The sequence below is a fragment of the Lepidochelys kempii genome, chromosome 5, assembly GCF_965140285.1.
Source record: "Lepidochelys kempii isolate rLepKem1 chromosome 5, rLepKem1.hap1, whole genome shotgun sequence".
Classification (NCBI taxonomy): Eukaryota; Metazoa; Chordata; order Testudines; family Cheloniidae; genus Lepidochelys; species Lepidochelys kempii.
This window is the reverse complement of record NC_136384.1, coordinates 39,784,051-40,360,766: the sequence shown is the minus strand read 5'-3', so window position 1 is coordinate 40,360,766 and position 576,716 is coordinate 39,784,051. Positions and strand designations below refer to the sequence as shown.

Here is a 576,716-nt window from a genome sequence, read left to right as displayed (position 1 = left end):
GGCGATTTGGCTGTATTGTGGTACAAATTGTCTGTAATAACTGGCCAAGCCAAAGAAGGATTGAACCTGTTTCTTTGACTTTGGGTGGCACTTTTGGATGGCATCCACTTTTGGATGGCATCCACTTTGGCCTGTAGGGGGCTGATAGTTCCTTGACCCACCTGGTGTCCAAGGTAAGTCGCTCAGTTTAGGCCTATTTGGCACTTCTTAGCCTTAACAGTTAGTCCTGCCTCCCTTATGCGCTCAAGGACTTTTTGTAGATGTTCCAGGTGGTCTGCCCAGGAATCTGAAAATATGGCCACATCATCAAGGTAGGCGACTGCATATTCTCCTAATCCCGCTAGGAGACCATCTACAAGTCTTTGGAAGGTGGTGGGTGCATTTCGTAGCCCGAAAGGGAATACATTAAATTCATACAGCCCGAGATGTGTGGTGAAGGCTGACCTTTCCTTGGCAGATTCATCTAGCGGTACCTGCCAGTACCCCTTGGTTAAGTCCAAGGTAGAGATGAACTGGGCCCATCCCAGTTTCTCTAATAGTTCATCTGTGCGTGGCATTGGATAGTTGTCTGGGCAACAACATTTACAGCATTTAGCTTACGGTAGTCCACGCAAAAACGTATTTCCCCATCTGGTTTGGGAACTAGAACCACTGGAGATGCCCATGCACTTCCAGAGGGGCGGATTACACCCATCTGTAACATATCCTGGATCTCCCGTTCTATAGCAGTTTTAGCTTGAGGAGACACCCGGTAAGGTTGGACTTTAATTGGGTGAGCATTACCTGTGTCAATGGAGTGGTATGCCCGTTCAGTCAGTCCTGGGGTGGCTGAGAACGTTGGCGCATACCTAGTGCACAGCTCCTTGATCTGCTGTCACTGCATACGCCCAAGGGTCATGGAGAGGTTCACCTCTTCCACACCACCAGCATTTTTCCCTTCATAGTAGGCACCTTCAGGCCACTCAGCGTCGTCTCCTCCCTGGGCTGTAAACTGACAAACCTTTAATTCTCTGGAATAAAAGGGCTTTAGAGAATTAATATGGTACACCTTAGGCTTTCGGTTGGAGGTGGGGAATGCTATGAGATAATTAACAGCTCCCAGGTGCTCCTGGACCGTGAATGGCCCTTCCCATGATGCTTCCATTTTATGGGCCTGGAGCGCCTTTAAGACCATGACCTGGTCCCCTACTTTGAAGGAACGCTCTCTGGCATGTTTATCATACCAGGTTTTTTGCTCTTTTTGAGCATCCTGTAAGTTTTCTTTAGCAAGGGCTAAAGAGGTTCGGAGGGTGTTTTGTAGGTTGGTTACAAAATCCAGAATGTTAGTTCCTGGAAAAGGTGTAAATCCCTCCCATTGCCGCTTCACCAACTGTAATGGCACCTTAATCTCACAGCCACATACAAGTTCAAATGGGGAAAACCCTAAACTGGGATGTGGTACAGCTCTGTAGACAAAGAGGCTTTCATCTGCTTCCTGTTCGGTCTGGAACTGTTCCCTTGATGCTGGAGACATCAGTTCCTCATTGGACTGTGGACCTATGCTTGGTCCCTCTGGAAGCGATGTAGGGGATGGGGCTGTTTCCATTGACTGTGAACTGCTTTTCGCTGGTGCACTATGTTGGGATTCAGGCTCAGGCTGAGCCTCTTGTGTAGGGCTATCGGCTGCTGCCGGTTCAAGTTCGGTGGTGCCCTCTGGTGTTGAGGTTGCAAGTACTGGATTCAGTGCTGGCAATGGGTCTGGTGTTGGTTGTTCGGCTGGTTCCGGTTCTGGGATTGCTTCCGTCTGGGTCTCTGGGACTGGATCCACTACTGCTGTTGCAGACATTGGCCTGGGGTCCAGGTCCATCACCTCTGACTGGGTCCTGATAGAAGTTTCCGGAACAGAGCTAGGCCTCACGGCTTGTTTAGCCTAGCTACGGGTGACCATTCCCACCCTCTTGGCCCGTTTCACATGATTGGTCAAGTCTTCCCCCAACAGCATGGGGATGGGATAATCATCATAGACTGCAAAAGTCCATGTTCCTGACCAGCCCTGGTACTGGACAGGCAACTTGGCTGTAGGCAAATTGAAAGACTTGGACTTGAAGGGTTGAATCGTCACTTGGATCTCTGGGTTGATTAAATTGGGGTCCACTAAGGACGCATGGATAGCTGACACTTGTGCTCCAGTGTCCCTCCACGCGGTGACCTTCTTCCCGCCCACACTCACAGTTTCCCTCCACTCCAAGGGTATCTGGGAGGTATCTGGGCCTGCGGACCTCTGGTGTGATCCCAGTGCAATGAACTGTAATCTGTTGGGGTTCTTGGGGCAGTTGGTCTTTACATGCCCCAGCTCGTTACATTTAAAACATCGTCCAGCTGACGGGTCACTGGGGCGAGGTGCGTTGCTGGACAATGGGGTGGTGGGACGATAAGGGGTCTGGAGGGTTCTTTGGGAGGTAGGTGGGGCTTTGGGCAGCCCCCGGTAATAGGGTGTGGTCTGGGGTTGTCCCTTCTGGTCTCTGCTCCAACTGCGACCAGTTTTCTTCTTCTCTGCCACCTCCACCCATCTGGCTCCAATCTCCCCTGCCTCGATTACAGTTTTGGGCTTCCCATCTAGGATGTATCTTTCTATTTCCTCAGGAACACCCTCTAAGAATTGTTCCATTTGCATTAGGAAGGGCAAGTTTACTGGAGATTCAACACTTGCTCCTGATATCCAGGCATCCCAATGTTTCACAATGTGGTAGGTATGTCGGGTAAATGACACTTCTGGTTTCCACCTTAGGGCTCTGAACCTCCAACGAGACTGCTCGGGTGTTATCCCCATTCTGACTCTCGCCTTGGATTTAAACAGTTCATACTTGTTCATGTGTTCTTTAGGCATTTCAGCTGCCACCTCAGCTAAGGGTCCACTGAGCTGAGGCCTCAGCTCTACCATGTATTGGTCAGTAGAGATGTTGTACCCAAGGCAGGCCCTTTCGAAGTTTTCTAAGAAGGCCTCAGTATCATCGCCTGCCTTGTAGGTGGGGAACTTTCTGGGATGGGGAGTGGTACCTGGAGAAGGATTGCTAGGGTTTGTTGGTATATTCTGCTGAGCCTTTACCTTCTCCATCTCCAGTGCATGCTTCCTCTCTTTTTCCCTCTCCTCCTCCACATGCTTCCTCTCTTTTTCCTTCTCCTCCTTCTCCAGCTGCATGAGTTCTATCTGTCTTTCATTTTCCCTTTGTTTTTCCTTAGCCTGAAATCTGGCTAATTCCAGCTTTTGTCGAGCCGTGGATTTTGTCGTCCTAACCTCTCTGTTTTTAACTAACTTTACACCCGAGGTTTAGAAATAAACAAACAAAACTTGGCTGTAAAATTTTGCTGTGCTGGAATAGAATACCTATTCTCTGATAGTGATTGTCAGCCTACAGAAAAGGCAATTCCCTTTGTCTCTGCTCTGGCCCCAAATCAAAGCAAAAAACCTCCAACTACTTGGAAACCTGCTTACCACCAGCCCAAAGGAAAAAAAAATTCCTTTTCAAACTTGTGCTCCTTGTAAAAAAAAATCAAAATCCTAAAAAAAAAAAGCCCCTGCCACTTTTGTCTCCAGGCAAATGGGTAGAACACCTCCTGGCTTTTTTTTTTAAAAGGCTGCTGACTCAGAGCAGTTGCCCGGGCTCAAAGCACAATCAATCACTCTCAGCCCACCTGGAACAAAGCACTCCCAATTCACACTTTTCAAACAAACAAACACAGGGTCAAACAGTCCCTGCAACTAGCACTAGTCAAATAAATGGTCACAGCAGACAGACATTCAGATATTCACCCCACCAGCTCACAACACAGACCCCCCCAATGCAGCACTCACCATAGCTCCTCTCAGACCATTCCCAGGCAAACTCCCTCTGTTGGCTTTTCCTCTGATTGCAGCTCATTTGGTTTCTTTTTTTAAAAAAGGAAATAAATCTAAAAAGACTTAAAATGAAACTGATGACACTGTAATACTATAGAAAAACAGCACATTGCTGTAAACAGTGTCAGAGGAAATATGGTTATATGTAACATATGTCCAAGTAATTTACTCATTGGCTTCAGGTGGCAATCCTTGCAGGGGTGGAGACTAAAAAAGTGTACATGCAAGAAGGACTTCACACCCGGAGATGGATTCCACACCAGATGCAAGCGGAGAGAACATTCTAAGTAGGCTGGCATTGCCCAGTGGAGTGATTTGTAGATCCAGTGGCCAGCAACCCCCCCTCAAAATTCCTGTCCACTCACCCACCCAAAACCTCCTTCCTTAACTTATGCCACTTTCTTTCCTTACCCCAGTGGAACCCACCCACTCTCAGTTGCTTAGTCCATTAATGCTTGTCCCTTCTGCTTACCCTTACTTAATGACCTTCTTATCTTTCTGAGAATCTCAAGCCCTCCATCAAAAGACCCCCTTTACAGTCTCATACCCTCCAAACATACATACCCACACACAATCCCGTGTCACATGTATCTTCTTCTTCCTCTGGGGAACTGTTGTCATTATTCAAAAGTCCTGTCATGGTATATTTGACTATGGATTATTGAGGAGAGAAACTGAACTGATCTGAGTTATGCTTCTGTTCTTTGGAAAAAGATACAAAGCTTATTCAAGCCGTTCGAGGGGGAACTAGGCCAATTTACTCTCACTACAAATCCTTTCCTCACTACATGCTCTTGTCTTCTTCCTGGGGTGGGCCAGAGCCTTCTATTTCCCTCTGTTGCTTGCAAGGTTTGGCAAGGGGGCTAATGGAAGGCCTGCTCTAACCATTATGGAATCCAGGTTTCATTCACAAAAGTCCATTTAATCATTACAATCACTTCCCAAGAATGAAATGGGGCATTGTGAAATATCCAGTCCCATTTGCTGGGCTCCTGGTTGGCCTGGAGGGAGGTTACATAGCAGGCCACCAGGCTTCCCACAAACAAACACACATGACTAGAGATGGGTGAAATTTTTAGATGAATAGTTTCTTCACTGAAAAATGCAGTTTGGGCGGACTTGAAACTATTTGCAAATTTAACATGAATTTAGTGAATAGTTTCAGTCAGAAACATTTTTTTTTGGGTGGGGGGCAACCTAGATTCACAAAACAGTCAGAGAAGGTGGTGTCTATCTTACAACTTATAGCCCCATGGTGAGGGCATTCATTTGTTATGTGGGAAACCCAAGTCTCCCACCTCTGAAGGAAGTGCTCTAATCATCAGGCTATTGGCTATTCTGAGAACAGACTCTCATTCTCTCCTATTGAAATTGTTCCACTTGGTATAAGTAATCATATTCATTGGAACAGGTTCTTGGGGCTTCCCCCTCTCAGGTAAGTATCCTAACCAATAGGCTAGTGAGTCATTTTCATACACATGCTCTCTTTCTTTCTGGCTCAATGACTAGTCACGTATTTTATTGAAAGTGGAACAACTTCAACAGGAGAAAGTTGGAACTGCCAGCACACCAAAAAATCAGTTATTCACCTAGCTCTGCACCTGACAAGAAGCCTTGCCACAGTGGGTAAGCAGAAAAAGCTGAAGATAGGAGAGTGAATGATAGATGGGACATGGCTGTTCAGGGACAGCTGTGTATTCTGCAACTGCAGGAAGACCCTAGCTCCCAGGTCCCTTTAATGGAACTAGGGCCAGTACTGTATACTAATTCTCTTTTTATTTTCCTTCAATGTCACTAACTGAAATAAGACCAAAGTCATATCTCTTTATCGGGAAATAAATAAATGGCAAACAAATATAACTGATGTATTAACTCACACTGACTTCTTTTAATCTAATGCAGTTGTTTTCATCCTTTTTTCATTTGCAGACCCCCTAAAAAATTTCAAATGGAGGTGTGGACCCCTTTGGAAATTCAACCTGTGCTCCGTGGACTCCTACCATAGAAGTCAGACTGAAAACTGACTGAACAGAATTCACCTATAAATGTTGCACGTGCTCAGTATGGCATTTGACGCAGAGTGAGAAAGTCAACAAGGAGTCCGGTGGCACCTTAAAGACTAACAGATTAATTTGAGCATAGGCTTTCGTGGGTAAAAAACAACTTATTCAGATGCATGGAGCGAAAATTACAGATGCAGGCATTATATACTGACACATGAAGAGAAGGGAGTTACCTCACAAGTGGAAAACCAGTGCTGATAGGGCCAATTCGATCAGAGTGGATGTAGTCCACTCCAAAGACTGAGAAAGGGTACTAAACTGTGGGCTTCTATGGTAACGACAACACTTCTGGGTTTTTGACCTGTAGGTGGGGGTATTCACATACTTTTGATTGATCAGAAAAACAGAATGCCTTTTCTGGAATCTGAAACTTTATTTTCATAGTTACCTGTTGTGGATCCCTTATAATAGTCTGTGAACCCGAGGGATCCACAGACTACAGGTGGAAAACCATTGATCTAATGCCATGACATCACAAGGAGCACCCTAAAGGTCTTCCCAGCCCGGGCTATATCAAACATCTGCAGATAAACCCTCGTCATTTCAATTTCTTTTGTATTTTCTGCTGTGCGAAAATAAAATGAAAAAGATAAACTCACTAAAGAGGGAAGTGGTCATGCCTTCTTATCAGTAGCAGCCTTAAATACTTTTTAGGTTCCTCTTGAAGTTAGAATGGTGGATGCTACAACCATCCTATTGATTCTCTCTGGTTTTGCCATTCTTTATCCGCAGAAGAAGGCCTCAGCCCAGATTCTCAAAGATATCATAATCAGTAGAAATTAGGAGCCTAAATACCACTCCGGGAGCTGCACAGAGATCTGGGACCTTCTGAATAGTAACTTATCATCAGTGCCAGCAGGAGGACACTAGATATATTATTGAACAACACCAAGGACCATTAAGCAAACTGTTGAAAGACCAAGAGGCATGTACAGACGAGGGTACCAGATACTATGTATCACTTTTTCTCATCTAACTCAAGCCAAAACAATGTTGTACCCCAGCTAGGGTTGCCAACTTTCTAATCGCACAAAACCGAACACCCTTGCTCTGCCCCTTTCCCAGCCCCCTCCCCGAGGCTCCACCCCTATCCCACTGGAGCCAAGAATTTCGGAGTGCGGGAGTGGGCTCAGGGCTGGGGCAAAGGGTTGGGATGTGGGAGGGGTTGTAGGCTCTGGCTGGGGGTGTGGGGTGGGGCCAGGGATGAGGGGGCTGGTGTGCAGGAAGGGGCTTAGGGCTGGGGCAAGTGGTTGGGGGTGGGAGGAGGTGTGGGATGTGGGCTCCAAGAGGAGTTTGGGTGTGGGAGGGGGACTTGGGGCTGCGGTGCAGGAGGGGGTGCGGGCTCAGGGCTGGGGCAGGGAGTAGGGGTGTGGGCTCCGGGAGGGCGTTTGGGTGCAGGAGGGGGATCATGGCTGGGGCTGGGGTGTGGGAGGGGGTTCCGACCAGGAGCAGGGGGTTGGAGTGCAGGAGTGGGTTCAGGATGCAGGCTCCAGCTGGGCAATGCTTACATCAGGCAGCTCCCGGTCTATGGCACAGCTGGGCTAAGGCAGGCTCCCTGCGGCCCTGGCTCTGTACAGGGGCCGGCATGTCCAGCTCCTATGCGGAGGGGCCAGGGGGCTCTGCGCACTGCCTGTGCCTGCAGGTCCCATTGGCCAGAGCTGCGGAGGCAGTGCCTACAGGCATGGGCAGCACACAGAGCCGCCTGGCCGCCTCTGTGCCTAGAAGCCAGACATGTCGGGAGCTGCATGGAGCCAGGAAAGACAAGGATTCTGCTTTAGCCCTGCTGCACCACTGACTGGACTTTTAACAGCCCGGTCAGTGGCGCTGAACAGAGCCACCAGGGTCCCTTTTCGACTGGGCATTCCGGTCAAATACCGGACACTTGGCAACCCTAACCCAGCTATGAAGGAAAGTGAATCTGACAGCAACTTTGAGATGAAAAGGGCAGTGAGAGTAATGGCCCTGCCTTCAGCACTCAACGTATTATGGAGGAATAGTCATGCAAATGTAACATGCTTTTCACACTTCCTCTCTTTGTGGTGCCAATACTTAGTACTATAGCACTTTAAAAGTTCAGTTGTAATCAATTCAGTTGAGTTGCATTGTAAGAACATTGTTCTTAATGAATTCGTTTAGCATTCATGTAATTAGTTCATCCTGTAGGTATTGCCTAGTAAATTACCACTGAGCAATGGACTTGTGAAGCATTACTTTTGTGTACAAGGAATGGGATTAGAGTTATTGTTATTGAGCTATGGTAGAGCAAATAAGCAATAGATACCTTATTTAATTTTAGCATATTTTCCATCCCTTGTTTTTCACTTACTGTATTAAATTTGCCTTTCTACCCTCCACTGGTCCTGTTTGTTCTCATTAACAAACATGTAGTGCTTTTCAAATTAAACAGCCTGGCAATTTTGTACTTCACCAACTCAAATAATTACCTATCAAGTCAATAGGCTCAGCTGGTATTACACTGGAGTCCCATGCAAGATGTTGACACATCTGATTTTTTTACATTTTCAGTGGTCCAGTTGAGTGATTATCAGGACCATAGCTTTGAATTTAAGGGTCTCATTTCCTCCACTCACACATACTACCTTGATGGTGCAACCCAGACCTTGATAGACTTACCCTGTTCTGCCGCTGACCTTTTTTATTTGAAAATCCAATTCACATCCCCCTCATGACAGCAGATTGTATTTACTTTGGACCATCAGATCAATCCTATCCGTGGAGATATTTTTATTTATTTATTTATTCATTTATTGCAATTTATATGTGAATGAAATGTCTATTTGGGAACCCTCATTTATGGGGTTGTCTGTTGTCCTAATCCTGTACAGTAAGTGGCCAGTCATTATTAATTTAATCTGCATCCATTGTAATGCTATTAATCATGACATACTAATTTGATACCGATGTGGCTATTATAAATAATATATAATATCTCCACAAAACATAACTAGCTACTTCACTTGTGCATTAAAAACTGTTTGCCTCAGATATTTTATTAAATTTTGTGTCCCTGTTGCCAGCAGCATTCCGTAGGGAAGGCGAGCAGAAATCCTTTCCTTCATAGTGACTTAATGACCTTGTATTATGTATAAATTGTTCAGTGTTTGTGAACTTAAAGTTTAGGTGGATAGAATTTATAATATTAAGCGTGCTTGTGGGTGGCTAAATGCTTTTATTTAAGACTGATAACCCCCTCCTAAAACTTCTTGCAGCACTCCAGAAATTGCACTCCATGTGTGGCTGATAGCTATAAAGCATTTCTGAACAAGTTAAAGTAATTTGATATCTTGAACTCAAGCACAATACAAAATCTTAACTGGGAGGAACAATTATCTCTCTTGATCCTAGAAAACACAGCAGACTTAACTGCATGCATTTGGCAAAATAGTATGCAAATTGTATTTCTTCCATAGCACACAGCTTCTATGTGACCACATATACTCTCTGTAATACAGTTTTTAAGACCATACATGTATTCATGCATACAGTTACACTTCTGGAATATAAGAGCATCATGTTTTTATTTACAAGGGTAAATTTTCATGTACCTTTTAAAGTTATTTTAATATCATTGCTGAATAATTTGATGTTTGCCAAACGCCAGATCTGTTATAGCCTAGATCAAAATACTAATGAAGAAAATATGTTAAAATATTAGTGCACGAGGGATTCTTTTTTCCACATTGATGCATTTGTTTTTTCTCAAAATACAGACATTAGGACTCTGATAGGTACAATACATCTAAAAGTATGCCAGCCCTGCAGTGTGTTTTTCGCCTGAGCCAAATGTCATTTTCCCATCAGGACAGTTAAACTCAGCATGAAATAGGCAGGCTACACTTTTAAGCTACTCTATATGTAGTGTGTGTGTGTGTATTGTAGGTAGCTAGAGCTTTTTCAGAGTTCTGTTCTTGAAATAAAGTCAACTGCTGTATCCTTCTGTGAGTTTTCATTTACCAGAAGCAGGAATTACCCTGAAGCTGCGTTTTAGAAGTGGAGAAAAATTAAGTTTTTTTAATAGGTCTCTGTTCCACTGGGCTGGGCCATAAAGGGCCATGAAGCCTATGGGCATGGTCGCTCTGATTTGGAGGACCCTGAAACATAAAGGAGAATCTCAGCTTTCATTTTTAAAACAGAATTTGCTAGCCTTTTTCCTTGTGAAGATAGTTTTGAAAACATAAACCAATGCAATAGATTGCTAGGGATGAAAGGAAAAGACAACTGAGCTCTACTTCTGCAGTAGGAGGTTGAGGGGGAATCTGAAAATACAAATATGTTCTAAATTTAAGTTTAAATAAAAGCATATCCCAAACAATAATCTCACTAACCATCCCCCAAATCCAATGCCAGCCCTGTCCATGTGATTATAGAGGACAGAAGTCAGTTGCATCTGAAGGAAAGGGAAGCAAAAATGTGTTTTATTGTGCCTGTCCCAAAATGCTAAGTCTGCCCTGCTGTTCTGTCTGTTAGCTGTGGCAAGACACTTGTGTGGTTTCATTCCTTAAGGGAAGTTTCTTCTGGTGGTGTATTGTGTGTTAAGACCCTGAGCGAGCTGCATTGTTAGGTTAAGTATCTGTGACTATCCCCATGTTCCAGCTGATTTCACAGAGCCGGCTGATAGCATGTACTGTATCATAGCTAGCCGTCTGTATGCTGCATTAAGCTCACAGCTTTTATAAATCTTTTCATTGCCATATTTGTGAAATAAATATTCTTAAGGACAACAAGCTGGTATGATTACCAGAGCTTGTTGCTTGCTCTCTTTATTTGCAGAAGGATGGTATCTCAGCCATCTGCCCTTACCGCTTGTTATTTTTCAGTCAGAGAAAGAACAAACTCTTTAGGGTCTAGTGGGCCTCTCTTTGAATCATAGGCCAGAAGCAAGTTTTATGGTAACACACTATGGCAGCTTAGCAGACTTAACTAATTAGTGAAGTCAACCATGCAATGTCTGGACATGCTGGGTATTCCACATATGGCTGCAAGAGAGATTCAAAACACGACTCTGTCCAAAGCCTGGTGCTCTACAAGGGAGCCCAAAGGGAATCTTTTGTTCTGACCAAACCAGTTAGAGCTTGTATTAGCTGAAGGTCAAGTCATTCTTTTCATATCTGACACACTCTACCAAGAACATGCTCTCTCATGGCATGTAAGCAGACTGCCCAATAACCCTTAAAGAAGAGGGTCAAAACAGTTACATACAAAATCTGTAGCAATCGTTTTTCAAGAAACAGAACTCCAGCTATGAGACTTCCTTCTGCAAGAGGCACCCTCTACCTTATGGGAATGAGAGATATTGTAAATCCTTGGGACTAATTCTCCTCTCACATACAGAAATACCTCTGTTGAAGTCAATGGGGTTGCGGTAGTGTAGATGAGAAGGTAAACATTTTTATTTATTAAGGCCTTGTCTACAATAAAGCGAAAAGTCGATCTAAGCTACGCAATTTGAGTTACATGAATAGCGTAACTCAAATCGACGTAGCTTAGATCTACTTACCACGGGGTCCACACTATGTGATGTTGACAGGAGACGCTCTCACATCGACTCCCCTTACTCTTCTCAATCCGGTGGAGTATAGAAGTCAACAGGAGAGCGATCGGCAGTCAATTTAGTGGGTCTTCACTAAACCTGCTAAATCAACTGCCAATGCATCGATCACCACAACGTCGATCCTCCAGTAAGTATAGACAAGCCCTAAGAAATAATTCAGCATAAGCAATTATATAACCATAATCCATGAAAGTTACAGGGGCAATATTTCTTTATTCTTGAACCTTTTTAGGCATGTGAAAAATTTTCAAAGCCAAGAATTTCTTAAGTGAAATTTAAAAAATTCCTCAAGATGAGAACTCCTCATGCCAACATAAAATGCTCTGATGGATTAGCCTCTCTATACTGTAAGATTTCTTAAATAGTGAAATCACCCCCCAAACACTGAATTTCAGAAGGAACTAGTTCAATGATATGGAGCCTTGGAGATGAAGAAAAGTATGTATTTTTAATTTGTAAATGTAGCTAATATATATATAAGGAAATATTTCCACGTTCATCATGAGCAAGGTTCATATTGACTTTCTCGGGAAATTCTAAATTGCATGTACACATTTGTTACTTATAGCATCAATAAAAGTATCCCATCTCTGTTACTGAAACAAAATGTTTAATGTTGCACAAAAGCCCACAGGTAAACATGGAGACCTGGGAGAAGGGTTGGAATCGGGGGGAGGGTGGGGAGCATGGGCCATTATAGCAGGGATAAGAGGGACAAGAGAGAACACAGAGGGGAAATCAGTATCTTAGATGTCTGTATACCAATGCAAGAAGAATGGGGAATAAGCAGGAAGAACTTGAAATTCTAGTTAATAAACACAACTATGACATAGTTGGCATCACAGAGACTAGGTGGGATAATATGCATGACTGAAATATTGGTATAGAAGGGTACTGCTCGTTCAGAAAAGAGAGGCAGGGAAAAAAGGGAGGAGGTGTTGCCTTATATATTAAAAATATATACACTTGGATCGAAGTTAAGACGGAAAAAGAAGACAGACTTGTTGAACGTGTCTAGGTAAGGATTAAAGGGGTAAAAAACAAGGGTGATGTCATGGTAGGGGTCTACTACAGACCACTTAACCAGGAAGAAGAGGTGGATGAGGCCTTTTTTAAACAACTAACAAAATCATCCAAAGCACAGGACTTGCTGGTGATGCGTGACTTCAACTACCCAGACATCTGTTGGAAAAATAATACGGCAGGGCACAGATTATCCAACAAGTTCTTGGAATGTATTGGACACAATTTTTTAGTTCAGAAGGTGGAGAAAGTTACTAGGGGAGAGGCTGTTCTAGGTTTGATTTTGACAAATAGGGAGGAACTGGCTGAGAATTTGAAAGTGGAAGGTAGCTTGGGTGCAAGTGATCATGAAATGGTAGAGTTCATGACTCTAAGGAATAGTAGGAGGGAAAACAGCACAATAAAGATAATGGATTTCAAGAAGGCTGACACCAGCAAACTCAGAGAGTTGGCAGATAAGATCCCATAGGAAGCAAGACTAAGGGGAAAAACTGTTCAAGAGAGCTAATGATTTTTCAAAGAGACACTATTAAGGGCACAAGAGCAAACTATCCCATTGCATAGGAAAAATAGGAAGAATGGCAAGAGACCACCCTGGCTTAACCAGAAGATCTTCAATGGTCTAAAACTCAAAAAAAAGTTCTACAAAAAGGGGAAAGTAGGTCAAACTACAAAGGATGACTATAAACAAATAGAAAAGGAGTACTTGTGGCACCTTAGAGACTAACCAATTTATTTGAGCATGAGCTTTCGTGAGCTACAGCTCATTTCATCGGATGCATACCGTGGAAACTACAGCACAAATCCAGGTTTTCTCAGCCCCCCCACCCCCTGGATTTGTGCTGGAAATGGCCCACCTTGATTATCATGCACATTGTAGGGAGAGTGGTCACTTTGGATGAGCTATTACCAGCAGGAGAGTGAGTTTGTGTGTGTGGTTTTTGGAGGGGTGTGAGGGGGTGAGAGAACCTGGATTTGTGCAGGAAATGGCCCACCTTGATTATCATGCACATTGTGTAGAGAGTTGTCACTTTGGATGGGCTACTACCAGCAGGAGAGTGAGTTTGTGTGTGGGGGGGTGGAGGGTGAGAAAACCTGGATTTGTGCTAGAAATGGCCCAACTTGATGATCACTTTAGAAAAGCTATTACCAGCAGGACAGTGGGGTGGGAGGAGGTATTGTTTCATGATCTCTGTGTGTATATAAAGTCTGCTGCAGTTTCCACGGTATGCATCCGATGAAGTGAGCTGTAGCTCACGAAAGCTCATGCTCAAATAAATTGGTTAGTCTTTAAGGTGCCACAAGTACTCCTTTTCTTTTTGCGAATACAGACTAACACGGCTGTTACTCTGAAACCTATAAACAAATAATACAAGTATGTAGGGACAAAATTAGAAAGGCCAAGTCACAAAATGAGATTAAACTAGCAAAAGACATAAAGGATAACAAGAAATGTTCTATAAATACATTAGAAGCAAGAGGAAGACAAAGGACAGGATAGGCCCATAAGTCAATGAGGGCGGGAATAACAACAGAAAATGTGGAAATGGCAAAAGTGTTAAATTACCTTTTTCTTTCAGTTTTCACCAAAAAGGTTTGTAGCGATTTTAGGTCTAACATAGTGAATGCCTGTGAAAATGAGGTAGGATCAGAGGCTAAAATAGGGGAGGGGGGAAACAAGTGACAAATTATTTAGACAAGTCACCAGGACCTGACAAAATCCATCCTAGAATACTCAAGGAGGTAACTGAAGAGATATCTGAGCCATTAGCAATTATCTTAGAAAAGTCATGGAAGACGGGAGAGATTCTAGAGGACTGGAAAGGGGAAAATTCAGTGCCCATCTATAAAAAAGTGAAGTAAAGACAACCAGGGGAGTTACGGACCAGTCACTTAACTTCAGTACCCAGAAAGATAATGGAGCAAACAATTAAGCAATCAATTTGCAAACACTTAAGTAACAGTCAGCATGTATTTGTCAAGAACAAATCATGTCAAACCAACCTAATAGCTTTGTTTGACAGGATAACAAGCCGTGTGGATAGGGGGAAGCAGTAGATGTGGTATATCTTGACTTTAGTAAGACTTTTGACATTTGACCTTCTTATAAACAAACTAGGGAAATACAACCTAGGTGCAGATACGATAAGGTGGGTGCAATACTGTTGAAAACTGTTCCCAGATAATAGTTATCAGTGGTTCACAGTCAAGCTGGAAGGGCACATTGAGTGGGGTCTCACAGGGATCCAGTTCTATTCAATATATTGGAATTGGAAAATGTTCAGAAAAGGGCAACAAAAATGATTAGGGGTATGGAATGGCTGTCATATAAGAAGGGAAAACAGCACAATAAAGATAATGGATTTCAATAAGGCAGACTTCAGCAAATTCAGGGAGTTGGTAGATAAGATCCCATGGGACCTTTCAGCTTGGAAAAGAGACAACTAAGGGGGGATATGATTGAGGTCTATAAAATCATGACTGGTGTGGAGAAAGTAAATAAGGAAGTGTTATTTACTCCTTCTCATAACATGAGAACTAGGGGTCACCAAATGTAATTAATAGTCAGCAGGTTTAAAACAAACAAAAGGAGTTGGTTCACACAGCACACAGTCAACCTGTGGAATTCCTTGAGAGGATGTTGTGAAGGCCAAGACTATAACAGGGTTCAAAAAAGAACTAGATAAATTCATGGAGGATAGGTCCATCAATGGGTATAAGCCAGGATGGGCAGGGATGCTATCCCTAGGCTCTGTTTGCCAGAAACTGGGAATGGGCAACAGGGGATGGATCACTTGATGATTACCTCTTCTGTTCATTCCCTCTGAAGCACCTGCCATTGGCCACTGCTGGAAGACAGACCAAAGGTCCATCTAGCCCAGTATCCTAACCCAGTATGGCCGTTCTTATGTTATTTATATCAACCCCTTAGATAGTGGCATAGAGAGTACATTTATAAACTTTGCAGACAATACCAAGCTAGGAGGGGTTACAAATACTTTGGAGGATAGGATTAGAAATCAGCATGATCTAGACCAGCGATTCTCAACCAGGGGCTGTGGCCTCAGGGGGGCCGCGGGGCCCTGTGGTTGAAACCAGGTGCCCCGAGCCCCAGCGCTGAAGCTGTCAGCCACACTGGGAGCCCCCGCCCATTTTAACACAGCCCCTAGCTACTCTCTATCTACACCCTGAGCTTCTCCCCTCACTTCACACAGCCCCTAGCTACCCCCTTCCTGCACCCTGAGCAGTTTTCAAACTTTTTGAACTGAGTCCCCCCTTCAAGCTATATTTTTTGTTTGCAGGCTGGGTGGCCCCTTAGTGAGTTAGGGGGTGGAGGTGGTGCTCCCTCTCTGGACCCCACTGAGTGGAGCTGGCTTGAGCCCCACCACACCTTGCCCCTCCAAAATAGAAGTAAAACTATGCCTATGCCCAAGGGTACCCACCCCTGGCCTGAAAATGGGAAATGCCTGATTAGTAAGGAGTACTGCAGAAAGGGATCTGGGGGTCAGAGTGGATCAGACAAGGTAGATAGGCAAGGAGCCAGAATTAAGGTTGCACTTTCATCCTTAATTTTGCCTTCCTGACTTTTGAGTGCTTGAGTTTTCCACCTCAAGTTGCACATCCTAACTTCTGAAAGCTTTATTCCCGAATATTAATACCATATTCCCCATGAGTGGCAGAGAGGTCAACCCAAACATGTGTAACTACATGTCAATAAATTAAACTAAAACCACAGTGGAATCACACTTCAGTAGGTTTATCTGTTTTTAAGTCACTAATTAAATTTTCATAGATGATACATTTGTTAGTGCATGGTTCATATCCTTTGAGATCCAGACTTTATTCTGGAGTGTTGTATTGCATAGAACACACAACATGAGAGAAGAATCATGGCTTTTTAGGATTTTTCTTATAATTTTGAATCCTAAATATCATCAAGTGTTCTCCCTTCATGCATAGGAACAACAAATCGAATAGGGCATAATGAGTACATTAGATTTATTTACTGATAACCAAACAAACAATTGATGAGTGCTCAAATCTGTCTTTTCACATTTAAGTTCTTGTGACTAACTGCATAATAGTTTTATCTGCAAATACTTGCAGTTTGTCCATACATACATTATATATTATAGAAAGTACAGGCTTTGTGATTACCACAGATATTTTACTGATATTTTCACATATCCCACAAGTTAAAAAGGAAAAAAAAGATGACTGCAGAAAATTCCACTAGAAGCCTTTATGCTCATAAGCATTCTGAGCAAAACATCTTTTAGGAGGTTCAGATCTTTAAGAAAGAGGTGAAAAACATTGGGCCTCCAGGTCAGATCAGGCCTGCATGATGCATGTATCAGACATGCATCACAGATTCAGGTTCTGCAGAATTCAGAGAAAATAGTCATGACCAACCTCCAATAACACATGACATCAGCCAACATCCTGGATATCTCTAACAGTGCTAAAGACAATCCCCTCTTGACCAAGGACACAGGTAAGATTTCCAAGCTCATACAGCTGGACCTCTCCGCAGCCTTTGATACAATAGAATCCGTGGTGGATTACCATATGGGCCGACGGGGCCCATGCCTGGGGGCCCCGCAGGAGCACTGTCATGCTGATCCTGCCCCCTGCTGCTCTTCCACCCTCCCTGTCCCGCCCCTCAGCTCATGTTCGCTTCCCTGCTCCTCCTTCCGAATGGCTCGGCAGCAGTTCTGCAGAAAAGGACCTAGGGGTGACAGTGGATGAGAAGCTGGATATGAGTCAACAGTGTGCCGTTGTTGCCAAGAAGGCCAATGGCATTTTGGGATGTATAAGTAGGGGCATTGCCAGCAGATTGAGGGACGTGATCGTTCCCCTCTATTCGACATTGGTGAGGCCTCATCTGGAGTACTGTGTCCAGTTTTGGGCCCCACACTAGAAGAAGGATGTGGAAAAATTGGAAAGAGTCCAGCGGAGGGCAACAAAAATGATTAGGGGTCTGGAACACATGAGTTATGAGGAGAAGCTGAGGGAACTGGGGATGTTTAGTCTACGGAAGAGAAGAATGAGGGGGGATTTGATAGCTGCTTTCAACTACCTGAAAGGGAGTTCCAAAGAAGATGGCTCTAGACTGTTCTCAGTGGTAGCATATGACAGAACAAGGAGTAATGGTCTCAAGTTGCGGTGGGGGAGATTTAGGTTGGATATTAGGAAAAACTTTTTCACTAGAAGGGTGGTGAAACACTGGAATGCGTTGCCTAAGGAGATGGTGGAATCTCCTTCCTTAGAAGTTTTTAAGGTCAGGCTTGACAAAAGTCAGGCTGGGATGATTTAATTGGGGATTGGTCCTGCTTTGAGCAGTGGGTTGGACTAGATGACCTCCTGAGGTCCCTTCCAACCCTGATATTCTATGATTCTATGACACTAAGCTGGGGGGAGAGGGAGATACGCTGGAGGGCAGGGATAGGGTCCAGAGTGACCTAGACAAATTGGAGGATTGGGCCAAAAGAGGCCCAACATGGACAAGTGGTCCATGAGGTTCAACATGGACAAGTGCAGAGTCCTGCACTTAGGACGGAAGAATCCCATGCACCGCTACAGGCTGGGGACCGAATAGCTAAACAGCAGTTCTGCAGAAAAGGACTTGGGGATTACAGTGGATGAGAAGCTGGATATGAGTCAGCAGTGTGCCCTTGTTGTTAAGAAGGAGAATCACATATTGGGCTGTATTAGTAGGAGCATTGCCAACAGATCGAGGGAAGTGATTATGCCCCTCTTTTCGGCACTGGTGAAGCCACACCTGGAGTATTGCGTCCAGTTTTGGTCCCCCCACTACAGAAGGGATGTGGACAAATTGGAGAGAGTCTAGCAGAGGGCAACAAAAATTATTAGGGGGCTGGGGACATGATTTACAAGGAAAGACTGAAGGAACTGGGGTTATTTAGTCTGCAGAAAAGAAGAGTGAGAGGGGATTTGATAACAGCCTTCAACTACCTGAAGGGGGCTCCCAAAGAGGATGGAGCTAGGCTGTTCTCAATGGTGGCAGATGACAGAACAAGAAGCAATGGTCTCAAGTTGCAGTGGGGGAGGTCTAGGGTTGGATATTAGGAAACAGTATTTCACTAGGAGGGTGGTGAAGCACTGGAATGGGTTACCTAGGGAGGTGGTGGAATCTCTATCCTTAGAGATGTTTAAGGCCTGGCTTGACAAAGCCCTGATTGGGATGATTTAGTTGGTGTTGCTCCTGTTTTGAGCAGGGGATTGGACTAGATGACCTCCTGAGGTCTCTTCCAACCCTAATATTCTATGATTCTATAAGACAGACAGCCTGTGTAGATGCGGCAGGTAAACAACTGGTCTGACCCGCCAGAGGCTTTCCCTAAACAAGCAGCAGACCGGCTTTGAGAACCACTGGAGTAGATGACCTCTCCAGGTCCCTTCCAGTCCTACAATTCTATGACAATTCATTGTACCTGAAGCTGAATGTGAATATGATGCACAGGCTCCAGCTGGTACAGGAAGTGGCTGCACCACCATCGGGCTTGTCTCATGTCCCTTCACTGGCTCTGAGTCAAGTTCTGATGCCAGTTTAAGGCCTTAGTTTTAATCTTCAAAAAAATTAATAAATCAAGACTCACTACATCAGAGACCATGTTTCAATCTGTGAACCGCAACAACAGCTGCATTCCTCAGTGACAATGCAGATCAGAAAGCCCAGGACAAAACTCATAAGAACTGGGCAAAAAGCATTCTCAGTGAAGGGGACCTAGCGATGGAACAAATTGCCAGAGGCAATAAGGCAAATCCAGAGTCCGGCCATCTTTAGGAAACATATCTTTCTCTTTCGCAAAGTCTTTCTACCATAAGTCTACCTCACGATTCAAAGCACTCCTTTCCCCCCCAAGCTCCTCCCAACCCTCCCCCACAAAAAAACAAAAACAAAAACCCTACCTCAAGCAGAGTTCTGACCCCTTAAAAGAGAAGTGCCAAAGATTTCAGGCAGTCCACTAGGAATTTCATTATTGCTATTGATTATATATGGAAGGTGCTCAGATACTACAGAGGTGGGTGGCAGTATAAGAATCGACAGATAGATAGCAAACAAACTTCAATTTAAAAAAAAAGTAAGATTTTGGTTTTAGTAGGTGCGAAGAAAACCTTCTGAAAGGAGGGCTAGAAGGACCCATGTAGCAGCAAAATCTAGTGTCCTTCCCCATCCATGTCCTAATACCTGTTCACTACTTGTGTGCAAGGGACCTATGCAGCACAGGTGGTACACGCTGCTAGCGTGCTCTCTCCCCCCGACATTTTCAGGACCCTGAGTTCACACAGCTGAAATGCTCAAGTGTCACTACAAAGAGCCACTGAAGAAGGGGTTTGATTTGTCCTTTAATATGAATCTGTTACTGTTGCCCTCAGGCAACTACATCATAGTGCTTGGAACAAAATTCTTGCTAATACTGTTAATATAACGGACTAGAAATTCACAAAGCCAAAATCTTTTGACAATTTGTCATTTTTTAAAAAAGGAAAAGCATAACAGTGATACATGTACAAAATGTAAGGTGATTCCCAAGAAATGTTGGCATGCTGTGTGGGATTGCTGGACTATGGATTTCATTCATTTTGGACCAAGCTCTTGGAATTTCTTGAAAACCCCTGGAAATTCAAAACACATCAGCAATGACTTACCATCTTTCCCTAAAATTTAGATACAAAACTAAATTTTTAAGCCGGGTGGTGTTCATTTCTAGGATCTGTTTATGAGACTCTGCCAAAAAGGTTGTATTATTTTGTGGATGAATGACTGAAATTTATAGAAGACAGCAGGGTGGCCTCCCCCACAGATGCTCATTCTCCTCCTGGCTGCAGGGTCTGTGCTCTACTATTTGAAATTTCACATTAGCCAAATCCCTTCCTTGTCCCCCCAGTGTGAGATACATGCTACAGAAGGCATTTATCTCAGGCATCTCATGCTGAGGGACAAGGAAGGGATTTGGCTAATGTGGAGGTTCAGATAACATGGTTTTGGGTAAATGGAAATATACTGCACATACTCAAATGTTATAACAGTGGATCTATAACTAGGCTATTAGTCATTTTCCCAGGTACCAAGACAAGTCCAACTGTTTGTATAATAGATCCAATGATCCTTTGTAAAGCATTTTCAGATCTATAGATGAATTATTGTAAATAAGTCTGGGGATATTTTTAATGATTTCTTATTTCGATGTTTAGGTACTTTTCTTCCTTCAAGGCCTTTCAACTCAAATATAGTATGGGCTTTGGCATACTTCCAAAAGGTATATGGAATGGGACAAAAGGATTAATTATTCCATCGCTGGGAAGCCCAAAATGATGTTCTGGCTCTTGTTTTATTGACTAAAGGCAAAAAAAAGTAGCAGCAGCTAGTGCTCCATTGTGCAAAGCACTTCATTGATTAACCATGTTTGTATCTGAAAACGGTTTGAGGCAGGAGGCATGTGTTTGCTTTCACCAGGATTAAAAAGATGACACAAGATAATATCTGTAAGGCAAACAGACGCTGTCCCAATAGGACAACTGCTCCTTAATGCCTCCCAAAATAACCGACATACTGCAAAGTCATTTCTATCTTTCCGGACAAGATGACAAAATTTATAAGAATACATCAACACTTCATAACATAAGGCTCAATCTGTACATGTTCCTTCCCTGATTCTCAAAGCCATATATGCAGCAGTGTTTACAGCTAATATTACAGGATCTTCCCATGCTCTTAAGAAGTGAAAGGATTGTTGCTTCATCTGTCATCCTATATCCATTTACTATTAATATTAAATACTAGGTTTTTTTTCTTTCAATAAAGTCTCAGTCCATTCTTTCCCCTAATGGGAGAATAAAAATCAAATATTGAAGTGGATCCTCACCCACTCCACGGGGCTTGTTCCCAAAGGTTATTCCCTCTGTCACGTTATTCTTGCTATCTAAGGGGCAAATCCTGCCCCATGTTTATGCAGAAGTAAAAGCCATGTAAATCTATTACTCCTGCATATGTCAGCTGTGCACTAGCTGGACCAAGCCTTGATAGGTCAAATTAGTGTGAAGTCCAACAACCTTTGTAACCTCAATGAAGCTGCTGCAGAGAGAGAGAGAGAGAAAGAGAGAGACAGAAAGGAGTATGAGCAGACTCCTGAGCTGGAATGTTCCAGCCGGCCCAGCCACGTCACGTCACGCCATGCCACACCACACTTCACCCCACATAAACTTTGTATCTTTTCAGAAGGAAGGATGCAAAAACTCTTTACCAAAGCAAGTCCCCATTAGCCTGATACATTTAAAACAATCTTAAAATGGGCTTTTGAAAGCCCCTAAACATCAGGGAGAGGTTCAGATCCAGGGTTAGGGCAAAGGTATGTGTTACTGTATCCTTAAAGTCATAAAATTCCTTGTTCAATGTTATAAGATATTGACTCTTTCTGGATTCCTTACCTTTGTCACATTTCGGTTTCAATCAGCCCAGTACAAAGAGAAGGGGTATATATAAAATTTGCATCCCGTTTCATATGTGCTAAAATACCCTTTTCCCTACCCTTGAAACAGACACATGTTTAATCATTACAATGTCCATTATAGGATTAATAAATGCATGCAAACCTTACTGGGACAGTATTCTCCAGTTTGATCATCTGACGAGACAAAATGATCATTATAGATGGTGGCTTCAACTGAAAATGGGCACCTTGTTTTTGTAGAACTGAAAACTAGGAGAGGTGATTACAAAACACCTTGGTAACCCTTACAATCCTCAATGTGTCTCATTGGAGAAGCTTGCAATTATATTACACACGTGGGATTTTCTGTCAGGCACTGCATGTAAGAGGCAATGTAACAGGTATTTGCTTTTTCAGAGAAATGACATTATTTAAGCTTCATTGATCAATCCAAAAAGGAAAAAAAAGCCATGTTATATTTTAAAAGTGTATGCTGAAAAAGTGGAACAAGATTCCTTCACCTAAATTTGAATCAAAAGATACTTTAGCAGGGGCACTCATCTCTCCTGATAGCAAAAAGAGCAAGAGGCTTAGCTCTGACATACCTACTGAAGTTTTATGAAAATTGTGAAAATATGAAAATATTCTCCCCACAAAAAGAAAAGGAGTACTTGTGGCACCTTAGAGACTAACAAATTTATTTGAGCATAAGCTTTTGTGAGCTACAGCTCACTTCATCGCATGACTGTAGCTCACGAAAGCTCATGCTGAAATAAATTGGTTAGTCTCTAAGGTGCCACAAGTACTCCTTTTCTTTTTGCGAATACAGACTAACACGGCTGCTACTCTGAAACCTGAATTCTCCCCACAGTGTACATGTCATTTGTGATCTTTTGAATTGCTGTTTGCAAAATTCCTTGGTCTGGTGTATGTGCTTTTTTAACCTAAGTAACTCTGAATATTAAATTTACTTCTCAGAGATTTCAAAGATTACACTTCAGAGATAAAGAAAAAATTGTACGTGAGCATATAGATTTCAAAGGGCTGAAGTGAGTCTTAAGTGCTGAACAGGCTTTTTGCTGGCCTTCTGCACAGAGTTGAATTTCATCCATATTAAATAGTGAAATAAAATTGTTTTGAGCACTTTGAGCTGAACTTTAGAGCCCTTGTTTGAAGCTTATTCCAAATATACCTAGTCCAAAATCCACAAAGAAAGAAAGCATTCAGAGCTGATTTAAAAAGCCAATTTCATTCTTATCACTTTTTTATGTTGAACTGCTCAAAGTATTTTTTCCACTTCCCCTGTACAGCAGAAGGCAAAAGAATGCTTTCAGGGGATGTTTTATTTTAAGTCTTCCTCCTCTCCATTTCCCCCCCTTCTTTAGATGATACAGACACATTTCAAATGGATAATTTCAATCTAGAAATTCTTCAAAACCATTACAAATTCAGTCTGAACCTCCCCATCTATAACCTTCCCCATGGGAGGGGAGAGGGAAATAGGCTTTGTAGTGTACCTTGGAGACTGTATTAATTTCTAACTCCTCAAAATAATGATGAAGCACATTGGCAGGGCACCGAAGCAAAGATAGCACTACGTTTTTCTGTGCTCCACACCATTTATCAACAGAAGGCTTCACTCTCCAATGCCATCTAGCTACCATGTTTTTATCTTTTTTGGTATGGAAAGTAAATTATTGTGTACAGGGAAGAGGGTTTAGAGTACATCAAAGCCTTCAACCTGAGTTGTTACAATGTGTTCTGTATTTGTTAGTACAGGTTCTTCACTACTCATGCAATGTGTCCATTCTAGTAGTTATTAGCTGTTATCCCAAATGTTCTTTGGGGTAAGGTAACTCAGCAGCTGACAGCTAAGGTATTTTAACAGTGAGCACTATCGGATGAGAATACCCTCTGTGCTGAGGTTTATTGTAATCTTTACATAAATATTATTATAGCGACACCCGCTGGTGCTCAAGTGATAACAGTCCATAGACATTTCCAGGGATTTAGAGCTTAGCTCTGAAAGTTTGGGCTGAAGTTTAGCATTAAGGCCTTCAGTCCAGGAGCAATACTTCTGAACAAATTGTGAGAGACAGAGAGAATTTTATACAATTGTGTAGTGAAACTTTTTAGAATGTATTCTACCACCCTTTTGCATGGGGACTACTTGCAGTACTACTTGATGTAAGTGCAGGTGGTAGAATTGAGTCCTTATTGAATTTTTCTTAAAAAGAAAAATATAATAGGAAGTGAAACATTACAATGAGAGTTGCACATACATACATGTGTGTGTGTTGATTACTGAATTAAAAAAATGTCATTTTTGAAATTTAATTTTCAGGAAACTGAATCCATAATGTGAATAGTTTCCTATTATTCTTCTCTAAGATAATATAAGTGATCAAGGAACTGAGCTTTAAAATTGTAGTAAGATGATCACAGAAATCAAAGATTTAGAGACACATAATCTATACTAGTGACAAAGGCCATTTTCCTGCCCATGCAGGATTGTTCCCTTATTAGTAGTGCTAATTATTTATATGTTTTATAGCATAGGGTTGGAGACCTGTTATACTAGGTGCTGTACACAGTTATAACAAGATATGTTCTTTCCTGCAAAGAATCTACAGACTAATTTAAGACAAGACACTGTAAAGTCTTGGATGGAATGAAGAAAAGAAAGGAAATGGGAAGGGGAGTATGAGGATAACAGTGATACTTGTAAGTGCATTGTCCAAACTAATTTTGATCATCCAAAGCAATGGAGTTATTGTTACGTGGTTCAGGGATGGAGCTGTACCTTTGCCCAGGCTCTTCTTCCAAGCAACACCTGCATTCTCTCAGAGTGGAATCCCATGAGTCACCCGACATTTACAGTGGATTTACCAGGCTACAGCACCCCTGTTTACCAACCATATTACTTCAGCAGGCCTCAGTGGATTTGGACCCTGCTATAAGTGTGATAAGTACGAAACTGCAGTCACTAAGGACAGCCTCTTTAAAACCAGTACTATATATTTATTCACAGCAACATTAAGAGAGAGGAAAGGGTTAAAACAAAAGCCGAAATGCATATCATCCCACCCAAACTCAACCTATCCTTGCCAGTTTATGTAGGTCTGATTTAGCTTTGGGCCTTGGAACCCAGGTGCAGCCATTGTTTCTGCAGACCATCTGTATCTCTTGACTCACTGGAGGTTCAGCTTTTAAATTTCTTTCAAGGTATTTGTTTGAGAGTTCCTGCCTAAAAGCCTCTGAGGTTTCCCTACTGGAGTCTTCAATTCATACTAAATTACAAATTACTTTCAGAGAAACAAACAAAAGCTGAATAGCTTACACCCCTTGAAAGCTCTCTGACCACTTTATTCTATCTGTCTGTATCACTTGCTCCCTGGACAGCAACTCCCTGCTGTGAAGAGATCTCTCTTACCAAGCCCTGCTCCTGTGCTTGCTGATTCTGAGCAGCTATCCCTGCTTTCCAAACAGTTTTCTCCAGAAACCTAAACACACAATGGGGTCTGGCAAACAGTTTCAGTCCCCATCATCCAGGAGACGGTCTACTGAGGAAGATAAATCTTACCTATGATTACCAGGCTCAGACAACACCTTTCACAGCCCATCATAGCTGGCTCTAGCCAGTTTCAGTCAAGCCTAGTGGTAAGCCCCACTCAGGAGGGTTTTTTTCCTTTTGTCATGACCTGTGGATTATGGACAGAGGCCCAGACTCTCTGTCACACTTGGTGTTTGGCCAGGCTATATAAACTTAATACTTTTAGCATTAGCTCTGAAGTCTCTTTCCAGGCCCTTAACAGTTTTGATTATTTTCCCTGAACTTCTTCAAGTTAACATCTCTCTGCTAATGAATTTAGAAGAGTTGTAGTCTGAAAATTAAATAAAAGTCTTCAAGATTTTGAATTAACACCCATAATGCACCAAGAAAAATACAAATTAAAGCCTTTATCCTGCGGTAAGATCCAATAGCATGGACTCTGGCAGCTCTGCAGAGTCCCATTAAAGGCCAAAACAGCAAATTTCATCACAGAATTGAGGCTTTGGACTTATCTACAGAAGGAAATTTCCCAGTATAATTATACTGATATAACTTCCTGTGTAGCACTCTTATTCTGGTATAAGTGTGTCCACACTGGAGTTATACTGGTATAACTACAGTGATATAATCAGGCCAGTAAATTTCCCTTTATAGACAAGTCTTTAGTTTCATTTAAGGAATCTGCTAAAGACCAAACATACTGACTGTACATATTGATTATTCAAACTTTCACAAGCTGATAGGGAGCTCTGTATTCATAATCTTCTTAACCATTCCACACTGTAGAATTGAATTTGATCCAGTTTGTAGTGAAGCAGCATCAGCATAAAAATCAGCTGTCTTTTTTAGGGTTGTTAATAACCAAAGGGAATAGTTTAAATCAAAAAAGAAACATACAACTATAGTTGTTACAACAAACCAGTACTTTACTTCTGCACTTCCTAGCATTTTCATAGGTTAGCAACAACTGCAGTTGTGACATAAGATGTCCAAATTCTAAATATAAACAAAAGTGCCAGTCACATACTGGAGAGCACAGTTATCTGCTGCCATTTAGAGTTCTAAGAGCAACAATAATGAGATTAATATGACCACAATGAGACACAATAGCTTAGGCTGCTATAATTCTTCTTCCTGATAACACATCAGTCTAACAACCAAAACAGTGGCGCTGTAATTCCAAGGTTCAGAAATAGTGCATATTATCATTTCATGAAAGAAAAGCCTTTGAGTTTTGGCACTCTTTGTGCTCTTGTCTCTGTAACTGAATTAATTAATGCAACTGACACTAGATACAAATTGATCTTTTGTGTTCTCATTATAGTACCAAATCTGCTACAGTTAAGGTTAAGAACTCCTTTCTGTTTAAAGGACAATTCTTCTACGTGCTCTAAAATACTGAGACTTAGTTGGATTGTCTTGAAATTTTCTTTGTTGCATGGGGAGTGCAGGATAGCATTAGTGATCCAAATTTGGGGTAATTTCAGCCAGAAGTTCCCAACATACAGACATCGGGGGGGGAGGGGGAGAAATAGCATTTTCATAAAGTCAACAGACTCTACCCTTTTTTGCACACATCTGGGACTCCAACAATGGGTCCCAAAGCTGATCTCAGTCACTTGACATTTAGTTCAGCTTGTACATGGCACCCACTGCCCCTTTCAGAAAAGAATATTGCAGATTGCAACGCACATATGCAGAAAGACTAGCTAAGAGGATTTCAACTATGAACTTTATGGCACAAGGGAACATGTTGTGGCTATTGAACCTATGCTACAAGTAGTTACTGTAAGTTCAAACCCTACCCCGATAGAGATCTGAGAAAGAGCTATAGGCAAATTACTATTATCACCTTTGTCAATGGGGCTTTTTAGTTTGAGGGAATATAATCTGGATACAACAGATAATTCAGAAGTAGTTCAAACTATTTACAGAATGAAAATGGATTACATGTGTGAATGCTTGCTGCATGGTGTCAGGGGTGGGAAAGCGCAGAGAGATGAGAGAGGGTGATGTATTAATTTAGAGGGAATAAATGGGCCCAAAGAGCCAAAGTCTGTTTAACCAAAGTTCACAGTCTGTTAAATGGTATTAACGATGCTAATAACTGGCCTTTTTTAGGGAAAAAAGAAGTTGGTTGAGACGGGCTGGAGATGCTGTTGTTGTTAAAGGCCAATCCCAGTTCCTAAAAAAAAGACAAGACAAGACAAGACAAACACCCACAAGAGGGAAGAGAGAAGAACAGCAAAGATAGCAAATGCACTTTCTGCCTCTGGTGTCGATTTTTACTTGCAGTCTCATTGTTGGAAAAACCCAGGCCCAGCACATAGTCTTATTAGCCGCTCCGAGACCTGGCAAACTTGTACCAGCATCAGGCCGTGTAGGGCATTGGCTTTAGCTGCCTTTCTGGTCACAGGGTTTCAGCAGTGCTGAAAATATTGTCTTGGCTGGCTGGACTAGACTCTTATTAGACAGAAGCAAAAGCAAAGAGATAGGAAAGAGAAGAAACAAGCGGGGAGGAAAAGGACACAGGGGGAGGGATGGGTATGTGTGACAAAGTCTGATATCCGAGGTGGTGTTTGGGATTTAGCCAGAGCCAGTGGAGACGACAATGTCATCGGGGTCTCTCTCTCTGGTCAAGTCTGATCAGGATGAAGGCACAATGTTGTCATGCTGAGTCCTGGGGTCCCAGAAGATGGTGAAGGCAGCAGCCATGATGGTGATGCTTGCTCCTTCCCCTACCTTCAGTCAGCCAGCGTCACAGTACCCAGCTTCCCTCTCCCCCCAACCTCGCACACACACAAATGCTCTAATGCTCTTCTTTCAATGACCCTGTGATGGGGAGAGCTCCCCACATTAGCCCTGCAAGAGCTGGGTCCGGATGGGCATGCCCAATCATCTAATTAGGCTGCAAACAGGGAAGCTTTAGGCTGGAGACAGCTGATTGAAGAGAACAAGAATGACCTATAAAGCCAGGTAGCAGGCTACAGACTGGGAGGCTGAGAAAGGGCAGTCATTCCCTGGGAAGAAGGAAGCATGTTTGGGGGTGCTAGGAAAGGCTACAGGAAGCCAGGCAACAGACACTCCCTGGGAAGAGGGAGGAAGATTTGGAGCTGGTATGCCCAGAGAAAGGAGGGGAACCGGAAGTGTGGGAAGAAGCAGTGAAGACAGAGAGAGGAAGCCCAGAACTGCTGAGCGTCTCTGGATGGAACCTGGAGAAGAAGACAGGCCCAGGTTCCCCTACCTGCCACCGAGAGCATGGTGTAGACCTGAGGCAGTGAATGGGAAGACTGCCTAGGACCAGTGATGGACTGAACCCCTCTGAAGCGGGAACACTGAGGGCTAGGTCACAAAAGAGGCACTGAGGGTCCTGGTGCAAAAGGAGCTGCAGACCAGAGTTAGAGTGATGGCATGCAAACCACGGATGGGTGTGTCTACCTCAGGAGCTAATGCCCAGAGTGATCAGGAGGAGGTGCCAGGGCAGCAGTGAATGGAGAACCCCATGATAGACCCCAAAAAGGAGTGATGCATGGAATAGCTCATCCCCTCATTATTTTGTTCACCAGTTAGGCTTACTTTCCAACCCATCAACTTTGGTACATTCATTTCCAGTCCCACACTTCTCTTGTTTACCAGGCATGATCTTAACACAGTCCTCAAGTTATATCAGTAGGCCTTTTTCTAATTCAGCCTATCGTCCTTTTACACCTTTTCCCATCAACATGTGTTTAGGTTACTGTGATATGTTATAAACTTTCACTCCCTTTTTACATTTGAGCTCACAATTAGGCTAAATTTATAGGCTTACTCATCACAACATAAAGGAGCATGGGGGATAGTGTTGAGATTCCCTCTAAAACCTCTTTCCACTTGGCTTCCCAAGAACTGAGTTCAACTCCAGCCTTCATCACTCAGGTATCTTTATTTGGCATACAGCAGTGCTAAACTGTGTTGATCACACTCAAATGCAGAAGTGATGGATGCAGTGTATGTCACAGCTCCAAAGTTACACAGAAACTTCTCCCTTTATACAGGTTCCACATCTCACTGCATTTACTATACATTGCATCACACATGTTTGGATTGGATTGGTTACTTTGCAGGAACAAAACCCTGTGCAGCATGCGCTATCTATGCACTGTCCATGTTTCGACTTCCTCTTTACTTGATCTCTACATTCCTAATTTATTTTGTCCCTACTTATCTAGTTCATAGTAAATAGTTTCCTGAGTGTTTTGCCTCTTATCTTAGCTGGCTCAGACATTTTGTCTTCTTAGCCTACTGACCTATTTACTTATCTTATTTAACACAAACATTCTGTTTTCAACCTAATAATTTATTTCCTTCACAAATCCTATCTTCCCTAATCCTATCCTATTTCCTTCCCTAATCCTATATTACTCGTGTCAGTTCAGGCCTCAGCTACAGATAGGGAAAAAGGGGGTTGGGTCTGCATTTGGGGGTAGGATAAAGGGAATGGAGGAGGGGAGAAGGGTTGACAATTAGGAGGAATGGGGGGAATTAGGAGTGGGAGCACCTGTCAGCCTTACTTTCTTCCTTTCTCTGTGTGCCATGATCTGGGGGCCCTCCCACTCAGGAGGGGGGAATATTTGAGTCCCTCTCCCAAGTGCCCCAGTATCTGGGGGATCCCTGCTCCTCTAAGTGGTCAAAGCTCATCTCCCTGCCTCTTGTGCATGCTGGGATCTGGGGGCTCTGACCCTCTCAGGGTGTGTGAGACCCTTTCCCTGACTTCCTCCCCCTCATGTGGGAGCCAGGATCTAGGGAGAACTTGCCCCGCTGGGGCAGGTCTGAGTCTCTCTCCTTGTCCCCCACGATGCGAGCCAGGATCTGGAAAAGCTCTGAGGTTACACAAATTTTATACCTCTGAAAATGAATACCAAGTTAAGGTACACATCGCCCCTGTGGAAGGTAAGGAGGGTTGGCTGGATGTGTCAGAGGCACAGTTGAGAGTCTATGTGAAGAAGGGGTGGGGAGACCAATTGCGAGGCACAGTGGGGTATGGGGCCCAGTTCTGTATACAGCTCAGGCTATATAACCAAGAAAGTGGGCAACCTCCCAGTAAGCTGCTGCCTGTGATATGTGTAAGCAGCAGCAGAGGGTTCCAGACCACGAGGAGCAACTTTTCACATGCTAACAGCTTCTACAGTGCTAATGGCTCAATGAGATGGAAAGGGGAGGGTCAGCAGGAAATATTGGCAGGGGGGCTATATTGCAGGGGGATGGCGGGAACACAGGTGAAGAGAAACACAAGTGTCTTCTCTCGCATGCTTAAAGTTACTGTAACCACCAAATAATAAAACTGTCAACATTTTGGGACATAGACCACATCTATGATATCTCTCCCTGCCCTATCAGCAACTCCACCCTCCAGACATTATCACTATAATGAAGTATACAGAAGGGGGGAGGACCACTTAGGAATCACACAGCATCCTTTACCTTTAGCTAGCTACAGTAGCACTTCAACTGCAATCCTACGGGATATTACATCTGCCTAAATTAACACTAACTCCTACAAAAAACATTTCTCTTTCTGTTTTAAAAAAAACCCTAGGAAATACACTGACAAAGACTTTTGTTAACACAGAGTTGAAGCTGCCTAGTGGTATCTTGTGCTCTCCCGGAACAGTGAGTTCAGTGAAATTCATGCTTCTGCAAATCGCAGGGAGTTGGGGGAAGAAAGAGTTAATGCTCATAACACACATACTCATGCTCTGACTTTGCAGACAGTGCAGGACACTCAAGTAATAGAGCATGTGATTACTGCAGGTTAGAGTCTACTGCTTTCTCTTTGCTATAGCAGAACCTGCTTAGGTGCTCTACACTCAAACTCTTTGCCTGCTAAATGTTATAGCCCTTTCACCCCTTTTACAGCTCCTTCATCCATACACACAGGATGCTATTTAACACTATAGGTTCACTCACCCATCATTAAACACACAGATCACTCTCATATCCCACCTTACTGTTGATAATCCCCATGGCAAAAAGACCCCTGTTCCCTATTACTGATAGCTTACACAACACAGTGCTGAAATGATGCACAGTGGGTCTCTCATGGTACACATGCATGTAGGGAGAGAGAATCGCTCAGACACCTCCCACAAAAGGGCAGAGCTCCTCATATCACAATCATGACTCTGCCAAACTGCTCCAACTAATTCCTCCACCATTCAATACAGCTCCACCTAATACAGTGAATGAAGCTGAAATGCATAGAGATAATTCCCAGTGGCTATTGCCAGCCCCAGGGAGGCAGAGTTAAGCTTGTATGGGTGTGTACCATAACTCTATTTCCTGGTTTCCAGGGATCTGAGTTTTCCTAAACTTGATGTTCTGGAAGGGCACAAGATCCCACCGGGCAACCTTAACTGTGCATTAATGATGATTTTGGGCAATTACTAATACCTCCAGTTCATACACTTACCACTTTGTCAGTAATTTCCAAGCTCCCTTTTTTTAAAGCCACTCAAAAATGTGGCATCTTTTCTTGCAGTAAATTAAAGCAAATGTACAGAAAAAGTTTTGCCAATGTTTTCATAGGCAAATAAAAGGGTGTAATATTGGGAGATTCCAAGTACCTTTCCCTTTTCACTCCATGGATTTATACAAGGAACAAACAAAATCTAGTTCTAGTATAGTATGTGGCCTATTGTTCTTTCCATCAGTGAAAGGTTAGGATAGAAAAGTACTATTCTTTTATATTCCCATATCATATCCCACTGAGAGCTGTGCAGGGTTAGCAGAGATTCAGTTTAAATAAAAGCAATTAAGTTAATTAAAGTACATACAAAACTTGCAGCACGAGAAAGTTGAGTATAATATTTATCATCTAGCTACGTTAGCTACAGTGGGAATAACTACAATGTACATTTCTTACAGTTTCTCACTTACTTCAGCTTGGCTAGACTATTAGTGCAGGTAACCTATGACCAATAGTCATAGGTGATTCAATCTCCTTTTTGAATCAATCCTGTCAGGAGATAGTTATAGCAAGTGTTCATTTTCATTTATTGTAAATAAGTATTAATCATCAGCCAATTAGTTATTTATATTCTCTAATTTTCCTCAAAAAAAAAAGAGTCACTAAGTCCTGTTCTCACAGCCCTTAGAAAGCAAAAGTGCTGGCTTGGTTTTAGTTTAAACACTTCCCTGACAGAAAAACAATAGAGTAAAAATCAACTGGCCATTCAGCCTTCATGCTGGGATTCGGCTGTTCTGTTCGTGGGTTCATATAAAGTTAAAGAGGAAATAAATACTTGAAAGGCTAGCCGGAATACAAATGAGGTTGATGTGCACAGAACCATTTGTGTGTACAGTTTGGAAAAGTTCACCTTGAAAATTTGACCCATATTTGTAATATGCTTTCAAGGGTAAAATTTTCAAAAGTGTCTATGTGACCTAGTAGCCTAAGTCTCATTTTCAAAAGTGACTCAGGCACTTAGCAGTTTTAGTCCCATTGACTTCAATGAGACTTAGCTCTGGTCTACACTAGGAGTTGAGGTCGAATTTAGCAGCGTTAAATCGATTTAACCCTGCACCCGTCCACACGACAAAGCCCTTTTTTTCGACTTAAAGGGCTCTTAAAATCAATTTCCTTACTCCACCCCCGACAAGGGGATTAGCGCTGAAATTGGCCCTGCTGGGTTGAATTTCGGGTACTGTGGACGCAATTAGACAGTATTGGCCTCCGGGAGCTATCCCAGAGTGCTCCATTATGACCGCTCTGGACAGCACTCTCAACTCAGATGCACTAGCCAGGTAGACAGGAAAAGGCCCCTGAACTTTTGAATTTCATTTCCTGTTTGACCAGCGTGGCAAGCTGCAGGTGAGTGCAGAGCTCATCAGCAGAGGTGACCAAGCAGAGATCATCAGCAGAGGTGACCATGATGGAGTCCCAGAATCACAAAAGAGCTCCAGCATAGACCGAACGGGAGGTACGGGATCTGATCGCTGTATGGGAAGAGGAATCCGTGCTATCAGAACTATGTTCCAGTTTTCGAAATGCCAAAACATTTGTCAAAATCTCCCAGGGCATGAAGGACAGAGGCCAGGGACCTGAAGCAGTGCCGCGTGAAATTTAAGGAGCTGAGGCCAAAAAATCAGAGAGGCAAATGGCCGCTCTGAGTCAGAGCCCAAAACATGGTGCTTCTATAATGAGCGGCATGCCATTTTAGGGGGTTCAGCCACCACTACCCCAACTGTGTTGTTTGACTCCTTCAATGGAGATGGAGGCAACACGGAACAGGTTTTGGGGATGAGGAAGATGATGATGAGGAAGTTGTAGATAGCTCACAGCAAGCAAGTGGAGAAACCGGTTTTCCTGAGAGCCAGGAACTGTTTCTCACCTGGGACCTGGAGCCAGTACCCCCCGAACCCACCCAAGGCTGCCTCCCAGATGCGCCAGGCGGAGAAGGGACTTCTGGTGAGTGTACCTTTTTAAATAGTATACATGGTTTAAAAGCAAGCATGTTAAATGATTAATTTGCCCTGGCATTTGCGGCCAGTACAGCTACTGGAAAAGTCTGTTAACGTGTCTGGGGATGGAGCAGAAATCCTCCAGGGACATCTCCATAAAGCTCTCCTGGATGTACTCCAAAGCCTTTGCAAAAGGTTTCTGGGGAGGGCAGCCTTATTCTGTCCACCATGGTAGGACACTTTACCATGCCAGGCCAGTAGCACATAGTCGGGAATCACTGCAGAACAAAGCATTGCAGTGTATGTTTGCTGGCGTTCAAACAACATCCGTTCTTTATCTTTCTGTGTTATCCTCAGGAAAGCGATATCATTCATGGTCACCTGGTTGAAATAGGGTGCTTTTCTTAAGGGGACATTCAGAGGTGGCCATTCCTGCTAGGCTGTTTGCCTGTGGCTGAACAGAAATGTTCCCCACTGTTAGCCACGGGGATGGGGGAGGGGTTAGCCACCTGGTGGGGGGGGAGGCAAAATGCGACCTTGGAACGAAAGCACATGTGCTATGTATGTAATGTTAACAGCAAGATTTATCATGAAAGAGAGTGTACCCATTGTTCTCTAAAATGTGTCTTTTTAAATACCACTGTCCCTTTTTTTTCTTCACCAGCTTCATGTTTTTCAAGGATCACAGGATCTTCTCCTTCCCAGAGGCTAGCGAAGATTAGAAGGCGAAAAAAAACATACTTGTGATGAAATGTTCTCTGAGCTCATGCTGTCCTCCCACACTGACAGAGCACAGACGAATGCATGGAGGCAGACAATGTCAGAGTGCAGAAAAACACAAAATGACCGGGAGGAGAGGTGGCATGCTAAAGAGAGTATGTGGCGGGCTGAAGAGAGGGCTGAAGCTGAAAGGTGGCAGCAGCGTAATGAGAGGAGGCAGGATTCAATGCTGAGGCTGCTGGAGGATCAAACTAATATGCTCCAGCATATGGTTGAGCTGCAGGAAAGGCAGCAGGAGCACAGACCACTGCTGCAGCCCCTGTGTAACCAACCGCCCTCCTCCCCAAGTTCCATAGCCTCCTCACCCAGACGCCCAAGAATGCGGTGGGGGGACCTCTGGCCACCCAGCCACTCCACCCCAGAAGTTTACCCAAGCAACAGAAGGCTGGCATTCAATAAGTTTTAAAGTTTTAAACTTTTAAAGTGCTGTGTTGCCTTGTACTTCCCTCCTCCATCACCCCTTCTGGGCTACCTTGGCAGTTATCCCCCTATTTGTGTGATGAATTAATAAAGAATGCATGAATGTGAAACAACAATGACTTTATTGCCTCTGCAAGCGGTGATCGAAGGGAGGAGGGGAGGGTGGTTAGCTTAGAGGGAAGTAGAGTGAACCAAGGCGGTGGGGGGGGGTTCATCAAGGAGAAACAAACAGAACTTTCACACCGTAGCCTGGCCAGTCATGAAACTGGTTTTCAAAGCTTCTCTGATGCTTACCGCGCCCTCCTGTGCTCTTCTAACTGCCCTGGTGTCTGGATGTGCGTAATCAGCGGCTAGGCGATTTGCCTCAACCTCTCACCCCGCCATAAGCGTCTCCCCATGACTCTCACAGATATTGTGGCGCACACAGCAAGCAGTAATAACAGTGGGAATATTGGTTTAGCTGAGGTCTAACCGAGTCAGTAAACTGCGCCAGCGCGCCTTTAAACGTCCAAATGCACATTCTACCACCATTCTGCACTTGCTCAGCCTGTAGTTGAACAGCTCCTGACTACTGTCCAGGCTGCCTGTGTATGGCCTCATGAGCCATGGCATTAAGGGGTAGGCTGGGTCCCCAAGGATAACTATAGGCATTTCAACATCCCCAATGGTTATTTTCTGGTCTGGGAATAAAGTCCCTTCCTGCAGCTTTTGAAACAGACCAAAGTTCCTGAAGATGCGATCATCATGTATCTTTCCTGGCCATCCCACATTGATGTTGGTGAAATGAACTTTGTGATCCACCAGTGCTTGCAGCACTATTGAAAAGTACCCCTTGCGGTTTATGTCCTCGCTGGCTTGGTGCTCCAGTGCCAAGATAGGGATATGGGTTCCATCTATGGCCTCACCACAGTTAGGGAATCCCATTGCAGCAAAGCCATCCACTATGACCTGCACATTTCCCAGGGTCACTACCCTTGATATCAGCAGATCTTTGATTGCATTGGCTACTTGCATCACAGCAGTCCCCACAGTAGATTTGCCCACTCCAAATTGATTCCCTAGTGAAAAGGTAGCTGTCTGGCGTTGCAAGCTTCCACAGGGCTATTACCACTCGCTTCTCAACTGTGAGGGCTGCTCTCATCTTGGTATTCTTGCGCTTCAGGGCAGGGGAAAGCAAGTCACAAAGTTCCATGAAAGTGCCCTTACGCATGAGAAAGTTTCACAGCCACTGGGAATCATCCCAGACCTGCAACACTGTGCGGTCCCATCAATCTGTGCTTGTTTCCCAGGCCCAGAATTGGTGTTCCACCACATGAACCTGCCCCATTAGCACCATGATGCCCACATTGCCAGGGCCTGTGCTTTGAGAGAAGTCTGTGTCTATGTCCTCATCACTCTCGTCACCGCGCTCATGTCGCCTACTCGCCCGGTTTCACTTTGCCAGGTTCTGGTACTGCATATACTGCTGGATAATGTGCGTGGTGTTTAATGTGCTCCTAATTGCCAAAGTAATCTGAGCGGGCTCCATGCTTGCCGTGGTATGGCGTCTGCACAGAAAAAAGGTGCGGAACGATTGTCTGCCGTTGCTCCGAGGGATGGAGGGGCAACTGACGACATGGCTTACAGGGAATTAAAATCAACGAAGGGGGTGGCTTTACATCAAGGAGAAACAAAAACAACTGTCACACAGAATGGCCCCCTCAAGGATTGAACTCAAAACTCTGGGTTTAGCAGGCCAATGCTCAACCCAATGCTCAACCCTCTGAGTTATCCCTCCCCCCAGTATTTCAGGCAGGACTGAATCTCCATTAAACTTTTCAAGGTGCCCCTGACAGACCTCACCGAAATGATTGTTGGCCATTGATTTCATGGAGGGAGGGAGGGGGAAGCAAATGAATACAGAACAAATCTGGTGTATTTCTTGTTTTGATCCACTCCATCTACCTTTGACATCTTTGGCTGGCAGCAGACGGCAGTAGGACTGCTAGCCATCCTCATCTCCTGGCTGCTCGACAGAACACAGTACAATAGGACTGCTGGCAGGACTAAAGAGAATGACCTGGCCGAGTCATTCCTATTTTAGTCCCTGCGTCCATGTCTGCCCAGGCACTCCTGACTGACCTTACCGAGGCGGCCAGGAGCACCTCGGACATGATGATGATGGTTATCAGGCCTATTGCACCGTCTGCTGCCACAAGGCAATGGGTTGCTCTGTGTAGCAATGCAGTACCGTGTCTGCCAGCATCTAAGAGACGTACAGTGACAGTGAGCTGAGCGGGCTTCATGCTTGCCGTGGTATGGCGTCTGCACAGGTAACTCAGGAAAAAAGGAGGGAAATGATTGTCTGCCATTGCTTTTATGGAGGGAGGGAGGGCCTGACGACATGTACCCAGAACCACCTGCGACAATGTTTTTGCCCCATTAGGCACTGGGATCTCAACCCAGAATTCCAATAGGCGGCAGAGACTGCGGGAACTGTAGGATAGCTACCCACAGTGCAATGCTCCGGAAGTCGACGCTAGCCTTGGTACTGTGGAAGCACTCCGCAGCGTTAATGCATTTGAGCATTTTGTATGGGGACACACACAATCAACTATATAAAAAAAAATTCTAAAAAACTGACTTCTATACATTTGACCAAATTTTGTAGTGTAGACATACCCTTAGGTTTCTAAATCATTTTTTGAGTATGGGACTTAGGTACTTTTGCCAGGATAATTAGAAACATGTCTTAGAACAATTTCATGAATATAATTATTTGTAGTCCAAACATTGCCATGCTGTGTGAGTACATGGGAACCAGAAAGCAAAATTGACTAGAAACAAAAGTGAAGTTAAGTCATCTAGTTCCATTACATAAGATGAGTAAGAGGCAAAAAGGTAAACAAACAGCAACATGAGAAAAGGAAACAGGACTTTTAGAATTCTTTCATTTGTAATAAGTTAAGATGATATTGATGATACAGGAGAGGAAACATGTAGGGTTCTCTCCACCGCCATCCAGCCCCCATCCTGCAAACGCTTATTACTGACTTCTCACAGCAGAAAGCACTATGTCTGCTAGTACAGTCAGGGCCTGATTTTTAAAGGTGCTGAGGACTCACAACTCCAGCTCAAGAGAATGGGAGCTGCAAGTGCTCAGCACCTCTGCAAATCAGGCCTTAAGTGTTTGCAGGATCAAACCCATAATGTTTAGCCTGAGAGTGTTCCCGTAAGTATCTAGCTCTGGGTTTTATGAAACTCATATGGTAGCTTTTCAGTTCTCCTTTTTGGAGAAAACTAAACTCTCTCTATATCTTCCCTGAAAAGATTATTAAATTTTTGATACGCAGAAGTAAACATCCTCTGGTTTATAGAGTTTGATCCTGTAAGATGCTGAGGCACCTCCCCACAAGGTGCTGAGTGCCCTGAACTCCCATTGAAGTCAGTGGGAGATCTGTGGGCTCAGAGTCTCTCAGGAAGGTGGGATCAAATACTTTGTCTGTGTTAGGGTTTAGTGTAGGTAATGTACTTATGTAAAACTGGAAAACTGTATTTTCTGCCCTTTAACTAGCTAAAGGTCATGTACTGTCAAAAGCTTTTAAAAAAACTGTTCTTTTCTTCCTCCCATTATTAGGATAATCTTCTTTAACACAGTCAGCTCCAATATATGCATGACCTCTATTAAGAGCAATGGCCCATGACAAAACTTAAAGAGATTTGTAATATATTATTAAGCACATAGATCATAGGACTTAATGAACTGTCGAAGATAATTTTTCAAGGCAGCCAAATGTCTTTATAAATGGCAACCAAACAAAGTTGTATACGGAGTGTGATATTTTCACAACCTTATTTTGAAGGCCATTTACATTCACCTCTTCCCCATCTTTCTCAACCAGGCAAACCCTGACCTCACTAAGGGTATGTCTACACTCAAGCTAGCGATGTAACTTCCAGCTTGGTTGGCATTCCTGGACCAGCTTAGATCAAGCCAGTGCACTAAAAGAAAAGTGTAGCTGCAATGGCAGGTCTGGCGGAATGAGCCAGCTGCCCAAAGTACAATCCCACCAAGGACCCTAAGTAGTTACTCAGGCAGCAAGCCCATCCTGCCATCGACATTGCCATGGCCATGCTATTTTTAGCGGTATAGCATGCATACATCAACCAGAACTGAAAACTATACCTCCAGCACTACCTCCAGTAGACATACCCTGGAGGAATGCTATGTAAAACCAGCTGGAGCTCTGCAGTTCTGGCTCACTTCTGTGAGGTGCTAAGCAGTCTGGCCCGAAACCAGAAAGACTCGTAAGCATCAGCTTAACTTTAAGTATGTGAGTTGTCCAATGTAAATCAATCAGACTACTCATGCATTTAAAGAGAAGCAGATGTGTAAAAGTTTTGCTTGGACTAAGACCACCATTCTCAGAACCCTGCAGGATCAAGCCCTGATTTCCACATGCAGTTGCAATAACTGCAGGTATAAAAAATGTGCACATGCGTGTGAATGGATCTCTTCTCTTCTTCATAAAATGTGTTACTATGGACCTAACTGTGCCCTCAGTCTATAGGATTTACACCTGTGAAGTTGTGGCCAGAATCAAGCCCTGGCAAACTTAAAGCAATCAAATGCTGGGCCTGTGCAGGAGTTACATGCATGCCAATGCCTTCACATTACAAATGAAAAATTAAACAAATAGTTTAAATCATTAATTTTCTAAAGTTTAATTAACTTTTACCAACTTTCCCTTTCTCCTAAAGAGAGCTGTTCTTTTGAAGAACTTGTCTTGGCACAAAATATAATTTCTAAAGTTAAAGGTGATCTGCAAAGGATATATAAATTGGGTTTGTGACCTTTTTTGTTTTTAGTTCCTGAACCTGCACAGATTTACACTGTATGGTACCCCACTGATTTTAGTGGGACTGTGAATGTATGCAAGAGTCCTCATTAGCAGATCATAGAATCATAGAAGATTAGGGTTGGAAAAGACCTCAGGAAGTCATCTAGTCCAACCGCTGCTCAAAGCAGGACCAACACCAACTAAAGCAACTAAGATCTTGTTGCAGGATTGAGCAGGACCAACACCAACTAAAGCAACTAAGATCTTGTTGCAGGATTGTGCCCAACAACAAAGAAAGGTCTACAGCAGGGATCATCAGCCTTTGGAATGTAGCCCATCAGGGAAAGCCACAGGCAGGCCAGGATGGTTTGTTTACCTGCAGCATCCACAGGTTTGGCCAATTGCAGTTCAACAGTTGGCAGAACCTGTGGACTGGTCGTGGTTCACCGTTCTAGGCCAATGGGGGTTGTGGGATTTCCCTGATGGGCCACGTGCCAAAGGTTGCCGATCCCTGCTGTAGACCTTTCTTTGTTGTAGGGCCAATCCCTAGTCTACAGGGTTGTCAGTGAAGGTTGTTTATCACCATACCCCCCCACCCCAGAAAACCTGGGGTATCTTAGAAAAATCAGGAACATGAATTCCAGATTTCCCTGGCTTTGGTGGAGGACTTTGAGAGACTTTTCTGTGACATTTATTGGGAGATTTCACACATTAATAGAAAGGAAGGGACTGCTGATTTTTGTTAACTTCCTTTTCTTCCAAGCATTCATTTGAGTCAAATGGTAACATTTTAACTATATCTATTGATTCTCCATAAAGACCCACAGTTTACATTCCGTTGTAACTTGCCTTTTATTCATCCTTTGGCTTTAGCAATGGAGAACTTGAGACTCCATGCATTTCCCCAGTCAGAGGTCTCTTGTAATGTTTTGTTGATTCTCTTTTCTGCCACCTCAATATTACTGCTCCTAACCCACAGAGCACAGTCATCTGTGAATACAGTAAGACCTACCCTGGCACTTATTTGTTTTGGGAGATCATTTATCATAATATTAAATAAGGTTGGTGTGATAACACTTCCCTGTCATGTACCATTTTTAATTTTATTTATATATGTATATACACACACATCCATTCATTATATACCCATTCATTCTTCCCCTTATCCTTAGAGCACCTACTCCATACAACGCGCCTTCCCGCCACTGAATGTCATAAGCCCTTTCGATATTTAGAAAGACAGCTATCGCTAAACCTTTTGTGCCACATACATTTTGTATTTCATTTTCTAGTTTAACAACATATTCAATGGTGCATCTTCCTCTCCTAAAATCACTCTGCACCTTATTTGTACTGCCATTGTTTTCAAGATAGGCAACCAATCTTTCATCCATCATTCTCTCCATAATGTTACCCAGACAGGAAATATGGGCAATTGGACAGGATGTGGTGGCATCCACTTTTATGGATAGTTTGCCTGGTTTTCCCATTGGAACTTCCACCCTTTCTTTAGCACTCCTTTTTCCCATATAGTGTTGTACAATTCCAAGAGACCCCTCAAACTGCTTTCAGAGAGAGATTAAACTTTATGGTATACATCTTATATTTACCTAGGGATGTATTCTTGCTGTTATCTATAGCCTTCTCAAGTTCCCACATACTAAACCATTAACTCAGTACAGTATCTTCCCGGTTACCCCAACTATATAATAGATCATGACTCTCCTCAATTAATTGTCTTTTATTCTGGGATGACTGATCAGGCTTAAGCAGTAACATCACAATTTCTTGGATCTCTTAGAAGGATTTTGCCAGCCTGTGTCACAATATTTCCTAGCGCTCCCCCAGGGGCACTGCGTCTCCACACTATTCTCAGTGAAGGCCAGTGCTTCAAAGGAAAATGGCTAGTGGTTAGATCACAGGACTGGGAGTAAGAAGAGCTAGGTTCTATTCCTGACTCTCTCTGTTACCTTAACCAAGGCATTTAACTTCCCTGTGCATCAATTTTAGAGCTGGTCAAAAGAATGGGAAAACATTTTCTGCAAAAAATTTTTATTGAAATTTTGTGTCTTCCATTGACATTTAGAAACGATTTGAAATTTTCCAGCCAGCTCCCCTAACTGGGAAATAGGGATAACAACACTTATTCATTTTGTAAAGCGTTTTGTACTCTTCAGATGAGCAGCACTATGTAACTAATCAAAAACCCATGTGCTCGTAAGCGGTTTAGATTTTTCTCTACACACACACACACACACACACACACACACACAGAGCGACATGGATTTTCCTTTTGCTGTATGTTTGTACATTGTCTAGTACAATGGAGCCCTGATCCCTTGTTGGAACCTAGAGGACCCATCTCAGTACAAATAAATTAATAATAAATAACAATAATGATGATGATGGAATGCTGAGTTGCCAATGTTATAATTTGAATTTGTGATTCCAGACACTCTTTGTGCTTCAAGCCAGTTCCTGTACCACTGAGTTATTCCCTTAGCTAACCCCCAAAAGAAGACAGACAACCGCATACCAGCATGGAAGGACATAAGCAAGAAAATTGTTTGTTAAAGGTATCTTGACTGTCAAGATGTAACATTAAACGGGAAACGTGCTCTGGGTTGTGATGTGATTATTAGGAACTTGAAGCAAGATCATTTTATTCCACAGAAAGCATGGAGAACATGCAGCTGAGAAGATGCTATAAATCCGTTTGGAAAAATGTGATTTCCCCACCAGAAAATGCTGCCAGAACAGGGTACAATAACTGGAGATTTGTATTCAGCTTAAGATACATATAAGCTCTCTCCCTCTCTCTCTAAAACTCTAGCTTAAGATTTTTTTTTTGCTAAGTTCATTTTGAAATCATGGTCTTAAGCTAGAGTTTATATATATATATATATATATATATATATATATATATATATATATATATATATATATATATATGTGTGTGTGTGTGTGTGTGTGTGTGTGTGTGTGTGTATATATATATATATAACCACAAGAAAGATCAAAAGTGTAGCTTAAGACCATGATTTCAAAATTAACTAAACAAAATAATTTCAAAAAGATGGGGGCACTCCTTCAGCCCAGCTACAGCCTCAAGGAAAATAAAAAACAGACATACCAAATACACCACTGACCAATCCCCTAATGCCTTGTCCCATTTTAAAAGGTTGAATGGGATGATCTGGGCAATCAAAGGCCTGTCAGCCTGACACTGATCTTGGTCAAACTAATGGAATAGCGGCACATATAGGCACATGACTAATAAAGAACTAAAGTAGGGTAATAGAAATAATTTCAAACAACACAGGTTTATAGAAAATAGATCTTGTCAAACTAACTTGGTAACTTTTTTGATGAGATTACAAGTTTGGTTGATAAAGGTAATAGTGTTGACATAATAGACTTCAGTCAGGCATTTAACCTGATAACCACATGACATTTTCATTACACTAGAATGTCACAAAATCAGTTACATGGATTAAAAAAATAAGGGATCATCATCAATTGGTTGTGTTTCTAGTGGGGTCTCACAGGAATCAGTTCTCAATGCTGTGCTATTTAACAATGTTACCAATGAGCTGGAAGAAAACAGAAAATCACTACTTAAATTTGCAGCTGACACAAAGATTGGGGGAGAGAGAAATTCTGAAGAGAATAGGTCATTGATACTGAACAATTGCTTAGTTAAGTCAGTCACAAGTGAATAAGATATTGATCTAATATGCCCAAATGTAAAGTCAAGCATACATGGAAAGCAGCGATTGAAAAGGAATTGGGAGTAGTGCCCATTGAAACTCAGGATTTCTGGTTTGCAAGACATTTGGGCATTTTGAAGTGTCTTGCGAACCAGAAATCTTCCAAAAAAATTGCTTTGGAAACACGAACACAGTGTTTCTGAAATGAAATTTGCTTCCCAGGACCTGCAGCTGCTGAATGAAATTGACATTCTTGTCTGTCTTGTCTGACCAGCTCTACTTGGGAGTAATGACAGGTTTCAGAGTAGCAGCTGTGTTAGTCTGTATTCGCAAAAAGAAAAGGAGTACTTGTGGCACCTAGAGACTAACCAATTTATTTGAGCATAAGCTTTGTTTTTTCTCCCCCCCCCCACTGTTCCTCAGACGTTCTTGTTAAACCCTGGATTTGTGCTGGAAATGGCCCACCTTGATTATCATACACATTGTAAGGAGAGCGATCACTTTAGATAAGCTATTACCAGCAGGAGAGTGGGGTGGAGGGAGAGAAAACCTTTCGAAGTGATAAACACCCAGTTTTTCATGGTCTGTGTGTATAAAACATCCTCACTGCATTTTCCACTTTATGCATCCAATGAAGTGAGCTGTAGCTCACGAAAGCTTATGCTCAAATAAATTGGTTAGTCTCTAAGGTGCCACAAGTACTCCTTTTCTTTTTGGGAGTAATGGTGGCTTATCAGCTGAACATGAGCTCCCCTGCAACAATGTAGCCAAAAGGGCTAATGCAATCCTTGGCTACATAAACAGTGGAATAGCAAATAGGAGTAGAGAGATCATATTACCTCCATTGGATTCTGTGTCTAGTTCTGGTGTCCACAATCCAAGAAGCATGTTGATTAAATTGGAGAGGATTCAGAGAAGAGCCACAAGAATGAGTAAAGGACTGAAAAATATGCCTTCTCGTGAAAGACTCACAGAGCTCCATCCGTTTCTTTAATGAAGAGAAGGTTAAGGAGTGAAGTGATCAGTCTATAAGTAGTTACAGGGAGAACAAATATTTGATGACAGAACACTTTTCACTCTAGCAGACAAAGGTATAACAAGATCCAGTGGTTGGAAGATGAAGCTAGACAAATGTAGACTGGAAATACATCTTAACTGTGAGGGTAATTAACCACTGGAACATCTTTCCAAGGCTTCTGATGGTTCTCTACCACCGGCAATTTTTAACTCAAGATTGGATGCTTTTCTAAAAGATATGCTGTTGTTCAAACAGGAATTAATTCAGAGGAATCCTATTGCCAGTGTAATACAGGGGCTTGAACTAGATGGGTACAATGGTCCCTGTTCCTACTGGTTTCATAAGCACGCTGGCAGAATTTGATCTTTTTTTCTAATTTCAATAATTTTTATCAGTTTTCATTTTTAAGATTTTTCCTCTATTTTTATTTTTACATTTGTGGAGAGAAGGGTTGGTGTCAGAATTAGGGCAGCGCTGGTGGGAAAGAGCAGAGATCCCAGAGCTGGTGAGTGAGAGAGCTGGTCCATGACAGCAGAGCTGCAGAGGGCTCCTTGCATGGCCACAGAAGCCTTTCAGCAGTGGGGTGGCCTCTCCCACAGGCAAGGGCTTGTCGTCCTCCTCCTCCTTGCAGTCCTGGCCAGGAGTCTCTGCTCTGCCCCACCAAAACCACAGCCTCCCCACTCCCCACTCACCCCACACCTTATGCCTTCGGGGCTTGGGTATCACCAGCCCTGAGGCAACACAGGGATCCATCTGCAGATCTGCTGTCACGGACATGCTCACTCAATCCCATGTCAGGAGGGCTGCAGAGGGCTCCTTGCATGGCAGCAGAACCAGCGACAACTGATCCCTTCAGGCACCCCGGCTGTTACTGATTGATTCTGGGGGGTGGGTGATTGCAGTGCGTCAGCTGAAATCAACATTTACTGACAGTTACCAATTAAAATTGAATCCTGCCAAGCCTATTATAACCATGCATTTATGAATTTGCAAAGTGGAGAAATACATTATAGATCAATGCGCTAAGACCACTCAATATATATTCACTCAAAGACTGTACTGAATCTCGGCTGGGCTACACCTCTTATGTAGAATATCAAAAGCTATATGTTAGCGATGAGGTGCTGATAAAGCTATATTCTTACAGACAGTATGATACTGCTGCTCCTTTGGGCAATGAAATAGAGTTTTTCATCTTAGAAGATTTCAATCCTTCCCATAATTTATATAAATTGAACAACAGACCATTTCCAATTATGTGCATTGTGACGTCTGAGCAAGTGGTTAGCAAAATAACAGTAATGAAATCTGGATTCCAATACGTAATTGAGATCCCTCCCCAGAGGGAAGGGGTCAGAATCTGGCCCCTAGTGAAGAGATTACTAATAAGGAACTAGAATGAGTAAGACTATAATTTTGGTAATCCATCTGTCAGAAGTCACAGTGCCCAAAGGACTCAAAAGCATGGATATACAGCATTATTAAATACAAAGAAAGCCAGCTACATGTTTTTCCAGCAGACCTGATGAAGTTAATGTAATTAATCTTCTTCAAACTGAAGTGGAAACCTAATAAATATGGTTACATTATCTTACATTGAGACTTAGATTTATTCTTATTTTCCTTTTCCCCATTTGCCTAAGGATATCAATTTTTTTAAACATAACTTTTAAGGTCTGAAAGAAAACTGGCCTAATCCTAAAGCTTGAAATAGCCCTGTTGCTGTACATTCTGCTTGATAATATCTGCCTTTTGGAGCTTTAACAGCTCATTTTTTCTGCAGTGAAGGTCATTACATGCCTACAAATAACTTGAGAATGGTCAGGCTGCTGGAACCGCTGCCTAACCCACAGCCCATCACCCTTACCAATACTGTCTTATTGTTTACTTGTACTCCCCCATCTGTTTGTATTCAGCTGTTGTCTCTTGTCTTATACTTGGATTTCAAGCTCCTTAGAGCATGGACTGTCATTTTGTTCTGTGTTGGTACAGCACCTAGCACATTGGGGGTCCGTGTTTATGACTATGGCTCCTAGGTGCTATGGTTATAGAACTAAATACATTAATAATAATAAATATCAATGTATTTGAATGTTTCACAGAAAGACATGTTCGTATTCATCTTAAGGTACCTAAGTGTTAAACAGAGCTGATAAGTGCTCTTCTATAAAGCAAGTATAAGTAAGTCCAACTCCTATGATTCTTTCTAAGTGAGTAGCCAAATAAGAACTATTATAAGTATTTTGTGATAGACTCTATCAGTACACTACATTATGGTTACCTAGCTGAGATTTCAACCTCATGGGAATTCCACAAAGACTTAACTAAATAATCATATCTCTATTCTTTGAGCATTTGATTATCTAGTGCCATCACTTCTCCTTCACACATCAATCCATCAGGCAAATTAAGCCAGCATTACTTGACATGAAATTAGAAATACTGTGCATATGCTCTAGATGAAAGTTTACAGCACCATCAAGCATTACAGCACTACTAACACACTCATTTATGTATTCATTTTGCAGGATTAAATGGGACCTGAACGGTGCACAGGCCTTGGCTGAACCCTCCAGATATACACAGATGTCACAGTCATTGATAAAAGGAAAATTCTACCTTAGCATGAAAAATCTCAGTAATATCGCCAGAGACTGAGGATCACAGCCAAATGCTGCAGCAATGGTGCTGCAGTGTAACATGTCAACCACACAAAGCACAAAGACAACTAGTAGAAAATGAGATTTTGACTATCACCTTTTGAAAATAAATTAATTTGGCTGTAAAGCAACACTGAAGCTCTGTAGCCTACCCTTTTGATGATAACTCTAACTAGCCTAATAAATAATTTTGAAATGTTTCTTTGAAAGCAGATAGTCAAGTAGGAAAACTGGTTTTTGCCAGATGGTCAGAAGGCAGGTCAAAATATTAACTACAGCCACTATTTTCAATCTTGGGTTCCTAAAGTTAGGCACCTACATCCATATTTAGGAATCTAAATAAGTAGCCTCATTTTCAGAAGTGCTGAGCACCCAGCAGCACATACTGATTTAGCATTGCAGAACTTGGGGGAGCTAAGCTTCTTGGTAAATATGACCATATCTCTATGGATGCACATGCCTAATTTTAGCTTTAAATGTTGGCCTATGGCATCAAATGGTTCTCTCTTTACCAAAGTGGAGGTGCTAATTTACAAAGCAGTAAACAACACTCACAAAGAAATAGTTTTTTTAAAAGTAACTAGTGATTTCTATTTTTTATAAACTCGAACTTTTTGTATCAAGCATGTGGAATAGGAAGTGAAGTAGAAAAGAACACTTGCGCTCCAAAGCGGGAAAATAACAGCATAATGGCATCTGAGTGAAAACAAAACAAAATGAAATAAAGTAAAATAAAATAAAATAAAATAAAAGGAGAAAAAACTGGGGGCAATTGTAGGCTCTACAATAAGCTACCAAATAAGAAGGAGAAGGTGGATAAGGTATTTTTAGAACAAACAACAGAATTATCCAAAGCACAGGACCTGATGTTAACAGAGGACTTTAACTACCCAGATATCTGTTGGAAAAACAATATAGCAAGACACATACTGTCCAACAAGTTCTTAGAACATAGAGGAGTTAAGCAACTAGCCAAAGCAATCTTCAAGAACTCATGGAGGATAGGTGATATCCCAGACGACCGGAGAAGGGCAAACATAATACCTATCCTCAAAAAGGGGAAAAAGGAGGACCTCAGGAAATATAAACCAGTCAGCCTAACTTTGATATCTGGAAAGACACTGGAACAAATTATGAAACAACCAAATTTTTCAAACCTAGATGATTATAAGGTGATAAGCAACAGTCAACGTTGATAACCAATGATTAACCTTATCATCATTAAGGATGATAAGCAACAGTCAACAAGAGAAAATAATGCCAAACCAACCAAGGATGATTAACCTTATCATCATTAAGGTGATAAGCTACAGTCAACAAGAGAAAATAATGCCAAACCAACCTAATTTCCCTCTTTGACGGGGTAACCATAGTAGTGGATGGGGGAAACAGTAGACAGCATATATCTGGACATTAGTAAAGCTTTTGACACAATCCCACGTGACATTCTAATAAGCAAACTAGAAAAATATGGTCTAAATGAAATTACTATAAAGCAGGTGCATAAATGCATGAAAGACCGTACTCAAAGAGTAGTTATCAATGCTTCACTATCAGATTTGGAGGACATATCAAATGGGGTCTTGCAGGGATCTGTGACTAACCCAGTACTATTCAATATTTTCATTAATTACTTGGACAATGGAATGGACAGTATTCTTATAAAATCTGCAGATGTCTACAAGCTGGGAGGGATTGCAAGCTCTTTGGAGGACAGGATTAGAATTCAAAATGTTCTTGATAAACTGGAAATTTTGTCTGAAATCAACAAGATGAAATTCAATAAAGACAAGGGCAAAGAACTACTTGAAAGAAAAATCAAATGCACAACTACAAAATGGGTAACAACTGAATAGGCAGCAGTACTGCTGGAATGGATCTGGAGGTTATAGTGGATCAGACACTGAACATAAGCCAACAAAGTGATGCTGTTGTGAAAAAGGAAATGTTGTTCTGGAATGTATTAGCAGGAGTGCCATATGTAAGGTCATGTCTAGATGGTGAGTTAGTGTGTGGCAAGCTGGGGTGTAAATCTATAGTGCATACGCGTGCTGCACACTAACTGTCTGTGTGTAGCCTGCTGCCAGGTGCTGAACATTCCCTAGTGTGCTTTGAACCCATTAACATAAGTTGATTTTATAGCACACTAGGGAACATTTAGTGCATGGCAGTAGGATTCACATGGATAGTTAATGGGTGGCATGCTACGGCACTCTAGATTTATATCCCAGCTTGCTGTGCAGTAACTCACCATGTGACAAGCCCTCAGACATGGGAAATAATTGTTCCACTTTACTTGGCACTGGTGAGGCTTCAGCTGGTGAATTATCTCCAGTTTTGAGCACCACACTTTAAGAAAGAGGTAAACAAATAGGAGAGACCAGAGAAGAGCAACAAAAATTTTAAGGGATTTAGAAAACATTACCAGAAGGAAAGGTTGAAAGAATTGGGCATGTTTACTCTGGAGAGGAAAACGCCAAAGGGGGACATGACAACAGCCTTCAAATATATTCAAATATAAGGGCTGTTATAAAGAAGACAGTGATCAATTGTTTTCCTTGTTTACTAAGGGTAGGACAAGACATAATTGACTTAGTTTGCAGCAAGGGAGATTTAGGTTAAATATTAGGAAAAACTTTCTAACTGTCAGCTTAGTTCAGCTCTGGAAAAAGCTTTAAATGGAGGTTTTGAAATCCTCATCATTGGAGGTTTTTAAGAACAGGTAAGACAAACACCTGTCAGGGATGGGCTGGGTATATTTAATCCTACTTCAGCACAGACGGATGGATTACATGATCTCTTGAGATCCCTTCCAGTTCTACATCTCTATGATTTTCTGATCTGACAGAAACACCTCTGTAAACACTACAGTCTGGTACTTTTGACAAGAATATAATGGCTTAGTAGAAGTGACTCATTTCTAACAGAGAAGATTGAAGCAACACTTAAGGTGACAGCATGAGTAATTGAAAAGGGCTATCTGGGTGTATTGAGAGATTGGACATTGGCATGAATTGTAACTCGTTGATTCTGAGGATTTATATAACCTGCTGAGAGATTACACAATGATGAAAGCATTTAAAGTTTTTCTGAATATTAGGTATAACCCATTAATCCTGAGCTGTTACCTGACTTAATGATCTTTTCTTCAGGAAATCTCTTTGGTTTGAATTTTTTAGGTCAGTTCTTCAGGACTGTAATTTAAGTTTATTGGCTTCCTTCCTGCACTGAAATGGAAGTCTCTCTTTTCTTTTAAATTCAGATGGGCCAGATATCAAGAGAAGAGATCTCAGTGGACAAGAAAGGCATCTATATTTCTGGCAAAACAGAAAACAAGAATCAATAAACCTTTCTCTTTGTGCACAATCCCCTTCTCATCACTACTAACCTCTGAACACTTGTTTTAAGGATCTCTGCAGATTTGTACTCTCTGGGCAGAGACTCTACTGAGACCTGACTAAAAGTGACCTTACAAGCAGTACAGCTGTGCAGCTTTACTTATTTTCCAATCAAATCAAACCTCCTTCAGCTGGATTCCTGGACATATGGCACAACCATTTTTAATAAGAAGTTTTCCCCAATATAATGACTGGGATGGAAGAGTTTGAGTCTGGCAATAAATGGGCAAATTGACATGAATTATTTAGTAGCCCTGTTAAAAGTACAGTATTCATAATTCAAATGGTTGCTGTAGAGTCCTCTGCAGGGGATGTGGAAAAAGCTCATGAACAAAACAGCTCTGGTGTAACAGTAAATGGAAATCACTACATCGGATATCAAATCTTTTTTCTTTTTTCCACTTTACCTTTGGACTACCCAGAAACTTTCCCTTTGTGCTAATGGTAGTGAGAGGAAAAAAAATATCTCAGAAGACTTCATGTCTGCCTCTGAATTTAGCCTCAAGAAAAAAAATGAATGAATGAAACCTCTCACCATTGTAGGCCACTAGCTAGTGCTCCCACTTCAAAAAGCCAGTGGAATATTACATCTAACTTATAAGATCCTCTCATAGCCTTAGTGCGCCAGTCTGGTTATAATATGTTCTGTTACTCTGCTTAAACCAAGAAGTTCTTCCATCCCAAGTAAAAAACAACAACGGTTACTTGCCTTTTTATAACTGTTGTTCTTTGAGATGTGTTGCTCATGTCCATTCCATTCTAGGTGTGTGTGTGCCCACGTGTGTGGTCATCAGAGATTTTTGCCTTAGAGGTATCCATAGGGCCAGCTGTGGCGCCCTCTTGAGTGCCGCGCTCATGCATCGCTATATCACATGCCACTGGACCTACACCCGCTCAGTTCCTTCTTGCCGGCAACTCCAACAGAAGGGCAGGAGGGCAGGTAATGAAATGGACACAAGCAACGCATCTCGAAGAACAGTTACGAAAAGGTAGGTAACCGTTTTTCTTCTTCGAGTGCTTATTCATGTTGATTCTATTCTAGGTGACTCACAAGCAGTGTCCATGGAGGTGGGCTCGGAGTTCACAGTCTTGCAGCATTGCTCTGCCAAAGCCAGCATCGTCTCGAGCTTGCTGGGTAAGCGCATAATGAGATGTGAACGCGTGGACAGATGACCAGGTAGCGGCCCTACAGATCTCTTGGATTGGCACCTGTGCCAGGAAGGCCGCTGATGATACTTGTGCCCTAGTTGAGTGTGCCATCATGATTACCAGAGGAGGCACCTTTGCCAGCTCATAGCAGTGGCAGATGCAAGCCGAGACCCAGGAAGAAATCCTCTGAGCAGGGGGCAACCTTTTGTTGTGTCTGCCACCACAATGAACATCTGCACTGACTTACAGAACAGCTTTGTTCAATCTACGTAAAAGGCCAGCACTCTCCTGATGTCCACGGTGTGTAGCTTGCACTCCTTATCTGACATATAAGGCTTTGGAAAGAAGACTGGTAAGTAGATGTCCGAGCCAGCATGAAACTGGGAAACAACCTTGGGCAGTAATACTGGGTGCAGTCACAACTGGACCTTATCCTTGTAGAAGACCATATAGGGCAGTGCTGAAGTAAGCTTCCTGATCTCAGACACCCTGTGGGCCGACATTACCACGACCAAGAATGAAACTTTCGAGGAGAGAAGCAGGAAAGAGCAGGAAGCCAGAGGCTCAAAGGGAGGCCCCATGAGCCTCAACAGCATGAGATTCACGTCCCAGGGAGGGACGGGATCCTGGATGTGCAGGTAGAGACGCTCCAGACTTTTCAAAAACCTTGCTGTCATGTCATGAGCAAAGATCGACGTGACTTTGAATGGAGGAGATAGCGAGATAGGAGAAAGCCGAGATAGTGGCTAGGTGGACCTTGATCGATGACAGGGACAAACCTTGGAGTTTGAGGTGCATCAGATAATCCAGGATTTCCAGCAGTGGGGCCTGCTTAGCCCAGATATGCCGTTCCAAGGCCCATCACATGAACCTTTTCCATTTGGCCAGGTAAGTCGCTCTGGCAGAGGGTTTCCTGCTACCCCAGCAACACCTGCTGAACATGGGCTGAATATGCCCATTCATCCGCGTTTAGCCATGCAGTAGCCAAGCTGTCAAGTGTAGCACTGCCAGGTTTAGTGCAAAAGGCTGCATGGTTCTGGGACAGCAGATCCAGCCAGAGGGGCAGCTGCAGCGGGTTGGCTACTGAAAGGCTCAACAGTGTGACGAACCAGTGCTGGCAAGGCCAAGTGGGGGCTATTAGGATAATTCTCACCTTGTCTTGCTTGATCTTCACAAGGACCCTGTGAATCAACAGCACTGGGGGAAGGCATACATCAGCGCCCCCGTCCACAGAATGAGAAAGGTGTCTGATAGGGGGCCCCGGTCCACCCCCCAGAGTGAACAGAACACTTGGCATTTTCTGTTCTGCCTGGACACAAACAGGTCCACCTGGGGAGTCCCGCACCTCTGGAAGATTATGCTGACCGCCTCCAGATGGAGTGACCGCTTGTGGTGAGACAAGACAGTCCTGCTGAGGTGGTCTGCTAAGATTTTCCTGGTTCAGGGCAGGTGCGTGGCTATCAGATGAATGGCATGCCGCACACAAAAATCCCAAAGGTGGAGAGCTTCTTGACAAAGGGCTGAAGACCTGGCGCTGCCCTGCCTGCTGATGTAATACATCGCAGCGCTATTGTCCATCAGGATCTCCACCACCTTGCCCTTCAAGTGGGGTAAGAAAGCCTGACAGGCCAGACAAACCGCTCTGAGCTCCCTGACGTTGATGTGGAGGGACAGACTGGCCTGCAACCAGCAGCCCTGGGTGCTCAGCTTGCCCAGGTGGGCTCCCCCGCCCAGGTCTGAAGCATCAGAGACCAGGGTCAGTGACAGGGAACACCCTCCAACACCAACCTGGGGTCCAACCACCAATCCAGGGATGACCTGATATGATCCGATACCCTGACTACCCAGTCTAGGTCATGCCTGTTGGGGATGTAGACCAATGCAGAGGCTGGAGATGGAGCTGAGCATGGCTGACTGCATATGTACACGCAGCCATGTGGCCCAACAACCACAGCCAGGCATGAGCCCTGGTGAGCAGGTGGCTCTTTGCATGGGAGATCAGGTCCTACATGGCCTGAAAACACTCTTCCGGAAGGAAGGCTCTGGCTCGCGTGGAGTCGAGAACTGCCCCAATGAACTCTATTCACTGGACTGGTGATAAGGTGGATTTTTTCTCATTTATTAACAGGCCCAGGTTGTGGCAGGTGGAATGGACCAGATCGAGGCTCCTCTGCACTTGCTCCTGAGACTTACTCTTAATGAGCCAGTCCTCAAGACACGGGAAGACCTGAACACCTCGACATCTCAGGTAAGCAGCTACTGGCGCCATACATTTTGTGAACATACTCGGGGGCCAATGAGAGGCCAAAGGGCAGTGCCATTAATTGAAAATGGCATTCGCCCATCATGAAACAGAAGAAACATCCGTGACCTTGGAATATGGAAATATAGAAATAAGCATCCTCAAAGTCAAAGGTGGCATGCCAGATCCGTGGCACTCCACTGCCCCGTTATGGATCTTAGCGGCTGGCTTGCCCTCGTAGGGAAACTTTGCTACTTCCTGCGGCATGTGCAGTGCCAGTGGCATGGACGGAAGTGTCTGCTCTCTCAGCACCGGGGGAGCTTGGGAAGGCTTCAATGCTGACAGAAGTTTGGGTCCCCTACTGCTCCTGGGAGTCGTGGTAGAACCTTTAAGGGGCTAAGGGCCCCAAACTGGGATGCATGTCCATGTGGCTCTGGAGTGGTAGCACGGCCGAAACTGATGCCCCATGGCTTTTCTTGCCAGGTGCCAGGGAGCCGTGCTTCTTCATTTTCTTTCTGGGCACCGGTGATGGAGAGCGGTGCCGGGCAGAGCCCAGTGCTAGGAGTGTGCTGTGCACTGAGGCCAAGGTACTAGGTGAGTCATGGAGGGATGGCTTGGAAGCCGGATGAAGGGCCACCTCCATGAGGAGAGCCCGCAAATGAATCCCGCTCTTTCTGAATCCGCGGTCAAAATTTTTTACAAATACGGCACTTGTCCTTCACATGTGACTCTCCAAAGCACTTGGGGCAGCTGCTGTGGGGGTCACTTACAGGCATAGGACTGTGACAGTATGCACAGGACTTAAACCTTGGAGACTGGGGCATGCTCCACCTGGGGCAAAGTCCCTGCTGGGACTCTAACTTTTAACTCCTAACTACACTTAACAATAACAACTATAAACAACTATTTACAAGGCCCTAAGGCTCAAAGTCAGGAGAGACAAAACTGCTAGACCTTGCAATGCAAAGATAGGTGCTCCGACTAACCACCATGGGCAGTAGGAAGGAATTGAGAGGGCTAGGGCCGGTGATGCCTGATACACTGACGCATGAGTGTGGCCCTCAAGGGGGTGCCACAGCTGGCCCTATGGATACCACTAAGGCAAAAATCTCCAACAATCTCGCACATGGGCGCACGCACAGCTAGAATGGAATCAACATGAGCAAGCACTCAGAGAAGAACTAGAGAACATGTGACAGTCCCTGGGCTATTTGGACTAGAGAATACAACTAAAATAATAGACTTACAAACAGAAATATGAAGTTGTGAGGACGCATATTTAGAAACATGAACCAAACTTTTTTGTCCCCTTGTGCATAAGAAATTACTGCTGTGATTAACAGCACTAACAATCCTCTTAAATATATCCCTTTGGCAGCTTAGTTTGGTCTATGAAGAAACACTGAACTATCTGCTACAGCAAGATCAAATCTCAAGGACAGACAGGCCCAGTTTAGTCTGAGGCTTTCTTAAGTGGGATATCACAGAGTAAGTAAACCTTCCCATTTCCAATCATTAGTAATGGTTTCCACTTTGTGACTATAGTATGGAGGGTACTCGTGATTATGTTTTGTACTAACATAAGCTAAGAGGAAAATCTGTAAAGGGATGGAATTGTTACTGGATATAATTACGCTATAGTGGTACCTCAATAAGGCCCTAGTTCAGCAAAACACTTATGTCCAGAAGTGAAAGTAAGTAGGTACAGGCCAGTACGGCGTACCAGTAAGAAAGTGGCCGCTGATACGGGCCGGTACGCAGCCGATGTGGTCTGATTTAAGGACGATACCGGCATGGCTGCTGATGGGGGGTGGGGCAAAAGGGGCAGCTGCCCTGTGGCCTGGCAATTTAAAAGGGCCTGGGGCTCCCAGCAGAGGTTGGCGTCACGGGCAGTTTAAATCGCCACCAGAGTACTGAGCAGCACAGGCTGGGCAGTGCAGTGATAAAGGGCTGGCTAAGGGAGTCTGGACCCAGCCCTGCCCCTTCCGCCTGAGGCTCCATCCCATTCAGGGGCCCAGAGCCGCCCCCCCCCACCTTGCCCAGGAGCCCGGACACCCTGCATACCAATTAGTCCTTTAAGTTACTTTCACCCCTGCTTATGTCCCATTTAAGTCAATGGGATTTAGGCCTGAGCATAAATATAAGCATGGGTTTATGTGCTTTGCTGATTCACAAACCGGGAAGAATTAGCAGAAGCAAAAATGGATGGGAACCTGGGAGGCAGTGACCATGAGATGGTCAAGTTCAGGATCCTGACACAAGAAAGAAAGGAGAGCAGCAGAATACAGACCCTGGACTTCAGAAAAGCAGACTTTGACTCCCTCAGGGAACTGATGGGCAGGATCCCCTGGGAGAATAACATGAGGGGGGAAGGAGTCCAGGAGAGTTGGCTGTATTTTAAAGAATCCTTATTGAGGTTACAGGGACAAACCATCCCGATGTGTAGAAAGAATAGTAAATATAGCAGGCGACCAGCTTGGCTTAACAGTGAAATCCTTGCTGATCTTGAACACAAAAAAGAAGCTTACAAGAAGTGGAAGATTGGACAAATGACCAGGGAAGAGTATAAAAATATTGCTCGGGCATGCAGGAGTGAAATCAGGAAGGCCAAATCACACCTGGAGTTGCAGCTAGCAAGAGATATCAAGAGTAACAAGAAGGGTTTCTTCAGGTATGTTAGCAACAAGAAGAACGTCAAGGAAAGTGTGGGCCCCTTACTGAATGACGGAGGCAACCTAGTGACAGAGGATGTGTAAAAAGCTAATGTACTCAATGCTTTTTCTGCCTCTGTCTTCGCGAACAAAGGTCTGCTCCCAGACTGCTGCACTGGGCAGCACAGCATGGGGAGGAGGTGACCAGCCCTCTGTGGAGAAAGAAGTGGTTCGGGACTATTTAGAAAAGCTGGACGAGCACAAGTCCATGGGGCTGGATGTGCTGCATCTAAGAGTGCTAAAGGAGTTGGCGGATGTGAATGCAGAGCCATTGGCCATTATCTTTGAAAACTCATGGCGATCGGGAGAGATCCCAGATGACTGGAAAAAGGATAATGTAGTGCCCATCTTTAAAAAAGGGAAAGAGGAGGATCCAGGGAACTACAGTCCAGTCAGCCTCACCTCAGTCCCTGGAAAAATCATGGAGGAGGTCCTCAAGGAATCAATTCTGAAGCACTTAGAGAAGAGGAAAGTGATCAGGAACAGTCAGCATGGATTCACCAAGGGCAAGTCATGCCTGACTAATCTAATTGCCTTCTATGACGAGATAACTGACTCTGTGGATGAGGGGAAAGCAGTGGACGCGTTGTTCCTTGACTTTAGCAAAGCTTTTGATACAGTCTCCCAGAGTATTGTTGCCAGCAAGTTAAAGAAGTATGGGCTGGATGAATGGACTCTAAGGTGGATAGAAAGCTGGCTAGATTGTCGGGCTCAATGGGTAGTGATCAATGGCTCCATGTCTAGTTGGCAGCCAGTATCAAGTGGAGTGCCCCAAGGGTCGGTCCTCAGGCCGGTTTTGTTCAATATCTTCATTATTGATCTGGAGGAGGCGTGGATTGCACCCTCAGCAAGTTTCCAGATGACACTAAACTGGGAGGAGAGGTAGATATGCTGGAGGGTAGGGATAGGATACAGAGGGACCTAGACAAATTTGAGGATTGGGCCAAAAGAAATTGGATGAGGTTCAACAAGGACAAGTGCAGAGTCCTGCACTTAGGACAGAAGAATCCCATGCACCGCTACAGACTAGGGACCGAATGGCTCGGCAGCAGTTCTGCAAAAAAGGATCTAGGGGTTACAGTGGACGAGAAGCTGGATATGAGTCAACAGTTTGCCCTTGTTGCCAAGAAGGCCAATGGCATTTTGGGCTGTATAAGTAGGGGCATTGGCAGCAGATCAAGGGACGTGATCATTCCCCTCTATTCAACATTGGTGAGGCCTGATCTGGAGTACTGTGTCCAGTTTTGGGCCCCATGCTACAAGAAGGATGTGAAAAAATTGGAAAACGTCAAGCGGAGGGCAACAAAAATGATTAGGGGGCTGGAACACATGACTTATGAGGAGAGGCTGAGGGAACTGGTATTGTGTAGTCTAGGAGATTCCAAAGAGGATGGATCTAGACTGTTCTCAGTGGTGGCAGATGACAGAACAAGGAGTAATGGTCTCAACTTGCAGTGGGGGAGGTTTAGGTTGGATATTAGGAAAAACGTTTTCACTAGGAGGGTGGTGAAGCACTGGAATGTGTTACCTAGGGAGGTGGTTGAATCTCCTTCCTTTAAAGTTTTTAAGGTCAGGTTTGACAAAGCCCTGGCTGGGATAATTTAGTTGGGGATTGGTCCTGCTTTGAGCATGGGGTTGGGCTAGATGACCTCCTGAGGTCTCTTCCAACCCTGATATTCTATAATTCTATGACTCTAGGTTAGACTCTCTCCGCAGAAGAGACTGTACTGTACTGTATTGGGCTATTACTTTCAGAAAAACATTAACAAACTCATCCGAGGGCGAGGCATATCAGAGAGTGAGATTTTACAAGATGAGAACTAATCAAAGAGCAGTAGTGATGTTGGGAACTTCTCAGGGTAGTTCGAGCTGCGGTGGTAGTAGGGGTAGTTGTAGAGCGAAGGAGCAACGAGGTAAAGAGCCATTAAGAAGATACAGCTGTCTCTCCAATGAAATGCCTGGATATTCCTAGTAACATAGGAACACTCCTGCTGAAAGCTTTCCTGTGCCTTTTCTTTGTTAAACTGAACCATCAAAACTCAAATTCTAAAGCACTTATTAGAAAGATGGCAATGCGTCAGTCAGTGTGACTCTGATCCCCGGTAGCGTTCTGGGTTCTGCTAGCCTTTGTAATTTTTGCCAGTCACTTTTCAGCTCATTGAGAATTCTAATAGATAAATTTTCATTCCTTTCTCTGCAGAATATCTGACCTTGAGTTTTCCAGAGAAGAACAGGCTCAATAATCTCACTACTAAAAGAAGTTTTGATTGGGGTAAACTTGGACTTGAGGTTGTTAGGTGACCTGCCACTGATCTGTCAGTGATATTCTTTAAAAGGAGAGGTTAAAGACTCAGTAGTAAGATACTGGTGTCCAAAGTTGACTTTTGAGTAGAGGCCTGACTATAAATTGTTTGACTATAGGTTTCTGGCAGTTCAGGATCAAAGGACGTGGATGTGAACTATACACCAACCTTTGCACACACGTCTTCTGCTGATCTACGCTTTTGTCTCCTCACCCATATCCAAGAATCCGGCTGAATATTTCTAATAGAATTGTAAACGGAAAATAATCTGTTCCATAGATTATTTAAAACTCAATATGTTAAAGTCTGTTACATTTCCAGAATACACTTTTCACAGCTCTATTTTTATGACATTAATATGCAAATGCTTTGACTGCCAAAACTAGCCTTATATAGTTATAATTAATGTAATACAAACATTATTAAAGTTTTATGACACATTGACACATGTAAAAGAATAGTTATTTTCCGTATGTGCAAAGAAATGTAATTCATTCTCTTCAACAAACTTTTAATAACAGTTTCCTGACACACTGTACCACAAACCTAGGAGATCCAACTTCTGAAAATAGCGATGAATTGCCTAGGGGAACTGATATTACCCAGCAGATAAGTAATGAGGAGGGCAGCAAAAGTTAGCACGTACACCATCAAGAGAAGTGTTCAAGAACTTCCACGATATACCCTTAATACCACAAACACAGAACTTTCTGAACTCTATTTTTCTTCTTCTGTTAGGGTCCTTGTTCATCTCAAAGGGAAATGAAACTCCACATTTCCAGTAAGCATATTTTAAAAATGTAAATATGTGTAATTAGTCTCACTTTAAACCAGGGGCAGAGAGTTCTTTGGGCCTGTGGTGCCCAGGCTCCATCAATGTTCGGTGCCGGATCTCTCCCCCAGCCCCGCCTGCCACCCCCATGCATGTCCCCCGGAGCATCTTGGCCCTTCCTGCTGCCCCAGGACAATTTAAAAGGCCCAGGGTCCCCCATCCACCACCACTGGCAGTGCAGAGGGGCTAAGGCGGCTTCCTGCCTGCCCGCTCCGTGCTGCATCTGGAAGTGGCTGGCACGTCCCTGAGGCCCCGGGGGGTGGGTGGGTGTCTCTGCGCGCTGCCCCCGCCCCAAGCTGCTGCCAGACTGGTGTGCAGGTCACTTTCAGGAGCCAACACCAGCCAAGCTAAGCGATGACCCCCGCACCCTCTCCTGCATCCCAACCCCCTACCCCAGGGGGGCGGGACTTGGACCCTTTCTGGCCACCACCAAAAATTATCCAAACCTGCCGCTAATGCTTTAAACAGCAATACCTCACTTTTGTTTGCAGCATTGCTTGGAAGAATAGAAGGATGGTCTTTTGAAGAGCTGAAGTCCCCAGGAGAACCAAGTCTGAAAACAAGTCATGTCATATCACTCACTCAAGTTAATTGGGAGATTCTGTTATGAAAGGCAGTAAGTCTTAAGCAAAGGAAATAACTAATATCCACAATGGATCTGGATATTACAGAAACAAAATATCACTGCAAAACAAAGAACATAGCTATCTCATACATCACACAACAGACTCCAGCTCGGAAAGTCATAGGATTTGAAAAGAAACATAGACAGAAAGCCAATGACAGCCAGCTTATAATTTTGAATATTGAATACAAACAAATGTCTGTATAGAATCATAGAATACCAGGGTTGGAAGCAATCTATAGACCAATAATTATTTACAAAAATTATTTGGCCAATAATTTAAAACAACATGCAAATGTAAGAAAAACACAATCTTTTTGCAGTCAATATGTGATCCAAAAAGAAAAAAAAAGAAGGCAAAAAACTCAAGATGTCACCAATCCAGATCCCCAGCTTCCACAACATTTAGGAGTTCAGCAACCTTCCCTCACAACTGCCATTCCTCTGATTGTCTGGTCACCAGTCAACTTTCCAGTATGGTTTCACTCCTTTTAAAGGGCATTTCCTACTCAAGTTGAATAGTACCCTTACTCTACAAATAGCCATATTGAAATCAGTAGGGACACTAAGGGTATAGGGAACTATTCCTCATAAGCGGAATATGTGGTCCAATGCAAATTAGGGGCTTCATTTATAGACACTTCCTAATGCACTATATTATCTCAGCATAATTCCTCAGAAGATTTGGCTTCAAAATAGCCTGAAAGCCTCTTTTCACTGGAGCCAACTTAATCTTGCCTTCCTCCTCTTTACACTCCCCTTGAGATCCAGAAATTTCAGTTTTAACTATTACAGCAGTGTCTAATTCTGAATACTTAAGGGAAAGCTGCCATACAGTTCTAAAGATTTTTCATTATGGTATTTCATATTCCTTTCTGAACTATACTTCACTGTGGGATATGCATTTACACAGAGACCATGAAATGAAAGCCTTCCCTAGGGGTCAGAATGCTTCCTTTCCCCTGCAAAGCTTTACTGAAGGGGAGCATATCAATCTACAGTCATATGGCCTCCTACCCAACCATCTGGAAAAGAGGGGTGTAGGGAAAGAATGTATCTGGTAGGTTGTGAACCATAGGGAATGGCAAGGTATATTTCATCGGCCTCTGGCTACATGTGGGGGTCTCCCGTTCTCCTTATTCGGGCGTTCCTTCCACCCACACACCAAAAATGGGAAAACAGCTTGCACATGTACCATACTGCAATGGCTAAACCCCTTTGCTGCCTATATCTCTCTCCTTGGTAGGCAAAAGCCACAAAAAGTGAGCTGGTGTTGCTTGGAGGAACAGTAATTTCAGTGTATTTTGCATCATAATTTATACTGTCCTGTGAGGGGAGAGAACTGTTGTTTCCCAACTCCTCCTGCCCTCCTTAGCCACACACCCAGTTAGACAAATCTGAGAACTCTCCACAGCAGCTGCAGCTAGGAAAGAGAAAACTACCTAGTTGGGAGTCAAGAGTGACTCTTTCTCCCTTCTGCACAGACCTTCCCCCTCAACTCCTTCCCAAGTATTACTTACGATTTCACCCTGTCCCATCACTCAGAAAAAGATTGCAAATGAAGCATTAAGAACTAATGAAAGTCCTTTTGTTTGACATCTGCTGTAGGTTAACTTATTTCCACATGTGGAAGTTGTGAGACATTTTAAGTATGACATACATTTCAGTAACACACACACAAAATACAGGTGCATCAAGTTGGTTTTATAGGGGTGCCAACAACCTGCCAATCTGAAGATTCCAACAGGGGGCTCCACACAGGACCAAGGGCCCACCCACACACTACCAATGACATTAAAGTGACCAAACAGCACCTTCCTGCAACCTTTTGGTTTTATTTTCAATTGCTTTGAATTTTTTTTAAATTGATATTGGTGACTTCTATTTACAGAACCTCCTTTCTTTTAAAGTTCTTCTGCTGCCTCATAAAAACCTTGTAAACAGTCTCTAGAGAGACAGCCTGCGTACTTACATATGTTTATACACTGTGTGTTAATATATGGCATTTCTGATTTTATTTTCCCTTGTTTTTTATTAGCATGGACCTTTGCACGGTCATTTTTTCCCTTATCAGATCACCTGCCTCCTGGCTTATTCCTCCCTAATTGGTAACTCTAGTAGTAATTTAAATCCCTCTGAAAGACTTGATTTTCATGCAAACTTCACAAACATGAAAAAGGAGGAAGGAAATGAAAATATTAATAATTTACATATATCCAATTTTTATATTTATATATATAGTTTACATACATATTTTATATGTATTAATAATAAATACAAATATAAATAAGTAATAAAATATATCTAAGTTTATTCCCTGCTGTGAGTCTGCTAGTGCGTCCTGTCTTCTAGGCTACTGCTCTGCTATAAACATGCTTAACTTTATGAATTGTGCATCTTTCCATTGAGGTGTGGGCCTACTCACAGTGCATAAAGCTAAGCCCTTTTGTAAGTCTTTACAAGACCTGGGAAGGCTTTAGACTGTACTTTCTTTGGTGGCAAGTCATCTTTATTTTTGGGTCTTGTGCTAGGGTGACCAGATATCCCATTTTTAAAGGGACAGTCCTGTATTTAAGCTCTCCTGCAGATGTCATGACTTTTTCTTAAAAATGGGCAAATTGTCCCATATTTTCTCTCCTCCCCCCACACATCAATACTGGTGGGCCCTGATGCTGTCTGGATCCCTGCTCACCAGCCACCCACCCACCAGCAGTGAGTGGAGGGGTCCAGTGGCTCACAATGGGGGTCGGGGTGCAAGGCTGGTGGCGGGCCAAAGCTGCAGCGTGCGGGACTGACCGCTCCCCCTGCTGGTGCGTCAGCAGGGCCCCACCCCGTCCCGTTTCCAGCTGTCACTGGCTGCGCACTGCGAGCTGCACTGGCTGGTGAGTGCGGGCAGGTACCAGGCAGCGGCTAGTTACATGTCGCCTCTGCTGCCCACTCATCAGCCTTTTACATGCTCCCCTCTTGCTGTCCTCTCCCTGCTTTGCCCCTTCACCCCCCACCCCAGCCCTGCTGCTCCTCCATATCCCCCCGGCAGGGCACATCCTGCTCCCAACGCTGTGCAGAGAACCAGCCCCTGGCAGGAGCGCTCAACTCACCAAGAGCCTGACCGGCAGGCTCCTCCCTTCCCCCACTGCCTCTGGCTGGGCCGGAGCCCTGGAAAAGCCCAAGACCCTCCGGTCTGGGGTGCTGTCCAAGAGGAGCCGAGCCCTGCGTGTGCCAAAGCCTTGCACCGCTATGGCAGGGGGAAGCCTCTCTGCCCCTCAGCTAAGCTCTGGAGTGGTGGGGGGAAGTGATTTCCAGCATGTTCATGCCCCAACCTTGCCGGCTCCACAGCAACCCCCCCGGGCAGGGGCTTAGCACCCCCTTTGCCACTGCCCTGGGTCCTGCCCCCTGGGAGAATGGAGCTGCTCCATCCCATAGGCACCCTCCCCTCCTGAGCCACCTCTCGCCAAAGCCTCTGCATCCTTAGGGCTTAACCCCTTCCTGCCCGTGCGGTAGCCAGGTGACAGGAAGTGGCTGGGTTATGCCGGTGGCCAGTAGCAGCCTGGAGGTGTTAGCTGCCTTTTGACACTGTGCAGGCAGGAAGGGACAAGTTGCTTCCAGCCACAGGGGAGTGCAGGAGGGGGGGTGGGGGGGGAAGAGATGACCTCTGCAAACACATGGGCCAGGTCATTCCTTCCCCCGCTTGTCCTTCCCTGTGGCTGGAAGCAGCTCACGTCCCTTCCCTCCTGCACAGTGCCGAAAGCCTGCTGCTGGCCACATTCTGGTGTGAACCTTGGCAGAAATCTGGGGAGGATGGGCATGTGACTTTGTGTGCCCCGCTCCCCCATGTGTTGCCTCGGGAAGACATGGCAACAGGTACCAGGAGAGGAGAGTCCATCCTGGGGATGCAGCCAGGCATGGAGGGCGGAGAGCACCAGGCAGGGAGGGGTAGGTCAATCAGTCACACACACACCCGTGTGAGAGAGGTGTACAGTTGTGGGGGGGGGTGTCACCTTTCCCCGTGTGAATCCTAAAGCCTTAAGGATAAGAAGGTAAATAAAAAGAATCCACCTACACAGTATTTCTTTTCAACAGTGGTTCAGTCAACTTGATGTTAATTTGAACGTTTGTACTGCATAGTTCTGATTGATTGCCATTGAACTCACTTGAATAGGAGTAATTTTACCAGGTGTCCCGTATTCAGCATAGGGAAATATGGTCTCCCTATCTTGTACAGAAATGAGCACAGCACTGGAGCTTACAAATATCAAACAATTATTTGGAGATGATTAGATCACAAAGAGGAGTATAACTTCCAGTGACAAACAGAAAGAGCAAATGAAATTCTATGGAACAAAAATCCCATTTCCAAAGAAATGTTCCCACAGAGAACAAAAGAAACATGAAGTAGACTGTTGTTCTGAGTTTTTCAGAAGCTTATTTACCAGTATTTACCTGCAAATAGATTTTGCTGCAACTCTCAAGAAAGGGGAAAAAAACGTAATTCTCCCTGACCTCCCAAAAAAGCAGATAAGTGTTCATGATTTTACCCTTCAGGGGACTTGGGTAGTACAAAGTAGAAGTCATTACCACATTGTGCATGCAGACATTACAGTGGCTCTGCCTCAAGCACCAAGGCTGTTGTGGAGGAAGATTATTGCCAATGGACTAATTTCACTTGTTTTTGCACAAACGTGGGTGGTCCTCCCAAAATCTATGACTACAGACGCAGAGTCAAACACCATTTGTGCCAGAAATGAACCCCTGTCTGAAGTGCAGAACATTCCACATGCTGTAAGTTGTTCCAGCAGGAATACAAGCTATTGGAGAAAATATCTACAGTAACTTTAAAACTAAATTCCTATACAGCTGTAAACCTGGAAAATATTCCCTGGGGGGAAAAACAACTTTGTCATCAATCAGATTTTTGGTATGTATCTTAAACCTGTCAATTACCAATGAAATGTGATAAGGTACTTTCTAAATGCGCTCTGTCCTGAAGTGCTCCAGACAAACATGGTATGTCCACATCTCTCCCCAGCCTTGGGATTTCTAAAGCTGGAAGTTGATGTCACTTCTTTATGCCTCAGTTCCCTACCTGAAAAATGTGGTTGGTAGTACTCATTCACACACCCGCTTCCTTTGACTGCTTGGTATATTTAAACTGACATCTCTTGAAGGCAAGGACTCTCCCTTACTATAAGTTTGTATAGCATCTAGTGCAATGAGGCCAAATTCTCAGCTACAGGACGTCCTGCAATCAATCAATCAATCAGTTTCCCCACACAGGATCTTTTTAATACTGAACAAGAGTTTGTACTATGGAAGTATACTTTTTAGAAAGTATATTTCCTGGCCCTTGTTGGTATTGCCTTGCAATACCACCTTAGTGCATTTATTATGCCCTCAGAAATGCTGCTTATGTATTAAGATGTAAAACTAGTAATCTTAAACACTGATTTCCTTGCTGATGCTCTTTGACTAACTGAAACAGTCTTTCTTTTAAAAAAATATAAATAAAAGGAGCAATATATATTCTTAACACTCAGAAAGTGAAATTCAATTATAAGTCTAAATGTTAAATATTATTTTTTTTCCAGCTGAATTCAAAACGCAACTTTCAGACTCCTGGAGACTTATTTAAATTACCTCTCCCAACTGCTCTAGTGTTAGTGAAATAACAAACAACTCTAGGAGACAGTGAAATATGTGGCAGAAATAAGGATCCAACCAGGGATTTCTGTAATGAGGAGGGATGCCGATCCCAAAGGACATACCAAACCACAGTCTCCCTATGAATTTCTTTGATGCTAGAAGGAATAACTTCTTCCCAGAGATTCCCAGTGCCAAGCTATAGAGGGACCTTAATTCAAAGTTTCATGCTGCCAAAGTGAGAACCAAGCCAGCAATGGCCTGTCCATGAAGATCTCTGCTATTGTACTCCAAAGACCCCAGCTGCCAGTGGGAGTAGAAGGGCCTCCAGAGTCATACATCACCTTTAGCACATGGTAGCTTGTTCCCTTTGTGTGGAAAGGCAACATATGGAAGCATACAGCTTGGCATAGCCATTTCTCTTTTTTCACATCAACCTTTCTACCAACTGATCATTTCCAAAGTAAAGTTGGATAACATTAATAGCTACAGAAGACTGATCCTATCTAGAATGGAATTCTTGTCAGAGCTGACTCACTTGGCTGCTCCTGATTTCTTGTTACAGAAAGGCACCCGGTTGAAATGGGCAATAGTGAATTAAAATGAGTTGCATAACGAGACTAGACTTTATTTAATCTACATGAGTTTCTGTTTCATAAAGCATCTTTAATGTAGCATTATGAGCACCATCTGGTGTCTATCGCAGCTGAACTGTAAGCAGGGAAGATGGTAGGAGGCAGGTGGACTGTACAGAGCAGGAAAATAGTAGCTTACTATTAAACTGTATAATGAAATAGCCTATCTATTGTGTTAACTGCAGTAACTATTGTAATGCCAGCCCTCCTGGGGTAAATGCCATTATGATTGCCAATTCTGTAAATAATTTGGCCAAAGTATAATAAAATACCTGACCTGGAAAAAATGCAATAGTTTTACTAAGGAGTTGTAGAAATAATTGTCATGATTAAAAGAGAAAAAGTGAATCTGTGATTTCCCACAAGCACTAGTATAAAAAGGTGGGAGGATATAACCCAGCACATTAAGATAAACCAAGTGTCAGGCCAAATTTCTGTTTGTCACTGTAGCAGCTTAAGCTGAAGGCCAACTACCAATGAAAAAAAATCAGCCCTTGGCAAAGACATTTTCTTAACAGGTCTTTGTCATAATGCCTGAGAGAGCAGATCTGGACGCTTGGGAAGCGTCCATGGGGCGCTGTTGCCAAGTCCATGAGCATGCCGAACCAATGCTGGTGCGATCATGATGACCCTGTCCTTTTCCCTCTTGATCTTCAGGAGGGCCCTGCTGATGAGTGGGATCGGCGGGAAGGCGTACATCAGGTCATCTGTCCAAGACAGGAGAAAAGCATCGGAAAGCGATCCGCTGTTGAGCCCTTGAAGGGAGCAGAACCGGTGGCACTTTCTGTTTTGCCTGGTGGCAAACAGGTCTGCTTGGGGAGTTCCCCACCTCTGGAAGATCATTTTGACGACCTCCGAGTGGAAGGACACACGTGCCACTTTCCGCAGGTCCCACTGGCCATGAACAGCAAACCACGGCCAATGGGAGCAGTAGGCGGTCGTGCCTGCAGATGGTCAATGTAAACAAACCATCTCATGGCTTGCCAGTGGATTACCTTGACGTAGAGCAGTGGTTCCCAAACTTGTGAACCCCGCCGCTTGTGCAGGGAAAGCCCCTGGCGGGACGGGATGGTTTCTTTACTTGCCGTGTCCAAACGTTTGGCTGATTGTGGCTCCTAGTGGCTGCAGTTCGCTGCTCCGGGCCAATGGGAGCTGCAGAAAGTGGCTCGAGCTGAGGGACGTACTGGCCGCCGCTTCCAGCAGTTCCCATTGGCCCAGAGCAGCGAACGGCGGCCACTGGGAGCCGCGATCAGCCAAACCTGCGGATGCAGCAGGTAAACAAACCAGCCCAGCCCACCAGGGGCTTTACCTGCATAAGCGGCGGAACAAGTTTGAGAACCACTGATGTAGAGGTTAAATGTCTAGCCTGAGATCACATAGCCAGAATTGAAAACGGGTCCTCAGACTCTCAGCCCCATGTTCTAACCTATATTATTAATACAAAGAACTGACATAGAATCATAGAATCATAGAATATCAGGGTTGGAAGGGACCCCAGAAGGTCATCTAGTCCAACCCCCTGCTCAAAGCAGGACCAATTCCCAGTTAAATCATCCCAGCCAGGGCTTTGTCAAGCCTGACCTTAAAAACCTCTAAGGAAGGAGATTCTACCACCTCCCTAGGTAACGCATTCCAGTGTTTCACCACCCTCTTAGTGAAAAAGTTTTTCCTAATATCCAACCTAAACCTCCCCCACTGCAACTTGAGACCATTACTCCTCGTTCTGTCATCTGCTACCATTGAGAACAGTCTAGAGCCATCCTCTTTGGAACCCCCTTTCAGGTAGTTGAAAGCAGCTATCAAATCCCCCCTCATTCTTCTCTTCTGCAGGCTAAACAATCCCAGCTCCCTCAGTCTCTCCTCATAACTCATGTGTTCCAGTCCCCTAATCATTTTTGTTGCCCTTCGCTGGACTCTCTCCAATTTATCCACATCCTTCTTGAAGTGTGGGGCCCAAAACTGGACACAGTACTCCAGATGAGGCCTCACCAATGTCGAATAGAGGGGAACGATCACGTCCCTCGATCTGCTCGCTATGCCCCTACTTATACATCCCAAAATGCCATTGGCCTTCTTGGCAACAAGGGCACACTGCTGACTCATATCCAGCTTCTCGTCCACTGTCACCCCTAGGTCCTTTTCCGCAGAACTGCTGCCTAGCCATTCGGTCCCTAGTCTGTAGCTGTGCATTGGGTTCTTCCGTCCTAAGTGCAGGACCCTGCACTTATCCTTATTGAACCTCATCAGATTCCTTTTGGCCCAATCTTCCAATTGGTCTAGGTCCTTCTGTATCCTATCCCTCCCCTCCAGCGTATCTACCACTCCTCCCAGTTTAGTATCATCCGCAAATTTGCTGAGAGTGCAATCCACACCATCCTCCAGATCATTTATGAAGATATTGAATAAAACCGGCCCCAGGACCAACCCTTGGGGCACTCCACTTGACACCGGCTGCCAACTAGACATGGAGCCATTGATCACTACCCGTTGAGCCCGACAATCTAGCCAGCTTTCTACCCACCTTATAGTGCATTCATCCAGCCCATACTTCCTTAACTTGCTGACAAGAATACTATGGGAGACCGTGTCAAAAGCTTTGCTAAAGTCAAGAAACAATACATCCACTGCTTTCCCTTCATCCACAGAACCAGTAATCTCATCATAAAAGGCGATTAGATTAGTCAGGCATGACCTTCCCTTGGTGAATCCATGCTGGCTGTTCCTGATCACTTTCCTCTCATGCAAGTGCTTCAGGATTGATTCTTTGAGGACCTGCTCCATGATTTTTCCAGGGACTGAGGTGAGGCTGACTGGCCTGTAGTTCCCAGGATCTTCCTTCTTCCCTTTTTTAAAGATTGGCACTACATTAGCCTTTTTCCAGTCATCCGGGACTTCCCCGGTTCGCCACGAGTTTTCAAAGATAATGGCCAGTGGCTCTGCAATCACAGCCGCCAATTCCTTCAGCACTCTCGGATGCAACTCGTCCGGCCCCATGGACTTGTGCACGTCCAGCTTTTCTAAATAGTCCCTAACCGCCTCTATCTCCACAGAGGGCTGGCCATCTCTTCCGCATTTTGTGATGCCCAGCGCAGCAGTCTGGGAGCTGACCTTGTTAGTGAAGACAGAGGCAAAAAAAGCATTGAGTACATTAGCTTTTTCCACATCCTCTGTCACTAGGTTGCCTCCCTCATTCAGTAAGGGGCCCGCACATTCCTTGGCTTTCTTCTTGTTGCCAACATACCTGAAGAAACCCTTCTTGTTACTCTTGACATCTCTGGCTAGCTGCAGCTCCAGGTGCGATTTGGCCCTCCTGATTTCATTCCTACATGCCCCAGCAATATTTTTATACTCTTCCCTGGTCATATGTCCAACCTTCCACTTCTTGTAAGCTTCTTTTTTATGTTTAAGATCCGCTAGGATTTCACCATTAAGCCAAGCTGGTCGCCTGCCATATTTACTATTCTTTCGACTCATCGGGATGGTTTGTCCCTGTAACCTCAACAGGGATTCCTTGAAATACAGCCAGCTCTCCTGGACTCCTTTCCCCTTCAAGTTAGTCCCCCAGGGGATCCTGGCCATCTGTTCCCTGAGGAAGTCGAAGTCTGCTTTCCTGAAGTCCAGGGTCCGTATCCTGCTGCTTACCTTTCTTCCCTGCGTCAGGATCCTGAACTCAACCAACTCATGGTCACTGCCTCCCAGATTCCCATCCACTTTTGCTTCCCCCACTAATTCTACCCGGTTTGTGAGCAGCAGGTCAAGAAAAGCGCCCCCCCTAGTTGGCTCCTCTAGCACTTGCGCCAGGAAATTGTCCCCTACGCTTTCCAAAAACTTCCTGGATTGTCTATGCACCGCTGTATTGCTCTCCCAGCAGATATCAGGAAAATTAAAGTCACCCATGAGAATCAGGGCATGCGATCTAGTAGCTTCCGTGAGCTGCCGGAAGAAAGCCTCATCCACCTCATCCCCCTGGTCCGGTGGTCTATAGCAGAGTCCCACCACTACATCACTCTTGTTGCACACACTTCTAAACTTAATCCAGAGACACTCAGGTTTTTCTGCAGTTTCATACCGGAGCTCTGAGCAGTCATACTGCTCCCTTACATACAGTGCTACTCCCCCACCTTTTCTGCCCTGCCTGTCCTTCCTGAACAGTTTATAACCATCCATGACAGTACTCCAGTCATGTGAGTTATCCCACCAAGTCTCTGTTATTCCGATCACGTCATAGTTCCTTGACATCACCAGGACCTCCAGTTCTCCCTGCTTGTTTCCAAGGCTTTGTGCATTTGTATATCAGCACTTGAGATAACCTGTTGATCGCCCCTCATTGCCAGTATGAGGCAGGAGCCCTCCCCTCACAGACATTCCTGCCTGTGCTTCCTCCCGGTATCCCGCTTTCCCACTTACCTCAGGGCTTTGGTCTCCTTCCCCCGGTGAACCTAGTTTAAAGCCCTCCTCACTAGGTTAGCCAGCCTGCTGGCAAAGATGCTCTTCCCTCTCTTCGTAAGATGGAGCCCGTCTCTGCCCAGCACTCCTCCTTCATGGAACACCATCCCATGGTCAAAGAAACCAAAGCCTTCTCTCCGACACCACCTGCGTAGCCATTCGTTGACTTCCACGATTCGACGCTCCCTACCTAGGCCTTTTCCTTCCACGGGGAGGATGGACGAGAACACCACTTGCGCCTCCAACTCCTTTATCCTTCTTCCTAGAGCCACATAGTCCACAGTGATCCGCTCAAGGTCATTCTTGGCAGTATCATTGGTGCCCACGTGGAGAAGCAGGAAGGGGTAGCGATCCGAGGGCTTGATGAGTCTCGGCAGTCTCTCCGTCACATCGTGAATCTTAGCCCCTGGCAAGCAGCAGACTTCTCGGTTTTCCCGGTCAGGGCGGCAGATAGATGACTCAGTCCCCCGGAGGAGAGAGTCCCCGACCACCACCACCCGCCTTCTCCTCTTGGGAGTGGTGGTCGTGGAACCCCCAACCTCAGGACAGCGCATCTCATGCCTTCCAACCAGCGGAGTCTCCTTCTGCTTTCTCGCCCCAGACATATCATCTGGTCCACTCTCTGCAAAGATACCTGTGGAGAGAACATGAAAGCGGTTAGTTACCTGTGTCTGTGTTACTGGAACCCGGACATTCCGCTTACCTCTTCTGGAGGTCACATGTTGCCAAGCTTCTTCACTGGCCTCTTGGCTCCTCTGTGCAACCTGCTCTATATCTGTAGAGCTTTGTGCCCCTAGAAGCCTATCCTGAGTTTCGTCCAGGAAATCCTCAGTTTCCCGTATGCAACGCAGGGTCGTTATCTGTTGCTCCAGACCTTCAATCTTCTCTTCCAATATGGAGACCAGCTTGCACTTTGTACAGACAAAGTCGCTTCTGTCCTGTGGAAGAAAGACAAACATGGCACATCCAGTGCAGGTCACAACAGCTGAACCCCCCCCTTCCATATCACCTTCCTACTACGAGCTTCCTCAGAGCAGTTTGCAAGACGTAAGCCTCACTGGGCTCACTCCAGGCGAACTCCCAGGCAAACTCCTGCTGTGAGCTGCTCTGCTGTCCCCGCTGCTCAGCTGGTTCTCCGCCGCTCAGCTGGTTCGCGAAGCTCTGGCTATTTTTAAACAGCCAGGCTTCCCTGTCGCAAACAAACAGACACATAGATATGAAGCACCAAGCTGTGAAAGAACTGTGTATTTCTGAAGCGCTTAGAGGAGAGGAAAGTGATCAGGAACAGTCAGCATGGATTCACCAAGGGCAAGTCATGCCTGACTAATCTAATTGCCTTCTATGACGAGATCACTGGCTCTGTGGATGAGGGGAAAGCAGTGGACATGTTGTTCCTTGACTTTAGCAAAGCTTTTGACACGTTCTCCCACAGTATTCTTGCCAGTAAGTTAAAGAAGTATGGGCTGAACGAATGCACTATAAGGTGGATAGATAGTTGGCTAGATTGTCGGGCTCAACGGGTAGTGATCAATGGCTCCATGTCTAGTTGGCAGCCAGTATCAAGTGGAGTGCCGCAAGGGTCGGTCCTGGGGCCGGTTTTGTTCAATATCTTCATTAATGATCTGGAGGATGGTATGGATTGCACCCTCAGCAAGTTTGCAGATGACACTAAACTGGGAGGAGAGGTAGATATGCTGGAGGGTAGGGATAGGATACAGAGGGACCTAGACAAATTCGAGGATTGGGCCAAAAGAAATCTGATGAGGTTCAACAAGGACAAGTGCAGAGTCCTGCACTTAGGACGGAAGAATCCCATGCACCGCTACAGACTAGGGACCGAATGGCTTGGCAGCAGTTCTGCAGAAAAGGACCTAGGGGTTACAGTGGACGAGAAGCTGGATATGAGTCAGCAGTGTGCCCTTGTTGCCAAGAAGGCCAATGGCATTTTGGGCTGTATAAGTAGGGGCATTGCCAGCAGATCAAGGGACGTGATCATTCCCCTCTATTCAACATTGGTGAGGCCTCATCTGGAGTACTGTGTTCAGTTTTGGGCCCCACACTACAAGAAGGATGTGAAAAAATTGGAAAACGTCCAGCAGAGGGCAAAAAAATGATTAGGGGGCTGGAACACATGACTTATGAGGAGAGGCTGAGGGAACTGGGATTGTTTAGTCTGCAGAAGAGAAGACTGAGGGGGGATTTGATAGGTGCTTTCAACTACCTGAAAGGGTGTTCCAAAGAGGATGGCTCTAGACTGTTCTCAGTAGTAGCAGATGACAGAACAAGGAGTAATGGCCTCAAGTTGCAGTGAGGGAGGTTTAGGTTGGATATTAGAAAAAAACTTTTTCACTAGGAGGGTGGTGAAACACTGGAATGCATTACCTAGGGAGGTGGTGGAATCTCCTTCCTTAGAAGTTTTTAAGGTCAGGCTTGACAAAGCCCTGGCTGGGATTATTTAGTTGGGGACTGGTCCTGCTTTGAGAAGGGGGTTGGACTAGATGACCTCCTGAGGTCCTTTCCAACCCTGATATTCTATAATTCTATGATTTCAAACACTTGCAGAATTATCTCTAGTCAGTTACTATAATACTATAGAATTATGAGTGAGAATAACAGACTATTCAGAAGCAGTGATTAACCTCCACACTGTACAATTATATAAATGTACTGTTAGTTTTTGATTCCCATCTATCAGCTCAGCAGTAACAATGGGACCTAATGAAGTCTTTCCACCACTTTCGGTCCTGTACCAGCCGCACAGCTTTGTTCATCTTTAAGCATTTTTGTTCTATGTCATTCTTCACTGTATCTATCCAAAGCACCTTGGTCTTCCTCTATTTCTAGTTCCTCGCACTCTGGTACATATTGCCATGTATGATATCTGTGGCAGAGCTCCGACCTTGTCCCCATGGGTCCCGCACTTCCAGGCGGTTTATGCTAGCTTCAGAGGCTCACTGCAACCCTCCACATAGCCCTTCTCTCTCTAGGGCCAGGGATATAGTCTACTGAGCCCTTTTCATCCTCAGCCATCAAGGAGGTTGATGAGAGAATTCCCATAGTCTCTGTTGCTCCTATGACCTCATACCAAAACAGTTTAGCCTCCTGTCCTGACAGGGGCCTGTTTTTCCCTCCCAGAAGGTGTTTCTGTACTGGTGAGTTGGGGGGAACCTGCCCCCCCCCTCTACTCCAGGTTCCGGCCCAGGCACCCTAATGGTAGCAGCTGTTGGCAGCCAACCTTTCACTGCTAGAGTTGCTACATTTCCCTGGGCCACTTCCCCACAGCCCTCCTGCTTATCCCTTCTTCATCCTTACCTTAGGGCTCCCTTACTAATGACTTGAGGGTGTCTTCATTAACCAGCCCTTCAGCCACACTTCCTCTCCTCTGGCTCTCTCTGCCTGACTGGAGTGAGCCCTTTTATAGTATCAGAGGGGCCTTAATTAGAATCAGGTGGTCACATTAGCTTAATGGCCTCACCTGACTCTTTGCAGGTTAATTGGAGTCAGGCGTTCTCATTAGCCTGGAGCAGCCCCTGCTCTGGTCAGTCAGGGAACAGAAAACTTAATCCAGTGGCCAGTATATCTGCCTTTTGCTACTCTGCCGTACCCAACTGGCCTGGGTCTATCACATATCCTTTTGGGGTCCATTCTTAATATGTGTCCAGATCATCACAGTCATCTTTCTGGAATATTAAGTACAGCATTGTTTCATTCCCTGGCCATTATCTTATCACTTCATTTTTTTATTTTCTGCAGTCTTGAAACTGTCAGTAATCTCCACTCAGCCAGTTCACTTCTGCAGTCAGCTTTCCTCATACTCCAACATTCTGACCCATACTGCAGTATTGACTTGACAACTAATGTTCTAATGTACAGTGATTTTCATTTTTATCAAAATGTCTTTAGCTTTCCAGATCTTGCAGTTTTCCCAAATGCAATAGTAGCAGGTTCAATTCTCCCTTTTATGTTATGTTCACAGTTCCATTCTATGATACTAGTCCTTCAAGATACTCACATTTTTCCACTTGTTCTAGTTCTTTGACTTCAACTTTGATCTTTACCTTTTCCTCTTATCTTCCAGGTGCCATAGATTTTGTCTTCTCCATGCTGCTCTTCAGTCAGAATTTCTGCTTTCCCAGTCTTCCTTGTCAATTATTCTCTATAAATCCTCCTTGGTCAATGTATGAGGTCAATATCATCTGGGAACATAAGGTTATTCACTATCCTCTATTTTAATATGACACCTCTCATTTAATTTTTTAGTACTACTGCCATTACTGCTTCCAGTACAAAGTTGAACAAAACTGGCAAAAGCGTGCATCTTTGGTCATCCTGAACCACACTACCAGCTTCTTGCCTACTTTCACCATGCCCATTGACTTGATGTAGGTATGTTCTATCAGCTTGATCAATTTCTTGGAGATACCAAACATTCTGAAGACTTGTCATAACCCTTTCTGACAAATGCTGTCAAATGCCTGTTTCAAGTCTATAAGTTTGTTGTAACCATTATGCTGTGTTCTGTGTACTTCTCAGATATCTGTTTTATCACAAATAGCTGACCTACTTGTACTTTGTCTTAGTATAAATCCAGTCCCCATTTCTCTGCAAGCGCAGCTTCCACGTACCTCTCCATTCTCCTCTGCAATATCTTGCTGTTTTTACTACAGAAAACCTGAAGTAATCAAACAAATTATAACAAATTTTCCTACTAAACTTCTGACAATTAAAAAAAAATCAGTTCCTGACACATCTAATATAACTTTCTACTTGTAACTTCAAGAAGCCTGGGGAAGTGTGAGAACTGAAATTCCAAAATTTCAGAAGCCCACACATCCTTAATAACAAAGATACACCTTAGTTGTCTGAAATGTGTATCTTTGATCTGATGCGTATTCTGTTCGGTTTTAATGGATGTCTTATTTCACTTCCTTGATTGTTCACAGGATCTTCCTTTCCTAAACTGGAGTTAATGCAACCAAACAAGCTGCAAGTCTTACATTCCTTTTCATGTCTTTATGAGCACTCCCCAGGTCATGCTTGTTTTATTCCATCATTATTCAAATTCCTGTAATGTTATCACACTGAATGCAAGTCCAAGAGCAGAAATTGTATTCCACCTCCCATAGATCAATTTTCATATTGTGAAAAAAATCTCACAATACCTCCTCTGTGGAACATGCATGTAATCAGCCAGGCTCCTGTACATAAGTTGTTTCTTTCTCCCTCTCAAGATTGCAAACCAGGTAAAGAAGGAGATGCAAGACAAGGAAACAGAAGAGAAAGAATGAAGTGAGATGGGCACAAACACCCAAGTGAAAATGTAATAGAGTTTGGAAAAGTTGCTGGATTCCAGACAGCTTTATTTTGTTTAAATTTTGTATCGTGCCCTATCAAGATTCAGACCAAAGGTTTTCAAGAGTGGGTGCCTAAAATTAGGCACCTACATTTCTATTTAGACACCTTAACAGTGTCTTGTGTTTCAAAGGTGCAGACTACCAAGTGATCCTAGAGAGAGACATAATCAGAGCAGCATCTAGTGAAGACTAGTTTGGCTGAGACATCTTGAATGCAAGGAAGTGGGGTGGGTGTAAGGTAGGGCAGAGAGAATGAGGTGGGAGAAACCTAAATGAAGATATTGATGGTAGAAATAGCAAAGAAAGGATGGATTTATAGAGATGTGATAGGATTTAGCAATGACCTAAATGTGTGGTCTCCTATGGTGAGGAGGCTGCTGTCTCAGGGTACGTCTACACTAGGTCGAATTTATAGAAGTTAGGTCGAATTTATAGAAGTTGGTTTTGTAGAAAGCGTTTTTATACAGTTGATTGTGTGTGTCCCCACACAAATGCTCTAAGTGCATGTAGTCGGCAGAGTGCGTCCACAGTACCGAGGTAACCATCGACTTCTGGAGGGTTGCACTATGGGTAGTTATCCCACAGTTCCCGCAGTCTCCGCTACCCATTTGAATTCTGGGTAGAAATTTCAGTGCCTGATGGGGCTAAAACATTGTCGCAGGTGGTTCTGGGTACATATCGTCAGGCCCCCCTTCCTTCCCTCCATCCCTCTGTGAAAGCAAGGGCAGAAAATCATTTTGCGCCTTTTTTCTTGAGTTACCTGTGCAGACACCATACCACGGCAAGCATGGAGCCTGCTCAGCTAACTGTCACCGTATGTCTCCTGGGTGCTGGCAGACGCGGTACTGCATTGCTACACAGCAATAGTTTATTGCCTTTTGGCAGCAGACAGTGCAATATGACTGGTAGCCGTCGTCGACGTAGTCCAGGGTTCTCTTTTAACCAACCTCGATGAGGTCAGGGGCGCCTGGGCAAACATGGGAGTGATTCAGCCAAGTCATTTCCCTTTCAAGTTTCGTTTCATGGTGATTCAGTCCTTCCTGCAGTACACTGTCTTTTAATCTGCAGCCAGCAGAAGACGATGGCCAGCAGTCATACTGCACCGTCTTCTGCTGAGCACCCAGGAGATGACGATGGCTAGCGGTTAACTGCACAGTCTGCTGCCAGTAAGATGTATAAAGATAGATGAAGTGGATCAGAACAAGAAATAGACCAGATTTGTTTTGTATTCATTTTCTCCTCCCTCCCCCCGTGAAATCAACGGCCTGCTAAACCCAGTTTTGAGTTCTATCCTTGAGGGGACCATTCTGTTTCTCGCAAAGCCACCCCCTTTGTTGATTTTAATTCCCTTTAAGCCAACCCTGTAAGCCATGTCGTCAGTCGCCCCTCCCTCCGTCAGAGCAACAGCAGACAATCGTTCCGCGCCTTTTTTCTGTCCCCTTAAGAAAAGCACCCTATTTCAACCTGGTGACCATGAATGATATCACTCTCCTGAGGATAACACAGAGAGATAAAGAACGGATGTTGTTTGAACGCCAGCAAACATACACTGCAATCCTTTGTTCTACAATGATTCCCGAGTACCTGCTACTGGCCTGGAGTGGTAAAGTGTCCTACCATGGTGGACGGAATAAGACTGCCTTCCCCAGAAACCTTTTGCAAAGGCTTTGGGAGTACATCCAGGAGAGCTGCGAATGCCAGGGCAAATTAAACATTAAACATGCTTGCTTTTAAACCATGTATAGTATTTTAAAAGGTACACTCACCAGAAGTCCCTTCTCTGCCTGGCAGGACTGGGAGGCAGCCTTGGGTGGGTTCGGGGGGTACTGGCTCCAGGTCCAGGGTGAGAAACAGTTCCTGGCTGTCGGGAAAACCGGTTTCTCCGCTTGCTTGGTGTGAGCTATCTACAACCTCCTCATCATCATCTTCCTCGTCCCCAAAACCTGCTTCCGTGTTGCCTCCATCTCCACTGAAGGGAGTCAAACATCATGGTTGGGGTAGTGGTGGCTGAACCCCCTAAAATGGCATGCAGCTCATCATAGAAGCGGCATGTTTGGGGCTCTGACCCGGAGTGGCTGTTCACCTCTCTGGTTTTCTGGTAGGCTTGCCTCAGCTCCTTAAGTTTCACGCGGCATTGCTTCAGGTCCCTGTTATGGCCTCTGTCCTTCATGCCCTGGGAGACTCTGACAAATGTTTTGGCATTTCGAAAACTGGAATGTAGTTCTGATAGCACGGATTCCTCTCCTGATACAGCGATCAGATCCCGCACCTCCCAGCATGGGCCGAACGGAGCCCTTTTGCGATTCTGGGACTCCATCATGGTCACCTCTGCTGATGAGCTCTGCATGGTCACCTGCAGCTTGCCACGCTGGCCAAACAGTAAATTGAAATTCAAAAGTTCGGGGGCCTTTTCCTTTCTACCTGGCCAGTGCATCTGAGTTGAGAGTGCTGTCCAGAGCGGTCACAATGGAGCACTCTGGGATAGCTCCCGGAGGCCAATACCATCTAATTGTGTCCACAGTACCCCAAATTCGAGCCAGCAAGGACCATTTCAGCACTAATCCCCTTGTCGGGGGCGGAGTAAGGAAATCGATTTTAAGAGCCCTTTAAGTTGAAAAAAAGGGCTTTGTCATGTGGACAGGTGCAGGGTTAAATGGATTTAACGCTGCTAAATTCAACCTCAACTCCTAGTGTAGACCAAGGCTCAGTGTTTGGGTGATTTATTCCTCTGGGCAATACAACATTCATCTTTGCCATGGTACTGAAGGTCAATAGGGCATAGGATTGTGTTTCAGTTCCAAGCAATTTTATGGAATAACCCTTCAAGGCTCAAGAGAAATAAAGCTATTAGGGGTGTTTAACAGCCATGCACAGCAATGGAGTTACATGGAACAAGAGGAATATCAATTTCCCTCATGCTGCCATGTGGTTTGGACCCTACTTCTTCAACATAATCTCTGACATGGAAGACACAAATGCTAGCACATGTTTAGCTGTCTGACCACACTACAAATCAAATGAAGATGTGTAAGTAAAGAATTTGCACCTGTAATTAACCATAAGTGAAAAATTGCACCCATAAAATTGGAGGCCAAACTAAGGACCTTTACAAAATCAGGACCTTCTGAAGTCAACAGGAACTAAGGTTACTCAGCATCTCTGACAAATCAGACCAACAGTATCCTCCTTGACCCTGGTTCATAGCAGTTCATTGGCACTGGGAGCAGAGGATGTGAGTGAGAGCAGTTTTCCTGGCTTCAGGAGGCGGCAGCATCTGAAGTACCCCAAGTGTAGGCTGCTCCAGTACATTCTATGCTCTATATTGTGAAAACAAATAGTTTGTATACACTAATCCTGATGAAGTTTGACTCTGCATGGAGTGCAAAGTTTGGGTTTGATATAGTTTCTATGTATGGCCCTGTTTGAAATCCACTCAAGTATTGCCTGAGGTTGGCCAAATGCTTCACAATTGCTGGTATCCCGAAATATGTTAAAAGAAAGTGGTTCTTTTGGTTGAATATGGTGGATTTGTTGAATTTATGAAGGAAACATAAATTACTTTAAAGGTATTTGATGACAAGTCACATAGTTCTAAAACTGTACCAAAATATGCAATATTTGTACCAGGTTCGCTACAGTGAAGATTTGCTAGAGATACAGAGCAACCCTCTCCTTCCCCAGCATGTACTCCAACACAATCCATTATGAATTTATAATTGCACTTCTCCCTACCAGAAAAAGCCTAAGATTTTTGTTTATAGTCCCTCACTTAATAAACAATATCGCTCTGATCAGTGACAGGGCTCTATTGAACAGATGTCTAGCCTTTATCAATAAGACTGCACAATGACAAACAGATCTCTCTTGAACATCACAAAGTTTAAAGAATGCCCATAATATCCTGTGGAATAGCTATCGTGTATTTTCATGTTATTGCTTTTAAGTAGTAGTCCACACAATTATCTGGAAAAACCTCAGTTCACATTGCCTAATGCAGTCCTTTCAGTAAACACTTTCTCCATAGCAATGACAAGTATCCTACTGCTGACCACCATTACTCTGACATTTACTTCAAACACGTCACCAAGATCATCAGAATTCTTTATTCTTGCTCCACCAACTGCTTAGCTAATTAGCACTCATTTGACTGATTTTGGCACACAATTTAGGACTAACTTTTTCATTTTGAATCTGAAACCCCCTCTTGTGCTACTGTGGCTACTACAGAGTATAAACCATATATTTTATAGTTATTCACACAATGTGAAGTTAAACTGTGGAAGTCAGAGAGACAACAAAATTCAAAAAGGGATTGGATACTTATGCGGATACCAAGAATATCCAGAGCTATCATAATTATAATGATACATTTTGTGGAAGGAGTTCAGGGTTTAAGGTAATTTCTATTCGAGATCAGGATGAGACCTGTGTGTGACACATATTATCCCATATCTGCCTGCTGTGGGGGTTCTTGCACCTTTCTCTGACATATCTGGTATCAGTCACTGTCTGAGAACATAAGGACGGCCATACTGGGTCAGACCAAAGGTCCATCTAGCCCAGTATCCTGTCTTCTGACAGTGGCCAATGTCAGGTGCCCCAGAGGGAATGAACAGAACAGGTAACCATCAAGTGATCCATCCCCCGAGACAGAACATGGGACTCGATGGACCTCAGGTACGATCCCGTATGGCAATACCTATGTTCCTAACTTTGTTTTGGCATTATTATTATTTTAATAATTCATTCCCCTTACAAATGTTCAGCTAAATGTCTGTGTGCAATTACAGATAGAGATATGTTATTATTAAGATGTTAATATCATGAGTGTGGGATAATTGCATTACTCAGAACTAACAAAGGCAGTTATTCAGGCCATCCCAAACAAGTACCAAGAAAACATTTATACCAGACCGCATTGGGTGTTCTATGTATGTCACATATTTTACAGAAAAACTGTTTTAGAGCATTTATTGCGACTTTTTAAAAATATCCTCCAACTGTAACACCAGCTGCACTAGTCACCATTTGCCTCAGACGGAGCCAAAAGCCCTATAAAAGTGACCTAAAATTGCTTTTCTAGATGCATTTAAAAAGTCAGCCTTCCTTTGTAGCATGGGGCCTGGGTCACATGCAGGTTTATATGAGTGTAAATGGTGAATTCTCTGTAACTTGAAGTCTTTAAACCATGATTTGAGGTTTAGTAACTCAGCCAGAGGTTAGCGGTCTATTTCAGAAGTGGTGGGTGAGGTTCTGTGGCCTGCAATGTGAGGAAGTCAGACGAGATGATCACAAAAGTCTCTTCTGATCTTAGAGTCTATGAGTGTTAAGGCCCAATGCTGCTGAATCTTTCAAAGCTAGAAGCAAGTGTGCGGCTCTGCTGGAAATTTGGGACTGTCCCCAATAAAATAAAGCCCTGACAGGTCAAGGTTACCCTTAAGCCCTCCATTGGTGCAGACCTAAATATTCCCTACCCTGGGCCACGGGCTGATATAATTTGGGGGGAAATTCCACATTGTGGTGAAAAAAGCAAATGTTTCTCTGACAGGTTGGTTTTCTGTTTGAAGTCATGCCTGTTTGTAGCTGCTCAAAAGTTTGGAATATTAGACAGTCCCAGATAGATGGAGTAGAGGGCAGAGTTCAGATGAACCAGTCAAGATTCATGATAAATACAATTTGTTACATGGTAGTGTATATTAAAGATATACATATGTTACAAGGATATATATACAATACACTGAAGAACTGTATAATTAATTGCCCCCTGCATCCTTCCCACCCCCAAAGAACTGAGCAATTTTTCTGCCACCCCAAATTACTCTAGTCTGAGGCCCTCTTCAGGACTCACTAGATTCAGTCTTGAACCAAATCCAATGTCTCATGAATTATTTGGGCTAGAAGTAGAAGAATATTGACTTTCTTGTGGGACATACAACATATGCTACTAGCACTGGAAGGCTCCAAGATATCAGTCCTTAAAGCCACAATATTATTAGAGAGAGAAAATATTGTAGAAGAAACTTTACAAATTACATTCTATTTCTCTCCCTTCATCATGTACAGTTAAGGTCATGGTAACTAACGCACATGGCTTTGTGGGCAGAAGGATACACCTGATAATGTTTCAAACTCTCACACATCTCTAAAATATACATTTTGCATGTTGGTGGTGTGCTGCACAAAGATTCTATTAGTATTTGTTTTAACTGAGCAATTTCATTACTCATGAGTAATGGAGTCGTCCCAAACTCATGCCCATAAAGTCTTCCTGAGACAATTTGTTGTGTCACTGTTTCACAGCTAAAAATTTTGTAATATGGAATTTTTTTAAAAGTAGCAGAACATAAGTACTATTTAGTCTCTATTTTAATAGAAGAGAAAAGAGGCAGTACAATACAGTACCAAGGCGAGATGACTCCAAGGGTGAATGGACAGTGCCATTCACCTCGAGAGAAGAACTTGAGTTCTGGCTGTGCAAGAAATCAGGGCCCACAGAAGAGCCAGTCTCCAGGCAACCTATCAAGTGCAGCTGGCATGTAGTGGCTACACCTCCTGTCTGGTGGGAAGTCAGCAGACAAGCTCTTAAGTTCAGCAGCTGTGCAATGGCTGCTCAAAGCATTTGCCCATGGCTGTGACAGCTCCTGCCTTGCCCCCTGAACCACTCCCCGTTACTCAGCTCTGACCCTTGGCTCCAATTCCTGACTTCAGCTGTGACCCTTGGCTCTGGCATCTGGCCCCTGACTTTGGTTCTGACCTTCTGCTCCAATTCCTGACCTCTGACTCCGGTTCTGACCTTTGGCTCTAGCAGCTGATTCCTGCTCCAACCACTAAGCACAGCTGCCCACATCCTAGTCTCTGACAGGCTAAAGGTTCTAGTGTGAGTGTAGACCCTTTTGTGAACATAACAAAACCAATGAAGCATATGTTATAGTAATTGTCAATCCCTATTCAAGAATACCCCATACTACACAAAGTGCTATCATTTATCAGGATAGAGAAACATTACTGCATATTTTGGGTAGCTGAACTTCTGTTACAACTAATTACAGTGAATGTATTATTTTTTCCTTCCCCATGAGTACTCTCACCTAGCAAATCCTATAAGCATCTCACTTACACTGCTTCTCTCCTTCACCATTTTGGTAGCCAAGACAGCAGTCTTTACACAAGAAAAAACTCCCTCTATTTTTAGCGGGAGTTTTGCCTGTTTGTGAATAGCAACTTTAGGCCCACAATGTCAATCTCTTTCTAATCAATTTTGGTTATTGCTGTAGTATTTATGAGATGTTTTGTGATACGTCACAAGACAAATATAGATATGTCACACACAATGACCCAGACACACCTACCGTGTTCTATACTTAACTCAATTATATTGATGTAACTGAGAGTGGAACTGGTCTCTGTATTTCAGATATTTGCAGTGGACACACTGGTGATACTTTGTTATATTGTGACATAATACGTAGGAATTCATAGGTTAACATGTGCCTCACGCTATTTCTCTTATCCCACAATGTCATGTTCCCACTGCACCATCTGAACCTCTTTCTACACAGGGATAAAATACCCACACAGCTGGCACAGGTCAGCTGACTTGGGCTCGGGCTTTGGTGCTGAAAAATCACTGTGTAGATGCTCGGACTGGAGCCCAAGCTCTGGGACCTGATTTTTAGCCCCACAGCCCGAGCCCTGCGAGCCTGAGTCATCTGTCTCTGGACAGCCATGGCCCTGCTGTGGAATCTTTTATCCCTCTATAGACATATCCTATGTCACATCACTCTCTCTCTTGCTCCCATGGGGCCTGGTAAACAACTAATCTTCTTTAGAGGCAGTGTTAGTGCTTGGAGGCATTAGGTCTTTGAAATGCATAATACCCCCTAAGTCCTGAGGGGCAGGAGTGTTGAGAGATGTGTAATATATGTAGCCAGAGCTCTGCCTGGAGCTGACAGGAAGCCTGGGGCAGGGTTATGATCCTGCTGCTGTCTAAATAACCTTCCCGACCACTTTCTGGTGTCCCTTATGCTGTTGGCAGCAACAGCCAGTCACACCCCCCCCTTACACACCCAAGGCCAGCAGGTAAATGATGGCTGAATCCTGTAACCTCTCACCATCTCATTTGTTCTTGCTGAAGCTGCCATAATTTGGCCCTAAACATTTTTTTAATTTAAAAGTACTAAAGATTATAAAGGAGACCAGGAGAGGTAGGTTGAGATAAATATAAAGGACTAACATGTATGACATGGCATTTTCCTCCTCAGCAATTCTTTGTCGTACAAATCCTCTGACTCCTAAATATCTATGCATTACCAAGTTTCTCATATCTTACACCACAAGCTAGAGAACAAACAGAAAAGGATACCTCAAAGTCGTACAGTATTTTGTTTGGTTATGTCTGCCAATACTTCTTCCAGTGATAGTGTGTTTCAGCTACAATATGATTGGTTACATAATGCCATAACCTTTATATTTTACACTGCACCCCAAGACAGAATAGATTTTTGTTTGGACTAAGCTATCATATTTATGGGCATTCACTTGTAGTTTTAATAGTATAGTCCCCAGCTTTATTGGAAAACCAAGATGAGTTAGCACTTCAATTTGACTAGGAAACTGCACACAAAGAGAGCATCCTATACTAACATGGACATGTTTGAACTATTTGAGTTATGTAAGTTTTTATTACTGAAATATTTTATTGACATTTTCAAGTATAAACACAACTACTTGCAGTGGAAAGTAGCTCAGATTTTTAGATTAATATGGGATTTTTCAGTAAAAAAAGACAGTGTAAAGTAACATACAAAAATTAAATTCAATTAAAAAACTTAAAGGTGATGGACTGACAGCTCTAGAGATTAAAGTTCCACCACCCAGTCTCTGTGTTTAAAAGAAAAAAAAAGAAAAGGATAATAATTTATATTGTCCCAGAACGGATCAGTTCTTGGTCTGGTTCTCTTCAATATCTTCATCAATGATTTAGATAATGGCATAGAGAGAAAACTTATAAAGTTTGCAGACAATATCAAGATGGGAAGGATTCCAAGTGCTTTGGAGGATCAGATTCAAATTCAAAATGATCTGGACAAACTGGAGAAATGGGCTGAAGTAGATAGGATGAAATTCAATAAGGACAAATGTAAAGTATTCCTCTTAGGAAGGGACAATCAGTTGAACACACAGAAAATGGGAAATAACTGCCAATGAAGGAGCAAGGGATCTGGGGACCATAGTGCATCACAAGCTAAATATGAGTCAACAGTGTAACACGTACAAAAGAAACAAACATCATTCTGGGATGTATTAGCAGGAATGTTGTGAGCAAGACACAAGTAGTAATTCTTCTGCTCTACTCTAAGCTGATTAGGCCTCAACTGGAGTATTGTGTCCAGTTCTGGATACCACATTTCAGGAAAGATGTGGACAAATTGGAGAAAGTCCAGAGAAGAGCAACAAAAATGATTAAAGGTCTAGAAAACATGACCTATGAGGGAAGACTGAAAAAAATGGGGTTTCTTTAGCATGGAGAAGTGAAGACTGAGAGGAGACCTGATAATAGTTTTCAAGTACATAAAAGGTTGTTACAAGGAGGAGGGAGAAAAATTGTTCTCCTTAAACTCTGAGGATAGGACAATAAGCAATGGGCTTAAATTGCAGCAAGGGCAGTTTAGGTTGGACATTAGGAAAAATTTCCTGTCAGGATGGTTAAGTATTGGAATTAATTGCTTAGGGAAGTTGTGGAATCTCCATCATTGGAGATTTTTAAGAGTGGGTTAAACAAACACCTCTCAGGGATGGTCTAGATAATACTTAGTCCTGCCATGAGTGCAGGGGACTGGACTAGATGACGTCTCGAGGTCCCTTTCAGTCCTATGATTCTATTCTAATAATTGACTGTTTTTGATTTGAATAAAGCTTGCAGATCAAGTCCAAGTTTTTCAAACTGGGTGCCTAAAGTAAGGCTTCCATATTTAGGCACCTATATAATGCTCTGGTTTTCATAACACCTGAACACCCAGAAGTTCCCAGTGACTTCTGAAAACCAGATCACTCATTTAGGTGCTTAAATATGGACCCAGAAGCTTACGTTGCCAACCAGCTTTGAAAATCTTGGTCTATATCCTTGACACCTGTCCCTGAAACAAAGACAAACAAGTATAAACATGTATTAAACACGTCTTACCAAATTTATGTAGTTAGTCTCTGTCTTTTCTTGCACCTCACCCTTTTGTGTTTCTTTTCATCTTTTCTGTATCTCAATTTTCATTCTTTTCTTGTCTGTGTTCAAATTCCCTTTTCCCTTCTTTCCATCAGTTTGCTTGTTCCCTCTTTTCGTTTGCCCCCTCTTATTTATTTCTCCAGGGCCCACATACTCTATATTTTCCCCACTTTCCTCAGTCCATTTCCTCAAATTCCTACTCAGGAAGCCCTTGTGCTGGCTGCATTTACTTTCTGAAAGGGGGAGCACTCAAACTGCCCAAACACTAGCTACACAGTAAAACCACTCATCTGAGAACAAAGATTTTTTGTTTTGGAAATGCAGTGTCTAATGTGCAATTCTATGCTGAGAATTGACTCTGTAAAAGTGGCATTGTGGGGTCCCTGCTTATTGTCCGGATTTCCAACAAAATGTGTTTTGTTTACAAGTAAAACACAAACATTCACCATTGATTCCAATGGGACCTGAGAGCTAGAAATATATTGGAAGCTTTTGAAAGTCCCATCCTCTGTTTCTAACTGCCAACCCTACAACCTGCCCTGGGGATCTGAGGCTGAAGTGGGTTCTTTCCTTCTGGAGCATCAGCACTAATAAGAATTCTACAAGCTACACTAGACCCTCAGTGACAACTAGTATGCAATTGTCTTCAAATTATGGCCCCCAGAATAAGCCCATTGTCTTCAGTGGGTTCTCATAACTTTAATTAATTGGAATTTAGTAAACTACTGTGCGAATGATGCACAAGAAGGAAGAGAACACAGTTTACTCTCTTAGCAGATTTCACTGGGACTACTCATGCAGTCGCTTGCTAGCCAATGGGAGGTTCACAGTCTGACTGTGCCCATCACCGACACAAGCTTAAGCTCTAATCGTATCATAAGTGTCAAAAGAAGCGAGTTTGGAAGTTTCAGCTAAATTCTCACAAAACTACTGCATATCATCCAGAACTGGAGAAGCAGGGATATTATAAATTAGGGCTGAGGTGTACAGGCAGAGCCATATCGGGAAGCTTGCACAGTTTTCAGAGTAGTCAAGTCACACCATTAAAAATTTTTTTTTTCCTTTTTTTTTAGTAAACAGTGTTTGATTTCTCTTGTGATGGTCCAAGTAAATAATGAATATTCCTGTCTTTGTAGCCATTTTCTGTTAGCTCCATTGAGTTGGATCTTGGCAAAACATGTCTTTATTTGTGGCACATTCTGTTTTTTCTTGCTACCTCAGTTAACAGAGATGACTGTATAGAATATTGACATTGTATTCTATGCACCCTCAGACTCACGTGGATTTCAGGTACAGATTAACAAGTTTGGTTTGGTTGATTCTTTAGATGAATTATGTAAATTATTCTTTATACTATAACTTTCACGGGTAATTAATGATACGTGTAACACTGGCTTAAAAACTGTACATGGAAAGGTAGAAGTATTGCAAAATTAATGAATGTCTTAAACCTTCTGAATATGGCAAGCAGCGAAATACTAGTTTAACACAGTGCAGGAATCAGAAACAGCATCCTGAAATACATTACAGTAAATGATGAAAGAAGTTCAGAATAAAATATTAAAACAAAATACTCTGATATGCTCTGCTACTTTTAAATGTTCTATAAAACTTTAATGGAACGTAAGAATGCTAATAAAAAGACTGGAATAACATAAGTCTGATTTTAAAGCTATTTTCTGTCATTTTACCTCTTACTATTTATAACTGATTTACACAGTGTAAATTAAACCAGATTACTTTTGTTGATCCTTTATTGGTAATAACGTATTATGTTCTAATTTAGTGAGTGACTTTTAGTGCTTACGAAAATAAGGAGCTCATACACGAGGTATAGTGGGAGTAGATGCTGTGAACACATTCCCATGAAACTCTGCCAATGCCCATACATCAAAGCATGCCCAGAAGCCCTTCCGCTATTCTATGTGTGGGCATATTCTGAACTAAAACAGTTAGTTTTGTGCTTTTTTGCCATGTGAGTAATCTAAGAACTCAGGCAAAGACCATTACATGCATTTCATCAGTGAAATGAATTAATATTTGAACCCAGAGGCAGTGCCTTAAACCCTTAGCCACAACTGTGTCATTTGTTGCAAACATAGGCCTTGCTCCTGCAAAGATTTAAGTAGTCCCATTGAAGTCAGTGGGATGACTCACAGTGTGCAAAGATAAGCACATGCATAAATCTTTGAGGATCAGGGTCATAGAGTCTGAACCTTCCTAGGAAACACTGTTCAAAAAGGGCTCAGTTGTGCCTGGTCTTGCAGCGAGGTCTAAGTAGAAGAGGGCTAAAGGAGCCTACCTTTCTCCCCTATGTCTCTGTCTATGAGCACCGTTGCAGTTCCTACATACAGAGTGGCTACAGTTAATTTAGAATCCGTACATCTATATAGAGTAAATCCAAACACTCTCTCCTGCAGTAGATAGCTGTGTGGGTGTAGTTCACCTCTCCATCAGCTATGTGGCCATGCCTCAATTTCCTTGAGGAAGCCTGTCTTTTCCAGGCTGGTGGGGTGACTTGGCCCTCTGGCCAGATCAAATCGCCTCTTCTGGGGTAAATAAAAAGCCAAAACCAAAATAACAGTCCATCATTCCTTGGTTGATGCAGGGGCTCCACCAACAGAACCTCGCCTTCTCTGGGCAAAGCAGTCCCTTTCCCTTTACTGGACATTGCTCTCTTCTCTGGGTCCACATAACCTTCCTGTCTTGTTTAGTCTAGGGGTAGCTATAGTCCTTTTTTGTTTTACCAGGGCTGAAATATCTTCACCCTACCATCACAGGGTTTCAACAGCACCTCTAGTTATCAGAGTTGGCTCATGCCCCTCACTTTACTAGGAATCTGGCTCTGGGACCCTAAACCACGGAGCAGTTCTTTGTCCTAACCCCAAAACTGCCCTGTTTCATTGCTCCCCATGGCCACGTCTTAGGAGGCAGTCTCCTTCAAGCCCTTCCCTCAGGCCTCATCAATCGATCTCTGTTCCCAGCTCCCTCTCCACAGAGAACTGAGGGAGAGGCTGAGGGAGCTGGGATTGTTTAGCCTGCAGAAGAGAAGAATGAGGGGGGATTTGATAGCTGCTTTCAACTACCTGAAAGGGGGTTCCAAAGAGGATGGCTCTAGACTGTTCTCAATGGCAGCAGATGACAGAACGAGGAGTAATGGTCTCAAGTTGCAGTGGGGGAGGTTTAGATTGGATATTAGGAAAAACTTTTTCACTAAGAGGGTGGTGAACCACTGGAATGCGTTACCTAGGGAGGTGGTAGAATCTCCTTCCTTAGAGGTTTTTAAGGTCAGGCTTGACAAAGCCCTGGCTGGGATGATTTAACTGGGAATTGGTCCTGCTTCGAGCAGGGGGTTGGACTAGATGACCTTCAGGGGTCCCTTCCAACCTGATATTCTATGATTCTATGAACTATGTCAGCCCTAGAAGGACTTTTCCAACCCACCATTAGTCAGGGCTCTGTCCCCACACCCCTGACAATAGAAAGCTTCTCTCCCTGACCAGCAGGTCTTTCTCTGTCTCAGCAACTTGATCTCTGGGCTACAAATATGCAAGGAAAATTAGGCACAGGTGAGGCCTTGATTTCAACTCCTTTGAAAGGCCTCACTTACCTGTAACACGAGCATTTTCCAACGCTCAGTTTCATGTACCATTGTGCAGCCTATTCACCTAACTTGGTTAAGACTCTTGAAAGTTCCTATGACGTTTGCAAATTTTGCCACCTCACTGTTCATCCTCTTTTCCAAATTATTAATGAAGATATTAAACACTGATCCTGATACAGAATCTTGAGGCACCCCTCTATTAGTCTTTTATCATGTTAAAAACTGACCACTTATTCTGTCTTTGTTTTCTGTCTTTGCCTCTTAGTTAGCTTCTAACTAGGGCTGTCAAGCAATAAAAAAAATTAATCACGATTAATCACACTGTTAAACAAAAATGGAATACCATTTATTTAAATATTTTTGGATGTTCTACATTTTCAAATATATTGATTTCAACTACAACACAGAATACAAAGTGTACAGTGCTCACTTTTTATTTATTTTTTATTACAAATATTTGCACTGTAAAAAAAGAAATAGTATATTTCAATTCACCTAATACAAGTGCTCTTTATAATGAAAGTTGAACTTACAAATGTAGAATTACGCACAAAAAATAACTGCATTCAAAAATAAAAGAATGTAAAACTTCAGAACCTACAAGTCCACTCAGTCCTACTTCAGCCAATCGCTCAGACAAACAAGTTTGGTTACAATTTGCAGGAGATAATGCTGCCCGCTTCTTGTTTACAATGTCACCTGAAAGTGAGAACAGGCGTTCGCATGGCACTGTTGTAGCTGGCATCGCAAGATATTTACGTGCCAGATGCGCTAAAACTTCATATGTCCCTTCATGCTTCAACCACCATTTCAGAATATATGCGTCCATGCTGATGACGGGTTCTGCTCAATAACGATCCAAAGCAGAGCTGACCGACGCACGTTCATTTTCATCATCTGAGTCAGATGCCACCAGCAGAAGGTTGATTTTCTTTTTTGGTTGTTCGGGTTCTATAGTTTCCACACTGGAGTGTTGCTCTTTTAAGACATCTGAAAGCATGCGCCACACCTCATCCCTTTCAGATTTTGGAAGGCATTTCAGATTTTTAAACCTTGGATCAAGTGCTGTATCTGTCCTTAGAAATCTCACATTGGTACCTTCTTTGTGTTTTGCCAAATCTGCTGTGAAAATGTTTTTAAAACGTACATGTGCTGGGTCATCATCTGAGACTGCTATAACATGAAATATATGGCAGAATGCCGGTAAAACAGAACGGGAGACATACAATTCTCCCCCAAGGAGTTCAGTCACAAATTTAATTAATACATTATTTTTTAATGAGCATGGAAGCATGTCCTCTAGAATGGTGGCCAAAGCATGAAGGGGCATATGAATGTTTAGCATATCTGGCATGTAAATATCTTGCAACACCGGCTACAAAAGTTTAAATTATGTCAAGTGTTTTCTCTTTATCTGCTAGTTTGCTGACATGCTCAAAGAACCCTAACAGAGTAGAGAGGCACTGTTTTCCTTTAGTCATTTCCAAAACCGGATTGCCAAATGTACTTGTTGATTATTACATTGATATTCTATGGGGAGCTGCTCCGACTAATAATGGCAATAGCCCTGCTGCTCCAGGATAGATGGATGCTGGCTGCTGTGCTAGATGCTTGGCTTCTAGAGTGAGCAACTATGAAGCAGTGCACTTCAAGAACTGTAAGCGAATGGGGATCATAGCGGCAAGGAGCCAAAGAGCTTTATTGCATTCAAAGGAGCAGGATACTCCTGTGTGATTTCCAGAGCATTCAAAGCTCACCTGGGATCCTCCAGTTTGTGGGAGACGCTGTCTTACAGGCTCTATCCAGAAACTATGGAGGGTGGCTTCTGATGGGATCAAGCTATTACTTGATACCAAAAAAGTACTTAAACTGCAGATGACTTCAGCAAGGTTCGTTTCACAGTGGGCAGGCCCTAATGGTGAGGAACTAGAGATGACAGTTCTTTACTACAGAGAGAATTTATGTTTGCAGTGTTATTGCAGCCTGTTGGTCCTAGCATATGAGAGAGAAAAGGTAGTTGAGGTAATATCTTTTATTGGACCAACTTCTGGTGGTAAAAAAGACAAGCTTTTGAGCTACACTGAAGAAGAACTCTGTTTAGATCGAAAGCTTGTCTCTTTTACCAACAGAAATTGGTCCAAGAAGAGATATTACCTCATCCACCCTGTCCCTCTAAAAAAAATTTCTGGCATTTCTCCATCTAAATTTATACAAAGTAGCCCATGTGATATGGGTAAAAAGAAGTAGGATGAGGCCGAAGAGTTTGTATTCAGGCTTCTCTATTGTTATAGTTGTAGAAATCTGTTTTTTAACATTTTGTGCAATTCCATGATTAACAATCACATGAAAATACACACATGTACATGGCTAGAAAGCTCTGTAGGAATACTACTATGATGTGATGGGTCTCACTAGAGTGTTTTATAAGTTAGAATATGTGTGGAATTTTCTGGAGTCTCATTTATGAATTAAACACCATCTTTTCTTTAATATAGCAGACAGGCAGAGCTAACTGGGAAATAAAGTGGCAAATTTTGGAGGAGTGGAGAGGGGGGACCCACTTGTTAAATTTATATTTCAGATTGCTTTGGTGATCTGATGCGGCTGATCCATCTCCTTAAGAGGTATGCTTCTAAAAATATTTGCCAAAGCTGGTTCATTCTCTGCTCCCTTTAGCATTCTGGGGTGGAACTTTGAATCTTTTGATAGTTTCAGATGTCACTCACCTCTACACTTCTTATCTGTCCCCATAATTGCTTATTTCAAAAAATTGAGTTATCTCTGATCTTCCTTTCAAGGAAGGAGGTAACACCTTTATTTTCATTGTCTTGATCCTCTAACTCCCTGTCAAATTTTACAGAGCAACTTCCCTTAAATTGTGCTTCTGGGTATTATAAAGTTCTGTTTTGTCCATTGCTTTTTAAATCTCAATTTCAGGTCTCTCGTTTCCTAGAGGCAGTATGGATTTGTTATTTATCCTTAATATTGTTCTGTATTTCCATATTTCAATTCTTTCAAAAAGCCAGTGGCTTATTAAAACAGTATCTCAAGGCTGGCATCACTGGCAGACAGGAGGAAACAAAGTTTGAGCCTTTAATTATACATGTGTATCTAGTGTTGTTGTAGCCATGTTGGTTCCAGGATATGAGAGAGTCAAGGTAGGTGAGGTAATATCTTTTATTGGGCCAACTTCTGCTGGAGGAAAGGACAAGCTTTCGAGCTTCACAGAGCTCTTCTTAAGGTCTAGAGAAGAAAACTAGAGTCTCCAAATTAACTATAAGCTCATTACCTTGTGACATAATGACATTACCTATAACTAAAGAAAAACCCATTTGTGCTGAAAACGTTGCAGATGTAAGGATTGGCAGGACTTGAGCCCCGGCCTGCAGGGCAACCAACTTAACCAGTTGGCAGCAGCTGTAATGTGGGCACCCCTTGTGACCCACAATCCACAGAGATTGCATTCCACAGGAAGTCCCACCTTGACTGATCTGAAAGACAGCTACCATAGTGATCCCCGATTGGCTCCTTGATCATATATAAGACCATGGAGTGTATCAGGAAGTTTTGAATCATAAAAGTTACATATACCTCTTTCTCACTTTCCTTTGGCAAGCACGCAGCATAGCCAAACCACTAAACATGGTGAGTTTGGCTGGGATTGGGGGAGGTGCAAAATGGTACAAAGGATCTGGGTGGTATCAGAAGGGGATCACCTACAAGTGCCTAGGGACACTATTCTGAATACTGGCACCATTTTCTACAGGCAGGGGTGATCAAAGCTGATATCTCACTACTGAGGGTAACCAAGGATACATCTCCTGCACGCATGCAGCTTCAGACTGGGTCCATATGCTGTTTGCCTGTGTGCTCCTTTGGTTTCTGCAGAAGTAATTGCCAATTAACATGGCAAAGTTTCCTACAATAGGGGAAGAAACAAAGCAGCTCTGTCAAGGAACCTCCAGCAGAGGATTGCAGGGTACCTTCAGGAAAGTTTCCTAGCGATCTCTATGGAGGATTTCCAGGAGATTCCAGTGTGCATTAAACTTTTCTGCGTGGCCCCCACTGTGTAACTCCAGAGGGGAATGAGAAGCAGATGCAAACATTAACTAGAGTGTTGTTAATGTCTACCCCTTCTCCCACTTGCACCATGTATCAAAATAAAGGCCACCTCTGCCTCATGTCACTGTACAGCATCAAAGCAAAATAAGTACTTACCAGAACTCCTCTCTCCTGCTTCAGGCACACCAGAGCCGGAGTACTGGGATTGGCCAGTCCCCTCTGGAGTCAAAAAGAGATCCTGGTTCGTCACGCCACCAGACAACCCTGTCACCTGTCTCACATCCTCCTCCAACTCGACCTCCTTGTCTATCACTTCATTCTTGGGGTTGACTCTGCTGGCCATTGTCTCCAGTCCCCGCAAAGTATCCATAGGGCTGTTGGTGGTGGCGTCACTGCCGAGGACAGCATGCAGCTCTTTGGAGAAGTGGCACATCTTCAGTGCCGCACCAGAGTAATGGTTGCCCTTCCTTGCCTTCTGGTATGGCAAGCCTCAGCTCCTTGATCTTAGCATGGCACTGCTGCTTGTTCTTTTGTGCTCTTTCTTCTCCAGGTCATGTGCAAGCTGCGCATAGGTAGCAAAGTTCCTACGGCTGGATTGGAGCTGCGACTCCACAGCCTCCTCTCCCCACAGACCCAATAGATCCAACAACTCCAGTGTACTCCAGGCGTGAGCATGTTTTCTGCGGAAAGTCGGCATGGTGAGCTGGGAAGATGCTATGTGAACTCTCCAAGCCGATCAAATAGTGGAAGTGGAAGTTTAAAAATTTCCATGGTTTTAAATGGGGAGGGGCACATGCCTCTGTACCTGGCTGCAGGGCAGCGGAGTTGAAAGTGCTGACCAGAGCAGTCACAATGGGCATTGTGGGACACCTTCTGGAGGCAACTTAGGACAACATAAGCAAGCACAGTGTCTACACGGACACTGCCTCACTCTAACTTTGTCTCAAAAAGCTCTTTGCAGCTCATCAAGGTGGTTTTATTATGTTGGCATAGCAGGAGAGTTAAATCAGTGGGAGGAGCATTGCAGTGTGTATATCTCCACTGTTTTGTCAACAAAAGTTGACTTTTCTTGACAAATCTGTATAGTGTAGACAAGGCCTATATCTTGAGAGATTGTTTTAGTCTTTTAGATGTATATTTTCACTTTTATTTGCTTGTAACCATTTCTACCTTTATCCCTTTTACTTATTCCATGGAACATGGATTAATCACTTAGTCCATGTTCTTTTATTAATAAGCTTGTTTTGCTTTCATTTTATAAATCGTCAGTGCTGTGTAAGTTCAGTAAAGCGTGTTCATCTAGAAAGCTAAAAAGTTGGAGTGTTTTATTGTCTCTGTAAAGGCAGTAAAGGTCCAGTGAGAGAGACTGGTCCCTGCAGTAAGACGATTTTAGGGAGAATTTGAGGCTTAGTGTACAGCCTGCAAGGAGTAAACAAGTTGGGCAAAGCCAGGGTGAACTTTGTGGGCTGCTAGAAGGCTATTGGGGTTACAGTTCTAGACCAAAGCTGTACAGCCACAAGACACCCAGGTTTACAAGGCAGATAGCGACCAAACCCTTTACTGACCTGGGTGAACCACAAAACATCATATAGGCACACAGTCATCCTAACAATGGTAGACTGACTAAAAAAAATGGCCCTCATGGCACATGTGCCCTCCACAGACCAGCTCCTGGTGATACACATTATCTGTCTCCACAGCCTCCCTCAATGGATTATGTATGACGAAGAACCACAATTCATATCATGGTTTTGGTGCGAAAATACTGTTGCTCAAGGTCCATGCTCATATGTCCTCCACAGACTAATGGCCTCTCTCATCAGGTTTTGGAGCAATACCTGCGATGCTTTATGAGTTATGAAAATGACTGGTCAGTTCTTCTGCCCATAGCAGGTGCGTACAACAACACTTACCATGTCTCCACTAGCCAGAGTCCTTTCTACATGAACTTCAAGTTCCATCCCCATCTCTACTTGACTGTACTTACCACCTCTACAAACCCCACAGCCCAGTGCTTAATTTGTAATGAAAGAATTGCGGGGCTTAAGCAATTCGGTGCTGGTGCTCAAGCAATATTTTTACATTCAAAACTGATGCAGCAAGCCCAGAGGTTACAGGGAAATGAACTGCCAAGCCTCAAGGTGCTGGGGTTCAGCCCTGGCACAAATTAAGCACTGCCACAGCCGCACACTGGGTCTGGCAGGTCCAGGAGGAGCTTAAATCGCATCTTGGGAATGCAAAGGACTACAAGTGACATGCTGACTGCATCAGGAAGGCTCAGTGTTTGCTGTGGGACAGAAGGTGTGGCTTTCAGCACAACACCCCCATGGGGACCATCCCTATTACAAACTGGATCACCAGTACCTTGGCCCATACTTGATTAGCCAGGTGATCAACTCTGTGACTGTCTGTCTCTGACTACACAGATCTTTCATGGGTCACTCAATGTTTCATGTATCTTTAATGAAGCCATACACCAACAACCTCTTTGCACATTGAATACAACCACCTCCCCTGCCAAGTTCAGGTCCAGGATCATGACAAATATGTGGTCAACAAAATACAGGCTCCCTCTGGTATCTCACTGTGGGAGCCAGCATCCCAGGTCCATGCACCCGACCTAGTGGTAGCCTTCCATACAGTCCATCCAGACAAACCTTGTTGCCCCGACTATGCACCTCCAGGCATGGGGTGGGGGTGGGGTGATGTAGGGATCAGTGGGACTTGAACATGGGCCTGAAGGGCTACCTGGCAACCAACATCCCCAGCTGTATCCCAGACACTGCCTGTGACCCACAATCCACAGAGGTAGCACACCACAGAAAGTCCCATCTTGAGTGATCCGACAGATATTTGTCTTACCAATCTCTGATTGGATCCTTGATTTGCTACAAACCCCTGGGGCATACCAGGAAGTGTCCAGACAACAAAGCAGATCCCTAACTAGCTGCCACGACCACCCAGCTTCCGAACTCCTGTCTCTGACTTGGATTCTGGTTCCTGGAACCCGAACACCAATCCCAATACCTGGTATTGATCCTGAGCCTTATTCCTGACTCCATCTCTGGCTCTGACCCTTGGCTTGTGTGATGGGGTGTCTACCCCACATTGAATTGAGCAGGGTAAAGGTGGCCAGGTATTTACTCCACAGGCTACAGCTAGCGGGCTACAGACTGGGCTGCTGTGGGAAAGGGAAGTCACTCCCTGGGAAGAGGGAGAATGGTTTGGGCTATAGAGGTGTGCAGGCTGCAGTCACTCCCTGGGAAAAGGGTTTGGAGCTGTACTCCCAGACAGAGGAGAACCAGAGTGGTAGGAAGGAGTTCAGGGAAGTAGCAGTGAGGATTGAGAGAGGAAAGCCCAGAACTGCTGGGTTGAGGGTTCTTGGACTGGAACCTGGAGTAGAGGATGGGCCTGGGTTCCCCTACCAGCCACTAAGTGCATGTCACAGACCCGAGGCAATGAATGGGAAGACTGCCTGGGACTGGTGATGGATTGTACACTGAAAGGGAGAACGCTGAGTGACCTGACTGGAGGACTGAGTCATCAGGAGGATGCTGTGGGTCCTGAAGCGAGAGAAGCTGCAGAGCAGAGAGAGAGAGTCAGAGCAACGGCGTGCAAACCATGGAAGGGGGCGTCGGCCTTGAGAGCTAATCTCCAGAATGACCAGGAGGAGGCACCAGACAAGCAGTGAGTGGAGCACCCTGAGACAGCTTGACTCTGGCACTGACCATGACCCCCGGGCTTTGGTTCCTGGCACTCAAACTCCTGCCACTAGTTCTGCCTACCTTTACCCAGGATCCTGACATGTTGTATTATGAGGCACTGCCACTGAGAAAATAATTAGTACTGTAATTATCCTAAAAAATTAGGGTTTTTTTTTGTTTGTGATCTATGAGCAACATAAGTTATATTCAAATTTAAACATTATTTGAAATTATTTGTCAAATGTGTGTAACTAATTCTTGCCCAGCAGATTATTCACAAGTAGGTCACTGTCAATATTTGATGTTAGGGACATATTCATTAGTTCTGAACTGACACACAGGCTACGTGGTATAATTTCTGTTCTTGACTAAGTAAAACTGTGAGAATCGTTTTTATAGTGCAAACCCTGGAAAACTGATTCTAAGTTTCTGATTTCAATATAAAAATTATATAAAAAGTTGCTTTGGACATATTTGCTTTCCCCCCTGCTTCTTTCCTCCCTTCTTTTGCACTTGGTGTAAGTTTCCCATTTTATAACCAAAAATCCATATTTCATAGTATCAGTTTTAAGGACATTTGAAAGGAAATTCTTGCACTAAATAATTTTTCTTAAACACAAATTATGTGCTAACTGCAGTAAAGCACAGCAGAATCTTAGATAGTGAGTGGGAATTTAGAGGTGATAGGCTGTATCATTGTCCTCTAACTGCCCCAAACAGCTTCAACAATAGATTTTTGAACAAAAGTTAATTGTAGTCAGTTTTCTTCCTTTCATTTTGCATTCCCCAAGAGTCAGCAAAATCCAGTATGTACGTGCAACTACTGTACCTTAGAAAGTTTCTTCTGAAGCAGTTGAAGCTGATTATATGATGATTACTCATCATTATTAATTATAGCTAGGAAGTAAGATGGAAGTTGAGAACTTTGAAGAATTAGCAATTAATCATTTACTTTCTGAAGCAGCAGCATTCAAGCAAGACAAGTAAATGAGTCTGGAAAGCCCTCAAAATGTGCACCTTAATTATAAATATGCTGTATTTGCTAACTCAAGACATAGTAAGTTCAGTTGTTCAAATCTCCTTAAAATCTCTAAATTAAGCATTATAAAGAGTTTGGAAATAAACAATCGAAAATTTTTTTTTATTAAACTATAGCTAATACCATTCAGTAAAGATCTGACAATGGATTTGTGATTATCTTGTGAACTATAAATGGAATTTTATAATTGTTGAGCTGTCAAAGAAAATGAAACATTGGTTATGCATATAGGTGATGAGTCATGTCCATGACTTTAACTTGTCTGTCATTCAGTAGTCTTATCATAAAAGAATCTAAATATCCATGAAAAAACAGATTTTTGATGGACAGCTAAGCTACAGGAATAGACTCCATAAAGTAGACAATTTTCAAACAGTCAGGATGGCCTGGCCATGGTTAGAATCAATAGGATTTGTTTTTTTAACTTAACTGGTGGGCTGTTTACAACTTTTATTCTAGATTTATTTTCTTCACATTATAATTTAAATTCTATCCAGATTAAATGCTCTTTAAAGCAATGCCAATATGAAAATGCTAGTCTGGTTGTGGGTATGTAATAGAATTTAATTATCAATGGAATTGCAGCGTGCTATACATGGCTGTCTATTATTCTATTTACACTCATACAGCAATGATCCCACAATTACTCCTAGACTGCAAGCACTTTGAGGCACAGTGCCTAGCCCAACCGGGTACTGATCAATGAGTAGGGCTGCTAGGTGCTATAGTAATAAATAAATAAATTAATAATAAAATAATGTAACTTGAAGATGGCAATACAGCACAATCATGATGAAATATTTAGCACCTGTACAGATCACACCCTATTAGCAAACCAGTGGATGCCCTGAAATGAGAACTTAGCACACTTCCAACTGTCTCAAGGTAGAATATTCCTGCTGAGCAAATGGTATTGGGTGGAAATCATGCTACCATTGAAAAAGTATGGTTTTTGGTAAACGACTCTTAGTATGCACACTATATCAACGCTTTTGTGAACATGGCAGTTATGAAAAGCAGGTCTCTTGGCACTGGTCATACCATCTCAGGCTGTGAGCCTGACCAATCAGAAGTTAAACAGGATCCAGTCTGATCAATACTTAGGAAGCTTCCAATGAAAAGTCAAGCGCCATAGAAAGAGGTGGTGTCAATTCAATACCTATAACAAAACCTAGGTCAGTACCAAGTCAAAATCAAAAACAGGATTTACTTTTAGGGAACAGTGACATAAGCTGGTGCTTGGGTGATAAGTAGAACCAAGAGTCTGGCCCCGGGCCATTAATGATCCAATAGCATATTTTGTAAGAACAAGGGTACTAGCCTTAGTGTCCTGGCCAAATTCCTTCTGTAGTTTCATTGGACATGCTTGTATCTCCAATTTCAAACAAATAATTGTGTGGAGTGTTGCTATGCACTGTTAAATAGTTTTACCCCAGAGTTGGCTGTACTTTATTGATGGCTAAAATAATTACTGAATAAACAGCATTTGGGGCCTAATCATTCATGAGCAACCCGAGGTGCACATTAGGTTAGAAATGGAGTACTTCCACAGCTTTTCACTGTGTTGATGGTCAATGCAACAGAGATCTGTACAAAACAAAACCAAAACCATTTGTTCCCCCCCACAACAACTATATCTCAAGATTCCAATTTAAAAACCAACAACAAAACTCACATATTTACTTCGCTACATGCTAAACTTATTTAATCACACTGCTTTCACGGCTTCCCATTACCATTCAGATTATAAACTCTTTTGGTCAGAACCTTGTCTTCACATCTGTATGCAGTGTCCAGCACAATGGTCCCCAAACTGTGGGGCATGCCAGCTTAGCAGGGCATGGAGGAACATTTGGGAGGGCGTGGCGGGGCTGGGCTAGCCCCTATGGGGGGTGGGGGTGGAGTGCCACCCAGCCCTGCTCTGTTCTGGCCCCAGGTCTACTCCCGGCCCCACCCCAGCTGTGGTCCCAGCATCAGCCCCTGGCTCCTGGCCGGGCCACAGCTCTGCACCTGGCTGTGGCCTCAGCTGGTGGCCCTGACCTGGCCACAGCTCCACTCCCGGCCGCAGCCTCAGCTCTGCCCCCCCAGCCTCAGCCCCAACTTGGCCGTGGCTTCACTCCTGGCCCAGACACACCCCTAGCCTTGGCCCCTAGATCCCATCTGCTGTGGCCCCATTCCCAGCCCCAGCTCTCGGGGGAGGAGGGGGTATGGGCAGAGGTAAGGGGGAGCGTAATGTAAAAAGTTTGGGGACCATTGGTCTAGCACATTGTTGGTATGTATCAGTTGAATAATTTTGCCCAAAAATTGGGGTTGGGAGGAGACAGATACATTCCTTTGCAGCCCTGCAAGACCAGTCTTCCTCAGTGCCAGAATGAGAAATTTCTAGCTGATTTTTTCCCCTCATTCATAACTAATGTAGAAATTGGAGATGGTCAATATTATTGCTGGAGGGTCTGGACTAAACCCCGTTCTTCCATCAAGACCACCAAACAAGTTTTTCCAAAACTGGAGAAACACTCCAGCCACCAACTGTTAGCATTAAGATAAAAACTTGACATTATATTGACAAACCTTAAGGCAATTATATGTTTAAGTTTCCCTTTAAAGAAAAAGTTCTAATTGTTATTGTATTCTGGGTCATTACCAGACTATCAATGGGTTGAAGGAGGAAAGAAACTGCCAGAAGAAAGTAAATTATCAACAGGTAAGAAATTTCTCATTTTGCTGCATAGCATCTCTCCTGACTCACCACAAATAGGAAGTAGTGAGAAGCGATTCCCCCAAGTAGGGAGGGAGAAGGATAAAGCAAAATTTTAATGATAATAGTAGAATAATATGAGCAAGATGAAATTCCCCCCACATAAAGCAAAAGCTTAGTAATTGAAAAAAGTATTTGCGAAATAATCCAGTAACCTCTAGCACATTTGGTCCCCATCCTGGTCTTCCTCGAGGGCACCCACATAAAGGTTTCAGGCTTCCTAGCTGTCAGCTCACTCAAGTGGAGACCAATGTCTCTCGCTCTCCAGACTAGAGGTTTAGGCTTGCAATTCCTCTGAACTTCACTGTGACTTCCGCAGGAGGTCTGACTAGGGTCTAGTGCCTGTGGTTAAACGTTCTCCAGAGGCCATAAGAATGTATACCAGTTACCAACCAGTCTTCAGAAAGAAAAACACATTTATTCTTAGGGTAAAAGCATTACAGAGAAAACATATAAAAAGAATAAAAATTTCTATGCACATGTTAAAAGCTTACCAGCGGTCTCCCATCGGTTTTATGGGGTCCAGTAAGCCAACATCCTTTCACAAGGGTTGCGGTCCTCCCTTCGGCAGAGGATCCTGTCCATTTGCTGAATGAAAAGGCCTTTGTTAGTCTAAACTCAGCCATTTTATACCAAAAGCCTTTTCTTTATCTGTTGGTCTCTGGAAAACCCAGTTTGAACTAGTACATGCAAACCTCCCCAAGGGGTTGTACATCTAGAGGGGGCGGGGGGGGGGAAGAGGGGTGTTACAACCTGAGTGAATCACTTTAATCATTCCCCATTATTTTTAGTCCTTGGAGGAGCTGTGGTAACCCCCTGCCCCCAGAGTTGCATACAATCCCTGGCTTACAGTGATATATAAACCATTTATAAACTTAATACAATGTGGTCCCCAAAGATACTGTGTACAATTGCATCTTTCTACCAAAGGATGCCGCTGCAGAGGAACAGAAACTTACTTTGCCATTCTTTCTCAGATGAGGCAGAGACGCACACTTCACACAGTATAACTAAGGACTGTGGAGAGGGATCATTGATTCCCATCTTTGAATGGCTTCCCAGATGCATAACATGCCAGCGAGTACAAGACTAACATCTACAGAGAGAGAGAGCTAGCATGCAAGCACTGCCAGCAGCAGCTTTGCCCCATGGCAAGTGGGCAGACAACCAGAGGGCACCAATTCGCTAGAGGGCTAGAACTTCTGGCTCCACCCCAGCTAAAATCACATCAGGGATGGGGGGAATTGGAAGAGCTGACAAAGCTCTAGATGCTTACAAGACTTCCCTACTGTTGTTAAAGGAGGAGAGGGAGCTTGTTGGAGTGGTGCTGAACAAAAGGCTGCTCCTGCAGGTGATTCCTCAGTTGAGGACTAGGAGAGAGGGGCTAGGAGCTTAAATGGAGTCGCTAATGCACAAAGATGAATAAAAATGAAAGTCATAAAACTTGTTACACTGCCAGAGGCAGAATTTCTGGTGGACTGAATTGAAGGGCACGGATTAGTCCTGGAGCCTCCAGCAATAATATTAAACCACCTCCAAACTTCCCAAGTGGAGGGGCCGGGGTGTTACGCATTTGTTATGAACCAGAAGTTGTGCAGCAGAAATATGTTCTAACACAAGCTACTTTCTTCCCCTTCAATAAAAACATATAAACAAGCCTCTAGCACTTACTTTGGCCTCTGCCCATCTCTCCTATGATACCTTCCTGGACAGGCTCCCATCCCGCGCTGCAGCAGTCTTCAGACAGCATGCCATATTTCCACCCCCACCAGAATTCCCCCGTAGGTGTCTCTCCATTTGAAAGCTCACTTGGTTCACCTACTTCTCACAAACGCCTCCAATATGTTCTCCCTCTTCCCTCCTCACAAACATCAGTCTCTCCTCTACCAGCCCCTTCCCCACATGCTCTCCCTTTTCCCAAACTTACCTCATTCTTGCCCCAGCATACTTCATTCTGTCCTCTCTCTGAAGTTCCCCCAGTCTGTCGTTAGGACAGTTTCTTTCCCCTCTCCACAATCCCTCCAACCTCTATTCCCATTCCTCAGAATTTCCTTCTTCTTTCCCCAAACCAACCTCACTCTCTTCATTGCTCCTCCACTTGTGATTGTCTCCTCCTCCCTCTCCCCCCAACCCCCCAGCTAATCCCTGTCCTCCATGACTGTCCTTTAAGAGGAAGGAAGGAAGAAACTGCACTTCCTGTAGGACCTGCCTGCTGTACAGGCACTGAACCAGCAGGGCAGGGGCCCAGGCAAGGCACTGAGCCAGGGCAGGCAGAAGCGAAAGCAGCAGTCTCCCGCTTGCCTTGCTGAATGTGGAGCAGGGAAGGGGACAGAAAGAAACAGAGACCCTTTCCTGCCTTTCAGAGTCTGAGCCCCTATTCATGGCACAGCACGGTTTCTGGTGATGCTCAGAGGGCACAATTCCCATTCCGCTGCTGCCTCAAATCTGAACCACTTTCCTGGCAGAGCGAGGGTCCGTGGGCTGAAAGCCAGGCAGCCACAATTCCCATGAGGCTGCAGTCTGAGGCAGGGCTACTACACTGGAGGGACAAAGAAGCTTCTCTGCCTGCCTAGACATGCTGGAGGGTGGGGGAGGAGCGGTAAGCATGCTACAGAGCACAGCAAGACTCTGTGTGCAGGAGAAAAGCCCCAGCAAACACTCCCTCAGCAGGAGGGCGAAAGAGAATGGGCGCCCCCGTGCCCCGACCTGCTCGGTGCTCCTGCCGGGGAGCAGGGTCAGGATGTGGGGGCTTGCCCCGCTCTGCCCACCTGGTGCTCCTGCTGGGCAGTGGAGTTGGGGTGTGGAGGCTTGCCCTGCTCCACTGGCCCGGCGTTCCTGTGGGGAGTGGGAGAAGCCCCCATGCCCGACCTGCTCCCCAGCAGGAGTGCTGGGAGGGGCGGGGGAGGGGCAAAATGCAGGCACAGTGGGGAGGGCCCCCTTCTTGCTCTGGCCCAGGGCCCCACAAAACCGTAATCCGCCTCTGTCCACTAGTAATGAATGAGAATCCGTAACATAAAAGTACCTAGTGAGATTTTCAAAAGCACCCAGGTGCCTACCTGCATCTTCAGTCACCTAAATACTTTTGAAAATCTGGGCCTAAGGGTTAATCTTACTCTCACTGAAGTAAATGGCAAAGCTCCCATTGGATTTAATAGTTCAGGGCTAAAATATGAAATCCCCCAAAATGAAGAACAATCTTTTTTTTAATTATTATTTAGAGTAATTGATTAACAATAACAGTGTTGTGAAAGTCTATTACATTTTTAATTGCAACAGTCATTTAACATTAACAACTAGTCTGTTAATTAGCCAAGGGTGGATCAAGTCTCTAATATGAAAAACAATGACATGCAGAAAACAGAAATGTTCCCTGTCATTCCTGCATTTGTTTAGGTAATTAATAAATAATAATAATAATTAATTAATGTTATTTCAAGCTGTCTTTGTGTCTAAGGCTTACAGATAATTATTTGAATTGTTTTTATCTCAGCTGGGCTTTTCAATGGGAATTATGAGGAAGACAAAGACTAATTACATTTTGAATGAACGGGCAAGATCCTGGTGCTGTCCTCTGATGAATAACCAATGACCTGAGGTACTGGATTACAGCATTTTATGAAATCAGTCATAAGAGACTGTTAATTTAAATTAATTACTCAACATAGAGGGAAAGAGATACCATAGATTTAGCCAAGGGAGAGAAAAACAAAAACTAAACACAAGAACATTTTCCTGATTATAGTAAGAATTTTGCTAATAGGGTTAGAATTTTTGATCTCTAAGAAGTCACTCTCAGCTCTGCAAACATAGTTCAAGAAGTACCAAAATCCTGTAAGAAAGAGTCTGTTCCATTTATTTCCAGACCAGTGGAAATCAAGGTTAGCATAGCTCTCTTAAGAAAATGAAAGTTACTTACCTGTAACTGGAGTTTTTTGAGACGAGTGTCTGCATGGTGGGATCAAGGCACCCATGCCATCGGCTTCCAGAACCTTCTGGAATGCTGTGTCCATTGGGACCCTTTGCCCCTCCCATCATGGAGGGTTGAAAGGATACAAAAGGAGGAATGGCCCCAACCACCCTTGAGTTCCTGTTCCTTTCTAATCCATAGCAACCAAATCTCACAACTTTCTAGGATTTGCCTATCACACATTTCTTTTGAGGGATGATTGGGTATGTTCCATATGCAGAACAAGAGTTAATGGACATACAATTACAAAACTACCAAAAAAGCAGTGTTAAGCATGTATTGCTGGAATCAATTACAGACTAGTACACACTCCCTCAAGACATCTCTGTCATACAGCTCCAGAACTATCCATTTATAACACAGCATTGTATGACATGCAAAAAAACTTTGTTTCGAAGCTCATTCTCCTGGAAAGTGGGCACATTAGGAATCAGCGAGGTATTGTTTTGACATTAAAGACCACATATTTTTCAAAATAACTTTTTGTTAATTTTGTGATTGCATTTTAACAAAAATACTCTTAGAACTTAGGGTGTTTTTGGCGCTTTGAATTAAAAGCTATATTTTTATCGAGGGATTTAAATAAAGTAATAGTTAACATAGCTATTTTAGTAAATCTGCTGTATCAATACCTAAACTGAAAACCCATCAGGAGGTGGAAAGATGTGCATTCTGTGAGAAATCATGCTAAGTAGCTTTTAGCCTGAATCATCAAGCACAAAAGTTAAATCTTTAGTGAAGAATTCAGAACCATAATATTGCCATTTACAATTCACAGCACTGTTATACCTTATAGGTACAATAAGACTCTTGAAGGATGTATGAATCTCTAAACTATTGAGAGTGTTTTGAATACTTAAGAATAAAAGCATACAGATTAAGACAGTCAGAGGTGAGATATCTTTGGAAAGTTTAATTGAAACTTTACTGTTTTTGTCTTTTTGGAAGAATCAACATTTCCAGCACATTTTCAGTTCTATAAGATTACAAAGGGGCAGTAGGTTCTCCAGTTACATACTGTACCCAGGTTTCTATACAAAATTCATACTGTACATTTTGCTACTATGTTTTCAACAGTTTCCTTTAAAAAAAAAACAACCAAAATACAACAATCCACAACTAAAAAGGGTTTGACAATAGAGGGCAGATGGGAAATGTAAAGCACCCCCAAACCCTCAAAAAACCAAACCACCCAAAAACAAAACAAAAACCACATTTTTTCTCTCCTGGGGATGAGGACAGGAAAGAGGGATGGACAGAAACTTTCCTTTGTGTCACTGACAGAGCTCTGAACATTCCTTCCTCCATCTTTCTTAATTTACCATTCTCATCACCATTCATCGTGTCTGAGCCGAAGTTAAAGCTCACTGAAGTCAAAGGGCTACGTATCAGATCCTTAATCTTCTGAAGAGGGCACTATGCAGCAACACAGAGCATACCTTTCACCCCAACTTCTTGCAAGGCCGGTAGTATATACCCACAATACACTCAGCTCCCACCAGCCTGAGAGAAAGAGACTAGGAACAGAAAATGAACTTGGGTCTCTGATACAGGACAGAAGTGCATTACCCCAACATCTTTGGGTTCTTACACTACATATTTAAGTAGAAAACATGTCTGCAGAAAATAAAATAAGACAATTTCCCTTTTCGAACAAGTTTACCCATACGTGGATCAGTATCATGAAAATAAAACATTTGGCTGATAAATCTGTTTTCTTTTCAAACTGGTGTTTATCTCCCCAAGCATGAAAATCTTACGAATATGTATGTATATGGATGTATGTAATATATAATATTAAAATCCAATTAAAGACAATGTCTTTTAGTCTCCTGCTGCAATAATTTCACTTGTTTAAATGGCTGAGCAGAATTGGGTTTTTTTTATTATGGTGTAATAAACAATTAAAAAAAGGCAGCCAAACTGAGCTGTTGTTACACAAAATATCTCCAACATTAGCCCTCACTTTTCCTCAAAGTGTTAAACACACATGATTATCAGATAATGAAAACATTTCTTTTTCTATTAACAGTAAATTAAGCAGTTGTTTTCATTGTACACATTACCCCATGCTATTCCTCATATATATAAAATTACACTCTTGTGAAACAGGTTTGTAAACTCTAGTTAGGAGCCAATTTACGTTTATTGTGTCAATCCTTCAGAAAGAAAAAAAATCAGTTTCACTGTCTCCGCTTCTTTATTTTTTACACAAGTTATTTTTAGCTTTTAAGCAGGTTTTTGCATGTAAGATGGAAGGCTACGTGTTTTTCCCTATTTTTGAACTGGAGAGTTAGAGATACAAAATCTTGTTTCTGACTCTTTAGAAGCCTTGCAAGAATTCTTGTAGTTGTGTGACTATTTCTGTATCCACTGTTTCCATAAGTGCCTGAAAGGCTTGTTCTCCCAGTAATTCTTGCTGTGCCTTTAGCTTCTCATAGACGAATTGCTGCAGCGACACAGTGTGTACAGGGTCCTTCAGTGCAAGCTGTGGAAAACAGATAAACGCAAAAATATAGTAATGCAGGCAAGAGGCAGTCCCAACACACCAGTGACTCATACATCTATTTTATAATCTGAGCTGGGAGTAATAAAAAGCTTTTGCTTTCCTTTGTACTTGTGCTGAGAAATGGTCTCACTGAGTCAAATTCTTCCAAGGAGAACTCAGTTACCTCCACAATGAAAATTAATCTGTAGTTTCAAACTAGTTAAATGACCATTCTCAACCCATGGACTCAAATTGCTAAAATACTTTGCACTTCTATAACTTCTTCCAACTACTCTTATACTTTCAATCCCAACTTCTTTTCAGTGATCTCTGTATAGCAAATGTTTTCGCACCTGTGTACATTAGTTTCCATATTATGCAAATTGAAACACATTAGTTATTTCTAATGTGTAGTAATTTCACGTGTCTAGCAGTTTTTGTAATGTATATGCTAAGATAACACCATCAAGTCTTATTCATTAATATATATTAATAATGTTTAGATATGTACAGTAGAAACTCAAGAGTTATGAACACCTCCGGAATGGAGGTCGTTCATAACTCTGAACAAAACATTATGGTTGTCCTTTCAAAAGTTTTCAACTGAACATTGACTTAATACAGCTTTTAAACTATACTATGCAGAAGAAAAACGCTGCTTTTAACCATCTTAATTTAAATGAAAAGCACAGAAACAGTTTCCTTGCCTTGTCCATTCTTTTTTTTAAAAAAAACTTTCCCTTTAATTTTTTAGTGATTTACGTTTAACACAGTACTGTACTGTATTTTTTTTTTTGTGTGTGGGGGGGTGTCTCTGCAGCTGACTGATTGCTTACTTCCAGTTCCAAATGAGGTGTGTGGTTGACTTTTCAGGTCATAACTTTGGTGTTCGTAACTCTGAGGTTCTACTGTATGCAAAAAAGCAAATTCTATACTACACCCATTACCGCCAAGGTAACTTTTGTTCTCTGAGGGTATTGCTTTTGAAGATCTATATTGGTAGAGTGCATGCATTGCCACACAGTAACAGAACCCATTTCAAAGCAATTAGCCCTTCTGGATGGGAGTGCATGACCCTATGTTCCAACGCTCTGGAATCAAGAGTATAAAGCCCTTAACCCCAGCTGTCCCTCTGTTCCTCTCTGATATGTCTGCTAGATTGGAGGATGGAGTTTTCTGTGATTGTCAACCATATGGAAAATTTGAGTAGTCTACTATTTTGTTATTTAGATCTTTCAGCCTTAGAAAAGGTGAGATGGCACTGAATTTCTCAAATGTCATGTTTTTAATTAATTTTAATTAATTAATTTTAATTAATTAACAAAGTTGCTTGTAAATACTCATAAAAATCATTCTGAACTCAAATAGCAAGTGCTAAAAGTTTGGGGCAGATACACTGTATTCTTCATACATAACAAGGAGTTCAAATCCCCGCTTTAGGTACAAAGCGCAACTGAACTTTAAACACTGGATGCACATGTATAATAATAAATGCATTCTATGGAGTGACATTAGACGTTTTCAGAATCCACTGAATACTATATCTAATATTATTGATTTATACAATATTTAATGTTACTAAAGTGATTAATCATGAAAAAAAACCAACGTGAGGAATCTCACAAACCTAAAAGTACCAGACAATCCAAAGTGACTCTTAATCTACCCACTCTGCCTAGAAGAGTGGTCCCCAAACTGTGGGGTACCCCGCCCCGGGCGAGGAGGGGCACAGATGAACGTTCGCGGGGGGGAGGGGAGCATGCAGTGGGCCCAGGCCAGCCCCCATGACGGGTGGGGAGGGAGCATCATTCTTTCAGCCCCACTCCGCCCCCAGACCAGCTCTGCCCCCAGCCTCGCTCCTCCCCCACCACCATTCAGGCCCCATTCCTGCTCTGCCTCCAGGCCCGGGCTAGCCCCCATAGGGGGCAGTGAAGGAGCACCATGCTTCCAGTCCCACTTTGCCCCCAGACCAGCTCCACCACAGTCCTGCTCTGCCCCCTGGTCCACTCCACCCCATGCTCCACCCCCAGCTCAGCTCTGCCCTCATTCCCTCTCTGTCCCCAGACCAGCTCTGTCTCTGCCCCCAGATCTGCTTTCAGCCCAAGCTCCGCTGGTGAGGAAGCCTTGGCTGTCCAGTAATGGGCTGGGGGGAGTTGCACACAGATTCTGTTACTGGTAAACGGGGCATGACTGGAACAATTTATGAACCACCGATCTAATATCTCAAGGCCAAAAATGACCTTCAGTACTCCAATGAATGCTTCTTATGTTTGAGCTACAGTCTTTTGCTTTTAAAGATTTACAGCTTGGAGTACTACATTTGATTTCATTAAAACATACATGCTCCAAATAGGTATGTTTGTTTTTTGTAAATTTAAAAAACCTCCACAGTGGGAGTTGATGTGCTTTAAGCATGTTACAGTATTGTCCAATATACATTAGGATTTTTTGTACCTGATATCCAGAATCAATCTGAAAATTGAATTTTTAAAGCTCTTTTCAAGGATTTCTAGACAAAGCCCATCAGAAATCATAACTAATATATGATTATAATGATTGCCAAAACAAATCACATGGGCACCAATGCAGATCTCCAGTGTAATCAATGAGATTCCACAAATTGGAACACACTAGCTATTTCTAATGTGTACTAGAGGCACAGTGGTACTTCTTTGTGGATCCTTTTTCAGGGTCATAGAATCATAGAATATCAGGGATGGAAGGGACCTCAGGAGGTCATCTAGTCCAACCCCCTGCTCAAAGCAGGACCAATCCCCTTGACACTAGTAATGGGGGAGGGAGGTTAATAACTACTTCTCAGGTATTATCTTTATAAACCAGATTAGTACCTGGCTTGAGGGAGAAATCCGAAATCTACTTTACACCATTCTCTTATATCTGAAGAAAATGTCCTTCCTTATGGAACTAAAGTTTTGATCCCACTAGGTTCTGAGCATTTTGGCTTTGAACCAGCAAAGCATTTAAGCATGAGTAGTCTCACTGGCTACTTAGGTTGTAAGGGGCAGGGTGCAACTTTTCCTTGTGTGTGTGGTTATAGTACCTAATACAATGGGGCTCTGATCCCAGATACAGGTGTTCCTGAATGTGAGCAGAGTGGAAAACATGTACTTTCCAATTTTTTTTTTTAAAAGCACTACCTTTTTTCAACATCTTTATTACCGAAATAGGTGAGTGATAGGATTGACAAGTGCTGGCTTCTTTCTTGTCAGTCCTACAAACCCACTGCTATCCTTTGAGTCCCTGATGAAAGTTTCTTTGTTCCCTTGTCACTCCATGGGTGACAAATTCCACCATTCAGAGCCACTGTTTACTTCTTCAGGGAGATTTAACATGTCACGAATGTAGACTTACCTATAGGGTGACCATATTTCCCTATGCTGAATATGGAACACCTGGTAAAAGTACTCGTATTCAAGCGAGTTCAACGGCAATCAGTCAGAACTATGCAGTACAAACATTCAAATTAACATCAAGTTGACTGAGCCCCTGTTAAAAAGAAATTCTGCATAGTTGGATTCTTTTTATTTATCTTCTTATCTTTAAGGCTTTAGGGTTCACACGGGCAGGGGTGACACCCCCCTACCCCACCACACATGGGGAGAGATGACACACACACACTCCAGTACACCTCTTTCACACGGGGTGGCTGGTGGTGTGACCAATCCACCCGACCCTCCCTGCCCGGTGCTCTCCGCACTCTATGCCTAGCTGGGCCTCTGGGACAGACCTGCCTCTCCTGGTACCTAGCATCGCGGCTTCCCAAAGCAACAAGTGGGGGGCACACAGGGTCACATGCCCCCTCCCCCCAGATTTCTGCCAGGGTTCACACCAGAATGTGGCCAGCAGCAGCCTTGCGGGAGGGAAGAGATGGGAGTTACTTCCAGGTGCAGGGAAGGAAGAGCGGGGGAAGGGATGACCTGGCCCCTGTCTTTGTAGAGCTCATCTCTTCTCCCCTCCCCACCCCTACCCCATGTGGCCGGAAGCAGCTCGTCCCTTCCTGCCCACACAGTGTCAAAAGGCAGCTAACACCTGCAGGCTGCTGCTGGCCACCGACATAACCCAGCTGCTTCCAGCTTCAGTGCGGGCAGGAAGGAGTTAAACCCTAAAGATGCATTGTGCACCAGGGCCCATGGAACCAGACTGCAGGGGCTTCAACAAACCTGTCCAGAGATACAAACTTAGATACAAACTAAAGGCTGCAAATCAGCAAAGCACTTATGTGCATGCTTTAATTTTAACAGTGAGGTGGCTCAGCTGGGGAGGGTGCCTAGGGGACGAAGCATCCCCGCACTCCCTTTGGGCAGGAGCAGGAACAGGCTGGAAATTGCTTCCCACCCCACTCCAGAGCTTAGCTGAGGGGTGGAGAGGCTTCCCCATGCCAGCGCTGTGCAGGGCTCTGGCACATGCAGGGCTCAGCTCCTCCTGGCCAGTGCCCCAGGCTGGAGGGTGGTGGGCTTGGACTTTCCAGAGGCAGTGGAGGAAGGAAGGAGCCTGCTGGCCAGGCTGGTGGTGAGCTGAGCGCTCTGTCCAGGGGCTGGTTCTCCACACAGCACTGGGAATGTGACGTACCCCACCTGGGGGGATATGGAAGGGTAGTGGGACTGGGGAGGGTGAAGAGGTAAAGCAGGGAGAAACTAGCGAGAACAGGAGCACACAAAGGGCCAATGGGTGCGCAGCAGACTCAAAACACCTTCTGAGTCATCCAACATTTCCCTGACAAATGCTGGAACTACATGAGCACCTCCTCCCTGCTCACACCATTTAACAAATGAAAAAAGTTTTAGCACACTCAGGGCCTCAAACACTAGATTCAAGCTGTGTAGAGCAAGGCGAATCACTTACTAGCAAGCATTTGATCTCCAGTACAAGCTGCATACACCTCAGAATCAATAAGAAGGACTTGCAATGTGATTTGTCTAGGTGAAAAGCACCCTGACAAATCAAACTGGTACCAAGTTCATTTGGGGGAGTCCATGTCTCTTGCTGAGCAACAGCACAGAGCTGCTGATCTATGGTCTGAATGGCATGTAGCTGTCCAACAGCTGCTGACATTTCCTTACGTTTCAGCATTCTGGCATAGACTGTGGCCATGACAGCTGATTGGACATCCACAATAAGTGCATATGCAACTGCTGTGTAGGTGCTATTCTTTGTTGCAAGCTTGTGGTTTAAATCAACCCAAAATAGAATCACCTGAGTGTTAACAATATCACCATCATTTTGCTATTGGTCGGAGGTAGTACTGTTAAAAGTCACCAAAAGCGAGCTCAAATGGTGTTTATTTGTAGGTGACAAGAGTTTATTTTCTCAAGTACTTTTTCAACTTTTCCTTGGTTCTGGACGTGTTCTAGGTTCTCAAATGCTGCACACTGTATAAAAGACTTGGGTTGCCCAGTAAGAGTAGGTGACTCCCTTCCCACCTTCCATGATATTTCTTGTGACGCTGGACTATCTGCAGACTGTTCTTGAATTACTATTCTAGACGATGAATGGAAGGTGCTTGTTCCATTACTGGCCTCTGTAGTGATGTCTATACTATCACCTTCTTTATGGATGAGATTACAACCAACACAAAGTGGTATAATTCAATTTGGAATTAACAAATCTACCTGGAGTCTTTCTATTTCAGTTTTTACAGGATTAGTGATTAACCGACTCACCTCATCATCACTGATAAAAAAAAAATCCATGGAAGTGTAGTATCTCTATTAAATTCATGGTGTAGCTGTGCAGCAAGGCTTATGTGCAGTGGTGTCATAATTTTGGACCAGTTAAATACTATGTACTCTACAATTTGAATGTCTTCTGAATGAGGATACTCATTGCTAGCTGAATTATATGGCTCTTTATCTATCAACCAAAGGACAAACTTTTGCTCCAAGTGGGGCATAAAAGTAGCTGACCTCTATTAACTACAATCACCTGGCTTTAGATAATACGGAGTCTTTCCTTCTGCCTATTTCAGAGTGAAGGATTGAAGCAGAATTATATAAAACCACTTGTTCATTTGAAAGCTTCTCATCAGGCTCACTCGCCAGAAGAACATTCACAAAATGTGAATTTAAATTCCTGTTTCAGATTACTAGCAGTTTGGATAGCATCAGTTAATGTTATTGAACTGCATAGAACAAGGGTAGACTTGCTTTGTCCATGCTGTGCATGGAATGAAATTGCAGAACATAGTGTCTTCCTAATTTTGCCTGTAATTTGCTACTGGAATAGCTTGCACTTTCTACATCTGAGGGAAGTAGGGCTTTATATCTTTGTAGCAGCTTGGAGAGAGACGAGCCTTGTTGTACATGAGACCATTGTCTAGCTCTTCCATCACCTGATAAAATGCAATGTCATCAGGTGAATATATTGTTGCAGTGTAACTGGATGGTTTTGCTTTATGATTTGTTTTACAGACCTAGGAAGAAAGGTACGTTGAGTGATAAGCTGCATTCTTAGCAATCAAGTCTTCCTCAGATATTCTGCACTTATGTCATCATATTTTCTTTGAAGTGCTCCCTCCCTTTGATTGGTTATTCTGAACTGAATATCCTTACAAAATCTGGACCCTCTTTTCAAGCTGAATTAAATTGTTAGCAACCGTGGTACTAGGTTTGCTTACCTCCATGTCAGCTTCATGCACATGAATTGTGCTCACCTGGAAGTCTAATATACTAGTGAAGCTTAATTTTAAGGTTCAACTTTCCCTGGGATGTAAGGCAGCTAGGTAGGCCAATCTGTAGGAGATCCACCAATAACTCAGTTACTAGGAATCTTTGGATGAGAAATTTAAAATGACAAGAATGCTAAGATTGGTTAAACTAATCTCTCTGACAGAATAACTGATAATTTCTCATTATTGCCTAGAGAGCTGAGATACTATTAATAAGTTACCAGTTACCGTACATGGTAAAGTGTGAATGAGTTGTTCCTTACAGGTCTCTGTTCAGATGACAGTTATATGAAAGGCACTTAATATTATTTTTGTAAAGCATTTTAATATTTTGTATAGCAAACTGACAGATTTGAACAATTTGCATATATTTAAACTACACCGTCTTCTAAAATATTGTGATTTTGTATCAAGAATTTTTTTTTCTTAAAGTTTGTATTGAAATTGAAGTTTAGTTAGGGATCTTTGTTTAAATTTTTTGTTGTGATTTTATTGAAATTATTGCATTATATGAATGGAAACTTTTCTACATGATCACAAAATAACAAGCTTGGTAATGTATATACACCTGACAAGACTCTTTGTCTTCCTCTGCACATGAATCAGGAAAACTCCCCATGGGAAAAATAAATTTGACATGTAATTCAGATCGAGTATCTGGTTTCTATTTCTAGTTCTTCCACAGACCTCCTGTGTAATCCTGGGCACTTAATTTCTGTGCCTCATTTCCCACACGGGGATAAACGTGGGGAATAATACTATTTAATTCTAACTAACATGTGTTGTGTTTGGAGATCTTCATAAGGTAGGCCCTACAGAAATACATATTATTATTGTTATAATTGGTCTACTAAATTGAATTAGGATATTCTTAATAAGGACAGCAACTTAAGTGAGACATTTTCCTGAAAATTGAACTAGCCTAATTATAATGTACGGCATTGATTGTTACTTAATTGGGACAGCATTAGCAAAAATTCTGCTCAGTGAGGATTCAGTCAGTGTCAAGGGGTTAAGTAATATTTACATTTGAAATGCTTAGCCTTCGAATTCAGAAATGGCCAAGGAAGGATTAAAAGAAGAAATGTACTGAATATCAGCTCAGTATCAGCCTTTTTATTCAGTTCAGTGTTAACTCTCATTATAAAGCTTTTCAGACTGTTTATGAAAAAAAGATTATCAGAACAACTGCTTAATCACGATGACAGACACTCAGTAAAGGTTTCCCAATAAAGCAGATACCATTGTAGTTGGCATATGAAACACTGCTGCATAGCTTTCTAACAGGCTGATAAATAGTACTTTTAATGTTGAAACAAGTAATCTTTGTCTAGGTATTTATCGGGCTACCATCAATGTAGTATCTAAGTACCTCAAAGCAGTTACTAATTTATGATGATGCCACTACTCTGAGGTCAGAACTGACTCAGAAGTGTGCACTGGAATCAAGTCACTGAATCTGCTATAGCTCTCATTTCCCAGTTATTTATATTATGAAAGCATCCAGAGGTCATGATCAGGATTGGGTGCTGTACAAATATAGAAGTATAGAATATAGAAGTCCCTTTCCCAATGAGCAGAGACAGAGGGTGAGGTTCTGAACTGAGCCTCTTAGAGACCTAGCACAGAACTTGCAGCACACAGGGAGAAAGGTTAATGTGGCTTTAAGCTTGAAAAGAGATAAAATTCATGGGGTTTTTTTAAGCTTAAGCAATGAGGGTTCAACGCCAGTAGAACTTTGAAGATGTTAAAGAGAAATAATCCACAGTTTCGTTGATTACCACCAAATTGTTCTCATGCTATCAACAATACTGTTGCACTGTATGGGAAACAATATTTTACTGTGTGCATTGTACTGCAAACAAGCTAATAAAAAAACAAATAAACCTATTTATAATTAGTACTGTACCAATATTTTTCTTATTGATTTCTGTATACTTTTTATAAATCTATATTTGTGTGTGATGCACTATATTATGTACAAAAAATCCCAATAAAAATCATTTTCCAGCAAGATGGCTGCAACAAGGAAGGTCTCTCATGGGTTCCTTATTGTGAGAATGGCTCTTTATTTTACAAACTTTCAGCCAACATGCCTATGCAAACTGGATTCTGTTTTCCTTTAAGTATCTTGAGCTATCTACAGTCTCATCAGAAAAATGGCATTGCATGACTTCCCCAGGGATGAACTTATCTCACAGGAAGGATCAGACAAATACTTTAATTCAAGATCAGGCAGGGATGAGTCAAATGCAGCCTAATCCTCAGAGTTAGATTTACAATATAATAAGAGAGACAAATCAATAGTCTCTTTATAATCACAGTGGTTAACTTTTTTTTTTTTATTATAAGCAGTGAACAAGTACAATTTCTCACAGTTTATTTTATATATATATATATATATATATATATATATATATATGTTATTTTCTCAGCAAATTATAAGAAATACTAGGCAAGAGAATTAAAAAAAAGTTCCAAATACATACCCATATGAAAGTAATCTAACTTCAACCAAAAAATCATTTACTTCAATATAAAGTTAAGTATTCTCAGACCTCTAGTATGCAGGTTGCAGAGTAGCAGCCGTGTTAGTCTGTATCCGCAAAAAGAAAAAGAGGACTTGTGGCACCTTAGAGACTAAGAAATTTATTTGAGCATAAGCTTTCGAGAGCTACAGCTCACTTCATCGGATGCATGTATTGGAAAATACAGTGGGGAGATTTTATATACAAAGAGAACATGAAAAATGGGTGTTACCATACACACTGTAACAAGAGTGATCAAGTAAGGTGAGCTATTACCAGCAGGAGAGTGAGGGTGGCCGGTGAGGTGCTAACCTTTTGTAGTGATAATCAAGGTGGGCCATTTCCAGCAGTTATCAAGAATGTCTGAGGAACAGTAAGGGGGGGAAATAAACATGGGGAAATAGTTTTACTTTGTGTAATGACCCATCCACTCCCAGTCTTTATTCAAGCCTAAGTTAATTGTATCCAGTTTGCAAATTAATTCCAATTCAGCAGTCTCTCGTTGGAGTCTGTTTCTGAAGTTTTTTTGTTGAAGAATTGCCACTTTTAGGTCTGTAATTGAGTGACCAGAAAGATTGAAGTGTTCTCCGACTGGTTTTTGAATGTTATAATTCTTGATGTCTGATTTGTGTCCATTGATTCTTTTACGTAGAGACTGTCCAGTTTGGCCAATGTACATGGCAGAGGGGCATTGCTGGCAAATGATGGCATATATCATATTGGTAGATGTGCAGGTGAATGAGCCTCTGATAGTGTGGCTGATGTGATTAGGCCCTATGATGGTGTCCCCTGAATAGATATGTGGACACAGCTGGCAACAGGCTTTGTTGCAAGGATAGATTCCTGGGTTAGTGTTTTTGTTGTGTGGTGTGCAATTGCTTGTGAGCATTTGCTTCAGGTTGGGGGGCTGTTTGTAAGCAAGGACTGACCTGTCTCCCAAGATCTGTGAGAGTGATGGGTCGTCCTTCAGGATAGGTTGTAGATCCTTGATGATTACCTGGAGAGGTTTTAGTTGGGGGCTGAAGGTGATGGCTAGTGGCTTTCTGTTATTTTCTTTGTCGGTCCTGTCCTGTAGTAGGTGACTTCTGGGTACTCTTCTGGCTCTGTCAATCTGTTTCTTCACTTCAACAGGTGGGTATTGTAGTTGTAAGAACGCTAGATAGAGATCTTGTATGTGTTTGTCTCTGTCTGAGGGGTTGAAGCAAATGCGGTTGTACCGTAGAGCTTGGCTGTAGACAACGGATCGTGTGGTATCTGGGAGTGGATGTGTCATTACACAAAGTAAAACTATTTCCCCATGTTTATCTCCCCCCCTATTGTTCCTCACGTGTTCTTGTCAACTGCTGGAAATGGCCCACCTTGATTATCACTACAAAAGGTTCCCCCCTACCGCTCTCCTGCTGGTAATAGCTCACCTTACCTGATCATTCTTGTGTATGGTAACACCCATTGTTTCATGTTCTTTGTGTATATAAAATCTCCCCACTGTATTTTCCACTACATGGATCCGATGAAGTGAGCTGTAGCTCACAAAAGCTTATGCTCAAATAAATTTCTTAGTCTCTAAGGTGCCACAAGTCCTCCTTTTCTTTTTCCCTAGTATGCAGTGCACACTGTTATTTCACTTTAAAAATGTTTCAGTTATGTTGTGATACTCATTATCAGAAGAAATCTGTCTCTAAAACTATAAAGCAATGAATTAACATTCTATTCCAAGATAAACCCCAGTGGTGTTTAAATTAAATAATCCTTAACTGACCAGAAAGTATTATTTAAACCTCACTTTACAGAGACTTTTTCCATTGTGTTCCCAATATCTCATGGGTCATGGGACTACTGTTTGAATTCAGACCATTTATTGCAAAATGGATTAAGTGCAGCTGAGAGTCTGGCCCTAGATTTATAGTTAATGGAGCATGATGTACTTTAGAAAAACTTTTAACTGCTGTACTGAAACACTCTTAAATATAGAGAGAACAACACTCTAGTAACTAACTTGCTATACTCTTATAAAACTACATTTACAAATAAAGTATCTCTCCATAATGCATGAAAAAATAATATAGTAGATTTCTGACAGGTTGCACTGTCAATCATTCAAAAGTAAAAAACAGTTACCTACCTTTCATAACTGTTGTTCTTCAAGATGTGTTGCTCATGTCCATTCCATTCTAGATGTGCACGCACCCACGTGCGTGGTCATTGGAGATTTTTGCCTTAGCGGTATCCATAGGGGCAGCTCTGGCACCCCTTTGAGTGCTGCGTTTATGTGTCGGTATATCAAGCGCCACCAGCCCTACGCCCTCTCAGTTCCTTCTTGCCGACAACCCCGACAAAGGGGTCGGAGGGCGGGTAATGGAATGGACATGAGCAACACATCTCGAAGAACAACAGGTACGAAAAGATAGGTAACCGTTTTTTCTTCTTTGCATGCTTGCTCATGTCGATTCCATTCTAGGAGACTCACAAGCTCGTGTCCTTCTCCCTTCTCCTTGCATACCCTTGACGAGGCTGCCAAGGTCTTGGTGGCAGGGGTGGCCATAACTTCTTCCATGCAGACTGGGGCATATGCATGCCCAGCGAGCGAAGGGTGGCCCGAGTGTCCTTTTACCAATGCAGTGTCGCATCAGTTTGCTCTGAAAAGAGACCATTCCCATCGAATGGGAGGTCCTGGATAGAGGTCTGCATCTCTTGGGACAGGCTGGGAGTCTGAAGCCAGGAGCTGCACCTCATGACCACCCCGATGCGACCACCCTAGCTGCCGAGTCTGCCACATCCCTCGCCATCTGGCTGTCGTGGTGTCCTCCTCCACCAGGGTACCAAATTCCTGGGCTAGATCCTGAGGGAGGGTCGCCTTGAACTTATGGAGGGAGTCCCATGAGTTAAAACTGTACCTGCCCAAGAGGGCCTGATGGTTCACCATCTGGAATTGCAGGCTGGCTGTTGAATACATTTTTCTCTCCAAAATGTCCAGTCTTTTGGCCTCTTTATTTTTGGCAGTTGAACTAGATTGCCCATGCTTGTCCTTTTCATTGGCCACAGAGACAACCAGCAAGTCTGGATGTGGGCAGGTATAAAGGTACTCAAACCCTTTGGCCGGGATGAAGTACTTCTTTTCGGCCCTTTTGGAGGTGGGAGGGATGGGTGACGGGGTTTACCAGAGGGCCATGGCAATTTTCAGGACCCCATCATGCACCAGTACTGCAACACATGCCGGAGTAGAGGCTGAGATGACACTGAACAAGATGTCCACCTGCTCAGCCATCTCCTCCACTGGCAGTGCATTACCAGCATGACCCATGCACTCTTTTAAGGCCACTGCGCTGGCCACTGGCTGTGCTACCAAGGCGGCCGTAGATGTCGACGCGGCCTTAGGTGACCATTTGCGCTGGTGGGGTCTTGGCCAGGGGCTGAACTGCCCTTCCGTGCCAGAGGAATCCCCTTCTGGTGACCACGGCAGGGCCACTGACCCCTGTGTCTGCCTGCTGACCGTCGCTGCCGGAGACCGGTGTTTGGAGTGGGAGGACCTGTGCTGGTATCAAGGGGGCCAGGGGGACTGGAATTACGACAGGGCAGGCAACCGAGAGCTGGGCTGAGGATGACCGGTGGAGGATGAACGGTGCACCAGTGCAACGGAGACTGGCGCCTTCCCTGAGGCGATCTGCATTGAGATGGTGGAGATCATGATTGTGGTGCCAGTGACCGACGGTGAGCCCCAGAAGATCTGGGCTGTGCTGCCGGAGATCTGTGGCATGGAAATAGAGAATGCTGCCTGTCTTGGGCTTCTTCATTTTCTTTCTGGGTGATGGGGAGAGGTGCTGGGCGGAGCCTGGTGCCAGGGGTGTGCTGTGCACTGAGGCCGAGGTACTAGGCGAGTCTTGGCAGGAAGGCTCGGAAGTCAGACAAAGGGCCACCTCCATGACGAAAGCCCGCAAACCAATATCCCGCTCTTTCTGAATCCGGGGTCGAAAATTTTTACAAATATGGCACATGTCTTTCACATGTGACTCCCCCAAAGTACTTGAGGCGGCAGTTGTGGGGGTCACTTAGTTTGTGACAGTCCGCACAGGGCTTAAACCCTGGAGACTGGGGCATGCTTCACCTGGGGCAAAGTCCCCGCTGGGACTCTAACTTCTAACTCCTAACTACATTTAACTAACTACTACTAACAACTATTTACAAGGCCCTAAGGCTCGAAGTCAGAAGAGATGAAACCACTAGCCCTTGCTATGCAAAGACAGGTGCTCCGACTAACCACCACAGGCAGTAAGAGGGAACTGAGAGAGCATAGAGCAAGTGGCACCTGACATACCGACGCATGAGTGCAGCACTGGAAATGGCGCCACAGCTGGCTCTACGAATACCACTAACTTCACGAACCTCAGTGGTGTTTAAATTAAATAATCCAGGCAAAAATCTCTGACGACCGCACACGTGGGCGCGCGCATACCTAGAATGGAATCGACATGAGAAAACACTTGAAGAAGAACCATTCATTCTTAGAAGTCAGCTGATGAAACAATGCAGACAAAAGAAGAAATGCACATGCTTAATATGATGATGTCATTTTCAAAAACTGATTTTTGGCGTACCAGATGCAGCCCTTTTATCTAAATGTTCTGTTACTCAAAGAAATATTTTGTTTAATGAAATAACAAAATTACACTAGGGAGATTTTACATTCCCTCTCACTGACAAATTTGCTTTCGGTGGCTCAGTTGCAGAAGTGCAGATCCTGGATTTCTCCTTGTCACTTACTGTGACTACTAGGATGACGACCAGTTACCACTGAAGAAGATTTCCCTGTTATCTAGGATTCCCTCCTCTGTTTCTCCACATTACTTCCTTCTGACCTGAAAGAAATATGTTAAGCTACTCTACCTCCCGATATAAGATGGTGGATTTCTTGTAAACACCAGTGCTTGGAAAGCCTGGTTGGTAGTGAGTCTGCATTGTCTCAAATGAGACACACAAAGTAAATTAAAAGGTGAATGCCATACAATGTCATTCTGTGGCTTGGTCTATGACAGTTCAGATGACGGGTTCTGTATATCAGTACCCTATCAGGAAAAAAAAAAACCTAGGGAGGAAGAACAAAAATTCAAGCTTGGACTAAAAGACAACGACTAAGGTGAAGGGAAGAAGTGGATTGTTTTGTGCAACAGCAAATATATCCTGAATTAGCATTGTTGGGTCTGGGTACCTGCTGCCAAAAAGGGAGCACTTAGCATAGAATTTTATTGCAAACAGGTCTTCAAAACAATTTACAAGCATTGCATTCTTACTGAACTTGGCTCTATTAAAGCAACCAAACCACTATCATTATAAAAGGATACAATAAACCTGCTATGTATCAGTAGGATAATATTTTTGTGGATTGTGAAACTGTTTTATTATTTCTTTTAATGAATATGTTCTAATTAACTTAAACTATGGAAGTTTAGAATTAAAAATACAAAATTAAAAACAGCTGAATGGGATTATTGTAATTAGGGATACTGCAATCTTAATGAAAAGTGGATTTAGCTAGATTAATATGCAGAGTTGACCTAAAACATTAATCGGCTCTACTTAAAATTAGCCTGAAATTTAAAAAAGGAGGACTTGTGGCACCTTAGAGACGTCTTGATGTCTGATTTGTCTGATCTGGTGAAGTGAAGAAACAGATTGACAGAGCCAGAAGAGTACCCATAAGTTACCTATTACAGGACAGGACCAACAAAGAAAATAACAGAACGCCACTAGCCATCACCTTCAGCCCCCAACTAAAACCTCTCCAGGGCATCAACAAGGATATACAACCTATCCTGAAGGAGACCCATCACTCTCATAGATCTTGGAAGACAGGCTAGTCCTTGCTTACAGTAAGACAGCCCCCCAACCTGAAGCAAATACTCACCAGCAACCGCACACCACACAACAAAAACACTAACCCAGGAACCTATCCTTGCAACAAAGCCTGTTGCCAACTGTGTCCACATATTTATTCAGGGGACACCATCATAGGGCCTAATCACATCAGCCACACTATCAGAGGCTCGTTCACCTGCACATCTACCAATGTGATATATGCCATCATGTGCCAGCAATGCCCCTCTGCCATGTACATTGGCCACACTGGACAGTCTCTACGTAAAAGAATCAATGGACACAAATCAGATGTCAAGAATTATAACATTCAAAAACCAGTTGGAGAACACTTCAATCTCTCTGGTCATTCAATTACAGACCTACAAGTGGCAATTCTTCAACAAAAAAACTCCAGAAACAGACTCCAACGAGAGACTGCTGAATTGGAATTAATTTGCAAACTGGATATAATTAACTTAGGCTTGAATAAAGACTGGGAGTGGATGTGTCATTACACAAAGTAAAACTATTTCCCCATGTTTATTTCCCCCCTTTACTGTTCCTCACACGTTCTTGTCAACTGCTGGAAATGGCCCACCTTGATTATCACCAGAAAAGGTCCCCCCGCCCCGCTCTCCTGCTGGTAATAGCTCACCTTACCTGATCACTCTTGTTACAGTGTGTATGGTAACACCCATTGTTTCATGTTCTCTGTGTATATAAATCTCCCCACTGTATTTTCGACTACATGCATCCGATGAAGTGAGCTGCAGCTCACGAAAGCTTATGCTCAAATAAATTTCTTAGTCTCTAAAGTGCCACAAGTCTTCCTTTTCTTTTTGCGGATACAGACTAACACGGCTGCTACTCTGAAACCTTTCATACAATTTAAGGAAATTAAGAACCACCTGAGAAAACTGCCAACTATATACCAAAGAACATGAAAGCCAAATGTTTATATAAGATGTTGGCTTCCTACCAAAGAAAGAATGAAATATGACTTAAACAAATCGTTACAGATATGTACTGTCACTTCTGTTCTAGAGGATAGAAAATGTTTCAAGTTTCTAACTATTATTCTGTGCTTATACTTTTTTTTTTCCTGCAAGAAAGGCTAAATTTTTGGAAATTCTTAGTAATGTTCCTGTTTGAGACATAGGCAAAAACTGGAAGACATATTGAGCGATTTTTTTTCTCCTCCCCCCCATCACTTCTTGGCAGCATTTCTTTAAGAATATAAGAACAACCATACTGGGTCAGATCAAAGTTCCATCTAGCCCAGTATCCTGTCTTCCGACAGTGGCCAGTGCCAGTTGCCCCAGAGGGAATGAACAGAACAGGTAATCATTAAGTGATCCATCCCCTGTCACCCATTCCCAGCTTCTGGCAAACAGAGGCTAGGGACACCGTCCCTGCCCATCCTGACTAATAGCCATTGATGCATCTATCCTCCATGAATTTATCTAGTTCTTTTTTTGAACCCTGTTGTAGTCTTGGCCTTCACAACCTCCTCTGGCAAGAAGTTCCACAGGTTGACTGTGTTGTGTGAAAAAATACTTCTTTTTGTTTATTTTAAACCTGCTGCCTATTAATTTCATTTGTTGACCCCTAGTTCTTGTGTTAAGAGAAGGAGTAAATAACACTTCCTTATTTACTTTCTTCACATCAGTCATGATTTTGTAGACCTCAATCATATCCACCCTTAGTCATTTCTTTTCCAAGCTGAAAAGTCCCAGTTTTATTAACCTCTCCTCAAATGGTAGCTGTTCCATACCCCTAACCATTTTTGTTGTCCTTTTCTGAACCTCTTCCAATTCCAATATATCTTTTTTGAGATGGGGCGACCACATCTGCACGCAGTATTCAAGATGTGGGCATACCATGGATTTATATAGAGGCAATATGATATTTTCTGTCTTATTATCTATCCCTTTCTTAATTATTCCCAACATTCTGTTCGCTTTTTTGACTGCTGCTGCACATTGAGTGTATGTTTTCACAGAACTATCCACCATGACTCCAAGATCTCTTTCTTGAGTGGTAACAGCTAATTTAGACCCCATCATTTTATATGTATAGTTGGGATTATGTTTTCTGATGTGCATTACTTTGCATTTATCAACACTGAATTTCATCTGCCATTTTGTTGCCCAGTCACCAAGTTTTGAGAGAGCCTTTTATAGCTCTTCACAGTCTGCCTGGGACTTAACTATCTTGAGTAGTTTCGTATCATCTTCAAATTTTGCCACCTCACTGTTTATCCCCTTTTCCAGATCATTTATGAATATGTTAAATAGGACTGAGCCCAGTACAGATCCCTGGGGGACACCACTATTTACCTCTCTCCATTCTGAAAACTGACCATTTATTCCTACCCTTTGTTTCCGATCTTTTAACCAGTTACCAATCCATGAGAGAACCTTCCTTCTTATCCCACGACTGCTTACTTTGCTTAAGTGCCTTTGGTGAGGGACCTTGTCAAAGGCTTTCTGAAAATCTAAATACACTATATGCACTGGATCCCCCTTGTCCACATGCTTGTTGACCCCCTTAAAGAATTCTAGTAGCTTGGGGAGGTATGATTTCCCTTTACAAAAAACGTGTTGACTATTCCCCAACAAATTAGGTTCTGCTATGTGTCTGACTATTTTGTTCTTTACTAGACTTTAGAGTCTGAAAAAAATGCAAAAGTATAATTGTCTATTCTATGCAATTTGTTCTAAAGGTTCCTGACCTCTCAGATTGGGAGTAGAGTTTTTAAAGCGTACTATAAATGACAACAATGGATGAACCAAATCCAGTGGCAAAGACTTAAGGTTGACTACTGTATTAAATTATAACTCCAAACATTTAACTAAAGATATAAAGAGCTTACCGTCTTCTTCCTTTTGTCCTGTTCTGTAGGAGGTTCCTCATCTTCTGTCATTTTGGGCTCCTCAAAATGAGACATCAACATGCAGCTAAGAACAGGAATACAGATATTGTAAATTCACACTAAGAATTAAAACACTCAAGAAATAAATGGCAGACTAGGTCTTCAAGATAATGGAAAAATATTTATAAGTTGTTTAAAAACTAGCATTGCTTTTTAACAGTAGCCACCTCAACAGGATTATCAACAGATAACATAAAGGGTCCCATGTCACTCAAGAGGTTTAGCGGTACCTATTTTATTGTAAAGGGGTGCTTCCACTGTTAGAGGCAATAGTGTCCTTTTTAAATTGCCAACCTGCTTAGACAACTTGTTTTCAGCTAGAATATATTGAGCCAGTTTTTAAAACATGTATTCCTACAGCATATGTAAAACCAAGTCCCGTTTTTTTCAGTTTGTTTGCTACACTAAATAGACATATGGATTTAGAAGTTACTGTGGTTACAAAGAGGGCTCAAATGTTTTTCTATTGAAGTCTCTGGTTTAAGTCAGGTTTTGAAGTTTAAAAATTTCAGATGCTGAGGGATTGGTTCTGCTTTATAAGAACTGTGCATTTGCCAAGGCTGCAAAGTAAGCCTACTGTTGAATGCTGCTTACTAATAAAGTTGTCTCTACTTTTGTGCTCTGTGGTGGTTTAACTTATTCTTTCATTAAGGTTTTTCAAGGTTCAGTTTAATAACAGTGCTATATAATCCCAGTATTTCACGTCACAAATGCTTGGTGCACTTTAAAAATGGCTCTCAGAGGTTTGTTTTATTACAGTAAAAAGTGATTAGGGTCTTCAGTAAAAGTGAATTGGTGAATAAGAAATTTATTTTCAAAAGGAGATGTGTGTTCCATAATTTGATGCAGATCGGTAGAAATGAAAGGAAAGGCACACATATGGATGTGGGGCTGCAAATTTCTGACCCCAAAGTTATGATGAGCCAATAAATAATGTAATAAGCCCCCTGTGGTGAAGATGCTGCAGTCCAAGTGCTCCTCAATGAGCTAATGAAGGTGTCAGTTCCCTTTGTTTCAAGACTGTTCTCTCTTAGGACATATCTATACTTGGGAAATGTATCACAAGACTCGCATCAGTTCTGACACTAGTTAGTTCACAGATCCTTTCTCTCCCCTTTGCAAGTCAACAGCATACTACAAAACTATATATATTAGCAACGTGAAAGAGAAGTTTGTGTTTGAATAGCAACCACAGAACCCAAGGGTTTCCCTTGTTTTATGTTTAAGATAAGCCATGGAGTCTGCACCATTGTAGTGTAAACCCAAGTTGCCAATGAAGGTTCCAGGCTGCATTATAATTGAAGTCTAAGATTTTTGAGTATTTTTTCACTGGGGATAGTAAATAAACTGTCTCCGGGAAGGGGGGAACAAAAACAAAAACTGCCCTTGACAAAACATTAATACAACCCTATCCCAGTTCCTTTAGTGTCTAAATGAACACCGGGAAAGGCAATTACAGAGAGATTCTTAACCAGTAACAAACTACCAACCATAAAATAACCAGATCCACAGAGCTCTTTGCAAAAGCCTATGGTAAGGAGGTGGTAGTATTATGGACCATCTGGCAGTTAACAAAATCAGACTTTGCAACTTACAGCTGAAATAATACTTTCCGAAGTTACACAAAATGAAGAGGCAGAAAATGTTACTAAGTTCTAACCACACAAAAACTTGCTCTGATAATGACACATGAATCAGTAGAACAGAAATTGGATTTGATTCATACCTCAGCACGGAGTTTAGGTGACTTACACAAACCAGTACAGCAAGTAAACTTGCTTCTTTATATGAACAAACTGAGACTTTAATTTAGGACAATGAATCTCCGAGAAGCAGAGTGGAACAAAGAATATTCCATGAAATTTAAAAGTAATATATAAAATCTGACAAAGGAAAATACTCTTTTTACACAGCACATACTTAACCTGTACAACTCATTGTCACAAGGATTACACACTTGGATGAAAAATGGGAACATCCACAGTTACATACATAGGGTAAAAAAACTTTTTGTACCAGATATAAAGACCTCCTGCTTTAGGGCATAAACCAATTAAAACATACAAACAAAGCGATTAGAAAGAATTGTCCCCTATCAGGCAGTTTATCCTTATTTATCTACTATGGAGTTTATTGCAACCTTCCTCTGAAGTATGTTGCATTGGTCATTATCAGCGACAGGATATCAGGCTACACAGATTACTGGTTTGATGTGGTGTTCAGATATGCTGTGTTGCACTGGAAAAACAAAATATTCAATCAATTTATATTTTGTACATTTCTCTTCCATACTGACAGTTACTTAATTAACAAACCCCTCAATGTGTTTAAATTATATCTAAGAGATGCTTGAAATTAAAGGAACGCTCCTCTCCTATAGTAAGACCTTTTTGATTCCTGCATTATAAAGCTTAAGCTCCATGCTCTCTTCACAGGTACAAGAGGGATCTGTTGACAATGGATAATCCATATTTTGAACCAATGTCAGCTATGACATCACACTCTGCTTTCATTGTGATATCTGTTTTTTTGTCAGATTGACACTGAATTTTGGAGCTGATGAGATAAAGAAATTATGTGTTATCTCTGAGTTTTAAAGTTCTGTTTTTTCTTGTAGGGATGTGTTTGATGTAGTTCAAAGGGAACACTTTTTAATTTTTTTAGCAGGGGGTTAAAATATATAGCGGAATTTAACTTCTTCCTGTTTAATATCCCTGTTGCTGCCAAATTAAACAGAGGAACAGTGTATATTATTTATGAGCTTGAACAACACTGGTTTTTTGCAATATAAAGTTGTAAACTGAATTCAAATTATTTTTCAGCTAAAACATCCTCTAACTTGACAGAAGATAAACATGCTGGAGAAAATCTCAATGACGACACTCTTGCTTTCTAGAATACATTGTATTTTGATATCCTTAGAACCATAGCATTAGAGAACAGATTTTTCCCCTTCATACATATGTGTGAGTGTTATCAATAGAAAGATATTTATATGCAAAATCCTGCTTTCTCTCTCTTGTAGCTGATATGGTCTCTGCTTGGGGAATAAAATATGATGGCGGCTTATATTGATGTGTTATTGCTAGTCTTTGTTTTTTCCATTAACAAAAAGGTTTACTCTTCACGATTGTTCATTTTATTTTATTTATTTTTATATTTCATTGTAAATGTTTAAGGAGGATTAAGGCATAAAGGAATTGGATGTGTGAAAGCAGTACCTACATTTGTTTTTTTACACTCCGAAATACCTCTGTAATTTACGTTGTTTTAATGCATTTAGGCAGAGCAGCACATTCAGAATTACAAAGGCTCTACCTGACCATAAATACATTGTGACTTAGAAGTACTTCTAAGGTTGTTAAGGAATCCTTTGTAAGTCCGAAAACACCTGAGTCACAGTGCTTATGACCTCTGTAGAAGGAGAATTTCTTACCAATGACTAGACTTCTCAGAATATATAACCTCTGCAGAGACACACTGGCCTTGCAATTTCACAACCATTCTAACATATTTTAAACATGGGGGGGAGGGGGATTTCCATCTGTGGACCCAAGAACCAGGCCTCGTCACATAAGTATTCATTTCTCTACTTCGTCTAAAGTAGCTGCAGTACTCCCAAGGAGCAAGGAAGGAGGATGGATAAATGTGGATCTGCAGCAACAATATATTTTGGGAGCTCCAGTTACTGATTAATAACGTTCCTTTCTCTCTCAAGAAACTGCATCATCAGATATGCCTTGCAGAAGATTAGCACACAGTAATTCTCATGAAGAGGGATGAGGATCTTTTAAATAAAGACTTTTACATCTAAGATGCAGATACTATTACGTAGACAAGCTGTGGAGGAAGGGTTACTCTTGTAGAATGGGCTCCCAGTCTCTCCAGTGCTGTAAGTTGGGTACCAGATTTCATCCAGTCTTGATTTTCTCCCCAAACACTAGAAACAGAATATCTTGCAAAAACACATGGTTCATTTTAAGCAATAAATCAAGGTCATTTTATTTCCATTTTATACAATTTAGTCTCAACAGGCAAGCTTTGTTGCTTTGGGAACAAGCCTGAAAAACTTATGCTTTTATTGATACACCTCTACCCTGATATAATGCGACCTGATATAACACGAATTCAGATAGAACGCGGTAAAGCAGCGCTCGGGGAGGGGGGGGGAGGGGAATGCTTCAGTGGATCAAAGCAAGTTCAATATAACGCAGTTTCACCTATAATATGGTAAGATTTTTTGGCTCCTGAGGACAGCGTTATATCAGGGTAGAGGTGTACCACCTTAGGAGAAACACTGAATGAAGTACATATAATTTATAAAACAAATGCTCTTTAATATATACATAGGGGTGTAAGTGTACACATGCTCATGAAAAGCCATGCAATAAAGAGATCAAGTTAATAAAGCTGTCAAGCGCTTAAAAAAATTAACTGTGATTAATCGCACTGTTAAACAATAATAGAATACCATTTATTTAAATATTGTCCTCTGGAAAGGTGGCCTGTGTATGAAGGGGCATATGAATGTTTAGCATATCTGGCATGTAAATACCTTGCAATGCCGGCTACAAAAGTGCCATGCAAATGCCTGTTCTCACTTTCTGGTGACATTGTAAATAAGAGGGCAGCATTATCTCCTCTAAATGTAAACAAACTTGTTTGTCTTAGTGATTGGCGGAATAAGTAGGAGGACTTAGTGGACCTGTAGGCTCTGAAGTTTTACATTGTTTTGTTTTTGAGCGCATTTAGGTAACCGAAAAAAATCTACAGTACTTGTATGATGTGAATTGAAAAATGCTATTTCTTTTATAATTTTTACAGTGCAAATATTTGTAATAAAAAATAATATACACTTTGATTTCAGTTACAACACAGAATACAATATATAAAAATGTAGAAAAATGTCCAAAATATTTAATACATTTAAATTAGTATTCTACTGTTTAACAGTGAAATTAAAACTGTGATTAATCACTATTTTTTTAATTACAATTTTTTGAGTTAATCGCGTGAGTTAACTGCGATTAATCGACAGCCTTACAAATTAGGCATTGCCTCATACATTTACCTACCACAATATCTTACAAATCGGAGCGCGCACACGCAAGAACACGCACAATTTGTAAAACCATGTGGTAGGTGAATTTATTAGCCAAAGTCTAATTTAGTCTACTCCCACTTCAAGCTTGTTACAAAATTACAAAACTTTTCTCATGCTTCAATACTCCCATGAAACCCCATACAAAAAAAATCTACTATTGTGAAAACAGACTTCTTCAGAACATGCAACTGTCTCAACTCCCCAAAGCAGTTTTTCCAGGGAGAGGGAGAGCGAGAGCACAAATCTTAAACTGCTAGTACTATTCAGCACACATGGGTTAATTAGATTTTCCACTTACTCTTTGTATGTTCTTGTTTCAGGATCTTCAGTCATAACATCATGCAGCCCTTCCACAGAAATGTTAATGATGCCACAGAATTTATCTTGGATAACACTGGAAAAAAAACAGGAAAATGTTTTAGCTGGACTAGCTAAACAGGAAATTTGCTTGATAAGCATAGGGCACACCTATATTACAACGTTTTCATTATTTAATGCTCAGCTGAACACATTGTCAAGTAGCTTTTCAAAACTTTTAAAATAAATTACACAAACAGCTAAGAAGCAACTGGCAAAACAAGTGACCAAAAGTATCTAAGAGGTAAATAACTAGAAATGTAGAGTTTTTTTTTTTTCCCTTTAGAAGAATGAGACTGCACTATACGTCTACCAATAACTTATACCATACAACTTTGTAGACAGTTACAAAACTGGACAAAAATTGAAGTATCTTAAATAAGGGGAAAACATTTATCATTACTATATGAGTGCAATTCATCTTTAAATTTGGAGGATAGGATTAAAACTCAAAATGATGTGCACAAACTGGAGAAATGGTCTGAAGTAAATAGGACGAAATTCAGTAAGAACAAATGCAAAGTACTCCACTTAGGAAAGAATAATCAGTTGCACACATAGAAAATGGGAATTGATTGCCTAGGAAGGAGTACTCTGGAAAGGGAGCTGGGGGTCATAGTGGATCACGAGCTAAATATAAGTCAATAGTGAAACACTGTTGCAAAAAAAGAGAACATCAATCTGGGATGTATTAGCAGGAGTGTTGTAAATAAGACACAAGAAGTAATTCTTCTGCTCTACTCCACGCTGATTAGGCTTCAACTAGAGTTCTAGGCACCACATTTCAGAAAAGATGTGGACAAATTGGAAAAAGTCCAGAGAAGAGCAACAAAAATTATTAAAGGTTTAGAAAACATGACCTGTGAGGAAGATTGAAAAAATTGGGTTTGTTTAGTCTGAAGACGAGAAGACTGAGCGGTGTGACATGGTAACAGTTTCCAGTACATAAAAGGTTGTTACAAGGAGGAGGGAGAATGTATTTTGCTCTTTTAAAAAAAGACTATGTAATCCTAAGGAAGATTAAAAATATGGGAGAAAGAGTGATACTGGGACTGATTCTAAGAAGCATGATTTCTAATAGCAATAATATATTTCACAGAATTGTACACCTGGAAGGGACCTTGAGAGGTCTTCTAGTGCAGTCCACTGCACTCAAGGCAGGACTAAGTATTACCTAGACCATACCTGATAGATGTTTGTCTAACCTACTCTTGAAATCTTCAATGACAGAGATTCCACAACCTCCCTGGGCAATTTATTCCAGTGCTTAACCACCCTGACAGGAAATTTTTCTTTATGCCCAACCTAAACCATCCTTGCTGCAATTTAAGCCCATTGCTTCTTGTCCTATCCTCAGAGGTTAAGGAGAACAATTTTTCTTAAACAACTTCTAAAATTTGCTATTACAGCAGGAGCATATCAACATTGTCTTTATGAAAGATGGCTTTGTACTAAAATACTGTATATAATACTTGTATATAAGAACAAATTGTGGCTACCCCAAAAATGCTTTCCTTCTTGAATAACAAAATTACTTAAATTTAATTTTTTAATTCAACAGTCATGTGAGAAATGAAATTCAAGAAAAATCTTGGATTTGAATGAATGAATGAATACCCTTACCAGCAATAGCCTGTTTTTACATCAAGGCCAGTAAGGACCAATATGATCTTGTTTTGACTTACTGTGTAACACAGGGCACAGAATTTCACCCAGCACATCTTTTAGAGCATCATCCAATTCTGATTTAAAGACTTTAAGTGATTGAGAATCCACAACATCCTGATAGTTAATTATCATCACTCTTAAAAAACTGTGCCTTAAATCTAGCCTGAATTTATCTAGCTTCAGCTTCCAGTCATTGTATCTTTTTATGCCTTTGTCTGCTAGATTGAAGAGCCCTCTACTAAAAGTTTAATTTTTCAAAGTTTTAGTTTGAATGAAACAGCTAAGGGAAACAAGACCTTGTACCTAGCTTTGAAGACAGCTATAAAACAGTCTTTTATACTTCATTGTGACAGGTTGATGGTAGTGACTCTCTTGTTCTATTTTAAGGCCCATTTCATCCTTTCATAGCTTGCAAATGGATTTGTTGAACTGGCCTCATAACTTTGGGAAGGGCGATATTTTGGGAAGGGCGATATTGGAAGCACGTAATACTTTATGAAACATTTTTGTCTGATACAGATACTGCAGTGCTTGCTTAGTCTCATGAAGGCACTAGAATGCTCCTATCGACTCTGCTGGAGCATCCAACCTCTTAACAAGCCACTTTAACAGCACATGGCCTACATATATACTATTCTGTTCTATACAGGTTCTTATACCGCACCTTTAACCATAATATCTGAGTACCCTCCAGTAATGCATTAAGCAATGTGACGAACATCTGTTGCTCGTTTGTTCTGTCATCTCCTCCGCAGGGGAAGATTGTGTGCAGTGGAATGTTTTACTTTGGATTTAAAAAATATATATTTACACACACATACACACAGAGCTATATGTTTATATGAGAAAAGGAAAGGCCAAAGAAATATGACTTGCTCTTAGAGTGGAAAGTAGTGAGGTTTGTGATGGTTATTAGTTCTTGTGGGAGTTCATTCTTTTGTCTTGGGCCAGTTCCCAAGAAAGGGCTATCATTATTGTAGAAAGTTCCACTGTGCCAGAAGAGCAAAGTTCACAGCCTTGGACTTTATCTTCAAACTGGGGTGGATCTTTTAGATAATCTGGGCCTCAGCCATTGAGCACCTTTAAGATAGTATGAAGACCTTGAACTTGATTCGAAATTCCATGGGAAGTCAGTGTATAGAGCGGAGGACAGGTGTGATGTGTTTGCGGTAGCCTCTGTTGCTGAGGAGACTTACCCCAGTGTTTTATACTAGCTGGAGTTTCCTAACTGTTGAATGCTTCATGCCCAGGTATATTGCAGTTGGCTTACCTCAGTTCTATCTTCTAAATATTCTATTTTATAAAGTAAAACTGTATTTAAGTGGTGGTAAAAATAATCTAAAATTGTTTTTTTTTAATTGAAGTTCTACTTTTTAATTCTTGTCAGGTTCTCATTTTACTTTCATATTTAGGATGAGAATTGCTTATAAAAGATGATAAAATGCAGCTTTCAGATTACTTATAGTTATTTGAATATGTTCTCTTTTCATCCAAAAAAGGAAGAAAATATACTACATACCTAGGAAAAATAGACACACTGCATCTAGCACTAGGATGTTTCATGTCTTTGTTTCTGAAGTTTTATAGTGAATACGTGAAAAGTTTTTAAAAACCTACTTTGATATTACTTTATTTAATCTATGATTAAATAACCATCCCGACATCAAAAGCTTTTGTCCCATCTTTCACTCAAGTCTAGAACATGTCCTCTAGGAAATGAACTTGTAACTTGGTGTTAAAACATCTAACACCAAAAATCCACATCAGTTATCAAATGCTTCAGTATGAAGCGTAGAATAGTCTAATTGTACACAAAAGGATGCAACAAGGGGACACAAGCAGGACACAGTATAGCAGATATGGCACATGGCCCAAGCATGCAAAGAACATACAGGGCTGGTTTCAACGAGTTCCTGCATTTGAATAGCTCTGGGATTCTGGAGGTGTAGACTATACCCTTTGAGCATATGACGCTCAATCAAAAGCACAAGCCATCTGGCATATATTTTCTACTGCTCTCAAGATGCATGATTCTGGGACCATTGTTGGGGTTTTGGTATCTATATATCAACAAGGGCTGGTCTATGGAAAGTACAGTTCTGCAGGACAGGCAATGGCCAACTGTAATCCACTTGATCAGGAGTCTCTTGAATGGATTATCTTAAGTGGCCAGAGTGCAAACTACATTGGGCAGCTCTCTTATTCACATTTTTGGGGGGTTTCAGTGTTTACAAAATTGGTGGCAAAAGCTCATAGGAAGGCCCACCTGAACACCTAAGCTTCAAAGGATCTGTGATTCTCCAAAACATATCAGAGAAGATTGACCATTGGGAACCTGAGATCCTGTCATCTGGAGCTAGGGTGGAAGCAAGAAGCAAGGAGTGGTATAGAGCTTTGTGGTAACATTGTTTGGTTGGAACATTCTGAAAGGGAGGAATCTGGATTATAAATTTGTTTCATCATCGTTTTCTTCCTCTTATCTGGGAGCGGAGAAAGGATCTTTCTATTACATTTATATATAAGAGAAATTATCATTTTTATTCTTTGTGCTTGCAGGATCTGGTAAAAAGATTAAAAAATGTAGACTATTGCAAAGTTGAGAGTCAGGAAATGCAGAACACTTGCCAAAAGTGGGTAAAAATTATAGTGCTCAGTAAAGATGTGTGTGACTTTTCAGCCATGGAACAAAAGGAACAAAGTTTCTTTTTCCAACTATGCCAAAACCCTTACCAAATATCAAATAATTAAACAGTTCAATTTTTTTAGAATACAAGACACATATTGAAAAAAAAACAAGTCTATGCATGGTTACCATTGTCTAAAAACAAACCTACATTAAAGATCAAGGGCAATATAAAATGTGTTATGTCTTACTCTCACTTATTCTCAAGTAAACCTCCTGCAAATCAATGTAACAAAATAAAGGATTTCCAAAATTAGCCAGTGTCTGTTCCTAGAAAGGTACTGGCAAATCAAAGTGGAAGGCCGATTCAAGACAGCACTAGGGACACTGTGTTTAAATGAGGGGTGGGCAAACTACGGCCTGCAGGCTGGATCCGGCCCCTCAGGGCTTTGGATCCAGCCCGTGGGCTTGCCACCTCTGTGCCGTTCCGGGAAATGGCTGGCACCACGTCCCTGCGGCCCTGGGGGAGGGGGGAAGAGGGCTCTGCGCAGGAATGGGGAACTGTGGTCAATGGGAGCTTCAGGGGAGGTACCCACAGGCAAGGGCAGCTTGTGGAGACCTCGGCCCACCGTCCCCCAGGGGCCACAGTGACGTGGTGCTGGCTGCTTCCCAGAGTGGTGTGGGGCCGAGGCCAGCGCGGGCAGGCAGGCAGAGAGCCTTCCCTGGACCTGCTGCGTGCTGCTGCCACCCTGGAGCTGCTCCAGGTAAGCAGTGCTGGGCCGGAGACCGCACCCTGAACCCCTCCTGCAACCCAACCCCGAGCCCCCTGCTGCACCCCGCACTCCCTCCTGCACCCAAACCCCCTGCCTTGAGCCCCCTGCCACACCCCACCTGCACCCCAACCTCCTGCCCTGAGCCCCCGCCGCATTCTGCCTTCACCTCTCCTGCACCCCAACCCCCTTCCCTGAGCCCCCTCGTACATCCCACCCCCCTCCTCTGCCCCAACCCCTTGCCCTGAGCCCCTTCCTGAACACCGCACCCCCTGCCCCAGCCCTACATTTATGGCCCTGCATGCAATTTCCCCACGCCAATGTGGCCCTCGGGCCAAAAAGTTTGCTCACCCCTGGTTTAAATGAACTTTTCTTTCAAAATTAAACAATTAATATTGTCTATAGTAGGATTTTAATACAGAAAAAAGTAAGCATCTAGGCCAGACCCTTCTCCTCTTATTCCATATAGTTCTATTTCAGCCAATAAAAATACTTTTATTACTAGCCGGTGGTGCTTTCATGATAATCGCATTTCCCTCATTATTCAGAGCACAACTTTTCTCTGGAATCCTGTGAAAAAGACTTAGGATCCAGCACTGCTGGTTTATATCTCCTGTTAGTAAGGACTGTAGGACCCAGCTCCAACGCTCCATAAACACTATTTTAATTGGTGGAAGGGCCTGTCTGCAAGTAAAAATTTATGCTATAATTAAAATTACACCAGGATGTAGTATGTGTACTTGTGACATGTTTAGGTTTACAGCTCTTGTTTTAACATATATTTACTTTCTCAGAATAAAAATGGAAGTGAGATGTAGCATCCAAATGGTGTGGGTTCCAGGGAAAATATTATAAATGTTTGCCCTTTCTCTACTCCACCAACCAAGCTATTCACAATTTTTTATTATTCTAATAAGTTTGTGCAAAAATTCAGCTTCACCATATCAACAACATACCAAACTACTGTAGACAAAATTCTGCCACCATCGTTTTAATAAAACACATACCCCGAAGAATCAAAAAGTGGGTACTCAACCACATTGCCCCTGCCCCTAAAGTGTATATCCTGTTAGTCTGTCAGAAAGGGAGTTGTCAGATCACCACCTTGGTGGGGGGGAGGGGGGAAGGAGGAGGGAGAGGGACGAGATGGATTGGGAAACTGGAATCTTTGCTTCCCTTTCTTGAAGATCAGGAGGAAAAGTACAGAGGTGAAATCTTCAGTGCTCTTCCACAACGGCCCAGAGGATCGATGTAGGAACTGATAAGTCAATGGGGAAGAACATTCAGATTACTTCCCTATTGGCCAAGGGTAGCAGAGGTGGCAAGGGTAGATTAAAACATCACTCTTTTTCTCCATGGGCTAGGAGGATGGGAATAACTCCAGAAATACACCACAATGAATATAATTCTTTTCATTTACTAAAATAGCATTTGAATTAAAAAATATTAAATGTGAATATTGGAAAATTAATGCATGCTTCCTTTAATAAAAAAATACACCCACCCCCACCCCCAGCCTGATTCCAAACCTCATATCAACATTGGCAGGATTTTTGGGTGCTCAGCACTTCGAAAAATCAGACCAATGGTATTTTTCATTTGACAATGGAATTTTTTTCTCAAAACTGCTTCCATATCAACACCATCTTTGTAGTATCTTTAAGAAAATGTAATGAAGAATTTCACTAACTGTGGTCAGTGGAATGCTTATGGTCCACAAAGCACTTGTTGGTCACATGGAACTGGTTTCTCCTCATTTCCAACTAATAAATCACATAGAGAAACAGCCTAAAATTACATTAAATAATTACCTAATATCACTTGTGCATGTAAGCAATGGCTGTAGCTGCCTCAGGAATGTTACGCAATCAAAAATGAGAGGGCAGTCTGATTTTCAGGGGTTGCTGTATTAAAATGTAACCTATACTCTGAAACAGTGGGAACCCCTGATCTAAGGAACAAATGTATAAAAACTGAAAAGCATGGTCCATATGATCCCTTCTGTTATAAGAAAAGCCACATGAATTTCTCTAACCTAGGACATTATATTGATCCTTTACTATTAAGTACAGACATATAAAATGTTACAGACTGTTTAGGAAGACGGAAATTTTTTAAAAAATCCACTCATTTCATATTCTGTAATTGTTACCAACCCCACAAGAAAACCTACCACCACCAGATCAGTGAATTCTATATAAGAACCAGAATGCGACAATAAGCACAATGGGGCAAGAAGAAAGCTAAGATGTTAGATAGCTCTGTTTCAGCTTCAATGACCATGATATATAAATCTCATTTTAAATCTGAATCCAAGGCAGTAAGCATTTTCCATGCTTTCCTCCTCTCTAAATACATGTGCATATTATGCTTAACATCTCTATAGCACACAGAGTTGTAAAAGTATCCTTCTAATGCCAAATAAGCCAATTGGTTGAAACAAGGTCATGTGACCCATAGTAGCTGTTGCCTTAGTAGCATATCAGTGATTCATTTTTAAACTTAAAATAGATGACCTAAAATAGAGAAGTCTCATTAAAGGATGCTGATGCTGCACCACATTTAATACAAAGAAATCATGGGTCAGACACTCAGCTATAGCAATGAGTATATAGTGCAGCGTAGGTTGAGAGCACAGGTTTGAAGGTAGTGGAAAGCTTGTTTTTGCACTGGGGCTGTTGTGAACAGGAGCAGTCCTCAATAGCAGCTTAGAGTAACCTGAGAAGCTGAAACTGCAGCTGGGGATCAATCTAACATAGAGGAATCTCAGACATGTGCCCTATGCTGCCAGCAGGAAAGTGGGATGATACAGGAGCCCTTTGGTGGTTCTATGCCTTTATAGCAGTGGTTTTCAAACTTTTTTTCTGGGGACCCGGTTGAAGAAAATTTTTGATGCCTGCGACCCAATGGACCTGGGGTTGAGGGGTTTGAGGTGCAGGAGGGGCTCTGGGTTTGGGGGGATCTCAAGGCTGGGGCAAGGGGTTGAGGTGCAGGAGGGAGTCAGGGCTTTGGGCTGGGGGTGCAGGCTCTGGGGTGGGGCTGGGGATGAGGGGTTGGGGCTGCAGGAAGGGGTTCCAGGTTTGGGGGGGTGGAGAGGGCTCAGGGCTGGGGCAGGGGCGTGGGGTTGGGGTGTGGACTTACCTCTGGTGGCTCCTGGTCAGCGGCACAGTCAGGATGCAGAGGCAGGCTTCCTGCCTGTCCTGGCACCGCAGACTGTGCTGTGCCCCAGAAACAGCCAGCAGCAGGTCTGGCTCCTAAGCAGAGACATGCAAAAGTGGCTCCGCACAGCTCTCGCCCACAGCACCGTCCCTGCCAGCTCCCATTGGCTGGGAGTGCAGAGCCAGTGCTTGGGGCGCGGCAGCGCGCGAAGCCAGACCCCCTGCTGGCCGCTTCTGGGGAGCGGCGCGATGTCGGAACAGGTAGGCACTAGCCTGCCTTAGCTGGGCAACACTGCCGACGGCACTTTTAACATCCCGGTCGGCGGTGCTCACCAGAACCACTCAGGTCCCTGGGTGCTGAGCAAGGTGACCCAGTGCCTTACATGCCACGACCCAGTACTGAGTCGCGACCCGAACTCTGAAAAACACTGCTTTAGAGGATGCCCTTTGCACTTTGTGGTGATCGTCCCATGGCAGACTGACCAGAATCTACTGGCAGCATGATGAAAAAGGGATGTGCAACACTAAAGGATCTTAAAAAGAAAAGGAGTACTTGTGGCACCTTAGAGACTAACAAATTTATTTGAGCATAAGCTTTCGTGAGCTACAGCTCACTTCATCGAATGCAAGCTCACAAAAGCTTATGCTCTAATAAATTTGTTAGTCTCTAAGGTGCCACAAGTACTCCTTTTCTTTTTGAGAATACAGACTAACACGGCTGGTACTCTGAAAATAAAGGATCTGGCTCTATAGTTGAACAACATGAATTCATTTCACATTTGGGAACACATTTTCAAACACTGGTCTCCATTTTTACTGGCGCAAAACTATAGGCACAAATATTGTGCTTGTAGATTTGGTTGCTTCGATACATAAATGATCTACATTTCTGGGCACATACCTATGGATGCAAAACTGCACTTACAAAAATGGAGACCCAGTTTAGGGTTGGCTGAAAATCTGACCCTAAATTAGTAGTTGTGAAACTTTTATACCTACCTTTTTTAGTGCTATCATTCACATTGTTTGGGGAAGAAAACATCAAATAAATATAGCCCCAAAATAAAAGAAAATTAAAACAGTTTAAAACACACCCCAGGCTACCAGCAGACATAATCAAACAATATGCTGAGTAAAAATAAATAGCTAAAACAGATGCAAGGTACGAATTAAAAACTAATTTACATTTATTCAAGATGAATCCTGATCTTAAGAGTTAGATCTCTGGTACTGGCTGAGACAAAGTCATTTCACCTTGTGATTCAAAACGGACCACTCAGCCAAGGCTATCTAATAATACGGCACTTTTAATTAAAAAAATCTTAAATGGGATGATGTATGATACATAAACTGGCATTTACAAGTTTATAGGAAAAAAATATTAACCTTGGGATGAAAAAATACCTCCTACTAAGCAATAATTATCTAGGCCTCTGATGCTGGATATTATGAAGTCCTTTTTTCAACGTACAGGAAAATTTATTTCTCTATATACCCTATTTTCCAGTTAGTGTGATATGCAGAGAGAAGATATATACATACATGAACAAAGAATATACAGTTCACTTCTGTTTATTCACATGGCCTGGGAGGATGGTGATATATTTGGGGCGCAGGGGGAAGGGGAGGATGACCACGGGCATAGCCACACGTAAGCTTATGTGGGTGCAGCTTGTGTCCATGTGGGAGCAGAGAAGAGGCAGGAAGTGGTAAGACCCTGCGTGCCAGGTCACAATGCCACTCAAACATGGCCTGGCCACCGCTCCGTTATGACAACAGGGTAGTGGTTCTACCATTCCACTATACAGCTCTGGTTACTGCTTCCCCATTGGCTGAAGCGTGCCTCAACCCATCCATGGCCCTGGGTGGGTGGCAGATGTTGGCTACAATCAGATTAGCTATGGGAGATGGGAGCCCATGGGAAAGGAGTAACCAGAGCTAGGTACTAAGGGGCAGAGTCCCTCTTTTGCATGAGTGTGAGAGAAGTGGTTGCACCAAGGAGTGGTCTTGAGACCTGGTAAACAGGCTCGTGCTGCCAGTCCCAGGCTTTGTTCCATTCCCCATCAATACAAGCTCCATCTCTAGCCAATGCCACCCAGCTTAGGTTACCTCCTTTCCTATTGCTGGAGGCCCTGCCCTCATCCATTGCTGGGTGGGCACCCTGGACAAAACTTGATTGGCTTTCAGCTTCCAAACAATCAGAGCCTGTGTTGATCAGGAAGCAGAGATGTGTAGAATGATATGAGGTGGCAGCATTTCTACTAGAAGACTATGCCCCTTGGCAACCTGGCTCAATCTTAAAAAAATAAAATAAAAAATCTAGGGCTGAGACCCCTCCATAACTGCCATCACTTTAAGAACTGTGGCTGGTGCTCAGATTTGGGTGGGCCTGGGTGCTAAGACCCACCCAACCCACTCGTGACTATACCACAGAGGCAGAGATAGATTTAGGGAGGCTGAGCACCCTCTAGTCTTAGCCACCTGCTGCCTATGCCTGGGGGACAGCCAAAACTTTTGGATAACTGGGCATTTGGATAAATGGAAATGTTATTAACTAACATAGGGGGACATACTGTGGATTCGGATAACTATGATTTTTGGATAGAGAATTTGGATAATTAATTATACTGTATATATTGTTTTAATATACATACTATACACACTGTAACAATTACTCCGAATATTAGCAACGTATATTTTGTATTTAAATACAAATAATGTATAGTTTATTTTGCCTGTTTCTCAGAAGATTTAACCTAATCCAAGTTAAATGAAAAGGAATGCTCATCCCTTTTGTTTTCTGCTCCATTTCAGATAGTCATTTTGAATTACTAGTCACATATTAAGAGACTATCTTCCTAAGAGAACCATTTTCTCACACAAATATTTCAGTTTCATGATGCTGACAACAACAATCACCATCAGTTTTGCTTACTCATTTACAAGCTATTTTATGTTGCTTCTATTAAAAATAATAAATATTTGAAAAGAACAAAACCTTTTAAAAGCATAGTTTTAGCTTCTCACACAGGGTGAACACTCATTTTTAGCTACAGGAGTTATGAATGAAGGATTCCCTCATATGGGGACAGAGTAGAATGAGATTTGTCCATGACACAGATTTAAGATTCAAATGACCATATAGCTATTAAAAGTTAAGAAATTTTGTGACATTTGGAGTAAGAATCATGATATCAGTTCCAAATTATAGCATTTTCTACAAAGCCATCAATCAGTTAACTGAACAGAGAAATTTCAACTATTTTTAAGAGAATTTAATACACTTGATTTCTTGACATTTCAAACCATAATAGATTCAACATCAAAAGTCTAGCTGAGTAAGTTACAATACCGAATGTTCAAACAAGATGACTTGTGCCTGACTTTCAGGCATTGTTCGTTTGATAAGCCTAATTTGGTCCAATTCTGAACTTCTCACTGGATTTTGAGGTAGGGACTGAACTGGGTCAGTTACATTGTATCTACCAGCCTCATAAAAACTGCAGTACTCTATTCCCTTTTCCACTGAGTCTCCCAGCATCTTCAGCTTCTGTCTAAACTGGACGATTTTATAGATTAGAAAAAGGATCACAGCACAAGCCAAAATGAAAAAGGCTAATAAAATGTCAAATGCCTGATTCAGTTTCTCCATCTGCTGTGTACAGATTAGAGATGTTTTTAAGGATACAGATGCAGCATCTGGAGGAAATACACTTTTCTGTTCCATGGTCAAGTTAACTGGCACAATCTGTGCAGCTGTTTGCACTGGTAATACTGATAACACTGTTGTTGCTTCTGATGGATTCCCAGCAGCATATTCTTCATAAAGAAATTGACTGGCAGATGTGGTTGGAGCTCTTCCCCAGAAAGTAACATGTTTAGTTCCAGCGTTTTCCAAACGTACAAGTGTATCATATTTGGTTACCATATGCCATGCCATCACTAAAGTGGTGGTGCTATGATGGATACCTACAGATGCTACACTCCAGGAGGTTTCTGGATTAGTGGTAGTGATAGCACAATTTGTAAATTCGGTCCATTTAACATAATGTAAAGGTCTACCACGCAATCTTGAGGGATTTTGACAATGGATTTTGACAGAGATTGACGAGGATGCTAGCCAATTACGTAGCTCAAGCAGTGTGCAGCTACAGTTCCAAGGGTTGTTATTTGCCTGTAGATGAGTTAGTGAAACCAAAGGCTTGAGCACTTTCGGCTGCAAATAGGTAAGGTTATTATATGCTAGATTTAGAATCTTCAAAGAAGATCCCATTTTTTCAAATGTATTATCACCAATACTAACTATTTTATTCTTGTCTAGTTGCAGGTACATTAAATTATGCAACAAAGTAAAAGTGTTGGAATTTACATGTTCTAAATCATTATGGCTTAAAATTAACTTTTTAAGGTTATCTAATCCAGCAAATCCATTCATGACAATACTTTTTATTTTTGCACTTTTCAAAGACAGATATTCAAGCCTGACAAGTCCTTTAAATGCAAATGGATGTATTGACCCCACAGGGTTGTGAGACAAGAAAAGTCTTTCTAGATTTTTAAGTATTCCAATGGCCTTTGATGGCACGTGTGTTAAATTATTACCTTCAAGGTACAAATACACAAGGTTTCCAAGGTGATGAAATGCTGTATCTGATATCCGTGAAATCTTATTGTTGGCTAGGTTAAGCGTTTGAAGACTAATCATTCCCAAGAAAGTGCCACTTCCAAGGATACTGAGGCGATTTCTTTTAAGTGTTAAGTATCGAACTGAAATAAGACCACTAAATAATCCTCTAGGAACAAAAGATATTTGATTATTCTGAAGGTATAAACAATGAAGATCTGAAAGCCCTTCAAATATTCCTGGATCCAAACGTTTTATGTGATTATTATTTAGATGTAAGTAGCACAGTTCACTAAGTTCAACAAAAGCCTTTGGATGCACATATGAAATGCTGGAATTATCCAAATAGAGCACAGCAAGCTTCTGAAGGCCTGTTAATTCATTTGGAATTACATGCGATATATTATTTCCACTGAGGTATACAAGTACTGTACTTTTTGGAAAGTTCTTTGGAATGCTTGAAAGACCTAAGTTACGACAGTTAACTTGTTTCCCAGTACAGAGCTGGCAGATGGATGGACAGCCAAGTACCTCTTTCTGGAGCAGCAACAAAAGAAAACAGTTAAGGATATGGAGGAATACTCGTGTGCAGGGTACAGAACTTTGAAGTCCACACACATCCCTGTCTTTGGCTTTTCCAGTCATCTCTGACTTAGCTATTAGAGATAAAAAAAATCAAATTTGTAAATATTGCTCATTTAAAGTTCTAAGATTCTATTCGTATAATTTTAAAAAACAGATGCAACTCTTTGTGATATTTTTAATATTCTCAGACAATATGCCATATAAATGAACAAACAGTACTTTTAAATACTGTATTCTACATCTTCTCTCTTTGGACACTAAATAGTTAAACATCATAAAGATTATACTGCTTCTTAGGCAATTACCCTATATTAGAAGGGCACTAAAATAGAGTAAAAGAATGGTAAAATGAATACGCTTGCCAAGCTAGTTGAAATATATTTAATCAGTTATCATTTCAAAGATTTAAAAGCAACTAATTCTGTCATAACAATGGTTTACAGTAAATTCAACACATTGCAAATTCTTTCCCTTATTTTTATATATTTGAAAATGCCTAGTTTTAAAGCTTTACTGGCATTCATAAAGAAATACTTACTGACTTATTTTATACATTGAAACAAGTTTCTTTTCATCCATAACCTTTCATTCCCGTTTTGAATTTTACTTTCAAGTGAGCCCAGTTAAGGTCAAAATATATACAAAAAAAAAAAAAAGTCTTACCGCAAACCACAACTTCATATTATCGGTTGGCTTGTGAGGCAGTTCATTTGATTTACTTACAAGTTTACTTTTTAGACTTGCTATAAGACTTTTGTTAGCAACATTCCGGTTTATCAGAGCACTCACTTTTTGCCCTAGGATTTGCAACTGTTCACTCAGGAAACAGTCTTCCTATAGGCTCTTCCACAGTGAGTGGTTAAAAAGAGGTTACCATGGATACAGGAAATAGTGAGACAGGAAGTCATTTTATCTGTGCTTCTAAAGTATTGTTGGAAAGGAAATCTCAGCTATTTATTTCTAGAAAACCCAGAAATAAATTTACTTGTTGTAGTACATAGCCGTTACAGTTCATACATGCTTACTTTTTAAAAACTGGTGGTGCACAATAAGAGTTGCATGTCAGATGGCTAGGTAGATTTAAATATTACAGAGTAAAACTTATCTATTGTGATAACACACATCGTAATCGTAAAAGTTATTTTCACAAACAGAAAACAAATCATTTTAAGCATTTACACAGTTCACTGACTACAGAGAAAAGTTGTTCCTAATGCAAACAACATAATTAATGTACTCTTACCAAGTAAGAAAGTACTGTCTATAAAAGGGGACTTGGGCTGTGATCTCATCAGGTGTCACAAATTAAGCAAAATCAGGTCTGGTCAGTATTTGGATGGAAGAACAACGAAATCTTAGATTGTGTAGGAAATGGTGTGGTGAGACAATAGAAAGCAATATTTTATCTAAGTCATTTTTTGAACTTGATCCAGCATATCATAACATGCCATTATGTTGCTGGGGGTGTCCGATGCAATTTTCAAAAGCACGCAAGTGACTTTCAATGAGATATGTGCTACTAAATCACTTAGGTGCTTCTGAAAATACTACGCATCATCTTTGGGAGGTATACAAACGGAAGTTGTGAAATCTTGCGATAATTAAAAGATCTTGTGATAATTACTGTTAAACTGGAAATCTCTGCATCCATGTTCCAGCCAAAATTAATGAGACTGCCTAAAATTCTCCCTGCAGCTTCAACTGGAGAAGTTATTCTTGTCCCCTCTTAAAACATAGTTTTGTAGTTATGTATGTAGAATTCATGACATATCTCACATATAACTTTTTATGTTTCAGCAGCAATTCAGTCATCCCTATGATAAGCAGGGCTGGTAGCACCGCCCGATATTAAGGTTGCCTGACACTTCCCACATGATTCAGTTGCTTAAAGCTTTCCCAAACTGCAGTGTTATGGCTGAAATTTTCCATGCTGCATATCTGCCTGACGCTGAACTTTTTTGGGGGAAAAATTCAGTTAAAACAGTTCTGCTATTTCCATGAATGAGGTTAGGGATAAACGCATTGCTTTGTCCATATTAAAACACGCTGGTAACTTTTTCTTTGAGGATATCTAATGTCCCCTTGCTTTGGAACAGGGACTTAAAGTTGGCTGGGGAGGGAGGGCTTTGGCTCAGAGATGTGTGTGTTTGCCATCGCTGTGAAAATCCACTCAAATTTGGCCAAATAATAAATAAGCCTCTGAAAAATATCACTTCACACATGATCTCTGAAGAGTCTGTCCTTATTGAGAATGCATATTACATACAAAAACACTGTGCTAATAACATTAAGGCTGCAAAGTCAAACACTCAAAAGTCAGAAAACTGCCAAAATTAGGTTGCTTGTTGAACCTTAATTTGCTCCTCTGTCAATGTGCATTAAGATAATCTTTATTTACATGATTGTGCGCTATTTTTCTATAGGACTTTGCCTCATTTAGTGCACAAGATGGATAATATTCTCTGAATGGATATCTAGTCACTATTCCATTTTATCCGCCTCATTCAATGTATGTCCCCATGTCTTATTTACTGCATAGTATTTAAAACCTGCACTGAATAAAAAATTATTAAATTTCCTCAGAGGCTTTTCTATGACACCCAGAACCATTCACAAACATTAATGAATTTATCTTTACAACACCTCTCCAATGTAAGATATTATCCCCACTTTACAGATAAGAAATTGAACCATAGGAAGATTAAGAACAAATTTTTCAAGCATCCATTAACTTTGGGAGCCCAACTTGAGAGGCCTAAGGGCCTGATTTTTCAACGCATGCAACATTTTATAAGCATTTTATTCACCTAGAACCATATTGACCCAACATGGGTCATCAGCAGAAATAGGAACTTTAGATCCACAGACCTTTACCATTTGAGCTAACAAGTAGCAGTAGTAAGTTATCTTCTATGTGGCTCAGCTACCAAAGGTGGCTTTGACAGTAAGTTTCACAGCTATTTGCTAAACAGCACCAGAATCAACTCAAGTCAATTGCAGATTCTGGATGTTAGCATGCTCTAGCTATTATAGATCCTTCTGCCTGTTTCTGGCCTCAGACTGCTCCTATCCCTTCCCTGGTTCCTACTTCTTTCCCCCCCTTGACTCCTCACTCCTTTGCATTCTAGTCAGGCTGCTTTCTCCTTTTCCTCCTTGCAGCTAGGAGGGGAGAATTTATAGCATGGAAGAGAGAGTCTCCCTGCTTTCAGTTCTGGCATGTGGCACCACAACTGCTCTTGGCAGCTAGAATGAGCAATTCCAGGAAAAGTCCTGCCCAGTCCCTGAATCTCCAGAACAGACTACACAGTCCCTCTGTGGGGATGTCCTGTCTGCACTCCGGTTATCACACAAAAGTTGTGTGGCAATGGAGGATTCTCAGTGCAGATGAGTCTTTGGAATATAATGCTGCCTACCTCTAACAAACCTCTACAGTGGATGGGCAAACTGTAATTTTTCAGCAAAAACAACAAGGAGTACTTGTAGCACCTTAGAGACTAACAAATTTATTTGGGCATAAGCTTTTGTGGGTTAAAACCCATTTCATCAGATGCATGGAGTGGAAAATACAGTAGGCAGGTATATATACACAGTACCTGAAAAGATGGGAGTTGCCTTACCAAGTGGGGGGTCAGTGCTAATGAGACAATTCAATTAAAGTGGAAGTGGGCTATTCTCAACAGTAGAATACCAAGGGAGGAAAAATCACTTTTGTAGTGGTAATGAGGCCAATGTAATCAGGGTAGTCCATTTCAAACAGCTGACAAGAAGGTGTGAGTAACAGTAGGGGGAAATTAGTATGGGGAAATTAATTTTGGGTAGATTTTCATGGGGACAGCAAAGGGCAAATGCTCAATATCATGGTGAAACCCCCAGACAAATTTCAAGTTTCTGCTCCAATACCTGGATGCACTAAAGCCTCTCAATGAAATGGTTGTTAAAAAAATCAACCAACCAACCAAGCAACCAACCACAACCAAACACAGGCAAAACAACATACTTTTCCCTAACTTTGTTCTCAGAAACCACTGAACCGTCTTTGCTAAAACTTTACAAAAAATCATCCCAAGGCACACATCTGGCAGGGAAAATTTAAGCCCTAAATTTGGCAAGGTTGTAAGCAATTGAACATAATGTCTTATAATGGAAACACCTTAACTACAGGTGTCATAAATATAAAGGGAAGGGTAAACCCCTTTGAAATCCCTCCTGGCCAGGGGAAAGCTCCTCTCACCTGTAAAGGGTTAAGAAGCTAAAGGTAACCTCGCTGGCACCTGACCAAAATGACCAATGAGGAGACAAGATACTTTCAAAAGCTGGGAGGAGGGAGAGAAACAAAGGGTCTGTGTCTGTCTGTAGTCGTCTTGGCCAGGGACAGAACAGGAATGGAGTCTTAGAACTTTTAGTAAGTAATCTAGCTAGGTATGTGTTAGATTATGATTTCTTTAAATGGCTGAGAAAAGAATTGTGCTGAATAGAATAACTATTTCTGTCTGTGTAACTTTTTTGTAACTTAAGGTTTTGCCTAGAGGGGTTCTCTATGTTTTTGAATCTAATTACCCTGTAAGATATCTACCATCCTGATTTTACAGGGGGGATTTCTTTATTTCTATTTACTTCTATTTTTTTATTAAAAGTCTTCTTGTGAAACACTGAATGCTTTTTCATTGTTCTCAGATCCAAGGGTTTGGGTCTGTGGTCACCTATGCAAATTGGTGAGGCTTTTTATCCAACATTTCCCAGGAAAGGGGGAGTGCAAGTGTTGGGAGGATTGTTCATTGTTCTTAAGATCCAAGGGTCTGGGTCTGTAGTCACCTAGGCAAATTGGTGAGGCTTTTTACCAAACCTTGTCCAGGAAGTGGGGTGCAAGGTTTTGGGAAGTATTTTGGGGGGAAGGACGCGTCCAAACAGCTCTTCCCCAGTAACCAGTATTAGTTTGGTGGTGGTAGCGGCCAGTCCAAGGATAACGGGTGTAATATTTTGTACCTTGGGGAAGTTTTGACCTAAGCTGGTAAAGATAAGCTTAGGAGGTTTTTCATGCAGGTCCCCACATCTGTACCCTAGAGTTCAGAGTGGGGGAGGAACCGTGACAACAGGTGTTGCTACCAGCCTCGCCTATAAAAAAAAGGTATTTTTGGCACAAAAATGCTGACATGGAGATAACTTCCAGCCACTTTAAACTCTGCTCCAAACTGCATTATTCATCTCAGTAAGGTTATGCTAAGTATATGTATAGTCAATGTATATACAAGCTTAAAGGGTTGATTTATCATCTTTCCTACATGTTTGCTTCATAAAATTATGGACGTTTCTTTGCAGAAGGTAAATTGGTACAAATTCTTTGTAGAAGGCCAAATTATTTCCATTACTTTAACAGAGTAACATCCTCAGAGATTTTTAACCTGGGATTTTCAACAATCCTTCCCCTCTGTATGAAATTTTGGTTTCCTAAGGTTTGTCACCCTTTTAAATAATCCCAACACTGCAAATGGAACAGATGAAACAGCATTCCAGCTGCACAGAATGTTGCTGACAGATCCTTAGTATGCCCAATCAGTGGGCATTTGTATAGAAGCTTTTGTAGAGTACATAGTAAACACTGAATAACAATGAAGTGGGTTTTAGCCCACGAAAGCTTATGAGCAAATACATTTGTTAGTCTCTAAGGTGCCACAAGTACTCCTCGTTTTTTAATGATTTCTTATGTTTCTTGTCCCTTCAGTGAGCATATAGATCTTTTGCAGCAATTTGTAGTAGTAATGTAGTTTGCCATTTTAGTACAAATTGTCTTTTGTGCTTAATTTCACAGCTGTTGTAACTAAACAACCAGTAGTACCAAAAGTTAATTTCAAACTATTTTTTGGAGAGGATTCAAAAAGTAACTGTCACTTTTTTTGAAACACGGCAATTCCAACATAAATGGAATGTACATGAAAAAGAAGTTAGAATGTCTTGTTAATTCATGGACAGAGCACTGCAAATGTCATGTACACACCAACTGAGTAGTCTGCAAATGATAGTGTGTGGTTGCAACAGCTTGCTCATACACTGTCATTTGCAAGATCTGGGTTTAAAACAACACTACCTATAAAAATAGCCAAAGGCCTACATTTTTCATTTTCACCTTATAAAAGCAGTAATGGCCTTGTAACAGAGTATCTCTTGGACAAATAAATGGCTGGAGCAAACAGGCTGAGGCAAAATGAACTATGCCCACCTAGCCTTTTATCCCAACTAAATGCACCATGGTTTGGTCATTATTGCTGAAGTAATTACTCTGATTTTGCAATCTGTATTTTGGATTTTTTTTCCAGATTTATTTCTCAATTTAGCAAATATTATTTATATAGTGCCATAAATATGCATGATATGTTACTGACAAAAAGTACAATACTTGCCCTGAAAATCTTTCAATCTTGAGTGTTAGTTCTGCAAGCTGTTTTGTAATGACAGATGCTAACACAAATTTCTAGGGAAGCAAAAATTAGAATGTCCAAATCTAGTAGAATAGCGGCAAGGCCATATTCATAAAATGCATGCTGTGCTTCTTTTGTACATTAGAAGCAAACACTGTCTTGTTGTCTTTAAAAGAAAACCATAAATTACTGTCTGAAATTATCTTGTTGTGCATAGGCATAACAATAATTCTATTTTAACATTACAGGTAAAACATAGCTCCTTTTGGGTTTTACTTTCCAAATTCCACTTAAGCACATTGCAGAATTCCCCATCAGAGAGTATAAAGAGTGGGGCAACCCCAACTGTCTCGCAGTTCCTTTGCCTATTACAGAATCCAGGTTTTAAAGGACTTCACAGTAGTGGGAAAGGATGCTGGGTCATTGAATATTTATGGAAAATGCATCTTGAAAAACAGTAATTACTTTAAGGCAATTAACCGTTTCTTCTTTAAGTGCTTGTCCGTATGTATTCCACTCTTGGTAACGCACAAGTAATAACCTAATTTTTAAGAAGGGGGTGCTCAGACTCTAGCGAAATAGTGATTATAAGACAGCTCTGCCAAAGTGGGAATCAGATCTTATTGCCTCTATTAAGGAGTAAAGTTTTGTAAATGTACGTACCAAACCACATATTGCTGTCCTACAGATTTCTAACTTTGCAAAGTTTCAGAGTAGCAGCTGTGTTAGTCTGTATCCGCAAAAGGAAAAGGAGTACTTGTGGCAGCTTAGAGGCTAACAAATTTATTTTAGCATAAGCTTTCGTGAGTGAAGTGAGCTGTAGCTCACGAAAGCTTATGCTCAAATAAATTTGTTAGTTTCTGAGGTGCCACAAGTACTCCTTTTCTTTTTAAGACTGCAAAGTTTCTCAAAGAAGATGGCAAAGCTGCCAAATCCCTGATGGAAAGGGCTGTAATTCTTCATGGTGGGTCTAAGCTAGTTAAATCACAGCATGTCTTAATGCGTGTAGAAATCCAATTAGATAATTTCTGGGTCAGTATAACCTGACTTTTTAACCTATCTGTGTAAACGACAAAGTTCCCAGGGGAGGGAAGCACCCTAAAAGGCCTAGTCCAGTCTACATAAAAAGACAGTGTCTGAAAGGGTGTGCAGTCTGGCTTCCCCCCTTTTGCTGGAATGAGGTTTATGGAAGATGACAAGTAGGTGTAGCAATTGGTTGAGAAGGAAGTCACAACCTACCTTTGGTAAAAATTTTGAATGAGGTGTCAAGTACATAGAGAGGTCCTAATGAAACACAGTGTAGAGAGGTCCTGTGATAAGTGCTTTTATTTCTCCTACCCTTCCAGCAGATGTTATTGTTACTAGGAAATCTGTTTTGATGGATAGGCAGAAAAGGAAATTTGTAGCTAGGAGCTCAGATGGTGAACGCATCAATCTGGTCAGCATTAATATCTCAAGGAAGGGGTGGCTGCCCAAGACTTCATATGCATAAGGCATTTCAGGAATCTAACAAGTGTAGGGTGTGAAAATACTCAATTGCAGGATAGTTAGCTGTATTGCTGCCACGTGGTCCTTTAAGAAGCTCATAACTAGTCCGGAATTGAATAGGTAGTCCTCAATAGCAGGTATTGGAGCCTCAGTCAGAGATAACTGATGTTAGAATTACCAAAATTTATAATGTCAATGAGACCAAAAGAGCTGCTGGAGCAGCTTCATGAACCCTGATGGGATAGAAACCAATTAAGGGAAAGAGACAATATGGAGGCAAAACCCCCTGAAACATGTAATAGAGATTACACAAAGACTGTGGTTTTGAAGGCACTGGAGAGCTATTTAGCACAGACCATAACAGTAGGCAGTGCTGTAATTCAAAGAGCCTAGGATCTCAGGAGTGGGAGATTTAGAAACCTGGGATCAATAACGTCCTGCCATCCATGATTTCATGAAGCTGTGCTCCTCATCTCTTGATTTTTCTCTACAATCCAGGAGAAAAAGAAGGTGGACATTTGTGAATTCTCTCCAAACCATGACAGGAATCAGCTTCTATGCTTCCTGAAACAGGAAGTAAGAAACAGAGATAAGTCCTGAATTGTTCAAAATTTTTGGGAAATATGGGAGGGCACACTGGAACTCAGACTTATCTCTAGTGAAATGGTTTGATCAGAAATGGGGAAGTGCTAAACTTGCACGTAGGAGAATTAGAATTAGTTTCCTCCTATTTCCTACTGGAAATGCCATATTCCAGTATAGTATTTGGATTACCCTGTTTTTCCTGTTTATGGATTGGTGTAGAAGAGACAAAAAATTATGCTTATTAAATTGATATTACTGATTCTTAATACAAAATATCCATGGGTGTAACTGTAAATAAAGAGATCAGTGTTACCAAAAAAGAGTCTTTAAATGTATTATTCCAAAGGAAAAATTTTAGCAACATGCAAAGAAGATTCCAAAAAAATTTCAAAAATGCCTACATGACAGCTTCTCAAGTCCCATTTTCAAAAGCAATTTAGGGCTTGTCTACACAAACATATAGTTTGTGGCAAGATGGGGTGTAAATCAACCCTGCACTGGCCTGCCATGCACTAACTGTCCATGTGGACCTTGCTGATGTACACTAACAGTTCCTTAATATGCTTTAATCTATCCCACTTGGCAATGGGGTAGTAGACATCAGCAAGGTCTACACAGACAGTCAGTGTGCAGCAGGTTAGTATGAAGTAGATTCCCATCCCAGCTTGGCGTGAACTAAGTGTTCATGTAGACAAGCCCTTAGGCATTTAGGAGTCTAAGTCTCATTAAAAGTTAGTGAAATGCCTATAAAAGCCTTCAATATCTTCAGTCTCATTTTATTTTAAAAAATGTATAACATATCTGCAGCATCACAAGAAAAAAAACAACCCTGAAATAATAACCAAGAAGTCACTGAATTATGGTTTTGTGGTTAAGGTGTTGAACTGAGATTCTGGAGATCTGGGTTCAAATCCTGTCTCTGCCACAGGCACCACTGTGGCCCCGAGTAAACCACTTACATCACTCTGTCTCTGTTCCCCATCTGCAAAATGGGGACAATAATGCTTCCTTTCTCTCACCATTTGTTTTGTCTTGTCCATTTACATCGTAAGATCTTTGGGACAAAGACTGTCTTTCACTTTGTACATTCAGCACTGAACACCGTAGGCCCCTGATCTTGGTTGGGACCTCTAGGTGCTACCACAACAGTTATTGTACTGCAATAGTATTTGATGATAATTAATTCCTTAGGAAAGAAGGTGCAAGCGGGGAGAGAACAAAAATGTACCCACCATGAGGTTGGTACACAACTGAAATAGCTGCTTCTCAAAATCTTAGGTCCCTCTCAAGAAACAACATTCATAAATGGCTGAAAACCACACTTTGGTAAATTAAAAAAAAAAATCACAACTTTTAAAAGAATTATCCCAAATAATGTGGCGCTAGATCACTGCATTTCAACTTATTACTGATCTTGTTCTCCAATGGTAATGGAAATGTCAAGTCTTATACGTTAATAAATAACATTTATTTTCAATGCTGTGGTGACTTCCATCTAAATATGCTCACATTACAACTGGATAAAAATTACTAATGTCATTGAATTTTACATGTTAAAAATTAATGTCAGAAGGCATAAACAATGCATATAAATTACTACAATACCTGTTTCAGAGTAGCAGCATTGTTAGTCTGTATCTGCAAAAAGAAAAGGAGTACTTGTGGCACCTTAGAGACTAACCAATTTATTTGAGCATAAGCTTTCGTGAGCTACAGCTCACCTCATCCGATACATGCAGTGGAAAATACAGTGGGGAGATTTTATATACACAGAGAACATGAAACAATGCGTGTTACCATACTCACTATAACAAGAGTGATCAGGTAAGGTGAGCTATTACCATCAGGAGGAAAAAAATACAAAAACAAAAAAAACCCCTTTTGTAGTGATAATCAAGGTGGGCCATTTCCAGCAGTTGACAAGAACATGCACAGGTTCTTGTCAGCTGCTGGAAATGGCTCACCTTGATTATCACTACAAAAGGTTGTTTTTTTTTCTCTCCTGCTGGTAATAGCTCACTTTACCTGATCACTCTTGTTACAGTGTGCATGGTAACACCCTTTGTTTCATGTTCTCTGTGTATATATAATCTCCCCTCTAAGAAAAGGAGGACTTGTGGCACCTTAGAGACTAACCAATTTATTAGAGCATAAGCTTTCGTGAGCTACAGCTCACTTCCTCAGATGCATATCGTGGAAACTGCAGCAGGCTTTATATATACACAGAGAATATGAAACAATACCTATTCCCACCCCACTGTCCTGCTGGTAATAGCTTATCTAAAGTGATTTCCAGCACAAATCCAGGTTTTCTCACCCTCCACCCCCCCACACAAATTCACTCTCCTGCTGGTGATAGCCCATCCAAAGTGACAACTCTTTACACAATGTGCATGACAATCAAGCTGGGCTATTTCCTGCATAAATCCAGGTTCTCACATCCCCCCCACCCCCATACACACACAAACTCACTCTCCTGCTGGTAATAGCTCATCCAAACTGACCACTCTTCAAGTTAAAATCCAAGTTAAACCAGAACATCTGGGGGGGGGGGGGGTTGTAGGAAAAAACAAGAGGAAACAGGCTACCTTGCATAATGACTTAGCCACTCCAAGTCTCTATTTAAGCCTAAATTGATAGTATCCAATTTGCAAATGAATTCCAATTCAGCAGTTTCTCGCTGGAGTCTGGATTTGAAGTTTTTTTGTTTTAAGATAGCGACCTTCATGTCTGGGATCGCGTGACCAGAGAGATTGAAGTGTTCTTCGACTGGTTTATGAATGTTATAATTCTTGACATAAGATATGCATCTGAGGAAGTGAGCTGTAGCTCACGAAAGCTTATGCTCTAATAAATTGGTTAGTCTCTAAGGTGCCACAAGTCCTCCTTTTCTTTTTGCGAATACAGACTAACACGGCTTGTACTCTGAAATCTCCCCACTGTATTTTCTACTGCAAGCATCCGATGAAGTGAGCTGTAGCTCACGAAAGCTTATGCTCAAATAAAGTGTTAGTCTCTAAGGTGCAACAAGTACTCCTTTTATAATACTTGTAAATATTTATACTAAGTCTCAGAGACAGTAATTTGTCAGATTTAAATGAAAAGATTGGTCTACAGATGCAGGCTGTGAATACACAATTGTTGCATCAACTGTAATCTTTCCAAGCCACCTGTATCTTATCTCTACCCGCCAACCTGTGTTAGATTAAAGCTAATATAATTCAGGCTATGAATTTTAACCAATTCAGAGTATCAATTTATGCATAGCAGGAAATTATGCAGTAAATTCAAAACAAGAACTAAATTGATCCACCTCTACCTTATTCAGAAAATAACAACATTAAAGATGGTATCAAAGTGGATTTTAACAGAGAAAGCCAAACCTATAATTATTACAAATTACACTAAACTGCACACAATAGATGAAAAACAATTCATATCGCCACAATTATTCTTTTGAACTTGCAAATTCTGTACTGATCTTTTCCCCTTTGTAAATTTAAGTATGCTAGACAGGAAAAATCACAGTGAAGCTCCTTAACTTGCAGAGCCAACTTTGCTTATGGCAGTGTTTATTTTTCATAAAAGGTAAGAAAAAAGTATGTAACAATGTAAAAATAGTATACAATTGTGGTTTCAGCTGCAATACACTGTCAAGATCTCAGTATAAAATTTAGGGTCAAATTTCAGGGTCTCTATACCATCTTCAATCTCCTGGACCTCTCTGCTGTTGCCACGATCAATCACAACCTCCAAAAAATATTGTCCTTCCTTGGCTTTTGTGACTTAAATCCTCCTACTACTCTGATGATTTGTTCAATGCTTCTTTCAAGATTTTTTTCCCCCTACTCTCCAGGGGATTGCCAGAGAGATCTCATCAACTCACACAAATTCAACCGCCATCCATCTATATCTGGGGCGGGCAAACTTTTTGGCCTGAGGGCCACATCGGGATATGGAAATTGTCTGGCGGGCCATGAATGCTCATGAAACTGCGGATAGGGGTGTGGGGGGGTGTGAGGGCTCCAGCTAGGGGTTCGGGCTTTGAGGTGGGGTCAGAAATGAGCATTCAGGGTGCGCGACGGGACTCCGGGTTGACCAGGAGGTGAGGGCTCTGGGGTGGGGTTGGGGATGAGGGGTTTAGGGTGGAAGAGAGAGATCAGGGCTGGGGCAGGGGATTGGGGTATGGGGGAGGGGTGTGAGGGCTCCAGCTGGGGGTGCGGTCTCAGGGGTGGGCCAGGGATGAGGAGTTTGGGGTGCAGGAAGGTGCTCCAGGCTGGGACCAATGGGTTTGGAGGGCAGGAGGGGGATCAGGGATGGGGCAGGCTTGTGGGGCGTGGGGTGTGTGAGGGCACTGGCTGGGAGTGCGGGCTCTGGGGATGAGAGGCTTGGGGTAGAAAAGGGGGCTCTGGGCTGGGATTGAGGGGTTCAGAGGGCGGGAGGGAGATCAGGGCTGTGGCGGGGATTGGGTCGTGGGGGGAGAGGGCCCTCAGGGGTGCAGGCTCCGGGCAGCGCCTACTGCAAGCAGCTCCCGGAAGCATGTCCCCTCTCCAGCTCCAAGGTGCGGGCAGGCAGCTCTGCGCGCTGCCCCGTCCACAGGCATCACCCCAGCAGCTCCCATTGGCTGGGACTACGGTAAATGGGAGCTGTGGGGGTGGCAACTGCGGACAGGGCGGTGCGCATGGCCACCTGGCCCTGTCTCCACGTACAACGTAGGAGCACGAGGGGGGGGTCGAGTCAAATCCTGGGAGCCGCATCGAGTGGAGCAAGCTCCCGATCCCACTCCCCAGCTGGGGCTGAGGGCTCTATTAAATGGTCTCTCCCATGAAAAACCCTTCCCACGCAAAATAATTCCAATAATGTATGCGCTCAATCAATTGCAAGAATTTCTGATAATGAACTGAAAAATCTAAAGAAACTGTCACTTTAATTGAGCCAATTTATTTCCAAAAATGCCTCCAAAATCTCGAGACAGTATACTCTAGTGAACAGAGCACGGGATTGGGAGTAAACAGATCTCGTTCTATTCCTGGCTCTATTACTGATCTGCTGCACTCTTGGGGAAGCCACTGCACCCCTCTGTACCTCTGTTTCCCCTCCCTGCCCTTCATTTGTCTGTTCAGACAACAGACTCTTTGAACCTGGAACTGTTGCCTACTATGTAACTGTACAGAGCACAGCCCAATCCTGATTTTGGAGCCTCTAGGTACTGTTGTAACATAAAATAAGCAGCATCCCCTGGAACATTTCCAAATCAACTTTCAATTGGCATATCAGCTCCCCAAATAAAAATATTTCTTCCCATAAATGAAATAAACATTTCTGTACGATATTGGAATATTTGGATTCTTCTATTTATATAATAATAATAATGTTAATTTTTGTGAGATGGACACTCTCACACCATCTCACTGAAAATATAGGACATGAAACAGCTTATGGATAATTTATTTATCATCACTAGCAAACAGTGATTAATCCAAATGGCAAAAAAAAAAAAATAATCTCAACAGTTCTCAGACTTTTTAACAATATTTATATCCAGTTAACAACCTTTCAGAAACTAAAACCACTAGTTAAAAACACAGCAACACTACTAACTGATATTTTTATCCAACATCATAAAATCCATTGCAAAATTATGATGCTATCCTATTAGTTTAATAGAAAATAGTAAATTCCAATTGTAAAAGGAAACCCATAAAAGTAAACCTGTCATTCAAACATGCTAGAAACAATCATAATCACTACTATATACTCTACATGCAGTAACTGTGGAATTAATACACATTTTTTTCCTCCCAAGTAGCAAAATGAACAAGCTCTATCTTCTCAAGCCTTTTTCAAATTTAATCCTAAATCAAATGAACTCACCGAAAGCATCCAAGAAAATGTAAGATTTCGTCACCAGAATCATTAATTAGCAAGGCTCTAAGGTGACTTGGCAAAGTTTGTACCCCAAATTATAATAGCTGTGTACAAAATATCAATTTTTACTAGAAAGTTCTAGCAAGCAATAGTTGCCAAGCAAACTGAGCAGAACAAAACAAGCAGTTATATACAGTAGAATCATAGAATCATAGAATATCAGGGTTGGAAGGGACCCCAGAAGGTCATCTAGTCCAACTCCCTGCTCGAAGCAGGACCAATTCCCAGTTAAATCATCCCAGCCAGGGCTTTGTCAAGCCTGACCTTAAAAACCTCTAAGGAAGGAGATTCTACCACCTCCCTAGGTAACGCATTCCAGTGTTTCACCACCCTCCTAGTGAAAAAGTTTTTTCTAATATCCAATCTAAACCTCCCCCACTGCAACTTGAGACCATTACTCCTCGTTCTGTCATCTGCTACCATTGAGAACAGTCTAGAGCCATCCTCTTTGGAACCCCCTTTCAGGAAGTTGAAAGCAGCTATCAAATCCCCCCTCATTCTTCTCTTCTGCAGGCTAAACAATCCCAGCTCCCTCAGCCTCTCCTCATAACTCATGTGTTCCAGTCCCCTAATAATTTTTGTTGCCCTTCGCTGGACTCTCTCCAAAGTAAATATATAACATACTGTAAATATATAACATACTGCATTTAAATAAAGCAGGACATATGGCATCAAGAAATGTTACTCACTAGTTTAGTGAGCAGCTGTGGCACACTAAAACAGAATACACTTAAATAAAATCATCAAATTCAGTTCAAACCACAAATGGGAAAATCTAATAAATGTATCTAAACAGTAACACAAATGTCTTCTGAAAAAATTATAACATGTCTACAATACTGGAAAGATCCTGTCATTATTACATTACCACCTAATTCTTTATAATACTATTGAACATCTGGCTTCCTTGATGCTGAGTTCCAATTGCACAATGACAAATGATGGCAAGTTAAATTCAAAATGACAGATTTAAGTATATTGAAGCTAATGTCTACCTTTAAATCATAATAATTTAACAGGTCTTCTGGGATTGGACTAAAAACTGAAACAATTGAACTTTCAGCTTTCAGCAACACTTCACTGCCTGATGGCTCAGGAGACAGCACTGATATGTAGAGCCCTGTGTGGATACAAAATTTGTAACCACATTCAATCCATGCTCTGCAAATGTGGTCCACACATATCCGTGGATATAAAGCGGATATCCGCAGATTTGCAAGGCTTTAGATATAAAATTTGGATCTGCATCCATCTGCAATCTGCAAACATGATTTGCGGATATCCGCAGATATAAAACAGATATCCGCAGATTTGCAGGGCTCTACTGATATGCTGTCATCACAAGTAGCTGTGAACGTCTCAAGAGCCAGGTAATTACACAAAACAGAGGAAGCATAAAAAGCTTAGCAGACTTCCTGAAAATTGAAGACAATACAAACTTTCCATAACTAGTAATATATTGTACAGTTTTTCTGAAAAATCAAAATGTTAACTATTTCAGTGTTACTAGATATTGGGAAGTTCCTGAATATTAACTCATGCAGTACACAATCTCTTGCAAGTCATAGTCTGTCTAAACACAAAAGATTCTTTCATAGGACCAGACTAACTAGTATTTCAAGAAATGAGACACATCAATAAGTGTTGGTGAACCCTTGCAATTTTATTGAGAGTCTTGTGATATTTGGTGATTTTTTTAAAGTTCCAGATGCTAGAAGAAAGAAATACTCATGAAATCACTCTCTCTCTCTCTCCTTTTTTTTAGTTTCTAGTCTGTACGGTTGTGGAAATAAAGCTTGCAGACATGAAGTGAGTGCACCCTAACAGCTCACAGAAGGCAAGACAAATAAAAAATACCCCAACTTTATTATTTTTTAAAAATCCAGTTTTTTTACCCAATCTCTTGATTTTAAGGGGCTTAACTCATGAGTTTTAACTCCTGAAGTTAGCAAAAGTGCAACAGTTTCTCTGCAAACATGTCAGCAATGAGTAAATTCCGTAGCACAGAAAAGGCTTTAAGTGACCATTCAACTGGCAATCCCTGATCAAGAAACATGAACAAGTGCCAATAGAGGGGTAGCTGCATACATACATACATAGAGAGCTATATAAGAAAGTTTGCATAGTGTCTGCCCATTGTATATATGTCCACAATTCAAGAAGGATGTTGATATAAATTGGAGAGACTACAGAGAAGAGCCACAAGAATGATCAAAGAACTAGAAAATGTGCCTTGTAGTGACAGAGTCAAAGAGCTCAATTTATTTACCTTTAACAAAGAGAAGATTAAGGAGGGACCCAATTACAGTCCATAAACACCTACTTGGTGAACAAATATTTGATAATGGGCTCTTCAGTCTAGCAAAGAAAGATATAACATGATTCAATGGTTGGAAGTTGAAGCTAGAAAAATTCAGACTGGACATTAGGCATAAATTAACCATTGGAACAATTTACAAAGGGTAGTGGTGGATTCTCTATCACTGACAATTTTAAAATCCAGATTGGACATTTTTCTAAAAGACATGCTCTAGGAATTATTTGTGGGAAATTCTGTGGACTGTGTTATACAGCAGATGATTACCACAGTCCCTTCTGGCCTTTAAATCTATGTCTCCTGCCAGTGCCATTAGAGAAAACACTCACCATGCTGAAGAGTCTTTGCTTAGGACACTCAAGTAGATGCAGAAATAAAACACATTGGTAACTAGACTAAAGGCTGAGGCCATAATTCTTACTGAAGTAATTCAAACTGTCCCATTATCTGCCAGTCAACATGTCCACCAGTGCACATAATTACAAGGGCAAAGGGTATTCATCTTTTGCCACAGACATTACAGAGATGTGTCCCCACCTATGCCACAACTCCCCAAATGTACCAATATCAGAGGGGAACATTTCTGCTAGTGGGGTGAGTGAGTGTGGGTGGGTGGGAGGGGTAAGGGATGTATGCTAAAATTATTTATTCTTGTGCCTGTGAAGTAACAAGCCTGTTATGTAAGTACCTTGGGGGGCATACACAATTTTATAAAGCAGTTTTTATCCTTTTCTTAAATTGTATATAAAACCTCTTGTGGTGAAATTTTATTTTCATAATTTAAGCTGACATTACCAAGTGGCAGAGGGAAGCAAAACTACATAATAATTAACTGTAATTACCTAATGAGGATTTATAATTGCACACTATAAATACATATACTTGCAGTGTACCAATTATGTGATTGGCAGTACTCAAATTGTAAAACTAAAAGTATGGGGATGTTACTCTCGACTTTGGGAGCAGGCTTCTGTTTACAGCAGAAGCTGTCATGAGCAGAACAACCTAGGGACCCACTTCTCATACTGGTGGTGGGAGTTAAGTGCCAAACAGCCTACATCACTTCACTTTAAATACTGAAATTGAGATGTGTAAATTATGTTGCAAACAAGTCTGTCCATGCAAAAATAAATAAATAAATAAATAAATAAATTGGAGAACTTCATATGCATGCAGACTATAATAAACAAATAATAAAGATGTGAATAAATATAGCCTGAAAATCTTCTCACTTCAAGATAATTCAGTAAATTTGTGGCTTTTAAAAAATTCTGTTTTACATAAAAAACCTCCAGGATTTCACCTGAAATTTTCTCATTAGGAAAAGTCAGTTTTTGCTAAAACCATCTTTTTCTCTTGGTTAATATTGCATACATGTAAGTTTTCCTTCCTAACACTGCATAAATAAAATTAAAAAACTAGGCAAAAACTGTTCCAAATACAACCCCAAAGATCTTTTAATATTGAGCATGTGGAGAATGACTTCACCAGGATGGGAAAACGTTTTTATAAGACAATAGGATCATTAAGGTGGAACTCTCTCATCTTCTTGTAGAGGAATTTTGGATGTTTCTGAAGCCCTGACATATCCTGGTAAAATTTAGATAAGTTTGATAAAAGTCACCAGGACTTGAAATTTGCTCACTCTGCAAGCTGTCTCTAGGAAAATCATCTTTTATGTAAGGCTATTGACATAGACCCACATGACAGTCTCATAAATAAACAAGGGAAGGGTAGTCTAGATGAAATTACTATCAGATGGGTGCACAACTGTTTGACACACCATACACAAAGTGCAGTTATCTATGATTCGTTGTCAGACACGGAGGGTGTATCTAGTGGAGTCTCACAGGGGTCAGTCTTCGGTCTGGAAATATTCAATATTTTCATGAATTACTTGGATAAGAACATAAGATAATGGATTAGAAAGTCTGTTTATAAAATATGCAACTGATACCAAGCTGGGAGGGGTTGCAAGCACTTTGTGAGACAGGATTAGAATTCAAAATGACTGAGACAAATTGGAGATTTGATCTGAATTCAACAGGATGAAATTCAACAAGAACAAGTGCACAGTGTTTCACTGAGGAAGAAAAAATCAAAAGCACAACTACAAAATGGGAAATAGCAGGCTAAGTGGTAGTCCTGCTGAAAAGAATCTGAGGTTATAGTAGATCATGAATTGAATATGAGTCAACAATGTGATGCAGTTGCAAAAAAGGCTAATATCATTTTGGGGGCTATCTGCAAGAGTGTCGTATGAAAGACATGGGAGGTGACTGTCCCACTCTACTTGATGAGGCCTCAGCTGGAGTACTGTGTCCAAATCTAGACACTATACTTTAGGAAAGATGTGGGCAAACTGGAGAGAGTCCAGAGGACAGCAACAAAAATGATGAAAGATTTAGAAAAGCTGACCAATGAGGAAAGGTTAAAACTAACATGGCTAGTCTTCAGAAAAGAAGATTTTACAGGATCTGAGTGGTTCAAAAGAACCGTTCATCAGTTTTATCACGCCCACATTAACATCCCACATCTCAAGGGACTTTTTAGTTGTTGATAATTACTTATTTTTATTGTTGTTATAGCATTTGGGATCACTAGTTACCAGGATCCCATTGTGCTAGGTGCTGTACAAAAAGAGAACAAAAAGACAGTCTTCTGCCCTGAAGAGCTTACAGTGTAAGTATAAAGCAATAGATAACAGATGGATAGAGACACAGATGTGGGGATACAAGGAAACAGTGGGTCTCACCACACTAGCAGCCTAGCTTTTGTCAGATTTTTTGTAGGCATCCTGGCACAGAGCTTTATGGCGCGATCTGAAGGAGGATAATGAGGTAATTTTGCAGATTTTTACAGGAAGCTCCTCCCAAGCATGAGCAGCAGCATGGGAGAAAGCATGAAGGTGCCTGGTTGAAGATTTATCAAGTGAGTGACAAATGTTGGTATCAAAAGCCAACTGGAGGCAGGAGTCGACACCTCATTGAGTAGGGTGGGGATAGTCTGTGAGAGGCCTTGAAAGTGAATACAAGTAGGTTATAATATATGTGATAGAGAGTGGACGCCAGTGGAGGATGCAAATAGAGGAGTGACATGGTCAAAGAGATGGGTAGAAGACTGATCTTTGCAGCAGCATTCTGAATGGATATGAGCAGGCAAGGCTACAATTGTCAAGGCCCCAAGAAGGATGCTGCAGTAATCCTGATGCAAGATAAGTACCTGGAGAAGAGTTTTAGTTGTGTGGATGGATATCAAAGGTTTTATCTTAGCGATGTTATGCAGAAAGAATCTGCAAGATTTAGACACAGCCTGGATGTGAAAATCTAGAGGGGTTTGAGTCAAAGGTCACACCCAGATTACAGGCCCTTTGTGTCAAGGCAGGATGGTGGTGTTGTCCACACTGACTGAGACAGGAATTAGCAGGAAGGGCTTAGGGGGAGTTATATTAAGAGCTCTGTTTTAGCCACATTGGGCTTGATATGACAGCTAGACCTTCACAAGGAGATGTCAGAGAGACAGGTCAAGGTTTTAGTTTGAATAGAAGAGCAAAGAGGCAGACTGGTGAGTTGGCAGCACAGAGAAGGTAGTTGAATTTATGTTTGCAGGTGATATTACAGAAATAAGGTGCAGAGGGGGAAGAGAAGTGGACAGAGCCCCGTGGAACTCTCACAGAAAGTTGAAGGGGGATGAGGAAGAACACTAGAGGACACACTGAATGAGCAATTAGATAAGTAAGAGGAGAACCAGGAGTGGACAGAATTATGGACACTAAAGAAGGAAATGCCAAAGCTGGCTGACAGGCCAAGGATCATGAAGGTGGTATATTAGTTCTGTGCTTTAGCAAAGAATAGGTTACTAGATATTTTGGTGAAAGTAGTTTCAATTGAGTGCACATTGTAATCAGTGTGTTTAAACAGCTGAGATGAAAGGGAGATGGGGTAGTATTTGGATAAACAGTGGAGTCAAAGGTGGGTTTTTTAAATCTGGGAAAGACTAAAGCATGCTTATGTTTTGAGGGGAAAGAAGTTCAGGCAAAGAGTAGGGAAGGCATGACAGTGGGCACAAGGGATATCAGGGGAGGGCATGGGGTTCACTGATGCAAGTAGAGGGGTTAGAAGAGGAGAGCAGATTACAAGCTTGTGTGTCTCATGCTGGAGGAGGTGTCACAACCCAAGGGCCCCCTCCCTTAGGGGGTCCCCTGGGGAGGCAAATCAGCATTGTATGTTGCTAATGCTGTGAAAGCATTACAAGGCATGTTGGGGAAGGTTTAAAGGTGTGAGTGTGGAATGGAAGATTCTTTTGCTGGTTGCGAGAGGCCTAAAGCGGGGGGGAAGGAGAAAGGAATGGGTTAACTTGATGATCCAGGTCCGAAGATAAGACGCGGGCTCCCGCCCAAGGCCACAGCACACAGCCGTGGCTGGGCTGCCTGACCAGAAAGATAGGGGCCTGGATTCCCCCACCCCCGACCACGAGAAAGAAAGATTCAGCTGCACAAACCTGCAGGGGCTGTAAAACCCAGCGAGAAAGTGAAGGCTGGTGAAGGGGTAAAACAACCCCTTCAGTGTCCCTGAAGCTGATGTGTTTTGGGAAAGCTGAAGAAGCCAATAAGGCCGGTTTGGACTGGTAGAACCAGCATGGGGAACAAAGGGCCCTAAACGAGACGCCCCCAAGAGACCCCAGGACTTAAAAGCCCTCCTGGGAGCTGAGGCAAATCGGAGATCAACGGTGGACCCTGGACGACCTGTGAACAGGGCAGAACTCCCGTTCACCCTTCCCCCTCTTCTTCGTACGTTACACCCAGGCTTGGCCAGCCTCGGGTAGTGTGGGTGTGAGTATGAATGTGGGTTAGGGCTTGGGGCACTAACGCTTTCTTCCTTCCTTTGAGTGACCTGGGGAACCCACTCCCCAGCACTCTCCCCTGTTATTATTTTATCAATAAAGCTTTAAAACTCAGTTACTTGGTGTGCTCCGTCATCTCCTCCCCCAACGATCCTGCGGTCTCAGCCTGATCACCTGACACCTCAGGCAGATTGGTAAAGGAAATCTGTCACAGAGGAGAGAGTGTAGGAAGGGAAGGCCTTGTTGTATTTTGTCATTTTTCTTTTGGAAGAAATTGACAAGATCCTGCACAGAGAGACAAGTGGAGGCAGAAGGAGGAGACGGTTTTGAGACATGAGACAAAGGTGTCAAAAAGGCAGCTGGGATTGTGGGTGTGGGATTCAATTCAATTTGTGAAGCACAGTTGCTTAGCAAGGAAGATGGCAGAATTGAAGAAAGAGAAATTAATCTGTAGTGAAGAAAGTCAGTCTAGTCACAGGATTTCTGTCAGAGATGCTCTGAAATATGAGAGCAGAAGCATTAGAAGTGGATGTTGGAGATGAGCCAGGGATGGGGGCTGGCGGGGCAGACTTTGCAATGGGAGAGAGGTCAAAAGAGTTAAGGATGGGAGAGAGTGAATCCTGGAGAGAATCAACAGCCACATCAAAGGCAGAAAGGGAAGAGAGGATAGGGAGGAGATGAGAAACCACTGATGGACTGGAAGTCATGGAAAGGCGAAGTCACCGGATGGGAGTTAAAGTCAGGCTACACTTTGTACCTGCAGCAGGAATTCAGCCACTTTGATACGAAAAATAAAGTGAAGCGTTGCAGAGCACAGAGCTAGCTTGCTACTACCTATACTTCAGGGCTCACCAATCTAATATATAGATTTTGTATAGCATGCGTAGTAAGCATTGCTGGAGACTAGGAGTAGTGAATACCCTCAATGGCTCCTGGTAAGCTTGGACGCCTGGGTACTGGGCTTCATTTAGTGGGCTTGCAAGATCAGCAGCTTTACAACAATCTGCTGACCTTCTGCTATTGACGACTTGACAAAACTGCTCTTCTCCTCCCTATCTTAAACAAGAGTAGATAAAGTACTGCTCTAACTAGCACCAACAAAACTGGCCTCAAGGGACCAAGATTGCCAGAGTACATCATATACTCTGACCCTGACCCTTCTCACCCCATAATCCTCCCCATATTGTTGTTGGTGGGTGCTGGAATTTATTCAGTCCACTTTATGATTATATAGATAAAAACTTGAGGTGGTATGTTTATTGTAGGATCAGTATACTTTGGCTCAAATGTTTATCAGTCTAGGACTAGGCAGGTTATTATCAAGCTAAAAGGGAGCATCCTCATGCCTTTGAATCCTGCAACTGTTAACACACATGCTACCTAGAAAGGATTAGCCACCACTCCCACAAGGAATTCACTTTTTAAAAAACAATTTACTAATACACAAACTATGTGTTGCATATTATTCAAAGCTGTTCTGCAATGCACATACTTTTCTACAAAGATGATGTCTTTCACTAAAGTAGCCAATGCTTTGTCAAAGAGCCTCTTCCATAAGGCCCCACAACTGTCCCCAGACTAGAAAATCCACTCCTTCCACTGTTTTAGGATAGAGGGGGCATTATTGAAGGGCTTCTGGCAATAGACAATATATTGGTGAAGTGAAGAAACAGACTGACGGAGCCAGAAGGGTACCCAAAAGTCACCTACTACAAGACAGGCCCAACAAAGAAAGTAACAGAATGCCATTAGCTGTCACCTACAGTCCCCAGCTAAAACCTCTCCAGCGCATCATCAAGGATCTACAACCCATCCTGAAGGATGATCCCTCACTCTCACAGACCTTGTGGGACAGGCCAGTCCTCGCTTACAGACAGCCCCCCAACCTGAAGCAGATACTCACCAGCAACTACACACCAAAAACACTAACCCCAGGAACCAAACCCTACAACAAACCGTGGTGCCAACTATGTCCGCATATCTATTCAAGGGACACCATCATAGGACCTAACCACATCAGCCACATCATCAGGGGCTTGTTCACCTGCACATCTATCAATGTGATATATGCCATCATGTGCCAGCAATGCCCCTCTGCCATGTACATTGGCAAAACAGGATAGTCTCTACACAAAAGAATAAATGGACACAAATCTGACATCAGGAATTATAACATTCAAAAACCAGTAGGAGAATACTTCAATCTCCCTGGTCACCCAATAACAGATTTAAAAGTGGCAGTTCTTCAACAAAAAAAAAAAAAACAGACTCCAACGAGAAACTGCAGAATTGGAATTAATTTGCAAACTGGACACCATCAAATTAGGGCTGAATAGAGACTGCGAGTGGATGGGTCACTACAGAAACTAAATAAATTTGATAGTTTCTAAGGTGCCACAAGTACTCCTCATTGTTTTAACAAAAACTAATTTTCCCTTGCTAAATACTCAAACCTTCTTGTCAATTGTTTGAAATGAGCTACCTTGTTTACATTGGCCTCATTAACACTACAAAAGTGATTTCCACTCCTTCTTGTCAAGTGTTGAAAATTGCCTACTTCCAACTTAAATTGAATTGGCTCATTAGCACTGAACCCCCACTTGGTAAGGCAACTCCCATCTTTTCATAGGCTGTGTATTTATATCTCCCTACTGTATGTTCCACTCCATGCATCTGATGAAGTGGCGTTTAGCTCACGAAAGCTTATGCCCAAATAAATGTGTTAGGCGCTGGGGGGAGGCAGAAGGAGCGAGGGCGCAGCATGCTTGGGGGAGGGGGTGGAACTGGGCAGGAAAGAGGCTGGGGGGGGGCGTAAAAAGCAGCGCGGGGGTAGGGCTTTGCAGGAAGGGGCAGGGCACCGCCTGGGAGATAGGCACCTGGTTTGTATGCAGATAATAAATGCGTAGACTGCTCTTGTATCCCAGCTTGCTACTGACCATATCCTTTGTAATAATCTGTGCCCTGCTAATTATATAACATACACAATTCTGCATTGAAATGATGTACACTGGCTCCTGAAGGTACATAGCTCTTCCCTCTGTTCTTACACATCTGAGGATGCAAAACACAGATCTCCTCATATAATAATAATCACCACTCTATCACACACCTTAAAGTAATCCACACATATTCTCACATCACCAACACACCTTTATCAAGCAGGCCCAACAACTGCCTCCACCTTTTAGTGCATGTACACCTAACATGCTGACTGCACCTGGAATGTATTGAAATAATTCCAGTTGACTTCTGCCAGCTCTAGGGGAACAGAGGGAAGGTGAGACTTCCTTTTTGTCCTTTAATAGTGTTAGATGGAATCCTGTGGGTGAGAGTGAATGGGATGTAAAAGGAGGTGAAGAACTTGTACATTTCAGCAACTCTAGTAGTGACAGAGTGAGGGTATGTGTGTGAATGTGGTGTATTGGGGCATTGCTGAAAGAGGGCAGAGTTAAGGTTGCATTGACAACCTTAACACTGCATTTCCTAGTTTTCAGAAATTTGACGGTTTGCTCAACTCAGCTTTCTGCAAGGGGATGACAAACCACCAAGCAACCTTAACTCTGCATTCACGTAGTTTTTTGTCATTTCATTTCCTAGTCTTTTTTTAACAGGAAAAGATATGCTGCTGTTAGGAGTTAGTAGTCATTTAGGCAGTTGTACATACATGTCCCACAGTTAGCATACTGAGTCAGCTGCCCCCTGCCAGACATATCAGCCCTGCTTTGGCACACCTCCCCAGCCATGGCTCAACCCATTCACTGCATTTCCCCTCCCCACGACTGTACCTAGGCCTCCCCCATCACAAACAAGGAATGCATCTCCCTGAAGTCTTTACTTGATATAAAAACATTGTACTGCAATTACTTCCTGCCTCCTAAAACCTGACTCTCATGTTGTGCCTGACCAAAGGACAACTGTTACAATAGAATAGTGTTGGGGTGCGGTGGTGGGGGGGTGTCCACTGGCAGAGCTGTGGGATGCAGGGAGTTTGCGTTGCAGGAAAGTAGGGGTGCACTGGCAGAGTGGTGGTGTGCCGGAAGGCGGGGGGCACTGGCATAGCTGGGGGTGAAGGGGAGCTAGGATGCACTGGCAGAGCTGGGATGCAGGAAAGTAGGGGTGCACTGGAAGAGCTAAGGCTGCAGGGGGGTTGGGGTGCACTGGTAGAACTGGAGGGTTCACAGGAGCTGAGATGCACTGTCCGAACTCAGGCTTCCAGGAGTTTGGGTGAAGGAAGCAGGGATACACTGGCAGAGTTGTTAAGTGCAGAAAGGTTATGGTTCAGGTTGATTGGGGTGCAGTGGCAGAGCAGGGGCTGCAGAGGGCTAGGGTGCAGAAGAATGGGGTGCACTGTCAGCTGTGGGGTGCAGGAAGGTTCGGGTGCGGGAGGAGGAGTGCTGGGTGGTAGTGGCAGAGTTGGGCGATGTCACACTTCCCTCATCTGAGCCCCAAAGCACTCTCCCCTCCCTTACCATCTATCATTTATTTCCCTCTCCATAATCCTCCTCCCCTAGTGGCAGCCCCCAAACGCTTCTCCCGCTGTTGCTCCACTCCTCTGCCTCCTAATACCTTTCTCCTCCCAGGAAGCATTCACATGTACAGAAGGAGTACAAAAGAATAGTATAAACATTTAGGAACAAAATCAGAAAGGCAAAGACACAGAATGAGTTACTCCAAGCAAGGGACATAAAAGACAAGAAGAGGTTCTTGCTCCTATATTAGGAACAAGAGAAATACAATGGTAAGTATAGGCCCTCTGCTTAGTAGGGAAGGACTGCTAATAACTGATGACATCAAGACAGCTGAGGGGTTTAATGGCTAATTTGCTTTAGTCTCCACTAAAAATGGTTAATGGTGACCAGATACTCAACACAATAACAACAAGAGGGAAGGAATGCAAGCCAAAAAAAAAGGGGGGAAAGAACGGGTTAAAGAATATATAGATACATTAAATGTATTCAGGTTATCAGGGCCTCATCCTCGGGTACTTAAGGAACTAGTTGAAGCAATCTCAGAACTGTTAGCAGTTATCTCTGAGAACTCATGGAGGACAGGTGAGGTCCCCAATGACTGGAGAAGGGCAGACATAGCACCCATCTTTTAAAAGGGGAACAAAGAGCACCTGAGGAATTATAGACCAGTCAACTTAACTTTAATACCTGGAAATGTAATGCTACAAATTATTAAACAGTCAGTTTGTAAGCATCTAGAGGATGATAGGGTTTAAGGAATAGTCAGTATGGATTTGTCAGGAACAAATCATGCCAATCTAGCCTAATTTCCTTCTTTGACAGGGTTACTGGCCAGGTAGATGGGTAGGAAGCAGTAGACATGATGTTTCTTGATTTAAGTAAGGATTTTGACACCATATTCTCAGAAGCAAACTAAGGAAATGTGGTCTAGATGAAACTACTGGTTGAAAGATCGTACTCAAAGAATAGTTATGGTTCGCTGCCAAACTGGGAGGGCATATCTAGTAGGGTCCCATTGGGGTCAGTCCAGGGTCTGGAAATATTCAGCATTTTCATTAATGACTTGGATAATGGAGTGGAAAATCTGCTTATGAATTTGAAGATGATGCCAAGCTGGGAAGGGCTGCAAGCACTTTAAAGGACAGGAATAGAATTCAAAACAACCTTGACAAATTGGAGAATTGGTCTGAATTCAGCAAGATGAAATTCAATAAAAACTATTGAAAAATATTTAATTTAGGAAGGAAAAATCAAATGCACAACCGAAAAATGGGAAATAACAGGCTAGGTGGTAGTACTGCTGAAAAGAATCTGGGGATTATAGTGTATCACAAATTGAATATGAGTCAACAACGTGATGCAGTTGCGAAAAAGGCTAATACCATTCTAGTGTGTATTAACAGGAGTGTTGTATGTAAAACACAAGAGATAATTGTCCCAGTTTACTTGGCACTGGTGAGGCTTCTGATGGAGTACTGTGTCCAATTCTAGATGTCACACTTTAGAAAGATGTGGACAAACTGGAGAGAGTCCAGAGGAGAGCAACACAATTATAAAAGATTTCAAAAACCTGACCAATGAGGAAAGGTTAAAAAAACTGTGCATGATTAATCTTGAAAAAGGAAGATGGAGGGGAGACCTGATCATATGCTTCATATATGTTAAGTCCTGTTCTAAAGAGGACAGTGATTGATTGTTCTCCATGTCCACTGAAGGTGTGGGACAAAACGTAATGGGCTTCATCTGTAGTAAGGGAGATTTAGGTTGGATACTAGGAAAAACTTTCTAACGATAAGGAAAGTTGGCATCTGGAATTGCCTTGCAAGGGAGGTTGTGGAATCCCCATCATTGAAAGTTTTTAAGTATAGGTTAGACAAACACCTTTCATAAATTATCTAGGTTTACTTGATCCTTGCTCAATCCAGGGTGTCTGCACTTGATGATTTCTCGAGAGCCCTTTGAGCCTTACATTTCTATGATTCTATGTCTAATTCTCTCCCTCTGAAGACATTGATTAGATTTCCACCAAAGTAAAAATGCAACCCTTGACTCACTTCCAGCCACTTAGTCCAAAACTTTTGTCTTAGGTGGGGAGTTGTGATTAACTTATCTTTACATGTTAGTTGAAGGGCAAGTTCACAACCATCAAGAGGTCTGTGATTCATGCAGTCATTAGTATCTCTGTTTAACAGTAAAACGCAGCAGAAGGAAAACTTTTTATGGAAGCTATAACTCAGGAACCCCTTGGTCAAATGACCCCAATGGGGATCATTAACACTACCTCACATTCCCATGTGTAACACCAAATTTCAAGTATTTTGATTAACCACTTGGATTTCAGAGAATAAAGATGGTGGGAATAGAAATCCTTTCACTGCTTTTCTGTATTAGTGAATGTGTAAAAAATTAACATTTTTGTAAATGCTGTTCTCAGTTTGGGTCCTCCAAATATTTAGTGGGTGCCACACACTGCCTTGGGTAAAACTCGACAGATTGGGACCATTTTGATGTGCATCATATCAATAATTTGTTCTCTAACACTGGGCAAACCCCCCTCCACCCTCCAAACCTGGAAACTTTTTGAAAAATGGCTAAGGGGTGGGGGGTAGGGGGAGGTTGTGTCTCCAAAACCTCTGGCTCAAATAAGTGTAAATTTGCGTCACTAACTCTAACCTGCACCCTTCTGAGGCATACCAAATTCCAAAGACATCTGATGAAGCATGTTGAATTTAGAGGACTTAGAAAGGTCAACCTTTCAACAGATGTCACGACGAAAGCTCAATTAGAGGGGCACTGCCACACCGTTGTAATACAATGAGAAAATATTGTAGAACTTTGAATACAGACATAATATAGTTCAGACTCTTCTTTTCATTTAGAATAGGAACTTGTGATTACTTTGATAAAGTAATTGTAGCAGAAAGGCTTACTGAACAAAAGATTGGTGTTTAAGTTGCGGTTTTTCACACTGCTAAATCTTTGACTTTGTCATTTTTCTCTGTCCAACAGAAAGACTTGAGTTACAAAGGAAACTTTTAATGATGAGTAGGCTAAGCCTCTGGCAAGCCTATTTACAACAAAAGAAAATGTGCATTTTCATTTTCATTGAGATAATTGTTATAATTTGCTCTCTGTTGGCTCATGAGGATAGTTGAAGGACAGGTAAAGTAACAAAAATTGTTAGTGATATTCATCATAATTGAAAACTTAGGTACCACAGATAGCCTTCTGTTCTCTGATGTAACATTTGAACAACTTGCAAACACTGTGAGAGGGAAATAATAATCAGGTTTCAGAGTGGTAGCCGTGTTAGTCTGTATCAGCAAAAACAATGAGGAGTCCTTGTGACACTTTAGAGTGATTGTTTCAGGCAGATCTCTCTCAGGGCAATACATGACCATATACAATTTGGGGGGGGGGGGGGGAAGAGAGAGAAAGTGTGATGTTACTGTGAAAAGTGACTGTAAACACGGCACTGTAGTATTCCAGGTTTAATGTCTCACTGACTTCCATGCCAAATGTGCCAGGTTTACAAGTACATGTATGTTTTACTTCACTGCCAGCTCTATGCAAATATTTTAAATTTCTTGAGGGAGAGTGGGAGGCCTTTGTTTGATTTAGATGTAGGTCCCATTAAGTTTTACTCCACCTCAGGTGGTCTCAGTGCCATAGTTCAGATGCCCCAGAACATTCTAAGATGGATTAGTTGCATTTAACAACTCCTGTTCCCTGAGGCGTGGTACATGACTAAGAGGGGGATCTGCACAAGCAATACTCAAGAAGGAGAATGGAAGATTTCTTAAGTGAGTTCTAAAGAGGTTAGTTTTCTAGGATCAGTAACCAACTACAGACACAGAACCCCTCAAACCACTTTTATGAAGCCCTCAGGGGAGTGCGCAGATGTATTTGTTCAAGATTCCTGAGATTATAGTTCAACGTACCTTCATTCAGTGCTGACTTGCTTTGTTGGCACTGCCAGTGCTAATCATAGCACTCACAATAGCACGTTTATTTCCAAGTTGGGAACCTGGACCTGATAATGTAAACTCAGAATCACAAGCCTAAGGTTTGCACAAGTAGCCGGTGTCGCCCTTCCTACTATAAAAACTGGCCATCAGAATTTAAGACAAAAAAAAAATTAAAAGTCAAACCATAAAAATGCAAATAAATTAGATCTAGGCTATATGCAAACATGTATTGATTTAACTAAAATGGGGTTCCTAAAACCAGCTAAGTTATTTCAATATCAGTTAGGGTTTGGGCACACTTTCTTACCAACGTTAGCTAAATTGACATTAGCCAGTTTTATTCCAAAAATAAGATTGTCCACACAAAGACTTGGGCCAAAATAACTAAATCACTTTTAGTTTACACTATTTGCTATTTTGGTTTGTGTGTGTGTGTAGACCGGCCTTCAAACTAGGTCCGACAGAGACATAATATGATATTAAACTCCTAATTAATAATATGGCATATTACAGTCCACACAGAAATGTCGTGAAATTTCTGCAATATATTTAAATGATCATGAAACAGTGAAAACAAATAAAAGCAATTGCATATTTCTCATTAACACCTTACATAATATTAAGAATTAAAAGTCAACGGCTATTCCAAATTAAGGTACATCTCACTAGAGAGTTTAATTGAAATGTAAGTGTTAACAGGTCTGTTCGTGAAAATGCTTCTATTCAGAGAGAGGACAATTTTAAAAGAGTTTATGGATTAATAAATTTTAAGGCCAGAATAGACCATAATGATAATCTAGTCTGACCTCCTGCATAACAAAAGCCAAAGAACCTCACTCAATGATTTCTCTATCAAGATCATAACTTCTGGCTGAACTACAGCATATCTTTTAAAACAATATCCAATCTCAATTTCAAGACTTCAAGTGATGTAGAATTTACCACAATCCCAAAATAAATTGTCCAAAGGTTATTTTTCCTGGCTGCTAAAAATGTCCATCTTATTTCTTATCTGATTTTGTCTAACTTCAGCTTCTCACCACTGGATCTTACTATGCTTTTTTCCGCTGGACTGAAGAGATGTCTACTATCAGAAGACTCTTCTCTATTTAATAATAATAAAAATACCACCTAGGTCTTATAGGTACTTGTAGACTGTGATCAAGTCTCCTTTCAACCTCTTGGATCAATAAACAGATGGAACTTCTACAGTTTCCCAATATAAGGAATGTTTTCCAGACCTCAAATGGTCTCCCTGCTAGCTGGAGTGCATCTTTGATGGGGCTCAGAACAGTGAAGACTCCCTCAGGTGAGTGAGGGGTAGGGGATCTCAACCAGGAGCAATTAAGGCAGTGCTTCACATGTGCCTTTTAATTCCTTCTCACCCTCCCACTTGCCTTCAGTTTGTATGTGGAGCTGCTTCTCTTTCCCTTTTCCTTGTGCTGCAGAATGTGCGGTAGGGTGCTGCTTGCTGCATCTGACTTGTCCATTACTGTTGCCACGGATAGTGGGGGTGGTGATGGAGTCCATGGCTCCTGTCGGGAGACGCTGGAGTGGAGGGAGATTGTTTGGTTTACTGTCGAGGCAAGTTGCCATTTCAGGCTCCATCCTTTTCATCCTTTAATTAGTTGCTGATCACACAGGAGGCCAGGGGTCTACACTGATCACCAGTTTTGGGATCTGTAAGAGATATTTCCCATATGGCAAAACTGGCTAACTGCTGTATGGCTTTTCACCTTCAATCCAGCATCCGGGAGGTCGGGTTTGGGGGTGAAGGTGTTAAATTACAACTGTTCCAACTTTGGCAGGTTCTAGTGTGGTTAGTGAGTTTAAAGGAGGTCCAGTTTGAGGTCACTGTAACCCAATGTGATGCCTGGGCACTGGTCCAGAGCACAGCAATGCACAGTGAGGGGTTATGTCTCCATGTCTTGTGCAGCATTTGTCCACATCCTTTTTGAAGGACACAGTATTCCAGTAATGGTCTGACTAATGCCATATACAAAAGTAATACCACCTTTCTACTCCTAATCAATATTCCTCTGTTTATGTATCTAAGGACTGTGCTTTCCTCCTTCGCTACAGAATCACACTGGAAATTTATAATCAACTAGTTATCAACCGTGACCCCTAAGTCCTTTTAGAGTCACTGCTTTCCAGGATACAGTTCCCCATCTTATCAGTGAGCCCTGAATTCTTTGTTCCCAGATACATGACATTGCATTTGTCTGTGTTAAAACTCATGTTGTTCAAATAAGCCCACCTTACCAAGTTGTCTAGATCAGTCTGTGTAACTAACCTGTCTCCACCATCATTTATCACTCCATCAATTTTTCTGTAATCTGCAAATAGTATCACAATGATTTTATATTTTCTTACGGAGAATATACACCTAATTTGTTTTAATCACCTACAATTGCCCTGAAACATGCCATATGATCAATTCAGCCACTAACTGTCACTTCTTTATCATGTTTTTTATTTATTCATTTAGCAAAATTTCCACTCTATTACTTTCAATATAAAGAGGGCAGGTATTAAGACACATGGCTCAGATGTTACTTTTTCATTAGAATAGTACAAAAATGGGCATTACACCACTACAAGCACAATAGAAATACAAAATGAACAGCTTTGTATTTCTTTTATTTATAAGAATTTATTTTAATTCATTTTCAAATTAGATGTTTACATAGCACTATGAAGCTGTAAAATTCTGCATGATTTCTGAGTATTTACATCTCAACAGATTCAATTTTAACTTTTAAAATGGTCCTCAATTCTACCATTAGAACACCAAAAAAACCCAACAAAAAACCAAACACCACAATAAGGATCAAAAGACTTCTAGAAGAACTACTTAAAGAACTAATGGTGATGTTAAGAATAATGAAAGCAGAAATGGAGTGCTGTTTCCATCTCTTTGCTTTCGAATGCAGAAAGACATGTTGCATGTTCAATCTTTAACAATTTGAAATTTAAAAAAAAAACATTTTGGTGTAACTTTCCCATCTATGAAATTGCAATGATGGCTTTGAAGAGATAGAAATTGAATAAGGAATCACAATCACTAATACAAGAAACTGCATTTTGCTGAAATGCAAGTCCCTTTTAAAAGATGAACTTTGTCTAAAACAATTAATACTGGGTGCTAAAGTTGAAATGTCATAGTATAGAGGTGCCTTCCGACCACAAAGCAACAGAACAAAGAATTCTGAATCTGGAGGAAAGGCCTAGTCTCAAAGAGAACTTTAATCTTATGATGAAAGTGCAAGATGTCAAAAAAATTATGGCTTTGAAGACAAAGATGAATAATTTGGTTCAGAGAAATGTTTCTGAAAGAAATCTATATTTACAACTGGAACCAAAGGCATGCTTTTATGATTATCTGTCAATTTCTATGCAATTATCTTTGAAAAAACCTTAAAAAGATACGTAAAGAAACAAACAAGATATAATTTCCACATAAAAGAAAATTTAACTGAAGAAAACACATTATCTTTGTTTATATGAATAATATCAAATTGTATTGACAAAAACTCTCACAGTTGTATCAATGCATGTGTGTATTTTTGAAACCATCTCAATCACTCAAACAAGCTCCAAGCCGTTGTAGCTAAAACACAAACATCAAGATGAACAGATACCTAAGCGTGAAAGGAATATTTCATTCTTAACAGTAATATTTTAATCAGTAAATCTAACAAATGTAGAATCATGGATCAACTTAAACGTAGTGCACTATGGGGAGGGTGGAGGTGGAAAGGGGCAGTTTTAAATGGTTGAGCACCAAATAATTTTATTCCCAAATTAGTAGAAATATCTAGTCTAGAGAAACCAGAAATGGTAGGGCAGCTCTTAATTATTTTTTTTACCGGCAACTCAACACTGTGTCTCCCCCTATTTTAATCATAGGGGTTCCATCGACCTATCTACCACCTCTCAGGGAGGTGGATTACCTACACTGACAGGAGAATTCCTCCTGTTGATGTAGGTAGTGTCTAAGGTGAAGGACTATAGCAGTGCAGCTGCAGCGGTACCACTGTAGCATAACTAGTGTAGACAAGCCCTGAATAACTGATTAAACCATTTTCTTTGATATCATAGGATTTAATTAAGGTTGTTTACTTTGGCCAATTAGATATTGTTTAGGTTATCGAGGATATATCAAACAGGACTCAGCTGTCCTTAAACAAAATTCTTTTGATCCATTTATATATGGTTTTAGTTATCGGTGATATATTAAGACTAAATGCAAAATAATTTTGAGAAATAATACCTTGGTTTTAATTTATCAAGAGAAGAATGCTCCGGAGGCAGGTCTCTCTCAAAGTTGTAATCTCTGTTGAAAGCTCTCCATAGAGAGGAATACATCAGAGACTGTACCAGAATGGGCCAGAAACCATTGTTTATCGTTTGTGTTCTGTTTTGTGGTGTTTTATATGAGCCTTAGTCAGGAGGTGGGGCTATCAAGAAGGCCAGGGCTTTATAAAGCAGTGAGCAACTGACCAGGGAGCTTTGCAAACAGGGGCCACTAACAGGGAGTTTCAAGAGGGAGTTTGGAAGGGGAGTGAAAAGGGGGCGAGGTACACTTGCCATTCTTTAAAATCTTTAAACTAAACTACAATCAAAACTTCTTGATTTTAACAAAAACCCTATCATTAACCTAGGTAGCTGTAGGAGAGAATTCAGGCAGAAGCCCAGCAGTAAAGTAGGGGCTATCCTGTTTATCACACTCAGTGTACCATGTATGATTACCTGCCCTGTGGGTGGGTGGTATATGTGTGCATTCAGTGCAAGGAGCTCCTGGCCCTCAGAGACCACTTACGGGCTTTGGAGGCCAGGGTGGCGGAACTGGAGGAGCTAAGGGAGGCAGAGAGGTATGTTGATGAAGCTTTCCGGGACACTGTAGATTTGTCCCACCTCCGGTCAGACAGCCCCTGAGCTGTTGAAGAGGATGAAAGGCCCAGAGAAGGAGAGCAGTCAACAGGAGCAGAGAGAAACCTTCCCATAGTTGGGACCCTCTCTTCCAGATGATGTTGGGGTATCCTCTCGCACTGAGGTTACCTCTCTGGGGGAGGGAACTCCAGTCACTAGGAAAAGTCAGGTGTTAGTAATGGGAGATTCGATCATTAGAAACATAGATAACTGGGTTTGTGAGGACCAGGAGAACCGTATGGTGACTTCCCTGCCTGGTGCGAAGGTTGCGGATCTCTCGAGGCATCTAGATAGACTTATGTGTAGTGCTGGGGAGGAGTTGATGGTCGTGGTACATGTAGGTACCAATGACACAGGGAAGGGTAGGAGAGACATCCTGGAGGCCAAATTTAGGCTGCTAGGAAAGAGACTGAAATCCAGGACCTCTATGGTGGCATTCTCAGAAATGCTTCCAGTTCCATGTGCAACGGCATGTAGGCAGGCAGAGTTTCAGAGTCTCAATGACGATGATGAGACGATGGTGTAGAGAGGAGGGGTTTAGATTTATTAGGAACTGGGGAAACTTTTGGGAAAGGGGGAGCCTATACAGGAAGGATGGGCTCCACCTAAACCAAAGTGGATCCAGACTGCTGGCACTTAACATTAAAAAAATTACAGAGCAGTTTTTAAACTAAGAGATGGGGGAAAGCTGATTGCTGCAGAGGAGCCTGTGGATTGGACAGAGACTTCTCTTAGAGGAGAGTCTATTGATAGAGATTTTCTAGGTTTTATTCAGGAGGAGGGGATGGAAGAGGATAAAGTATTGGCCAGATCAGATGAGAAACAGTCACATAAAAAAGAATCTGACACATCATAAAAGGGCAGACAAATAAACAGTGACAAGTTTTTAAAGTGCTTGTACACAAATGCTAGAAGTCTAAATAATAAGATGGGTGAACTAGAGTGCCTCATGTTAAAGGAGGATATTGATATAACAGGCATCACAGAAACCTGGTGGAGTGAGGACAATGAATGGGACACAATCATTTGGGGTACAAAATATATTGAAAGGACAGAACAGGTTGTGCAGGGAGTGGGGGGGAGTGGCACTATATGTGAAAGAAAATGTAGAATCAAAGGAAATAAAAATCTTAAATGAATCCACATGTTCCATAGAATCTCTATGGATAGTAATTCCATGCTCTAATAGGAATATAACAGTAGGGATGTATTATCAACCACCTGACCAGGAGTGATAGTGACGATGAAATGCTAAGGGAGATTATAGAGGCTATCAAAATAAAGAACTCAATAATAGAGGGGGATTTCAATTATCCTCATATTGACAGGGTACATGTCACCTCAGGACGAAATGCAGACACAAAATTTCTCGATACTTTAAATGACTGCTTCTTGGAGCAGCTGGTACAGGAACCCACAAGGCGAGAGGCAATTCTCAATTTAGTCCTGAGTGGAGCGCAGGATCTGGTCCAAAAGGTAACTATAACAGGACCGCTTGGAAATAGTGACCATAATATAACAACATTTAACATTCCTGTAGTGGGAAGATCACCTCAACAGCCCAACACAGTGGCATTTAATTTCAGAAAGGGGAACTACGCAAAAATGAGGAGGTTAGTTAAACAGAAATTAAAAGGTACAGTGACTACAGTGAAATCCCTGCAAGCTGCATGGACACTTTTTAAAGACACCATAATAGAGGCTCAACTTAAATGTATACCCCAAATTAAAAAACACCATAAAAGAACTAAAAAAGAGCCACCATGGCTTAACAACTATGTAAAAGAAGCAGTGTTATATAAAAAGGTATAAAAAGGAATCTTTTAAAAAGTGGAAATCAAATCCTAGTGAGGTAAACAGAAAGGAGCATAAACACTGCCAAATTAAGTGTAAAAATGTAATAAGAAAAGCCAAAAAGGAGTTTGAAGAACAGCTAGCCAAAAACTCAAAAGATAATAACAAAATGTCTTTTCAGTACATTAGAAGCAGGAAGCCTGCTAAACAATCAGTGGGGCTCCTGGACAATCAAGATACTAAAGGAGCACTTAAAGACGATAAAGTCATTGCAAAGAAACTAAATGAATTCTTTGCTTCAGTCTTCATGACTGAGGATATTAGGGAGATTCCCCAACCTGAGCTGTCTTTTGTAGGTGACAAATCTGAGGAATTGTCCCAGACTGAAGTGTCACTAGAGGAGGTTTTGGAATTAATTGAGAAACTTAACAGTAACAAGTCATTGGGACCAGATGGCATTCACCCAAGAGTTCTGAAAGAATTCAAATGTGAAATTGCAGAACAATTAACTATGGTTTGTAACCTGTCCTTTAAATCAGCTTCTGTACCCAATGACTGGAAGATAGCTAATGTAACACCAATATTTAAAAAGGGCTTTAGAGGTGATCCCAGTAATTACAGACCGGTAAGTCTAACATCAGTCACAGGCAAATTATTTGAAATAATAATAAAGAATAAAATTGTCAGACACATAGAAGAACAAATTGTTGAGCAAAAGTCAACATGGTTTCTGTAAATGGAAATCATGTCTTACTAATCTATTAGAGTTCTCTGAAGGGATCGACACACATGGGGACAAGGGGATCCAGTGGACATAGTGTACTTAGATTTCCAGAAAGCCTTTGACAAGGTCCCTCACCAAAGGCTCTTATGTAAATTAAGTTGTCATGGGATAAGAGGGAAGATCCTTTCATGGACTGAGAACTGGTTAAAAGACAGGGAACAAAGGGTAGGAATAAACTGTAAATTTTCAGAATGGAAAGGGGTAACTAGGCTCTTACGTAAATTAAGTTGTCATCTGGATGGGAAGGAGGCAAAGTCTGCAGCAAGCACAACCAAAATGGTGACTTTAAATCTGCAGCTGCTAGTCTCTGTTAGATTAAAAGGGCCACAGACTAGAAGAGCATACTAGGAAAAACACACTAGGAAACGCATCTACAAAAAGCCAAAGCAAAACTAAGCAGTTCAGAAGGCAGGAAGGGGAAGGAAACAAAAGTCAGGCTGTTTTCACCATCTCTACTGTGCCATTCCTCTCCTTCAGTCCCTCCTCCTCATTCTGGATTAACCTGGTGTTCTCCACAGTAAGAAACACAAAGACAGATCAAACCCACCTTGTCACATGGCTGAAGCATCAAGTCAACTGAATGGGAAATCTTTAGGGGAAAAACTTACTCACTTTTTCTGTGTATGCATGTGCTTGGATAACTCAAAAGAGTTTTGTTTAAAAATTTCCAACTTAACTTGTGCTTGAATGACTAATGAATTCGGAAGGCCTTTCTTTTAATGCAAGTTACAGACCTGTGTACTGAGTACATGAAGTATAAGTTCCTGGAACTGCAGAAGATGTACAGGACTATAATCTTCAATAGTGGCAGGGCAGTTATTTGATCGGTGATTTTCATAGCCCAACTGATTCTCTTTGAGAGGGTATTTTGGACCTGGCAATCTTACTAGGTGTCATATAGGAAAATTGTGAAATTTTATGATGATCTGATTTTGTACATGTGACATAAATTAAATAAATATGCTTGCTAACGACTGAAGTTTTACTCAAGGATAGAATTCCTCAGCATCTTCTTCTTGCAACAATGACTTGGAAACTGCACAAAAAGAACTTGTAATTTGCTCACTACATTTATAAGATTTTAAAGTTAATGGTGTAATAAACTCAAATGTTATAGCTAGTATATCCTGAAATGAATACATTATGGGAATCACAAATATGTTATTGCAGAAAGTTGAAAGAGCATTGCTTGCTGGCATGAATACTGTGTGCCTCACCACATTAATATCATCCTGCAAGCCCATCCTTACTTGAATGAATAATCCTATTGATTTAAATGGTGTTATTCATATGAATAAGTCTTTTCAGGTATAGGCCCAATATTTTCAATTTAAGTAGGGCTGGTCCCCATTAATATTTGGAAGGAAGACTTCTAGTGGAAAACAAGACTATGTGCAAACCACATATACTTTCCATACCATAATGTTGCAACTAGGTCTCAGGTAAGGTAAACAACTGAAAATGAAAATGTTAACTTAAGAAGTAGCCCAACTTTTGGAGATGGAGAGAAAAAAAATGGGAAAGTATTCCCCAAAAGTAAAGAGCATCCTTCACTTGAGGTTTACTCAGATTCTTTTATATTTTGTGCAATTTTCCCATCTTCAATAACAAGCAGCTTAATAGTTTTCAAAAATACGCTTAAGTTCATCTGTCCCATGGTCACAAACAATACTACAGTCTGGAATCCTCATCATTTAATCAGACTATACATTTTTTCCCCCTTTTAGATAACGCACCTCTTCTCCTCAAACAACATTCAGCACAGAACATGTTATGGTGTATAAAACCCACATACTGTCAACACACAATCAGTATGATATAATGTAAAACACGCATTTCAAAAATACATTTTGTCTGTCTTCAGTTATATGAAGACCCAACATTAAATGATCATATAACGAAAAGCACATTTTATAGTAAACCATCACACCTGTGACAGGCAAGGTCAGCTGAAAGGGACTACACTGTGTTGATATGTACTACTGCACTCATATCTCTTTTTCTGAATGTTGGATCTGAAGAGAAGTTTGAGTCAGCATCTTAATGCCTATGGAAAATGTACCAAGTCAGACTAAGAAACGTTACTACAACTGAAACAGAACTACCATATGTTCAAGAAGGCCTCTGGCAGAGTGTGAGCTCACAGCAAGGAGTGAAATGACCCCCTTTAGCCTAATAACATTGCTTGATGCAAGATTGTATCCCATTAGCTAAGGATGACTGACTTTTTGGCAATTCTTAAGACATTAGATTACACATAAGGGAATCAGATTTCTTGAGTTCTGCTGAAAGACAAAACTTTAAAGCTCTAAGTAAATCCAATGAATGTCAACTTTATGACATTTCATTTCAATTGAAATTATCACTGTTGGAATTCATAATTATCATATATACGATAACTATGAATTCCAACAGTGATAATTTCAATGCCAGCTATTACACTGTTCATCATTTTAGCAAAAAAACAGAACAAAAAACCCCATCCAGTTTATGTACTTATCTATCACTGGTGGATGTAGTAGGGCACACTGAGGAAGGGGCAATGATGTAGCTGGTTGCTAGTGTGGTCTTCAGGGGGAGGAATTCATATTTTTCCATTTTTTTGTTCATTAACAATATATTAGATATTCAACACCCCATCCCTCCCTAAAGATAAATCAACTATGTCCTGCTCATCAAAGGAGAATGGAAGAGGAAGAACATTCACTCCCTAATGGCAAAAGCTTTGCACACCTACCAGATGTTCAAACCTTAAATAATCTCCCAACTCCTACCTGATGCTGAAAGTCCAAATGCTCCCTAACCAGCTGCCAAAATCTCCAGCTTTCCACATAGCAACTTCTATACAACTACATGTTGTAAATGCACATTCTTTGGCACTAGCCCAGTATCCTATCTTTGGACAGTGGCCAGTGCCAGATGCTTCAGAGGGAGTGAACAGAACGGAGATTGAGAGATCTGTCCTGTTGTCCAGGATCCATATTGTGGTATGTAACCCATGACTTAAATCAGCTTCTGTATCAGATGACTGGAGGATAGCTAATGTGATAATTTTTTTTAAAAGACTCCAGAGGCGATCCTAGCAATTAGAAGCCAGTAAGCCTAACTTTTGTACCAGGCAAACTGGTTGAAACTATAGAAAAGAACAGAATTATAAGACACGTAGATTAATGCGATATGTTGGGGAAGAGTCAACATGGCTTTTGTAAAGGGAAATCATGCTGCACCAGTCTATCTGATTTCTTTGAGTGGGATCAACAAACATGTAGACAAGGGTGATCTGGTGAATATAGTGTACTTGGACTTTCAGAAAGCCTTTGACAAGGTCTCTCACCAAAGGCTCTTAACCAGACCAAGAAGTCATGGGATAAGAGGGAACTGGTTAAAAGACAGGAAACAACGGGCAGGAACAAATGGTCAGTTTCAGAATGGAGAGCGATAAACACTGGTGTCCTCCAGGGATCTGTACTGGGACCAGTGCTGTTCAACATATTCAAAAATGATTTGGAAAAAGGGGTAAACAGTGAGGTAGCAAAGTCTGCAGACGATACAAAATTACTTAAACTAGTAAAGTCCAAAGCAGCCTGCAAAGACTTAAAAAAGGGATCTCACAAAACTGGGTGACTGGGCAATAAAATGGCAGAGGAAATTCAGTGTTGATAAAGGCAAAGTAATGGGAAAATATTGGAAAACACAATCCTAACTATACATACAAAATGATGGGGGTCTAAATTAACTGTTACCATTCAAGAAAGAGATCTTGGACCCACTGTGGTTAGTTCTCTGAGAACATCCACTCACTCTACAGCAGCAGCAGACAAAAAAGCTTAGCAGAATGTTAGGAACCATTAGGAAAGATGTAATAAGAAGACAGTAAATATTATAATGTCACTATATAAATCCATGGAATGCCCACACCTTGAATACTACATGTAGTTCTGGTCTCCCCATCTCAAAAAAAAGATATATAAAAAATGGAAAAAATACAGAGAAGGGCAACAAAAATGATTAGGGGTATGGAACAGCTTCCACATGATAAGAGATTAAATAGACTGGGACTGTTCATTTTAGAAAATAGACAACCGAGTGAGAATATGATCGCAGTCTATAAAATCATGAATGCTGTGGAGAAGTGAATAAGGAAGTGTTATTTACCCCTTCACATAACACAAGAACCAGGTGGTCACCCAATGAAATTAATAGGCAGCAGGTTTAAAAGAAACCTAAGGAAGTACTTCTTTACACAACATACAGTCAACCAGAGGAACTCATTGCCAGAGGATGTTGTGAAGGCCAAAAGTATAACTGAGTTCAAAAAAGAATTAGGGTGGTAATAACTACAAACCTTGGATGGAGGGGCACAGTTGTTATTCTCTATATACAGGAATAGCTGAATCAGATTTGGACCCATGTTCTCAAACTGAGTCCTAGGCTCAGAGTCCATGGAAGATCATGTGGTGGTGGCGGCGGCAATGCCTCCATACACACAGACAAAGCTTATTTAGAATGCCTTATTTCTCCATGATAGGTCCCAAGAGTAAAAGGAGCAAAATAAAATAAGCTGCACCTATTGGGTTCACATACATCTACACATGCAGCTTTCCTCCCCCCCATTGTCATGCTGAAAAAGATCCTATAGCAGACAGATCTGCTCTGATATGAAATAAGACCAAACAAAAACTGTCCTCACAAGGGAACATCAAAACCCTAACGAGCAGATTGATCCAACTACTTAAATGTGGAAGAGAGAAGCAGCAACTCTTTAGTTTTAAACTGGGGGGAACCTGAAGCACAATTATCTACTTCATATATTCAATATGTTCAAGTAATGCTGTCCAGGAGAGAAGCAGACAAATTATAGTAGCTATGCAGAACTAAAAAGGAGAAGAATTATTTCATACTATTTTATATTAAGCTTTTTCATTTCTTTGGTCACTAACAACAGACACAGCAAAATTATTTATCAATATATTCTTCTTAAAATGTTTAAAAATCATCAGGCAAGTTCTTTTTAATTTGTTTTAATATTAGTGATAAACAGAGTGATATCTATTAAATTTTGCTTACCTATTGTCTGATGGCAGAAGTGAAAGTAATGCCAAAGCTGAAAGCTTTCTTCTTTCTGGCTGGGTAATATTATCCATGCGGTCAACCCACATTTCAATCATGTTACCAAGAAGCTGGTCCAACTGCAAAAACAATCCCCGCCAAAATATTACATATAGTCTACAAATGCAGTGTTAAACTCTTGATGTAGGAAAGTATTTCCCTGTATGTGAATATATGTAAAAGTGAGACTTGTTTCACATAATCTGAATGTGTATATTTCAGTATATTAGAAATTCAATTATTTTACTTTTGCTCTTAATTTAGATAATCTAATCTGACTTCCTGTATAAAGCAGGCCATTTAATTTCTCTCACTTACCCCTGTTTTGAGCCTAATAACTTGAGGTTGACCAAGCATATCTTCCAGAAAGGCATCCAGTCTTGATTACAAGACTTCAAGATATAGAAAAACCACCACTTCCTTTGGTAGTTTGTTCTAGTGATTAATTACCTTACTGTGAAAAATCTTTGCCTTAATTCTAATTTGAATTGGTCTTGACTTCAATTTCCAGCCATTGGTTCAGTTCTTGTTATACCTTTCTCATCTAAATTAAATGACCCTTTAGTATCCAGTATTTTCTCCCATTTAATTCAAACTAAAAAGATTGAACTCTAAGTCACTCACTGTAAGGCATACTCTTGGGCCTTGGTATTATTTTTGTGGCTCTTTTCTGAACTCTCTCCAATTTTTCAATATCCCTTTTAAAATGTGGACACCAGAATCAGACAGTATTCTAGTACTGGTCTCAGCAACACCATATACAGAAGTAAAATCACCTCCCCACTCCTACTCAGAATCTATATTATGAAGTTTCAGATTAATCTGTGTGAATTCATGCTTTTCAATTAATTAACTCACTGCACAGAAACAGCATTTTGGATGCTAGGTAATACATTCGGTAAGTGCACTATATTTTCACCCTCTGAGCAATGGTTTCATGGTAAATTTATACTATAGTACACTGTAAGCAAATCAAGAATGATTAAATTCTTAAAAAACTAGAAAAGAGTATGCATTTTCAGTTGTAGAGTAAATAGTTATGTTGAACACAACTGTTGGACAGTATATTTAAAGAAGGAAAGTGCATCCTCTACTTTCATGTTGCTTTCTTACAGTTCCTTGGAATGTTAATTCCACCCAGGTATGTGATTGCCTTTCAAATGAGTGACCTGGACGGTGTGGGCGCGCGCGCATATATTTTCTTTTTGTTTTGTTATAAACACATTTCCTTAACAATCTGAGGTGATCATGTGATTCAACCTCAGAGCTAGCATACACGTTTATCTTCAAGAATCAGAGTAACTGCTGACACTAAAAGGCAGATTCCTATTCCTATTGAAGTCAATGAAAAAAAACTCCCATTAACTTCAACAGAAGCAGGATCAGTAGACCGAGAGAGAACTAGCACAAGCTGGCAGGCCAGAAGGGAAAAAAAGGGAGGTGAGAGATAGACAAAGAGAATGAATCAATTGATGGAGAAGCCCAGATGCGAATCTGAGTGCAATATAAGCAAGAAAAGCCCAAGTGAAGAGTGAAGGGACATGATGACTTCAGTGGATGAAGGTCAAGCTGTGTGTGGGGGTGTGTGTGTGTGTGGGAGGGGGGAGATATTTGGCCTTGTAATCCAATGGCTATGAACTGAGACAGAGGAAGAAAATAAGTCCAAATCTCAAAGAGCACCCTGGGGAGGATGTACAGTCTGAAGTGAATTGTATGTCAGTGGTCTGGCTATTGCAGGCAGGGGAGATGGGGAGGCGCCGAGTCATCACCCACACGAGCCCCCACTCAGCCAGGGCCACCTCCTGCCTGCGTTGGGTGGTTGCAGCTCCCAGCCTTGGCTACGCAGGGAAGTCCCTCCTGACCAAGGACAGGACAAGGAGTAATGGTCTCAAGTTGCAGTGGGGGAGGTTTAGGTTGGATATTAGGAAAAACTTTTTCACTACGAGGGTGGTGAAACACTGGAATGCGTTACCTAGGGAGGTGGTAGAATCTCCTTCCTTAGAAGTTTTTAAGGTCAGGCTTGACAAAGCCCTGGCTGGGATGATTTAATTGGGGATTGGTCCTGCTTTGAGCAGGGGGTTGGACTAGATGGCCTCCTGAGGTCCCTTCCAACCCCGATATTCTATGATTCAAGGCAGGGGGAGTTGGAGGGGGAAAGCAGCGAGCGACGGGGGAGGGGGTGAGAGGAGTGGATGGGGGCAGGGCTTTGCGGGGAAGAAGCAGGGTGGGACCTGAGGAAGAGGCAGGGCTTTGGGGAAAGGGATAGCTCAGTGGTTGGAGCATTGACCTGTTAAACCCAGGGTTGTGAGTTCAATCCTTGAGGGGGCCATTTAGGGGTCTGGGGCAAAAATTGGGGATTGGTCCTGCTTTGAGCAGGGAATTGGACTAGATGACCTCCTGAGGTCCCTTCCAACCCTGATAGTCTATGATTCTATGAAATAGGCATGGCATAGGCGGGGCTTTGGGGGAACAGGGGGGCAGGGTAGGGTTTGGGGGGAATAAGTGGGGCAGGGGAGGTTCTGGCACTCCTGCTGGAGTGTCTGTTTTTTAAATATTACCAAGTTTGCAACCCTACCACCAAGGACCCTACTACAGAGGATTTCAGTGGTGCATATATTGGTGATGTGGCAGCCCTAACCTTTCTTATTGTTGTGTGGGCTTTTGGTAGCACGCTACAGAGTAAGAGTTGGGAGTAATACTGATTGAGATTGCCTTTTCCTCAGTTTTTTAGGCTACGCCTGCTGGGTGAATTGGCATCATGAGTTTCGGGGAGGCCAGGTACAATGATAAAGGGTAACTGACTACTAAATCTGAAAGACTGTCCTTTTCTCTGCACTTATCTGACCTGACAGCCAGTGGACAGAACATCTAAATTTGTAGATTGAATAGTTTAAGGGAGTGAGATTCACCATCGTGTTTGACACCACCTCCTGTAAACCCAGTTTCTAATATCACAAAACTGGGCTTTAGGTTTCGTGAATGGAGAGAGAGGATGCAATCAGAGAACATAACCACCAATCAGGAATGGATCAATTTTGAAAAACATACAGCATTGCCAACATGCTTTGACCCCCCCTCCCTAATATGTAATTTTTCTTTCTCCACTTTATATCTCCTATTTCTTCTTTTCTCTGCTTGCTTTCTGTCTAATAAGAGTCTAGCTTAGCTGGCAAAGAGACATCTACCTTTTGTAACATTACTGAGTCTGACCAGAAAGGCAAACTAAAAGCAATGCATTAAACAGACTGACACTAATTGTTTGATAGGTCACAGAATGGCTAAGATGACCAGGAGCTATGTCATAGTTTCCCAGCAGCTAGTTTGCAAGTGAAAAAGATGCAGGAAGAATGGGATCTCTTATCCCAGACACAGTCCTGGTTATTGCTGATGTATGCCAGTACATTTGAAGCTAGTGGCATCTGCGGCAGTTCATCCTGGCAGCATGGGTTAGATTTTCCTCCAAAGAGTTAAATTGATGGGAAGGGTGGCTGCTGCTCTTAATCTTTCAGTGTTCAAGAGTTGGGGAAATAACCCTTTGTGACACACTGTACCTCAGAATGACACTCTGTAACCCCCATAGTCATTATTCATATATAGTTGTGATATTTCATATGAAACATGCCATGTAAGGTACCATATGAAAGTCATGATCTGCTGAAACCCGTTGTTCTATCCAAACGTGCGTATCATTAGTGTGCTATGGTTGTTACTGAAATGTGCTGTCACTTTGCTAGTGACACACAAAGAATCCCTGCCCAGGTGGGTGCTGACCACTCATTAATCAACTGTGTGACTCAACTATGCAAGCACCACACAATGGGAACTGATCATTCCCAGTGACTTAGGGCTTGTCTACACTGGCACTTTACAGTGCTGCAACTTTCTTGGTCAGGGGTGTGAGAAAACACCCCCCTGAGCACTGGACGTTTCAGTGCTATAACATACCAGTATAGACAGTGCACCAGCGCTGGGAGACGCGCTCCCAGCGCTGGGAGCTACACCCCTTGTGGAGGTGGGTTTTTTTTTTAGAGCGCAGGCGCTGTGCCGCAACTACACAAGCCAGTGTGGACAAGCCCTCAGCAAAGCCCACCAGGACATGCCTGGGCTAGTATCTGCTAGAATGCCAGGCACAAGGGTATAAAATAAAGGACAATTGCAGCAGGCAAGGGCCTTTCTCCTCTATCACCTACACTGGAAACAACCAGGACGCCAAGAAGACAAAGATCATCTGAGGAGACTGGTCCAGACTTCAGGAGGAAAGTCTGTACATTAAGGACTGGAACATCCAATGTGGTGAGAATATTGCTTGATTCAAATCCTGTTTAGTTTATAGAATATACATTGGGCGCTTATTTTTATTTTATTTGGTGACCATCTCTGTCCTTTTATGCCTACCACTTATAACCACTTAAAATCTATTTTTCTGTAGTTAATAAAACTGTTTTATATTTTACCTAAAACAGTGTGTTTTGCTTGAAGTACTTTGGAAACCTCAGCTCAGGAACAAAAGCTGGTACATGTCTTCTCCACATTAAGGGAGGGACAGACTGGGTTATAAACTTACACTGGTCAGGCTTCTGATCGGGGCAGGGCGGTACAGCTATGAGGTCCTAGGCTGGGGAGCTGTGGGGAATTGGCAAGAACCTCTCTGTTGTTGGTCCATGAGCAGCATTCATGTAACTCCCTGTCTGTGGATGTCTATATAAGTGCAGTACCTGGAAAAGTTTGCAGCTTGTCACAATATCACAATGTGAGAGGGAGTCCAGGTTGGTAAACCAAAGGGCCCAGCAGTACCCCAGTTCCAGGTTTCACCATGGGGAACCCCTCACACCCTTCCCTGCAAATTAGACATCAGTCTGACTTCTCTTAAAAGGGATGAGTTCTCAGAAATGCCCAGGCCTGATGGTTGCCTTGTCTAGTGGTCTACACAGGGTTGTGAGCAGTCCTTGGAATTCACAACAGGAAAATATTTCACAGACATTTCAAAATGTTTTAAAACAAACTTTCTTGGAGAGTGGGAGAAGATAGAAGGGGAAAACAGAATGACCTTTTATTTCCACTTGCACATTTGGGGTACGTCAACCAATAAAGTGTGAGAGTAACTTTACTCTTGTGAATAATAGCACTTGGTGTGCATAGGATCAAGCCTTTCATAAACAGTTCATTTGAAATGCCAAGACAAATCCTCTTACCTCTTGACCACACTCACATGCCATCTGGCTCAGAAGCAGTGAAAAAAAACTTGCATTTTGTAGCAGAAGTCTACCTATGACTCCCAAGTAAGTAGACATCACCACTGGATATCTCTGAAACAAAAGTAAAGAAAACAGAAGATTTTTATTTTAATGTAGAAAAAATACATACTACACTACAGAAATACCAAAACAGTATAGGGAATATAGGGAGAATGCTTGCATGCATTCCCTTTCTTGATGCTTTACCTTCCTTTACCAAATCAGGAATTATTGACGTGTACTACAGAAGCCACCAGAGATACAGTATTGACCTACCATTACCACAAAGGTAGCTCCTATTCTACCAATCTGGACAAACTATTGTAATGTTAGATTCTATACCACTGAGTAGTAAATGCTGTCAGATGCTAACTTTCAAGGTACTGTACAGTTTAGACTAATTGCATCTTACACTATGAAGCATAAATTGTACTGGTAACATGGCATTCTGTTAGCAAATGCAAATTTGGAATGTATTTTTGTAAAATGAGTATTTATTAATTATATCTAGAACTGTTTAATATCTCTTAAAATATTGTTACAGTTCTCTTTGATAGCTTTTGGCAAGTCTATACAGTGGCTAATTTGCTAGTCTCCCAAAATTCAGTTTATATTTTTAAGATGTGCCTTAGCTAGTTACAATAATGGCCTTAGTATTCAGAAGCTCACAGGATTGTTGTAAGATATTTGTATCAGTTAATATTGTTCAATTCAGGAGATATCAATGGTATTTCTGGTATTGACTCTTGCATCTAGCAAGTTATAAACAAATATTTTACAATATTTTGTACTTGAAAAATGAAAAAGCAGATACCCCACAATGATATCTGAGATTTTTTAGACATGGGCAAGTGAATTTATTATAATTATGAGAGAGAAAACATCTTTAATATCCACATCCAGTTTTTTTCTGTATATTTTGTCTTGTGCATCTTTTAGATTATATTTTCTTCTGGGCAGAGACTGTCTTTATTTTTGTGTTTTGTAAACCAACAAGCATATTACTGTCTCTAAATAAATACATAAAAAGAGGTTATTTAGCTTACAGTAATGGATGTTCTTGACATGTGTTGTTTATATGTTTTCCACTCTTGGGTGTTTGCATGGCCGCAGCACCAGTGAGTTGAATTGTTTTCTCCAGCTTGCGCCCTAGCTACACTTATATACCCTCACAAGGGGAAAGCAAAACAGGTGGGGCCAACTATCTCTCAATTGTTACAGATTTCAGTGTTGTAGAAAAGGAGGGAAGATAGTGGAATATATATAGACAACACATCTTCAAGTGATTGCCTATACGGCTGTTGTCTAAACTGGCCATCAGTAAGTTTAGGCTTGAAATTAGACAAAGGTTTCTAATCAGAGGAGTGAAGTTCCAGAACAGCCTTCCAAGGGGAGCAGTGGAGACAAAAAACCTAATTTGTTTTAAGAGTGAGCTTGATAAGTTTATGGAGCATGCCTATAATGGCATAGGGCCCATCTGAAACTATTAGCAAATATCTCCAACAGTTGGAGATGGGACATTAGATGGGGAGGGCTCAGTTACTACAGAGAATTGTTGTCTGGACGGTGGGTCTTGCCCACATGCTCAGGATCTAACTGATCGCCATATTTGGGATCAGGCAGGAATTTTTCCTCAGCTCAGACTGGCAGAGACCCTGGGGTTTTTTTACCTCCTCTACAGCATGGGGCATGATTCACTTGCTGGTTTGTACTAGAGTAAATGGTGGATTTTCTATAACTTTGAAGTATTTAAATCAAGATTTGAGGGCTCCAGTAACTCAGCCAGAGGTTACGGGCATATTATATGTGTGGATGAGGTTCTGTAGCCTGCAACATGCAGGTCATTTTAGATTATCATTATGGTCCCTTCTGGCCTTAGAATATACGTAGACTCCCATGCAAGGATGTCGGAAATCTGAATCTTAAGTAACTAAAGGCTGAAAAACTGACATGCCAAAAGACGTGCCAGCTCTGGAAACCTTCCCTATTCATAGTGCTATTGCATACGGTTTAGTAAATGTATGGATGGAACTCTATGTGGCAGCTCTACATATTCTGGCAATAGGAACATTTCTAAAGAAAGCCACTGAAGTAGCCTGACCTCTAGCAGAGATAGATTTTATATGAACAGAAGCATCCTGTTTAGCCATTTAACAGAGATTGAAACCACCCAAAATCCAGTTCGATAATCTTTGGGAAGAAATTACCTTCCCTTTTACTTCTTTGGCATAGGTTACAAATCATTGAGATGTCTCTAAATGAACTGGGGTTCTAAATAAAAGATAACACCCTAACCATGTCTAGTATGTGTAGTTTTCTTTCTCCATCATTCATATGGGGGTTTGGAAAAAATACAGGCAAATGAATAGTTTGATTAATATTAAAATTAGAAAAAATTAAGAATGAAACTAGAATAAGGCCTAGGGCCATGTCTACCCTTACAAGCTTACAGCGACAAAGCTGTACCAATACACCCTCGAGCAACAAAATTTTTGCTGACATGGCCTAAGTGAGACCTGATCTTTATGAAAAGTCTTCCACTCTGTGTGCAGACATAAGGGTACCCAAAAACTATGTTTGCACAGATAGATGTTGAAAAGAATACATGGCTAATGGTTTGAATGGAGCTAATATAGACCAGCTAACACAATATTCAAATCTCACAAGGGAAGTGATTCTCTAACCAGAAAGGAATAGCTGCAACTAAACCCTTCCAAAACCTAGAAATGGTGGGATATGAAAATATTTTGTAATTTTGAATTTGTGGATGGTAAGCAAATGCAGATGCTAGAGGTACTTTTATTGAGCTATTAGGGAAACCACATTTTTTAATGAAAGCAAGCAGTCCAACATATATAGCAGGGGTGGGCAAACTGATCTGGCCCCTTAGAGCTTTGGATCCCGCCTGTGGGATTGCCCCCCCAGCTGCAGGCCCCGCACCACTCTCAGAAGCAGCTGGCACCATGTCCCTGCAGCCCAGGGGCGGGGCGGGGGAGACAGCTCCGTGCGTTGCTCTTGCCTCCAGGCACCACCTCCCGCAGCTCCCATTGGCCAGGAACGGGGAACCGCGGCCAATGGGAGCTTCGGGGGAGGTACCTGGAGGCATGGCAAGGGCAGGGTGCGGCGCCCTGTGTCCCCTGCCTCCCCCAGGGGTCACAAAGGGACATGGTTCTGGCCACTTCCTGGAGCGGCGCAGCGTGGGGCCAGGGCAGACAGGTATGGAACTTGCCCTGGCCCCAGTGCGCACCACTGCCACCTCGAAGCTGCTTTAGGTAAGCGGCACAGGGCCGGAGCCAGAACCCCTTCTGTACCCTGCCCAACTCCCTGCCCTAAGTCCCTTGCCTGCACCTCACACCCCTCCTGCACCCCAACTCCCTGCCCTGAGCCCCCTGCTGCAACCTGCACCCCCGTGCACCCCAACCCTGAGCCCCCTGTTGCACCCTGCACCCCTACTGCACCCCAGCCCCCTGCCTGCACTTTGCACCCCAACTCCCTTCTCTAAGCCCCATCGCACCCTGAACCCCTCCTGCACCCCAAACCCCAGCCCTGAGCTCCCTCCCGCACTCCGCACACCTCCTGCACCCCTGCCCTAAGCCCCCTCATACACCCCACACCCCTCCTCTGCCCCAATCCCTTGTCCTGAGCCCATTTCTGCACACTGCACCCCCTCCCACACCCCAACCCCCTGCCCCAGCCCTGCACACAATTTCTCCACCCAGATGTGGCCCTCAGCCCAAAACGTTTGCCCACCCCAATATATAGGATGCCTGTTAGGAAAGGTAAAACATGATGTCACTGTGCCCAAATGGTGAACCATTTCCATTTGGCATTATGGGTAGATTTTACAGTCTTTTCTATGATTAATTAGACTACTTTAGACAACCTGGGAGCAGGACCTCTCCAAGTCATTTAAGCAGCAAAGATCTGAGCTGTAAGGTGCAGAGATGGTACATCTTGATAAAGAGTTCCCCCCTCATCTGGAGAGATCAAATACAGAATTAAAGGTAGCAATATTGGAGTCTGACTTGACATTCTTAACAGGTCTGGAAAACCTCGCCAAGCTGGTGCAATGAGAATCATCACTGCAGTATCCTGCTTGAGTTTCCCCGGAATTCACTAAAAAGAAAAGGAGTACTTGTGGCACCTTAGAGACTAACAAATTTATTTGAGCATAAGCTACAGCTCACTTCATTGGATTCATTCACTTTAAAAAGTTAATTGTATCCAGTTTGCAAATTAATTCCAATTCAGCAGTCTCTCATTGGAGTCTGTTTTTGAAGTTTTTTTGCTGAAGTATTGCCACTTTTAGGTCTGTAATCGAGTGACCAAAGAGATTGAAGTGTTCTCCGACTGGTTTATGAATGTTATAATTCTTGACGTCTGATTTGTGTCCATTTATTCTTTTACATAGAGACTGTCCAGTTTGACCAATGTACATGGCAGAGGGGCATTGCTGGCACATGATGGCATATATCACATTGGTAGATGTGCAGGTGAACAAGCCTCTGATAGTGTGGCTGATGTGATTAGGCCCTATGATGGTGTCCCCTGAATAGATATGTGGGCACAGTTGGCAACAGGCTTTGTTGCAAGGATAGGTTCCTGGGTTAGTGGTTCTGTTGTGTGGTTGCTGGTGAGTATTTGCTTCAGGTTGGGGGGCTGTCTGTAAGCAAGGACTGGCCTGTCTCCCAAGATCTGTGAGAGTGATGGGTCATCCTTCAGGATAGGTTGTAGATCCTTGATGATGCCCTGGAGAGGTTTTAGTTGGGGGGGCTGAAGGTGACGGCTAGTGGCGTTCTGTTATTTTCTTTGTTGGGCCTGTCCTGTAGTAGGTGACTTCTGGGTACTCTTCTGGCTCTGTCAGTCTGTTTCTTCACTTCAGCAGGTGGGTATTGTAGTTGTAAGAACGCTTAATAGAGATGTTGTAGGTGTTTGTCTCTGTCTGAGGGGTTGGAGCAAATGCGGTTGTATCGTAGAGCTTGGCTGTAGACAATGGATTGTGTGGTGTGGTCTGGATGAAAGCTGGAGGCATGTAGGTAGGAATAGCGGTCAGCAGGTTTCCGGTACAGGGTAGTGTTTATGTGACCATCGCTTATTAGCACCGTAGTGTCCAGGAAGTGGATCTCTTGTGTGGACTGGTCCAGGCTGAGGTTGATGGTGGGATGGAAATTGTTGAAATCATGGTGGAATTCCTCAAGGGCTTCTTTTCCATGGGTCCAGATGATGAAGATGTCATCAATGTAGAGCAAGTAGAGTAGGGGCATTAGGGGACGAGAGCTGAGGAAGCGTTGTTCAAAGTCAGCCATAAAAATGTTGGCATACTGTGGGGCCATGCGGGTACCCATAGCAGTGCCGCTGATTTGAAAGTATACATTGTCCCCAAATGTGAAATAGTTATGAAGTGAGCTGTAGCTCACGAAAGCTTATGCTCAAATAAATTTGTTAGTCTCTCAAGTGCCACAAGTACTCCTTTTCTTTTTGTGAATACAGACCAACACGGCTGCTACTCTGAAACCTGTCAGAATTCACTGTATCAAAAGTATCTCCAGATAAGCATACATGAGTCCTCTTGACCACAGAATTAGAAAGGTATCTGAAAGAGACCCTGGACTCTGTCTGCCTCTCGAGTAAAAGCTGTTGACTATCAATGCCATGGCAAACAGATCTATAACTGGGTGACCCCATTTCTGAAAAAATCTGCTGAACAACAGATATTTATGGACCACTTATGGTCAGAGGAAAAGTTTCTAGTCAGACAATCTGCAACAGTGTTCATCAGTTCTGGGAGATGAATAACTTCAATAAAAATTCCATGTTTGATGCACCACTCACAAAGCTGGATTATTTCTTGGCATAGGGGAGATGACCTTGCTCCTCCCTGCCTATTTACATAAAAATAGCAGTGGTGTTGTTTGTCATTTACCTGTATAGACTTGCCATGGGTTAGAGACAAAATACTAGACAGGCGAGAAGAATCGTCCTGAGCTGTAAAATGTTTATACGTAGAAGGGATTCATCCTTTGTCCATAGTGCTTGTGTTTGATGATGCCCCAGGTGAGCTCCTCAGCCTTGTTTGGATTCATCTGGCAACAGAGTTAACATTGGAAATAGGTGTACAGAGAAGATCCTTGCATACATGAATTGGATCTTTCCACCACTGAAGCAAAAAGACGACATACTGTGGGATCTGCACTAGCATGTCTATACGGTAACTTGATGGAATGTAGACTGATTTCAGCCATCCTTGCAAACAAAGGCGAAGTCTGCCACGGGGAGTAACAAACACGCACAATGCCATGTGACGCAAGACTCTTAACTGTATCTTATAGCTTTGTGTTGGGTGTTCTGTAATTGAATTATCATGTGCATGATCTTCTTGAATCTGGACTGAGGTGGGTAAGCTGATGCCATGGGGTCCAGAAGAGCACCTATGAATTCTATTATTTAAATGGAATCAGTACAGAATTTTCCTTGTTTACACTTCGTCCAGAATGGCCAAGAGCTGAAGAATGCAATGAATATTTTCCAAGACCTGCTGAGGGGAGGACACATGTATCAGCTGATCACTGAGGTAAGGATAAACTCCAATGGTCTGCTTTCATAGAAATGCTGCAATGACCACCAGGCACTTTTGTTAATGCCCTAGGGGCTAAGGAATAAATAAAAATAAAAACCTCTTCCCCTCAATCGATGAGGAACCTCATCTTTGCCCTATTTGTCTGATGAAATATTATTCCAGATTTCTCAAAAATATAATAGATGGTTTCCAAAAGGGGTAAGTAAGAGAAAAAGATGCATAACAATCAGTTTTGAGTTCTTGACATGACCATCAAACTTGCTGCCTGTTGATAGACGTAACTGAAGCAGATGGACACCTTTGATGGAAACACTGTTTTTTACTAGCAGGCCAAAAGATTTGTGATACAAGGTTTGTAATAGACACACCTTCATCTGAGAGTGCAGGAATTCCCCGCCTGTATTCTTGAATCTGCCTGTATTCTTCCAAATGACCTTAAATTTTCAGTGGATCTTACGGAGATATGTAGGATGTCATCTGTTTTAAAGCTAAGTAGCTCTCAGCTCTAGAATGGTAAATCCTCAGTAATGCTCTCAACTTCATGTGGGATACGCAAAGACTGGAACTGAGACACTTGCCTCGTTGTTTTGGCAGTCATCATGAAATACACAGCAGCAGCTGATACATCCATTGCGGCTTGTAATGGGGTTTTGGAGATAGTTGTTCATTAATCAGAGATTGCAGTTCTGATCTGGACTCCTGGGTATCTTGTCAAGGAACCTGGAGATACTATTCCGGCAGAGATAATTGCCTTTAGAAAGGAGAGCCTGATAATTTGAGATTCTCATTTGAAGACTGGCAGAGGCAAAGCTCTTCCTTCTCAGCAAGTCTAAATGATTGGGCTCCTTTTCCTTTGCAGTTGACTTGGAGCTTAGCTGTTTAGTATGCTTCTGACCTGCTACAACTACAAGAGAGCCTGGTATGGGGTCAGTAGAGAATAATTCAAACCTTGATGATGGTACCTGATACCTGCTATTGATCTCTTTTGAGGAAGCAGGAATTGTGATGGTGTTTGCCACAAAAGCTGAGCCAATTCCAGCAGGTCCTCACTAACTGGCATTGTCAGCCTTTCTAGAAGTGCAATATGTAATACGTCTAGATGTCTGTGGGATTTTTCACTCACCACTTCCACCAGGCTCTCTTATGTTTCAGCCAATCTCTACAGAAACTTCTGAAATGTATGAGAATCCTCAGGTGGTGTTGAAGAAGATGGGATCGCAGCTTTGGCAGGCAAAGAAGATAAAAGTGCAGCTGGAGGAAATCAGTCTGATGAAACTGCTCTTCTTTAGAAGTTTGGATTTGCTGCTGACCTGGAGAAACATGAGGCTGCCGTTCTGCACAAGATGCATATGGCCTGACTGCAGAAGGGGACGATGGTCTAGAATATGTTCATGACACAGGCTTCTCAAAAATTGAGGGCCCCGAGAAGTCCGGTATAACCAGGAGGTATGAAGCTCTACAGGAGTTGAAACTAGGTCCGTGGGTCTCCAGGAAATCTTTGCATCCTGGCCACCATCCATCTTGTTAGTAACTGATGGACTGAGTGGCTAATGGAAGCCTAACCCCACCTGAGGCACTACTCATGGGAGTCCTGATTACAGCAGTGCCCAACCCCACTGCTTGGTCCATCTGTGCTATTTAAGCCAGAAGAAGGCAAAGAAAGTTGTCCATGCAACTGCGTGAATTCCTGACTGGCTGCTACATTGAACCCTGCCTCCGCGCCTGACTTCTGAGCCCTGCTTCTCTGCCTTGTCCTGGTCCCTGCCTTCCTGCTCCTTGGTTTGAGTCTCGACTCCAACCCAGTTCTGACCCTTGGCTCGACTCCAGATTCTGACTCTGGCTCCGACTACTAGCTCTGATGTCCCAAGCCCCAGTTGTGATAAGGAGTATGGAACATATGCAAATTGATAGATCAGGGAAGTGGTATCAGGATTAGAGTGTATCTCTCTGTTCCCAATGGCTGACAAGCCTGACTCCATCATTAGGTGAGATGGCTGTGTCACGTGGGTGACAGTATTTGAAGCCAGGGAATTTTTGTTCAGCCATAAAGACTCAAGACCCAAGACTACGTAGCGAAGAGCTACATATATAGAGAAAAGTTGCCCAAATGAAACCTAACCTACTAAAAACTAGTAGAATACTAACTATAGTCAAAATTTACTGTAAATAAACTATGGAAATAGACTTAGCTAGAGTAAAGACACTGCTTTCATTGCATTAGAAGAAACTAAGATTGGTTGACCCACCTCTTTATGTCCTTAGAATAGGAAGCATGAGGGCAGATAGAATGTGGGCCAATGGGAAGTGGTGATCAAAACAATTCCAGTCTCCAATGCTCAAACACCCAAGAGCGGAATACATACATCACATCTCAAAGAAGAATCAATAATACTTAGACTTGAAAATATCTTTGCTAACAGGTTGACAATACTGACTTCTGAAAGTATAGTTTGACTCTAAAAATTGACTGTAAAACCAGCACCATTTTACTCAATCTATCTGCTATTCATAATTAGATGTGCTGACTGTAACAAAATTAAGTTTTTACTGCTTTTTTCTTCCTATTAGCATAGCAGGAGTCAACATCGTTCAACGAGTAAGCTGTATTTTGTTCTTTCTTGTGCATCAACAGTTGTTTAACATGCTACAATCAGTTGCACCTTTGTACCTGTATTGAAGTCCAAGAGTTACACAGGTGTCACTGAGGGTATGTTTACACTTTGAATTGGGAGTGTGATTCCCAGCTCAAGGAGACATACCTGTGCTAGCTTTCATCAGGATAGAGCACTAAAAATAGAGTGTAGCCATGGGAGCACGAACAACGGGATGGGTTAGCCACGGCTAGTACATGCCTAGGGTCTCAGACGAGTATGAATTTGGGCTGGCTAACCGTCCTGCTGTTGTAGCTCCATTCTGCTTTTAGTGAACTAGCTTGATGAGCGGTAGCGCAAGTGTGTCTCCTCAACCTGGGAATCACACCCTCAAGCTCAAAGTGCAGAGATACTGTAAGAGAAAAATACATATGCTACAAGGTACAGAATTAAGATGGTTGTAGGAACATTCTGAATTAGTGGAATTTTTGTGCCGCGAGATAGGAAGGATACTAAGCCACCATACAAGTATTCTGTACTTCTTGCACGCTGTGTTGTGCTTTGTGGTGATTCCCTGAACTCCTCTAGCGCATTGGAGCAGTACGTTGGACAGCAAGGAATTCCAAAACCCACAAAGGCTACACAACAGACACTTTCCCAATTCCCATGAAATTCCACATTACTTAGGCTGCACAGCTCATTTATTCAGGCTATTGACTGAATTAAAATTTGCCTCTTAACCGTTATTATGAATTTAGGAATGACATTGCCCCCATTTTAAGAAATGCAGAATATCCTCTCAAAGTTCAAGAAAAATGCCAGAAAAGCAGTGTTTAACCCACTCAATCTATGCAATGTTGATACAACAGCACCACTGAAAGGGAGAACATGGAATTCTGAGCACAAAACAAAAGCAAAATAGCATACTTCTCTCCTATCTCAGTTAGCATCCTTATTCAGTGATACTTCAAGTCACTGAGCTATGCAGAACATCAGTAGCAGCTTGATACTGTCTCCTTTTCTTTTTTTATCTAATTCATTTGTCCCTGGCACAGGGGACTCAACAAATTGTCAGTAGTAGTTTGGTTCCTTTCCCAATTTATCAGACCTTTTGTTGGCTTTATAAAAGTGCTGTTGGTCTGGCAACAGCAACTCATCACGGTAATTCTCTGTGGTGACACTTCCTCATGGTAACAGTTAAGGAATAGCAGCGTGCAAATACACAAATTGGTGAAATAACAGATGACAGAGAAAGTGCTGAAATATGTTATTTTACCACTTCATGGTATCACCTACTGGTTATTTCAAGTCTTTTTATTCAATGTGAGAAAACAATAGGATTTATCAGGTATACTTAAAAACCACAGAGAAAAAGAGAAATGAAATGAAAACCTTAGGTCATGTAACAGAAGGGGATGAAGTAACCCCCTGAAACTCTATAGTTGTTCTGTCTGCCAAAGTTTAAACAAAAGGGAGAAAAAACTGACTGACAAGATAAATTTCAGTGCACAAAGATTTAAAATAAAGACATTGTATTAATTTATTTAGTATATGTTTTCTTTAAACGCATTCTCTTAATTCAATATTCTAATATCTAAATTACTTATAATATATAATTATATGGGTATATTTTACAGTAACAAAATGGAATCAAGTGTGTACAGTAAATGTAGGTTTTAAATGACTGACTTTCCTTATTAAATGAATAGGGAAGTGTTATTTACTCCTTCACATAACAGAAGAACAAAGGGTCACGCAATGAAATTAATACGCAGCAGGTTTAACACAAACTAAAGGAAGTACTTTTTCCATACGATGCACAGTCAACCTGTGGAACTCGTTGCCATGGGACGTTGTGAAGGAAAAAATATAACTGGGTACTAAAAAGTATTAGATAAGTTCATGGTGGATAGGTCCATCAATAGCTTTTAGCCAAAATGGTCAAGGACACAACCCCGTGCACTAAGTGTCCCTAAACCTCTGATTCCAGAAGCTGGGACTGGATGATAGGGGACAGATCACTCAAAATTGCCCTGTTGTGTTCATTCCCTCTGATGCATTTAGCACTGGTCACCATCAGAGACAGGATACTGGGCTAGATGAACCATTGGTCTGACCCAGTATGGCTGATGATATGTTCTTACGTTCACTAAAATTGAAACCTGAGAGGTACTTTAAAATAAAAAACAAAAGGTTGCTCCTTAGTCAAAGGCAATATTAGAACTCTACCCAAATAAGTGATACTAAAGATGTTATAACTTCCCAGACTACCATATTTTATCTATGCCATTTATTTGCTTTATTTACTTACCTATGCATCTTTTTTGAATTTGAATTAATTAGTTGCTAACAAAAAAACTCAAAACACTTCTAATTAGTGTGGAGAACCTTATTGTTCATAAGGTGCTGTATAAACTCAATTAATACAAAAAGAAAAGGAATACTTGTGGCACCTTAGAGACTAACAAATTTATTTAAGCATAAGCTTTCATGAGCTTTCATAAGCATAAGCTGTAGCACAAAAGCTTATGCTCAAACAAATGTGTTCATCGCTAAGGTGCCACAAGTACTCCTTTTCTTTTTGAGAATACAGACTAACATGGCTGCTACTCTGAAACCTGTCAATTAATACAGTATTGTATAATAGTTTACAATACACACCATGTTTTGGGTGATGTTATGAGTACATATAAACTATCTTTTTTTAATCTATTTTCAACATTAGCCACATATTCTGAAACAAATTAATTTTGGCTGAAATTTTCCCTACTTAGTATCAGCCTAAACATTTTTTTTTTTTTTTTTTTTTAAGGTCTGAGCAAAATCAAAGAAGTCATTTATTTTTGGTTCTGGGTTAAACTGACACACACTTTTCCACATAGTATGATCAGAAATTAGGCGCACACAACTTCAGTGCTTTAACCTATCACAAATTTACTAAAATTTTAAGTCCCAATCCTGCAATGCATTATAAAAGGATCCCTGCAACTACTACTCCTGAGGGAATTCTGCACCACTGTGCACGCGCAGAATTCATGTCTCCTGTAGATTTCTTTGCTTCCCCACAGAAAAATTACTTTCTGACAGGGAAGCAAAGAGAAGCCACAAGCGTGGTCATGTGACCCTCCCTAGCAGTATATTTCAGGTGCCCAGGGCAGCCGGCAGAAAGGTAAAATCACTGTGGGGTAGGGCGTGTGACTGTGGAAGACCCAGCTGGTGGCTCCTAGGGGAGGATGGGACTTCCTCTTCCCCTGCAGGGCATCTGGGGCCATGTCAGACCCACCCCCAGATTTCTCCTCCACCTGTAGGAAGCAATGCAAACTCCCCCTCCCCACGCTTCCCACACTCATTGCTCCTCTGCTGCAGGGGGAGGGGTCACTGTAAAAGGAGCTGCTCCTCCCAACCACGCAACCTCCATGCAGCCAGACCCTCCCACTGAGCCTTACCCTCCCTGCACCCAGAACCCCGCAACAAGCACCACTCCCCCTGCACCTGGACCACCCTGAGGAGTCACCCACACCTGCATCCCCACCCTATCGAGCCCCAAACAACCACACCTGGATCCCCACCCCACTGAACCTCACTTCCACAGCATCTGGACCCCTCGCTGAGCCCTCCACACCGACCCCCCAGCTGAGCTCTATCCCTCCCACACCCAGATCCCTCTCCCCCGCTGAGCCCCAACCACCTTCACCTGGACCCCCCTTCAGAATCCCATTACCATTGCACCCAGAACTCAACAACAAGCCCCTGTGCATCCAGATCCCCCCTGCACCCGGATCCCCCACTGAGCCTCCCATGCCCAGATTGCCCCACACAGAACCCTTTCAACCCACACCTGGATCCCCCCACATTAAGCCCCTCCACACTTGGGTCCTGCCTTGCTGAGCCTGCCTGCCCATACCTGGTGCACCTGCCATGGAGGGGCAGGGCCCTGGGGTGTTTCTGGGGCAGGCCCTGTCCTTGTGCTGTGTCAGGGTTGGGTATAGCTTCATCGCTGAGTCCGTGTCTTGGGTGGAAGCTGCCAGTGATCTCCCACTTCTGTGCAGCCAGACGCCTGTGCTCCCCAATGCCATGCTGGAGTCTCCACATTTATTTGACAAACAAAATTTGCAGAATTTTGCCGTTTTAAAATAATATGCATGGAATTTTTATTTTATTGGCACAGAATGTCTTCAGGAGTAAACTACACAGAACTCCAATGACTTTCCTGAGGCTCTGCACAAGCACAAAAGTCTGCCTGCATTTAACACATTTTAGGCTTGTTTTATAGATCTCACTGAGATCTCAGAAGTGAGCCAAGTTTAAATAATGTTTCACTGATTTAAAGTTTTGAGATTTAAATGTATTTATGCAAGAATAGATTTTGCTTTTTTTTTTTTTAAATGGCTGGACAGCTGGGAAAGTGCAGACTGCTGGGGGGTTGTGGTGAAAAACATTAGCTTTGAATTGATCTGAAGGCTTAGGTGCTTAATGCTTAGGCCCACAATATGAGCTGGTGGGGTTCTGATGAGACTTGCCAAGAGCAGCAGGGATCAGTAGACATTATAAGAAGGCTCCAGTAATGAGAAACAAATGCCTTAAGAACTTCCCTAAAAATCTGTATTTTCTATAAATCCTGTATTTTATATACAGAAGAGAGTAGAACTACTAATATCAAGGGTAAAATCAATTTAATATCTGTAATTAAATTTGATACTTCATCTATTCTTCATTATACCTGACTCCCAGGGGGATGTACTTGATGACTTGAATTTCTTCTATGATGTTAATATACTACACACTTCAAAAAATGTAATAAAACCTACCCCAAATAGAATATTTGAATTTGTAACACTGAATTCATAAGGGCAGAGGTGAAAAAGTATAGTAGTGTATATATTCATTTGGAAAGATAAGAAATAAGCCTGTGAAATCACAGGAAATATTCCAGTCACAACATTTCATTTTCCAGTCATTGCTTTTTAAAATTAAATCTATTACTTACTTAATATAGGTATCTGGGTACAACCGTATGGAAAATAAGTTGAAAGCAAATACATTCGCCATGAAAAACTAAAGTAGTTTTAAGAAAATCATTCTTACCTCCCCCTCTATAATCCCCCTGAACACAGATGGCAAAAGGGGTTGAAACATTTGAGGCCCCAATGCTGGGTTTACTTTTAGGACATTTTCCACAACCTAAAAACAAACAAAAACAAACAAAAACATAAAAAACAAGCAAAAAACTACACTGAAAAACTACAACGGAAGCTCCATGACTTATGCATATTAATGTCTATTAGTCTGGGTGATAGAATGTGGGCTATTTCATAAACTATAAAAAATAGACATTTACAATACTCTTCAGAAATGTACAAACCTTAAAATGTTATCAACTCCATTCATAAATATCCTGCTAAACTGAACAGTACAACTGAACCAATACATATGTAAGCAGCTGATTGGTGACGTTTTGCTGTTTCTAACTGAATTGCATTTGGAACAGAGAAAAAATACCACATACAATCAATTTTGAAGACTAAAGTAAAAAAGTGTTTGGTGGGAGGGAGACACAGGACAGTAGGTTCCACAGCTAAGTAAAATATTAGCTAGCAAGCAATCTGTGACAATTTATTTAGTATAAGCCCCATCACATGGGATGAACTCTGTCAATAAAGCAGATACAGTTCCCCTGTGCAAGAACAGGTGCTCCCAGTTTGGTCTACTAAGAGGGAAGGGCAGCTCCTGGGGCTATATAGGATCTGGGAGAATCTGAGAAAGGAAGAGTCAAAGGGTATGTCTACACTACCCACTGGATGGGCGGGCAGCAATCGATCCAGCAGGAGTCAATTTATCGCGTCTAGTCTAGGGAGTCTACATCACGCTATGTGACGTCGATGGGAGTAGACGTCTCCAATCGACATCACATAGCGTGGGCCCTGCAATAAGTAGATCTAAGCTAAGTCGATTTGAGTTACACTATTCACGTAATTCAAATTGTGTAGCTTAGATCAAATTTTCCCTGTAGTGTAGACAAGGCCTTAGTGAGTAAGGGTTTCCTTACAGCACAGACTTGAACAGCCAGGAAAAGGGCAAGTGAGAGCTGCCTGGGAGTCCAGGGCAAGTGAGAGCTGTCAGAGATCAGGAGACTGTGGAAGGTCTTAGATGGGAGCTGTAGATGGTTCCTGGGAAAAGACTGAAAGCAAGAGCACTAAAAAGGATTTGCAGGTTGACTTTCTGAAGCCAGGGCTGGAGAGGGTTGAAGGTCAGAGAGCAGCAGAGAGACAAGGTGGGTAAGGTGTTATCTTTTACTGGACCAGCTTCTGCTGGAGAGAGAGGGACAAGCTTTTGAGCCACACTGAGCTCTTCTTCAGGTCTGAGAAAGGTACTCCCAGCATCACAGCAAAATGGAAGGTGGAACAGATCTGGAGCCAAAAGCAGTTGAGAAGGAACTGAAATGGTGGTGAGTTCACGTCTCCCTATATGCTCTTGCACTGGAGCACGCGGTTATACAATGAACAGGTGCGGACCTGCAGACACTGCTAATTTAAGTCTCTGATCAAGAGCACATGGGCATGCACATATCCAATGGTAGAGCACCCATAGGAACAATAACTTGAAGAATCCACAGTTACCATTGAAAAATTTCAGTGAGGAATGGCCAAGCCCTTTTCTTTTATAAATGAAGTAACTAAGCCTCTTTCTACTACTCTAAGCATAACTTTTAGAGTAGCAGCTCAAAATAGTACAGCTTTGAGCAATGTCTCTCCTTTAAATATCTTGAGCCAGATTCTCTGCTGTGGCTGTGATAAGCTCAGGAAACAAAGGGGGTGGAGGGATGGCCATCAAAGCCAATTACTACTCCTTCACTTTCTGATCAGCTCCAATCCAGTTTAGAGTAGTTCTAAAGGCTGCTCTAACTTGTGCCAATAGGCAATGGGGCCCCCAAAGGGTCATCTAGCAGAGAGGATACCCAAAGTGCAGCACAATCCAGCCAAGACTCCCCTACACCCCAGGCACAGAGATTAAGGATGCATAGGAGCTTAATACTCCAGGTCTGCATCTGCTGGAGGCCTCCTTGTGTTGGGAGAATGATCAGTTGCACAGATTACATTCCCTTTCTACCACTGTAGCAGGATGGAGTGGAAGAGAGAATTTTGCCCTTCCATCTCCAAATCTTTCATTCTTCAGAATGTCTCCAAGTGAGAATCACAAATTATCAAGAACAGTAATCCAGTACTCTATGAGTTGACACCACAAATATACATGCAAACCATTTGGTCATCTTAATTCAAGATGGACATCTTGTACTTCAGTGGCTATAAACACAGAATAACTCTATTTTAGATTCTAAATGCTTAGTACACAGAGCCTTCTTAACCCTACACAAAAATTATAAACACCCAGTGGAAACTGACTGTAGATATTAAGAAAACAAAATTTTGTCAGGAAAGATCCAGCCTATCTAAATTCAACAGATTAGTTTACAAGATTATTCAAAATCAATGTATGCAAATTACTTTCTTTAAAGTATAAATTTTCATACAATATCTAAGCCCCAAAGTTGCCTTAATATTAAAATGTTGAGAGGAAAATATGGCATGTCAATTTTTGATATGGAAGGAAACCTTAACATGACAGTTTGCTGGTCAGTAATTTATGGGATTTAATGTAAATTAGATTGTTGAAATATACACTGAGAAAGTTCCCTGAATTACAAAGTAATTAAAATAAAGCATGCGTCTTTAAAAACATTATGCATAATTTGTAACGTTAGTAGTTTAAGACAGATGTTTGCATACAAAATACTGGTGCATTTTTCAAAACAAAGTAATTTCCTCCAAGTATATTTCAGAGATACAACCAGATAGAAGACTAAGAGGGGAGACTAAAAAAAAAAAAGAATATAAATTGATACCACATTGCTAAGCATCAGAAGACTAAAGTTGTCTCTACTTGTTCACAAAAAGAAGGTGAATGAATGAGTCAGTGAATGAGATGGTGTCATAAATATAAAGGGAAGGGTAAACCCCTTTGAAATCCCTCCTGGCCAGGGGAAAGCTCCTCTCACCTGTAAAGGGTTAAGAAGCTAAAGGTAACCTCGCTGGCACCTGACCAAAATGACCAATGAGGAGACAAGATACTTTCAAAAGCTGGGAGGAGGGAGAGAAACAAAGGGTCTGTGTCTGTCTGTATGCTGCTCTTGCCAGGGACAGAACAGGAATGGAGTCTTAGAACTTTTAGTAAGTAATCTAGCTAGGTATGTGTTAGATTATGATTTCTTTAAATGGCTGAGAAAAGAATTGTGCTGAATAGAATAACTATTTCTGTCTGTGTGTCTTTTTTGTAACTTAAGGTTTTGCCTAGAGGGGTTCTCTATGTTTTTGAATCTAATTACCCTGTAAGATATCTACCATCCTGATTTTACAGGGGGGATTTCTTTATTTCTATTTACTTCTATTTTTTATTAAAAGTCTTCTTGTAAAAAACTGAATGCTTTTTTCATTGTTCTCAGATCCAAGGGTTTGGGTCTGTGGTCACCTATGCAAATTGGTGAGGCTTTTTATCCAACATTTCCCAGAAAAAGGGGGGTGCAAGTGTTGGGAGGATTGTTCATTGTTCTTAAGATCCAAGGGTCTGGGTCTGTAGTCACCTAGGCAAATTGGTGAGGCTTTTTACCAAACCTTGTCCAGGAAGTGGGGTGCAGGGTTTTGGGAAGTATTTTGGGGGGAAAGACGCGTCCAAACAGCTCTTCCCCAGTAACCAGTATTAGTTTGGTGGTGGTAGCGGCCAGTCCAAGGACAACGGGCGTAATATTTTGTACCTTGGGGAAGTTTTGACCTAAGCTGGTAAAGATAAGCTTAGGAGGTTTTTTTCATGCAGGTCCCCACATCTGTACCCTAGAGTTCAGAGTGGGGGAGGAACCTTGACAGATGGTATCCAACCTTTTCAGCTTGAGGGCCAAACATGTTATTTCACAAAGGTCAAGAGGCTATAATCAATATTTTGGGACAGATCCTCTGGGCCACTCTGCTCCATTTGGCATCTCTCAGGGTGCTAAAAGGGTGCAGAAATCACCCACAAATCTCTTTTTGGGACTTCCCCCAGTGCGTGAGAGTCACTAGTAGGGTACAGAGCCAGTATATGTGGCTCTGATGTCTCCCTTCCCCACATTATCTATCATAGGGGAAATGCTGAGATGTGCAGAAGCATATTGAAGATGTGGAGAGGGAACGGCTGGCGTACAATGCACTCTGGCTATAGTCAAGTGGCATCTGATTTCTTGGGGATCATAATCAGCTGGTGCTGCAGACACAAGCCACCTAGGAACCGTAACTGAGGTGTGACTGTCAGCTTCTTCCCTTTTTCCCCTCCACCAGGCTACTGTGAGTAAGGGAAGCCATTTAAAAACCATCTGGGCTGCAATCTGTTCCTCCTGTGGCTCTCGCATCCCAACAGTGATGGAGGGTGGTCAATGAACTGCCTAATGGAACTGTTTGAAGAGATATGGGATCCCATCAGAATTGTTGTTGGGGCTGCAAGAAGGCAATGAGAGGCAGGTGGGAAAACAGTGTCCACTACCTCCTCCCAGGGTACATCTACACTGCAATTAGAACACAGCTGGACCATGCCAGCTGGGTTGGGTTTGCTGGGCTCAGGGGCTGTTTAATTGCGGTGTAGATGTTTGAGCTCAGGCTGGAGCCCAGGCTCTAGGACCCTGTGAGGTGGGAGGGTCCCAGAGCTTGGGCTGCAGCCCAAGTCTAAACATCTGCACTGCAATTAGACAGCCACTTAGCCCAAGCACTGTGAGCCTGAGTCAGCTGGCATGGGTCAGCCACGAGTTTTTAATTGCAGTGTGGACATAACCCCAAGAGTGAGATGGTTGATTCAAGTACTTCACTTTAAAAATCACAGGGCCTGGCTCAGGAAACACATTTTCAATTAATAATCAAATAATTTTTTTCTTCTGAATAGAAGTGCCCTTGAGGGCCACAATTTAGCATCTCAAGGATCAAAAGTGGCCCCCAAACCAAAGGCTCGACACCCCCAGCCTAGGTATATTAAGTGACAAGTACTGTATGCAGAAAATTGTATACAGCTCAGCTTCTTCTTCCAGGCACTGCATCTCAGTATGCCTTTGTCTGCCAGATAAAAAAGGCCTCTACTATTGGAAATCATCTCCCCATATAGATAGTTTTTTGGGGGGAGGGAGATGGGAACTGGAGTGAGAATGGAAACAAAGCTTCTTCAGTATTTTGGTACCAAAAAAGGAGCTTGTTAACTTTCAAGTTCCATCATGAATACTTCAGAACAGAAAATGTTTTTCTTGGCTTTCCTTGGGACAAAATACACTGCAATTTTTTTTATCATAAATGTATATCACAATGAGAAATCAGTTCATTGAAGACTTCTGCTATATGAATAATAATGTTGTATTAATAAAACTGAATGCAAGTCAAACTAAGACTTAAGAGAGACAGTTAAACCTCCTAGCAAAGACATCATTTTTTCAAACAGTGACAGTAATAAACCATAATTATTCTAACATCTGAATTGCACAGTATGAATCTCTTGTTTTCTTCCGAGTTTCCTCAAAAGGCATATTTAAAGTGTCAATACTTGTATTTTTAGATCTCAGAAATGAATTTACCAAGATTTGTTTTTCACAATATCTATTTGGAGTTCCCAAAAACTTTATTAAAAAAAAATGTAACATGAATGAACCCAACAATGCAATTTATAAAAACAGCTATTTATATTACAGTAGCAACTAGTACTCTAACCAAGATTGTGCAAGGCACTGTACAAATGCAAAGGAGGAGATAATTCTTATCTAGAAGAGTTTACAATCTAAATAACAAGACAAAAGGGGTGGGAAAAGGGGAGTATTATCCACTTTGTTAAAGATGGGACTCTGTGGCACTGAGAAATTAAATCAGATGCCCAAAGCCAAATAGGAAATCTGTGGCAGCACCAGGAAATTAAGCCAGACCTCCCAACTCTCAGTCCAGTGCCTAAATCACAAGACCATCCTTCCGCTCTAAACAGTGCTCACTGAATGCGCCATCTACAATCACTATCTGGAGTCCCTCTCCTCTAATTCTATCCTAGACTCTTGCATGTCACTGAAACTGCTCTTGCCAAGTCTTTTATGAGCTCTGCCAGCTAAAGCTCAGAAGCAGTACTCCATCCTCATCCTCTTTGACATGTCAATCACCTTTGACACCATCAACAATGCTCCTCTTTTTGAAATCTTGTCCTCCCTTCACTTCCATAACTCCATCCTCTCTTGGTACTCCTCCTACCTCTCTCATCACTTCTTCAGTGTGTTGTTCAGAGGATCATCCTCATCTGTCCTTCAACTTTCTGTCAGGATTCCACAGGGCTCTGTCCTTAGTCCTCTTCTCCTCTCCCTTTACAGCTTATCTCTGGGAAATCTCAATTCAACTACCATTTCTATATTGATGACTCACAGATCTACCGCTACTCCAGACCTATTTCCTTCTGTCCATACTAAAAATCTCAGCTTCTTTCTCTAACATCTCCTTGTAGATGTCTAGCTATCAGCTCAAAATCAACATGGCTAAAACGGAGTTCCTAATCATCCTCCTCAAGCCCTCCCTGCTATCTCCCTTCTTGATCAGTGTGGACAACATCACCATCAGGCCCATAACCTGGGCATCATCTTCAACTCCAACATTTCTCTAGATCCTCACATCCAAGCTATGCATAAATCTTGCCAATTCTTTCTCCATAACATCTCTAAGATATGGCCTTTCTTAACCATCCATCTAGCTAAAAATCTTGTCCAAACTCTCATCTCGTGTCTTGACTAATGGAAACACCCTTCTCTCTGGGTTTGACAAATGCAATCTTGCCCCGCTCATCTCCATTCAGAATGCTGCTGCAAAGATCATTCTTCTACCGTGTCACTTTGACCATGTCACATCCCTCATTGCATCCCTACACTGTCTTCCCCTTCTCTAGTACATCAAACATAAACTGAGTGTATTCACTTTCAAGGCCCTTTACAGTCAATGTCCAGCTTACCTAACATCTCTCATTCACTACAGAGCTGCCAAAGCTTGCCTCCAATTAGCCTATGATGACAAATTTCTTTGCCCATTTATTAAATTTTCAAACAAGCACCCTTGTGCTTTCTCCTATGCTGCCCCACACACTTGGGAAGCACTGTCTGTAAACCTCTGCAAAGCTATCTCATTATTCACCTTCAAATCCCTCCTCAAAACTCTGCTTTGCCACTGTGCCTATAAAACACTTGACAGTGGTTAAGATGTTGGTGTGTTGTGACAACTGCCTATTATGACCAGTATTGTCTCACTGTTTTCTTATACTCCAACTGTATCCATCTGTTGTCTCTTGTTTTATATTTCGGATTGTAAACTCCTTGGGGCAGAGATAATCTTTTTTCTCTGTTTTTATACAGTGCCTATGAACTATGTATAGAACTCCTCGGTGCTAAGATAATACAGAATCTACACACACACACACTCATGCCTCCCCCCAAAAATTTTTCTGACATTTCTCACTTGGTTGTACTTGTAGTTAAAATAATTGAACTGGATGACATTTTTGCAGGCTGAAAGTATACTGAAGAGTGCAACTACAATATACCACATTTAATATTACATTTACAGAAAGGAAGCAGTCACAAGATAAAATAGTTTTCACTACCCACATGACCAAATACTTAGATGTATGGGAAAAACCCTAAGATTTCTGGAGTGTTAGACAAAGTTAATTACCTTTTAATATGTCAGTGAGAAACATTTGTTATTTATTACAAAATAATCTAGGTTAAGAAATATTTTAAGCAATTTTAGAATTAAATACAATTTCTTAATGTTGCACTTTTATCCAAATAATGAAAAGTAAAATATTCTAAAACTATAACTAAATTCAGAACCAAGTTTAAAAATAAAATAATAGCAATTTTCTAAAATGTATTTGGAGTTGTGAATTATTTTTTTGCATTTTCTTTTTTAGTTAATAGTGATGTGTATCCTCTATATTCTAGGCCACATTATACTAAATACCTACCTATTTAAACCTATGTCCACCTCACACAATATCCCTTTCGTATCTGAACTGCCATTATAGTCAAATACAATTGTGATTAGCTTCCTGCAGATTCCAAGATTTCACTGCTAGCCATATATTAAATACAATAGTGCTGACCCCAAGGTCTTTCTTTGAACGTGGAATGTTCCAGTGTGGCGAATTGTTAATGTAGGTTTGTTTGTTTTTTAAAAAAGTATAAATAGCACAACTATCTAGCTTCCATTAGTTCTCTCTCATCACACCCAAATGCAAGTAAAGACAAATGTAACTAGGTCCCTGAGATTTCCTGAGTACAACAGCTTTACAATACAATGGTTGGCCACTCACAAATTTGTCTCTACAGTGTAAAAGTATTGCTTCTAGGCTATGGAACAAACCAATACAATTATTTTAAAGTCACATTACACTCACTGGGCCACTACACTCACAAGTCCTCACTAAGCTCCATACTCCAAGCTGCCTGTAGAGTTAAGTGACTGGGGAAAAAAATCTCATGACCATTTTAATCCAGCTCCATCAGTGCAAAGAACAGATGTGTGTGAAACATCTGGGGAAAGCATGACCAGAGCACTAGAGCTGGTGCCTTTAGGCTGCTCCAAGATAGGCCTGAGCAGGGGACAAGGATTGGGGGAGATAAAAAGGTAGCTTAGAGCCACCTTTGCCTCTCACCCTGAGCTGTGTTAATTGACCCAAACTTTTTTTTTTGCAAGTTCTATGTTGCATCATGACATTCTTGCTTTTATGGGTCAGTGGCTTAATAGCATTATTCAAGATTTCTTCCATCTATCAACAAGAAAAGGAGAAGAAAAATAAGTTCCATTACAGAAGTGAAGTCTTGTAGTCAGTCATATTTGGATTAAAGAGTACATGCTTGTTGATGGCTAAACCGCTTAAAATGGTCCAGTGATCATACAGCTTGGTATGCTTCTTAAAATGGGGATCTTCTGAAGGCATTTCACAATAGAAAATTATTAATTTAAATCTTGATCTTTACATCTACACTTGGCTTTTCTGCTGCTGTGTTTTACTTTCCCTCTCTAGGACTTCTATCCTCTAATCAATACTTTAACCAACAAGTAGCATCAGACTCACCATAAATAATAGCGTACAGAAAATCAGTCAAATCTTAAGAAGGATATTTGAGCATTATACCTTTACCACTATATGACAATTTTCTGTTAGAGAGACAAGGTGGTTAAGGAAATGTGATATGGCTGGGAAAAAAGCTAAACACTGAGGATGGAGTGGAGGTCAAGGATAATCTAGACATGGCCAAATATCTAAACAAATACTTTGTCTCAGTCTTTAATAAGACTAAAGAGGATCTTAGGGATAATGGTAGCATGACAAATGGGAATGAGGATATGGAGGTAGACATTACCATATTTGAGGTAGAAGCAAAACTCAAACAGCTTAATGGGACTAAATCGGGGGGCCCAGATAATCTTCATCCAAGAATATTAAAGGAATTGGCACAGGAAATTGCAAACCCATTAGCAAGAATTTTTAATGAATCTGTAAACTCAGGGGTTGTACCGTATGATTGGAGAATTGCTAACATAGTTCCTATTTTTAAGAAAGGGGAAAAAAGTGATGCAGGTAATTATAGGCCTGTTAGTTTGACATCTGTAGTATGCAAGGTCTTGGAAAAATTTTTGAAGGAGAAGGTAGTTAAGGACACTGAAATCAATGGTAAATGGGACAAAATACAACATGGTTTTACAAAAGGTAGATCGTGCCAAACCAACTTGATCTCCTTTTTTGAGAAAGTAACAGATTGTTTAGACAAAGGAAACGCAGTGGATCTAATTTACCTAGATTTTAGTAAGGCATTTGATACTGTGCCACATGGGGAATTATTAGTTAAATTGGATAAGATGGGGATCAATAGGAAAATTGAAAGGTGGATAAGGAATTGGTTAAAGGGGAGACGACAATGGGTCCTACTGAAAGGTGAACTGTCAGGCTGGAGGGAGGTTACCAGTGGAGTTCCTCAAGGATAGGTTTTAGGACTAATCTTACTTAATCTTTTTATTACTGACCTTGGCACAAAAAGTGGGAGTGTGCTAATAAAGTTTGCGGATGATACAAAGCTGGGAGGTATTGCCAATTTAGAGAAGGATAGGGATACCCCACAGGAGGATCCGGATGACCTTGTAAACTGGAATAATAGTAATAGGATGAAATTTAAAAGTGAGAAGTGTAAGGTCATGCATTTAGGGATTAATAACAAGAATTTTAGTTATAAGCTAGGGACACATCTATTAGAAGTAACGGAGGAGGAAAAGGACCTTGGAGTATTGGTTGATCATAGGATGACTATGAGCCGCCAATGTGATATGGCTGTGAAAAAAGCTAATGCGGTCTTGGGATGCATCAGGAGAGGTATATCCAGTAGAGATAAGGAGGTTTTAGTACCGTTATACAAGGCACTGGTGAGACCTCACCTGGAATACTGTGTGCAGTTCTGGTCTCCCATGTTTAAGAAGGATGAATTCAAACTGGAACAGGTACAGAGAAGGGCTATTGGGATGATCCGAGGAATGGAAAACCTGTCTTATGAAAGAAGACTCAGGAAGCTTGGCTTGTTTAGCCTAACTAAAAGAAGGTTGAGGGGAGATATGATTGCTCTCTATAAATATATCAGAGGGATAAATACCGGAGAGGGAGAGGAATTATTTAAGCTCAGTATCAATGTAGACACAAGAACAAATGGATATAAACTGGCCACTAGGAAATTTAGACTAGAAATTAGACGAAGGTTTTTAACCATCAGAGGAGTGAAGTTTTGGAATAGCCTTCCGAGGGAAGCAGTGGGGGCAAAAGATCTATCTGGCTTTAAGATTAAACTTGATAAGTTTATGGAGGAGATGGTATGATGAGATAACATGGTTTTGGTAATTAAATATTCATGGTAAATAGGCCCAATGGCCTGTGATGGGCTATTAGATGGGGTGAGATCCGAGTTACCCAGGAAAGAATTTTCTGTAGTATCTGGCTGATAAATCTTGCCCATATGCTCAGGGTTTAGCTGATCGCCATATTTGGGGTCGGGAATGAATTTTCCTCTAGGGCAGATCGGAAGAGGCCCTGGAGGTTTTTCGCCTTCCTCTGTAGCATGGGGCACAGGTCACTTGCTGGAGGATTCTCTGCTCCTTGAAGTCTTTAAACTACGATTTGAGGACTTCAATAGCACAGATATAGGTGTGAGGGTTTTTTTGTAGGAGTGGTGGGTGAAATTCTGTGGCCTGCGTTGTGCAGGAGGTCAGACTGGATGATCATAATGGTCCCTTCTGACCTAAATATCTATGAATCTATGAGCATTATACCTTTACCACTATATGACTGATAATTTTTGGTTAGAGAGACAAGGTGGTTGAGGTAATATCTTTTATTGGTACAACTTCTTTTGGTGAAAGACAGGCTTTCAAGCTACACAGAACTTGTCGTCAGATATTTCTGTTACCCATGACAGGTTTCAGAAATTTACTTACTGTTTCTTATAAAAATCCCAAATCTTTCCTGTTCCGTTTTTATATTACAAAAGACTTCATAACTAAATGTACTATTATTATTTCATCAAGTGAGCATGTTAAAATTTGTATGGTTAAAATGTCAAAAAAAAAAAAACAAACAAAAAAACAACCGGTGCTTTCACTTGTAATTACTACTGGAAACAATGAGAGGCCCCTTGAGTATTAAGATGATTGTAAGAGCTAAATGCTATACCTAAACGTGTTACAAAGGCCTGCTCTTTGTAATAAGCTACTGATTTTTTTACTCACTTTAAGTGGAACACCAAAAATGACAATATACACTACCTTCAGCACTTGAACTTGACCTTCAGTAGTTATGTCCTTTAAGAGCTCACAAAATGATCGGCATAGGTCACCTGAATACACCTGAAATTAAATGAAAACCAAAATGAAACATTTGCTATTTGCATTATATGAAGGGCAAAAAAAACACAACCCACTTAAACCTTGACATATTATGAATTCTGTAAATCAATTTTATTTACAACTGCTATTCCGAGTGAAACTCAAAGAACTAATTCTGTCATGAGCTGCAGCAAGACGTACAGTTAAATTGCATGACATTTAAGCTTTACCCTCTACATTTTAGGAAGATGGTAGTTATTGAAAAGTTATAATCTACTGTACAGCCACAAAAAATCCAAAATGACCAGCTAGTGTCTTTGAATTTTTTTTTAAATTGCTGAGAATTGTGATGATTTCATCAATTTGCATCACATTTTTTGTATCTTTCTCTCCCCTTATGTGCATTTCTTTCTTTTTTATTGCTAGCAATACTTCCATAGAGAGGAGGATCTTTGTTGTTTCTAAACTAATCGGTTGTTATTTATATGTAATCCAAAAAGCTATCAAAACTTCTATAATATTACAATTAACTTCTCCAAACAGCATTATAGATTAATCACAGTTAGGCAGTGAAGAAAGGCTATATACCTTACTTGTGGATATTTCTTGATCTGTATAAACAGGAATACTGAAGATTAGGGAGGTAATTTTTCCTCTGTGTTTGGTATTGGTGAGATCACTACTGGAATGTTGTGCTTATTTCTGGTGTCCACATTTTAAAAAGTAAGTTGAAAATTGGAGGGGACTCTGAACAGCACCACAAGAAAGATTTGTGGTCTGGAAAATATTCTTTACCATGAGACTAAACAAGCTCAAACTGTTTTAGCTTATTAAAGAAAAGGTTGAAAGGTGACTCCATTACAAGTACCTATACAAGGAGAAGACATCTGGTACCAGATGACTCTTTAATCTGGCAAACAGACACAAAAAAATCCAGTGGCTGGAAACAGAAGTTAAAATACAAATGTCTTGCCCTTGAATCTTCAGTACTTTGTCTAGAACAGCAGGGGAAAGAAAATTCTTGGCCCCATATAAGGATTGCCCGCCTCTGTTTTTCCTCCCCTTCTGAGCAGCACTCATCTTCCTCATGAGCTTGAGGAGAGAATGAAGGGGTCTCTTTGGCTGATCGGCTGGTGTAGCATAAGCCTTATGGTTTTCTCACACCTAAAAGCTCCTACATATCTACATCACTTTTGAAAGTGGGACTTAAGCATTTTTGAAAATTTTGTCGTAGATCATAATGGTTCCTTCTGCCTTAAAGTCTGTAATGATTTCTGTAAAAAAAAGAGAAAAAATGCCACCAAGGGCCAGGTTCTGTCACCTTTGCTCACAGTAGGCAGTACATTGCTCAGACAGTAGCCCAAATCAGTGGAACTACTTGGTGAATAAGGTACTACTTACTATGCATAAGAGTGACAGAATCTGACCTCCAGACACTATAGTGAGGGATGATTTAAAATCCATGTGATAATGGCAGTAGTAAGTATCAGGAACTGATAAACCGAGAAATAAAGATTGTGTTTTCAAGCAAATATCCAGGATAATTTAATATGCCAGCAGATGGCATGTAACTGTGAGAAGCCAAGTCTACGAGGATCAATGATCTAGAGGGGCAAGAAGCCAGAGGATTCCAGGACACTTGGGAGAAGCCGAGCGCGGCAGGGCCTTGGTGGAAGGGAAGGACTGTGTTGTCCTGGATGTGGGTGAGCCCAGGATACATGATTGTGATGGCTAGACTGGAACTGGTGGTAAGCACTTTGGACTTAGGTTTGTGTGTGTGTGTGTGCACATGTATGTCCCAAGGGAAGGTAAAGTATGAGTAGCTGAGGAGTATCCTACCCCATCAGGCTGGAGGTCCAGCCTGAGCAGACACTGAGCAGCAACCTCACTAGGCTATTGCATCTCAGTTCTATATGCACCACTGGTGGGATCAGAGGCCTTAGGTGACTGGTGGGGTTGGATACTTCTAGAGGCGGAAGAATGGATTGTGCTTTTTTTTTTTTTAAAATATTTCACTGTTGCTGTTGAATTCCCCAGTCCTCTATCACATTTTGGCCCATTGGTCTGTACCTATTTCCTTGCCTAATATTCTTTTATATAAATGGTCTCAGAACTCCTGTGTGTGCAATTGGGTCTTTGTATCAGGGGTTTCCAGATGAACATAGACAAACAGAGTCTCTGCTCATCCCAAAGAGGAAAAAGGTGCCTTAGGACATCTACCAGCACCTGTGTCCAGATGGAATGGGGGGTGCATGTGTGTAAAACAAATTGGTGACAGAGGTCGGATTGTGGGGTTTATCCTGCAAGTGAAGCAAGTGAATGTCTGTGATCCAGGCCATAAGGCAAAAAATAAACTGCTCTGTTAACTGTACAGATTTAATTTGTTGGTCTACGTTCAAAGTGTTCACCACCAGTCCCAAATTAGCAGTGTCCATCACAAGTCCTTTCCCCCCAGGTTTACGCTCACCTGCATCCAGGACAACACAGTCCTTCTTCCTTTCTTCATCCACACCCACACAGTCCTGCCAAGGTGGTGACCTCCGCACCACCTCTCCCCATGGCTCCTCCCAACAGTCCTGGAATCCTCTGACTTCTTGACCCTGTAAGTCAGTGGCTTTCAACCTGGGGTTCGCAAAGGTTGTTACCACCACAGAGCAGTGGTTTTCAACTTGTGGTCCTTGGGGGTCCACATGCTATGTCTAAGATTTCCAAAGGAGTTCGCACCTCCATTAAACATTTTTTAGGGGGCTACAAATGAAAAAAAGTTGAAAACCACCGCCCTAAGCCACTGAGCCTCCAGGACTTGGCTTCTTGCACTTGGGTACCATCTACTGGCTGATTGCAGTAATAATAAATAAGGAGGAAAACTGAAAATCAGCAAAGCAGGAAAATATGAAGTTGATTTTGCAATATACTTCAATTACATACAGTAAAAAAATTCAGAGTTGTTTTATTCCTTTAAATTACAGGAGGTGTGACAATACAGGTATTTTTCATGCTGGCCTATAGCTCTAGTCCATAGGCTAATAGGAGCAAGATACATTTTTCAAAAGCTGCTGAAAACACTGTAAACCATATTGTCTCATATATAAACATGTCTATCACTGAACAGAAGAGGTGATCAGATTAATCCTGGAATCTATGAATGAAAGTCTTCAGAAAGGAACAGCAGCCAACCAAAACTAGTATCCGAGTTAGTACTGACAGAAACAAGTGGAACTATTTTAATTTAATTCAATCAGCTTTAAAAGGTCTTGTAGTCAGGTCAGCAATACCCTATGACCACAGATCACTGTGGCAGCCTGGCTTCTGTCTGTTGCCCTGAGATTGTCAGCCACAACTACAAGCACTCTTTCTGTGCCATAGGGTGGTCATACCTGAGTGGATGAAGTCCAAAGAACCTATGATTGCCATATGTTGGAGTTGGCCAACAACCACCTTCTCAGGGATCTTTTCCAGAAAAGAGAGGCAAGAAGCAACAGTGTCCACAATTGATTTCTTGGGCAGTGTGATGGGGTGTTACCCTCCACCATTCCCAGGAGAGGTTAAGGTGGCTGGATGGGCCAATTTATTCCCCAGATGCACCTGGAGGTAGAGCCAGGGATTAATTAGATGAGGTTCAGCTGGCCAGAAACAGGTGGAGCCTGTATAAAGCCCAGTAGCTGAGAGCAGCTGGGGGCTGCAGGGAAGTATTCTGCAGTCGTCACTCCCTGGGAGAAGGGAGTTTGGGCTGGCAAATCCAGACATGGGGGAGAGCCAGAAAGGAGGAAAGACTCAGAGGAAAAGCAGCAAGAAATAAGATAATGCAGATCTTGGCTGCTGAAGAGAGGGCCCTTGATCTGGATCCTGGAGTAAAGGGTGGACCCAGGTTCCCCTGCTAACCACTGGGGATGTGGCATAGGCCAGGCAGTGGAGAGTAGACTGCCTGGGACGGTTTGCCCTGAAATACTCTGTTACCCCAGAAGGGGAGGACCATAGTGACCTGGCCTGAGAACCAAGTCATGAAGATAGAGCAGATGGAGTTGCAGAGATGGGCTGAGAGACTGATAGAAGAAGGCACAGCACCTGGAAGGACTTAATGCCCAGAGCAGCCAGGAGGAGGCACCCTAGTGGTGAGTGGACCCCGTGATAGGCAGATGGCTGACCACAGCTTGTTTGAAAGTTCTTGGCAGCTTACCCTTTCTGAGGTAGGAATTAAAAAATCCCTCTGGTTTAGAGGCCATTCATTCCCTCACTAGTGAGGAACAATGGTCCACTCCACCGTAGTGTGGGTGGACTACATGCAACTCCATTCAAATTCTTAAGTATACAAGATTCTGTCATTCTCATTTGATTAGTATTAGCAGTATACCAAAGCTTAGAATCTGGACTAATACCTTGAAAAAGCAGATTGATAAACCTGAAATCTTTTACTTCTAGTTGGAATCTTCAGATAGTGTAGAATGCAGCTGTTCAGAAATATTATTTGGCTGGAATTGAACATAAAGCCAAAGAGTGGATAACAATATGCATTTTTAAGTAATCAGTGTTGTGTCTTTATTTGTTTATTGTTTTCTCCATCTTTGTCCTTTCATTTTCTCCTTTTATCTCTAAGGATTTTCTTCATTTTTTTTTTCTGCTTATTGTTCATTCTGTTTTAACTTCTGACTTTTTCCTCTACAGCTCTCCCTCCTCCCCTCCAATTCAGCATCCCTTTTCCTCTGGATTCTGCAGTCCCTTTGCCTCCTATATTATTCCATTCTTTCAATTTCAATTCACATTCCATCAGTCACCTATTTATATTTTCTTCTGTTCTGTAGATTACCTAATTCTCAGTACTATGTCTCTTTTTCTCCCTTCAGCTGGGCCCCAGCAGATCCCCCTTATTTATTTACCATTCACAAGTACTGTATAATTAAAAATAGTACCAAAGTTTAGGATGTTTCATTTTTGGTTAGCCAAGTTGAGAAATCTTGATCTTTAAAAATGTTGAGAACTCAATTTCAACTGGGAAGTGCAGATACTCAGGACTTCTGCAAACAGTCTTAACTCTAACTTCATACTTGTTCATTTACAAATACATTAAATTTAATGCTGCACATAATTGTACATGTAAAATCTTAACTTAGCTGAAAAATCAGAGTTCAAGTTATGCATTTAATTGTGATTATGAGGAAGGATGTGTGTGCGCTGTGGTTGGTTATATTATGGAATCAAAAGAGAGTCACCTGTGGAAGGACTGAGGAGTATTTAATTTGGTATTATGATGTTTGGATGGGAGAGCATCTGAGATGAGGCTGGACGGGATGAGATTGTTGGTTTAACTGATGATTTCCTAGAATTTTAGTTATTGTACTAAGAAGTGTAGTTAGTAACCTTAACTACCCATTAGCAAAACCTGCATAGGAATAAAATATTCTTCCAGTGACAGCATTTCTGATTTAATTTTCAAAAGAATCTTGAGGGCACTCAAAAATGTTTCTTAACTGAAGCGGTGCATAATATCTTTCTTCTTTAAAAGAGTATTCAACAGATTTTCACCACTAGTCTCTTCTGTGAGAATCCTGTCATGTACAATATCTACAAAAATTTGAATTCTACACTTAAAAATAATGTTAATCAAAGAACGACTTAGTACTGTCCAGAAAGTAAGAATTACTTCAATAATTTCATTTCCTGTTAAACACTTGCTTTACTAAACATTATCTTGGAAATCAAGTCACAAAAAATACTAATTCTACAGCCAAATGGGGAAGGGGGAATACTTCTGACTTACGTTTTCAATGAAAACCACTGCCCCTTTAAATGTTATAACCCTGAGAGACTATGATTCAACAATTTAAAAAATATGTATATAATCATTTCTCCATTTAGAATTTAAGTAAGATTACGTTTTGAATCAGATTGGGTACAGAAGTAAAATCCATTTAAATTGAACTCTGCAGAGTTTCATATGGAACATAGTTTAGTCTCCAATAATTTTCACTTGACATTTGACTTTTCTGCTTATTAAAGAAATTAAAATTATAGGATCAATATACACCTTATTTTAGTAATAGCTATTTAATAAGCAAATTAAGTTCCAAATTAAGCTTTATCAAAGTACAGGAATAAATTTAGATAAAAGAATGAACAAAGCCCAACTTTTCTCAATTTTTCTGTATTTTACATCTTTCTTCTTGCAAAAACAGAGAGATTTAGGGGATGGCGTAACAAACAGGTCTGATTTCCTTCTCTCACAGTTAAAAATAGCCTAACAGGTGACAGTTCAGATTGTCTCAATTACAGTGAAATGGGGGATTCTACGCTACTCAAGCAATAACCAGTTCAAGTGACAGAGGATGGTTGACCAGAAAACAAATGTAATGCAGTCAATTTTATTAAAATGAAAACTTCCCTTTTCTTTCCAATAAACCCTAGTTGATTCTGGATACATTAATTCTACTTCTGCACAGCTGAGCATCACATAGGCTATTCCTGACAACCCATATATAAATTTAAAAAAATACTTCTTGCACATCTCTTACACTCCTATTTAAAACGAAAGGAATTCAACCTTTGAGTTACGATCAAAATGGAATAGGAAGGGAGGCACAACAGAGAAAGAGATGGACTAGGATCATTTTATAGTTAAGTCACTGCGCTTGAAATCAGATGATCTCGATTCAATTCCCACCTCCGCCACAGAATTCCTCAGATGCTTTGGGAAAGTCATTTAGGCCCAGATTTTTAAAAGTATTTAGGCACTTAGCGCCCATTGATTTCAATACCTTCAAAAATCTGATCCTTAATCTCTGGGTCTAAATTCCCCATCTATAAAATGAGAATACAGTACTACCAACTTCCTTCCTCAGTCTGTCTTGCCTAATTAAATTGTAAACTCTTTCGGAGAAGGGATTATCACTTACTATGTATGTATACAGCACCTAGCACAATGTTTTGTTTCAGAACTAACTTGGTGCCTGTGGGCACTAGTATAATAAAAACATTATTATTATTTTTATTAAAAATTTCAAACTATTGTTCCCTAATAAGAATGTTTCAATGGATATTTTAAAATTGTAAATATGGTTAATATAATGCTGTATAAGTCTAGAAACCAGAATTTTCAACTACATTATTTTACTGAAAGCCCACAATGTGCAATGAATCAGTTATTACAGCAAAATAATATTTTGATATGAAAAATATGTTGTGATATAGGAAAAAGTAGAAAAGTGTCTTTTGGCACAATACACTACTAACAATCAAAATTAAATGGTGAACACAAAGCTTCACAAAATAGTAACTTCATTTCCCCACATACCTGTAGAAATTCAGAAGATGATAAAAAAATATAAGCATTGATGATCTTAAAGCAGGTTCTGAGGTTTTCTGAACTTAGCTCTGCAAAAATAAGTGTCAGATGATTCAGTGTCTTTGCCAACAAACTATTTTACAAGGATTTAACTAAAACAATTAACTTTTTAAACAATTAGTCATATTTACCTTTGTGTGATATTTGTTTGCTTTAGTTTCCTCTTATGGTTTTGTTATATCACAGAATTACTTACCTGGTAGGATATTATTTTCCAAATAAGTCAGTAATTACAGATACATGTACCTGGATTCATACTCCCAATACATGGCTAATAAACTTTCTACAACCAAAACTTTGGGAAAAGCCACCTTGACAGCAAATGGTATATACCCATTAATTGAGGGGAAGTAAGTCTGCTCTCTAATATCCCATTCTATTTTTGAATGAAATATTACTACAAGCATTACAATACATCAACTGAGGGGAAAAGGCAGATGGGTGAGTAGAAATTTGTAATAAATTATTACCCTTTTAGTGTAATATTTTTCACAAAGGAAAATAATTAAGTTTATTTACCAGAAAAATGATTGCCTGTGTGGATATGCACAATTGGAATCTGTGTGGCACTTCAATACTTAGCAGTGTCCACTGAGGCCACACACACTACTCCTGGGTGAATTGTGTGCATCTGCAGACACGTGGAATTCCTCTGTCCCACATAATTTTGTATTTTCCTGCATGAAATACATTTTGCCTAAAAAGTGCTGCAGTTCTGCCTTTTGCCCACGAGAGACCACTGTGATGTCAGAACAACCCCTGGTGGGCAAAAGGGGGAACTGCGACACTTCTGGGGCAGAATATATTTTCTAGGGGGAAAAAAAGTTATGCCCAGTGCTGCTGAATTCCCCGAAGATTGGAAGTTCATCACAGCACCCTGCCTGCAGAACCAGGTTAGGACAGAGTGGGGCACACAGGGCTTTGGGGGGAGGGGGTCACAGACTGGAGTTCAGAATGGCTTGTGGAGGGGACACACTGGGGCATGGGCTTAGGAGCTCATATGATGACAGCATTGAGCCTGGGGACAGGAGAAGGGGGTTGCAGAGACCATGGGGTTGGGGGCTGTGGGGACAGGGGCAGATGTGCCTGCCTAAATGAGAGAGGGCTTGGGTCAGCCAGGGTTTGCATCAGGAGAGGCTTCCCAGCTACTTAGGAATCTCCCTCCCCCCCCCCCGCCCCCCCAAAAAACCAAAAAACCTACCACCCACACCCAACAGGTTCAGTCCTAGGCTCCTTCCCTCTCCCTCAGCTCCCCCACTAATCCTGGCTCCTCCAAGCCTTTGCACTGCTTCTGACAGGTGCAGGAAATACAGTTCTGTATTAGAATTTAAATGAATTACTCAAAGTTCTGTATTAATATGCCTAGTAAGGAATCTATTTGTAAAAAAAAAAAAAATTTTTTTTTTTTGGTCTGCATTGTTAGACATACTTGCCGACAAATATTTTGAAATAAATTATCAAAATAATTGAAACTGGCATGCTTATATTATGTTATTTTGACAAATAAAATTTTCAAATATTGTGTGCAGAATTTTCAATTTTTTGGCACAGAATTCTCCCAGGAGTAACACATGCATCATAGCAGCACCCCACAAAAGTGAGAAACAACAGTTTCAATTGCCACTCTGTTCCTTCAACTTATTCAGGAATCCATTTAAGAATCACCAAAAAAAAAAATGAATGAAGAGGTGGGATCTATACATGCAGTCTTCTTGAACTACAGTTACTGGTAAGTAATCTCCCTCTTTCTCTCTCAAAAAGTATCTGTAGATTAAGCAGCAATGATAAACACCTTATACAAAGGTTTCAGAGCAGCAGCCGTGTTAGTCTGTATTCGCAAAAAGAAAAGGAGGACTTGTGGCACCTTAGAGACTCTAAGGTGCCACAAGTCCTCCTTTTCTTTTTACCCCTATACAAAGCAAATCTGAGTAGAGCTAGTGAAACAAAGATTGCAGGACTGCTCTTCCAAACTGGACTTCAGAGCTAGCTGTCAAGTCAAGAGAATACGGAGTAAATGTACTGAGTTTCAGGTACCTGCCTTGCATATTTCAGTGATGGAGACATTCTAGAGATCTTATATAGGCTTCAGGTACTGATAGCCAACAGATTTGTATGAGACGCAGTTTGAAGAAAAAAGGAACAAAGAGGAAAAACAAAAAGTAAAAATGTGATGAAGTTTCAATAAAAAGCTTAACTAAAACAGCAGCTCTATTACGCAACATCTTCAATTAAATCATGCATAACAGACACTTATCTTTTACAGTTCAGAGTTGCTACCTAGACTTCATTTTCTCCCAATCTGTGGTCTTTTATCAGACATAGAACTGATTCATATTGATTTTAACTAAGCTTTGGATCAGGAATAATTGCAGCTTTAAAATAAAGTGCACACATTTCAGTCTGCTATTTTATTGAGTTGCCAAATGATCTAATTTTTACTTAAGGGCTTTTGTCTGTGCAATGTAGCCTCCTCCTGATTTCCACAGAGATCCTCAAGCAAACAAAAGTTTCTCAACCTTTTTCTGGGTCTACTCCAGATATTAGCAGCCAACCATATCTCTAAGAATCCACTCCTAAGACTGCAACCCTCATCACTGTGACTCCCACTTCATACACATGTTTGTAAAGTATAAGCCTACAACTCAAACTGCCCTTTGGCCACATGGGCTGGGCAGGTAAGGTAGCAGTTGTACATTGGCAAATTGTTTGAGAAAAGATCGGCACTGAACCTCAGGGTTCTGGGTTCAGTTCGTCTTCCCCCTAAACCATAGCTTCTCCTCAATCACTAAGCTCTTGTGTGGAGGTATGAAACCATTAGAAATATCCTTGAGCAAAATGTACTGTCTTTGACCACCTGAGGGTGGGGAAAGCAGAGAAGTATGAGTTATTTACACATCTTTCAACAAATCAAAAATATGATGCAACTAAACAGTAATCTTACTTAAAAGGTGATCCAGGTGCCTATTGATCTTTGTTCTTGCAAGTGTCTACATCAGGGGTCGGCAACCTTTCAGAAGTGGTGTGCCAAGTCTTCATTTATTCACTCTAATTTAAGGTTTCGCATGCCAGTAATACATTTTAACGTTTTTAGAAGGTCTCTTTCTAAAAGTCTATAATATATAACAAAACTATTGTTGTATGTAAAGTAAATAAGGTTTTTAAAATATTTAAGAAGCTTCATTTAAAATTAAATTAAAATGCAGTGTCCCCTGGACCGGTGGCCAGGACCCAGGCAATGTGAGTGCCACTGAAAATCAGCTCGCGTGCCGCCTTTGGCATGTGTGCCATAGGTTGCCTATCCCTGGTCTAGATCTTTGTTCTTGCAAGTGTCTACACTGGCTACACTTGTTAAAAAGGTAATAATCACTCTTAAAAGACATATTCAAATAATACAAAAATATGACTATGAATCACAATGTAAAGGAAATCATTAAAAAAATCTGACTGCTTTTAATCATGCGTTAGGTCTCCTTCACTGAGTAATACCATGTATAAGACCCTTACAAAACGCCCTATGCAACATGGGAGAGGCTAGGCAACTAAAAATGGTTATTCCCCTGGGCTGTAAAATTGCAGCTGGAATGGAGGTCAAGTCTGCTAGCAGGAATGTTTGGTAGCTAGAAGGGCAATCAGCACTTCTTGGGAAAAATCACGAGAGGAAACAACAAATGGGTTTGGAGGTACTGGTGCTTGAAGGATTGCTGGTGGGTTAGGAATCCGAGGAAAGAAGGGCAACTGCTTCTACAGTGAGCATTGTTAACTACAAAACTTAATAGCACTGCACTGCAATTTATAGTCAACATATTCATATGTAGTCATTAATCAAAGCAAGCACAGAACTCTGCAGTAAATCTACTGATATCTATCAACACACTTCTTGATAACCAGATGCATATTTTGCACAAAGTATCTTTAATCCTATTTATGCCACTCCTTTACATCTTTACTGAAGGAAAACATACTAGCATGAGGAAAAACATGTCACAGGTCAAGATTTTTAAACAAAAATGGACACATTGCTAAAGAGGAGTACACAAGAATAGCACAAGCATGTACGAACAAAATCAGAAAGGCTGAGAACTTGTCTATACTTAAAAGGCTGCAGCAGCACTTCAGTGAAGATGCTACCTAAACCAACAGGAAAGCTTCTCCCATTGGCGCAGGTAATTCACCTCCCTGAAAGGCAGTGGCTATGTCAGTGGGAAAAGCCCTCAAATCGACATATTGCTGTCAAACTGGGAATTAGTCAGTATAAGTGTGTGGATTTTCCACAACGCTGAGTAATGTAGTTAAACCAACATAAATTGCTAGTGTATACCAGGCCTGAGGAATAAATGGAGTTACACCTAACAAGAGACATAAGACAATAAGGGTATGTCTACAATACGAAATTAGGTTGACTTTATAGAAGTCGATTTTAAGAAAGTGATTTTATACAGTTGATTGTGTGTGTCCCCACTAAGCACATTAAGCTGGCGGAGCACGTCCACAGTACTGAGGCGAGCATCAACTTTTGGAGCATTGCACTGTGGGTAGCTATCCCACAGTTCCTGCAGTCTCCGCCGCCCATTGGAATACTGGGTTAAGCTCCCAATGCCTGATGGGGCAAAAACATTGACGCGGGTGGTTTTGGGTACGTCGTCAGTCGCCCCTCCCTCCATGAAAGCAACAGCAGACAATCGTTTCGCGGCCTTTTTCCATGTGGGAGCCATACTGCTTTCAGCAGACGGTGCAGTAGGACTGCTAACCATAGTCATCGAACTACCGCTTCCGCTGCCACTCTGCTCTTCTGCTAGTCTCGACAGCGAATTTCTCCATATTGTCTCTCATGGGCTCCCGCTTCCGCTGCAACTCTGCTCTCATGAATCCACCTCGCAGGTCGTCAGCCACCGCTTCCGCTACCACTCTGCTCTCCTGCTGGTCTCGCAGGGCCGCTTCCACTGCAATTCTGCTCGGCTGCTCTTGTCTCGCCATAACACGGCAAGCGTTCAGCCCACTCATCTATTGTGTCCTGGCAGCAGATGGTGCAGTAGGTCTGCAAACCATCGTCACTGAACGACCGCTTCCGCTGCCACTCTGCTCTCCTGCAGACGCCATACCATAGCAAGCATGGAGCCTGCTCAGATCACCGTGGCAGTTATGAGCATTGTAAATATCTCGCGCATTATCATGCAGTATATGCAGAACCAGAACCTGCAAAAGCAGGTGAGGAGGCAATGGCAGCGCGGTGACGAGAGTGATGAGGACGTGGACACAGACTTCTCTCAAAGCACGGGCCCCAGCAATTTGGCCATCCTGGTGGTAATGGGGCAGGCTCATGCCATGGAACGCCAATTCTGGGCCCGTGAAACAAGCACAGACTGGTGGGACCACATAGTGTTGCAGGTGTGGGATGATTTCCAGTGGCTGCGAAACTTTCGCATGCTTAAGGGCACTTTCATGGGAACTTTGTAACTTGCTGTCCCTTGCCCTGAAGGGCCAGAATACCAAGATCACAAGCAAGTGGTGATAGCCCTCTGGAAGCTTGCAACGCCAGACAGCTACCGGTCAGTCAGGAATCAATTTGGAGTGGGCAAATCTACTGTGGGGGCTGCTGTGATCCAAGTAGCCAGCACAATCACTGAGCTGCTGCTATCAAGGGTAGCGACTCTCGAAAATTTGCAGGTTATAGCGGATGGCTTTGCTGCAATGGGATTCCCTAACTGTGGTGGGGCCATAGACGGAATGCATATCCCTATCTTGGGACCGGACCACCAAGGCAGCCAGTACATAAACCAAAAGGGGTACTTTTCAATGGTGCTGCAAGCACTGGTAGATCACAAGGAACGTTTCACCAACATCAACGTGGGATGGCCGGGAAAGGTACATGACGCTCGCATCTTCAGGAACTCTGGTCTGTTTCAAAAGCTGCAGGAAGGGACTTTATTCCCAGACCAGATAATAACTGTTGGGGATGTTGAAATGCCTATAGTTATCCTTGGGGACCCAGCCTACCCCTTAATGCCATGGCTCATGAAGCCGTATGCAGGCAGCCTGGACAGTAGTCAGGAGCTGTTCAACTATAGGCTGAGCAAGTGCAGAATGGTGGTAGAATGTGCATTTGGACGTTTAAAAGCATGCTGGCGCAGTTTACTGACTCGGTTAGACCTCAGTGAAACCAATATTCCCACCGTTATTACTGCTTGCTGTGTTCTCCACAATATCCGTGAGAGTAAGGAGGAGACGTTTATGGCGGGGTGGGAAGTTGAGGCAAATCGCCTGGCTGCTGATTATGTGCAGCCAGACACCAGGGCGATTAGAAGAGCACAGCAGGGCACGCTGCGCATCAGAGAAGCTTTGAAAACCAGTTTCATGGCTGACCAGGCTATGGTGTGACAGTTCTGTTTGTTTCTCCTTGATGATAACCCGCCCCCTTGGTTCACTCTACTTCCCTGTAAGCCACTTGCCCTCCCCTTTGATCACTGCTTGCAGAGGCAATAAAGTCATTGTTGTTTCAAATTCATGCATTCTTTATTAATTTGTCACACAAATAGGGGGATAACTGCCAAGGTAGTCTGGGAGGGGTGGGGGAAGAGGGAAGCACAGGTTGGGGTGGGGGAGGAGAGGAAGAGGGAAGGACAAGGCCACACTGCATTTCAAAACTTATTGAATGCCAGCCTTCTGTTGGTTGGGCAGTCCTCTGGGGTGGAGTGGTTGGATACCCAGAGGGTGCCCCTCTCCCCCACGCGTTCTTGGGCATCTGGGTGAGGAGGCTATGGAACTTTGGGAGGAGGGCAGTTGATTACACAGGGGCTGCAGTGGCAGCCTGTTCCTTTCCTGCACCTCAACCATACACCGGAGCATATCAATTTGATCCTCCAGTAGCCTCAACATTGTATCCTGCCTCCTCTCATCATGCTTCCGCCACCTTTCCTCTTGATACCGCCACCTCTCCTGTTGCTCCTGCCACATGTCCTCTCGCACATCCCTCCTGTCCTCGTGTTCATTTTGTGCTTTCCTGGACTCTACCATTGTCTGCCTCCATGCATTCTGCTGGGCTCTTTCAGTTTGGGTGGACTGCATGAGCTCAGAGAACATTTCATCGCGAGTGCATTTTTTTCACCTTCTTATCTGTGCTAGACTCTGGGACGGAGATGCTAGTCGCAGCGTTGAAACATTTGCAGCTGTGGGAGGGAAAAAAGGGAGATTAAAATTGAAAAAGACACATTGGCCATTTAAAAGGAGGGGCTGATGTTTTTGGGTTAACGTGCAGCACAAACCCCCCCTCCCTTTTCTCTGGGATGAGCGCTTCACCCCTCCCCCCACCGCACAGCTAATAGCAGGGATGATTTCTTTTCAGCTACAGGCAAACAGCCCAACAGGAACGCCCACCTCTGAATGTCCCCTGAATAAAATTCCCCTATTTCAACCAGATGACCATGAATGATAACACCCTCCTGAGGATAACACAGAAAGATAAAGAACGGATGTTGCTTGAATGCCAGCAAGCACCAGGACCACACGCCACCATGCTTTCTTATGCAATGATTCCAGACTTCGTGCTACTGGCCTGCCGTGGTAAAGTGTCCTACCATGGAGGACGCAATAAGGCTGCCCTCCCCAGAAACCTTTTGCAAAGGCTTTGGGAGTACCTCCAGGACAGCTTCATTGAGATGTCCCTGGAGGATTTCTGCCCCCTCCCCAGACACCTGAACAGACTTTTCCAGTAACTGTACTGGCCGCGAATGCATCCCAAGTCTTCAGGGCAAAGTAATCATTCAACACGCTTGCTTTTAAACCGTGAATTATTATTTACAAAGATACACTCACCAGAGCTGCCTTCTCTGCCTTCAAGGTCCAGGAGCCCGGGTTGGGAAGGTATTGGATCCATGGTGATAAACAGTTCCTGGCTGTCAGGGAGAACGGTTTCTCCGCTTGCCTGGTGTGTGCTATCATCTTCCTTGTCCCCAAAATCCTCATCCCTGTTGCGTGAGACTCCCCCCTTGGAGGAGTCCACGTACAGGGGTGAGGCAGTGGTAGGGCCCCCCCCAAGAATTGCATGCAGCTCATCATAGAAGTGGCATGTCTGGGGCTCTGACCCCGAGTGGGCGTTTGCCTCTTGGGTTTTTTGGTACGCTAGCCTAAGGTCCTTAAGTTTCACGTGGCACTGCTGCGGGTCCCTGTGATAGTCTCTGTCCTTCAGCCCTTGGAGATTCTTTCAAATATTTTGGCATTTCTTCTTTTGGAATGGAGTTCTGATAGCATGAATTCGTCTCCCCATACAGCGATCAGATCCAATACCTCCCATTTGGTCCATGATGGAGCTCTTTTGCGATTCTGGGACTCCATGGTCACCTCTGCTGATGAGATTTGCACGGTCACCTGTGCTGATCAGTTTGCCACACTGGCCAAACAGGAAATGAAATTCAAAAGTTTGCAGGGCTTTTCCTGTCTACCTGGCCACTCTACCGAGTTCAGAGTGCTGCCCAGAGCGGTCACAATGGAGCACTGTGGGATAGCTCCCGGAGGCCAATACCATTGAATTGCGTCCACACTAACCCAAATTCGACCCAGCAATGTCGATTTCAGCACTAATCCCCTTGTGGGAGAGGAGTACAGAAATCGATTTTAAGCACCCATTAAGTCAACAAAAATGGCTTCGTTGTGTGGACGGGTGCAGGGTTAAATCGATCTAACGTTGCTAAATTCGACCTAAACTTGTAGCGTAGACCAGGGCTAAGAATAGGTTCTTTAAACACATTAGGAGCAAGAGAAATACTAAGGAAAGTGTAGGTGCTCTACACAGCAGGGAAGGAGGCTAATAACTGATAACATTAATAACGCTGAGGTGTTTAATGCCTGTTTTGCTTCAGTCTTCACTAAAAAGGTTAATGGTGACCAGATATTAATATTAACAAGTAGGGGGAAGGAATGCAGACAAAGTAGTGAAAGAACAGTTTAAAGACTATTTAGATAAGTTAAGTATATTCAAGGCAGCAGGTCCTGATGAAATTCATCCTAGGATACTTAAGGAACTAGCTGAAGCAATCTTGGAACTATTAGCAATTATCCTGGGGGGAACAAAGAGGATCCGGGAAATTACAGTCAGCCTAACTTCGACCCCTGGAAAGATAATGGAACAAATTAGTAAACAATCAATTTCTAAGCACTGGGACGATAGCCAGTATGGATTTGTCAAGAACAAATCCTGCCAAGCCAACCTAATTTCCTTCTTTGACAGGTTTGCTGGACTACTGGATCGGGAGGAAGCAGTAGAAGTAATATATCTTGAGTTAAGGCTTTGACAAGTCTCACATGACATTCTCATAAGCAAACTAGGGAAATTAGGTCTAGATGAAATTACGATAAATTAGCTCCACAACTAGCTGAAAAACTATACTCGAAGAGTAGTTATCAACAGTTTGCTGTCAAACTGGGCGGGTGTATCTATTGGGGCCCACAGTCCTGGGTCCAGTATTATTTAATATTTTCGATAATGGAATGGAGAATACGCTTATAAAATCTGCAGATGACATCAAGCTGAGAGGGGTTGCAAGCATCTTGGAGGACAGGATTAGAGTTCAAAATGATCATGACAAATTTGAGAATTGGTCTGAATTCAACAAGATGAAATTCAATATAGACACATGCAAAGTACTTCTCTTAGGAAGGAAAAAATCAAATGCACAACTATAAAATGGGAAATAACTGGCTTGGTGGTAGTACTGCAAAGAAGGATCTGAGGGTCATAGTGGATTACAAATTGAATATTGCCTCTATATAAATCCATGGTACGTCCACATCTTGAATATTGTTTGCAGATGTGGTCGGCCCACCTCAAAAAAGATATATTGGAATTGGAAAAGGTTCAGAAAAGGGCAACAGAAATGATTAGGGGTCTGGAACAGCTTCCGTATGAAGCGAGATTAATAAGACTGGGACTTTTCAGCTTGGAAAAGAGACCGTTAAAGGGAGATATGATTGAGGTCTATAAAATCATGACTGGCATAGAGAAAGTAGATAAGGAAGTGTTGTTTACTACTACTCATAACACAAGAACAAGGGGTCACCAAATGAAAATAATAGGTAGCATATTTAAAACAAATAAAAGGAAGTATTTCTTCACACAACACACAGTCAACCTACGGAACTCCTTGCCAGAGGATGTTGTGAAGGCCAAGACCATAACAAAAAAGAACTAGATAAATTCATGGAGGATAGGTCCATCAATGGCTATTAGCCAGGATGGGCAGGAATGGTGTCCCTAGCCTCTGTTTGCCAGAAGCTGGGAATGAGTGACAGGGGATTGATCACTTTATCATTACCTGTTCCGTTCATTCCCTCTGGGGCACCTGGCCACGGTCGGAAGACGGGATACTGGGCTAGATGGACCTTTGGTCTGACCCAGTAGGGCCATTCTTATGCATCAACAAGGTGATGCAGCTGAGAAAAAGTCTAATATCATTCTAGGGTGTATTAACCAAAGTTTTGTATGCAAAGCACAAGAGATAATTGCCACAGTCTACTTAGCAGTGGTGAGGCCTCAACTGGAGTACTGTATACAGTTCTGGGCACCACACTTTTGGAAAGATGCGGACAAACTGGAGAGTGTCCAGAGGAGAGCAACAAACATTATAAAAGGTTTAGAAAACCTGACTTATAAGATTAAAAAAGGGGCATGTTCTTAAAATGAACATGTGCTGAGCCATCATCTGAGACTGCTATAACATAAAATATATGACAGAAGGCGGGCAAATAGAGCCGTAGACATATCATTCTCCCCCAAGGAATTCAGTCAGCAGCACGGAAGCATGTCGTTTGCAATGGTGGCCAAAGCACGAAGGGGCATACGAATGTTTAGCATATTTGGCAAGTAAATACCTTGCAATGCTGGCTACAAAAGTCCCATGTGAACACCTGTTCTCACTTTCTGGTGACACTGTAAATAATTATCTCTCATAAATGTAAACAAACTTTTTTGTCTTCGAGATTGACTGAATGAGAAGTAGGACTGAGCAGACTTGTAGGCGCTAAAGTTTTACATTGTTTTGTTTTTGAGTGCAGTTATGTAACACAAAAATCTACATTTGTAAGCTGTACTTTCACGATAAATATGGCACTACCGTACTTTTATGAGGTGAACTGAAAAATACTGTTTCTTTTATCATTTTTACAGTGCAAATATTTGTAATAAAAATAATATAAAGTGAGCAGTGTACACTTTGTATTCTGTGTTGTAACTGAAATCAATATATTTGAAAATGTAAAAAACATTAAAAAAATTTAATAAATTTCAATTGGTATTCTATTGTTTAACGATGTGATTAAAACAGCAATTAATCGCGATTAATTTTTTCATTCATGATTAATTTTTTGAGTTAATCACGAGTTAACCACAATTATAGTGTACTTAAGAGTTTGAAATATCTTCAGTCATGTGAAAATTGAGTAGAGGTTGGAACCTATTTCCTTTTATTCCCACGGAACTCTATTTGGGAGGAAAGTGGATCAGTCACAGGTTAATATAACCACATAGATTAGCTAGCTAAATTCCTTCCTTAACTGTCTTCTTTTCTAAAATTCCTTCTAATTTAACTCTATTCTATATAAACATCCCTAAGCTAGAACAAACATTCCACATGCAACAAATAAAATGAATTTTGGTACAATGTATGGTATTAAACAAGAAACAATTAAAATCTGAGCCACATATTTTCAAAAGAGGCCTTTACCAAAAGCCAAACAGCATAAAGTACTGTAGGGAAACACCTAAGAGACAAACAGTGCATGAAATGAATCTTGAATTTCCAATTGGTTTAAGTCATTCAGGAGGAACAGATAAAAAGACTGCTGTCATATGGCTGCTGGCTACACCTTAAGTGTATAAACTGGATCTTAATCTTCAGGATACAAAAAGTCATCTCATGAAAAAGGTCATCCCTAAAACCGTAAAATTAATTCTTTAAACTAACAGAAGCTAAAACAGATTAATAATAGTGGGTGGAAATGTTCAGCTCATTGAACACAAGATTACAAGAAAAAAGGAATGGATTTTAAAGTAAAATGAAACCCTGCAACAGAAAAACCAGAATAAAAATTACGAAGAATTTTACACTACATCGATTTATAAATTGTATAGTACATTACACATGTAGTACAGTATATGCAGGCTCTAAATACTACAGCATAGGATAGGACATGTAAAACCACATTCTATTTACAGATTGCTGTAATATCTAAATGAAAAAACATAAAAGGTAAATTAGAGGTAAACTCCTATGGATTTCCTCATCTTTCTCATTTAAAGGAAAACCTAAAGATTTGTTATACATCTTTAATTAAATGTAATTTTCAAAGCAGCTTTTAGAAAAAAACCCTTGTGATTACTTCAATATCATTTTTTTAAAGAAACCGCGAAAGCTACAGTTATCACGAAAGCTTATGCTCAAATAAATGTGTTAGTCTCCAAGGTGCCACAAGCACTCCTTTTCTTTTTGCGGATACAGACTAACACGGCTACTACTCTGAAACCAGTTATCACTACAGAGAGTCAGGTGGACGTAAGGCAGCTTACGTCAACCTAATTATGTCAGTGTCTACACTATAGCCTTTCTCCCACCAACGTAAGTGTCCTACTACACGGACATAACTACTCCACCTCCATGAGAGGCATAGGGCTTATGTCAGTGTAGTTAGGGCGACAGTGGTCATGTAGACACTGTGGGATACTTACATTGACAACGACAGCCAGCAGCCAATTTCATGGCTCCTTGCTGGAGCTGTGAAATTGACAAGAAAGCCCAATTCTGATTCTGTTCCCAGCCGGGCTGCCACCCTGGCTCACACTGCCTGCAGGGCTTTCTGCTGGGAACCTTGCTGCCCCCTTGAGATCATGGCTCCTCACTCCCAGCCAGGCCGCTTCTAATGCTCCCCTCTCTGAGCTGGGTGACGATCATGCTCCCAGCTCCCCGCTCTGAGCCGGGGCTGGGAGGAGGCGGAGGGCAGCTGAGCTCCTGGCACGGAGTGGGGACCCAAGAGCCCAGAGGGAGCCAAGAGCCCAGGGGGCAGCCAGGCTGGAGCTCTCAGCCCCCAACATTGCCCCTCTTAAGTCGGTGGAAGCTCTCCTGGTGAGGATGCATACCACCGACAGAGGGAGAGTAGTGTGGATACAAACAGCTGAATTACTGCAGTGGCTGTAAATCAACCTAATATAGGTCGACTTAAGTTTGTAGTGTAGACATGACCTCAGTGAGAGCACAGTGACCATTTTATCAATGCTTTCCAGCTGATATAGTCCAATCACCTAGATTAGGGTATAAGAAATCCACTATAACCAATATATGACCAGCAGGGACCTTAGAAGTTATTCTAAGTTAAGTTCTATTATTTTTAGTAGTAAATTTAACTTTTCTGTTATCCTACATTTATAAAAGGAATGTACATTAAAACATTTTTTAAAATTTCTCATTCTTTGTTATGCATTCAAATGGAGACAGATGTTAAGAAAGAAACTTTGTACTTGATAAGAGGCCCATCTGTACTGGCAAAAATGGCTTTAGAATGGGATCACTACATTTTTGCTTGAAATTGACAACTGTGCTGTAAGTTGAGTGCATGTACAATTACTAAGTATCTAAGCAGTCAGTTGCACATACAGATGTACACATGAATTTGCTTGCTCAGACTTTGGACCCTGTACTGTAAATAAAATAAAATAAATTATTTTATTTACAGTACAGAGGTGTTTTTCCTTTAAATTTAATGATTACCTTTTCCCTGAGAACGGAATCAAAATCCAGGCTCATGGCAACCAGAGACGAAGTTAATTATCTAAGTGCTAAATTGATAAGATTTTTTTTTTAACCAGAGCAACAAATAACTGAATTATGAGTTACTGCAATGCCCATCTTCACTTTAAATCAGAGAATCACCGCCATACCACTATGACAACTGCAGTATTCTGGTAGCACACATAATTTAGTCATCCAGCAAAAGAACATGGAACAGAATAGTTATTAAGTACCAATATGTGCATGTCACTGTAAAAGACACAAATACAAAAAATCTTAACATCTTCACCTCACCTAGGAGGCGGCACAGCATCAGCCACCCGAACTGAAGGAATATCATCACAGTCCCAGCAGTAAGATGCTGTCATCTGGACGATGCTTCAGTGAAAAGTGTCTTTCTTGATTTGATTATATGGTGCTACTGAGGGAAAGGGGAATCTCATTTGGAGTTTCAGTTGAGGAAGCTGTGACAAGTGCTAAGTTCTCTGACCAAAGCTGGAGATAGCTCTAATGAGGAAGGGAAAAGTGGGACTGATATAATGATCAATAAGAATACCATAACATTAACTAAAAATATAAAAAGGGTTAAAACAACAAAAAAAATGAAAGAAAATCAGCAAAAGCTTTAAAATGAAATAGGTATGGGCCACAAATGAACTGATAAAAAGAAAGTGGGCATTATCTAAATTAGAGAGTGTTCAGAGCTACAAGAATGTTTAGCGGTCTGGAAAACATGTTTAATTCAATAAGAGACAAAGGAAGCTCAAATTATTCATTTTATTGAAGAGAAGATTAAGGGGCAAATTGATTATGGTCTGTGTTTATCATTACCTAAACAGGGAAAAGATATTTGATATTAGGGGACTCTTCTAGCAGACAAAGGTGTAAGATCGAATGGCTGGAAGTTGAAGTCAGCAAAGTTCAAACTAGAGATAAGATGCAATTTTTTAACAGTGTAGGTAATTAACCATTGGAACAGATTACCAAGGGATGAGGAGGTTACTCACCCTATGCAGTAACTGAGGTTCTTCGAGATGAGTGTCCCTGGGGGTGCTCCACTCCAGGTGTTGGTGCGTCCCTGTGCCTTCGCTTGGAGATTTTTACAGCAGGACTTGTGCCTGTCGCACACGCACAGAGCCTGTCCCCCCGCTCTGAGTGTACCTTAATAGTATGCGTGCGCAACCAGTCTCCTCAGTTCCTTCTCTACAACAGAGGCTACCCCAACTCCGAAGTAGAAAGAAGGGAGGAGAGTGGGTAGTGGAACACCCATAGGGACACTCATCTCTAAGAATGTCAGTTACTGCACGGGGTGAGTAACCACCTCTTTTTCTTCAAGAGATGTCCCTATGGGTGCTCCACTCCAGGTGACTGAAAAGCAATGTATCTCAAGGAGGTAGGGACTTTGGATTTGGTAGGAATGCAGTAGATAATACAGCTCTGCCTCATCATGTATTAGAGACAGGCCCTTGGGCAAGGGACAGTGCTTAACAAATGTGTGTTCAGAATACCAAGTGGCCGCTTTACAGATGTCAGCCAGGGAACTTTGCATAGAAAAGCCAGGGAGGTAGCCACAGATCCAGAGGAGTGAGTTCTGATGTCGGCTGGAGGCGTCACTTTCTTTATCTGATAGCACAGTCGGATACACTCAGAAATCCAGTTTGAAAGACTCTGGGTAGAAATAGGCGTCCCTTTGGAATGCTCCATGATGGAGACAAAGAGTCTAGAAGACTTCCTAAAGGGCTTGGTTCTATCCAAATAGAAGGACAAAGCCCTGCGTACATCTAATGTATGCATGGTGGATTCAAAAGAGTTTGCATTTGGTTTAGGAAAGAACGTTGGTAAGTGTAACGACTCATTGATGTGGAATGATGAATGCACGTTCGGAAGGAATTTGGGGTGTAATCGGAGGGTAACCTTGTCCTTAAAACTTAGTGTATACGGTGGATCTGCCATGAGAGCTGCTATTTCTCCTGCCTGTCTGGCGGAGGTGATTACCACTAAGAATGCTTTTTTCATAGGGAGGTATAAGAGGGAGCAAGTGGCTAGGGGCTCGAATGGTTGTTGGGTTAAGGATAAAACTAAGTGAAGGTCCCATGGAGGGGTAGGAGGTTTAATGTCTGGGTATAGGGATTGGAGTCCCTTGAGAAAATGCTTGGTGATTGGATGAACAAAAACAGAGGTATTGTCAATCTTGTCATGAAAAGTTGTAATAGCAGCTAAGTGAACTTTGATGGAGCTGAAAGAAAGGCCTGATTGCTTGAGGTCTAATAGGTAGTCAAGTATGAGTGGAAGAGGTGAAGAAGTAGGAGGATGTTGTTTAGTTGAGCACCATTGTGTGAATCGCTTCCACTTTTGGAGATAGGTGATGCGAGTAGATTGTGTTCTGCTACGTAGGAGCATTCTTTGAACCTGCTCAGAGCATGCTAGTTCGTTTTGGGAGAACCATGTAGGAACCAAGCTTTGAGGTGAAGCATGGACAGGTTGGGGTGAAGAAATCGGCTCTGTTGCTGCAATAGGAGATTCGAAGTGAGGGGCAACGAGATTGGTGGGTGGATTGACATTTTGGTGAGGAACGGAAATCACGGTTGTCTGGGCCATGACAGGGCAATCAGAATTACCATGGCACGATCTGTCCATATCTTTGTGAGAACTCTGTGGAGAACCGGTATTGGAGGAAAAGCATATAGCAAGTCCTGGTGCCATCGGATCATGAACGCATCTCCCAGAGAATGTTTGCCCAATCCCACTCTGGAGGAAAATTTGGGACATTTGGTGTTTTTTGCAGTTGCGTAGAGGTCTATGGTTGGGTAGACCCACATACGGAATATGTTGTGGATGATCGTGTTGTTTATCTCCCATTCGTGATCCCAGGGAAAGCATCTCCTTCATTCATCCGCTCTGGTATTCATGGTTCCGGGAAGATAGGTGGCTGATATCCGAATGTTGTTCGCAAGGCACAAATTCCAGAGCTTCATAACTTCTGTGCAAAGTGAATGAAAGCGAGCTCCTCCCTGCCTGTTTACACAGAACATGCAGGCCATGTTGTCTGTCATTATCCATACACGCTGGTTCCGGATTAATGGGAGAAAGTGACGGCAGGCATTGCGTATGGCTCGAAGTTCTAGGATATTTATGTGGAGGGAGGTTTTGGTTGAAGACCATAGCCCCTGGGCTGTGTGGTGGGACGTGTGCACCCCACCCTGTGAGGGATGCATCGGTAGTCATTATGACGGATGAGGCATCCTGGAGAAAGGGGACTCCAGAGGAGAGGTTGGAGGGAACTGTCCACAATAGAAGAGAGTCTTTGACTCTGAAAGGTATGGATAGAGGCTTGTTTTGAGCATGCGCATTCGGTCTGTAAACCGCAGCCAACCAAGCTTGGAAGCACCTCATGTGTAGTCATGCGTTTTGGACCATGAAAGTGCACGAGGCCATGTGACCTAGTAGTTGCAGACAGTCTTGAGCGGTGACCTGAGGACTGTTGTTAAGTCTCATTGCCAATAGTTTTATGTTGTTGAAGCGATCAGGCGGGAGAGATGCTATTCCCGTCCGGGAATCGAAGATGTGCTCCTATGAACTCCAGGTTCTGGGTAGGAGATAATGTGGATTTGTTTTTGTTTATTTGTAGTCCGAGGGATAGGAAACAATTGACGGTGAGCTGTGTGAATCGAAGTGCTTCGTCGAGCATTGAAGGCTTCAAGGAGACAATCATCGAGATAAGGAAATATTACGACCCCTTGTTTCCTGAGGTAGGCAGTGACTATGGCTAGGAGCTTGGAAAAAACATGGGGGGGGGGGGAGGCTAGGCTAGGTAGTACCCTGTATTGAAAATATGTCAATCCGAGGTTAAAACGAAGGAAACATCTGTGGGCCAGCTGTATAGTCACATAAAAATAGGCGTCCTGTAGATCGAGGGCTGAAAACCAATCGCCCTGCTCCAGCGTTGGGAGTATGGTGGTGAGGGTAACCATTTTGAACTTTTGCTTTTTGATAAATTTGTTGAGCCGCCTGAGGTCCAGGATCGATCGCCATCCCTGGTTTTCTTTTCTGTTAAGAAATAATGGGAATAAAACCACTTCCCTCTGTGTCGTTTGGGCACAAGTTCCACTGCTCCCAACAGAAGGAGAAGTTGTACTTCTTGGAGGAGCAGTTGCTCGTGAAAGGGGTCCCTGAAGAGGGACAGAGAGGGTGGATGGGAAGGAGGCAAGGATAGGAAAGGGATGGAATAGCCAATAGTGACGACCTCTATAACCCACTTGTCAGTGGTAATGTTCTGCCATTGATGGGAGAATGGTCGTACATGGTGCCCAAAAATAGGGACATGCGGTATAAGCACTGAAATGGGAATGTTGTTTCTAAACCCTCAACCAAGGCTTCAGATCTGCTTCTTAATTGGAGAGGGTTGAGACGCTGCCGAGGAATTGGGATAGCGACGCTGGTATCTGGGTCTCTGGTGTTGTTGTTGTTGTTCTTGCTTATGTGATCTATGGAATTGCTGCGTATATATGGGGTACCGTGAATGCTGGTAAGGTTGATATCTGTCTTGTCACCTTCTGGTTGTAGGGGTTTCAATCCCTAAAGACTGGAGAGTTGCCCTTGAGTCTTTCATTGAATGAAGTACGTCGTTTGTCATGGAGGCAAAGAGTTTGTCGCTGTCGAAGGGAAGATCTTCAATGGTATTCTGGACCTCTCGAGGAAAGGAAGAGGAGGAAAGCCATGACCCTCGGCACATGACCACAGTTGTAGCAGTGGATCTTGCTGCAGTATCGGCTGCATTGAGGGCCGCTTGAAGCGCGGTATGTGAGATGATCTGTCCCTCAGAAACTAGAGCCGTGAATTGTTGTTTCTTTTCTTCTGGAATATGATCAATAAAGTCCATGAATTTGTGGTCATATTTTGTAATTTTTGTGGTCATATTTTGCCAGAACGGCAGTATAATTAGCTGTGCAAAATTGTAATGTGGAAGATACGTATATCTGCTGTGAAGAAAAGTTCCTCTGCACCAGTGTCCTGAGCATTGTTTCACTGCCGGCCAGCTCAGCGGGTGTCGGTGCCGGGAGAGCAATAACAGCCTGCGGGGGGTCAGGTATGCCACCATGTGTCAGCACCGCTTTCGTCGCGATGCCGAACAGTGCCAGGTGAGAGGCAGGGAACTGGAAACCCTCAAGCCTCGGCATTGGAGTTTTGTGCTATTGCTGCAGCCGCAGGCGGGTTTTGCGTGATGCTGGAGGAGCCTGGAGCGTCAAAAGTACTCAGCCGGGGAAGCGTGGGGAGGGATGCTGTAGACCTGCCCGGGGAAGGCTTGTGCTGCAAAGTTCCCTTTGCCGGTGAGAGAAGGTGCCATTTTTTTTAAGTTTTCTTATCTTTCTTTGAGGTGGGGGGGACTGTGGTGTGTAGTGGAGTCGGCGCCTTGGTCTGAAGCTGACCCTAAGGATTTCTGGAGGAGCAGTTTTAGCCTCAGCTCCCTGTCCTTCCATGCTCTGGATTTAAGTTTGCTGCAGTGGGCACATTTTGGGTGGATGTGGGACTCCCCCAAACATTTTATGCATTTTGAATGGCCATCTGACAGAGGGATGGCATCATTGCAGGTAGAGCAGCGCTTAAAGCTTGGGGAGCCACGCATGTCAGAAGTGGCTGCCACTGACAGGAATAAATGATTTTTTTTTTTTAAAAAAAAGAGAGAAAAGATAGAAAAATGGTAACTAAGTACTACTGGTAACAACTAACTAACTAGAAAGGTAACTGTAACAAAGGGAGAGAAAATCTCTAACGAATCTGCTGATCTCCGTCTCAGGCCAGGACGGTAGAGAAGGAACTGAGGAGACCGGTTGTGCATGAGTACTATTAAGGTACACTCGGAGTGTGTGTGTGTGTGGGGCGGGGAGCAGGCTCTGCGCATGCGCGACCGACACAACTACCGTTGTAAAAATCTCCAAGCGAAGGCGCAGGGACGCACCAACACCTGGAGTGGAGCACCCACAGGGACATCTCTCTCGAAGAAGTGTAAATTTTTCTTCATTTGGAATCTTTCAAAAAGATATGCTTTAGTTCAGTGACAAGTTGTTGGGCCAGACACAATAATCACCAGATGAAACTCTATGGCCTGTGTTTTATAGGACATCAGGCTATACCATCATGAAAGTCCCTTCTGGACCTAAAAATCTATTAATCTAAATCTAATTAGGGGCAAAAATAGAACTACAATGTAGGAAATAGGAGTGAAAAAAATCTATCTTCATTTTGATTGTAAGCTGTTAAGGATAGGTAACTGTTTTTTTATCTGCCCAAGCAGATAATTAATGAATTTTAGACCAAGAATAGGACTCTTAGTAATTAATAACTTTTCTTCATTTCAATTTATCTGAAAACAAAGAAAAGCAAGAAAGTTGGGGGAAACATCAGTTTCACATTCAAAATGGGCAGTTTCAAGAAAAACAGTTCATTTGCTCTACCTGTTCATTCCTTCAGTCTGAACTGTCAAATATATAGTAAGATGGTATATGCACTGTATCAATGTGTCCTTAATCTTCTCTGTCAAAGCTGTTTTATTTGTTAATACAAGGAAACATGTGCACTGATTCAATTGGACAGCCATATAAAATCCTGGTAGTTATTTTTCACAGCAATTACATGAAATGACTACTGAAAACTATCACACACTATAAGTTATAAATACACAGACATACACACAAATATATCATGAGGAGAAGCAAAGAGATAGGAGATGTTTTCCCTGCATCTTCCTCAAGGAAAGTGGAGAATCTCAGAAACAGGTCTGTCTACAGATTTTTCAGTGAGAAAAAAGTAAACTTTAATTTAAAGAAAAACAGATAAAGGCCACCTATAGTTAAGAAATTCTTGACATGTAAATCAATGCATATTTGTTTTCTTGAGTCTGCAAGCCAGAAATAATGCAATATCTTTCCTAAATCCCTTTAGTGTCATTAAGAGAAGTGTGATCATCTGAACTTTAAAGTTTAATCATTAGTAATAATGACCCTCACTATTTACAGCAACAAATAGGAGCTTCCATTAGCTCAGTGAAACCTCTCTTTCTCAACTAGTGCTTGACAGGGGGTCCAGTTTGAAACTTATCACTTCCTCTGGATTCCCAAACTTAATCTCATCAGTAACCCCTACAGTAGTTAATTTCAAGCTGAGGGACAGTGCCTTGGCACAACAACCTACATAGAATAAAATACAAGTCACCACTGTTCCACTGGAGGTGAACAGTAGTGCTACTTGCACTGAAAGTCTAATGCTACTAGTATTTCAAGGGTTAAATGTTGGACTCACTGCTAACATATTATCAGTGTGGTATGTGAAAATGTAGATACACTAGAACAACTGGAACACATGCAAGAAGATACAACATCTTCTTAGTTATTCATTCTATGTCCACCTTGCCTTATAATATAGGCAAACATATTTCCCAAGAGCAGCGACATGAATAAGATGACAGGACTCACAGAGGCAAAACACAGTCAAGTATGCCCCCATCCCAAGGAGTCAAAAGCTGGTGTCATTCTGTCTATAAACATGAGTCTCACAGACATACTGCTTAACAGTAAAATCACATCAATCTCAGCTGAGACCTTTTATATGAGAAAATTACTTATCACTGATTCTATGCCATTGTCTTCTCTTCATCTTCCTACAAACAGGAAATCATTACATCATGCTCCCCACCAGCCTTTTCCCCCATCAGACTGGAACCACGAATAATGTGGTGTAGCTCTCTCCAGCCTTCTCCACACTGTTTCTGATTCTTCCACAAAGAACAGAAAGGACAAAGGAAAAGAAGAAAAAGACGACAGGACAGAAAAAAAGATAAGGAAAGGAGACAAGGAGTCACCTCCCTGTTACACCAAGAGAAAGGAGAGACAACTCAGAGGCGTTAGTCTCAATCAGAAGATTGGCCCTCCAGATTCCAGCAAACAAGTCCTATCTTCCCTCCTTTCTCTCCCACAGCCCTTCTCCCTGACCCTAGCAATTTCTGTCTCCCCTCTTTCTATATTGCTGCAGCCAAAAGTGCAACTCTCTTTCACTGGCAGAATTCTGATCCACCAGCTCAACAGTGCACTTTGGATGAGCTATTACCAGCAGGAGAGTGAGTTTGTGTGTGTGTGTGGCCCAACTTGATGATCACTTTAGATAAGCTATTACCAGCAGGAGAGTGGGGTGGGAGGAGGTATTGTTTCATGGTCTCTGTGTATATAATGTCTTCTGCAGTTTCCACAGTATGCATCTGATGAAGTGAGCTGTAGCTCACGAAAGCTCATGCTCAAATAAATTGGTTAGTCTCTAAGGTGCCACAAGTACTCCTTTTCTTTTTGCGAATACAGACTAACACGGCTGTTACTCTGAAACCAGTGCACTAATTGTAGCCCCTACTGGCAATCATAACTATTGCACTTGCCTATGATTGATATGTATTTCATCCTCTGCCCAACTTAACTGACCAATACACGTATTCTCCCAACCAAGAGCAACACACAACTCTCCATGTGCCTGATGTGGACATGTTCACTGCTCCTGTGTTCAGAGACCAAAAAGGGAGGCTTTTCTAGATCATTGAAATCCCTGAATTTTTAGGCACCCAGTCTCTCTGCCCCTACCAAGTCCCTTATTCTGCTGGGTCCCATGACCCCACTGAATACACAGGTACCTCTGTTAACAAAGGATTGTTTGTACCTTGGATGACCTCAACTTCTTTTACTTTCAGATGAAAAATGCTACAAAACCCCCTATATTTTAACTGAATACCTCAAAGCATTTCTTACAGAAGAGATCACAACAATCTAAAGATACTCTCCCCATGTCCTGCCAGCTGTGCTTCCTCGTTTCATGATTCTATGATTCTCCCACCCTAAGCAAAGTGTAAAAAGAGGAAGTTACTCACCTTGTGCAGTAACGATGGTTCTTTGAAATGTGTCCCCCTATGGGTGCTCCACTGTAGGTGTGTGTGTGTCCCTGCGCCTCTAAACAGAGATTTTTGGTAGCAGTGTCCCGCTGAATCCGCGCATGTGCCTGCCCTCCCTCCCTTGTGGTTTGCCTCGAGGCTATTTAGCACTGCATGGGTGAAACCCCCTCTCCCCCCACTTCCTTCTCTACCACAGAGCCCTATAGAGAACTCCGAAGTAGAGAGGAGGAGGGCGGGTTGTGGTGCACCCATAGGGACACACATCTCGAAGAACCATCATTACTGCACAAGGTGAGTAACTTCCTCTTCTTCTTTGAGCAGTGTACCTATGGGTGCTCCGCTGTAGGTGACTCCCAAGCAGTACCCACCACTGGAGGCTGGGACTTTGGAGTGGAGTCTTTTACTACAGAGAGTACTGTGGGGTCAAAGATGGTGTGAGCAGCAAAATCTTCAGTGATTGCATAATGTTCTGCAAAAGCATGGGCAGAGGCCCAAGTGGTTGCTCTATAGATTGCTGAGATGGGGTATTCCTACGGAATGTGACTGAGGTATGTGGAAGTATAACATTGTATAAGGGGACATGCTGGATACATTGTATATGAGAGGGCATGCCAAAACACGTTACAAAGTATCTGAGGGAGCACATGTAGGGACAGTTAGCTTTTGAATGGAGAAGCAATTAAGATAGAGCCAGCACGTCTAAGAAGCAGGCATCAGAATGGAAGGTATGAAGGGCAATTAGTTAAGTTAACTGGAAGCTGTTAAAGGAGATTGTTAAGGGTGGCAGGTAATTGAAGATACGTGACTGGTCTCAGGGATCTCAAAGGGTGGTGACTAAAATCTTTTTCTTCTTTTGTCTGTAACTTCTCTGTAACTTGTTCTCCAAAAAAACCTGTATAAATTAAAAGACACAAGCCCCACTCGGGGGGCTCACTTCTAGATGTATTAGCAGAGCAGCTTTGCTAATAAAACAGAGTGGTCTGATAAATTGTGAGTCTGAGTCAAACTTTGACAGGTAAAAACTGACATCATGGAGTGCATATGGACTCTGGACGGAAGCACGTTGCACCCTTGATAAGTGATTAATGCAACTAGAGACCCATTTGGATAGTCTTTGAGCTGATATCACAGAGCTTTTCGATCTTTCTGTGGACAAAAGGAAGAGTTATGGGGATTTCCTGAATGTCCAAGTAGAATGTTAATGACCTTCTAATATCTAGCATATGCACAATTATCTCCCAGTTGTCACAATGTGGTTTTGGGAAAAAACAGGGAGATGGATCTGTTGGTTCATATGGAAAGTGCAGAGAAAGTAGGGAGAAACTTGGGATATGGCCTTAGAGGTACTTTGTCTTAAAAAAAAAAAAAAGGCCATGAACGATAGATGTGCCATCAGGGCTGCTATTTCTCCTATGTGCCTACCTGAGGTGATGGCAATTAGTAATGCTGTCTTCATGGACAGGTATAGGAGAGAACAAGTTGCCCTGGACTCAGAGGGAGGTCTAATCAAAGCCCTGAGAACTAGGTTAAAGTGCCAGGCTGGAGCAGATGGTGTCCCATGCGGGAAGAGATTCCCAATCCCCTTAAAGAATCTACGCAAAAGTGGGAAGCTGATTTCGCCACGGGATGAACCTTAAGGAAGCTGAGTGAGAGTTTAAAATGTAGTGCAAAATCAGAGGGAGGAAAGATGAGGTTGGGTCTGTGTGTTTGAAATGACACAAACTTGGAGTAGTTTCCAGTTTGTAGATAAGTATGTTGAGTGGTCAACTTTTGGTTGTGTTGTAACACATCCTTCAGCTTGTCAGAGCATTCTGCCTCTAAGCCTTGGAACTAAGAAGGAGTCAAGCCTGGAGGTGGAGGACCCGTGGTTTGGGGTGAAGGGTCAGCTCGTTGTTTTGAGGGAGTGGGTGAGGGATAGGCTCAACAGAAACATGAGGGCATATTGCCATCTGTGTCAGGTAAGGGAGCCAGACTTGTCATGGTTAAGAGGGGCAATCAGAATAACTCTTGCCTTGTCTCGTTGAATTTTCAACAGAATCTTGGATAGAGTAGGAAACTGGGAAGAGACATACAAGTGGGCCCTGCTCTATGGGAAGATGAGGGCAACTGCCAGTGAATGTTTCCCCAGGCCGGCCTGGAGCACTAACAAGGATCTTTCTTGTTCCGTTAAGTAGTGAAGAAATCCATAGGCAGGGTTCCCCAAAGGGAGGATATATCTTGAAGCACCTCTGAATTCAGTACACACTCATTGTCATGAGAAAATTGCAACTGAGACTCGGCTCTGACATTCTGTATCCCTGGTAGATAGACAGCTGAGATGAGCACATTGTGATGGGTGCATCAATTCCAAAGTTTGAGAGCTGTCTTGTAGAGGGAGGAAAGCCCCTTGGCGGTTTATACAAAACATACAGGTCACATTAAGTCCATCATGACCTTTGTGTGTTGTTTTTGATGAAAGGCAGAAAGTGTGCACAGGCACTCCTGATAGCCCTTAGCCCCAAAAGAGTGATATGGAAGGTCATTTCTGTGGCAAGCCATTCGTCTTGAACCTTGTGGTTGTGCAGGTGATCTCCCAGTGCATTAGGGAGATGTGTGTCCCAGGGTGGTGAATGTGGGTAGCGAGAGGAATGCTCTTGCTTGTACTGTACTAAGGTTGGTGCTGATAAAGTCTAGTCACTGTACTGGGGTTAGTGTGCCGCTACAATGAAGATAACCTTGGAGAATACCCTGTGTGGAGCAGTCTGTACTGAAAATGATCCTGCCCCAAAGGTAAGCAGCAGGAAATCTGCTATATGATGGTTGTATTGAGATATGGAAGTAGGCACCCTTTAGGTTCACGGCTAGAAATCAATCTCCTTGCTCTAGAGCTGGTCCTAACTGCTGTGAAGTAGGGCAAGGTGACTTCTGAGTGGTGTGACTCAAGGTGTATAGATAGCAGCTGATGCTGTAAGGTATCATTGTTCAGACCCTCGACCAGCTCATCAAAAGTGCTTACAAGAGACAGTTTGAGAGGTCACGGACTGGGATGCAGCCTGTTCCCACTTTTGAGCCCTGGTCCTCTTACACTGTGGCTCATAACACTCTTACACTGTGGCTCATAACAGCACTGAGATGGTGGATATTGAGAAGACTGTGACCTGTGGTGTGGTTGAGAGGTATGTCTTCTCTTCTGTCCCACAGTGTAGATTCCTAAGCAGTGTAATGTGGTCTGAGAATCTTTCAGGATGTGGGAGAGAAATCTGTCTTCTCCACAAAGAGTTTGGCCCTTCAAACTGGAAGTCTGTAGCTTTTTGGGCAATCTAAAGAGGAGTAGCCCAAAAAACAAAAACAACACAACCCGCCTCAGTGCCACTGTCATGGAGACTGGGCAGGCAGCTGTAACAGCTACATCCAGTGCTGTCTCTGGGACCAGTCTGGCTATTGACGGACCATCTCGAAGAATGGCTTGAATCTGTTCTTTTTGTGTTTCCAGTAATGTTCCAGAAACACACTGGGTTTGCCATAATTAATAAAATTGTATTTGGCCATGATAGTTTGTTAATTTATGACTCTCAACAGTAATGTTGTCAACAAATATACCATCTTGCCAAGCCTGATCATATGGAGTTGACTTGGCATCATGTTGCTTGCTTCATGAATTAACCACATCCACTATGATGTTGAAAACAAAGTCTGCCTCTTTGGGTAGAGATGTAGGGTTTTTTTGGTTTTTTGGGGTTTTTTTTTTTTTGGTTTGTTTGTTTGTTTGTTTTTTACACTCTGTTGCTGGTTGGTGCAATGGAAGCTGGTGTCTGCCAGATGTCTTTGATAGGATCTAGAACCGCCTCATTAATTGGGAGGACAGTTCTAGATGAGAAGGTGGTATGCAGAATTTCCACCAACTTGTGATATGTATCTGTCACCTCCTGTAGGGGAATCTGCAGCTCGTCTGCAGCCCTCTTGGTAACATCGAGAAAGTTCTTAAAATCTTCACTTAGTGATGAGGCCTGGGGAGCACAGTCTCATCTGGGAGAGATGAGGAGAAGTGTGCTGGAGGGGTCGCTTCTTTTTCAGGTTCTTTTTCCTGTTCTGAAAAGTTTCCTCCTGCGCTGACTCAGGTGTTCTGGACAGCCAGGCTGTAGCAAATCATCTGGTGGACTCTCCCTGAGAGACACTGGGGATGGTCACAACACGTGTGTGTATGTCATACTGAAGTGGCCGCTCTGGGGAGCCCCACTGGCTGGCCAGCTAGTCAGAACCCATGCACTGGGATCGGTGCCAATATGGCCGCACTGGGGAACCCCTCTGGCTGGCCAGTAGCTTGGAGGAGCTCTTTTTATGAGCCTTGCCAGGGGGAGTCTGCTGGTGTCTTCCCCCCACTTCTTCTTCTCCTCTTCACGACTCGACCCCTTTTGAAGTGAAGGCTTCAGGGACGGGGACGATCCGGGGTCAGCACCCACTGGAGTCCCCTGCAGACTGAAGTGTTTTCTCCATAGGGAGGAGTTTTAACTTCAGCTCCCAGCTCTTGTGAGGCTGCCGTTTTAGCTGTTGCAGGTAAAGCACTTCTGTGAGGCTCTCCCAGGCACAGTGAGAGTGTCTGGCCATTACAGGAACTGACTCCGGGCAGGAGAGCCACCACTTGGAGCAGAGAGAGCCAGGCAAGCTCCTGGGCAGGGGGGTGTCATCCTCTAGCAGGGAGAAATGCAGAAGGTGGTGTCTAGTTTTGTTTTTTTTTTTAAACTGAAAATAAAAAATGATGAGTCTACAGATGTCTGGGGGGGTGGGGTGGGGTGGTAGGGGAAATGCCCCCAGACAGGGCAGGAAACTGAAGTTCTTTTCCTTTCTCTCTCTAGCTCTTCTTCTTCTTTTCTTTTTTTTAACCCAAAGGAATAAAAATAAAATAAACACACACTAGCCTACCTACTTTTACGGAGAACAAAGGAGAACAAAATAAACAAACACTACTTATGCTAATGACACAGATAAGGAAGGGACAACTGCTCATTCAGTCTGAGGCCAAAGTGGTAGAGAAGGAAGACGGGGGCGGGGTTTGCCTGTGCAGTGCTAAATAGCCTGGAGGCAGACCACATGCCCGGGCTCAACAGGACACTGCTACCAAAAATCTCCAATTAGAGGCGCAGGGGCACGCATACACCTACAGTGGAGCACCCATAGGGACACTACTCGAAGAAGATCAATGCTACCACATTACTAAAATTGGTCCTACAAACTATGAATCACCTTCAGGATCAGATAAATTATGTAAGATATCAGCGGACGCTCTAGAAGAGTAGGAGGATAACAATCATCAGAACAGGCTCTGGGATATCATTGTCAGACCTATTACCTCTTCTGGTTTGGAAGCCAAAGGTGCATTTAAGAGAGGCAGACTCCTGATCAATCCACAGTAACATTCTACTTGCTTGACGATATCCTGGGATTAAACCAGGATAGTTTCTGTCTCTAAGGACTTTGAGAATAAGTACTGCATAATCCTAGGAGCCAGATGCAGCCATTCCCACCTCAGATTCTCAGTGGCTTATCCTCTATAAACAAGCTACTAATGATCAACACTGTATCTTTCTACTCCACAACTGTAACAGTGTGATGGGATCAATGGGGGGCAATCTAGGACTCTGGTACCACTGTGCCCCCTTAACTTACTATTCTGTGTTGTCTCTCACAATCCCTCCAGGTGCTGTTACCACTCAGTACAACTGCATGTGAAAACCCGCACCCACCTAGATTGCATGAATGCTCCCAGCGCTACTTACGAATCAAACAGAGAAAGGCACCAGCCAAATCCCTCCAGCTCCCAGCACTGTACCACAGGAATACACCATCTTACACTGCTAAAACCCTTTCTTGAGCACGGTAAATTTATTAATTGGTTCACCATTTCATTAATGGAAAGTAGACATATACCAGCCTTTGTAACCTGAGCAAATTTACCAAGCACTTCAGTCAAGCTCACTGGTAAGGATTAGAATAAGCTTATTGAGTACAAAAGATAGATTTTAAGTGATTATAAGCGATAGGCAAAGTCAGAGTAGTTTCCAAAGGAAAATAAAAGATAAGCACACAGTCTAAATTCTCAACCTTATTAGACTAGGTAATATCTATACTAAGCAATATCTAGACTAAGCAGTTTTTCTCACCCCACCGATACCGCAGGTTGGTTACAGTCTTTTGTATGCAGCCTCTCCCTGTTAGCCTAGGGACCAGTTTCCTCAGCTCCAGTGTTCTCGTTGTCTTCAGCGTAGGTGGCAGAGGAGAAAGGATAAACCACGAGGCCTCTGTCCTCTATTTTATATCCTCATTCCATGTGTTTGGAGAACACAAGTCCAGGCACGTCTGATGGGTGCTTCTGAGTCACCAGGCAACGCTGAGTAATTCCCCTGGTGTGGCCTTGTACAAGTGAGTCATTGAATTGTAACTCCCTTGTTGGACAATGGGGGTTGATGGTTGTTTGATACCCGCCTGGGTGCTGGTTACCTCCATTGTTGTTGTCTCTGCGGAGCTAATATCTGGGCAATTCCCCAACTCACAGCATATTTTAATAACCATACAATACAATCTCATAACTTCATAAGCACTAATGATATACATAGTTAGATAGAATAATGGCTTTCAGCAGATCATAACCTTTCCCATGATACCTTACATGGCATGCTTACATCACATGATACCTTGTACGGCATGGCATGCTATACGTAAGTGATGAATATGGGGGTTACAGGGTGGCTCCCCCAAGCTATAGAGTGTCACAAACAGGTATGAAGACAACACTCTTCACAGAGCATACAACATCATGACATGAACCCTGTCCATCCATATCATTTTTACAGCTAAAGTCATGTAGCTTGACAAGGGTAATGTCATCAATTAATAGTGAACAAATGGGACAAAGACCACAACAGATCAAATACGGGAGGAACCCTATATCACCACCTTTCTCTACAATACCTTTAACAGGTTGAAATTCTTCAATTTTGAGCTTAGTATACTGTCATAAATATAAAGGGAAGGGTAAACCCCTTTGAAATCCCTCCTGGCCAGGGGAAAGCTCCTCTCACCTGTAAAGGGTTAAGAAGCTAAAGGTAACCTCGCTGGCACCTGACCAAAATGACCAATGAGGAGACAAGATACTTTCAAAAGCTGGGAGGAGGGAAAGAAACAAAGGGTCTGTGTCTGTCTGTATGCTGGTTTCTGCCAGGGACAGAACAGGAATGGAGTCTTAGAACTTTTAGTAAGTAAGCTAGCTAGGTATGTGTTAGATTATGATTTCTTTAAATGGCTGAGAAAAGAATTGTGCTGAATAGAATAACTATTTCTGTCTGTGTATCTTTTTTGTAACTTAAGGTTTTGCCTAGAGGGGTTCTCTATGTTTTTGAATCTAATTACCCTGTAAGATATCTACCATCCTGATTTTACAGGGGGGATTTCTTTATTTCTATTTACTTCTATTTTTTATTAAAAGTCTTCTTGTAAAAAACTGAATGCTTTTTTCATTGTTCTCAGATCCAAGGGTTTGGGTCTGTGGTCACCTATGCAAATTGGTGAGGCTTTTTATCCAACATTTCCCAGGAAAGGGGGGTGCAAGTGTTGGGAGGATTGTTCATTGTTCTTAACATCCAAGGGTCTGGGTCTGTAGTCACCTAGGCAAATTGGTGAGGCTTTTTACCAAACCTTGTCCAGGAAGTGGGGTGCAAGGTTTTGGGAAGTATTTTGGGGGGAAGGACGCGTCCAAACAGCTCTTCCCCAGTAACCAGTATTGGTTTGGTGGTGGTAGCGGCCAGTCCAAGGATAAAGGGTGTAATATTTTGTACCTTGGGGAAGTTTTTGACCTAAGCTGGTAAAGATAAGCTTAGGAGGTTTTTCATGCATGTCCCCACATCTGTACCCCAGAGTTCAGAGTGGGGGAGGAACCTTGACATATACATAATCAGACAGATTTTGGATAGACAGTTAATAGGATGCACACAGTGGCTAGATCCATGAGCACTTCTACTGTAGGGGATTATTTTGACAGTCCAGGAAATGGCCTAGGCCACTGACAATAACTGGAACATTGGTTACTACATTTATTGCCAAAAACAGCTAAGCTAGTAGGACTTTGAAGCAACCTTAGCATAATTAGACAGGCCAGGATGGGTGGTGACTTACCACAAGAATTAGGCACAAGACCCTGCGCCATCCTATTGGGCTTTTTTTTAAAACAGCTCAAGTATGCAGCTTTGAAAAATACAAAGTCGGTTTATATTTGACTTCTGGTGTGTGTTTGTCGGGGCCCACAAGACTGCAGACTCTGCAAAAACATATCTGTTCAACTCATGACTGGAAACTTCTTGCTTAACTCTTGCTTAACGTGTTGTTGTTTTTTGATTGACAACCTATATAACACTAACATGCATAAAGGGTCTGAGTTAGGTGGACACTTCATGGACATATCTTAAGATCCCAGCAGCAGATGGAAGGCCAGCCACCAGAAACCTGTCACTGACCCTGTCGTAAATATAAAGGGAAGGGTAACCACCTTTCTGTATACAGTGCTATAAAATCCCTTCTGGCCAGAGACAAAACCCTTTCACCTGTAAATGGTTAAGAAGCTAAGATAACCTCGCTGGCACCTGACCCAAAATGACCAATGAGGGGACAAGATACTTTCAAATCGGGGACGGACGGGGGACGGACGGACAAAGGGTTTGTCTGTTTGTGTGATGCTTTTGCCGAGAAAAGATCAGGAATGCAGTCCTACACCCCTGTTAAGTTAGTAAGCAATCTAGCTAGAAATGCATTAGATTTCCTTTTGTTTAATGGCTGGTAAAATATGCTGTGCTGGATGGAATGTATTTTCCTGTTTTTGTGTCTTTTTGTAACTTAAGGTTTTGCCTAGAGGGATTCTCTATGTTTTGAATCTGATTACCCTGTAAGGTATTTACCATCCTGATTTTACAGAGGTGATTCTTTTACCTTTTCTTTAATTAAAATTCTTCTTTTAAGAACCTGATTGATTTTTCATTGTTCCTAAGATCCAAGCGTTTGGGTCTGTTTTCACGTGTACAAATTGGTGAGGATTCTTATCAAGCCTTCCCCAGGAAAGCGGGTGTAGGGTTTGGGGGGATATTTTAGGGGAAGACGTCTCCAAGTGGGCTCTTTCCCTGTTCTTTGTTTAAAACACTTGGTGGTGGCAGCATACAGTTCAAGGACAAGGCAAAGTTTGTACCTTGGGGAAGTTTTTAACCTAAGATGGTAAGAATAAGCTTAGGGGGTCTTTCATGCAGGTCCCCACATCTGTACCCTAGAGTTCAGAGTGGGGAAGGAACCTTGACAGACCCACTTAAAGACCACTCCAGATTTTGGTAATTATTGATGTGGGGTGCTCTAACAACCTATTGCAGACATGTGTAAGTGCCTGAGACTAAATAAAATAAAAGCTTTAAGCGAAAAAACACTCGTTTGCACTGTTTATACCAACTACCTATCAGACAAATGTGCTGTGTCCCTATTGATTTATTTCCTGACACTGCCTCACAAAGAATAAAGTTACCAAGACCTTTGGGTTCAGAAAACCCTGTGTAACAGTACCATGGGGTGAAGTGACTTTTGACTAAGGTCATGGAATACAAAAGCTTAGGAACAGAACATGACTCAATGTTCTAAAAGATAAGAAAGCGGGAGAAACATTTCAGAACGTGGACCGAACAGAATTTGTGGAATCCAAAGTAAACCCCTCTGTCCAGCACTCTAAATTCCTGATCCTTTCCCTAACCTAAGGGGGAGGATTGAAATTCAAACCCTTCTCCACACAGTCAACCCATTCTCTCTCCAGAAAAGTGATTAGTTTCACCAAAAGCGATGATCATGACTGTTTCAAGACTAGCAGACTCTAGGCAGGAAGAAGCCACTCAAAGAGTTCCTCTGTCTGGATTTTATCCTGGGTCTTCAAGCATCCTGTCTGCAGAGATCCTGGCACAGTTTTTGCTAGCCCCAAAACAAGCCTGGTCAGTCAGAATAAGATTACGATATTTTACAGACACCCGGAACTACTCTAATACAGACTCTTGGGGCTTAAATGGTAATAAGGCATGGATACCCTACATAATTTTGTCTTTCTGCCCTATGGATCACATCAAAACAAGCTCTGGAATTCCAGAGTTTGCAGAATAAGCCATTGCTCCAGAACCTTATAGGAAGACAGCTTCTGTTAATACTACTACCGCTACATTCTCTTCCTCCACACTCTGAGTAATAAGGTTGAGGTTCTACCTTATTTTAAATCTCTGACTCCTAAATAAGATTTTCTGAATGATATCCTTCTGTAAATGCAGTAGTTATGGCCATGTCAGTCCCAAGGTATTAGAGAGACAAGGTGGGTGAGGCAATATCTTTTATTGGACCAACTTCTGTTGGTGAGAGAAACAAGCTTTCAAGCCACACAGAGCTCTTCCAAACCTCAAGAAAAGCCTGTCTCTCGCTCCAACAGAAGTTGGTCCAATAAAAGATATTACCTCACCTACTTTGCCTCTCTATACTTCTTTAAAGAAATTTCCCACACAATACTCCAGATACTATACTAAGGGAATTTCTTGTGTCCATCAACTCAAAAAATTCATTACATTCCAATTATGTAGTCACATCATTGTTACATTACTTGTACAATAGGTAACTTGTAATCCATTCTGGATATTGCCTTCCCCCTCCCCCTGATGACAGCCAAAAGACGTTTAACAATGAATCTGTGGTCATAATCACCAGGACTTTGCTAGGGGAGTATTCACTTACCATCTGGAAATCCCCCTGGCCAAAGCAAGTTACACATCATTTTGGAAAAGTAGCTCTTGGAACTTAATCAGTCTTTTTCCCAGATGGCTGAAGGACTTCATTTTCTTGAACAGCTCTGGGGTCATTATATCTGAAAATCCTCTATCCTGCCTCTTCAAGAGGCACTGTCAAGTCACACAAGACATAATATGGTGACTGGGACACTTCATCTCATGTGTAGACTGAATTTTAGAGTCTACTGAAATCTCAGACATTTGATGAAATTTCATTTGTCTTGCTAGTGCTCCCTAAGGCCAGGGGGTGGGGGTGTGTGTGTGCAGGACAGAATGCCTGGATACTATTAGGATCTACAGGGATTGGCCAGAATAGTGGCTACTAGAGTGAAACATTCTCTATAGACTGGATTTATTGTACCCAGTTAAAGACATTAGGTAGCTGAAGAACAGGTCGTTTCCTTTGGTTAATCCTATGTTCAATTAGATTTTAACTCTTTATACGCTACAGTACACTCTGGCCATTTCTTTCTGGAGCCACAAATGAGCCAATTATGCACCCAGAACATCTTTTGCATCTCAGGATCTTCCTTTTGGCTATCATGCGGCTAAGTTCAGCTTGAATGGAAATCTGTCCATAACTGAAGCAGGTCTTGCATGGTGGTAGTATTTATGGGACTCTGGACTACAATTTGCCCTATTGCAGAGAACTAGAACCTGCATAACTAGCACTGACTCATTTAGAACTTGCTTCACTGAGACATTTGTATACATAGAATAGAATAGAATAAAATAGGAAATGGATGTGTATACCCAATACTAGCTGTGAGAAAGATAAATGGGTTTCGGTCATATATACTGACATGAATTCCTCAGGCCATATTGCTGCCAATACTGTAGGCAGAGTTTCAGTCTTGAGGATGGTATGTTGTGAATAGCAGTGCCCAAGATGTCTTGAAACCCATAAAGATGATGAAATACAACCAGGATGAACCTTTCCTTCCTAAGCACTTTTCTCCAGTGCTCCGATGTCCTAGAGATGCTCCATAGCTCAGTCGACTGGAATGTTTCAGGAAATTCCTGGATTGGGGACTTGACCTTTCCTAGTGATTTCATCAAGAATTCCAAGCCACATCCTTGTTCATTATTTTCTACAACCATTTGTTTTCAGAGTTATTGTGGGTTCTCCTTTTGAATAACAAGGAGCAGAAAGTCTGAAGGCTTTTAGCCACAAGGTCTAGCTTCCATTAGGTGGTTTTATTAATTAAGTGCATTTTAACATGGAATAGAAAATTTGTTGAACTAAAGAGTCTAATTGCTTACCTTCCCCTCCCACCATCAGGGAAAACACTTTTGTTTGCCTAAAGAAAAGCATTACACTCCATAATAAGTTGGTGCAAAAATAATATTTGCATATAGTCAAGTCAAAGCCATATTTGTTTTTATGACTAGTAATGGCTACTCTCGCCTGATGGTTATGACATTTTTTTAAACAAAGTCCTGAATTCTAAAAGATCATTGCTGAAGCACATCGAACTCCTTTCCACCAGATGATTGACAACAACTTGAGCAAAACATTGAAACTTCAGCTGAGAACTTTCATCAAATTGTTGAATGTGGCACTGATTCTCAATACAATATGGATTTAATTATTTTGCTCTTTGTGGGGCTATACCTAAAGCCCATTCAGAAGTGAATTTTAAGTGAAGTGTCCTGCTACAAATATACTGAACCAGTGGTCCATGATCTGTACTGGCTGGCTGTGAGTTTCTGGGCGTAATTTAAGGTGTTGGTTTAGATCTATAAGACCCTATAGCACCATCCTACCTGAGATACAATCTCTCACCTCATGCTGTACTGCCATAGTTGAAATCTGTGGTGGTATTTCTGTTACACTCCCCGTGACGTAAACAATAGTGGGCTGCTGGCAGGACGCTCTGCATGAAGGTCTCTTTCCTGTAGAAAGCACTCCCCATTTTGTTTTACAGCGACCAAAACGTGTTGACATGAGAACAAGCTCAACGGAACTTCTTTCTCAGAAAGCTGCTTACAAAAGTAAATATTGCCTAAGGGTTGCATACGGAAAGTGGGAGATTTATCTTATTTTTGTTGCACAGTTATTTAGCTGCTGGTGGTGTTGTTTTTGGTAGGGTGGTAAACAGTATCAAAATAAAATCTTAATAAAAATATGAAATTAATTACTGTAGACCCAAAGCATAAAGTTAGCTCTGCTTAATTTTAACTGTGGCATTTAAGTACATATTTAAAGAATTTCCTCTCCAACTTGAATTCTTCCAAAGAGAAGCATCAGTATGTTCTGGGGTAAATTCTTAAAATAAGGCAGGCATCACAAATATAGATTTCTTAACAATTATTAGGAGCGTGTACGAAGGTATGAGCTGCTCATTTCATACCTGTTACTTCCCTCCATCTAATTCAGACGTATGACTGAGAAAAAACACGGGTAATCTCTGAATTTAAGATACGTGGAAGGGCAATGTAGGATAACTATGAAAATCAAGACCACTTCGACAATACTATGTTACCAAATTTATACCCAAAAAGAGATGTTCAAAAGATACAGAAGGAAGATTAACAGGAAGCGTCTAGCAATTACAAAGATGGTGGACATGTAAATCTGAAGTTAAATAGTGAACCATCTACAAAACCTTGGCCCTTTGTAATTGCAGTACTTTTCCTTGAAGCACAATTTCAGTCATTAGTATTAAGATACATGGGAAGATCATAGGAGAGGGACTACGTTAAGCCTGCCTACTATAAGGAACACATCTCATCAACCTTCATAATAAAATACGAAGTACTGAAATTAATCTTAGAAAATATGATAAATGGTCATGACCAATTCAGAAATTGGAACTTCTACATTTTCTTTTATGATTTAAAATTATTCTTCTGAAAAATCCATTTGCTATAGCAATTAGTTCATCCATTTCCAAAAGCACATAAAAGTGCAGAAAATAATTAAAGGAAAGCAAAGAAATATTTGCGTAACAAAAATTACTGTGTACAGTGTTGTTGTAATACACGCAAAACTACCTTCACCAAACAAGGACATTCCACCGGAGAAGCAGATCACATCATGGAATGGGCCATCCAAATGCTCCAAGAGAACCTGCTTCAGTACAGAAATAAAACCCGCTCCAACGGCATACCCCTAGTTGTCACCTACCACCCCACAGTGGAACCCATATGGGGTATCAAACAACTACAACCCGTATTCGATGGGGACCCCATCCTGAAAGAAATCTTTCCTGAACCCCCTCTTCTAGCCTTCAAACAACCCCTCAATCTCTCCAAGCTCATCATCAGAAGCAAGCTCCGCAAAGACCAGAACACACCAACTCAAAACAGCACCAGACCCTGCTAGAACAACAGATGCAAAATTTGCAGACTTCTCCATGGCTACGATTATCAACATTCCCCACAACACATCTTTCAAGACTCATGGGTCGAACACATAGAATCATAGAATATCAGGGTGAAAGGGACCTCAGGAGGTCATCTAGTCCAACCCCCTGCTCAAAGCAGGACCAATCCCCAGTTTTTGCCCCAGATCCCTCAATGGCCCCCTCAGGGATTGAACTCACAACCCTGGGTTTAACAGGCCAATGCTCAAACCACTGAACTATTCCCCCACCCCGACAAGAAGTCAGACACTCCGGCATCCCCCAAAAGAGAAGTTGACCCTGGTCCAGCTGTGGGCTCACAACATGCCTATCACAACATGTGGTATACCTGTTGTATTAAATGCCCCAATAGCAACATGGATGAAACCAGACAAACAATATGCTTTCAAATGGATTCAAACAGGAAAATGATAAAAGACAAAAACACCACATAACCTGTGGGTGAACACTTTTCACAAAACAATCACTCTGTATCTGACCCATCAGTCTTCATCCTCAAAGGAAATCTGTACATTACTTTCAAAAGACAAACCTGGGGGCTTAAACTCATAACTGTGTTAGACGCTAAAAATCATGGATTGACTGGAGACACTGGATTTATGGCTTATTACTACAATGTATAACTAGTGCCCTACCAAATTCATGGCTGTGAAAAATGCGTCACAGACTGTGAAATCTGGTCTCCCCCGTGATATCTGGTCTTTTGTGTACTTTTATCCTATACTATACAGATTTCACTGGGGTGGGGGTGGGGGAGAGAAGACCAGCATTTCTCAAACTGGGGGTCCCAATGCAAAAGAGGGTCATGGGGGGGGGGGTCGCGATGTTATTGTAGGGGGGTTGCAGTATTGCCACCCTTACTCCTGCACTGCCTTTAAAACTGGGTGGTCAGAGAGCAGCGGCTGCTGGCCAGGCACCCAGCTTTGAAGGCAGCACCCACTAGCAGTGCAGAAGTAAGTCTGGCAATACCTTATCATGCCACCCTTACTTCTGAGCTGCTGCCTTCAGAGTTGGGTCAGGACTCTTACAGTTACAACACCATGAAATGTTAGATTTAAATATCTGAACTCATGAAATTTGTGATTTTTAAAATCCTAGGACGGTGAAATTGACCAAAACAAACCATGAATTTGGTAGGCCCTATGTATAACCCACAAACAACTCCCCTTCCAGCTGTTTACCCTCCTCCTTCCTTTTCTCCCTATTACTAGAGGGGTGTTAATGGGCCACTTCACCTTGAATGGTTCCTTGAAATGTATGTTAACTACTTATGGCAAACAATCCATTCCACCTTGTGTTTAGCTGTGACACTCTAAGGGCAAGTCTACACTTAAAACTTTGCATCAGTGCAGCTGTGCTTCTGCAGCGCTTTAATGAAGACAATCTACACTGTCAGGAGAGAGCTCTCCTGTCAGCATAGTTAATCCTCCCCTATGGGTGTACTTACCTCCCCGAGAGGCGGTAGTTATGTCGGAAGGAGGCCTTCTCCAGCCAACATGCTGTCTATGCCATGGGGTTAGGTCAGTATAACTATGTCGCTCAGAGGTATGGGTTTTTCACACTCCTGAGCAACATAGTTATACCCATATACATCTGTAGTGTAGACCAGACCTCAGTAAGTTTCCCAGACCTGAAGAAGAGTTCTGTAAAAGCTCAAAAGCTTGTCTCTCTCACCAGCATAAGTTGGTCCAATAAAAGATATTATCTCAACCACCTTCTCTCTCTAAAAATTACTGCAGTATTTTTAAATTCTCAAAAGAGTTATACAAAAAGGTGAAGAAAATCCATTTCCTAAGGACTGAACCCCTTAAAGTTTCAGCAAGAAGTTATATTTCACTGACACACATACAAACCTACCCCATCCACGTCATTACTGCCTGATTGGATAACTTACTTCAAGACACACACACATGCACACACACATATAATTTGAAAATTTACTACCTGAATATTAATGATTTGGAATGGAGCCATTAATTCTTTATGTTCTCCTGAGTAGTAAGTAGGATTATTATCTGATTAAGCAAGTAGAATAGTCAGCTATTCTCTACACACAAACGCAATGTTATTATTTGATTTGGTGTTAAGCTTTGAGGGGCTTTTATAAAATCAGTGACTGTGCAGTCTTGATGGAACACTATGAAGTCCAACTCAGTTGATTTTTTTTTTTGCAATAAGTAAGCAAATAAACTATATATAGCTGAATTATATTTCCAAAATTAATTGTCAAGTAACATTCAGTTGCTAAGCAACTTCAGTTAGTTCTACATTTTAAAAGCACTCACACTGCATGTATGAATATACATCATATAGTCTCCAAACATAAGACCCACGGAATCTTTTGTGAAACATATGTCTCCAAGAACATACAGCCTCATAAATACAAATTACACCATAGAGAATAAACGGATATTTGTGCAGCGATACCTATCAAAATTAGCCTACCAACCAGCAAATATTTTGGATGAAATTTTGGACCCATTGAAGTCAATGGCAAATCTCCAATTGACTTCAACTGCTCCAGAATGTCGCCCTTTGTCTTTAACTAGGAAACAGTCCATTAATAAAAAGCATCATCTGCAGTTTGTTTCTTTGCCTTTTTAAGTACAAAGCACTTAAAATGTTGATTGATTTAAACACAATCAGGGTGCAAGAAAATGGGAAATTCTTTAAGTCACTCAAAGCTTGTTCAAGCATTTTGAATAGTAAGAATTTTGATATCTCAACTTCTTACAGCCTTAGTTATCTTATTAATAGAACATGAACAACGTTGTTAGTATAGAAAACAGAATCCTTATTATGAAGACTCACCAAGAAGGGCAGACATATTCTGAAAGATTCGAAGCAGCTCAGGAGTAAGACAAGGGCTATTCTCCAATGTCACTAACCTAAGAGTAGATTAAATACAACACTGGTTATATTTAGTTCCCTGTTTCGCATAATAAACATGATAAGAGGAACAATTTTGACAGGTGTAAAAATATTGTAATCTTCTAGTATCGATATAAAATCTCTCCAAATGAAGAATGCCACAATTATTTGAAATGATTATCTTTCAAGAGTATTTCCCACGCTGCTGGTCTGTGGAATACTTGCTTGTTCTGTCATCTCAAAAGAATGGGGGAAAGAAGGAAACATTTTTATGCCTCTCTATTTTTGTTTTTAAATGACGACTGTTTGAAGCTGCTCAGCAGTTTGGAATGTTCAAAGTATCCACATGGGAGGGGGATTAATGGGCAGAGTGCAGGTAAGGTGGATAAAGTTGCATGCTACATGCATCAAGACAACATAGTAGCATTCTAGACCTCTAAGAAATTTCAAAGAGTCACCAGTTAAAGAAACCCATGCTACAGAAATGTCTCCTTATCCCCTCAAAATATCGTTGTTCTGAGGTGTAATATCCTGCATTGGTGACAATCAGGTGAGAGCAGACTACATTCATCATTCTATGTTCCAATTTATAATTCCTGTGGATACAAAAATCAATGAAATTTCTCATTATGTATATAAGCAAAGCACATGATTAAAAAAACACTACATCCTCAGACAGTCAAACCTTCTGGATTGTTCCCAACACCAGCACTGCTATAAAATGTCCAAGACCCATGAATTGGTAAACTGAAAGGGTATTATGGCACTTGACTTAGAAACAGCATCAAGCACCCTATGTTTCACGATTACTGCATCCAGTACTCCCATAAAAAATGTTTTTAAACTTACTGTTTGTTATAGATAAAAAAGCTTGTTTAGAGACTGGCATATGTGGTTTGTAACTGGGATGCCAATTTATGCCATAGGAACCTCTCACTACAGAGGAGGGCAGTAATTCAGCTTGAATCACTATTTTCTGTCTTTAGAATTTTATCTACCTCTGATATTATCAGCAACTCATTCTTCCCAGTAAACCCGGTTACTGAGGGTTTTTTTTTTTTTTTTTTTTTTTTTTTTTTTTAACATTAATTCATTCAACAGACAGCAGGAGTTCTTAAAAATTATTAACCTGTATTTCACCCCTTAAAACTTAGCATCTCCTCCACTGGTCAAAGCACCAATAGTCCATAGTTTGCTTGATCCCAAATCTGAGCTTGCCACATGGTCAGTTTAGTGTACATATTACATATATGTTTCCAAGCAAGTCTTTTTTTTTGTAATAGTGATAGAAATGTTAATGTGCACTGTTCTCTTCTCTTGGGGAAAATAAGAAAAAAAAAAAATATCTGCTGAGCAAAGTTCTTCCACTTACCATAATTCCAAGCCATCTTCCAGAAGATAAACATGTGGAGGCTGGGAAACATCTGTACTTAGCTGAATAATTGGAAGTAGGAAAGGGTAGAGGTTCTTGCTCTCTGCTCCTAATCCCTGCAGGAGGAATAAACAAAAGAACGTAAAACAATTTAAAAAAAATCTGATCTGAAACAGAAAATTCAAGATATTTTCTTTTTAGGCCACACCTATTTTCTACCATTACTCATTACACCAACGAAGTCAGCTGGATTTCATTTTTTACAATTAGTAATGGAACACAACAAATTCTAGCATACTGGCACTAAAAATAAAACCTTAAGCCTAGCACACACAGTCACTACATTTTTATGCCACATATTACACTAGAGCACATATATATAAAACCACACACTTTAAAATGTCTTGGGCAACAGACACGTCAGCAAACCAATTTAGACTTTCACTACTTAGGGAAAACTGATTAAGATTTGTCTTTAGACCCATTCAGGTTTAATCTTTAAACCCACTGGGATAGTAGAAGCAGCAGCATTTGGGGATGGCCTGTTCTCTTCTCTTTGAGGTGAACATATGAGAAAATAAAAACTAATGGATTGGCGAGGAAGAGAGGCTGGGGTTTCACAGCACCTTCCATCTAAGTCCTACCATCCATATATCCCTCTGCAGTTAATCGCCTGAGTCAGGAATCCCACCACCACTGTTTAGAGGATAAGGCCTAAGACAGGTTCTGGGGCTTGCTAGAGCAGCATCAGCAGAAGGATCTCAAACCAGACTTTGGAACTACACCTTTAACCCGATATAACGCAACCCGATATAACACGAATTCGGATATAATGCTGTAAAACAGTGCTCCGGGGGGGGAAAAGAGGGGAGCTGAGTGCTCCAGTGGATGAAAGCAAGTTCGATATAACACGGCAAGATTTTTTGGCTCCCGAGGACAGAATTATAACGGGGTACAGGTGTATATGACTAATGATATACAAACTAAAATATATCAATTGTACACAGCAAGTAAATATAATTATTATATCACTCCTGATCCCTCTTCAAATATTTAGTGGGCAGTAAAATTATGAAAAGTTTGCAAAACTGATTATAAAGAGTATACACATTTTAAAATCATTTCAATGTCAATCATGCTTTCTCTAGAAAAACTTTAGAGTAGCACAGATGGAGCCTATAAATACTTAATGGAAACAAGAGGATACAAAATTTTAAAACAGGGAAAGCTGTTAAAATTTACTTTGTGGATTTTATCACACCTTAAAGCTTTTGAAATGTTCTTGAAACAGGAATAATACAAATTCTTCTAACAAGGATTCATATTTATGGCGACAGTGATTTTTCTAATAACTAATATAAAGAACGACCTCTACTTGTAGCTATAAGGCACAGAAAACACACCACACAACCTAACACATCTTTAAAATCAATTTAATCTAATCTGGGACTAACATGCCTTAATTTTAAAACATGGTTATTGTATATTCTCACTACGGAGCAGAATTAAGGAAGTTTGATATAGTAACTCTCCATTTCCATAAGCTAATGTTTGGATTTATTTTATGCTTTAATTTTATCTCAGAAATTCCTGGGTGACTTCTTGTTTTTGTAATAATTATACCTTGCCTGTAACATATTTCACCCTAAATTACTGCATTGTACTCTCAACCTTAACTCTATCTCAACAGTTCCTTTCTTTGACTATAAGGTGGTATGGAGAGATACCTACTCTGGACTTCCTCTTTTCCGATAATAGAGATGAGGTATTATCAGAGATTGATGTGTCAGAAGAAAAGGTGCTTGGAGAAACTAGTATTTTGGAAAGTAATAAGTCACCAGGCCCAGAGGGTATACATCCAAGAGTTTGAAGGAGTTTAAGTATGTAGTGGCTGAACTTCCAACAAATATATGCAATCTCTCACTAAAAACATCTCCTGCACCACTGTAGCAAATGGTGTACTTATATTTTAAAAAAAAAAATCTAGGGGTGAACTGGGAAACTACAGTCCAGTAAATCTTAAATCTGTACCTGATAAACTGGTTGAAACAATCATTCAAATTCAAATGATAAAACACCTCAATCTCTGATAGTACCTTATCTCTATTATCAAGTTACTCCACTCAAGCTAGCCTAGCTCGAGAGAAACCAAGCTCTAGAGCAGGGGTGGGCAAACTTTTTGGCCCAAGGGCCACATTGGAGTTGCACAATTGTATGGAGGGCCGGGTAGGGAAGGCCGTGCCTCCCCAAATGGCCTGGCCCCCACTCCCTACCTGCACCCTCCCACTTCCCACCCCCCTCACAACCCCCAACCCATCCAACCCCCCCCTTGACCCCTGACCGCCCCCACCCCTAACCACACCCCAGGACCCCACCCCCATTCAACTCCCCCTGTTCCCTGACTGCCCCAACCCCTATCCACACCCACTGGGGCCCCATCCCCTATCCAACTCCCCCTGCTCCCCGTCCCCTGACCGCCCCCCCCCCGAACCTCTGCCCCATCCAACTATCCCCTGCTCCCTGTACCCTGATTTCGCCCCATGACCCCCTGCTCCTTTATCCGACCCCCCCGCTCCCCTCACCATGCCAGAGCCAGCCATGGCGGGCCAGAGTGCTGATGGCGCAGCGAGCTGAGGCTGTGAGGGAGGAGGGACAGTAGGGGAGGAGCTGGGGGCTAGCCTCCCTGGGAAGGAGCTCAAAGGCCAGGCAGGATGGTCCCGTGGGCCAGATGTGGCCTACGGGCCGTAGTTTGCCCACCTCTACCCTCTGGAGCCAGGGCCGGATTAAGACATTCTGAGGCCCTAAAGTGTGTCAAGTGTAAGAGGCCCCATACCATTAAAAAAATAATGTATTATTTTCACAGAAAGGACATTTAATATATAAACACATATATACAAAGTCAAAGTTGTAAAAATAGAATAATAATCTAACTAAAACATGTCTTGCAATATGCTTGTTTACATTATAAAATAGTTTCAAATGAACATATTTTTGTCTATGATTTCTTAATTAGTAGATATGAAAACTTTATATCTACAGCAACACAAAAGCAGTTACAGTTACACAGACCAGCTTACTTAATGGAAGCAGTACAACCTACAGTATGTCTGTTTGCACATCACATTAATTTTAACACTGAAATTTAAAACATTTTCTTTCACGATTTTTGGAGAGCAAAGTCATTGATGACATCCTCAAATGATAAGCTACGGAGTTTGTCACTTTCAGTGCACAGAATGCTTAGGGCAGAATTCTGTCTAGAAAATGCTGCAAGAAAAGCTCTCTCTCTTCGCATTTGCTTCTCTGTCCGCTGTCTCCCCCAGAGCCACTAATTAATCACAAGTAAACACCTCGGGGACACAGACTCACGAATATAGCTTGTTGTCAGAGAAAGAATTTACCAGAAAAACGACTGGTAATCAATAGACAGACATTGAGAAAGTGAGGAAAAATTAGTCTATATTCAAGCAAACATAATGAATATTATAGGCCTTAATAGCCTATAAATCATATATTCAGATAGTTTGAAATAACTTGCTCACCAAATACTCAGAATATTTTGATATATATGTATATCTTCCTTCATTTTTCTCAAAACCCTTTATTTATCCTTTTGTCAGCACACTCTGATATTTACTGTGAAGGTTCCCAAAACTGACGGAGGGAAGCCAACACAAATTATTCTCCTCAAGATTCACTTGACCCTAAGTCCATAAGATGCTCACCTGCAAACTCAATCATGTGAAGCATGGATAGTACATGAAGCAGAAAGTGGTGTGCACACTAAAATACACAATTGTACATATGTACAGATCAAAAAAGAAAGAACACAATAACACTTAAGAAAACAAAGAAAAACAGGAATGAAGGCACTATATGACTGAGCGTGCTGGACCGTAAGCAAAAGATGGCGGCCTTCCAGATATTACCAGCCAAGGGAGATGCTATATATGACATCACTCCCAGCACAAGTCCCATACGAGTATGAGCTCAGCAGGATTTCTTGAGGATTTCTTCACGACACTGCCATCTCCAACTTCACTTTTCCCCCGATTTTATCGGTAGTAAGATTATTTATTTATTTAGATACGTTATGAAGGCACAGTCAGAATTTTACCAGTAGCAGCTGGCCAACAAAACACTGCCTTAGGAGGCTGATAGCAGACTTACTCATAGAAATACTAATTTTACCAGTGCAATTATCATTTTTTTCTCAGCCTTGGCCTCCTGCCTGTCAATAATGAACAATTAGTGAAGGGTAAGGGTATCTGTGTAGCCAGATGTATATATTTTTGTCATTATTTAGAGAGAATCTTCTGTTTCCCAGATCTCCTTTATTTATCAACCGATTTTGATAAAATTTGAAATGGAGTCAGTTTCTTTTCTTTTTTTTTTTTTAGAGGCCCCTCTTACTGAGAGGCCCTCAACTGTAGCTTAGTTAGTTTATGCCTTAATCTGGCCCTGACTAGAGCTACACAGAGGAATTTGATAAGCATCAAAGAGTGATTGGATTAGCATCTGTTGAGCTGCTATAACTCGAGCTGCCGTATTCCCGCTGCATTACTAGCTTGACAATCAGCAGCATTTGAGTTTCAACCCATCGCCCTGATAGGCCAGCTAATTCTAGCTTAAAGCACCATTTGATTCAATTTAGAGATTTTTGTTTGTAGATGGGAATAAGGCTAAGGGCAAACCTCAAGCTCAAGCTAACTGTAGCCAATTAGTTCCTTTTATCCATTTATCATTATGTTATTTAGTATTGTGACCAACTCATATGCTATTTCATATATAATCAATGTATGCTAAATAGATTTAAATTGTAAGAGTATATATAAGATTGACAAGCATTTAGGAATGATGAGCGTCTATTAGGTACATAAGTAAAACATGGCTGGAATGCAAGGCCAATAGGCCGAGGCATGTAAGATTTTAGCTTAGCCATACTGGGGCATAGGCTTAAAAATGTCTGAGATGAATGTGTGACCTAGGAATAACCCTATGCTAGTAGGGTTACAGGGTTACTGTAAAACAGTGGCTCTCAGCCTTTCCAGACTACTGTACCCCTTTCAGAAGTCTGATTGTCTTGCGTACCACCAAGTTTCACCTAACTTAAAAACTACTTGCTTACTAAATCAGACATAAAAATACAAAAGTGTCACAGCACACTGTTACTGACAAATTGCTTACCTTCTCATTTTTACCATATAATTATAAAATAAATTAACTGGAAAATAACTACTGTACCTACATTTCAGTGTATAGTAGGTAGAGCAATATAAACAAGTCATTGTCTGTATGAAATTTTAGTTTGTACTGACTTCACTAGTACTTTTTCTGTAGCCTGTTGTAAAACTAGGCAAATATCTAGATGAGTTGATGTACACATACCCCTGGCTGAGAATCACTGCTGTAGAAGTTGTGCCAATACGCAATGTAGACCGCAATGTACTGTACTTTTCCATGAGAAGCTGGAGGGGTGGAGGGTGTCAAACTAGAAAACAAAGGACTCCCACCTTATGCAAATCCTATTTAAGGGTGGGGAGTGAGGTAATCCAGGTCGTCAGTTTTCCCCTGCTACCCCACCCAAGATGACTGTTGGAAACAATTAAGACTGAACTGGGGGAAAAAACTGGACCCAGGCTGGAAGGGCATCTAGCTGTGAAGATGATGATCAGAACCACGTTTAGAGTGAGAACTTACATGTAACCAGTTTCTTTAGTGTATTAAGCTTAGTTTGCTTGCTTTGTTTTATTTTCTTAGTAATCTGCCTTGTTCTGTCTGCTACCTCCTTAACTACTTAAAATACATCTGTTATAGTTAATACATTTATTTCTGATTTACAATATAACCCAGTTTATGTGATTTCTAACTAGGGGGCGAGAAGTTGTGCATACCTTCCTCCACATTGAGGAAAGAGGTGAATTTCATATAATTTTGGGTTTGTGCTCCAAGGGTGGGGGTTGACATCTGGGTGCTATGGCAAGCCCCTAGAGCTGAGTCTTACCAGAGCTGATCTGCAGCTTTGTGTGGCCCGGCCTATGTGCATGTTAGAGGAGGTTTTAAGAGCCTGGCTCAGCAAGACAGGTTAAAGGGGGCCCATGCTGGCAGAACAGGTAGACTCAGTGATATCTCAGATCAGGTGGCTTCCCAAGGGGTCCAACCTATCACACTTCTGTATGCAAGGGAAATAAGTATTCACTTTAGAAATTCCATCTGGTGGAAAAAATCTTAGATGAAATCCTGGCTCATTTGAAGTCAATGTCAAAATTCCCCCTTTATTTCAAGGGGACCAGGATTGCATCACTTCTAGACTATTTTCTAATCCAACTGGTTAAAATGTCTGTTTTAACCTGCAATTTTCTAGGACCAGATTAAGAGTGAGTAAAAAAAGAAAAAGCATCCTAAATCTTCATGATGTGTATGACAGGAGCCTTTCATTATCATCTTATTTATAGAATATACGACTGAAGAATTAATGCACTTCTCCATAAAATATATTTGCATGCCTTTATGCATTGAATCCTGCCACGGTCTCAAGCCTACTTCTGGTTCTTATTCCTGTATCACTGAGAATTACCCTTTTAGAGCATGCTCTCCATCAACACCACAGACTTTGGTGCATATTATTTGCTCCACTCTGGACTTCATGCCTGATTTTGAATTATTTTGAGGCTATCATTCGGATAACCCTTTTTAGACCTCAGGCCTCACTTTGGTTTTGAATTATGTTGTATTTTCTCTTTCGGTCCTGTATTTAGTTTTGTCCTCTGTCCATATATTGTTAACTAGTTTGTTTTTTAGGAGTTTATATATGGAAGAAAAGAAAACAGGAAGTTTTCCAACTTTCATAACTTGTTGCCTTTATTTTAGATTCCTTTTTCAAGAGGGCTAACTCTTTGACTTTCTGGGGATACATACAGAGCTATATTTATTAGGACATCTGGTAAGCAGTAGTCTCCTGGAAAGTCTCAGTGAATTCCTCTGAGCAAATTCCCTATGAGGTAGAAAACTGCTAAAGCATATATTTCTAGAGCAGATGCTTTCTCCTTTGTCTTTCCACAGAATGAACACAGGGAGAAGTGCCAAATCTGAAGTATCTTTGGATGTCAGGAAAGAACAAAAATGAGGTCTTTAGAAGAAAGAAGTGTTTCATGTAGCAGGCAGCATCTCAATTTAAAAATAGCAGATGCCTCTGCAAAAGGGAGGAAGGACTTCTCTATTTAAAGACTCTGAACAAAGAAAACAAATCAAAGGTGCTACACAAAAATAATAAATATATTCAGAAAGCACAATCTTAGTATACAAATGAAAATATATTTCATAGGTGCATAGGACTTGCCAGAATGGATCAGGCCTGTGGTCCCTCTAGTCCACTATTCTGTCTCCAAAAGTAACCAACACCATAAGTTTCAGAGGAAGATGCAAGAAATGCCACAGAAGAAAGATGAGAGATAATCTGCACTCTAGGGGAATCTCCTCCTAATATCATATAATCAGATATTGATATGAACCCTCAAAAATGAGGTTTTATTATATGTCTTGCCAAACTCTACTTTTTAAGGTTTACTATCAAAACTCTGGATAGATCCTCCATTGTTGACTGTACTTTTCTTGGGATTCTGAAACTTTGGAGACAAGAAGATTGCCCCATTACTACAGATATTACCATAGATCGCAAGGCATCATCTGCTGCTTCCAGTGCTTTTTGCAAACTAACTGTCCTTCATTATTCAGGAATTTGAAGTCTTTCCTATGTTTCTATAGCAACTTAATCTGTGAATTTAATTATAATTAAAAAAATAACAGGCAAGCATGGCCTGACAATTTAACATTCTAAATTGTAAGCCTGCCGATGAATTTGATGACCAAACAGATCTAGTTATTTTCAGCTCTTCCTCAAATGGAGTAATCTTGGGTTGGGGCTGTATAATCTTCTCGATTGCAGCAGCCACAGATAAAGAGCCTGGTACCAGATTTGAACAAAGATATTCTGAAAAAATGGCATTTAGTATCTTTTGTCTGGGTTTTTTTGTTCGTTTGTTTGTTTTTAAACGTGCAGTGACAGTTACTGCTGTTTGCTAAATGTTTTTAGCAAGTTCCAATAAACCCTCATTAATGGGAAGAGCTACTCTCCTTGGCATCAAAGTATACAGGATGTGCAACAATTTGTGAGGGGTCTCCTGCACCTCCTCAAATGGAACAGTTCTCTGAAAACATTCGCTTCATGTGCAGTTAAAAAAACTTAACAGAATGTTAGGAACCATTAGGAATGAGACAGAAAATATCTAAATTCATGGTATGCCCACTACTTGAATACTGGGTACAGTTCTGGTCGCCCCATCTCAAAAAAGATATAGTAGAATTGGAAAAAGGTGCAGAGAAGGGCAACAAAAATGATTAGTGGGATGGAACAGCTTCCATATGAGGAGTGAGTAAAAAAACTGGGACTGTTCAGCTTAGAAAAAAGACGACTAAGGGGGAAAATGGGAGAGGTCTATAAAATCATAATGATATGGAGAAATTAAATAGGAAAGTGTTATTTACCCCTCTGCATAACATACTAACCAGGGGTTACCCAATGAAACTAACAGGCAGCAGGTTCCAAACAAACAAACAGAAGTACTACTTCGTACAACACACAGTCAACCTGTGGAACTAATTGCTATGAGATGTTGTGAAGACCAAATGTATAACTGGGTTTAAAAAAGAACTAGGTAAGTTCATGAAGGATAGGTCCATCAATGACTATTAGCCAAGATGGTTAGGAACACAACCCCATACTCTGGATGTCCCTAAACCTCCAAATCCCAGCAGTTGAGAGGGACAAAAGAGGATGGATCACTCGAAATTGCCATGTTCTGTTAATTCCCTCGGAAGTATCTGCCACTGTCAGAGGCAAGACCCTGGGCTAGATGGACAAGTGGTCTAACCCAGTGTGGCTGTTATTAATTTCAGCAACTTTTCTCAGTAAATCCTGAAAATTTATAGTCATCCAAATGAGACTGCTAAACAGATTAACATCTCCGGACACAAAGATGAAATACCCAACTGGGGCATAATGTCCTCATTTTGGAGCTGTTCCTCCTCCCCAAAGACTTCCTCTGCAGGCTGAGGATCATGAGGAGATTCTGATGTTGCACTGTTATGTTCTTCTGATAGAAGTCTCATTATGAGGTGGTGCATGAGGAGGATGCTCATGATAAGGACCCCAGGGTTCCAGTGTGGCCATACAGGAACATTAAACAGGTAGAAACCAGGGGCGCAAGAGGAAGAGTACCACAGAATATGGCTACCCTCATAATTCCTACGGAGCTTAGGTTTATAGGAAATGCTAGACTCCCTTTCCAACCCAAGAACTCAGAAGAAAGGGGCCTAAGAGAACATGTGGGAGATCCTTCCCCATTGTGCTATGAGCCAAATGAAGAACAAGAAAATTCTGCCTCTAAAGATGGGCTGCTGAGGCAAGAGTATTGGTTGTAACACAGTAGTAGCAGCTGGTGCCAGAGAGGAGCCCATTACTGACGAAACAGTGAGCATACATACGGTGGCAATGCTAAACCAAACTGAAAATAAAGACGACTCAGGTTCCTCAAGAACTTGGAGTTCCTCTAGTGCCATGTAACTCCCCTTTACTGAGATGCCATGAATCTCTGCTCAATCTCAATATCTCTTTGTGTGAGCATTTTTCCAGTCCCCTACTCATTCTTACTGATCATCTCTGGACTCCCTCTAATTCTGGAAAATCCTTTTTGAGATCAATGACCAGTATTGAACGTAGTATTCCCAGTAAGGGCAAAGCATTGATTTATATAATAGCATTAGGACATTTTCTGTATTATTCTCCATGCTATTCTTTATGTATGCTATTTTATTAAATACTGCACCTGCACATAGAGCACACTTTTAACTATCATATATACAGCTCCCTCCTGCCCCCATTAGGGTTGTAATATGCCTTTCCTTTTCTAAAAGCTGGTAAAAACATATTTCAAAACAAGTACTTGGTCCTGTTTGGGCTGGCTTGGTATTGTGTAAAGATGGAGTTGTCCAAGGTGTGATTTTCCAAAAGCTACATCTCATTTTCTTTTTGGTTCTTGTCAAAACCAAGAATACGCTATATTAAAAACATCAAGGAAAAAAGAGGCAATCACAGTACATTTTCATTTATTAAATAGGAAGGAATGTGTTGAGAGCTCCTGAAAAAATTGAATAGATGAAGGCTAAAGAAACTGGAGTCACCCTCATTATCCTTCTATAAACGTTTCCTATAAAAACAGGTGTGAACGCACTGAATATCATAGGGTGGGCAGTCCCCAAAAGCAAAACGGTTTGTATTCAGTTTATACACAGTGGAAAGAGACTGACGCTCAGAACTGTAGAAAATTAATGCAATTTCAAAGAAGTGGATTGTTAGTTATCTTTTGGCAAAAGCCAAGCAGTGCAGTACTGAAAACTAACTGTTTACCTTGACCTGAAAATTCAACAGATAAACCCTTTACCTGGGATAGCACTGCTGCCTCAATCTGAGGTAGGATAATAAGAAAATGTCTGTGTTCTAGGACCCAGCACAGAATCTCTTCATTTTCTCAGGAGTTTTCCATTCTTGTTTGATTACATCTTTGTCCTTGCCTTTAGCTTGCTTATTCTCTCTCCCTCACCAGTGGCTGCCACCGTCCTCATGGATCCAAACATGTCTCAAGGGTAAGAACTCTTCTTACTCTGATTTGGGTCTTAGGTTTCAGAGTGAGAGGGGTTGGACAGGGTCTCAAGCCTCAGAGCTCTCCATTCTTTGAGATATAAATGAGGAGTAAATGAAGGGATACATCCTCAATAGACAAAGAATGTGGTGCAAAATTGGAAGAGATGTGGCCAAGCCCAAGAGCTTTGTGGACAACTCTGAACTATCTCCAGTATTTGCAAGAAGAGACATGCAACCTAAACATTTGGATTAAGGGAAGGAGAAGAAGCCAGAAAAAAGCAAATTGTTAAAACCTTTCAGGCATTCTTCATTACTTCATAAAGAAGATTAAAAGGTACAATTCCAAAATTTTTCAAAATGAAGAATTAACTTGATTAACCTAACAACAACAAAACTCAATAAAGCACCTTTTAATGGCCAAAACTATGTAAACAAAACCGTTGAGTGTATAAAACTTGCAATTCTTGCCTACAAAATTATGGCACTATGTTTCTAATATACTATTATAAAGCACTTAAGGATAACTAAAATGTAAATAATACTCGATAAAGCTAAATTCTATCTTCAGTTTACCAGCATAAAATATTACACAGAATATACAAATGTGAAAAAATATCAGGAAGATTTTGATACTTTACCTGAATAAGATGAATTAGAGTGGTTAGAATGGCACATCTCAGCATATTGTGCTCCTCGCTTTGTTTCCAAAGGAGAGGTAAATACTGAACCAAACATCCTACATATGGTCGTATCTACAGTCAAAAAATCAAAATGACAATATTTTTAACAGAGTAAAATATTTTACTTAACCATGAAACTAAAGCTATTAAATTTCCAAAAATTTCACACATTATCTTTGAGACAAAATTGCACAAGCTAGGTTCAGTTGGTTTTGTCACAATAGTAAATATAATTTTTGTTTTGAACTTGCTCCTTTTTTTTCCCATTAACAAAAATACCTAAGATTTCTTACCAAGAGAGTTAAATCGTCCATGATTATGTAACTATTACACAGAACATGTTATTCATAGCAGACATTATGAAAATGTGAGTAAAAGCTTAGGCATGCGTGAAAAGAAGAAAATGTATTTTGGTAACTGACGATGTTTTCATATTGAAGTGGTTTTGCCAAAGTAGGAATTAGAATAGTTTATATAATTCAATTGTGTGGGAAGAAAGAGTCCAAGAAAAACCAAGTTCAATAAAAGGAAAGGAGAGGTTACTCATCTTGTGCAGTACTGGACTTCTTCAAGATGTGTCCACCTGTAGGTGCTCCACCTCAGGTGTGCATGTGCTCTGTGCCTTTGACTGGAGATTTTTGGTAGCAGTGCCCACTCGACTCATGCATGCAGCCTATATATATGCTTATGCCACATACTGAGGCTATATAAGGCTCTGTGTACAAACCACCCTTAGTTCCTTCTCTACTACAAAGTCCCACAGAGGAAACTTCAGAAGCAGAGGAGGAGGAGGGCAGGTAGTGGAGCACTCACAGGGACACACATCTCAAAGAATTCCAGTTACTGCACAAGGTGAGTAACCTCTCCTTCTTTGAGTAGTATTCCTGTGGGTGCTCCACTTCAGGTGACTCCTTAGCAGTAACCCCCTTAAGTAAGCAGGAGTTTTGGAACAGAGTCCAGCACTGAGGAGAGAACTATGTTGCCCACAGCAGCATCCAATTTAGCAGTGTGAACTACAGCATAATGGCTGGAAAAAGTATGCACCAAAGTACATGATGCAGCTTTGCAGTTTTCAGCAACTGGAACATCCTTGAGGAGGGCTACAGACATAAATTCTGATCTAGTAGAATGTGCAGTCACTCAGAAGGGAGATGGCATATGAGCCAAATTGTAACAGGTAATAATACATCCAAAGATCAATCATAGTCTCTGCATGGAGACAGTGAATCCACTAGACCAAGGGTGGCCAACCTGAGCTTGAGAAGGAGCCAGAATTTACCAATGTACATTGCCAAAGACCCACAGTAATACATCAGTAGCCCCCACATCAGCTCCCCCCATCCCCACTCCCAGCACCTCCCACCTACCTGCAGCCCCGCCAATCAGCGCCTCCCTCTCCCTCCCTGCACCTCCCGATCAGCTGTTTCATGGCTTGCAGGAGGCTCTATGGGGGGAGAAGCGAGGGCATGGCAGGCTCAGGGGAGAGGGCGGGAAGGGGTGGAGTGGGGGCAGGGCCTGTGGCAGAGCCAAGGGTTGAGCAGTGAGCACCCTCCGGCACGCTGGAAAGTTGGTGCCTGTAGCTCCAGCCCTGGAGTCGGTGCCGATACAAGGAACCGCATATTAACTTCTGAAGAGCTGCATGTGGCTCTGGAGCCACAGGTTGGCCACCCCTGCACTAGACCTAGCCACAACAGAAACAAAAAGTCTAGGGGATTTCCTGAATGATCTGGTTCTGTCCAAGTAAAAGGCCGATGCCCTCTTAATACCTACTGCATGGAAAGTAGCTTCCTGCATAGACTGATATGGCTTAGGAAAGAAAACTGAAAGGTGAATAGTATGGTTAATATGAAACACAGAAGAAACCTTAGGTAAAAGTTTTGGATGTTGTAAAAGTTGTAAAGATGCCGTTTTTCTTGAAGAACACTCTTGAAGAGTAAATGGAGGGTCTGCCATTAGAGCCCCAATCTGCCCAACCTTCATGCAGAAGTGATGGCCACCAAAAAGGCTGCCTTCAGACAACTGTAACAGAGAGCACATAGCTAGTGGCTCAAAAGGCTGTTTCATGAGATGGTTACGAACAAGGTGAGATCGCAAAGCAGATTAGCATTTCTAATCTGCAGAAAAAGGTTTCAGGAATCTCACTATGGTCAGTTATGTGAAAACTGACATACCTTTTTCTGGCAAGTGGAAAGCTGTTATAGATGCTGAGTGAACCTTGATGGATTACCTACTGGGACTGAACCTAAGACTGTGGAAAGAGATGGTTGGACAGGCGAAAGATGATGGCAGTTACACCAAAGGCGATATTGTCTCTATTTCTGAAGGTAAGTGTATCTTGTAGTTTCCCTCCTGCTATTTAAGGGAACATTTTGTACTCCCAATGAACAGGATGCTCCTATATAGTCCCAAAAAACATTGAGGAGTCATGTTTGGAGTTACAGAACACTCAGATTGGGGTGATGTGTTCAACCTGCATTCTGAGACAACAGCTGAGAACTGATCAAAAGTTACCATGCATGGTGAGAAGTGAGTCTGATGAGGTAAGGAAACCAAAATTGTCTTGGATGAGTTGGTGCAGTCAAAATGACCCTGGCTCAGTCCTTCCTTGTTGAGACCCTTTAAGAGCACTGGAGTTGGTGGATATGCATAAAAAAACCCTTTGCCCACGTAAAGAAAAAAGTGTTTTCTAGAGTCTGGGGATAGAGTCCTCCTCTGGAACAGAATTTTCTGCATTTTGTGTTGGTTGCAGTGGCAAAAAGATTGACCTCTGGAAACCCCCAAGATAGGATCATTTTGTTTGAGGACTTGAAAGTCCAACTCCCAGTTGTAATTTAGGGGGAAATTTCTGCGGAGATTGTCTGTCATGGAATTTTGTATATCCAGGAAGTAAGAAGCCAAAATGACTATCTGGTTGGCCAGCCATCAATTCCAGAGCTTTATCACTTAAGTGCAGAGAGCGGAGGAATGTGCTCCTCCCTGATGATTGATATAATATATACAAGCTATGTTGTCTGTTATGATCTTGATTGACTTGTTTTTGATTAGGGTAAAAATAGGAGGCAGGCATTTCTGACCAGCCTTAACTCCAGAAGAGTGATGTGCAAGCATTGTTCTTGCTGTGACGATTTGTCTTGGGCTGTGTGAGGACCTAAATGTGCTCCCCATTCCAAGAGGGAAATGTCTAATGTTATCATGACCATAGAGGGAGTCTGTATGAATGAGATTCCTGCACATACTTTGGAAGGATCTTTCCACCAGGTGAGTGACTGTAGGACACCACTGGGTACCGACACTTGCTTGTTCAGACCTGTTTGTTGGGCATGTAAGCTGTCCGGAGCGACTTCTGGAGACATTGAAGATGGAACCTGACGTTTTGTGTTATGAAAACATAAGGTGCCACATTTCCCAGAACTTGCAGGAACTTGAAGACTGAGCTGCATTCTTTGGATAACGTTCTTCAGAGTGAGGAACCTGTTGGAAGGGAGATAAACCTGCCCATCATCTAATCCAGAAACACGCCTATAAAAAGTATTTATTGTGTAGAGGCCAAGACCAATTTCTTGAGATTTGTAGACATAAACAGGGGAATAGTGAAGTTGTTGTTTAACTGCCCATAGAACCCCTGATAAGATCAGCCCTCAAGAAGCCAGTCATCAAGGTAGGGAAAGACTGTTATTCCTAGACGATAGAGGTGGGCACCTACAACTGCCATGTTTTTTGAGAGCAGAAGAAAGGCTGAAGGTTAGGATCCAGTACTGGTAGTGATTGTGATCGAATGCGAAATTCAGAAATCTTTTCCGAGAGGGATGAATTGCTACATGGAAGTAGGCATCTTTGAGGTCAGGAATTACAAATCAGTTCCCGGATTCCATGGAGGGAATTACAGCTGCTAGGGACACCATCTGGAATTTCATGGCTCTGACATACACGTTTAGTTGTCTGAGATCTAGTATTGGCCTCCAACCCCTTTTTTTCTTAAGTATCAAAAAATACCTCGAACAAAATCTTTTTCCTCTGTGCTGAAATGGAACTAGTTTGATGGCCGTGGGACTTAGGAGTAATGTAAACTTCAGTCTCAGCAACAGATTGTGAGAGAGGTCCCTGAAGGGGGAGAAGGGGGCTGGAGGGGGCAGAAGGGAGGGATGAAGGTAAAATGATTTGTGTAACCAGATATAATGGCCTCCAAAACCCATCTGTCCAACATTAAAGCCTCCCATGCCTGTTGGAATAAAGAGAGGTCCTTGTTATATGGAGTAGATTTTAGAATATGCTGTCTCCACCTTTCATTAACTGTGTCCACAACCAAAGAACTTATGAGTCTCTATTTTCACATCTGGTACAAACCCTGGCCAGGATGTAGCATTTTTTTTTTTATTGGCATGCTTGCATTTAGGGGGTGCCTTTGCTGGAGTTTGCCAGATGGTCTTAGCTGGCTCAAGAAGAGCTTAGTTCATCAGCAATACCACCTGTGCTGAAGAAGTATGCAATATGTCCAGGAGCCTGTGATGGAAGAAGTCCAGAAATCCCAGCAGAATCTGAAGCAGGTCTACAGCTCACTTCATCAGGTCCTGGAACTCCCAAAAGTCATCAGCTAATGATGGCAGTGGAGGCTTTACTGCTTTATCAGGTGATGAAGAGATATTTGTAAGAGGGGTGACCGCCTAGTACGCCCTCGCCTCTTGCTCCTCGAAGGTCTCCTCTGCTGATTCAGACTGGAGGGAAGGGATGGATGGATAGTACCAGGGAATGAGGTCTTCTGTGTTCCTTATAAGATTGAATCAGGGCCTCTCAAAACTGCTGGCTGTAAATAGCCCACGGGTCCCAAGAAGGCCAATGAGGAGGACCATAAGGCATGGGGAGGAGGGGGAAGTATCCATCATTGATCATCCCAAGTATTAAGATGCAAATGTCTTGTATCCTTTCTTTCTTGCATCTGCAGAGGGAAATAACGACTCCCAGAGTAAACTGGAGAGCCTTGAACTGAAAGCTCTGAGTCTGAATGCTCCTCCACATATTGTACAGAAAGTGACAACCCTTCTTTCTGAATAGTGGAATAGTCTCACTACATGATGTATGCTCTGTGACCTAACAGATCTCACTACTGAGAGGTGTCCAGAGGTCCCAAGGAGGGGAGACTCAGGCTCATTCAGTACCATAAGGTCTTTAGGGTACCACAACTCCTACGGTACTGGGAGCTTGCTACCAATGTCTCTGAGGTGCTGGTGCTGATATTGAGGGTACCACAGATTCCAGTAAGGCTGCTCTCTTCCTATCATGGGCCCTGATGGTGGCAGTAGCGGTCTTCAGTACCATGGCCATTAGCGCAGAAATATGGAACTTAGATGAAGTCTTAGAGTACTCACGTTACCCAAAGTACTCAGAGCCTCAATAGCACTCCTCTCACGGCCTGAGGTTTCCTGTGACAAAATCTTTTTTTGAGGAGGAACTCTTAGTTCTGCTCCTCTTATGCCCCTCCTTAATCTCTGAGTACGAAGCTCTCAGTACTGCTGGCACAGTTATAGTTACCTCACTCAGAGAGTGTTGTATACCATGGTCTTGACGCTGCTTTCATCTTAGAAGCTCTCGGGTGCCATGATCTCAATGTAGATGGGGCACTAACAGAAGCAGAGGGCCCCTGTACATGGGGGTTTTCTGTATCAGGGTCCAAAGCCGGTCTTAAGGCTTGCTCCATCACTAATAGTCTATACTTCATTTCCTTGTTTTTACGGTATCTTCCCTTAAAAGAAGTGCAAATTTTGCACTTGCTGGGAATATGCAAGTCTCCCAAGTAACGTATACCCTGAGAGTGTACACATGAGGGGGAAAGGAGTCCAGGAGAGCTGGCTGTATTTTAAAGAATCCTTATTGAGGTTACAGGGACAAACCATCCCGATGTGTAGAAAGAGTAGCAAATATGGCAGGCGACCAGCTTGGCTTAACAGTGAAATCCTTGCTGAGCTTAAACACAAAAAAGAAGCTTACAAGAAGTGGAAGATTGGACAAATGACCAGTGAAGAGTATAAAAATATTGCTCGGGCATGCAAGAGTGAAATCAGGAAGGCCAAATCACACCTGGAGTTGCAGCTAGCAAGAGATGTCAAGAGTAACAAGAAGGGTTTCTTCAGGTATGCTGGCAACAAGAAGAACGTCAAGGAAAGTGTGGGCCCCTTACTGAATGAGGGAGGCAACCTAGTGACAGAGGATATGGAAAAAGATAATGTACTCAATGCTTTTTTTGCCTTTGTCTTCACAAACAAGGTCAGCTCCCAGACTGCTGCACTGGGCAGCACAGCATGGGGAGGAGGTGACCAACCCTCTGTGGAGAAAGAAGTGGTTCGGGACTATTTAGAAAAGCTGGATGAGCACAAGTCCATGGGGCCAGATGCGCTGCATCCAAGGAGAGTGCTGAAGGAGTTGGCGGCTGTGATTGCAGAGCCATTGGACATTATCTTTGAAAACTCATGGCAATCAGGGGAAGTCCCAGATGACTGGAAAAAGGCTAATGTAATGCCCATCTTTAAAAAAAGGGAAGAGGAGGATCCTGGGAACTACAGGCCAGTCAGCCTCACCTCACTCCCTGGAAAAATCATGGAGCAGGTCCTCAAGGAATCAATTCTGAAGCACTTAGAGGAGAGGAAAGTGATCAGGAACAGTCAGCATGGATTCACCAAGGGAAGTCATGCCTGACTAATCTAATTGCCTTCTATGACGAGATCACTGGCTCTGTGGATGAGGGGAAAGCAGTGGACGTGTTGTTCCTTGACTTTAGCAAAGCTTTTGACATGGTCTCCCACAGTATTCTTGCCAGGAAGTTAAAGAAGTATGGGCTGGATGAATAGACTATAAGGTGGATAAAAAGTTGGCTAGATTGTTGGGCTCAACAGGTAGTGATCAATGGCTCCATGTCTAGTTGGCAGACGGTATCAAGTGGAGTGCCCCAAGGGTCGGTCCTGGGGCCGGTTTTGTTCAATATCTTCATAAATGATCTGGAAGGATGGTGTGGATTGCACCCTCAGCAAGTTTGCAGATGACACTAAACTGGGAGGAGAGGTAGATACGCTGGAGGGTAGGGATAGCATACAGAGGGACCTAGACAAATTGGAGCATTGGGCCAAAAGAAATCTGATGAGGTTCAACAAGGACAAGGGCAGAGTCCTGCACTTAGGACGGAAGAATCCCATGCACCGCTACAGACTAGGGACCGAATGGCTCGGCAGCAGTTCTGCAGAAAAGGACCTAGGGGTTACAGTGGATGAGAAGCTGGATATGAGTCAACAGTGTGCCCTTGTTGCCAAGAACGCCAATGGCATTTTGGGGATTTATAAGTAGGGGCATTACCAGCAGATCGAGGGACGTGATCGTTGCCTCACCAATGTCGAATAGAGGAGCTCATCTGGAGTACTGTGTCCAGTTTTGGGCCTCACACTACAAGAAGGATGTGGAAAAATTGGAAAACATCCAGCAGAGGGCAACAAAAATGATTAGGGGACTGGAACACATTACTTATGAGGAGAGGCTGAGGGAACTGGGATTGTTTATCTGCAGAAGAGAAGAATGAGGGGGGATCTGATAGTTGTTTTCAACTACCTTAAAGGGGGTTCCAAAGAGGATGGATCTAGACTGTTCTCAGTGGTAGCAGATGACAGAATGAGGAGTAATGGTCTCAAGTTGCAGTGGGGGAGGTTTAGGTTGGATATTAGGAAAAACTTTTTCACTAGGAGGGTGGTGAAGCACTGGAATGTGTTAGTTAGGGAGGTGGTGGAATCTCCTTCCCTAGAAGTTTTTAAGGTCAGGCTTGTCAAAGCCCTGGCTGGGATGATTTAGTTGGGGATTGGTCCTGCTTTGAGCAGAGGGTTGGACTAGATGACCTCCTGATGTCCCTGATATTCTCTGATTATAATGCCCATTGCTGATGGGAATGGCTTCTTAACAGAAAAGGCGCCTTTTAAAATCTGGGGAGCCCAACCTCCCAGATCACCCCCAACCCCCAAAAAAGAATTGTACACCCCCTCAGTAAGAGAAAAACAATTGGGGGAGTGGAGGGGAAGGAGTAGAAAACACGAAGAACAGTTCCAACAACTATAAGATACTAAGTATTCTATAAATTGCTAAAGAACTAACACTATATACTATTCTAACTCTAGAGAAAACAAGAACACACTGAACTCCATGTCTGGCTGAAGGGGGTTGAAAAGGAACTGCTGAAAAGGCTGTAAGGCTGCACATCCCTATATAGCCTCGGTATAGGACACAAGGATGGGTAAGGAACATGCACAGATCAAATGGGCACTGCTACCAAAAGTCTCTAATGAAAGGCACAGAGAGCACACATACTTGAAGTAGAGCACCCACAGGTACACTACTCAAAGAAGGAATAAAATTCCTAGCAGAATATCAGATTATATGAAAAGTTTCAGTCAGAACAAGTATTTATAGCAGAATTATAAACTGGAAATCTGAATTCATAACATTAAATCCACCACCACCAACACAACCATGAAACTAATGTAACTATAATACAGCATGTTGTATTTAACACCAATTCAAATAGTTGAAACATGAAATACTGTTTTATTTGCACATCCTTATTGCATATTGTAAAAGTTCTTCCTTGCATGAGTTCTATGACATCATAGTAGAATAAATCAAAAGGTGTTTTAACAAAATGTACAATAAAAACTACAAGATGTACAATTCTTAGCACCTTGTGCATGTTGTATAATTATCTTTCTTTATAAATTTCCAGATTTCTAATTCATTTTGTTAGCTACCTATATAGAGTATCATAAATTAACAACTTCTACATATTCGTTTTTAATACTGAAAGGGTAACTTCCTATAAAGCAATCATTTCACATAACTTGTTTTTTCTTCACGTGGTATGTTCAACACAAAGTATGGACAAAAACTTTGTAAATTTTGCCTCATTTATTACATATTTTGTATGCTTCTTGTCCCTATTTTAATAATCTCATACAGAATTAAATTTAATGCTAGGATACACTAAATCATCAGCTTAATTAAGCATGGTATACTATTTCAGCCAGAAATGACAAGAAAAATATTGCTTGCCAGCAGTTTCCAGTTCATGGAGCCAGTCATCAATCAACACAGCTGGCTAGCATAAATTAGGAGAGATTAAGGGCTGTGCTAGATGGTTGCATTCCCGCAAAACTAATTCCAGTGATGAAGGAGTCCAAGTGAGAGGATCTATATGTGCCTCAAACACTCACATAATCCAGAGCAGCATCAGTATTAGTGCCAAAGTAAATCTCATGTGAACTTCATCTCTTATCCAGATACTCTCACAATTTACATACCTTTATTATCTGCATTACAACAGCACTCAGAATGTGCTATGTGCTTTCCACATGTAGAGTAGGATGCAAACCTCACCATGAAGAGTTCGCAATCCAAGAGGATGAGCAATGCACACAAAAGCGTGCCAGGATATAAAACAATCACTTTAAAACTATTTTAAATTAAGCATCACTTATCCTCCACCACCCACATCGAGCCACTATCAGCCTTACTGCTCCTATCACTATATCAAGACCTCCATCAACAGGTAAAGGAAAAACAGAAATCAACAGCGCTCTTTCCATGGAGAGAAAAGGAGATGCCACTAGGACAAACTATTGTGGAGGGAGAAGAAACAATTATGAAAGGAGTGAGGAGCCACTACCAGTCTCTCTGTTCATACAGGGGATAAACAGAAAAGCTACATTTGTCTCAGAAATTCACAAAGAAAGCTGCTGCTTCAAGGACTGCTTACAGGTCAGAGGAACTGCTACTACCTCTACCTTGCCTTACTTTTCTCTACCCCACCTGAGGTGAGTACCCTAGAAAGTTAAGAGATGACTGCAGACAACAATCAAACTTTATTTCCTCAGGAACTTCTTGAATTTCCTAAATTTAAACTGAAAGTATACTTCCATACTAAGGAAAGGAAGTAGTAACGGTGAGGCCAACAATTTTAACCTTATAACCTTGTAGGAAACTGAGCTCCATGTCTTTGAACTGCTATAAACTAAACTGCCTAGACACTACAATGATGGGCACTTCAAAAACATATCTTGTAATTAGATACAACAAAAAATAGGAAAAGGCAGAAGTGAGAGAGGGTGATTAGAGCTGAAAGTCTAAGACAAAGAAGGGAATTATAAAAATTAAATTAAATTTTGCACATCGGAACAGGAAGAACTGTTCCATATGTAGGGAACAGCAAAAAAATACAGAAAGTTGAGTGGGAGGAGACCAGGCAGAGCAAGTATGTTGGGCAAAAAAAGAGGTTACAAATGTGAACAGGGGAAGTAGAAGCAGAGCTGTGTAGATTACTGAAATAAAACAAACACTGCGGGGTAATTACTAGATAGATTATATATATACATAAAATCTCTTCCATCATTTTGATATAATGTAATAGCAATATATAGAAAAAAAATCTTCTTTGCTCTCATCAATGGACAAGTGTGCTAGGCTTCAAATTTCATATTATAGTCTGTAACAGTTACCTGTATATTGACTCTTTCAATCACACAAGAAAGAACATGAAGAACATGCATCTTTGTGTCACATTCTGTGACTTCTTGAAGTAGCTGAAAGAGTAGAGTGAACATGGATTCCAGATACTACAATAAAAAGAAATTCAAAAACTATGGATTAGTTAGATTATCAAGAATACAAATAGAAATATAAAACAGCAATTTTCTTATCTGCCTACAGCACTGCCCTGAAATTTCTCATGAACTTTTAGTGTGTTGGAAGTCCTGCAACATGTTGGTCTTGCATTTCGAAAAATAGTCTAATACATGTTGACCACTCATAATCCAAAATTGAACTTTAAAAAGTTTCAGTACCTAACATGTACTAGGCTTGCAAAAGAATTCAAGTGTGGGACCAGTTTCAATAAGCTTTGCTCTCAGGTTTAAATGTATTAAAATTACTTCAAAGTTTAAATTCCTAAAAGTTGGAAGCTATCAGCATCTCTGGAGGTAATGATATTCAGAGGCCACTTTATCTAGGGGAAAACGAGGCAACTGCCGAGGGCAGCAGGGGCCAAACTTGAGCAGCGCTGTAACCCTGTGCACCAGGTCACAATGCCACTCTCAGATTTGGCCTGGCTGCCCCTTTGTCATGACAAAGAAGCAGCTGGGCCAAACCTTAGTGAGTGGTGCTGCAAGGCCCCCTCTCCAGTTATACTACCATAACCACCAAAAGACCAGAATACTCACTGCAATCGCCCTCCCCCCAACCCCGAAAGTCCTATGTATGCCCTTCCCCACAATTTAGAGTCTATTCTAGTGGGTGGCAGGGATGGGTGGCACACAGAAGTTTTGCATAGGGCAGCAGATTCTCTTAAGCAGTCTCTGATAATTTGCTAGAGGTCTGGCAAAAGTTATAAACTTTGACAAAAATTTTGTGTCCTAAAGTTATTAATGATGACATTTTTCTTACTTATCCCAACAGTTTCAAACAGCTAAACCAAAAATACCAAACGCATAATGCATGTAGACACAAGTGGTCAACAGTATAAATTATAAGATGATACTTTTTATAGCTCATCAAATATATCACACCAAAAGAATATGAATTGAAACAGACAACAATCTACTGTACAGTAATTACTATCTCATTATTTATTTACTGCCAACACTGTGTTCACGAAGATAAACGCTGCGGAAATTTTGCTACATTCCTAATATATTGCATTACACCAAACAACTGCAATTAATATTTCTGGCAAAGGGTAGTTTAGGAAGCAGTGTGTGCAGGAAGCAGCTCTGAAGGGAAATCAGGTATAAGTGGAAGAGGTAATTTAGTGAAGACTGGCCCCCATACTTGGAATAATGTTTAATCTCAGATGTGTGGTAACTGTGGTAATGACAAGGTGTGTATCTGTGGGTGGAAGAGTGGAGTATATATGTATTGTCAGGAGGCTTTTCCTTGCTTCTGCGTCAGGTAAGATGTGTGTGTGGAAACCTTAACTGTTGCACAATAAAGTCTCTGTGCAACAAAAGAATAGCTTTTTTCTTGTTACTGAAGTTAAATAAATACAGCAACTATTGAACAGTTTATTCTGAAATGGAACTGGAATGTGGTTTCTTTCCCTCCCTTCCTCTACCCACACAAGCACTCACACTCACATAAATGCCCTTACCGGTAAAAACTGGTCAGTTCTAAACTCAAAGTCATCTACAGGTGAACAATAGTTAAAGAAAAACTGAAGATTGAACACCATTATTACAATATCTTTGACGCAATCTGATATTCAACTGTTAGTGAGGCTACACAATTACTATTAAAATGTGAATTATTAATGATCAAAAATCATTAATTTCCAGTAGCTTTGAATAAAGCAATAATAAAATAGAAAATTGTAGTTAATGAAAAGGATATTTAACTTCAGTGTTGTAGCTGTCTCAATGCGGACCTGAAAGACAAAAATCAGGAAATACCATGCTGTTACCCTTATTAAATATTACTTTGATTATCTCACAGAAGCTAGTGTAATATTTTCAGATCTGAAATTGTTAAGCTTTCACATATACTCTACATGTTTCCAGAGATAAAATAAAATTAATTTAACCCTGACATATTTCTGTATTTTCCCAGGGTTTTTAGCTTTATATTGTTATATTTATAAGGAGCAGTTTTTGCATAAATTAGAATTTTTCAGGATTTAAAAAACGACTACAAATTGCCAAGAACCACACCACCTGCAGGACCTGCTCAGCATTCCCTACTCAGGCAAAACACTCAGTTAAGTCAAAAAGAAAAGGAGTACTTGTGGCACCTTAGAGACTAACCAATTTATTAGAGCATAAGCTTTCGTGAGCTACAGCTCACTTCCTCAGATGCATATCGTGGAAACTGCAGCAGGCTTTATATATACACAGAGAATATGAAACAATACCTATTCCCACCCCACTGTCCTGCTGGTAATAGCTTATCTAAAGTGATCATCAGGTGGGCCATTTCCAGCACAAATCCAGGTTTTCTCACCACACCCACCCACCACACACAATACACTCTCCTGCCCTGGTGATTAGCCCATCAAAGTGCACATCCTCTTGTACACATTGTGCATGGACACATCAAGTAGGGATATTTCTGCACAAATCAGAGCTCTTTCTCACCATCCCCCCCACCCCCATCAACCACAAACTCACTCTTCCTGACATGTAATAGCTCATCCTAAAACATGACAATCTTCAATAAACCAGAACATCTGGGGGGGGAGGGGGGGAGGAAAAAACAAGAGGAAACAGGCTACCTTGCATAATGACTTAGCCACTCCAAGTCTCCATTTAAGCCTAAATTAACAGTATCCAATTTGCAAATGAATTCCAATTCAGCAGTTTCTCGCTGGAGTCTGGATTTGAAGTTTTTTTGTTGTAAGATAGCGACCTTCATGTCTGTGATCACGTGACCAGAGAGATTGAAGTGTTCTCCGACTGGTTTATGAATGTTATAATTCTTGACATCTGATTTGTGTCCATTTATTCTTTTACGTAGAGACTGTCCAGTTTGACCAATGTACATGGCAGAGGGGCATTGCTGGCACATGATGGCATATATCACATTGGTGGATGTGCAGGTGAACGAGCCTCTGATAGTGTGGCTGATGTTATTAGGCCCTGTGATGGTGTCCCCTGAATAGATATGTGGGCACAATTGGCAACGGGCTTTGTTGCAAGGATAAGTTCCTGGGTTAGTGGTTCTGTTGTGTGGTATGTGGTTGTTGGTGAGTATTTGCTTCAGGTTGCGGGGCTGTCTGTAGGCAAGGACTGGCCTGTCTCCCAAGATTTGTGATGATCACTTTAGATAAGCTATTACCAGCAGGACAGTGGGGTGGGAATAGGTATTGTTTCATATTCTCTGTGTATATATAAAGCCTGCTGCAGTTTCCACGATATGCATCTGAGGAAGTGAGCTGTAGCTCACGAAAGCTTATGCTCTAATAAATTGGTTAGTCTCTAAGGTGCCACAAGTACTCCTTTTCTTTTTGCGAATACAGACTAACACGGCTGTTACTCTGAAATCAGTTAAGTCAAGTAAAGACTCAGAAGCGGGCCCTATGGCTGTGATGAGAATTCTTGAGATAGAGGGGATCACCTGTTTCTGGGATGGTTCTCATGGGCTACCACCAACAAACCAACTACAGGGCCATGAACACCCTATTTCCAAGTATTCAGACAATTATGAGAAGTAGCAGTCAAGGAAGCATTAACTGCAACCTCGGCCATAACCAGTTACACTCAGCCCTACCCCATCTAGATGGTAAGACAGAACACTGGGACCCCTACTAACAGAGAAAATTTAAGGATTTTATTGCCTCACCTTATACCAGGGGTGGCCAACCTGACCCTGAGAAGGAGCCAGAATTTACCAATGTACATTGCCAAAGACCCACAGTAATACGTCAGAAGCCCCCCAACAGTTCTAACCCCCACCGCTCCCAGCGCCTCCTGCCCACTGGCAGCCCTGCCAGTCAGCGCCTCCCTCTCCCTCCTGATCAGCTGTTTCGTGGCATGCAGGAGGATCTGAGGAGGGAGGGGGAGGAGCAAGGGCATGGCAGGATCGGGGGGGGGGGGGGCAAGGAGAGGTGGAGTGGGGGCAGGGCCTGGGGCAGAGCTATTAATAGCCTAACTACTTTTAAGGTGAATAAAGGTAACAAAACAAACACTACTTATGCGAATGACACAGATAAGGAAGGGACAACTGCTCATTGCATCTGAGGCCAAAGGCGATTGAGAAGGAAGTGAGGGAGACCATGAGGGAGGGAGGGCACATGCATGGGCTCAATGGGACACTGCTACCAAAAATCTCTGATTAGATGCGCAGGGGCACATACAAACCTACAGTGGAGCTCCCATAAGGACACTACTCGAAGAAGAACTGAGACACACCCTCAAGGAAGGGCAGGTGCTAGCCAAAATAGCAGTAGTCTACCACTGGGTTGCCCCACTGGTGGAATAATAACTTGGTGATCGATTTCAGCAGTGACCACTTGCGTCTCTTTCTGAGTGGTTATTCCAGTTAGCGACCATGGAAATAAGATGGTGGTCTCCATCTTTGAGGTGGCTGGTACCCGAAGGGTTTATGGTATGGTGTGAGAGTGTAAATTCCCTGGGATCTAAGGGTCACACTCCAATTAGTAAGGGAATGGAGTGCCTCATCCATTCGGATGCTGAATAGGGTCCAGGCCCTCAAAGAGTACAACCTCAACTGTCAGCTGGACCTGTTTTGGGATTCCAGACTCCTGTTACAAGGAACCACAGAGCATTTTGACTGCTGTAGTCATGGACTGAATGGCCGCATCGGACATGTCCATTACTACCACTACTGATCTTTTTGGCTCGCACCTGCCATTCCTTGAAGATGTCTCTCAATTCCCCCCTGCATTCCAGCAGGAGCTAAGAGAGGAAAGATGTCATCCTTTCCCACATTAAAAAACTGTATTTTGTGAACAGGGTCTGGCAGTTTGCAATGCTGAATTGTATGATGCTGATTAATAGGCCTTTTGACTAAAGAGGTCCAGTTTCTTGGAATCCTTGTCTTTGGAGTCCTCTCAGTGGATCTGGTCTCTCAGACTGCAGAAATGGCAAGAGACCCTGGTGTTGGATACATGTAGAACTGCTCAAAGTTCATACGTGGGACTTGGTAGCACTTTTCTACTCACTTTGAAGTTGGGGAAGAGAGGCCAGGGCATGGCATAGACCCTTCCCTAGGTCCAATATATCCTCACTGATTGGAAAAATAAGACTTCTGGGCACTGAGGAGCTAAGGTTATCAAACAGGTTGTGCATAATCTCTTGGATCACCATTGCCTCGATAGCCAAGACTTTTGCTATTCTTTAGAGAAGTTCTTCGAAGGCCTGAAAATCATCGATGGCTGGTGTCGGGGCCAATGTGACAGCTTCATCAGGGAGGAGAGGGATTCTTTTGGCAGGCAGGAGAAGGTAACTGAAGTGTCTCTCAAGCCACCTTTGCTTCTTCACCAGAACTCCTCCAGTTTCGATGAAGGTGCTCTACCTACCAAAGCCAATAAAGACTGGGACTGCCTCTTGGGACATATGAAGGGGCTCCACTCTGGGACTTAATGCATTGGGAGCCCATGATGGGGCTCTTCTAAGATAACCATCTCTCAGGAGAGGGTTCCATGCTTGAAGTGAGGAAGGAAGAAAAACATGGGGTCACAAACCATAAGTACATCTCCAGGAACAGCAGTGCAGCTGGATGTAGTTCCAGCGCTGATGTTGCTGGTGCCAGTACATAAGATATCACTTTTGATGGCAAGAGGAGGTGTAAAAGTGGATCCTCTAAAGTGTACCTCTGTATCAGAAGTGGCTTAGTGGTCATTCCAGAATCAGTACCAAGGACTATCTCAGCACTGATGTTCGTATTAGTGCCACAGGTTCTCAAGCCTTCTTCATAGATAGTGGCTTGCTACCATCCCTCAACATTGTACAGGATTTAGAGGGTTTATCTCTGGCCCTCAACTCCTTGAGTAATGGTCATGTTGACCTGTTCTAAACTGTGTTTTCTCGCAGTGTGGAAGCATCATTCAGCACCTGAAGAGGACAGCACTGAGGGCCTCTGCTTGGGAGATGGTGCCGAGGTTGATGTGGTCACAGCACTGGGGATCCTAGCAACAGTGCCAATGGTCTTGGCATTCTTAGTTTTCTGCTCCTTGCTGGAGACAAGGCAGGGTGACTAGCAGCTAGGGCATTTGTCAAATATAATCTCCTTGGCTCCAGTTTGAAGGACAACTACTCTCCAGAATCAGATGTGATCTCCAGGCATTGCTCCAAGAGGTTTAGTTTGACTTTTGTATCTCAAAATTTCTGGGTCCAGAATGAGAAGCAGCAATAGGTGGAACACCTATCAAGAATATATTCCTCCTTGAGGCAGAAGAGGCATCTGCTGTGTACATCGATTAAGGGCATCAGATCATCTCAGGGAGGACACAGCTTAAATGCAGTGGGTTTAGCAATGGGGTTGACATGAAGCGTCCACACCGACAAATGAGGGCATGCAGGGGATGGGGTGTCAATGGATTTACCATAAATTTGGCCCTCAGTTCAAAAATATTCATTTAACAGTGATAATTCATGATAAATATTTTAACAATTTAATAACTTCAGTTTGCATAGAAATTTTTAAAGTATTGACAAATTGCAGATGATCTGTGTGCACCTTCTCTTCAAATCTGTTCTAATGAAGTCAATTAAAAATATATACTTCATTCACTATAGCATTCACGATTCATGCTGGAAGAGACAAGACCTTTGGAAATGATAGTATGTGATCATGTGAAATCTTAACTATTGCATTTCCTGGCTTGAATGCTTTGCACCATTAATTTTCCATTAACAAAGTTTTGACTTATTTCCTAGTTTTTAATGAAAAAAATCAAACACATTTTATTTGCCTAGAACGCCAAAACTGAAACAAGGTTTTCATTCATCTTAGCTACTAATCTCAGAGTCTTGGTTATATCGGTACCCAGGAGCCAGAAGTCACCACTTTTCTGTATATGATCTAAAATTCCACATACAAGTGAGGAAACAACAACACTTTTCTTTTTTTAAAGCTATCCTGAGATCTGTTTAAACAATTATTAAAAATTTACTGTGCAAGCATCTCATCCTAACATTCGTGGCCTTGAACAACTCCCCCACACCTTCAGTCTGTTCTCATTTCTTCAATATCAAGTCTGACTCCCTTCAGTCTACCAATGCCTTAAACATCATTGTATATATTGCTGAAATAAGACTTCTTTTAAATACCTGTCACTATTTCATTACTAACTAATTTATGAGTGATGTAAATAGTATTTCAGTGGAAACTGCCAATACTGGTGATGTGAGTTAAGACAAAGAATGCAGCTTCTATTGAAAAAACACATTGAAAAGCAGAAATTTCCAAAACTGTTGTAAGATTAGATCATTTTAAATAAGTAATTTTAAGATGGTTTAACTGTGAACCAAAAAGGCAATAAAAATAAATCTTACTTACAAATTTTAAAGCTAAAGTTTTCTTACATATTCAAATAGGAGCCTAATTCTCTGACTCCAGTCCACATCAGACTGTCAATGACAACAGCTTGAAATAATATGCAAACTAGATATTATTAACTTGGGTTTGAATAGAGACTGGGAGTGGCTGGGTCATTACACATATTGAATCTATTTCCCCATGTTAAGTATCCTCACTCCTTCTTATCAACTGTCTAAATGGGCCATTTTGATTATCACTACAAAAGTTTTTTCTCCTGCTGATAATAGCTCATCTTAATTAATTAGCCTCTTACTCCACTTTTTCATGTTCTCTGTATGTGTGTGTGTGTGTGTGTGTGTGTGTGTATATATCTTCTTACTGTATGTTCCATTCTATGCATCTGCATGAAGTGGACTGTAGCCTACGAAAGCTTATGCTCAAATAAATTTGTTAGTCTCTAAGGTGCAACAAGTACTCCTGTTCTTTTAACAGCTTCCTAGTGAACTGTTAATTACTCTTTATTATATTTAAGATACTTAAAATATTTTAGTGGTTTATTCTTGGTAGCTAGATGTAGGGATAAGAAAGAAAATTACTTATAGTAACTGTTGTTCTTCAAGAATGTTCCTTCTCTATATCCATACTTCTGAGGTTAAGGTGTCTGTACTGCAAGCCACTGCAATCTTCAGATGAGCAGAGTCTATCAGGGCATTTCCCTTCTAGTCAGCTCCTGCTCGTGGAGGGCTCTGAGGGTATAAAAAAAGCAAGTGGCCCCATATGCCCTTAAGTTCCTTCCACTAACTCAGGGATTCTCCTAAGGCTCTGGAGAAGTGGGGAAGGTGAGCAAAGAGTGTGAATATGCTAGCTCAAGATTCTGGAAGAACAAGAGTTAATGGTACATAACTTCTCTTTCTTTAAGTGGCCTCTACACAGTGAGGCTTGTGGGAGGTTACCAAGCACCATAATGCCCAGTAAAGTGAGGCAAGGCATTTTAAGCAAACAAGGACTGTAGACCTGCCAAAATGAGCATCAGCACTGGATGGCAGGTCAAGAGGATTAGAAATGACTGATTTCACTCTTTCAGATCAGATCTCAGGTGAGAGATAAAATTAAAGCCCATATACTGCTTCAAAAGCAGCTTTGCAAAATGTCCTTGTACAGTGGGAGACTTGGATTGGCACGCAACTTTTCCACCAGGCTAGCTGTAGACTCTTTGCATTTCCCTGAACTAGTCAAAGGAACTTAAGGGAATTTGGGGCCACTTGCTCTCTTAGGATCCTCCATTAGTGGGAGATGACTAGAAGAGAAATGGTCCCAATAAAGTCTGCTCATCAGAATAAAAGGAATTCAAAAATAGAGACGGCATTTAAAACAATAATCTAATCTACTACCAACTAATCTGTGTGGGGAACTGACTGAAAGCAACCCTGTAATTTACACCCTACACACTACTGTAATAATCTTTGTACAAAATATGCTTTGTGAGGTATCATTTGAAAACTAATAACTGACTGGTGAAGAATATCACAGTGAAATGTATATAGCAATATTATATGTAAAGTTATGAATTCCCCCGTATGTTATTAGCACATGTTCAAAACCATACAGCCCTGCCTAGATAGAAGTTTTTAAACAAGCCTATCCTAAATAAAGGAAGGTGTGTTTACCTCAGTTTAACCAGAAGTAGTAAACACGGACCTCGAGACAGCAGGGGGAGGAGATGGCAGGAAACAGAACAATTTGGATTTCAGAAAACACACATGGTAAAAGAAAGAGCATGAAGACTCCTATATCACCAGACTCCATGTCACCTTCTATACTGCTTGAATAAACTTTACTTTGAAGGGTAACTGTTGAAATATCCACTTAAAAGATTCACTGGACTATAACAGAAAGGGGCAGAGAACCCCAAGTTCACTCTCTTTCACCTAAGACGACAAAGGCATGAGCACTTTTGGGCCTCTGGGAGAGATTCCAACCAACGAAAGGGTAAGTCGCTATCTTGCTGCAAGATTGTGGGTGAGAAAGCCATCTTAAACAAAGCCTTGAACCAAAATTTGCCAGATGACGTTTTAGACTTTTAGCCATGTTTTCACTTTTATTTGCTTATAATCACTTCTAACTTAATCTCAAACTTGAATTCATTTAAAATTCTATTTTATTTGTTAATAAACTTGTTTTTATCTTTAATAAGACAATCCAGTTCTGTGCTTAAATTGAACTGTTTTGTAACTCCAGTTAAAGTAGCAAACTGCTGAATATTGTCTCCTTAAAGGGGCAACAGATCATAATATCTGAACGGTTGAAGAAAGGGCTGGATAGTGCAGAACACGTTTTTGGAAAGTTTGGGACTGAGTGTGTGTTGAGGTCGTCCTGAAAGCAGTAACCAAGGCTGGTGGAAGCCACTATAACTGGTGTGTTGCTGATTGGCTGGTAGGCCAGGACTGCAACTATACTCAGACACTCAGGATCTGACCTGAGTTTGGCTGTTTGTGAGCAGCCCAGGTTGGGGCTACAACAGCAAAGCATTGTGAGGCACTCAAAGTTGTGAGACAGGTGGTGACAACCCCTTACTGGTCTGGATTGCACCCCGGAATGTGACAGGAATATCTCCCTTAAATAGAAACCTGGAAATCTAGTGTGAAGGGCACTGCTGCTGAAGAAAAAAGAGCAATGGAGCTGATTCAGTGAACATCAGAATTTCATTGCAAGTAGTTTCTGTTGGTTGTGAATAATTTCTGCTGCAATAATTTATGAGTATATGTTATGTTTGTCCGATAGTTATTGTTATTTACTGTCTGAGTATAAAGAGTTAATTCACACAGGAATTGGCTACACCTGTGCAGGAAAAACCACAATGGTTCCTGAAACCAGCTGCTCATAAAACACTTGAGACAACGCACAAACCACCGTTTTGAAGTTCATTACCCTTGGGAGCTGGTCAAACCAGTTTGACGAGGCTCAAGGGACACAGGAGAAAACAAAGATCTTGGCTGGACTTAAAGAGATACCCTACCTGAAGAGAGAAGACTGCGGTATTGAGTTAATGTGAACCATACTCCAGAGGTAAGATAAGCCTACCTCGTACTTCAGGTAAGATAGCTCTGCATGTAGACCTTTCGTTGTATTATAATCCTTTTTTTCCCTTATGCTTTGCTGTGCTCCTACCATTAAGTTTAAAGAATAGTTCTTTTTAAGAACGCTGTCTGGTGTTAACCACTGGTCACAGAACCCTGATGAATTTCTGGGACTGAACCCAGCCAGGCTGGCTAAGCAATCACAGTTGGTGCACACAGGGCTGTAGCCTGGAGACCCTGTCTAAGACCAGGAGAACTGCAGACTCCTCCCCAAAAAAGGTAAGGGCATTAGGCATAACACCTGAGCGGATAAACTCAGACAGTCAAAGAAAGGGACAGAGGCGCAGCTAGCCCTGTAACCATCATGTTAGAAAATGGGAAAAAACCTGCAATGTTTTAACTTACAGCCTTCAATTACAGCATAACATTGGGAATGAAACAACTACATTACAGTGAATACAGATATTTAATAAAGATACCAGCACTACATGATGTTTATTTATCAAATACTCTGACCTACCTGTTTCTATTAAACTTCTCACAAATCAATGACTTAAATAGTAACACTATAACTGGTAGAAGACTGATCAAAGATGTGAGTTATCAAACTCATTTTTCTAGAGCAAATTGCTACCTTTTAGTATTTTTAAGAAAAAGCACAATTTTTAAAGACATTTGTGTACTTTCAAAGCTGGTAGTTCATTGAAGACATGAGACAAGTTATGGATACAATTTATCAAACTCTCCATCACAAACACCACTATACTTTCAATTCATTTGCAGAAAAGTCAGTGAAAGCCATAATCCCAGAAGTGATACAGTAATACACTGTGAACTAGCTATGTAGCCTTCTCTGTAGCAATACCATCTCTCAAGGTAGTGTTTGTAAAAAACACAGTTGTGTAGCAGAACACTGTACCAGAAGGTATGAACAATACCACGCAACTCTATGTAACTAGTATGACTGTGTGTTTGTCAAACAATTTGTGAACCAAACAAGTTCACTGAAGCACAGAATAGGTGTGCCTCAACAATCACAAAATGCATGTATATTGATTAGCTACTTAGCAGGAGAGAGAGATGCGTATAATTAACACAAGATGAGGATTAGCGATGCTTGAAAACAGGTTATGAATAAGTCAGAGAAGTGTGGATTTGGAAACTTTTCCCACAACTTCTAGGCAGGATTCAAAATGAAATCCAATGCCTTGCCCTTGGGCAGATATTTTTAGGCAAAGAAGAGATACACCAGAGATCTCCCTGACAAGATAATTTTGCTCCTGAAGTATATACTGTTCAATTCTAAAGTGTAGGGAATTGAAACTTTTCATCTAAGTGTAGGTAAGAAATAAATGAAACAATCGAAAATATTTGTTAAAAATAGTTACTTTTAGGTATACATACCACTAAGTCTTGGTCTTGAAGCAAGTTACGAATTGCCTCATATAACATTGGTCTCAAGTCAGACTTGAATTTTACAGAAATCCATTGTCCGATCAGCCAAATTACTCGCCGGCGTATTGGCTTATACCTTTAAAACAAAAAATAATTATTGTACCAGATTCTTACTATCCTTCTTAATAAACTTCTGTATTAATAAAAACCGTTTTAGAAGAATACTGGAAGACAATGTCCAACAAACCCATTTTTCACATCTTTCCTTAAACATGACTGATGAGAACTACACCTTTAAAGTTCTGAAGTCAAACTGCCTCACTCGCAGGCACCATTTTCGTTGAGAAAACTGCCCTTCCTTATTTATCGGCCTTGTCTTATTACATTGATTTCACTGTGCCCCTTGTTTTTCCATGCCCCCTCTGCTCTGCCAAGGACATCATCCAAAAAAACCTTATTCATACTCTTCTCCCAAACCATCTCAGTGTTTTCTTTCAGATCATGGCCAAACATGCTAATGCCCTTCTTTAAATGGAATGCAAGGCCACCACCTTGCCGCATTCAAGTCCTTCCTTCATACCAACATCTCCCACAAAGCTTACAAGGAAATAGTTTAAGACTTCTATTTATTTTATATAAAGCTCAGCTTTATATTTACCAGGTTCCATTAGAGAGAGAATCTATTCTGCATACAATAAATCAATGTCAATATATTTAAAAATAAAACTACCCCTTTATTATCATGTTGTCTGCTAGGATTAACTATAACCCAGGCGTCTCTCCCTTTGTAGGCCCCCCATTCCTCCTTCTCCCCTTTTAGAAAGAAATCAGCATTTCTATAATGCCTACCAGGGTAACCAGAGGGTCCACTTGATCTCCCTGATTCAGTCAGAGCCAAAGGTATAATCCATTTTGAGAGCTCATTGGCACTAGATAGGAAGTTAGGATGAAGCACCTGAAGGCCTGATTAGAGGATTCCAGGGCCTTCTGCCTTAAGAAAACCCCTTGACAGAGGTCACAGCTCTGAGATGCTTGCCTCAGAACCTGCAGCTTGCAGCAACATTGAAACATGGATCCCACTGCCAGCACTCATGGTCTACCCTCAGAGCTGGTATACACTGAAAAGTTACATAAGTATAGCTACGTGCCTCAGGGGTGTGAAAATCTGGTGAAGACATTACTAGATGGAGAGAAGCCACAGATTATTTCCCGTCGCTGTAATAGGTCTCTACACTGAAATGCTACCGTGACATAGCTGCAGCTATGCCACTGTAGCGTTTTAAGTATAGACATAGCCTACAACTACTAAGGCAGTGAGCAGAAGGAAAGCCTAAGGAATACCTTGTTAGAAGATTTTGACCTGCTAATGAGGCAGCAAAATTACTTTACCGCAGCACTACATGTGTGGGAAGCTCTTCTACAATCAGCATTAATTATACTTACATGCACTGGGGGCTATACTATCTAAACAAGGGTTGGAGCAGTCATCTGATGCTACCGATTATCTGTTGTAAGACCAGGTCTCCACTCTGTACATAGGACTGTGAAGAAGGCACAGTGTGACACTACCAACTCTCAGGTTTGAAGAAGAAAGTGCTGAGACGCTAGGATCCCTACTCGTGCAGAGTTAGGAGGATATACTGTTAGAAGCATTAACTTTTATTTGCTTTGCTTTTTAGGTTTTCTTAGGTATGCTATAAAGAAATCTTAACTGACAAATAATGTAGCATTTTTGTGCAGTGAGCATAACAGGTGGAGTTATATGGAACACCACTAGCTGGATCAAAGAACACTATCTCCTCTGCCTCAAGTGTTATCAGCCCTGTCTCTGAGTGGGGGACATGACATTCCATCCACAGAGATTTCCAATTATATATATGCTAAACTAAGTAACTAAGGAAAATGAACAGACCATAATTCATGTAAACAAATAAAATTAAGAAAGTGGATATTATCAAACCAAAGTAATCTAATTAACAGGTTGATTAAACCATATCAGGTATACACTAACAATTCTTTATAAGCTTTATTTAATAATTTGAGAAGACAGCAGTCTTTTTTCAGCATGAGCGCTAAAAGCAATAAGGCATTACCAATCTCAATGTCAAGTGATACATTTATTTTTCAGTGAAATGGCTGATTTGGTGTGCAGGAGGGGAGGGGAGGTTAGGTTACGGTGTTCAAATCACTCCCAAATAGAAGCTACTTTTGAAACTACATTTCTTGTGCCAATTAAGGCAGGCTACCCATATTACAGGCAGCTAGGGGACAATCTCCTCCCATCTCATCTCTAGCATAGGGCTATATGGCACATAAAGGATCTGATTTTGGCCCCTGAATATGTAATTTTGATATTCTTTTACTTAAAAATTATAAGGTAATGATACCATGAAATAGCTCCCAATCTGAATCATGCACTCTTGCCTCAAAATCTAACAAAGGCCTGATTTTAAGCCAAGTGACATTCAGTTGAATCCTGAGCTGCTTTAAATGGTTTTATGATCCTTTTCCTGTATCTTGAACTAACAGACCTTTTAAGTACATAAGGTTAATTTGATATCTTCAAGTGAAAATGTGTAGATGTAAGGGAAGAAACTAAGGCCTCTTAACATTCCTTTGCATTCCAGACACTAAAAGAGTGACCTATTCCTTCTTCCTATCTTTTTCTGTTTAAATTTCAATTTAACACTTTCAATAAGCATGTATTAAACTAAAACACTTATAAAATAAGATGTAATACACCAAAAAGCCTCAAAATATACTTAATACACAAACAGATGTTTTAATTCATCTTCTTACAAGCGACACAAAAACCTACAGAAATGATACTGCAATTTGGTTTCTCTGTGTCAGTGCATGCAATTCCTCCTAGTTAAAAAGTCAAGATCCACATAAAGAAGCTATAAAATTAAAGCTTAGCCAGCAAGTGAGATCATAAAGCTGAGGTTCTCTAAAATAAACACCTCCAAAGCTGTTTTGGGAAAAATTTCTTATCTTCGAGCAAACTAGATACTATCGTCCCACACGACCATTAATGCACCTCTTTACAATGTGTAAAGGAATACATTAATTGAAGTTATCATCTCACAATAGTCCCGAATTCATAATACAGTAAAAGCTGTGTTATCTGGCACTTTACCAACCAGAAAGCTCTATAAACCAGCATATAAACCTGTCTGGTTTATAGTCTGGTTGGCGCAGGGCTGGCAAGCTCCCTACCTGGCTCCACGTGGCCATCCCGGAAGCAGTGACATGTCCCTGCGGCTCCTAGACAGAGAAACAGCCACGAGGGGTTTGAAGTGTGGGAGGGGGTGCGTGGCGCGGGCTATGGGAGGAAGTTTGGGTGCGGGAAGGGGCTCGGGACAGGCGTTTGGGGCACAGGAGGAGGTGTGGGGTACTGGATCCAGGTGACAACTCACCTCGGGCAGTTCCGTGTGCCTGGTGCTCCTAGGAGGAGGCACAGCTAGGCAGTTCTGCATACTGTCCCCGCCCCAGTGTTGGCTCTGCAGCTCCCTTGGCTGAGGACCGTGACCAATAGGAGCTGTGGGGGTCGCATCTGTGGGAGGAGGCGGTGCACAGAGCCGTCTAGCCTCGCATCCACCTGCAGGTGGGTGGGTAATGGAATACAGATGGGGACCATACATCTCAAAGAGCTCCAATTACAAAGCATAAGTAACTTCCTTTTCTTCTTCAAAGTCTGGAACTTAGTATATTTCACTGCGGGTGACTGACCAGTAGTACTCATATAAGAGGACGATGCAAGGATGCTGGTGATATGGCTGTCTGTACTACTGAGGTTTCAACAAATGTGTCAGGACAGGAGGCTTGGACCAAGGTGTCATGTCTTGTGAATGTGTGGATGGAACTCCTCGTTGCTGCCTTGCAAATATCTACTATTAGTAAGTATAGCTTAAGTTTCAGAACAGGAAGGTTATAGGTCCGACACCCATCCAAATACCAAACTGTGAAGAGCTTCCGGGACAGGATGTCTGACATTGCCATTCTCTTGAGTCAGGAGGTGTGGAAAGGGATGAATGCTGATGAGTAGCCAAGCTGACTTATGCAGACCTGGGAATCAGATCTGCCTGGAAATGATTGGAAATGATGAGAAAACTTGTTCTCTGTCCTGTCAAATCTTCCACAATACTTGAGGAAGCAGTGGGATAGAAGGAAAGACAACGTTCAAGTGGTCTGTCGAAGGGAGCAGGAGAGCATCGCCCCCCAGGAGAACTGGCCCTGAGCTCTCCTGGAACAGTATAAAATATACTTCCTGTTTGTCTAGAAGAAGAACAGATCCCGGGTAGTGTTCCCCACTGAGTGAAGATGCTGTTCACCACTGAGCTGTGTAACTCCCACTCATGGTCAGTGGCAAAGTGCCTGCTGAAGCTGTCTGCCAGCAAATTCTGGTTTCTTATAACAGTGGCTCTCAACCTGTCCAGATTACTGTGCCCCTTTCAGAAGTCTGATTTGTCTTGCGTACCCCAAACCTCACTTACAAACTACTGTTACAGTGCCCCCCATAAGGCTTTATGGAAACATGCTTATGAATATATATGACATAACTGGAATATGTTCTATGCTACATATGCCATGTAACATATCTATGTAAAGGTTTCAGAGTAACAGCCGTGTTAGTCTGTCTTTGCAAAAAGAAAAGGAGTACTTGTGCCACAAGTACTCCTTTTCTTTATGTAAAGGTTATGATCTACTGAATCTATTAATCCTATTTGTATGCATGTATCATTTTTGTATTCGAAGTTTTTAATATTGGCCGTGTACTGGCTTGATTTCTAAATAATCTTAGTAGAGCATTTGGTCAGTTCCTGGAAAAAGGAATTCACAAAGTTAAGTGCCCAATCAAGAAGCACTTAAGGAACAATGCATCTTGGAATGCTCCAATCCACATAAAAAGTCTACCTGGAGACATTCAAGATACCACGTGGCCAATGGCTTCTGCCTGTAAAAACTGAGAGTCATGCATGGACATGTGACTTGCCCAGGTGACTCCAGAACTCCATCTTGGAGCTGGACTTTGCATCGGAGAGAGAGTCTATTTAAGCCCGTGGGAGAACCCTCCATTTTGTCTTCAGCTGGCTAAGGAGATAGCCTTTCCACCCCCAAGGATACCTGAAAGAAACTGGAACAAAGGACAGTAACTACAGGGGGTGAGAGTGCTTGCTGGACCCAGACTAGAAGGAGGCTAGTCTGTAAAAGAGAGCTTACTGGAACTGGTGAGGATTTTATCTGTATTCAGTTTGATTAGACATAGACTTGCGTGTTTTATTTTATTTTGCTTGGTAATTCACTTTGTTCTGTCTGTTACTACTTGGAACGACTTAAATCCTACTTTTTGTATTTAATAAAATCACTTTTTACTTATTAATTAACCCAGAGTATGTACTCGGAGGGACAAACAGCTGCGCATATCTCTCTATCAGTGTTATAGAGAGCGAACAATTTATGAGTTTACCCTGTATAAGCTTTATACAGGGTAAAAAGGATTTATTTGGGGTTTGGACCCTGTTGGGAGTTGGGCATCTGAGTGTTAAAGACAGGCACACTTCTGTAAGCTGCTTTCAGTTAAACCAGCAGCTGTAAGGGGACGTGGTTCAGACCTGGGTCTGGGTTTGCAGCAAGCTAGCAGGTCTGGCTCAAACCAGGCAGGGCTCTGAAGTCCTAAGCTGACTGGGCAGGAAAGCAGGGGCAGAAGTAGTCTTGGCACATCAGTTGGCAGCTCCCAAGCGGGTTTCTGTGATCTAACCCGTCACAACTACTTGCTTACAAAATCAGACATAAAAATACAAAAAAGTGTCACAGCACACTATTACTGACAAATTGTTTACATTCTCATTTTTACCATATAATTATTAAATAAATCAATTGGAATATAAATATTGTATTTACATTTCAGTGTACAGTATATAGAACAGTATAAACAAGTCATTGTCTGTATGAAATTTTAGTTTGTACTGACTTTGCTAGTGCTTTTTCAGTAGCCTGTTGTAAAACTAGACCAACATCTAGATGTGTTGATGTACCCCCTGGAAGACCTCTGCATACTCGCAGGGGTACATGTACTCCTGGTTGAGAGCCACTGCCTCATATCTTCAGCATGAAGCACAAGTAGAGAAAGGTTGCAGGCATGGACCAACAAACACCAGTTACTAGAATTCTCAGTGTTCAGTGATTTTACTCTTCCAAGAGAGTAACTTTTAACTAAAAGTCCTTTATGAACAAAAACTGGGCTTTAGAACCTTCAAGGTTTAAAGTCTCAAATATAAGTAGCCTTAAAAAAGAAAGTGCTTTCCTGAAGATCGAAGAAATCATCCCCATGCCAAAAGACTCTCTGGACAACAAAAGGAAAAATTAGATAAATCCCACTTTGCTCTAATGTATAGGAAGATTGAAAAGTCAGAATTTGGCCTTGGAGAATGAAAATATTGCCTTTCTAGAATCCTGAACCTTGTTGTTCAGATTCTTGTACCAGAAGTCCAAACAATTGTTCTAGGTCCTTGAATTGAAATTCCAGATTAATAAAATTCACTTCCACAGATACTATCAAGATATTATAATTCCACATAATTACCAAGAAAGATTATACTACCAATAGGAAAGGAATAGAGTCTTAAAGTAGGCTTAAGATTTGAAATACACCTCTACCCCAATATAACGCTGGTTCACATTCAAAGCGGCAAAGCTCCGACATGCTGCTCTGAGCAGCGTGTAAAGGGTGCCGGGCCGGGCTGGAGCCAAGAGGTCGGATAAGAGGCAGAGGGTCTCAGGGACGGTCAGGGGCTCCCTCCCTAAGGTCTGGGAGGCAGGCAGGAGTTGTGGGGGGGCACTTTGGGGAGTCCCGCAGTCCCAGAGTGGCCCAGGGGATTAGTGGGGGGCCAGGAGCAGCCCACTCTGCTTCCCTGGCCCCAGCCCCAGCCCCAGCCCCAGGTGTGTCGCTCGGAGGAGGGAGCTTGGGGGAAGGGATCCCCCCGTACTCACCGGGAAGCGGAGCAGCCCGACCCCAGCCCGCTCCACTCCGCCAGCTCCCAGTCGCGGCACTCTGCTTCCCACCACAGGTGAGTGTGGGACCTTTCCCCAAACTCCCCTCCTCCCCCCAGCAACACGGCTGGGGCCAGGGCAAGGAAAGCAGAGCAGGCTGGGCTGCTCCGCCTCCCGCCGCTGGTGAATGCAGAGGGTGTCCTTTCCCCAACCTCCCCGCACTCACCGGCGATGGGAAGTGGAGCACCGCAGCTGGGAGGTGGAGGAGTGGAGCAGGCTGGGGCTGCATTGCTTTGCTTCCCGCCGCTGCCGGTGAGTGCCTGTCAGGGGGCAAGGGGTGTGGATAGGAGTTGGAGCAGTCAGGGAACAAGGAACAGGGGGAGCCAAAGCAAGTTTGATAGAATGCGGTCTCACCTACAACGCAGTGAGATGTTTCGTCTCCCAAGGACCACATTATATCGGGATAGAGGTGTAGTCTCCTATGAATCATAATTGGACTGATTTACAGGATTTAAACCTAATGCCTTGTAACTAAGTACTTGTGCCTAAATTCAATTGTCTGTTTTTCATCCAGAGCACATAGTAATTGTGAGGAAATAATATTTGAATTTTTATATGTTAAGGCTGATCTAACATTACTAGCTTACCAAAGCTATTTTGCTGATGCTTAAAGAATGGACCTCGAGCTCGTAACTGTCTTGTTATGCATGTTCAAGTATCTGGAACTGTACAATACACCGTAGATCTCTGTGAACATTCATTGTTTGATAGTTAATTTTTGTTTTGTTTAAACTTATTTCCTAACTTTAAGTACTACTGAGACCTGGTAGCTTTGTTAAATCAATGTTCTGCTCTGCCCTTGTCGCTAAAAGTCAGCATGTGTAATCCGATGAAGTGAGCTGTAGCTCACGAAAGCTTATGCTCAAATAAATTGGTTAGTCTCTAAGGTGCCACTAGTACTCCTTTTCTTTTAGCGTCTGTAAACACTCTGTCGGTATTTTGTCAGTACTTTTGCCGACAAAATACTGCTAGCCCCGTGAGCGGCGTTAGCTTTGTTGGCAGGAGAACACTCTTGCCAACAAAGACACGTTCACACTGCCACTTGCGTTGGCAAAACTTTTGTCTTTCGGGGGGGCGGGGGAGGGGCTTTTTTAAGTACCCATGAAAGACAAAAGTTTTGTCAACAACATTGCAGGGTAGACAAGCCCTCTGTTACTATCTTCCACCATTTCCAAACTTTAGCCTATTAGTTCCATCAAACCAGAGCTAACCCCACTGGCTCTGCGCTGTTGATTATATTGGGTGATTCTTATACCCTAGATTTTCCATGTTGTCCTAGTAACACTTCAACTGGGCATGTGTATCTAAACATTGCTTAATTTCAACCTGTAGTGCTTATATGACTGAATTTGCCTTATGAATCAAGCTCAGCCCTTAGAATACTATTTTTAAGACAAATAAAAACTAGTAATGGTTTTGTTAGCTTTTAAGTTGATACTACTTTCAATTACATTGTTCTATCCAGCCTATCTAGTTTCATCAAAATAGTTTCTCTTCAATTTAACAGATTTTTTACATTAAATTCAGTAATAGTGTTTTAATCTAGTTACCTTCATTCAATTAACCTTGGTTATTTGATATTATATTTACGTGTTTATTAAATTGATATTGATGCTTAACCATTAACCTCCCTCAACAGGAGACAAATACCCTTTGATATGTTTAGTGCCCTGGAGTAATTGACTGACTTAGCATGAGAGTTGAGTCTCATGGCTTTTGCAGTTTTGCCCATCTATGTTACTAGTTCTATCATATGAACCACATGCTTTCTACAAATTCACCATGAAACCAGTGATATATACCTCAGATATATTGATACTATTTTAATCCTCTGGATAGACACCCTAAACTCCCTCACAGATTTCCACCCCAACTTCAACCTCCATTATCCATCCATCAAACTCTCTCTAGAACAATAGTTCTCAAACTTTTGTACTGGTGACCCCTTTCATATAGCAAGCCTCTGAGTGCAACCCCCCTTATAAATTAAAACCATTATAAATGCTGGATGCAAAGCGGGGTTTAGGGTGGAGGCTGACAGCTCACGACCCCCCATGTAATAACCTTGTGACCCCCTGAGGGGTCCCGACCCCCAGTTTGAGAACCCCAGTTCTAGAATATTCCCACATCAGCATCAACTTCCCAGACATCACAATCAGTTTCAACAATGGAACCCTATGTATAACTATATATCAGAAACCCATAGATCTCCACACTTCCCTTCTCAGATCCAATAACCACCCCAACACACCAAGAAATCGGTTATCTACAACCAGGCACTCAGATACCACAAAAATATGCTCTGAGAAGACAGTACAGGATATACACCTTAACACACTTAAGGCCACCTTCACCAAGCAAGAACACACCACCAGAGAAGTAAATTGCATCATGAAATGGACCACCCAAATACTCCAAGACAAACTGCTTCAGTATTGGGGGAAAAATCCCTCCAACAGCACAACCTTAGTTGTCACCTATCACCCCACACTAGAACCCATATGGGGTATCATTAAACAATTGCAGTCCATACTCATTGGGGACCACATCCTGAAATAAATCTTTCCCTCTTCTGGCCTGAAAACAACCCCCCAACCTCACCAAGCTCATCATCAGAAGCAAGCTCCCCAAAAGCCAGGACACACTAACTCAAAGCAGCAACAGATCCTGCCAGAACAATAAATGCAAAACCTGTAGACGTATCTCCACTGCTACTATAATCAACAACCCCCCACAGTACACCTTTCATGGGTCCTATACATGCCTATCACAACACACAGTATACCTCATAAAGTACACTCAATGCTCCAGTAATGACTATGTGGATGAAACCAGACAATCCCTATGCTCTTGAATGAACTCTCTCAGAAAAATTATAAAAGACAAAAAACACCACATCACCCATTGTGTATACTTGTCATAAAGTGATCACTCCATAGCTGACCTATCAGTCCTTGTCCTCAAAGGAAACTTGGACAACACCTTCAAAAGACGAGCCTGGGAGCTTAAATTCATAACTTTGCTAGACACTAAAAAGTATGGACTTAATAAAGACTACGGATTTATTGCTTATTACAATAATCTGTAAGACTCTAGCCCCCCTTTTTGTTCCATGACCATAGAGGTGTTAAATGGGCACTTCATTTTGAATGGTCTCTTACAATACTTATTACCTACTTATACTAAACTATCTGTTTCACCTTGTATTTAGCTGTGACATTCTGAATACCTTTCCCAGACATGATGAATTCTATGTCAGCTCAAAAGATTGTCTCTTTCACCAAAATAAGATAATCCAATAAAAGATATTACCTCACACACCTTGTCTCTCTGTTCTACCAGTTAATCAATTTTCGCTACAATTGTCTTATTTTTCAGAATTTCATAAGTAATGAGCAGTCGATTTTAAGTATCAATGCCCCGTACTACTCATTTATACACTTTTCATTGTATTTACTTAATTACATACTCAATGTGTGTATTCATTTTATTTTGTTAATTTAATTACCTAAATCAACATTTTGTTTCAAAGTCAAGTTCAATTGCTTACTTTGGGGGTAGTGTATTGGAAAAGAATCCTTGGTAAATTTTATGTGGTTACCCCTTGAATGCACTCTCATTAATAAAAGTTTGGCTAGAGGTTTTCTTGGCTCTGATGATTAAAGATAATGCAATGGACATTCTGGCTGGCCACAGGTTGGCTGTTTGTAGATATCCAATCAGGACTCCTTCTCATGAGTGGCCAGTCAGGAAGATGGAAAAAGCATGGGGCTCCTTACGAGGAACGGTGACATCACACGGTCAGAAGCCAGCAGCCATGGCAGAAGGTAGATGCAAAGGATTCTGCATCTTCCAAGTTCTTGAAGTTGGTGGGTAGGCTGGTTCCTCCCCCTTAGGGATCTTTGTCAGGAATTTTTTGGTGAATCAGAATGGGGCACTCCCCTTCGAAAGTCATTGGCATGAGTAGGTCACCTGTTTGCAAAACAAAGAACTTCCCCGTTCCAGTAATTTCTGACTTGGAAAGTGCAGAGATCTAAAAATATATACCCACTAGTTGGTCAGTCAGCTGGCAAGAGCATAGGTATTTTAATATATGCAGCAGTGTTATAGCTGTATTAGTCCCAGGATATTAGAGACAAGGTAGATGAGGTAATATCTTTTGTTGGACCAACATTTCTTGGTCAGAGAGGTACGCTTTCAAGCTTACACAGAGTTCTTCTTCAGGTAAATAGCTCAGATAGCTCCATAGAGATCCTGGTAATCAAAGCAACAGCTATTATATTGAAGACCCAAGTCTTCACCAAATTGTTCAGATCTCTGATGTAACACAAACACTTCTTGACTATTTTGTTCTTTATAGGTTTTTATACCAATATCATCGTATCTGAGTGCATTCAAGTAGTGCATTAAGCATTAAACATCTGTCACATGTTTGTTATCACATCTTCTCCCTAGAGGGAGAAGCATATGCAAAGAAGTCCTTTTGGTAGGGGGATTTTTATTATTATTTTTTAAATAAATATATCTGTTGCTATGTGTTTATATCAGAAAACGCAAGGTCAAAGAAATGTGCCTTGCATTTGGATTGGAAAGCAGTATGGTTTATAATAATCCATATTTCCTGAGGGAGTTCATTCCACAGCCTCAGACCACTCCAGGAGAAACGTTGTGTTTCCTATAGAGAGGAGGTTTACGCTTATGGTGAGAATAACATTTGGCCATAGGAGTGAAGCTGTTAACTGTAAACTGTCTTCGTCCCAGAGCTTTTGACAGCCTTTTAGGTATCCTAGGCCAGGCCATGGATCTTTCTGAAGATAAGGACCAAGACACCTTAAACTTAATTTGAAGTTCTATGGAAAGCCAGGGCAGAGTGTGGAGGACAAATGTGATGTGTTCCTAGTAGCCTGTGTTGCTGAGGAGACATTCTGCAGCATTTTGTAGTAATTGGAGTATCCTAAGTGCTGCAGGTTACAGGTCCAAGTACAGTGTATTGCTGTAGTCCAGCAAGAGGTGGCAAAGGCATGAATAACTGAGGCTAGGTCTTCCTCTGGTAGGATGAGATGGAATCTCTTGGCCAAGCGAAGATGATAAAACACAGAAAGTGCTGCTCATGGCCATTGCGATGTGAGAGTTCACTGTCAGCGAGGAATCCAAGAGTATTCCTAGACCAGTGGTTCTCAACCCGGGGTACGTGCAAATGTCTTCCAGGGGGTACATCAACTCATCAAGATATTTCTCTAGTTTTACAACAGGCTACAGAAAAAGCACTAGCAAAGTCAGTACAAACTAAAATTTCATACAGACAACGACTTGTTTATACTACTCTATATAATATACACAAATGTAAGTACAATATTTATATTCCAATTGATTTATTTAAAAATTATATTGTAAAAATGAGAAAGTAAACAATTTGTCAGTAATAGTGTGCTGTGACACTTTTGTATTTTTATGTCTGATTTTGTAAGCAAGTAGTTGTTAAGTGAGGTGAAACTTGCGAGTATGCAAGACAAATCAGACTCCCAAAAGGGGTACAGCAGTCTGGAAAGGTTGAGAGCCACTGTCCTAGACTATAGTTTGAACTGACCAATTGCGGATGTGAGCCTTCACTCAAAGAAGAGTGCAACGTGACTGCAAATTCATTAAAATACTTTCTTCTGATCACCAACATCACCTTGGACCTCTGCAGTGATCAACATCGCTGACCATGAGAGACTGCCATCTCACCTGAGAGAGACTGCATGGGTCCAGGATAATGCACAAAAATGATCTGAGTCCTTCCTAGAGGGATGCACCCAAAGACTAGTGACAGGAAACTACATTATCACCACAATACCTTCATCTGTGGAATTCCACAAAGATCAATTCTTCCTTTGGTTCTTTTTAACATCTTTATGCAACCACTAGGTGAACTGGTCAGATGATGTGGACTCAAGTGCCAGTGATATGCAGATGACACACAGCTGTATTTATCCTTCACTACATATGACTGCCACCAAGATGGCCCATGAGATCAGCTCATGGATGAAGAACAGCTGAAGGAGACTAAACCTGATTCTCTTTTAAAATGCTCTGGCGTAAGAGGATAACAGCACATAAGGGGAGGTTACTTACTGTAACTGGAAGTTCTTCGAGATGTTTGGTCCCTATCAGGATTCCAGACATGGGTGCGCATGTGCACCATGAACCGGAGCAGGAACTGTTTTTTACTAGTGTCCACTGACGCACACATGCATCGTCCTTGTGTCTGAGTCCAAGGCTATAAGAGGGCATGCGAGTTGATACCACTCCAGAATCTCTCTTACCCACAAGTAATGGAGTCCACAGCGGAGGGGATGGAGGGCAGGTATTAGAATCCAAATAAGGACCACACATCTCGAAGAACATCTAGTTACACTAAGGAACCTTCCCTTCTTCATCGAGTGATGGTCTCTATATGGACATGGGTCCAGATGTGGGTGTGTAGAAAGCAGTGTTCAGCGTGGAGGCAGGTGCGTGCTTATTTGGCAACAGGATAAATCCTACTCCATTACACACTCCCTTCTGACAGACAGCAACAGCAGCAAGAGGCCAACTTCCTGGGAATTTAAAACTTTTGGAGAACTTCTAAAGATCATGTTACTAGAAACATTCCAAAAAATTTTCAAGCTACTATTCAGACGCTTGTTCTCTGACTGCCAAAATTAATCCTACATCATCTCCACTCTATCTTACATGATATGATTAAAAACTCAACATTTAATCTGCATTACAGGGTAGATCGAAATTGACAATTTTCTCTTAGTATTTTAAAATTGATTTTATCTATTTTAATTTTATTTCAATAAAAAACAATATCAAATTAAATTTGAAATGACTACCTCTATTACGGCCTACATTTAGTATAATTTATTAAAACAATTTAAATTAAATAAAAATAAAATTCACGCAGTCCATGTTTGCTGTGGATGTTTTAAAGAAAGTCAAACCACTGAAATGGTTTTGAAATTGAAGTCACTGGGTAAGCAAGCTGGAACCATAGTTTTCTGGAAAGTTAAACCATCTTTTGATGGCAGTAAATTCTATATAATAGCTTAAATAAGTGTGTATAGATAATATATCCCCCTGGTTAGCAAATTTGTACCAAATTAAGTATAAAGGGTTTATTTAATAGCAAATCAACATGTTTTAATGTTTGTACTATCCAGGGGTGAAAGTAACTTAAAAGGACTTAACTGTACGCAGGAGTCCTGAGCAGGGGCGTGGCCACAACCGGAGAAGGTGTGGTCTCAATCAGAAGAGGCTGGACCTTTAAAGATTTAAAGGCCCTGGGGCTCCGGCTGCGGTTGGGAGCCCCAGGGCCTTTAAATCACCCCTGGAGCTCCCAGCTGCAGAGGCGGCTGGAAACCCCGGGACTCAGGGGAGATTTAAAGGGCCCGGGGCGCCAGCCACCGCAGCAGAGCTCCGGGCCCTTTCAATTGCTGCCCCAGTCCGGCTGCCAGAGCCCCGGGGTAGCAGCGGCAGGGCTCAGGCGGTGCTTTAAAGGGCCGGGGCTCTCCGCAGCAGCAGGAGCCCCGGGTCCTTTAAATTGCTGCCCGAGCCCGGCTGCTGGAGCCCCAGGGTAGCGGTGGCAGGGCTTGAGCAGCGCTTTAAAGGGCCCAGGGCTCCTGCCGCTGCAGGGAGCTCCAAGCCCTTTAAAGCGCCTGAGCCCCGCTGCCTGAGCCCCAGGGTAGCGGCGGCAGGGCTCCGGCAGTTATTTAAAGGGCCCAGGGCCCTTGGCCGTTTAAATCGCCAGCCTGGGGAAGCTGGTCTGGTCCGGCATGGCATGGCGCCAGTACGCCATACCAGACAATACCAGCTTACTTTCACCTCTGGTACTATCCCATGAGAATCAATCTTTCTTTAGCAAAAGTACTGTAACTAGAAAGTACAAATTCAAAACAGGATAAAAATTAATTTAAATCAAGGTTTCCTGTTTGCTGATTTAGATCATTATTGATATCAGTGATTTAAATCAGTTTGATTTAAACCAATTCATCCTGTTACATTAACATTCTTTTTTGCATTTTATTTTTACAAAATATTAAAAACTTGTAAAAATAAAGGAAATATATGTGGTGTATTTGAATGTGCAATCATCTCTACCAACTGAAGATTTCAAACCAATGCTATGACAAAATTTGTCTTGAATTAACATCACACTGGGAATGTAAGGCTTAAAACACATCCAAGATTGAGAGCCAGGCTGTGGAAAGCCCACCAAAAACAAGCTCTGTGGAGTCCTCTATTCTTTCATGCTGGCTTTCTTCAGAGAAGCACAAAGGTGTGCGGCTCACGGGCTGCAGGTTGCCCACCACTGTTCTATGGACTCTGAGCTGAAGTAGCCGGGGCTAGCCTCTACAGAAGCAGCATGCCTTGCCTCTGAGTTGTCAGGTAAATAAATATTCAGACCCCCTACTCTCTCCAAAACACTTAGATAGCTTCCCACCCAAAGTTCTTTTACACAACCCTTGAGCAAGGGATCAGGAACTGGCCCACAGAGGGATTTTAAGTCTCAAAATTTTTTATATTTCTTACTCAAACATTTGTAAAATATAATCTTTTATATAGCCCATTTCCTGAAATACTTCACAGTCAGCTGGAGAAACAGCAACAAAGAAAAATTAAGAGGTAAGTGCAATAATCTATATAATTTTTACAATTGCAATTTACACAGACCATACATCCAAACTATGTATGACTTTGTGTTTCAGCTGACCTGTCCTAGATACACTCCCCGTATGTCATCAGTTTGAAAGGTTCAGTAGCAGTTGTGTTAGTCTGTATTCATAAAAAGAAAAGGAGGACTTGTGGCACCTTAGAGACTAACAAATTTAATAGAGCATAAGCTTTCGTGAGCTACAGCTCACTTCATCAGATGCATCGGGAGCTGTAGCTCATGAAAGCTTATGCTCTAATAAATCTGTTAGTCTCTAAGGTGCCACAAGTACTCCTTTTGTAAAAAAGAAACTTCACTTTATCTCATTGAAGCGCTGTAGTGCAATCTCTATCAGGAAAGAGGAATTTACAAATGTAGAATTATGTAAAAAAGAGTAATTGCACTGAACAATAAAACAATGTAAAACTTCAGAGCCTACAAGTCCACTCAGTCCTACTTCTTGTTCAGCCAGTCACTCGGAGTTGGGGGAGGACTGCAGTGGGGGGAAGTATGCAATAACTTGTGCAGGAGGAGGGTGAGTAAGGTGTCTTGCTGCTGCTTCTGGAAGGGTGGTTTCTGGTACTGGGCTCACCAGGCTCACCTCCTTTTACTGAGCTAGGTGGGCTCCCTTCAGCTGAGTGAACGGGAGTTGTGTGGGAGAAATCAGCCTCAGCCAGGGGAGGTGCTGAGCTTGGGGGTGGTTACTCCCTGAGTTTGGGATGGGGGCCAGTCCTAGCCCTGGGTGGCACGGGGCTTGTGTGGGGGAGAGTCAGCCCCCGCTGAGGGCAGCACGGGGCTTGGGGGGGGGGGGTAAGGGGAATCATAGAATATCAGGGTTGGAAGGGACATCAGGAGGTCATCTAGTCCAACCCCCTGCTCAAAAGCAGGACCCATCCCCAATTAAATCATCCCAGCCAGGGCTTTGGCAAGCCTGACCTTAAAAACTTCTAAGGAAGGAGATTCCACCACCTCCCTAGGTAACGCATTCCAGTGTTTCACCACCCTCCTAGTGAAAAAGTTTTTCCTAATATCCAACCTAAACCTCCCCCACTGCAACTTGAGACCATTACTCCTTGTCCTGTCCTCTTCCACCACTGAGAATAGTCTAGAACCATGCTCTCTGGAACCACCTCTCAGGTAGTTGAAAGCAGCTGTCAAATCCCCCCTCATTCTTCTCTTCTGCAGACTAAACAATCCCAGTTCCCTCAGCCTCTCCTCATAAATCATGTGTTCCAGTCCCCTAATCATTTCTGTTGCCCTTCGCTGGACTCTTTCCAATTTATCCACATCCTTCTTGTAGTGTGGGGCCCAAAACTGGACACAGTACTCCAGATGAGGCCTCACCAATGTCGAATAGAGGGGGATGATCATGTCCCTCGATCTGCTCGCTATGCCCCTACTTATACAGCCCAAAATGCCATTGGCCTTCTTGGCAACAAGGGCACACTGCTGACTCATATCCAGCTTCTCGTCCACTGTCACCCCTAGGTCCTTTTCTGCAGAACTGCTGCCTAGCCATTCGGTCCCTAGTCTGTAGCGGTGCATTGGGTTCTTCCGTCCTAAGTGCAGGACCCTGCACTTATACTTATTGAACCTCATCAGATTTCTTTTGGCCCAATCCTCCAATTTGTCTAGGTCCCTCTGTATCCTATCCCTGCCCTCCAGCATATCTACCACTCCTCCCAGTTTAGTATCATCCGCAAATTTGCTGAGAGTGCAATCCACACCATCCTCCAGATCATTTATGAAGATATTGAACAAAACCGGCCCCAGGACCGACCCCTGGGGCACTCCACTTGACACCCAGCTGCGAACAGATCAGCCCGAGCTGCGAACAGCACAGGGCTTGGGCAGGGGGATCAGCCCCAGCCCCGGGCAGCATGGGGCTCAGGGGTTGGGGTCTGCCCCTGAGCTCAGGATGGGGGTCAGTCTCAACCTTGGGCGGCACAGGGGAAGGGGTCAGCCCCAGCTCCGGGAGGCATGGGGAAGGCGGTTCAGGTGAGCCCTGCAAGGGAAGGGGGCACTCTGGCAAGCCCCTGGCCGTCCTGTTTTTACTTTAAAAATGCAGGGACGAGAACTACTTTCTCAAAGTGAGCTGAATGATTAAAGGTGTTATTTACTGTACTGAGAAAATTTAATAAAACTCCGATGTATAAAGGAAGAAAGGTGTACATTAATTTTTACAAAAAAAATAAAAAGTAGCCATCACATATGCATTGAAAAGCATTAGATCAAAAGTGAAGGTCTTCAGGAAGGTCACCCTTCTGTGTACACATCAGTCATCTGTAAATATTTTATACCTTTCTGCTCATTTAGCAGGTATATTTAAACAATGAATATTCACCAGAGCTACACTTGCTTCATACCACATCTTAACAAACTTGTATCAACAAATTATGTAAACAGCCAAGATACAAAGAAAGATTAGGGTGCTTACCTGTTATGAGAGACCTGTAGCTCTGCTAATAGCTGATTTTTAAACCACTGATCAAAATCCACACTGTCAAATAGCTCATAAGCTGCCAGCCCAACTGCATTGTAGACTAGAGAAAAACAGAGAAATTAGATTTTGCTCTAGTCAAACTTTGTTAAAATTCTAAAAACTAAAATTGAATAAATGTTGAAAATTATGTTTAAATCACTTTTGTGCAGTAAGGAATATTATCCAATGTTTATATTCTGAAAATTAAGAAATTTAAAAAGGAGTATTTGAGTAAAACAATGACAAAACCTTACAAAACTTCCCTCAGAGTTCTCTTTAGTTACAAATAAATTCAGTTCTCCTGAGAGGGGTGTCATGTAGTGTTCAGAGCAGTTAAAGGAGTCAGGAACTCCACAGCTCTAAACCTAACTCTACCAATGATTCCATCAGATGCCTTAGATAAGTCATCTGTCCTGCTCTCAATTTCCTTGCTTGTGAAATGGAAAGAACATCTCCCTCACAGAAATGCTGCAGGATTAAATTTTTGCAAAAGTACTGAAAAGTACTATATTATTATATACCCTATTTCTAAAATTCTTGCCTATAGTTTCTGCTGTTTGAACTGCTCAAACTCAGGTCTATGAAAAAATAATTTTGATTCTGTTTTTCAAAATGTCAAAATTACATCTCACAAATTCTTCTCAGACACTTTATAGAACTCAGGCACATATGTAAACAGCTTTGTTCCTTAAAAGGCAAAGTGAAATTTAATTTACCAGCATCTTTAATCAGTAGAGCATTAGTATCTTCCACATTTGTAGGTCCTGCAATAAAATTAAAATAAAAGCAATTATACAAAAAACGCATTAACTAAACAAACAATGTAAGACCCATGGATATTTCAGTGAAGTAGTACATAGCAAAGAATCGAAATATACATGCCTCTTTATAAATACACACCTAAAAGTAATGCATCCTGTATTTAAAAAAGTACAGCATTGTTATGCTGATGCTTTTGGTTTTTTCAAACCTCTAAGAGAGGACCCGTTCTGATTAAGAGAATATACTGCATATCAAGAATATTTCTGTGCCTTACTGAAATACTGAATTTGTGATTGCAAAGTATCTACAATATGTTCATTGAAGAAAGCAAAGGAAATTAAAATCATTATTGTACCACACTTTGTCATCTTGGCAGTTGTAGTTAATTACATTTATCATAAAATATGCGGCTACAGAGTACTCACAAAAGGTAAGTATTTTATTTTAAAAAAACCTCTGGAAAAAAAATAGGAATTGGTAAAGAATGGCCATCAAGTAATGACTATTTGCAGAAAATGTGACCACCTGGTTATTTCTACACATTACATAAAAAAAAGACAGTTACCTTTTCTGTAATTGGTGTTCTTCGAGATTGTTGCTCATGTCTATTCCACAATAGCTGTGTGTGCTTGCCACGTGCACCAGTGCCGGAAGTTTTTCTCCTAGCAGTAACCCTTGAGTGGCGCTTCCATGGAGCAGTATAAGGGGAGCTGAGCACTCCCCACACCCTCAGTTTCTTCTTGCCAGACAACTCAGACAGAGGGGAAGGAGGGTGTGATGTAGAATAGACATGAGCAACACATCTCGAAGAACACCAGTTATGGAAAAGGTAACTGTTTTTTCTTCAAGTGATTGCTCATGTGTATTCCACAATAGGTAATTCCAAGCTATATCTGTTGGAGGTGGGTAGGAGTTCACAAGTTCCCAGGATGGAGGACAGCCCTGCCGAACCCGGCGTCGTCCCTGGTTTGGGAAACAATTGCACTGTGCAAGGTGAACGTGTGAATCAAAGACCACATGGTGGCCCTACAAATGTCCTGGATTGGGATGTGGACCCTGAAGGCAGGCAACAAGGCCTGCACCCGAGTTGAGGGTGCCCTCACGATGGGTGGCGGGGGGACAGCCACCAGCTCATAGCAGGAGCGGATGCGCAAAGTGATCCAATTGGAAAGCTGCTGAGTGGAAATCGGCTGGCCTCTCGTGCACTCAGCCGAGCCAACGAACAGTTGCGAGGACTTTCTGAAAGGCTTGGTCTGCTCGAGGTAGAAAGCCAAAGCCTGCCGCACATCGAGCATGTGGAGACGGCGCTCCTCATTGGACAAGTGAGGCTTGGGGCAGAGGACCGGTAGAAAAATGTCCTGATCCATGTGGTAGGTTGAGACCACCTTTGGGAGGAACGCGGGATGTGGGCGGAACTGGACCTTGTCCTTATGAAAGACTGTTTGGCGGCTCAGAGGTCAGGGCTCTGAGACTCGCCTGGCCAACGTGATTGCAACCAGGAAGGTCACCTTCCACAAGAGGTGAGACCAGGAACATGTGGCCAGAGGTTCAAACGGGGGCCCCATGAGACGAGCCAACACCAGGTTTAGGTCCCACTGAGGGACCGGGGGTCTAGAATACGGAAAAAGACAGTCCACACCCTTCAGGGACCAGCCAGGCATAGCATGGGAAAATACCATGTGCCCTTGCACCAGTGGATGGAAGGCTGATATGGCTGCCAGGTGCACCTTGATTGATGAGGGCGCCTGGCCCTGGGCCCTCAGGTGGAGGAGATAATCAAGGATAAGGTGGACTGGCGTGGCCATCGGAGAGAGACCCTGGTCCACTGCCCACCTAGAGAAACAGGACCACTTCGCCAAATAAGCACAGTGAGTGGAGGGCTGTCTACTTTCGAGGAGGACATGCTGAACCTTTTCTGAGCACGTGCTTTCCTCTCCGCCTAACCACTGAGCAGCCACGCCACGAGGTGAAGCGCCGCTAGGTTGGGATGGAGGAGGCGGCCCTGGTCTTGAGGGAGAAGATCCAGGCGGAGCAGCAACGGCCATGGGGGAATGCTGCCTGGGCCACGTCGGGGCAATCAGGAGGACCTGGACCTTGTCCATCTTTACCTTCTCCAGGACCCTGCTGATTAGAGGGAACGGGGGAAAGGCGTAGAGAAGTCGACCTGACCAGGACAGGAGAAAGGCATCGGAGATAGCACCCCCCCCGGAGCAGAACTGGGGGCACTGCCAGTTCTTCCGAGTTGCAAATAGGTCCACCTGGGGAGTTCCCCGCCTTCAGAAGAGCTGGTGGTCCACTTCCGGGTGGAGGGACCACTCATGTTGCGAGGAAAAGTCCCTGCTCAAACAATCCGCCCTCCCTTCCCTGCTCAAGCGATCCGCCCGGTAGGTGGAAGGCCTTCAGGTGGATGTCCTGGGCTATACAGAGGTCCCACAGCCTGAGGGCTTCGTGGCAGAAAGCAGAGGATTGGGCCCCGCCTTGCCTGTTGATATAGAACATCGAGGCCATGTTGTCTGTGAGGATCCTTACTATCTTGCCCTCCAAGTGCGAGCAGAAGGCCATGCACGCCAGCCGCACCGCCCTGAGCTCCTTGACATTTTTATGTAGGGTCAGGTCTTGAGCCAACCACAGGCCCTGGGTCTGAAAGCTCCCCACATGCGCCCCCCAACCCAGGTCCGACACATCGGACAACAGCTCCAACGACGGGGCCCTGTCCTTGAACAGGACCCTTTGAGCATGTTGTTTGGGGCAGACCACCACTGTAGGGAGGTGATCACAGAGTCTGGCACGGTGAGAACCTTGTCCATCCTGTCTGTGGCCTGGGAGAACTTCGAGGCCAACCAGAGCTGGAGGCCATCCTGAGTCTGGTGTGACGGACCACGTACGTGCACACCAACTTGCGTCCCAAGAGTTGCAGGAAAATCCTGGCTGTTGTCACCGTGAACCTTGTGACTGAGTCGATGAGACCTTTCAGGGTCTCGAATCTGTCTGGCAGGAGAGAGGCCCTGGCCAACACTGCATCCAGGAGCGCCCCGATAAACTCTATGCATTGGACTGTTACTAACGTGGACTTGGTGTTGTTTACCAACAGGCCCAAGGTGGTGCATGTGGATAGGAGGAGCACCATGTGATCCCTCATCTGTGACCGGGAGGTGCCCTTGACAAGCCAATCATCCAGATAGGAAAATATCTGGACCCCCTGCAGTTTGAGGTAGGCCGCTACCACCGACATGCATTTTGTAAACACCCTGGGAACAGTGGACAGACCAAACAAGAGGACTGTGAATTGGTAATGATTCTGTCCCACCACAGAACGGAGGAAGCACCTGTGCCCCTCGAATATGTGGATGTGGAAGTATGCGTCCTGTAGATCAAGGGCAGCATACCAGTCCTCCGGATACAGGGAGGGGATGATGGAGGCCAGGGAGACCATGCGGAATTTGAGTTTCACCATGTACTGGTTCAGACCTCGCAGGTCCAGGATGGGCCTGAACCCCCCTTTGGCCTTCGGAATAAGGAAATAACGGGAGTAATACCTCTTGCCATGAACTCCTCGGGCACCGCCTTTATCACTCCTAGTCCTAGGAGCCACCCCACCTCCTGCTCAAGCAGAGCTTCGTGCGAGGGGTCCCCCAAGAGGGATGGGGGCAGGGGCGTTGTTGGGCGGGAGGAAGTAAACTGGAGGATGTAACCCCGGGAGATGGTGTTGAGGACCCATCGGTCCAAGGTTAGCCATGACCATTCTGGGAGGAAAGCACACAATCAGTTGGAGAAGGGTAGCTTTATTGGATCCCTGGTGAGGACTGGCGGGGTGCCCCCAAGCGTCCCGTCAAAAACGCCTTTTCCCTGCCTGCCTGCCCTTGGAGGACCCAGGCTGGGGGGCAGGCCGAGACTGCCTCTGAGGCATCTCTTATAGTCCTGCTGCTTCTTATGGGCGGCCCCATACTCTGGGAGGGCGGCCTGGGCGGGAGTCTGCTGTGGCTTGAACTTAGGTTTTGCCGGAGCCGGGACATAGAGGCCCAGAGTCTGGAGGGTCGTGCAGGAGTCTTTCATGCCATGCAGTCTTGTATCTGTTTCCTCCGCAAACAGAGCTTTCCCATCAAATGGGAGATCCTGCATGGAAGACTGCGCCTTGCTGGAGAGCCCAGAGAGCAGGAGCCACGTCCGCAGCATCCGAGGCTGCCTGCAGGGACTCCCTAGTGGCCGCTGCCCCTTCCTCCACTAGCGCTTTGAACTCCTTCCTATCGCGCTCCTGGAGTGAGTCCTCAAACTTGGGCAGGGAGCCCCACAGATTGAATTCGTACCAGCTCAGGAAAGCCTGATGATTTGCCACTTGTAACTGGAAGCTCGAAGACTAATACATTTTGCTTCTGAAAGAGTCCAGTTTCCGAGAGTCTTTGTTCTTTGGGGTCAGAGCTGGCTGACCCTGCCGTTCCCTGTGGTTGACTGACTCGACTGACCAATGAGGCTGGAATTTGCCACAGGGCATTTGAAATCTTAGCCACCCCTTCATGGAGGGGCAAGGCCACCCTACCCAGTGCTGACAGGGACAACACGTTAAACAGGGAGTCTGAGGGCTCCTCCATCTCCTCTGCTTGGAGGTGGAGGCTTGCTGCCACCCTCTTTAAGAGTTCTTGGTGGGCCCTGAAGTCCTCCTGTGGGACAAAGGGGGATGGGGCTGCAATTGCCTCCTCCGGGCGGTGCAAGGAGGCTGGTGTGGTTCTCTGGGTGTCATCCGGCATCAGAGGGTCCACCACCTGGTCAGAATCCAGGCACGGTGCCGAGGACCTATGTCCCACCGACTCCTTTCTTGGGAGTCTTAAAAAAAAAAAAAAAAATGCCGACTGTCTCTCTGAAGCTCCAGCCACTGAGCAGGCTCCCACCAGGGGCTGCACTGGAGACCACGGTGCCCACTGGTACCACTGGGCCGCTCATGATGCTCGGTGCCCCTGCACCTGCTGTTGCACCAGCTGTTTGGGTTGGCTGGCCTGGCCCATCGAGGGATGGCTACGACTGGAGACCGGGCTGGCATAAAATCTGCTGCTTTCACTGGACCGGAAGGAGTGGCAGTGCTGGGATCTACAAAGGCCATGGGACCGCGATCTTGACGTGGAGGACCGGTACCGACGGTAACAGCTGCTCCGCGAAAGGCCTCAACGGGCGGACCAGCGACGGCGAGATGATGGCGATCGACACCCAGGGCTGCAATGTCTTGGCGGAGACTTGGAGTGGGAGTCCAAGTGGGAACAGCGTCGACAACCATGCCATGACCAACTGCAGTGCCCTCTCCGAGACGAGGACTGTTGGTGAGGCCTGCTGCGGTCCCGTCAATATTCGCTCCTTGAGGACGAGCGGTGCTGAGAGTCCCGGCCGGACAGAACCCAGCCAAACAGTCTGGTCAGCATTGAGAGCGATCCACATGGACTCTGCCCCGAGCGGTTGCTGGGCGATGAATGGAGTCAGGAACGTTCCCTCGACTGAGACCGGTACTGGGCCGGAGGAGACTGCAGAGATCCCAGAGGTGGCTTGCCTCTGGAGCATGGGGCTGACATCGGCGGTGCTCCGGGCACCAGCATGGACATAACGTCCTGAGCCACCTGGAGGGCTTCAGGCGTGCATGGCATCCAGAGAGGCCTGTTCTGAAGGGGCCAGGCTACTCCACTCAACATGAGTCGGAGACCTGGGGCCCAGCTGGGATCGAGGACTGCCCGACATGGGCCTAGCCTCTGTCCCAGACTTCCCTCGGTGCCGCTGTGAAGAGGGAGTCTTCCTGGCCCTCTTGGCGTGCCCCGCGGAGGGGGAGCAGTGCCAACTGGTCAATGGCACCGGAGGGTCGCCACATACCGACACCGTGGTGCTGGGTACCGGTTCTGAGTGGTGTGCTGGAGCCGGGGTCAGCACCGATTCCATCAGGGTGGCTCGGATCCTAATGTCCCTTTCTCTTTTGGTCTGAGGCTTAAACGACTTGCAAATCTTGCACCTTTCGCTGATATGGGTTTCTCCCAAACAGAGCAAACAGTCTGCATTCGGGTCACTTCTTGGCATAGAATGCCTACAAGAGCCGCACAACTTAAACCCCAGGGCGTGGGGCATGCCCCAGCCCGGGCTCACTGACTAAACTAACTCAACAGCTAACGAACTACAGGTACTAACACTGAATGAATGAACAATTCTGGGGATGAGCTACAGCAAAGCTGGAGCAGAGCAGTTCGGATGCACCTTCACTGGCGGCAAGAAGGAACTGAGGGTGGGGAAAGCATGCAGCTGGCCTTATACCACACCAGGCAGGCGCCACTCCAGGGACCGCGGGTAAGTGCTAGGGGAAAAACTTCCAGCACCTGTGCACGTGGCGAGCATGCGCACCTATTGTGGAATACACGAGCAATCACTCGAAGAACTGTTTGTTATATAATTAAATGTAATAAAGTTCTAACAAGTTAAACATTTAATTTTGACTTTTTTATGCTTTAAACAATTTTGGCAATGGTAATTCCCATGCTCACAATACTTGAGACCTCAAAAATTTCAGGTGTATTTACAGCTAATAATGTGGAGGCCCTACCTTGGGAACCCAAAAAAGCTTTTGGCAGAGGAGTGACGAACATTTCCAGATTTTTACCTTAGGGAGTCTAATTTTGTCACCTCCGTGCTAGAAACCTGTAATTCCTACAGTACCAAAGCATTCAAACAATCTAAGATCTTAAATATCCAAGGTCTGTGCATAGAAGTTGTGTCTGGATGTAAAATCTATTCCTCGGGTAAGAAGTATTTCGTTATTTCTATTTATTTAGAATTCAATATCCATTACTCTAGGTACATATTAAAAATATATCCTAAAAATCCATAACATAGTTTTGGACACTGATCCAGGTTGCAAGTTGAGACTGATGGGGAAGAAATAGAGGCAGCTCCCTCTAATAGCTCTGATGTCCACCTTCTGAGGTTATTGAGATCATATGGTATTCTCTGGCACTCCTTTGTGAAAAACTTTGGGGATTGGAAAAAAACAGGGAAAATGCTGAAGGACATCCCCTCACTATTAAACTCTAGTCTTTCGGGAAAGCGTCCATTGATACTCTTTGACAACTTCCTGCTCGGAAGCAGAACTAGTGACATTTATTGTTGTTTTCTATGGCAAAAAAGATCAATTTCCAGGAAATCTCAGAATAGGCATTGTCGCTAGGTCTAAGAACAAAACTATGTCAGTAGAAACTGAATTAACCTATCTGTAGTAAAGAGAGTGCAGCCCTTTCACAATCTTCAAAACCTATCAATCCAACATAATGAAATAACAAGCCAAGGAGAAAGAAAGATGTGTTAATTCCCCAAGAAGTGGGAAATGGAAAGTAATTGGGTTGTGAAAATTGATTCTCGGGTTTTACGGTTCATCTCTCAAAATCTGTGTTTGGCTAGGAATGAAGCAGATAGAGCTAGCAATAAGGCCCAACTTCTGCAATCATCCATTAAAATGTCTTGACTCCTGATCACACAAAGACAACTGATTGCTTGGGTCTACAGGGTAGACAGGTCTACAGACTCTTAAACTGTGGTCTATGGATCACTGCTAGTCTGACGAGAGAGCTGGTTGATCACCAACAGGCTCCTGCTCCTCCTTTCCAACTATTAAATAGCACTGAAAGACAGCTAACCATATACAAATATTTTTCTTTCTTTATGTGCCATAAGGAATTGTTGTCAATATCACAAACTTTTTATGATGCAAATAAGAATGGAGGTGATCCACAAGAACCTCTTCAATAAACTATGATGCACACTATGGGGGAAAACAGAGTACACGGGGTAAAAACAAAAGTTACCATCATGAAAAGTATGGTGAGGCCTGCTAACACCTTTAGGTTGACTGTGAAACTCAGAGACTGAGCTGCAGTCCTGGTTATTTTCAGATTGGCCAAGAGGACCTCTGTCTAACTGAAAAGGATTGAACTTTTCTAACCGAAGATTCTTCACCTCAGCTAGAACATCTGGGATGATTGCAAAGCTCTGGCATCATCTCCTTTAAGTATATTCTGTGGCTTCTGCAGTGATGTCAGACACATCATAAACTCTTTCGGAGTATTTAAACAAATGAAGGACTTCTTAGTAAGCCCCTTGTAAAATAACTTACGGGACTTATGAAGGTGGTCAGCAACTGTAGAAAATCCTACGAGTTCTAAATCCTCACTAAAGAACAGACCTTGCTCCAAATTTTGCCCCAGCTAAAGAAATCTAACCATAAACACTGAATAACCTCCTTTTCAGCCCTGAAACCCTACGTTGTTGATATAGTTATTAAAGACACCATACAGTCTAGGTCCATGAAAACAAAAATTCATAATATTTCCTTTCTGTAAATATACCCTTCATTTTTATCACAATATACTTACAAAACATCTCCAATATCATTTAGAAATATTTGAAAAATGGGGAAAATATTTTACGATACAAATTTAGAGTTCACAAATACATAAACATTAGGATTAATATACAGTCTGCACAAAATGAAATAGATAGAAATTCCAGTATATTAAAAATATTTTTAAAATCTTACCTTGTAGACTGTGAACCATTTCTAAAAGCACAGGAGTAAGGGTCTGATTATATTCATGGAAAATATCAATAAAAAGAACCTCTGTGCATGGCTGAAAAAGTAAAACAAATCTGTTATAAAAACCTAAATAAGACAAGTCTAGCCTAGTTCTAAGATACAGTAAAATAAATACATTTAAACTACTAAATAGCTCATAAGGAAAAACACTCCAACACTACAATTTACTGAAAGTAACTTTGTCACAATATGGCATGTTCAATTAGAGCAAGATTTTGATACAGTCATATCACATTCACAATGTAAGGTTTACATTCTAAGTTTGCTGATCAGTTACTAAATAAATCAGAAAATAACGGAGAGAAATATAATTAGCCAATTTTTATTCCTATAGCATGCATAACAAACAAGTTACACCTTTATACTAGATTTCCAATATTTAACAAAGCTACCCAAAATGTATTCTTCAGGTCTCTCTGCTCTATTTTCACTTAGCATATATTTTTCAGTTCTTTGCTACTAATGTCTTGCATACAGTAGATCTTTACACAAGTGGCTCTTAAACTGTGGTCTATAGATTACTGCTCATCTGTGGAGAGAGCTGGCTGATCACAAAGAGACTCCTGCGTCTTCTTTCCAATTGTTAAAATGAATTAAAAGACAGTTAACAATATACAAACATTTTTTCTTTTCCCATGTACAAGGTATTGCTGTCAATATCACATGAATGTTATACGATTGCAAATAAGAATGGAGGTGATACACAAGAATTTCTAATACAATGTGGTGCGCACTATGGGGGGGAACAATAGGATAATCCCAGTTCTCACAGCAATTTAAAACCAAGACTTTTTGCAATTTTAGTGTTGTGTATATATTTAAATTGAAGTAGAGGGAATCAAGATATTAGTAAAATTTTACATACATAAGGATATAAGCTGCCTCCTTTAGTGTATTTTGGACTCCAATAAAAAGCACAGAGTACAACCCTGTGTGCCCAGCAAGTCCCGTGTACCAGTATTAAGTGACCAATGAATATGGAATATCTGTTCTTGAAACAACACACTGCTCTCATTTCTACAACCAAAGGAGAACGATAAATGAAACAATGAACTGAGGAAGAACAGGGCAGAACTGTTTAGGGAGGGACCAAAAAGAGCTCTTTGCAGCCCTCATTCTAATAACAATCTAATTCAATTCTCTTCCTTTCTAGGAAAACAGAGTAGAGGTCCCGGAGGAAGTGTTCTGAGTTACGCATGAACATCCAGGCTCCTAAGTGTAGTACCCAAAACTGGAGTTCAAAGAGCAGTATGGATTGAAATTTCCCTTAATACAGTGGGATAACTGGGAAAGCAGTTTCCTAGCAGCCAGCTGTAAGCCAGGACTGTATAAGGCATGCTGGAAGACAAGTTTATATAAATCCGGCCCTCACCCCAGAAAATGGAGAGTGTTAGAGGAAGCCAGAGAAGCTATGGAATCACTCTTTGAAGAAGGGAAAGTAAAATTAATATTTGTTTGGTGTGTTTGTTCCACATAATGGTCTTTTTGACCAAGGAAAGGACTGTAAAACAGGGATATTAACTCCAGAATCTGGCAAGAGCTGATGTAGAGGAGGCTGGAAAAATACCACTAAAAGCCTCCACTAAACAGTCATGAAATGTACCTAACTAATCTAAATTAATGTGTAATCTTAATAATGTAACTGTGCCCTACTCCCATTGCTTAGCCCTTTATGTTTCTAATCACCATCAGTTTTATTTCATGTTTTGATCTAGACTGCATACTCTATAGAGCAGAGCTTTCTCTATGTTTTGTAAGGAACCTGGCACATCTTTCAGCATGGTACAAACATTAAATAAAGTTTTCTAAAATTCTCTGACTTGTTTTGCTCAAGTGTGTTATGTATATAAACCAACAGGCTTAAAGAAAAAATATATAGAAAAACGTGTGTGTGTGTGTAAAATGTACACATACACACACAGTTTCTGTCTTTTTTTGTTAGTTTGTTTTATACAATGAGGTGTCAAAGGACACAGTGTATGCTCTTTTGTCTTCCAAGACAGCATACGCAACCCCTACTGACGTATGCTCTATATTATGCCTTTTTGTATCATCATGCTTTTGAAATCAAAGGATACACCTTTGAAAGCTACAGATGCTGACCCGCGGAAATGTTACATTCTGTAGGGGGTTTTGGTTTTTAAATATGTGCATCTTCTTCCTCTGATCTTGTTTGTTACAATAGTTTGGTTTTAAAAAATGTAACACTTGAAAATGTTACGCCAAAGAATCTCAGGAACCTTTATTTAGGTATTTATTTTACAGCACTCAAAGATGTGCTAAATGTCTCAAAGAACAGAGAAAGGTAGGTCTCTGACCTAGAATTTTTACATAAAACATGAAAAATATGATAAAGAAATTACCTTCACTCACTCAATATTTTTACAGTACTGTATAGAATATCAACTCCACCTCTTTTACCAAAGCACACTGTACACTTACTTTCTAGTGTATTTAAGACTAAACATTAGTCAATATCTTAACACAAATTCAAATATAATGCTACAGTTTGAAGTTCACAGTAACTAAGTTCAGATTCTTCTGCAAATGTTGGTTTATACTTTTTTAATAAATGCCATACAGGCCACTCAGCAAAGGCATGAAGAACAACTTTTCTTTTTAATCAATCTTTTTTCATTCAAATTGAAATACTTACTCTGAGACTGTATTTCCAAGAATCTCCTCCTGTCTCCTCTACAGCTACAGTCCATAAAGAAAACAAGAAAACATTACATAAAAATACAGCGAGTATTTTAGTTATGATTTTAAACAATATTAGTGACTTATTTAATCAGTATGAAAACATTATGGATAGGTAAACATTATGAGTTACTGCACATCTCTGGTTATGTAGAGAATCTCAAGAATGTAATCTCTCTATACAAGACTGTACAAAGAAAAATGTCAGCCACTTTCTCCTGTGGATCTTACTATGAGCATTTTTTAATGCACTGTCCAAAGGGAACAGGTAGTAATAAATATCTTAATAAAATTAGATGAAAATACAATGTAATTTCTTACTGAAGCCTTCTGGGTCCTCTTCCCACATTGTCAATTCTTCCTCTGTTAGCAGGAAATAGTGAGAGACTAATCTCCTACATATCTCCATTAATGTTGGGTATGTGAAGAATGATGTCTTTATCTTATGTGCTTCAAGAGTTTCAGGACTGCTATCTGTAATAGTAATACACAATTACTATTCCATGACTTAACATTATACCAGAATCCTATTAATCAATAAAGAAAAAAAATGCTGGACAGAAGACTCTCATACTGAAAGGAACAATTACTTCTCCATATTGACTTAAAGACACTTTCTTATAAAGCACCTAAAACTGTTTAGCAAGTAAGATTGTTCTATCAGCTGAAAATATTGGTGAAAGTGATGCCTCATAAAATAAGCCCTGACTGCTAATTAAATTATTCGGATTAATAGTCTTTTTTGTTGTTGTTCTTCATAACTGAAAGATTCTACCCTCAGAAAAGACCGTCATCCTATCCTGTCAGGAGCCACCATCTTTCCTAAGTCAGCTTGGCTCCACTGTGACTGGAAACAAACACTAGGAGGCCATTCTGAAAGAGGACATTTTTGTTAGTGGGTAGCCCTACAGCTACATCATCACTGAGAATAATATAAAATGACAGCTATTGTGAAAGAGGGCAGTTTATTGTGGAATTCTCAGAAGAAGAAAAATATCCTTCATCTTTGATAAAAATTAAAATTTCAGATATGAAGAATACACGCAAAAAATGACCATTAAGCCTAAAATAATTATTGAATTGTACTAAGTCACGAGATTCCAGTGAGTTTCAACTACATGTGAAGTTTGAAAAGTTTAAGTTGCTCCATTATTAAGATCATTCAGGACATAAAAATGGCCTGACAGGATGCTAAATTTCTTAAGTAACCAACTTTTTTAACTAATTTTAATCCAAACTAATTAACAGGCTTACTTTTAAATTCTCAGAAAATTCATCTGGTGCCCAAAGAGTAAGTGCTGTAATTTTTAGCAGGATACATTGTATTCTTCGTACATAAAGTGTTTTAACTCCTCCTTTAATTCCAAAAAGTAAATCATAATTATGGAACTGCGAGTAGCATTTCCATAATAATTAATTCTCTGTTCATAGTTCATAATCCAAAATGTTACAATTTGTTCATTGACATTTTAATACCTGCGACAAGAATATCAAAAAACAATTGAAGATCTGCAGTTCATCCCGCAACATATTTTTAAGTACTGGATTTGATAATCTGAATTAAAATCATTAGAATTTCTGAACTTCTTGAAAAATGTAGTTCCATCACTGGATTATTTTAATTTGGAAAGGAAAATTACATACTGTGTCAGGATCAGGTCAATGGTTACAGGAGAGTGATAGAAGGTAGATACATTAGCCCCCAATTAAGCAGGTCCCTTTTCCCTAAGATAATGGGCTGTTCCAGAACAATCAGGAAGTTGCTGGAACCAATTATGTCAGGCCGGCTAATTCGGACACCTGAAGCCAATTAAGAAGCTCTTAGAATCAATTAGGACAGGTAGGCTAATCAGGGCATCTGGCTTAAAAAGGACCTCACTTCAGTTAGTGAGGTGCATGCGAGGAGCTGGGAGCAAGAGGTGCACAAGGAGCTGAGAGCGAGAAGGCGTACTGTTGGACAACTGAGGAGTACAAGCGTTATCAGGCATCAGAAGGAAAGTCATGCAGTGAGGAAAACAAAGGTGCTGGGAGGAGGCCATGGGGAAATAGCCCAGGGAGCTGTAGCTGTCACACAGCTGTTACAGGAAACGCTGTAGACAGTTGCGATCCACAGGGCCCTGGGCTGGAACCCGGAGTAGAGGGCGGGTCCAGATTCCCCCCATCTTCCCAACTCCTTATTTGATACCAGAGGAGTTGACCTGGGACTGTGGGTCCCACCAGAGAGGAAGGTCCTTGGCCTGTCCCCCGACCCACTAGGTGGGTCAGCAGAAACTGTGGGGATTGTTCTCCTCCCTTTTTCCCATGCTGGCCAGTGATGAGGTTAGCTGAGTGAACAGCAGGTTTGAGCCACTAGCAAAAGTGACCAAACTGAAGGCTGCCGTGAATCTCTGAGGGGAGCAAAATCCGCCAATAAGCGCAGAACCCACCAAGGCAGAGGAGGAACTTTATCACAATACTTTTTTTCTGAATCCAATTAGATGCTGGTGTCTCATCATATGCAAACATGAAACTAAAACTAAAATTAAGTAATCTTTATAGACAGATGTGTTTCAACACTAAGGAAAGTAATTGTAACTATCCATGCATTAGATTAAAAAAATTTTAGCTCGAACCAGCCTCTTGTGAAACAACCATAGAGTCAGAATTGCAGAAAAAGTAATTGCATTCAACAGCATGCTGAAACTTTTACTTTGATTCTGTAGCTCAGACAGTACTGCTGTGAACTATGGTACACAGTAGAAACATTCTTTTATTAGACATTTTCCTAGCAAAGGAAAAAGACATCACTGAGTTTGATGAACCATAAATTAACTTGGCCCTTGAACTAAATACGGGCTCTTTATTTTATATGGTTAATGAAAGCCAAAGCAGTAAGTAATTTCTCTGCATTTTTATGTGGGAAAGCTGTTTTGCTGCATGTTCCTTATGGATTTAAGTGTTAATTATAAAACGATTTGGAGATTCTTTCCTAAAGCTTGGTTTTCACAGTCCAAATATTAATAATATGCAATATTTATTATATGATCATGTTAACTAGTACAATGTTAAGAATTTTAAACACCTTTTAAAATGGCTTTCTTAAAAACATTTGAAGTTAGTGTTGTGTCACAGCTGGCAAGCTTTTTCTTTTTTTCCAAGAATGGGAAAACATGCTGAGGAAAGAGCAGCAGTACCTTCAAAACGTTTTGATGGCTTGTAAGCATAATTTTTTACAATCATCTTAATGAGATTCATGCACTGGACAATAAATCGCTCAAATGTAACTCCTTCACCAGCCTCTGTGAAAACATAGCTTACAGCAAACTCCAATGATCTCTGAATCAGAGGGGTGAATGAAAAAGGATGTTGGTCCAGGAAGTCCAAAAGCTAAAAAGTGAGGGAAGAAAAACATCATATGACTTAATTCATACACATTTTATGTGCACAAAGGACTTTCATAAACCATCTTGCAAAAACAGGAGCACATTAATGTAATGTGCAAATCTAACAGTTGGCCACAAAAATTAAATTAAAACAAAATCACTTTTACAGTGCTTACTGATTCATTCATTTTATCTGTTGGCATTCTAATTCTCAACTCCAAAGCCATGTTTTGTTTATAAGAATGACAGTTTAAGGAACCATGTACTTTTTCAACTATTCAGTGCTATTTTATTCATAAGTAACAATTCACAGATGCAAGAACTGATTTTCCCTAAAACAAGAAAAAAGCTAGCCCCCAAATTAACAATATTCTTATTAGTAATCCACCATTCATACCTGTTTCCAACCATATTTAAAGTACTGAACATTTACTTTACCAGCTTACTCCACCTAGATGCTTTTTAGACACTGCATTGGTCATGACAAATCCCAGCTTTGGAGAGGGCTGAACATTTTAACAAGCAGAGCCAACCCGTGGCTTTTCTTTTTAAATCAGACCTACAAAATTTTTTTGCCAATCCTATGTTCTCCAACTGTGACAGATGCCCCATCAATCAAGCATCATACCAGTATGCACAGGGACAAACTGAGGATTTTGGGATGTGCCTGGAAGATAATATTTTGCTGCCCATCCCCTAAATATTAAGAGATTTCTGTCTATGATAATCACACCAATATGTACTGGGGCTTGAGAAGGATTAGTGATTTGATCTGTTGGGATACTTTTCCATTATAACTGAATAACTTTTTCTGTAAAAAAGGTGCTGTCATAAATGGGAAGGGTAACCACCTTTCTGTATACAGTGCTATAAAATCCCTCCTGGCCAGAGGCAAAATCCTTTCACCTGTAAAGGGTTAAGAAGCTACGGTAACCTCGCTGGCACCTGACCCAAAATGACCAATGAGGGGACAAGATAATTTCAAATCTGGAGGGGGGACGGGACACAAAGGGTTTTGTCTGTGTGATACCTTTGCTGGGAACAGATCAAGGATGCAAGCCTTCCAACTCCTGTAAAGTTAGTAAGTAATCTAGCTAGAAAATGTGTTAGATTTTCTTTTGTTTTTTCGCTTGTAAAATTCATTGTGCTGGAGGGAATGTGTATTCCTGTTTTTGTGGCTTTTTGTAATTTAAGGTTTTGCCTAAAGGGATTCTCTGTGGTTTGAATCTGCCTGCCTGTGAGATTATCTTCCATTCTAATATTACAGAGTGTTTCTTTTATCTTTGTTTTGTTCTTCGAATAAAGTTCTGTTTTTTAAGAATCTGATTGGGTTCTTAGGGTCCTAAGAAAGCCAAGTTGGTCTGTGCTCAACTTGTTTATTCTCAAGCCTCCCCAGGAAGGGCTTGGGGGGATATTTTCAGGGAAGACGTCTCCAAGTGGTCTATTTCCCTGTTCTTTGTTTAAATTGCTTGGTGGTGGCAGCATACTGTTCAAGGACAAGGCAAAATTTGTACCTTGGGGAAAGTTTTTAACCTAAGCTGGTAAGAATAAGCTTAGGGGGTCTTTCATGCAGGTTCCCACATCTGTATCATAGAGTTCAGAGTGGGGAAGGAACCTTGACAGGTGTGTACAAAGGAATCTTCAGTTTCTTTCCCCCTCACTCCTGTCCAGGCATTTGTTCCTTTAAATCTTAGTAATTACTTATAAAAACCATTTTAAACTATGTATTTTCAAAGGTGTCTCTGCAAGGTTGGAAACTTTTTAAAATGAAATCTGATTCTTCTTTGCAGAGCCAAAGGCTGGGCCTGTTAACAAAAGGCTCACATAAGCCCCTATTAGTGACTGTAATCATTCTCTACTCTGAAATTCTTTGTAAGCGGCAGCAATGGAAATTGTCTACTTGAATAGGGAAAGTTAAAAGTCTTCCCCTCAATTTGTTCAGTGCTGTCTCTGCTATTGCACTCTAGATGTGCTTTCAACAAACTCAATCTCAGCACAAGATTAGACTTCCATTCATTTTCTATCTGTAGTAAGCTTATTCAGACTTAAAGATCACAGGAGACCAAGAAAGATAAGCACAACAGGAGAGAGACAAAAGAGGAAGAAAGACTAGTTTCCTATATGAATCAGGCTTTGTTCATGCAGTATATAGGCTATGTTTCAGAGTAACAGCCGTGTTAGTCTGTATTTGCAAAAAGAAAAGGAGTACTTGTGGCACCTTAGAGACTAACCAATTTATTTGAGCATAAGCTTTCGTGAGCTACAGCTCACTTCATCGGATGCATACTGTGGAAAGTGTAGAAGATCTTTTTATACACACAAAGCATGAAAAAATACCTCCCCCCACCCCACTCTCCTGCTGGTAATAGCTTATCTAAAGCGATCACTTTCCTTACAATGTGTATGATAATCAAGGTGGGCCATTTCCAGCACCAATCCAGGGTTTAACAAGAACCTCGGGGGAAGGGGGGGGGGGTTAGGAAAAAACAAGGGGAAATAGGTTACCTTGCATAATGACTTAGCCACTCCCAGTCTCCATTCAAGCCTAAGTTAACTGTATCCAATTTGCAAATGAATTCCAATTCAGCAGTCTCTCGCTGGAGTCTGGATTTGAAGGGTTTTTTTTGTAATATCGCAACTTTCATGTCTGTAATCGCGTGACCAGAGAGATTGAAGTGTTCTCCGACTGGTTTATGAATGTTATAATTCTTGACATCTGATTTGTGTCCATTTATTCTTTTACGTAGAGACTGTCCAGTTTGACCAATGTAAATGGCAGAGGGGCATTGCTGGCACATGATGGCATATATCACATTGGTGGATGTGCAGGTGAACGAGCCTCTGAAAGTGTGGCTGATGTTATTAGGCCCTGTGATGGTGTCCCCTGAATAGATATGTGGGCACAGTTGGCAACGGGCTTTGTTGCAAGGATAGGTTCCTGGGTTAGTGGTTCTGTTGTATGGTATGTGGTTGCTGGTGAGTATTTGCTTCAGATTGGGGGGCTGTCTATAAGCAAGGACTGGCCAGTCTCCCAAGATTTGTGAGAGTGTTGGGTCATCCTTCAGGATAGGTTGTAGATCCTTAATAATGCGTTGGAGGGGTTTTAGTTGGGGGCTAAAGGTGACTGCTAGTGGCGCTCTGTTATTTTCTTTGTTAGGCCTGTCCTGTAGTAGGTGACTTCTGGGAACTCTTCTGGCTCTATCAATCTGTTTCTTCACTTCCACAGGTGGGTATTGTAGTTGTAAGAATGCTTGATAGAAATCTTGTAGGTGTTTGTCTCTGTCTGAGGGGTTGGAGCAAATGCGGTTGTATCGCAGAGCTTGGCTGTAGACGATGGATCGTGTGGTGTGGTCAGGGTGAAAGCTGGAGGCATGTAGGTAGGAACAGCGGTCAGCAGGTTTCCGGTATAGGGTGGTGTTTATGTGACCATCGTTTAGTAGCACTGTAGTGTCCAGGAAGTGGATCTCTTGTGTGGACTGGACCAGGCTGAGGTTGATGGTGGGATGGAAATTGTTGAAATCATGGTGGAATTCCTCAAGGGCTTCTTTTCCATGGGTCCAGATGATGAAGATGTCATCAGTGTAGCGCAAGTAGAGTAGGGGCGTTAGGGGACGAGAGCTGAGGAAGCGTTGTTCTAAGTCAGCCATAAAAATGTTGGCATACTGTGGGGCCATGCGGGTACCCATAGCAGTGCTGCTGATCTGAAGGTATACATTGTCCCCAAATGTAAAATAGTTATGGATAAGGACAAAGTCACAAAGTTCAGCCACCAGGTTAGCCGTGACATTATCGGGAATAGTGTTCTTGACGGCTTGTAGTCCATCTTTGTGTGGAATGTTGGTATAGAGGGCTTCTACATCCATAGTGGGCCAGGATGGTGTTATCAGGAAGATCACCGATGGATTGTAGTTTCCTCAGGAAGTCAGTGGTGTCTCAAGGTAGCAGGGAGTGCTGGTAGCGTAGGCCCTGAGGAGGGAGTCTACATAGCCAGACAATCCTGCTGTCAGGGTGCCAATGCCTGAGATGATGGGGCGCCCAGGATTTCCAGGTTTATGGATCTTGGGTAGTAGATAGAATATCCCAGGTCGGGGTTCCAGGGGTGTGTCTGTGGGGATTTGATCTTGTGCTTTTTCAGGGAGTTTCTTGAGCAAATGCTGTAGTTTCTTTTGGTAACTCTCAGTGGGATCAGAATTTAATGGCTTGTAGAAAATGGTGTTGGAGAGCCGCCGAGCAGCCTCTTGTTCATATTCCAACCTATTCATGATGACAACAGCACCTTTGTCAGCCTTTTTGATTATGATGTCAGAGTTGTTTCTGAGGCTGTGGATGGCATTGTGTTCCGCACGGCTTTTCTTATATAGGCTATGTTTTCTTCTATGAAGCCTTCGAATCCATAAGGATTAAAATTCTGAAGTGTTCTGAGTTACCTAGCTTCCTGGCCTTTACTCTAGAATTTTCTCTTCAGCTCCTTCAAATTTCTGTAGCACTCCAAAAATGACTGAGTCAGACATGTTGTTCGCAGTTTTCTTGTAGCTGTTTTGGTCCCAGGATATGAGAGAGACAAGGTGGGTGAGGCAATCTCTTTTATTGAACCAACTTGTGTTGGTGACAGAGACAAGCTTTTGAGCTATACAGAGCTCTTCTGTGACCAAGAAGAGCTCTGTGTAGCTTGAAAGCATGTCTCCTTCACCAACAAAAGTTGGTCCAATAAAAGATATTGCCTCACCCCCTTGTTTCTTTGAGTCACACACGGTCACCTGAGCCCAAAAGGCTTGCACCCATACAATCCTCAGGGAGGCTAGTCTGAGGAGAATGAATTGCTTCTTCACATCTACCAAAAAAATAAATGAAAGATGAATTTGGGAACAGTCCCTGTACTCTCCGGTTGTTAGTTTGAATGAGAAAGAAAGATATATAAATGCTTTGTTTACAGGAGACATCAAAAAACTATGGGCCTAATTTTCAGAGATATTGACTGCCTGCAGCTTGACTTCAATTGGAAGTGCAAGTGCTTGGCATCTCTGATAATCAGGCTCCATGTTTAAGTAAGAAGTCATATGGGCCAGCAGATGGAATCCTCAAATACTGGGAATGTTACTGGTGTTGCATGTCTGAAAGATGATGCACCTAAAACTGTCTTCTGCCATAAGCACATACTCCTTGTGCAGGCCTAAAATACTAAATTGCAGCTGAAAAGTCTGGGTTGGTTTTTGTTCGTTTGTTTGTTTTTTAAGTAAACTAATCAAGAACGGTCAGTTACTTAATATGATCATGACTATTCTTATTTGTTACTCACAACCCACATTTTCAAGTGAGTGCAGATGTTTAATAGAGAAGACTGGAAAATTGTTTACAATCACTTATATTAACCTTTTTTTTAAATATGTCTGTCAACAACAGGCTCCAAAACAGTGGCTATAAATTTTACCTTTGAAATACATGTAATTTTATTTTAGGTATTGAAGTGTATGTTACATTCTGAGAGTTCACATTAGTGTCCTGAGTAAAGCAGATACTCTTCTCTTAAAAGGAATACATGTTTTCAAGATTATATTTTGAGAGAGTGAAGCTATGAATTACAATTAACTGCTTCTTCACAGTATATAAAATGAGTTTTAAAGAATATATATTTAACTTAATGTGGATTATTCATTCAAAATGCTGAAAACTCCATTCTAGTAAAGGAATTGTGAACTTACCACTTTAGTGAACAGAATAATAGTCTTTTCCAGACGGTCTCTGCATACATTTTCTGTTCCTATACTTCTACCTGGTAAATCACAGATATTTAACAAACATCATTTCTTAATCTTTGGTTTATTTCCTAATATCCACATTTGGAAAAATTATCTTTGCAGACACAGCTCACTCTTGCTATCATATCCTCCTAACTACAGATAAAGCAAGGTGAACAGGTAGCACTATGGCAGATGAAATTCAGTGCTGACAAATTCAAAGACCCAAATATTGGGCAAGCAGCTACTTCTAAATTAGTTATAAAAGCTCAGGAAAAAACATGAGCATCATTATGGACAGCTCAGTGAAAAAGCTGTCATAAAAGCAAACAACAGCTAGGAGGGACAAGGAAGGGGGTAGAAAACACTGACAAGCTTATAATTCCATTATTAAAAGTCCATGGTACACCCACGGCATGGAATACTATATTCACTTCTGGTCACCTTATTTCAAAAAGATATAGCTAAAACAGAATGGATTAAAGACTGATTACAAAAATGATTACAGGCACAGAGACATTTCTGAATAAGTATACAATGATAAGACTGGGACTCTTTAAGGAAGACACAAATAAGAAGAGACACAGTAGAGGTATATGTATGACACAATGAATCGTATAGTAAAGCTTCAGAGTAACAGTTGTGTTAGTCTGTATTTGCAAAAAGAAAAGGAGGACTTGTGGCACCTTAGAGACTAACCAATTTATTTGAACATCAGCTTTTGTGAGCTACAGCTCACTTCATCGGATGCATACTGTGGAAAGTGTAGAAGATCTTTTTATATACACACAAAGCATGAAAAAATACGTCCTCCCACCCCACTCTCCTGCTGCTAATAGCTTATCTAAAGTGATCACTCTCCTTACAATGTGTATGATAATCAAGTTGGGCCATTTCCAGCACAAATCCAGGTTTTCTCAGCCCCCCTCCCCCCACACACACAAACCCACTCTCCTGCTGGTAATAGCTTATCTAAAGTGACCACTCTCCTTACAATGTGTATGATAATCAAGGTGGGCCATTTCCAGCACAAATCCAGGGTTTAACGAGAACATGGGGGGGGGGGTAGGAAAAAACAAGGGGAAATAGGTTACCTTGGATAATGACTTAGCCACTCCCAGTCTCTATTCAAGCCTAAGTTAATTGTATGTGAGCTGTAGCTCACAAAAGCTTATGCTCAAATAAATTGGTTAGTCTCTAAGGTGCCACAAGTACTCCTTTTCTTTTTGCGTATAGTAAAGGTAAACTCTGTGCTAATTTACCCACTTAACAAAAACAGCATCATTCAATGAAACCTATGGAACCCATTGCCACAAGCTATCATGTATGCAAAGGTCTTAATAGATACATATATAGATATCCACATAAGAACATTCGCTGCTAGATTAGACAGGATAAACACTGAAAGATATATTAAACACTAATGTTTCAAAGCATAAGCTAATCATTAACCAAATGTCAGGAAGAAACTTTCCCTATAGGTAGGTTGTTCCCTAATTGTCCCCTACAGGGTTTCTTGTATCTTCATCTGAAACATCTGGTACTGATCATTGACATAGACAGGATATCGGACTAAATGAACCACAAATGTATTTTTGGACAAATGTACCTGAAAAAAAACATCTGTCACAGTATTTCCTGTCACAGTAAATGAAATTTGAGATTAAAACTACTGACTGTTTCATGATACCATTGGAGGCAATAATCACAAATTCTGTCCCATTTGACATTTTCCAAAACTCATCCATGGCATCTTCCAAGGAAAAGCTTGAGATGGCTTAGTTTCTTTTTACATTCTACGTATGTAACCTTTTTTTGTATGTTTCCTCTTTGTTCTGTGGTTTATATGAGATATATTAGTTATTTAGCATTCAAAATTAAGATCTGTATTATTGCTGAACATCTTTTCTGTACACTAGGATTGAGAAGTGCATTGAAATACAGTTTGTTTTGTATTCATGAGAAAATGTCAAAATGCCTTAGACACCAACTATTTGTTTAAATATTAGAGGTTGGGGGAATCTTAATATTATTAATGTACCAGAAGAGGATAGCATGCTTGAAAAAAGTACTTACTACATTCCAGAAACTGTTTTAGTCGCTCAAATACTGCATGTAGAAATCCCTGAAAAATATCAAAGTCACATTTCTTTAAAAAGTGAAGCCCATTGTGAACCGTATGAAGGGAGGAAAAGTATTATTTGCATACAAAAGATGGAGAATTTCACTAAAGATCCGTCAAACTGAGAAGTCAGTTCAGAAGCAACTGCAGGGTTTAAAATAATTCCCTACATTACTTCATTACTGTTAGAAAAATTAAATAGAAATATAATGAAAAGTACATTCTTCTATTTGAATTATATATTTTATATAAATACGATTTTGTTTTGATTTTTACTATTTTTCATTCACAATCCAATCGTTTCTCAAGAAAAACAACAAAAACGCTGCTGCAGAACTAATAATGACGATCTTCCTCCTTTGAACCTCTCCCTTTGTAAGTGAACACTTTGCTGAAAACGAGAGGTGAGGGTTTTCTCCAGTAAATGAAATTTCAGTAAATCATACTTAATCCTGAAGCTATGGCTAAATCCTGTGGTTATTTATGAGTAAAAATTTTTGCCTTAGTGATAGAAAGAAATTAGATATTTCTTTAACATTACATCAGTCTCAGGCTAAGCACTTTAATAAACTTAAGTCATAGAGAAACATTACACTGAGATTCTAAGTGCTTAGAAGCAAAATTACTGAAAGTGCTATGACCCCTGAAAATAAAAATATGTTCTGTGATCTGGGTAGAGTAGCTCACTCCATTGCCAATTTATATATAATTCATTCCACCAACAGTGTGTATCCAATATACTCTTATGAAATCCAAAATCGTAAGAAATTTCTCCATCAGGAGTGGCTGCACCTTAGCATTCACAGTGTTAACAAGTGGTATCATACACATCGATAAATGGGAATGTCGCACTGAGCAAATGAATAGCCCAAATACTGATACTGCAAAATAAACATAAGCCAGATATAAGCTTGACAAGCACTTATAAAGTGAATGATTATTTTCACCCATTAAAGTCTGAGCACCTATAAATATATTTATTAAAGTAATCAGACAGTTTCTCTAGTTGTTGCTTATAAATTACACAGTTTATAATTACACATCAACTACTTAAATCAACTGTTCTTCAGGTTTCAAAGATTCCTGAATTCTAAATCTAATAAGACAAGTGCAAAAATACCACAAAAGGTGTCATTTGAAAAGGTTCTTTCAGAAGCAGTGAGAGGCTTTGCAGAGGCAGTATAGATCAAGTACTGAATAATCAGAGGGAATTCTACTATTTGTATGAAATGTCAGCTCAATCAGAAATCCTATTTTCAATGGTTTTGGTTATGCCTGCCTGTTGGCTTCTTGCCAAAAATAAATGATATCAGGAGGATTGATTAAAACCACTGATTTTAATCATGATTTCAATCAGCAAGCAGCAAACCTTGATTTAAATTATCAATTTACTTGTGTTTTGCATTTGTACTTTTAAGTTATTTTCCTAAAGAAAGGTTGACTCTCATTGGTTGATAACCTTTAAAACATGCTGATTTGCAACTAAATATTGCCTTTACATGAAATCTATTGCTTCTTTTAGATAACCATTTATTTAATCAATAGCATAGCTTAACTTACATTTATTCAGATTTTATTTACTAATTTTAATCACGTTAGAAAATGGCAAATGAGGCATTTCTTGTTTATTAAATTAATTTTTTACTTGCTATTTGTGTCAAGCTCTTTTTGGATGGAAATTCAAATTAAAATGCACAAAAACGGTATCTAAAAATTGTTTTGTTATTAGTTAACAAGACTTCCTAAAATGTTCTGGATACATGAAAAAAAAGTAAATATCGAAACATATTCTGTATTTAAAACTATCGGATTAATTAAACAAAGGAAGTAATATCTGCAGTGAATTGAAGTGATTATGCCTAGTCATCGTGTCCTTAAAGATTTTAAAACTAATAGATCTCATCCTCTCACCTCTAGTTTTTATTCATACTTTGGAAGAGGAAAACAAGCTTTCTTGCTTTTTCAACTCCCACTTGGTTTCTTAATTTTGAATTAACTAGTGACTGAACTGAACTAACTGAATAAACTGAAATTAAGAAAATATTCTCTCTGCACCTGCGGAAGAGGCGACTGCTGTCAAAAGCTGGTTTTGCCCTTCAACAGACTCTGGTTCCATGCGCTTAACCAGTCACTCAAACCACTGAACTGGCTCAATTAGAACAGGATATCTATCTATCCAGACCACACGGACCAACAAGTTTGGGTGGCAGTGCTCTGATGGTGGATAAAGCTGGAACATGTCCACTGAAGTATACTTATTATGCTAATTTTGTCATCTGTGATGATGGTGACTGATGTTTTGGGGCACAATGGCCTCCCACTGTGTCCCAATGCATCCATGGCTCTGTTTCCTTTTTCTTCCTTGGCTCAGAGAAGGAAGAACATTGCTGAGAAACAGAGTCTTCCAAGGACTCAAAGGGCCTGCCAGTGAAGCATGAGCCCATTTCCTGATTACATAATGTTGGTCTTGTGGAACATGAAGGGTTCCTAAAGTGTGTGGCTTTACATGGGCCTCAGCATCAGACTCAAGACAACTTAATGGAATCCCTGCATACTGAGCTTTCTCTGGGCATGGAGCTTGTCTTGCTATTCATTCCAGACAAACAGAACACAATAGGGACCCAGTACCTAGTTCTCAGCCAGACAGATGTCTAAGAACAAAAGACCTGGCAGCAACTTTTATGAGGTGAAGCTTAAAGCACCTTTGTAGTGCTCTACCTGTACAGTTGAGCAGGAACCTGCATACAGTGCTCAGAAACATGCTTCTCCCAAATTAGAAGGCACACCAAGTTCTTTAATCACTGGTAGACAGTGCCATCACAGGATGGGCACAGCTTGAAAGTGATAGATTTGCTTTTGGCTATCTTAGTTAGGTCCACAACGTCACACATGCACTCATAACCCCGTAGCTCTGAGGAGAAAGGGACCAAGTAGAAGGTTTGGGTGTTACCCTAATATAGGTATTTACTACTACTACAAATTGTTGGGCCAGTTTGAGTTTAAACTGTATGCTGCAAACACCAGAACTTAAAATATATACCCAACTCATGTTCACTTATATATACTGTGTAAAGATAATAGAAACAGAAAACCACAACAGGTATAAACCCATCCATTTCCTTTGTTACTCATTTTGTAAAGGTGATGGTGAAAGTACCACCTATTTTTACAGAAGTATGCAAACATAGAAATTTTAAAGAACACCTGACAAGTGGGTTTTAACACAGGCATTCTACATCTCAAAAATATAATCAACAGCAAAAGCAAGATGATGAGCTTTATAAAGATTAATGTTTCAACAGTCTGTTATGACATTTAGAGAAGTCTCCTTGTTACAAGCACATGAGGATTCCAAGGCGGCTCTCTGTGTGTTCAGAAAAGACTTTTCTATAATTCCTGCACTGTAGTGGAGATATATCTTCTCAATGTAGTGTTGACAATAGGGCTCTGTACACTCTAAAAGAAAAAACATCCAACTCTGAGGCCACAACTGTATGTGATTGCAATGCCCATGAAAATTGTCTTTAAAAACACAGCAAGATCCTACCCAGTTCATGATGTTTTACCTGAGCCCCATGTCTTTAATTTCCTTTATACTGTTCTGCTCATTTAATTACTGCTGAAAACGTGTTCTCTTGATTGTGAATGTAAATTCAACTTAAGTAATTCACCCATATGACTGTATATCGTCCTTTCCTTTATTGTTCTGTTATTAGGCTATTCATTATATACTTTAATCAGAGGGCCTCAGGGTACTGTCACTCTGGGTCACTTGGGAGGTACTTCCTGTGCCTACTCTCGACACTGCTCCCTGGCTGTGCCTCTGCAAGGCCTCTTAGTGGCACTGCGGGAATATCAGCTGCTTCAGGCTCTGCAGACCTGGGTGCTAATCTCCAGGTCCTTACATGGACTCTTTCCAATTTGTTCACATCTTTCCTAAATTGTGGTGCCTAGAATTGGACTGGGTACTCCAACTAGGACATCACCAGTGCTGAATAGAGCAAGACAATTACCTCCTGTGTCTTACATACAACACTCCTGTTAATACACCCTAGAATCATATTTGCCTTTTTCGCAGCTGCATCACACTGATGACTCTCATTCAGTTTGTGGTCCACTATAACCCCCAGATCTTTTTCAACAATCCTACCACCTATTCCCCATTTTGTAGCTGTACATTTGCACTTGTCTTTACTGAATTTCATCTTGTTGAATTCAGATCAATTCTCCAATTTGTCAAGGTCATTTTGAATTTTAAATCTGTCCTCCGAAGCGCTTGCAACCGCTGCCAGGTTGGTGTCAACTGCAGATTTTATAAACATACTCTCTACTCTATCATCCAAGCCATTAATGAAAATATTGAATAGTCCCAAACCAGGACTGATCCTTGCAGGACCTCACTAGATATGCCCTCCCAATTTGACAGCGAACTACTGATAACATGTTGACTACCAAGCTTTTTAAAAAGCCAAACTAGTGAATTGGTGGAAGTCACTGATTAAGCACCTGGAACCAGGATCCACTGAAGTGCTGAACCAGCTTTTGACAGCAGTAGGTGCAGAGAGAGTACTTTATCATTTCAGTTTATTCAGCTAGTTCAGTTCAATGACTATTCATTCAAAGTTAAAAAAAATGATGCGGGAGAGTTAAGAAAATGATGAGAGAGTTGAAGCAGAAAAGCTTATTTTCTTCTTCCAATCTATCAATAAAAACTAGGTGTGAGAGAACGAGATCTACCAGTCCTCAAAACCTTAAAGAATATGCTGACCAGAAACAACCGCTCTAGTTCACTAGCTAAGGTAATACTTCCTTGGTTTAATAAATCAGTTAGTTTTAAAATGCAAAACATATTTTGATAAAAAAAAATTTTCGTGTCTCCAGAACATTTTAGGTAGTTTTAATAAGTGATTAAAAACCATTTAAAATGCTGGTTTTGTGCATTTTAAATTGAATTTCCATCCAAGCGGAGCTTAGCACAAATCACAAGTAAAAAAAATGAACTGTATAGTAAACAAATGCATTATTAACCGTTTTCTAATATAATAAAAAATGTAAAAATTAAGAATCTGAATAAATGTAAGTCCAGCTATAATTGCTTAAATAAATGTGTAAAAGTATAGTGCATCCTCCTGGTTACCAAAAAAATTTAGTGTAAAGGCTATATGTAGTTACAGGAATACTGTGTGGAATAAGACCCAAATACCAAATGTAAAGTCCCAAGCTATAAATATTAACATGGCCAACTAAACACAATTTCTTTTTAAAAAAATCCTATACTAGAAAAAGGGGGATTTCTTCAAACTTAGAGATTTTTTAATACATGTGGATTTACGCTTTAAACAAAGTAGTTTTTTTGTTGTTGTTAAGGTCCTCATCCGGCATAACTCTTAACAATGTGCTGAAGTACTCTGTTGGATCAGGGCCTTAAATATTATTCCCTCAGAAATGTCAAGCCAATCCACAAAGCAAACCCTAGGAGACTGTGTAAATATTGACCATTCATTTAATACAGTCATAAAAGAGTTCTTGATACGATGATGAAAAGGCTGTGATTGTAAGGACATACTGTTATATAATTGGTAGCTCTGTCCATTAATAACTGAATTATGGAAAGCAGCAGGTATACATCTTTATAATCACAAAAGAAAAATCTGTTTTTACATCCCATGGTTTATTTAGCAAGGCTTCTTCCTATTGTACTAGAAGTCTGATTACACAAGGAGCTACATACACACTCACGAAGTTATGTGAGTGAAACATACCTTATGGAAATGGTAAGATCCCGTGATCCTTTGTCTTAAACACTGGGGAAGGATTTAGGACATTGTAGCCTTATAAAATTTGTTATATTGTAGCAAAAATGCATTTACTAATTATGTCCTTTGGCAGCCCTTCTTTGAAATAGTAGTGGAGACTCCCCTATCCACTAGATCTGGTATCTCTTAATTTTGAAGTATGTATGAGAAGCATAAGGTGACTGCAGTGTACTGAAAAAAGGAGGATAACATATATAAGGGCACAATACTACTTGCTAAAAAGAAATAATATTCTGAAAGTTTGGTCAAATACTTGGTTGGTATTATATTGCTGGGGTTTACTTTGCTGAATGTACAGTAATCATGCTTCTGTGCACTAAGACAGTTAAAAATAGGAAAAAAGACAATTGTAAAAAATGAGGAACATACATGGTTAACTGGGAATTCCTCTTAGGGAGGAAGCTGTCTACATATATTTCAACGGCTTTGAAATTATAGATATCACTTGAAATTCTGAAGACAGTCTGGCTATCTCTGCAGAGCTAAAAAAATGACTGCTTAGATCTGCAGGCCCTCTTCTGAAAACCCTGTGTAGTAAACAGAGCTACTGGTTAACACTCATTTATATGCCAATGGCAATATTAGTATTTTGTGTACAATCTATTGTCAAACCTAATATTTTCTGAATATCAGCAATAAAATGGTTAACAATACTGCCATTGAAACGATCATATTTTATGTTTCACAGTGAATGCCTCATTAAATTAATGGCAAAGTCCACACATGGCAGAACTATGGTTTCAAGATTTGGAAAGGAAGACAGAAATGCAGCAATTCACATTTGGTTCACAACTGGAAGTTCTGAGTCAGAAACATAAGAGATATTCTCCTTTACACAATTTTTTTTTAGATTTAGCAGCTCTAGCGACCAATTCTACAGCTTGTGCATCCACCTCTACAAAACTGACATAGCTTTCTAAAATATTCTAAGCTCAAGGCATCGGAGACTGCAACTCCTAAATTTGGGAATATACAGACACAGAAGACATAAGGCCTTATTGACCCAAAGCTTACCACAACTAACGGATGCTTAGCTAAATGCAGTCTCAGAACCATTTAGACATGTTGTTTTATTCATTTATTAAAACTTGGCTATTACCAGTCTTTTTGTTTACTCTTGAGTAAAAACCCTGAAGAAAATAAAGACCTGCTCATACCAGATTATTTTTGGAACATGAGAACGTATCATCACTAGGATTGTTTGGCTGCTTTGCAACAATGTAAAAGCTTAACTCCCTGTACAACAGAACTCTTGGTCAACAAGTATATCAAATTAGTTATGGCAAAATTTGAATTAAGTAGTATTGCTTAGAAACATACAGAATTTCAAATAACTGCAATATCACCACAAAAAGCTTAAGATGGTACAAAAATGATTTGATTTCTAGTTCAAGCAAAATATCAAGATGATAAAAGCTAAAATCATGTTGAATTAATTAATTTAAAAAGCTAAACAGTAATCAAAATAGTATGATTTTGCATTCCAGTACTTCAGCCTCAGGGCAAAAAATCAATGCTTTATTTTATAACATTCTGTAATGTGATGGGAAACCATATCAGAACTTAAATAATGACAATTTTCACAGTATATCAATGGTTAACCAATAAATATAGTGGGTCATAATTCAAACAAGTGCAATTTTCAATCTGATACATAGTGACACTTATTGGTTTCTAAAACTGGTCACTAAAATAATCTAAATGTTGGAAAGGGTGCGGAGTTTTCAGCTGTGGCTAACAGCTGCTGTAAACCAGAGTTATTTCAGTTTATCTTAAATTGATTTAAGCTAAGCAGAAATAGGCCTGATTTACACCAAAACAGGAGTGTATACAGCGATGTTTGAACTGGTATAACTAAGCTGTTTAAAAATCACACCATATATTCAACTGCAGAAACTTTCTCATTTAGAGAAGGCCTGTCACTAAATTCATACAGGCTATCTTTATCCAAATTGAACATTTCAGATTTTTCCCACCACCCTAGCCCTTTAAATACGTCGCATCAGCATAACATATTAAGCTTATTGTTTTATATTTATCAGGCTTGTCTCTTGAGCCATCTATACATAATATAATTATGCATCATTTAATAAATTTCAGATCTCTCTTTGAAGTGAGTGAAATTCTAACAATGCCTAGAATGTCATGGAAAGAATTCTGAATTATATCTAGAAACAAACACACATATCACTTACCATCACCTCTACATTCCGATGAGGTTCCACAAACCCATGAACTGTCAATTTACGAAGCACTGAAAAATACAGTAATATCTTGCTTGCACAGTCTATTTTTGTAGAATGCTGCCCCGCTCCCCACCCACCCAGATATCAAGTAATTAAACATATAGCTACAATATCCTTTACTTTGCTATAAAAGTCTCTAATTATTCAATTATGAAATAAATTGCATTTATTTTGCACCTTTAGACTCCTCACCTGCCTTTTTCCCACTAATTTAAGTTTGGCAGTACTAATTTAAGGTAGAGCTGGGTGAATAATTGATTTTGTGATTAGTTGGCAGTTCTGAAAAATTAGGAAAAAATTTAAATTTAGAAAAATTTCAGTCAATTAAAAACGTCTGTTTCAGGTTGAACAAAACATATTGTTCAACCTGAAATATTTTGTTTCTGGGCATTTTTGAAGAGCTAGATTCACAAGTGGCTGGAGGGGGAGGAGAAAGAGGTGGTGGTTATGGTGCCTCCCATACAAGCTTTAGCCCACTTGTTAAGGCATTCACCCAGGATGTGGGAGACCAGGGTTCAACTCCCCCCTCTCCCAAATGTGGAGAGGGATCTGAACATGGGTCTCACATTGCAAGAGCGTGCCACACCCACTGAGCTATGAGATATTCTGAGGTGGATCCCTCAGTCTCTCCTGGTGAAGCGCTTCCATTGGGTCTAAATTAAATAGCCATTGGAGCAGGGACATCAAGTTGGGTGTCCCACCTCTCAGATGAGTGCCCTAACCACTAGAATATAAAGTCAGATTCTCTCTCTCTTTCTGGCCAAATGATTATTTATACAAAGTGGAACAGCTTCAGCACAAGAGACTGAAAAAACCCACCCCGGACTACCCTAAAGCCCAGGGATCAGGACAGTCTTCCTCAATGTCGGAGATCCAATTCACCCATATGACTGTATATCGATAGTTAACGTCCCTGCTCCAAAGACTTATTATTTATACATAGTGGAACAGCTTCAACGTGAGAGACAGAGAGACCCACACAATAATATCAGAGAGCCCAGTGACTGGGGAACTCAAATCCCTTCTCCACATGAAGCAGAAAATTGAACCTAGCTCTCCCACATCTCAGCTGAATGTCCTAATCACTGGACTACAAGTTATAAGATGGACAGTGGCAGCACCTCATCCTGCCATTTTGTGAATGGTGCCTTAGTGCCCCCCCACTCCCCCAAAATTTTTTAACTGAAACTGTTCAGCAAAATTCATATCAATATCACAAAGAGTTTCAGTGCCCTGAAAAATTAATTTTTTGGTAAATTTACTATTTGCCAATAAATATTCACCCAGCTCTACTTTAAGGTTCCATTCATGTCAAAATAAAGCTAATGGACAACAATGAAAAAAAGGTATCTCCAAAGAAGTTCTTCTTTTCCTGGTCTATCAAAAAGGATCCAGTGCCCTAATTTTACCATTTCTGGAGTTTTCACAGGGAAGATAATGTGGCGTTTCCAGAAACTCCTGAATACTACAGCACACAGAGCCTTCCTTTTCAATCTTCTGATGTTTATAATAGTTGTGTTTATAGTCCATACACAGAAGGAACAGAGAGATTCACAAACTGCATCTCTTGAAACCCAACATAACACTAGGGTCACCCATAGCACAAAGTAGAAACAGCAACTCTAAAATGTGCAACAACTATACTAAATGGCTAACAACTATTAAAGAAGTTATCCAAAATACTCAAGTTATAGCTATTTCCAACTGGTTTCTGATAAAAGCAGATCCAGGTAAACAGATCAAGTTTCCAAGGTTCACACAAGATGCCAGGGACACCGTAACCCAACAACAGGAATACACAAATGTCACCTGAATAACCTTATTTCATCTTTTATAGTACATTAAGCATACATATTTAACAATCTTTTTAATTATTACCTTTCAATGACAACAGAGTTCTTTCTAATGAATTTGTAGCTGCAGCTTCATCTCCTGTAAAGATCTGTTGTAGGAATGTATCTGTGTGATGATTCCATAAGGAACAGGCAAAACTATAAATTCCAGATGCTAACTGTAAAGAAAAAACAATCCACTTGAATCCCAATATTTGACACTAGTACAATAAATTTATAGATTCATAGATCTTTAAGGCCAGAATGGAATGTAAAATCTAGTCTGACCTCCACTATAACATAGGCCATCATCACTCCTATATAATAGCTTGTTTGATTAAAAAAAAAAAAAAAAATCTTCCATAAAGGCATCCAGTTTTGATTTTGAAGACAGCAAAGAGACAAAGAATCCCCCACTTCTCTTAGTAGTTTCTTTCAATTATTAAAAATGTGTTCCTTTATTTCCAATTTGAATTTATCTGGATAATCCACATGGCTACAAAAAGGGTTTTGCGACAACAATTTTTCTTGCTGGAGAACAAAATTGGAGAACTGGTTTCTTTTCAAACAAGTTTCAACACAACATATATTGTAGACTGGTGAATGTCTGTTACACTCTGCTCCAATTTCTAGTCATATTTATGTTGCGTAATAAAAAGTAGTAGTACTGTACAGTATGTGCATGTGTTGAACCCTGTTTTGATGACAGCTGCATAGTTATGCATATTCTTCACTGATGAAGCATATTAAACTGATTTTCTTCCCCAAGTTATTTAAGTTAAGAAATGATAGTGAGGTTGAGACAGTCAGTCAGTTGCAAATTTAAAAGTGTGGAGCAAGTCTTTATATATAAATAACTCAATTTACATTTCAAAAACCTTAATCTTTTATCCATCCTGCAAAAAAGTAAAGGGGCATACTGTATTTAGAAAATATTAGAAGAAATAAAGGTTACTTTCATGTAAGAAGACAGGATGATGCCCTAAATTTCCCAGAATGAGTTATTCCAACCTAGAGAATGAGGATTTAGTAGTCTGCACTGAGTTTCCTGCTCATTTATCCCATTAGATCGAGTGTATATGCACTTGATTCAGCCTCACAAAACATAGGTAAGCCAACAGAGACCAAGAATATTAATGCAGAGTCCTCGTGACTCTAACTTCCCTAGCATCTCATTTCCTCACTCTGGCTCTCTGGCAGCACAGCTCTAATGGAGCCATGCTGTGAGGGGCGTCCAAACAGTCACTGTTCCCAGAACACTTCTTGTGTATGGTACGCAACAGCTGTCCACACTACCAACCAGGAGTCTGCGCAAGTTAATGCTAGTTCAGTCACAATAAATCTGCAGTGGGCAAACTCGTGGGTTTGGAGGTGAAAGGGAATTTATACTACTGAAAGCAACTGCTCCTCAAGCCCCAAAATGCTTTGCATCCATGGAGTCTGAAGTCTGTAGAGAACCTGCAGGGTTTCCGTTGTTCCCTGGGAGGAGAATGCTGCAGAGATGGCCTTCCCTGACTGAGTTTGCATTCTCCTCATGTAAATGGAAAGGTGTATTTGAGCCTTTGAAACATTTTCAGGGGTAGTAGGGGAAAAGCACAAACATCTTGGTTGAAAATTTAACGAGTGGGCAAAGGAGGCTGGCATCATGGGCCAATCAGAGATGGGAGTCCACCTGTTGATCACTTTAGATAAGCTATTACCAGCAGGACAGTGGGGTGGGAGGAGGTATTGTTTCATGATTTCTGTGTGTATATAAAGTCTGCTGCAGTTTCCACGGTAAACATCTGATGAAGTGAGCTGTAGCTCACGAAAGCTCATGCTCAAATAAATTGGTTAGTCTCTAAGGTGCCACAAGTACTCCTTTTCTTTTTGCGAATACAGACTAACACGGCTGTTCCTCTGAAACATTTCAATAATGAATGAGACAGGACAGGTATGACAGGGATAAGCTGTGAAGCGCCATGTAAGTGAATGCAAGTAGTAATTTATATTTGATACAAACAGAGAAGGGGGAACCAGTGGTGAGGTGATGTAATGGGCTAGGAGAATAATCTTTCCAGCAGCATTTTGAATGGATACGAAGAGAGTAAGGATGCATTTGTCAAGGCCAGACAAACGGACACTGCACTAGTTGAGACATGATAGGAGGATAGCTCGGACAAGAGTTTTAGCTGTGTGGATGAGTAGAGAAGGTTGTATCATTGACATGTTATGAAGAAAGACTAAGCAAAATTTAGACAGGAGGATCTAGAACACAGATCTGAGTTAAAGATGATGCACAGGTTACAGGCCTGAGTGATAGGCAGGATGGCAGTGTTGTCCACAGTGATCAAGAAAAAAGGAAAGAAAGAAGAGAGCCTTCAGGGGATGGGAGGATATGAGCTTTCTTTTTAGCCATGCTGAGCATGAGCTGACAGCTAGACATCCCCAGATATTAGTTTGAACAGAAGGAGATAGGTCTGGAATAAAGAGGAGGATCTGTGAGTCATCAGCATAGAGATAGTAGCTGAATTTGTAGATGAGATTATCCAGAGATAAGGTAAAGAGAAGGGACCAAGGACAGAGCCCTGCAGAACCCCAAAGAAAGCTGTAGGATGGATGAAGAGGACATTCTGAAGGTCACACTGAAGGAGCAATTAGAGAGGTAGGAGGAGAACCAGAGAAGGAGAGAGTCAGGAGAACAAGATTTCAAGAGGAAGAACAAGGTTGACTATGTCGAAGGAGGCTGACAAGTCAAGGAGGATGAGAATGAGGTACTGGTTCTAAGCTTTAACTAGAAAGAAGTCATTAGAGACTTTGGCGAGAGTGGCTTCAGTGGAGTGCAAAGTGGGGAAGCTGGACTAGAGAAGGTTAACAGTGGCACTGGAGGAGAGGAACCTCAGACTGCTATTGTAGACAGTGCCTTCAATGAGCTTTAACTATCCACAATGACTGCAAGATCTCTTTTGTGACTGGTAACAGCTAATTTAGTCACTATCATTTTGTACGTATAGTTGGGATTATTTTTATTAACATTAATTACGCTTTGCACTTATCAACACTGAATTCATAAACCACAGTCTCACATGGTAAACCGTGGTGCTCATTTGATCAACAGTTATGTAAACCAATAGTTATGATGAAAAACCCAATTTTTTTTTTTTTTGCTAATTAACAAAAATACATAACCCAGGGACCTCACCAACCTCACTATATGCTGTCGTGAATTAAGTTAAACTGCATTAAGACTATTTTCATTCAGAATGAGTGTGTCCACACTGGGGTTTAAAGCAGTTTAATGAATCCACTTTAAATTTACACCTGTAGTTAATTTGGATTAAACTTTCCTGAGTGGCCCCGAATAGACAAGCCCTTAGTTCGTTTCACTCTCGAATCATGGGGTCAGCACTAGCATCTTCACACTGGCCTCAGAGAGCAGTTTAGGAATCAGAGGCAGCATGCTGTATTTTCATACGGACAGCTGAACCAGATGTTCAAAATATGCTTACCTGGGTTAGGGGCTTTTGCTCAACCAAACTCTTGCAGGTCATCTTATGCAGGAAGCATTAGGGAGTAACTTGTACAAGAAAGTGGGTCAATCAGATCACAAAGGCATTGCAGCAACTTGATGCGCCACCTTTGGCAGAATGACTGAGGACACTTGGGTTTCAAGAAGAATGCAAACAGGTCTGTTAAGGCCACAGCTGCCCCCAATCAAACACAAGAGACCAAAAGACAGAGGAAAGGAGATTATATTTCCCTAAAAGCATTACACTGTAGCTTAGAGCATCTACCACATAATTATATTTTCCCTGAAGGACGACTGACCACCTCAGCAAAGAGATTTTTCTGTCACCTTTTTTTTCTGTGAATTTGGACACCTATTAATGTGTACTCAGACAGCCCCTATTTGTTCAGTTAAATAGTATTGAGCATCCTGAATACACACCCTTGCACAACATGAACCTGAATATTAATGCCCGGCCTATAATGAATTTGGAAATACCATCAGCACCTTTCTAGATAACCATTGTTTAATATAATTCTTGACAGAATGGTACTAATACAGTTCTCTGTGCCTAATCGTGCTAGAAAACAGCTTTACAAAATATACTTCATATTAGCTGACAGTGGGTGGAAGATGCACTATTCTTTAATATATAGGACAAATCTATAGGCTATAATCAATAGATTTTTACAATGGTGACAGCAGTTGCATGAGGCCTGATTTGTCCTTTTCATTCAGACCTGTTAAATTAATACAGGCAGTTGAATGCTGCCTAGGATAATTGAATTTTATTTCTCCTCTGCCACAGAGATCCTATGAGATGTTGGGCAAGTTATTTAAACCAAACTTCCTACAGGCGGGGACTAATTGTGTTCCCAATTTCTGGGTGTTGGTCTTGAGAATCCAGAGTCTGATTTACAGAAATGCTGAGCACTCACAGCTGCAACTGAAGTCAACAGAAGCTGTACTTTGAACATATAAAGTGCTACATAATGTAAAGTACTCTGAAGAATCAGGCCATAGGTGCCTCATATTGGGCCCCCAAAATTAGTGAACAATTTTGACCTTCGTCTCTTTGTGCCTCTGCTCCCCATGTGTAAAACAGGAATAATAAAAACCCCTCACGTCACAAGGATGTTGTGAAGATTAATTAATGACTGTGAAACACTCTGATACTAAAGTGATGAGCGTCACAGAAAAGCCCAAGAGTAAATTCATAATTTTGTATTCACAGCACTGTTTGAATAGCGTGCAGTAAATAAAGCTTACGGGGTCAGATATTATACAAGAAAACAAAATGTTGAATAGCTTCTTGTTAATGGAGCCCCCTCCATCTTGTGCACTGAATGAGGAAGGGGTCCTGTGGCAAGAAATAGTTACTATGTAATTAAAGACTGTATCATGATGCATAACATAAGGGGATTGAATAAAGGTTGTACAGGATACTGTAATGCTGTCAATTTCCTAACTTTTGAGTGCTTCATTTTGCAACTTTACAGAAATAAAACTGAAAAAAATATTAATTTCCTAGGTTTTTAAAAAAGCAAACTGAAAAAACAAATTCCATCACATCACATCATATTGACACCTTCGTGTTCTTCTGCAGAGTTGGAACCTTTGGGTCCACCGCACACAGACCTCTGCCACTTTAGAGGATGGAATTACTGGTAGCAATAATAGGTTGTTACCCTCTATGTAGAGCAGTATTAGAGGGAGATGACACACACATTTGGCCAGTGGGTTTCACAGATATTTACAGACAGCAAAGGAATGGCAAAACTTAGCAACCTTGGGTCCAGGCTCTGGAGAGGAGTACTCTAGAGATCGCAGTCCCTTCTGCTTGTCTGTTTTGTCCTCCCTAGAGCTCATCCTTCTACCCCATCACCACCAACCTGTCCTCCTATCCCATTTCCAGTCTCCACTAAAGTTTCTCATCCCAGTGCCAGTCTCCTTCACAGCCAGTTCTAGTTTCCATTCTACCAGCTCCTTGTCCAATCTGTCTCTCCCTCACTGTGACGTGCACACATTGGATCCAATCTCAGTCTCCCTTTTCACCAACAAAACTCTTCCCTGACTCCTTGTCCCAATTGCCCAGCCATTCCCAATTCTCCCGCTGTTCCTGGCTCATCCCATCTCCCTCTCTCCATGCTCCTTCTCCTCACTGGTTCTCTTTCTCTTCTTCCAGACAATCCCACTTGTCTGGGAAGATTTTGTGTCTTCCCTCCCTCATCTTCCCCTGGTTTCCCTCACTGGCTCCCAATCCAAGCCACCCACACACACCCCAGCTCCCTGTCCCAGCCTCCAAGCCCAACCAGCCCCAACCTCCAGTTCCCATTCCCAGTCTCCTTATCCAACCAGTACCAACCTCTAAGCCCCATCTGCCAGTGCCAGCCTCCATCCCTCATCTCGAATGCCCAGTCAGTCCCCAAATCCCCTCTTCATGTCTCTCATTCACAGCTGCCTTGTCCACTAGTCTCTGTCATCCCCCGATGATTACAAGTCTACTTTCTGTCTTCCACCCCAGTCCCAGTCTCACCAAATTCCTAGCCCCAAACTATTCCTTTCCCATCCCCCCAGTCCAGCTCTTGTTCCCTCTGCATTCAAGTCAGTCAGCTTCCTCCTCAACACTTCCCATGCGCCAGCAAGGGGGTCACTGAGAGCACTGGAGAAGCAGACTCCTGGCTCTCAGTTCCATTGCCCGGCATCACTTTGGCACATTCCATTCTTCTGAGCCACACCTAGTGTAGAGCATGCCAAGTCACAATGTATGTATGGTGCACATTCAGTCTGGCCAGCAGTAGCAGTTGTTAGGGAATGGAGCATGCTCAGGGTGGATGGAATCTTCTGGCACTTTAGATGCTGAATTCTAAGAATTCTCTACTGAGCATGAGCAAACCGAGTTTTCAATGCCTTGTAATTTGGCCAAACTTGGGGGGATTTTCACAGGACAAGCAAAAGACACATCCCACCTGATAAATTTTGAGTGTCTGCTCCAAAGCAGGGAGGCTATGATGGGGTAGTGAATCCTAATGGTCACCCACCCCATCACGTGGCATGGCCCTTTAAGAGGCTGAAAAGATGCTGCTTAGGAAGGACTAGAAAACTTGATTAACAGAACCCAACTCCAGGGAGGAGAGCTGGGGAGACTCCTAGGTAAGGAGAAAGTGTAAAACTAACCAATAAAGTTGTGTTCCAAAGAGGAGGGCTGGGGATTCTTGTGAAAGGAAGGACTGAAAAGGGGTAATCCCGAGAAGGAATTGGGAAGGTTTCCGAGACCAGAGGCTGTTTACTGACATAGGAAAGAGTCTCCTGAAGGAAGGAGCCAGCCAGAGACAGCTAGTTAGACTAAGCCCAAGGTGATAAATGTCCCTGGGTGTGTCTGAGTGAGCTTCTATTTGTGCTTATGGCTATCAATAGTAAATTATAAATAATAAATAATAAAACACTTGCAAGGAGGTTGCTCTTTGATTAAAAAAGATCTTTCTGGACTTGTTTATAACCCAGGTTAAGGGAAGTGAGGACGGGTTCTCCTGTGATGTCATACCAAACCGAAAGGGGCACACACCGGACCTCCACACCATCACAGAGCCACTAAAGCTTCTCAGAGAATAGGTCACCAGAATTTTTTTTTTTTTTAAACACAGCAAAGCAATGTATTTTTGCCCTAGCCTCATACTTGTAATTACTGAATCATGTTGGTTAAAATTTAAACAAACAAATCAGCCTGAGGAAGACATCTAGCATGGAAAATTTCAGCCCAATGGTTAAAAGTTTGTGAGAGTAATGAGCAACTGAAAACAGGATCTTATCATGGAAAGCATCAGGCAACCTAATAGGTGGTGCTACCAGCTCACCTTAGTCTACTGTTTTAAAAAAAAAAATGCATTACATATTATGACTTATGTCATGTATAGAGAATAAATAACCATTTATGAAACCCTTTCACATGTAAACCTCCCATGTACCCACTTCCACAACCCATCACAAACCTTTTTAAACAAATATGTAAAACTGCATTTCTACTCCTCTCTCAAGCCCAGAATATTACATGTTGCATTATCAACAGTGTTACTTACATCATAGAAAAGTTTCCTATCTGCAGCAAGTCGTTTAGATGCCAGAGTCTTAGTAACATGATAAAAAGTAAGTAATGCTCTGTGTTGGCGGAGGTCATCTTGGATTTTCACTGATTCTAGAAGAGTAGGAATAAGCTCTGGCCACTGTCTAGGGCAGTCCAGCCTAGCAACTTTAGCAATCAACACAGAGATCTGAGTGGCTATCTGCAGAGAAAACAATTACCAGAAAGACACACATAAGGCCAAGACAGATTTCATAAAATTTACATTCCAGAAACATAACTTCTGTTACATTTAATAAACCCGCTATTAAAATTTTAAGTTAGTTGTTTAGTTGAGACTTCAGCCAACATTTTACTATGTTACTGGATTTTAAAGGGCAACTAGAGTCATTATACACATTTTAGCAGCCCTATTGTAGTTAGGATTCAATAATTTAGAGACCATTCTTGACCCAGTGAAAAGTTTTTAAGCTGACCTCATTTCCCTTCCTGTTTAATTCTATAAAGGTTTTTTTACACACACACACACACACACACACACACATATATATAGAAAGCTAGGTAGTGTTAACAATACATATGGCACTCATCAGCATAGTATATGAGCACCACTTCCTGTTTCTATACATGGCCTTTTTGCCTTCTCTATTTGTATAAAGGTAAGAAAAGTGTAGGCAGAACATAATGCTAAAAACAGGCTGTAGCTTCAAACAGCCACAAACTAAGTGCTTGGAGCAGCTAAGCATTTAAGCACATGCTTAAAGTTATGCACTCTAGGCACTTTACTGGATCAAGGACTTAGCTTGCTAGTCTGCTTCAAGCAGCAGTAACTTGTCCTATTTCCCCCTGAGATTTGCCATGGATGACTATGTTTTGGGGGGGTTTTATGGGTTGGATTCATGAGCAGGCTCATCACCCTTTTCCAGCAGCAGCCAGTCTGTACAAATTCGCAAAAAGAAAAGGAGTACTTGTGGCACCTTAGAGACTAACCAATTTATTTGAGCATAAGCTTTCGTGAGCTACAGCTCACTTCATCGGATGCATACTGTGAAGTGAGCTGTAGCTCACAAAAGCTTATGCTCAAATAAATTGGTTAGTCTCTAAGGTGCCACAAGTACTCCTTTTCTTTCTGCGAATACAGACTAACACGGCTGTTACTCTGAAATCTGTACAAATTAAAACTAAAGAGGATGGTGTGTGTTTGTGTAAGTCACTAGAACTACTTGTGGTTAAACTCATCCGTAAGTGCTTTGCTAAATCAGAACCTGAGGCAGCTTGCAGTACGAAGAGTTGCCCAGGTTCAAAAACCAGTATTGGCCCCTTGCTCCATCCAAAAAGACATCTTCCAGTCAGGAGGGTCAAAAGATATGCTCCAACCAGCCAAAGAGAGACAAAGCAAGCTATGGGGACAGAGGGAGTTTGCAAGGGTAAAAACATATAACTTGTTTCATTGCTTCTTTAATTGTCCGACCTAAGTTTTGATATCTCCAATTTCCCATGCAACACCCCTTCCTGCCAGTTTTTTTATTATGTCATTGGCAGTAGAAGGAGGTAGAGTTACTGGTGAAATTCAGATCCTGTTTTCTCTTCCTTCCCAACAGCAGCACAAAGGGCTAACAGGAACGGAAAGGCTGTCAGCAGCTTAGGTAGATCTGCAGGATGGCCTAAAAAAAAAGTATTAATGAGGGCTGGTTTTGTAAGCATCAGAATCAGCCGACTGATATCTACAGAAGCACTTTGATTCTTTGTACCCTCCATATGGTTGATTTATTCCTGGGGTGCAGGGCTGCATCCATATATCTTGTGGATTTCCAAAAATCAGAAGCTCTACTACTTACCAGATAGTAATATCCTACTTATTTAATCTGCACACACACACACACACACACACCTTTTTCTATAATTTGTCTGGATTTGTCTATATAATTTAATTTGTCTGAGTCTTCATTGCCCAACCTTATGAGCAACATTATGCACGACTGTAGTGTTCATGTTACAGACCTGCTGTCAGAAAACAACAATGAATACTGTTCACCAAGAACCCAACCCATCAAGCTGTACAGTTGTCCATGATAAATACACCAGGTAGACAGTGAACCAGATTACGGGCACTTAGGTACTACAGAGAAAGGTGCCTGTGAATTAAGATACAAAAGAAACTTCATACTACTGCAAAAGACAAAAAGGTTTTAATCCTTTTTAAAGGCATCTTTTTTGAAGCCCTAGCTATTTCACAAATTGAAATGCTCAAAAATGGAAAAAATGCTCAAGTAGTTTAAATGAATAAAAATACACATAGGTGCCAGTGTGACCATGCAAAATTTCAGTTTGCAAATAAAGCACCTGAGATGGTGGAGATTGAGGAGGGTTCTCCAGCTACTCTTCATTTTGGGAACTAGGAAGTATGATGAGCAAAAACCCTTCCCTTGGTACTGAAGAGTTACACCCACTCTTGTTCCTTGTCGTAAGAGGGATTCTACTTCTTGTATGAGAATCTCCTCATGAAAATGGCCCCTGAAAAGGAGTGAGGACGGGGGTTTTGGAGGGGCAGGGAGGTAAATTTGATCACAAGCCTATTTTTTTGTTGTTATTGCATTCCAGAGATGGAAAAATAGTGCTAGATGATCCCCAAAGGGTGTATGGGAATTGGTAGGTGTTGACGTCACTGGTTTGCAGCTCTTGAACACCAATCAAAAATATTGTTTAGATGGGAGCTGGAACTGGGATGATTATATTTCCACAGAAGGTGCATGGAAACAGAACTTCTGAAAGCTTTGCCTCTTATGGAGTGGCACATAAGGTTGAGCTATTGGTCTAAGCTTCTATGACTGGCTGTGGCATTTTCTCTTTGGGGCAGGGGTACATATCCCAGGGAGCAGATGATGGTCCTTTAGAGAGTGTAAGGATTCATCTGTCTTTTGGTTAAAAAGATGAGTTTCTTCAAATGGCAGGTCCTCTGTGATATTCTGGACCTCCCTGGGAAACCCCAAAGCATGAAGCCATGATTCACGTCACATTACAAGATGTATCTGCTGTGCATCTACCTCTGATTGAAGAGTGGTTCTGGCAACCAACCTGCCTGCCTCAATGAGAGCTTGAAATTGAGCTCTATATTGTTGCGGAAGATTGTCGACAAAGAGTGTGAATTTGCAATAGTTCAAGTAATCATACTTAGCCAACAGTACTTGGCAATTGGCTATTCTGAACTGGAGGCTAGTAGAAGTGAAGACCTTCCTTCCCAATAAATCAAGGCATACACCCTCCTTATTGACCAGAGTAGATCTAGAGTGTTGCTGTATAGATGTTTCTGTGGCAGCCTGGATGACCAAAGAGTTAGAATTAGAATGAGAAAAGAGAAATTCTGCCCCTCTGGATGGGACAAAACAGTGTTTTTCTTTCCTCTTAGGGGTATGGATGCAAGTGACTGGGATACGTCAGAGTGTTCTAGTTAGTTCCAAAATGGTTACATTAACAAGAAACGCAATTTGGCTGGATCTGAAGGATTGGAGGATCTGTAGCTCCTCCGCAACCCTAAGTAATAGTTCCTCGAACTGCTTATAGTCATTGTGGGGATGGAGATGCAGTCATTGGAGTGACTGCTTCATCCAGAGATCCTGAGAACAGTCTTGATGTTATGGGCAAAACTGCCAGATCCAGCTCATAATCATCCCTTTCCATCGGGTCAGGAGGACTCTCTTGCTGTCCTCTCACAAAGGAGGAGTGGACTGACCCCCTAATGGATTGTGTCAACTCTGCAAGGTGGTACAGGTCCCACAGTCTCCATTAAGGGCACTAAGCTGGGTCAAAGAGTGGTTGGGAAGGTCCCCAGGGCATGGGGACCAACGGCTTCAAGGCAGATGCTGAGGTGGGTGTTGGTTGCAGAATGATCCAGGTCCCCTATCTGGGAAAGCATGCCTCAGTAGAGGAGACATTGGTTCTTTGGGTGGTTCAGAGACTCCTGAGAAAGAAAACACTTATTCTGGATCTATCAGCAGTTCTCTCCACTGGAGGGAAACCATGGTTGGATGACGGAATGGGAAACAGACACCTCCCACAAGCTGCATCTCTTGGCGGAATCCAGACCTCCATTTTGAGGTAAGGGCAGGATTGTGATGAAGACTGGGGATCCGGGAAAGCAAAAATGTTGTTGGGGTAGAGTAAAACTCTGCTCTCCCTGGAGCACAAAGGGTCCTGGCCTGCCCAGAATGACAGCGCTAGCGCAGCTACAGTTTGTGCCACAGTTAAGTAAGGCAGAGCCAATGCTGCTGGTGGTTGAGGCTCCCTGTGTTTGGCTTTTGTCAGTGCCATTGTTTATCGGGGTTTAGGCTTAAGTTGGTACCAGAGCACTGTCACTGGAGCGTGGTCTGGTAGCAAAGGAGCCCTGTATTTGGGGGCTCCCTTGTCATGATCCTGAGACTTAGGATTTTCTAAGTCCTCATGGGATGAGTGGGAAAACTTATTTGACTTATGCAGAGTTGTATCCAATTTTGAAGAGATTTTGGAGGAGAATTTGCTCTTGTTTTTATGAGAATGCTCCTGCCCTCCCGACAAGACCCCAATGTGGGATCTGTGGGAGTAGATTCCCTGGCTCGTAAGTCAGACCTCACAACAGGATGTATACTCATTGCTGAGTCAGGCTGATGTACTGGAGGGGGATCCTCCAATCTGAGTCCAACTGCTTGTTCCATTAAGCAGTTCTTAAGACGAAATTCCCACCCCCCTGGGGAAGGAGCAGCAATATACTGCACCTTGCCGCAATGTGAGCTTCCCCGAGGCTGTACTGGCAGCACTGATGGTCATAACTGATTGAGAAGAAGTGTTGGCAAGAAGCACAGATTTTGAAGCCCAGAGTCCTGGACATAGTTCAGCACCCGCAAAGGGGTACTGGTGGAAGGGATGAAGAATCTAACTATAAACATAACTAAAAACTATCAAGTAAAATTCTCAACTATTTACAAAATATATACATATGATTGAACAATAAAGGAAGATGCAGCTCTGAATGCTGGAGTTTCCAACCCAGACCGAGCAGCAGGATGAAGGAATTGGAGAGGTAGACAGTCCGCTCTGCCCTTTATCTCCGTGATTAGAGGCATAAGGAGAGAGAGGGTACATGTACGGACCAACAGACACTGCCTTCACAGTGGAATAAACTTAGGGAGCAGCACTCAAAGAATGAGTCTTTAGTCTGCCTCAGACAAACCCAGAAGTGCAAAAATTAGTTATTTTAAAACACAAGAAGATACAAATTTAATTCTGAAATATAAAAGGGTGTAATTATGGTAATCCATTCAAATTAAGAAAAACTTGATACTTAAGAAAAGCTTTATTCTGTGATAAAATCTTATATCCCACATTAACATGAAATACTATCTGAAAGGAAACATGAAAATTGGAAATTCTGTCACATCTCATTTTTAAACTTTCATTAAAAAAAAAAGTTACATCCCAATAAGAGCACTTGTTAAGAGAATAACTAATCATCATTAATTTCATTACTAACCTGATTCACTGGTTCATTGAAGTTGGTGATGAGCCCAGCACGCAATGTAGATTTCTCCTCTTCCGAAAGAGCACTGTTATAATAAGATGTTTAATTAACATGTTATATTTTCAAACTATAAATCCCCCCCAACTTTTAAGGCATATTTATAGAGAGTTATTTTTATACGTAGTATCAGTAAAAAATTTGAAGACCCAGGATGGATAAAAATCAATGATTTTTTGAAAAATCAAAATATTAGATTTGTTAATTTAAATTGAACATTTTTAATTTAAATTGTTTTTACTACTTACATTAGATACAAGTTTATTTTTTAAAAATAACCTATTTAAAATTAAATTTGAAATTGACAACCTATTGTGAGACATATACTTATAATCTATTGAAATCTTTTAAAATTAAACAAAATATAATATTAAGCAGTATACGTTTGCTGCCAAGTTTTAAAGAAAGTCAGATCACTGAACGGCTGGAAGTCACTGGTTAAGCACCTGGAACCATAACATGATGAGCATGCTAAACCAGCTTTTGACAGCAGTAGCCTCTTCTGCAGGTGCAGTGAGAATATTTTCTTCATTTTAGTTTATTCAACTAGTTCAGCTCAATGACTAGTTTATTCAAAGTTAAGAAACCAATTAGGAACTGGAAAAGCATGAAAGCTTGTTTTTTCTTCCAATCTGAATCAAAAGTAGGTGTGAGAACATGAGATCTACTAGTTCTAAAATCTTCCAGGACATGACGACCTGAAACAACCACTTCAGTTCACTAACTAAGGATAATACATCCTTTGATTAATAAATCAATCTTAAATGCAAAACGTGTTTTAATAATTTTTTTTCTTATGTATCTACCACATTTAAGGTAATTTTATTTAATTAATTTTTTTAAAAAAATGCTGGTTTTGTGCATGTTTAATTGAATTCCAATTTCCATCCAAATAGAGCATAACACAAATCACAAGTCACAAATCACAAGTAATGTCATTCAACATTTTCTAACATACTGTAAAAATTAATAATCTAAATATATGTAAATTAAGCTATATAACTGCTTAATTAGTGTAGACAGAGCATATCCTCTGGCTTATAAGAAAGGAGAACCAAATTTAGTGTAAAGGCTGTATTTAGTTGCAAATTAACATTTTAATGGTTACCAACCAAAGAAAAAACCTTTCTGTGGGAAAATAACTAAAAAAGTACAAATGCAAAATATGATTAAAATTACTTAAATCAAGGTTTCCTGTATCCTGATTTAAATCAAGATTAAAATCAGTGATTTAAATTGCTCTGATTTAAATCAATTCACCCTGAAAAGACCATTTCCATTTGAGTTTAATACATCTGACTGGATGAAGAATATTTTCATGCACATAGTTTTCTTGCTACTAAAAAAACTTCAGCCTGGTTAAGTATAAAAAGATTATTATTCAGGTCATTGACATTTGAGAAAGTGGAGAGACAATAGGAGGACACAAAGATGGACGAATACATGAACTTATGAGACCTTTTGTCATCAACTTTTTATTGACTTCCAGCAGGGTATATAAATCACTTTACAAGCGGTTGTGTGTAAATAGGTAATACACACAGACTTATGACAGATTTATCTTGGTTGCAATCCATTATTAACAGACTCAAACCCAACACATATATCCTTTTGCAAGTTATTTGTGAGTGTAAGACAAATATAGAAAACAGGATCAAACTGACACTGTGTATGAAATATTATGTATAGAACTGTAAGCTGATGTACAAAAAGGAGGGATGAACAGTGAGGGACTTAACGCAAGTAAATAATACTTTTTACTTTATCTTTATACAGCACTGTACTTTTCACCAAAGTATTTTAAAGTATGTTTCAAACAATTAAGCCTCAAAACACCTATGAGGTTATTAGATATTGTATTATTTTCACATAAGGTTAAATTAAGCTGCAAAAAGATTAAGTGATATTGACACAATGCAAAAAACATGATTATAATTAAGTCATTCTACTGATTTTTAAACATGCATTTTCTTGTTTTCCTTTCATATCGTCACTACAGGGCAACATTAAAGTTGTTTGGATTACATAACAGTAAATGTTTATAACTTAACATGTTTGGATTTCTTAAAAATTAAATCTTAACTCTGAATTTCCCTAGCTTAATACTTGATTTGGGGATAATTACAATATCCCAGTAATGTTTATTTTTATCCTAAATTGAGATGCGCTATCAATTTTAATTCCATTTTAGCATTGCTTTGTCTGGGAATTTCCTTGTTTTTCCGTAATTAAAAGCTACATACATGAACACTAAAAGAAGAATCTCCAAGAGAATGTTATAATGTGATAGTTCTAATTATAATGACAATATGAAGTATCAACATTAGATCATTTTAACTTGTATGACCAGATTCACAATAATTTATCCCACTCTAGGTTGTGCAAAACACACAGACCAATTCAACTGAGTTCAGAGCTGCTTTGTTTTGCCACAGCAGCAAATCCCAGTTTTCCCTGTCCCCGTTTTTGTACCTCCCTATATTCACTTGTGAACATGGAGAGACCTTAATTTCTCCCTGCCTCTCTCCCTGCATTCATCTGCATGCATGTTCCCCCTCTCTCTCACTTTCGATATTGAACAGATCCAGTGCCAACAGTAGCTTTAGAAAATAAAATTTTAGGTTTGAGTCATTTGTGCCATTGCTTATCACAACTGAAAATGTATCTGTCAGCAGAGGCAGGAGCATAAACCTTCCTTCAGAGAAACTCAAGAATGGCCTCTAATCTCCCATTTGTTCTCAACGAGAATGAACCAAGTTGCTTTCTGGGAAAATGGATACCCGCTATGCAAAGACACGGATACAATCTGAAGGCCCAAGTCAGCTGACATGGGCCAGTCATAGCTGTGCCAGAAGTCTTCTACCACAGTATAGACATACCCTAAGTCCTACTGAGAAACAATAGGAGAGAAAAGACCTTCTTAAAAAGGCCTTCTTAAAAAGGCCAACAATCAAAGGCAATTCTTCTATACTATAACTTTATTGGTTACCCTCTTTTGAATGTAAAACTTTGATTTATGAATATTAATGGCAAAAAAGACCATTAATAGTAAAAAAAAATTCTTCAGACAGACAATGTATGAGATTTCAATGAGTTTTCATTATATTCACTGACAAAGTACTTTGTTAACTCAGAGTGAAGCTTGTTCAGTGCTATCTCGTGATGTTTCAGAATGCTGAGTTCAGCAAAACTCAAGCTTCTGAAAACCAATGAAATAAAAAGGGATAGTGGGTGCCATGCACTACCTGAGCTAAATGTGGAGTGACTGAGATACTTTGGGGTTGGATCAAAGCCACGGTTGGACTCCCACGTATGCACAAAAGAAAACACTATTAGAATCTGTCAACCTTAAGAAAACGCAGGTTTTTTTCAAGAGGGCTCTATCTCATGAACTGCTTTGCCAGATGATCCCAAATTTGAATTACACATCTTATTCCATACCTCCTGATGCACACCAAATGCCAAGACAATCCAAGTAACCAAGCAAATTTTAGAATACTTAAGAGTTGCTTACTGGATAACTTTTCTAATATTAACTATAGCAGAACTGCCACTCCACTACAGTGGGAAATTTGTAATAATTACATTATTAATATAATTTGGGACAAGAAAGTAGTCGGACACTAGGTGCTAAATTTCTTTAAGGACATATTTTTCAATTAACTCAAACCAATTTACCCCTAAATTCTCAGAAAATTCATTCCACACAAGTGTAAGAGCTATAATTTTGGGGAAGATATGCTGTATTCTTTATTTAAAACAACAGTTTTATCCTGGTTTTAAGTGCAAAGATCAATTAATCTAACTTTGGAACAGCACTTCCACAACTGTATGTGAGTGCGCGCATGCACATTATAAAAGTGTACACATTAAAAGAGTGTTAAAATTACAAAATCAAGCACTCAGAATTAGAAAATGTTACAATTTAGGTTGATTGTTCAACTTTAATTCTGACTCATCGGACATTTAGCTTTATTCAAGTAAAGTCTTTATACTATATGATCACAAACCATTTTTCCACGGTACAGGAGAAAGCCATTGCAGCAGATCTGTCTCATCTGGAGGTTTATGGGTGTGGCTGCTTCAGAAGAATGCAAGAGACTTAGCAGGGCCTAGGACAGAAGTAGGCAAACTTTCTGGGTGGGGAAATTTTATGCAGGGCCATGAACGTAGGGCTGGGGCAGGGCTGCAGGAGGGAGTACGGGGTGTGGGAGGGGGTGCAGTGTGCAGGAAGGGGCTCAGGGCAAGGGGTTGGAGTGCAGGAGGGGGCTCATGCCAGGGGGTTGGGATAGAGGAGGGGTGCGGCAGGGGTCTCAGGGCAGGGGGTTGGAGTGCAGGCTCCAGCCCAGCACCACTTACCTCAAGTGGCTCCGGAGTGGTAGGCTCCCTACCTGCCCTGGCCCTGCACCACTCCCAAAAGTGGCCACCATGTCCAGCAGTGGTTCCTGGGGCTGGGATGGGGCAGGCAGCTCTGCCGCAAGCTGCCCTCACCTGCGGGTACCACCCCCAAAACTCCCATTGGCTGCGATTCCCCATTGCCAGCCAATGGGAACTGCGGGGGAGAGTGCCTGTAGGCAAAAGCAGAGCACAGAGCCCTCTGCCCCACCCCCCCACCCCTAAGAGCTGCAAGGACGTGGTGCCAGCCGCTTCCGGGAGCGGCACAAGGCCAGGGCAGGCAGGGAGCCCCCCTTAGCCCCGTTGAGCCATGGGGCTGGCAATCCCGTGAGCTGGATTGAAAGCCCTGACAGGCTGGATCCGGCCCGCAGGCGGTAGTTTGCCCTTGCCTGCCCTAGGAGTACGCACAGTGCAAGTGTCACATGAAAATTAAGAATAAAAATCTGTAAACATTCTACTGCACATGTACAAAGCAGTATTGACAACCTCTAGTTTTAAAAAAATCATGAGTCATGTCCCAAAAAAGTCAGACTGGCTTAAAAATCATGAGATTTTAAAAAATAATAACTGTCTTACTTGCTTTCCAATTTTTGAACCTTTAGGACTCACATTTATCAGCTTTTCTCTGCATCCATGAGGCTAGAAACATTCTCTTTTAAAAATGAGAGTTGATATTCTCATGAAATTGTATTACTTCAAGTCCTGGGGCTTGAAAACTCCAAAAGCTCAAAAACACGTCTCTTTCACCAACAGCAGTTGGTCCAATAAAATATATTACCTCACACACCTTGTCTCTAGAGATAGAACTGGTGAGACAAGTGGTGGTCCAGGAAGGTCCTGTCCTAGGTCTTCACAAGGATGATGTGAGTAAACCATTGTCCTGATACTGATATAAGGACAATTCTATACTGTTTACCTACTTGTTTGGCTTGGAGCACTTGTGCTTTTACTAATTGTGTTAATAAAGCCATTGCAAATTCAAAAGGATGAGCATTTCTCTCATGCATGTCAGGGTTCCCAAATTAATAGTAACTCTTAAGTCCAGGCCTTATCATGGGACGAGAACTTGTCAAACCACAGAGTGTTAACTGGGAATTCTGAAGTAATTTCAATTTAATTAATATACAACCAACAAAAGTAAGAACCAACTGAAAACAAAGGATTACAATGGGAAGGGTTATGCAACTTTAATACACATATCACTACCACTCCAAGTATGATAAATATATAGCTAATCAAAAATTAGAAATTCAACATTTGAAACATTCTGACATTTTGTCCTTAAGGATACTTCTGTCTTGTTCTAAGGCATTACATCACCTACACGATCTCCCACAAACTCTCACATTTGAACCCGTTACATTTCCCACCCATCACCAACATGTTGAGTCTCCCTCTCCCAGCCAAAAACTGAACACTTCTCTCCAGAATCAGCATAGGCACCAACTAGAGCCATGGTTCTCAAACTTTTGTACTGGTGACCCCTTTCACATAGCAAACCTCTGAGTGCGACCCTCCCTTATAAATTAAAACCACTTTTTTAGATATTTAACACCATTATGAATGCTGGAGACAAAGCGGGGTTTGGGGTGAAGGCTGACAGCTCGCAACCCCCTAAGGGATCCCCAGTTTGAGAACCCGTGAACTAGAGAACTGCTGAAGAACATGCCGAGTGATTTCCAGCGTTTAAGTCTCATGCCTCTACCAAATTTCCAGCTCTTGCCCATGAAAGTTAGCATAAGGTATGAACTCAAACATTGATTCCACAGCCTTCTACTCCTGTAGGAATTCTGTGCCACTGCACACATGCAGGATACATGTCCCCCAAAGATTTCTTTGCTTCCCTGCAGAAAAATGACTTCTAACGGGGAAGTAAAAGGAAGCCGCAAGAGAGGTCACGTGCCCCTCCCCAGCACTGCCGGTACATTGTTTCGGGCGCCTGAAGCAGCCAGCAGAGAGTTAAATCACCACAGGGGGTAAGGCTGGTGATGCCACAGCCAATGGCAGGCTCAGCTGCTAGTCCCAGCTGGGCAGGGGACAGGGAGAATGGAATTCCCTCTTCCCCTGTAAGGAGTGTCAGGGTCAATGCCAGGTCAGACCCACACCCAGAAATCTCCCTGCCTGTGCACTCCCCCAATTCCCCGCTTCCTGCCCGCATCATGCCTCAGCTACAGGGGGAGGAGTCACTGTACAGGGAGCTGCTCCATACATCCAACCCCTATGCATCTGGACCCCCCCTCATGCTCAGATCCCCCTGCACCCAAACTCCCACCCCGATGAGCCTCACCCCATGCATCCAGAGCCTCTCTGCATCCAGACCGCGCCCTCCTCCCCGCCAAGCTCCACCAACCCTGCATCTGGATCTCCACCCCTGCACCCAGACCAACCCCCACCTGGACCACCCAGATGAGCCCCCCTTACCCAACCCAACCCCCCCATCCCACTGAGCCCCAACCAGCTGCACCCACACCCCCACCCCACCAAGCCCCACTCCCCCAGCACCCAGACCCAGCCACCAAGCCCTATTCGCCCCACACTCAAATCCCCCCACACCCCGCTGAGCTCCAATCACCTTCACCTGGACTTCTCCCAGAGTCCTATTCCCCCAGAACCCCCATACAAGCCCCTGTGCATCCAGATCCCCCACACATCCCTTCCCAAGCTGCCCGCATCCAGATTGCCCCACACAGAACCTTTTCACTCCACACACTAAACCCCTCCACATTTGGATCCTGCTGCGCTGAGCCTGCTTGCCCCCACACCTGGATTGGGGGCCAGCGTTGGGCGTACGTATGAGACTCTGGCCCTCTCAATTGATATCTTGGTGCATCTGGCACAGAGGGGCAGGCCCCAGGGTATTTCTGGGGCAGGCCAGGCACTTGTGCTGTATCAGGGTCATATGGAGCCTCACCGCCAGCCCATGTCCTGGGGTGTAAGGGAGGACTGCAGGGTGGGCTCCCACCTCTGTGCAGCCAGCAGCCTGTGCTCCGCTCTGCCATCCTGGAGCCTCCACATTTATTTATTGACAAATAAAATATGCAGATTTTTTAAAATATTGTGTGCAGAATTTTTATTCTTTTTGTACCAAAATTTTAATTTTTTTGATACAGAATTCCCTCAGGAGTAGTCTTTTGAATCACATAATAGATCTTGGTAACTGCAGTTCAACAAACAACATTTGTCATCCAACAACTACTGAACTGAAAATGAAAATATTTTTCATAAAAATTCAGTTTTATCATAGAATAATTCCCAAAACTGAAGGAACGATTTAAGAAAATCCTAGAAGGAAGATGCGGGAATGGCTGAGGGTACGTCTACACTAGAAATGTAAGTCGACCTATATTAGGTTGACTTACAGCCACCACAGTAATTACTGTGGTGGTACATGTCCACACTACCCTCCATGGGTCAGTGGAGCACTTCCACAGACCTATGAGGGCCAGTGTGGAGAGATGAGAGCCCGGTTTCTCAGCTCCACTGGCAGCTCCCTGCTGGGAGCCCGGCTGCCCTACAGGCTGCCGGCAGGATCTCGGCAGGCCGCCCTCCCACCTCCGCTCCCCGTTCCCTGCTGGGAGCGCAGAAGCCACCGTAAGGTGCCTGGGGCTTCACACCTCCCCATTTTCCGCTGGGCACCAGGGGAAGCTGCCTTGAGGGTTATGGTGAAGAGAGAACTCTAGTAGCCACTTATTTTGGACTTTTGCTGATGTCCAAATGCTGACAGTATATCATAGCCCAAATTTTTCATTCCGAATGTGGCACTTTTAGAATGATTTCTTATACCATTAGGTCAATAATAAGGAAGGTTTTTGCTAAGTCCAGAAACATCTTTCACAGTTTACTGCCATGAAAACATATTGCTATATTGGAAAACTGAGGGTCCTTTAGAAGAGGCAGCATTTGAGTGAAAATTCTTGATATATATAGCAATAACATACTAGAAAAACAGATTAGGGAAGTCAACTTTTATGCAAGTACAGTTTTAAGCTTTCCTTTCACATTTATTTAATGTAACTTCTTAAACAATTTGCGTCTATCTATTACTATATAATTTAACCATTTCTCACTCCTGTAACATACCAGATTCCATACGACTGTAGTTATATATCTTTTTTAGAGACGTCTGAATGAAAAAATTGTTAGACAATGGCATACTGTGCATTCAAAATAAGGAATTTTTAAAACATTTTATCAGGATTTACAGATTATACAGTGCCTGAAAGAAAAAAAAACCTCACACATTAACTGTTGGCACATGGAAAGATCTCTAGCAAAGGACCTAAATGATAATTTTCAGCAGAATGTAAGCTTTCACCTAAATCATTTCTATGAAGCCTTTATGGCTGCAGAGAGACACTTACAAATGTTAAATGAACCAGTGTTATCTTCCTGAGTTTGCTGACAGTTCCAGAATCTACATTCCTTTTCATAGTTTTCTCAAGCAACAGAGAAAAACGTACCAGACACTAGCCAGACTGATTCCCTTCTAGGATTCAGTTCTCCCAGCAAATACTACTATTCTTTAAAATATGTTATCTTAAAAATATACCTTTTAGCCTAGTCTAGACAAGCCTTAAAGGTCCAAGGCAATACAATACAGAACAAAATGAGATGTGGTCTTACATCAAACATTTATAGCAATTTTCCTAGTTTTCAGGGACGTTCCTTTCCAGCTACATCACATATACTCTCCTCTCTCCTACTCCCCAGATTAATTTAGACAAATTTATAGTACATGGGTAAATTTTCAAAAGTGCTTTAAGTCTCATTTTCAAAATGAATTTAAGCACTTAGGAGCCTAAGTCCAATTGACTTTCAATGAGACTTAGATGCTTATGTATCTTTTTGGAAATGGGACGTGGATGCTTTTCAAAATTTTACCCTACCGTTTTTGAATAGCTCTATAAAAGTGGAAAATATGTTCAGGAAACAGTAATTCCAATTATTGATCTGAAGTATCCGGATTCCATTTAAAAAACCAGACATTACCATAATTTTATTTTGTTAGACCAACAGTTCTCAAATTGTGAGTCAGGACCCCAAAGCGGATGGCAACTCCATTTTAATGAGGTCAAAAGGGCCAGCTTTTGACTTGCTGGGACCTGGAGGTGAAGCTGAAGCCTGAGCTCCACCCCATCCCTGGACGGCGGGGTTCAGTATTTGGGCTCCATTCCACCCTTCTCTCCCCCGCCCCACCCCTACTCCTCCCCGGGGTCATGTAGTAATTTTGTTGTCAGAAGGGGCTGCGGTGCAATGAAGTTTGAGGACCACTGAGTTAGACATATCAAGTACGTCTTAAAAAATAGGCAATCACAAAAGCCTATACTTCTGAGTGACATTTTCTGATATTTGTAAGCTACTGTGCTTACAATTAAGAAATTTAATCTTGATTGTAAAAGTAACTATTACAACAGGATACTCTTGGGAAAAACAGAAAGCATTAAAAAAACAACTGAATTGCTAATTTTCCGCATATGTTTTCATTTATTTTGTGTGTTATTTAACAGGAACTCATCCCATATGCCAAATTTTCTTTCCACTCAATCCCACAATAGTCATATCTGTTAAATATATACACCCAACTCATCCTTCATATAAAAACCACAACGTGAAAGATTTAGAATTAGGGTTCTACTACAGGATCAAGTAGGAGAAGATGGACTATTCAGGAGAAAAATTTTCAGACACAAATATCTTATGATAAGCAAATGTGGCAAAGTGCTGAAAAGCACTTGAAAAATTGATTTGTGCACAAGTTACGTATCTGAGGTTTATCCTGAATGTATTGATCTTTCTAAGTACTGTCAAGTGCACAAGAGAAGAAAAAAAGCAAAAATATGCTCATTAATAATTGCATGTAATAAAATGTCTCAAGACACTTTAAAAACAAGAAACTCATGTTTACAGAACACTTTTTTCTGAATTGATAAGCAGCTCATGTGATGCAACAGTGACATCTGCTGGATGGGAATTGCCCATTCATATTATGTTGAGCCCACTGCAAAAGACTTGCTGGAGAGTCAAAAACCGAGAGAGATTGTGATCTTCCCTTAATATTTTAAGTTGTAATATAATTATTTAACAGAGAAAATAATTATTTAACAGAGAAAGTGACTGTAGTACCATTTGCTAAATTAACTTCACTTCAGTGCTAAAATTCATGGACTGAAAAGCTAGGACAGGCAACACTATTAAATTGCTTCAGTTGGAAGTCAGAAAGATAGGGAGTTGGCATCAGAGGTACTGAACTCATTAAGGTTTGGACAATTAAACACTTTTTTTCTTTTGGCTGGAGGAGAGGAAGAGGGGGACTTGCTCTTGCTGTGTTATGAAGTGTGGAAAGAGGAAAAACAGACATTCACATTCAAACAAATATTTTCTTTTGTCATTTCTCTTTGGAACCATTTTAATAAACTGTTACTATTTCTAAACCAGAAATCCAGGATGAAAGACAAATTATCCTGAGCACTCACAAATCCAAGCATAAATTTGGTGTAAGAGAGCATTATTCAAGTTGCTACCACAATAACCTAATTGAGGGGCACCAAATATACAAGAACCAAGTGAAAAGCAATCCACAACAGCAAGAAAAACAATGCAGCAAAGGAACACAAGCTCAGAAAAGAAGACAGCTTTTAAAAACATCCCCCAGAGAAAAAAGCGAGGAGCAGGAAAAGCACCAACTTAAGGAGGTGTTGAATGTGTAACAGATAGAATCCTAGAGACAATTGGCGAGATTATAGCCCCTGCCCAATTCCAGCGACAAACAGGGAGCTGTAAAGAGGCCATAGCAGCCTGGGCAATAACCCCTGCTCTTTTTCAGCCCCTGACATGGGTGTTTTTTTGTAGCAGGAGGGAGAAGTGGCCATAGCATTCAGCACTACGGACGGACGTTGATACTCCTGGGGGAATTCTGTGGGACTGCGTGCCCTCAGAAAACGCCCCACCCCCACCAGAATTTCTGTGCTTCCCTGCAGAAAACATGGGTGCAGTTCGGGGGACCCAAACAGAGGCGAGGCATGGGGGGGGCACACAGGGTTATGTGCCACTACCATCCCTCTCATTTCTGCACGGGCAGAGCTGCTCAGCTGAAGGAGGCTGAATCTCAGCTGTGCTGACTCTGCAGCTGAACACTGCCTCCTGGGTCCTAGTGCCAGTTGTGATCCCCTTCTGTGTAGTAGGAGCCTTCCTGTTTTCTGTGCAACAGTGAGTGCCTGCGGTGGGGCTGGGGAAATGAGGGAAGGTGGCTGATGGGATGGGGGGAAAAGGCAGTGGGGAAGGAAGGGGTGGTGGAATAGGGCAGGGGGCAGGGAATGTGGGAGTGAGGGGAGGGGAATGGGGCAGAGAGAGATAAAATGGGGAAGAAAAAGGGATAGGGGAATTCCCTGGCAGCAGCTAGTGCTCTCCCATTAAGCAGGCCCATCGACCCCTCACCCTGACAAGCCCTATCCCCCCTACACCTGGAACCCCCTATGAGCCCCCCACACCCAGATCCCCACCCCACTGAGCCCCAACCAGCTGCACCTGGACCCCCAACCCATCAAGCCCCACTCCTCCAACACCCAGACCCCCACACCGAGCCCCATACACCCAGATCCCCATCTCCCCACACACACATCCCGCTGAGCCCCAACCACCTTCACCTGGATCCCCTGCAGAGTCCCATTGCCCCTGCACCCAGAACCCCCAACGAGCCCCTGTGTATCTAGATCTCCCACTAAGCTGCCCACACCCAGACTGCCCCACACAGAACCCTCTCTCCCCATACCTGGATCCCCCACACTAAGCCCCTCCACACTTGGATCCTGCTGGGCTGAACCTGCCCACCTACACGTGGTGCACCTGCCAAAGCGGGGCAGGGCCCCAGGTTGTTTCTGGAGCAGGCCCCAGCCCTTGCACTGTGTCAGGGTCAGATGCAGCCTCACTGCCGAATCCCTGTACTGGGGAGGTGGGGGCTTCAGGGTGATCTCCCACCTCATTTCATCCTGTGGCCTGTACTCCCCACTGCCATGCTGGAGCCACATTTATTTATTGCCAAATAAAATTTGCAGAATTTTAAAATATTGTGCATGTAATTTTTATTTTTTGGCTCAGAATTCCCTCTGGAGTAATTCTAGGCTGCTGAACAGCCCACAGGAAGCCATGAGGAGTCAGCTGTAAGACCTCCATGTCAAGTAGAAGCCAGGTGGTACCTTCTGTGTTCTTGACAGGGCCAAATGCTATGCTGTGCCTATGTCAGGAAGAGAAGTGATGACACTGCTAGAGAGACAACATTGTCAAAGTAAGTAGATGCCAGACAAAAGGAAAAGGAGAAATCACAATCTCTCCTAGAATAGGGGATATGAAGTGCTGCAAAAAAGACAAGTAAGTACATACTTATCAAGCTTAAGCAGCTGGACTACTATGCTTGCAACATATTCAGGTGCTGTACAAACAATTAAATCTGCTTTAGAGGAAGCCTATTACACAGTCTAGCAGCTAGAACTAGTATTGCTTAGGTCAGCAACTGGAAGAAAAGATGTATAGTCAGCCCTGGTGTGAACATACATTAGTTCTTGGTATGCCCAAGTCCTTTTTCCCAGACCTGGGGAAGAATGGAGGGGCCTAACAAAGTTCAGTGAGTCACCTTCTCATTTTCCAGAAAACTCTTCAACTATAAAATAGGGGTTGTTGTCTTCCCTGTGGCCCCAGCAGGTCTCCCATTCTTTTCACCTCCAACACCACAAGATGATTATGGTTACTTCCTCCAAAAGGCCACTATTAAAAATAGTTGTGTATACAAATATATAGAATATTGTTATTCTTAATCTATTCACAAAGCAAACATGCCTTAGTCAGTCTTACTACCTGTTACATTTTTTTGAGAGCACGCAGCAGAGATCCCTGGAGCTTTTTCGTCTGAGAACCCTTTAAGAACAATATCTTTAGAAAACTGGTGTTGTAGTTGATGCTCTGCGACAATATGTATTTTAATTGCATACCACTCAGCTGCCTTCCTCTGCAAAGAAATTATGGTTATGTAACTTCTTATTCTTTTTCTGTTTTAGTAGTTTGTTGCAAGTAAGAAAAGTGAAGATTATTTTCAGTGTTCCAGTTACCTCAGCAGGAATAGCGTGGAGCTAGCTCTGGTAGAATCAATAGAATAGAAATTTAGATTTATGGGAGTTCCCACAAAGCCCAAGCACAGACCCAAGATTATTAATTTATTTAAATAATTTGTGGTGAGCAATAATTGGTGTTTCTTATTGATTCTCCACAAATATGTAAATAAGATTGCATCCTAGATGACGGATGTGTTAATTAACATATCTTGATATCCTTTTTGCTATATAAAAAGATTCTTTTAAAGCTACCCTTGTAGACTTCTTAAAGCACCTCATGGCAAGAACTGTACCCTTCATAAATTTAGCATAGAGCTCACAGACTTTAGAATGCTATCAACTTTGAACCAAACAATCCAAAATGAACCACTTGATCAGTCCAGAAATATTCAAAGGGGCTGGTTCTCAAACGAAAGGTGAACAGCATAAAATTAAAGTTAATAAACTGAACCACTTTTACACCCTAAGATAGTATGTTTCAGACACTTATCTCTGAAACACCTTCCCTGACTAATAGGGAGTTTTCTAAAAAAAAAAAAAAAAAAATCTCCCTTGAAATATGTAAAATTTTCCAGAGGAAGTTAGAAATGAGATCAAAATAGGGCTTATAATGGAAATCTAGTAGCAAGTTTAATATGGAGTCACACGCAAACAATTCAACTTGTAGCCAATTTACTTTTCCCAGGACAAGACAATGGATTTTACCACTAAGATAAAGACTGGCACATAAAAATGGAAATATACTATAAATATAAACCTCTTGCCACAGTAGGTTTCCACTTGTTGAGCAGTGCTCCTTATTTAATAAGAACCATTGGTGTAAACCAAAGCAGCATTATCTCTCTGTGAAAAGAAATCTCAAAGGTATGCGCCTTCCTCCTCACTCAAACTGGTATTTGGCCCTGAAAGATTGGCAATTCCAAATGTAAGATGTCAGCATTGCAGGCCGATAAGAATATGCATTTAAGAATACCCTAGCAGTTGAATTATACAGTCATTGGGTGTTGTATTATGAACTTTTAAGGTTTTGTACGCTGCACAGCTACATAAACTTGCCTCCCTCCCCCCAACAGCTGTATCTTCTCTTAACCTTGTTTGTAATCTCTATGAGGTGGAAACTATCTCTCTGTATATGTTTGGACAGCACAGTGGGGCAACGTTCTTCATTCTCAAATTTCTAAACACAATGCAAACAACAAATGATCTTGAACATGGTCACAGTGTCCATCACTATTCTTGTCCAGAAGAACAGTTTATGTAATCCCTGTGCAAAAGGCATTCCTATTAGTCACCTTAGATACAGCAAGGAAAATACAAAAATGCTGCCACATCTTCACCAACTGGTTCAGAACAGCCAATTCCAGAAAGATCAGCTTGAGAATCCAGCCTACATTATCTACTATTCAAACTATATTGTGACTATAATATCCCACTATTAGTAGTAGAAGTAGTACTAGCAGCTACAAGCCCATGTTGTCACACAGGTGAGGCAGCTGGGCCAAGTGATCCACTATCTGTGAAGTCCCCCTCCTATAATCAATGACACTGCTATGTGCAAATCAGGAGTAGAGTAAGGGTGGTGATTGGTTGAGTTACCTCTGACATCACAGTGGTCCAAGACTCAAAGTCAAAATGGCTGAGAACTTAAAAACAGGACAGTAACAGACCATGCATCTTGGTGATGATCAACTCTGGTGATATTCGGGACAGAAAGAGCTCTCAACCACGCTCATAGCTGTTTCCCTCACTTCACACTTATTCAACAGATATTGTAGGCTTCAGTGTGACATAGTGTGTGACAATCCTGGAAGCTTATTGTACAGATTACTGTACTGTATAGGAGAGCTACTGGATCAGGACCCCAAAATGCCTCCCTTATTTAACTCCTGATATAGTGCTGGGAGTCCTAAAAAAATCTGTACTCACATCTACGCCTAAAAAGAAACTATCCTGTAAGACATATATAGTTATACATGGTTTCATATTATATTATGATAGCAACCCCAGGTAAATTTTAGGTATATGGTTTGGTAGACAAGAATAATGGTGAAATTTAAGTTTATTTGTGGAACCTTAATTGTGAATTTCCACATCATCAAAATGACCCAAAATTGGAACAGAAAGGCTGTAGGTCATAGATTTCGAGACATCTCCCTGATCTCTAATTTCCTACATCGATCGTAAATCTGACACATACACCTACAGTACAAGTTCTAGACAAATAGAGTATAAGAGTAACCATAAAATATCCAAAAGAGCCTTTAATGTTTTCAAATGACTGTCATTACTAAGACTTTCAGATAGCCACTGTTCAGTGCCTACCACAAAAATCTAGTAAACATGACTAGACTGGGTAACACAGTCCTTAAAAGAAACACAACACAGACCAAATTGTAAGTGCCAAAGTATGAATAAACTAGTTCATTAATGAGTTATTTGGCTTTTTCACATCCTTTCCAGTTGTCTTATTTATAACTTCCAGGCACATTTCTTCCCTCCTATCAGTTATATATATATATATATTTTTAAACAGTGGCGAAACTGTAACAAAATCTACTCTAACATGTAAACAAAGGAAACATACAACTTACTGTGGTGCTACACGCCTCCAATAGCGGTCAATTCCATTTTTAAAGTACAGCACAGCTAACCACCTTACATTTACATCCAGAGTATGATTTGTAAAGATATTCTGTAAAGAAAAAAAGTTAAAATGTTATTTACTTCTTGGTCTGGTCCACAAGTCTCCCAAAGTTAAGACTTCCCCTTTCTTCCAATCATCATAATGAGTGATACATTTTTCCCCATGTCATCTTTAATGTACATACACAGCAAATTAGACCTGTGGTTCTAAGATCTCATCCAGAAGAACCTTCAATACAGTAAATTGATTCAACTCCATTTAGTTACATCATGGGAAAATAATAGGCTAAGGCTAGCTGGATTTGAATTTTTCTTATTCCTTGGAGTCTAGATAAGTCAAACCTGAAGATTAGACCTCTAAGTGATGCCTCTGAGGATGCAACAACCTTCTCAGATTATCTTATCTTGCCATCCAATACTCAGAGCATGGTGAGGGAGGCAGTATAAGAACATAGATAGATCAACTGATTTAAACAACAAAAAATGGGCATTTTTGATTCATCACCCTCTAAGTATTTTTGCTTTGACTAGAGGAATTAAACAAATGAATCGAGAAAAGTAATATGTACTGTTGGCGTGAAGAACATGGAGGCATTTGTATAAATCTGTGTGTGTGTGTGTGTGTGTGTGTGTGTGTGTGTATGTATGTATGTTTTATATATATCTGTATCTAGCTATCTGCAGGTTTGGTGGTTATTGTATTGCTGGCTAACAACTGACCGTGGGTTAAATCCTGCAGGAACACAAAACAATAGTTGTAGACAGAATTCAATTGCCTGCCGTTCAGTTGCACAATACCTAGTCTCCTTGTCCAACCAATCCCAGCCCTCGCCCACCCAAGCACCTCATCTGATCCCAGTCTCTCCCCAACAACACTGTAACGTTGCACCCCATAATGCTTTATAGAAATATGCTTATAAGTATAAATATGATATAACTGGAATATGTTTTATGCTAGATATGCCATGTAACATATCTTTGCAAAGGTTATGTTCTTCTGCATGTATTCATCCTATTTGTATGCATGTATCATTTTTATATCTGAAGTTATGAGCATTGGCTCTATGCTTGTATTTAAAGTATTTGCTGTAGAAAGCACCTAACGCAGATTTAGTCAACATAGTGTGAAGGGGTTATTCAAGTAAATGGAAGTACTTGGCTAACATTAGATCTTGATAGATGCCAATCCACATCTGAGCTTTCCTGGAAATGTTCATGTTAACACATGTGGGCAATGGCTCAGCCTGTAGAGAACTAAGTCATGCATGGACATGTGACTTGCCCATGTCACTCCAAAACTCCATCTTGTAGCTGTGATTCTACATGGGGGGAGAGAGGAGTTTCCACCCACAAGAGAGAGACTATATAAGCCCCTGGAAATCCCTCCATTTTGTCTTCAGCTGGCTCAGAAGATAGCCTCTCCACCCCAAAGAGATGCCTGAAAGAAACTGGGAAAAAGGACAGTAACTACAGGGGTGTGAGTGATTGCTCGACCCAGACTAGGAGGAAGTCTAGTCTGTAAAAGAAGCTTATTGGAACATCTCTGAGGGTGAGATTTACCTGCATTTAGTTTCTTACTGTATTAGGCTTACACGTGCGTGTTTTATTTTATTTTGCTTGGTAATTCACTTTGTTCTGTCTGTCATTACTTGGAACCACTTAAATCCTACTTTTTACATATAATAAAATCACTTTTTACTTATTAAATTAACCCAGAGCAAGCAATTAATTCCTGGGGGAACAAACAGCTGTGCATATCTATCAGTGTTATAGAGGGAGAACAATTTATGAGTTTACCCTGTATAAGTTTTATACAGAGTAAAACGGATTTATTTGGGGTTTGGATCCCATTGGGAACTGGGTATCTGGGTGTTGGAAACAGGAGCACTTCTTAAGCTGTTTTCAGTTAAGCCAGCAGCTTTTGGGGGACGTGATTCAGACCTGGGTTTGTGTTTGTAGCAGGCGAGCATGTCTGGAACAACCAGGCAAGGTACTGAAGTCCCAAGTTGCCAGGGAAAACGGGCTCAGAGGTTGTCCCAGCACATCAGGTGGCAGTCCCAAGGGGGTTTCTGTGACCCAACCCGTCACAAGCATTTACTGGCTCCCAGTCTCTGCATCCCAGTTTCCCTCCTCAGCTTCCAGACCCAGTCTCTCCCAACCCCAACTCCCAGTCTCCCCCTCACTACTCCCCTGCCAGTCTACAGTCCCAGTCTCCCTGCCAGACTCCTCCTTTCAATTTACTCTCCCACACCCACCCTCTTGCAAGTCCAGTTCTTGTCCTCTCTGAAAATCAGTTTCCTCCTGTATATGCTGCATGGGCCAAGCAAGCAGGTGGTCACTGAAAACTCAGAGGAAACCAAAGCAGACCAGAATTGCAATTGCAAGAAGAGTTCTGCTCAGCCTGGAACATGCCCAGCCTTGTCAGAATCTTTGGGAATTTAGCAGCTAAAATCTAAGAAGTCTCTAATGAGTATGTACTAAGTGCGATATTTAAAAGGTTTAAAACATGAACAAATTTGGACAGATTTTCATAGGGAAATTAAAAGCCATATCCTTGAAAAAGCCCACCTCCCTTTCCAAATTTCAAAACCCTACCCCAAGCATGGGGGCACTAGGACTTTTCAAATTTATTTCTGGTGCCCTCAATCATGAGCAGAGCAACATATCTTTTCCTTAGCTTCATACTCAGAAATGGCTGCAATATTTTAGCTGAAGTTTTCCAGAAAAATGCATGCAGAAACACAACCCAGCATAGAAGACTTTACCATTTGGGCCAAAATTTAACAAAGTTATAATCAAATGAAAACAGAGTATTATAATGGAAAGTGTCGGTCAACCTTAACAAGTGATAATAGCCCCACCTATAATACATGTTCCTTTTATTTTTAATCTATACATAATTGGAACCTCTAACTTTGATTCAGATAGATGGCCTTCCTCCCCTAATAAGGCAGAAAGAGCCATTGCCTACTATACAGTAACAGCGGTTCTCCAAGAAGTTGTTTGTGTGGATTTCCACTCTCCTACATGAGGCTCATATATACCTAGAGACTGGATTCTTTTAAAGAGCAGTGTACACTGAGGCCCTCTGTCCACAGTGTGCCCTGTGCCTCCTCATGCTCCCTGTGAGGACAGAAAGGACCCTTCCCTCAGTTCTCCGATAATTTGGAGTCTATGGTAGCCAAGACTCTGAAAGCAGGACAGAGGGTGGACATACTGGACAATATTTTTCATGCCATATTAAAAGAGGGCAATAAGGAGCTCATTCAAATTGGAAGGGTTCACAAATGCCTTGTCTTCAGGCCCCCAGCAGGCTCCAGATAAAGAGATGTAACTGTCTGTCTACACTATTATCAAGACAAGGATAAAATACCGAGGGAGAGATCTGAACGATTGACGATTGTTAATCAGCTGATACAAATTTTCGAAGAGCCCTTACAAAGTGAAGAGTGACCAGGTGACCACAATTCTTAGACAGAACTATATAAGATACAAATGGGGGTTCCCATTTAGGCAGTCATTTAAACAGAAGGACAGATCCAAAACAAAGTAAACAGGTACTTATAGACATGGGAATAGGTGAATCAGCTCAAGAACAATCTGAATGGGATCAAAGGCATTGGTCCTAGAAGTCAAAAAGAAATCACTGGGAATCGGTCAGATCAAAGAGTCTGGGCAGCTCAAAGATGCATCATCAAGACAAAAGGACAGACATGAGAGCAGAAGAAATAGTCCAGATGCAGAAGAACAAGATTAGTATATGGTCTAATCATAGAATGTAGGGCTAGGGGGACCCCAAAAAGTCATCAATACCAGCCCCCAGCACTGAGGCAGGACCAAGTAAACCTACACCATCCCTGACAAGTGTTTGTCCCACCTGTTCTTAAAAATCACCAATGATGGGAATTCCAGAGCTTAACTACACTTTTCCTGGTATCTAACCTAAATCTCCCTTGCTGCAGCTTAAGCCCCTTACTTATTGTCATACCTTAGGCGGAAAACAATTGATCACCGTCCTCTTTGTAACAGCCCTTAACATATTTGAAGACATATCAGGTCCCCACTGAGTCTTTTTTCCCCTCAAGATTAAACATGCTCAGTTTTTTAAATCTTTTCTCACAGGTCAGGTTTTCTAAACCTTTTATCATTTTTGTTGCTCTCCTTTGGACTCTCTCCAATTTTTTGGCATCTTTCCTAAAGTGTGGTATCCAGAATTAGACAGTACTCCAGCTGAGGCCTCACCAATGCCAAACACAGCAGAACAATTACCTCCTGTGTTTTATGTATAACAGTCTTGTTAATACACTCCAGAATATTAGTCTTTATCACAACTGCATCACATTATTGACTCATATTCAGTTTGTGATCTACTATAACCCCCACATCCTTTTTAGCAGCACTACCAACTCACCAGTTATTCCCCATTTTGTAGATGTACATTTGATTTCTCCTGTCCTAAGTGCAGTACTCTGCACTTATCTTTATTGAATTGCATCTTGTTGTTTTCAGACCAATTCTCCAATACAATAAATAATGAATATTATATCCATGTGGTTATGACAAAGGGATATAGCAAAATGGAAGCTGGGCTATACAGCACTCAGGATATTTTACTCTATATGGACACAGTATACTGAATGGATATAACATAGTTAATTTAATGTTGTGATTTATATTCTAAACAAGGTTAATAACAAAGTAGCAGAGACCCAGAACTCTCCTACTGAAATAAATTTGACTTTAGAGTTAAACACAAACATCCCAAAATTTATATTAATTGGAGAAGGTTCATGGTGGAAATTTTTAAGAATAAGAGAATTCAAATATGATGTAATCATCTCATAATACCCAATGCTATTCATATATGTCCCCCCGCAGGTATTTTTTACGCCACAGAAAATAGATTCTGCTGGCGAGGGGCTACAATTACACCTTTTACCCACCAGGGGCTGCTGTGGCGCCAGAACAGAAGCAGCTGGCTCTCGCGCTGGAGCAGCCAGCCACACAGAGGCAGGGAGCAGAGGCTGCATTCCTCACAGTGCCCTACCGCGGGGCCAGGTGAGGCGGCATGGGATATGGGGGGGACGTACAGAATGGGACACATGGGGCTGCTGGGGATAGGGGGGTAACAGACTGAGGTTCAGAAGAGCTAGTGGGGGGACAGACTAGGGTGGGGGAACAGGAGTTAATGGGGTGACAGCATTGAGCCAGGAGCTGAATGGTATTGGGAGTGCAGGGACACTTTGGGGGGGGGGTGCAGGGTGACATAGGGACAGGGGGAGGAGAGAGGCTGAGTGGGGTTCCAGGAGCACATGGGGATGGGGGAAAAGAGAGTAAAGAGACACATGGGGACGGGGGAGGGGGTGGCTGAGTGGGGGTGCAGGGACCCATGAAGACGGGGTGCAGGAACACATGGGGACGGGACTGCAGGGGTGGCTGAGTGGGGGTGCAGGGACACATGGGGATGGGGGCAAAGGGGTGCAGGCTCACATGGAGACAAGAGCAGATATTTTCGACTGAATGGAAGTGGCTAGGGGGTCAGACAGGGTCTGCATGGGGGAGGCTCCCCAACTCCCTAACAATCTCCCCCGCCGCCCCACAAAAAAAGAAAATCTGTTCCATACTTCTCCCACCCATACCCAACAACCCTCCAGGTTCACTCCCAAGCTCCTTCCCAGCAATTACTTCCCTCTCCCTCAGCTCCTCCATTAACCCAAAGTGCCCCAAGCCTTTGCACTACTTCTGAAGTGTGCAGGAAATATGTTTCTGTATTGTAATTCAAATGAATTATTACTCAAAGTTTTGTATTAATATACTAGTAAGGAATCTATTTGTCAAAAAGCATTTCCTGAATCTTTTTTGTTGTCTGTGTTGTTACAGACATATTTGTTGACAGATAATTTGAAATAAATTACCAAAATAATTGAAACTGGTGTGATATTGTGTTAATAAGGTATGCAGAATTTTAAAATATTGTGTGCAGAATTTTTAATTTTTTAGCACAGAATTCCCTCAGGAGTAGACTGTATACATAAGACATTCAGGAGGAGGAGTCTGAAGCTACACTTCCAGGCCTCAGAATTCATTCTCATCATGAAGAGGGAAGTGCAAAGGACAATACTAGGCAGCAGACGTGGGAAAGTGTAGCAATGGAGGCAACCCAATACAGGAAAAATATGTGTTTAAGATACCTTTTTGCCACAGCTATCTGTGATTTTCTAAATCGTTTTAACACCACAAAAACTTCCATTAAAATACTCCTGGGGGAATGCTGCGCTACTGCGTGTGTGCATAATTACTGAGACCCGCATATTTTTATTTTTTTGTGCAGAAAAAAGCTTCTGCCGAATTGTTGCTGCAGTTCCACATTTTTCCCAACAGATGGCGCTGTGGTGTAAGAACTGCAGCAGCTCCCAGCAGGAAATAACTTCTGCAGTTCCTCCTTTTATCCACCTGACAGCGCAGTGGCACAGAACAAAGCAGCAGATCCCCACCAGCAAGGAAAGAGAAAGAGTCTGCCTTCTTCGCCAAAGGCCAGGTCAGGAGACGGGCTATGGGGAGATAGCAGCTCATAAGGGCTAATGGAAGAGGACAGACTGGGGCTGAATGGAAGTGGAGGCACAAGGCTGCAGGGGGTAGGGAGATGCGGGGACACATGGTGATGGGGGAGGGGTGCAGAGCTACACAGGGAGAGGGGATGGCTGGGTGAGGGCAGAGACACATGAGAACGGGGGGGGGGGTGCGGGTGCAGAGACACATAGGGCCAGGGGAGTGGTTGGGTGGGGGTACAGAGACACATGGAGACAGGGGGAGGAGGTACAGGGACAGGGGAGTGACTGGCTGGGGGCACAGAGACACATGGGGAGGGGGTACAGAGCCACATGGGGGAGGGGTGCAGGGCCAAATGGGGATGGGGGGAGTGGGTGTCTGAGTGGGGGTGAAGGGACACATGCGGCCAGGGCGTGCAAGGACACATGGGGGTGCAGGAACACACAGGGACAGGGAAGATGTGCCTGACTGAATGGGAGAGGCTCAGGGTCAGCCAGGCTCTGAATGGGGGAAGCTCCCTAACAACCCCTCCGTGCCCCCCCAAAAAACCTGTTCCATATTTTTCCCACCCATACCCAACAACCCTCCAAGTTCACACCCAGGCTCCTTCCGAGCAATTTACTTCCCTCTTCCTCAGCTCCTCCATTACCGATGACTCCTCCAATCCTTTGCACTGCTTCTGAGGGGTGCAGGAAATACGGTTCTGTGTTGTAGCTTATATGAATTATTACTCAGAGTTCTGTATTAATATGCCTAGTAAGGAATCTATTTGTGAAAGTATATTTCCTGAATCTCTTTTGTTGTCTGTATTGTTACAGACATACTTGCTGACATGTATTTTGAAATAAATAACCCAAAATAATTGAAACTGGTGTGATTATATTGTGTTATTTTGACAAATAAAATATGCAGAATTTTTAATGTTTTGGCGCAGAAGTAATTAAAAGATTAACTTTAAAGACAGTATCTTGGAGAAGGTAATTGTTGGTACAAGAGAGCTGTTGGGGAATTAAACAATGTCAACTTTATGCCAGGAGACAAAAGAGATACATGGGCATCTTTAAGAAGCTTCTGATTTTGCAATGCACAAAAATACATCAGATCCCTAACCAAAGAAGTGCAATGTACTCTGGCTGCATTATTGTCAAATGAAACAGTTCTTTTATCATTGCTGATCTTTTTCATCAAACGAAAAATATTCTGTTGAAAATGTGCTTTATCATCAATGGGTCCAATGTGTTGTGCAAAGAGATAAAACCCCCCTTAAGTTTATAAGTTTTAGAAACAATAGAAAACATTCAATGAAAAAAAATTGTAAAAAGGAGATCACCATAGTTTAAAATTACTGCTATTGAAACATTTTAATTAAATATTCTTGTCTTATAGAATAAAAACAGGGCTAACTCAACTTCTATTTTTCCATACACAGGGGATGAAAAACTATAGAAATGGACCAATTTCTATCACAAGGGTGTGAGGAGTGGGGAATTGTTGAGTGTAAGTATCACCTTCCTCACCCTCAATTCCAACCAGATTTCCACAAGTTTAAGGCTCTGCAGTTTCAGGGAGTGTGGCCAGACAAGAGAGGCAGAGCGAGAAGACTGTTATTCAGCACTTATTATCTCACTTATTCCCCTTCAAATCTGCAGAGATTTCCTCAGGTAACATAGTGCTGACCCTCTCTAAGACCTTCCACAAATTGATCCCCTTATAACGGTGGGGAGGGGAAGTTTGGGACTGCTGTCATAATGGTTCCTGAAGAACCTTACTGCTATTTTGGGAGAGGGAAAGTGGAAACATTAGGAGTAATGCAGAGTCTTCTGGGCCTCCAAGCAAACATTCCAGCCCTCCTCAAATATAGTAAGATCTGTGGGAAAGCCCTGCGGATATCATGACAGCACCTGGTTTGAAGGGCCATGCTCAACCAGCACTCCACAAGAGGCAAACCACACACACGGGATGGGATGATTCCAAGGAAATTGCAAGATGAAATTTACTTTCCCCATCCTCCTCCTTTCCATGCAGATGTTATGATTTGGCCCACAGTCATATTTTACTATAATAGTCTGACATATGGCAATTGATTTGCCTCCTGTTTTTAATAAGAGTATTTTTATGCAGACATTTAAATACTACATCAACTCTTCTAAAAAAAACCAAACATGTGGAAGTTTAGAGCACTACATTCCCCTCTCTTTGTGATTAAGATATGACTCACTAAAGCAAAAGACAAGTACCTAGTCACTGAAGACCTAACTACATTAAAAACTTGACTTGTCACAGATGGCATGTTACTAGCAACAAGTACTCCTGAACCAGTGTTGAAAATAGTTTATTTGCTACCACTGATAGGAGAAAACCATTCTCAGACTATTACAGAAGCAAGATTAAGACTTACAGTATATACTTGTTCATAAGCCAAATTTTTTTAGTAAAAAAGGGAAGGACCAGAGAAGAGGGTCAGCTTATGAACGGTTATAGAGAGGGAGAGGTGGGACACAGCCCCTCTCCACAACAAAGGGAGCAAGGAGAGGCAGCACAGCCAGCAGAGCCAGAAGGGAAGAGGCGGGGCCTCTCTGCTTCTGGCCATGCTGCTCTCCCCACAACCTCCGAAGCAGCTGCAGCTCCGGGACCCGCCTGCCGGAGCACACTGCCGCCATGCCGCCCGGCCCCGCCCGCCGGAGCATGCTGCGGCCAGGCCAGAGACATCCTCCCCTGGCCCTCCCCAGATAATGTGGGAAGGGATGGGATGGGGAGAGTGTGGGGGCCCCGGACTAGGGATGGGGAAATGTGGGAGGTGGTCACAGGGGCTACTCCCCTGACTCCCAGCTTCTCCCCCCCCCAAAAAATTTCCCCACCAGTTGCTGTCCCAGCCCATCAGGGTAAGCAGCTGGTGCAAGACACTTTGTTTACTTAGGTTTACCTCCATACCTGCGGACGCTCGAGGTAAACAAATCATCTCGGCCCGCCAGCAGCTTATCTTGATGGCCTGAGAGCCAAAGTTTGCTGACCCCTTAATTACAGGGTCGGCTTATGAATGGGTCATAAAAATTTTCCATTTTTACTTATCCATCATGGCGGGGGAGGGGGGTTGGCTTATTAACTAACCAGCTTATGATCGAATATACATGGTACTTCCTCCAAGTATAAATAAGTGTCCTGCCCACCTCTTCAAAACTTAACCATATATAGTGGAACATGTAATGAATAGCACTTTTCACTCCAGCTTACCAACAAGACTGAATAAAAACCCGGCTGTATCTCCCACTGCTTCAACTGTTCCTCAGCTGGTTTCAGCACAGCACTATCTTGACTGGTGGCTTGGGTCAAGACCTGCAGAACAACAGTGCTGGCACTATTGAGATCCATGAAAATCTGATAAGGATATTTAAAAAGGAAAAAACATTAATGTACAGATTAATGAAAGATGCTGAACACTACACTCCCAATCCAGCAAAGCACCTAAGCATACATTTGGTTTTAATCAACTTATAGGATCAAGCCCTTACAAAAAAAAAATGTACATAGTGTTCTATGGCACGCAACACAATAGTATTTAAACACTTGAATATATAAATGAATTTATCCTCGTGCCACCTATGCAAAGCAGAGTACTGCTCCCCATTTTACAGATGGGAAGCCAAGTCACAGGGTAATTAAGTGACTTGTTTAAGGAAATCTGGGGCACCATGACAGAACCCGAATTTACTGAATCCCAATTTAGCGCCTTATCCACAGAACTATTTTCTCTCTCTAATGCCAATTTTTCCACATTAGTAGCATGCAGCCCATCCTCTCCTAAAATGCTAAGAGAAAACTGGATGTGAGCAATTGTTAAGATACCAGAAAGAATATAAGTTTAGCAGCTTTTAACTTTCAGTGGTGCCTACTGACAAAAGAAAAATATAAACATTCATACTGTGATAAGTTAAGGATATAGTTTATCCTTTTTTCCCTGGAATGGTACAAGTATTAGGAGTAATGCTGTTTATTGCTTTCGTCTGGTAGCAGAGGATACAACTTTGGACATAAATTAGCCAAAGTTCTTCCAGTGTCTTCACTTTTATGACAGCCCTTCTGAGCGCATATAGGCTTCATAAGTTTCAGCAGGAGAACAAGCCCATAATCTATGATTGCAAGTTTTCTCCATATCCAGAGCCTTACAAAAACAGTCAGGGTTTCTTGGAGGCGTTTTTTATTAGTTAACTTTCTGCAAAGCGCAACAGGATCACAGCAATACTGTAAGTAGCTTTAACTTTCACAACAGGCAGGGCACCGCCTGGGATGATATGAAAGTGTCAGATGAGTGAAAATTAAATATTAGCTCTTTTGCCTATTCTGAATAAAATGTTGCTTTGTTAAAAGTAACTGATCCATTTCCAATAGTTAATTTACACAATCTATTTAAGCATTTTATATCTATTTAAATTAAGAGGCTAGATTGTAGAGCTTCAAAACTAGAGACAAAAAGATATAGAACTTTCTAGGCATATTTGCACTCATTAGGCATCCATGTTAATGCACATAAACCAAATTCATCTGAACAGGGAATGCTAATTACTTACTTTGCCACAAAATATAAATTTGTTCTCATATTTCTTTCCCTTTTAAATGTGAATTTATAATGACCTTGCTGTCCGATTAAAAGAAGCAAATGTTACATTAACTACTTGTGGGGGAATTCTGCAGCAAAAAATTAAAAATTCTGCACATGATATAAAATTCTGCATATTTTGTCAAAATAACGCAATATAATCACTCTGGTTTCAATTATTTCAGGAATTTATTTAAACTACAGAACAATTGATGGAGAATGGGAGTAGGGAACATTGGAGGAAATCCCCAAACACCCGTGCCTAACAGTAATGCAACTAGGTTTGACCCTTTATTTCTAGTTATTAGTCAACAAATATATCCAGCCATATGCTCAGTGTTACATCATAGACAACTGAAGAGCAAGCGAGGGCTGGGGAATCAAACTCACAAGTTAAATTGGCTACTGACCATCTCCAGAAAGGTCAGTAGCAAACAGTTTCAGGAGCACATTCTGATAGGAATTTTTTTCAGTCCAAAAATTTAGACCAGTTCTAATCACTAAAGCACCATAAGCATTTATAAGACCATACTGTCCTTACACCACTCTGGCAATGTAAAGGAGCCTTAAAACTTTTACACCTGTTTTATACTCCTGGGGGAATTCACAGAGAATGGGAACAATTCACTAAGCAGGCAGGCTGCTACATTTTGCTCTGTCTTAGGGGACATTGCCTGTCCACACCTACCTTCTCAGAAACATCCCAAAGCCTGCCCCTCCATACCCACACCAAGCATGCTGCAATAGCGAGCGAAAGGGACAGAGGGGGGTCTCTCTTTCACACACAGGACTGCAAAGCACTCCTCCCTCCCGGGTAGTTATTTACATCTCTACTGGCTGCTCCGAGTGCCCAAACCAACCTGCTTGCGCTGCCAGGGAGAGATGCATGACCACTCTTGCAGCTTACCTTTGCTTCCCCGCCAGAAGTCATTCTCCTGCATGGAAGCAAAGAAATCTGCAAGGGACATGAATTCTGTGCATGCACAGTGATGCAGAATTCCCCCAGGAGTAATTAACATGATTGCAGAAATACTGTTTTGTCAATTTAAAAAGGAAAACAACCTAGGAATAATTATAAATAAAATTAGATAGGACATAAAGCTGTTGTTCTAAGTCTGTACTAAACAAACATTTCAAGATACAGATGCAAATTAGCAGAAAATATTTTTTTTATTTCATGCACCTAAATTATAGAAAATAATTCAGTCAGTCATTTGAAAAATAAAACAAAGCACAAGTTTCCTCTAAAACCTGAAACAGATACTATTTGCATACCACAGTGATAAGCACATGAAAGAGTCTTAAAGGTGAACAAGAAAGGTTACATCCAAAATTTTCCTTTCTGCTTCTTAATGGTTCCTAAACAAAGCACAAAATATTTTTTGTTCTTTGTTCACGCTCACCCCAGAAAAACACCAGACAATTTTTGGTTGTTCCACTCCCTCTGAAGCTTTTTGCAGTTAATATCAACAATGCTTCTTTAGTACAGAGAAAAACTGAATACAGGTTTCAAATAATTCAATGAACATGCACCTCCCTGTTTACAATCTTATCTCTTGGACTGTGGTAGGGTAGAGGAACAAGCAATGAAAAATGGCTTAAATAATACCTGTCCTGAGAGAGTATGCCTGACTTTTGTTAATCAGGTTCACAAAGCAGGGATATTGTTCAGACAACAGCAGTGGTCAAGTGTGCTTTTTTTGATGAGGCTGGCAAGAAATTTACAACTTTTTCTTTTGGACACAGCTTTTACCACATTCATCCATAACTTTGTTGCATCTAGTTTGACTTACTGCAAGGTTCTCTACTTGGAGCTACATCTGAAAACCACACTAAAATTTTATCTACCACAGAATGCAGCTGCCTTTACTTAGCAGCGTTTCCCACAGGCAGCATATATGAACAGCGCTCAGCACTGCTCTGCACTAAATTCCAGTACATTTATACATGAATTTGAAAGTGTTTTATTTATAAAACTCTTTATTGTTTGGATCTTGTATATCTTAGATGCAGCACCTCCTCATGTTTTACCCCATCAGTTGAACAACTTGAGTGATCAAAATGTAAGGATCTAGATACATTGGTGGAGGGCCCAAGATGTGGAACTTGATCCTCCCCTTTGTCAAACAGATAATTTTGCATATCTATTTATGACGGCTCACTCCGAGATGAGAAGTTTGACTGGGTGGTGAGAAGGGTTTTAGTGCTGATATTAGATCATGCAGATTTTCTATTTTTTAGTATATGAGGACAACATACATATTCTTGGATAGGCCCTTTACAACTGAAAGAAATTAAGTTTAATAATTACGTTATGTTCTACACTGACAAAATTACTTCCTTTTTAAAAATTATTCAATCAAATTATTATGCAAAGCATAATATTAAATAGGCAATCAACTTAACGAGTACTTCTAAAAACTTATCTGCTAAGTGTTGCATAACTGCCAGTAATATTACATAATTGAAAGATTAGAGACAATCTATTTCTCTCTTTTACAATTTAACAGTACACAGTTGATAACACTTTGTGTATAGTTAGTTTCCCTTGTGCGTGTCTTTCATACAGTAGGAGGAAAAAAACATTTTTGAATTATAGGAAAATTATAATAAAGCCACAAAAATTGGCAGAGGCAAGGGTAGTAGCAAATTATTTTTTAACTTTTTAAAAACTAACTAGATTTCAAGTTTAAGATTTCCTTTTAAAAACTAACCTATCTTTAAGAGGAAATTGATCCTTTAAAAGTTGGACAATTTAACTAGTTTAGAACATGAATTAGTTAGAATTTTAGTTAACAGATTATATTAATTGTACAAATAAATTGGGTACAGCTACAGTACTGGCAAGGAAATTGATATAAAGAAATAAATCAAAGGATTACTTCAGCAAAAGCATGTAAATCTTGCATTGCCTGGATCCTAAAGAACCCAATATAACAACTCATTCATAGCCAGAAATCTCAATTTGTGATAAAATAGTATGTTATATTGCCACCAAGTGGTAACAATTCATTCAATCTCTTTCCAAACCCTTAAAATTATATAGTTTGTAACCTAAATCTAGCATTTAAACAGTGTTGCTATTTTATATTTAGGCTTGGCAGAATTCAATTTTTTTTCAATTTTGACAATTAAGTATTTTTATTTTTACGGTTGTAAGAAGTTATGGGGTTGTGTAGGGTTAGGGTAGCACAGACAGTGGGGCTGCAAGAGGTTCCCAGTACTGACAACAGGGCTGCAGGGGGCTCCCCACATGGTAAAGGGGTCCAAGATACCTTTCCACAAGGTGTGGGGGAGGTTGTAGTCCTGGCCCAGCAGAACAGAGACCCTCAATCACAGCTATAAGGAGGACAAGCACCTGAGCATGGGGTAGGCCACCCTGATGCTGAACAGTTCCTGCTGAGCAAGTGGAGTCATGATAGCAGAGCTGCAAAGCTGCAGGGCCAGTGACACCAGACATCTACAGCACAAGGTGCAAGGAAGGCTGCAGTATTGGTGGGGCAGAACAGAGGCCGGCCAGGACTGCCAGGAATAGCTCCTGCCCAGGGTCAGAGCCAATCAGCAGCATGGTGGCCTCCCCTCTGACTAGGGTCTCATCCTCCTCCAGGTCATAGCTGGGAGGGACCACAGCCTTCCCCTCTCCTCCTGCATGCAGGAATCGGGGTCATCAGCTCTGTGACAGCACAGGAAGCTCTCTGCAGCTCAGAGTCATGGCCCTGCTCACTAACTCCCAGGACTTTCCCTGCTACCACAGGGCCGATGCCATCCAATCCCTGCAAGTGCTGATGCGGGCAGGGAGGCTGCACTCACATCAACTGTTATCAACGGATTTTTTTCATCTGTTTCAGTATCTCCGCTGATAATTGATGTTTACCAACATCTATCACTTTAAACTGAATCCTGCCAAGCCTATTTTTATTTAAAATCAAGTCACACCTATCTGAATTATTTCCCTGTCTCACTTCTGAAACAGGAATGGAGAATGCCAAACATTCTGCAGCAGATCTTTCTGCTCTGGAATTTAATATTATTGCAACAATTCTTCCCAGCATTTGCACACATATAGATAAAGAGCTTACCAAAAGCCAGAATGCTGTGCAATATGTAGCTTTGTTGTATCATTTTATGGGAAAGAAAATGTCATGGATTAAGAAAACATGTATAATGTCAGCACCCAGAATGTGTTCAAGAAACACCAATGACAACAGCACTTCTTTTAAGAGAAACAGAGGCAGATGGTGTTTGCATCGAAAGAATTCATTTTTCCAAAAGACCAAAAAATCTTCTGAAAAGGCATGTCATCAAAAACAAAGACTTTTCCAGAATGTAAGATTATACTTTCCCCATAATACACTTGGTAATAAAAGAGAAATACAGAATGCACAGAACTGTTGCTTAATAGAAGATTACATATGAACTATTCCATAATGCACCAGCAAGTTCAATTATATGAGTTATAATTTCTTCAGAACACAGGCTATAGTTTTGCTAATTATTTTACCATTATCCCTTTTACAAGCTTCCATTTTTAGAATGATCCAAACACTATCCAGATATTAGATTGGCATGGTAACACTTCTATTATTAAGGGGGGTTAAGTTTCGCACTTAAAGCTGGAATTCAAGCTCTTTGTTTTGTAACGCAACACTGTGTACGTTCCCTGAGCTTAGAGCACAGAATCTGAGAGTACATCATGAATTTTCTGGAGATTTTTCAGCAAAATCTGTTACTCAGTTTGTGAACTAAAATTAATTTAAAATGGGCCCTTCAAGAATTTTCTCTCCATTGTGTGATCTGACTCTGTAGCCCTTTTGCTAACAAATGGCTGGTTTGTTATTCACATTTTCCATATAATTAAGACTTATCTACCAACTTTGAATGTACATTTGAGGAACTTAAATTTACTTAATTACAGTCTATTAACTGTCTTTTCCTACCTTTCCCAATATAGTCACAATCTTCCCTTACTCAAAATGGCTACTATTTCCCATAACTTAGAATAGAACCAGAAATATCCCCATCCTCAGTAAATTTCTTCACTGTGTGAATTAAGCCAATTATTAAATATATATATATATGGAAAAACAGGAATTCTACCATGTGAAGCCATAAGGGCCCCTCCTAGATCTTCCTCTATGTGGATCACCATTAAAGTAGGAATCAACAAACTCTTTGGGAGTGGGTTAAGCAACTATTTACTAAACATCAGAAAAGTGCTAGAAATCAGGACTCCTAGGTTCTTCTCCCAGTTCTAGGATGGAGCATGTAGTCAAGCACAAATATTTGTCAGATTCTATAAGAGAGGCAGTGTGGCTGAGTAGATAAGACTGGTCTATGCTACATTACATATCTGGGTTCCATTTCCAGCTCTGAATACCATGTTACGTTACCATGTTATGAGACACCTCTCAACTATACCCTAATGCCCACACAGCACATTTCCGCTGACATTGTCAAACTTCCTCATACTCACAAAGAACATCACTCTGCTTCTGTTTGATAAGAATACATACTATACATTAATCTCCTCAGAGCAAAACACAAAACCTTAATTTAAAATGTCAAGCATCTTCCATGAGCACAAAACATACTTCACTCTTGGTACTTGTCAACCCAGAATAATTTGCAATTAAGGTTTTGCATTATCCCCAATTTAATTCCTTTTAAACAAAACTTTTGTTTATGGAATTAGTCCACATAACCTAGACAACATTAAAAGTGGGACAGCAGGGGAAATACATAACCTTATTTCTGTGGCTAACACGCAGTCAACCTACATTTCTTTACAGTGGACTGCACTTCCACTTACATCCTCCAGACTGGAACATGCAGTGTCCTCAAAGGACATTGCTAATGGTATTTCAAATATCAGCCAGTAAATAGCCTTTAGTGTCATGGAAATTTACCAGCCCAGATAACAAAATCTTCTCACCAACTCTGACAATAACAATAATTAAAACACTAATATTATTGTACTTTTCATCAAGTAAGTGGGCAAACAGAATGTGGCATGGACTGAAGAATGCTCCAGAGCAATGCTTTTTCGATTCTCCACAATAAAAGCTAAGGCACTACAAGTACAACCATGTCTAATAACCAGCTTATGATTTACTTAAATTACAACAAACACTAGTTGAGTTATGTCCACATAGAAGGGTCCCCCGCACACACACACACACACAATAACCAAGTGCCTTTCAGGTTTCTGCATTCATATATAAAAACATAATTAGGAGACACAGTATTGGCACATTCTGGGAAACCTGGATAAGCAATCCCATAGATTCTTAGCAAGGACAGAGTGCACAGAGGTTATTATATCTTAGGTAGCTACTTATTTACTGATTTCTTTTATTTCAGAACTATTCATAAAAATATCTGTCATAATTTCAGTACCTCTATTTAGTGAGCGGCGCTAATCTCTCCTTTAGTAGGAATGCCATTTTACTCATGGTTCCTGGTTTGGTCCCCAGGACTTCCCATCTGATCATATGATGTGAGACCAAAACTCCTTTTCCCAAAAGAAAGCACTGAACATGTTGTTGTACCTCCTATTTTTAAAATAACCTCAAATATGTCTAAAGCCCAAAATCAATTACTATGAAGTGGGTGCGTAACTGGCTAAAAAATCATAGCAAAAAAGTAGCTTAAATGGCTTCCTGTCAAAATGAGAGGATCTAGCAGGGTATCAGAAGGATCTGTCTAGGGCCCAGTACTATTAAATATTTTTATTAATTACTTGGAAAACAGGAGGGAGAGTGTTCTTATAAAATCTGCAAATGACACCAAGCTGGGAGGGGTTGCAATCAGTTTGGAGGACAAAAATAAAATTCAAAATGACCTGGATAATTTAGAAAACTGGTCTGAAACCAACAATATGAAATTCAATAAAGACAATGCAAAGTACTACTGTTATGAAGGTAAAATTCAAATGCACAAATACAAAATGGGAAATAACTAGTTAGGAACTAGTACTGCAGAAAAGGATCTGAGGATTATAGAACTCACCCATCAGAAATAACCCCTCCTTATAATGACTGTCATGGTTTTTATGCTGTAAACAGATTACAGTATCATTTGGAGATGAGGGCTAACATATACCCATAGTGATCATTTGTTCCAAAGGCTTCCAAAAGCAATGCGGCTATGAGTCTCTTAATTTTCAGAGAAGCCAAGATACCATCCAATACATACCATGGACAAGGTGGGATTATTACGTACCACGTGTACTAAGGTTATATTCTAATAAAATTAGAAAAGGGAAAAGTAACTCACCACTACTGTGACAGACCTTTCTCCAGTTCTGGTGAAAAATGGTGTTGTGAATGGGTCCCAAATCCTGCTTTTTCAAAGACCTCTAAGAAGAGATGGCAATTCTCTAACTGGAAGGCTAATTCTGGAGGAAGGAGGAATCTTCTGAAGGAAGAGGGAAATAACCTAAAGTGAGAAAAGCACAGCCTGTGAAGAAATATGGAGCTAATGCCTCAGTCCTTCCAGTTTCCCCAACAGGAAGTCAGAAGATAACTATGGGGCTGAAGGTGTGGGACTGGAGAAATGGATAATAGCCCACTTTCTCCTCCACATCAAAAGGAAGTACTTTGACACACCTATACAACACAAGACTCGCTAAGGCTATGGCTACACTACAAGGCTTTTAGGAACATGGCTGTGCCACTACAGGCATGCAGTGTAGCTACTATTTGTCGACTGGAGAGAGCTCTCCTGCCAATAAAAAACTTCCACCCCCTCAGGAGCGGCAGCAGTTTTCTTCACAGCTGTTCACACTGGCACTTTTTGTCGGGGGGCGGGGGGGGCTGTTTTTTTTAAACACTCCTGAAAGACAAAAGTGTTACGGACGAAGTGCCAGTGTAGACAAAGACTAAGAATAATCCTGAACAGTCTTCTTTGCACCTCCTCTAGCATCCTCCTCTCACCCCCTCTGTTCCGCTAATTATCCCTGCCGAGGTGCAGGTACGAGCCCTTATCCTCCATGCTTCCACGGGGGATAAACTCGGTGTACCGTAGCTTGGCAGGAGGGCGAGGGAACCAAGGGGCGAGCACCTCGATGGGGACTTTGGCGATCTCTCGGGACTTTTCACAGGCTGCACATTGGGGTCCCTGGTCCAAGTGTCCCGAGGCCGCTGGGGCCCTGCCGGCCGGGCTGTCCGGAGTCCGGGGCGTTGGCTCACCCTAGGGGCAGCTCCCCCGTTCTGGGCGCTGGCACAGGTGAGTCCCGCTACCCCGGCCACGCACAGTCCCCAGCCCGGCCCGCCCCCGACCCAGGCTCGGCCAGCCCCCGAGGTCCGACCAGCCACCCCTCAGGGCCCGGGGCCCGCGCTCACCGTTGGGTCAGAGCCGCTAGCACGTGACGCGACCCCCGCCTCTTCCGAAGCTCGCGCCACAAGCCGGGACCATTCGGCTGCGGCTGCAGCAGACACGCGCCCCGCTCCCCCCACCGGCGCGTATTACTTACGTCATCCAAAGGCGACAATACGGTCCCGGCTTCCTCCTCCGCTGGGGTGTGTGCGACTAGCGTGCGTGTCTCCGGGGCGCCGCCATGCCGAAAGTCAAGGCGGAGAAGCGGTGCCGGCCGCAGCGCCGCGAGGGCCAGGGCCAGGGCCCAGGTGAGTGCGCGGGCCCGGCGGGGAGAGGCCGGGCTGCGGCCGCAGGTCGCGTTCCCGAGGCCCGTTCGGGCCTGCGGGGAGCTGGCCCAGGGCTGGCGTGTGCCGCTGCTGTCCGGCCCGGGGCGTGGCGGTGCCGGCGACAGGCGCCGGCGGGGACCGCTCGGGGAAAAGGGACCGCAGACCGGGGGGTGGCGGCGGCAAAGGAGCCGAGGCTCCGAGTGCCGCGGGCGGAGACGGTGTGGGGCCGTTACTCGCTCCCTGTGACGCTCTCAGCAGCCCCGCCGCCATCGGAGTCGCCGATAGGGAGGGCTGGAGAGCCGGTCTCTTGGAGGCGCTGCTGTATCCTTCCCGTCTCGGCTGCGGCCTGCGGAATGGAGCTGTGCGCGGGCAGGCAAAGCCCGGCGGGAGCCTTCAGCCGCCTGGCGGCTGCAGTCTGCTCTCCTCGGTGGCCCCGTGTCCCTAGTGCAAGCTGATGAAGGCGCGGACTCTGCTATGGTTCTGCTTGTTTTAAGATCTCCTTAGAACATGCTTCTTCTGCAAGCCCTTTGGCTGATGTCCTCCACTCCTGGCTCGTACTTGTACACGGGCGAGCATGCTGTTGTCACTCCGATTTTATTACTATGCAGCTGTGTAAAAAGACCAGGTCCCTATCCTAAAAGAGTTCCGTCTAAATGCAATAGTGAAAAAAATAGTTGTGGTTTTAGGATCCTGGAAGTAGTGTTGATGTGTAATTTATTGCTTTAACCTGAGTACAGTGTCACCAATAATTTTCTTATTGTTTTACATTTGTTGTTCCCAGTATCACTAATAATGGTATTTCCAGCTACAGTGGTTGATACTGTGGGCTCCCCTGCTTCTGAAATGTCATTAATCCCAAGTGCCAGTCTTTACAATCACAAGGGCATTGTATACTCCAAGGGGATAAGTGTACTACACACAGATCAAAGGAAGGAGAGAGGCAGTGTTGTTATCGTTAATGTCTTAGAATATGACACCTGGAATTGGCCACTGTCAGGAGACAAAAAGAAAAGGAGTACTTGTGGCACCTTAGAGACTAACCAATTTATTTGAGCATAAGCTTTCGTGATATGCTCAAATAAATTGGTTAGTCTCTAAGGTGCCATAAGTACTCCTTTTCTTTTTGCGAATACAGACTAACACGACTGTTACTCTGAAACCTGTCAGGAGACAGGGTCCTGGGCTTGGTGGATTGTGAGGTTGACCCAATATGGCTGTTCTTATGTTTACACTACATAAGTAGTGGCACAATTGTGGCATTGTAGCACTGTAGTGTAGATGCTTCCTACACGGTGGGAAGGGGTTTTTCAGTCAGTGTGGGTAGTTCATCTCTTTGAGAGGCAGCAACTTTCTGTCATTCTACATGTGTCTACAGTGGGGTTAGGTCAACCTGTCACACAGGGCATGAGATATTTCAGAGCCCTGAGCCATGTAGCTCAGGTGTAGACCAGGTGTTAGACTGGTAAAGTGGTCTAGTTACAGTAAAAGAATGTGAATCACTGTTTTAGAAGTATAAAGTTTAGTTTGCTGTACCAAAGTAACTGTGATATTTTTAATGATAGTGATATAACTGGCTTGGTTATACCTTATTTTAGGTATCATGTTCAATACTGGAATTGGCCAGCACATCCTGAAAAATCCCCTCATTGTTAACAACATTATAGAGAAGGTTGGTAATAACTGGACCTAACCAATTAAAATAGCTGTCATAAGAGTTGCATTCAAACGTTCTCTGTCATAAAATCTTTTAAGGCAAATGCTTGTAAACAATTTACAGCACTACTTAAAATTGGATACTGTGTAAGTCTGAGGTGCTTAATCCCCTCCTGGCCTCTTGAAAGGTATGGGAAATGTTAATTCAAGATGTGCATTTGGTGAAAGATTTTCTAAGTGCTTTCTCTTTTCCTTCAGAATGGCCGTGGGTAAAATCCTGGCCCCATTGAAGTCAGTGGCAAAGCTCCCATTGTCTTAAATGGAGCCAAGGTTACACGCAGGGTTTTGTGTGCACACAGAGATGTGATTACCTAATGGCTACGTTTTCAAAAGGTTGCATGCAATTAAAAGTGAAACTGTTGGGCAACTTTGCTTTTGCCTTGAAAACAGGTTCGCCAAATTTGTTAACCATATACAGGATTAGCTCCACTAATGTCTGCACATAGAATTCCTTAGTTAAGATTACTTTGCAATTTTTTTTTTTTTTTTTTGTATTGGTTTCCTACAATCTCATTTATTCTTAGGCTGCGTTACGGCCCACAGATGTTGTCCTTGAAGTAGGACCTGGAACTGGTAACCTGACAGTAAAAATGCTAGAGAAAGTTAAAAAGGTAAGAATGAGTTAGGAAAAATTCATCTTTATTTTTCACTGAACAAACTGCTACTTAGTAGATGAACAGATGAAAAGGTGTCCAACTGCTCTATTCAAATGTGAGGTGGGGGGAATAATGTATCTATTCCTTTCTGGGTGTTCATATCCTTCTCTCTGTACAACTCCACTGACAGAGTAACAACGGTGCTTCTAAAGAGAAGTTAAGAATATTTGATAATTGGATACGCAGTGTAATTGTAATTGACTGCATTAACATTTGTGTGGATCTTTACCATTTTTACAAGGCATTCAACTACTTTTAGGTAAAGAATTGTGCTTTACATGTGTAGTTCTCTTCAATGGCCTTGTTATCCTTCTGAAATTTTAATATAGTCTGATATTTTGGTGATAGAAAATGTGCATATCCTAATGTAAGATTTTTTTTTTAAATGTAACAAAAGCTATTCTTACTCTGAGATAATAGCAAAAAATCTATTCATAGTTCTGATTTAGTTAAAGTTGCAAATATAACTCCTTGTTTTCAGGTAATTGCTTGTGAACTTGACACACGACTTGTGGGTGAACTTCAGAAGAGAGTCCAGGGCACGTAAGTACTAACACTGGAAATAGCTCCACTGCATTTTAGGGGCCTGACCCCTTTAGAAATGTGTATTTCTAAGGTAATAACAGTGCGTTTTCCCACCCCTAGATGCCTAGCAAATAAACTAGAAATAAAGGTTGGAGATGTGTTGAAAACTGACTTACCATTCTTTGATACGTGTGTGGCTAACTTGCCTTATCAGGTAAGGGCAAAGCAAGTGCAGTGGAATAACAGTTTACATGAATTTTTGATGGTACTTGCTCAGAGAGGACATACTAACAGTGTTACTCTTTCCCTAGATTTCTTCACCTTTTGTTTTCAAGCTGTTGCTACATAGACCTTTTTTCAGGTATGTAGATGAGACTCTCTGGATTGCCTAATGCAAAACAAAGGCTAATTTTACAAAACATCTGATTTGGGATTATTGTTAAAGATATCAGCCCAGGAAACCACTAGTCAAGAACTCTCCCTAGCATAGTACTCCCAATGGCCGTTGCCAGTGCCGAAGTATTAAACACCTAGGAAGAATTTGAGACTTGGCATAACCAAGTGCAGCTCCCACTAAAGTAAATAGGAGTTTGCTCCTGCTTACTCTAGAAAGGACAACCCCAGGCCTAAGCAGGGTGTCTTAAGAGTTGTGGAGAAGTAGAGCCGATTTGGACTGTGGGGTTGTGGGGTGTCTCCAGGAAAATCAAAGCAACTGTATGTTTAATATATGGTTGCGTAGCTTGTTTAAGGGCTCTTGCTGATAGTTTAACTTGTTGGCAGCTAGCAGTGATACCATGAACTCGAGTACTGCTGTTGTTGATGCCATTGACTGGATTTGAAGGACTAGTAGGGCTATCTATTTTTACTGGGTGGTTGGTTTTTTTTTTTTTTTTCTAAAATTAGATAAGTTTTGAAATGCAAATAGCTCACTTTTATTCTAGTTTGGCAGTTCTGCAGATTCAGACTTCTTGCTACAGTACTAATCAGTGACATTAGGTACCAGTATGCCTATTAGCAGTCAGGAAACTTGACACGTACAATGCAAGATTGGTGATCAGCACTTCTTTAACTTAGTGAATTACCAAAAAGCAATTAATTTACTATTTTAACAATTTTACTCAGGAAAGTTCATTTCAAAAGAAACCTCTGGCTTTCAGAGGTCCAGAATGAGAGGTGTAAGCAGGTAGAATTATTTCACACAGGTCATACATGTAAGACTGAGACTAAATTCTCTTAATTTCCTTCTGACCACTAGGTACAAATAGCCAAGTTCAGACCGAGGGTAAGGAGGTGCTATAGTGGGTTTGCTGTAGCTGTGCCTAACTTACATCAGGGCTGAGGCTCTCTAATATAAGTGTATGACACATCTCTATGCTTGCCTTTAAAATAAAAAGCCAATAATCTACAAGTAATAGAGCTTCTAGGAATAAATTATTTGCAATATAGCACTCATGTTTTCATTTCTTTAATTCTCAGGTGTGCAATACTTATGTTTCAGAGAGAATTTGCTCTTCGTTTGGTTGCAAAACCAGGAAATAAACTATACTGCAGACTTTCAATTAACACTCAGTTATTAGCCCGTGTGGATCATCTAATGAAAGTAAGTGAAACTACATCTATAACCAATGTAGGAATGTATGTCAGAGTGAGGAGGCTTTCTCAAGTATAGTTACCTACTTTTTAATGGTTAACAGGTTGGAAGGAATAATTTCAAGCCTCCACCCAAAGTTGAATCCAGTGTTGTCAGAATAGAGCCAAAGAACCCTCCACCACCTATTAATTTTCAGGTGAGATTCAAATACTGCAGACCATATACAATAAAATAACAGAATAATAGTGCTGTTCAGTGTTTTGTTCTGTATGCTCTTTCAGGTGGTGTAAAAGCAACACGATACAACTCATGTAACTTACATAAACACTGTTAAAGGATTTTTTTTTTAGACAGTTTAAATAGGCCTAACTCAATCATATCAAAAGACTAGACCAGTGGTTTTCTACCTTTTTTCATTTGTAGACTGCTAAAAAATTTCAAATGGAGGTGTGGACCCCCTTGAAAATCTTAAACATGATCTGCGGACCACAGGTTGAAAATCACTGCACTAGACATTCATTGACTCTCCATTGTACCTCTCCCCTCCTTAAGCAGACTCTCATTGAGTATCTTTCCAACATTATCTGGATGCCCCAACAGCAGTTCAAACTCAACTTTCCTCAAAACCCCTGTTCCTTTCCTAGAAGTGACACAGACCAGGATCGCTGTGGTTAGGTTTGTCTCAGACTGAAAGGTAAAAGCTCCTGGCTAGCAGGTGGTGCTAATACCTAGCTCTTTTGTAGTGCTTTTCATCTATAGACCTTAAAGTGCTTAAAAGACATTTATGGCTGTTGGCAGTATTTAATTGATCAAGAGCAAAGAAGAGTCCTTTAGGACTCGGAGACTATGCGCTCTTGCTGAAGATCAACACTCCAGGGCAATATTACTCTAGACATTTATGTAAAAAAGGGAAACACCTTAATATCATCACCACAGTTTTGCCCAGGTTCAGCCAGATGTTCCTCAGCCATGTGACTTATAGCTATCTAGAGATCTGGGTGATTGTCCAGTTAGCAGTTCGGTAACGTCTGCCTACCTTTGCCAGTGAAGTATTTAGCTTGTCAATTTGTACTCTGTGTTGTGCTATTACTAAGATTTACCTCTTTGTCATTGTGCTGTCATGAAATCAATAGTAGATAGTCTGGCCTGGTTATTAGCAGCTGTATATTGCTTCAGGCAAATGTTGTGGATTTTGTGTTTCAGGAATGGGATGGTCTAGTAAGGATAGCCTTTGTCAGGAAAAACAAGACACTTTCTGCAGCATTTAAGTAAGTTACTTCTATTAGAGGGTTTTTTCAAAGTTTAAGAGTTTATTGAATTGCTTGTTTTGCCTACAAAAATACCCAGCAATCCTCCAGTCTAGTTCTGTAGCAAGCCTTGCTTCAACAACCATATTAATCAGACCATTCAGGCATCCCCATAGTGCAGGGTTGGACAGTTTACACTGTGATCATGGAAATCTTATACAGTGAAACCTTTACATGCCAATTAGGCAGTTGCCTTAAGAGATCATCCAATATGTTCAGTACAGCTGTTGAATATTTATTTTAAAAACCTCTGAACAGCCACTCAAGTCACAACTTGTTTTTTTTAAAAAACAGATTTCACTGTAATTAGATGTCTTGATCAATGGTTGACTGTATTGACTCACTTTCAGATCAAGTGCGGTGCAGCAGCTGCTGGATCAGAATTATCGAATTCACTGTTCTATACATAACATTGTAAGTAGGATGTTTTTCGGTTTTAATGTGTTAAATGTAACATTCCAGGTGAGCTAACTATGAGATGTAAAATTCAACAGAGGCAAGATGGTACAAAAATCTTTCCTCCAGAAGTTAAAACCAAAGAGTACCCTTAGAATAACAGAATATTTAAAATAAACAGAATTCTTAAGATCCTCTAATCTATAATAAAGGTTTACATGAAAATTTAGAAACAAAGGATATATTGAGATTCCATTGATGTCTCCACGGGTGTAATTTACTCTCCTCCCCCCCTGGCCCCACGTTAGGGCTGCTCAGAGCTTGGCATAGTATAAAACCATTGACGCTGCATCTATTTGAAAATATTTCTAGTGACTCATCTGCAGTGAGTTTGAGGTTGTTTACAAAAATCTAGAAACCAGGCCTGCACTGATCCTTTTTTAAATTATTTAACTCTTTTAATAAGATCTGATCCTTAGAAGAGAATGGTTAGTCAGGCTAATTTCAGCTACAGCGATCTGTTATGTATAGAATTGTGCTTAACATGTAAAGAACCTTTTTTTTTTTTTTTTCCAAAATATACAATAGTTCCAAGTTTTAATACTGACTAATGTGACATTCACTATGCTGTACAGTTCTTTAGTCTTCCTAACTTGCATGGTGCTGCATCAAAACTTCCAATTTGCTGTGGGGATACACATTATTCAAAAATAAATTTCTCTTTAGACTTTATGATCTTTTATTTGTGCATACAGAGCCAACCATTGATGTAGAATAAACAGTTTAATTAGGTAGAACCTAAGTAGTCTAATCTAGAAAAATAACTACATTATCTGAAATACTTACCCACCTGGCCATGCCTCCGTGTACTATGAATATAGAGGTAGGCATGGTTCCTGCTTCTTTCTCAGGTGTATACATACCTCCCACCATTCAAAGTAGCTAATGTGGGTTGGGAACTGCCTCCAGGGACTGAGAGGACAGGTTGGGGGGATGGGGCAGATCCTGTCCCCCGCGTGGGGTGGGGAGGGGAATTGCAGGGTGAGTGCAAAGCAGGTTGTTCTGCAGTGGCAGCTCCCATTCTGCAGGGCTGGCAGGCTTCAAGTTCCTGCTCTGGGTACTCTGACCTGGACCCTGGCACATAAGTTGCAACATGGCTCAGGTTTAGCCCAGCTGGGCCAAACCTGAACAAAGGGTGTTGCAACCCTGTGCACCAAGTTGCAATGCCACTCACTCAGATTTGCCACCCCCACCCCTGTCAGGGGCCAGGCCAAACCTGAGCAGTGTTGCAAATCTGGACAGCAGGGGCCAGGTCACAATGCCTGGAGCAGGGAGCCTAGTCCAGCCAGTCACATGGGGCAGGAGTTGCTTCAGCTGGGGGTTTGTGTATCAAAGCGGGACAGTACTGCAAAACCCAGGATTGATGGACAGTCTATGTACCTAGGTGAGAAAACAGCAACCTGAATTTTTTTTTAAAGCATTTTTCATCTGGAATGGTCAGTCACCTTGATGCATAGCAAAGGTTGGGCATGGTGCTTAGATAACTGAAGACTTGTGGAATGCACAAACTTTTAAAAATCATTAATACTGAAGAAATAACTTATCTGTATTGCAACTTACATTGACAGGAAATACCAGAAGATTTCAAAATTGCAGAGAAAATACAGATGGTTCTAAAAAATACAGGTTTCTCTGAAAAACGGGCTCGCTCAATGGATATAGATGACTTCATTAGGTAAACTCATTCTCTCTGTGAATTCCCTTCATACTTCAAACACTGCTCTGTTCTAAAACTGCAGGGACATCTCTAGTATAAAACTAGCAGATTTGCATTGGGTTGGATTGGGGAAAAAGTAGTGATAGCCCAAACACCATCCACTTTAGAAATGAGATGTCGAACTATTGACATGTTATGGATCCAGTGAGGAAATTACTGTAAATATAGGGAAAACTACCTCTTACTACAGTCTTTAACTCTAGTAGTCTAGGATGATTTTAGGTCCAACAATTAATATATATGAAAATAGGGATTCTGAACAGAAGACTGAGTCTGCTGGAAACTTCTAGACTAACAGGAAGTGAAATTTGTGCTGTAGTTAGTTGAAAACTTACTCTAGACCAGGGGTTCTCAACCTTTTTCTTGCTAAGGCCTCCGCCAAATGCTATAAATACGCCAGGGCCTTGGGAGGGGTGGACTCAGGGCTCCAGGACAGAGGGGACCCTTGGGCATGGGCATAGTTTTACTTCTCTGTGGTGGGGGGCAAGAGCTGGTGGGGCTCAAGCCAGCTCCGCACAGCAGGGTCCAAAGAGGGAGCACCACCGCCACCCGCGGACTCACTCAGGAGACCACCCAGCCTGTCTGGGCTGTTGGGGGACACAACCAAAAAATATAATTCAAAGTGGGGACTCAGTTCAAAAAGTTTGAAAACCGCTCAGGGTGCAGGAAGGGAGTAGCTAAGGCTGGGGCAGGCAAACTTTTTGGCCTGAGGGCCTCATCAGGTTTCTGAAATTGTATGGAGGGATGGTTAGGGGGGGCTGTGCCTCCCCAAGCAGCCAGGCATGGCCCGGCTCCCACGCAATGTCTGACCCCCCCCTGCTTCTTGCCCCCTGAGGGCCCCCCCGGACTCCTGCCCCATCCAACCCCCCCCCCCCCTTCCCTGATGGCCCCCCCGGGGACCACTGCCCCATCCATCCCCCTACTATTCGTCCCCTGACTGCCCCCAGACCCTTTGCCCCTATCTGCCCCCCCACCACCCTCTTCAACCCCCGCCCCCCTTCCTGACTGCCCCCTGGGGACCCCTGCCCCATCCATCCTGATCGCCCCCCGCCACCCCATCCAACCCCTCCTCTCCTTCCTGACTGCCCCCCGGGGACCCCTGCCCCCATTCAACCGCCCCAACCCCTATCCACAACCCTGCCCAACTCCCCTGCCCTCTATCCAACCTGCCCCCCCACTTATTGCGCTGCCTGGAGCGCCGGTGGCTGGCGGTGCGGCTGCACCAGGACAGGCAGCTATGTCACGCAGCACAGAGCACTGGGTCAGGCCGGGCTCTGCAGCCCTGCTGCCCAGAGCATTGCGCTGCATGGCTGGGGACAAGCCTCCTGGGCCAGGAGCTCAGGGGCTGGGCAGGATGGTCCCACAGGCTGTAGTTTGCCACCTCTGAGCTAAGGGCTGTGTGAAGCGAGGGGTGTAGCTCAGGGTACAGTGCGGGGGTAGCTAGGGGCTGCGTACAGGCAGGGGGGGCGCCCAGCTTCACCCCCCTTGCTGCTCCTGGCTTGTGGGCGGCAGGGGAGGTTTGCCGGCTTCACCCCTGCGCTGCTCTCAGCTGGGGCAGAAGCGCTGCTGCCAGCTTCAGCGCTGGGGGCACCGGGTTTCAGTTGTGGGCCTCTGCAGCTTCTCTGAAAGGGCTCACGGACTCCCAGACCCCTGGTTGAGAACCGCTGCCCTAGACTCCAATGATCTGAATCTTTTGTGAGGGGCATTATTTATATATCTTTAAACACATCTTTACTACACATGATGATGCCACACACAGGCTGAGGGCAACAAAGCAACACACATTTGAATCAAATTTCTGTTGAAAAGGAGCTTGACAGTTGGATTACATAAGGCTGGGAGAAGTACTTTATCACCAAAGATGAAGATCCTGATCCCTTAATATGAAGAAACAGATTATATGGATTAAACTGCTGTTTACAGCATTCTGGAGTACCTAAATCTCCTTCCATAAATTGCATTATAGGACTATGACAAGTTAGCTTTAATTTTCATCTTCCCTGAAGTCTTCTACATCTCTCCCTTAGAGTTTCTAGCAGCATTAGACACACTACAGGATTCTGAAACTGCAGCTGTTATATTAATGACCATGTGTTCTCTTGTTGCTGGTCATCAAATTAGGCAGTAGAAATCCCATCTCTTAATGTATAGCTTCAGAATATTTTAGACACATTGTTTACTCAAATGTAACACTATGTTAAAGAAGTGGCCTAGAAGGCTTACGTACAAGGAAATACTTGTTTTCCTTTCTATACTGTTGCCTATTCATTGTTTAGGAAATGTGGCCAGCTAATCAGGCATTGAGCTCTTGACTCCAGTGGAGAGGAGCTATACCTAAAAGGGTAGGTTCCTAGGGGCATTAGTCTGCTATAACTAATCACAACTTCTTGGCAGAAGTGACTCAACAGGTCTTGCTGCTGTGACCATCTAAATCAACTGCTGTTCTTTGGCTAGTAAAGGTTCAACTGAGTGGCAGACAAGGTTGCCCTAGCATTACATCTGTCCTGAACTTTCAAAGTTGAGTGCTCACTACTCGTCCTTACTGCAAACCTATTAGCAGCTCTTTGCTGTAATGACTGGAACAGAAAGCCGTATTTTAAGACTTCTTATCCACTCCCTTCATCGAGGTAGTTTTTGAAGTAAGTGTTACTGTGTGAAGTACAAATTCGTGTAAGCTGACCACTTTAATTTTTCAGAGTGCTGCATGGCTTCAATTCAGAAGGCATCCATTTTTCATAAATGGCTGACTAGGGAGCATTTTACATTTTCTGGGAAGAACGGAAATGAGACATGGACCAAGGTGTTCATAGAAGAAGAACTCTCATGTTGAGAGCAATCACCAGCATACAAAGTACATCTGACTGTTTTGCAATAACTGCTCAGAAGTACTTGTTTGAAGACGATAGCTGTAAAGGTGCTGTTACATTTTAAAATTGTAACTGTCAAGACTGAAGCTCTGTACCTTTTTTTCCGCATCAGAGCATTTTTTTAAATGTACCCTATGATATGGAGTGACCCCAAATTAAACCTTTCCCTCCCTGACTTTGCACCTTCTTCTGCCATTACAACATTCAGACCTCTGTTTGTTCGGCCACCACAGAACTATTTGTAGATGCCCATTCCTGGAAGTTTAGAATAAATTAACTTTTTAAAAAGATGAAGTGTGTATTTCTTTGTTTCCTTTCTGCTAGCTACCACCGGCCCTGGCCTATTAGAGAAATTTCTGCTACAATGAGCAGATCACCACAGTATATGTTCTCGATGTTGGGGCAGTTAAACTCTTGCTATCAGGTTGCACAGCCAAGGTGCTCAAGAGAATGGTAGGCTTTAAAAAGACAGAACAGTTCTTTTGCCTAGTACAGACCTCTTAAACATCCAAACTTGTTTTCAGCTGCAGTTACACCTGTTAACTGCTAGACCCTGAATTGCATTCAGAGGCAGCTAAGAATATACTACCATTTTCACATAAAAATCTTCAGTAACAATGCAGTTTGACTGAAACATTGTATGGTGCCTTTAAGCTTTCTTAAACTGCCTTAACCATACTGTACACTTAGGTATTCCATCTGTTATAGACCTTAAAGTGCTTTACAGGGCTGGGTAAGCAGTATTATCCCATTTCACAGACTTTAACTGAGGAGCATAGGTTAAATGTCAGTGGCAGAGCTGGGAACAGAGATCACCACTGTCCCTACCTCTTTCTTATACAAATAACCCTAAAATGTACATTAACTGCAGTGGCTTTTCACTAAACTGCATACATTAAATACTATAGCCTATGTACATCTAGTCTCAATAGAGATCCATGTACTTTAATATTAATCTCAAACTGTAGGCAGCTGTACAGTACTGAAGAGTGCTATATATCAGAGATTATTACCAGATTACTGCTCTGGGCAAGCAGGAGAGGCTGTTTCTTGCATGATTTTCCCCCTTAAATCTCCCTTTAATTTTTTAATTCTTAACATTGAATATAGGCAGTAGGCTTCTGTTACAATGTTAGCTGCATTATTCTATTTTTGTTAATGAAACTTACTTTTTTGGAACATTTTGTATTTTAATACTCTTGGTATTGTAGGAGCTGGGCACATTTCCTAGTTCTAAAACTTTGGAGTCTTTGCTCATAGTTTGAATTATGGGTTAAGAGCTACAGGGTCACACCATTAACAGTTAAAAACAAAGTAAATGCACTTGTGCAAATTGCCCAGGCTTAGGAGTGGTAGGTAAAGGTAGATCAGCCTAGGAACACTGATTCTATAACACTCTCTTCCTTCTGCCAATGAGGAGTTGGTTGATAGCCTTATGTGCAAAATCTGTAAATGCAACAGCTGGAGCTCTGCAGGCCTGGAACAGCATCTTACAAGGAACAAGCATGTCACTATCATAAGGTTAAAAAAGCAAGCATTGCTTCAGAGTCTAGACAAGAGAGCTTCTATTTACCTTAGGCTAGCATGACAGCCCTCTTCTCCCAGCATGCAAAAAATAAGTTACCCCTTAAGAAGCAATCTCTACAAAACTAGCAAAGCCTAGCTTGACAGACCAATCTGTAGCCTAGGGGTGGGCAAATTTTTGGGCCCAAGGGCCACATAAGGATTGCAAAACTGCATGGAGGGCCAGGCAGGGAAGGCTGTGCCTCCCCAAACAGCCTGGATCCAGCCCCCTATCTGACCTATCCAACCCCCCTGTTCCTTGTCCCGACTGCCCCAACCCCTATCCACGCCCCACCCCCTGACAGGCCCCTGGGACTTCCATGCCTATCCAACCCTCCCTGACTGATCCCCAGCCCCTTACCTAACCTCCCACCCCCTTACCATGCTACTCAGAGCAGCAGGAGCTTGCAGCCTGGCCAGAGCCAGCTACACTGCCCTGAGAGGAGCAGCAGGCCAGATCACTGGTGGTGCAGCACACTGAGGCTGTGAGGGAGGGGCCAGGGGCTCAAGGGCCAGGCAAGACAGTCCTGCAGGCCGTAGTTTGCCCACTTCTGTTGTAACCAGTAGCTGACTGGAGTAGCAGCACTGGTCCCATTTTAGGATGGGGGTGTTAGTAAAATTAAGGTTTTATCACACACACTTTGACAGGATTTAGACTATTCTCTAACTTCCCTCAATGCAAGCTGAGACAGCCAACCTTGATTGGTGTGGTATCCTACCCTTTTAAACCCTCAAATCAGCAAGAGTCCTGATTTCCTACTATAAACATCCACTTGCCCCAAGTGTAAGAGTTCCTCACCCGTTGGTGAATGTGTTTGCCACAAAGATATCACTGGCTGTCCATTATAGGAGAATGTTCCTAAGCAGCTACTCTCCCTATTTTCTTTTAAAGGGGAAATACATGACGTGATCATACTTCTTTCCTTTTCATTATTAACCCACGACTCCTTTTGTGATGCAAGGCTAGTGGAGGAGACAAGAACTAGTCTGTGAACAATACTGAAAACATTTAAAAAGAATCTCCCATCAGCAGTGATGAAAGTATAAATAAAAGTAAAATATATTTGACGGGAGTTATTTTAAAAATTGGACATGGATAGAAGCAGGCATATTATATAAATACAGCAGATTCATATTTAAACTAGCTGCACAGTTTCTCATGAAACTTACAGCTATCTGAATAGCATCTACCATTCCTAATTTGCAGTTTGATGCAATAATCCAAAATTAATCACATTTAGATTACACTTTTCAGAGGATCTTAAAGCACTTTATGTATCACAAGACTGTTTACAGGTAGACAAAAGAAAGGTTAAAACAACGAAGAGTCCTTGTGGCACCTTAGAGACTAACATTTATTTGGGCATAAGCTTTCGTGGGCTAGAACCAACTTCATCAGATGCATGGAGTGGAAAATACAGTAGCAGGTATATATATACATGCATATACACACACACAAAAAGATGGGAGTAGCCTTATCAAGTTGGGGGTCAGTCTAACGAGACAATTCAATTAACAGTAGAATACCAAGGGAGGAAAAATGACTTTTGTCATGGTAATGAGTCATTACAGAAACTAATTTCCCCATACTGTTACTCACACCTTCTTGTCAACTGTTTGAAATGGGCCACAAGGACTCCTCGTTGTTTTTGCTGATACAGACTAACACGACTACTACTGTGAAAAAAGAAAGGCTGTGACTTGCTAAAGGAACACCACCCATGTTATCTTGACTTCTTGTATATAAATCCTCTACATAATATGGCTCAAGCCTAGAGGAAAAGTGAGATTTAGACTTATCAATTCAGATCATTTTAATGAAAGCTTTTGATTTAACAGGGAATGCTTTTAACTTGCATCATCAGTTACTATGAACAGAAACACTTTAGCTACTTTTACTTAGTTATCTAATAAAATTTCCTCTTAATTTTTGATGGATTGCATTCTTAGATGAATGCAGTGAAAGATCAGTACCTTTTGATATAGCTGTTTAAGGACTGAAGTCAGTGAAACCCAATACCAGCCTGTTTTATTACAATAAAAACATCCATTCTAGCACCATGTGCGTTTTAAGTATGATTTTTTAAAAAAATCATATACATCTAATTTCAGTAGATGTGATCACAAAGTAAATTCCTTCCCAAAGCAAATGTGAGTTACATAGAAGTAAATTCTCATCTCTAATTGATGTTTCATTGTTTAATTTATTAAACACATTGTGTAAAATCTACATTGCTTTTTCAGCTTTCATGTTTACAGATAGGAGCTTTTTACCATGATGCAACAAGGGTCTCCCGTAGCCTACCTTCCTATGGGAGTTACAAACATTAAATACTGAGAATCTCTGGCTCATTTAGCTCTCTTTTCATTGCCTTCCCTTTACTTCCTTTCAGTCCCAGCATAAACGGGATTGTGTTCCAAAAACCAAGTTTAAAACCATTCCTAGGGTCTGCTGATATTAACTCCTGGAATCTGTCCTGGAAACAGGGAGAACTCAGAGAGGGCTACAGTTGTTTGACAAAGTTCTTACATAAAAGGTTGGGTTTTTTTCTTTTGGACAGTGACTTGCAAAAATAACTCAAGTGCCACCACCTAAAAAGTGCTGGATACGTATGGTGCTATTTGTGAGACTTCAAGTACCTGTGGGTTTTGTATAGCGTTATGTAGAGTTTGTGCAGCCTATTATGCAAATCCCAAACGATAAAGCTTCACCCCACTTTTCAGCTGCTGGCACTGTACAAAGGGAAAAATATGCATTAGCTACTTTCTTTAAAGCAACAGTAGTACTCCATACAAACTATCTGCAAACTACAGTTAATGCACGTGTAAGTTGTCATGCATCAGAAGCCAAATTTTTAATAGTATGTGAAAAGTTATTTTGTTTATGCTATTCACTGGATCCCTGAACTTTTATAGTCCTCCTACCCATACGTAGAGATCAGATTGCACCTTTATTCTAGACAGTATTTATCACACTTATACACATACTGTATATCTGTATTATTCTAACATACAACTCTCCTCCATGTTACCTTTTATTATACATCAACTAATTTATATTGTTCTTTACAAAGAAAATGTTAGCATTATATAACCATTTTTTATGGTAGTCAAATAAATCATGATTCCAGATTTCTACGAGGATGGAATGTCCAGCTGTTTGGCCACTCTAACAGCTCTTTTAGTTCCTGTTCAATGATATGGTACATCCTGTGAAATGAACTAGTCACCAAAAAAAAAAAAAAACACTCACACTTTAAAGATGTACACACAATAAAAGTAACTTACATTGACAAATAAGGAATGTCATTTATTAAGGCTGTGCTTCAGAAAGGACATTTAGGGTCAAGTCGCCTTCATCAAGGCACAGAATGGGAAGAGGTTAGCACAGCTGTCTCTAGAAGAGAAGTTATGTACAATCACTGATGAGGTGTGCATGCAGGCAAACACAATTTAAAACTGCACAGCTGGTCTTTGAAACAAAATTGAACATAGTTAAAAGGAAATAGTGAAGTGTTTAAAGTCCACAGTTTTACTTCATTATTAAAAAAAATGGCAAAGATTTCCAAAACATAAAATTCACAATTTGAATAAATGAAACATTTTAAACAAAGTGCTTCACAGCTCTGAACCCTACATGGTTGTGCTGTGCTGTCTGGTCTAGAAGCATTCTGGAGACATCATTGAAGTGTTTCACACAAAACTGAAAACGTCATTCAGGTGAAGGAGAAACTGGACATTTCCACAGACACTTCAAAAGTTTTTACGCTTTCAAGTAGTTGAGTTCTTACAGCCACAATCTCATAACAACTGTATGTTACAGTAGTAAGGGTTCGGAGGGTCCATTAGCAGCAGAGGCCCATTTCAAAGGGCACGTGGTCTCTTCGGATTGATCTGTTTACTGGCCTGTTCCTCCTCTTGTAGAGCTGCCCGAAAAGATTTCACTTTATCTTTAAAAAAAAGAAAGAAAGAAAGAAATGCCACTGTGCTCATGTTCAGTGGGTGTTTTGTAGATAAGTCTTGAGGTTGCAAGTATTTCACCAGCAAGGAGCACAAGGTTGTAGCATTCCTCCATACATGTGAGCAGAGGCTACAGACAACAAGGAGCCAGGGAAGATAATGGACGTTTGAGTACATAAGCTCAAGCGTAATATTCCTATATAAACAAGTTTCTTAGCAACCTGCTCCCCTCTTAGGCTTTACTCCTGTTTCTACGAAACTTCACAGTAGCACATTCAATGCAGAGTATGCTTCCCATGCACTCCCTGTCCTTATCATTTATACACACCTATACGCACCAAATCTCCAATTGAGCTGTGCAGGATTACATCTCTAACATGTTTCTACATATTAATGCAACTTCCAGTGCTAACTTTAAAATCTCTAGAATTGGATTTGAAACCATTCTTTATACTGACATGACTGATTTAAACATCTAAATGCAAACAATGCCTTCCAGAATCCACTGTTTTCCTGTAACACAGGAACTGATTTTTGTGACTGCAGTTACACAAGAAATGGAGAATTCCTCCATATTTATTTATTTCACTGCAAAACTCCAGAGAATTAAAGAATACTGAGAAACGGGCTGGAAGAGAAGAGTGTCTACAGGTAATTCTGTCACTGTCTTCCTTTTTGCACCCTGCAACACAATAATCCAGTTAGTTACACAGCTCCATCTCCCGAGAAACAAGGAGATCAGACTGTCAAGTTGGGATCAGTATAGGGAAACTATATAAAATTCCCAAATCTCTGAGCAATAAACAAGAGTTGGAATACCCATCACCATGACCAATACTCTCCAAGGGGGGGAATGGGAGAAGTACAAACAATCACTGGCAATAATTTTGTTTTCCCTCTCTTTTTCCCCACCCTACAAAGAATTCATAGACAGCAAGTGTACCAGTCAGTATGAATAGAGGCAAGTGTTTATTCTAAATAGCTATGCTTGCAGCACCTTATTTCAAAGGCAGCCTGTAATGATTTTGAAAGAGAGTGGAGTTGCCCAAATTGCTGCTTTACCACAGCCACGGCCAACGTCTACCAACTTGTCTTCCTCAGAGGAAGCAATCCTCTAGCTAATGGGCTCACAGGTGGCACAAGGAAAGTATAACATTCTTTTGACAGATCTGTTTGAGTTACACTTAACCCAACATACAGTGTTAGAGCAGGAGCATTAAATATATAACTCGTGGGACACATGCAATAAATGCATTCATGTGGCCTGCTGGACATACTCAGATTGCAGTGCAAAATCTAAAACTTTTTTTCATTTTTTAGAGGAACTTCCCAACATTATGGTTTCAAAGAAACCCTATATATCCAAAACCAATTCACCCTCCTTACTCTCACTGGAGTGAGCAATCATGCTGTGAGCAGTGGCTCTAGATTAGATACAGTCTGAAGAGACAATCAGGGGCACTGAGAAGAATCTGCATTCTGATGTGATTGAAAGAGAGATTGAAAACAATCTGCAGAGATGAAGGCTTCTGAGCTGAGGACATATTGGTAAGCAAGAGCTGTTCAAAACTGGACCCAGAGCTAAACTCTAGTGGGAAGACCTAGAAGGGTGACAATGTAAGAGAAGCAGTCTCCCCAGCCTCTGTTCCGCAGCTGGGAAATAAAGCAGCAGTTTAGAATTAACTGGCAGACTATTTATTTCTCTCTGCCTTATTTTCCCTTTTCCTGCAATTCCGTTGAGACTCTTTCCTTCCTTTGTTGTTTTGGATGGACTAGGACAGAGAGATAGACAAAGAGAAAAAAGCTGGAAGACTGAGCCTGGGTTCCATACTTCCAGGATCCAGGGGGGCAAAGTGAAGAATTTTTCCTCTATACTGGTACAGACAGATTATTTGCTTCCTTGATCCAGTGTAATGGAGCTATAGTGCTCTCTGTATTGAATTTAGGTTGTAGGATGGAGGAAGAGAAAATTCATAACAATGTTCAGTTATAGCTCATTATTGTTAGTTAGTCCCTTTGATGTATAAGAACCCACAGCTAGTAATGCACACATAAATAAGGGTCTATTTAAATCACAGAGAAATCACACATTTTTCACGGGTTGGTCATGGCATACATAGCAAGTTTCACAGATGTGTAACACATTTGTGAAATTTGCTATTTATGCCCTGCCCAACAAATGAAAAATGTATGATTCCTCCGCAGCGTTTCTCAAACTGGGGGACCCGACCCAAAAAAAGAGTGTGACGTTACACTCCATATTCTTTATGAAAATATGCTTATGATATGGATGTGACATAACTGAGATACACTTCATGCAAGATGGCTCATGTAAGATATCATTGGAAAGGTTATGATTTACTGAATGTGATTATCCAATTTGTATGCATGTATCATTTCTGTATCTAAAGTTAGGAATATGGACTATGTAACAATTACAGCTGGAAGATACCCACCAGACAACAGGCCATCAAATCTGATGGGCCATCAGGAAGAAACAATGAGACTGAAGATTCTAATCTCTCTCCTTCCTGGAACTAGCTGTGACACTACTAGGTCAGGTGGTTCTGCCACCTGGTACTAAACACCACCTTGGACTTCTAGTAATTTTCCACTCACAGGAAGAGAAGGTCAAGTTTGGGAAACAAAAGGCTTCCCGCCTTATGTAAACTGTATTTAAGGCTGGGAGGCAAGGCATTCCAGACTCTCCTCCATGGCCTAACCAAGGAGGAGGACTGCTGAAAGAACCTGAACGGACAAAAGAGACTACCTGAAGGGAAAGGCAGGGGTGAGTCCAGACTGAGACAGGGGTCCAGTCTTTAAGAAGAAATAACTAGAACTCTGACCTACAGAAACTCTGCATTCTGCCTAATTCAACATTTAGGGTGAGAAATTATTTTTTGTAACCTGTTTCTTTAGTGAATCAAACTCAGTTTGCGTGTTTTATTTGCTCAGTAATCTGCTTTGTTCTGTTTGCTATCCCTTTAACCACTTAAAATCTGCCTTCTAGAGTTAATAAATTTTGTTTTCTTTATATTAAACCCAGTTTCTGTCATTTCTAACTCGGGGCAAAAGGGGGGGGGAGGTAGATGCAATTGTGCATATCTTCCTCCACATTGAGGGAGGGGGTGAATTTATCAGCTTACGTTGTATACATTTCTCTACAGCACAAGTCAATATACTTTTGGGTCTGCACTCCAAGGGAGGTGGACACCTGAGTGCTGCGGTAAATCCCTTAAGATGAGTCTTCCCAGAACTCTATGTCTGTGTCTTTCTGCAGCTGTGTGTGGCCCTGCCTGTGTGTATGTATGCTAGAGGAGGTTTAAGAGCCTGGATCAGCAAGACAGGTTAAAGGGGGCCCCTGCTGGCAGAACAAGCGGGCTCAGTGGTATCTCAGCACATCAGGTGGCATCTTGAAGGGGGGGCAACCCATCACAGAGAGTTGCAAGCTTATTACGGGGTCACAGTATTGCCACCCTTACTGCTCGGCTGCTGCTGACGGCGACACTGTCTTCAAAGATGGACACCTGGCCAGAAGCTCTCACTTTCTACTCTGCCTTCAGAGCTGAGTGACCGGAGGCCACATTTCATGGGAGAGACCAGATTCCACTGTCCGTGATGCGATTTTCACAGCTGTTAATCTGGTAGACCCATAAATGGACAAAAAACACAGCCTTACCTCGGAGTTCAGTCAGAATGTCAATTTTTTGTTCTAGGATTGCTTCAAGTTGTGTAGCATAAGAATCCACATCATAATCTACTTCTTCAGTCATCTCTAGAAGAGCTTTTTCATCTTCCAACCATCGAATAGATTCCTGAAAAGACAAGAGATGCACAACAGCTGAATGCATTAGCCACGAGACAGGTTTGAAGGCAGACAGTTGAATTCACAAAGTCTTTCTATTTTCCCAAAGCTAGTTATACCCTTTTACTAGATAAACAATTTCATGAACTGTAACACGAATTTACTTCAGTATCTGAATTTTTGTTTTCTATGTAGCAAAACTAGGTTTCTAATGTTTTATACATGCTTCCTTCATTCCAATGACTGTGTCAGGAACGGCCAAAGATAGTAGCCCCAGTTCTCTGCTACAGTCTGGAGCACTCAGCATAGCCGCAGACAGGGGGGAAAAATTCTCTGCTTTATGCCACCTTTGTAGCCCTGATATAAGGACACCATGCACTGAGCGAGACTGGTAATGCAAGTACATGTTGGTTGCCCACAACTCCAAGGGACCATTCTGACACCCTGAGAAGGAGGACACGCACGCTTTGGGGGAGGGGCTGGTGCCATAGGAGCCACTACAACAGCTCTATTCCCCTACATCAGGGGTTCTCAAACTTCATTGCACCACGACCCCCTTCTGACAACAAAAATTACTACACAACCCCAGGAGGGGGGACCGAAGCCTGAGCCCACCTGAGCCCCAACACCTTGGGCAGGGAGGCAAAGCCGAAGCCCAAGAGCTTCAGCCGCAGGCAGGGGGCCTGTAACTTGAGTTACCAAGGGAGACAGCAAACAGGAGCAGCTAACGGGAGTTTTGCGAGGAAGTTTAGAAGGGAAGCGTGGGGGGGCTGGGCTAGATAAACGTAACATTCTTTAAACTTAGAGTCAAAAACACCCCCCAATAAAAATGAAACATCAACCAGGGAACAAGCTTCAGGAGTAAAAAGATACTGCAGGCAGAAGTCCAGCAATGGAGTTGGGGCTACCCAGTTCATTGCACCCAATGCAGCATGTGTGATTATCTTCCCTATGGGTAGGTGGTATATGTGTGCATTCAGTGAAAGGCGCTCCTGGCCCTCAGAGACCATGTACAGGCTCTGGAAACCAGAGTAGCTGAACTGGAGGAGCTCAGGGAGACAGAGAGGTACACGTATGACACTTTCTGGGACACAGTAGAATGGCCCTATCCCCAGTCTGACAGCCTCTGTGCTGTTGAGGAGGATGAAAGTCTCAGTGAAGGAGAACATCCAACTGGAGCAGAGGGAATCGATCCCATAGTTGGGACCCTCCCCTTCCAGATGATGGTGTGGTATCCTCTCGCACTGAGGATACCTCTCTGGGGGAGGGAACTCCAGTTATTAGGAAGAGATAGATATTAGTAATGTGTGATTTGATCATTAGAAACAGACAGCTGAGTTTGCAATGATAAGGAGAACTGCATGGTGACTTCCCTGCCTGGTGCAAAGGTTGTGGATCTCTCGAGACATCTAGATAGACTTACGTGTAGTGCTGGGGAGGAGCGAGTGGTCATAGTACATGTAGGTACTAATGACATAGAGAAAGATAGAAAAGAGGTCCTGGAGGCCAAATTTAGGCTCTTAGGTAAGAGACTCAAGTCCAGGATCTCCATGGTAGCATTCTCTGAAATGCTTCCAGTTCCACATGCAGGGCCAGTTAGACAGGCAGAACTGCAGGGTCTTCATGCGTTGATGAGATGATGGTGTAGGGACGAGGGGTTTAGATTTATTAGGAACTGGGGAAACTTTTGGGAAAGGGGGAGCCTATACAGGAAGAATGGGCTCCACCTAAACCAAAATGGAACCAGACTGCTGGCACTTGAAATTAAAAAGGTCATTGAGCAGTTTTTAAACTAAGGGCTGGGGGAAAGCCGACAGGTGAAGAGGAGCACATGGTTTGGAAAGAGACATCGCTTAGGGGAGGATCTATTAATGGAAATTCTATGTCCTAGAAAGAAGGAGAGGGTGGAAGATGATAAAATACAGGTAGGATCTGATAAGAAACAGTCAAATGAAAAAAAGTCCCATTCAATTATATCATGTAATGGCAGACAGCTAAAAGTGACAAGTTTTTAAAGTGCTTATATACCAATGCTAGAAGTCTAAATAATAAAATGAGTGAACTAGAGTGCCTCGTATTAAATGAGGATATTGATATACTAGGCATCACAGAAACTTGGTGGAATGAGGATGATCAATGGGACACAGTAATACCAGGGTACAAAATATACTGGAAGGACAGAACAGGTCATGCTGGTGGGGGAGTGGCACTACATGTGCAAGAAAGCGTAGAATCAAATGAAGTAAAAATCTAAAATGAACCAAACTGTGCCACAGAATCTTTATGGATAGTAATTTCATGCTCTAATAATAAGAATATAGAAGTAGGGATATATTACCGACCACCTGACCAGGAATGTGATAGTGACTGTGAAATGCTCAGGGATATTAGAGAGGCTATAAAAATAAAAAACTCAATAATAATGGTGGATTTCAGCTATTCCCATACTGACTGGGTACATGTCACCTCAGGACGGGATGCAGAGATAAAGTTTCTTGACACTGTAAATGACTGCTTCTTGGAGCAGCTAATTCTGGAACCCACAAGAGGAGAGGCAATTCTTGATTTAGTCCGAAGTCGAGCACAGGATCTGGTCCAAGAGGTGAATATAGCTGGACTGCTTGGTAATAGTGACCATCCCTGTTTATTAAATTTAACGTCCCTGTGGCAGGGAAAATACCACAGCAGCCCAACACTGTAACATTTAATTTCAGAAATGGGCACTATATAAAAATGAGGAAGTTAGTGACACAGAAATTAAAAGATACCGCGCAAAAAGTTAAATCCCTGCAAGCTGCATGGAAACTTTTTAAAGACACCATAACTGGGGCTCAACTTAAACGTATACCGTAAATTAAAAACATAGTAAGAGAACCAGAAAGTGCCACCATGGCTAGCCAACAAAGTAAAAGAAGCAATGAGAGGCAAAAAGACATCCTCTAAAAAGTGGAAGTTAAATCCTAGAGAGGAAAACAGAAAGGAGCATAAACTCTGGCAAATGAAGTATAAAAATATAATTATGAAGGCCAAAAATAATTTGAAGAACAGCTAGCCAAAAACTCAAAAAGTAATACCAAAAAAATGTGAAGTGCATCAGAAGCAGGAAGCCTGCTAAACAACCAGTAGGGCCACTGGATGATCGAAATGCTAAAGGAGCACTCAAGGACAATAAGGCCATTGCAGAGAAACTAAATGAACTGTTTGCATCGTCTTCACGACTGAGGATGTGAGGGAGATTCCCAAACCTGAGCCATTCTTTTTAGGTGGCAATCTGCGGAACTGTCCCAGATTGAGGTGTTATTAGAAGATGTTTTGGAACAAATTGATAAACTAAACAGTAATAAGTCACCAGGACCAGATGGTATTCACCCAAGAGTTCTGAAGGAACTCAAATGTGAAATTTTAGAACTACTAATTGTAGTCTGTAACCTATCATTTAAATAAGCTTCTGTACCCAATGACTGGAGGGTAGCTAATGAGACGCCAATTTTTGAAAAGGGCTCCAGAGGTGATCCTGGCAATTACAGGCCAGTAAGCCTGACTTCCGTATCCATTTCTCCTCCCTCTGCTCCCATCTATGCTACTTGGCTCACTGGGGGTGCGGAAAAACATTTGCGGGGGCACGGGTGACGAGCAACAATGCCAGTTTCAGTTTAGAGAAGTATGGTCACCCTAGATCTAGGTCCTCTGCAGATGATCCAAAGATAACTATCTTGAGCAGTTTTGTATCTCACAAACTGGGCAACTGGATAACAAAATGGCAGATGAAATTCAAAGTTGATAAATGCAAAGTAATACACATTGGAAAACATAATCCCATCTATACATATGAAATGATGGGGTCTAAATTAGTTGTTACCACTCAAGAAAGAGATCTTGGAGTCATAGAATCATAGAATATCAGGGTTGGAAGGGACCCCAGGGTCCAACCCCCTGCTCAAAGCAGGACCAATCCCCAGTTTTTGCCCCAGATCCCTAAATGGCTCCCTCAAGGATTGAACTCACAACCCTGGGTTTAGCAGGCCAATGCTCAAACCACTGAGCTATCCCTCCCCTTCTCTGAAAATAGCCACTCAATGTGCAGCAGCAGCCAAAAAAGGAAACAGAATGTTGGGCATCATTCAGAAAAGGAAAAGGAGTACTTGTGGCACCTTAGAGACTAACCAATTTATTTGAGCATGAGCTTTCGTGAGCTACAGCTCACTTCATCGGATGCATACCGTGGAAACTGCAGCAGACATTATATACACACAGAGATCATGAAACAATACCTCCTCCCACCCCACTGTCCTGCTGGTAATAGCTTATCTAAAGTGATCATCAAGGTGGGCCATTTCCAGCACAAATCCAGGTTTTCTCACCCCCCCACCCCCATACACACACAAACTCACTCTCCTGCTGGTAACAGCTCATCCAAAGTGACCATTCTCCCTACAATGTGCATGGTAATCAAGGTGGGCCATTTCCAGCACAAATCCAGGCTCTCTCACCCCCCCCCCCCTTTCCTGGGGACACACACACACTCACTCTCCTGCTGGCAATAGCTCATCCAAACTGACCACTCTCCAAGTTTAAATCTAAGTTTAACCAGAACGTCTGGGGGGAGGGGGGGAGGAAAAAACAAGGAGAAATAGGCTACCTTGCATAATGACTTAGCCACTCCCAGTCTCTATTTAAGCCTAAATTAATAGTATCCAATTTGCAAATGAATTCCAATTCAGCAGTTTCTCGCTGGAGTCTGAATTTGAAGTTTTTTTGTTGTAAGATAGCGACCTTCATGTCTGTGATTGCGTGACCAGAGAGATTGAAGTGTTCTCCGACTGGTTTATGAATGTTATAATTCTTGACATCTGATTTGTGTCCATTTATTCTTTTACGTAGAGACTGTCCAGTTTGACCAATGTACATGGCAGAGGGGCATTGCTGGCACATGATGGCATATATCACATTGGTGGATGTGCAGGTGAACGAGCCTCTGATAGTGTGGCTGATGTTATTAGGCCCTGTGATGGTGTCCCCTGAATAGATATGTGGGCACAGTTGGCAACGGGCTTTGTTGCAAGGATAAGTTCCTGGGTTAGTGGTTCTGTTGTGTGGTATGTGGTTGTTGGTGAGTATTTGCTTCAGGTTGTGGGGCTGTCTGTAGGCAAGGACTGGCCTGTCTCCCAAGATTTGTGAGAGTGTTGGGTCATCCTTCAGGATAGGTTGTAGATCCTTAATAATGCGTTGGAGGGGTTTTAGTTGGGGGCTGAAGGTGACGGCTAGTGGCGTTCTGTTATTTTCTTTGTTAGGCCTGTCCTGTAGTAGGTGACTTCTGGGAACTCTTCTGGCTCTATCAATCTGTTTCTTCACTTCCGCAGGTGGGTATTGTAGTTGTAAGAAAGCTTGACAGAGATCTTGTAGGTGTCTGTCTCTGTCTGAGGGGTTGGAGCAAATGCGGTTGTATCGCAGAGCTTGGTTGTAGACGATGGATCGTGTGGTGTGGTCAGGGTGAAAGCTGGAGGCGTGTAGGTAGGAATAGCAGTCAGCAGGTTTCCGGTATAGGATGGTGTTTATGTGACCATTGTTTATTAGCACTGTAGTGTCCAGGAAGTGGATCTCTTGTGTGGACTGGACCAGGCTGAGGTTGATGGTGGGATAGAAGTTGTTGAAATCATGGTGGAATTCCTCAAGGGCTTCTTTTCCATGGGTCCAGATGATGAAGATGTCATCAATATAGCGCAAGTAGAGTAGGGGCTTTAGGGGACGAGAGCTGAGGAAGCGTTGTTCTAAATCAGCCATAAAAATGTTGGCATACTGTGGGGCCATGCGGGTACCCATAGCAGTGCTGCTGATCTGAAGGTATACATTGTCCCCAAATGTAAAATAGTTATGGGTAAGGACAAAGTCACAAAGTTCAGCCACCAGGTTAGCCGTGACATTATCGGGGATAGTGTTCTTGACGGCTTGTAGTCCATCTTTGTGTGGAATGTTGGTGTAGAGGGCTTCTACATCCATAGTGGCCAGGATGGTGTCCTACTTGCGCTATATTGATGACATCTTCATCATCTGGACCCATGGAAAAGAAGCCCTTGAGGCTTTCCGTCCGTCCCCGGGAAAGGTGGGGGGGGGAGGGTGAGAAAGCCTGGATTTGTGCTGGAAATGGCCCACCTTGATTACCATGCACATTGTAGGGAGAGTGGTCACTTTGGATGAGCTATTACCAGCAGGAGAGTGAGTTTGTGTGTGTATGGGGGTGGTGGGGTGAGAAAACCTGGATTTGTGCTGGAAATGGCCCAACTTGATGATCACTTTAGATAAGCTATTACCAGCAGGACAGTGGGGTGGGAGGAGGTATTGTTTCATGATCTCTGTGTGTATATAACGTTTGCTGCAGTTTCCACGGTATGCATCTGATGAAGTGAGCTGTAGCTCACGCTCAAATAAATTGGTTAGTCTCTAAGGTGCCACAAGTACTCCTTTTCTTTTTGCGAATACAGACTAACATGGCTGTTACTCTGAAACCTGTCATTCAGAAAAGGATAGATAATAAGACAGAAAATATCATATTGCCTCTATATAAATCCATGGTACGCCCACATCCTGAATACTGCACGCAGATGTGGTCGCCCCATCTCAAAAAAAGATATATTGGAATTGGAAAAGGTTCAGAAAAGGACAACAAAAATTATTAGGGGTATGGAACGGCTTCTGTGTGAGGAGAGATTAATAAAACTCGGACTTTTCAGACTGGAAAAGAGATGACTAAGGGGGAATATGATTGAGGTCTGTAAAATCATGACTGGTGTAGAGAAAGTAAATAAGGAAGTGCTATTTACTCCTTCTCATAACACAAGAACTAGGGGTCACCAAATGAAGTTAACAGGCAGCAGGTTTAAAACAAACAAAAGGAAGTATTTTTTCACGCAATGCACAGTCAACCTGTGGAGCTCCTTGCCAGAGGATGTTGTGAAGGCCAAGACTACAACATAGTTCAAAAAAGAACTAGATAAATTCATGGAGAATAGGTCCATCAATAGGTATTAGCCAGAATGGGCAGGGATGGTGTCCCTAGCCTCTGTTTGCCAGAAGCTGAGAATGGGCAACAGGGGATGATTACCTGTTCTGTTCATTCCCTCTAGGGCACCTGGAATTGGCCACTGTTGGAAGACAGGATACTGGGCTAGATGGACCTTTGGTCTGACCCGGTATGGACGCTTTTATGTTCTTATGAGTCCTGCCACCCAGGACTAAAGTCCTCAGGCTTCAGCTTTGGCCCTGGGTGGTGGGGCTCAGGCTTCAGCTCTGGCCCCGGACCCCAGCAAGTCTAAACCAGCCCTGGCGACCCAACCCACTTTGGGGTCCCGACCCACAGTTTGAGAACCGCCGCCCTACACTGAGGGAGACCTTTAGGGGCTGGCTAAGCCAGCTTTAGGGCAGCTTTCAAATACTCTGGAAGTGCAAAGCTGTCCTATGGGGACAATGGGGTTCACTGGCTTAAACTGGTCTACTCTGGAGACTACCCCTCTCCCAATGAGATCCTGCTTCAGCTATGATCAGGAGAAGCACTCCAACTGAAAACATTTCAGTCTAAAAGAGAATGCTGACAGGGGGTTCTGGAGGATGGACCCACAACACTGGAATGAATTCTTTCCCTGTCCCCTAGTCCAACCCTCAGTAGCCCAAACTGTTCAATCATCAGGGCACACTACAAAACCCATCTACCTCAGGCTTTCGGGGAGGAAGGAGCTAGACAAGAGGTACAATTTTCAAAAGTGCTAAGTGACTTAGGAGACTAAGTTCCATTTTCAGAAATGACTCATGCAATTAGTCTCCTAAGTCCCAGTGGCTTTCAATGAGAGTTATGCTCCTAGCTGACTACTTCACATTTGAAAATGGGACACTTTTGAAAATTTTCGTGCAGTCTATTGTTTTGGGCCCAAGGTGAAGTTATTTGTATCTGCTGTGTTTTTAAAGTAAATTTATAAAAGGCCCTCACAGCGCAGAATAGGCGCTTGTTTAATTTGTTTGGGCAAATCAAAATAAATACATTTCCATATCTCTTCTAAAACCTACTATTAAGAATCTTAACAAAAATATACCTTAAAGCTTTTTAAAAATATTTTACCTTTCAATGGCCACGAGGTTTATTCTAATCAGACACAATCTGCAAAGGAATATTCTAATAGGGAACTTCTAAATACTCTTTTCCCCCACAAGATTACTACACTGAGCACTATCCAACATAAAGCTGGCAACATTCTTTAAACAAAACACAATGTTTTTAGGGGGATTTTTGGTAGCAAGAAAATCAGGGTTAGCTTGTTACAATGTACATTCATAAGACAAAATATACCCAATATACAACATAAAAAAAAAACTCAACAAAAACAAAACAAACCAAAAACAAACAAAACAAACCTAAAAAAAACAAAACAAAAAACCATCCATTCATAGGAAAAGTGCCTGGATCAGCAAAAACTAGGAAAGAATGTAAGTGTGGGAAGTGCAATTTCTGCAACTAAGCAACGTAAATGATGCAAATCAACTCCGTCATAGTTAAAGGTTGTCCACAAAATGCAGTACCATCTTTCCTCTGAACAACTGAAGGCAGGAATCCTTGGCAAACTACAACCCAGAAAAAGCAGATAGATGGTCAATATTTTGCTCAGCATAACCAGGACCATTTCTTTAGGAGCAGGTTTCAAGCCTGCCTCAAGACTTCTCCTTACCTGATCTATTTCAGAGTAACAGCCGTGTTAGTCTGTATTCGCAAAAAGAAAAGGAGTACTTGTGGCACCTTAGAGACTAACCAATTTATTTGAGCATAAGCTTTCGTGAGCTACAGCTCACTTCATCGTCCGATGAAGTGAGCTGTAGCTCACGAAAGCTTATGCTCAAATAAATTGGTTAGTCTCTAAGGTGCCACAAGTACTCCTTTTCTTTTTACCTGATCTAGAGGCCTTGAGAGCTGGCACTTTATTATTACTACTCATTATTTGTATTTCAGTAGTGCCTATGAGCCCTAGTCACAATCAGGACCCCATGTGCTTGGTGGTATTCTTCTAAATGGAGTGGCTTGTGGCGAAAGAACCAACCTACCTAGCTCCCACATAAAATAACTAGTCATGCAGCTAGAGGCAGGTCTGTCTGATGAAACTAGCCTCTGAATTAGTTGGTCGTGGACGCTGGTGGGGGTGTCATTGTCTATAATCAGCCTTGGTTTGTACATATAGTCTTTTGATTAGTCAATCAAATTTCAAGCTCAGATTGTGGGGTTAGTGCCAAATAAGCTTCATCCCCAAAACATGCAGCCACTAACACTGGAAGGCATGGCCAAAACCAGAAAGGAACCAAAGCAGAAGGATTAATTCAATATTAAAAAAAAGAACAGTAAATGCTCTATGGTAACATGACTTCTTGAAGACTATCAGCTTCTGAAAAGAAAACAACAGAAGTTACACTGGGTTTCCACAGACAATATAGCAGTATGCTTCTCCTTTGTCACTGTGACAAAGGAGCTGGTGGTTGGGGGACAGGGTGTATTATATATGATTCTGACTCTGTATCTTGCCACAATGGCCTTGCCCTTAAGAATTGTGTTTAGAAATCTGTGAAGGTCTGACTGCACTAGTATACCACATGACATCTTATGTCCAAAGAGTTAGAACTTCTCTCTGGCCAGTGTGAGCTATTTGATTAATATAATGCAGTGATCAATATTTTACCTGGAAGACAGCCCTGTGGTCTTCTACTACTTGCTCTTCCATTTCTACCATTTGTGACACAGCTTCATGGAAAGTAAACAACTGTGGAGAAACTTCTTCCTCCTTAAAAAAATAATAAAGTTTTTTATTCTTTGATGAATTTTGCTTTAAAACTAATAAATTAAATAGGTGTTTCATCCTATCCCAAGATAAGAAAGGGAAATATATAGAGCATCTGAAGAAGTGGGTATTTTACCCACAAAAGCTTATGCCTGAATAAATCTATTCTGGAATAAGACCATCCACATGGCATTTTATACTGTAATAATGATCATTATACTTATTCTGGAATAATTATTCTGGAATAGCTATGTTATGTCTGCAAGTTTCAAAGTACAGACAAGCTCTCAGAATCATTCTGAAGTATTCTAAAGTATTCTCTATGCTCTGGTTGTGAAGGCTAAGACTATAACAGGGTTTAAAAGAGAATGGGATAAATTCATGGAGGTTAAGTCCATTAATGGCTATTAGCCAGGATGGGTAAGAAATGGTGTCCCTAGCCTCTGTTTGTCAGAGGGTGGAGATGGATGGCAGGAGAGAGATCACTTGATCATTACCTGTTAGGTTCACTCCCTCTGGGGCACCTGGCGTTGGCCACTGTCGGTAGACAAGATACTGGGCTGGATGGACCTTTGGTCGGACCCAGTATGGCCATTCTTATGTTCTTAATAATGGAAAGAAAGGGCTTTACAGAATGCTGCCAGTTGCCTAATATGGGATGAAGGCATGCTAGGAAAAACTATCCAGAGAAAGAGCAGCAACTTCCAAAACAAACAGGCAGCGCTACTGAAGTGTCCTTAACAGCAAGGAAAACAGAACGAATCTAAAACTAAGCAAACCCCCAAAAAACACATTTTTAGCATTAACATTAACTTTATGACAATCTGAAAGAGTCCAGAGGCTAACTATACTCAACCAAGTAGCTAGTAGCCTTATAAACATATGTTACTCAGGATATGATCTACTGTTGAATTCAAAGACAATATTATATATACACACACCTAAAATGATGAAAGCTACTCACATTTTGTTCACAAAGAAGTTTAAGATCATCTCTCTGAGGTGAGCTCCCTACACCCCACTGTGTCTCTAAATCATCAATTTGATTTGGAGCATGGTGTATAATTGGACGGATATCTCCTGCCGCACTAGGATCAACCGTCAGTTCCTTCACCCTACAATCATAAAAAAAAAAAAAAAGATTTTATTTTAAAATAAATGATGCTCTATTTAAAATAGCTAAAGTAAATTAAAGCCTTACGGATTCAGATGCAATTTAATTCATTTAATAAAGGTGATGTCAACTTCACAAATTTAATGTGATTTTAACGCCAAAAAAGGACCATTGTGATAATCTAGTCTACCCTTCTATATAAACACAGGACACAGAATTTCATCAACGCCAATAACTTGTGGTTGAGTTAGAACATATCCGTTAGAAAAACATTCAGTTTAGATTTAAAGATAGTGAATGCAAGACTGTCTTTGTAATAAACGGGTACAAGAAGGGAAAAAACAACCCTAACCATAAATATTAAAGAACTGTATAACAAGTCAATAATAGTTGTAATCATTAGTGTAAATATAGCTTCACAGATTGTACACCAAAAACTGGCCAATATATTTTTCTATCTTTGTGTGCATCTTTTTGGTTAATAAATGATTTAGCACTTTTTGACTTTAAAAAACAAATCACCGCCAGTAAACAAACAAACAATCTAGTGTCCACAAAGAATGGACAGATCATTAATTAAAACCAATTTCAACTTTGAGATTCTTAGAAAACTTGAACTTTACAAAATAGCAGCTGACATCATCCTTTCAAGCAAGGATGTCCACTTTAAAAAAAAAAAAAGGAGTACTTGTGGCACCTTAGAAACTAACAAATTTATTTGAGCATAAGCTTTCGTGAGCTACAGCTCACTTCATCGGATGCTGTAGCTCACGAAAGCTTATGCTCAAACAAATGTTAGTCTCTAAGGTGCCACAAGTACTCCTGTTCTTTTTGCGAATACAGACTAACACGGCTGCTACTCTGAAACCTGTCACTTTAAAAAAAAGTTTATGAACTAAATGAATCCAAATTTGCAAATAAACCAAAAAGGTTAGACAAATATCCTTCAGTAATAACTAACCTTAACAACTTGCTAATATGGAATAAAAAAACAAAAACAAAACACACCACCACCAAAAACCCCCACACGTATATGTAGGATTCACTACACTAATGAAAATAACGAAGGTATTACAATTCCTTTTATTTTTTATCAGGTAGTAAAATTCACAGAGTTAGAATTACTCTAAACAGACTTATGAGAATCAATCCACTAAATCTACAAAGGTGACATCACCGTTTTTATGTATGAAGGGAAAAGCAAGCCTGAATATGAAATATTCAAATGTTTAAGAAAAATGAACAAAAATTGGAAAGATGATTGCAGACCATGCAGTACCATCACCTGTCAAACAGGACAAAAACAAAGTATATGATGACTCAAGGCAAGGGAATAAATGAAGGTTTGGGTCTGTAAAATTATACAGTTAAACAGAAAAACTTAAAATAAAGATTCCATGTATAGAATGAAGTAGACCTGGTGATCGAAGGAGAAAAGTCGTCGTATTCATAGGAAGGAGAGAGATCAGAGCGACTGCCACTACTCTGTGAGAAGGGAATGTCCGAAGGACTAATTCCAAATTCCTTTACTCTGCAGCAGCAAGATACAGCAGCATATTAAAAGAAAGTGTTCTTGTAAAGACATTAATTAAAATGACAACTTTTCATTTAGCGTTCTCCTTTATAATTTTGAAAAGAATGAAACAAATGAAGCAGTTTGTTTTTAAGATAAAACATGTTTCGAGACAGTGGTGAGATATTTAGGCCTTCCTCAAATTTGAGTTTCAAGCATGTTCCTAAGAAAATTCAACTGGCCAAATTCTGCTAATTTACAGCAGTGTAAATTTGTAATAATTCCACTGTCTTCAGTGGAGTTATTCTGGGTATACATTGGTATAATGAACAGAATTTGGCCTGAGATGAATATTCCATGGAATTGCTGCTTTCAAAACATTAAGCGACTACAGTTATAATTACTTCAAACTGCATACTACTCAGTTTTATGCGTATCGTAAACTGCGTACACATTACTATTTAGTGTGTGTACAGTTTATATAATATCTGCAGGAAGTCACTCATTTATAAATTGATTAGCGCTGTCAAGCGATTAAAAAAATAATTGTGATTAATCACATTGTTAAACAATAATGGAATACCATTTCTTTAAATATTTTTGGACGTTTTCTACATTTTCAAATATATTGATTTCAGTTACAACACAGAATACAAGTGCACAGTGTTCACTTTATATTTATTTTTGATTACAAATATTTGCACTGTAAGAAACAAAGAAATAGTATTTTTCAATTCACCTCATACAAGTACTGTAGTGCAATCTCTTTATTATGAAAGTGGAGCTTACAAATGTAGAATTATGTACAAAAAAAAATAACTGCCTTGAAAAATAGAACAATGTAAAACTTTAGAGCCTCCAAGTCCACTCAGTCCTACTTCAGCCAATCGCTCAGACAAACAAACTTGGTTACAATTTGCAGGAGATAATGCTGCCCGCTTCTTGTTTACAATGTCACCTGAAAGCGAGAACAGGCATTTGCATGGCACTGTTGTAGCCGGCGTAGCAAGATATTTACTTGCCAGATGCGCTAAAGATTCATATGTCCCTTCATCTTCAACCACCATTCCATAGGACATGCATCCATGCTGATGATGGTTTCTGCTCGATAACTATCCAAAGCAGAGTGGACTGATGCATATTCATTTTCATCATCTGAATCAGATGCCACCAGCAGAAGGTTGATTTTCTTTTTTGGTGGTTCGGGTTCTGCAGCTTCCGCATCTGAGTATTGCTCTTTTAAGACTTCTGAAAGCATGCTCCACACCTCGGACTCTTAGATTTTGGAAGGCACTTCTGATTCTTAAACCTTGGGTTGAATGCTGTAACTATTTTTAGAAATCTTACATGGGTATCTTCTTTGCATTTTGTCAAATCTGCTATGAAAGTGTTCTTAAAACGAACATGTGCTGGGTCATCATCTGAGGCTGCTATAACATGAAAGATATGGCAGAATGCAAGTAAAACAGAGCCCAAAACATACAGTTCTCCCCCAAGGAGTTCAGTCACAAATTTCATTAACTCATTTTTTTAACGAGCATCAGCAGCACAGAAGCATGTCCTCTGGAATGGTGGCCGAAGCATGAAGGGGCATATGAATGTTTAGCATATCTGGCACAAATACTTTGCAACACCATCTACAAAAGTGTCATTAGAACGTCTGTTCTCACTTTCAGGTGACATTGTAAATAAGAAGCAGGCAACAGCATCTCCTGTAAATGTAAACAACTTGTTTGTCTTAGCAATTGGCTGAACAAGAAGTAGGACTGAGTGGACTTGTAAGCTTTAAAGATGTACATTGTTTTTGAGAGCAGTTATGTAACAACAACAAAAATCTACATTTGTAAGTTGCACTTTCATGATAAAGAGATTGCACTACAGTACTTGTATGAGGTGAACTGATAAACAAAAGAAATAGTATTTTTCATTTTTACAGTGCAAATATTTGTAATAAAAATAATAATATAAACTGAGCACTCTACACTTCGTATTCTGTGTTGTAATATAAACCAATATATTTGAAAATGTAGAAAAACATGAAAATATTTAATAAATTTCAATTGGTAGTCTATTGTTTAACATTGTGATCAATCACAATACTTTTTTTAATCATGATTATTTTTTTTGAGTTAATTGCATGAGTTAACTGTGATTGACTGACAGCCCTAAAATTGATATGAAAATGGCACATTGCTAAAAGAGCATTAAAGAGTTAAAATACAAAGGCAAGTGCAAGATTTAAATGTATGGACAAAGTCTACAAATGTTGTTAGGTACATATTAGATTTTGGCATACAAAGAAAAATATAATTAATACTTCTGCACAGTATATGGGTCTCTCGAAAACGTAAACCAAGTTCTCTAAGAAACTTGTTACAGAAACATTAAAAACACATTACAGGCTTGTAGTGCATTATTTTTGCAAAACATAATAGCATCACAAGCACAGGGACAGTTTTATATGCTTGAAATAGAACACAAATTAACTGCCTCCCCTGAATTATGAAAAAGTAAAGATCTTCAATGATCTCATATGTTTACTGCTGAACATTTATTTCAGAGGTCTTGTTCCAGCAGTATACTCAAATATACAGTAACTTTAAAATGTTTCTTAGATCTATAAAGTTTGTTTGGTTTTTTTTGTGAACTATGGAAAAAGCACTATGCAATTGAGAAGTCCCTGACTACTCATGTCTACTCATATGCCCAATTCTTCTAAAAGGAGTAGTACAAAAATAAGAGAAATTCTACCTCCCCACTTCTTGACAGTTAAAATATATTCCCAACAGCTTTATTCTATGCATTTACGGATCAAGTTATCAAGTTTAGAAGAAAATTTAAATTTACAAGTGACAAAAAATCCTATTTGTACTGCATACTTCTGTACTTGTGTCAAAAAGGTAAAAGCAAAGAAATTAAAGCAATACAGGATATCCATACTCAACCAGAAACATGTAAAAAGCATTTTTGTTTCTTGAAGGGAAGAAACAGTTTTAAAAAAAAAAACAGAAATAGTGGGGAAAAGGAGGAATCTAGAAGGGCTGGTCTACACTTAAAAGTTTGAGTGTTATAACTATATCAGTGAGGGGTGTGATTTTTTGCTGATATAGGCCTTGTCTACACTTGCAGTATGTTGATACACATGGCAATGAAAGACACTGGCAGTGGAAAGGGAGCAGGGAAAGTTTCTGACAGCAGGGAGCTGTGAGAGTCTTTCCCTGCAGCAGGAAAAGGCTCCAACAGTGGGACACTACACTGCTAAAAATAGCAGTGGGCATGTAGAAAGCCATGCAGGGAACACTATGACGTTGTGCGCAAGACACCCAGAGCTGTGAGCAACTGAGTTACCACTCCGCCTTAGCAAGAGTGAGAGCTTTGCTTCTGCCAAGCTGCGTGTCACTTTGCTGACACATGAACCTGTCTGCCTTGTCAGCTTGCTCTTCAAGATCTACCTTGCCTTGCAGATAACAATCAGGGAACCCCATGCCATGGTCCCCAGAGATGTCTCCCTGAAGCGTCCAGTCCCTCTCACTGGACGCACTCAGAAATCATTAGAGTCACTACTTCCAAAGAGACAGAGCAGTAACAGTGGCTCACAGCTCTGGGTGTCCTAAGCAGGACATCACAAGCATACCCTAAGGTTATGGCCTGTCTGTATTCTACTCCCCTAAGCAGTGCCTCACTGTATACCTGTGCTAGCTGAGCATGCAGGGTCTGTACTCTACACACCGATGTATGTGTAGACGTACCTATAGTTACACCAGTAAAAGTCCTAGTACAGACAGTTCTACACCAGTATAATTGCATCCACACTAGGGGCTTTTTGTGGATGTAATTATACCAATACAGTTAAAGCAGCAACATTGTCTATTATAGACCAGCCTGGAAGCGCAGGTTCTGGGAAGCAATACTGTGCCTTTCACAGCAACAGGGTCTCAATTCCTAGTGAAAAAGTGTACACGCTACAACTGACCATCTCAGCAGAGGTCCTCAAGGACAGAATCCACCTGGAGACTGAACCTGTCTTCTTACCCCAAAAGGTGACACCTCCAGAACAGGACTGAAGTATATTGGTCAGTGTGAAGGTGCTTACACACTGTTGTCATCCTGTCTACCAGTAAATACTGGAATTCAGTTTCCAGTGCTGTTAACTTGTTACCTTTCACAAGTGTGAAATTAACTTCAAATAATGCTTGGATCAGTCTTTTGGTCTGTATTTTAGAAAGAAATGCAAGCATACTAAAAACAATTAGAAAGTGCCTAAAATAATTGTGTGTCACACAGTAACAGAATACCACAATTCAGAGATCTAATACAACAGCTAAATTAGCTACAAATAAAATATTTCCCATACCTATTTGCATATCTCAGTGTATTTAGAGTGTTTTCACAGGATGCCATCCCTGGAGAGATAGTAGCAATCTGGGGAAAACAAACCACAAGTCAACAAACTTTTTGTAAAAATAACAACACTGCAGAATTTCAGAATTTTACCGTGCACTTCAGATGTCATATAGATTAACAAATTTTTAAGGCCAGAAGGGACCACAATGATAATTCAATCTGACCTCCTGCGTAACACAGGCCAAAGAAACTCACTCAGTAATTTCTGCATCAAGCCCATAATTTCTGGCTGAGCTACAACACATCTTTTAAAACAATACCCAATCTTGATTTCACAACTTCAAAGTGATGAAGAATCTACCACAATCCCAAGGTAAATTATTCCAATCTTTAGTTACCTTTGCTGCTAAAACTTTCCATGTTATTTCTAGTCTGATTTTGTCTAGTTTCAGCTTCTCACCACTGGATCAAACTATGCCTTTTTCTGCTAGATTAAGGAACTGTCTACTACCAGAGATCTCTCCCCTATGTAGGTATGTGTAGACTATGATCAAGTCACTTCTTAGCCTTCTTTTGGATAAACCAAATTGATTGACCATCTATCATCTCTCCCTATAAAGGTATATTTTCCATACCTTAAATGGTCACCCTGCTAGCCAGGGTGAGGCTTTGATGTGGCCGGGAGCAGTGGAGACACCCTCAGCAGATGTGAGGGGTAGGAGATCTCAACTGGGAGCAGTTAGGGCAGTGCGCCAAGTGTTGCCTTTACTTTCCCCTCCCACTTGCCTTTAGAATGTATATGGGGGGGAAGTGCAGGCTGCTTCTCTCTCTTTCTTCCTCCCCTTCCTCTTCCCCCTATTCTTCATGGTACAGGGCGTGGGCAGAGGCTATCACATTCTGCATCAAGCCCTGACCACCCACCACTGATGCCATTAGGTGGTGGGGGCAGTAACAGGACCTGATGACTGGCTATGTTTATTACCCTGGCAAATAGCTATTTGGGGCCCCCTGTTTCAATCCCACCCTTAAATTAATATAATGGGTCTCTTTTGATCCCTGAGGTTAGATCTCCAGTTTTGGGATCTGGAAGAGATTTTTCCAATGGCAAACTTCCATATGGGTTTTCCCCTCCTATCCAGCATCCCTGTGGTCTGCTTTGACAACTACTGTTAAGGATACCGGATTTGCTAATAACAAGTGAAACAACCTGAAAGTGCTGTATGTCACTAAGTATTTATTTACGCACCCTATATGAACCATTGACATTTACTAGACCCGTAGTGCTCTTCTGATGTGGTACAGAACCCCATATAATGCTTGGGGTCTGATCCAAAAGCCTACTGAAGTCAGTCTTTCTGCAACCTTTAATGAACTGTGGATCAGACTGGGAGGGGGAAGGGGGTGTTGGGAGGAATTACCACAGACTCCATGTTTCAGGAAATTGACAAAACAGCATTAAACACACACCATTATCATTTCCACTAAGCCCATCTCATTGACCTTACTTCATTATTTCAGCACCAGAGCCATGCACTGCAACTTCAAACAAATTCTGTTTTGGTTTTTTTTTTTAAACACAAAGTAAAATCATCACAGCTTTTGAGCTCCATCCATTTAACTTTATGGTTCTCTTTCATTCAGAAGCCTTCCCTATGTTCAGACTCCCAGCATTTACAAACATAAAATCTGATTTTAGGTGAGTGCCTGAGAAATGGGTGGTTGTTACTCCCACTCCCTCTCATAATACTGAGCATCCTAGCATTCTAATTCTGGTGCTTAAATTTCATCTCACTGAGCAACTCTAGCCTACAAATAAAATTAACCCTATATATTACATGTTTAGGTTCTCTCATACATTGGCTACTTCTGGGGGAATTCTGTGCCACTGCACGTGCAAAGAATTCATATACCCTGCAGATTTTTTTTCTCCACAGAAAATACATTCTACTGGAGAGGCACTGCAGATATGCCTTTTGCCCACCAGGGGCTGCTGTGGCACAAGAACAGAGGGCAGCTGGCTCACTGGCCATAACAGTCAGCAGCCGATAGGGAGGAGGAGAGGCTGCATTCCTCACAGTGCCCTGCCTGTGGGGCCAGACAGACAGCGGGACACACAGGGCTGCTGGGGAGTCACATAGACTAGAGTTCAGAAGGGCTAGTCGGGGAAGACAGACTGTGGTGGCAGCTGAATGGGAGTGGGCCACGTGGGGACGGGGAGGCTGACTGAGGGTGCAGGGCCACATGGGGAAAGGGAGCAGTGGCGTGCAGGGTCACATGAGGACAGTAAGTGGCTGAGTGGGGGGTGCAGGGACACATGGAGATGGGGATGGCTGAGTGGGGGGTGCAGGGACATGTGGGAATGGCAGCAGATGTGCCTGACTGAATGGGAGAGCCTAAGCGTCAGCCAGAGTCTGCATGGGGGAGGCTCCCAAACTCCCTAACAACTCCGCCTTCAAAAAAACAAACAAAACCTCTTCCATATTTCTCCCACCCGCACCCAACAATCCTCCAGGTTCCCTCCCAGCAATTACTTCCCTCTCCTTCAGCTCCTCTGTTATCCCTGACTCCCCCAAGCCTTTGCACTGCTTCTGAGGCATGCAGGAAATATGTTTCTGTATTTTTAGTTTAAATGAATTATTACTCAAAGTTCTATATTAATATGCCTAATAGGGAATCTATTTGTTAAAAAGTAATTCCTAAATCTTTTTGGTTATCCATATTGTTACAGACATACTTGCTGAAAGGTATTTTGAAATAAATTACCAAAACAATTGAAACTGGCATGATATTTTATTTTGACATAAAAATATGCAGAATTTTAAAATACTGTGCACAGAATTTTTAATTTTTGGCACAGAATTCCCCCAGGAGTAATTGACATAACAAGTACAAATGCAGAGTTACTCTCAACTGAACATTTCAGTTTAATCTTTATAAAAGAGCCCCAATCCCCATCAAATAGAGGGGAATTTTAGTTGATTTTCTTCCAGATGTCACAGAATTTTGCTTTTAAAAGCCAGGCTCACTGACAAAGGAAGTGGGAGGCCCAGTTTAATGGATCCTGGCATGAGTTACCAGATTTTTTTTTCTTCCCTCTTTCAAATTTTGTAAGAAACTGTAGAAAAAACAGTTACTTACTGTAACCATGGTTCTTCGAGATGTGATGCACACTTGGGTGTGTGTGTGCCTAGCGCACCAAAGTTGGAGAATTTTACCTAGCAGTATCTATAGAGGGGGGCATTCACACCTCATGGCCATAGCCTCTCTTCTGGCTTGATCAGGTGCCATCACCCAGACCCCCCTCAGCTCCTTCACACTGAATGCCCAGAGACATTCAGATGGGATGGAGGAAGGGTTGTGGAATGAATGTCTGCATCACATCTCAAAGAACCACAGTTACAGTATTCTTCGCATAGATGTAGTCATGTATTCCACTTAGGTAACTCTCAAACTGTACCCTTTGGTGATGGGGCTCAGAGTCTATTTAAACAAGAACTGCAGGACTGATTCCCAACATTTGCATCTGCTCTGGATGCCACTGTAATGGCATAATGGTTTGTAAACATATGTATCAATGATCATGTGGCAGCCCTGCAAATGTTAATATTGAGACATCACTTAAGAACGCTATGGGCTCGGACCTGCATGTCATATGCAGTCTTGACACAGGAAGTTATCCATCCACTTAGAGATAGTCTGTGAGGAGACTGCTTGTCCCTTCATACAGTCTGCATATGACATAAAACAGAAGAGGCAAAGCCCAAAATGGTTTTGTCCTGTGCGGGTAAAAGGACAGACGTCATCTGACATCTCATGTGTGAAGGCACTGCTCCTCCAGGAATGAATGTGATTTAGGAAAAAACACAAGTAAACATACTGCTTGGCTTAAATGAAACCAAGAGACCACTTGAGACAAAAATTTCAGGTGTAGCTGCATCATCACTTCGTCTTTGGAGAATTCCACATAAGAAGACTCCACCATCAAAGACTGCAACTCACACACTCACAGATGTTATTGCTATGAGGAAAACAGTTTTTTGACATGAGAGAGGAAAGGGGCAGGATGCCAGAGGCTTGAACAGAGGTCCCCTGAGACCTGCTACGGCCATGTTAAGGTCCCACAAGGGAACCAGTTCCCCTACCAGTGGATGGAGACGAAGAATTCCTTTCAAGGATCTTGCCATTACGGCATTGGAAAACACCGATCTTATGTGAAGGGGTAGATGAAAGGCTGAGATCACCAATAGATGCCCTACAACGAGCTAAGTGTAAGTCCCAACAACTGAAGATGAAGCAAACCGTCCAAGATGTCTTCAGTGCTAGCCAACATCGGCTGAATTCTGCAGGCCAATGACCACACAGTCAATCAGCAGGAATGCTCTCAAACGCGTACAGTCTATTAGGGCCCCAATGAACTAAATTTTCTGAGCAGGAACCAATGTGGACTTTCCTGTATTGAGGATGTGACCCAGTCAAGTAAGTGCAGAGTGATGCATATGAGAGGATTGATTGGGCATTGGTAAGAGGATAGGGCATTGGTGGCCTGTAGGCACCGGGCCAGGGCCCCCCCATCCCGACTGCGAGATGAGTGCCAATCCTGGTGCCTGTAGTTCCCCATAAATGATGTGGGTCGGGTGATGAAGAACAGGAGAAAGATCCTGTCCTCAATGCTGAGGTGTCTCAGGTTTCTGAGGATAAAGGTTAAGCTAGTCCTGAGGCAGCAAGTAACCAGTCTAACTCATCTATCACCCAGAACGAGGCAGGGATCGGCACCAATAATGGAAGCAGTACCACCAGCATCAAGTACACCAATGCCAGAAGCGGTGTTGATCCCGAAGGCAGCAGTGGTACTGAAACAGCTGCCAGTGCCTAAGTGGACAGTGGTGAAAGCCACCACTGTAACATCTGTGTTGCTGACTGCAATAGTGACAAGGAGTTTCCTGGTGCCGAGTTCTTTGCACCGAGTCCAGTCCTGCTTCCATAGACTGTGGAAGGGGAACATTGGGCTGTGATGTCAACAGACGCAAGGGTTCAGCAGCCTGTCCAGCCAATGGCTATCAACGATACAGCCCTTGCAAAGTCCTGGACCAAAGGAGAGGTTGGGACAAAAAGGCAGAGGAAGTCTGTAGCCCCTGGTATGCCACTGATGTGGAAATAGTTAGTGCCAGCCATCAGTACCGGACTCAACAGATGCCCTGAGGCCAGAACTGGAGTCAACAGTACAGTACAGTTTGAGAGTCACTTAAGTGGAATACATGACTGCATCTATGTGAAGATTACTAACCTCCCAACTTGGTACCAGGGACCACTTAAGAGGCACCCGCACCATCCTGTGCACCGGCACTAACCCCAGGCCAGTCCACGATCTTCCTGGAGGAGGCAGAGGAGACCCCACGAGACCTGGAGCGGTCTCAATTGATCTTATGCGACCTTTCCCTCAATGCATTCGACAGGGAACAGCTCCTCCATTTCTTTGGAGAGGTGCCTGCTCCAGAGTGCGAAGCAGCAGCATTCTCAGAACCTGAGGGTGACCTCTGATCTGACAAGGAATCTGTGTGCCAAAGTATGCTGCAGGGTCTGTTTGAGCAGGTGCTGTTTTAGGCAAAGATCCCTAGCCACTTGAATCTGTTTCTACAGACCAAATCATCTACAGACCAAACACCATTCCTTGACATGGGCCTCACTGAAGAACAGCAAGCACCATGCGTGGTGATCATTATTAGGAATTGCTCCGCCACAGGACAACAATGCTTAAACCCCAGAGAGGGCATTACAGGGGAATACTTAACTAAATACAACTAACACTAATCTAACCAACATTAAGGGTACTACTAACTACAGACAACTTAAAACAAAAACACTAAAATAGGGAGAAGTTGAGAGATTAAGACCACACAGACTTCTGACTCCAGCTCCGAGCAGTGTAAAAGAACTAAAGGGGGTTGGGGCGGTGCCACCTCAGACAGACAGGGAAGGGCTATGGCCACAAGGCACAAGCACTGCCTCACCACAGGTTCTGCAACGCAAAATTGTCCAGCTCTGGTGTGCACACACCTAAGTGGAACACGTGGCTGATCTACTCAAAGAACTGTTCTTGGTTTCAGCACTCATGTGACCTGACAGATGTACTGATTTGAGAGATTCATTTTGGCCCCCAATTCAGGAGTGTACATGAGTCTGTTTAAAAGTTAAATATATGCTTACGTGCTTTCCTGAACAGAGATGCTTTTCTGCATTGGGAACTTTATCTATAGAGAAATTTAAATTGCTAATTAAGTATCAAACAAAGAGGTCTGGATCCTATTCTTGTTTCAATTTCCAATTAAGTAAAGTAAAATACTGCAACTGTAAGCATCTTTTCAACATTCAGGAAATTTAATTATGCTAAATCAAGTACTAGTGGCATAATTGTGTCCTAGCTCTTCCACATTATCTAGTTTGCCCCTCAAAGTGCTGTAGGAAAAGGTAAACATGGGACTCAGGGCAACTATGTCTATAATCCTTCACACTAACATTTTTCTGCCAATCCAGACATCATCAGTTTGAAACAGATGAAGTGTAGTGTAGTGAAGATCATGTATTGTACAAGAGCACAGGCAATCATCCTGAGAAGAAATTCTACTTCAGAGAATGGCAAAATATGATGGTAGGGAAGGCTGGAAAAGTCTAAGGAGTCCTGCTATCCCACATCAAATTTAAACCTCTGATATTAGTACATACTGGTTGCTAAGAAAAACAGAGAAAAATTATTCATTTAAACAGATCACATGACTGCCACAAGCTTTTCTTTGTGAATTACTATGGGACCTAATAAACAAGATCTGCAAGTTTCTAAATCCTTGCAAAGCCATTACTGTGTAAAGAGATTATCAGACAGTAGCTTGCACCAAGTTGTGTTCAAACTAAGCCCTCACCTGACAATTGTTCCAGTACCTCAAGGGAGCTGAGTAACTGAGTTTTGTGAATGTACTACTGTATTATTCACACTGTCCTAAATACAGCTTTGGCATTTCTTTACACATTCCATTCTTGAAGAGTTCTGAGTGAAGACATCAATAACATCACACAGAGCAAGACTTTCAGTTTTTCTTTCACTTGCTACAATCAATCTATTCAGAAGATATTTGATAGAGGACTACATACGCTGCAATATTTAGGTATAAATGTTAAAATTTCCACTAGAGAGACAAAAACAATGAGGTAATATCTTTTGTTAGATCAACTTCTGTTGGGGAAAGACAAGCTTACACACAGCAGCTGTCTTTCTAATATCCTGGGACCAGTACTGCAAAAAAAACCAAACAGACCAAAAAAACATTCCCACTAGTACTTTCCAGGTAAAAGTTAGCACATTTCTTAAAATCATCAGGCACCTTTCCTTACTCCATTAGGTTACAGTTTTTGAATCTTTGTTCCTGAACTACACCTCTTCACTCTACTCTTTGATAGGAAAAAAAACTCTCTATCATTTTGGAATGGCTACATTTGGAGAACAATTCTGTTCCATATTTCCTTAGGAAACATGAACCGGAAATCATTACGAAAAGCCCCATATTTCTAAATTCACGTATCACAAATGAACAACAGATACAGACATGAGAGAGGAGAGACAAAGACATTCAGTTACAAAACAACATACATAGTACATAGACAAAACCAACAGGTTCTTAGTGTAAGATAATGCCAAAGAAGATGCTTTGTAAATATTTATAATGTATTCAGGTCTCAAGAGGAATGATTCATCTGTTGCTGCCTATTGTTTCATTACTTTAGCAAGTTATAATTTGACATTCTAGTTACCTGCCATGTACCGACAACCATCGTTGCACACTGATTTGGAAGCAGGCTGACATTATGGAGACAGTAAACAGCATTGGAGAAGACATGCTTGTTCCAAGTCTCTTTTATCAGGGTCTTATTTTCCTAAACTGCTACCCCTAGCTAATATTTCTCAAACTTGGTCTTACTCAGCAGAGGACTGCAAAACAAAATCTAATTTAATCCCTCACTATTTCAGAATCCCAGATAAGAAAGACTGTGGGAAAGCAGAGATGGACAGCACACCATGGGATCCACACAACATCTCAAAAACCAGTTACTATAACGAAAGCATTTTTTGCTTCAAGTATGTGTCAGTGTGGATCCCACTCTAGGTGTGATTGAGAAGTTCTGTCACTTAACTAAAACAACTGACACTGCTCTATCAAATTTGGTATCTGATCTAGCAGCCAGGTGAAAGGCACAGCTTTAACAAAATTAAGAGGATTAACTCTACGTAGCTGCCTTGAAAATTTCAGACACAGAAATCCTAAAGCATGGAGAGTTTGCAGCTTGTGCTCTAGTGGAGTGAGCTCTAATATGTGAAGAAATAGGTATAAAAGCCATACTATCCTATAATAGCGGACAGATATACACTGTGCAATCCATTTTGAAATTCTCTTGAGAGGAGATGGCAAAAAAAGAAGGGCAGAGGTGCAGGGGAAGACAGCCTAAAAGGGTTCGTTCTGCCAAATTAGTATATTATAAGGCCCTCCCAAAGTATGGAATTCTCTCTCCCTCTGAAAGGTATGGAGTCTTAGGAGGAGGGGAATGGATAAAGTAAGTCAAATGAAAGTCTGCCACAACTTTGGGAATCAACTTGGGATGAAGTTTTTATACCATCATATCTCTGTAAATGGATGTGTAAAGAGGGTTAACCATGAGAGCTTGGAGTTCAGTTCCAAATGATGTAATGGTGACTAAAATGGCCATCTTGAGTACAAGAGTAAAGATCATTCAGAAAGGGGCTCAAAGGGGGGGTCTCCATCAGGTTTGTAAGGATAATGTTGAGATCCCCACACTGGAGTGGTTTCTCTCACTGGTGAATAAGGGCTGGTCTACACTGAAAAGTTACATGGGCATAGCTACATCTCTCAGGGGTGCGAAAAATCCAAAACCCGAAGATGCAGTTAAATCAACCTAATCCCTGGTGTAGACAGCGCCAGGTCAACAGAAGAATTCTTCTATTTATCTAATTCTAGCTATCACTTCTCAGATACATGGATTACCAAGAGCAATAGGAGAACCTCTCCCATCACTGTAGTAAGTGCCTACACCAAAGCGATACAGCAGCTCGGCACATGTAATGTATGACCAGAATGTGCGGATTGCACATTCAAATTAATGGTCCTCTGTATTAATTTGAATTTGCAATCAAATTTGTTTTACTATACATTAACAATTAATGCTCTGCTTCCTTGCTTTTATAAATACAGGGGATAAAGGGCAAACAACTATGTTAATGCAACATTAAGACTTAAAACACACACATCAGTCAATTCAAATATTCCCACAGCAACTAACTTTACATCCTTGCATAAACCTATCTTTTTTGTACTTCATACAGTTAATTTGCCTTAACGTAATATTTTTGCAATGTAGCATAATTAGAAACATAAAAGTTTTCAATTTACTGGCTTCTTATACATTTAAGTATCACCCATAACATTGCTTTAAGAATTTAAGAAGAGGTAGATAATTTTTTTTTTAAATCTCCATTCTGGCATTATTAAAAAATACAGTGCAATGTGAAGTTTTTGTAGCAGAGTTTTTCTCTAATGTTTTTATTAAATTAGCAGTAAGAGCCAGTGGTATCGCTGATTTTTGACTCATTACCTTATACATCTTATTTTAGGAACTTCATATATTTAGCCCTTAACATTTGTAATCAGTAAGTTACCAAGTGATAGTGGAAATACTGTTCTGCAACCATGACGTTGTGCTAATACGGTACACACATTTTAAAAGGCTATCACAGTGAAGGCATGCTACTTTAACAAGTTAAATTACAGTGGTGGCTTTAATGTGAACAGAAATTAATACATGTTAAAAGCAGTGAGCCTTATATACACTAGTCTTTTCAAATATGCTAGCATGCGTTAGTTAAAACATGCTAACATTGCACCTTTAAATCCTAGTCCAGACAAGTCCCATATCTCATTGTGATTTAGTCTACCTTTGTTGCTTCAGAGGGCCAGTCAGTTTGGTATAATCAGTACAACTTCTAGAGCAGTCAAAAGCTGGGGAAAATGGCTTTACATTCCAGTGCTCTCTTATATAATTAATAAGAACAGTCATAATAATATATGCTTATGTTTATACACACACATCCCTTAATATCCCACTTAGATTAAGCAATAATACAGTATTTACAAACTCAAAAAGGATGCCCTTACTAAAAGTCTGGAGCTACGCTGATGCTCCTTTGAAGCTGGAGATTTTGTTGGATGTTTCCAACTTCCAAATACTCATGGTACTGCAAGAAAACTAGAAAGAGTATTGTGCCAGCAAACCAGAGTTCTGCTTCTCAGAGGGTCGCAAGGTATGATTGCAACTTCTCCTTCTGAGCTCTGATAGCTCAAAACAATATCTTTAAGCAGATCTTACATCTGTGGCTTTCTTTATAGCGAAACAGGTCCCACTCATAACTGTCCACATTGAACATCTCTTTTTCAACTCTTGAAGCTTCTGGATCACATTCTGATTTCCTACATACAGTAGAGAACATTTTAAACACTAGGCCCACTAAGGCTTAATACTGTACTAAAAATTGTAACAGAAAACCTAATAAACTATAAAAGGACAATTTGGATAAAACAATCCAAGAATTACTAATAAAGAGCTTTTCAGGCTCAAAGAGCAGCCCTCCAAGGCTAATTTGTGCAAAAGAAAATGAACTAGTGGGTATGCACTACCACATTTCAAGAACCTGATAGTCATGAATTCACATGCATACAAGATGTTCCTTAAGATGGAAGTGTATGGATAATATATACAACCCACATTTGCAAAATGTTTTGAATTCTAATGGCAAATTAGAACATTTGAGACAGACTTCTCTTGTAAACCAATCTCCTTACAAGAAAAGATTCTCTCACTGCCAACAGACAGGATAATTTAAAAAAAAAAAAAAAGTGAAATTTTGGTAAAGTATTTTACATGATCAATAAAATGAGACTATTTTCTTTTAAAATATTTACTTTTTGTTAAAAAAAAACAAAACAAAACAATAATCCACATTATAAGGCTAAAAATACTTGAAATCTTATGCCTCAGCAAATCAAAGGTGCGTTTGTATTAGCTGACAACCCATGTGTTCTAGCTTACATACCGCATAAGATGTTAACTTTGCACATATACTAAAGTTTTAATCAGAGTTGTAATTATTATTATGAGAATCATAACTTACAGTTCCTGACATCTGTGTGTGTAAAATAATCACAAAGTTGCTCTAGCAGTTTTTAGAAGTTCCTTCTTTTAATAAATATATTTAAAAAAAAAAAAGAGAGACAAGGACACACATGATCATGGTATTCTACAGTCAAATAAATGTAGTCATTACATTGCATACTCACATATTTCACACACTAGGACTTTACGCCCTTTACACAGAACACATTGTGCTTGAAAGTATAAATTCTGAAAACAGCAGTGTAGACAGTCTCAGCAAAAAGATCTGCAGGTTTGTTGCATCCTTTACAATGCCATTTTAAAATATAGGGGTAAGAAAAAAGGCAGCATCAGATTTAGTTTCTCAAGGCTGGCAAGCCCTTTGCTACACTCTCTGCATCAGTTTCAGTTTTGCACTTTCAGTAGAGCACAGTAAATTAAGTTGATGTCCTAGACTAGAGCATGTGAAATTTGAACTGAGTGTGTCACCAATGACATGATCTAATTCAGCAGCTCTCAAACTGTGGGTCGGGACGCCAAAGTGGGTCACAACCCCATTTTAATGGGGTCACCAGGGCTGGCATTAGACTTGCCAGGATCTGGGGCCAAAGCCCGAGCCCCACCACCCGGGATCAAAGCCAAAGCCCGGAGGTCTTCAGCCCTGGTTGGCGGGGCTCAGATTACAGGCCCCTTGCCTGAGGCAGAAGCTCTTGGGCTTCAGTTTAGGCCCCACCCAGCTTTGGAATTGGCCCTCCCGCCCAGGGCAGCACGGCTCGGGTGGGCTCAGGCTTTAGTCCCCTCTCCTGCGGTCATGTAGTAATTTCTGTCATCAGAAGGGGGTCATGGTGCAATGAAGTTTGAGAACCCCGGATCTAATTCATAACATATCAATAGTTGGGGAGTAAGAGTGGTCAGAAGAAACAGAAAGACTATTTAGAGGGTAGGAAAGGCTGACTAGGGTTTGTGGAGGTGCTGAACAGCTGACTGGTCTGTCCTAACTATCTTAAACTATATTTGATAATATGTTACTTCACAAGTGGTGCAATTTGTACATACCTGGAATTTTCCCATTTCTCTACTTCGTTAAAAATGAGTAATTTTCCAGTTACTTATAAACCTTGTTTCTACAAATGTTTTCATAAATACATCAACCATACAGAGTTTTAAAAATAAATCTTTAAAAAAAAAATCTAAATGCAAAAACAGCATACAAGAAATAACTGCTACATTTTTTCACTGTTTAAAAAAAAAACACCCACAGCCAGAAATATTTGTTTAAACTTACATATTCAAAAAATACCCCAAAACCCAACATCTTGTCTTTAGGCTGACAATAAGCATGAGAAAATTCAAAATAAAAAGTTAAGTGCCTGAAAAATATGTGGCTTATAATGAAAGGGTCTTCAAATTCCTAATTATGGAAATACTGTAATTATGTGGTTGGAAAACAAAAACAAAAAAAATCATGCAGTCAAACTTCCAAACCCCCACATTCAGAGGCTCATTTTACAGTGAATATATTTCTGAAATTAAAAAAATGAATGTTTCATCCACAATTAAATCACAAAGAACTGATCAAAGAATCATAAGAACCACTCCAGCATTCTCAAAGCAATTCTCAATGCAATAAAAACAAAAATAGTAAATTCTTCTCACAGATGTCACAAAATTATAAAACTAAGCAAATTCAACCTGGGAAATCAGGAAAATAATATACAGATATCTATGTAGTACTCAAAGAGTGGTATGATTTTAATCAGAACTGCACTCTGATTCAATAACTCTATTGTATGTATTCCTTTTCCTATCGGTTGACTTTTTTGATTTAAACAAGTTTTCACCACTGTTACCACAGCAGATCTAATACAGCTCTGGCAAAGTGAGCTTGGTCTATTCTGGCTTGTGCACTAGGAATAAAACAATGTTAAAGAAACTAACTGTAGGGTCAATTTCTGCTCATGGAAAACAGGCACAAGTAATGGAAGACTAACTTGCGGAATCTTTATTACTAGTTGTTAGGATATAGATATTCAGGCCTGTCTGTAAAGGCCTATACTCTAAGAATTTAGGTGTATTCTTATCACGTGGCTAGGTATAGAGGTATAAAAGAAAGAACCAAAATCACTATCTGCTGGTGTAAGGTCCTTCTCTTACTGTGACAGTTTGAGGCCCTGTTCTTAGGCTAAGGCCTTTGGCTAAGCAACAGAGGCAGCCATAAGCTGGGAAGGGACCAGTCACATCCTGACATTCCAACCTCGTCATATTGAAGTAAGGTGCTATTGGGCTGTTAGGAATATAATCCTGTCCTGATAATGCCTATCGCCTCCAGAGAAAGGGGAGTGCCTAGAAAATGTAAAAGGAAACTTAGTTTGATAGCATCCTGTCTGGCAAGAACTCACTTATCAATACCTGGGATGTGAAATCCTCACTTCTGTATTGTTTTGTCATTATAGTTCCCACTTTGTTAGTCTCTAAGGTGCCACAAGTACTCCTTTTCACTTTGCTATTGTTTGTCTGTATAGTCTCTGTCTGGTTCTGTGATTGTTCCTGTCTGCTGTATAATTAATTTTGCTGGGTGTAAACTAATTAAGGTGGTGGGATATAATTGGTTACATAATCATGTTACAATATGTTAGGATTGGTTAGTTAAATTTCAGGAAAATGATTGGTTAAGGTATATCTAAGCAGAACTCAAGTTTTACTATATAGTCTGCAGTCAATCAGGAAGTGAGTGGTTGGGTGTGGGAACAAGGAATGGGGTGGGGAAATTGGAATCATGTTTGGATAAGGGCAGGAATGGGAACTGGGACAGAGGTGTAAGGCTCTGTGGTGTCAGAGCTGGGAAGGGGGACACTAAGGAAGAAAACTGGAATCATGCTTGCTGGAAGTTCACCCCAATAAACATCGAATTGTCTGCACCTTTGGACTTCGGGTATTGTTGCGCTCTCTTCATGCGAGAAGGACCAGGGAAGTAAGTGGGTGAAGGAATAAGCCCCCTAACACTAGTGCTCATGCACAAGCCAGGAAGAACACAGCTCAGCTTTCTGGTTCTGGGTGAAATTAGTTGAGTCAGCTATTTGGAGGAGGTTGAGGGGCGGGAAGAGCACCACATTTCCATTTATAAATTCAACATTTGATCCAGATGTTATTGAGAGAGAACAGTTATGGAACACCCAATGTCATTTTTACTAATTAGATTTCACAATAGAACCTTTGGTTCTCCTAATCTGTTCCCTCTGCCAATTTGGCAGAACAACTGCTTTTCAGAATGTATGCTGAGTAACGATATTGCACGTTGATATAAGTATGTCTCTATTCCCTTCTTTAAATTCTCCTATACTAACTTCTCTAATCCCTTTCACCTCCAAGCAGACTATCCTACAGACTGAGTACTTAATACTAGCTGTGAATTTATCTTTTTGTCAGGCCAGAGACTCTCATGCATTTTCCCCCCATCTTTTTCAAGATTCTGATACTACTGCCAAACACACACACACTGAAGATATCTGGCTGGGGAGAAGGAAAAGGGGGAGGATTTTCCTGTTGAAAGATGATCTCTAGGTGTCATGCCATATGTTGGATACAATCAAGTTTAATACACACTCTCAGTAGCAAGTTACCAAGACTAACCATAAGATCATAATAGGCAGTTCCTGTTCTCTTTATAAATATATCACTTACAATCTAATAAATAAACTTACCATACAGGTACGGGAGTTTTCTCCTATGAATGAATCTCTTAGCACCTGAGTAAGTTTGCTTGCTCTGAATGGAGTATGAGGTTTATTTCGGCCTAAGGCTCTAATGCACTCCTAAAAAACAAACAAGTTTATGTTCTCCTCATAATCAAAGCAAAAATATTTCAATATAAATGCAATCCACATACAGAAAATATAAGCACTGGATGATATGCTGCTGTACTTTAAATTAATATTAAGTTAATGTTAGGAGTCCACCTTCAATGAATGTGATGACAGAAGTTCAGAATTAATACTAACGGTATGTCTACACTCAAGCTGGGGGTGTAATTTTCATTATAGGCAGACATACGCAGACTAGCTTTGATCAAGCTAACACACTAAAAATAGCATTATAGCAGTGGTGGCACAAACAGCATGACAGGCTAGCCACCCTGAGTATAATCCCACCTGCAGCCCTAGGTACTAAGATGGGTAGCTCATTCTGCCACCCAGGCTGCTGCAGTTATGCAACTATTTTTAGCATGCTTGCTTGATCAAATCTAGCGTATACATGTCAACCTTAGCTGGAAATTACATCTCCAGGTCAAGGGCAGACAAACCTTTAGTCTCCAAGTTCACAATCACAGCACTGTAGTTATGCATTGAAAAACGAGCACACAACCACACTTTGCGGCGGAAGCATGGTCTAGCAAGGAAACATATTAGGATTGTGAATCTGGAGTTCTAGGGAATTCAGTACATGCAAGGTTAGGTCAGTTGAGCAAGGGTTTTGAGGATCTCAATGGTGCTTAAGTTAGGCACAAAATCCTTTTGTGGATCTAGGCCCCGAATGTCACTTATTAATAGTGTTGCCATCCCATGCTTATGCTAAGAAAATCTTTATACCATATTGCCAATTTTATGTTCTATATCATGCTTGTTACACAGTAATTAACAAGTAGAAATACAGTTCAAGTGTTCTCAAGCATTTAGAGGAAACATTTTAAATGCCATATCAATCAATTTATCAATTTAGTGGACAAGACCTACCTACACAAACACTCATCTTATTAGAGACTTTTTTTTGTCACGTGAAGAAGAAGAATGAGAAGACTTCCATCTGCTCAAATACAATTGAGTGAATTTTATTTACCTTAAGTGCTAAAAGGCTCTTGTTAATTTCAGCACCTTCCAGTCGTGTTTGCCTGTCTGCACTGGAAGTATCTGCTCCTCTTTCATTTCCAGCCAAATCAATCAGAGAAAATTTACCATGCAGTTTCCCTTTCCTTCTGAGAATAATCTGAAACACTGCATGGCTCCGAGATGAGTGTGCATTTGCAGATGTCTGACCAGATGTTCTTAAAATAAAAAAAAAATAAAAAAATAAAAGAAGTGGGGAGGGGGAATACTATTAAGCGCATATGAAGGACCACACCCACACTGAAGCATCCTGTAAGTTAGCTCTTCCGGGCAGGGAAGTGTTTTCTTGTAAGTGTTGATAGTGCCTAACGCGTTGTGGACACTACCAAAATACAACTTGACAACAACAGTAAAATTACATGTATTGCTCCATCTCTTCTACTGGGAAAAAGCGGGGAGAGCATGAAAGAGAAAGAGCAGTATCCAAACATTCTTCCCTCCCGCCCCCCGTTAAATGTATAATCAGACTCAGAGCATTTTAAAACTGGATCCTAGAAAGAACATTTTAAACTACTGAGAGCAATAATCATGGCAAAAGACCAATTTTTAAACATAGTAAGGCTGGATTTAAAAAAAAAAAACAAAAACATTTTACAGTTAAGAACCTCTGTCACATAACATAAATGCATGCTGGCTTTTAAAACCTAAAAGTCTGGCAGTATTCCAGAGTATTAGCAAAGTGACATTAAGACAGTAAGCTGGTTACATAAATACATACAGTTCACAGCACACAGAAAATTCATCTCAACTCCTCTTGGCAGATGCAGACAACCAAACAACCTTTATCCAAAAGGGAGGCAACAGCACAATTGTAGTCAATCAACTCAAGAAAAGCTGTATTGTACAGTGTAGAAAGCTAAGACTTTGAAATGACAAACACACATGCTTATTACAGTGAAAGTGTTCTGATTCACTATAATTTCCACTGAAAAACTAATTAAAAAAAATAGTAGATACCTGCAGCTGTTGCCTATTTCAATAAGCTTGAGTACATCTTCAACACATTTAACCTCCCGTTCCTGTAATCCCACCACTTGGACCTGCTGTTTACCATCCTCCAGCACCCTTAATTTGGTCTTCCTGTTCAACAAGTCAAAAACCTTAAAAAGAAAATTTGGGTATAATAAGAGGTCTTTAGGACACACTTAATTCTAAATAATAATAATAAAATTCAGAATAATTCAGCCAAACAAGTGATTAGAAAAATGCTCTAAATATCCATATGAAAATAAAATGAGAAATCCTTCTGTGTTCTGTTCACAACCCTTGTATTCTCTGAAGATATTTTTTCCGAATCAAGAAATTGCACTTACCTTCCCACTGTAAATCTCAAAAAATGTTGCATATACTTGAAGTTCTAACTTCTTATAGTTTGGCTTCTTTAGCATTAAAAAGACATCTCGAGCTGTGAATAAATTTTCAAATACACAGAAATCTAGTTATGCATTTTCATCTAGTCAAGAATCTTTAAATACACAAATTGTCTGTCTTATTAACATGTATCTCTCGCATACATGTTACAACTATTCCATTCTGTAGTGAGGAGGGATTGCCTCCCTTGGAGATTAACAGGGAGGAAAAGCCATATGCCCCCTGGTGGGTGGAACCTGGAAGGCCACACCCACTCCACCAGAAGAAGAGGGGTGGGACAAGAACAGAAAGTACAAAATGCAGGTCCTGCAGCTCAGTTGAGCTGGAGCTGCTGAGGAAGACATATACTTCCAACCTGCTGCTGGAGCAGGAGTGTGCAGAAAACCATTGCTGTCCCGAGGACTCACCAGAGCTCCAAGAAGCTGAGGAGCTGCTGGGATTGCCATTGGTGGTGTACCCCAGGGAGATGGAGGATGATCCCAGGATTCAGGTACACCCCAAAGGGAGGGTAGGAAGTAGCCCAGGAACAGCCGAGAACAGTCTAGTTGCTTTGCTGTCTGAACCCAGATCAGCGTGTTGCAGCCAGATCCCTGCCGACCTAGTGGCAGAACAGTCCACCACTGTTAGGGCCCTGGGCTTACCCCCTACTACCTCACCCCTGAGGTGGCAATCTCCCCGCCTTAGGCCAGGGGGTCTGAGTTAGTCTACCATCTGTCAGGGCTAGGATGCTAAACCCTTTATTGCTGTGCCCTGCCAGAGGGCCTGGGCCCTAGATTATTCACTGCTCTGCCCTGCCAGAGGGCCTGGGCCCCTAGATTATTCACTGCTCTGCCCTGCCAGAGGGCCAGAGTCCCTTGTACTGTTTGGGTGCACCACCCTGATTGCGGGCTTGAGCCCCAACGACAAAATACTGTTCAGCCCAGAGGGCCTGAGCTCTAGAGACAGCTAATTTCCCCCTTTTACAGATTACCATTCTAAGCGCGTGACGGCTAGGAGGCATGGCCTCCCTTAGAGATTGACAGAGGGGGATGGCCACGCACTCCTACACATTCTAAGGCCTTCTTTTAAAAAGAGTTAGTATATTTGTCATAAGAATTCCTTTTGGAGTTAAAACTAGCAAAATATTTTGGAGAGAGTTACAGAAACCCCTACAAATGGGAAGCTCAATTCCTCAGCCATTTATACTCAAACTTTCTTAACTACACTGATACATATATTGAAATAAACAAAGTTTACAAGCTTAAAAGCTATTTTGGTGCCTCCCTTCTATAATAATGCAAAATATGCAGGCACTTAAATTAAAATGGGTAAACTAGATTTTTCTACGTTCTGTTGATCTCCTGCAACTGGCAAGAAAATACATGCACACACCAGATTACTTACCTGCAAGTGCATAAATTCCTTTAGAACAATCTTGGTTCTTTCCTGAAAAGTCACCACCCATAGTCTAAAATTAAAATGGCAAAACATGTTTATTATCAGAGACACAAGTTGGGTGAGGTAATATATTTTTATTGGACCGACTTGTGATGGTGAGAAGGACAAGCTTTCGAGTTACACAGAGCTCTTCTACAAGTCTGGTTATTTAATAAGTGAAACAATTAAGTGAAAGTGTTGGCAAAGAAAATTGTATTGTGGATACATTGTGTTACTGAGCTTACAAGAATTGCTTACATGGGTTTTTCCACTGCCTGTTTGCCCATATGCAAAACATGTGGCCATTCCCCTTTCAAATATGGTCTCCACTAATGGTCGAGCTGTAAACCTTAAATCAAAAAAGCAGAAGCATTAGAGGTTTTTCATTGAAGTTTAGCAAAGTTAAATGTAAATCCAACATTTTCCCCCATCATAAGAACTTTCTTTTTTCCGAAACATTTTCTTAAGTATTTGTTCAATAAGTTACTGTTAGAAAGTCAAGCTAGGAAAGACTGTCTAAATCAAAGGATTAAAACAATCTTTTAAACAGTTTATTGTAGTTATGTATACTGACAGTGGATTTGCATAAATAGAGTAATTTCTGACACAAGTTACTGCATCCCTAGTCAAATGTAACAGTCACATCATGTTTTCTGCCTAGTAACCAATACTTACACAGGCGCTCCAAAAGGGAGAAGATTTCGCAAGCTCTCCAAACCCCTAACAACTTCTTTGCAGTTGAATTCTCTAATAGATACTTCCATAGCCAAGAGACATGGCAAAACAGAACAAGTCACACATTATCCTATCTCTTCTATAACAATCAAATCAGACATGACACAGCAATACTCCCATCAGTAGAAAAATATAGCAGTCACTTTAGATGAAAATTGTGTTTAGAATGGAATTAATTTGTACTACTTGAGGGGGGGAGGGGGAGGAGGAAATGTATATTAAGTGACTATTAGGTATTTGCTTGGACAAACACCTTTGTGTACTTCTAAGTACACAGGTTTCCTAAGTTTAAGGGAAGGCCACTGAAATCTTCTTGTTTCAGTTGTTTTTTTTTTTTTTTTTTTACCTGCCATGGGTAAAAGACAACTCTCAGAAGGAAAGAGCATAAGCATTTTAAAGTTTATATTACAAAGGATCAGTGAGGAAGTACTCTTGAAAAATACATAATTTGCTATATTTAGGGGACATAAATTCTTTGCTTTTCATAGGATAGTGATCCCTTTTGAAAAAAACTGGCCAATTACTGTCAACCTAATTTACCATAAAAAGGAGACCTAAGTTAATAAAAGAAGAATGAGCCCTTGATAACTGAGTAGTTTTGGGCACAGGATAAGATCAATGGAAAAGAGCCTAACAATTATGCAGTGTGTAATAAGCACCGGAACAGTTAAATAGAGTTTAAAAGTAACTAAAACTTTTTAGCTCATAGCTGCATTGAGCAGTAACACCAAATCCTGGAAATAGCCATTTATAGAGATTCTCTCCCCCCACCCTTAATTTCAGGATCTTACAAAAACACCACTAAAAAAAAATTCTCTAGAGGTTTTGAAGAGGTCACAAATGCCGGAGACAGTGTTTTAGAAAACCCCAGATTACATAGCAAAAGCTTGAACATTCCTGGAGTATACTTAATTTGTTAGGGGACATCAACTATGCAGAAATGGGGTCACAAACTTTCCTTTCAAGTGATAATATTATTTCCCCTCCCCTGGCTACTTCAGAGAGAGAGAGAGAGAGAGAGAGAGAGCGCGAGTGAGTTTGTTACAGGGAATATTACTTCATGAAAATCTCCAAGGCACAGGAGAGCCTGAAGGAAGACAATGCAACAAAGTCCCGTTTTTTTTTCCCAAGACTGTTTACACTTAACAATGTATATGCAGCATCTTTTTTCTTCTGATGCACTTACTTCAACCTGTTTTCTCACCTGGAAATATATGGGGACATTTACCATAGGTTGGAAGTTGTATCTTTTATATTTATGATCTATTACAAAAAAAAATGGTCTGTTTAGCCTAAGAATATGCACACGTAGCTTTCCATATAAATGGGTTTGACATTATATACTTAAAAGTATATTGAACAGACTGAAGTTGTTTTAAACACAAGGCAGAAACACAAATATATCTAAGAAATATTTAATATAATAAGTCCTTGCCCAAAGATACTCCAACTTTACTCTTGGTATGTTCCTTAAATGCAATCCTAGGCTTTCAGAAATACAAAGATTAGTCCTTCCTGAAAATCCAGAAGTAGTATCAGGTTTAAAATTAAGATGTGACATAACTTCTTTTATATATTTAAGAAGATGACATTAGCCTGACTGCCATGAGTGTAGAAAACACTGCAATAGACTAGGTCATCAAAAAAAGATAGATAGATGATTATGCGGTAGAGCTGAACACTCCTTATTCCCAAATTTAAATTTTCAGTATGAAAATATGAGGGGATTTAAAATCCTGAATTAAACTGGAATTCATCACACTAAATCGTTTTTTCTTTGTGCATTAACTAAATAGTGGTAATGCACTAAAATACATATCTTTTTTCAAATACTTCTTTAATGGGAAGGCTAAATTTGATTATCCTCCCAAATAAGAAAAAAAAATGGAAGAAAACACACCACCATGTTGTATGAAGGGAAGAGAGAAACCTCTGTTAACATAAAAGAGATCGGAGATTTACTATTTCAGTATAAGAGTGGGTGTGCGCACACATGTGTATTATATATATGCAAGCAGTTTTATGAAAGAAACCATGCACAAGGATCTAAGTACACAAACTTTCATACAAACTTAAAACTCCTTTCAGAGTTAAACAGTACAGTTACAAAGATAAGAGAAAAATACCACCAAAGGAAGAGTGAGATTAAAGAGGTACAGAGATTGGAGAAATGCAGATTATTAAATAGGATGCAAAATGTTCTAGAGCGCGTACACTACAGATAGAAGGTTCCCAGAGGGCAGACACTGTGCCAGGAGAGAAGAGAGGCTAGCACTAGATGAAGGGAGGGACTGGTGAAAGAAATAGAAAAAGAAACATGCAAAAATATAGGTATGCTCCAATCTGCATCAATAAAGGGCTTTTAAAATATGGAGGGGGATTTTTAACTGGATCCTAAAAGTGACCACAGGGCCAACAGACTGGTCTGATGAAAGGGTTAATGATACATACTGCATGCATGAGAAGGGAGGAAGCAACGTTCTGCACATCCTGGTCTAGAAAGGTGTGATTTGAGGAAGGGCAGAGAATTACAATACTCAAGGCAAGTGGAGGTTATGGGACAGATGAATTCAGCACATATTGAGTTAAAGGAAAAATATACACGGGCAAAGCTATGGAAGTGGCAAACAGATTTGAAGACTAATTGTAGGAGAAGGAGTAAAGTCTAGATTCAAGGATAAGCCCAAAAATAGAGAAAGTGAAAAGAAATAGGAAAATAGTCACAAAAAGTATAAACACATACCTGTAAACCATTTCATTAGGAGCAGTGTCATCAAAGGCATAGTCAAAGCGAAAAGTTTGGTTTTCTAGGTACCTTGTTAAATCCACCTTTTGTTTGGGTTCATGTACCATCACAACATCTTTACTAGGAATTGTGATTACATCAAGGTCTTTCATTACAGTTTCTATAAAATAAATGATGGATATATAAATATATGAATCTATATATACACACTATCTATGCATATTAACTTTTACACCATTTGGTCATCTACATTCTTACAATGTCCAACGTAATGAAACTGCTCCAAGTAAATGTGATGCCATGGATCTCTGCTTCTGATCCCTACATTTTAAAAAAAATCAGGCACATTATGATTCGTAAGTGTGTAATTCCATCGTGGAGTTCTAGTGAGAATGAGGGGCGATCAGCAGGTTATCTCAAGTGCTTATATACGAATGCACAAAGCCTTGGAAACAAGCAGGGAGAACTGGAGGTCCTGGTGATGTCAAGGAATTATGACGTGATTGGAATAACAGAGACTTGGTGGGATAACTCACATGACTGGAGTACTGTCATGGATGGTTATAAACTGTTCAGGAAGGACAGGCAGGGCAGAAAAGGTGGGGGAGTAGCACTGTATGCAAGGGAGCAGTATGACTGCTCAGAGCTCCGGTACGAAACTGCAGAAAAACCTGAGTGTCTCTGGATTAAGTTTAGAAGTGTGAGCAACAAGAGTGATGTAGTGGTGGGAGTCTGCTATAGACCACCGGACCAGCGGGATGAGGTGGATGAGGCTTTCTTCGGGCAACTTACAGAAGCTACTAGATCGCACGCCCTGGTTCTCATGGGTGACTTTAATTTTCCTGATATCTGCTGGGAGAGCAATACAGTGGTGCATAGACAATCCAGGAAGTTTTTGGAAAGCGTAGGGGACAATTTCCTGGTGCAAGTGCTAGAGGAGCCAACTAGGGGGAGAGCTTTTCTTGACCTGCTGCTCACAAACCAGGAAGAATTAGTGGGGGAAGCAAAAGTGGATGGGAATCTGGGAGGCAGTGACCATGAGTTGGTTGAGTTCAGGATCCTGACACAGGGAAGAAAGGTAAGCAGCAGGATACGGACCCTGGACTTCAGGAAAGCAGACTTCAACTCCCTCAGGGAACGGATGGGTAGGATCCCCTGGGGGACTAACATGAAGGGGAAAGGAGTCCAGGAGAGCTGGCTGTATTTCAAGGAATCCCTGTTGAGGTTACAGGGACAAACCATCCCGATGAGTCGAAAGAATAGTAAATATGGCAGGCGACCAGCTTGGCTTAACGGTGAAATCCTAGCAGATCTTAAACATAGAAAAGAAGCTTACAAGAAGTGGAAGGTTGGACATATGACCAGGGAAGAGTATAAAAATATTGCTCGGGCATGTAGGAATGAAATCAGGAGGGCCAAATCGCACCTGGAGCTGCAGCTAGCAAGAGATGTCAAGAGTAACAAGAAGGGTTTCTTCAGGTATGTTGGCAACAAGAAGAAAGCCAAGGAAAGTGTGGGCCCCTTACTGAATGAGGGAGGCAACCTAGTGACAGAGGATGTGGAAAAAGCTAATGTACTCAATGCTTTTTTTGCCTCGGTCTTCACTAACAAGGTCAGCTCCCAGACTGCTGCGCTGGGCATCACAACATGGGGAGTAGATGGCCAGCCCTCTGGAGAAAGAGGTGGTTAGGGACTATTTAGAAAAGCTGGACGTGCACAAGTCCCTGGGGCCGGACGAGTTGCATCTGAGAGTGCTAAAGGAATTGGCGGCTGTGATTGCAGAGCCATTGGCCATTATCTTTGAAAACTCGTGGCGAACGGGGGAAGTCCCAGATGACTGGAAAAAGGCTAATGTAGTGCCAATCTTTAAAAAAGGGAAGGAGGATGATCCTGGGAACTACAGGCCAGTCAGCCTCACCTCAGTCTCCGGAAAAATCATGGAGCAGGTCCTCAAAGAATCAATCCTGAAGCACTTACATGAGAGGAAAGTGATCAGGAACAGTCAGCATGGATTCACCAAGGGAAGGTCATGCCTGACTAATCTACTCGCCTTCTATGATGAGATTACTGGTTCTGTGGATGAAGGGAAAGCAGTGGATGTATTGTATCTTGACTTTAGCAAAGCTTTTGACACGGTCTCCCACAGTATTCTTGTCAGCAAGTTAAAGAAGTACGGGCTGGATGAATGCACTATAAGGTGGGTAGAAAGTTGGCTAGATTGTTGGGCTCAACGGGTAGTGATCAATGGCTCCATGTCTAGTTGGCAGCCGGTGTCAAGTGGAGTGCCCCAAGGGTCGGTCCTGGGGCCGGTTTTGTTCAATATCTTCATAAATGATCTGGAGGATGGTGTGGATTGCACTCTCAGCAAATTTGCGGATGATACTAAACTGGGAGGAGTGGTAGATACGCTGGAGGGCAGGGATAGGATACAGAGGGACCTAGACAAATTGGAAGATTGGGCCAAAAGAAATCTGATGAGGTTCAATAAGGATAAGTGCAGGGTCCTGCACTTAGGACGGAAGAATCCAATGCACCGCTACAGACTAGGGACCGAATGGCTAGGCAGCAGTTCTGCGGAAAAGGACCTAGGGGTGACAGTGAACGAGAAGCTGGATATGAGTCAGCAGTGTGCCCTTGTTGACAAGAAGGCCAATGGCATTTTGGGATGTATAAGTAGGGGCATAGCGAGCAGATCGAGGGACGTGATCATCCCCCTCTATTCGACATTGGTGAGGCCTCATCTGGAGTACTGTGTCCAGTTTTGGAACCCACACTACAAGAAGGATGTGGAAAAATTGGAAAACGTCAAGCGGAGGGCAACAAAAATGATTAGGGGTCTGGAACACATGACTTATGAGGAGAGGCTGAGGGAACGGGGATTGTTTAGTCTGCAGAAGAGAAGAATGAGGGGGGATTTGATAGCTGCTTTCAACTACCTGAGAGGTGGTTCCAGAGAGGATGGTTCTAGACTATTCTCAGTGGTAGAAGAGGACAGGACAAGGAGTAATGGTCTCAAGTTGCAGTGGGGGAGGTTTAGGTTGGATATTAGGAAAAACTTTTTCACTACGAGGGTGGTGAAACACTGGAATGCGTTACCTAGGGAGGTGGTAGAATCTCCTTCCTTAGAAGTTTTTAAGGTCAGGGTTGACAAAGCCCTGGCTGGGATGATTTAATTGGGGATTGGTCCTGCTTTGAGCAGGGGGTTGGACTAGATGACCTCCTGAGGTCCCTTCCAACCCTGATATTCTATGATTCTATATACAATATATCTTCATTCACAATCACTCCAGGAGCAGATTCTTTAGTCAGCAATCATAAAAATTGATCTTTAAAATTTTATTCTGCTGAAGTGAAAACCCTTTTAAAATGATTTTGTAAGAAGAAAAGGCTGCAAATTTCAAAGGATGTTGCCGGTCTTCTCAAACAAACAAAAGAAATGCATTATTAAGATCACGGGCTATAATTACTACACATCATTACAGTTTGTTAATTGCATGAGATGTATGAATCAGTAAAACACACAGAGAACCCAGTCATCTACAGGATGCACAAAAATAAAGATCCTTTGTATGTACAATCAAGACCACTGATGTGCCCTGCTTCTGTCTGTATATAAAATCTCTGAGGCACACAATTTAAGAATACAATGTAGTTTTCCACAATTAGATGGAAGGTTTTGACTTCAGTAATTATGTTTTGATTTTTGGCCATCATCTTTTAATTACACAGGTATTAGGAAGTAACTAAAGTATAAATTAAGTTACCAAGTAAATTACTCAGTTTTCAAGTGCAGTATTGCACAGAAGAATATGGGTGAAAGGAGAGTTTAATAGGTCCATACAGAAGTACCTTACTTCTAAATAGTCAGAATGTGTATAAGGGGTAGTCTTAAATACTCTTATAATGTCTGTCATAATCATCTGATATGGCAGCCTGTGCTACTTGCGGATAACCCTCTGGGATAACCTCTGAAATCCAAACTATATTTATTTTTGCTTTATGTTAATTACTGGACATTACAGTTTAACACTGAAGTGTGAATGGGTCTTGGCCTATATCCTAGGATGATCTCATAAAGCTATTGTAAATCATGAATATGTTTTTTCTTGAATCAAGATTTTACAAAACTGAACATTTTTCAATCTCAGAATCTGCCCTTTTCCTAAGAAACTAACAATATATCACACAAATGAAATCTTCTAATTACCCAAACCTTACTATTTTAGGGCCCAGCCCAGTTCTTGCAAGCTCTCAGTGCATGGAACTCCCACTGACTTCCGTGAATTCGGCCTGTGTAAGATTGGTAGAAATTGAGTCTCTTATGTCCCATTTTAAACTAGATGACTAATACAGTAAAAATATTCCAAACGTGGAGCTTGAATAGGGAAACACTACTTTTTGAATATATAAGTTATTCCTTTTTTAATATGATAAGCTCCCTGTTCACCTTCTCTCCTTTTAAGCTACCATACACAAGTTTCTTCAAGTCTTTTCTCTTCTCCAATTAGAAGATTGGGGCAGTTGAAAATATTGTTCCTTATAATCCTCCACAATAAAAGTGTGCATGTTTTTCAGAATATTATTCAATGTATTATGTGTGCACCTGACTTTTTTTTTTGGCTATGGTTCCTCCACAGTGAATCTTTTTAGTTCCTTCTGCAGATGCAAAACTTCTATCTTGTATCCCATTTCCAACCAGCTGCTCATCTCCCCAGCATCCTGCACGGAATCAGTTCCTTCATTGATGTCAACCACCAATACAGATGACTGGAACAGAACCAGACCCAGTTCTGCACCACAAGAGACCCATAAATCATGACTCAGGAAATAGCAAATTGGCAGCCTGTTGTCATCTCTAATTAGCTTTGTCCAATTAGTTATCACCTATGACATTTTCCCCCAATGTATTAGTTTCCTAGGTCACACTTTATTCAAAATGAACTGCAATGCTAAAATGAAAATTGAATTGCTACCAGATTCATATGCTGAATGTCTCTAACCAACCAGGCTGCGGGGAGCAGTTTTAAATAACCTGATTTTGTGACTGCTTTCAGATCAATAAAACAATCAAGGAATAATGAAAGAAGAAACATGAAAAAAGGCGAGCTCTCACTGTGTATAAACAACAATGTACCTTTCTCTCCCACCCCTTCTCCAAAATTTTCCTGTCACTTCCTGTCTTGCTGAAGATACTCCAGAATGTGTCATTCTGGGACACAATTCCAAAAGACTCACTGCAACCCTTTGGTATTTTGAGGGTATGAAAATTATGCTCTGAAATCTTCAGCCAACCAAGATATCCCTGAAAATTTTAACAGAACGGAAAAAAGCTTATGCTCAAATAAATTTGTTAGTCTCTAAGGTGCCACAAGTACTTCTTTTCTTTTTTCAAAAGGTTAGTTAACTTATTTCAGTGATGACTGAACTCCAGTCAGTAGTGGGTAGTAAAGGAGAAGCTGGCAACTATATGAATACAGGACTGTTAGTGTGGTCTCTCTGCCAGGTAGTTCTCAAATATTCTTTGTATCAGATGGAATTCTACAAGAGGTTTGTTGGAATATTGTTCCCATGTCTTCCATTGCACAAGTGGGGAACCATTTTGACCACACCTCGAACCATTATCTTGTCTGTTAAAATCCTGTACACAACTGTCCTCATTTAATGTCTTGACATAATACCACTTTCTACTCTAAAAAGCCTATGAAATATTTCAATGAATCAATCTGTTTTCGTCATCTTGGTTAACTATGGTATTTATGTTTCAGAAAGGATGTATTACTAAACCCACCACACATTTGAGTAAAACTGTGCTATGTATATATAATTATAGTTTAACGGCCAGTCATTTTGATTTTTAATTTTAGGTTATAAAGATACATATTTTCTATTATACAAATGAATATACTGAGGAAGAACTTTCATTAGGTGGTTACATGATAACGCAAGTTAATTGATCACTTAAAAAGAAAATCTGAGTGAATTAGAAAAAAAGGACTTTGGGGTCAAGGCACTGGAATGAGATTCAAGATATTACAGTACAATTCCCAGCTCAACCAAAGACTTCTTATGTGACCTTGAGCAAGTCACCTAATCTCTCTGTGCCTCAGTTTTCTATCTGCAAAACGATGATACTACTATTACTTTTCTACCCCCTTTTGTCCATTTTGTCTATTTAGATTATAAGCTCTTTGGAGCAGGAACTCTCTCTTACTACATGCATGCACGCACAGTGCTTAGTTCAATGGGGCCCCAATTCTGGTTGGTGCCTCTAGCTGATTCCATAATACAAATACTACCAAACACCACAGAAGCTGCTGTTAAGTGAGACTAATACCAGCTAAACATTAAATGGTCATACCTTTTTTATTGAGCGGCCGTTTTCTTACACAAACACATATCCTGTGCTCATCAATCTACCAAAAAAAAAATCTGAAGTAAGTACTAATTTTAATGGAGAGTATTTTAAAAGTCTGATCATTATAGCAATTATTCTGAAGGTAGTAAATCTGAACTTTTAAAAAGCGAAAGTGCTGAATGTGCAGTATCCAACAAACCATAGGCACAGCTCTATATTCACTGCTATGAGCACTTGCGACCAGATCCTGCAGGGTGCAGCGCACATCCTGAAAGGTGTTGAGTAACCTCTACTCATACTGGGGCAGATACTCAGCTAGTGTAAATCATCACAGCACCACTGCTTTCAATAAATCTATGACATTTTACACCAGCTGAGGGGTTGGGAGATGGTCTCAGTACCTTTCAAGATAAGGCCCTAAATCTACACATTTAGAATTGGGTTTTCAAAGGAACCTAAGGGAGTTAGACATCTTAGGCTCCTTTGAAGATTCTGTCTTATAAATGTACATTGGTAGAGTTCTAATATTGTAGAGTTAGCACACATTTTAATGACATAAAATTTAATAATTCCTTTCAATGCAAATAGCATTCAACAAGTTAAAAGTTATAGAATTATAATCCTAGGGTACAAAACTACTTTTAGGTGTTTGATCACTCAGGCCCAGATTTGTAAAAGGTATTAGATCCTGCAGCACTCAACACTGCAATGTCTAAGTCATTTTCAAAAGCAACTAAAGCATTTAATAGCCTAAACCTCATTGAATGTCAATGGGACTTAGGAGCCTAAATCACTTTTGAAAATGGGAATTAGACACTGCAATGCCTAAATACCTTTTAAAAATCTGGGCCTTACTGCTTCACAAATACATCAATATCTTTAAAAAAAATTAAAGTGTGGTAAAATAATTTAAAGGGCTAAAAAAAAAAAAAAAGTCTGTGAAGAAAATCCTTGCCTTTTAAAAACAATTCCTGAGGTAAACTTACAGGATCGGCTGTTGTCAATGGTCTATAATCCAAACTCCCCCTGAAGTCTCTTATCATACACATAATTTCATAATTTGGGTTTGTAGCATCAACATCCTATGAAAAAAAATAGAGTTACAAAGTTTTCATTAACATGACACTTGCAAATACTTTCCAGATATAATTATAGAAAAGCTACAGAAACAAGAACAGAGGTATATGATGTTTGCTAAAAAGTTTTAACTTTTGAAGAAAGTCATGTTTTGCAAAATTTAAACCACATATTGTTCACACATCATTAGTTTTGACTATGTGACTATTTTACTCATCAAGAAACAAGCTGGATTTCTACGGTAAAAACAAAAGCAAAAAAAATACAAGCATTTTGATTAATAGGCAACCCCAAACATCCTTGATAAGGACTCAACATAAGAAAACTTGAAAGGGGGAGGGGGAACCTCTTGCCCTTTTCCAAAACCTTCTCCAATAAAACAATACTGCCTAAAGTAATAATAATAATAAAATAAAATAGCTCATCTACAAATTCATCATCACTCACTTATAAAAACTGAAAAATTATCTGAAAGAAATCTACATAAAACGTGTTACCTTCATGCCTGCTTCTTTCTAAGACTCAGAAAGTTACACTATTCATTACAAAAAAGTCTTGGCCTTCGTACTATTCTGAAAACTTAGCACTTGGGGTTCAAGAACTGAAAAAGCTTTGACTAAAGTAGTACTCTACTACTATTGCATTTTTAAAAAGAAACATTTGAAAACGAACACAACACACTTGCACAGTCACATAGATCAGCAGAGTAACTCCCATATACAGAAGTTAGAAATGCTAGACACAAAAAAAGGCTTCTTGGAATCAAATAATTTAAGATTTAATTCAAGATTTAATGCGGGCAAAATCTCAAAAAAGAAATACTTTAAAAAACAGGATACTACATATTATTTGTTCTCATAGAAAGAAACAGTACTTTTCTAATTAATTTAAATGGATGAAAAGTAGAGAGAAAAAAATCCACATATATCCTTTTAGATAAACTTAGGCCCATCATAAAGCCATGAAATCAAGTTGCTTGAATCATTTACTTTTTGGTGGTACTTATTATGTCATTAGCAGATTGCTAGTATCTCCTTAGAGACTAAAACATACATACAGGACTGCCAGCAAGATTATGCTACTGGTCTTTCTAAATCTTTTACTCCCCTATGACAAAGTCATTAATATTAAAATCTTAATCTTACGGGATTAGCAACTTCACATTTTAACAAAAAGTTCTAACAACTTGGTGCCATGTTGCTTGTATGTTACAAAACTAAAATGTCTGTAGAGGTTTTTAAAAAACATTCTTCAAACCTCAAGCTCTCAAATATGCCACTCACACCCCAACGAAGATAAGAAAAGGGTAATTTGTCACAAATGTGATGCCCCATTTTGAGGCGAAGGATCTTCATATTTTTGTCCACATGTTTTTCTGAGGCAACAGTTATTACTGAGATTGCATTTGTACGTATTTATGGCCAGGCCAGCAAATGCAAAACTTAAAAAATAGATGTATGTGAAACAAAAGAATCAGACAAAATGATAAGGTGAGTTACCACAACAACACAACCATGCACCCTAAATGACTATGGAACTTGAAGACTAATCATGCAGTTTTGTACATAAGATGACAACATTTAGTTTCAAGCTAGTCATATTTTATATAAACAATAAAAATCACAATAACTTGGCATAGATCTTCTCGACACAGACTTTCTGCGATGTGTAGAATTCAGCTCTGAACTACCAATACAAACCTGAGCTCTTTTTTCTCTAAGTTCCTGCTGCTGTAGCCTTCTTTTCTCACGTTTCTCTTGCAATTTTTCAACCTCTTTCACACAATTAGATTTTCTACGTGCTTAAAGAAAAAGATACAATTCTGGAATATTCAGATTGTCACATGGATTGAATATTTACACTACCGGTTTTCAATTATGTTATCAATAATTATAATTTATTTAAATCTTTACACTGATTAGCTCCTCAAAACAGCTCAATACTTGCAAAGCATAACTATTGCAACTTTATTTCTGAAATTTACTAGCCTCTGAATTAAAAAACGAGTCATGGGAACTAGACAAGAAATACCCAAATAAAAAAATAACAGACAATGGCCCTTAAAAACATACTAACTGATTTATGTGATTGCTTGGTTTGAACTAAAGAAGACTGGACAATTTAAAATATTTTTAATGTGTTTTAAATGAACAGTCAAGGTTTAAAAAAATTGAAGGAAAAATTTAAAACCTAATTACCAATAGGACAATGACAGAACTCAACCTTTTGTTTCCCACAGTAATCTGAAAATGCTTCTTACGGAGATCTACAGACACAACTGTGTGTTTAGACCATTCAACAATTATGGATTACACAGATGTCCAAGAGAGTGTACATGTAATGCCTAGAATTAATGAATCCTTGATACGTGGTTTACATACAAGGGGGTCCAAATTCCTTTTTTGCAGCTTGAACTGGAGATATATCTGAAACACTACCATTCTGTTGTGCAGAGGAAGACTGTTCAGGAAGTTGAGTAGGTCGTGCACGTGCAGAACCAACCGCTGCAAAAGAAAAACATAAAATGGTCTAAAACGAATCTTGACATGAAAATTTAACACATTTTTCATTTAATAGAATGACCTTTTCACATTTCCCATATTACTGTCAAATTCTGAAATATTTTATGATTAAAAAAAAAAAAAACAACAACGAAAAGGTCTTTTAGTGACATCTAAGTAAACAAGTAGTTTACTAGAAAAAAATAAAAGGTGTGTTTTTAGTTAAGACAGACTATATAGTGAATTACTAATCCTAATGTTATAATTAAGGCTACGATTTAGTCACAGGTATTTTTAGTAAAAGTCATGGACATGTCACAGGCAATAAACAAAAATTCACTGCCCGTGACCTGTCCATGACTTTTATTAAAAATACCACTGACTAAATCTTAAGGGGGTTGGTGCTGGGGGGAGAAGGAGGAGGGCATCTGGAGGGGCCGCTGCTGGTGGGGAGCCAGATGCTTGGGCCGCCCTGGGGTCAGCTGCAGTGGCCACTGCAGAAGTCATAGAGGTCGCAGAAAGTCACCGAATCCATGACTTTCTCAACCTCCATGACAAACACAGAGCCCTAGTTATAATCAACATAAATTAGCAACTCAGGCCTCAATCCCACAAACATTTAAGCAAGCATTTAACTTAAGGTAAATAGAACTATTCACATGAGTGAAATTAACCATATATTTGTATTTGTAGTACTGGGGCCTAAAATTCTGAGTTATTTATTTGCACTGTGATTACAGCTAAAGACCTGAGACAAGACAAGGATCCCATTGTTCTAGGTGCTCTAACACATAATAATACATAGTCCCTGCCTCAGAGAGCTTGAAATATTTGGGGCTGGGAAGGAGTGTGGGGCAGAAAAGAAAGAAGGAACAGGATACAATATACAAAGCTGAGCACTCTGAATGCTTACAGACATATCTCATTTTTATTTTGGCAGCTAAGGGCAGGTGACATACAAAGGGTAGGTGTCGAGGATACAATAAAATATGTGCATTTTTTATATATCCATTTGGCCTGATTTTCAGAGGTGCTGAGCAATCCCATCTTCCCACTTAAGTCAATGGGAGTGGCAGGTGTTTAATGTTTTACATAGATTTATGGCATGATTTTTTTCAGAGATGTTAAACTGTACCCATGACAGATGCTTAAAACTATCCCTTTTCAGCTGGCCAAGTTCCTGTAAGTATCACAGAAATAGTGGGTTATGAGAAGGGATTTGAAGGAGGAGAGGGCAATGGTTTGAGTAGCAGTTTGGAGAGGACAGTCCATGCATGAAAGGCAACATGAAATTAGAGCATGAAGACAACTGTGGGAGCAGCAAACACATGGATGGCCAAACAAACACTCCCCTGGTATAGTTGAGAGGAAAATATGATAAGACATCAGAGTTCCAATTCATCAACAAATGGAATCTAGTTTACAGTATCAATCAACTTACTGAACAAAATAGTATACTGACACAAAGGCTTAACTGAATGACCAAAAAAGGAAAAATTCTTAGGGTCAAAAGGTGGAGGATAAGACGTACAGCTCCCATCACAGTGAATGAGAGTTGTACAGCTCTCCTGCACCAAGCTGAAGTTACTACTGTACAAAGGCACATAGACAACACTGACAATATCAACATTTGCAGAGCTAGATTTATAAATTGTTTCATGACATTAATTTGCTTTTTATTTTTAAAGGAAGGATGCAATTAAGTGTTTTAAATTTAGGTCAATCAAATTAATTTAAAACAAGAATTCTTTCCCTCCCCCGCCAATACACACTGAAATTTTATTTTCCCCTTTTTATTCCAATGGATGTCTCTGCCTGGGGAGGGAGAAGGGACAGAGTGGTCCCAATTGCCCATTAGAAGATTCTGGAAGTTTATGATGCAGGTGCCTTGAACCCACAAATAGGAATATGCAGAGATCACTCAAAATTTTTAAGTTAAATCATTTAACAAAATTGTTCTAATGTATTGTCAGTAAAAATTAAATAATTTTAACACAATTGAGAGAACAAAAGCACCCTTAACTAGAGAATACATTTTTATTTTGGTATTTTTTAGGGACTTTATGCATCACATATTTATTTATCTAATAAATATATGTTTTTAAAAACACTCTTTTGTCATATTTCATGATTTCATGCTGTGTTAACCCCTTCGTGCTGGACAGAGGTGCTGGTAGATACCCTAAGCTAGCGAGCCTGCACCTATTCCTCTCCAGGTTGAGCATTTTCCCCCTTTGTTTACGTGAGTCCAGAAACTCCTGGCACAAAACCCAACAACACACAGAGGGGTATTTCAACTATTTATATAAAAGAATGTAAGGCAAGGGAATGGGTACAGAACAATGGGATGGAATATGGCTGGGAAACTTAAGGGAATTCAACAACAGCACAATCCCTTCCCCCACCTCCAGAGGTGCCCAAAACCTTCACTAACCACCCCGCCCCCGGAGGCCTCTAATCCCACTAGCGGTGCACACAGAGCCGAGAGGGGATAGCCTGGTAAGGTATCAGTTCTGTGTCTGCTCAGTCTGGGCCTCCAGCCTGATGAGGTACAATGTTCCCCGGGGGCCTTCACCTTCTCCCAGGACACACACAAGCCTAAGCGCTCGCCACCATCCCCAGCCCACCACAGTACCGCTCCCAAGGCTCTCACACATTTGCTCTGCATGCGGCACAGTCCTCCTTGCTTTCACAGAGGCTGCCCACAGTACTACAGCCAAGATTGCCCCTCACCTTCCGGGCTCCTTCCAGCCATCCCGGAATCCTCCGGCTTCTTGCCCCTCTAGGCCATTGAGCCTCCAGGACTTGGCTGCTCGCACTTGGGCGCCATCTGCTGGCTTTTTACAATACATTCCTTTGTGCTTTTGATTGTTGATCAATCCAGAATTTAAATACAGTAGACACTAAAGTAGTGATACTCAAATCTCAGTGATTCAGGAGCCAAATTAGCAATCAGTATTAATCAAAAGACCCACAGTAATGTGAATTCATTGTTTCATTAATTAACTAATTGTAGCTGATAAAATAATACTTGGTCTTTTTTTTTTTTTTACATATATATATATATATATATATCAACTACAATTGGTTAATAACATAGTAAAAGCATCCTGATTGGTTAATAATTAAATCACACAATATTTTATACCATGGGCTGCAAAGAGCTGCAGGAGACACATTAAAGAGCCACTTTGCAGCTCCTGAGCCTCAGTCTGCGTATCACTGCTCTAAGGGCATGTCTACACAGGGACAGAGGCAAGTTCAGCTAAATTAACTGAAGACATGAATCTGAAGTGCATTAAACTCCTGTGTGGATGCTCATAATTCAAAGGTAAAGTGACTTTAGTTCACTTTAGCTTAATTCACTCTTAACTTTCCTGAATGTCCTGTAGACATGCTTTTAGAGACTATTTAAATACTGAATTGAGGAACAAACAAAAGTAGTATCAAAAGCACAAAGGAATGTCTGAAATGGTGAAATATGACAAGAGACTGTTTTAAAGAATATATTTATTAGATACATAAATATGTAAATACATAGATGAATAAACTATAGACATGCACTAAATCTCTTATACTGAACTTAGGCCACGTCTACACTCTAGGGACTATAGCACCAAAGCTATGGTATCATAGCTATGCCAGCATAACCCCACAACATAGACTCAACCTACAGCGACAGATGATGTTCCCACTGCATAGGAACACCACCTCCCCAAGTGGCGGTAACTAGGTCGATAGAAGTTTTAAGTGTAAATCTGGCCTTATATATAAAACTGATTACATACTAACTTTTTAAAAATACATTATCTTAATAGTTCCAGTAGTTACTCCCCCTGTCCATTAAATTTAACATGGCCATGTAATAAACCAAAGAGAACATATGATACTAGAGAACTTTAAATAAAAGTGTCCGTTTAACATTTTCACTTTCTTGCTTTGTGGAATGGAAAGATACAACTGATTGTTTACCTCTGTTGTCTCTGGCAGGAGTTTCATTCTTAATAGGAGCCACAGTCCGCCGATTCTATAAAGAGAGAAATCTCTATAATCTGTTCACTTTATCACCTCTTTTGTAAGCTGTAGCCCAATCTCTGCTTACTTTCAGTGAACAGAAGTAATCACAGATATCAGCATGGGGAGGTGGTGCTGCACAGTCCCTCCCAGCAGCACGTATGATGAAGAGGATACAGGATGCGAGCTAAATGTATCATTTAATAACCTCCAAAACCTTCTCTAAGACAAAAGGTCCAAATATCATTTTCCTCAAGGTATACAAACATTTCACAATAAAGGTCACAAGCTATATTTAACAAGTTTAAAGTTGGTTCCAAGCTAAGAAATTCACTCAGTCCCCTTTCTAAGATCATTAAGATTAATCGCTGATTTCTTCTTTTTCCAGTTCTGCCCTTCAGAAATCTCTTAAGTTTTTTCATAATGAATACGGATTTCTAAAATATTCCTGAATTGGCTTATAATTCACAGACATGAAATTCTTAAATATTGCAGGTAAAATACTAATATGAATGGGACAACAGTAATTTTAATTGAACATATCACCAACCTTCACAATTTTGTTTACTTTGGCTGAAGGAGTGGGAGGTGGTGGAGTCTCTGGGCTCGGTTCAATATCTTCATCAGGTGCAAGATCTGGGTTAAGTGAGAATATACTCTCCAAGTCAATCTGTTAAGAGGGGGAAAAAAAAAAAAAAAAAAGACGTTCACACTTGTGAGTCTGCTCAAGCAAATTCACCCATCTCTCTCTTTTTAAATTTACACACAGGCCAGCAGACACCTTTAGTGATTTTAGTCCATCATTCATTTAACTTTGTAAACTTAGATACTTCGTGTATCCTCAGCTAAAGAAAATTTTGAACAATTTTGGTCCTCAGGTTGCCTGAAAATTATATAAATAAAAGAAAGCATCAATAGTCTGATCTTATTATATTGCAAAAAGGAGTTTTTCTATTCCCAGCTCTAACACAGGCCTTCTAGATGACATTATGCAAGTCATTTTCCTCACTGTGTCTGTTTCCCCTGTCTGTAAAATGGGGATAATGAGACTGACTGCCGGTGTAAAGAACATTGAGATCTATAATGAAAAGTGCTACATAAGAACTCAGTATTATTATTCTAGAAATGTATACTCAGGAAATAAACTACAGCACCACAGAAACTGATGTCATTTGTTCTGTGGTGCACATTAAACAATATCTGGAACCATGGAATCACAATTTAATTTAAAAAACAAACATTTTCCAGTAGTTTTACTGTATGAACTAATTCAGGTTCAAGATAAAATAACAGTTTTTAAAAAGAGCATTCCAATAGTCTTTATTCTAGAAAAGTTTAAAAAAATAGATAAGTTCTAAAATATTTAGTGTACCTCTTTGCCTTTAGTGTCTCCATTTTCAATCCATTCAACAGTAACGCTTTCATTATCTTCATTGAGAGATGTTACCATAGCTTGATGTATTCGACCTAGAAGGGAGACATTAGTACTCATTTATTAGCAGTTATGGAATTTTCCCTGAAGTTATTTTAGTCCCAGTCTGCATCCCAGAAGTTGAGATTCTGATCTTGCAACTTCCCTCACAAAAAGATATGTAAGAAAAGGAAGTAGTTCCAATTTCCCCCAAACTCTTCCAAACAAAATGAATGTGGACAGTTTATTTTATTTCTATCATGGTAGTGCCTAGCGGCCTCATTGAACTAGGCACTATGCAGATTTTTATATAAAAATAGACAATCCCTGCCTCCAAAAGCTCACAGTGTAAACAGACTACACACTGAGACCAAGGCTGAGCCCACAAAACTAGCTTGTGACAAGACACTAGTATGCACAGAATCATAGGAGTTAAAAAATTAAAATCTGACTGCTAATTATGCAGGAGAGGTGCAATCTGGCAAACTTTCTTGGCTTAGAGGGGTTTCATTAGCAGTTCCTGTTTTGTGATCCTTTCACATTACCTGTGTGTACTGTATATAGTCAAGATAAACATATGTTTCTGACAGCTTTTTTGCAGTCTTCTATTGAGTTCCTGAAATAGGCTCAGAGCTCCCTGAACAGCTTTTCTGATGCCCTCAGTTGAAAGGGAATGGATAAGCTAGTCATCCAACTAAAATGGAGAGGATTTCATCATTAGCATCACCATCAGATCGGAAATATCAAAGTGCAAGCAACATGAATTGGTCATTGTTGAAGAAGCAGAGGTTTTGTGGATATGACTTTGCAAACAGCATGTAAATAAATCTTCATGAAGTATATTGAGACAGGAAACATTTTATATGGAGACAAGGACTGAAGAATTTTCATCATGAATATTTAGTGTACTACAAATTGGTCAACTGAGCTTGTAAGGCAATACACTCAGCTTGATGGCATTTGTCTGTCTGTAATCGGACAACTTTGAATGTTGCATCAGATGAATTCCAAAATTTCAGGGATTGTTTAGACATCAATGGCCAGAACCCTATTGATTTTGAGGGAACTGCAAGAGGAAAAATGAGGGACACATGGAGGCCCTGCCATCGTTTAGTACAGCCACAACTTCAAGCACCTCTGCAATTGCCTGCAGATCAAACTGGGTAATGGTACCCATAATGCCTTCCAACGTGACAATATCCCATCTCCATGCAATCTCCCAATATAGTTTAGCGTGTTCAAACCCTAAATAACTTTTCTCCCAGAGAAACAACAATGGTGGGGGTGGAAGAGAAGTGGGGGTTGTGCATACAGTGCCCCTGGCAGGGGGGGAAAATGGGAAGCACACAGAAACCCTAGCAGGGGGGAGATTGAGGGACTGTGGTATGGGTGTGAAGGTAGGGAGAATAGGGAGCATGTGGCAGGGGGAAAAGAGAATAGGGAGCACACAGAGACCCTACCACAGGGAGAGAATGTGGGAGAGAAGAATGGCAGGCACACAGAATCTCTGGTGAAGGATACTGGGGGATCCTACTCTGGGAGCTGGGGGTAGGTACACTGAGCCCCTACCATGGGTGGGAGGTGGAGGAAGGGTGAAACAGAGGACTGACACAGAGCCACTGACATGGAGGGAACAATAGGAGGGAAGAAAGGATGCAGAAATGGGTTTGTACAGAGCCACTGGCATGAGGGGGAGATTACAGACCCTGGTATGGGAGAAGGGAGAATAGGCAGTACACAGAAGCACTGGAAGAAGAAATTGTAGGGAGTCCCTGAAATAGAGGGAGAATGGAGGAGTGCACAAAGCCCCTGGTGGGTGCAATGGCTAGAGAGCCACTTCTTCCAGACACCGCCTCCCGCTCCCGCATACCCCCCTCTATTTTTGAGAGAAGCCATAGATAATGAGGTCAGAAGGGACCATCATGAGCATCTAGTCCGACCTCCTGCACAATGCAGGCCACAGACTCTCACCCACCCACTCCTGCGAAAAACCTCTCACCTATGTCTGAGCTATTGAAGTCCTCAAATCATGGTTTAAAGACTTCAAGGAGCAGAGAATCCTCCAGCAAGTGACCCATGCCCCATGCTACAGAGGAAGGCAAAAAACCTCCAGGGCCTCTTCCAATCTGCCCTGGAGGAAAATTCTTTCCCGACCCCAAATATGGCGATCAGCTAAACCCTGAGCATATGGGCAAGGGTCACCAGCCAGATACCTAGGAAAGAATTTTCTGTAGTAACTCAGATCCCACCCCATCTAACATCCCATCATAGGCCATTGGGCCTATTTACCATTAATAGTTAGTTAAAGATCAATTAATTACCAAAATCATGTTATCCCATCATACCATCTTCTCCATAAACTTATCGAGTTTAATCTTAAAGCCAGATAGGTCTTTTGCCCCCACTGCTTCCCTTGGAAGGCTATTCCAAAACTTCACTCCTCTGGTGGTCAGAAACCTTCATCTAATTTCAAGTCTAAACTTCCCAATGACCAGTTTATATCCATTTATTCTGGTGTCCACATTGGTACTGAGTTTAAATAATTCCTCTCCCTCTCCGGTATTTATCCCTCTGATATATTTATAGAGAGCAATCATATCTCCCCTCAAACTTCTTCTAGTTAGGCTAAACAAGCAAAGCTCCTTGAGTCTCCTTTCATAAGGCAGGTTTTCCATTCCTCGGATCATCCTAGTAGCCCTTCTCTGTACCTGTTCTATGTTTAAGAAGGTTGAATTCAAACTGGAAGACCAGTACTGCACACAGTATTCCAGGTGAGGTCTCACCAGTGCCTTGTATAACAGTACTAAAACCTCCTTATCTCTACTGGAAATACCTCACCTGATGCATCCCAAGACCGCATTAGCTTTTTTCACAGCCATATCACATTGGTGGCTCATAGTCATCCTATGACCAACCAATACTCCGAGGTCCTTTTCCTCCTCTCTTATTTCCAATTGATGCGTCCCCAGCTTACAACTAAAATTCTTATTAATCCCTAAATGCATAACCTTACACTTCTCACTATTAAATTTTATCCTATTAGTATTACTCCAGTTTACAAGGTCATCCAGATCTTCCTGTATGATATCCCGGTCCTTCTCTGAATTGGCAATACCTCCCAGCTTTGTGTCATCCGCAAACTTTATTAGCGCACTCCCACTTTTTGTGCCGAGGTCAGTAATAAAAAGATGAAATAAGATTGGTCCCAAAACTGAACCCTGAGGAACTCCACTGGTAACCTCCCTCCAGCCTGACAGTTCACCTTTCAGTAGGACCCGCTGTAGTCTCCCTGTTAACCAATTCCTTATCCACCTTTCAATGTTCATATTGATCCCCATCTTTTCCAATTTAACTAATAATTCCCCATGTGGCACAGTATCAAATGCCTTACTGAAATCTAGGTAAATTAGATCCACTGCGTTTCTTTTGTCTAAAAAAATCTGTTACTTTCTCAAAGAAGGAGGAGATCAGGTTGATTTGGCATGATCTACCTTTTGTAAAACCATGTTGTATTTTGTCCCATTTACCATTGACCTCAATGTCCTTAACTACTTTCTCCTTCAAAATTTTTTCCAAGACCTTGCATACTACAGATGTCAAACTAACAGGGCTGTAGTTACCCGGATCACTTTTTTTTCTCCTTTCTTAAAAATAGGAACTATGTTAGCAATTCTCCAATCATACGGTACAACCCCTGAGTTTACAGATTCATTAAAAATTCTTGCTAATGGGCTTGCAATTTCATGTGCCAGTTCCTTTAATATTCTTGGATGAAGATTATCTGGGCCCCCCGATTTAGTCCCATTAAGCTGTTCAAGTTTCGCTTCTAGCTCAGATATGGTAATATCTACCTCCATATCCTCATTCCCATTTGTCATGCTACCATTATCCCTAAGATCCTCATTAGCCTCAATAAAGAGTGAGGCAAAGTATTTGTTTAGATATTGGGCCATGGTAGAACAGACCCAGCCAAGCCTTATAAAACATATCCTCCAAGGGATACTAAAGACAAAGATAGAGCACACAGGATCTTCCATGTTAGATCTTCTGCACAGAAAAGCTTTTTCAGAGTTTTTCTGGCATAAACTCCCTTGCATCCACACACAGTTCTTTTTTCGATTTTTTTGGCGTCCTTTCCTGCTTTCATTAATCTTTCTGGAAACAACATAATTTTGTTCCTGAATGAGTTATACTAGTATAAGATCTGTGTGGATACATTCCTATTTCAAATTGATAAAACCACTTTAGGCACTTGTCTTACTGCCAACCCATACTGTACTGATTTACACATGGACCCACCTGTCTGTTTACCTGTGTGCCCTCCAAAGCTCAAAGGATCATCTTGACTAGCTATCACCTCCCTGTTTGGGAGGCACACACGTAGGTGCACTCATTTGCAATTTCAGTTTGTGACAAGTATGCATACCCACAGTCCATCATAGTAGCCAGGCCCTATGCTTCCATGTGGTCCAATCCAGAGATCCAGGACTCCCTTGCCCTCAGGGGGACAAAAGCGTGTCCAGTCCCATCTTTATAGGAGCCATCAGAGTGTGACAATCTATGAGCAGCTATGGAGCAAGTGCAGAAGAAGGGGCACTCCCGGGACATGGCCCAGTGCAACACCCAAGCTAAGGAGCTCCAGCAGAATTATGAAAACACATGGTACAAAAACAAGCACGCTGGTAACACTCCCAGCAACGTGCATAGTATGAGGAGCTGGACCAACTTTTGTGAGGAAGACCACCACAGAACCCTGCTGTGCAGTGGACAGTTTCAAAGGCACCCAGCTGACCACAGACCCCGACAAGGAGGAGATTTCCCCGAACAGCCACAATCTCTTCAGCACACCTAACTCCAAGCCAGACACTTAGGCAGAGGTAGCACTGGAGAGGACCCCTGAGAGCCAGGCAGTGACTCAGCCTGACTATACTGCAGAGGGGACCTCAACCATAAGCATTATGTGCTGCATTACAGTAAACTGTCCGAATACTGACTACATAGAGGGTTTTAAACAACTTGGTACCTGATACCACCTGGGAGCTGAGAGTAGACACAGGCCTCTTTCCACCTGCTCTCCATTCCACCCACTCCCCCAAATGGCATCAGCTCCAGAAGCTCAGAAGGGTTTCTTTCCCTTTATGTCAAATCCCACAACTATGGAATAAGTGTCCTCACCCCCCTTCCCGTTCTCCTTGATGCTCCCTCTCCCTCCTGGCCAATAGCAGGTCTCTCTACCCCTACCCCCTGCTCAAGATGGTGGCACCCTGTGGGCTAAAAAAAAAAAAAAAAATACCAAATGCATTGTATAGCAGGCATATTTATTGTCACAGCAGACAGAGAAAGAGAAAAGGCAACAGGAAAAGTAATTTGGATGACAGTCTGATCAGTGCCCTGAGCTTTTAGCTATCTTTACATTTACAACATGCACTGGATTATGAGGAAAATTCCCCAAATGGGGCTACAGAGATACGCTCAATGCACTGAGTGTATAAGGCATTGGTGGCTACACAAGTTACAGAAGCCCATGGTCATTTTCAGTCTGATCCTCAGAATCATTAAACCCTTTGCAGAAAAAGGGGTTCAGACCACTCACTGAAGAAGTCTACCTCTTTTGTAGTGCACTTGGTGCTGATCTGTAGGTGTTATACAACAGAATTCAAGGCAACGGCAGTGCTCTATTTTGGCTCATTGATTGCAAGGCAACGAGTACTTCTTGCAGCTGCCCATATAGGTGGTGTTTCCCTTCCACTCCTGCACCAGCTGAGGGGCACCATCCTCATAAACAGCAGCACTCCCTATCTTCCCAGTTATCCCACTGCCTTTTTTAAATAGAACCCTCTCCATCTCTTGGGGACACCCCTCAGGGTAACATCCTGTAGTGTAGAGACAGCCTGCAGACATAACATGCAGTTACTAACCTGCCTCTTGGGGGGGACACCCACCCTCACACCTCCAGCTCCATATACCCAGCATTAGTACAGGGGACTTGTGTGAGCGGGAAATAAGTTGGAAAGTGTCTTACCATCTTCAAGTGTACCCCAGAATTGGAAGAGCAGAGGGGAAAGGAATTCTGAAATTGACAGGGGAGTGATATTCTATCACTGTTGGCAGGGAGACTAGTATAGAATGGCTAGTGGCTTTCTGTGATAGGCCCAACAAACAAAATAACAAAACACCACTAGCCATCACCTACAGCCCCCAACTAAAACCTCTCCAGCGCATCATCAAGAATCTACAACCTATCCCGAAGGACGATCCCTCACTCTCACAGACCGTGGGAGATAGGCCAGTCCTTGCTTACAGACAGCCCCCCCAACCTGAAGCAAATACTCACCAGCAACCACACACCACACAACAAAAACACTAACCCAGGAACCAAACCCTGCAACAAACCCAATGCCAGCTCTGTCTGCATATCCATTCAAGAGACATCATCATAGGACCTAACCGCATCAGCCACACCATCAGGGGCTCGTTCACCTGCACATCTACCAATGTGATATATGCCATCATGTGCCAGCAATGCCCCTCTGCCATGTACATTGGCCAAACGAGACCATCTCTACGCAAAAGAATAAATGGACACAAATCTGACATCAAGAATTATAACATTCAAAAACCAGTAGGAGAATACTTCAATCTCCCTGGACACTCACTAACAGACTTAAAAGTGGCAATTCTTCAACAAAAAAAAAACTTCAAAAACAGACTCCAACAAGAAACTGCAGAACTAGAATTAATTTGCAAACTGGACACCATCAAATTAGGCCTGAATAAAGACTGGGAGTGGATAGGTCACTACAAAAACTAATTTCTCCCTGCTGATACTCCTACTTTCTTGTCAACTGTCACCTTGATTACATTGGCCTCATTAGCACTACAAAAGTGATTTCCACCGCTTCTTGTCAACTGTTGAGAATAGCCCACTTCCACCTTAATTGAATTGGCTCGTTAGCCCTGACCCCTCCCCCCCTTGGTAAGGCAACTCCCATCTTTTTATATGCTGTGTACTTATACCCCCCCACTGTATTTTCCACTCCATGTGTCTGATGAAGTGGGTTTTAGCCCACATAAGCTTATGCCCAAATAAATTTGTTAGTCTCTACGGTGCCATAAGGACTCCTCATTGTTTTTGCTGATACAGACTAACACGGCTACCACTCTGAAACCTGTCACCATGCAAGATAGTATAGAACAGTTACTACTTGTACTGTTTCTCTGTTCTGTTAGCATCTGATACGATGCAGCCCACACAGAGAGGGGCATTATCAGTTGCTCAACACCCAGCAAACCTGTGAGGGAAAAGAAAGAGGACAAGGGAGGACTTTTTGCTGATCTCATCACAGAATCCCAACAGAGAAGCAAAAATTTTATTCTCCAGGATAAAAATGAAAGGACAGGGAGCAATCTAGGGAAACACATGGACAGAGAAGAAGACAGCCAGGAAAAGATATCAGACATATGGCATACAACTTACTAGAGAACATTGTATGTGAGCAAAGCATAACAGCACCCCAACCTAGCCATGTCATGCAGTCTGCCAAGAACACAATACTGAGACACCCCTTTCACTTCCCCAACTACAAGGACAGGCCTTTCCCATGCCATTCTACCCCCACAAGACAAAAAAAAACAAAACAAACAACTACAAGCCTGAACATTTTTACACATTGTGCCTCCCCTCCCCCAAAGATTAGTGCACTCAGCACTTTAGGCACATCTGCCCCATTTCCACTAGTTTAAACTTTTAACAGTAGAGAGCACACAGTACAATCAATTAAAAAAAATCAGGGCTGGTTTGTTTGATTTAAAAAAAAAAAAAAAACTTTGCTGACTAATTTCATTGAGGTATAATTCCCCGTAATAACATTCATTCCTAGTAAAACAGTCATACAAATCATATCAATTTCCTTCCGTGACTCTGCGGATAAAATGCTGGTCCCCTGTCAAGTTGGGGAAATTTGTAGTGTTCAGAAAGCCCTAGAAGTCTCTCCACCTGTGCCTCCCAGCTCTCAGTGAGGCTCTCTCCCTTGCTCTCATAAATGTTGTGCAAAATACAGAGAGCAGTTATAAAATGAGACAAATATTTCTCAGACGCATCCAGCCTAGTTATGAAACACCTCCACCTTCCCTTCAGTCTGCTAAATGCACACTCTGTTGTCATTCTGCAGCTACTCAGTGTAAAGTTAAACAGCTACTTTCTTCTATCCAAGTGTCCACTAAAAGGCTTCATAAGCCAACAAAGCAGAGTTTGATAAGTGGGGTTTCCCAGGATGACTGAAGGAATCGCAACACTATTAATCCTCCACAGTAGTACTGAGAGCAGAAGTACAATTTTTCCAGTGCCTAAAACTGGTGTGATCCTGGGATCATGGACCTCTCCAGACCAACCCATGTTAATACTGGAACCTACTATGGTGATCGACTAGATCTTGCATCATCATAAAGAAATGCTTTTTTCTGTTCATGAACTCTGAAGCCTACTTTTCGGAGGTGGAGGGGGTTTGCAAAAAGAAAGGCATGTGGGGCCAAGTGATCTGGATACAATTCAGGAACCCCAACCATGCAAATTTATCAATCTCCTGTGCACTGTCCAGCTTTATGACCTGGGGCAACGGCATCTTCTTAATAGTAACACAAACCTCCATGACAGCAGTCCTCACAGTTGACCTGCCATCACTGAACTGGTTAGCTACTGATTGACAACAACTGGGGATGGCAAGCTTCCAGATGGCAATGGCCACACACTTCTCTGTACTAAGGGGAATTCTCATGTTGGTTTCTGCCACTGTGGTATGTGCGCTACGCAGATCTCTAGGAAAGCAGCCTTCTGTAACCTGATGTTCTGCAGCTGCTGCTGGTCATCCCAGCTCTGCAGCACTATTTTGTCCCACCAATGTTGGCTGGCCAAGCCTAGAAGCAGCACTCCACCAAGTAAAGCCATTCCAGGAAAACATCATGCAAAAGTTAAATGCTCAGTTTCATCCTCCTCCTCCTCCAGTAGCATTCGCATGGCTTCAAGGAGACTATACTCGTAGCTGTCTCCCAACTCATGCAGCCAGACTGTCAATATCTCTGGAGCATACTGTTTGTATTAATGGTTGCCAGGATTGTGGCACTCAGCAGTACTTCCTCCACATTGCCTTACAGAAGTTTAAAAACAGTACTGAATTGCTAAAACTGGATACATTGTGGGATATCAGGAAAGGAATCATGGGAGTTTATTACCTTGATCTCAACTCCCAGAATTCTAGTAGGTTCAGGTGAGTATCCAATACAATATATCCTTTCATCCTAAAGGCTAAGTAAGTATGTATGTGCAGCTAATTAAATGTTGTCACACATGGAATGGAATACAGCAACTATTAACATTACATAACAGTACACAGTCCTTCAACTGAGTAGTGCACAGGTGTAGCTCCACTGAACCACCACAAGGAAGCCACAAACATGCCGTGCATTATCTACTTAAACTGGAATTGGGCCAGGACAATGTGGCTAGTACTTCTGGGCAGGGATTGTGCTGTTTTATTATGTGTTTGTACAGTGGCTACCAAAAAATTACTACATAACATTAAATATTCAGTATGAAAATGCTAGGAGTTCTTTAATGACCAGATAGTTAACCAATTTCTTCTACAGCACACTTTTCCCCTGGGATGTCTTCCATGCAAGGCACAGACCAACCCTGTTTAGTTTAGATCTGACAAGGTTACATCCAAAAGTACAACTGCAAGCTTTAATCCCCCATTAAAAAAACAGCTAAGAAACTGTCTAATTCAATCTCCTTTTTTATCTGATTTTTCCCATCCCTAGATATTGTGTATTTACATTCTTCTACCCCACTTTTTTCTTGACTGCATCTCTGACCTTCCTGCTCCCTTAACTTTAATCTCTTCCACATCCTTGCTTCTGCATCACTCTCAATTCCACTTTGTTATGGCTGTTGGATTTCCTTCCATTTCCCTACACATCTAGAGCCAATCAACGTCGTTTCTTAAGTTATTCAGATAGGATTAGATAGTGACTCAAGGTCTCCCTCTACACACTGGACTCAATTCACCTCTGCATCCATGGGGGTTACAGTCTGCAACCTCTTGCACTGCTTCTGCAGATGCACCTAAAAGGAGATTCCAGGAGGCCAGGCAGTGGTACCACTGTCACCCTCTGCCAGCCTAGGTCAGTTCTCCTCTCCAGGAACCACATTAGCAGAGGCTGCAAGGAAGATGTGCTCCCAGGAACTCTGGCCATGCCCTTCTTTGACCACAATTGTCCAATTTGTGGGCAGTGCCTAAGACTTTCTCCCCCTCCTTTCCCCTCAGCATAGCTTGCAGTGCCCATTTGGACTGTCTACACCCAAGGCCACAGCCCAGGTTTCACCAGTAGAATCCAAGTAAACTGGGACCACTGACGGTGCTTCTTCAATGCTAGCACAAATGGCAAGGGCACAAGCTTAAGCCTAAATCTGTATAGGCAATAACTAGGCTTTTTGACAGGGAAAAGTTTTACCAATTATACTGATATACAAGCGTAGACTATGTGAGGGGGAAAAAATTCAGTGTAACCCAAGGTGTGAATTCAAACAGGTATAGTAATAGCAGTATAACTCCCCTGTGAAGATACACTTATTGCAGTATGAGTGTGCCTTTTTTGTTTGTTTGGATTACACCTCTTCACAAATGACATAAGCTAAAGTAAAAAAAAAAAAAAAAAAGCTACCCTTACAAAGAGACAGGAATGTCCACACAGGGTTTAAACTGGTATGACTATATCAGTTTAAATTCATATTTTGAGTTATATACTGAAGGTTTTTTTCCTGTGTAGACAAGGTCTAAGACTCATACATAGCCCTCCTTGCCTACCATAAACCTCTCACCATTCCCGTTGGTAAGCCGATTGCCGCCTGTAACAGGGACAGCCACCTCCTGAGCACCCCCTCATGACCAGACGTCATTCGCCACTGCTCTGCCACCAATTTCTCCCCTCTTCAAGGCCCCTTAACTCACAGACAGGTAATTAAAATATCCTCCCCCTCCTTGGGTTCCATTTGTTGAGTCCTTATAAACTGGCCCTCCAGACTTCAACCCCAGTTCATTCACTCCCCCCCTTTAGGTAGGGAGTTCCCAGCCCTTCCTCCCAGAGCAAAGTCCCAATTCAAAGTCTCGCAGGCTTACTTCAGTACGGGTCTCTAGCAAAAAATCTTTGGCTCACTATCACAGCTTCCTCAGTCTCAGGGTATTCCCTGCAAGAGCCTTTTACACACTCCACAGTTTCTCTATAATTTTCTCAGTTTTCCCCCTTTGCTCTTTATACGACAATCACCCTGATCTCCTCCACAAGTAGTTCATTCTGTAATCAGGGTTGGCTATTCCCATTCATTAAGGGATGAGCCACCCTGTTACACCCCACAACAGAAACCTCACTATAACAGCAGACCATCACAGCTATGTTCTTATAAATAATTTCCCGGGACTATTTGCAGGAGCAGGCCTACCTGTAGGAACAAAATAAACAGAGACAACATAGTCCTAATCTATTTCACTTGCTCTGGCAAGCACCTCTAGGGAAAGTCTGGTGAGAGACAACAGGTACAGTTCTCCACTAGATTTTCATACACATTTAATGACCTGTAACAATTTGAACTCCTGCAAAAGGATTTTCTTTCAAAACTGGTTTAACTAGTTATCTGTTTTCTTGGTAAAGTGAGTAATATCTGTTTTTGTTTGTAAAGGCGTTCTCTCTGCTTGTTGTACAAAGAGTGTTTTGGGGGTTGATTTGCAAGGCTCAATCAGCCATTCTTTACAAATCCTTAAGACCTTTCACCAGTGTTTTAAAATTGGAAAATAAAATTTATTGAGATTACATTTTCTATAGTCTCAGGGGTACTATTTAATGTTTAGTCCATTTGCCAATCTAGAGTAAGGAGACAACTCAGAAATGAAAAGTTGTTAATTAACTAGTGAGACATTATAGGATTATCTTTGTTCACCGGCTGATATTTTAGAACTGCTATTTCTTCCATCTGAAGAGAAGAAAATTAATATTATATAGAACTGTGTAACAGGTCCAGTAGGCCTGGTTCAATCAGCCCCGCCTGTGCTATAATTAACTGGCCCCCAAACTAAGGGGGCTGAACTAATGGGGGACAGGTGACAGACAAACACCGGGACCTCATAAAAGGTGTGAGAAAACACCATTTGGAGGAAGAACCACAAGGAGTAAGTTGGGCTCCTTTGGAAGGCCCTGAAGTACAGTCTAGAATGACTTCAGCAAAATAGCCTGGGAGTCCATACTCTATCCTAAAGCGGGGAAGACTGAAAGGCAACCTATAGGGGACAAAACTGTGAGGGGACTCCAGAGATGCAGCCTAGGAATCAAGCTCTATCCCAGAGTACAGACACAAACTGAGCCTGGTAGGTGGGTTGAAGAGGAGCCCAAGTGGGGCAGAAGAACCATTTATTTGGACTTTAATTACACCAGAAGGTGACTGAACTCAGTGATATCCAAACAGAGGGCTGAGCCATGGAAATCCTTGGGAGAGACAAAATATGCTGCTGAGGGGAAACTGAGATAGGAAGTGCCTACAATGCCACATTTGACCACAGCAGGGGGATACTAGAGGGAAGGCATTCCCTAAGACAACTCATCTTTAATAAGAAACCATATTTTGCAAGTCTTGAAGGAAAAGCAGTTCTCAAAACGCAATCAATGGGCCATCTAAGAAAGCATTATTTATTAAACTAGGAGTCTATTCCACATTAGGTCATCCAAGAGCCAAAAGTTTTCTCTTTGCCATAGTAATGAAAGAAGATCAAAGCAGCCTAGACCTGAAATAGAGAAGATTGAATTTTCTCACAAACAGAAGCCAGCAGACTATAATAAAACCTCACAATACTCATTCCAACTCTATGCCAATCGTGATCTGCCTTGTGGCAAAAAAAAAAAAATTTTTTTTAGGATTAGGATTCAATAAATAACACTACCAAAAACCAAAAAAGTTATGTCTAGCTTCTAAATATTCCCAGCTAAACTAGTAAGCATACAGTGTAACATTAAAATAGATACTACTCAGTTTACTTCTCAAAATTTATCTGCTTTACAACAAAAAAAACTGGCAGAAAGTTGTATATCTTTACAATCGCCTCTTGCTCTCTGCAAACACTATTCCATTATATTTTTCTAGTACACAGCTGAATATAGCAGCTGTGAGACTAAGAAATGCCAGTAACCAATTAGGCTGGCATAAACCTTGTCTTGCATATAAAGTGAGATTCAATTTCAAATGCTGAAGCACAATAGCCAAATGAATCTGCAGAGAGTTGTTGAAAGGCATCCGTCCTTGATTCATAGTCCATTTTCTGAGTCAGAGTATTTAAAATCTCAAATACAAGGATTTTTATTAAAATGCATTTGACAGGACAAAGATAGAAAATTCTTTATCTAATTATTTTTTTCTACAACATAGACTCTCCAAAAGGAAAAAAAAAAAAATGCAGCAGCTGTTCCTGATGCACTAGGATTTCAAACTCAGTGTTTCTTCAATTTCTCTTTCCTATAATCACAGGATTGTGATTCACATTACAGCACAACAGCTTCCCAAAAAGTCACACTGCTACAGATATCAGTCTAACTGAGAAGTTATGTAGAATACCTGCATTAGCTGTATAAATAAACCTGTGTTGCACAGTGTAAGGGATACCTATGTTTCTTCCCACAAGCTGGAGTACTATACCTCTCATATCTACACATTATACATGACATGTGGATTTAAAATTACTAAAATACAGTTAGCTTAGCTTTTAGCCACATTCTTCCAACACACATACCCTGTGTGTTACTGACACCCTAGGTGTAAAAATGAAGAACGTCAGCCACACTCCCTTCATTTCCCAGACACAGTAAGGAAAGCCTGAAGACAAGTGAGCAGATAAGGCAAGTGCAAACATTCAGAGAATTTTTTTGGAGACTGGATAACAGTGCAGGAGAAAGTTTAGGAATAAGGAGAAATTGCAAAAACTCTTGGGCCAAATTAAACATCCCAACTAACTCCTACATTCAGTCAGTGATACTGAGTAAGTGTGTGTACTGAATTGTACATAGCTTTTTACCCACACCTGGATTGGATGTTTTTTATCCAAGAAACTCCTTGAATCTGCCCTAATTCTGGAGGAAATGACCCCATATGGGACCAACACTTTGGAATCTTTCTAACAGATTTCATTGTATTATGCAAGCTACCCATCAGCACTGAGCCAGCACTGATAGGACGAAAAAATGTCAAGATGGTTGGTTAACAATAATTACACTATGTTAAGATATTTCCCCCACAGGTGAATTTTAAGTTACTTCTCACTGTCCCAGCAGGCCCAAAGCTTAAGCCAGGAAAAAGGAGGGCAGCCCTTCCACAAAAACAAAAAAGTTATAATGGTGTACAAGGAACACTGTATTTTCATTTTTCCCTGTGCAATTTGAAATCCTGACTTAAAGCACTGTGCTGTGGAAAAGCTTCTAAAGCCATAGGAATACCTCTGAAACAACCACACAGCCCCAAGTAACAAATGCAAAACTAATAGAACAAGTTAATTCCAATTCCACACAAAGATTCCAGGTCTGACGATACACAATAAAACATCACATTTGCTCTCTAATCCTCTCATTACTCCCTACAAAAACTGTAGCAGGAAGGAGAGCACTGGAGCCAATCTATAAGCATCATAGGGTGTGTGCAATTAGTCATGTGACCTCAAATATCAGCTAACTGTTTGTAATAGTTCCAGGTTAAGGTGGCATGAAAATGAGAATTGCTGGAGGCAATTTTCATGAAAGAAAACAAAGAACTTTAGTGTAATATTTCTGACCTTGTCTCTTAAAGAACATGGGAGGTGTTACTCTAATTCAGACCAGTGGTCTTTGACAGTGGTCAGCACTAGATGCTTCATAGGAAGTCGTAAAAAACCCTAAAGCCGACGTTTACCTATTCTTGGTATCTATGCAAGTACCTACATAGGCCTCATCACTGTAGCATCCATGTGGCTCCCATTCCTTAAAAGAAGACAGGGTCTAATTGTGAAGTAGTTTGTCAGTAGGCAAGAGGTATCCTCACCTCATCAGTCAATGGTTAACTAACAAGATAATGTTCATGTTAAACATATCTGGCCATGTTATAATCCTCTGAAAATTCCCATTTTAATTTCCACAGTAAAAGTGCAATTGTACATTGAAAAAATTATCCTTATAAATATACTGGAAATAGTATATAAACATTTATGTTAAAGAGAGAATACTGAGGTTGTAAAATCAAGCCCAAAGTTAGGATATACCAGAATTACAGTAGTCCATGCAACCTTAACTCTGCCCCCATATGCACATTATGATATAGAGACTAATTAAAATGATGACATTGTTTTCTTCCAAAGAACCTCATCCTCATTCAGTGCTTAGGATAGATAATGCTCAGTGAATTAACCAGCTTTAGATAGAGGGCAAGGCTGTTGCCTATGAAACACTACCTCATTCGCTACTTAAATTGGAAAGTATGTTGCTAATAAGGCATGGGTCTGCAGGAAGAGAAACAATGGTCTTGTGGTTAAAGCACTTAAATATATAGCAAAATAACTGGGATCTATCATTGGCTCTGCCACAGATTTCTTACGCGATTCTGGGCAAAACATCTAAGACCAAAATTTTCCACAGATGGCCTCTACTGTGTTTCTATATTTTGGCATCCAATCTGACACTCCTGGAGCCCAATCTTCTTCAAGTGCTCAGCAGTCACACTAAGTTAAAGTCACTGAGAGTTCTGAATCTTCAGCAACTCTGAAAAGTCAGACCCTAATTGTCACCCAATCACTGAAACACTCAGATTTCAGAGACACTTGCAAATTTTGCCCTTAAATCTGGACCTCAGTTCCCCTATCTGTAAAATGATTTTGCCTCCCTACCTCACATGGGTGTTGTAAATATTAAGTGGTTAATGTCTGTGGGGTGCAGGGTTTGGCTGGTATGCAGCAAAGAAAGCATAGGACAACACACAATGACGACAATAATAAAAAATATTCAACAGCTGCCTGAACCACTGAACACCATCTATGCTTTGCATTGAATGAGAGAGGAGTCCTCTGGTAATAAAGGGCAGTCTCTAATTACATTACATTATATACAATCATAATGCATATATTATTTTCCTCCTTGTGAAAGACTGCATAGGCAACCCTCAATTCTGACATTTCCTAACTTACCTCACGCAGCTTATTCCACAGACAAGAAGTGAGGCACCAAAACAGGTATCAAGCTCTGGAACACCAGCATATCAAGCCGATGCTGAACTACTTTAAGTACTAATGCTGCTGGAGTACCAAGACAGGCACTGAAGCATCAACAGAAGCCAAAATGGAGCACCAAGCACACATTGGTACAGAGGCACCGGTACCACCCAAAAATAGACACTGAAGTGCCAAGTTGAGTGCCGAAGTATAAAACTGCCACAGCTGGAGAGCTAAGCTCAAGAGAAAGAACTAAGTTCCACTCCATTTCTTGCACTCATGCTATACTTTCGCTGAGGTAGTGGATAAGAAACATAGCCCAATCTTAGGAGTACCAGTCATACCAGATTCAAGCTTGCTACGTTGGTGCTCCTCCCCCATATGGATTACCTGGAACCGTATTCTATTTCTACTATAAATATTTTTTGTTTGCTTTTCCTATACTTTTAAGTCTTCCCACATTTCAATCAACTGTTCTGCTGACTTTTCATTTTCCAAGTACGTCTATGAAGTTTCCCAGTACATACAGAACACAAGTTTGTCATAGTTTCCTCTTTTACAGAGGCTTTTTGGTTGCACACCCCTTTGATGCACGTCTGAGTTTTTTAGTTTTCATTTTCTTTTCATTGAAATCCCTGAGAGATTTTCCTGCTTCAGATTCCTAAACTCCTCTGAGAACCTTTTCTTCCATTTACTCAATTTGAACCAGATCCAATTGCCATCTATCCAGTGACTTCAAATGACACTTCACAAATTTTTCATCATTTTGACACAACAGATTTGAGTAGAAATCTGGATCTTCAATTTCAGCTACTAGAATATAAAGAAACAAACTTTTGTATCAAAAAGTAGGTTTTTTTTAAATTACTTTTAAAATTAGTTGCCTTTCAATTACACTGTATGTCCCCTACTACTGGTGTTATGAGACAGAGAGAATAGAAGCTCCAGATCTACCTTCTCTATGCCATTTATTGTTTTATATACTTGTATCATCTCCCTTTGAATTTCTCACTTTTCCAAGATAAAAACTCCCAATCTTATTCTCTCCATCAAGTTTTTCTGTGCACCAATCATTCTCACTGCCCATCTCTGAACTCCCTCAAATTCTGATATTTCTGTGTGAGATGAAGTGACCAGTATTGTACACAATATTCCAGAAGAGGGCAAACAGGAGTGAACAGGGAATAGACAAAGTTTACAGAAGATACAAAATAATTCAAGATAGTTAAGTCCCAAGCTGCAAAGAGTTACAGGGAATCTCACAAAACTGGATGATTGGGCAACAAAATGACAAATGAAATTCAACATTGATACTGTAAGTGCAAAGTGATGCACACTGGAAAAAATAATCCCAGCTACACATACGTAATTAGGGGTTCTAAATAAGCTGCGACTACTCAAGAGAGATCTTGGAGTCATTGTTGAGAGTTCTCTGCAAACATCTGCTCAATACACAGGAGTGGTCAAAAACGCTAATAGAATGTTAGGAACTGTTAGGAAAAGAATTAAAAAAGAACAAAACAGAAAATACCATAATATCAAATATATAAATACACTGTGCGCCCACACCTTGAATACCGTATCCAGTTCTGGTTGTCCCATCTTAAAAAGGATATATAGTGGAACTGGAAGAGGTTCAGAGAAGGGGAACAAAGATGTTCACAGGTATGCAATGGCGTCCACACAAGGAGAGATTAAAAAAATTAGGGCTGTTCATCTTAGAAAAGAAACTATTAAGAGAGGATATGATAGAGGTCTATAAAATCATAAATGGTGGGGAGAAAGTGTTACTTACCCTTTACACAATATAAAAACAAGGGGCCACTTGATTAAATTAATAGGGAGCATGCTAAATACAAATAAGAGTAAATACTTTTTCACACAATGCACAATTAATTTGTGAAACTCATTGCCACGGGATGTTGTGATGGCCAAAAGTATAAGTGAGTTAACAAAAGAACTGAATAGGTTCCTGGAGGAGAGCTCCATCAATGGCTATTAGCCAAGATGGTCAAGGATGTAACCCCATGATTGGGGCTACCCTAAACCTCTGGCTGCCAGAAGCAAGGAATGGAAGGGAAGAGTGGATCCCTCCAAAATTGCTCTATTCTGTACATTCCCCCTGAAGTTCTGGCATGGGCCACTGTCAGAGACAGGATACTGACCCAGATGGACCACTGGTCTGACCCAGATGGACCACTGGTCTGACCCAGATGGACCACTGGTCTGACCCAGATGGACCACTGGTCTGACCCAGATGGTAGTTCTTATTGTTTTCTTTTCAAACCGAGTCAATAGCATTAAGTAGAAACACATTTTTCCTCATTTTATGGATGAAGGTAGCCATTACCTGGTCAGAGCCTGTTCCAGCCATCTTATATTAATGTCACTGTTGATTCCTTTAATTTTTTTAATTTCTTTATTTGCAGAATCCAACAGTGGACCTGTGTGACAGGGTATACCTGGCCCTTTGAGGCTCCCTGCTTGAGGCCCTGCAGCCCTACCACTCTGTGCCCCAGAAAGGGGCAGCAGAAGGAGGTCCTCCAGGCCTTTTTTAAAAGGTTGCACAGAAGCAGCTAATCTGAGCCCAGAATGCTCAGATAAAAGGAGCTAGAGGGCCTGAGCAGGTCAATTCCTGGCTCAACCCAGAGAAGCAAGGAAATGTTCTCCTGGCCAGTCACAGGAGCTTGAAAGTGAACCAGAAGATGGGTTCTGGTGGTATTTTACATTCAGCAAGGAGGAAGAGGCTCTGAGAACTTCAGCCCTGAGGTATGGGAGAAGAGAAGCAGGCTACAGTGGGAAACAGCCCAGGGAATAGCAGCAGCAAACAGGAGGGAACACTATGTGGTTGCTATGTACAGGGTCGCTGGGCCAAGACCTGGAGTAGTGGGCGGGCCCAGATTTAACCCCTATCCACCACCACCACCAGCCAATGCTGAAGTGATCTAAGCCCGGAAAGGGGACACAGATAGTTTAAAAGCCTGAGAAAGGGACTAGACACAAAGGGCTAAGAGACTGGGCTGAAGACACTAATAAGGACACACTGAAAATTCTTGTTGGACTTTGTTACCCTGGAAGGGTTTAATCTAGTGTTTATCTGTATGACTTAACTAGAGGGCTGAGCCACTGAAGACCTGCCTATTGAGACTGACAAAGTACAGGGGGTGCTAGAAGCAGAAAAAGGCCTGCAGTATCTGATGCAGCAGGAGGCGCACAAGAGGTATGTGTCTCATGTCAACTTGCAAGTTTAAATTTGCTGGAAGGAACACACCCAGGTTGCAGTGTTTAATTTATTATGGAGCTGCTGGTTAAAACTCTATAGTTGAGTCCAGGGTAGACCGATTTAAATCACTTTGATTTAAACTGGCATGCAGGAAGCCTTTTTTTAATAGATTTGCAGTAAAGGAGGTTTAGGTTGGACATTAGGAAAAACTTCTTGTCAGGCTGGTTAAGCACTGAAACAAATTGCTTAGGGAGGCTGTGGAATTTCCGTCACTGGAGGTTTTTAAGAACAGGTTAGACAAACACCTGTCAGGAATGGTCTAGTTATTACTTAGTCCTGCCTTGAGTGCAGGTGACTGGACTAGATGACCTACTGAGGTCCCTTCCAGTCCGACACTTCTATGATTCTAATCCTGTTTTGCATTTGTATGCTTTAGTGATTTTCCTAAAGAAAGACCGACTTATTTGTTGGTATAATTTGGTATGTCTTTTTTACTAACTAGTAGTATACACTATGTACACTTATTTAAGCAATTATATAGCTTAACATGAAACTTATGATAGAGAACAGTGAATAACATTTCTTATTTAATAGACAATTGATTTGTTTACTTGTGATTTGTGTCAGCTTTAAATAAAAACTGGATTTTTATCCACCCTGGTGGAGTCGGAAGTTTTCAGTTTCACAGTTTTAAATGTTTAGTTTGTAAAATCTCATTAAAACAGCAAATCACAGAAAGTAAATTGAGTACTATTTGGATTGTTCACAGTAGTTTGATGAAAACTGGGTTGATACAGAAAGAAAGTTTCAAAATTACACCTTTTTCATGTTTTTTCACTGGATTGTCTCACATTTTTTGGATATTCTTTGCAAGAAATCTAATGCTCTCTGGAATTTGTCCTTTGTCCCACTTGATGTTCCTCCTGTGCTCATTAATATAAGATCACTTATAGATGTTGTTGTCTGTGCCATGATTTTTCACCTTTTTTCTGAATAACTGATAAGAAATGCACCAACCAAAAACGTGTTTAGCACTGACAATGTACAACATCCACTCTTATCTGCCCTGACATTAAGGTTTAGGCGGAGTGTCCCAGGATCACAATGGGCATTTCGACTTCCCCTACGGTGATCTTCTGGTCCGGGAAGAAAGTCCTTGCTTGCAGCTTCCTGAACAGGCCACTGTTCCGAAAGATGCATGCATCATCCACCTTTCCAGACCAGCCTGCATTAATATCTGTGAAATGCCCATGGTGATCCACAAGCGCCTGGAGAACCATTGAGAAATACCCCTTCCGATTAATTTACTCGGTGGCTAGGTGGTCTGGTGCCAGAAATGAAATATGCATGCCATCTATCGCCCCTTCACAGTTAATAAAGCCCATTTGTGCAAAGCCATCCACACTGTCACACACGTTGCCCAGAGTCACATTCTTTCGAAGCAGGATGCAATTAATGGTCCTACACACTTCCGTCAACATGAGTCCAACCGTCAACTTTCCCACTCTGAACTGGTTAGCAACCAATTGGTACCCAGGTTTCACAGTGCAATCACCACGCGCTTCTCCAATGGCAGGACAGCTCTCATTCTCATGTCCTTGCACAGCAGGGCTGAGGCGAGTTCATCACACAGTGCCATGAATGTGGCTTTCCTCATCCAAAAGTTCTGCAGCCACTGCTCATCATCCCAGACGTGCATGACAATGTGATCCCACTACTCAGTGCTGGTTTCTGAAGCCCAAAAGTGGTCAGCACTGTGGACACAAGCAATCTCGTGTCGTAGCTAGTTCATGTGGTGAGATCAATGTCACACTCCTCTTGACTTTGTAGTTTAAGGAATAACTCCACTGCCACTCGTGACGTGTTAATCAGAGCAAGTAGCATACTGGTCAACAGTTTGGGATCCATTCCTGCAGACCGAAGAGGCAGAGCATGCAGGACACAAACCGTTGAAAGATGGCGCCAAATGCGGACGGAAGCACAGGGATTGCTGGGATGCGAAGCAGTGCATCATGGGGGCATTGGAACAGGACCCAGGATGCCCCATAACCCCCTCCACCTTCCCATAACTCTTAGCAGCAAAAGAGGAAGAAATGCTCTATGGGATAGCTGCCCAGAGTTCACCGCTCCGAATACCGCTGCAATTGTGAACACACAACAGTGGTTTCCCTACAGCGCTCTCTGATCGGCGCTGTAACTGCCGGAGCTGTAACTCTGCCAGTGTAGACATACCCTTAGACTGGGTTTTGTACATGAAAGAGCTCAGACCTTCAAACTTCCATCAAAGTTAACACTTACTGAAATCTAATCTTATGTTTAGAATCTTTTTGGAGTGTAGCCTTTTAGAATGGTCCTCTTTTGCCATTATTGTTCATAACTGGAAGACTCTCCTTCAGCTAAAGCTGAACATATTCTTCTATATAATGAATTCCATGAACTAACTGTCCTCTTCCAAAATTGTTGCTATCACATCTAAGCAAAAATGGCTGAACATGATGGGGTTTCTTTTAAATGTAATCTTAATTCAATTTCCTGGGTTTGTAATACTTGCTTCTGGGATAGTTCCAAAACCTCTATAATTGTTTTTAACCTTGCATTACTGATGTATACACTAAACCCTCCTGCCACTTTTGCATAGTTTTCCTCTGTGACTAAATATTTAAATCATACACTTGCTAGGAGAAGTAATAAGCCACTTTTGCTTGGATTTGTGCTTACAGGGCCACTATCAACCTGTTCAGATACCTTAATTTTAAGGTCTCAGAAACCCAAAGACAGGGTCTACATTTCAGCAGCTTTTAGCTTACAGCCTAGTCTATTTTTTCCTTTGTGCAATTTTATACCTCTACTCATTGTTCTTGCCACACCAATCTGAACAGGTCTTTTTCCTCCTTGATGTTGACACCTTTCAGATATTTGTAGATGTATGTCACCGCTTATTCTTTCACTCTCCACCCCAAGCTATACATATTAAATTATCTTAATCATTCTTCATATTTTAATTGCTCCAAGCCCTTTTTAGTTCTAGTTCTGTATATCCTTATCCTTCAAATCCCAGTGGATTGAAACTGCAACAATATTAATTTAAAAAAACTACCAAAAAAATGACCCAACAGTTCAGGGCTGCTGTTCATCTTTAGTCATATTTTATGGTATAGAAAAATAAAAACATTCTTTCAAAATGAAAGACATGGTAAGAGCTAAATGGATTTAATTTCTCCCACAAGCCACCTCTTCGTATGCGTATCTTCTCTTTCCCCACACACCTGTATCCTTTTCCCTCTTGTATTTCTCTTACACCCCTCATCCACTGACATGCTTTGAGTAGCATTTATCTCAGCAATTCGGGAGAGAGGTGCTTCAGAGGAGAACTTACTGCTTCTGCAGCCACACCAACTCCATAATATGAGAGGGGAAGATCTTAATTTTCTGAAGGGAAGCTTCAGATCAGCTCTTTAGCCAGTGGCTGGGGATCCGGAGAGTAGCTTTCTAGCTGCTCCCCGACTAATAGTTCCATCTTGTAAGAGTGGAGGCTGAGCCAAAATCTTCTACTCGGCAGGTTGAGCTACAGAATGGGTTTCTCCATCAGCGAAAAAGAACTGGGAAGGGAGAGAGACCATGATTATGTAATCCCAGTGATCACACAGGAGCTTTAAATCCACCATTAGAAATAGCTTTACACTAAACAAGCCTGTGGTATAGAAGTACTGAAGAAAACAAAATTTCTCTAAGGAAGAAGATTTCTATTTTTGACTTTGAAGAGTTATTTATAATTGACAAGGTTCTTTCCCCACTCTGAACTCTAGGGTACAGATGTGGAGACGTGCATGAATACCTCCTAAGCTTACTTTTACCAGCTTAGGTTAAAACTTCCCCAAGGTACAAACTATTCTACCCTTTGCCCTTGGACTTCCACTGCCACCACCAAACGTCTGACCAGGTTTATTTTATTAGGAAAGAGCCCGTTTGGAAACATCTTTCCCCCCAAAAGCCTCTCAACACTTGCACCCCACTTCCTGGGGAAGGTTTGATAAAAATCCTCACCAATTTGCCTAGGTGACCACAGACCCAAACTCTTGGATCTTAAGAATAATGAAAAAAAGCATTCAGTTCTTGAAAAGAAGAATTTTAATAGAAGTAACAATAAAAAGAATCACCTCTGTAAAATCAGGATGGTAAATACCTTTCAGGGTAATTAGATTCAAAACATAGAGAATCCCTCTAGGCAAAACCTTAAAATTACAAAAAGACACACAGACAGGAATATCCATTCTTTTCTCAGCCATTTAAAGAAATCATAATCTAACGCGTATCTAGCTAGATTACTTACTAAATTCTAAGACTGCATTCCTGTTCTGTCCCCAGCAAAAGCATCACACAGACAGAGATTTGTTTTCTCTCTCCCCCCAGCTTTTGAAAGTATCTTGTCTCCTCATTGGTCATTTTGGTCAGGTGCCAGCAAGGTTATCCTAGCTTCTTAACCCTTTACAGGTGAAAGGATTTTTCGTCTGGCCAGGAGGGATTTTAAAGGTGTTTACCCTTCCCTTTATATTTATGACGACAATAATCAAACAGTATAGAAAAGCAGCACAAATACAAGGAAAGGCTACACGTTACATCTTTAACTTTAAAACCAATGTACAGCACAGTAAAAAGCTAATGCTTTTTAAAGTTTAAATTACACATGATATGCCACCAACAAGTAACAACAATTTTTGTCATGTCGTCTGCAGGGACTGAAACCAGAATGCCTGAATCTAAGAACATGAACCTTTACTACTCAAGTTAAACGGTCACGTCCATTAGCTCAGATGCAGTACCAGACTCAAAGCTCTTTATGTGGTCTGGCCACTAGTTGGAGGACAAAGATACATTGTGTCAGCATGGATTATCCAGGATAAGGTAACTGAGTCAAGTTATTTGTTAGCACATTTGAGCAGTCTTAAAACCAACTAGGCCTGGTCCACATTTAAAAATTAGATCAACCTAAATTACAACACTCAGGGATGTGAATTTTTCCCACCCCTGACTACCCAGTTAAGCCATCCTAATCCCTAGTGTAGACATTGCTAGGTCAATTGGTAGCATTCTTCTATTGATCTAGCTACTGCCACTCAGAGAGGCAGATTAACTACAGAAACAGACAAACCCCTTCCATTGTTGAAGGAAGCATCTACACTACTGCTCTATAGAGGCACAGCTAGCTACAGCTGCACCACTCTAGAGCCCAAAGCAAAGCCCATGGCTTCAATCACAAAACATATCTGTCACCAAAGAGGAGAGCAAAAGTGTGCTCTGACTTCAAGTTATCCATAAGGATCTGCAAAACAGCAAAATGACCCAAACTTAACACAATTATACAGGGTCATATTGGACTTTCAACCTTAATATGAAATTCCCAATGATATCAGTAGAAGTTGAACATATAAAGAATATGACACAGGAGATCTTGACAAATTGAGGCCAGCAGCGCTCTTTCAAGGAGGAGCAACATCAAAATTCTGCAAAATCTATGGTTTTATTTTTAAAAAATTAAGTTTACAGCACTTATTGTTACAAAAATTACTCTCAGGTCATGTTTTTAAGATTAACAGGTGTAGTAACATCACTATAAGTCTAGGAACTGCCACACAAGATCAGACCAGAAGTCCATCTAGTCCAATACCCTGTCTCTAAAAATGACCACGACCAGCTGCTTCAGAGAGAAGTACAATAAACCCTACAGCAGGCAACTGCAGAATAATATGCCCAGATGGAAAGTTTCTTCCTAAATTCCATCAGTTAGAGGCCAGCTTATGTCCTGCAGCCAGTGGTTTATATCCCTTCCAACACTCTTCGGGGGTTTTTTGTGTTTCACTAATTCTTTTTATAACACCCAATATTTCTTCCATCCATGTCAACATTCAATAGTTTTTTTAATCCTACAAAGCTCTTTGCCTCACTGATATCTTGTGGCAAGGAGTTCCACAAGCTAATTGTGTATTGCTTATTCTCTTTTATCTGTTTTAAATTAGCTGTCTTTCAATATCAAGGAATGTCCTCTTGTTCTTGTATTATGAAAAAAGGTGAATGGAAATGCTTGATCCACTTTCTCCATATCATTCATAGATTCCAAGGCCAGCAGGGACCACTATCATCTTGTCTGACCTCCTGTATAACACAGGCCATAGAACTTCCCCAAAATAATTTCTAGAGGATATCCGTTAGAAAAAAATCCAATCTTGATTTTAAAATCATCAGTGATAGAGACTTAACAACTCTTGGCAATTTGTTCCAATGGTGAATTACCCTCACTGTAAAAAAAATTATGCCTTATTTCCAGTCTGAATTTGTCTAGCTTCAACTTCAAACCATTGTATCATATTGTACTTTCTCTGCTAGATTAAAGAGCCCTTAAGAGCAGTCCCTTGGGTATGGCAAATCGGGGTGACCGCCCTGGGTGCTGCGCTTTGGGAGTCCCCATGCTTCGATAAAATCGTGAGAAGGCAGGCAGGGAGGCGAGGCCGGCGCAGAGTGGGGTGAGGAGGCAAACGGGGAGGCGAGTGGTAGGCAGGTGGGGAGAAGCCTCCTACCAGAACCTCCCCCTCCTCCCATCGCCTCCTGCCTGCCAGCAGACCCCGGCAGTCAGCACCTTCCCCTCCCTCTCAGCTCCTCCCGCCTGCCACAGATCAGGTGTTTCGCGGCATCAGGAGGCACTGGGAGGAAGGGGAGAGAAGCAAGGGTGCAGCACATTCAGGGGAGGGGGGTGGAACTGGGCGGGACGGGAAGAGGCAGGGTGAGTAGGGGAAGGGGTAGAGTGGGGGCATGGCTTGGGCAGAGCCGGGGGGGGGGGGGAGTACCCCCCAGCCGATTAGAAACTCAGAGCCTATGTCCCTGGCCCTGCACCCCTCTTAGGGACGGCCCTGGAGCCCATTATCAAATACTTGTTCCCCATGTACATATTTACAGAGTGTATAACCAATTAACCCCTTAGTTTTCTCTTTTTTAAGCTAAGTAGACTCAGACCTCAATCTATCACTGTAAGGCAAGTTTTCTAATCCTTCGTATGTTCTCATGACTCTTCTCTGAACGCTCTGCAATTTATTATCCTTCTTGAACAGTGGGCATCAGAACGGTACACAGTATTCCAACAGAAGTCACACCAGTGCCAAATACAGAGGGAAAATAACCCCTCTACTCCTCCACGAGATTCCCCTGGATCTCGCATCCCTGGATCACTTTAGCTATAAGAATGGCCATACTGGGTCAGACCAAAGGTCCATCTAGCCCAGTATCCTGTCTTCCGACAGTAGCCAATCCCAGATGTCCCAGAGGGAATGACCAGAACAGGCAATCATCAAGTGATCCATCCCCTGATGTTTTGGTGACAGCTTCACACAGGTCACTCAAGTTCAGCTGATTATCCATCATGACACCCAGATCTTTTTCAGAGTCACTGCTTCTGAGGATAGAATCCCCCATCCTGTAAGTATGGCCTACACTCTTGGTTCCTAGATGTATACATTTACATTTAGCCACATTCAAACACATACTGTTAAATTGTGCCCAGTTTACCAAGTGATCCAGATCACTCTGAATCAGTCCTCTTCATTATTTACCACTCCCCAATTTTTGGGTCATCTGCAAACTTTATCAGCGAGGATTTTTTGTTTTCTTCCAGGTCATGAATAAAAAAGTCAAATAGCATAGGGCTAAGAAATGATCCATGCAGGACCCTGCTGGAAATACACCCTCTCGATGATAATTCTCTGTTTATTGTTACATTTTGAGACCTATCAGTTAGCCAGTTTTTAATCTATTTAATGTACACTATGTTAATTTTATATTGTTCTAGTTTTTTAATCAAAGTGTTGTGTAGTATCAAGTCAAATACCTTACACAAGTCTCAGTAAATCACGTCAACACTATTACCTTTATCAAAGTTGTGATCTCAAAAAAAATCAAGTTAGTTTGACAGGATCTATTTTCCATAAACCCATGTTAATTTGTATTGATTACATTACCCTCCTTTAATATTTATTAATCTAGTCTCTTATCAGCTGCTCCATTAGCTTGCCTGGGATCAATGTCAGGTTGATGGGACTATAATTACCGGGTCAGCCCGTTTACCCTTTTTATAAGCTGGCACAACATTAGTGGTCTTCCAGTCTTCTCAAACTTCCCTAGTGCTCCAAGACTTATTGAAAATCACCATTAACAGTACAGCAAGCACCTTAGCCACATCGTTATTGTGTCACCTCTTATTCATCCCCAAAGGTAAACACTCCCAGTCTTTACATTCTCTTCATATTAAAGTTTTTCTAGGCTTTTATTCATTCTTCCCATCCACCTGTGAGGGCTCTCTATTTCTACTAAATCATTTTTGAAATAGCGAGTAGAACTGAACAGAGTATTCCACGTGGGTGGAAAACACCAGTATGTACAATGGTATTATAATAATTTAATAATTTCAGTGTTCTTTCTCATACTGTTCCAAGCCTACAGAGACACAGCTCTGATACTGTTTGGGCGAGGAGGGAAAAAAGTGGGGTGAAAAAGCTGCTGCTCTGAGGGCTGGACTGGGCAGGGAGCACCATGGGGAGGGGAGAGGGATTCCAGCCACCCCAGCAAAGGGATGCCAGGCATGGGGTAAGCTTTGCCTATCTCACCAAAAGGTTGTACTTGTAGAAGGAAAGCCAACATACGATGATTTATTATGGAGAAGAGTTAGCATAAATTGATTTACTGAGAGTGGCCATCATTAGCTGTATTACTGTGTGAGTGAAATGGAAGCAGCATTAATTGATTTGGTGTAATTTGTGTGTGTGTATATATATAATATAAAAAAAAATAAGTGGTGGGCAGCTATTACTCAGGTGTATTACTCAAGCAGGAAACAGGCCATGTTTGGACCCCAGCAACATGGTACATGCTGGTAACCAGGAAACATGGGCACAACCTGTGGCACTGGTATATTTTGGTCTGGTGAGTAGGTTTAGTCCATAGGGCTAGGAGGTAATGGGAACGTTGTTCAAACTGTGCAGATATGGCACATAAAATTCAAACTATGTTAAGTTATTCATGTGATTGAGGTTTTGCTTCTGAGCAGAGCTGTTACTTGTCAATGGGGTTAACAGATGCTCTTTTCCAGCTACATGTTCATTATTTTGAAACATGAACATTAAATTTAAACATAATAGATGCTTTTTAAGTAACTGAATTAGTTGGCTGGTTACTGCTGTTCCATTCTAAATGAAGGGAACTAGTTATACTCTACAATTATAATTCAAGATACCAAGACGGCATTTGTACCAACGCTCATCTGAAGAAACCGACAATTCCCTGCAAAAACTGCTGTAACATCTCTTCTTGGAAATGTTGAGTTTCATCCAAAAGCTGTCATGATATTTTGGTTACTGATTCTAATAATATATTTTATTTCTATTATACTTATTTTCCATTTGCATCTTACAACAGACCACTGTTGGAGTGGGTGGGCAAGATTCTGTGGCCTGCGTTGCGCAGGAGGTCAGACTAGATGATCATAATGGTCCCTTCTGACCTTAGTATCTATGAAACTGTGAATCACAATGAAAAACACAATAATTCATCTTACTGGAGTATTCTGATGCCCTTGCTGTCAAGTGTATTATTCCATCATTATACTTATTTTTTGTTGCAATATGTAAGACCATCAAGTGCTATATATGAATCAAAATCAAGGTATTTTATAGAAAGTTGATATTCCTTACAATAATTTAAAAAAAAAGAAGTCCACAATTTTATAAAGGGGGAGCTTAAAGTGTTACAATTTCAATGCAGTTCTGTGCACAGAAAAACATTTAAAATGACTGGTGGACAAACTGGAGATTCTTCCTACCCTTTGGTGTCACCCTACAAACTGATCAAAACTTAGTTGTCTGATCCTAAAGAATATTCAGGTAAACAAACAGGTAAATAAACAGCTACTTGATTTTTAGAGATCATACTTACCACTCAAATTCGTGTTTTGTTTTAGAAAGGGTGTGTGTTCACTTGGAGTTAGCCTGGATTCCTACCTGAGCATTGCCCTAACCCAGAGGTGAGCAAACTACAGCCCATGGGCCACATCCAGCCCATGGGATCCTCCTGCCCGGCCCCTGAGCTCCTGGTCTGGGAGGCTAGCCCCCATCCCCATCCCCTCCCCTGCTGTTCCCCTTCCCCCACAGCCTCAGCTCACTGCACCACCGGCACAATGCTCTTGGCGGTAGGGCTGCAAGCTTTTGCCGGGCAGCGCAGCTGTAGAGCCTGGGGCTCTGGGCGGCGCGGCTGTAGCATCGTCAGCCACCAGTGCTCCAGGCAGTATGGTAAGGGGGCAGGGAGGGTTGGATAGAGGGCAGGGGAGTTGGGGTGGTGGTGGTCAGGGGGTGGAGGGGTGGATAAGGGTCGGGGCGGGGAACAGGGGGGGTTGAATGGGGCGGGGTCCCAGGGGGCAGTCAGGAAGGAGGAGAGGGTTGGATGGGGCAGCGGGGGGGGAGGGAGTGGTCAGGGAACAGGCGGGGTTGGATGGGGCAGGAGTCCCAGGGGGGCCATCAGAGGTCGAGAAGCAGGGGGGGTGGGTCAGCTAGGGGGCAGGGGCCAGGGGCCAGGCTATGCCTGGCTGTTTGGGGAGGCACAGCCTCCCCTAACCGGCCCTCCATACAATTTCAGAAACTCTATGCGGCCCTCAGGCCAAAAAGTTTGCCCACTCCTGCCCTAACCTTTCACTCAGGCTGCTAATCTGCCCCTTTTGCACCGAGACATAGGTTAAATCACTGCAATGCTGACAGTCCTCTGTGCCTTCCCACAGTTCCCCCATGTGCCCAGAAGGACAGTTTTTCCTCAATTCACTGGGAAATATTCAGAGTGGGAGCAAAAATAAACATAAGATATGCCCCAGAAGTTCTAGTGGCACACCAGGGTGTGCAGCACCAGTGAGGACACATAATTTGGGTATAGATTCACAGCATAGTTGCACCCTGTTGGACTAACCCAGCTGCAGATCACCCACGTTTTTTCTGTGTATATGAAGAAATACCCAAAATGTTTTACAGAAATCAAATACTTTTATTGGACTATATGTAACCATTACATATTTTGCTGCATCACTTAAACTAATTATTAATATGGGTATTATATACAAGACTTAACTGTTCTCATTTCTGGTGTCAATAGTGACCAGAAGTAGTCAGGAAAACAATTATTGTATGAGGCAAATATTTTTAAATGTAAGCAAGACACACAATCCCCAATTATGGCTACTGAAAGCTCACAGAGCTCTCAGTGAAATCATCTGACAAGCACAATGAAGTATAAAAAAATAAAACAGTATCTATAAAGAAACCTGCAATAGGTTACACACACAATCAATGAAAAGCCTATCCGGTTCTGTGTGTCACATACAAGTCATTATTCACAAACTGAGATGTTATGTATAATGAGTGATGGCAGTCTTAATGACAAAACAAAAATGCAGTGTTTAAGAACGTTCAATCTAGAGAGTGGGAAGGAAAGGTAGTTAACAGCACATCCTCATGCAGCTTATATACTGTTTCATGCTCTAGCCATACTCTAGTTTCAGCACCCTGGATCTCCAGGTTTTTCTCAGCTGCTGCACAAGCATCTGAACTTTCCCAGAATGGTTCTGAATAGTCACACTGCTGGAGAATAAACTGATTTTCCAGAGACAATCCCAACATGTCCCCACCCCACGGGACTTCCGTTCTCAACTGGTCTTGGGGATGTGCTGACGTATCACCATTCAAATTACAAAACTGAAGGTATGAGAGGCCTGCCCATTGATACAGACACCGAAATCCCCATCCAGCCTCTGCCCATAAGCCGCCATCCAGACAACATACCCATCACACAAGGGATATCACCTCAAAACCCAGTCACTCATCTCCTAACTTCACGTGCGTCTCCCGAACCACTGCACATGCTACTGAGCAGGCAGGAAGGGAAACATTGGATCAGCAACAGCGAGGTCTAAATACAGAGCAGTGTATTTACATTGCAAAGAAGCACAAAATAGCCAAAGAGCATCAGGTTTTTTTGTTAACTAATGATGGAGGGAGGGAGTGTCCCAAGCCATCTCTCTGGCACTGTACATTGCAGTACACTGTAAGTACAGCTAATCACAGCTTGTGTTTCAATATGACTGAGAAGTTGTTGCTGTACATCACCCCTTCTGCTCCTTCCCCCCCCCCCAGCCCATCTCTCAACCGCACCCCCGCAAGGCCAAACTTCCCTCTTTGGGGTCTTCACCCCAAACCAGTTCGTCTCCCCTCCCCCCGTTATCCACCGCCTCACCCATTTTCATTTTTGCCTTCCCTTCCCCTCCCGCCATCAGCCGATATCCCCCGACCCTTCTTCCTCCCCTAGCTCATTCCCTCCACCCCTTGCTCAGCCCACCCCCCGAGTCAGACCTTCTCCCCTCGCCAGCCCCTCCTCCCCCCCCAGCACTGCAGCAGCCTCCCTGTCTCCAGCCACGGCGGCGGCGGCCGCCCGTGTCCTCGCGCCGCGCCGCGCCGCCCCGCCCCGCCCCCAGCGCACCCGGGAAACGACAGCAACGAGCCCTAACAACCGCGGCAAACAGCAGGCCCGGCCCCTCCCCGGGCCCCACGCGCACAATGGGCCCCGCGCGCAGCCCCCTGCCTCGCGGAGGAGACGGCGGGGGCCGGGGGCTGCGGCCGCTCAGCCTCCTCCCCTTCGCTCACCATCGCTGCGCTTGATCTCCACATAGATCCCGATCTGGATCTTGCCGAAGTTGGCCGCTGCCATCGCTTCATGGGGCAGCCGGGGTCCGAGGCGCTGCCGGGCGGACGCGCAGGGGGCGGGGAGGGCACAGGGCAGCGGCAGCGGCTCCGGGGGAGGGGAGAAAAGGCGCCGGCCGGATACAACAGGCGCTGGGAGCCGCTGCGCCTGCGCACTTCACGGAGGCGTCACTCGGCGGCACCGGCTTAAGGGATGGGAGGGGAAGGTGGCACCTCCGCCTTGGCCTCCGCCTGCCGCCGCCTCCCCCGGCAGGCGAGGGCGCTCGGCCCGCTCCCCTCCCCTCGGGAGCTCTGCCCGGGAGCGCGGCCATGGCCCCTGCCGACGGCAAAGCGCCTCGGGCAGCCGCCCCGCCGGTTTGATTCCGCCGCCCGTGGCCGCTGAGCCCCCAGCCACCCCGGTACCGCCGCCCTGTTCTACCCCGCCTCCCGCGCTGATCCCACAGGCACCCTGTTAAACACTGCACCTCGCACTGATCAACCCTCCCATCCCAGGGTGACACCCCGACCGTGGCGGTAAAGGCAGCCCGTTAAAACCAGCACTTTGCTCTTATCTTTTCCCTCCCCCAGCTCAGCGTTCCCCTGTTCAAAACCTGGCTCTCCCTGTAATGCACTCTCCGCAACTCCAGTCCGCCCTGTTAAAACCAGAGCTCAGGATTATCCCCCCAACAAGGCCGCTGTGAGTCAACCCATGCCCTAGCTTTATGCCTCCACCTCCTCCTGTCCCTAGTTTCACAAAGTCACCCCCTATCTGTACCCACACAGGCCTCCGCCACCCTATTAAAACCCTGCTTTATCTTCTTTTGTGACAACTTCTCTGGTCTTATTGGCACTGCTAAAGAATCCCCACCCCGCCTAAGAGGGGGGTCCACAGGACCTGGAAAACCAGATAATTACGTGGGACAACTAATGAACAACAGGGACAGGACAACTTCTCTGGTGCTGAGCAAAACCACACCCTTACCAAATGCACCACCTCTCATTGATTTATTCACAGCTGCCAGCAATTCCTCCAGCCAGGCCAAAGCCATTTTGTTAACAACATACATCCTACTAGCTTCAGCTCACAAACGACTCCCCTAACCTGTTAAAACAATCCTATAAAAACACTTCATATTCATCCTTTTCTCACGATGATTCCCCTGCTTCCGGTGAGTCACCCCATTAAAAATTGTACCTTGAGTTTATCCCTCTGGACATCACCAGACTATGCCAAAGCCCCCTATTTACAATTGGTATTCACATGTATTCCTCCTCCACCCCACCCCCTGTGACATCCCCCACTGGAGCAAAGTATCTCAGTAAAAATTGACACTCTTCCTCTGCCCTTCAACACAAAGACACAATGACTTCCTTTCCAGTAAAGCCAGCCCATTAAAAATCTGCACCTCACTTTTAGCTCCTATCACCCCAGCAAAGTCACTGTTAAACATCAGCACCTCAACTTTATTTCCCCCACATACACTTTGACAGCCTCCCCATTCTGACAAAGCCAACCCATTAGTAATGCACTCCTCAGATTTAGCTTCCCCTGCCCGCCCAAAACCTCCCCCACTCTGTCAAAGAAGACGTAAAAACTGCCTCCTCCAATTTATTCCCACTACACAACTCCCTAAGTCGAGCAAAGTTTGTCACTAAAATTTGGTACCTCATGGTTCTTTCCATCAGAGAGTTATCTCTGGCACTACTTTAAACATATATATTAGTGCTTTTCATGTGGTATTTTAAAGCACTTTACAAAGGTGATAAGTACCTTCCCCATTTTACAGATGAGGAAAATTAGGCAGAGATTAAGTGATTTGCCCAAGGTCACACATTGAGCCAGAAGCAGTACTGGGCCAAAAACTCAGGCTGCTATTGCCCTGCCCTCTAAACACTTGACTATGCTGCTGAAGGTCTTTATATATCACTGAGAAACTAAAGATAAACCAATTTTTTCCTTTGATGGGGAGGAGTATTCATGCAGGAATGCTCCACATTTGTGTGTATGTAAATAGGTAACTAATAGGTAAGGTGCCAATAGATTAGGCCCAAGAATATGTAGCACAGTTCCTGAGCTTCATAGGATCAATAAAACTCATTGTGTGCTGCAGAGAGCATCCTCTAGCTGCTTTTTACATCAGTACTTAAACAGTATAACCACCCTTTAAAGTTGACCTGCACATTTAAAAATGGGGGGCTGTAATGCCTCTTTATACTGTTGAAAGGTCAGAGATTCTTCCACCCTCCAACCCAAAAAAGGTTTGTTTCTCTGCATTTTTTACATGAGAAATTTAGGTTTTATTCATCCTGTTTCTATTTCTGGAAGACACTCTCAACTGGAGATACAGTAGTAGTATAGTAGATAGAGTTGCCATCAAAGGTATCAAGGGGAATGGACTTATAAAACTGCTAACAATACTTTAGTATTTTTGTTTTTGTTAATACCTATATAACTCAAACACTTGACAAACTGTTGGGAGGAAATATCTCTTGTTAACTAAAGGGGAAAAAATGTTGAATCCTTAACAATTCAGAAAATACCCACTCCAGTTCTTTGATTTTTCGAAGGAGATCACCACTAATGAAGTCAAGACTTGATATTCCTAATATATATTAAAGCAGAAAGTGTGAATTAACAAATCTTTCAAGCCTTCATCAAAGTTCATAAAGAAGGATTATTTTCTTTTGTACACTATCTTTAAATCTGAGATTGCAGCACTTCTGTTATGCTGTTTATATTTTGTAAAGTACTCCAGGATGAAGTACTGCTGAAAAGGATCTGGGGGTTATAGTACGTCACAGATTGAATGTGAGCCAACACTATGATATAGTTGTAAAAAAAAGTCTAATATTCTGGGTGTAGTAATAAGGGTATTGTATGTAAAATATAGGAGGTAGCTTCTGGTGAGGTCTCAGCTGGAGTACAGTGTCCACTTCTGGACACAACACTTCAGGAACAATGTGAACAAATTGGACAGTGTTCAGAGGAGAGCTACAAAAATGAAAAAAAGGTTTAGAAAACCTGACCTATGAGGAAAGTTAAAAAAAACTGGCCATATTTAGTCATGAGAAAAAAAGACTGCAGTGGGACTGGATAACAATCTTCAAATATGATAAGGGCTGTTATAATGAGAATGATGATCAATTGCTCTCCATGTCCTCTGAAGGTAGGACAAGAAGTAATAAGCTCAGTCTGCAGCAAGGGAGATTTAGTTTAGATATTAGGAAAAACTTTCTAACTATTAAGCACTGTTAAGCACTGGAATAGGCTTCCAAGGAGGTTGTGGAATCCCCTTCAGTGGAAGTTTTAAAGAACAGGTCAGACAAACAACTGTCAGGGATGGTGGAGAGATACTTGGTCCTGCCTCAGTGCATGGGGCTGGATTAGATAACCTATAGAAATCCCTTCCAGCCCTACATTTCTATGATTCCATGCTATAAAAAAATAATACAATGTTATTTAAACTCTTTTTTTTTTCCAGTAAGGCTGGTAGAAATAATGCTTTCAGGTTTAAATATCCATTGCTTAATCTCAGTTTGATAGTGATATTTTGTGGTCAAATTGACAAAACATGTTTAGATGTTTTGAATTGTATATAAATACAAAAATGAAAATATGTGAATTTAAGATGCTTTTTCTTATTCTAAAATAATTAAAAAGCAGCTTTGTTTTAAAAACCCAAACAAGATGTAATATTAATTCTCATTCAGAACCAATTGTTTTGCCTATTAATTTTAAGGAATGTTTTACTAAAAAATTTGAAAGGCAAGTTACAGGTAAACAAAGAGATATTCTGTGTCTCAGCATTGATTCTGCAAACACACAAGTTTAATTTTAGACACAAGTAACCCCACAGAAATAAACAGGATGACTTGTGCATAAAGTTAAGCACATGCATCAGTGTTAACTGAACTCGGGCTTTGGTTAAAACAAAATACAGTAAAACAAAATTCAAATGTCATTGTAGACTCGATCTAGAAATATGTGAAGCAATTTAGCCCCAGCCTAGTGAAACACTTAAGCATGTGCTTAACTTTAAGTACATGACTAGCCCATTGAAGTTAGCACCTTGGAAGTTCACCGAGTTACAAATGAGATATTGCCATCACCACACAGTATATATGAAGATATAAGCAGATCAAGGTCCTTGCATGTCTGGGGAGAATGTATAATAGTAAAAATAAAATATCAATTCAAATGCCTTTAAAGTATGACAGAGCATTAGAGAGAGTTGTCATGCAAATAAAGTTGCCTAGTAGTTTTCTAAGTGAGGGTTGATTTTTCATTTGCACATCACCTACAATTATTTTCCAAAGGACACAATAGCCTTTTTCCCTATTTTGAGTATATGCCCCTCTTTCAACAATTTAAGTTAACAATAGATGTTCAAACCAATGTTAACAGTAGAGGAATGCTGTGAGGTCCACAACTACATTATGCGTTTTTAATTAAAGTACAGGAAAAACTAATTACATGGTGGGTTGCATATGGATGGCTGCTAATGTGGAAAACAATCCTAATGCAGCATTTATGAGAAAGTACATCCAGAATTTGTATGATTTTTGCAATGTTTGCAAAACTTCCAAAATAGTACATTTCAATCCTTAAACCACAACACATGCTAGAAGTCTAAATAATAAGATGGGTGAACTAGAGTGTCTCGTATTAAATGAGTATATTGATATAATGGGCATCACAGAAACTTGGTGGAATGAGGATAATCAATGGGACACAGTAATACCAGGGTACAAAATACATCGGAAGGACAGAACAGGTTGTGCAGGTGGGGGAGTGGCACTATATGTGAAAGAAAGCATAGAATCAAATTAAGCAAAAGCCCTGACAAAGCCTTGTCTGGGATGATTTAGTTGGGGCTGGTCCTGCTTTGAGTAGGGGTTTGGACTAGATGACCTCCTGACGTCTCTTCCTACCCAAATCTTCTATGATTCTATGAAGTAAAAATCTTAAATGAACCTAACTGTACTATAGAATCTCTATGGATAGTAATTCCATGCCCTAATAATAAGAATATAGAAGTAGGGATATATTACCAACCACTTGACCAGGATGGTGATAGTGACTGTGAAATGCTCTGGGAGATTAGAGAGGCTATTAAAATAAAAAAACTCAATAATAATGGGGGATTTTAATTATCCCCATATTGACTGGGTACATGCTACCTCAGGACGGGGTGCAGAAATAAAGTTTCATCACACCTTAAATGACTGCTTCTTGGAGCAGCTAGTCCTGGAACCCACAAAAGGAGAGGCAATTCTTTGATTTAATCCTAAATGGAGCACAGGATCTGGTCTAACACAAGAAATAGGGGTCATCAAGTGAAATCAATAGGCAGCATGCTTAAAACAAACAAAAGGAAGTATTTCTTCACACAATGCACAGTCAACCTGTGGAACTCTTTGCCAGAGGGTGTTGTGAAGGCCAAGACTATAACAGGGTTCAAAAAAGAACTAGATAAATTCATGGAGGATTAGTCCATCAATGGGTATTAGCCAGGATGGGCAGGGATGGTGTCCCTAGCCTCTGTTTGCCAGAAGCCAGGAATGGGAGACAGGGAATGGATCATTTGATGATTACCTATTCATTCCCTCTGGGGCACCTGACATTGGCCAGTGTTGAAAGACAGGATACTGGGCTAGATGGACCTCTGACTCAGTATGGCCGTTCTTATGTTTTGGGGCAGTCCAAGTATGAATAATGTTTGGGTATTTGTATTTAAGGCAAGTTTTATTTGCTTTTGAAGGGATGAAAACTGATCTTTTTATGGAGGATATTGAGTGAATTCTTGCAGTATGGCCATCCAGGGAGCTGGGTCTGATTGTGCACAGAGGAATCCTGCACTATGTTGCTGAGAGGAGGACAACATTGCCAGGAACCAAGAAGAGAAACAAGATGTGATCAAAAGCATGGATGAGATTATTCTAAGATTATAGCAAAGTGGCAGCACCCTTTCCCATTTCCCACCTTCCTGGCAAGATGTGCATTGACTTTCACTGGGAGTTGGGTGCCCAGCTGCCCTTTATGCCTTTGAAAATCTGCCCAAAGCCTGTTACAAAGTGTGTGCCAAAATTCAAATGTACTAACATACACATGATTAAAGCTGAGGTGGCTGTACCAGATGAGCCATGTCACGTGACTGGACTCAAAATGGCAGTCAAGCAGGAAAAAATGTACTAGTTCAAAAAGTCACAAAGACACAAATATTGAAAATAACAAAACTGGATATATTTATTGCAATAAGCTGATGAGTGATCACTATGGCTCTGAGGTGTACATTACACTGTCTCATTCATTCCATATGGTATTGCTGGATCATTGGTCCGAGGCAGCTATGTATGTAGGATCATATTTCATTTTGCATTTCTAATGACTCCATGAAACACAGAATTATTGTTAGATAGCAAACTACACAAGCAAAATAGGGTGGAATTATGGCTCTGTCAAAGACCCTCGCTGCCAGCCAGCAAGTCCAGGCCAGCAATATGGTAGAGATAATTTATTTTAGCCCTAACTTCCGCCGACACTCAACCCATTCAGGGATAATCTCAGAAAATCTCTTGCTCAAACATTGCTCCTGTTTGGCAATAAAATTAAGTAGAAAAGATACTTCCCCTGCACCCCTCTGAAATCCAACTATGTGTTGTCCAGTCAGAGATAGTGTTCTGTGTTATTATCCGTGACAATAATACTAAAGTGGATTTATCAGCCTGCTCCTTCAGCCCAAAAAACAGGGTCTTTCTTTCCCTCATCAATGGGGCTCCTCATGTGAGTAATGAAGTAGGATTTGCCCCAAAAATAATGACCTGTTACGTAATTTGTTCTTGTTCTTCTGTGTTGCATCCGATGAAGTGAGCTGTAGCTCACGAAAGCTCATGCTCAAATAAATTGGTTAGTCTCTAAGGTGCCACAAGTACTCCTTTTCTTTTTGCTCATCTTATAAGTGACTCATATATTTAAAATGTATATTTCAGAATCATCCAAACTAACTTCTGATACCACAGATGTATCAAGGCTTATATAAAACAATTTAACAAACCCTTGGAAAAATCTTTAACAAATTATTTCTATATAGAATTTCCAATAATTGTTGTTACACAAGACATTTGTTTAGAAGTCTTTCTCCTTTATTACCTATGCCTCTATTCTAATGTCTTTTGTGATTACTTTGATACTACTATATTTATTATATATTTTTGCAACTCCTAAGTGTGTGCTAGGCACTTTACAGTACAAACAGAAAGAGAGGAGCTCAGTCCTCTGATGTGGCCAGTCTTCACTAAGTTCAGAAGAGGTGGAGAAAGCCACAAAGGACAAATTGCAGCTTCTCAGTCCTCAGCCAGTCAGGACTCCCTGATTAAAAGAGCCCTCTGGGGGCCATCTGCCAGTTGGAGCCTGCCAGGACAGGAGACAGTGTGCTTTGACACTCTGCCTCCCCCCGCCCCCGCCCCTTTGCAGAATATGGGAAGTGGGTGACATAGGTCTGATTATGATGAGAAGATTCCCATTATGGCTGTTTGAGCCAGATATACAGACTCTTTGCACTGCCAGACATCTTTCTTGTGGTAAGTTAAAAGTGTAATTGGCACTGAGAAGGAACTTTAAAGTTTAAATGCAAACTATAATGGTGAAAATATAAGCCAAGTAAAAACAAAATATATATAATGGGCTAAATTCTTTGCTGGTGTAAGTAGTTACAGATCCACTGACCTTCCAGGGGTTTTACCCATTTACACCATCAGAAAATTTGGTCTAGGATCATGACATTTTTTAGGGGTTTTCTTAAAAATTTGGTTCAGTTTGTTATAAAACAAAAAAAAGTACATTTTAAAAAATCCATAACTACTAAATAATAATATTTTAAAAATGTAATTATGTACTAATAATCTGATAAAAATAAATATTTTATACTTGTACAATAACTTTCTTCTGAGGATCAAAAAGTGCTTTTACAATGTGAATAATTTTCCCACTAAACCAATAGAAAAACGAAAGTCATTTGTAAGATTTACTTACTCTTGTGTATACCTTAGCTAAAAATATGCTGCATATCCCAAATATTCACCAGAAAAAACGAGCCATGAATGATATATGCAGACTTTAGGATGAAAGATAAAGTTCCACACTATTCCCATAGCTCACCCTGCTGACTGATTTGTGTATTTGACGCAGACATAGATTGCTTATGCTTATCCTAACATGGGTTATTTATGCTTATAAACCCTTTTGAGTTATGAGTAATGCAAACATGCAGAAAGACTCATGAACTTTTTTGAAAAGGCATTTTTATTACTTTTTTGACAGCAATCAAAGAGCTTACAACAATGGACAAAGTACTAGAAACCACTATTCAGGTCATTCATCAATAAAAAAGTAAACGTGTTTGTTTATTAAAATAGTGGGAAAAAGTCAAATGACAGGCCCTCTTTCAGGACTTCAGAAATTGCAAAACTTATAAAACAGAGTGTAATTGTACTATCAACCTATCATGGGACAAATACGTTACCATTTTTCTCTCTTCCACCAAAATGAGGAGGGTGATGAAAGGAACAAGAATAGAATAAACTGCCAGTGTAACTTCCCCATTACCACATGTGTCAACATTACTGTAATCAAAATTAAGCACTGACTGTAACTTCAGCTGAAATCAATAGTTCCTTTACAAATGTCTTAAATGGTAGGGCAACTACACCCTAAAAACAGCTGAGTCTCTGGTGGGTGGCATAGACACCTCAGAGTTTGAAAGGATGAGTTTAAATTTCTGTTACACCCAGTTTTCCTAAGGAAAAAGAAGATGCACTGGCCTTGAGATTGGGGGTAAAAATTGGTCTTGTTCAAATCAATGGCAAACTCCTATTGACTCAAACAAAGCTAGGATTTCATTCTGATAAAGGCAGGTTCCAGCTGAAGCTAGGACTTTGGAGAGTTTCTCTCTGCTCAGAGAAGTGAGGGAGGAGTTCCTGATCTCACTGGAGCTTAATTCACTAAAGGGAGCTATACTGCGTTATTGAAATAAAAACCTTTGAAGGGAGGTTGATATCTAGTGGAAGGACAGAGGCTTCCAGAGGAGCTGTTGTACTTGTCTCCCAGGAGATTAGGGAGTCCAATTGTGTCCCAGAAACTTTGGTTTCAGTCAACCCTGAGGTACTTGGGGTTTTGAGCAAGAATTTTTCTTTTTGGTAATATTTAAAGCTAATTATGTTAATGATGCTTTGAAGTATGAGAAAGTAAAGCACAATCTGACAGAACAAACATGGAGTGGAGTTTTTATAACAGGAATGCTTTAGGGAACAGGAAAGTCCTAAGATAGAAGAGGGAAGGTGTTTGTTAGCCAAACTTTGAGCTTTTAATGTAGCCCACCTCTGAGGCAGTATTTACATCTAAATACAATTAGAGCTAGATGCAGGAACTCAACATCAAAAACCCTACTGTATCTAAGGAAATGGGAATGGAATATTTATTTTCATTAGATTATTGCAACATATTGAAACATTGTACATTGCAGAAGGCGTTAAAGCCACAGCCAAAATCTGTCAGAGACAGTAATAAATTTTCTGATTAGCTCAGCAAATAATTAGCCAATATATTTATTAGTATTTTCTTTTTTATATAAATGGATTTGGATAATAACACTTGTAGGTTTTTTGAGTCTTTGCTTTTCTTAGAAATGCCTAATATTTTCCTCTAATTTCTTTTTTCCTATCACATAACTGAACATGTTTACTAAAAGTCTGCATGCAATTATTTTTCAGAAGGCTGCAGAAAGCCCATTTGGACACAGAATCTTCCCCAAGGGTAGATCATTTCTGATCTCCTTTATTTCTTCTTACAAAAAAGGGTTTAACTAAATTTCCTTTTTCCATAATGGAACACGAGGGAAGGTTCTGATTAGTGGGGAAAAGTGTTTATTAAAGATAGCAGAAAGTCAGGTTTTCAGTCCCCAGAAGAAACTCTGTAAATTCAAATGTTTATATTTTGCCGTTTAGCCAACCTGTGACCTTTTTTGGACTTGGTGATAACACTACTCAACGTGGTATTATTTGATTTCAAGAGCCTACCCAGCAGTTTTATTCTTTGTTCCAAGTGTAATTCCTCTTAAAGTCATACCTCTTATTTGTGTTCTAATATACCATGCTGAAAATGAAAGAGCACTCCAAAAACAAGAAGGATTAACATTGTAGCTACCATTATTGCAAAATAATTCATGGATGTTACTGGCAAATATACTAAGACTCTGAGATGGGCCCAACCTCAACCCCAAACCCTAGATTTGAACAGCCTTCAAGTCTGTGGAAACTTAGATTTGTTTCTGGCTCTAGAATTTTGCAGCTGGGCCTTATTTCTATAATGCATTGAATCACTACCCTGGATCCAAATACTCCTTCAAGTCATATGCTCAAAACCACACTGTATAGCTTCAGCTGAGCACTAAAGAAATTCATACTTCAGAAATAACAACAATATTACATAATTTGGGTAAAAATTTTTGTAAGGTATACACTTTTCTAACATTGCCTCTTTGGTATCTCAGTGCCTCTCCTAATATTGACCTCTAGCCAGGCCCTCTCTAGGCCTCCCCTCCATTCTTGTCCCCTCTCCATCCTTCCCACTGACATCATAAAATGCATCATCAGGAGCTTAAGTCCAGACTAGCACTTGTCTATTGTAAGCACAAAAGATTAAGGGGATAGAGACTGTGCCTCTTCCCTAGGGAAGATGATTTGCATCTCAGGCTGTTGCCTTCATGTGATAAGACTAGGATTTAACAGGAGGCTGTTTTTGTGTGAAAGTGATGTGACGGTAGGAAGGTACAGAGAAGGCATGGGTGAAGGGCTGACTAGGTGTCGATGTTAGGAGCAGAGCAGGTGAACCAGGAAGGCAGGAAATGTAAGGGCTGGGAACAGGCGTCCAAGCTACATGGTTTGCCTCACAGCTTTCTCAGTAGCACTGCTTATCTCTCCCCAGTCCACTGCTCAGATGGGTGCCCTGTCCAAGCTACCCAGACCATTTCCTCAGTTCCATGCCTCTTCTTTCCATCTCCACCAATTCCTTGTCCCATTCCACAAAATAAAAGTGAGAAACACTTTAAATTTTGAAGCAGGGAGACAACTGGCTGCATGGAGGGGATATAAGACCGTGAAGAGCTAGAAGAGGTTCAGGGAGAAAAAAAAACAGTAAATGGGGGTGGGGGGCGAAGGATCATGTGACCATCCCCAAAACACCAGGGGCGGGGGGCAAGGCTGGCAGCCAGGGAGATGAAGTGGGAGGGCCAGAGCCAGAAGAGAAGAGGTGGGGCCAGATTCCCATCTCTTTTGGCCACGCTGCTTGGTGTGCCACGCAGCAGCTGCACTCTCCCAGGCAGCCTCCGGCCATGTTGCTTGCCAGCTGCTGTGTGTTACACCGGGCAGCGTCCCAGGCAGGCAGCGTGGCTGGAGCCTGCCTGGGAAAGTGCAGCTACTGCGTGCCGCTGTGACAGATTGGTAACATAAATCTGCCTGGGGCATCAGGTGATCAGGCTGAGGCCGCAGGATCTTTAGGAGAAGATGATGGAGCACACCAAGTAACTGAGTTTCAAAGCTTTATTGATAAAAGAATAAAATAACAGCGGAGAGTGCTGGGGGGTGGTGGTTCCCCTATGTCACTCAGAAGAAGAAAGAAAGCGTTAGTGCCCCAAGCCCTAACCCACTTTCATACTCACACGCACTCCCCGAGGCTGGCCAGGCCTAGGTGTAATGTAAGAAGAAGAGGGGGAGGGGTGGATGGGAGTTCTGTCCTGTGTGTACAGGTCATCCAGGGTCCACTGTTGATCTCCGATTTGCCTTGGCTCTCAGAAGGATTTTTAAGTCCTGGGTTCTTTTGGGGGCGTTTCGTTCAGTGACCTCTGTTCCCAGTGCTCTTTGTACCAGTACAAACCGGGTATCTGTGGCCTCCTCAGCTTTCCCAAAACACATCAGCTCCAGGGACGTGAAACTTTGTTTCCCACTGCTTTCTGCTGGCCTTTGCTGTCTCATTCATTTTTGCAATCTCTTCAGTCCTGCTCAACTTAGTTCTCCTTTTCTTACGGCTGGCTGGGGTTAGCTAAGACATGAATAAAGCTGCAGACTTCTCGTCAGGCTCCGTGACTTCTGACTGTGGCCAGCGTCTTATCTTCGAACTGAGCTAGCTGAAGTATTGAGTTAACCCATTCTCCGCTCTCTTCCTCCCTCCCCCTTTGGCCTCTCGCAGCCTGCAAAGGAATCTTCCACTCCACACTTATACCTTTGACCCTCCCCAAAATGCTTTGCAATGCTTGCAACAGTGTTAGCAACATGCAGTGCTGATCTGCCTTCCCAGGGAACCCTGTGAGGTGTCGTGGGGGTGTGACACTGCACTGGATGTCTTCCCTGCCAGGCAGCGTGGCTGGAGGCTGCCTGGGAGAGTGCATTAGTGGCTCCACACATGGCAGGGGGACTGGAGCAGAGCTCCCCCCTCACCTCCCTCCCTGCCAGGTAACGTGGGATGGGGAGAGCTCGGGGCCCCTGCGCTGGGGGCAGTACGGGGATGAGTCACGTGGGGAGTGGGGTGGGGAGGAGTCACATGAGGGAGTCATGTGGGGGGGGTGATGTGGGGAGGTCACGTGCCCCTCTTTAGTTGGTGCCCCCTTTGTATCCCTCCTACTAGTCGCCTCTCTGAAGGGGTGAAGGGAAGGTGTACTGAGAGGATTACAGGGACATGGAAGAGGGCTACAGAGAACATAGGGCAGGCAGAAGGCTACAGAAGAGGGGGTTACTGTCATGTGACAATAGCAGAGAATCAGAGTTGCTTTTTTCTACAGGAACTTATTAGAATAAGGAAAACAGCACTATCCCCAGCTACCCTGTTACTCTCTGTTTCACTCACCATTGCCTAGATCTTTCCCCATTCCCTTCTGTCAAGCTTCCTGACAGTTTTTTTAAAACTGTATGTTTCTCCTCACATTTTCCACATTCTTCTCTGTGCAGTCTTCAAGGAGAGCTAATAGTAGCAGAGTTGCCAACTCTAGTGATTTTATTGCAAGTCTCATGATATTGGCTGTTTTTCTTAAACTCTTAGATCCTGGGGTCATGTTTTTGTGTGAGAAACTGATCTTTCATTTGAAACCATGTTTCTAGCCCTCATGGTTGTAGAATAATATTAACACTTAGTATTTGTACGGCTCCTTAAACAGTCAAAGAACTCTTCAAACATTTATTAATCATAACCAAGCCCCATGTGATAGTCAGATAACCTTTACTATTCCTACTTTACAGGTAGGGAAACTATTATGTATAGATCCAGTGATCATGTAAGTGATTTGCCTCCAGCAGCACAGTAGAAGTGCAGGGCATTAACAGTCAAGGTTCCCTGACTCCCAGTCTCATGCTGGTTCCTGTAGATTACACTGCAGATATGCAATGTGAATTGTGACAGACTAGGCCAGATTATGATGAAAGTTGAAGTAGAAGGAATGAAGATGAAATGTGAATTGGTGCAATTTCCCATTTAGGAAAAGGGCTACTGGTGAATATTTAATACAGCCTCGTTCTACTCAATTTGAAACAGTCAACATATATGTAATTAACATTTGTAAGAAACTTAATTCACTCGGGAATTGTTTCTTTTACATTGTGTGAAAAATTGCTTAAATTTGATTTCTGAATTTTAAAACCTATCTACATCTTGAATGACCCTGTATCATACATGATAAGCAATGGTGCAGTTTTACATTTGTATTGTACACCTTGTTGTCAGCAAGTGTTTTCAGTAAGTAATAATAGTGAAAAGGGAAGAAGATAAACATGGAAGAGGAATAAAAGGAATAAAAATAATAAAAGGGAAAAGAGGGAACAAATTAGTCCACATGCACTTCTATATTCTACGATGGTGATAAATTTGTTCAGTGCACAGGCAATACTGTGACAAGTGTGGTATAGATGCATACACAGGTAAGATAGATATATTTTAAATGTTCATCAAATCCACTTGTAAGACACTGACAAGAAAACAGATCAGAATTCAGAATGTTCAAAAACACATTCAGTTTTTTAAAACTTTGAAAATGTATAGGTTGCAATACATTGGTTGAATCAAAAGTAATAATTGAGCTAACATTACACCTTATTGTATAGTGAAGTTGCCATTACTGAATATTGTGTAGGATAGGTGGTCACTTTTTTAGTTTTGCAAGTTTATTTGAAGTCAGTGGGAGATGAGGGAGACTCAGCATTTCTCAGGAGGTATTCTTCACTTTACAGGATATGAACTTAGAAAGGTCTCCCTTACGAGCCAATATTTTGGAGAATGATTTAAAATGTTTTCCTATTTCTCATGATGAAGAAAATAAAATTTTAATGCTCAGCATTACAATATCATCTTAGACACATGAAAAGAAATCTACAATGGCTAATGAAAAAACTGTCACTAGTTGGAAGCTGAAACTTATTCTGCATATTCTCGTGCCCTAGATTCTCTCTAAACATCCAGTACATGTTTGGAGATTCAATTTTCTCTTTTTTAGAATAATGGGAATTAATCTATATGATTAAAATAATCTCAGATGAGGTAATTGTTATAGTTGTAGCAATCTCACCAAATGCATAAAACACAGAGCATCTAAAATTCTTTAAAAAGACAGGAAAAGATATTAAAAGATTTTTCCCCTCTCACAATATTGATTTCTCCCCCATAAGGAATTAACTGTGAGACCCTTAGTCTCCCCTTTTGTTTGTCACTCTCCAAATACAGCACAGGTATTTAAGTACTAGCTGAGGCACAAATAATTATTGGACCTTTCACTGTAGCTACTGCACATTTCTTTAAAATGCATCAAATTGTAATTGCTCATTACAAGTGGTAGCCTGGTTATGATGCTACAGTAACACTGACTAGATGGTTATGATGCAGACATTTTCACAGCTCCCTTTTTAAATTATCACAGCAATGAAAATGTATACTGATGTTTAACTTGCTAAAGTCAGCCCTGATTAGTCTACCCCTGTTTAATTCAGAACTCTGCTTATTTGAAAAGACTGAGGTGATAGCCAACTTATAAAATGCATGTCACTAATTTATTAGTCTTAGTTTAAAAATGTTTAGTAAGAATACCAATTTTATTTTTAAACTAACTTTGTAAGACTAAAGTGATCTGCAATTGTATTTCCCAGAGCTTTAATTCATAATGTAACAGGGTACTTGCAGGGCCAGGCTGCCTAGCAGTTAGCACACCTGACTTCCTGGCAGAAGTGCCTGTTTCCTTAGGCCAGGAACCTTCTGGCCTCCTGTTGCATCTCTCTCATGTAGAGAGATGGGGCTACCTCCTGCCTCTTTGCCAGTCAGCCCTGAACTGAGTCAGGTTCTCACCTTTTCTTTGCCCTTCAGACCTGGCATTGACAGCAGATATAGTGGGACAGGGCTAGATAGGCCCATAGGCTCTCTTCAACTCTTTTCCTGCTGCTGTGCCATTTCTCTGCTCCATCACACGCATTACAGGATCACATTATAAAATTAGAATAAAATATGCAACATACATTTTACTTGTTTAATGTAGAATGCAGTGCTTTAATTCATGTGATAATTATACTGCAAATAATTGATCATATATGCACCACTACAAATATGAAAAAGTTAGAAGCATACAATGGGCAGTCTCAGTCAGATTCTCTTTCTACTGGGCTCTACCATTTTAGAAGCCTTTTAGAATATACAGGATGTTCACATTTTTAAAAAAACCTCTTGCTATTCTGTATTCCAGATGTTCTCCTCTATTGCTTTTAGATCACTCTTATAATATTTGATGGTATTACAGTTATTATAGGTTCTATGGACAGATAATGGACCTTGATGCCTTTGTTTCCTGAACGGAGTCACATCCTGATCCATTACTCACAGGTAGTGCTTGCAACAAGAGCATGATCCAAATCCCATTGGAGCTAATAGAAGTCTTTTAAATGACTTCACCGGGAACTGGCTTAGGTCCCAACTGCATGGATTGGACACTATTGCTTAAGTAAAATGTAGATAATAAAATTATATGTCTGCTGCATGCCAAGGGAGCTATGTAGCGTTCACAATTTCTAGAGATGTACACTTAACCATAGTCTGCTCTCAGTTGCACAACAAATCCAAAGTTCCGATAGTATCTTCAGTGGGTTACTCTGGATTTACAATTGCATAACTGAGAGCAGACTATGGCACAAGAGGTATAGCACTCGAGGATCTGTTAAGGATCTAGTCTGTTGTGTCTAAAAGAACTAAGAAGGACATACTCTGATGCTGACAAGCTTAAATGTTTGAAGTCTGCCATTATACTGATTCAAGCTACTACAATTTTTGTTGTTTCTGAGGGAAATTTCCCTACAAGAAACACAAAAGGATACAATTGGAGTAATAGTCACTAGGACAGTGAATACTGACTGGGTGGAGCAGGAGGAAATGGGTTGATTAACCTGAAAAAACATTTAGGGCCGCTCTTATCAGTTCCACAGGCAGCAGAGTTTGTTGCAAAAAAACACCCCAAAAACAAAAAAAACAGTAAGACTCTAGCCTGGATTCTGACACTGATTTTTGAAGGGAAGACACAAAAGGTGTCTTTGATGTTTACAATGCAAAGCAAGATCAGAGTTGTTAATCAGACAGCTGCTGACAAGCTCCCTTAAGAGTATAGCACAATAAGGTCGCTATATTTAAAAGTCTCTCTCTCTATTTCTGCTGCAATGAAGCTAATTTGTTTTGTAAAATATTAGAAGAGAATAATCAAAGTGAAGCTTGGAAGATTCAAATTTAGATTTCATTACCTGTTTACTCATTCCTGTTGTTGGTGGGCTACCTAATTTCTTAACTCTTAGCAAAATTGGGGGTTAAATAGTTACCCTTCCAAAAAGCTAGCAGTTTAAAACTGAGAAATTACATGCTTTTAAAAAAATGTTAAAGCAGTTTCTCTAGATATTTGGCTTTAAAATTATCTGCACCATTACTAAAAGGAGGAAAGATGAAAAAAGAATCTTGAAAAGAAATGTAGAGGAGGAAAAAAGAAAAATAGCTTAGGGTGGTGGTGGAGAAAACTCCACCAACCTCATTCTCCAACCTCCCTGTACACCAGTGAAGTGGATAGAGGGCAGAAAATATCAAAATGTTTGAGATGTCACTCTTGCAATAAAGAGGTCATTATAGTTGATCTTCCTCTATTGTTTTCCTATCTTGCAACAGGTTTCCTACTGGTCAATTGTTTAGTAAAGACTTACAAAAGAGTAAGATGTTTACATGCAGAATTTACACTCAAAATAGCCTGGCTAACATTACAAAAAGTATCAGTTCTCATTCTTCAAGACCTAAAGTGATGATTGGCTGGTGTAAAGAAGAAATGTGTCCTGCTGGTATATTGCAGTTATTCAAGGGCATTATGGGGTGGGAACTTTTTTTTCCTGAAACATCTGGTACAGGCAATGATTGAAGACAGGATACCAGAAGATATATGTTGAAATAGATCAATGGCCTCTTTGTTTCCATGTAATTAATCTGATCTTCAAAAGAAGTTAAAATTTCATTTCAGTGGCATTCATGGATAATGACTGGTAGGTTATAAGGTATTATAGATTGATATTGTGTCACTTTACATTTGGAAATGTTTAAAAATAGCTGACTAAAACTAGCGACATCCAGCACATGGATACAAAGGAAGCAGTATTACTTTCCACTAACTGAAAAGCTTGTGGGAGAGGAATAGTTTAGAACAAACTTTCGTGTTTCTGGATATACACATGATTTCTGAATCCCCTGGCATATGGATGGACCTGAAAAAGGCTAACAAAGAGAAGAAACAACTTTAGATACAATCCTATTGCAAGTGCTTTGTGCTTAGCAGATGTTACATTGTATTCAAATGGAACAAAATTACTCTTTAAACATTTATTTTTGCATGGCAACATACAATCACATTACTGAAGCACAAAAATATATCAATGCTACATTTTTGCACCCACCAAGCTAATATAATATCAAAGATGGTTTTGCAACACTACCTCATATTAGGAATCTGGCAGACTGGAGGAACATTATTAGCAGTTGGGGCATGATATTTAAGCACCTCTTGACTTGACTAATCTTTTGATAGACATGGATAGATGCCATTTGAAGAGACCACCTTATATCCTGGCATCTACTATCAGATAGCTTCTGCCAGACCCAATGATTAGATTTACACATGTACAGTTCTGCAGTGCATACTTTGGTGCACAGGGAGATGACAAATTTTAACACCTGCATACACAGATGACAGAATTTTCAGATACAAACCCCATTGGTCCAAATAGATTTTGCTGGTGACATTCTAAGAACTGTGTGTGCAGGTGTACAATCATCAAACTGTGCATGTAGATGTTATTGCTCCAAAATCTGTGTGTGCTCGTGCACATATAAAATGCACATACTTCAGTGGACGTCAAGCCCCTGGAAAAATTTGATTTGTACTGGTGCATTTTTCAAAATAGAAGACTGAAGTTTTCCTTAGCACCTATTGTTCTGAATCAAGCATTTCATCCATCTTTATGTAAAATTCTTAGGACACAAAAGCATATCTAGGTTTTATAGGACAAAGCCGGAATGGTATACATATAAAATACAATCATGTTAACATTGCAATCACAGTGTTGCAATGATTCAGTTCACTTTCATTATTTGGTCAAAATATCTTCAGAGAATTGATATACAGAAGGTGTTATGGCAAATTCAATGGTACAGTCTATATCATTGTAATTAATGTTATCCAAACCTGATTTACCAGTCAGATTCACTGAGCTTTTCTGCCAAACTAGCAGTTTTTGCTCTATTCAGACGTTTTCAACAATGTGATCCTGTGCATATTTTTATTTCCAGCTTCCTTCAGTTCACACTTTATTTTTTAAATGAGGCTGATTATTTGTTTTGGTCATTTATTTTGTTTTTGTTCTTTAGGATTCTTTTTCCATGCTCAAAACATGCTGAACACAAATTTAGGATTAACATAGAAAAACACGGGACTTTAGAAGAAATAAATATAACAGTCAAGTTGTAACCTACTGTACATAGTCCAAATTATTATTAATATTGTTACTGTTGGCCTGAGTGGTTAGCCAGTATTCTAGGCCTTGCTGGACTGTTTCCATTAAGAGATAGATTGATGAAATGAATCAGGTGCTTCTTTGGTACAGCACTGTTTGTTGACAAAGAACATACATGACGTCCTTGTTTCCATTGCATTCAGGGAAATAAAGAGCAGCAAGCAATTTCCTTTCTCACAGTTTCCATACCTGCCTTTTCTGCATGTTCTATGCCCAAGAAGCTCTGTCCCCCTGCTCTCTCCCAGGGTCATTACTGCTCTGCCTATACTAAGGGGACTATATCACCATAGCTACAATGTTGTAGCTATGCCAGCATAACCCTGTTATGAGGATGCAGCCTACAGCCATGGAAGGGCTTTTCCAGTGCTGTAAGAATACCATCTCCCTGAATGATAGTGATTAGATCACAATAGCTGTAGTGTGCAAGTGTGTGGATTTTTCACATCTGACTGACATAGCTATTGACCTAAATTTTAAGTGTAAACCAGGCCTCTTGTTTTTTGCATCTCTCTCTCTCACTCACACACACACACGCACTCCTTCCATTTAGCCTGAAAGAAAATAGATAACACCCCAATCAACTTTAACCAGAGGTGTGATTAATTTATAGATCAGAGACATTCTTGATAGCCGTCGCTAACACCTCACAGCATCACATTAGTATTAATTTTAACATTACCCAAGTTTTTGTTGGCTCTCTATTTAGAGGCACCTAAAAGAAGATCCCTGCCTCAGAACACTTATTTAAAATGAGCAAGAGAGATCCCCTTCTTCCCCTAGCTGATCTTGTGGCACCATACAATATGGTCCCCAGTGCAAACCTAGTGTAAATCCTAGAGTAAGTTCTTGTTAGGAAGTCTCCTACAGGTATTGTGGAACATCTACTTTTGAAGATCAAGCATGCCACTTTAGGAATGAGATTACCTACTCTTTGCCATAATAGGAAATAGAGTTCCTTAGGTTGTTCCCACATGTATGTCCCTTGTATTATAGCATGATACCTTAATGCCATTAATATGGCACAGATTTTATTTGGATGAAACATTTAGATGGAGATTTTTGTTCTCTACAATGTTACACTGACCCAAAACTGAAGTAACTATTTATTTCAGTGGTGTTACAGCGCTGTGAAAACAGGAATAGTGCTATGGTGACTCAGGCCTAAAGAATATACAGGAACAAGAAACCAAAATTAACAGACCACTTCTGTTTATCTCAGAGAACAGTCTGAAGGAAAATTGATATTTCACTACAACTTGGTACAATGTCCCTGCACTTACATGCAAAGAATGGGTGGTATATTCAGTTGTCCAAATAGCCAAATTAGTTATCCTTGCCCAAGATGAACTGTCCAGGGAGCTAGAGAATCCTCAGTCCTTCCCAACTCTTCATGGGTTGAGGTCCAAAAAGCAACACCAGACCTGCCACATCTGCTTTTTTCACCTGTACAATAAGGGTTTCTGGCCCTTTTAACAGGTCTGGAAGGAAACCCAAACTACTCTGATGCTCAGCAGGCTCACAGCTCATTGCAGAGAGACTTCATATGAAATCAGAGTGTGATTTGCATGTGTTAAGAAAGAATCTTGACACTAAAATATTTCAGAGAGTCTTCTCTTTCCCTGACTTCTTTAATAATTTAGAGGATACAAATCCAGACAGCTCAGGCTGGCTCCAGACAGAAACTGAAGCAAATTTTTCTCTTTTTTTAATGCCCACACTCTTTAGATGTCTCATTTCATCCTATTCAGATTTGGCAGTTGCAGTAAATTAGATTGTGGTGTGAAAAGTTGTCCTGTGTGGGGAACTGCACATAGCTGCCCTGCCCAGCAATACTCCAGGACAGAGACAACCTGTACCTGCTGATGGGGGGGGTGGGGTTTAGAATGAGGGAAGTGGCCTCAGCAGCTGTTAGTGAGCATGCTCCATCTGTGTGAGCATCCTCAGTACAAGACAAGCAGCTAATCTGTCATATGCCACACAAACCCCCGCCTCAGCTCCAGGAAAGGAATTGAGCCTCCCCTTTTTGCTCCAGAAGGCTGGAGGCCAGGATTGTACCTAGCATCAGCCCATGTCCAAAAAAAGTTATTACCTCACCCAACTTCTCTCTCTAATATCTTGGGATCAATCTGGCCACAACAAAACTGGATACAATATTAATAGGCAGCAGTTTCATATTTTGAAAAAGATAATCTTCTATCATTGTAGACCATTCAAGGAATGCACACTGTTAGATGGTCGCCGTATCCTCATCCTCGCTTCTCCTTTGGTTACACTCCCTTGTTGCTTCTTGTCTTAAACTAGATTGTAAACTCTCCAGGGCAGGGACCATGCCATTCTATAAATTTGTACAGCACCCAGTATGAGGGAACCTTGATCTTGACTGTGTTATTTGGGGTCTACCTGAATAATAATAATTAACGGATCAGATGATGGCTGCTCTGATCTAGTATGATGATCACTGCTCTGATCTAGTATGGCAGTTCCAATGCCCCGGTTTCCTTACCTATGCTATGTAGAAATATTACTAATAAAAATAATAAATTGTTAGAAATGATCATGCCACAAGATTGGGGAAAGTAAGCAATAATCAGCCTGAGAGGGCTAAACATCTAAAAGTTAATAAGCACTTGTAAAAAAATAAATAAATCCCAGGTAAGAGTCAGACATTTTTAAAGTTGAAAAAATATGCTGAATAAACACACTGTTGATTATTGATCAAACATACCACCAACATTTTGAATAAACATTATTAATAATTCCTTGTCTTTCTTTCCCTCAGGAGAAAAAGGCTTTGTTTAACCTCTCTCTTTTTGGGTAAAAATATCATATAATATTTGTTGTATCAACAGGAAAATTGAAATTGTGTTGGCAAGAGAACTCTGTACTAACAATTGTTATCTTGGAAACTATATTATGCAATCACACTTACAATTAACAAGCCACACACAAAAGGGTTGATACGTATTGCATTCCCCTCAAAGAGTGCTGTATACTGTTCATTGGAATAAACTGGCTATTATTAGTCTCCTTTGATACATCCCTTTTCAGATGTAGTCTTTTGAGGTAAGTATCTTCTGTGTATTTTTAAGGCGTTTCCTTCACTGATTGGTAGACTGAAGTTGTAACATACTGACACATCACACAGAGTAGGCTAAATGTTCTTTAGCTGACCATCAGCTAACCTTTAGCTAAGAGTACTGTAGAGCCAGCCTTGAAAACCCATTTAAACTAGATCTAAAAAGAAACAATGGGGTGGAAGTGTGACCCATAAGGTTTCACCTATGATGTTTACAGTGGTATAATGTTAAGTATAAGATATTCAACTCAAGTGAAAGTGCTGCAACATCACTATAAAAAGAATAGTTAGATATATGATTTTATTCAGTTACTGCTACTGGATTTGACTCTGGCTGCCAGTTTAATTATTATATAAGTAGTCTCTAACTCATACTTCAGTGTCAAAGGAGATGAAGTTCAGAAGAAGAGCAGGGGATTCAAACCAATCTATCAGGTGAATCCGTTAGCAATTGTCTGTCCTCTCTATCTTGAATATTTTGAGGAATTTGACGAACAGCCTAACAAAGGGTCTGTGGCTTGCACAACAGTATGTGAACAGCTTATTGTACACTAAGGACTAGAATCATGCAGTCAGGGATCTAATGCAGACAGAAACCCCCAGAACATTTGAACCATGCAGTGACATGATGTGCCTCTAGATAGCGATTCCAAAAGTCAGTTCCAAAAGTTAGAGACTTTAGTTAAACTCCTTACTTTCTCACCCATCAGTGTAATTCCTCTTCATTAAAACTACTTACAGCCCTACAAATAGGAAAGTCCAGTGTGGCACAATCCCTTCCTGAGCAACCATGTGTGCCAAGGAGGCCTGGGCAGACTGCATCTCTCTTTGGGTGAAAAATCAATCTTGCAGGTAGAATGTATCTTTTCATGTATAAAAGAAACTGTGGGTCTGTCAACCAGGGGATAGGGTCCCCTCATCTGAAAGCAAACTGTTAGCAAAGTGGTAGGTCCCTTTGAAATCATGCATCATTTTGGAAAAGTGGACTATGAGATCAGCACAGTAGGAAAGTAGCAAGGGTTACAGATATATCCTATAAATCTACTGAAACCATGGAAAGAGAGGGAGGCGTTCTATGTCCACATGGTAACACAAAAACTAGATTTAGGGTTTAACACACAGTTGCCTTTGAGAAAAAATCTCTACAGTGCACAAAAGGAGAAAGCCTGGGAGCTGATCGAGTACTTTGAAGATGGCTTTTCTACCATCCCAGGGAGGACTTTTCTGGTGGATCACCATATTCCCCATAAGCCCTGGAACTCTGTTCAGAAGGGATGGTTCTGAATCTCTGTGTAGACAAGGGATGCGGTGAAGGAGGAACTGGAGATTATGCTCCAGTTTGGACAATAGAGGAGTCCCAGAGCAAATTGTGCAGGACGATTATGCTAGTTCTGAAGCCGGTTAAGAGTATCCACTTCTCCATTTACTTAAGGAAAGTGAATGCAGTTTTGAAGCTTGATGCCTAGACCTGGCTGGATGAGATATTGGAGACAGTAGGAAAGGCCACATATATAACCACTCTGAACCTCACCAAGTAGTATTGGTAAATACCTTTGGCCTCAGAGTCCAGGGAGATAATAGCCTTTGCTACCCCATTTGGCTTATAATAGTTTCAAACACTTTTCTCTGGGATTCATGGGCCCTGGCCATGTTTCAGTGGCTAATGGAGAAGATCTAGTTACCAACCCCTCCCCACCCCATGAGTAATGGCTGCAGTCTATGAAGGAGACCAACTCTAGGCTGATGCACTGACTCTGCAGTCCTATGCCATCATGGTATGCCACAGATCTGGTGCAACCCATGTGAATGTACATTTCTTCTCGCAGGAAGGGGGAGGCTTGTTAGATGAAGAGTGTTTCCTGGATCCCACTCTTGTGTATGCTTATGACACAGTGAAACACCAGGAAAAAGTAAAGAGCCTGTCACAGGATTAAGCAGGGGTATATCCCTTTTCCAGAGGGGAAGAGAGAGACAAGAGGAAAGGAGGATGGGTGCAGTCAGGGGAATAGCTTTGTTTTGTGTTACTTCGTGAGTTTTGTAAACTGTTTCCTGAAGCCAGGGCCTGAAACAGATTTGGATGTAGTACTCGTTCCTCAGTAGGCTAGTGCAGGAGCCCACTGTCTGACAGAACCCAGTTTATGAAAAAGAGCAGTACTTTTATATAGACAAGAAACCTATAACAATCAGACACAATGGATTACATACAGCCACCATAAGTAAATAGACCTGGGGATGTCTAACAGTTTGTCATTACCAGTTTTATAGACACAAGATCAAATTTACTGAAGATAGAGAGATGGCCATACTGGCCCATTGTGTTCTCCCAGAGGGAAGGTAATGTTACTGTTGCTGTTGAAATTATGTAAATGACTTTACTCCACCCTGATCACAATGCTATGTTCAATGACGTCTTTTATGGATATAGGGAATGGTCAGTGAGATGATTTAGGGGCAGCCCTAAACTTAAGATTAATTTTCTATTAAAAGGGGGGCAGGGATTTTCAAGCCATCACTAGCTTGTCACCTTTGTCCAGCTTGTCCTTGTTCATCCCTCCATGAATGCAAGTCGACACCACACCATTCTGTTTTGTTGCGAGCACGTTCTTTCAATTTCTAGCTAAAAAGTTTTGTCATGGGATCGGCCCAGTGCATTTTCGGTCTGCCCAGCGGTCACTTGTGGTCTCTGGGGATTCAGTCACTGATGTGGGTTGTCCACCTATTGTCTTGCCTGCAGACTACATGACCCGCCCATCTCCACTTTGCGTCGTACATTGCCTGCACTACATCAGTCACCTCAGTATGCCTTCTGATCTCCTCATTTGCCTTTCCATTGCTCTCTGGGTGATAGCAAATTTTTCTTCCTCCACTTTCATCATTGACCAGCTTTCCGCTCCATATATCATAGCTGGCAGAACAATGGAGCTAAACAGTTCTTTCCATTTCTTCATGGGCAGTTCATCATCCATTAGAGACGTCTTTATTTTGTAGAAACTGGCCCACCCTGCCTTTCTCCTCTTACTGCATTCCCCTTCGAATGAGTTATTTCTATTCAGCTGCTGACCCAGGTAAATATATTTGTCAACCTCCTCAATTACTTCCTATTTACAGTGATGATTCCTGTTGCTCAGTGCTCATTCTGCATCCACTTAGTCTTTGACATGTTCACTTCCAACCCAAAATCATGCGAAAGTGTTTGTAGTTGCTGCAATTTGTTCTCCAGTTCTGCCGTGTCCTTTGCCAATATTACACAGTTGTCAGAGAAGAGAAGATGCATTAACTGTTCTCTGTCAATTCTGATTCCTTCTTCCCAGTTCAATTTCTTGAACAGTGACTCCAATACTGCTCCAAACAGCTTCCGTGAGATTGTGTCACCTTATCTGACTCCTCTATGTATAGTAATAATGCCAGGGACATTGAATAATGTTATCTCTGTCAAACAATTGCAGTTAATTTCTTCCAACAGGTCAACGTACCTTGTGTCGATTCCCATTTTGTTGAGCACACTGAGTATAGCGTTTATCTCCACCGAGTCAAATGCCATTTTGTAGTCGACAAATGCAAGACAATGGTACTTTGTATTCCTTGCATTTTTCGATGAGCTGCCGAATTGAGTGGATGTGACCAATTGTTGAATACCCTGAGTGGAAACCAGCTTGTTCTCTGCTTTCATGCATTTCAAGATCCTTCTTAATCCGATTGAGTATGACACGGGTGAAGACCTTATACACTTGTGAGAGGAGTGTGATCAGACGGTAGTTGCTCAATTCTTCTGGATCATCTTTCTTCATCAATGATATTGTTTTTGATTTCTTCTATGCATCTGGAACACACTTGCTATTGATGTAGATGGTGAACCATTGCACCAACTATTTGAAGAGAAGTATCAGAGGGTAGCCGTGTTAGTCTGTATCTACAAAAACAACAAGGAGTCCGGTGGCATCTTAAAGACTAACAGATTTATTTGAGCATCAGCTTTCGTAGGTAAAAACCCCACTTCTTCAGATGCATGGAGTGAAAATTACAGATGCAGACATAAGTATACTGACACATGAAGAGAAGGGAGTTACTCACAAGTGGAGAACCAGTGTTGACAGGGCCAATTCGATCAGGGTGGATGTAGTCCATTCCCAATAATAGATGAGGAGGTGTCAATTCCAGGAGAGGCAAAGCTGCTTTTGTAATGAGCCAGCCACTCCCAGTCCCTATTCAAGCCCAAATTAATGGTGTTAAATTTGCAAATGAATTTTAGTTCTGCTGTTTCTCTTTGAAGTCTGTTTCTGAAGTGTTTTTGTTCAAGTATAGCTATTTTCAAATCTGTTATAGAATGTCCTCTGCTTTAAGATATTCTGGCCAAATATCATCCACTCCCAGGCTCTTCGCTCTCTTTATGTTATGAACTGCATATTCAATTTCTTTCCACATAATGTTGGGAACTTCTTCCGTAGCCTGCTGCCTTGCCAGTGTACGCTGGATGTTGACATATGAGGAGTAGAGATCATTGTAGAATTTTGTATATATTTTGTTCATCTTGCTCCTTTCTGATGTCCTTTCACTAGCTTCCTGCTATAGAAAGGATGGCCAGCTACTTGTTCTCAGGTTCATGCAGAATTGCTGACACTTAAAAAGGGAGAAATGGTCCAACTAAAGTGTTGGTCAGCCCTCCTCTCCCCCCAGCCACTGGAATGTTTTGCGTGCCTTCAGGTGAATTTTAGCATTTATGTAGCAGCGCTTTACTGTTGTGGTTCAAATGCAAGACAAACAAGGCTTTTAGCAAGCAAGCGGGAAGGTCTGCCGTGTCAGCTTTTCACCCTCTCTTTTATTCTTTCTCCACTCGTGCATTACATACTCCAACCGCAAAAGGAAACAACAAAAGAAATAATATGACTTTGATTAATATTCTTATTTACCAGCTTCTATCTACTACATTCCTTGCTCTCAGGCCTTGAGCCCCTTCCAAGGAAGCTTCCCACGGTTCATGTCCTCTGGGCCACTTCCCATGGTCCATGTCCTTGGAAGGAGCAGTGTGTGCACTGCTCCTACACAACACTCAGGGTGTGCCCTGAATGTTTGGAGGTGCATGAACCCTGCATGAACCCTTCATCCCCTCCTTTTTTGTTTATTTGTGCTCGGCCATCTCATGGTAGCCTTCAATTTGCTTTTGCAAGCGATTTAACTCCCGGACAGACAAGGACATAACTCGGGGAATCTGCCAGGGCGGGTCTTGACAAAGCCTTAACAAGGAGGGAATACATTGTACACAGCAGCAGCAAAAAATAAGCCCAACAATCCCGAATACAGCATAACCGAAAAGTTGCCGCAGCCATCCTAGAAAGGGCAACCAACCTGTAAGCCAATTCCAAAAGCCCTCAAACCCCACATCTTGGTGTATGTGTGCCATAAGATTGGCCAATTCGGCCAGTCTAATTTCTATGGAACGACTATTATCAGTTAAATTAAAACAACACATATGCTGAAATGTGGAACAGCCTAGATGATGTTTCAAGAGCAAAAAATCAATGGCTGCTCTGTTATCCAACATTGCACCCCTCAATTCGTACTGCTCCATGTTAAGTAGGGCAATTGCCTGGGATGTTGTATTAATCGCCTTTGCTGCAAAACACGCCAGGACATTTAAAGTTCTTGCTGTATAAGTGGCAAGCCCGGGGACCCCAACAATAGAGGCCACTAAGGCAGTATACTCAGACCGGCTGAGAAGATTGACATCTGCGACACAGTCTTCTGAAAGGGGTGTATTTCTTTTACTGCACTTTTGGCTGGCAAAAGGCAAAATGAGTGTCATTCTACTGAGGCAACAAAGGGTGCCATCGCTTAAATTTGCGGGACTATAAATAAAGGAATGTGAGCTGCAGGTAAAAAACCACCCCAATGGTAGGATGATATGGCCATAATTGTACAAAACATTCACGGCATGGGAACAGTTTAAAAAAGGTTGAGAAATTTGCCGACAGCCTAAGGGCACCTTTACACTAGTGCAATTGACCACACGCGCACAGGTGACATTGTTGGCCCCGGCCGGATACGGTGTGTGGACGGATATGGCCGTTTGAGGCAAAGTATAGTTGGCTGGGCCCCAATTAGCCATGCCAGAGTCCTGGGAAGAGAGATTCGCGTAAGCAGCGAGCATTGTATCATTCCCTATTTCCTCAGGGTGATGACATACTGGAATAAGACATGTACCTAACAGTTCTCTGGCTGCTACAGAATCAGATAAACAAAAGTGGGTAACATTTGCTATTGAAGCCAATCTTTCCCATAGGTTATATATCATTCGGGCCCATAACGGAGGAAGTGCTCCCGAGCCAACCCCTACAGGAAATAGCAGCCACAAAAGGCACACAATCAATACAGAATTAGCAGTGATTTGGGCGAGAATTGCCACGAGAATTGCCACAGAGTCTCAGGAGTCTCTGGCTGTTGATTTGCTGCCAGTCCTCGTTGAGCCGCGGCGACCAATGCTTTTACTGCTCCCCATGTCACGGGCTGGCTTGGGACGCTACGCCTCCTCCGTCTCCATCCTGCCGTTATCGACCTGGGAGGCACCGCGCCCTCCTCCAGGGTCAGCTGAAACTCCGGTATGGGGTTCGATAGCCCCTGGTGCCACGCCATGCTGTTTCAGTGCCAGTCGCACACACCGGGCCGGAACCCACAACGGTCCTGCAGGGAGAGACACAGCAGCATATCCCCGACCCCAAGTGATTAAAGGCACTGGGCCCAGCCATTGCGGATCAGGCAGCTGACAGTAATAGACACGCGGTCTTTCCAGTACCTCGGATTTGTGAAAATGCCGATCCGTGGGGGGTCTGCTGATCTGCATTCAGCGTTAAATTATTTAAAGTAAACAAAAAGATATGCAATTGTTGCTGAATGTCTCCTAAGGTTCGGAGACGCAGCTCCCCTTGTTTTAATTGTTTGTCGAGCAAGGTTTTTAGCGTGCGATTTGCACGTTCAACAATGGCTTGGCCCATGGAATTATAAGGGATCCCGTGTTTTAGACGGACGTCCCATTGGGTACAAAAGGTGGATAAGGCTGTGGAGCAATAGGCTGGGGCATTATCCATTTTTATCTGGCTCGGGCGACCCATAACAGCAAAACAGACTAGCAAATGGTGGATAACTTTGGGCGTGGCCTCCCCACGCTGTGGGGTTGCCCAGAGAAATCCAGAATAGGTATCAATGGAGACATGTAAAAACGAATAGGGGTGGAATTGTGGCACGTGAGTGACATCCATTTGCCACAGCTGATTTGCCGTGGTACCTCTGGGGTTAACGGCATAAGAAAAGGTAGGGGCAGCAGCGGCACAGTGGGGGCAGGAACAATAGAACGTGCATGATCAGTAGGAATGTGAAATTGTCGGGCCAAAACAGAGGCAGACTGATAAATGATTGATTGATTACCTGATAAACATAATGTGTGTCCACAATTAAATTAAAGGGAGAATCAGCAAAAAGTTGAAAGGCCAAAATAACAGCAGCCAGTTCTGAGCGCTGCGCGGAACACTGAGGCAGCGTAAAACGAGAATGCCAATGAGGGGGGTCACCTAATTGATAGGTGACAACACCGCGATGTGGAGAGCCATCAGTAAAAAGAGTGATAGCTGAAACAATAGGTCAAGAGCGGCTAAGATGATGTACGATTAGTGGCACCTTTTGTGTGATCACCAACCGAGGATCTTTTGGGGGATTATAAGAAATCTCTCCCATATAATCACAAAGAGCAACCTGCCAGGCCAAGGAGGTGTGGTACAAGGAATCAAATTCACTACGTGTTAAGGGGAAAACAATGGCAACTAAATCAGTGCCCGTGAGTTGCACTGCATGGTGGCGGGCTTTACGAACAAGGTTGGAGAGGGCATCTAAATAAGGATAAATGTTCCGAGGAGGAGTGGAAGACAAATATATCCACTCTATGATAGAGACGGCTGTGTCTGTACGAGGTACAAACAGAGCTGCAGTAGGCGTATGAGGGGTGGCAAGGAGAACTAACCGCAGGGGACGAACCTCAGTGAGTCTATCCACAAACTGCTGACTCAACACTGCATTGATCTGTCGAATGCAGGCAATGTGCTCCTCAGTGATGGCAATAACTGCGCCCAGTGCCCGAGCTCCACGTAGGAGCTCGAACAACGGCCGCAGCATCGATGTGGGGAGATGGAAGTAGGGTCGAATCCAATTTAAATGACCCAAAATTTGTTGTAATTTAACGAGGGTTAGGGGTTGGGGTAGGACCACTTCCGGGCGAACAGGGGCAGCACAGGTTTGTAAAACCTTATGCCCGAGATATTGGTAGGGATAAGAGCGTTGGTTTTTTTCTGGTGCCACTAACAGGCCATTTTGGCCAAGAATCTGAGACAAATATTCAAGCTGTTGTGCCATGACCTGGGGACCGCTAAGCAAAATATCATCCATATAATCGGGCATGAAAAGGGGTGAGAGCCCGATCCACAAAAAGTTGACACAAGGTTGGACTATTTTGCATTCCCTGGGGCAAGATCTTCCACTGGTACCTTTGAGAGGGTCGCTGATTATTATATTCTGGCACCGTAAATGCGAATTTTTCGCGATCTTGTGGGCAAAGGGGGATTGTGAAAATACAATCTTTTAAATCTAACACACAAAGCTGATTGGTTTGAGGAATTAAATTCGGGTTTGGCAACCCAAACTGCAAGGGGCCATGGGTTGGATGAGTTTATTTATTTCCCTTAAATCGTGTAACAGCCTCCATGCACCAGATTTTTTCTTAATAACGAACACCGGGGTGTTCCAAGAACTAGTGGAGCTCTCCAAGCGCTGTGCATGCAAATGTTGTTGCACAAGTGAATGAAGTGCTTTCAGTTTTTCTAGGGGGAGAGGCCACTGGTCAATCCATACGGGCTCTAAGGATTGCCATACCAATGGCAATGCTGATGGCAAAGTGGGTGAGGGAGGGTTTTGGGCCATTATATATTAATATCGAGGGTGGTGTCCAACTTTACAAGTAAGTCACGGCCCCAAATATTGAGGTGGACAGGGAGCACAAAAGGACGGATTGTAGCAAGGGCACGGCCTCCTGGTTTAGAGACCGTGATCCAAGACAAGCTTTGGTGCCCAGGTTTGCTACCCCCGATCCCCCACAACTCTTTAGAAGGAACTGTTGGCCAACTGACCGGCCACTCCTGATCACGAATCACCGTAACATCAGCTTCAATGTCCACCAGCCCTGTAAAAGGAACATTATTTAAGAGAAGTGTTAACTGAGGCTTCGAGGGGCAGAGCGACATTGTTAGAGCAACAAGTGGAGAGGACGTGTTGTGAGACGGCAACTGAGACAGTGTCGATCCAAAGCCATTCCCACCCCGGGCCCATTCCTCTGTGGCTGGCACCTGATAGGGGACTATAATCAACTGTGCAATTGATCGTCCATGCGGGAGCGACTGCGGAAGATGGGTCCATACCTGAACCTTAATAACGCCAGTGTAATCGGCGTCAATGACTCCTGGGATGACAAAAAAACCCTGTTTCCCAGCGTGTGAGCGAGGGAGAATCAGACCCACAAACCCGGCAGGGAGAGGTCCCGTCACCTGTGTAGGTATGGCGCAAACCTCCCCCGGCAACCAAAAATCGGCAAGCGAAAATCAGTCCTCCTGCATAATCAAATCAAGCCCAGCACTTCCGGCAGTCGCCACCCTCATGGATCCTATGGATTTTAAGGCAGAGGGACAGTCATCTGAGTGGGGAACCCCCCTGTTTGGTCCTGGGTTCGGGGGGGACCCGTCATGCGGTTTCCCGACCCGCTACGACACTGATTAGCCCAGTGATAGCCCTTTCGACACTTGGGGCACTTCTTTGAGGGGCGAGCGGGCGCTGTCGATGAGCGGCACTCCCGCTGAAAGTGACCCTCCTTACCACAATGGTAACAACGCTTCCCCTCCTTCCCGCTTTTCCGCAGGGCGGCGGCCAGAACTCCAGCTTTATGTACTTGAGTTCCGATGTTTTGGCACGCCCGCAGCATGTCCGACAGCTCTAGAATTCCAGGGGCTTGTGCCGCCTGGAGAGCACGGTGGCAATCCTTGTTCACATTTTCAACCGCCATTTTTAACAGGATCTCCTGAGCTGCCACAGGGCTATCCAGCTGTCGGTGGATAGCCTCCTGCAATCAGTTGGTAAAATCCATAAAGGACTCTGACGCACCCTGACGGATACTGGCAAAGCTTTTGGTAGGCCTGCCTGAATCCGGGACCTTCCGGAAGGCATGCTGGGCGCAGGTGGAAATAATGGGGAAGACAGCCTGAGGGAGTTGAGACTGCATCTGAATGGTAGCAAACTGGCCCTCCCTTGCCAACTGCTCATAAATGACACCTTGCTCTCTATATACCTGGGCTTGGCGTTCCACCATCTGCCGATACTCACTAAACCAAATAACATACTGACTAGGCGTCAGCATCATGCGCAACAGCGCTTTCCAGTCTTCTGGGACCAGGGTGTACCCAGTACCTAGCCCTTCAATGAGACCACGTACATACGTGCTAGTCAGGCCGAACTCGCGAATCGTTTTCTTTACCTCTCGGATCACCGAGTAAGGCAAACTGACCCAGTTTGCAAGCTGGTTGCCCTGGACATCATCCTGCCAGGTCACTGGACAAACTGAGACCAGATCAGCTAGCTCCTCTGCTGTAATATCTGAGTGAGTCTTTGCTGTGTGAACGATTTGTTGCACCAGCGAAAGCCCCTGAGCAGATGCGGACGATCCCCCAGGGGGCCCCGGAGTATGGGGTCCCACGGGGGGACGGTGATCACACACCGGCTCCGGTGGGGAAGACGGGGGAGGCGGTGGTAATTGAGGCACTGGGGGCGAAGCAGGAGGAGGGATGGCTGCAGAAGCGGACGGGAGTGGCGCAATCAGCAGCCTCTCTATTGGCGCGAGGGAGGGCCCTTCCGAGGTGACACGCTGTATCGCGTCGTGGCAGAGGTGCCAGGCATGTAAGGCCTGCACGGGCGCCCGAGGCTCTTTGTGCAATGTCTGGCCCAACTGCTCCCAGTCTGCTGGCTTAAGGGTTCCGGCCTCAGGGTACCACGGGCATTGGGCACTCACCTTCTGTAGCAGGAGAGTGAGTTCTCAAGTGGGGCAATCATGCTGAGCCTTACGCAGCAAATATTGTAGCTCATTGCGGTGTTGCACTTGCAAAGCAGAGAGGGAACTTCCCATACTTACCACGACGAAGAAGTACTCACCGGGATCCGCGAAGCGGATGAGTGACGCGTCTGGAACCCTTGCCGGGCGAGGTGAGTGCTGAGGGCCCTACGTTGGACGCCAGTTGTTGTGGTTCAAATGCAAGACAAACAAGGCTTTTAGCAAGCAAGCGGGAAGGTCTGCCATGTCGGCTTTTCACCCTCTCTTTTATTCTTTCTCCACTCATGCACATTACATACTCCAACTGCAAAAGGAAACAACAAAAGGAATAATATGACTTTGATTAATATTCTTATTTACCAGCTTCTATCTACTACATTCCTTGCTCTCAGGCCTTGAGCCCCTTCCAAGGAAGCTTCCCACGGTTCATGTCCTTTGGGTGACTTCCCATGGTCCATGTCCTTGGAAGGAGCAGTGTGTGCACTGCTTCTACACAACACTCAGGTGTGCCCTGAATGTTTGGAGGTGCATGAACCCTGCATGAACCCTTCACTTTACAAACATGAACAAATTAATCATCACAATATTCTGGGGCAGATAGGTAAGTAAACATTATTGTTCTTATTTTACAGCTAAGGAAACTGAGGAAAAGTGATTGTCACCTGATGAAAGATGCGTGAGCCATTATCATGAGAAGAATCCCTTGCTCTCAATCTTATGCTTACTCCACTAGACACTACACTCCTCTGACACTATTGAGTTACCCTTCATTATTGGCAGACAATAATAGCTATTAAGCAGAGAAGGCTGGCTAGTGATAGCCTTTGCTGCATCAGTTATATCCTACATGGCACCATGCCCCACAACTGTGAATTGGTCTAGGGCCCCTTTCAATATCTGGGAGATCTGTGACTGTGCCACATGGTTTCCAAAGCACAACCCTAGGCAGTGATCCCCCTAAAGCACCCCGTAGTTTGGTCAGCACTCAAGAAGCCATCTATGGACCCTGTGGACTGAGCCAGTTACTGCCCCATAACCAACCTCTTTACCTGAGCAAATTAAACTGAAGAGCTAGCAAAGAACTTTCTCCAGCTATGGGTCCACTATCAGTAGGGTCTCCCCTAGTAAGGTTTCAGGCTTTGACATTGAAAGGAAACTGGACTAGCTTCCCTAATGGATCATCTCTTCTTGTCCATATAGGTAGGGGAAGGTTGACTAGTTTCATATTACTAGCTATTTCTATGACATTTGATACCATTGATCTTTCCTTTCAAGCCACACTTAGTGTGATGACAGTCACCTTCTCCTCTGCTACCCGACTACCCACTTGTGTGGCTGCTCCTGGATATATACCATTACCCATCCTGTTCAATATCTATATGAAGCCATTGGGGAAACTGTGAGACATCATTGTCTCAAACATCAGCAACATAAGGATGACACCTGGCTATGTCTCAACTCACATTCAGTGCCAGGAGTGCTATTGCTCAAATGTGCCTATGTCTGACAGACCAACAAGTGGATGAAAGGCAGCAGGCTAAAGCTAAACTTGAGTAACACTGAAGTGATATTGGTGGGAAGAGGAAAACACTGAAGGTTTAGTCAGCACCCTAACCTCTCTCATTATGTGGACATTACATTTGTAAATAGTGAGGTTAGTCCATAATTTGGGTCAACGGTGCCAGAACTGGAGAGAACCAGGAGACCATGCCCCCCTCAACACTTTTAAACAAAAGAAACATAAGTGCAAATCCCATCCCCCCCAGCAAAATAATAGATTCTGCTGGGGAGGGTCTGCAATTACACCTTTCACCCATTAGGGGCAGCTGTGGTGCCAGAGGAGAGGACAGCTGGCTCACCACCAGAGCAGCCAGCCACAGATGGGGAGGGCCCCCCCCTACTACTTCCGGCACCTTTGATGTGGGTGTTCTTCTGGACTCCTCCTGGCTTGTAACTACTTGTAACTACTTACAAAAATGGTCCCCTATCTGGTGCTGGCAAGAAAGATGTAGTCTTTAGTATTGGATGATGGCCTAGTCACAGTGATCCATGCTTTTGTCAGGTTTTTGATGTATAGTGCAGCTGACGTAATGCATGTGCAGTACCATCTGCTGCCACTTGGGAACTCCTTTTAGGGATGGAGCTGCTCCAACCCCTAGAGGATGCAATTCACTTGGCTGCTCCTGCGGGACTTCTGGCTGCAGAGCACATAGATGCTAGCAGAGAGAGAGAAGGCACAAAGCAAGGAATACAGGCTTCTGTGGGTATATTTTAGATCTTATGCCCATGGTTCCTGTGGCTTCTGCTTCTCCAGACCAAGCAACAAGTTGCAGAAAGACTCCTAAGCCTGCTGGCGATGAGTATCAGATATGTGGGGGAGGAATTCTGAGCCTGGTGTTGGCTTTTCTCAGCCTGGAGAGAGGGTGTGTAGGAATCCATGCACAGGCAAGTGGTGGCGGGACACTGTATTCTGAGGCAGTTAGTGTTGGGTGAAAGAGGATCCAGAACTCAGGGGTGGAGTTACCTGTAGCTCCATCATTTAGTCTGGGCAGCAGCATCCACTGGCTTTTATGATTTTCAGGCTGGATTACAACATTTGCGATACTAGGGAATGAGTGTCTGTTGGAATTATTATTAATAGTAATAATTTCTAATGTTATCAGGGAGACCACCTGTCAAGGTTCCTCCCCCAACTCTGAACTCTACGGTACAGATGTGGGGACCTGCATGAAAAAACCTCCTAAGCTTCTCTTTACCAGCTTAGGTCAAAACTTCCCCAAGGTACAAAATATTCCCCCTGTTGTCCTTGGACTGGCCGCTACCACCACCAAACTAATACTGGTTACTGGGGAAGAGCTGTTTGGACGTGTCTTTCCCCCCAAAATACTTCCCAAAACCCTGCACCCCACTTCCTGGACAAGGTTTGGTAAAAAGCCTCACCAATTTGCCTAGGTGACTACAGACCCAGACCCTTGGATCTTAAGAACAATGAACAATCCTCCCAACACTTGCACCCCCCCTTTCCTGGGAAATGTTGGATAAAAAGCCTCACCAATTTGCCTAGGTGACTACAGACCCAAACCCTTGGATCTGAGACCAATGAAAAAGCATACAGTTTTTTACAAGAAGACTTTTAATAAAAAATAGAAGTAAATAGAAATAAAGAAATCCCCCCTGTAAAATCAGGATGGTAGATATCTTACAGGGTAATTAGATTCAAAAACATAGAGAACCCCTCTAGGCAAAACCTTAAGTTACAAAAAAGATACACAGACAGAAATAGTTATTCTATTCAGCACAATTCTTTTCTCAGCCATTTAAAGAAATCATAATCTAACACATACCTAGCTAGATTACTTACTAAAAGTTCTAAGACTCCATTCCTGGTCTATCCCCGGTAGAAACCAGCATACAGACAGACACAGACCCTTTGTTTCTCTCCCTCCTCCCAGCTTTTGAAAGTATCTTGTCTCCTCATTGGTCATTTTGGTCAGGTGCCAGCGAGGTTACCTTTAGCTTCTTAACCCTTTACAGGTGAGAGGAGCTTTCCCCTGGCCAGGAGGGATTTCAAAGGGGTTTACCCTTCCCTTTATATTTATGACACCACCAGACACTAATTTAACCACAAATTCCTTTATTTAGTCCAAAGGCCAAATGTTATTTAAACAATTACTCTAAACATGCCTGACTGCCTAAAAATAAACTGTGTCTACACCCAATACTGTAACATGGTATTTATAATCATGTGATCAGTATATTTACAAATAGGCCAGACCTAGGGAAAACCATCTCATTCTGGCATGATCCACATGATCAGGTAGGATCTGACAAAGAAACTTCAAATTTGTAACTCTTTTTATACCCTTCAGAGAATAAATGTCATTGCCAATTACTGACTTCAGCTAAAAACCAATATGAGACCATTCACCCTCAGTTCCAGACTTAATCCAGATAAGATTTACAACCTCCTTTCTTCCCAAGGTCTTTCTTCCCCTAGTTCTTGCTCACCAACAGTTTTTTCATTCCACCTGGGTTCACAGAGTCTTTACTTTTAAAATAATGCTGGGGTGTGGGGTGGAAAGGTTTACACTGACTCCCTTTAAAACAGATTCTTTTTGTTTTATTTAAAACCATCTGCAGTCACCCCTTCAGTCAGAGGCCTTCTTTTTAAAAACTTCCCCGTATCTCATTAGTTATTATTTGATCCAGACCTCGTTCCTACTTCATTCTTTCTCCCTTATAACTCATCATTTTCAAGGCCTTCCTTCCTCTTGCTACTTAGCTCCTTTCTTTACAACACATATGTATTTCCTTAACCAAACTTAAGATAACTCAAAGTCTGTAGGATAAATATGAAATTAAAGTGTCCCAATCTTAAAAATGCTCCAATTACTCCACAGGGCAGCAGCTCACCTCTCTAGCAACAACAGCCAGTGAGAGCACATCAACCTAGTGATCTACTCCCCAGTGAAAACCAGGTACATTTCAAGGTGTTGGTCACACCTTTAAAGGTTCTCTATGGCACTATATAAAGTTACCTAAAAAAAAGCACCTTTTGATTATGGACCATGACTTTCCTTTAAAGTAATGTTCTTCAGGAACTGTCAACCTCAAGAGTCAAGCTCATAAGAGCAGGAGACAGAGCATTCTTGACAACTGGCCAAGACTATGAAAGTCTCTTCTAGAGGAGATGGGAGTAACCATAGACCTCACTGCCTTACACATTAAGGGCTTATCTACACAAGAAAGTTACACCGGTCCAGCATCACTATGATCGCTTTTAGGTCAATTTAATTAAACCAGTGCAAGAGGCCGTGTGGACATTTATTTCAGCGTAAGACTGATTTGTTTTGGTCTAATTAAACCTTTTACTTATCACACAGCCTTTGGCACTGGTTTAACTATGTTGAGTTAAAAACTTGAATCTGTTATGACACTGTAATTTCCTCATATGGACAAGTCCTAAGTGAAAACACAGTTTGTTAACCTAGCCTTCCCATAACAACAACTGAGAAAGAGAGAGAGAAGCGAGAAAAGAACGTGCAAATGGGCATGCGTACATGCACCCATACACAGAGGGGAACCTGCTGGGGAAGAGGGAGAAATCTATTCCACTTCTTGGGCCCTTCCTTTTTTTTTTTTTTTTTGTTCCATTTGGTGAGCACTCAGGCAGTAGGGTATATTACATTCTAAATAGTCTGGAAAATGTCAAACCAGTAGAAATCTGTCTACACAAAGACAAGGGCTAGACACTTTTTTTAAAAAAAGAAAGAAACTTGAGATTACTCGACAGCTTCAGGTTTCTTAAAAAATAGAAAGTTCATGTGTGGGCTTTGCAGTCTCCAAAGGGTGGTTCTTAACATGCGTGTACGGTGCATTACAACTATCTTTAATAATAAATGACGATAATAAAAATGTTGGACGAAAACCATTCTTGCACAGGTGACTTGATAAAAGGCCAAATGTAGTCAGCTTCCTGAACAGTTTTCACAGATGTTATTGGGTTATAATTTAAATTAAACATTATACATTTACAGAGAATATAAGTGTCTTGCTTTTTCCCAAATTAGATCTGTGAAATCTAAAACCAAATAAAAGTCAACATGGTTGTGAGCCTCTGATCACCCACATTTCCTGAAAATAGAATGCTATTGTGAAATTGTATTGTACCAAATACTTTAATAGCTAAAAAGGGATGCTATCATATGCATGGAATTAAGCATACTAGATCAGACCATCAGACCCAATGTCTGTGTTCAGAAGTAGATAATAACATGGTGTTGTAAAGGAAGGCAATTTCCTTCCTTTCATTAATGTACCTAACCAACACTGAAATGCTGCAAATATGGGGCAGGAAGGGTAGGGACAGGGTGAAGGTTTTTCAGCGAACATAATAATTATTTAAGTTGAACTGTAACTCTGAATTTTTAGGCTGTTTTATGTTTCTTGAGAGTTCTCTTAATGGGTTCTCCACTTTTAATTACATTCTTAATTCCTTATTAAGCAGGATTTTTGCCTGGAAGTCTACTACATTTCTCCTGGGTCCCTACAAAACAAAACAATAAAATCTGCTGACCATGTTTTCCCATCTATCCAGATGATGGCACTGTAACCCTTATTTTTCTCTAAGGGAAGAAAACCGAATATCCTGAGAGAAGCAAATGTTTTGTTGCTTATCATTTGTTCCATCAGTAAATAAGCATTTAAACTTTGTTTTTTACAGTAACACTTAAAAGGAAAAATTAGCAAAGCAAAACAAGGACCTCTTATAATTCTTACCTATGATACTTCATCTTTCTTCTTCAAGCCGTTTTTTGAAATACTGTATCCTTCTGTGCATAAAGACTGTTTATTATTTCATGCACTATTTACTCATGTTAAAATTAAAGTGACAAAGAATGGAGGCAAAGGTCTCCTGCTTGCAAGGAACAGTGGATAATATATTTGTTTGTACTATAGGATGGCAGTTCCACTAGAAGGAACACTTGACATTTTGATGAGTGCCTCCAGGGAAAAAAGGTACTAACTTCAGAACTTAGTTTTAATTATACTAAGGAGATTACATTATTCAAAAGTATCCCACTGGTAAGGTGCAACATTTCCTGAAACAGTTTGGTGGAAAATGCCACATTAATCAGTTCAATATTTCACTCAAATGGCTTAATGATAGGGAAAAGTTTAAAGCACTGCAGTGGGAAACAAACAAACCAAAAAAAAAAAAAAAAAAAAAGAAAGACACAGAATGTTCATTTAATAAAGTAGTAACAGATTTAAATCTCTTTTCAAAGTAAGTGGGTAATGCCAGTGGGGAAAAAGGCAGTGGGACATATTCATTTTAGTAATAGTATTCTCTCTGCATAGAATTATAGAATCATAGAATATCAGGGTTGGAAGGGACCTCAGGAGGTCATCTAGTCCAACCCCCTGCTCAAAAGCAGGACCCATCCCCAATTAAATCATCCCAGCCAGGGCTTTGTCAAGCCTGACCTTAAAAACTTCTAAGGAAGGAGATTCCACCACCTCCCTAGGCAACGCATTCCAGTGTTTCACCACCCTCCTAGTGAAAAAGTTTTTCCTAATATCCAACCTAAACCTCCCCCACTGCAACTTGAGACCATTACTCCTTGTCCTGTCCTCTTCCACCACTGAGAATAGTCTAGAACCATCCTCTCTGGAACCACCTCTCAGGTAGTTGAAAGCAGCTATCAAATCCCCCCTCATTCTTCTCTTCCGCAGACTAAACAATCCCAGTTCCCTCAGCCTTTCCTCATAAGTCATGCGTTCCAGACCCCTAATCATTTTTGTTGCCCTTCGCTGGACTCTTTCCAATTTATCCACATCCTTCTTGTTGTGTGGGGCCCAAAACTGGACACAGTACTCCAGATGAGGCCTCACCAATGTCGAATAGAGGGGGACGATCACGTCCCTCGATCTGCTCGCTATGCCCCTACTTATACATCCCAAAATGCCATTGGCCTTCTTGGCAACAAGGGCACACTGCTGACTCATATCCAGCTTCTCATCCACTGTCACCCCTAGGTCCTTTTCCGCAGAACTGCTGCCTAGCCATTCGGTCCCGAGTCTGTAGCTGTGCATTGGGTTCTTCCGTCCTAAGTGCAGGACCCTGCACTTATCCTTATTGAACCTCATCAGATTTCTTTTGGCCCAATCCTCCAATTTGTCTAGGTCCCTCTGTATCCTATCCCTGCCCTCCAGCGTATCTACCACTCCTCCCAGTTTAGTATCATCCGCAAATTTGCTGAGAGTGCAATCCACACCATCCTCCATATCATTTATGAAGATATTGAACAAAACCGGCCCCAGGACCGACCCCTGGGGCACTCCACTTGACACCGGCTGCCACCTAGACATGGAGCCATTGATCACTACCCGTTGAGCCCGACAATCTAGCCAACTTTCTACCCACCTTATAGTGCATTCATCCAGCCCATACTTCTTTAACTTGCTGACAAGAATACTGTGGGAGACCGTGTCAAAAGCTTTGCTAAAGTCAAGATACAGGAAGACACAGGCTTGGTCTACACATAAAAGTTAGGTCAATATAGCTACGTCAGTCAGGGGTATGAGAAATCCACACCCTTGACCGACATACCTATGCCAGCCTACCCCCCAGCATAGACACAACTATGTTGATGGAAGAATGCATCAATGTAGATACCTTTGTGCAGGGAGGTGGTCTTCCAACTTCTCTTGGTGTAGGATGAGTCTATACTATGGGGGTAATTGGTATAGCTACAGTGACCTAGCTATGCCAGTATAGTCTCCGCAGTTTATTCATTCCTGCCCCAAAGGAACTCACAATCATACAGACTCCGCCTAGTCTTGCAATAGCTTAATGGTTCTACTGAGGAGTGATCAGCCATAAAACAAATAATATTGGCATTTACACTGTCAGAGTTAGCATCCCATTTAGATGTTTACACCTCTCAAGAGCTATTGCTTCAATCTGTATGCTGACACAGGAATACAGCATTGCATTGGCTCACATTTAGGAAATTCTCGTTGCAAGCATAAAGGATAGACATTTGGGGCCAGATTTAAAAAAAAAACAACCCCAAAAACATACACAAACAGAGTTGTTGTTTTTTTTTAAAAAATCCTTGTGAAACATGAATGAATTATGTGTGAAATTACTGCAATTGTGCACACTGCCCATGCATGACCAGAATTGGCCATTTGTATAAGTTTTTTCCCCACGTCCACCCATGGCATCCTTGGCAAATTAAAGCATGCAATTGCACATGTAGTTTGCATCTCTGTGCCCAAAAGCTTTGAAAAGCTGAGCTTTATGGGTTGCCCCCACAACTAAAAGTGGATGCTTAAATTCTGCAGTTTTGAAGGGGACATCAGAAGAGAGCTTGTATGGCTTCCAACTTTGTACTGGTTCAGTCTAAACCCTAGGTAATGTGAAACACAAAGTTGTTGGCCAGCCTAATATAATGAAGAATCAGAACATGGATCTCAAGTTTCCTGAGATGGTAGGTGCCAAGCATCATGCATTGTTCTGTCCACATGGCATTCTCAGCCCCTTAAGAGTGGAAATGCTTCCTGCTACTCTTAAACAGCTCGTCCTAGGAGCATGACTACACTGAGCTGGAAAGCATAATCTACAGCTTGAACAGACCTATCATGCTAGCTCTGTTTGAGCTTGGGTGCTAAAAACAGAAGAGTAGTTGCTGTGGCAGAGCTGATGGGTGTAGCTAGATGCCTGAGTATGTACCTGGGGTCCTGAGTGGGACTGTACTCTGGCAGCTAGCCCATCCTGCTGCTCATGCTGTGGTACTACATTTCTCCTGGGTCCCTACAAAACAAAAAAATCTGCTGACCATGTTTTCCCATCTATCTACTGTACAATTTTTAGCATGCTAGCTCAAATCAGAGCTAGTGTAGGTATGCCTACTTGAGCTAGAAATTATATCTCCCATCTCCAGTGCAGACATATGCTAAAATGCCTGGATCTGTGTTGATGGTCTCAGGAGTGACCTGTGTCTGGTCCTTTTCAAGGAAAGAGATGGTGGATGCAACAAAGCGCCTTTTTGGGTTGTGGGGTTAGGAGAGAAAAATAAAGAGGAGGAAAAAAAAAAGGAGAAGATCCTAGAGGTCCTTCCCAAGTCAACTACAAAAGAAATATAATCAGATATTACTAACCTGAATTTTGCTAATCCACCCACTTTGATTTGCACCCAGATATCAGGGTCCTATCCCCACTCTGCAACAAAGATTTAAGAGTAGAGTTGTAGAGAGGTCTCACATTAAGACATCAACACTTTACAAAATATGTTGCAGAACCTTTACTTGTATAGTATAAACCATTAAGTCTGAACTAAAGAGCAGAATAATAAAAATGATCGGGGACTGGAGAAAGTGATTTAAGAGGAAAGTTTAAAAGAACCAGATCCATATAGCTTTGTTAGGTAATGACTAAGGAAGGAGAGGAATATGATAATCTAAGTAAACTGACAAGATATAAACGCCAAGGACAGAAAGGAGTAATTTCATGTTGCACAGGATCATAACTAAAAGTATGAGAAGAAGGTCAGAACAGGAAAACTTAGGCTGTGTATCATAAAAAATGGCTGACAAAATATATTAGGTTATGAAACAGTCCTCCAAAGAAAGTGATGGAAGCCCCATTGCTTAGGACTTTTTAACTAAACTTTTCAAAATGCCAGAGAATTTACCGTAAGGAATAGTCCTACTTTTAAAGTGAATGGATGATGTAACATGTATTTTTCTTCTCTATCTTCTAAGATTCTGTGAACAAAATATTCTGTTCTTTTTACTTCTTTTTGTCTATTTACTTGCTAATTTATAAAATTTAGTCTTTTCCATTTGGTATCTCAGACAATAGTGCAAATTAATAGACTCACCCGAAAACAATGATCCAGCCAAAATGAGACCATCATATTTGACGTTAACCAAGTAACAGAAAAATGGTTGCAATGCTTACATTGAGAATTTTTTCTTTATGTAGTCATTTAAAAAAACTGATGCAATAGAAATTAAACTGCAATTATAACTAGAGAAAAAATAATTCTAAGGATGGCATGTTCATTAAAGGAAATGATACACTGAGGACAGAGATGGGTTGATAACGAGTTCAGTGATTGCATGGTTGACTCTATTGGGCCCAAGCATGAAAGGTACTGAGTGCTCTACCACACCATATAACTGTTATTTCCCCTGGGCCTGGGGCTTCAGCTTGACCAGTTTAGGAAGTCTATGCTGTCTTGTCTACGCTAGAGTTTTGGAACATGTCATCAATGACTTGTAAACAACACACCTTTAAATCCCAGTCAAGACAAACCCTACTACGTGACTAACTCTCTTCAGATTCCCCCATGGCATGCAACACAGGAGGGCAAAAGGGCCTAAATGTGAAAACGTGATTGTTCAAATATTAAATAAAATTGATGCATATATAAAAAATGCCTAGAAGCCTAGGTCAGAAGTGGGGGTCAGAATGCATTTGGTGTTTTACAAACATAGTGTAAACAAACAGTTCCCACCCAAAAGAGCTTATAAGGTAATTTAATGCAAAACAGCAAGTGCATGCATCAAACAGGAAAGAGTAGGAGAAGAAGGAAAAGGGAAACTCAAACAAGTTCTGGTGTTTACACAGGTCAGTTAGGTACATAGATAAAAAATTACTCAAAACTGCTTATTATATATTAAAAGAAAGAAATATCAGAAGCTCCTTCTAGCTGGCTGTCTAGCCACAGTCAGCCTGTTGACAATTTACTATAGACATCATTGCAGAAGTAGGTCTTGAGGAATGGTGTGAGGAGGCCCCTCACTGGGTCAGCTACAGTCAAAAGTTTTGTGCATCCCACTAATTGCACCCCAAAGAGCATTGCATGTATATTTTTGTTAATATTAGAAAGCCAAACCCTACTTCTCCATTATTCTTTATATTTTGAAGAAAGCTGGTCATTGAAAGACACTACGTATGAGCAGCTCACTTGACCCATTTACATAACTGGTAATGCAAAACAAAATATAGATAATAGCTGTAGATTTACTTGTTCTTTTCAAATGTCAGCTTCCTCCCTCTCCATCTACAAGACTCAAGAAAGGAGGGCAAGACAACAGATCCCTGAAGCCCACCAAAGTGCACTGTGGAATGTGAGAACTGTAGTGTTACTTTCTGTTTGCTCCTCTCTTTTTAACAAAAAGAAAAGGAGTACTTGTGGCACCTTAGAGACTAACCAATTTATTTGAGCATATATGAGCTTTCGTGAGCTACAGCTCACTTCATCAGATGCATACCGTGGAAAGCATAGATCTTTTTATGCACACAAAGCATGAAAAAATACCTCCCCCCACCCCACTCTCCTGCTGCTAATAGCTTATCTAAAGTGATCACTCTCCTTACAATGTGTGTGATAATCAAGTTGGGCCATTTCCAGCACAAATCCAGGTTTTCTCATCCCCCCCGCCCCCCAAACCAACTCTCCTGCTGGTAATAGCTTATCTAAAGTGACCACTCTCCTTACAATGTGTATGATAATCAAGGTGGGCCATTTCCAGCACAAATCCAGGGTTTAACAAGAACCTCTGAGGGGGATGGGGGGGGGTAGGAAAAAACAAGGGGAAATAGGTTACCTTGCATAATGACTTAGCCACTCCCAGTCTCTATTCAAGCCTAAGTTAACTGTATCCAATTTGCAAATGAATTCCAATTCAACAGTTTCTCGCTGGAGTCTGGATTTGAAGTTTTTTTGTTGTAATATCGCAACTTTCATGTCTGTGATTGCGTGACCAGAGAGATTGAAGTGTTCTCCGACTGGTTTATGAATGTTATAATTCTTGACATCTGATTTGTGTCCATTTATTCTTTTACGTAGAGACTGTCCAGTTTGACCAATGTACATGGCAGAGGGGCATTGCTGGCACATGATGGCATATATCACATTGGTAGATGTGCAGGTGAACGAGACTCTGATAGTGTGGCTGATGTTATTAGGCCCTATGACGGTGTCCCCTGAATAGATATGTGGACACAGTTGGCAATGGGCTTTGTTGCAAGGATAGGTTCCTGGGTTAGTGGTTCTGTTGTGTGGTATGTGGTTGCTGGTGAGTATTTGCTTCAGGTTGGGGGGCTGTCTGTAGGCAAGGACTGGCCTGTCTCCCAAGATTTGTGAGAGTGTTGGGTCATCCTTCAGGATAGGTTGTAGATCCTTAATAATGCGTTGGAGGGGTTTTAGTTGGGGGCTGAAGGTGATGGCTAGTGGCGTTCTGTTATTTTCTTTGTTAGGCCTGTCCTGTAGTAGGTGACTTCTGGGAACTCTTCTGGCTCTATCAATCTGATTCTTCACTTCCGCAGGTGGGTATTGTAGTTGTAAGAATGCTTGATAGAGATCTTGTAGGTGTTTGTCTCTGTCTGAGGGGTTGGAGCAAATGCGGTTGTATCGCAGAGCTTGGCTGTAGACGATGGATTGCGTGGTGTGGTCAGGGTGAAAGCTGGAGGCATGTAGGTAGGAATAACTGTCAGTAGGTTTCCGGTATCGGGTGGTGTTTATGTGACCATTGTTTATTAGCACTGTAGTGTCCAGGAAGTGGATCTCTTGTGTGGAGTAGACCAGGCTGAGGTTGATGGTGGGATGGAAATTGTTGAAATCATGGTGGAATTCCTCAAGGGCTTCTTTTCCATGGGTCCAGATGATGAAGATGTCATCAATATAGCGCAAGTAGAGGTTCCCCCCCCCCAGACGTTCTTGTTAAACCCTGGATTTGTGCTGGAAATGGCCCACCTTGATTATCATACACATTGTAAGATGAGTGGTCACTTTAGATAAGCTATTACCAGCAGGAGAGTGGGTTTGTGTGTGGGGGGGGGGGTGAGAAAACCTGGATTTGTGCTGGAAATGGCCCAACTTGATTATCATACATTGTAGGGAGAGTGATCACTTTAGATAAGCTATTAGCAGCAGGAGAGAGGGGAGGTATTTTTTCATGCTTTGTGTGTATAAAAAGATCTTCTACATTTTCCACAGTATGCATCCGATGAAGTGAGCTGTAACTCACGAAAGCTTATGCTCAAATAAATTGGTTAGTCTCTAAGGTGCCACAAGTACTCCTTTTCTTTTTGCGAATACAGACTAACACGGCTGTTACTCTGAAACCTCTCTTTTTAACGCTGTTCTTCAAACACTTTCCCTTAGGGCTTGTTTACACATGGAGTTGTCCCTCATTAGCTCCATGTGGGGACACTCTTATTCTAGAATGGAGCTAAAACAGCTCTGTGTTTAGACAATCCCTTGGACTATCTTTTGACAGCTAGGAAAACAGAGCCTTATTTCTAGTCCAGAGAACCATGATAGGGTGAAAACCTTCCTTGCTCTAAACTGTGAATATGGCATCATCAGCTGAGAAGAAGGCATTATGTAAGCCATACTCCTCCATCTTGGAAACAGCAATCTTTCCACAGGACTGACCCTCTGCTGGCTCAGGGTTGTAGGCTTTTGAGCTGCATGCTGAGAGTCGTTGATGCAGCTTTTTAGCCTTGAGGCTTGCTCCTTTCAAACCACACACCTCCAAGTTTTTATATTTTAGTCTTCACCTCATTTTCTTGTGCTTTAAAACGTAAGCTCTTCTTTCTTCTGTATGTCAGACCCTTTGAATGGGCATTGTAGTTTTAACGTCTTTAGTGCATCAAAATCTGTATTTCACAGTAACAAGTTTCAGGATTTCTAACTGGAATTCTTTACATCATTTTTCCTTCCTGTTGATGGTTGCAGTTTCATTGTGCTCTACTTATACCTAGTGCTACAAATAGGCAAGTTCTTACTCACCACCAACGGACTGTTAGCCACCACCACTTTTTCCTTGATTGTGAAACTGAATGGCTCACATGGGAAAAAGCTATACTTTTTAAAGAGTGTTGACAGCTTGGGGATTAACACTACAATTACTTTGTAACTACTGAGTCTTCCCGCTGTCATTTCAAATAATGGTCAAAATTCTACTCTCAGGCATCTCAGGACAACTTCACTGACTTTAGCAGGCTTACATCACTAGAAAGAAGAGCAGAATTTGGCCCACACTCTTGTAAGAAGCTCTGCTGAAAGAAAAGAAAGAAAGAACATTAATTTAATTGATAGCAAATAGAAAATGACCAAATCCAAGAGGAGATATTGGGCTTGATTCTCCTCTCAACTCCCCTTAATTTTCTATAATTGAAATTCATTGACTTCAATGGAGTTATTCCAGATTTACACCATTTTAAGTGAGAGGAGAATTAGGCTCATTACACATTAGACTACTTTGAACAGAGGTCATTGTAGCACCTTAAATTGAGAAGGCTGCTCTCTAGTTAGCTTCTTTGCACTGAGGTTGCTCTAAATTAGTCTCTTTTACCCCCACTGCTTCTTTGATGCACTGAACATAGCTCAGCCCTGTGTCCCCCCTCCCTCTTATAAATGCTGTTAAAAGCTATTAGAGAGATTTGATCCCTGTCAAAATAATGGGGAATGAAAACTGGTTCAAGTAAAATTTTCATATTTGAAAATTAAAAAGGTGGAACATATTACACAGTTGTGAGAAAAATGAGAGACCAGGCAAATATTTGGACTGGAAAAAAAGTCTCATGGTTAAAGCTCTGGGCTGAGCCTCAGGAAATCTGGGTTCTCTTGCCAGCTCGACTACAGACTTCCTGTGACACCTTGGGACAATCACTGAGCTCATGAAGTCAATGGGACTTGAGATCTCTTAGGATCAGGCCCTTAACCTCTATGCCTCAGTTCTCCTTCTGAAAAAGGAGGGTAATAGTTACTTTCTCCCACCCTGGGCAATTAGGTCATAAGTTTTTCAAGACAGGAGCTCTCTTACTATCTATATGTACAGCACCTAGCACAATGAGGACCCAATGTTGGCTGTGGTTTCCAGATGCTACAATAATGCAAATAATAAAACATATTTCACAAAAGGACAAAGGATGCTAGGAAGGAAGGTTCACAGAAGGGAAAAAGTGATATCAAGATTCATAAATGACCATAGATGAGTTTTTAATTAAAGGGAGTGTAAAGAGAAACAGCAGTGAAAAAGCTAATTGGAGCAGGAATAAAAAGGTAGAGAAGCCTGTTTCTGAATTTCTTTTTAATGCTTTTCATTGTTTATGAAGCAAATGCTTAAACAAGCATTACTGGTGTTGTCAGTGATACTCTGTAACATTTGCCTTCAGTCCCTTTGTTGCTCAGGGAACATGTTGGATTTTCAGCACATTTAGCCTTGCCATTTACTTCACAAATCACAGCTGTAAAGTGGTACAACTGAGCCAGTTTTACTAGAATGAAATGCTGATGAAATGAAACTTCTCCAACAGTATTCCCAGATAGGCTAAGGCTAGTTTAGTCTTTTCATTAATCTGGCTGCATCAGAAAAATTTGCTAAGAAACATTGTTTTCCTGCAAAATTAAATATAAGGATTTTGTTAGAGCTAGTTACCACAATGACACTTTGAATGTTTCCAACATTATGGGGCCTATTGCCCATCATTACAGGTTACTACTGAAAATTAAAGAAGAAATTCTGTAAGTTTGTGCTTATAGAGTATCCCTGTTAGATGGATGTGTAATGGGAGGTAGTACAGAGTTCAGGTTGTTTTGAGAGTGTGCAGTGTGATACTTTACAATGTACTTTCATTTAAAAGTATAAAGTGTGAAGAAACTTGAATATTTAGCAACCTTCTTTTGTCCAGTCATTTCTATACGTTTAAATGCATGTGTTTCTATATATAAATGCTATATATAGAAATAAATATATATTGCTATAAATATTTCAACTTGAATATTAATGAGCCTTATTTTTAAGACATTTGCAGTGACCTTCATGGCAAAGAAGAGATCTAGTTGTAGTGAATGAAAAGCTGTTTCTTTATTTCAGCTTCTCTCTGCCCTTTTAGCTCCTGATTAACAGTACAATGGAAATGTACCAATTTACACCAGGAGGGAATCTGGTCCCATGTTTTCGTCTGCACAAATTAGAGATCTCAGGCACTGGGGACATGAGGAAGGCAGGCTTGTTTCCTCCTTGATGTTGGGTGCACAGATAACTCCTATTAATATTAACAAGACTTAAATGCACACTGTATCCTTTACTAAGGAGGGGGCCATTATTGTATTCCACTACCAGTGTAGTAGCACTATTATAAATCCAGGCTGGAATTTTCAAAAGTGCTTGATGTTGACTTAACTCTGCTCTCACGGAAGTCAAGGAGAATTCTACCAGACTCCATGCAGTCCACTAGGGACTTTGCTATTCATATTAGTTTTACTTGGAAGGCACTCAGTATTGACGTGATGGGTGGCGGTATAAAAGCCTAAGGTAGACAGACAGGGAGCAGAGTTAACCCAAAGCTGAATGTTTTTGAGTATCTTACTTGTAATGTTTTGGGCCATTACTCTGTAGCATATCGTGAATACGGTACCTTTTCACAACTGGAATATAGTATCCTACTATCGGTGAAGTTCATGTGTTTTCTATTGGGCAGCTTAGTGTAATTTTGACATTATAGAGACAGTAGTATTGCCTTCTTTTTTAATAACTGTCTTTAGAAAGTAAGAACAATTTTACCAAGTTAGCTGGATGATGGTATTACCTTTTTAGTCACAGTATAGATGCTGTAGTGAAATCCAAGTCAGAACTGAGGCAAATATCCACTACAAAAGGTTGATGGTATCTAAAAGCAGTGTTTAACCCACTGAACAGCTCTCTCTCTCTCCCCATTATTCTGTAAACTGGCAGATAATAATTGGTACTATGTGATAGGTAAAGTAATTTTCACTTTTTTTGGTCAGTAAAAAAACCCAGTACAAACCCCCCCCCCCCAATCAGACAACATATGTAGGACCTGATTCAAAGACTATCATACATTTCTATGTCATATTTTGGGTATTGTGACTCCATAAGAGGATTAATTCTTTATTCTGAATAATTTTTATCCATACAGCATATGTATTCTCACAGCTGTCAGCTTCAGTACAAACATTTTTAAGTAATTAAACAGGTTTCAAATATTATAAAGAGATGTCAATGCCTCTTGGCAAATTTTAAATATCAGTCTGTTTAGGAACAGCTCTGCGTTTCTGGATCTCTCTCTCTCCCTTCCCCTTTTTTATGGTTCCTCCTTTTCCTTTATCCTTAGCTGAAATCAATTCATTATGTTTTATGATGACTTATATGTTGAGGGAAGAGAAGAAGAAAATGCATCAGGAAAAGCAAATGAGTGTAAGAGATAAAGAAGCCCCCTCTGCTTTATTTTACATTCTCCTGTAAATTGCTTTCCAGGTTACAACCTCTTTTCCTTTAATTTGAAGGATACATGGATTTTCATACTCACAGAATGCCAAATCAGTTGAAGTTGTAATACCCAGTTCCTGACGTACACCCATATAGCTTCCACCACTGTCTTCACCCCTGTGAATTTGTCAGATGGTCCATCCCTACTCCTATGGAGGTAAATGGGCATTTTGCTATTGATTCTAACAAGAGCCAGAGCAACCTGAAGGCTTCATTTTTCTAACTTGCCTCCATATTAACAGTTGCAACAAAACAAAATATGACTCAGGAAGCAGGGCTAGATGCACAACATTCAGTAAGCTTCCATTTTTAGAAGGCATATTCTAATGTGTTTGAATTCAGATGGTCAGTAGATTGGTCCCTCCAGCAGTTCCAGGGGTGGTTGCTGGTCCGAATTTAGTGTTTGTCCTGTTTTCAGACTCTGTCAGCTTTAGTTGTTCAACCACAAGGGCTGCAGCACTGGACAAATGTGTCATCTTCCCTGTTTAATATCCTGTGCTCTGCATCAGTAATCTGTTCAAAGTTATTCAGTTTAGAAGTGACATCTGATTCACTTGACAGACCATTTTTCAGCAGGGCACAAACTAATGACAAAAGGCAATACGAGAAAAGGGAAAGTCTTTAAAAGCAAATTAATCCTGTTTGTTATTAGCAGCTTATGCGAAAGGAAATAGCCTGTGAAGGAAATCCAAGCCCTTCCAATTGGACAATGTCATGGCCCCCTCATGGAGCGTGAGGCTTCATCAGAAACACTCAGTAACATGAATAAGACAACCAAACTTTGTCATACTTCTTTAACAATGTTTCAGAGATTTTTAAGAAGGAAAGCGCTTTTCCTCCAAACAGCAACATTCAAATAGGCTTGATGCTCCAAAGCAGGCTACAACAACATTTTAATGAAAATGTGTAGCTGAATAAACGAACCCATTTAGCAAACATTTCATGGTGTTACAAAATAGGAACACAAGGAAGACAATGGAACTTCATAGATTCAGGAGGTAATTTATTGACAAAGCATAGACATTGTTGAACATTAAAATGGTTTCTTTGCTTTTATGTCCACAAATATCAGATGGGGAACACAAATGTTTTCTAGGGAGAAGGAGACATACTTAAGGAAATCAGTATTATCCCAAGAAAATGGCAATTGAATATCTGAGGAAGACAAAAGCCAAGGATTCATTCTCACGTTTTGAAAGTAGAAGCCAGAGAGACAAAGGAAGCTAGTAACAGATATTTAAAAATTCATTGAAAATGAATTATAGTAATAGACAGCTGAAAAGACAAATATAACTGCTGTCTGCTGTATTCTGTATTTATAAATGGACTGACATGAGATCAGGGAAGCTTCAGAACTGTGGACATTACTTCTTAGTGGGAACAATTCTAGAAACTGTTTTCACTGTGCTTTAATTAGAGCTTAACCATACCTTCCTTCACTTCTAACCTCAATAAACACACCATCTATGACTATTGTCTCAAGAGCTTTTCTTCCAAATCCATCCTGGAACCTCTTCAGTTTGGCTTCTTCCCTTTCCTCTCTACTTAAAATCTTCTTATCAAAGTCTCTAATGACCTGCTTATGGCCTCCTCCTTCTCCACCTCCCTGCTCTTTTTGACATTATTGATCACACTCTACTTCTCAGGTTCTTATCTTCTTTTCATGCTGCCCTCTTTTGGTTCTACTCTGCCTATCTCTCTGGCGATTCCTTTAATGTCACTTCCTCCTGCCTTCTCCTGCTCTTTATGGGAATACTGCAGAGGTCTGTCCTTGGCCATCTACTCTACTTGCTTGACATCCTTTCTTTGTATGATCTCACCTATTCAGACATGCTTCAACTAGTGTATTTAATCTGATTCAAAAGCCTCTTCCTCTGCTACTGATCAGCTGCCTCCTAGCCAGTCTAGTAGTTCAGTTTGTGTCTGACTTCTTCTGGATGTCATGTTACCAGCTTAAATTTAAGGAGTTCAGTTTTAGCCATGTTATCTTTCCTTTAAATCCCTCACTGCCCTACTCCCACATTCCCCTCTGTTACTGTTCACAACACCATCATCCTTCCTGTTATTCAGGCCTTATCTTTGACTCCTCCCTCTCCCTTGCTCTGGATATCCAGGCTGTATTTGTATTCTGCCACTTCTTTCTCCAGTGCATTTCTAGAATACAATCTTTTCCATCTGTCCACACTGCTAACATTCTCAGTCAGGCCATCATCAACACCTATCTTGATTATGATTATGATCACCTCCTCTTCTCTGGCCTTCCCAACACCAACAATACCACCCTCCAATACCTATAAAGGACAGCTGCTAAACTCATCTTCCTTGCCCATCACTCTGACCATGTCAGTCCTCTCTGTGAATCCCTCCATGGGATCCATTTTCCATTATATCTCGTTCAAGTTCCTGTACTCACCTTCAAGACCATTCTCATCTTTTTCTCTCCCTCTTCTCAAGTCCCCTCCACTCCAGCAATGATGCCGGCCTTGAGAGCTCATTTCCCCCACCTCTTTCACAAACATCTATGCACTTTCTTCTATGCTGCCTCTTGTACATGGACCACCTTCCCAGAATTAATCCATTATTCCATGGTCCTCTCCTGTAAATTTTTCCTCAACACCTACTTCAGCTGTGATCAAGAAATCAGTCACCTACAACGGAGGAGTTGGTCAGCAATGGGAGATAAATAAATATAATCTATTTTTAAAACTTTCAAGTTGCACAAAGGACCGGCTTGTGTATACCTGTTATCCTAATTTTAGCAATTGGATCCTGCTCTCAAAGTCCAAAATACCTTTAAATTTTTAACCTGGGCATGATGCAAAGAGCATCTGTCTAACTGGGCACTGACAGCAGGCTGACAAGGTGAGGGTGGGATTTTTGTCTTGTGGAAAAGGGCAATGGGGGTGGGGTGTTGTATTAAGCAGTATTGCATAACTGGATGTGATACAACATGGCCAGAAGGCAGCAGGAGAGTGATCTAGGAGAGATATGTAAGTCCCAGGATGAGGAGAAGCCTTATTCCCTATAGAGGGAAGAAAGGTTTCTATAGATTAATTAAAAGCACCTGAAGCCAATTAGAGCATCTGAAACTAGTCACCTGATAAAAACACCTGCTTCAATCAGTCAGGGGAAGGAGTTGGAGTAGGAGTAGGAGTAGGAGTGGGAGTGGGAGTGGGAGTGCAGTTTGGAGATGTGCCATGGCTGGCTAGAAGACCAAGACTCTAGGTAAAGAGACACCTGGTTTGTGCAGAGAGGGCAGGAAGCCCCACAAGCTGAAGAACAGGAGAGGGAAGTAGCCCAGGAGAAGGAAGCATTAGTTCAAGTGGTTTACCACTATCCCTAGGGCCCCTGGGCTGGGCTGGGCCTGGGAGTAGAGGGTGGGCCTGGGTCCCTCCCTCTCCACTACCCTTCTCTGGGTTATTAGTGGGACAGTATATACCCTAGTTCAGGGGCAGGAAACTGTGCCCTGAACCCCTCCCCCCCCAAGAAGAGGAAGCATGGGACCCATCATAATTGTACCAGCAATTTGCCACACTGGGATTGTGTAGGTAGGTGGGAGGAATAAGTGCTGCTGCTTTGGTTGATTTTTAATTAGTATCACTTGTATTCTGGTATTCTTAAAAGTATGTCAAGGCCATTCAGAGCTTTTTGATGTGGAATTTGTATGAGACCAATATCTGAATAAATAAATATTTGTATTACAGTAGCGTCTAGAGGCTCCAGCCACACTGGAACTCCGTTTTACTAGGCTATGCAGGCATAAAACAAAAGACAGTCCCTTCTCCAGAGAGTTTATAAGCTTAGTACAAGTCAAGATGCAGTGAGTGAAACAAAACAAAGCAAACATAAACAACAACAAAAAGGAGGATTGGGTTTATGGGTACAGAGAGAACTGGTAACAGTAATACAAATATGTTTCAGAGTGGCAGCCATGTTAGCCTGTATCAGCAAAAAGAACAAGGAGTACTTGTGGCACCTTAGAGACTAACAAATTTATCTGAGCATAAGCTTTTGTGGGCTAAAACCCATGTCATCGGCTGCATGCAGTGGAAAATACAGTAGGAAGATAGATATATACACACAGAGAACATGAAAAAAATGGGTGTTGCCATACACACGATAACGAGTGATCAATTAAGGTGAGCTATTATCAGATTGATCACTCTCGTTATTGTGTGTATGGCACCCATTTTTTCATGTTCTGTGTGTATATATCTTCCTACTGTATTTTCCACTGCATGCATCCGATGAAGTGGGTTTTAGCCCACGAAGGCTTATGCTCAAATAAATGTGTTAGTCTCTAAGGTGCCACAAGTACTCCTTGTTCTTTTTACATACATGTTTGTACACAGACCTGTGATATGCACTATATAGAGAGGGGTTTTTAAACTGTAGTTTTGTTTTGTTAGCAGCAGATCAACAGGTCAGAAACAGTAACTCTAGCTCATCACTTGCCTAGCCATTATCAACTGGTAGTGTTTTGAAGACACCATCATATAAGCAAATCTTAAGGAAGGAGAGGGCTTTCTGGATTGTGTGTAACCGACTGGTTGTTTTACTGTTACCTTTGTCCACCTTCCCTCTCCTCTCCCATTGTTGGTCACAGCTTGTCTTAAATTAGAGGCAGTGATTGTGTCCTCATGTGTAGGCCCAGCTCCATAGAATGTTTATGTTCAATTATTATTATTTTGGCATGCTGCCAAAATTTTCCTGAGCAACACAAGCAAAAGAAAGGAAACAGTGATTTTCATCAGTTTCTCTCATGAAAATATGAACAGAACTTCATGAGCTAACAAAGGAGTTTCTATAATCTGAGAGCTTCAAAAATGGAGGTGTTAGAGATTCTGAAGGGGAAAAAAGGTTGCAAGCATATTTTATAAAGGAAAGTGTTAAGCAGGCAGCCTATAAACAGGGGTCACTACAAGCTGCCCCTATGATTATTATGTTACTAGTATTAACAAGGAGGAAAGTAATTAGTGTATATTTACCAAAACAAATGTGTTTGTACACAGGCTAGTGATATGCACTAGAGGCTTTTTTAACTGTGTTTTTACTGTACATACAGTACCTGCCAAGTAGGATTTGGGTGGGATGTAGAAAAGGAACTTTAAGTGATAGTAGTTAGCCACACTGCTTTACAGATTACTGTATGGTGCTCAGATACTATGGTGATGGTGCAGTATAAGAACTGAACAGAATCACAAATAAAATACTTTGAGGAAGCGATGGATACAATGCCTTAAATAGCTACACCACACTACTCAACAAGGTCAGTATACAGCAGAGTTACAGCTACTTGTCTGAATAAAGGACTTCTTCACACCCAGAAAATATAAAAGACAGATGTTAACTGTAATTGTGAAGGTAAGTTATTAGGGATGGTAAGAATGGCTAGTGAACAGCTACAGAAATTATTAAAGTAGATTGTATTCATTTTATGTCAGTGATCTGGAAGAACGAACATGTAATATGCTGAAACTTTCAAAGAAGGGGCAATTTACATCTATGGATAAATGTGTTGTGAATGATTTGGATAGATTATTCCAAAATATACAAAGCTGAGTCATTGCAAAATGGTCATGTGCACAAAGTGTAGGGAAATCCTATAAATAACTGTATCCACAATGAGGACAGAAAACAAAACACTGGGATGTAGAGAAACCTAGAATTGCTACAAGGCTAACTGAACAAGGGTGTCTTTTTGGCAGCAAAATTTTCAACTGTTTGACTATTCTTTTTAGCATTTCCTTTTATATATTATGTAGCTTTCATGCTTATAGCAATTCATGTTTCCTTGTAGCTTGCCATTAAACAAATTTTTTTATTGAAGTCTGTTTAATGGCAGGCAGACATAATTTCAGTCCCTTAAGGTCATGCTGAGCTCTTCAAAGGTTAGGACATATGCTGGAGTAAGCTGGCTTTTCAGAGTAGTTACTCTGTGGTTTTTAAAGTAATGAGTAAGTTTTAACAATGCATAAGGCATTCTTAAGGATATTATGTTACTTTCAAATAGTCTTAAAATTTGCTTATTTTATGCCTTATTTACATATAATTTAGATTAATGAACCGGCATATGCTCATTTCCACATTTATAACAATTGAAACAAACAAAATCCCAACCCATTAACCAGCAAACAATTAGCTGTGTCAAAGGATGCTCCCCATTTTTAAAACCATAGCAAAAGAAATTCAGAGGCAGCCTCTGAAATGAACAAAATAAAAAAAATTAAACAGAAGACATGAAAGGGTATTTTGACCTTTCAGCTACCAATGTAGCCAAGGCAAAAACTGAAAAATGATTGATGGATCTTGGCCGGAGGTTAACTCTGAATCTGTCAGACCAGCTGAGGAAGTGAATTCTTGACACAAGGGCCCTCCACCAAGAATAAGAATGCTCTAACCCAGTAAGATCTAGGGTTTGTTGCAGAGAGTAGATCACCTGTTGCATTGGCTCCTTGGCAGAGAGGTGATCTCTCAGGTAACTAAGATCTAAACCACACAGGACTCTAAATATGAAAAATCAACACTGAGTTGCCCTTTGAAGTGAAATGGAAGTCAATGCAGGCTATGGAGCCTTGGCACAATCCACTTCCGATTGCTATTTCCACTAAGGGCATGATCTAAAGTCTACTGAAGTCAATGGAAAGCCTCCTGTTGACTTCTGTGGGGTCTGGATCTGACCTTAAGTGGGCAGCTACACCATGCCTTAGCTCCTATTTTTAAGATGTCTTCACATGAAGCCTAAAGAAAGCATAAAAGAAAGCTCCAGCCTGGAGCTCACAAACATGGATCACTGCACCAAGATCTGTGTTGAAGAAAAAAAAGAGTTACAAATGTTTCAACAGCAGCTTTAAAAAAAAAAAGCATAATTCTGACTACTGAAGACACTTCAGGAACAATCAAATTTCCAGAAGCTTCCTTAATTTCTGAACTCATTGGAAAAAACTGGGCACCTGCCCTCAACAACAGGGGAAACACTATCCCCAGCATACTTTCAATAGCCATTCACAGACACACAGCATCACCTTCATTATGTTTGGAAGACTGAACCTAAGCCTGCTTGTTCTCATTTAAGTCCTTATCTTGGTCAGGAAAGCAAATATCTGGCACAAATTTGGTCTGATAAAAATCAAGAGCTATACATCTGTGTCCTGGCAGCACCACAACTCAAACTGCCTCACTGCTTGTTCCAGAGATAGCACATGCATGCCAATTTGGGTGACAAAAGAACCTTGCAGAACCCAGTAAGGCAGACCTCTGGGATGGGTGAGCAGTTACCCCAAAGGACTAGGTGGGATTCTGACAGGAAGGAACAGAATCACTCAATTCCACCTATTCATTTTAGGATTCACACTCAACTCAACAAAATCTCGGTCAATGGTATCAAAATCCAACTGCTAGACCTAAAACAATCAGCATGGACACCTCACCTTTGTCCAATGTTAGGAGGAAGTCAAACAACAAGAGTATCAGACTCCATACCATGCCTAGACCTAGAACTAGACTGGCAGAAGCAAGAGTTACTCCACCATTAGATGGGAGCTGCAGGACATGTAATGCTAAATATAGGCTTGGTGGGAAAACCAAACTGGCATGGACCCAGCAGATCATAACACTGTGAGGTAAATGTTGGCAAGCTAAAAATAGAATTGGCAATTTGGAATGTGTTAGCATGCATCCAAGGAATGTTGGCAGTTGGCATGCATCCAAGAAAGATCTGACAAAGATATTAGCAGAAGTGTCTAGAAAGTTCTGACAGGATGGTATAAAAGTCAGTGTGTCAGTGGGCAGTAGAGATAGTAGGAGATGAGGAAGCAGAGACCTGAGAGCTCACAGACAGGCAAGCGGCTGCAAGCAAGCAAGCAAGCAAGCAGACAGCAGCAGAAGGAGTCTTGTCACTAGAGCAGAGGGAGGAGAGAAAGAGCGGGTGCATGCAGGAGAGACAGTATAGTGAAGACAGGGTAAGCTTGTCAGTTATAGTAGAATATAGTGTAACTTAGTGTATGTGTGTGTGGGGGTTAATAAAGATGTCTGAGAGTGCATTAATTGTGAAAGGAATTTCTATATGTAAGACCTAAAGAACATTTAAGAACTGATCTCTGTGACCTGCAGAAGACTGATCACCTGAAGCAGGGTGCAGCCACTTAAGAACATTTTCAAACTATATTTCCTTGCAGTTTAAGTGCTCCTTAACTTGTTATAAGGGATTTGTGTTTTCTAACCTCAATAAGGGGATTGTTAGTTTGTTATATTAGGGATTGTTTGCACCAATAAAAGGTGCCTTGTTTTGGAACATGGCTTGTGTCAATCATTTATCAGAAGGCTGCAATAGTGTCCTCTGTGGGTAACAGGTCTGAGCTATTCTGGGGATTTTCTGAACAGGGAACTCCTGGTGTGCCCAATGTATTTCCTTAGGCACCTTGGAGACCCATACCTGAAGGAGAAAGTAGTTAAGGACATTGAGGTCAGTGGTAAAAATGGGACAAAATACAACATGGCTTTACAAAAGGTAGATTGTGCCAAACCAACCTGATCTCCTTCTTTGAGAAAGTAACAGATCTTTTTAGACAAAGGAAATGCAGTGGATCTAATGTACCTAGATTTCAGTAAGGCGTTTGATACGATGCCACATGGGGAATTATTAGTTAAATTGGAAAAGATGGGGATCAATATGAAAACTGAAAGGTGGATGATAAGGAATTGGTTAAAGGGGAGACTACAGTGGGTCATACTGAAAGGTGAACTGTCAGACTGGAGGGAGGTTACCAGTGGAGTTACTCAGGGTTCGGTTTTGGGACCAATCTTATTTAATCTTTTTATTACTGACCTTGGCACAAAAAGTGGGAATGTGCTAATAAAGTCTGCGGATGACACAAAGCTGGGAGGTATTGCTAATTCAGAGAAGGACCGGGATATCATACAGGAAGATCTGGATGACCTTGTAAACTGGAATAATAGTTATAGGATGAAATTTAATAGTGAGAAGTGTAAGGTCATACATTTAGGGATTAACAACAAGAATTTTAGTTATAAGCTGCGGACGCATCAATTGGAAGTAACAGAGGAGGAGAAGAAGGACCTTGGAGTATTGGTTGACCACAGGATGGCTATGAGCCGCCAATGTGATATGGCTGTGAAGAAAAGCTAATGCGGTCTTGGGATGCATCAGGCGAGGTATTTCCAGTAGAGATAAAGAGGTTTTAGTACCGTTATACAAGGCAATGGTGAGATCTCATCTGGAATACTGTGTTCAGTTCTGGTCTCATGTTTAAGAAGGATGAATTCAAATTGGAACAGGTACAGAGAAGGGCTACTAGGATGATCCAGGGTTTTTTTTAGCCTTCCTCTGCAGCATGGGTCACTTGCTGGAGGATTCTCTGCACCTTGAAGTCTTTAAACCATGATTTGAGGACTTCAATAGCTCAGACATAGGTGAAAGGTTTATTGCAGGAGTGGGTGGGTGAGATTCTGTGGCCTGCATTGTGCAGGAGGTCAGACTAGATGATCATAATGGTCCCTTCTGACCTTAATGTCTATGATAACAGATTGGTATGGTTGGCAGTTTTGAGGGAACGCTTGGTAAACCCTGTAGGGGGCAATAGGTTAGCTATTCTGAGGATACCCTAATTCTGTTTTCAGGGTAAACAGCAGGGGTCTAGGAAATCTGAAGACTCCAAATATTCCCAGCATTGCCTCACCATCATCTGAATGGGGCATCTCCACCGCAAAAAGGGCATGATGATACTGAGATCAATTCTGAGATCAATTCTTTATACTGGAATTTTAAAAATTTTGGCTTTATAGCTATGTAATGGAGATGACTCCTAAAGAGATGAAAATCTCTGAAAAGCTAAAGCAGCTGCAGGAACACCTGTAATGTTATTTTCAGTCTAGAACAGATGTATTAAGGAAAGGAACTACTGGAAAATCTTCATTGGCAACTGATCAGTCTGACATAGGATTACCTTTGGAGATGTCTTAGAGTTTTTTGCCTTAACCACCAGACTATAGAGTGTGGGAGTCTTCCTGTCTCCATTCCCTCAATCCCAATGAAAACTTAGTAAAAACTCATATCTCCATGTAAACAAAATTTTGGCAATGTTTCATTTAATCAAAAATGTTTGACCAGCTTCCTGCAAGCACTGCATGGACCTCCACACAAGGCAGAGTCAACCTGTGGAACTCATTGCTGGAGATGTTAAGGCCAAAAGTATAACTTGGTTCAAAAGAGAAGGAGATAAGTTCATGGAAGACGGTCCATCAATGACTATTAGCCAAGATGGTCAGGGGACACAACCCACTGGCTAAACCTCAGACTCCAGAAACTGGGATGAATGACAGGGGATGGATCACTTGATAAATTGCCCTTGTCTGTTAATTCCGTCTGAAGCATCTGTCACCAGCTGCTGTTGGAAGACAGGATACTGAGCTAGATGGACCATTGGTTTGACCCAGTATTGCTGTTATGTTCTCAACTTGCCTTTGGGCCCTCATCTGATTTAGGGCTCAAATTTTTCTCATTTAGATAATTTTGAGCAAATGTTTCCATATGTTTCATGTCAAACTCATGAGAAAAAAGTAATATACTCAAGCTTGTATTTTCTCAACTGGGGCTTGAGTTGCTGTCTTCTATCACATACATTATCTATTGACTTGGAATGAGTGGCATCTGTTTCTTTGTTCTGACGAAGCTAGTATTTTCTGGATCCTCCCTGAACTCCTGTAATGTTGATAAAGATTCTGAAGTTACATAATCAGAGGATAACTGTATATTGAATTTTACAGTCTTTTTAATTGGATATTTCTATCATAGCTACTTTATGCTTGATTTACAGTGGTCTTATTTAAAGGTTTCTAGCTAGCATGTTTCACTTTTGTAGTAAGCCAAATGTAATGTTGTAGACAGCACTATCTTTTTTTTCTTAATTTATATTTGATTTTTATTTATCCTTCGTTAAATGCTCACATTCTGCTCAGCACTGTGGAAGACACAATAGACAATACCTGTCCCCCATCCCCCAAGTGCATATAATCTAAGGCTCCAGTCTGGCAATTTACAATGCATGGGTGGACTTCACATTAAAGTTAATGGGGCTCTACATGGGCACAGCAGCCTGCCTGCTCACTGTAAATTGCAGGATCAGGGCCATAAATAATTGCATGTGGATCTGAGATTAGCTTCAAGTTAAAGCCTATAACTAGAAGCCTGCAATTTCTGTATTCTAGAGTTTGCAAGGCCAATGGGCCTATCCTGCATGCAATACAATCCTATTTGTCCTCCACTTATTAGTATTTTAGCTGAGAGGTTTTAAAGTTTATGCAGAAATGAAATGAGAAAAACTGACAAATTAAAAATCGCCCTACTGTGCCTTTGAATCTGATTCATTGATTCAAACAGTTTGAAAGAGAAACTCCTACAGCTTAGAAAAGGTAAAACCTGTAAGTGGTTCTAATGGAATAAACTCCACATACAGTCAAGAAGGAGAACAATTCCTGTACATTTCAGATACAATGCCAATGTACTGAAACTTAGTAAAATGCGCAATCCCAACCACCAAATACAAAATTCTACACTTAGAGGAGTCTAGCAAATTTTAAAGGTGAGTTTAGGACTGTTTTAGGTATGGAAGGAGCAATTTCACCACTTTCACCTTTCCAATTTACACAGATTTTTTCCACAGAAAGCAGTCAGCTAAGTCTGACTGATATTAACAAAAATAGCAACCTAATAGGAAGTAATTTCACTGTTGACTGAATTCCACTGCATACAACTGATGCCATTCCAAATTCAGTGGATTGAAAGTGTCATGGATACATTGTCCTTGGCCTCTGTGGGATAAAGCCAGCCTTTCTGCTCTTTCAGCATGCTGAAGTTGGGCTATATCTCATTCTGAAAAATTGGACGCTATCACAGCGTCTTTTTTTCCTTTACTGTATATGTTATTTATTTATATATACATTTTCTCAAACCAACTCCTGGAATTCCCCCACTATCCTCCTGTCCACCTATGTCTCTGTCCACTCTACTCCTCCACCTGGGGCCTTCTTTCTGTCCCTTACCTGTAACTTTCTATTTAGGCATTTCTTTTCACTTGTACTGCCACTTTAAGTTTAGGATCACAGAAGTTAGAGATGGAAAAGTCCCATCAAATCCACCCTCCTTAAATGTGAGATACAGTTCCATATTCCGTTTTGTTATATCAGTGTAGATCTAGAGTAACTCCAGTTTTCTTCAATGGAGTTAATCCAGTTATTTGGGAGTAGTGACAAGGCCAGAGGATGTATCATATCAAAGAGATACTTCACTTGTTCTTTGCCTTAGAATCTCTTTACACTTCAGCTTACAAATGACTTCTGTTGTAAAGAATTGTGGTTTTTTTTGTATAATGAAAGGTATATAAAAGTTAAACTATATTGTATGTTGTTTGATTAAAGAAAAAAGTGGATGACCTGCTTAGGAAGCAGTCACTCACACCATCACAGTAACAGTGACTGGATTCTAGAAACACACCAAAACAAAGAGGGATTTCAGAGGAAAGAAATACCTGACAGCCTAAAATAAGAAGGCCTAAAAATATCCTGATGCCCCATAGGATGGAGGCATCACATATTATAGATCCTTTTCCCCTTGACAGAAGAGCTCTCATTCTTTTTCTCCTTGAAATGATCTGGACAGAAAACTTAGATACTGAGGGGAAAAAAAAACCTCCTGGTTTTCTGTTCTATACCTCTCCCTCTGTTTTACTATTCCCTTCTAAGCTTCAGATCACAACTTCCCTTCTATTTTACATTCCCCTTGCTTTCCCTCATTTATACTAAATTCTTTTTCACTTCCTCTTTCTTTCCCTCCTTTTAGAAAAGAAGGCCTAGTGCCTATACACATAATCAAAACATTTTCAAGTAACCAACCTGGAAGATGTGAAATGTATTTTACGCTCTGTTATAATTACTTTATTTTTTCTGCTAGCACTGCTTGGGAAGATTGCTCTAATTTGTGTAATATTTCTGGAACTGCAATGGCAGAACATTTAAGTAATTGGAATATGTTTTTAAAATAGAAAGCTACCATAATTGGATATTTCTTTAACGATTTCTGCTTATACTTTAGTAATAATCATTACCCATATACTGTGCTCAGTTTTATGGTTTATTTTTTTAAAAAGTAATATTTCCACTGTAACTTTGTTTGAATGTGAAAGTAAATGAATGGCTGACTGTATGCACTGTCTCTGCTGCAAAGGACCTCTGGCAAGATTTCTAGCATTGTTTGTTTCCCACCACATGGTTCTGTTGCCATGGGAGCAGAATTTCTGGCACATGTGGTGCTGTCTCTCTTGTGGTTACATTTCCCAACATGCCTTGCTGTTACTATGGAAATGACTGCCCATTAATCTTGCTGTCCTTTTACTACTAAAGCACCTTTAACTGTCTCAAACAATCAAGTGATGTTACCTGCTGCCCTGAAAAGGGAGAAAACTGCATCCCATTCCACAATTCCTGCATTGATTTTAGTCCAGATTTAATCAAGGAGTAGAAGGAACCAAAAGGAGACTTGCTACATACCCTATTTCAGCTCTCTCTGAAACACTGGAACAGAACAGTCTTTCAGATACAGACCCAGGCAATTGACTGAGGTCTGCATTTTATATAATTAAATGAAAAGGCAGTTGACAGAATGTTTTTTGAATATTTTCTGTTTCTCTAGTTTGTGTTTTCTGGTCCATTAAACAGCCACACACTAAAAGTCTTGTTCAGGAAGACCAAGCACAACTGGCCCATAGCATGCTACTGGAATATGACATGTAAGTTACTGGCACTAATCTGAAGAGTCACATCTCTATGATAGATCAGATATACAAGGAAGACAGTACCTAGCATAACAAGATCTAGGTCCATGACAGGCGCTCCTTCAGACTATGATATACAAATAATTCATAAAAACTGAAACTACATCTCAATTTCTGTAACCCTTTCAACTGAAACTGATTTCAGGGAGGAAGGATACAAGTTATAGGTAGAAACCTCCAAAAGTCTTAAATAAAAACATTATGGAAGCAAGTCCTAAAGTTATTAAGGGGCAGATCCTTAGCAGATTGTCTACAAGCTATGCCAATTTACACTCAGGAAAGATCAGCACCACAATGTCAACACTAAATAGAAACTTTAGACTGAGGATTAAGCGACTAATGACAATATTTCATAGGAAATAAAGAGGGAAATGGCAGAGAGAAAGAGAGGAGCATTTGTGTATGGATGGGCTGTTCTTGCCAGTACCAACAAGTATAAGAAATTTCACAATGAAGGCTGTTTTGCTGAGGAATAGAATTTGAATTTCTGGAGAGAGTTTACACAAGTATCTGAACTACCTGACACTCACCCGAAGCTCCTAAACTTTTGAGGTTCTCCTGTAGTTAAACTGGAACCCACTAGCTCCTAAAGTTTAGGCTGGAAGAATGATAGGCCAGGTTCTGGTCTGATGTACAGTGTCTTCCCACTGTTGTAACTTCTTGAAGCTAGAATCTGGCCCAAACATAGAGGCACCAGTACAGCTGCCTGGAGAATTCTCGCACCACCAGGGTGGTGCTGAGCTAACCTAGGCAGCTCTACGCTCTCCTCCTGCACAGCCCCCAGCGTAGGGGTGGAGGAAGAGTAGCCAGTGTTCTGTGCTGTTGCTATCCTGGGCTGCAGAGCAGCCCACAGCCAGCCAGAGCAGACTCCAGGGCTGTTTTATCATATACCAGGGACCATGGTGGCCAATCAAGAGGCCCCTTTGCTCCCATGTTTCCTGGTATATACCTTCAGTGCAGAGTCTTGTCACAGAATCTGGCCAATTTACTTCAGTGGAGTCACGCATGATTTACACCAGCGTAAAGTCAGAATCAGACCCTTTATCATCACTGGCTAACTTCTCTCCTGAAGAACAGAAAAGAAAAAATGCCTCATTCAAGAGCACAGAGTCATTGGTGTATGCAGCTGGGTGCTACTTACTGTACACCATCTCACAGCCAGAGGTCACCTCATAGGCAGCCAGCCCCTGTTAGCTCCCTCTTGCAGGCCTTTCAAGCTCTTGACAGTCTCTGTTGTGGCTCACAGCATCCCTACCCAGGGCTAGTTTAATGTCAAATAAAGTTCAGAACCCTTAATCACAAAATAATCCAAACAATCCCCAAAGAACCCCCATCATAAAGTCTATAAACACAATTCATACTTTGGTCCAGTTCTTCCGCCACACCAAGAGCTCTTCCTCTGTCAGTCAGCTCCACCCAAGGCCAGTAGTCCCAGCCTGCTCTTGCTGAAGCTCTGACCTTGGTTTCCTTCTCCTGTCAATGTCTCCCTTGTTCTGAGGGAGAAGGCTGCCCTCCTACAGAGAGCTCCTCCTGATTGGTTGGAAGAGAGGGGAGCCCTGCCCCACCCTACACTGCAGGGCTCCTGAGCATGGCCCCTTAAAGGAAATATGTCAGAGTTTTTCCTCCCTCATCCAACTCCTAACTCCCAGAACCACTTCCTCTCTTCAGCTACCAGGTCATTTGTTTATTCCAAGCACCTGGAAAAGGTTTTTTTGGCATCATTTGTCCTTAAAGGGCCAGTACACCCCATTACAGTGTGTGTAAGAAGTAACCCCATTGGTATCAGTGGGGAATTTCTGGATTTACACTGGTGTAAGTGAGATTAGCATCTGGCCCTCAGAGCCTAATATTAAAAAAACCCATCACTTCTAGGATTTGTAATTAAATTTCTTAGATGCTCCAGTGAACATTGCTGCTTTCCCAAGTAAGCTGAACTGCGAAAGCACATGAAATATTAACAAATAAACTGGCTTAGTGGGCAGGGAGGAGTCGGAGGCAAATGCTGCAGGAAGACACTGAGGTGTCCCTTATGGAGACTGGTCGGAGCACATTAAAGTCTCCTGATTCCCAGTGATTTACTATCATAATATATGACCACCAAAATGGAAAAACAAATTTGCTTCAGAAAGCCAGGAAACATTTATTTCCAAAGACAGGATGGTTCATGCCATTTTCTTACAGATTAGTATCATCGGGAAGTATTTTGTATCCAACAGAAGGTGCATGAGAAAATGTTTGTTTCTCAAATTTAGTCCTCATTCTCTTCTCACATCAGATTTAATTTAGTGATCAGTGGTTCACAGTCACGCTGGACTGATAACGAGTGTGGTCCTGCAGGGATCGGTTCTGGGTCCAGTTCTGTTCAATATCTTCATCAATGATTTAGTTAATGGCATAGAGAGTACACTTACAAAGTTTGTGGACGATACCAAGCTGGGAGGGGTTGCAAGTGCTTTGTAGGATAGGATTAAAATTCAAAATGATCTGGACAAACTGGAGAAATGGTCTGAAGTAAATAGGATGAAATTCAATAAGGACAAATGCAAAGTACTCCACTTAGGAGGGAACGATCAGTTGCACACATACAAAATGGGAAATGAATACCTAGGAAGGAGTACTGCGGAAACGGATCTGGGGGTCATAGTGGATCACAAGTTAAATATGAGTCAATAGTGTAA

General features: G+C 41.7%; 4 protein-coding genes across 14 annotated transcripts; 1 reads left to right on the top strand and 3 right to left on the bottom strand.

Annotated features, from left to right (window-relative positions):
* Positions 1–106,973: 106,973 nt before the first annotated feature.
* IPO11 (importin 11) lies at positions 106,974–401,985 on the bottom strand. Of its 4 annotated transcripts, XM_073344033.2 has the most exons (32): positions 401,873–401,985; positions 400,806–400,967; positions 392,168–392,311; positions 382,336–382,436; positions 366,204–366,276; positions 360,699–360,902; positions 353,182–353,314; positions 351,253–351,311; positions 343,196–343,244; positions 341,084–341,154; positions 335,196–335,388; positions 332,344–332,496; positions 331,979–332,022; positions 329,266–329,356; positions 320,672–320,719; positions 319,911–320,016; positions 301,753–301,879; positions 291,665–291,698; positions 291,426–291,466; positions 289,780–289,896; positions 279,224–279,337; positions 267,887–268,002; positions 266,973–267,110; positions 266,455–266,531; positions 226,716–226,795; positions 219,371–219,451; positions 207,570–207,665; positions 193,275–193,388; positions 188,041–188,162; positions 131,964–132,059; positions 126,502–126,586; positions 106,974–108,563 (listed from the first exon to the last, which is right to left on the bottom strand). In XM_073344033.2, exons 3-32 carry the CDS (start codon positions 392,303–392,305, stop codon positions 108,399–108,401), a joined length of 3,066 nt encoding a protein of 1,021 aa, XP_073200134.1. In that variant the 5' UTR covers positions 392,306–392,311; positions 400,806–400,967; positions 401,873–401,985; the 3' UTR covers positions 106,974–108,398. The 4 variants fall into 4 exon arrangements, 3 of the variants coding, with proteins under 3 accessions (XP_073200134.1, XP_073200135.1, XP_073200136.1); XM_073344034.2 differs by lacking the exon at positions 266,973–267,110; XM_073344035.2 differs by lacking the exons at positions 106,974–108,563; positions 126,502–126,586; positions 131,964–132,059 and adding an exon at positions 145,437–145,521.
* On the bottom strand, positions 143,579–145,510 carry LRRC70 (leucine rich repeat containing 70). The gene has a single exon (XM_073344041.1). It carries the CDS (start codon positions 145,508–145,510, stop codon positions 143,585–143,587), a length of 1,926 nt encoding a protein of 641 aa, XP_073200142.1. The 3' UTR covers positions 143,579–143,584.
* A 27-nt stretch (positions 401,986–402,012) lies between the features above and the next one.
* Positions 402,013–421,548, top strand: DIMT1 (DIM1 rRNA methyltransferase and ribosome maturation factor). 4 transcript variants are annotated; one of them, XM_073344042.2, is made up of 12 exons: positions 402,013–402,154; positions 403,768–403,841; positions 404,410–404,496; positions 405,023–405,084; positions 405,187–405,280; positions 405,378–405,427; positions 406,543–406,666; positions 406,761–406,853; positions 407,861–407,925; positions 408,315–408,378; positions 409,989–410,095; positions 412,834–413,294. In XM_073344042.2, exons 1-12 carry the CDS (start codon positions 402,088–402,090, stop codon positions 412,874–412,876), a joined length of 930 nt encoding a protein of 309 aa, XP_073200143.1. In that variant the 5' UTR covers positions 402,013–402,087; the 3' UTR covers positions 412,877–413,294. The 4 variants fall into 4 exon arrangements, 3 of the variants coding, with proteins under 3 accessions (XP_073200143.1, XP_073200144.1, XP_073200145.1); XM_073344044.2 differs by lacking the exons at positions 402,013–402,154; positions 412,834–413,294 and adding exons at positions 402,178–402,797; positions 419,848–421,548; XR_012158887.2 differs by lacking the exon at positions 408,315–408,378.
* On the bottom strand, positions 416,752–509,226 carry KIF2A (kinesin family member 2A). Of its 5 annotated transcripts, XR_012158886.2 has the most exons (22): positions 509,025–509,226; positions 476,785–476,879; positions 475,963–476,082; positions 475,371–475,425; positions 471,279–471,401; positions 470,598–470,698; positions 468,807–468,902; positions 467,824–467,878; positions 461,463–461,625; positions 458,243–458,333; positions 457,952–458,015; positions 456,511–456,602; positions 456,155–456,297; positions 455,151–455,355; positions 454,019–454,129; positions 439,120–439,187; positions 434,670–434,783; positions 433,103–433,253; positions 432,040–432,141; positions 422,207–422,342; positions 417,856–418,517; positions 416,752–417,300 (listed from the first exon to the last, which is right to left on the bottom strand). XR_012158886.2 is itself a non-coding variant. In XM_073344036.2 (21 exons), the coding sequence occupies exons 1-21, from the start codon at positions 509,086–509,088 to the stop codon at positions 418,432–418,434; spliced, it is 2,235 nt and encodes a 744-aa protein (XP_073200137.1). In that variant the 5' UTR covers positions 509,089–509,226; the 3' UTR covers positions 416,752–418,431. The 5 variants fall into 5 exon arrangements, 4 of the variants coding, with proteins under 4 accessions (XP_073200137.1, XP_073200139.1, XP_073200140.1 ...); XM_073344036.2 differs by having other exon boundaries at positions 416,752–418,517; XM_073344038.2 differs by having other exon boundaries at positions 416,752–418,517; positions 471,336–471,401; positions 509,025–509,225.
* Positions 509,227–576,716: the final 67,490 nt, after the last annotated feature.

Bases quoted from the DNA above. Each gene is read 5' to 3' on its own strand.
- DIMT1 (XM_073344044.2), top strand. From the start codon at position 402,680: ATGCTTCTTCTGCAAGCCCTTTGGCTGATGTCCTCCACTCCTGGCTCG. The intron at 402,798-403,767 runs GTCCCTATCCTA...ACCTTATTTTAG, and splicing joins CAGCTGTGTAAAAAGACCAG to GTATCATGTTCAATACTGGA. The intron at 405,281-405,377 runs GTAAGGGCAAAG...CTCTTTCCCTAG, and splicing joins TGGCTAACTTGCCTTATCAG to ATTTCTTCACCTTTTGTTTT.
- KIF2A (XM_073344036.2), bottom strand. From the start codon at position 509,088: ATGGCAGCGGCCAACTTCGGCAAGATCCAGATCGGGATCTATGTGGAG. The intron at 467,879-468,806 runs GTAAGTTTACCT...TTTTTTTGGTAG, and splicing joins CATTGACAACAGCCGATCCT to ATTGATGAGCACAGGATATG. The intron at 461,626-467,823 runs GTATGACCATTT...TTTATTTTATAG, and splicing joins ACGGCCGCTCAATAAAAAAG to AAACTGTAATGAAAGACCTT.
- LRRC70 (XM_073344041.1), bottom strand. From the start codon at position 145,510: ATGACTGGAAAAGCCAAAGACAGGGATGTGTGTGGACTTCAAAGTTCT.
- IPO11 (XM_073344033.2), bottom strand. From the start codon at position 392,305: ATGGATCTCAATAGTGCCAGCACTGTTGTTCTGCAGGTCTTGACCCAA. The intron at 332,023-332,343 runs GTAAGAAATTAC...TATGGACTGTAG, and splicing joins AGAGGACCCAGAAGGCTTCA to CTGTAGAGGAGACAGGAGGA. The intron at 291,699-301,752 runs GTATGTATACCT...TTTGTCTTTCAG, and splicing joins TTCAAGACCAAGACTTAGTG to GTCCGCATTGAGACAGCTAC.